The following is a 576,716-nucleotide window of genomic DNA, read 5'->3' as shown; positions in this document are numbered from 1 at the left end:
AGTGATACTGCCTTATATGCACAGTGGTACTGCCGTATAAATCCAGTGGTACTGTCGTATAAATCCATTGGTACTGGCATATAAATCCAGTCCAGTGGTACTGCCGTATAAGTCCAGTGATACTGCCGTATATGTCCAGTGGTACTGTCATATAATTCCAATGATAATGCTGTATATGTCCAGTGGTACAGCCGTATACAGAGCCGGCCATAGGCATAGGCAAACTAGGCAATTGCCTAAGGCATTTGATATGCCTAGGGGCATCAGCAGCTTCTGCTGATTAAAATGATATGCATCATGCCTATATTCTGTGTATAGCATTTCTTATGCAGATACAGCCACAGTCTCACACAGTATATAGACATGCTGCATATAATTTTAATCAGCAGAAGTTGCCCGTGTATCCTAGCCACATAGCAATGCAAATACGATGCATTTTCATAAAAAAAGGTGCCCGACGTTAGCATTGAGGCAAGATTTATGAGGACACATCTGTTTCCAAGCAGAGGCAGAAGTCACAGTGTTAGTGGCAGTGTGAGTGCTGTGTGCATGTGAGTGGGTTCGTTGTGCAGTAGTTTTCGGAATATGTGTAAGGAGCATTATGTGTGTCATGTAAAAATGCATTAATAATGTGCAACATATCTGTAAGGGGCACTGTGTATCATTATGTGTATAAGGGCATTAATAATGTGCGGCATATGTGTAATAGGGTACTACTGTATGTGTGTCATTATGTGTATAGGGGCACTAATGTGCAGCAAATGTGTAGGCGGCACTATGCATGTCATTATGTGTATAAGGGCATTAATAATGTGCGGCATATGTATAAGGGACATTATGTGTAAAAGGGCATTAATAAAGGTTGTCATAATGTGTATGTGCATTATGTTTATAAGGACATTAATAATGTGTGTCATATGTGTAAGGGGCATTACTGTGTGGAATTATGTGTATAAATGCATTACTAATGTATGGCATTATGTGTATAAGGTGCTCTACTATGTGGCGTTGCGTATAGAAAGGGCACTACTGTGTCGTCTAATGTGAATAAATAGTGATAGGGTGTGGTTTAATGTGAATAAGGAGTACTACTGTGAGGAGTATCGTTTATAAGGTAAAGTGATACTACTGTGGGATGTAATATGAATTATGCACACTATCGCATGATAAAATGTGAATAAAGTTGCAGTACTGTGTGGTGTAATTGGAATTGGGGTTACTATTGTGTGGCCATGCCCCTTGCCAGCAAAAACACACTCCTCTTTGGGCTGTGCGCAAAATGTGCGAACTGTTCCTATTTAAAAATGTAGGGGGTACAAACCCCAAAATAAGGACTGCTATGGGTGAGGGGTGATGGTGCTGGGAAGAGGTGTAAGGTCAGAGGTGGAAGCAGCGGTGGTGCTAGGGGCCACCAGCCAAAATCTTCTCATATTGGTTACGGCCGGCTCTGGCCGTATAAATATAGTGGTCCTGCCATATATGTAAAGTGGTACTGCCATATAATTCCAGTGATACTGCCGTATATGTCCAGTGGTACTGCCATTTAAATCCAGTGATACTGCCTTATATGTACAGTGGTACTGTCGTATAAATCCAGTGGTACTGTCATATAAATTCATTGGTACTGGCATATAAATCCAGTCCAGTGGTACTGCCGTATAAGTCCAGTGATACTGCCGTATATGTCCAGTGGTACTGTCATATAATTCCAATGATAATGCTGAATATGTCCAGTGGTACTGCCATATAAATCCAGTACTGCCGTATAAATATAGTGGTACTGGCATATAAATTCAGTCCAGTGGTACTGCCGTATATGTCCAGTGGTACTGCCGTATATGTCCAGTGGTACTGCCGTATATGTCCAGTGGTACTGCCGTATAAATCTAGTGGTACTGTCATATAATTCCAGTGATAATGCTGTATATGTCCAGTGGTACTGTCGTATAAATCAAGTGATACTGCCGTATATGTCCAGTGGTACTGCCATATAAAGCCAGTGGTACTGCCGTATATGTCCAGTGGTACTGCCATATAATTCCAGTGATACTGCTGTATATGTCCAGTGGTACTGCCATTTAAATCCAGTGATACTGCCTTATATGTACAGTGGTACTGTCATATAAATCCAGTGGTACTATCATATAAATCCATTGGTACTGGCATATAAATCCAGTCCAGTGATACTGCCGTATATGTCCAGTGGTACTGTCATATAATTCCAATGATAATGCTGAATATGTCCAGTGGTACTGCCATATAAATCCAGTACTGCCGTATAAATATAGTGGTACTGGCATATAAATTCAGTCTAGTGGTACTGCCGTATATGTCCAGTGGTACTGCCGTATAAATCCAGTTATACTGCCGTATATGTCCAGTGGTACTGTCGTATAAATCTAGTGGTACTGTCATATAATTCCAGTGATAATGCTGTATATGTCCAGTGGTACTGTCGTATAAATCAAGTGATACTGCCGTATATGTCCAGTGGTACTGCCGTATAAATCCAGTGGTACTGTCGTATATATCCAGTGGTACTGCCATATAATTCCAGTGATACTGCCGTATATGTCCAGTGATACTGCCTTATATGTACAGTGATACTGTCTTATAAGTACAGTGGTACTGCCATATAAATCCAGTGGCACTGTCGTATAAATCCATTGGTACTGGCATATAAATCCAGTCCAGTGGTACTGCCGTATAAATCCCGTGATACTGCCGTACATGTCCAGTGGTACTGCCTTATAATTCCAGTTATACTGCTGTATATGTTCAGTGGTACTGCAGTATAAATCCAGTGATATTGCCGTATATGTCCAGTGATACTGACGTATTAATCCAGTGGAACTGCTGTAAAAATCCAGTGGTACTGCTGTATAAATCCAGTCCAGTGATACTGCCATATATGTCCAGTAGTACTGCAGTATAAATCCAGTGGTACTGCCATATATGTCCAGTGGTACTGCCATATAAATACAGTGATGGCACACCTGGCACACACGTAGTTACGGCATTGGTGTACAGTACTTACAAAATTTGGTAGCTTTGCCCCTATTAGTTAGAGTTGCAGTCAACTCTACAGGTAAGTAAACTTAAATTATGACCACACTGTAATATTCAAGACTATATGAATCATTTGATTAAAAATTGAGCACATATTATTTGCCTTGTTAACCACTATTTTCCTAATGCTTTTTTCATTTGTGATGTTCTTTATGGAAGCATTCATTTTGCCGGCTGTCGGGTTCCCGGCTGTCAGGATACCTATGGTGGAATCCCAACTTGCGGTAAAATACCGCCGGCCAAAATCCCCACTCGGGTGGTGGTCCAGCCACCACCCGAGGGAGAATATAACCCTGTGGCGACTGAAGGTCATTACTGTGCCCATAGCGTGGCTAGCACAGCAAGCCCGCAAGAGGACACGCTGTGCTCGTCGCTGGAATTCCAGCTGTCGGTATCCCGGTGTAGGTCTCCTGACCGCTGGGATGCCGGCAGCTGGCATACCATACTAAGGGCTAGATGCATCATCGCTTGGAGAGTGATAAAATGGATAAAGAAAAAATAACAGCCAGTCAGCTCCTAACTGCCATGTTTCAGGCTGTGTTTGAAAAAATAAGATTTTACTCACCGGTAAATCTATTTCTCGTAGTCCGTAGTGGATGCTGGGAACTCCGTAAGGACCATGGGGAATAGACGGGCTCCGCAGGAGACTGGGCACTCTAAAAGAAAGATTAGGTACTATCTGGTGTGCACTGGCTCCTCCCACCATGACCCTCCTCCAGACCTCAGTTAGGATACTGTGCCCAGAAGAGCTGACACAATAAGGAAGGATTTTGAATCCCGGGAAAGACTCATACCAGCCACACCAATCACACCGTATAACTCGTGATACTACACCCAGTTAACAGTATGAAATATAACTGAGCCTCTCAACAGATGGCTCAACAATAACCCTTAGTTAGGGAATAACTACATACAAGTATTGCAGACAATCCGCACTTGGGATGGGCGCCCAGCATCCACTACGGACTACGAGAAATAGATTTACCGGTGAGTAAAATCTTATTTTCTCTGACGTCCTAGTGGATGCTGGGAACTCCGTAAGGACCATGGGGATTATACCAAAGCTCCCAAACGGGCGGGAGAGTGCGGATGACTCTGCAGCACCGAATGAGAGAACTCAAGGTCCTCCTCAGCCAGGGTATCAATTTTGTAGAATTTAGCAAACGTGTTTGCCCCTGACCAAGTTGCAGCTCGGCAAAATTGTAAAGCCGAGACCCCTCAGGCAGCCGCCCAAGATGAGCCCACTTTCCTCGTGGAATGGGCTTTTACTGATTTAGGATGCGGCAATCCAGCCGCAGAATGCTCCAGCTGAATTGTGCTACAAATTCAGCGAGCAATAGTCTGCTTAGAAGCAGGAGCACCTATTTTGTTGGGTGCCTACAGGATAAAAAGCGAGTCAGTTTTCCTGACTCCAGCCGTCCTGGAAATATAAATTTTTAAGGCCCTGACTACGTCCAGTAACTTGGAATCTTCCAAGTCCCTAGTAGCCGCAGGCACTACAATAGGTTGGTTCAAGTAAAAAGCTGATACCACCTTAGGGAGAAACTGGGGACGAGTCCTCAATTCTGCCCTATCCATATGGAAAATCAGATAAGGGCTTTTACATGACAAAGCCGCCAATTCTGACACACGCCTGGCCGAAGCCAAGGCCAATAACATGACCACTTTCCACGTGAGATATTTCAAATCCACAGTTTTAAGTGGCTCAAACCAATGTGATTTTAAGAAACTCAACACCACGTTGAGATCCCAAGGTGCCACAGGAGGCACAAAAGGGGGCTGAATATGTAACACTCCCTTTACAAATGTCTGAACTCCAGGCAGTGAAGCCAGTTCTTTCTGGAAGAAAATCGACAGAGCCGAAATCTGGACCTTAATGGAACCCAATTTTAGGCCCATAGTCACCCCTGACTGTAGGAAGTGCAGAAAACGACCCAGCTGAAATTCCTCTGTCTTCCTAGCCTCACACCACGCAACATATTTTCGCCAAATACGGTGATAATGGTTTGCGGTTACTTCTTTCCTGGCTTTTATCAGCGTAGGAATGACTTCTTCCGGAATGCCCTTTTCCTTTAGGATCCGGAATTCAACCGCCATGCCGTCAAACGCAGCCACGGTAAGTCTTGGAACAGACAGGGCCCCTGCTGTAGCAGATCCTGTCTGAGCGGTAGAGGCCATGGGTCCTCTGATATCATTTCTTGAAGTTCTGGGTACCAAGCTCTTCTTGGCCCACCCGGAACCACGAGTATCGTTCTTACTCCTCGTTCTCTTATTATTCTCAGTACCTTTGGTATGAGAGACAGAGGAGGGAATACATAAACCGACTGGTACACCCACGGTGTCACTAGAGCGTCCACAGCTATTGCCTGAGGGTCCCTTGACCTTGCGCAATATCTAGTTTTTTGTTTAGGCGGGACGCCATCATGTCCACCTGTGGCCTTTCCCAACGGTTTACCAACAGTTGGAAGACTTCTGGATGAAGTCCCCACTCTCCCGGGTGTAGTTCGTGTCTGCTGAGGAAGTCTGCTTCCCAGTTGTCCACTCCCGGAATGAACACTGCTGACAGTGCTTAGACGTGATTTTCCGCCCATCAGAGAATCCTTGTGGCTTCTGCCATCGCCATCCTGCTTCTTGTGCCGCCCTGTCGGTTTACATGGGCGACTGCCGTGATGTTGTCTGATTGGATCAGTACCGGCTGGTTTTGAAGCAGAGGCCTTGCCAGACTTAGGGCATTGTAAATGGCCCTCAGTTCCAGAATATTTATGTGTAGGGACGACTCCTGACTTGACCAAAGTCCTTGGAAATTTCTTGCCTGTGTGAATGCCCCCCAGCCTCGAAGGCTGGCATCCGTGGTTACCAGGACCCAGTCCTGTATGCCGAATCTGCGGCCCTCTTGAAGATGAACACTCTGCAGCCACCACAGTAGAGATACCCTGGTCCTTGGAGACAGGGTTATCAGCCGATGCATCTGAAGATGCGATCCCGACCACTTGTCCAAGAGGTCCCACTGAAAGGTTCTTGCATGGAACCTGCCGAATGGAATTTTGCTTCGTAAGAAGCTACCATTTTTCCCAGGACTCGTGTGCAGTGATGCACCGATACCTGTTTTGGTTTCAGGAGGTCTCTGACTAGAGATGACAGCTCCTTGGCTTTCTCCTGCGGGAGAAACACTTTTTTCTGTTCTGTGTCCAGAAACATCCCCAGGAACAGTAGGCGTGTGGTAGGAACCAGCTGTGACTTTGGAATGTATAGAATCCATCCATTCTGTTGTAGCACTTCCCGAGATAGTGCTACTCCGACCAACAACTGCTCCTTGGACCTCGCGTTTATAAGGAGATCGTCCAAGTACGGGATAATTAAAACTCCCTTTTTTCGAAGGAGTATCATCATTTCTGCCATTACCTTGGTAAAGACCCTCGGTGCCGTGGACAGTCCAAACGGCAGTGTTTGGAATTGGTAATGGCAATCCTGTACCACAAATCTGAGGTACTCCTGGTGAGGATGGTAAATGGGGACATGTAGGTAAGCATCCTTGATGTCCAGGGATACCATGTAATCCCCCTCCTCCAGGCTTGCAATAACCGCCCTGAGCGATTCCATCTTGAACTTGAATTTTTTTATGTATGTGTTCAAGGATTTCAAATTTAAAATGGGTCTCACCGAACCGTCCGGTTTCGGTACCACAAACCGTGTGGAATAGTAACCCCGTCCTTGTTGAAGTAGGGGCACCTTGACTATTACCTGCTGGGAATACAGCTTGTGAATTGCCTCTAGCACAGCCTCCCTGCCTGAGGGAGTTGTCGGCAAGGCAGATTTGAGGAAACGGCGGGGGGGAGACGCCTCGAATTCCAGCTTGTACCCCTGAGATACTACTTGAAGGATCCAGGGATCCACCTGTGAGCGAGCCCACTGATCGCTGAAATTTTTGAGGCGGCCCCCCACCGTACCTGGCTACGCCTGTGGAGGCTCTATGTGCCTTTTAAAGTCAGCATCACCTGTCCAGTGTCGGGTCTCTAATACCCTCCTGACAGAATGGACATTGCATTAATTCTGGATGCCAGCCGGCAAAATATCCCTCTGTGCATCCCTCATATATAAGACAACGTCTTATGTTCGCAAAATAGTATCCCTGTTTGAAAGGGTTACAGACCACGCTGCAGCAGCACTATCTGCAGGTCTCAGTCTAGTACATGAGTGTGTAAATACAGACTTCAGGATAGCCTCCTGCTTTTTATCAGCAGGTACCTTCAAAGTGGCCGTATCCTAAGACGGCAGTGCCACCTTTTTTGACAAACGTGTGAGCGCCTTATCCACCCTAGGGGATATCTCCCAGCGTAACTTATCCTCTGGCGGGAAAGAGTACGCCATCAGTAACTTTTTAGAAATTACCAGTTTCTTATCGGGGGAACCCACGCTTTTTCACACTTCATTCACTCATTTGATGGGGAAACAAAACACTGCCTGCTTTTTCTCCCCAAACATAAAACCCTTTTTTAGTGGTACTTGGGTTAATGTCAGAAATGTGTAACACATTTTTTATTGCTGGGATCATGTAACGGATGTTCCTAGTGGATTGTGTATATGTCTCAACCTCGTCGACACTGGAGTCAGACTCCGTGTCGACATCTGTGTCTGCCATCTGAGGGAGCGGGCGTTTTTGAGCCCCTGATGGCCTTTGAGACGCCTGGGCAGGCGCGGGCTGAGAAGCCGGCTGTCCCATAGCTGTTACGTCATCCAGCCTTTTATGTAACGAGTTGACACTGTCGGTTTATACCTTCCACCTATCCATCCACTCTGGTGTCGACCCCACAGGGGGCGACATCACATTTATCGGCATCTGCTCTGCCATCACATAAGCCTCCTCATCAAACGTGTCGACACAGCCGTACCGACACACCGCACACACACACAGGGAATGCTATGACTGAGGACAGGACCCCACACAGCCCTTTGGGGAGACAGAGAGAGAGTATGCCAGCACACACCAGAGCGCTATATAATTTTGTGATTAACACTATATTGAGTGAATTTTTCCCAATAGCTTCTTGTATATACAATATTGCGTCTAAATTTTGTGCCCCCCCCCCCTCTCTTTTTAACCCTTTGAGCCTGAAAACTACAGGGGAGAGCCTGGGGAGCTGTCTTCCAGCTGCACTGTGAAGAGAAAATGGCGCCAGTGTGCTGAGGGAGAAGCCCCGCCCCTTTTTCAACTGACTTTCTCCCGCTTTTTCTGGAATACTGGCAGGGGTAATTTTACATCTATATAGCCTCTAGGACTATATATGATGTAGATTTGCCAGCCAAGGTGTCATATATTGCCCTCAGGGCGCCCCCCCCCCCCAGCGCCCTGCACCCTCAGTGACCGGAGTGTGAAGTGTGCATGAGGAGCAATGGCGCACAGCTGCAGTGCTGTGCGCTACCTTGGTGAAGACCGAAGTCTTCTGCCGCCGATTTTCCGGACCTCTTCTTGCTTCTGGTTCTGTAAGGGGGATGGCGGCACGGCTCCGGGAACGAACACCAAGGCCAGTTCCATGCGGTCGATCCCTCTGGAGCTAATGGTGTCCAGTAGCCTAAGAAGCCCAAGCAAGCTGCAAGCAGGTAGGTTCGCTTCTTCTCCCATTAGTCCCTCGATGCAGTGATCCTGTTGCCAGCAGGTCTCACTGTAAAATAAAAAACCTAAAATAAACTTTCTTTCTAGGAGCTCAGGAGAGCCCCTAGTGTGCATCCAGCTCGGCCGGGCACAGAAATCTAACTGAGGTCTGGAGGAGGGTCATGGTGGGAGGAGCCAGTGCACACCAGATAGTACCTAATCTTTCTTTTAGAGTGCCCAGTCTCCTGCGGAGCCCATCTATTCCCCATGGTCCTTACGGAGTTCCCAGCATCCACTAGGACGTCAGAGAAATAGCAGTTAGGAGCTGGTTGGCTAGCAGTCTATCACTTTCCATTTTTTCACTCTCCAAGCGATGATGCATCTAGCCCTGAATCCCTTCATTACAATATTTTCAATTTGCTTTCTATCATGGCAGTATGATTGATTGGCTTTGGCAAGGATTTAGTTACACTCTACTTGTTTTGTAGTATGTATCTTTACTTTACTGTTGTATTATGCATTACCATTTAGGACAGACATGTCTGTGCTTATTCGCAGGTACCTAGTTGTAGAATTGTGTGTGTGTGTGTGTGTGTGTGTGTGTGTGTGTGTGTGTGTGTGTGTGTTGTTGTGTGTGTTAAACTTAGAACACATGCTTCTGCCAGCTTACCTTGTCAACCAGAAATTCTAAATTTCCTTTGAGAATTTAAATTTTTTTGTTTTCTGGGTTGGGCGGCCCCTTTTTGCTAGGCACTGTGATTTGTTTCCGGTGTTGAACTGAGTGTGTTGATTAGGAGTTACGGGCATACAATAGAGTTCCCTTTTTGCTTTGTTATTCCAGTCTGTTTTGGTTTCCAGCTGGTCCTCATCATTAATTTGGGCGGAAACGATGTGACGTCTCATACGCCAGTGGATTTATGGTGCTCCATTTCAGATGATCTGGAAAGGATTTTTTGCAATGTGGTCTTTTTTTTCAACTTTGTGGTCCAAGACAATTAAATGGCGGGTTTGGAGAGGTTGTGTGTTTCCAGGGGCCCTGGAGTCAGCCCGGAGATGAGTCAATTTGGTGGCTGGTGCCAGGTACGTGGTTTTGATGGGGTTGTCCTTACCCACCCCTTTAATTATGTTTTGAGATGTGCATCTGTTTAGGCTAGATGGGGTACATTTGACTGATGAGAGATGTTTACTGTTTGTCAATGATTTGGTTAGAGGGATTTTGAAGGTGGTTGCTTAGTGTATGGTGGTGAAAGGTCCTCGGCTAAAGTCCATTGTTGACAAGAAAAAATGATTGCAGTCACCATCTGAGCTTTAGGTGCTCAACCGTCCATGTCTTACACTAATTCTACCCTTTCGGGGTCAGCAGCACCAACGGTCTAGGTGGTCTTTATGTTGTTGCATCATTGGAGTGGGAGGTGTATACCTTGTGTTAAGTTCGTTTAACTTTCAGGAAAAAGCAGTACCTTATTACACAAGGGTTCGGGCCGTTGCGGCCGCTAAGTGTATGTGTACACATTGCATAGGCACGCCAACACGCAGTGAGCACAATGCAGCTACACGTGTGGGTGAATACACTTTAACCCCTAACAGGAATGGAATGCGACACCAATTGTATATAATTATGTTGTGATCCAACGCAGCAACAAATATTTACTTAAAAGTGGATACACACTGAAATACAATAATACAAGAGAATAGCTACAACCAGGAGTATATACGTTTGTTCGCCTGCGCCACCCGGATCCGGTCCTCAGTCAGTCTAGCAAGATGACCTTCAGAGAATTAGACTAGGATCGGCCAGGAGGCCTGGCTTTTATACAATTGTCCAAAACATACTACAAAGGAAACTGTAAGCTCTTCTTTCATAGGTCAAAGGGTTGGTCATTTACAGTATGTGAGGGGTCATAGGTCAGTTTGAATAGGTGGGCGATGCCTGGTCCAGGTGTACTTGCAGATGTCCTCCACTGGGTTCCCGCCGAAAATCAGGAGTACAGTAATTACAGTGAGATATTAATATTGTATTCCTGCGCATAGTTATGCGCAGGAGCATGCTATATTCTGCAAACTGCGATCGGAATGTAGCCCTTGAAATGCTGTACATCTGGATACAAACACTATGTCCTAACCTAATTCTGTCCCCTCACATCCTGTAAAGTTGAATATCTCTATTGTTCCATTTCTAAAGTAAATGTAACTCGCTGGTGTGGTGTGTGTAGGCTATGTGTAAATTATGCACTATGTGGATATAACATCAGATATGTCTTTGTGGCTTTTCCATGCAAATGCGTATGCTACCGTATTTACTTATGCCACGCGCTAATACGCAGGGCTTCAAGAGCCAATGTATGCAGCGTGCAGGCATGCGCACGCACGGCAGAACAAACACATGCACGGAGGCCACTCTGTGTGGTGTTTGCATGTGATGCATGTCGTATAATATTTTCGACTTCGACAGTCCACCCATTGGCAGAAAACAATAACTGCCACACATGACTAATAATACTGAAAATATTACATTTACAATATGTACAACGTTCGGGTAACAGGGGAAGAGTTGTAGGTGGGAAATATATGGCCTAGTGGGATAGGAAAAAGCATGTATGTATGAGTAAGCGTCTGAGGTGGATGTATCATCGTGCCGTATAAATTTTAAGAAAGCTTTGAGGTACTGCAAAGTATACATTTAATCCTTCTCATCCCGTATTAAGGGTCTGTACATGGGCAAACAAACATTACCGAGCTCTTTCTAGGCAAGGGCCATTAGCCCTCACCTTGTCTGGCTTCTTGTAATAACAAATGGGGAGCACATTTATCTAATGATACATGTGGGGAGATGTCTTTATGTGTGGATAAAGTTTATCGACTATGTGTGTTATTAACTGATGTTTACAGAGATGAGGGTAAGACATATTAAAGATACATTCACATAAATTTGGGCACACTGATGTCTCTTCCGGTTGTAGGTCTCTGGGTAGAGGGGAAAACAGAAAGATGGTGAAAGAAACAGGCCATGAAATTCATTTGCATTCCTTATCACAACACTGTTTCTACGGTTGGGTCATATATCAAATCTGCCGCTGTTACAATGCCCTCGCTCCTTAGACTCATCAAATTTGTCTTATGTTTTTGCTGTGTCAAAATTCGAACACATTGGAATATCAGACCGATAATTATGATGATACCCAGGATACAGAGGAGAAACTGTCCCACACTTGCAATTGCACTTTGTGCCCACACTCCTAACCCAGAGAACCATTTGAGTGGGTTCAACCACGAGGCCTAGCCTGTCAATTCATCACCCACAGCCGCTAAAGTAAGGTTGTGTTTCATTCTGAATACCCACTTTAACTGCAAGTTCTCGTCCATCTTTTGATGATCTCCGTTGGGTCTTCAGTACTGTTTGTAATATAAGTACAGCACTTCACACCATATTGAGTTGCCAGAGTAACACAGTACCCACCTGTCATGGCCGTGACATAATTTAAGACCATCCTGTGCTGGTCCAGCTCCTTCTTGTAGGCCTGTATTTCCTTACCCGTATACCTGAAGGTGTCATCATACATCTCAATGATATTATCTATCAAGTTCACTAGCGCATGGATGAACCTATAATTTATAATTCCTCTGGCAGTATGGGTGATATCTAATGCGAGAAGAATTTGAATCCCGGTGGATTCATGAATCAAATCAGAGGATGCAGGCTCTGTCCTATCTATGAGGTGTCTCTTGACAATGTGTTCATAGTGTGTATGAGTATAAGGAGTCTGAGTGTTGCAGTGAATATCTTTAATTTTGTCGTGTGTAATGGTCATCACCTCTGGTAGTACTCTGCCTATGTAACACAACCCTTCAGGGCTCGGAGTAAGCCACTTGTATGCTTTCCTTCCACATATGAAATAAGCGTCATCTGGAAGAACATAGGGGACAAAATGCAACAAGACCATATCACAGATTTTTCTCACGAAGAAACTGGTCCCCAGTTCTCCCATTTGTTCAGTACAAGTATCGGGCTGGATGATGTGGGCACAATATCCCTGTGTCACTTTTCCAACCCACATGGTTTTGATCCCACATGTATACCTGTACCGGTAGTACTTACCACTTGTGGCTATCCTACGTACAAGTTCGGAGTTGATGGGTACTTTATCAGCCCTATGTGAGAAGGTCATTGTCTGATTGTTCCATGTCACTTCCCAATTTCCTGGTTTCCGGAAATTGGACACTTTAAAACACAGCAGGGACCTATCTACGTGGTACTGGTGGAGCTTCAAGCTAGGGGGCCTAGATATATTGAATTTCTTGTCCACCGGTCTCCCCCCATGTAATTTGAGTACCTCATTGGCACTAATCCCGACTTACTCTGTCCTTGAGGTACTTGCGAGCACACCCAGCATTCTGTTTGGTTTAAGACCGTACCTACAAATGAGTGGTAATCACTCAAAGGATGTCCGCCAATGTCGATATTATTGTTTGACTGACATCTCTGGATGCACCCATCTTCAACTATGTTATCGCAGTACCTATATATGCAGTATTCATCAGACAATAACCCTTCACATTGCCTCCGAGCTCCGTGACTACCAGATCTCTTACTGATACCAGCTTTGACCAAAGTGATGGACTGATCCTGGGGTCCTACGAATCCATCTTCTCCATCAGAACCCATTCCAGATACTTGCTCGACCTCTCGGGGGCCCTCACAAAAACAAATTGTCCTGATCAAAAACAGAGTCACCAGAAAAAGCCAGAACACAGTCTCTTGGTGTGGATTCATTTCGTTAAGGAAAAAAAAAAATTAGGAATGGAGAAAAAGAAAAATGCAGGTGGGGGGGGGGGGTGATTTGGAGAGGGAAAAAATATTACGACAACCGTCCTTGATTTTGCTGTTCACTACGCTCAGGTGCCGTCCAACAGTCCTGCCTCTCAGTTTTCCCGGAACAGATTGTCAAGTGATACAAGGTTCTCTTCACCTTTCTCTTTCTCATGAGTTTTCTCCGGGTCAGCGACCTTCTTCCAGTGGGACGAGTGGACCCAAGTCTCTCTCTCGGCAACCTTCAGTGCTGTTGTGCTGGTCAACAAAACTTGATACGGTCCTTCCCACCTGTCAATGAGGCAACCTGCGCGTAGAAAATTTTGAATCATCACATAGTCCCCAGGTTCAATGTCATGACAATTACTGTTTGGTAGGTCAGGGATCACCAGTTTCAGATTCCTTTGCTGGTTTCTCAGTTGCTGGCTCATCCTAACCAAATATTGCACAGTCATTTAATTATTGCACTTCAAATCATCCTGGGGGTCTATCATTATATGGGGCTGTCGTCCAAAAAGAATTTCAAAGGGTGATAGGTTAAGTGGTGACCTGGGAGTGGTTCTGATGCTGTACAACACTAGTGGCAGTGCTTCTGGCCACAACAGTCCAGTTTCAGCCATCACTTTGCTCAGCTTGTTCTTAATAGTGCTATTCATTCTCTCCACCTTCGCACTGGCCTGTGGCCGGTATGGAGTATGTAGCTTACAATTAATACCCATCAGTTTGCACATGACCTGAAAGACTTCACCTGTAAAATGGGTACCCCTATCACTTTCAATCATTTTAGGGATACCATATCTACACACTAATTCTTGCACAATTTTCTGTGCAGTGAATACGGCAGTATTTGTGGCAGCGGGGAATTCTTCTACCCAGTTCGAAAAGGCATCTGTACATACAAAAACATACTTTAAATTCCTACAGGGTGGTAGCTGTATGAAGTCGATTTGTATTAACCTGGAAAAGTGCGTCTATAGGAGGGATATGGGATAGCTCCGTTGGTATTGTCTTATCAATATTCTTCCTCAAGCAAGTAAGACATGTCATTGCTTTCTTGCTCGCCTGAGAAGAGAACCCTGGTGCACTCCAGTAGGCTCTTACCAATTTGCACATACCTTCCTTGCCCAGATGAGTCAGACCATGTGCCGCTTCATCTAGGCTCAGGAGATATACCCTGGGGGCCACTGGCATACCTTGTCCATCTCTCCAGAGTCCCGAGGACTCCTGACCATATCACTTCGCCTTCCAGACAGCCTTCTCCTGTAGGGAACACAAATTTTGCATTTCGATTAATTGTTGCATGTTTACCGTGTTGAATGTCATCAGTTGTGTGGTGTTAGTTTGTATGATATTGCTTGCTGCTGATTTTGCAGCTTCGTCCGCTCTGCTGTTACCAAGTGAAATTGAGTCTTGGTTGTGTGTACTTTACACTTGATAACAGCCATTCTGTCAGGTTCCTGTATGGCTGTCAGAAGCCTCTTAATGTATGATGCATGTGCTACAGGTGTGCCAACTGCTGTCATGAAATTTCTGAGGTGCCACAGGGCCCCAAAATCATACACCACTTCGAAAGCGTACCTAGAGTCCGTGTATATATTAGCTGACTTACCCTTTGCCAATTCACATGCTCTGGTCAGTGCTACCAGCTCAGTGACTTGTGCTGAGTGAGGTGGACCAAGGGGTTCAGCTTCTATGATACCTTCATCATCTACAACTGCGTATCCGGTGCACAGGTCTCCCGAGTTTGTCTGTCTGTGGCAACTACCATCAGTGTAGAAGGTAAAGTCTACGCCTTCCAGTGGATTGTCACTGATGTCAGGTCTCGCAGTGAAAGTCTGGTTCAGGTTTACCATACAATCATGCATATCAGTGTCTGCACTAAATCCTCCTTCACCATCATTCTCATCCTCCACCCTTTGTGCATGACAAGGCACACTCGGCAAATAAGTTGCAGGATTTAGTGTGCTGCACCTCTTTATGGTGATGTTTACAGAGGCCATCAGTGATAGTTCCCACTTTGTAAACCGAGCGGATCAGAGATGTCTGGTTTGGGCGGAGTTTAGCGAGGCTGGAACTGCATGTGGTGTATGGATGGTCAGGTCGTGTCCTAACACTGGCCCTCATTCTGAGTTGTTCGCTCGTTAGTGGTTTTCGCAAAGGAGCGATTTGTCGCAAACTGCGCATGCGCAATGTTCGCAGTGCATCTGCGCCAAGTAAATTTGCCAAAAAGTTAGGTATTTTACTCATGGCTTAACAAAGAAATTTCTTCGTTCTGGTGATCGGAGTGTGATTGACAGGAAGTGAGTGTTTCTGGGCGGAAACTGGATGTTTTATGGGTGTGTGCGGAAAAACGCTGCCGTTTCTGGGAAAAACGCGGGAGTGGCTGGAGAAACAGGGGAGTGTCTGGGCGAACGCTGGGTGTGTTTGTGACGTCAAACCAGGAACGAAACTGACTGAACTGATCGCAGTGGCAGAGTAAGTCCCGAGCTACTCAGAAACTGCAAAGAAATTTCTTTTCGCAATTATGTGAATCTTTCGTTCGCAATTTTGCAAAGCTAAGATACACTCCCAGTAGGCGGCGGCTTAGTGTGTGCAAAGCTGCTAAAAGCAGCTAGCGAGCGAACAACTCGAAATGAGGGCCACTATGTCTTCGCTTTTATTTACCAACAAAGCTATGGTTGCAACACTTCATAGGCAAGTAGGGAGAGACCTTGCTACAGTGTCCAACTGTGCACTGTAGTAGGCTACCGGTCTGCTGGCAACACCATGTTTCTGGGTTAAGACTCCTGCTGCACACCCAGCACTTTCGGTACCATACAACTTGAAGGGTTTCTCATAATCTGGCATCCCCAATGCTGGTGCTTATGACAAACACTATTTTAGTTTCTCAAACGCCAGTTCGGACTCTTCTGTATGAGAGACCTGTTCTGGTTTGTTCGAAGAGACCATTTTTTGCAGTGGTAGTGCCAGAATAGAGAACCCTGGAATCCAATTCCGACAGTACCCACACATTCCTAGGAAAGTGCGGGTTTGTTGCTGAGTTTACGGCAGAGTCATATCACGGATGGCCTGTATTCTGTCTGTGGTCAGGTGTCTGAGTACTTGCGTCAAGCAGTGTCCCAAGTATTTAACCTTAGTCCAGCACAACTGCAACTTATCCTTTGAAACCTTGTGTCCTGTCTGGGAGAGATGAAACAGAAGTTGTTTAGTGTCTGCCAGGGACGACTCGAATGAGTCAGAGTATAACAACAAGTCATCAACATATTTTATCAGCACCGACCCATTCTCAGGTTGAAAGGATTGCAAACAGTCATGCAGGGCCTGGGAGAAAATATTTGGGCTGTCAATGAAACCTTGGGGGAGACAGGTCCAGGTATACTGTGCTCCCCTGTAGGTGAACGCGAAGAGGTACTGGCTGAAGAGGGACAGAAAAGAAAGCAGAACAGAGGTCAATGACAGTGAAGTACTTAAAGGTGGAGGGATGAGGATGACCGCTGGATTGGGCACTATGGGGAATTGACTCTCAACTATCTTGTTTATCCCCCTTAGATCCTGCAATAGCCTGTAACCCCTCCCCCCACTCTTTTTCACAGGGAAGATGGGACTGTTGGCTGTGCTGGACGTCCTGACTAGGATGCCCTGCTGTAGCAGCCGTTCTATGACGGGGTATACTCCTAATTCCACCTCTGGTTTCAGAGGGGATTTTTGGAGCTATCCTGCCATCTTTTATTTACACTACTACTGGGGCTCCATTCGCCATCAATCCAGTGTCCTGTCCATCTTTGGTCCAAAGGGAACCCGGTATTTGTGAGATCATTTCCTCTACCTGTGATGGACTGTAACATTAGCCTTTGAGGGATGTCTAATATATCTTTTACTTCCTGTGCATGGTTCTCAGGGATATTTAAGAACACACCCTCAGGGGTACAATATATGACACACCACATTTTACACAACAAATCTCTGCCAAGTAGATTAGTCAGAGCCGATGCAGCCAACAGGAAAGAATGTTTGGTATGCAAGGGCCCTATCGTAATCTTTGCAGGTCTACTCAAATGGTACTGCTGTACTTTTCCCGTTACTCCCATTGCCGAAATCGTTTTACCCATGGTCATTACACCTGTAGTGTAGTTTAGCACTGATCTGGCCACCCCTGTATCTACAAGAAAAGGTTGTGGTATGCCAGCTACATTGACTATGACCTCAGGTTCACTTCCAAGGCCAGCAATCAATTTCACCGGCTGCAGACTACAGGTATGACCTGACCTCTATTGTGGTTTTGGACCCTCCCACAGAGCATTGGCAGCTACTAAATGTGCGGGGGATAGCTGTGGACTTTCGGGGATCTGCCAGGCCCTCCTTGGTGGGTACCTCCTTGTTTCCCCTCTATGCAGCTCATCTATATTTATTATGTGTCCTATTACTCCTACAATCCCTGGCAAAGTGCCTTTCTTTCCTGAAAATAAAACATATTATTGACCTTTTCCAATCGTCAGGAGTCTGGGGTTTAGGTTGGTTGGACATCCCTTCAAGAGCCTGTATACTTACCAGCATCAACCTATCCCCTTGCGACTCCCTATGCTTAATGATGTTTCAGTCATGCTCGATTGCAGACTCTCTCAGTGCAGCTACCGTGATACCTCTCCAATTTGGCAGAGAGGTTTGCACTCTGGTCCTCAATACCTCCTTTAGTCCTTCCATTAGTACAGAAACAGCTACCTCCCTGTGGTTGGCATTTTCCTTTATATCCTCTATCCCAGTGTATCTAGCCATTTCCTGTAAAGCTCTATGGAAATACTCGGATGCCGTTTCACTTTCTTTCTGTCTTATGGAGTAAATTTTATTCCACTTGACAACAGTGGGGAAATACAATCCTAGTTGTATGATAATTTGCCTTACATTCTCCTGGCTGTATTCACCAGTCAGTGGCACTTCTGCATCTAGTTTGCAGTCTGTTATGAATTTCGTGTTGTCAATATTAGAGGGTAGACTCCCTCTTAACACTATCCGCCAATCTTTGTTTGTGGGCTCATGGGCATTACCCAATTCTTTAATAAATGTATGGCATCCGACTAGATCTTTTCTGGGATCAGGGAATTCTGACATTTTTGACCTCAGTTCTGTTCGGGACCATGGACAATGCATTGCAATGTTCCTAATGGGGGTTACTCCCTGATTATCAGTTTTCCCATTGGGGACTGCAATCACCCTGACTGGGTTTAACTCAACCACTTAATTTCTGTTTGTCTTTAAAATACAGGGGGCTACTGTCTCTGCATAATGGACGGTTCCATACTTATCGGTGGATGTGACCTCACTCGCCCCTGTACTGGGGGGCATCGTCACTGCTCTTACTGGTTGAGCCATGCCCACCTGAGTGTCCTGTATGGTAGCTGCTAGGGAGAGGGCTGATATCATGCTAGGCTCATTGTCTTCCTCACAACCTTTGGGAGAATTTAATACAGGATACAACTTGCAGGGATTAGGGTTAGTACAATTGTTATGCATGTTCACATTATTTACCGATGTACCATTGGTTGTAGCTGTTTTCTCTCCATCGACATATGGCGGTGGTGGTGCGCTCGCAATCACATTCCTGTCAGGTTTGGAACATGCTGTGTGAGCAAGCTCCCTTTGCATGTCTCCCTCTTGTTGCCATATGTTCAAACAGTCGTTATGTCTGATCCTTTGTTTCTTAGATTGATCAGACATTTTCTATTCCTTATATTCTGCAGTACCTCTGGTTCAAAACTACCAACTCTAGGAAATGATGCCCTATCATCAGCAGTCATACATACCCACTCATCACAAAAATCCTCTCCTTGTGGACCATACTTCCCACACATTATCAACCGAGCAGAACCTCTTGGCCTCAGCTCTCCAGCCTGAACCCTGGCTGCCGAACATCTCTCGCTTGTGCACTTGGCTCCCATTGTGGGCCTTTTATACATAATCCCCAAATGGACAATACGAGCAGACGGTGAAAGTCCTCAGAGTTCTCCCACCAACTCATTCTCCGCTGGCCGTACCACGACTCACTCCAATAGTGACCACCGCGTACCCACTGAGAAGCCTACCAGCTACAGGTTTCTATCCACTGGAAGTTTTGTAGGATGAGAAACACCTTATCGATCACCCTTTCCAGTGAATGTCTACCTAGGAAGATTTCCTGGGAGAGAGTCAGCGAAAAATTCCTTTTCCTATACACAAATCACGTTTGCATATGCTTTACACAGCGCGTATGATGACGTAATAGAACACAAATGGTATCACGTTGCGCCACGTATCGGACACACAAACGCGTGGTCCAATCGCACAGCATATAGATACTTGTTATCTATATGCCCTACGATCACTGGAGTCGAATTCACAAGCTGTGCTCCACAGCCGGAACGTAACACTAAAACCTTAAATTCAATACTTCACAATCTATCACGCTCCTTTGCACATTTTAAAACATAGACACTACATGCCTCAATACCAATTAATACGCAAGGTTGCGACCCTTACACGCCGCCGAGCCTCTGCAAACTCGGCATCTCCACAGGATTCCCGGTTTCTGTGGTTCAATACGTCCACTCCTACCTTCCACTCACTCTAATACACAGTGTTTTTCTGTACAGAAAAATATCACTCCCTATGACTGATAGCTTGTTCCAGAGGTAGTACACTTTAAACAAACTATTATTGTAATCTGCTTTTTAAAATCGGATAGTTATTTGCTATGGTATAACTACAAATCCTTTACCCCACCTTAAATTGAACTGCTATCGTGTGGTTATAACTTGCGCTTGCTGCTTCACATAACCGTGCGTATGCACGCAACCGTGCATTCCTGCACTACGTGCGCATTCCCGCATGCTTACCACACAATGTCACATGTTTACCGTGCGTTCGCTCCTAAATATACCACACTTATCACGATAAATGTGATCAACAAAATGCTACTGCCCACTTACACAATACACAATTGTTCCTCATACTCGCTGGAAGTTACCCCCAAAGGTAATCCTCTTTTGAATGTTTACCTAAACATTTAGGCCAGACCTTTGTTTCGTGTTATTTAAAATTACTCCCTTAACAAACTATATCAAATATATAACAAATAAACGTATCCGACTTTATACAGATCTAAAATTACTATTATAACCTATAGCAACAATATGTGAGAATGTATGCAAACTATCGGTATGCTTTGTGTGCGCTTTCATGCCAAAAGTTACACACACAATAATAAATGGCTTTTTTCCTGTTTGTCCCTCGGTTCGCACCAGCACCTCTAAGTCTATACAGGACAGACGTGGTCTAACAACACAATATGATTTTAAACACAATACAAAATTACTTAAGATGCGTCTCCACCCTTTGTTGGTAGACCAAAGTCTGTTATGCCCTGCAAGTCTGTAAGTAAGTGGTGAACGGACGAGCCGCCAACTGTTAAGTTCGTTTAACTTTCAGGAAAAAGCAGTACCTTATTACACAAGGGTTCGGGCCACTGTGGCCACTAAGTGTATGCGATAAACCTCTAGGAAATGTGTACACGTTGCATAGGCAAGCCGACATGCAGCTACACGTGTGGGTGAATACATTTTAACTCCTAACAGGAATGGAATGCGACACCAAATGTATATGTTATGTTGTGGTCCAACACAGCAACAAATATTTACTTAAAAGGGGATACACACAGAAATACAATAATACAAGAGAAAAGCTACAACCAAAAGTACATGCGTTTTTTCGCCAGCGCCACCCGGATCCGGTCCTCAGTCAGTCTAGCAAGATGACCTTCAGAGAATTAGACTAGGACCAGCCAGGAGGCCTGGCTTTTATACAATTGTCCAAAACATAGTACAAAGGAAACTGTAAGCTCTTCTTTCATAGGTCAAAGGGTTGGTCATTTACAGTATGTGAGGGGTCATAGGTCAGTTTGAATAGGTGGGCGATGCCTGGTCCAGGTGTACTTGCAGATGTCCTCCACTGGGTTCCCGCCAAAAATCAGGAGTACAGTAATTACAGTGAGATATTTAATATTGTATTCCTGCACATAGTTATGTGCAGGAGCATGCTATATTCTGCAAACTGCGATCGGAATGTAGCCCTTAAAATGCTGTACATCTGGATACCAAACATTATGTCCTAACCTAATTCTGTCCCCTCACATCCTGTAAAGTTGAATATATCTATTGTTCCATTTCTAAAGTAAATGTAACTCGCTGGTGTGGTGTGTGTAGGCTATGTGTAAATTATGCACTATGTGGATATAACATCAGATATGTCTTTGTGGCTTTTCCATGCAAATGCGTATACTACCGTATTTACTCATACCACGCGCTAATACACAGGGCTTCGTGAGCCAATGTACGCAGCGTGCGGGCATGCGCACGCACGGCAGAACAAACACACACGGAGGCCACTCTGTGTGGTGTTTGCACGTGATGAATGTGGGTATAATATTTTCAACTTCGACATTTGAGTGTGGTTATGTGCTGGCTGTTTGCCTCCCATTACATGATCAGTGAAGGAATGCAGTTGGTGATCTTGCATTGTGGTGGCATTCTTTCTGTGCCACTATACTTTTATCTGTCTTTCTTGCTTCATCTTTTAGTTATTCTAGTTAAATATTCTTGTTAGATATCGTAGTTAGACATTTTAAATAGTTTAAGTAGTATAAATAAATCAATAAATCAATAAATAAAGCTGACCAACCTTTGCCTTTTTTCAAGTCTCAGCATTGTTATTTCTTTTGGTTATGGTGTTATGTTTTACCAAGCACAGGGTGAGTAGGTATTCATCAGGCAATGGGGAGTTTATAGTCTTGGTGGCTGCCACCAACCCTTTGATCCTACCCCTGTTCTAATGACTACTTCAAGCAGAAAAATATGCCATGGGGCATATTCATCAACACTTGGTTAAAGTACTAACCAACCAGCTCCTGTTATTTTTCAAACACAGCTGGTAAAGTGACAGTTAGGATCTGATTGCTTGGTATCTCTCTCTAATTTATCACTCTCCAAGCACTGATGCATATGCATGTACACAGAACACTTTGAGGCTGATTCAGAATCACATTCAAAGGGCGGTATTCAACAGGCTTCCCTTCCCCGTATGTACAGATCTTTAGATATATGCAAAAATGTGTAAGTTTGCATCTTTTATGTGCTGTATGCTAAAACTCACAGTTTGCTCCCATGAATAGACCTTCATCAGATTCAGGCTCATTATCTCAAGCTGTCCAACAAACACGAGTTCACTATATTCCAGTGGCTTCCACAATCACCAGATCACAATCCTATAGATACTTTGGGATGTTGTGAAACGGGAGATCTGCAGCATAAATGTGCAGATGACAAATCCGGAGGCACTACTGTCATGTCACCATGGGCCAAGGTCTTTAAGGAATGTTTCAAGCAACTTGTTAAATCCATGCTATGAAGAAAAAGTTGATGGGAGCAAAGGGGAACCTACAATACAAAGTATTCCACTGTATACTTTCTTTTTCTCTTTTTGAGATACAAGCTTCATTGGGAGCATTATAATTACCTGCTTCGTTTGGATCTGATATTCTGGAATTTAATTTCACCAAATTAAGGACTTTTTAAGGTTGTTTGTTATTGTTCATATAGGAGAATGCGACATTGTGGTTTTAATTCGTATTTGTACCTATGAAATATCAGGAGGACTAGTGAAACCTCCATTTTTAACCACAGGCTGATCTCTATAAGATTTATTGCGCAATTTGGGTCATTACCTTTTAATTAGAGATGTGCAGCGGGCACTTTTCATGTTTTTGTGTTTGGATTTTGGTTCTAATTGCCAATACCACCCTTTCGTGTTTTGGTTTTGGATCTGGATAATTTTTGAAAAAAAACATAAAAACCCACATCACAGAATTTTGTGGTAATTTTTATCCTATGGTATTATTAACTTCAATAACATTCTTTTCCACTCATTTCCAGTCTATTCTGCATACCTCACAATATTGTTTTTAGGCCAAAAGGTTGCACCGAGGTGGCTGTATGACTAAGCTAAGCGACACAAGTGTGCAAAACAAACACCTGGCCCATCTAGGAGTGGCACTGCAGTGTCAGACAGGATGGCAGATTTAAAAAATAGGCCCCAAAGAGCACATGATGCAAAGAAGTAAAAGAGGTGCACCGAGGATGCTGCATGACTAATCTAAGTGACACAAGTGTGCTGCACAATCACCTGGCCCATCTAGGAGTGGCACTGAAGTGTCAGACAGGATGGCAGATTTAAAAAATCGACCCAAACAGCACATGACACAAAGAAGTAAAAGAATTGCACCGAGGTTGCTGAATGACTAAGCTAAGCAACACAACCACCTGGCCCATCTAGTTGTTAGGGTCTCCTGCCCTGTGCTGCCACGTCGTCATGGCAACCGGGAGACAAGTGCTAGTGGAGTAACCTGAGCGCAGCTGATACTCCGGTTCGGGTCTTTTGCTGTGCAGTGGTTATAGGCTCTGTGCACGGCAGGGGATCCGGTGCTGGTTTTTGTGCTCACAGTCTGTGAGGTCTGAGTGGGGCGTGGACAGCACCTGCTTTATAAGGCCTCTTTTCAGGGTAAGCAGATGCTGCTGAATCTTTGTTGGTTAGTCAGTTCATGAAAGTTAGCCAGTACTGTGTAGCTTTGTATTTGTTTGTTGCTTACTGCAAATAGGCCTGGGAATTTGGTATTACACTCTGCCAATCCAGACCTAGCAGTAAGACTGGAGTCAGTCGTTTAGCTTGCTGGGGTTCTGTTACTACTCTGTGAACTTAGCAAGTTTGCGGCTGTATTCTAAGACTTGCCTGTCTAATCCTGTCTCACTGTGCTAGGTGTCAGGGGTCAGTTTAGTGGCAGTAAGCTAAAACCTGTGCACTGCAAGTGAGAATTAGGATTGTGGAGATTCTCCTTGTGTCTATCATTCCATCTCTGACCAAGGAGTTTACTGCCACACCCGTTGGTAACCCTTTAGGGTTTTGCTGTTGCCCTTAGCAACAGCATTTCGGGTTCTCTACGTATTAAAACACAACATCTTGCTTTTTCCATCTTAGCAGTTCTAATACAAGGGAGATACCCAGTTCCTTAGCCTCTGGGCTTCTCTGTTCACTTTGTGTGTATTTTGTTACCCTATCACCTTCTGTGTACGTTATGTCATATCCCGCAGTTTGTCTGTGAGTCCATCTGTTTTGCATAACAGTTCAAACACCAGTACATTCCTGCAGACACTGGAGTGCATAACAGTTCTGACACCAGTACTTTCCTGCTGGCACTGGTGTGCATAACATATTCAGCAGCCTAATACTCCTGTTGAAATTTTGTGGGAATATGGAGCATACCCCTCAAAATACGTTGCAACAGGTGGTCGATCAGGTGCAGGTCCTGACTCGACAATTTAATGATTTGTCCATTAAAATGCACACCTCCCAGGCTGCTGGCGGAGCTCCCGCAGCAGCAGCACCTGCAGGGGTTAAGGAGCCGAAAGTAAATCTCCCGGATCGTTTTTCTGGAGATCGCTCGCAGTTCTTTTGTTTCAAGGAGAGCTGCAAGCTATACTTCTGGCTTAGGCCTCAGTCTTCTGGGTCGGAGATTCAGCGGGTGGGCATAGTGATTTCCTTGCTACAAGGAGACCCACAGGTCTGGGCATATGGGTTGCAGCCTGACTGTCCATCGCTTAAAAGTGTTGATGCTTTTTTTACGGCACTGGGCATGTTGTATGATGACCCTGACAAGACGGCCTCAGCCGAGGCTCAGATTTCGATCCTTAAGCAAGGGCGAAGGTCAGTTGAGGTTTACTGTACGGAGTTTCGGAGGTTGGCCCATGATACCCAGTGGAATGACCCAGCCCTGAGACACCAGTACCGAAGAGGTCTTTCTAACCAGATAAAGGACCAACTGGTACAATATCCCTTGCCTGATAGCTTGGATCAGCTCATGCAGTTATCCATCCGGGTGGATAGACGGCTGAGAGAGCGTAGGCTTGAAAGGGAGACTGAGATTTCCTTCCTTCCCAAGGGAACCTCAGACTCTGAGGAATTTTCTGAAGAGCCTATGCAGATTGGGGCTACCCGCCTCTCCTCGCGTGAGAAGACGCGGAGGAGACAGCAGGGGTTGTGTTTGTACTGTGGGAATAAAGGTCATGTGGTAGTATCATGCCCAGAAAAGCTGGAAAACTTCAGGGCCTGAGGGTGATGGGAAATATCCTGTCAGGCCAGAAGTCAGAATTTCCCAAGAAGACTTTTATCATTCCGGTGACCTTGAAGATCCTCGGTCAAACTGTCAAGACTGAGGCCTTTGTGGACAGTGGGGCCGACGGGGTTTTTATGGACCGCCAATTCGCCCTGAAACACTCTGTTCCCTTAGTACCCTTGGCATCGGAAATTGAGATTTGTGGGTTAAACGGGGAACCATTATCCCAAGGTAAAATTACCTCTTGCACTAGCCAGATTTCTTTGTTTATTGGAGCCACACACTCTGAAAAATTGTCCTTTTATGTGACTGTCTGTACTTTTGCCCCATTGGTGTTGGGGTTACCCTGGTTAAGGGCCCACAATCCTCAATTTGACTGGGTCTCTGGGGAGATTCTTAGTTGGGGTACTGATTGTTTCAGGAGTTGCTTGAGCCTTCCAGTCAGGCTCTCGCAGCTAAGTTTGCCAGGATTGCCAGGGTGTTATGCAGATTTTGCGGACGTGTTCTCCAAAAAAGTTGCAGAGGTACTACCTCCCCATCGCCCCTATGACTGTGTCATTGATTTGTTGCCAAATGCTAAGCTTCCCAAGAGCAGGTTGTACTCCCTGTCACGTCCTGAGACTCAGGCTATGGCAGAGTACATTCAGGAGAACTTGGCTAAGGGATTTATCAGACCTTCACAGTCTCCAGTTGGGTCGGGGTTCTTCTTCGTGGGTAAAAAGGATGGTTCGTTGCGACCCTGCATCGACTTCAGGGAATTGAACCGTATCACGATTAAAAACTCATACCCACTGCCTCTCATTTCGGTCTTGTTTGACCAGCTTCGTACTGCCACCATTTTTTCTAAGATTGACCTACGCGGTGCGTACAATCTAATCCGAATAAGAGAGGGGGATGAATGGAAGACTGCCTTTAATACCCACTCAGGGCATTATGAATATTTGGTGATGCCTTTTGGGCTCTGTAATGCCCCGGCAGTCTTCCAGGATTTCATGAATGATGTGCTCAGGGAATATTTGGATAGATTCTTAGTTGTATACTTAGATGACATCCTAATCTTCTCCCATTCCCTGGAGGAACATCGGAAGCATGTACGCTTAGTCCTCCAGAAACTCAGAGACCACCGGCTTGGGGCGAAGCTGGAGAAGTGCGAATTTGAAGTTCAGCAAATCGCATTTCTAGGATATATTATCTCCCCAGAAGGTTTCCAAATGGAGGGTTCCAAGGTACAGGCAGTCCTGGATTGGGTGCAGCCCACTAGTTTGAAGGCGCTTCAGCGTTTCCTGGGCTTTGCGAATTTTTATAGACGATTTATCGCTGGATTTTCGTCTATAGTGGCACCCTTGGTGGCACTCACTAAGAAAGGGGCGGATGTTGCTCACTGGTCTTGTGAGGCTAAAGCGGCTTTTGCCCGTCTCAAAAGGGCATTTGTTTCGGCCAAGGTGCTGCGACACCCAGATCCAGAGCGTCCTTTTGTGGTGGAGGTGGATGCCTCTGAGATGGGTATTGGGGCAGTGCTTTCTCAGATGGGAGTGTCTGATAATCGCCTTCATCCCTGTGCTTACTTTTCCCGTAAATTTTCGCCTGCCGAGATGAATTATGACGTGGGTAACCGGGAATTGTTGGCTATTAATGATGCACTCGAGGAGTGGAGACACTGGCTTGAGGGGGCTAAGTTTGTGGTCTCAATTCTCACTGACCATAAGAATCTGGCATATTTAGAGTCAGCGAAGCGTCTCAATGCCAGGCAGGCACGATGGGCTTTGTTTTTTGCTCGCTTTAATTTTTTGATAACATATCGCCCTGGGTCAAAAAACATCAAGGCTGATGCGCTCTCGCGGAGTTTTGCTCCAATCCAGGAGACCACCGAGGAGCCGTTGCCCATTGTTTCCCCATCATGTATTAAAGTGGGCATTACCCAGGACCTCTTATCATTAGTCCTTAGAGCACAGGAGCAGGCTCCTCCAGACCTTCCGGTAGGTCTTTTGTTTGTGCCTCCTAGGTTAAGACAGCGAGTGTTCCTGGAATTCCATGCCAAGAAGTCGGCAGGTCACCCGGGTATTGCCAGAACTCGGGAGTTGCTATCTAGGGCGGTGTGGTGGCCCTCGGTGGCTAAGGATGTGGATCAGTGGGTTCGGGCATGTGACATCTGTGCCCAAAATAAGACTCCTAGAGGGGTTCCTGTTGGCCCATTACATCCACTCTCTATCCCATCTAAGCCATGGACCCACATTTCAATGGATTTTGTGGTGGACTTGCCCAAATCCTCGGGGATGACAGCCATCTGGGTTGTCGTTGACAGGTTTTCGAAGATGGCGCACTTCGTTCCACTGGTTGGGCTGCCATCAGCCAGACGCCTGTCTGAATTATTTATGCTGCATGTTGTGCGTCTCCACGGGTTGCCACTTGATGTGGTCTCTGACCGCGGATCCCAGTTTGTGGCCAAATTCTGGAGGGCATTTTGTTCCGATCTCCAGATTTCTGTCAGCTTGTCGTCAGGCTACCATCCGCAGTCTAATGGGCAGACTGAAAGGGTGAACCAGTCCTTGGAGCAGTTCCTCAGGTGTTATGTCTCCAAGTGTCAGACTGACTGGGTTGCTCATCTGTCCATGGCGGAGTTTGCCTATAACAACGCGGCTCACTCTGCTACAGGGATCTCTCCCTTCCTTTGTGTGTATGGGCATCATCCTAAGGCCAATTCTTTTGACCCCCTGGACTCCACGCCTGGTGGTTCCTCTGTGGTTTCGGTCCTTAGAGGTATTTGGCGGAAAGTGAAGAAAGCCCTTGTGTCTGTGTCATTAGTGACCAAAAGGGTTTTTGATAAGCGGAAAAGACCCTGCAGCTTCAAATTAGGAGACTTCGTCTGGTTGTCTACCAAGAATTTGAAGTTGAGACAGCCATCTCATAAGTTAGGGCCCCGATTCATCGGCCCTTATAAGATCACCAGGGTTATCAATCCGGTGGCATTTCAGTTAGATCTGCCCCGTTCTTTGGGTATCAATAAAACATTTCATTGTTCCCTTTTAAAACGGGCGATTAGTAATCCTTCTTCCAGTGGAAGACCTTCCCCTCTTCTGATACGTGGCCAGAGGGAGTTTGTTGTTGAAAGGATTCTTGACTCCAAGGTGGTTCGGGGTCGGCTGTCATTTTTGGTGCACTGGAAGGGGTATGGCCCGGAGGAGCGGTCGTGGGTGCGCAGTTGTGATCTTCATGCCCCCAGACTGATACGCTCTTTCTTCTCGCAGTTCCCCGATAAACCCGGTGGTAGGGGTTCTTTGACCCCTCGTCAGAGGGGGGGTACTGTTAGGGTCTCCTGCCCTGTGCTGCCACGTCGTCATGGCAACCGGGAGACAAGTGCTAGTGGAGTAACCTGAGCGCAGCTGATACTCCGGTTCGGGTCTTTTGCTGTGCAGTGGTTATAGGCTCTGTGCACGGCAGGGGATCCGGTGCTGGTTTTTGTGCTCACAGTCTGTGAGGTCTGAGTGGGGCGTGGACAGCACCTGCTTTATAAGGCCTCTTTTCAGGGTAAGCAGATGCTGCTGAATCTTTGTTGGTTAGTCAGTTCATGAAAGTTAGCCAGTACTGTGTAGCTTTGTATTTGTTTGTTGCTTACTGCAAATAGGCCTGGGAATTTGGTATTACACTCTGCCAATCCAGACCTAGCAGTAAGACTGGAGTCAGTCGTTTAGCTTGCTGGGGTTCTGTTACTACTCTGTGAACTTAGCAAGTTTGCGGCTGTATTCTAAGACTTGCCTGTCTAATCCTGTCTCACTGTGCTAGGTGTCAGGGGTCAGTTTAGTGGCAGTAAGCTAAAACCTGTGCACTGCAAGTGAGAATTAGGATTGTGGAGATTCTCCTTGTGTCTATCATTCCATCTCTGACCAAGGAGTTTACTGCCACACCCGTTGGTAACCCTTTAGGGTTTTGCTGTTGCCCTTAGTAACAGCATTTCGGGTTCTCTACGTATTAAAACACAACATCTTGCTTTTTCCATCTTAGCAGTTCTAATACAAGGGAGATACCCAGTTCCTTAGCCTCTGGGCTTCTCTGTTCACTTTGTGTGTATTTTGTTACCCTATCACCTTCTGTGTACGTTATGTCATATCCCCCAGTTTGTCTGTGAGTCCATCTGTTTTGCATAACAGTTCAAACACCAGTACATTCCTGCAGACACTGGAGTGCATAACAGTTCTGACACCAGTACTTTCCTGCTGGCACTGGTGTGCATAACACTAGTAGTGGCATGCAGTGGCTGAATGTTGAAAGTGGCCCACAATTTTTCAGTCCACTGAGAGCATCTCCTGCATGCCCAGTCATTTTTAAAAAAATCTGCAATTGGTGGACTTATACGGCAGTACCCCAGGACTAATACAGTCCTGGGGTACTGCCGTATAAGTCCACCAATTGCAGACTTATATGGAAGTGTCAGACAGGATGGCACTTTAAAAAACCATACCCCAACAGCGCATGATGCAAAGATGAAAAAGATGAAAAAAGAAGTGCACCAAGGTTGCTGTATGACTAAGCTAAGCGACACAAGTGTGCGACACAAACACCTGGCCCATCTAGGAGTGGCATTGCAGTGTCAGACAGGAGTGCAGATATAAAAAAGGACCCAAACAGCACATCATGCAAAAATGTAAAAGAGGTGCAATGAGGTAGCTGTATGACTAAGCTAAGTTACACAAACAATTGGCCCATCTAGGAGTGGCACTGCAGTGTCAGACAGGAGGGTAGATATAAAAAAGGCCCAAAACAGCACATCATTGAAAGATGTAAAAGAGGTGCAATGAGGTAGCTATATGACTAAGCTGAGCGAAACAAACAATTGGCCCATCTAGCAGTGACATTTCAGTGTCAGAGAGGACAGAACTTAAAAAAAATAGTACCCAAACAGCACATCATTCCAAGAAGTAAAAGAGGGCAATGAGGTAGCTGTATGACTAAGCTAAGCGACACAAGTGTGCGGCACAAACACCTGGCCCATATACGGTTGGCACTGCAGTCCCACTGCACTAATGGCGGATACCGGACGCACGTCTGGCACCAACATAGTTGTTGTGGCCTCAGTAATCCGCTTTGTAACCGGGTATATATATACATATATATATATCTGTCAATAAAACATATAGAGGGGGCGCTCCATAGTGCATAAACTTTTTTTATTTTAAAAACAAACACGAAGGTGCTTTAAAACAAATGTAGCTATTACACTCGTACCGGAAGGCAACCAGGGTGGGCTGGTTACCACATGATTCCACAAAAAACCCAGACGGAACTGGAACAAGGATTGAACCAAATCGTGATAGAATCCACCACCCGCCGGCGGTAATTTCACTGGACTGGAATTATACGGCAGTACCGCTGGTCATATACGGCAATATCACTGGACATATACGGCAGTATCACTGGACTGGATTTATATGCCAGTGCCACTGGAATTATACGGCAGGATCACTGGAATTTTACGGCAGGATCACTGGAATTATACGGCAGCACCACTGGACATATACGGCAGTAAGAAAAAAATCACAGTTTGTTTCCCCCAGCACCCTGTTTGATAGCAGTAGCCAGATATAAATCCCATACAATATCTTAAAATTTAGAGATCTCGGTTACATATATCTGCGCAAATGCATGTATAAGCCCCCAAGCTGCGTCAAGGCCTCTCTGTATATATATTGTGGGTCCCTAGCGCTATATCTAGGTGCAGGGCGTGGCACCCATATACGGCAGTATCACTGGACTGGACTTATACGCTAGTACCACTGGTGTATATGTATATGGCAGGATCACTGGAATTATACGGCAGGATCACTGGAATTATACGGCAGGATCACTGGAATTATACGGCAGGATCACTGGACATATACGGCAGGATCACTGGACATATACGGCAGTATTAATGGACATATACGGCAGTATCACTGAACATATATGGCGGAATCAATGGACATATACTGCAGAATCAATGGACATATACAGCACAGGGACACCACCACTGGACTGATGCAGGGCAACACAGCACCACTGCAATGGGCTGGACTTATACAGCAGCACTGGACATATGGCAGCAGAGGACATCACCACTGTAACTGGACTGATGCAGCACAGGGACACCACCACTGGACTGATGCAGGACAACACAGCACCACTGCAATGGGCTGGACTTATACTGCAGCACTGGACATATGGCAGCAGAGGACACCACCACTGTGACTGGACTGATGCAGCACAAGACACTAACACTGTACTGATGCAGGACACAGAGGATGGAGACACGTCCTCTATCTACACTCTCCAATGCTGGAGTGAAAAATCCGGGGATGTGTGGCTCCTTATATGGAATATAAACCCCGCAAGAATCTGACAGCGGGATGATGACGTTTTCCTTGTTCTGGTTTCCGAGTCAGGCGGGAAAAACCAAGCCTGACTCGGATCTGGGCTCAGGTAGTGAAGTTCGGGGGGGTTCGGTTCTCTGAGAACTGAACCCGCTCATCTGTATGTTTAATACAAAGTATTTAAAAGTTGTATGGTCACTGAGTGTAAAGCCATGTATGCTTATACTGAATATGAGTAGAGAATTCAAGGCTAATCTTCTTTTGTATTATTGTTACTTTAAAAGGAAACGTGCTTTCCCAATATATATATTGCTAGATGCATTCTTTTACTTTATAATGCAATAACACACATTATCCGGCAATTTCTTTTTCATATTCTTGGCTTTTTACTGTTAATGCATCATGTCTCTATTAAATGCATAATCATATTCCTGACCTTTATCTTGAACACTATTTTATTATATTTTTATGCTTATTATCCTGCAGTTTGACCAGGGCCGGCAAGAGAAATCTTGGGGCCCGGTACACCAATTTCTCCGGGGCCCCCCACCCTGCCATGACTCCCCCCCCCCCTTATAAAGCACAAAGTCGCTGTAAAAAAAATTATATATATATATATATATATATACACACACACACACACACACACACACACACACACACACACACACACACACACACACACACACACACACACATATATATGGTCCTTGTATGGGCGGCATACAAGGACCATATACACAGATGCAGATCTGAGGGGAGGGCACCGGAGCAAGGTAAACGGAAGTCCGGAGTGCCAGGGACATTATATATATATATATATATATATATATATATATACATACATCTCACCATACACACATTTATATAGAATAATATGGCAGTACCTTGACATAGTATACAGTATGACGGGCTGTGAGGGTGCCATCCAGGCACGTAGGGAGCAGGGTTGGACAGAGGTAGTGCTGCGGGCAGCTGCTATAAGGAGCCCTGACTCACACAGTCAGTGTAGCCTGTGTTTGCTGCTCTGCTGCCCGGCTCTTCAGCGGCAGCAGATCGTCAGACAGGGACGGGGCGGCAGAGAGGCATGCCGCAAGCATAATGAAGGCAACAAAGCGAAGACCAACCAGACCAAGCAAGTGATGAGGCCAGGGCCGGTGCTAGGGTGTTCGGCGCCCCCCTGCAAACTATAAATTTGCACCCTCCCATATTCATTTGGCGCGCACCGGGAAAAGGGGTGTGGTCTCACAAGTAAGGGGCATAGCCACACAATAGTACCCCATTCAAAATTACGCCACAATGTAGCACAATCTTATTCATCTTATACGTAATGCCCCACAAGTAGTAGTAGCGTCCTTATATGTAATGCACCCCAGTAGTAGTAGCATCCCTATGCATAATGCCCCCCCCCCAGTAGTAGTAGCATCCTTATACGTAAGGCCCCCCAAGTAGTAGTAGTAGTAGTATTGTTATATGTAATGCCCCCCAAATAATAGTAGCATCCTATACATAATGCCGCCCCCCAAGTAGTAGTATCGTCCTCATACGTAATGACCCCCCTAGTAGTAGCTTTGTTACACGTAATGGCCCCCCCATTAGTAGCGTTGTTACACGTAATGGCCCTCCCCATTAGTAGCGACGTTACACGTAATGCCCCCCCTGTAGTAGTAGCGTCCTTAAAGCATACATAAACGCACACAGACATACCACACACACACACACACACACACACACACACACACACACACACAATACACACACACTTCCCTCTCACCCTTCACTTACCTAAGCCAGTCTCCCTCTGAGTCTGTATACTATAGCAGCCTGGTCTGTGTAGCTCCGCCCCCTTCGGTCCCGTTTAGCCCCACCCCTTCCATCCCGTGTAGCTCCGCCCCCTTTTGTCCCATACACAGCGCTGTCCTGTCACACAGGTGAGGGGAGGGGAGCGGAGAGGGAGGAGGATTTTAATGCTACAAGCGCCGCTGCCAGTGCACAGGCACAGCAGCAGCAGTGGGGACAGGACGGCGCAGCAGGGAAGGAATGCAGAGCAGGGGGAGCGCCTCTCCGTCCCAGCGCCTCCCTGCACTGCATCCCTTCGCTGAGCAGGTAGCGCCGGGCCTGGATGGGGCCCCCCTGAAGCTCGGTGCCCGGGAGGGTTGTCCCCTTTGACCCCCCCCTGTCGCCGGGCCTGAGTTTGACTCACACAGTCATTGTGTGTCCTGTTGAAATATTGTGCAGTCATCATCAAACAATAACTCATGAAGTTCTCTAAAGTTATTGCTCTCAAAACATTATTTTTATTCCATTCCATAGAAGGGAATGAGACAATATTATCAGTTTACATGTAGATCCCAAAAACATTGAAGACGATTATTTCATAACTATTACCTGAAAATTATTGTTAAATTGCTTACAAATGTATAAAGAGAGAAATAACTCAGGTCTCTTCTATGTGATATTTCCATATTTCCAATAACATCACTCATTTTCTCAGTAAATTGACCTATGCTGTGCTTCCTCTGTTGTGCGGAAGATCACAGACAGAAATTGCTTTTTAACATGTATAGGGAGAAATTTAATAAGTTGCTAGTTTCCATTGAGATTAATCTCACTGGAACCTGCAGCGAGTTTCCGGCGATTATGTATATGTTTAGCAACTCATCGGATGTAATAGGCTTTCAGTTAAACTTCTATTGAGTTGGTGCCTGAGAACCCCACCAAAATCTGGTTAATCCTACAGTGATACAAAATACGGCATGTTCGGATTGAAACCATTATAGTTATTGAGTTTGCGAAGTCGAAAGAGTTTGATTACTTTAGATACAAGGCAGCAAGGATGGTGTAATGGTTAGCATTACTGCCTCAAAGCACTAAGGTCACGGGTTCGATTCCCACCAACTGTGTGGCGTTTGTACATTCTCACTGCGCTTGCGTGGGTTTCCTCTGGGTACTCCAGTTTCCTCTGACAATCCAAAAATATACTGGTAGGTTATTTAGCTTCCAACAAAATTAACGCTGGTGTGAATGTATCTGTGTGTACATGTGGTAGGGAATATAGATTGTAAGCTCCACTGGGGCAGGGACTGGTGTGAATGGCCAAATATTCTCAGTAAGGCGCTGTGGAATATGTGTGTGCTATATAAATAACTGGTAATAAATAAATACAAAATAAATAAGACCTAAATACTCATAGGTTTTGCATACTTTTCTAAGAAAGGGTTTGGAATGAGCTACAGTAAGTATAGGAGAAAGCATTATGGTGTGGTGGAATATTGTGGTTGGAGTTTTATTGAGTGCTTAAAACAATTCCTGATTGCTTTGTCTTTTGTGCCTTTGTGGAGACAATTCAATTAGTTATGTGCGCCCAATCTCCTGTCCAGTGGCACAAGGTCAGATTAACAATGGGACAGATGGAGCTACAGCACCAGGCCTCCACATAAAAATAGGCCCATCACCATGACAACATGATGATGACCAACCACCAGCTGACCACATGGTAACTGGCCATATATCATAAGGGTTAAAATTAGGGATGAGCGGGTTTGGTTCTCTGAGAACTGAACCCTACCAGACTTCACGTCCCGAGCCTGGATCCGAGCCCGACACGCGACTTCCCGCCAGACTCGGAAACCAGATTGAGACAAAACGTCATCATACCACTGTCAGAATCTCACGGGCTTTGGATCCCGTATAAACAGCTGCGCGTCGCCGCCTTTTTCACTCCGGACTTGGAGAGTGAGGGTGACAAACCTCTGTCTCTCTGTGTTGTGGCATGGGGTTAGTGTGTGCTCTGTCGGGGTGCTGCTGCAGTCACTGTGGTGTATTTGTGCTGTGTTACGGGCAGGGCCGGGTTATGAGCCACATGGGCCTGAAGCTGATAATATTCAAGGGCCTATTGTGAGAAATGGGGGAGGTGTGATCAGTGTTATGTGGGTGTGGCCAGAGCCATGCGGGTGTGTACACCCCTACACTGTCTACTTAAATATATAAAACAATTACAAAATACATAATTTTGTGAGAAAAAAAGAAATGCAATCTAAATTGTTATGATTTCTGGGTGACCATGTGACCAGCTGGTGGCTAGTGATCATCATGCTGCCATGGTTATGGGCCTATTTTATGTGGAGGCCTGGAGCTGGAGCTCCATCCGCCCCATTGTTAATCTGGCCCTGGTTACGGGTGCTGTTCTGGCTGTACCTGCTGTCCTGGCTGTCACTGGTGTTACTGCCGGGTGCTGCAGCTGTACATGTGTGTTGCTGTCCTGGCTGTCACTGTGTTGTACAGCTGGCAGGAGCACTGTGAAATATAGGGGTGCTGATGTCTTAATAACATTACACTGGCCCTGTCTGCTATAAAAGTTTGGGTACAGTTTAAAATTAAAAGCATACTGTTCTTGTATGCTGTAAAATATAGGGGTGCTGACGTCATAAGAATATTACACTGGCACTGTCTGCTATAAAAGTTTGGGTACAGTTAAAAATTAAAAGCACACTGCTGATGTATGCTGTGAAATATAGGGGTGCTGATGTCTTAATAACATTACACTGGCTCTGTCTGCTATAAAAGTTTGGGGGCAGTTAAAAATTAAAAGCACACTGTTACTGCATGCTTTGAAACATAGGGGTGCTGATGTCTTAATAACATTATACTTGCCCTGTCTGCTATAAATATTTGGGTGCAGTTCTCTTACAAATTAAAAACACACTGTTTCTGTATTATGTGGAATATAGGGGTGCTGATGTCTTAATAACATTACACTGGCCATGTCTGCTATAAAAGTTTGGGTGCAGTTAAAAATTAAAAGCACACTGCCAGAGCCGTCTTAACAGCAGTGTAGGCCCCTGGGCACAGCAATGCATTGGGCCCCCTACCCATGCTCCAGCGGTAGGGGTGGGAAGAGCTATCAGCAGCAGCTTTGATGTCCCGCGGGCAGTAGGGGGTGTTCTATCTTCTGCTCAGCATGTAGGACCAGAAGCAGTGATTTCTGCTAATTACTCCTTCACTGCACAGATGGGTTAAACTGTAGAAGGGGTCATTGTGCTGAATGAAGAAGCCCTGGTACGTGACTTCTAGGGTGGTAGGTGGTGTTTAATACGTAGGGGAGGGGTGGCTAGTGGAGTGGGCTTAATATAATTTTACGGTGGGAGGGCAGCTTGCTTGACTGCAGATATCTCAAGTTCCTGAAAATATATTTCTTAGCTTTGAATGGAATAAAATACTAGAGAGTTCCACTTTTCAGAAGGTTCTGGGGACGTGGGGATCAGAGTTCAGGAGCCAGAGCAATTCACCAACGAAAATCTAAAACTGCATATTAGGCATGTGGAGCTGGAGCAGGGACCAGCTGCTTGAAGGCTGATATCTCTGGTTCTGGGCATAGTAGAAACAAGCTGCCAGTGTGCACTAAAAGTGGAGAGTCCCGGCTTTTGGCTTATACCCTTAGAAATACTCAAAGTCAGACAGAACCCGAAATATCTGGCTGGGAAGAGCAATTAACAGGCTTGGATGGGGACCAATGCTTTCAAGTCAGATATCTCTGGTTCCCCAGGGCCGATTTTCAAAAATCTGGTACCCCTGGAAAGAGGGGACCCTCAGCTATCAGCCTAGGGCCCTTATTCTCTTGGGGCCCTTGGGCAAGAGCCCATTGAGCCCATACGAAAAGACAGCCCTGCACACTGCTCTTGTATGCTGTAAGAATAGAGGTGCACTGTGAAAATAAAGGGGCACTGTTCTGTGTGCTGTAATAATAAAGGGGTGCTGTCCTGTGAAATGGAGAACAACAATTTGGAGGAAAACATAGTAGAAGATCAGGAATGACTTCCAGTTCCTAGTACTAGTGCTGAAGCTGCTGCTGCTGCTCCCAGTCATGACATTGATGATGCAATTCCATCAACGTCTGCTAAGGCCGATGCCCAATGTCATAGAGGGCGTGTAAAATCCAAGAAGCAAAAATTAATAATCAAGAAAAAAAAGGAAATTATTGGATGAGAAATTTTAAATTGGCAATATGCCATTCACTGCACGAAGTGGCAAGTAAAGGCTAAGGACTTGGCCTATGTTCATGGCTGGTGGCTTAGCGTCTCATGCTTAGCTTAGCCATCCAGCAAACTCGGTGCACCTCTTTTATTCTTTGCATCATGTGCTGTTTTGGGTCTATTTTTTAAATCTGCCATCATGTCTGACGCTACAGTGCTACTCCTAGATGGGCCAGGTGTTTGTGCCGCACACTTGTGTTGCTTAGCTTAGTCATACAGCTACCTCATTGCACCTCTTTTACCTTTTTGCATCATGTGCTGTTTGGGGCCTAGTTTTTTTAGGTGCCATCCTGTCTGACACTGCAGTGCCACTCCTAGATGGGCCAGGTGTTTGTGCCACACACTTGTGTCACTTAGCTTAGTAATACAGCTACCTCATTGCACCTCTTTTACTTCTTTGCATGATGTGCTGTTTGGGGCCTAGTTTTTTTTCTAGGTGCCATCCTGTCTGACACTGCAGTCCACTCCTAGATGGGCCATGTGTTTGTGCCGCACACTTGTGTCACTTAGATTAGTCATCCAGCGACCTCAGTGCAACTTTTTGGCCTAAAAAGAATATTGTGAGGTGTTCAGAATAGACTGGAAATGAGTGGAAATTAATGTTATTGAGGTTAATAATACCGTAGGATCAAAATGACCCCCAAATTCTGTGATTTTGGTTTTTTTTATGTTTTTTTTTTCAAAAAGCACCCAGATCCAAAACCAAAACCCGAAAGGATGGTTTTGACAAAACATATCCAGGTCCAAAACACGAGCGGGGATCCAGATCCAAAACCAAAACACAAACACGAAAAGTGCCCGCTGAACATCTCTAGTTAAGATTGCATTTCTATTTTCCACACACAATTATGCCATTTTTGTACTTTTATATATTTAGGGAGTCATTGGGGCTTATGGTATATGGTGTCTACTTGCCCACATGGATTTGGCCACACCTCCTCTGCTTCTCATAATAGGTCCCTGAACATTTTCAGCCCCAGGTCCATGAGGCCCTTAATCCGGCTCTGCAGTGGTAGCTCCACTGGAAGAGCTGCAGGTCAGTTCAAATTTCAAATACGGGAGCCACATCAACTGTTACCAGCTTCCATTTCAAACTGACTAACTGGCAGTTGGTGTGACTCCCCTATTTGAATTTTGAACTGAGATGTGGCCCCACCTCTGCAGCTACCCCTGCTCCCGTCTAATGTGATGGAAGATTGGGGTTGCTATTCAATTTTTTGTTTACTGTGCTGATCACGCCCTGCAGTACCAGGTTAAACCGCATAAAACGCCTAATTTTACTAAAGTGCTGGGCACAATGCGGAAAAGTACCGAAGCGCCAACACAGGTCACTGTTTGCACATTTCTGTCTTGTTTTATTTGTAAGTGGTGTTTTGTAGTGTGTGTTTATTTTGTCTTGAATCTTTCAGTATTATGGGGCATATTCAATTAGCCACAGTGTTTACTCCACAGCAAATTACAATGCCTGGCCATTTCATTTAGTTGGGATTAACCCATCTATTAATCCTTAAGGGTGAACTTTTCCTTGCTGCAAGGTAAAGTCTGTGAGAAAAAGGCACCATCAGTGAGTTTCTGCGCGTTAAACCCTGACATTTGGTGCTAGGAAAATGACATTTAATTGAATAATCTTTCTCCAAGCAATGCGGTAATTACTCAATAAATAGCCACAGAGTAAACCCTGCGACTAATTGAATATGCCCTTGAGTGTTGTCTGTCTGTTTTGTTGTGGGGGATGGTGAGCAGAAGGAAGAGGTTGAAGCAAAGGAAGAGCCAACAGAGAGTGCCCCTGGATAAACAAAAACAGGCCATAATGTGCAGTTCAGTTTCTTTCCAGGAGGATTGTGCCCTGTATGCCACTGTGTGATATAATCCTCTGTATTCAGGCATAGCACACTCCTTTGCCACATGTGCTAAATCCTGGGTTTTTGCATGTGAACGCACATCCACCCAGGATTCCTGCATGTGGAAACAACCTAGAACTAAGGGGGTAATTCCAAGTTGATCGCAGCAGGAATTTAGTTAGCAATTGGGCAAAACCATGTGCACTGCAGGGGAGGCAGATTTAACATGTGCAGAGAGAGTTAGATTTGGGTGGGTTATTTTATTTCTGTGCAGGGTAAATACTGGCTGCTTTATTTTTACACTGCAAATTAGATTGCAGATTGAACACACCACACCCAAATCTAACTCTCTCTGCACATGTTAAATCTGCCTCCCCTGCAGTGCACATGGTTTTGCCCAATTGCTAACTAAATTCCTGCTGCGATCAACTTGGAATTACCCCCCAAGTCCCGGGTTCCCGACCCTGTTCATAACCAGGGTCAGGCTTAGGGTATTAGAAGCAACTCTGGCTATTGGTCAGTAATGCAGTCAATGCTGTGGGCCAAGTTAAAACTGATGAAAGCATTTCTCAGATAATCAAAGGCAGCTCAAAGAGAAGTTTGTGGAGCAGCATACAGCAAGAGGGACTGACGGGAACATCACTGTATATGGACTACACCTCATACACGATATGTGTTGTACTGCCATAAATCCTGCTTGGCCTGCATGTGGTGAACACAAATTGTACTCTCTCTCATCCCCAGCCTTGTGAGGAACACCAATTTTTTTCTTTTTAAGAAATCTTTATTTTTTCTAAAGCCGTACAGACAGGGAGAGAGGGAGACTGTTGTCTTCATGGCAACATGTTTTAAATTGGAAAGGTAATATGTAATGTTTAGATGACTAAACATGTGCAAGTGAGACAGAAGTAAGGGCAGCATCTGACATAGGTAGACTGGTACAGATGTGTCCTCGCACATACTGTATTAGCATATTAGCAATAAATTGCTGCTTGGAGTGGCACAGCATACCAGCAGCAATCTATTGTTCTGCTTCTATTTGTGGTAGCATGCACACGCATGATCTTGCGAATACCGCCTACAAAAATTAATTATAGGAACAGGTTACAGGAGCGCAGCTCCCCACAGCCCAGGGCCGGACTGGGACTAAAAATAGGCCCTGGCATTTAAAGCACACAGGCCCACCTTGGCCTCAGTATCTGGCTCCTGGCACAGACTTCTCCTATGTCTTAGTCTAAGCGTTTACAAATATAATGAACATTAGAACAACATAAAAGTGTATATCACTCTCTGTATTAAAATATAAAGCTCATCCAGCAGGGGGATTACCTCCCACATTGTCAGTGGCCTGATTGGGGCTCCTGCGCGCACAAAAAAGGGGTGTGGCTGCAGTAAGAAGAGGGTGTGGCTTCCCATAAATGCCACAATTGTGAGCCACACCTCCCATTTTTATCCTTTTGGGGCCATATCAAACCCTCTGTGAGCTGCTGGCATGCCCACAGCCCCTCTGTATCCTGTGAATAGACGCTGTGCACAGAGCAAGTGACAGGGAGCCTCCCAACTTACCACCCACACCACAGTACACTTCAGGACGCTGGTGGGACAGTCCCAAACAAAGGGCACTGTCCCACAAAAATTGGGACAGTTGTGAGGTATGCATGTGCCATATTCAGACATTTTGTATTTGTTTGGTTCTATTAAGCAAAGCCAACACTTCTAGTGTAGGTCACACACAGAGAAAAGGGAAAGCACTGAGCCCGGATTCACATAGTGATGCCGAAACATGCAGTGATATCACTGCCCACATCCCATGCCTCCGGGCCAATACTACACAGCAGGGCCCAAATGCATAGTAAGACGCACTGTAGGGCCACCAGTTCATACATGCTATACAACAGGGTCCCAAACTAATAGTAAAACATAGCAGGATCCCCAGTTCATAGTATGCTACACATTAGGGCCCCTAAAATCATAATATGCCACACACATTATGCCACACAGTAGTAATGCCCATTATAACACATAAGCACTTCACTCGGACAGCTTCCACTATGTTCGTCATGCACATTAGGTGTGATATGCACTCTTCCACTAGAGCGACAGGAAAGGAGAGTCTCGGGAATGAGAGGGGTACAGTATAAAGGGACTGGGATCGGACAAGGGGACAGTAACAGGAGGGGGGAAGCAATAAAGGTGACCTGGCAGATGATACATATACCTGTACATGTAATTTAGCTTGATATCTATCTATAGATATATAGCTGGACATCACAGACAGGGGCGGATTTAGGGGTGAGGGCGCCTCTAGGCACAACAGTAACAGCCATCCCAAGCCTGCCTAATTTTTAATAGAATAATAAAAAGGCCACTAACTATGACATTTTTTTATTATGTATACATATTTATTAAATAGGACAGTTTACAGGGGCAGTGCGTGCCTGTCCTACCCATTTACACTCCATTCTAGATGGCATATGGTACAGTACAGTGGAAATATTTAGCAGTTACTGGTACTTTTTATGCTGATGTTACCAACACAAGCATCCAAGTGCCACCCCTAGGTACTGTACGTGCCTAACTGGAAATTTGCCACTGTTCACATATGGTCTAAAGGTTAGCATTACTGCCTCACAGCACTGAGGTCATGGTTTCTGTTCTCACCATGGCTCTGTGTGGAGTGTGTATATTCTCCCCATGCTTGTGTTTTTCCTTTCTGGTACTCTGGTTTCCTCCCACACTCCAAAGATATATTGGTAGGTTAACTGGTTCACAACAAAATTAACGTGTGTGTGTGTGTGTGTGTGTGTGTGTGTGTGTGTGTGTGTACTTGTGATAGAGAATATAGAGTGTAAGCTCCACTGGAGCAGAGACTGATGTGAATGGCCAAATATTCTCTCTATAACGCTACAGAATGTGTGTGCACTATATAAATGGGATGTATTTATGTGACCGAATGCAGACGGCTACATCCCGCCCTCCTCTAAAACCTGACAGTTGGCATGCCGACTAGCAGGGACTATTCCCACTCATGGGTGTCCACGACACCCATAGAGTGGGAATTGTACCTGTGATGAGTGCAGCTCGCCAACATGCCTGCAGCGTGGCGAGCACAGCGAGCCTCCTTCCTGGCATTCTGCTGCCGGGATCCTGCGGCCGGTATGCTGGATGCTGGGATCCTCAGTGCTGGCAAGGCATATCCAACCCCTATAAATAGCTGGTAATAAGTATATATATATATATATATTTCTCTAATGTCCTAGAGGATGCTGGGGACTCCGTAAGGACCATGGGATAGACGGGCTTCGCAGGAGACCTGGGCACTTTAAGAAAGAATTTAGATCTGGTGTGCACTGGCTCCTCCCTCTATGCCCCTCCTCCAGACCTCAGTTTGATACTGTGCCCAGAGGAGATGGGTGCACTCCAGGGAGCTCTCCTGAGCTTCCTGACAGAAAGTATATTTGTTAGGTTTTTTATTTTCAGGGAGCCTGCTGGCAACAGACTCCCTGCATCGAGGAACTGAGGAGAGAGAAGCAGACCTACTTCTGTGAGTTTCAAGGCTCTGTTTCTTAGGCTACTGGACACCCTTAGTTCCAGAGGGATTGGTACGCAGGTCTCACCCTCGCCGTCCGTCCCAGAGCCGCGCCGCCGTCCTCCTCGCAGAGCCGGAAGATAGAAGCCGGGTGAGTATGAGAAGAAAAGAAGACTTCAGAGGCGGCAGAAGACTTCATGATCTTCAATGAGATAACGCACAGCAGTAAAGCTGTGCACCATTGCTCCCATACACCTCACACACCGCAGTCACTGTAAAGGTGCAGGGCGCAGGGGGGGTGTCCTGGGCAGCAATAAAACCTCTCCATTGGCAAAATAAGTATATACATGTACAGATTGGCACTGTACATGTATATAACAGAGTCCCTGCCAGTTTTCAGGAATTTTGAGCGGGACAGAAGCCCGCCGCCGAGGGGGCGGGTCTTCTCCCTCAGCACTCACCAGCGGCATTTTTTGTCCACAGCACAGCACTGAAAGGAAGCTCCCCGGACTCTCCCCTGCTAATACACGGCGATAGAGGGGTTTTAAGAGGGGGGGGGCACAAATTTGGCGGATATAAAGTATAAACAGCGCTACTGGATAAACATTTTTTTTTTTTTTTTCCAGGGTCATATAGCGCTGGGGTGTGTGCTGACATACTCTCTCTCTGTCTCTCCAAAGGGCCTGGTGGGGAAACTATCTTCAGACAAGAGGTTCCCTGTGTGTGTGGTGTGTCGGTACGCGTGTGTCGACATGTCTGAGGTAGAAGGCTCACCTAGGGAGGATGGGGAGCGTATGAATGTGAGGTCTCCGTCGGTGGTGCCGACACCTGACTGGATGGATATGTGGAATGTTTTAAGTGCTAGTGTGAGTTATTGCACAAAAGATTAGACAAAGCTGAAGCTAAGGAACAGTCAGGGAGTGAACCCATGTCTGTCCCTATGTCGCCGGGACCTTCAGGGTCTCAGAAGCGCCCACTATCCCAGATAGGAGACACAGATACCGACACGGATTCGGACTCCAGTGTCGACTACGATGATGCAAAGTTACAGCCAAAAGTGGCTAAATGTATTCGATATATGATTATTGTAATAAAAGAAGTGTTGCATATCACAGAGGAACCCCCTGTCCCTGACACGAGGGTACACATGTATAAGGGAAAGAAGCCTGAGGTAACTTTTCCCTCCTCACATGAGTTGAACGAATTATGTGAAAAAGCGTGGGAATCTCCAGATAAAAAACTGCAGATTCCCAAAAGGATTCTTATGGCGTATCCTTTCCCGCCAACGGACAGGATACGGTGGGAATCCTCCCCTAAGGTGGACAAAGCGTTGACATGCTTGTTAAAAAAGATACCGCTGCCATCCCAAGATACGGCTACCCTCAAGGATCCTGCTGACCGCAAGCAGGAGGTTACCTTGAAATCCATTTACACACATTCTGGTACATTACTCACACCGGCAATTGCGTCGGCCTGGGTTTGTAGCGCTGTAGCAGCATCGACAGATTCCTTATCAGCGGAAATTGAGACCCTAGATAAGGATACCATTTTATTGACCCTAGGCCATATAAAGGATGCTGTCTTATATATGAGAGATGCTCAAAGAGACATTAGTTTACTGGGTTCCAGAATAAATGCTATGTCAATTTCTGCTAGACGAGTCCTCTGGTCCCGGCAGTGGACAGGTGATGCCGACTCAAAAAGACATATGGAGGTCTTACCTTACAAGGGTGAGGAATTGTTTGGGGAAGGGCTCTCAGACCTGGGCCAGTATTTACTAAAAATCCGAGTTTGGCCGATTTGTGTTTTTTTTTCTAAGTCCCAATCCGGGAATTCACTAAGCACCAATCTCGGCAGTGTCTTGTCTATTCGTAATGGTTTGAATGACAACGTTCCGAAATACGAATGAATAGACCATCGGTCAAACACGGCTGTTATTTCATAGAATACGGGAATTCACTATTCATTCGTATTTGGGTGTTAGTCTCTAAGTGCTCAAATGCGGTCGTATTTTTTTGCGATTAGTTAAAAAAAGCGGCAAAAAAATAGACCTGCTTTTTTCAGTCGTGTTTACATGTGTTGCAAATAAAAAATCACTCACACCTGAATTAGGATGCCTATAAAAGGATGTTAGGCCCATTTCAATACACCTACACTCAGAAATGGCAGCAGGACTGTGGGCCAGTGATCTTTTGTGTGCTGTGGGATTCCTCAGACTCAGACATCAGCCTGTAAGTACCCAGGGCCAAGAAACTGAACATGGTCAGCAGGTTGTACAGGTTCTGCAGAGGTTGCGCAGGCCTCGGTTTCTTAGGGGGCGTTTAAACTTGAACACATTGTCCAATGATAAGGTCATACAGATGTTCCGTCTTAATCGTAACAACATTTTCCGTCTGTATGACCTTGTCAAACTGGGCCTAAACCCTGAGACAGCACGCTCTGGCCCTGTCTCAGGCCTGCACAAACTCCTGGCTGTGTTACACTTTCTGGCTACTGGCAGCTTTCAGGCTGTGTCTGGGGATGTCATAGGAATCTCACAGCCCTCATTTTCCAGAATCTTAACACAGGTGATGTATACCCAACGACCTCTTCTGTTTTGTGTTTGTTTTAATTTCTCGGTGGCCAGTTCTGTCCTAAAATCTCATGTTTATTGTTCTTTAATATGTTCACACAGGTGTTGGCTGTTTTGCAGCCCCACATCGAGGCCTCAATCTGCTTCCCTACCCAGGAGTCTCAGTGGCATGCCGTCAGGGTAGATTTCTATGAGCTGGCTGGCATGCCCAATGTGCTTGGAGCCATAGATTGCACACACATTCAGCTGAGACCACCTAGGGGCAGGCAGCACATATATACAAACCGCCATTTCGAACACTCCACAAATGTGCAGGTGGTTTGTGATGCAAATCTCAAAATAATGAGTGTTGTTGCTGGTTACCCTGGGGGCTGCCATGACTCCTTCATCCTCAGTCAGTCATCCCTCTTTGATAAGTTTGAGGACGGACAAATGCCAGATGGATGGCTGCTGGGTATGTAATTTGATATGTGTAGGCCTGCGTATACTTTGTCCAAATACAGGTGCAGATGTATTAACATGCAGAAGGCATAAGGAAGTGAGAAACCAGTGATCTGTGCAAGGTGATAAAGGCACCAGCCAATCTGCTCCAATATGTAAATTAACATTTAGGAACAGATTGTCTGCTGCCTTTATTACCTTGCACATATCACTGGTTTTTCACTTCCTTATGCCTTCTACAGGTTAATACATCTGCCCCACAGTGTGTTACTTATGTGTTGCTGTATCTTAACATGAATCACGTTACTATATCTGTCTTTTAGGTGATGGAGGATATGGCTGTTTCTCTTGGCTTCTAACTCCATTGTCCCGACCTGATACCCCTGCTGAACACAATTACAATATTGCACATAAGTCCACGCGGAATGTGATAGAAAGATGTTTTGGTGTGCTGAAATCTAGGTTTCGGTGTCTGGATAAGTCTGGTGGCCTTTTGTTGTATAGTCCCTCCAAGGTGACTCAAATTGTGTTCTGCTGCTGCTTTCTTCATAACATGTGTTTGCAACAACATCTGCCACATGTTGAGGAGGAGGAGGAGGAGGAGGAAGAAAGCAGCCAGCAAGTAGAGGAATTAGAGACATCTGGTGATACTTGGAGTACTGATGTAGGGAGGCAGGTTAGGCAACAGATCATCAATCGCTATTTCTAAGGTAAGCTTGGTTTGCTTATTTCATTTGTTGTGTATTCATAAATAGATGTTTTGTTTTTTTCCCCAAAATCCATTACTCAGAATGTGACAGTCTCCTTGACACATACAAACATACCCTCGCTATATGAAAAACAAATGTCGCATGTGTATTGTGTGTATTTTTAATCTCAAAACAACAGATTATGAGTGGCATGCATTAAGTCTGGATAAGTGATCGAAAACTTGCAGTGCTAATTTCTTACAAGCCCACATCATCCATTTAGTATTTCACTTTATCATTGTGTGTAACGTCCTAATGCACAGGTTCACAAACTCGGCTCTCAGGACCACACACAGTGCATGTTTTTCTCTTAACCCAGTAGAAGCACAGGTGTATGAATTACTCACAGACATATGTTAAAAGGTTCACAGGTGGAGCTAATTATGTCACTTGTGATTCTGTGAGTAGACCTGCAAAACATGCACTGTGTGGGTTCCTGAGGGCCGAGTTTGAGAACCTGTGTTCCCAAAAAACACTCCTCAACATATAATATGTTAGCCTTGAGGAATACATGTGTCCCTATGTGTGATGCACCATCATATTTAAGACTCACAAACTTACTGTAATCAGGACAAATTTATTTCCTAATGTTTGATGCTGTAAACTTGATGATGTGTAAGTAAATACACAGTTTGCCACACATATACATTATTATACACAGTTTTGTTTTTTTGTTGTAAAAGTACATATTTGTTTGTTTCAGCATCATGTGTAAAAACATGCTTAATAATTTTTAACACACACAAACATGTCCCAACAATACTGACATTCATTTGGACAATGTTTTACAAACAAAACAAAGGCAACATATTACAAGCTTTTTACGCAACTCAATTGTGTTCTTCTTGTAATGTTGTATAGATAAGATAGCTAAGATATGTATCACTAACATTGTAATTTGGATTGTCTGCAGGCAAAGAGAATGATTGGAATCTAGAAAGAGTAATGATTAGAAAAAAATCAAGTGGTCAGTTTACTTCCTGCTAACATGTATGTGTGGCTCCATCAACATTTCCCTCCTCCAATACCAAAAAAAAATGTTAATGAATAAATGTGCGTACTAAATTTATGTTTTTTTTTTGGCCCACTTATAATTAATGATGTTGAAAAAAGCATCAAGGAGCTAAGTGTTATATTTTTTAAGCAACAAAAACACTTGCTAACTATTTTGAGTTACTTATCACAAATGTCTAACTTGTTTTTTTTTTACATTTTTTGGGGTGGCTGCTTGTCCTGCCCTTTGTCTTTAGCACTGTCATGTTGTCGTGCTCTGGTGGACCATCTTGGTGGTGATGAGACTGGCGTGATATTTGGAGTAGTCGTACCAGAACTGCTGCTTGTTTGCTGTTGGTGCATGCATCTGAGTGTTTCATTCAGGTTAGTGAGGGTGGCATTGAGTTCACGTGTAGCAGCATTTTGATTGTCTACTATTCGGAATAAACTTTCATTAATCTTTTGATTGTTTCGAAAAATGCTCATATAACTTTGCTGTTTGTGCTGTTCTTCCTTTATGTGCTGTAAGTTGCCCATGACCTGTGTAATATCTGTACGCATGAGTTCCATGGTATTGCCTATTCTGGTTGTTTGCTCATTTTGTCTACTCAGATTTCTTGATATTCTTCTGAGGTGAGATGGTAGGCTTGCAAACATTTGTGTCTGCTTACGCAGGCAATCTTCATTAGTGGCCTGCTGTCTAGCCCAAATAGTCCAAAACACCTGATCAGGGCCTTGTGTTCCTGGTGTTGTTGGGCTGTGTTGTGGTGGTGGTGTGCTTTGCTGTGGTGGTGTACTCACAGGTGCTGGGGGGCTCATTCCTTGCATTAATGGCTGCATTTCTAAGATGTTTGTCTCCTCCATGTCACTGTGTTGGTGTTGTTGCAGAGGGATGTTGTTCCCAGGACTCTAAGCTGAAATGTTAAACAAATCTCCGTTAGCTATCCATATGTTTGTGAAATGTTAAAAAATCACTACACATGGAACACATGTCATTCACTGTTGCTTTCAACTATTCTGGCTAGCAACATCATCACTCATTGCTTAAATACATACATATGCCTGTTTGAGGCAAATGTGTCTGGTTACTTAATTGTGAAAGCAAACACTTTAGTTTTATTGTAGCTCACACATACTCCACCATAAAAACACATTGGAATACATAATGTGTTACCTTATAGCTTTGTTCAAACAAACATAGTAATGCTTTTATATGTATTTTGCAATGTTACCTCAAGCACACATGTGATTTTTGGAAAAACAACCTTACTTTTTGCAGCAAACCAACATGCTTTTTTGTTGCAGCATCTTATACCCAATGTCATACTGTATGGCTCAAGTGGACATACATATCTTTACTGGATGTGGACAAGGCCATTTAGTTTGGGGCTAAAGGGAGGATTTCATTATCAGCTCGATATAACCGCATGGAGAATGCCGTTGTGCTGATATATGGACACTCTGACACCTGAACTTCCTCATATTATATACAGAGACTGCTGAATTATTCCGTTGCTTAAAGGAAGGACAAAAGTATACAACATCTGTCCAATAATTATTGTGCTGACATCTGTGATCTTTGGGACAGCCCGGAATGATTAAACAATTGAGGTAACAATTTACCATTCCTTCTTCCATAAACTGAACGGACAGTTCACGAGATAGTATACATTGCACGGACGCCTGCGAAGTCAAAACTGTTACAAAGGCAGTTTCTCTTAATTAGTGGAGTTCCCCCATTGTGCATAAATTTATATATTTTAAGGAGAGAAATTTCTCTGTGTGCAATTGATTTGTATTTTAGATATACTAAATATTTTATGTGTTGATTGTATATTAGAAGAAATCCGGCCGGTAATTGTATAATTATATACATTTTTTATATATATTTTTTATGGTGATAAAGAATAAAAAGCTATAATTAAATGCTAAGCGCAGTTCCAAGCTGTTTTGTTTTTTCTAGTTTGGATTCCATTTCAGCTTTTACTTACTGCAGTAAGTATTTTACTTTTGGATGTGTTTTGACTTAATGCGGTTAGGACTGATTTTGATTATGTTCTGACATTTTTCACATATTTTTCAGTTTGATACTCACAATCAAGATGAGGGGAGTGTGGATGATGTCTTGGAGGTGTGTCCAAAATTTGGAGTGGGGGTACAGAACATACGGACGATAATCTTCGTGGCGGGGTAGCCTGCTGTGTTTGTGCCGGGACATACGACCTTGCTTTCTTTTCGGGCACTGGTTTTTTGTGGTGATGTCTTACAGAAGTGCCACTTCTGCTGCTCCATACTTCTTTTGATGGACCTTTTAATGAAAGTGCAATTTTGTTATGCCCATTCCTTTACAAGCATATCCTATACTACAATGGACACTTTACCTGCTTCCGCAGCATCATCATCATCAGATGTGATAGGAGTTACTGGCCGACGAGGAGTACTGCTTTTTTCAGACACTGTATAAAATGAATTATAGTAAAAAATCATGCTATTGTGTATACATCCACCCATTATGCTTATAGACATTTATTCTTTTAGAAATGCTTGGTTTTTAATTAAAACAAACATAAGGACCAGAAATATAAAAAAAAAAAAATGACCAAAACACATATGCACTATGGCAACATCAACACAGGAAAACATGTACAGGACACTGACATAGGCCACAAGTTCAAGGAAAGGTTTTTAAAAAAAAAAAAAAAAACACAACTTCATTTTGTATTGGAAGGAAAAATATTACAGATGCAATATCTAATTTGCTCTGTGATGTGGCACTCCAAAGACACATTACCACTATATGAGCAAAAACAAAATGCAGCAATTTAAAAAAAAATTACACTGCAGTGTGGTGTCACGGTACAAATACAAGCAAAAAAAAAATTATTGTTTTTTAAATTAAATAATTAACATTATCTAAAGATGACATTACACATGTAAGTGGTTTCCAAACCACTTTCCAGTACTCCAGCCTCTAACATCACAACCACTTTTTAAAAAAACAACACATGGATCACTTAAATATAAAACATAGTCACAATTTTTTTTTTTTTAAAAGCCCAAAAGGAAAACATTATTGCAGGACAAGTCAGAGACACACCAAGTCCAAACTACACATGCAAAAAATCTGTCTGAAAAACACATGACATACAATAAAGTAAGATATTACATTGACTTTTATATAAAACATTAACCAAAACAATGTATTTGCTGACACACACTTGAAAATGGGAGTAATTTGCAACGTCACATGACACATTACAAAAAATAAAAATAAAAAATAAAAATGCAAATACACATGCTCATCATTCTTCCTGGGCCTATCTGAATCCCGGACATGGGTTGCAGATACAACTTCTGGAGGTATTACACTCTGCATGGGCTCCTCTTACTCCAGATAACTTGCAATATAGGGCTGCCCACCACCGGTTTTCCGAGCCGACTTGGTCTACTTGGCCATTTTGGACTTGACACGTCGCTTTATGTCATAGGGCCGTTTGCGGCACGTGTCCTCCGTCCGCTTGACCACCCCCTCACTATTTACAGCAGCAACTACTTTTGCCCACAACACCGTCTTCCTCCGTGTTGGCACCTTGGCGGACTTAGGGCCAAATAGCTGCCTCTGATACTTCATCAGCTCACGCACCAATGCCACATTTTCAGCAAAACTAAACTTAACATTCTGCCCAGTCTTAGTAGTGGTGCGTGGCTGCGGAGCACTCTGACTGTCACTATCACGTGAGGCTGCTGCAGCAACCTCACTCACCTCCTCCACCTCACTAACCTCACTAACACTCACCTCCTCCACCTGACCAACCTCCTCCCCCTCACTCACACCCTCCACCTCTGAGTCACACATAATTGTGTGTCTCAACAGGTAACACAGGGGAAAAAAAAGACAAACAACACACTCCTCCACTACTACTAAACAACACACACACACACACACACACACACACACACACACACACACACTGACAAAAGACTATAAAGAAAAATAACTTGGACTAAAAATGAGACAAAACCACAAAATACAAGACAACAAGAATGACAAGACGACTTTCAAACACAATACCACACTCAGAAATCGCTACCACCACTCCTCTTCAAACCACAAATTCACCTACCTCCACAGCACAACCTCCCTCCTCCTCACCACTAACTAAACCACGAGGTGCGGACGGTTTGGGGCGTATTTATATGGTTGCGCACAGACACTCCTACCATCTGAAACACAACCAATCACGAACGGGGATGAAAATCGAAACTGAAAGTGAAAATGCGGCCGCTGGAAAAAATAAACCCTGCCACGTTTAACTTAGGAAAAAAACCAGCAAATACAACAAAAACACATACACAAACGGCAATGACGGCCGTAAATGTGCCAAAAAAACCCGACTGGCATCGACATCGGAAAACACGAAAACAATAAAATCGACTGCTTCGTAACTATGCGTATATGGATTCAAAAAGTTGCATGAAAATGCACCCGATACAAAACGAGTTTAAACACTACACAAACCGACTCAAACACGAATATTAGTAAATATTGCCCCTTGTCTCCACAGCTACGGCAGGTAAATCAATTTTTTTGCCTTATGTTCCCTCACAACCTAAGAAAGCGCCACATTATCAAATGCAGTCCTTTCGTTCAAATAAAAGCAAAAGAGTACGTGGATCGTCCTTTCTTGCCAGGGGTAAGGGCAGAGGTAAAAAGCTGCAGAGCACAGCTAGTTCCCAGGAACAGAAGTCGTCCCCGGCCTCTGCAAAATCCACTGCATGATGCTAAGGCTCCGCTGAGGGAGTCCGCCCCAGTCGGGGCACATCTTCGTCTTTTCAGCCACATCTGGGTTCACTCACAGGTGGATCCCTGGGCAATAGAAATTGTTTCTCAGGGATACAAGCTGGAATTCGAAGAGGTGCCTCCTCACCGGTTTTTAAAATCGGCTCTACCGACTTCTCCCCCAGAAAGGGAGATAGTGTTAAATGCTATTCACAAATTGTGTCTTCAACAAGTGGTGGTCGAAGTTCCCCTGCTTCAGAGAGGGAAGGGATACTACTCAACCCTGTTTGTAGTTCCGAAACCGGACGGTTCGATCAGACCCATATTGAATTTAAAATCCCTGAACCTATACTTAAAACGGTTCAAGTTCAAGATAGAATCGCTCAGAGCGGTCATCGCCAGCCTGGAAGGGGGGGATTTTATGGTATCTCTGGACATAAAGGATGCATACCTTCATGTCCCCATTTATCCACCTCACCAGGCGTACCTGAGATTTGTGATACAGGATTGTCATTACCAATTTCAGACGTTGCCGGTTGGGCTTTCCACGGCCCCGAGGATTTTCACCAAGGTAATGGCGGAAATGATGGTGGTCCTGCGCAAGCAGGGTGTCACAATTATCCCATACTTGGACGATCTCCTCATAAAAGCGAGATCACGAGAGAAGTTACTGAACAGCGTGTCACTTTCATTGAAGGTGTTACAGCAACACGGCTGGATTCTCAATATCCTGAAGTCACAGCTGGTTCCTACGACTCGTCTGACCTTCTTGGGCATGATTCTGGACACAGACCAGAAAAGGGTTTTTCTTCCGATACAAAAAGCTCAGGAACTCATGACTCTAGTCAAGAACCTATTGAAGCCAAAACAAGTGTCAGTGCATCATTGCACTCAAGTCCTGGGAAAAATGGTGGCAACATATGAAGCCATTCCCTTCGGCAGGTTCCATGCAAGGACTTTCCAATGGGACCTATTGGACAAGTGGTCCGGGTCACATCTACAAATTCATCAGCTGATCACCCTGTCCCCCAGGGCCAGGGTATCTCTCCTGTGATGGCTGCAGAGTGCTCACCTTTTGGAAGGCCGCAGGTTCGGCATTCAGGATTGGATCCTGGTGACCACGGACGCAAGCCTCAGAGGGTGGGGAGCAGTCACACAGGGAAGAAACTTCCAAGGACTTTGGACAAGTCAAGAGACTTGTCTTCACATCAACATCCTGGAACTGAGGGCCATATACAACGCCCTACGTCAAGCGGAGACCTTACTTCGCGACCAACCAGTTCTGATCCAGTCAGACAATATCACCGCAGTGGCTCATGTAAACCGCCAATGCGGCATAAGGAGCAGAGTGGCAATGGCGGAAGCCACCAGGATTCTTCGCTGAGTGGAAAATCATGTAAGCGCACTGTCAGTGTTCATTCCGGGAGTGGACAACTGGGAAGCAGGCTTCCTCAGCAGACACGACCTGCATCCAGGGGAGTGGGGACTTCATCGGGAAGTCTTCGCACAGATTGCAAGTCAGTGGGGACTGCCCCAGATAGACATGATGGCGTCCCGCCTCAACAAAAAGCTACAGAGGTATTGCGCCAAATCAAAAGACCCTCAGGCGGTAGCAGTAGACGCCCTAGTGACACCGTGGGTTTTCCAGTCGGTCTATGTGTTTCCTCCTCTTCATCTCATACCCAAGGTGTTGAGAATAATAAGAAAAAGAGGAGTGAGAACAATTCTCATTGTTCCAGATTGGCCACGAAGGACCTGGTATCCGGATCTGCTGGAAATGCTCACAGAAGATCCGTGGCCTCTTCCTCTAAGACAGGACCTGTTACAACAGGGGCCATGTCTGTTCCAAGACTTACCGCGGCTGCGTTTGATGGCATGGCGGTTGAACGCCAGATCCTAGCGGAAAAGGGAATTCCGGATGAGGTCATTCCTACTCTGATAAAGGCTAGGAAAGACGTGACAGCGAAACATTATCACCGGATATGGCGAAAATATGTTTCTTGGTGTGAGGCCAGGAATGCTCCTACGGAAGAATTCCATCTGGGCCGTTTCCTTCACTTTCTACAGACTGGAGTGAATTTGGGACTAAAATTAGGCTCCATTAAGGTTCAGATTTTGGCCTTATCCATTTTCTTTCAAAAAGAATTGGCTTCTCTCCCAGAAGTACAGACTTTTGTGAAGGGAGTGCTGCATATTCAGCCTCCTTTTATACCTACGGTGGCGCCTTGGGACCTTAACGTGGTGTTGAGTTTCCTTAAGTCGCACTGGTTTGAACCACATCAAACGGTGGAGTTAAAATATCTCACTTGGAAGGTGGTCATGTTATTAGCCTTGGCTTCGGTTAGGCGAGTGTCTGAATTGGCGGCTTTGTCTCATAAAAGCCCCTATCTGGTTTTCCATATGGATAGGGCGGAATTGCGGACCCGTCCTCAATTCTTGCCTAAGGTGGTGTCATCTTTTCATATGAACCAACCTATTGTGGTGCCTGTGGCTAAACGAGATTTGGAGGATTCCGAGTCCCTTGATGTAGTCAGGGCTTTGAAAATGTATGTGGCCAGAATGGCTAGCGTCAGGAAAACAGAAGCACTGTTTGTCCTATATGCAGCCAACAAGGTTGGCGCCCCTGCTTCGAAGCAGACTATTGCTCGCTGGACCTGTAACATGATTCAGCAGACGCATTCTACGGCTGGATAGCCGTTACAAAAACGGTCAAGGCCCATGCCACTAGGAAGGTGGGCTCGTCTTGGCCGGCTGCCCGAGGGGTCTCGGCACTACAACTGTGCCAAGCTGCTACTTGGTCGGGTTCAAACACCTTTGCAAAGTTCTATAAGTTTGATACTCTGGCTGAGGAGGACCTAAGGTTTGCTCATTCGGTGCTGCAGAGTCATTCGCACTCTCCCGCCCGTTTGGGAGCTTTGGTATAATCCCCATGGTCCTTACGGAGTCCCCAGCATCCTCTAGGACATTAGAGAAAATAAGATTTTAAACCTACCGGTAAATCTTTTTCTCGTAGTCCGTAGAGGATGCTGGGCGCCCGTCCCAAGTGCGGACTACTTCTGCGAGACTTGTATATAGTTTTGCTTACATAATGGTTATGTTATAGTTTCATTAAGTTGGACTGATGCTACGTTGTTTTTTCATACTGTTAACTGTTTAATAGATACACAAGTTATACGGTGTGACTGGTGTGGCTGGTATGAATCTTGCCCTTGGATTAACAAAAATCCTTTCCTCGTACTGTCCGTCTCCTCTGGGCACAGTTTCTCTAACTGAGGTCTAGAATAGGGGCATAGAGGGAGGAGCCAGTGCACACCCAGACCTAAAGTCTTTCTTAAAGTGCCCATGTCTCCTGCGGAGCCCGTCTATCCCATGGTCCTTACGGAGTCCCCAGCATCCTCTACGGACTACGAGAAAAAGATTTACAAGTAGGTTTAAAATCTTATTATAATCGCTAATTAGACAGGCACTCCACTCAAAGAAATAGAAGGTAAACTGGGTGATTTCCTGGGAAGTCAAAGCCGCCTTCAAAAACAGAAGTGTAATAGGCGGCATTCCAAAAGTGTGGCACATATTGAGTTCCAACATTTAAAACATTTTATACAATTTTTTGTCAAGGAAAAATGAAGGAGACATGCCTACCTTCTTACATGTGATCATTACCCAAGTGAAGACCACCTAGAGGTCCCTGCAGGGTTCCGGGTAGGATGGGGGGTCGCAGGTGGGGGATGGGGGTTGCTGTGGGTGGGGAAGAGGGGTTGCCGCAGATGGGAGGCCGCGAGAGGGGGAGGGTGCTGGCCACAAATGTGGGGGGCTGCGGGTGGGAAAGGGGGGTAGCGGCGGATGTTTTGGGGGAGAGTGACGCAGATTGAACTCATTGGTGCCATGAGGGGAGACACAAACATAAAATGAAAGAGTAGCTGAGGCAGAGGGGAGGAACATGGTAAGCAGGAAGGCGGCTGGTGCTGGCTTAGGATTCGGATTAAGGGAGGAGGAGGAGGGAGGAGAAGGGAGAAGTGCGGACTGCAGCCTCTAGAAACTAACTAGCCTTTCATGTTGGGGGCGGAGCAGGGCGCAGGGAGAGAGTCACAGCAATCACAATGTGGGGGCATGAATGACATACCACTAGCCTATGCCCTGTGGATAGAACCGCGGGTGGGCGGGGCTTCGGTTAGATGGCCGCTGACAAGCTGCACTACAAGTGTTTCCTAACTAGCAACTCCTGGCTACTGCTCGCCTGGACTGGCCCATCTGGCCATCAGCCCTTCTGGCATTAGCCAGAACTGCCAGATGGCCAGTCCGGCCCTGTCACTGCCTGTTCCTATTGAGTGCCGCTGCCTCCCCCTGTTGCAGCAGGCAGACGGAGCATTGTTCCCCCACTGTATAATATTATATTATAAACATTAATGTTTCATATACAGTAGGTTTTGAATCCATTTATGGCCACATGTGTCTTACTAAACTTCAGTTTTAAAATCACATAAGTCTTGCTGAGTTATTCTTGCAATATTCTGGCGTTTACAACCGATTATTTATTACATCTAGTTGTATGTCTACCAGGGCCAGGGGCACCGAGAGGTTTTTCTGGGCCCAGGTAATGCGAGGGGCAGGACCAATGAGGGGGGAGTGGTCAGACAGCTCCGCTTAAAATAGGACAAGGTATTATTTTCGTGTGGGGCGCACACGTAAATATTACATCAGATCAGATCTGATCACCTGAGATCACCGGAGTAATAGTCTCTTGGAATTCACCTTTACCAGTTTGACCAAATTATCTGATGTTCTCATACCTGTTAGAAAGCCAGGTTTTAATGATTTGAAAAAAAGAGTCTCATGTCTCATTGATCGTACTAGAGTGTTTGTACAATATATACACCCACAACTGTATTATAGAACTATTTTTCATTTAAAGATATACCCCTGATGAAGTTTTGGCAAGAGACAAAGCGCGTTGAGTTTTCTCACAATTGTGATCCTTGGTCTTCCTAACAAGAACTTGGGAGAAGGATTTTCTGTCAAAATGCGGACACTGTTTTATTATGTATATTTTATGTGAGAATTACTTTTAATATATGGGAAAAAGATGGAACACTCTGTTAGGGTGTAAGGTGAACAATAATGTAAAACCTAATTACACCTTTAACATTCAGGCGCTAACTCGCTATAGTTATATATTCCGTTTGTTTCAGTTCTTGCTAGCAGGGAACTTAGTGAGAAGAGCAGCCTACTTTGAACCATCCATTGGGTTAAATTTAGTAGCGCATAAGAAGAGTATTTTTTTACTGTTTAAATACGTATCTTTTATCCACAATGGGTCCCGCTCTCCCAATATGATTATGTAATGTACCGGGTTCCCGCTCATAACTCATCAATAGAATACAACGCGGTGCAGCACTCCTGGTGTCTCTGGAATAATGCTCTTACTCAAACATCTGTGTGTGTGTGTGTGTGTGTGTGTGTGTGTGTGTGTATGTATGTATGTATGTATATATATATATATATATATATACTGTATATATATATATATATATATATATATACCGTGCTCCAGCACTCCCAGTAAGCCTTCCTAAATATCTGTCGCTGGTGCCTTCACAGAATAAAGTCAATATTGTCCAATAGTTGCGGCACTCATGCTTGTTACATGAAAAAGACAGACTGCAGTCCTGTATACTTCAACAGTATGGGAAATCATAGGAAGGCCATTCGAGCGGCTATTGCTTCAGGGACTAGTGACCAACCTGTAGCCCGACATTTCTCTGAGCATCACCATGCATTAACAAGTTTTCGGTACTGGATGATTGATACGGTTTTACCTAATATAGGTGGGGGTAATAGATCATTACAGTTGTTACGTTTAGAGGCAAGCTGGATACATCGTCTAAATTGCACCCAAGGGGTTAAATAAAAGCATATCATACTCCAGTTTGCGTTAAGCTCACTATTACAATACTGTAAAATTATACTCTGTTGTAAGCATTTTTGAGAATCATTTGTGTTCAGTACTGGTTTTTTGAGTAGATATATGGATAGTTACTTTGTTTGTATCTTAGTAATGTAGCAGCGTTTTGTTGATACAAATGTTTCTGTTTGCTCCTATTGCAGTCTCTATTTGACTGAGAGATTCCGTATGTATCAGCTATTAATTTTCAGCCGTAATAACTGCTGTTTGTGCCTTCTCTCGTGTCATTTTTACTGTTTATTTTTTATCAAGTACACACAGTGTGTCTTTAATGTAATTTTTGTATCTTTTAATATATGTTTTGTGTCACTATGATTATCATGGTTGCTATGGTAATTATACCCACGCTGTGATTATCTCAGTTCCTGATGGTCAATTGTTAATGACGTCAGCGTGGGTCACGCACTGGTGGCGTTGGAGGTTTTCCCGCCTTGTGTTATTTCCTGATGACAATTTGAACGATAAATTGAAACATTGAAGTATACAGGACTGCAGTCTGTTTTTTGTTCATGTGACAAGCATGAGTGCCGCACCTATGGGAATATATATATATATATATATATATATATGTATGCAATGGATCGGCACTCCCTAAACTCAGATAAAGTACCTGCATGCCCTTCTAGGAAATTGCAAACCAAAAGAAGCTATCTCCCAGCTAGGGAGAAAGACACACGGCACTGCAGGTTTTAAATATCAAGCAGTTTTACTTCAACGTTTCGGGACCCGTAGTCCCGTCGTCAGGAATTACATACATAAAGTAACACAGTGCTGGGCTTACCTTATATCCCCAAGTGTTCATCCCCTCTCTCCATTACGACAGGCAGCGCCGGGACCGGGAGCGCGGGTGTCCAGATCATGTGGGCGTCAATGCCGGATGATGTCACCTGCACACAGAGTTGTGCGTTGCCAGGCAACCACAAACGCTGCTCACCGCTGCCATCGCTGTCTGAAAACCAGGAAGGGGAGAGAGTGCATGAAATAAAAAAAAAGTGAAACAATGAGCAAAACGTACCACAAAACAATAGTATCCACTAATTAAAATAGATCACTAAAATACTGAGGGTACTTCATTTATGAGTAAACATATGAAATCAGATCGCACAGGTGAAAAATCAATACTAAAGACAAACTATTGAGGCAAAAACTTGAATTCAACGTTAAGCATATCTTTAAATTAACGAGTTCCACGCAATACGGTCATTAAGACCATGTGGAGTAACAGTATTAAGGGGCCTTTTTACTAAGTCTTGGATGGAGATAAAGTCGCTGGATATAAAGTACCAGCCAATCTGCTCCTAACTGCTATGCCACAGGCTGTGTTTTAAAAATGATATTTAGGAGCCAACCGTAATAGAGTTTTCATACAATCACCGCTTCTGTTTGAATGGGGAATGTGATCGATAATAATATAGGTGAGTGAAGAAAGAGAATGTTTCTGATCTTTAAAGTGCACCGCAACTGGTTGATCCATTGGTTTGCCACACAATGCTGCCTTAATGGCTGAACGGTGGAGCGCCATTCACTCTTTACATTTTCTTGTTGTCATTCCTACATAATATAACTTGCACGGGCATATAATTATGTATATGACAAACCGGGAATCACATGAAAGAGCATGTGTGATCTTGTAAGAACAGTCATTATGGGATGATGAATAGCAGAGCCAGTTAATAAAAATTTGCAGGTCTCGCACTTAGGCATTTATACCAGTTCGTTTATTGGTCAATTTTTTATCAGATATGTCCGTGTGAACTAGATGATCCAGCAAGTTTCGGCCCCTCCTATAGCAAGCCATAGGACATACATCTCTGAAACAAGGTAATGTTGTGTCAGAAGACACAATGGGCCAAAGGGCTTTACTAGCTTTTGGTATACGTGCACTGGCAACATCAAATGTAGTGGTCCATGGAAAAACTCCAGTTTTAGTTTTCTTGGTTGATGAATGAAGGAGCTCATTTCTATCAAGTGCGATTACTCACGCTTTAGTGTGCAAAAGTCTCTGCATATTGTAGCCCCTGTCTCAAAATTTGTTAATTAACATCCAAACAAGAGATGATGTCATGACTCCACTTACAGGTAAATTTAATGGGATTGCTATGTAAATTGATCATCAATATGATAAAAGTATCATGCCCACCTGTCCACAACATGAACAGGTCATCTATGTACCTGCAAAACAACTTGATGTGATGTTGATGATGACCAGAAAAGAACATGAGCTCTTCTTGTTTAAACATGAAAACATTGGCATAAGAAGGTGCCACAGCCGATCCCATGGCACACCCGGACTGTTGTAAATACATATTGCCATCAAAAGAGAAATAGCTCCTAGTAAGAATTAAATTTAACAATTGTAGGAACAATCCAACATCGAGGTTCAGATCATCAATATGGTCTCTAGTCAACGCCTCCATGGCCCACCAGAATGCGGAATGGATGTATATAGGCTTTTGACGTCCATCACACACATAATCATATAATTGGGAACAATGGAAATGCCTTGCAATAAATTCAAGAAATTGGTTGTATCTTTTAAATAAAAAGGGCTCTTGACGATATGTCAAGAGCCCTTTTTATTTAAAAGATACAACCATCTGCAGTACGGATGGTGTAATGGTTAGCATTACTGCCTCACAGCACTGAGGTCATGGGTTCGATTCCCACCATGGCTCTAACTGTGTGGAGTTTGTATATTCTCCCCGTACTTGCGTGGGTTTCCTCCGGGTACTCCGGTTTCCTCCCACAATCCAAAAATATACTGGTAGGTTAATTGACTCCCTACAAAATTAACCCTAGCGTGAATGTGTGTGTGTGTACATGTGGTAGGAAATATAGATTGTAAGCTCCACTGGGGCAGGGACTGATGTGAATGGCCAAAATATTCTCTGTAAAGCGCTGCGGAATATGTGTGCGCTATATAAATAACTGGTAATAAATAAATAAATAAATATGTAGCTGCAGCAGCATGTCAAGAAACCTGGATATAGGTTGGTATAAGCTTTCACGAGATGAAACAATGGGGCGACCAGAAGGATCCACTAATTGTTTGTGGATCTTAGGGAGGGTATACAGTATCGGTGTAATAGGTTCTGATTGCATGAGCGCAGACAGCAAATTTTGATTAATGAGATGAGACTTGAATGATTCTTGCAAGATGTGATCTAATTCCTTCTGAAATTTTGCTGTGGGATCATTTGTCAGTATTTATATACTGATTGATCAGATAATTGACGTAATGCCTCTCTGCGATAATCCTCCACATTTTGTATGACAATGCCGCCGTCTTTGTCACCCGGTCTAATGGTGATGCTCCTATCATCTTTTAAAGTTTTCAAAGCATTCCATTGAGCATTAGATAGATTAGAATGACTTTTTGGTGGAGCAGCTATGTATCGAGACATGGACTCGTCGGGCGGTCTACTATACATTTTTATGCTAGAGTTCGTAGATGGAGGGTCAAAATGAGATTTTGAACATATTTGAACAAACTTAGAAATGGGATCTGTGGCTAGGATGGATGGTTTCTCATGAAAAAATTATTTGAGCCAAAGTTTTCCATTAAAACGATGTAGATCAATTTGCCAGTTAAAGCTGTTGTGAGCAACTGTTGGTACAAAAGATAAGCCATGATTTAACAAGAATTCCTCATTATCAGTAAGTGGATGCCTGGATAAATTAATGATCAGATTTACTTTCGGGCCATCTGCTTTCCAGTTTCTTTGGTTTTGGCCGACGCAGCGGGTCCTGGAGTTTTTGATCCTGCAGCGCAGCAGGTGGTTACCCCTAAAGGGGGTTTGCGACTAGTGGTGGATTCATCAGACTCCATGCCAACGAGATCGCTGTCACTCGTTCCTGGAACATTGCTGGTAATAGTTGGCAGGTTCAGTGGCGGTCAAACCATATGTAGACATTATTAGTATCATAATCTTGTTGGACAGTCTGTAGTTTTGTTTTCTTAAACTTTTGTACATCTCTTTTATAAGAATCCATACAAGTGGTTTCCAATATCATCTCTATAATGATGACACTCAAATCTATCTTTCCTCTCCAGCCCTCTCCCCTGCTCTCCTCACTCGTATCTCCAACTGTCTTTCTGCTATCTTTGTTTGGATGTCCCAGCGCTTTCTTAAACTTAACATGTCTAAGACCGAGCTGATCATCTTCCCTCCCTCCCACATTACCTCACCTCCTACAATCTAATTATCTATTGATGGCACTACTATCTCCTCTAGCCCCCAAGTGTGCTGTCTTGGAGTAATCCTTGACTCTCACAAACCTGCCGCTTTCATCTAAAAAATATTTCCAGGATCAGACCCTTTCTTACCCAGGATGCTACTAAGACTCTTATCCACTCACTGGTCATCTCAATACTGGACTACTGTAATCTCCTCCTGACTGGTATTCCTGACAAATACCACTCTCCACTCCAATCTATCCTCAATGCTGCTGCCCGGCTCATTTTCCTCACCAAACGCACTATGCCCACCTCTCCTCTCCTACAAGACTTTCACTGGCTTCCCTTCCCTTTCAGAATCCATTTCAAGCTTCTCACACTTGCTTACAAAGCCCTCACCCACTCCTCTCCCAACTACATCTCTGACCTTATATCCCTTTACCTTCCCACCCGTCCTCTTCGCTCGGCTAATGCATGCCGACTCTCCTGCCTACGGATTACTTCCTCCCACTCCTACCTCCAAGATTTTTCAGGTGCTGCACCACTTCTCTGGAATTCCCTACCTCTCCCCCTCAGACTCTCGACCTCTCTACAAAACTTCAAACGGGCTCTCAAAAGCCAATTCTTCACCAAACACAGCCAAATCTCATCCTAACCCTCTGTTCCACGCTCTCTATGTACCCCATCTGTGTCACCACTGTCTGTCTACCCCTCCACTTTAGAATATAAGCTCTCACGAGCAGGGTCCTCTTCCCTCATGTGCTTATCCTTTTTCTTACTTTAATAATCTTCAACTGCACCAAATCCAGCAGTTTTCTGCCACCTAATACTTATTTCAGTGTCATCTGCTGATGTAGCTATATTTATTTATCCTGTACTTGTCCTATATTGTCGTCAACTGTAAGTTGCTGTTTTCCTGTTTTGATTATGTACTCTGTAATTGAGCGCTGCGGAACCTTTGTGGTGCCATATAAATAAAGGATAATAATTATAATGTTGGATTGTTCCTACAATTGTTCAATTTAATTCTTACTAGGAACTATTTATCTTTTGATGGCAATATGTATTTACAACAGTCCGGTGTGCCATGGGATCAGCCGTTGCACCTTCTTATGCCAATGTTTTCGTGCTTAAACAAGAAGAGCTCATGTTCTTTTCTGGTCATCATCAACATCACATCAAGTTGTTTTGCAGGTATATAGATGACCTGTTCATGTTGTGGACAGGTGGGCATTATACTTTTATCACATTGATGATCAATTTGCTTAGCAATCCCATTAAATTTACCTGTAAGTGGAGTTGTGACATCATCTCTTTCTTGGATGTTGAAATAGGATTTATTAATGGACAGTTCTCCACATCTGTGTACAATAAAGAAATGGATCGGAACACTTTGCTTTTGTAAAGTAGTCATCATCCACCTCCTCTTAAAAATGGGCTTACCTACTCACAAATGCTGCAGGTTGCCCATATTAGCAGTAATAGGAGTGAATTACCGGGCCAATTGGACAAAGTAATTAATAAATTTCGAGACAGGGGCTACAATCTGCAGAGACTTTTGCACACTAAAGCGTGAGTAATCGTACTTGATAGAAATGAGCTCCTTCATTCATCAACTAAGAAAACTAAAACTGGAGTTCTTCCATGGACAACTACATTTGATGTTGCCAGTGCACGTATACCAAAAGCTAGTAAAGCCCTTTGGCCCATTGTGTCTTCTGACACAACATTACCTTGTTTCAGAGATGTACGTCCTATGGCTTGCTATCGGAGGGGTCGAAACTTGCAGGGATCATCTTGTTCACACGGACATATCTTGTAAAAAAAATTGACCATTAAACTAACTGGTATAAAGTGCGAGACCTGCACATTTTTATTGGCCCTCATTCCGAGTTGTTCGCTCGGTATTTTTCATCGCATCGCAATGAAAATCCGCTTAGTACGCATGCACAATGTTCGCACTGCGCCTGCGCCAAGTAACTTTGCTATGTAGAAAGTAATTTTACTCACGGCTTTTTCATCGCTACGGCGATCGTAATGTGATTGACAGGAAATGGGTGTTACTGGGCGGAAACACGGCGTTTCAGGGGCGTGTGGCTGAAAACGCTACCGTTTCCGGAAAAAACGCAGGAGTGGCCGGAGAAACGGTGGGAGTGCCTGGGCGAACGCTGGGTGTGTTTGTGACGTCAACCAGGAACGACAAGCACTGAACTGATCGCACAGGCAGAGTAAGTCTGAAGCTACTCTGAAACTGCTAAGTAGTTAGTAATCGCAATATTGCGAATACATCGGTCGCAATTTTAAGAAGCTAAGATTCACTCCCAGTAGGCGGCGGCTTAGCGTGTGTAACTCTGCTAAATTCGCCTTGCGACCGATCAACTCGGAATGAGGGCCATTAACTGGCTCTGCTTTTCGTCAGCCCATAATGACTGTTCTTACAAGATCACACATGCTCTTTCATGTGATTCCCGGTTTGTCATATACATAATTATATGCCCGTGCAAGTTATATCATGTAGGAATGACAACAAGAAAATTTAAAGAGCGTATGGCGCTCCACCGTTCAGCCATTAAGGCAGCATTGTGTGGCAAACCAATGGACCAACCAGTTACGGTGCACTTTAAAGATCAGAAACATTCCCTTTCTTCACTCACCTACTGTATATGATTTTCGATCACATTTCTCATTCAAACAAAAGCGGTGATTGTATGAAAGCTCTAAGACGGTTGGAAGCATCCTGGATTTTCAGACTTAATACTGTTACTTCACATGGTGTTAATGACCGTATTGCGTGGAACTCATTAATTTAAATATATGTTTAGCGTTGAATTCCAATTTCTGCCTCAATATTCTGTCTTTAGTATTAATTTTTCACCTGTGCGATCTGATTTCATATGTTTACTCATATATTAAGTACCCTCAGTATTTTAGTGATCTATTTTAATTAGTGGATACTATTGTTTTGTGGTACGTTTTTCTCATTGTTTCAATTTTTATTCATTTCATGCACTCTCTCCCCTTCCTGGTTTTCAGACAGCGCTGGCAGCGGTGAGCAGCGTATGCAGTTGCCTGGCAACGCACAACTCTGTGTGCAGGTGACATCATCCGGCAGCGACGCCCAAGTGATCTGGCCACCCGCGCTCCCGGTCCCGGCGCTGCCTGTCGGAATGGAGAGAGGGGAGGAACACTTGAGGATATAAGGTAAGCCCAGCACTGTGTTACTTTTGTATGTAATTCCTGACGACGGGACTACGGGTCCCGAAACTTTGAAGAAAACCTGTTTGATATTTAAAACCTGCAGTGCCGTGTGTCTTTCTCCCTAGCTGGGAGTTAGCTTCTTTTGGTGGATATGTGTGTGTGTGTGTATATATATATATATATATATATATTGCTCAAAAAATTAAAAGGGAACACTTAAACAACACAATGTAACTCCAAGTCAATCACACTTCTGTGAAATCAAACTGTCCACTTAGGAAGCAACACTGATTGACAATCAATTTCACATGCTGTTGTGCAAGTGGAATAGACAACAGGTGGAAATTATAGGCAATTAGAAAGACACCCCCAATAAAGGAGTTGTTCTGCAGGTGGTGACCACAGACCACTTCTCAGCTCCTATGCTTTCTGGCTGATGTTTTGGTTACTTTTGGAAGCTGGCGGTGCTTTCACTCTAGTGGTAGCATGAAACGGAGTCTACAACCCAAACAAGTGGCTCAGGTAGTGCAGCTCATCCAGGATGGCACATCAATGCGAGCTGTGGCAAGAAGGTTTGCTGTGTCTGTCAGTGTAGTGTCCAGAGCATGGAGGCACTACCAGGAGACAGGCCAGTGATCAGGAGATGTGAAAGAGGCCGTAGGAGGGCAACAGCCCAGCAGCAGGACTTCTACCTCCGCCTTTGTGCAAGGAGGAACAGGAGGAGCTCTGCCAGAGCCCTGCAAAATGACCTCCAGCAAGCCACAAATGTGCATGTGTCTACTCAAACGATCAGAAACAGACTCCAAGAGGGTGGTATGAGGGCCCAACGTCCACAGGCGGGGGTTGTGCTTACAGCCCAACACCGTGCAGGACGTTTGGCATTTGCCAGAGAACACCAAGATTGGCAAATTCACCACTGGCGCCCTGTGCTCTTCACAGATGAAAGCAGGTTCTCACTGAGCACATGTGACAGACGTGACAGAGTCTGGAGACTCCAAGGAGAACGTTCTGCTGCCTGCAACATCCTCCAGCCTGACCGGTTTGGCAGTGGGTCAGTAATGGTGTGGGGTGGCATTTCTTTGGGGGGCCGCAAAGCCCTCCATGTGCTCGCCAGAGGTAGTCTGACTGCCATTAGGTACCGGGATGAGATCCTCAGACCCCATGTGAGACCATATGCTGGTGCGGTTGGCCCTGGGTTCCTCCTAATGCACGACAATGCTAGACCTCATGTGGCTGGAGTGTGTCAGCTGTTCCTGCAAGACGAAGGCATTGCTGCTATGGACTGGCCCGCCGTTCCCCAGACCTGAATCCAATTGAGCACATCTGGGACATCATGTCTCGCTCCATCCACCAACAGACTGTCCAGGAGTTGGCGGATGCTTTAGTCCAGGTCTGGGAGGAGATCCCTCAGGAGACAATCCGCCACCTCAGCAGGAGCATGCCCAGGCGTTGTAGGGAGGTCATACAGGCGCGTAGAGGCCACACACACTACTGAGCCTCATTTTGACTTGTTTTAAGGACATTACATCAAAGTTGGATCAGCCTGTAGTGTGTTTTTCCACTTTAATTTTGAGTATGACTCCAAATCCAGACCTCCATGGGTTAATAAATTTGATTTCCATTGATAATTTTTGTGTGATTTTGCTGTCAGCACATTCAATTATGTAAAGAACAAAATATTTAATAGGAATATTTAATTCATTCAGATCTAGGATGTGTTATTTTAGTGTTCCCTTTATTTTTTTGAGCAGTGTATGTATGTGTATATATATATATATATATATATATATATAAACAAGTTTCAATGTCCGGCTCTTTTCTTATGCAAATATGCTGCGTCGGGTGCCCGCATGTAAAATCCAATTCACAGCTATACATGTATGCGGCACTCCTGGCGTCTGAACAAATCACTCTTTACAGCACATGAAGGTACAACGTTTCAGTGCCCTTTATTGTGGCACTTTCGTCAGGTATCAATAAGTCATAACAATAACACTTACCTATATACCCATATCATACACCCGTGACAATCATCAGCTCCGTTGGAAGGACGAGTTCCCAGCCGGGCGGCGCGTGCGGCATGACATCATCAATTGATGCGTAATCATCGTGCTCCCCATCACCATAGCTACAGGGAACAACAAATAACACAGAGAGCGTAACATGACATGTAGAGATAATAATCAAATCTACAGTAGATAACAACATCACTGGCTATAATACCTACATGCATATATACATACAGTGCTATAGAAACAAGTTTTAACCTACAATTCCTACAGGCAGAGAATCACAGACAGAGATAAACACTAACCCATACAGCCAACGGCTGAGCATATTTAAAGGCAAAGACCTACAGGAAACAATTTAAACCCAGGTGCTCATTAAGCCCCTTGGGCTGAAGAGTGCCCAGCATATGTATCCAGCGTGTTTCCAATTGCAGTAAGCGTAGACCACGATTGCCCCCGCGTATAGAGTGGGGTACATGGTCTATCATGCGATATCGCACCGACACCAATGGGTGCCTAGCTGTCACAAAGTGTCGGGTGACTGGTTGGTCGCTTTGCCCTGTATTAATCGCTGCCTTGATGGCCGACCTGTGGGCTGCCATCCGCTCCTTGAACATACGTTCAGTCTTACCTACGTATGACAGCCCACAGGGGCACATCAACTGGTAGATCACATATTTAGATGAACATGTTAATCGGTGTTTAATAAATATAGGCCTACCCGTGAGTGGATGCGGGAATTGATCCCCAGCTACTAGATACTGGCACGTGGTACAAGTGCATCTAATGCACCCTTTCTTTGTGCTCAAAAAAGTTGTGGTATCTCTAGGGCTGGTGATATCAGATTTGACAAGTATATCTCGTAGATTCCTGTTTCTAGCATAGCAGCACATAATTCTCGTATCTCCTAGATTTAAACCTGCATCTGACTGCACTATAGGCCACAGCTTCTTTACTGTCTGCTGGATGCTATGGCTCTGTGGGTGATCTTGATTGACCCATGGCAAGATTGTGCCAGCATCTTTCTTCCTACTATTGACCAATAGCTCCTGTCGGTCCATTGACAGGGCTTTGGCTTTGGCAGCTTGTAAGTCACACATATGGTATCCTCTTGCAGCAAATTTTCTAACCATAGCATCCATTTGGGCCTCTGCAAGCCCTGGATCAGATGTAATCCGTCTGATACGCAGTAGCTGCGAGTAGGGAAGCCCCCGTTTTAATGGTACTGGGTGACAGCTTTGATAATGTAGGAGATTATTCCTATCTGTGGGTTTTGTATATAGAGAGGTAGTGATCTTACCCATGTCAAGTTTGATCTCGACATCTAAAAAATTAATAGATTTATCACTAAGGGTGTACGTGAATTTTACTGGATGCTGTAGGCTATTGTGATTCTCAATCAAAGCTATAAATGCCTCTTCAGTGCCTTTCCAAAAAATAAGCAAATCATCAATGTAGCGGAGGTATAGTAAAATATTACCTCTGATCGCAGGGTCATTGAAGAAGACATCTTCTTCGACATCAAACATGTACATGTTGCTGTACGATGGGGCCACACTGGACCACAACGCACAGCCCCTCAGTTGTAGGAAGAATTTCCCGTCATATAAAAATAAATTTTTGGTCAGTGTCATCTCTAATAGACCTATACAAAAGTCCAATTGGGGGCCCTTGTATAATGTACTATTGCTCAGGAAGCGTTTTGCTGCTGCCAAACCCATACTGTGCGGGATGATGGTGTACAAACTTTGTACATCCACACTGCAAAGTAGAATGGATTCAGTAAATACCGGTAAATCATTAAGTTTCCTGAGTAAAGTGCTAGTGTCTAGTAGGTATCTTGGATGATTCTGTATACTTGGCTGAAACAGTGAATCTAGATATAGTGATACTGGCTGAAACAAAGACTGCCTGGCGGAGATTATTGGGCGCCCGGGTGGCCTAACAAGGGATTTATGAATTGTTGGCGTTGTGTAAAGAAGCGGCACCACAGGATGCCCGGGTATCAATGCCTTACACAATTTATCATCAATTATGCCACATTCCACTGCATGACTAAGATAATCTATTAACTCTTGTGTATACACCTCAGTCGGGTCCCTAGAGAGATGACAATAAGTCTCTAAGTCACTCAATTGGTTGTAGATCTCCGCTTTATAGTCCTTCCGATTTTGTAGGACCAGCGCCCCACCTTTGTCGGCTGGGCGAAATACCAAATCACGATTTTCTGCTAGGTGATCTAATGCTTGAGACTCCGCTTTGGTTAGGTTAAAGTGACGTTTGGCAGGTTTATTAACCAAATTGTCAGTGTCTTGCTCAAGTAGGCGCATAAACGTTCTAATCGATGCGTTTGTTGATTGAGGCTCAAACGTCGATCTGGGCTGTATCTTCTGTAGCTGTTCAGGAATGGATATGTTGCCTGGTGTAGCAGTTGGTTGATTTTTGGCAAAGTATTCTTTGAGCTTTATTTGTCGGCATAGTTTGAATTTTTCAATTTTCCATCGTAATGGATTAAACCTACCCGTAGGTACAAACGATAGTCCTTTGGCAAGGACTGATTTCTCAACCTCATTTAGGTCGTAGTCCGACAAATTTATTATTTGGTTTTCGGGTTCTTGGGTGGTCTGCCTACCCGCTTTTTGCCTTTGCCACTGGTGTCCACATCTGGTGTAGGTTGTCCATCGTCGCGTAGATGAGCTCGTGTGGCCACCCCTAAAGGGCCACGGTTACTTTGGGAATTGTGTGCCGTTCCGGAGTCACTAGTAGTAGGAGTATGGTCATTAGAGGACTCCATATCTCTAACGCGTTGTGGTCTCCTCCTAAAGAAAGGTTTTCTACCATCACGTCTCGTGGTGTTCTCATTCCACCGGTAAACGTTGTTGTGCTCGTAATCCATATCCACCTTCTGTTTCTTTTCATTTTTAAATTTTATCAGGTCACACTTATAGGTCTGTATCTGGCCATTGAGTTTTTCATACCAGTTGGTTGTGTCATCGGCCTCTAAACTGGATTTATGTACTGTTTCCACCGCTGCTATTTTGTCTTTCAGCAGGTTCATCTCTTTAGTGGATTGTTCTATGATAAGCAGCATTAAATCCAGTGAGCATCGGTTCATAATGCCAACCCATTTACGGCAGAATAATGGGTCATTACGCCCTATTGTAGGTGAATTTCTCATACGCAGGCCTCTCTGAATTTTTTTAGAGCGATAGTATTCACTTAAAGATAGACAATGATAATAATAGTCCGTTTCTTTGCGTTTCAATTTCAACAAATTGCGGTATATCTGCTCACATGATGAGGCTTCCTCTTTTTCATTAATGATTTCCTTATATAGGATGCTTTCTGCCTCTACTTCAGAATATCCATGGGTGTCACCCACTGGATAAACCATGTGCGTATAGCCAGTGATTGCCTCATGTGTCATGTGCTCCATCCCTCTGTATAGGTAAACAATATACCTGCAGCTTACGTGATAACAAAGTGGAACTTAACCTCAAATATCAAAAAGCTGTGTATACCGTATATACTATGTATACCGTTGGCTGTATGGGTTAGTGTTTATCTCTGTCTGTGATTCTCTGCCAGTAGGAATTATAGGTTAAAACTTGTTTCTATAGCACTGTAGGTATATATGCATGTAGTTATTATAGCCAGTGATGTTGTTATCTACTGTAGATTTGATTATTGTCTCTACATGTCATGTTACGCTCTCTGTGTTATTTGTTGTTCCCTGTAGCTATGGTGATGGGGAGCACGATGATGACGCATCAATTGATGACGTCATGCCGCACGCGCCGCCCGGCTGGGAACTCATCCCGCCAACGGAGCTGATGATTGTCACGGGTGTATGATATGGGTATATAGGTAAGTGTTATTGTTATGACTTATTGATACCTGATGAAAGTGCCACAATAAAGGGCACTGAAACGTTGTACCTTCATGTGCTGTAAAGAGTGATTTGTTCAGACGCCAGGAGTGCCGCATACGTGTATAGCTGTATATATATATATATATATAATTGATAGATGCACTCTCCAGATTTTTCTTAATATGCAAAAGAGAATCACATTTATTTTGATATACGCTACATAGTCCGCTTGGTACATGCAATAATATCCTCAAGTGCTTTCGTCCCACAGCGGGCCTTCCTTAGGAGGCTAATCACAGTAGGTTGATTCCTTTAGAGATGAATTGGTGACCTTTAAAAGAAAAAAGTTGCAGGCTGTAAATCATGACTATGCTACCCACCAGGTGTATAGATGGTTAACAGGTGGGGTGGGCAACACCAGATGGTTTAAACAAAATAGAACATTCCGGAACAGGTTACAACTAAGCACTGATTCATCTACATCGCATTCAGCCTCAGACTCTGAACCCCTAGGAAGAAGACCACCAAGTGGTTTTTTAGGGAGAGGTTCACGTGTGGGTACCAAAAAAACAGCGGAGAAGTGGAAGACCTCAGCCTAGAAGGGGTGGCCATAAAGAGAAGGGGTCGGAGGAAAAAGGAGTAAGTAGTATATTTAATCTATCTGACCACTGTCTCACGGAGGGTGAGAGTTCCCTCTTGTCTCTGGGTTTATCATTTGTACCAACTTCCAAACATGATGATTTTAACCTAGCGGTGGATCACTATAAATTTAGTCAGAAGTTGAGATTGAGGGAGTTTTTTAATGATCGACCCGGTGACAAAGGGGAAGAAATAACTCAGTCTGCAGCCTTCAAAAAGCCTAGTGTGTTTGATCCACCATCTAGTAATGCGAGCATACGCACTTTCTTGAGGATGACTGAAAGCGACTTTGGGAATACTACTGGAAGGAGTTTTAGTAATTTGACGCCTGAACAATGCAGGTCTCTGAATTCATTATGTAATAATGATAAAATTGTCATCAGGCCCGCCGATAAAGACGGGGCCATAGTGATTCAGAACTTTACAGCAACCGCTAGCAATGTTGTGGACACATTTCTACAGGAATTGATCCCCTTTATCCCAAGTTATTTAAAGGATGCGGGGGACTTCTTGACTAAAATTTTGGAAATTGGTGACATAGACGAGAAAGTGTTGCTTGTGACACTGGATGTGTCATCGTTGTATACTATCATTCCCCATGCTTTGGGATTGGAAGCGGTTAGGAATTTATTCATTTCAGCAGGTACATTGGCTATTCCTATTGAGGGGCTTCTAGAATTATTGGAGTTGATCTTGACCAATAATCATTTCATGTATCAAGGTGCCTACTACTTACAGCACTCAGGGACGGCCATTCGACCCGAATGTGGCCCCTGTCTATGCAGGTATTTTCATGCATCAATATGAGACAATTAACATTCTGCCTGTATATGGTAATAAAATTATTTACTACAAACGCTTCATAGACGATATATTTATGCTGTGGGACAGCACTGAGTCTGAGTTTAATGGTATGTTGGAACGGCTAAATTAGAGTCCACGATATGATTCACTGGACATGTGAGCAGTAGCTCCATTAATTTTTTGGACTTAATTTTTCGTAAGGGCAATAGACTGGGCACCACTTTGTTTAGAAAGGAGACAGATCGAAATACAATCTTACACGCTACAAGTAATCACCCACCCACGCTCAGGTCAAGCCTACCTATTTCACAGTTTATGCGAGTTCTGAGGAATAACACAGAGCAAGAAACTGCAGAAGTACAAAATTTGGAAATGAAGGCTAGTTTCGTAGAGATGGGCTACAAAATGAGCATGATTAATTCATGTCTGGAGAAGGCTTGATTGAGGTGTGTTGAGCCAAAAATGGCAAAAAAGGCACGAATGATATACGTTACACAATTTGATGAAAAATCAATAAATATTGGGTCATCACTGAGGCGGCATTGGCCGATAATAAGCTCTGACCCTAAATTAAAGGGTATGTTTGAACATCCACCGATGATGGCATTCAGACGCGGCCGTAATTTGAAGCAGCTTTTGGTTTAAAGATTTTATTCATTTTTAACACAAAAGTGAAATATAGTTTAACAGAAGTTGTCTTTTGAACTGAATATTCCTTGAGGAGTAATGTAAATTAGCGTTGCATACAAACAGACTTGGGAAAAGCCAAAATGATAGGGAGTATTACAATGTATAAGGTAGCAAAAGAATTTACATTGTCATATATATCATTACTGTTTAGAAAACATAGAGCCGGTGATATTTCAGAAATTGAATACACCATAGAATCAAAGTCAGATAATAAAGATATAGAAGAGGTTAATTAAGACATACAATAAGACGAAGACTGTGGGTGGGGAGAGGGTAGGGAAGGGATGGGGGGGGGAGTATCCTAGGTCAAGATAGATCGATAGGTATGAGTGTGCTTGATCTTCGATATAAGGTGTGGATCATGAGTATCAAAGATCAGATATAGGAGCTAAATTGTACCATATATCTCTTTTTGTCTCATCATCTAGAGAGGTGATGTATCGTCCCCATTTCTGAGTAAATTTGTTTATTTGAGCATCGGGATTGAGAAAGAGTGCTCTCTTGACGAAGTAAATCAATTGTAGTAATTTGTGTTTCAATTCTTGAATTGAAGGTGATGATTTAACAGTCCAGTGTATTAGGATGAGTTTCTTTGCCATGGTTAGAGTGACGATAAGGAAGGGGGTGAGGATACGATCTGTTGTGGGAATGTTCCAAGTCTCCAAACTTAGACATAGACAGGCTAATGGGTTCAGTGCTAACCTCACTTGAACTGAGGATTCAAGAAAAGCTAGGACTTTTCGCCAGAATTTCAATATCTTAGTACAGGCCCAGATAGAGTGAAAGTACTTCGCATTGGACATTGAGCATTTGGGGCATATGCCCGATTCCATATTTGACATGTACCTTCTTTGGGCAGGGGCGATATATATTCTGTGTAGTGATTTGAAGTGAACTTCTTGCAGGTATACCGATTGCAATATGCTCATTATCTTAGGGGTCTGGGCGTTAAATAGATTATGAGCTGAGATTGTGGGTATATCTGTGCTCCATGAACGGGCTAGCGTGTTAATATGATTATCAGTTTTGCAATTCGTAAGGAAGAGGTAAAGTGCCTTGGATTTTAAAGTTTTCTTGGAGAGAGAGTTGAAGAAGGGATCCAGAGGGTGAGTTATCTTGGGCTTAGTGTTGTTTGGCATTGAGGAAAGGGCAAAGTGTCTGGCTTGGAGGTAGAGATAAAACTGGGAGTTAGGGAGTGTATATGCCTCTTTTAGGGAAGAGAAAGGGAGTATGGTTCCTCCTGGGTCGAATAATTTTGTTGCCAAATTGAGTCCTTTCTCAGACCATTGATGAAAGGTGTTGTCTAAGATGGATGGAATGAAGTTAGGGTTACCCCAGAGTGGAATGAATGGGGTTCTAGTGTGAGATGATTTGAGAATTTTATTAATTTTAATCCAGCTAGAGTAGGTATCCCGGAATAATGTATGGTTCAATATTTTCTTAGGTATGAGGCTGGCTGGCGTTTGAAGAAGCGCCCCAGGGGAGAAAGGGCGAAAAACCTGTTGTTCTAGTGTTTTGTCCGTGTAGTTGGAGGTTTCCATGAGCCAATCCGCTATATAACGAACGTGAGTGGTAAGGGCATATAGATTAAAGTTTGGAAGATTAAGTCCACCTGAGGTTTTTGTTTTATAGAGTTTTTGTAAGGATATTCTCGGCCTTTTGCCATTCCATAGGAAGGAAGAGAAGGCTTTTTCTAAATTTTGTATATCATGTTTTGTAATGAGGCATGGTAGCATTTGTAGAATATAGTATATTTTTGGAAATATAACACTCTTTAAAACTGCTGTTCTACCAAACAGAGACAATGGTAAGTTGGTCCATGATTTAAGTTGCGAGTGGATTTTTAATAGTAGAGGGGTAAAGCTGGCCAAATAAAGTGACGAGGGACTATTAGTAATTTGAATTCCTAAGTAAGTGATTTGTGAGGATTGGATCTGAAATTGGGTTAAGGCTGGATGGGTTTGGAGAGCGGAATTCAAAGGATGAATGGGTAGGATAACTGATTTTGAAATGTTAATTTTATAACCGGAGATGGGGATGAAGGAAGTAATAATACCTAGAATTATTGGTAAGGATACTGTCAGGTTGGATATGAAGAGAATCATATCATCTGCAAATAATGAAATTTTTAATTCTAAGGATGAAATATATATACCTGTGAATCTTGGGTCTGAGCGAAGTGCGATTGCTAGGGGTTCTATTGCCAGGGTGAATAAGAGGGGCGAAAGAGGGCATCCCTGTCGTGTTCCTTTCTGTATAGAGAAGGGGGGGGGGGAAGCCATTACAGGCTATTTGGGATGTTGGTAATGTGTATAATGTCTTGAGGAAATTTATGAAAGTGGGGGGAAAGCCAAAGCGTTCTAATGTAAGGAACAGATGGGACCACTGTACTAGATCGAAAGCCTTCTCGGCATCTATGGAAAGTATGATTTCTCCATTGGACCCATCTGTTCCCACCTCGTCAGCTTGAAGTGTAGCCAGCACTTTGCGAATGTTTGTGACGGAATGTCTTCCTTTAATAAATCCTGACTGGTCCGGATGGATCACCGCAGGAAGGATTGGGTTTAGTCTAGTGGCGAGGATTTTTGTGAGGAGTTTATAGTCGCAATTTAATAATGAAATGGGTCTATACGAGCCTGGGAGAGCAGGGTTTTTCCCTGGCTTTAGAATTAATTTAATTATTGCTGAATTGAAATATAAGGGAGGTGAACATTTATATAAAATAGAATTGTAGAATGTCAATTGGGGAAACCTGATCTATGAACAGTTTATAAAATTATCCGCAGTATCCATCCGGGCCAGGTGCCTTGGCAGGTTTCAAGGACTTAATATTCTGTCTGACCTCTTCGACTGTGATTGGGCGAGTTAGGGAGGGGATTAGATCTTGTGGGACTTGAGGGTATAGTAAGTCTTTCCAGATAGATTGGGGAATATCCGGGGTTGATGCATTAGTAGTGTTAGGTGTATCAGGAGGCAAGTCTGGGGGAGTGGTGGTGGAGGGGGGGGGGAAGAGAGGACTGACTATTGGAATATATGTTAGCGAAATATTCACTCATTGTTTGGGTTATTTGTTTATTTGAGGAAGTGTGCCTCCCGTCAGGTAGTATTAATGGTTGTACCCTCATTGGAGGTCTGGTTCCATTTAAAATATTGGTTAGAAATTTGCTGGTTTTATTTCCATACCTATGATAACGAAAATTGGAGGAAAATTGATATTTATCTGCCATTGATTGTAGTAGTTCATCAAATTTAATCTTGGCCGTCAGGTATATGGACTTATTGGTACTAGAAGGGTTTTGAGTATAGGTAGAATAGGTGCTTGTAAGTGTTTGTTGAAGGGAGATATATGATTCAGAATTTCGCTTTTTTGTCTGGGATTCATAGGATAGGACAGATCCTCTAATGACTGCTTTCGCCGTCATCCAGTATAGGGATGGGTCCGAGGCAAGAAGGTGTTTGTTGTGTTCATGGTAGTCTTCCCAAGCTTTATTTAGAGAAACAATAAATGTCAGGGAATTAATCAGATTTGCTGGAAACCTCCATGTTCTATGTGTGGAGACCTCATTTTGAGTTTTTAATTTTAGCCATACCAATGCATGATCAGACACTATTATTGGCTCAATACCTGAGTCCGTGACTTGGGTAAAGAGAGTATTAGATAGAGTAATATAGTCAATACGGGATAGGGTATTGTGAGCAGAGGATAAGCAGGTGTATTCACGCTCGGTAAGGTTGAGAGCTCTCCACACGTCAACCAGCTGAAGCATAGATAAAAAGGAAGGAATACCTTGTTTAGGTGGGGGGTGGGATGAAGCCACAGGTAGGGATTTATCTAAATGGGGATGGGAAATTAAATTAAAGTCACCTCCCAGGATCATATTAGAGGAGGCAAAGGGTAGCAGTTTCTGGATTAGTGTATGTAGGAAAGATTGGGGTTTGGTGTTAGGAGCGTATAGGGAACATAAAGTGTATACGGTGGAGTAAATCTTAACCGAAACTATAATATATATCGGCCTTCTGGATCCACCTCAGTGGACAATGTATCATATGGAATATTTTTCGAGATCAGTATGACAACTCCCCTAGATTTGGATTTAAAGGGGGAGGAGGCTAGGAGTCTCCAATTGAGCATCTGCAGTTTGGCTGTTTCCTCGGATATGAGGTGAGATTCTTGGATGAATGCTATGTCCAAATGTTGTCTATTTAAGTAAACCAGTACCTTACGGCGCTTTGCTGGAGAGTTGAAACCTCCCACATTGATCGATCCGATCTTTAAAGATGACATGGGAGATAGGGAGTTAGGAGTATCAGCAGCACAGTACATACTTTGATTTTGATGACGGTAGACCTGGATGCAGATGGGAAACATAAGGGGAAGAAACAAGAAGGGAGGGGGAGACAAGACAATGCAACAACATAATGCAACACATTTCCCATCGGTTTGTACCTCATGGTAAACAGAAAATTCGTTTGCCTGGTGGCATAGATCTTCCGCAGCTTATTAAAACTTATATATAACGCAACAACACTAATCAAAGTGTGTAGGAAACTAGAGTGGTACATAACGGAACATTACAGGTGTTCTAGAACCCTTAGAGGTTGTTAAAATAGACCTCTTTATGAATGGCATAGATGTAGGTTGTGAATTATACCATAAAGGTACAGACAGTGTGATAGGCAGGGAGTATGAGTTCTCGAGGTATGCAGAGGGGAGGGCCTCTAATAGAGTTTAGTCTGTGTAGTCAGAAGTAGAAAGCAGTATTTAGAATTGTATTGAGGGGTGTATTGAAGTGGGAAGGAGGGAGGGGGGGGGGGATGAAGGGAATAGGTAGAAAGAGTGGGGGGGGGGGGATATGTGTGTGTAATAGACTTTCCGTAGACTTAGTATTCATACATCAGAGGTGATAACTAACTTAGAGTAGGCATAACTAGTGAAATAGGGAAATTCAGTCTTTTAAACTGCTAAACTTGCTTATAATAATACCAGAAAGCGACACATAGCTATAAGTGGGTATTAGAAGAACGTCCTATTTTTGTGAAGGTTGTGGGTCTGAGATATCTTCTGGTATCTGGTGGTGCTCTTCTCTCAGAAAGGCTTGTGCATCATCTGGGGAATTAAAATCATAATGTTTGTCATCGTAGAAGATGCGCAGGCGCGCCGGGTACATGAGTGCAAATCTTCGTTTTTCGGAGACAAGAGAGGAGCAAATTGGAGAAAAGGCTTTTCTCGCCCTGGTTAGTTCAACCGAGAAGTCTTGAAAGAGACGTATGCGTTTACCTTCCTATACCAGATCCGGAATCTTTCTGGAAGCTTTCCAGATAGCAAGCTTGTGCACGTAGTTTAGGCATTTAAAAATAATAACCCTAGGCCTTTTGTCATGAGGCTTAGGAGGGGGGCCTACTCTGTGGGCTCTTTCAATTACTAGGTCTTTGCATTCCATTTCTATCTTCAGGAGTTTCGGGAGGGTGATGGTTATAAAGGATGTGATATCCGGCCCTTTTAGGGATTCTGGGACTCCAACAATTCTAATATTGCATCTTCGTGATCTGTTCTCTATATCATCAACTTTATTCCAAAGCTGATGATTTTCTTTCTGGAGTCTGAGGATCTGACACTGTGCTTCTGAGACATCATGGGAGATTGCTCCTATATGATTCTCTGCGTCTGAGAGCCTGCCCTGTATATTCTGTATCTGCTGGGTTATTTCTGACACTGCCTGTGTCAGTAATGGAGACATAGTGGTTTGGATTGCTTCCACTATGTCTTTATATGTCACAGGGGAGTCAGGGGAGCGCCGTACCTGAGGAGAGTCAGGGTCTTCTGAAGCTGCTGCAGCAGCTTTCTTGTGTGTAGGGACGCTGGGCGCTGTGTCAGCGTCCGGCGCCATGATGGGTTCAGCGCGGCGTTTCTCCTGTCTGGGCTGCAGTGGCTTTGCGGCGGGCGGGGAAGCGAGATACTTCTCCATCAGAGTTCAGTATTCTCTTATGCTGCAGGGTGGAGAGGTGATGAAGGCGTTCGGCAGACTTTTAGAGTTTAGTTTGACGGGTCCTGAACGGAGCAGCGGAGCTATGCTGCGACCTGCATGAGACCGGAAGCGGAAGTCTGAAGCAGCTTTTGATGCACCCGGCAAGGCAAACTACCAATGCAGATGGTGGTTGGCTAAATCCACAAAAGAAGGGCTGCGTCAGATGCCTAGGATGTACTACATGTCGTTCGATGTTAGTTGGAGTGGGAAACCCATTAACATTAGATTTAGGCTACATTGCCGCCTTGACCATGTAATATACATGCTGTTATGCCCATGTGGCCTCCCTTATGTGGGGATGACCACCTGCACGTTCAGGGAAAAGATGGCGAATCACCGCAGCCTAATCCATCAAGCACTCCTAACGGGACTTACAGATAAGCCTGTGGCTCAACATTTTCTATTAGAGGGACACCAAGTAGCCTCTCTCAAGTGTCGTGTCATCGATTGGGTTCCAATACCCAAGAGGGGTGGAGATTGATCACTCCTTCTAAAGAAATTAGAAGCAAGGTGGATCCATAGATTGGGTTCGGTGGCACCCAAAGGACTTAATGAATCTAACCCTTTGAATTTTTTCTTGCGTTGAGGAAGGACTTTTTGTTTGTTTTTCCTCTTTCTGTAGACATACTATTTTAAACTGCTGTTCATAGAGTCTGACCGACACATTTTGGTTCACACACAGATCTTTGTATGTGCACAATTGTGTACATGTGGAGTTTTGTTGTTAATGGATAATGATGTGTACACAAGAATTGGTTATATCTACAAATGGATAAGATATGTGGTGTGTTTGTCTATTTTAATATATACTCAGTGGCTGCTTTAGTGTGGGGTATTATGGATTTCTCTAGATCTTTAATAGAATTTAGTTGCTTAGTAATACAAATGATTTTTCCTGTGATAACTGTGTCTAGTGATATGATGATACCATCTGACCCCCACTTGTAAGTGCACTAAAAGTTTACTTTATTTTAATTATAGTACATATATATCCATGTGCCTACATATATACACATGTATATACATACATACATATAAACACACACACACACACACACACACACACACACACACACACACACACACATATGATATATATATACATGTGTATATATATGTGTACTGTATGTGTATATGTATATATATATATATATATATATATGTATGCATGTTTAATATGGTATGTATATGTGTATATGGGTTCACTACGATCTCCCGGCGGCCGGCCTACCGGCGACCAGCATACCGGCGCCGGGAGGCCGGCCGCCGGCTTTCCAACAGTGTGGTGAGCGCAAATGAGCCCCTTGAGGGCTCGCTGCGCTCGCCATGCTACGCGCGCCACACTATTCTATTCTCCCTCCAGGGGGGTCGTGGACCCCACGAGGGAGAATAAGTGTCAGTATGCCGGCGGTCAGGCTCCCGGCGCCGGTATGCTGGTCGCCGGGAGCCCGACCGCCGGCATACTGAAGACCACCCGTGTATATGTATGTGTGTGTGTATGTATATATATATATATATATATATATATGTGTGTGTAGATATATGTATATATATATATATGTGTAGATATATATATATATATACACACACACACACACACAGACACACTAGTTTTACGGACCCAGCATATACTGGGTCACCTCAGTCCCCACCCCCGTGATTGGCTCCGCCCAGTTCTGGAAACCCCCCCATGCAAATCCTGCGTTTGCCACTGATTGCATATAAATACCGTGATGGCTAGATTACTATTATACATGTGGATTTATGATACGGTTGCTGGGATACCCGTTGTTAATTGTTTAAGGTGGCATTACTTCACTTCCGCCCAGGCGCCGCATGTGGTCCACGGGCCAGAAGTGTCGCGCGTTACCTATGAACGGGCCAGAAGTGTCCCGCGTTGCTAGGTAACGCATGTGTGGAGGCGGCACTGGCCCTCTGTGCTCCGGAGGATGGGCGCGTCTGATGGGACGGAGTGGCCACGCTCACGAGCACGGTTTGGAACATACAATGGGTATTTGGCTGCAATATACTGTGGACGTGTACACATGGATGCACACTGAGCTCTATGTTTATATATGTGGGCGTTGCTTTACTTGGAAATTTTGATATATGCTAATTTGTTCATTGATCATGTCATTTATGGGCGTCTTTGGCGCCAATTTTGATTGAATGGGGGTGTATATAGAGCCAGTCATGCGTGACCAACTTTACTGCTGGATGCCTGGGATTAAGTGCTACTTTTGATCGCTTGTTATACAGTTACTGTGATTAGCCTCCTGAGGAAGGCCCGTTGTGGGCCGAAAGCGCTTGAGGATACTATCGCATGTACCAAGCGGACTATGTAACGTATATCAAAATAAATGTGATTCTCTTTTGAATATTAAGAAAAATCTGGAGAGTGCCTCTATCAATTCTCTATATCTACAATGCTTTGACATTAGAGTGGACACCCCAGTCGTTAGCTTGGCACTCCAAGTGTCTAAGTTATATAGCAAATTGTTCCGGTGCCCCTCCCAGTGTGTAGTATATCAAAATAAAGGAGCAACGCTCCGAAACGTCGATTGCAGCTCGTTGTCAGTGCCTTTATTTCTATTTGGAAGTTAGTCTCCTAGAGTGCCATCCCTTACATGTCCCATATATATATATATATATATATATATATATATATTAGAGATGTGCACCGGAAATTTTTCGGGTTTTGTGTTTTCGTTTTGGATTCGGTTACGCGGCCGTGTTTTGGATTCGGACGCATTTTGGCAAAACCTCCCTGAAAATTTTTTGCCGGATTCTGGTGTGTTTTGGATTCGGGTGTTTTTTTTTCAAAAAGCCCTCAAAAACAGCTTAAATCATAGAATTTGTGGTCATTTTGATCCTATAGTATTATTAACCTCAATAACCACAATTTCCACTCATTTCCAGTCTATTCTGAACACCTCGCACCTCACAATACTATTTTTAGTCCTAAAATTTGCAACGAGGTCACATGATGACTAAGAAAAGCGACCCAAGTGGGCGGCACAAACACCTGGCCCATCTAGGAGTGGCACTGCAGTGTCAGACAGGATGGCACTTAAAAAAATTGGCCCCAAACAGCATATGATGCAAAGAAAAGAGAAAAAGAGGTGCACTGTGGTCGCTGGACGGCTAAGCTAAGTGATACAAACACCTCAATATCACAGGAATTATTTGTTCTAATCAATGGTATTATTGGTCCAAATCACTAGAAGAAAATTACAATATCACTGGAATTATTTGTTCTAATCAATGGTATTATTGGTCCAAATCACTGGAAGAAAATGACAAAATCACTGGAATTATTCATTCTAATCAATGGTATTATTAGTCCAAATCACTGGAAGAAAATGACAAAATCACTGGAATTATTCGTTCTAATCAATGGTATTATTGGTCCAAATCACTGGAAGAAAAAGACAAAATCACTGGAATTATTCATAAACATTTGTAGAAAGTCGCTGCTTTCTGATTACAGAAATGCTCAGATATTCCTGCGAATCCACAATCCCTTCCCAGAGGAAAAAGAAATTGAGAAACCGTTGTTTGAGAACGTTTGTTCTCTTTCCCTTACAAAGGAACAAACCACTTTCCAAGAAGACTGACGTTTTTGGGATTATGGAGACATAATGTTTTTGAATATAAATCCTAAAGCAGGTGGTGTATTAGAGCAAAAGAGTGCAAGAGACCAGCCATGCAGTTTCTGAAATATTATGACAAAATGTTACTGTATTTCATAAGCACTCATTCCTAACTCTGCTAAGTACTGCTTGGTATACTGTATCTGGCATCCATGAGGTAGTTGTCCATTATTTCATCTTCCATTGACCATTTTGAAAGCGGTAGAAGTTATCGATTCTTTTTTTTTTTTTTACCCTATTTTTAATTTTTTCCAGTAAAATGTTGCAATGTTAAGTATTGACTTGAGCCTTCTGGGGGTCCACTTCTTCACCAAACCCAGCCAAATCTCATCCTAACCCTCTGTTCCACATTCTCTATGTACCCCATCTGTGTCACCCATGTCTGTCTACCCCTCCCCTTTAGATTGTAAATTCTCACGAGCAGGGCCCTCTTCCCTCATGTGCTTTTCCTTTGTCTTACTTTAATAATCTTCAACTGTACCACATCCAGCAGTCTTCTGCCACCTGATATTTATTCCAGTGTCATCTGCTGATGTGACTATGTTTATTTACCCTGTACTTGTCCTATACTGTCATCAACTGTAAGTTGCTGTTTTCCTGTTTGATTATTTATGTACTCTGTAATTGGGCGCTGCAGAACCCTTGTGGTGCCATATAAATAAAGGATAATAATAATAATAATAATAATAATAATAATATAGGGTGCATAATCCCCAGGTGTATCTCACACATCACACAGTACAGTATATAGGGTGTATAATCCCCAGGTTTATCTCACACATCGCTCAGTTCAGATTACAGGATGTATAATCACCAGGTGTATAACACACATCGCACAGTACAGTATATAGGGTGTATAATCCCCAGGTGTATCTCACACATCGCTTAGTACAGTATGTAGGGTGTACAATCCGCAGGTGTATCTCACACATCACACAGTACGGTATATAGGGTGTACAATCCCCAGGTGTATCTCACACATCACACAGTACAGTATATAGGGTGTATAATCCCCAGGTGTATCTCACACATCGCTCAGTACAGTATACAGAGTGTATAATCACCTGGTGTATCACAAATGTTGCACAGTACAGTGTACAGGGTGTATAATCCCCAGGTGTATCTCACATATTGCTCAGTACAGATTACAGGATGTATAAAATCACCAGGTGTATAACACACGTCGCACAGTACAGTATACATACTGGTCACAACAATGCAGCAGATATTGAGCACTGATCAGGATACTAGAACTGACACAGAGCTGCAATATACAGCAATGGCCTTCTGTACTGTACTATATGTATACTGCTGGTCATCAAAATGCTGCACTGTCCTACTATATACTGCTCACAATAATGCAGCACAGAGATAGTATACTTGACACAGAGCTGCAAGATACAGCAATGGCCTTCTGTACTGTACTAATATAATTATATACTGGTGGTCCCCAGTCCCCACAATGCAGCACACTGAGCACAGATATTTGCAGCACACTGAGCACAGATATGGAGCGTTTTCAGGCAGAGAACGTAGATATTTTCAGCACACTGAGCACAGATATTTGCAGCACACTGAGCACAGATATTTGCAGCACACTGAGCACAGATTACAGAGCTTTTCAGGGAGAGAACGCAGCCACGTCCTCTCCATTCAATCTCCAATGCACGAGTGAAAATGGCGGCGACGCGCGGCTCTTTATATAGAATACGAATCTCGCGAGAATCCGTCAGCGGGACAGTTCGGGGGGGTTCGGATCTCGGAGAACCGAACCATCTCATCTCTAATAAATATATATATATATATATATATATATATACATACCTCTCAACATGACCCTCTCCAGGAGGGACACAATGCTCTGTTCCTGGACTTTTTTCTTAATTTATGATTGTCTGCACCTGTGTCGAACAGATTAATGGATAAGAAAGGTGTTTCAGTACAGGTGATGTCAATCATAAATTAAGAGCGAAGTCCAGGAGCAGAGCATTCTGTCCCTCCTGGAGAGGGTCATGTTGGGAGGTATGTACATATATATATATATATATATATATATATATATATAATGGTCACAGAATATAGTCCCGGGAAGTTGCACTGACACTCCCAGATAAATTGCAGGTGTCCGGTTAATAAACATTGATATGCAAATTCATATCCATCCCTCTGCATACACTTTCAAATAAGGCACTTTGGCACTTTAGTTAGCTGTTCCCCTGAAGACGGATTAGCAAAGAAAACATTTCTTTGGGAAGTCACCATTGTTTTGTCGTGCATCTTTATGATGAGTATAAACTGAGCCTTGTATTTGTTCACAATTAGACATATGGAGTAAAAAGCTCTTTGAATATTTGGCAGTGTGATGGTTCTACCTATACTGCTAACTGCGATGTTGTGGGATGGATATGAGTTTGTGTGTATATGTGTATATATATATATATATATATATATATATATATATATATACACACACACACACACACACATATATATATATATATATATATATATATTTATTTATTCCCCCCCCCTTTTTTGATGTTTATTCTAAATCAGTTATTTTGCAAGCTGTAAAACGAATGTGACAACATTATGTAATTCTATGTTATGCATTAACTGATTCATGTCTTTGTTGCTAAATAAAAATCCCTCCTCCTGCTGTAAATTATATTTTATATTTTATGTAGTGTAAATGCATCTGGTATAACTATAACTTAGTAAACTATACAATTATTTTTAAAGATATATTTCCTGGACCTTTCCCATTACTCTCTTTAGATTTATAAAATCTTTAATTTTCTTTATAACCTGTACTCTTTTTGATCTGGCCTTTTCCCCTTTGCTTAATCTCTCTACCCTGCAGGCATTTTAATCTTCACTATTTCTTCTAACTTTTTATGATGAAATCATTCTTATACAGATTCCTGTTCAGCCTTCTTCTTATTTCTAGTCACTTTCCATTCTTTGGGGTCTATGTATTAAGGGATCTATTTGCTAAGCCTTGGAAGGAGATAAAGTGGACGGAGATAAAGTACCAGCCAATCAGCTCATAACTGTCATTTTTCAAACACAGCCTGTAACATGACAGTTGGGAGCTGATTGGCTGGTACTTTGGGCCTGACTCAGAAATGGATGAAAATGCAAAGCCGCATGCAAGCAAGGAAGGGCATGCAGGAGATGTCTCAGTAGAAGAGATGCCTCCTGCATGCAGCTGGGATCCAACATTGCAACCATAGATGGGGAGAGACATTGTACCCTAATCATGGCTGTATTAACCCATGGCTGGACTCCTAGGCTTTCAGGTATTTTGAGCCCCCTCTGGCACTTCAGTCTTTCACCCAACTATGGGGGTCATTCTGAGTTGATCGCTAGCTGCCGTTGTTTGCTGCATAGCGATCAGTGAAAAAAATGGCTAATCTGCGCATGTGTATGCACTGCAATGCGCACGCGCGGTGAACGGGTACGACGTCCTTTGTGGTTTTGCACTGGTTCTAGCGACGATTCCAATCGCACAGCCAAACGCAAGGAGATTGACAGGAAGAGGGCGTTTCTGGGTGTCAACTGACCGTTTTCTGGGAGTGTTTGGAAAAACACAGGTGTGGCCAGGCGTTTGTTGGGCAGTTATCTGACGTCATTAAATGTCACTCGTTGCAGCAATCATCGCACAGTAACTACAGGGCTGGTCTTGTTTTGCACAAAATGTGTTTGCAGGCGCTCTGCTGCAAAGGCGTTCGCACTCCTGCAAAGTGAAAATACACTCCCCCGTGGGCGGCGACTATGCGTTTGCACGGCTGCTAAAAACTGCTAGCAAGCGAACAACTCGGAATGGCCCCCTATAGCTGAGGTTTGGGAATCAGAGCTTATTGTATAATTTATACTTTCAAAATTCACACAGAGACCGATACCCAGTTGAAATAAAGTCTGCTGACCTCTTTTCTCACAGCTTAACTGTTCCTCCTTTTCTTTTCTTTTTTGAAATATTGCTAGTACACTATTGGGCTATTATCTCCACCTCCCCAACCCCCACCTCATTCTCTCAAAACAAACCTCAGCTGACTATGAGTGTGCCTTGCTGTGATGCAGAGTGCAGTGTGCCTTTAACCATTGGAGCCCTAGGGTGCAGGTAACAGTGCCTCCGCCCGCCAAAAAATATGGGCCGCTAGTCCCTTAGATTTTAGCCTAACCAGCCTTATGGATTATATGGCCTTCCTGGATGCTGCCAATATGTGTAAGGTTACGCACGTGCACAATGGCCGGTGCACATGTGCAGACCACCTGGATGCAGCCGCTGCGTGTGAACGCGCGGTTGCATTCAGGTCTGAATAACCCCCTTAATGCGGTGAGTTTTGTACTTGATAAAATGGCAGGCCTTGTTGGACTTCCATATTATTCTTAAACATAGTAAGCATTTAAACTGAGATGTCATAAGTAAACAAACAAAATACATTGTCATTTTCAAGTGTGTATGCTTTGCAGAAAACATACCTGCAGAATCCTGCTTTTCACTCTTTTTGGAAATGTGGATTAATATTACTATTGTGTTGTTTATTTTAAAAAAATAATGCTTGTTTTATGTTCACTTTTTAAAATAAAATAAAAACTTTTTGGGTAATTTTAGATACATTTTAATGAATGTGTTTTAATTGGCAAAAAGACTAATGGTATATGCTGAAAATACAAAGTCTACTGCAAAAAATAAGGGTATAATTTGTCTGATTATTGCATAAAAAATATCACTGATATTGATGTTGGGGTGTGATGAGCTCAAAGTTAAAAAAATGGCCTCAGCACAGGGGTGAGAAAATGGTCAAAGTGAAGGGGTAATATCAACTATAGGACCCTGTTAAAACCCCCATAAAAGAACAGCATGGGAATCTAAAATCATTTTTATGAAGCTACTGTATTTTGAAACAAATGGTAGTGTTTACCACAGCAAAACATTTTTATAGGAAATTAATTATAAATATATTTATTTATTTATTTATAATTAATTCATTAATTATTTTTTTCCCTCCATTGCCAATGCCTGGAGTGTTGTGGCAAATTGTAGTTTCTAGGGCAGCTAGTAAATAATTCCGCTTAGTTTATTTTATGGTAGAATAAACTTTAAAAAAAAATGTCTAGTTACAAAAGAATTCTATTTAATGACTTCAGAATATTTTGAAACATAAATGGCTTTATGCTTTAACTTTGGAGTGTAATTTGAAACACACTATTTTCAGTTATAAAAATACAGCGGGTGCATGTTCCTTCTGAGTAGCTGATCTGCTTTTAACAGTGTAGAACACAGCTTAAAATAATAAGCTTAGGAGCTTATTAGAGTGTATTAGCCCCGTTTCAGCAAGACCACACAGGAGTTTTCTATGAGAGTTCACCTATGAAATGAATTTTGTGTGGTCTGTTCATCCGTATAGTGAAATGTCAGATAAAATGGAATGCAGACAGTTTATCTTACTCTCCCAACTTTCTTGATAGCAACCAGAGAAACCAACCAAAAAAAATGTCCCCTTCTTCCACACTTTACGCACAGCTAATATTGGTTTGTAATTGTAACCCAGTTCTTGAACTCTCACTGTGACCAATGTAAATTCTAAATCTTTTCAACTTGGTAGGTTTGCTTTAATTTTAAGCCCTACTGCACTGGGACAAACAACCAACAGGAGGTCAGTAATTCAATGGGAACAATTTTCTCCTTTGAAACATTACTGCAATCTGGAAATTATTAGTGGAATCATGTTAGTTATTTTAAAGCACAGATTTTTTTAAAAGCATTTGGTGTTAATACCATAGATACATACCAGACAACTATACTATTTTAGAATTGTTTCAGCAATAACCCACCATCATTGTTTTTATCCCCCAAAGATATAAGAAATCTATAAAAAAATATAGCTTTTATCTAATACGATTTAAAAAAAAATCTTGACAATATAATGTGCACTAAAATTTTCAGAATAAATAGAAAAAGCAAACACCACATGAATTTTAATATGGACTTACATTACATATTACAGGTAAAATGTAAAAACAATCGCTTAATACAATCCTATATAATGGGCCTGACTCAGGACTGTACGCAATGCTCATGTATCAAAGTACCTTAACGATGTCGCTGGCAGTGACCATTTATTCACAAAGTGATTGACAGTCAGGAAGCATTTGGGGGAGGAAACGGGGAATGGATTCAAACATGCAGGAGTGTTCCAGCATGTCTCAGGGGGATGTAGTCATGTCACTGTTGGTCACATAACCTCTCCATACATCCCACCCCCTCACAATCTCAATGGTCAGAACCTATAGAGTGGGAATAGAACCTGTGGCGACTGCAGGTCACCACTGAGCCCACAGCATGGCAAGTGAAGCAAGCCCGCAAGGGGCGTGCTTTACTCACTCCCACCCCCCTGGCGGGATTCTACTGCCGGGACCCCAGCGTCATTATGCTGACTGGTGATCTCCTGATCGCTGATCACGCATACCACACCCGTCTCTGGCTACAACTGTAATCCTGTGCGCACAACACATGGCATATGCTTCTCAATTAATGCAACCATTCTGCGCAACTATAGGGCTATTCAGATGGTCAATTATACATCTCTTCCAAAGTAGTTCCTATTTGGAATAGCGAAGCACTTGTGATGGTGGGTGTGGTATATGCTAAGCGAAATAGAATAAATTGAGAGGAAGACAATGGGGGGGAGTTGGGAGAATAAGAAGGTCTAGAGTTGGTCTAAACTAGGACTATGAAGTCTGTCTGATGACAAAGTGATTCAGTGGTAAGAATTAGAGGCACAGGAGGGTTGGGTACAAAGTTCATGGGCCTGGGCCAGTTAAGAAGGCATACCCACGTCTCCAATATTATGTCACTACTTCCCTTCCATCTTTGCAATGACACTTTGCAGCAGTATAACATCTCTACAGTTTGCTAGCACTATGGAGCATAGGGCCAAATGTACTAAGCCTTGAAAATTGATAAATTGCATGGTGATAAAGTACCAAACAACCAAACAGCTCTAGTCATTTTTCAAACCCAGTCTGTAAGTAACATGGCAGTTAGGAGCTGGTTGGTTGGTACTTTATCACCATGAAATGTATAACTTTCAAGGCTTAGTACATCTCCCCCTTAGTTACACCCAGTGATGGCTCCAGAGGTGGTTTTGCAGTTCAAAATTCAGGTAGGGGAGCCACACCAAGTGGCACCCCAAACGCTGCCAAACATCGCCATCTGAGACTCACTGGCAGTTGGTGTGGCTCCCCTATTTGAAATTTGGACTGCTCTGGAGCCGCCACTGGCCACACCCAGCAATTGCCCATTAAAGCGCCAGCTGAACTTTTCATAGCAGCCCTAGTAATTGTTAAGCTGCAAGGCAATTTCCCAGCTACTGTATGTTCTCAGTTGCAACATGACAGAGAATAGCTTGTGTTAAAATGTAAAACTATTGTGTGTCCTGCTGTACCTTTTTGTGGATGCTACTGATTAGCTGCAGATTAACTAATGCACTCAACTGTGGCATGCAAACATGGGGTCTTACTCAAAGATAACCAAAGCTCCTTGGAAAAACCATGTTACAGATGGGTCCACATTTATCTTGACCATTAATAGGATTAACTGAGACTGGCCAATTGGATTTAATCCCCTGCTGTAATGACTTAATCCCCTGCTGTATTGTTCTCTGTATTGTATTGCAGCTGAGAACAATAGATGAAGAGTTTATGTTAATAAGCCATGTTGTGCCTAGGTGCAGCAAACTAGTCAGGATAACCGTGGACCCATCTGTACATTGCAGATGAAGCAGATTTAAAATGTCATAGAGGTTAATAGTTAGGAGGAGTCTGTCTTAGCTGACCTCTAAATTGCAGTTTAAAAATAATGCTGACCAGGATTTCTGGGCTACATGCAAAAGCAGCCGATATTAACCCTGCAAGCAAGAAAAAGAATATTTTGTAGATGACTGCAGAAAAAACGTATAACTTGCTTTGAGAGACAATGGGCCCAGTTCAGAGTTGATCGCAGCAGCAAATTTGTTAGCAGTTGGGCAAAACCATGTGCACTGCAGGGAGGGGCAGATATAACATGTACAGAGAGAGTTAGATTATGGTGGGGTGTGTTCAAAGTGAAATCTAAATTGCAGTGTAAAAATAAAGCAGCCAGTATTTACCCTGCACAGAAACAAAATAACCCACCAAAATGTAACTCTCTGCAAATGTTATATCTGCCACACCTCCAGTGCATATGGGGCCTAATTCAGATCTGTTCGCTCTCTAGCATTTTTCGCTGCGCAGCGATCAGGTAACTACTGCGCATGCGTATGCACCGCAATGCGCAGGCGCCGTACGGTTACAAAGCGGATCGTTGTTGTGCACTGGTTCTAGCGAAGAAACCATTCACAAGGAGATTGACAGGAAGAAAGCGTTTGTGGGTGGCAACTGACCGTTTTCTGGGAGTGGTTTGAAAAACACAGGCGTGTCAAAGCGTTTGCAGGGCGGGTGTCTGACATCAGTTCCGGGCTCGAATAGGCTGAAGTGATCACAGCGGCTGAGTAAGGTCAGAGTTACTCAGAAACTGCACAAGCTGTTTTTGTACAGGACGGCTGCAAAAAATAGCTAGCTAGCGAGCGAACAGATCTGAATTAGGCCCATGGTTTTGCCCAACTGCTAACAAATTTGCTGCTGCGATCAACTCTGAATTACCCCCAAAATCTCTCATTCATTATACACCTGTACAGTGTCGGACTGGAGCATGTAGGGCCCACTGGGGAAATGCAATGTTAGGGGTGTGGTAAGTCTGCAGAGGGGCTGTGGCCTGCCACCTCATTGGTTTGACTAACCATTAGAGAGTGCAACGTCTGGGCTCCTTCATAAATATATACAGCAAATTCAGCTGCTGCGTGCATGATAATGTACCAGATTAAAAACAGCAATGCACTGTAGAAAATACACCATAGTCCACTATAAGGTAACATGTGTATAATGTATAATTCAAGTGCACAGTCTGGAACCTGATCCTTAGAGCAAGAGGTGGGGCCCCATGCAGTGGGGCCCACCAGTGGTTTCCCCTGTACCCCTGTGGGCCATTCCAAGCCTGCACATGTAGAACACCAACACATTTAGTGACAGCTGGGAAAGGGTGTTAGATTGAAAGTTCTCATATTGACATACATTAATTTGACTGGTTTGATAGAAATACTAAAGAATAAGAACATAAATATAGGACTAGAATTGGTAAGCATATTCTGTAAATCAGTTAAATGAACTGAGCAAACCTATAATAATAATAATAATAATAATAAGGAAAAAAAGGTGAATTGGATTATCCAGGACCAGTATTCTGATGCCAGCGTGAACTGTTCCAGGCACTAGGACCTGTAGCGGCTTCTTTGGTGGAGGTGCAACCTCTGACTTTCTCCTTCTGCCCATGCACATCTTCCGAGCCAGATTAAGGCTATGGGAGGCTCAGGGCACTTCAAATAGTGGGGCCCCTAATAAAGAGGCAGGCAGAAGAATTATATGAATTTATATATATATATATAAAACAAAAAATCAACCCTAATATCTTGCGCTATACCTCTAGTCTCAAACCAACAAGAAATACCCTCTGTCAGATAAGGTATTAAAAGTAGATTACAAATAGAAATGGATTCTCGTGGGAGCCAATATGCCTTTTGTATGACAATAATTAAAAGTTTTTATTGTACAGAAACAAACGATATTTATCCTAAGCGTTCGTTATTGACACAACCTTCTAAAAATTCATATAAAACAATATTACAATCTTATACATAAATTACAGTTGGATGTGAGGATTTTACAGCCAGGTGATCACAGTCAGAACTCGAAATGGATGTATCTCCAACCAGATGTTTGTGATAAGGACTTTGTTAACCAGACGTTGCAAAACCCAACGCGTTTCGTCCGTTAGGACTTCATCATGGGTTTGGAATCTGGATAGTTACAAATGGAAATATATAAATCATATAGTCTTCATTAATAAGACATATTATTATCCAGGTAAGTATTCCATTGAAATCTATTGTGGATTAACATACATACCAGTTCTTATAGTAGGAGTGATTACCATTGATTAGAATGGTTTAGAATATCCAATGATTACATCCAATCACATATTCAATTCGATAAATATAATATCTGAAACATTATCGTTATAATAATCAATAAACATTATCCTTATACAAATGATAAAAGGAAGAGGGAGGGAGAGTCAAAAGAAGAGAAAAGGGAGGGAAAGTCGAAAGAATATTATGAATGTCAATATAAATCAAATAGCTCCGTATTTATCCACATAATCAACATCAATTCAGCTGATGGAAATAATACAAAGGGCAGGGTCTACAAGTATCAGAAACTACCAATAGTTATAGAACACTCCAATTAAAGTCCACATAAAACTTCAAATTCACAATATACACACAATTATATCCACATTACAACTCATTGTACAATACATACCTAGATAGACTTCAAAAAAAATATATAAATTTGGTTGAAATTAGATGATGTTACGTTCCCTAAAAGGGATAAAGATAAAATAGTTTTTGTCACTCAAATGATTGTTAATAGGAAATGTTCCTGTAACATCCTGTTTACCATTAAAATAACATAGATGCTACCAACAAATCAGAGAAGATATAACAACAACTTCCTCAATTGATTATAAGAAACCATGCTGATGTCAGTATTTAATGTAAGGTATTTAAGGTGATTCAAATAGAAGAACTTTTTTATCCCAAACTAATTAATAAATGATGTCTTTAATCTAACATGCAATGGGGAGTGGTATATTCAATCAATCATTAGAGAGCCAATTAAGTTCACAGCTGTAATTTATAACCAGCAAGAAGAACTTTTTAACATCTGAAATACTAATCTTAACATCATATGGTATTTAATATTTGCACTAAATTAGTCTGGTTCTTACCTATTTTCAATCAAGAATGGTGGAACCTTATAGTCTACCTCTGTTTATACATGTCACCAAACAGAGAACTTAGGAAAATTTCAAATCCTGAACGAAACTATTCCCTGTGGACAAGTAAATCTAAATCAGTATATTACAATCATACTAAAATTAAGTAGTTACTCTTAAATTAAGGAATCCATTCATCTAATAAATTTTCAAAAAGACCATCCAATAGCTAAGTTCCAAATATACAATTATAGTACTCAAACTTACTTTTTACAGGAACAAGTGCAACCTCACTGAATCCCAACTACAGAATGAGAGGCAATATAAGGACATCCCTTTATAGCTCCCTTGATATTACATCACTTCCTGCTGGCTGATTAATTAATTTATTATTAGTTAGTGATGTGTTAAGACCTCATAGTACTATGTGGAATGCCATTCTTACTGGTTACCTAACAGATCCCCTAAATGATGTCTTTAATCTAACATGCAATGGGGAGTGGTATATTCAATCAATCATTAGAGAGCCAATTAAGTTCACAGCTGTAATTTATAACCAGCAAGAAGAACTTTTTAACATCTGAAATACTTAACCTCATATGGTATTCAATATTTGCACTAAATTAGTCTGGTTCTTACCTATTTTCAATCAAGAATGGTGGAACCTTATAGTCTACCTCTGTTTATACATGTCACCAAAAAGAGGACTTAGGAAAAATTTCAAATCCTGAATGATACTATTCCCTGTGGACAAGTAAAACTAAATCAGTATATTACAATCATATTAAAATTAAGTATTTACTCTTCAATTAAGGAATCCATTCATCTAATAAATTTTCAAAAAGACCATCCAATAACTAAGTTCCAAAAATACCAATATAGTACTCAAACTTACTTTTTACAGGAACAAGTGCAACCTCACTGAATACCAACTACAGAATGAGAGGCAATATAGGGGCATCCCTTTATAGCTCCCTTGATATTACATCACTTCCTGCTGGCTGATTAATTAATTTATTATTAGTTAGTAATGTGTTAAGACCTCATAGTACTATGTGGAATGCCATTCTTACTGGTTAACTAACATCAATTCTGCTACCTGACATTATAAAAATAAGAGGGGACAAAATCTGAATGCTACATGCGTTCCACTCTCGCGTGCGTGTCAACGCACCGCACTTCCGGTTCCGGCGGAAGTACGCACCGCGTGCGTGTCACAGTCACGCACTTCCGGCGGAAGTACATCACATGCGAGTCACGATCGCTGTTTGCGTGCCATGGTCCCATAGTTCGATGGAGATGTGTCAGCGGATGTTAAATTTTGTGGTTAGCTTTAGGGATTCTTTCTGTGATGAATAAAGATTAAACAAAAATTCTTTATAAGGTCTACTATTAAAGAGTTCTTTGGTCATTAAAGTCAAACTCTTTTTTCACAGTTAGAATTGTAACATTAATATTGAATTCTAAATAGTAATAAAGTGCTGTTATCTCATCAATTAAATAAAGGTATTAATAGTGCTATTTATTAAATAAGTGTTAATCAATATAAGTGACCAATTTGTGATAAATAATATTAATTATAAACTATTTGATAAAAAAATATACTTAAAGTGACTTATTGCAATAATAACTAATAGTATTGATACGACATGTTTCAAATTTAAAGTTTAGTGTTTAATTGTCTGGTTCAAATTACACCGACAATATTAATATAACCAACATCAACATGATTTCCCATTTACAGAAAAATTCACCACATATTACATTTCATAAGAGTTATATATTGATAGACCATGAACATACTATATATACTTAAATCATCCCTAAGTTGTATATTCCTTTTATCAAACTTAAACTAAAAAAACTAAAAACATAGGGGGAGGGGGGGGGGGACTGTAAGATGGCCGGACTAATAATAGGAATGGTTAAATACTATTCACTTCTCTTTTATTATGAAGACTATTATAGGAAAGACACAATATCAATATCTTCGTTTAAGCCACCAGGAGTGAGAGTGTTCAAAGAGTAGATCCAAAATGTCTCCTGTTTGGATAAAGTTAGATCTCTACTTTTTCCTCTAGGATCTGATGGAATGTATTCGAGAATGGTAAAGGAGAAATTCTCCTTAGTCACAACTGAATTGTGTTTATCCATAAAGTGTCTGGGGAGACTATGGGACGTCAGTTTGTTTTTCACGTTCCTCATATGTTCTTGTACTCTGATTTTAATCATTCTCTTAGTTTTGCCTATATACGATAGGCCACAGCTGCAAGTGATCCGATAGATAACATATTCAGTGTTACAGTTCACAAGGTGTCCTAATTTGTACCATTTCCCTGTTTCCATTTTAATATTAATGGATTTACGTTCCATACATTTACAACAGATACACTTTGAACATGGATAACAACCCTTTGTAGGTATAATGGAGTCTGGACAGCTTCTGTGTTGTACTAAGTCAGATAGTCTACTTGGTGCTATTATACTTTTCAGATTGGTGGATTTCTGGAAGACCAGGTTAGGTTTATTTGGAAGCGTAGGGCCCAAAATTGGGTCCTTCAAAAGTAAACCCCAATGGCGTTCCAGAATTTTTCTAATTGAATGATTTTCACGGTTAAATTGTGTAATAAAAGGTCTTAACTGTTGTCTTGCTGGTTCAATCTTATCCTTAGGAAGTAACATCTTATCTCTTTCTTGTAGAGATGCTTTTATTTTGGCCTTAGAGACCATATCAACAGTATAGCCCCTTTCTTCAAATCTCTTTTGTATGACTGCTGCCTGATCCCAGTAGTCTTCAATGCTGGTACAATTACGTCTTAAACGGAGAAATTGAGCGTATGGCACATTGTTTTTCCATGCTGGAAAATGACAACTAGTTTGCGGGATGTAACTATTGGTGTCCACTTCCTTAAAAAACGTTTTTGTACTAATCTTTTCACCTACTGTTCCCATTAAGGTGAGATCAAGATAGTCTATCTTCTGCGAATCAGTTTGATAGGTGAACTTTAAATTCAGATCGTTGATCTGAATGGAAGCCATAAAGTCATCAATAGTAGCTCTATCTCCTTTCCATATGAAAAGAAGATCGTCTATGTATCTGCGATAGAAAACAATGTTTTCACAATATTCAGAACCATAAACAAATGTATCTTCCCATTCCTTCATAAAAAGGTTAGCGTACGATGGGGCAAACTTAGTCCCCATCGCTGTACCTTGTTTTTGTAAATAGAATTTGTTGTTAAATTCAAAAAAGTGGTGGTTTAGAATAAATGTTATGCCTTCCAGCAGAAATGACACATCCTTTTTGGATAATTTGGGATCATTAGATAGAACTGCTCTAATTGACTCTATACCCTTAGAATGCGGGATAGAAGAATATAGCGCTTGGATGTCCAGAGTGAGCCAATAATAATCCTTTATCCAAATAAAGAAATTTAGTTCCTGGAGGACACTTGTAGAATCTTTAAGGTATGAGTCCATCTTAGTTACATAAGGTTGAAGTCGAATATCAATATAGTGCGACAAATTAGAAGTTAGAGAATTCACTTCTGCCACTATAGGTCTTCCTGGCGGATTTGTATTACTTTTATGTATCTTTGGTATGTGATAAAAGTTCGGCACTATTGGATGTTTCACGTCCAAATAATCGAACTCATCCTTGCAGATCAAATTGTCCCTCAACGCTCTCATTAACAGACAGGTCAATTCCTCTTGGTAAGTTTTAGTAGGATTGCCAGGTAATTCAATATATGTATGCCCATCTAGTAGTATACTAGAAGCCTCATTCAAATAGGCTTCTCTTGTCTGAAGGACCAAAGCTCCTCCTTTATCGGCCCCTTTAATCACTATGCTCTTATCTTTTTTAAGGGACTTCAAGGCTCCTTTCTCTTGAGGGTTCAGATTATTTCCATATTTAGAACTTTTTGATTTCATTTTTCTAAAGTCCTCCTTAACAGACTCATAAAATATGTCCAAATTACTACTTTTAGATTCTACAGGGTAAAACTTAGAAGGTAATTTTACCAATGGAGGTTTCTCTTTATTGGAACTTTCAATTGGGGGATTTTTAAGAAAATGTCTATGGATGGTCAATTTCCGAATATACTTATTAAGGTCTATAAATAAATTAAATTTATTTACATGTGAATCTGGCGCAAATTTTAAACCCTTCTCTAATAAGGAGCTTTCCGCTGTTGATAACTGTCTCTTTGCGATATTGACAACCCCAGATGGGACTTCTCTTGATGGAACAGTGCTCTTCGTTTTTTCGGGCTTCTCTCTGCCCCCTCTACATCCTCGTTTCCTCCATTGTGTCCTCTCTTCACACCCTGTGGAGAATCTAATCTTGTGTGAAGTTCCTCTTTTTGTTGTTGTATGCGAGGAAATCTGTGTCCTCGTCGTTCTTCTAAAAAATGGCCTCTCTGTTGCCTAACTGGAGTAGGGGATCTGTCAGTATTATATCTACCCCTATACGAATAGTTCCCTTGATCAGATCTATCACGAAAAGAAACCAATCGATTCCTTTGTCCACCCTGTTGTGAGGGGTATCTATTCCTATAGCCCCTCCATTCTTCTCTCCGATTGTAATGGGGGGATTGATAGTTCCTTCTGGATCTATTATGAGATTGTTGGCCTCCATAGTTCCCACGATACTGTCTATAGTCACCCTGGTATCTCTTATCATACCGTGAGTGATTCATCAATGGTGCCTGAGTTCTCTCTTCCATCCTCACTTCATTAATGGGTAAATGATGTATCTGGCCAGATATGTAATCATTTCTATCTCGCAAAAATTTCTTCTGTTTACGTGATATCATTTCTTCTTCAGTACTATCTAGTTTGTGGTGCAGATCCACCACATCCCGTTTGAACTCCTCACTATCATCAAATTTATTGGCTTGTAATTCAATTTTCTTGATTTCTTCCTCAATACGACTTAATTCCCTCTTCCTTTCAGAAATAATCAAGCCAATGAGTTTATTGGAACAATCATCTAAGATCGAATTCCAATTGGTGATAAAGCTTTCATTTCCTCCTCCTATCGTAGGGGTCTTATGTAGCCTTAGGCCTCTTGGGATCCTTCCTACTTCAAGATATTTCTCCAATGTAACTATATCATACCAATTATTAAGTTCTTTTACTGCTAACTTTTCTACCAGATTAAGGTAGCCATAATAATCATCCTCATCTGCTTGAAACACCTGTTCTTCCTCATCAAAAATATTTTTAGCTTTTAACTGTCTTTTTGATCTATCGCTAAAAATTGGCATTTTTGGTAAAAGCTGCAATCTTAGGGTTAACTGACAGAGACAATACTACAAAACAAAAAATCAACCCTAATATCTTGCGCTATACCTCTAGTCTCAAACCAACAAGAAATACCCTCTGTCAGATAAGGTATTAAAAGTAGATTACAAATAGAAATGGATTCTCGTGGGAGCCAATATGCCTTTTGTATGACAATAATTAAAAGTTTTTATTGTACAGAAACAAACGATATTTATCCTAAGCGTTCGTTATTGACACAACCTTCTAAAAATTCATATAAAACAATATTACAATCTTATACATAAATTACAGTTGGATGTGAGGATTTTACAGCCAGGTGATCACAGTCAGAACTCGAAATGGATGTATCTCCAACCAGATGTTTGTGATAAGGACTTTGTTAACCAGACGTTGCAAAACCCAACGCGTTTCGTCCGTTAGGACTTCATCAGGGGTTTGGAATCTGGATAGTTACAAATGGAAATATATAAATCATATAGTCTTCATTAATAAGACATATTATTATCCAGGTAAGTATTCCATTGAAATCTATTGTGGATTAACATACATACCAGTTCTTATAGTAGGAGTGATTACCATTGATTAGAAAGGTTTAGAATATCCAATGATTACATCCAATCACATATTCAATTCGATAAATATAATATCTGAAACATTATCGTTATAATAATCAATAAACATTATCCTTATACAAATGATAAAAGGAAGAGGGAGGGAGAGTCAAAAGAAGAGAAAAGGGAGGGAAAGTCGAAAGAATATTATGAATGTCAATATAAATCAAATAGCTCTGTATTTATCCACATAATCAACATCAATTCAGCTGATGGAAATGATACAAAGGGCAGGGTCTACAAGTATCAGAAACTACCAATAGTTATAGAACACTCCAATTAAAGTCCACATAAAACTTCAAATTCACAATATACACACAATTATATCCACATTACAACTCATTGTACAATACATACCTAGATAGACTTCAAAAAAAATATATAAATTTGGTTGAAATTAGATGATGTTACGTTCCCTAAAAGGGATAAAGATAAAATAGTTTTTTGTCACTCAAATGATTGTTAATAGGAAATGTTCCTGTAACATCCTGTTTACCATTAAAATAACATAGATGCTACCAACAAATCAGAGAAGATATAACAACAACTTCCTCAATTGATTATAAGAAACCATGCTGATGTCAGTATTTAATGTAAGGTATTTAAGGTGATTCAAATAGAAGAACTTTTTTATCCCAAACTAATTAATAAATGATGTCTTTAATCTAACATGCAATGGGGAGTGGTATATTCAATCAATCATTAGAGAGCCAATTAAGTTCACAGCTGTAATTTATAACCAGCAAGAAGAACTTTTTAACATCTGAAATACTAATCTTAACATCATATGGTATTTAATATTTGCACTAAATTAGTCTGGTTCTTACCTATTTTCAATCAAGAATGGTGGAACCTTATAGTCTACCTCTGTTTATACATGTCACCAAACAGAGAACTTAGGAAAATTTCAAATCCTGAACGAAACTATTCCCCGTGGACAAGTAAATCTAAATCAGTATATTACAATCATACTAAAATTAAGTAGTTACTCTTAAATTAAGGAATCCATTCATCTAATAAATTTTCAAAAAGACCATCCAATAACTAAGTTCCAAATATACAATTATAGTACTCAAACTTACTTTTTACAGGAACAAGTGCAACCTCACTGAATCCCAACTACAGAATGAGAGGCAATATAAGGACATCCCTTTATAGCTCCCTTGATATTACATCTCTTCCTGCTGGCTGATTAATTAATTTATTATTAGTTAGTGATGTGTTAAGACCTCATAGTACTATGTGGAATGCCATTCTTACTGGTTACCTAACAGATCCCCTAAATGATGTCTTTAATCTAACATGCAATGGGGAGTGGTATATTCAATCAATCATTAGAGAGCCAATTAAGTTCACAGCTGTAATTTATAACCAGCAAGAAGAACTTTTTAACATCTGAAATACTTAACCTCATATGGTATTCAATATTTGCACTAAATTAGTCTGGTTCTTACCTATTTTCAATCAAGAATGGTGGAACCTTATAGTCTACCTCTGTTTATACATGTCACCAAAAAGAGGACTTAGGAAAAATTTCAAATCCTGAATGATACTATTCCCTGTGGACAAGTAAAACTAAATCAGTATATTACAATCATATTAAAATTAAGTATTTACTCTTCAATTAAGGAATCCATTCATCTAATAAATTTTCAAAAAGACCATCCAATAACTAAGTTCCAAAAATACCAATATAGTACTCAAACTTACTTTTTACAGGAACAAGTGCAACCTCACTGAATACCAACTACAGAATGAGAGGCAATATAGGGGCATCCCTTTATAGCTCCCTTGATATTACATCACTTCCTGCTGGCTGATTAATTAATTTATTATTAGTTAGTAATGTGTTAAGACCTCATAGTACTATGTGGAATGCCATTCTTACTGGTTAACTAACATCAATTCTGCTTCCTGACATTATAAAAATAAGAGGGGACAAAATCTGAACGCTACATGCGTTCCACTCTCGCGTGCGTGTCAACGCACCGCACTTCCGGTTCCGGCGGAAGTACGCACCGCGTGTGTGTCACAGTCACGCACTTCCGGCGGAAGTACATCACATGCGAGTCACGATCGCTGTTTGCGTGCCATGGTCCCGTAGTTCGATGGAGATGTGTCAGCGGATGTTAAATTTTGTGGTTAGCTTTAGGGATTCTTTCTGTGATGAATAAAGATTAAACAAAAATTCTTTATAAGGTCTACTATTAAAGAGTTCTTTGGTCATTAAAGTCAAACTCTTTTTTCACAGTTAGAATTGTAACATTAATATTGAATTCTAAATAGTAATAAAGTGCTGTTATCTCATCAATTAAATAAAGGTATTAATATATACATATACACATTTATTCATGTAAATCATATATATATATATATATATATATATATCACTATGCAGGCATCCTGTATAATATATATATATATATATATATATAAATATAAATATGTATATATATATATATATATATATATATATACAGGTATACACATAGAAAAGAGGGGGTACCCAATTGCGCTAAGTGGGAATCCAAAGCAACACCTCTAGAAGAACCTTCTGTTAGCCAAGGTTCCAAAGTAATACCTATCAAACAGATCTGAGGGCATTAGTTATTTAGTCTGTTCCACTCTTAAACCATCCATAATACAATGATTATTTAGAAATGAATATTTCAAAACACATATAATAATAAAATCTTACGTTTGTTTATGTAAAATGTATTCGTAGTAGTATAAAAAATACACAATAAAACAGAGAAATGTTTTAGGATTTATCTGGTTTACTTTCAGGTTTTAGTGTGTTTCTTTATCGACATGGATTCAGAACATACTGTAGAAGAGAAACAACTGATAGAACCAACGCGTTTGGTCCCTTAGGGACTTCTTCAGGGGTACAGAATCTAGATGGTAGAATGGAACAGCTGAGTATTTGAACAGTAACAATTTCAGAATAGTATATATAGTTCCTTACAACAGTACAAACCAGATGCCCAATAAAAGCGAGGTAGGGGTAACTTGATGAAATGTATACAACACTAATTGGGCCAATTTTGATGAATATAAAACCAAATGAATAAAATAATATATTAATTTGGGCTTAGAGGTGGAGGTGGCTTGATAGATAGCAAGAGGAATTAAAGATACATACTAGACTATGTCTAGTGTGTTAAATCACAACATGACAAGACTCCATTATGTAGGGAAGTCCATTCACAAAAAGTAGCATCAAGACCAATAGTCTATATTTGACCTGTGTATAAATAAGTATGAATGGGAGGAATTAAAATGAATCCCTCTTGATATGACTCTAGTGTTTGATAAGATGGAGGGAGGTCATTCATACCGGTAAAATGTAAAAAAATATCTAGCACTTAACTTTTAGTAGATGGTACACAACCTTCTGCATGCAAATTAGTAGAGATGATGTGCCTAAAATAATGTGCCTAAAATAATAAAATGAACATACTTTCAGAATGGGGTCATCTGTAATTGATGCTAAGGTGAACAGCTTCCTTAATCATATGTAAAAATATACATTGTATGTGAACAAATTATGTAAACAGATCAAAATATTTATACATAGTAAATACATTGTACAGAAGTATCGCAATTTATAGTGGGTATAATCCACATCAATGCATAGTCAGTGGTATATGGACATTGGTATGGCACATATGACACACTGGGGCAGATGCATAAATAAATGATAAAGTGGTGATAAGTGCAAGGTGATAACTCACCAGCCAGTCAGCTCATTACTATCAATGTACATATTGGAGCTGATTGGCTGGTGCATTATCACCTTGCACTTATCACCGCTTTATCACTTTTTTATGCCTTCTCAAGGCATCTGCCCCATTATGCAAACAGAATAATCAAATATATGCAATGCAGTATATAAGCATTACAGGGTGACAGGTATATCAAACATCAATAGATGGTGCCATTGCAATAATTTATGTACAACATTAAAGAGGAAACATCCATACTAAATAAATACAAATCCGTACAGCAAATCCATACAGCTACAGCAACACTAGCATCCATATATGGGAACAGTGAAATAGGGCTTTAGTGATTCTTACAAAGGGTGGATGTGTTCCTCTCAGAGTTCAGTTAATCACTGTGATTGAACTCTGAAGACACAACAAACTTCCAGATGAGATAGCTAAAATCGAGTCTATAGTTACTAAATTTGAGGAAAGTTTATGGGCAGAAAATCCTTTACTTTAAACGTTTTATTGACTATATTTTTTTACTTTGGGATGGTACTGAATCAGAATTTATCGATATGGTGAACCAACTTAATTCCCTTGACAGTCCCATCAAGTTCACATATTCGGTTTCTGCAATGTCCATTAATTTTCTGGACGTCAATGTCACTAAGACTGGGAAACAGTTAAACACTACGATGTTCCGTAAAGCAACTGATCGTAATCTAACTCTACATGCAACGAGCCATCATCCTCCTGCCTTGAAAGAAGGCCTCCCTATCTTACAATTCCTTAGAGCAATCAGGATCAATTCGACCCCTGCCCTAAAGGATCAACAATGTGTCGAAATAACCTTTTAGAACGAGGTTATTCTAAAAAAGTATTGGCACAATGTTTAGAGAAAGCTAATAGTATTTTTCTTGGACAACTCCCTAAAAAAGTAAGTGAGAAGCGTATGATTTTTCCCACCCAGTATGATGGCACTTCAGATAGTATGAGGAAGGCATTACGAAAGCATTGGCCTATTGTGGCTTCTGATGGAAACCTCCCTTTTGCAGGAACTTTTGCACCGATGATGGCCTACCGGCGTGGGGCCAATTTAAAACAGCTGCTATTGAGGCCCACGAAGTTCCCTGACCAAAAAAAATCCAACTTCCAACTAATTCAAGCCAGACCAGGTAGCTTCTCCTGTGGAGGATGCACCACATGTCGATCCATGCTCACTGGCCCCTATTTTCACCAGCCACACACCGGGAAGAAAATATTTCTAAAACATCACCTCCATTGTAGACTAGATTATGTAATTTACATCTTGAAATGCCCGTGTGGGCTCTGTTATGTTGGATTGACCACCCATCAGTTTCGGGATCGAATGGCCAACCATCGGTCTTCAATCCTCACGGCCTTGCTCTCTGGCCATATGGACAAGCCTGTAGCGCATCATTTCGTGCCTGCTAGACATCAAGTGACGACACTGAAATGCAAGCTTATCGATTGGGTTCCACCACCTCTATTAGGTGGAGATAGAACCCAGATGCTTAAGCAGAAAGAAAGCTTCTGGATACATAAACTTGACACGGTAGCCCCAAGGGGCCTCAATGAGGCTAATCCCTTAAATGTATTCTTATAACTGTTAATGTCCAAATGTATCCTTATAATGAGTCTACAGTGTCCTTTTCAATAGGGCCCCTGGACTGTAGTTATATGGTGGTTATTTTTAGGGTACCTGTGCAACTCAATATATTACAGTTGTCATATTAAATGAATATCTGTACATACAGTTTTCTGTATAATGTCTAATATTATTCATGTGTTGTTTATCTGTTTTATTTTTATTTTTTTTGTTTTATTTTTTACGGTGCCACCCAGGTCCTTGGCAGAATTTCAGTGGGATCCACTGCTTTTTATCCCCCATCGTGATAGTTCATAGACAGATGTACTTTATTAATAGGTGTTACGCTTTTATGCCTTATTGAAAATAAATTATGAATATAATTAAATACAGCCTATGTACACTATGAGGGAATTTTTCGCTACTGGGTTTCACTGATATTTAACAATTGTCTCTAGTTGGATTTTTCGCTACTGGGTTTCACTGATATTTAACAATTGTCTCTAGTTGCCTTATTGGTATGCCTTTGTCCAATATAACTCACTCTAATATACTCTGTTGGTTTATTAGCATATTCCCCTCCCATCTATGCTTAGTAGATGGTGCTGTCACTTCCGGTCAGGTCGACTTGACTATTGACCGAATGTGGCTAGCTACAATGTTGCTGTTTTGGCTTTCACCCATGTGCTGGGATGTTTCTTGGCACCCGTTTTTTGAGTTTAGTTTTGTCTTTCTCACTTTATGAGAGCCCCTGCGGCTTGGCCGAGTGGCGTCCGCGGGACTTCAGGCCCGTGGAACGCATCCATTTCCGGTCGCTGGAACACGGAAGTGGCGTTGCCTGCGGCCGCAAATGCAGCCAATATTGTACTTTTGAGCTACATGTGATGATCTTGGCCCCTGAAATCAGTAGCGCTGGGTATATCTAATGGTTTGATATCTAAGTAACACTCTTTTTTCTTATGGGGTTAACGTTTAGCACACATATAGTTACATCTCAGGGTTAAGTGGCATTTCCTGTCCCATTGTGTTAAATAGCATGCAGCTGCTGATGTGCAGCATGCAGCTATCATCAGATACTGTACTAAACAGCAGAGTGGTGAGTGGACTGGCCGGTGTGGACACCAATGGTAGGAATATCTTATCTAGTTTGGATTATTTTATATATCTTGTTTGTGTTTTAAATTGCAGACCTTGCTGCTGAAAACTATATGGCCTTTGCTGATTGATCTGTAGCTGCCTAGTGTTACTTTTTAATTATCCAGGTATGACTTCTATATGGTATATTGTGTCCTATTATACACTGGTGAGGGTCAGTGTTTTAATAAGCTTTCCAATTTTCTTTTATAGTAGTCCTGTGTTCCAGGAGCTATCATTTGACTCATTGTGTCTAATATTGACCCAGGTAAATTTGTGAAGTTTACTCTAGAGTGAGGTGCTATGCTTGTCCTGTGGGAGTAGATTTGGAGTATGCTGATCTTTATCCTTGTTTCCATATAGAGTATGATTCTATTAATTAATTAACTTGATGTCACCATTTTCTGCTATAAGGGCCTGGGAGGCACTGGTGGTGGTGGTGTGGGTATGATCTGATACCTTTAGTCTGATTTTATACATATTGTATTTATCTTTTTGATCATGTAGATGCTCTGAATTGCCAGTCTTGATAAAGGTCCTATAATAGGACCGAAACGTCGAATGTTAAAGGCAACGTTATTGAACCTGATTAACCTGAATAAACTGATTGACACATCAAGATCTTCAAAGTGATTGATTTCTGCGAGAGTGCACCCACCACACGGGTGGTAGATGCGGTATGTATATATATATATATATATATATATATATATATATATATATATGCATAGAAGAAAGGAGGGCACCAATTTAAAAAAAACAGCTTAACAGGTAATTTATTTGTAGTAGAAATTCACAAGTTGGGTCGACATTTCGATCATCATCATGATCTTTCTCAAGACAGATTAATCACATCAAAGTGGAGAAAGGACCCCAGAGCAGCCTGAGTGACCTGGACACACACACAAACATTTATTCCCAGCTTCATTATCTAAGGCACTCCCCCTAGCAACATCACTTCCTGTCACGCCAAAGACAAGGAAGTGATGGAAATAAAGCTTTATACAGACACTTTTATTTTAGCCATTCAAGTCAATGTATAGTATACAACACGAATCATACTGTAGTTATAGATAAAAAGTGCCAGGCTTCACACTAGCCTCAAATGTTCATATACACATTGCCGCCGTTTCGGACGAAAGTACATGGCGCTCAATGGAGCGCATAGCAGAACCGGAAGTCACGGCTGTGGAACGCAATCAGGAAGTGATCGTATGTTACTTCCTGTTGCGGAGTCCCGTGTCTCATTTTGGCTAGTCCGTCCCATCGGCTGTCCCCATTAGTGCCTCTACATTGGTTCCTAGTCAGAACCCGGGACATCAAATGGAGTGCATATCATTTTATATAGAATTCATTATGACATACCAGGTATCATACTAATTTATGCAGGTCCAGGTCACTCGGCATAACAAACAAATATTAAAACATAACTTTTAATAAACCAAAAATAAAGTATATAGTAAACATGATAAAAAATATATCATGTTGGGGGTATAGGGGAACCAGGAAGAGACACAACACATCATTGGTCTAGCTCAACATGTTTACCCCACATACCCCAACACATATTTAAAAACAAAATATGTAGAAAAGAAAACAATACACTAGTAAATAGATAAACATTCTGATGTGCTTCCAAAAAAACTTTTTTTTGCTCACACATCTTTACGTGAGTTAAACCAAAAATATTCCATAAGGATTTCCTTCATTGAGTCCATAGGGTACTATAGTCCCCAAATCATAAATCCATGTTGCCTCACGTTGTTTAAGTAGTAACTCTCTATCTTCACCCTGATCAAAAACAGGAATATGATCTATCAGCATACATTTCAAGCTTGATACCGAGTGTCCATTTTGTAGAAAGTTTTTCGCAACTGGTTTATCTGTCTTCTCGGTTTCAAGTGCAGTGCGTATGGCATAGCGGTGGTTAGCCATCCAATCCATGAATCTCCATGTCATCATATCGACATAGTAGAGCCCACACGGGCATATGACAATATAGATCACATACTCAGAGGTACATGTTAGCTTGTGCTTGATCAAAATCTTCCTTCCATTCTGTGGATGCGGGAAGGATGGACCAGTCATCATTGAATGACACATTGTACAATCAACACAGCGAATACAGCCCAAATTCTTTGTTGTAAGCCAGGTGGTATTCTTATTCTGCAGTTGTAGCATCATTCACATAAGCAGCTTCTTGAGGTTAGGGCCTCTTCGGTATGAGTACATAGGTAAATCAGGATTAATGCTTTTGAGCTTTGGATCGGATATAATAATAGGCCAGTTTTTCTTCACCAATCTTTCAGCCACATGAGATGCCGTATAAAAGGTAGATGTGAAAATCAACCTAGTAGGATCAAATACACGAGATGTTGCAGTATCAGACCTGTTAAACCTGTTTCTAGCTTTTTTGAGGCATCTCTTAATACATTTAGGTGAGTATCCTCTAGTAATGAACCTCGCCTTCATTTCAATTATCTGCTTATCGGCCATTTCAGCAGATGAGTTATTACGCATAACTCTGAGAAATTGAGAGATAGGTAGGCTTTCTTTTAATGTAGTCGGGTGATAGCTCGTGGCATATAATAACGTGTTCCTATCAGTAATTTTCCGATAAAGGACAGAGTTCCAATGTTGCTGGTCCCGATAGATAGTGACATCAAGGAAAAGTCATAGTGTCATGGTCAATATTGTGTGTAAATCGAATAGGGCTATCTAAAGAGTTTAGATGTTGCACCATTGCACAGAACTTACTCTCGGTACCACTCCAAATCACATAAATATCATCAATAAAACGCCTATAATAGGCTATCTTATCACCGAACTCAGGTATAATATAACAATTTTCATAACGGTGCATGTATAAATTTGCATAGGAGGGTGCTAAATTAGAACCCATAGCGGTCCCCGTCTTTTGGACAAAGAAATCCTTACCATAGCAAAAATGGTTTTTACTTAACACCAAATTTGCTAGTTCTAATAAAAATTCAATTGGGGAACCGATATGGTGACCTTCCAAAAGAGCCAGTCTAACCGCCTCCAAACCCCTCAGATGGGGGATCACAGTATACAGCGAATTGACATCCAAAGATGCCAAAAGAACATTGTCCTCATTGGGGCCCAATTCATTAAGCTTCAAAAGGAAATCAGTAGTGTCCTTGCTATAACTCCACATTTGCTGTACCAGTGGCTGCAAAAAGCTATCAACGAATTTGGCTATAGGCTGTAAGACAGAGCCTCAAGCAGAAATTGTGGGGCGACCTGGTGGAGCCTCAAGAGTTTATGTATCTTGGGTAAACAATAGATTATTGGGCACACGGGGTGATCTACAGTCAAATAGGTAGCAATTTTTTCATCAATCCAGCCATATTGTATTGCCATCTGGACAGTGGCAGCAACAACTTTTTTTTTCTCAAATATTGCCTTTTTTGCCTACTTGGTATAGGTCGCCACATCAGATAACTGGCGACAGACTTCAGCATTATATGCCTGCCAGTCCTGAACTACAATAGCTCCCCCCTTATCAGCCTGGCGAATGACCAGTTGACCATTACCCATCAAAACTATTAAGGCCTTCCTATGAATACTGGTGAGGTTATCATACACAAAATTATTTTCATGCCTCAGCATCTCATGTTCTGTAATTCTTAAAAATGTCCTAATACTGGCATTAGTGGATTGGGGTTCAAACATACTTGGTTTAGCCAGATGCCTAGTAATTTGGATATTAGGGGGATTATCTGAAGAATATGAAAATAACTCTCTGAGTCTGAGTTTGCATCCAAACTAATATTGGTCAAAAGACCAATCAAAGTCATTATGTCTGACCATGGGTACAAATGAAAGGCCCAAGGCCAGCACCTCATGTTCAGCTACAGTCAATGGAGTTTTAGACAGATTAAATACTACCTCTAAGTTTTCCTTCCCTTGTTTCTTTTTGTGCTGCCCCCCCCCCCTTCCTCGTGGCGTGCCGGTAGAGCGACGCCATTGGGGGTTTGCTGTATTGCGTGTAACCTGACCTAAAAAAGGGTCCCTGGGGGGTCTAGCATCAGTAAAATCACTATCAGAATTAGAGGGAGAGGAACTATCAAGGTTTTACATTGGTCTAGATTGGAGACCTTGTACATTTCTACGATGAAAATTAGATTTAGTTCCACCCTTAAGCCATCTATACACTTGGTGATTAATCAAGATTCACTACCTCAAGTTTCTTACATTTGAATGCAATAAGATCTCGCTGGTACTGAGTCACCTGATCTTTCAATTTATCGATCCAGTTCTCTGTTTTCTCACGTGTCAATGTGGGGAGAAAAGCAAATTAAATTCTGAGATCTCATGCCGGACTTTACCAAGCTCCACCCCCACCTCCTCTATCACCAGTAAAATAAGATCAAGTGAACATTTGTTTAATACTCCACACCACCGGGTACAAAAAGTTAAATTATTTCTCCCGATGGTGGGAGTATTATTCACGCGAAAACCGTGTGGAATTTTTTTATTATGAAAGTAGTCAGATAAAAACTAATCTAAGAATTTTATGATAGAGGTCAACAGGTGTTTCATCAGGGAGTTTATTAAACTCCAATACATCAAACAAAACTTTATCTGCATCATCTTCAGTAACTGAAACTAAAGTGCTTTGTGCTATATTCAAAGTAGCTTCAGCCAATACATTGACCTTAGTCTGAGACATATTGCAAGACCCAGTAGTATATTAACGAATAATCACATATATCAACACCTCAAAACATCAAGATATTAGACCGAGAGTGAGCTCTACACAAAAACAACCATAAAGGAAACACGGCAGAGAAAATCGAAAAAAAATAAATTGTCCAATAAGGACTGAAAAATATTTGTTTGGAGATCCAGGGAAATTAGCCACAATATATTTAAAACCATCCAGAAAAACTTAATAGAAAAAATATATGATTTTTGGTGCTGGATAAAGGAGTCATCCCACTCTACTGTTGATATATCCAAAAATACATGTAGTGTATCCGCACTCAATAATTACAGAGTCACATCCAGGTGGTGCTCCATTCCAAGGAGGTAAATCCATCAATATGCATAGAAGAAAGGAGGGCACTCACCAATTTTTAAAAAACAGCTTAGCAGGTCATTTATTTATAGTAGAAATTCACAAGTGATTTCGACGTTTCGATCATCATCACGATCTTTTTCAAGACAGAGTCATCACATCAAAGTGGAGAAAGGACCCCAGAGCAGCCTGAGTGACCTGGACACACACACAAACATTTATACCCAGCTTCATTATCTAAGGCACTCCCCCTAGCAACATAACTTCCTGTCACGCCAAAGACGGCAGCTGTGTAGTGGGAGCGCAACCACAGATCGGATCGGTATGAGAGATCTGATATGTGGCAGGTGGCTGGAGGCCCTTTTAGAATGAGGGGCCCGGGGTACTTACCCCTGGGCCCCAACCCCTTAATCCAGCTCTGCACATCTCCCTGACGCATCTTTCTCGTCCATCTGGTAAGTTTATGAATGTGCCCCTGAGTGTCCCACAAGTGTGGGAGCCCTACAGTGACTTCATTCCACTATATCACCAATTCATTACACATATTACATAAATCCCACTGCCACCACTTTTGCAGCCACGAAAAGTGTGTGGACTACTGTACCTGATTCCCCACAAAACCCAGCAAACCCTACAGACAGTCCTGGTTGCAACTGGAGATTTCTTACAACCTGTACCTGATGTTAACCCTGTGTTGACTTGTTCCTGTTTCTGACTGGTTAATATTATAAGCCTTCATTTGGCTAAGTCATCTGCTGTGTGGACTAACCTCAATTGCACACCGATGCCACCTACCACCATAGTAAAAAGCCAATACTGTAGTTTAAATGTGTAATTATTTTGATAGAAAGATCATGACCCAAGGAAACGTTATACCAAAAGGGCAAATGAGATATCACTCTATCATCATTTACATGGCCAATCACAAACATTTGTATTAGAATAATGTATATTATCAAATACAAATATTGTCAATGATAACAGCAAATTCACTAATTTGAATATGGTTGAAGAAATGAAAATATCTCTTTTAATTAGTAGCTCCACATATTTAGCCTCTCCAAATACAGTACTCAGTCTTCATTACAAGGATGTCAGTTGTATCTTTAAAATACCATAACCAGTTAATTAATGTTTAGCATACTAGGCATTTCTAGATATCCTAGTCACAGGGATGTTTATCTTCATTTGTATCCTAATACAGTGCTTTACAGATGCAGTATTACATTTACTTCAACTACTGTAATTCCTGTGTGATAGAACTAGAGATGAGCGGGTTCGGTTCCCTGAGAGTCAAACCCTCCTGCACTTCACTACCCGAGCCCAGATCCGAGCCCGGCTCGGGTTTTCCCGCCTGACACAGAAACCAGAACGAGGCAAAACGTCAACATCCCGTTGTCGGATTCTTGCGGGTTTTGTATTCCATATAAGGAGCCGAGCGTCGTTGATATATTCACTCCGGAATTGAAGAGTGTAGCGAGAGGACATGTCTCCGTACTCAGTGTCTGTGTGGGAGGGAAAGTGGGGTGGTGATTCCAGTGCTGTCTTGTGCTGCTCTGTCCAGTGTAGTGTCTCATGCTGCATCAGTCCAGTTACAGTGGTGGTGTCCTCTGCTGCCATATGTCCAGTGCTGCTGTTTCAGTCCAGTCCAGTGGTGTTGTGTTGTGCTGCATCAGTCCAGTGGTAGTGTCTTGTGCTGCATCGGTCCAGTCACAGTGGTGGTGTCCTCTGCTGCCATATGTTCAGTGTAGCTGTATAAGTCCAGTGCAGTGGTTCTGTGTTGTCCTGCGTCAGTACAGTGGTAGTGTCTTGTGCTGCATCATTCCAGTCACTGTGGTGGTGTCCTCTGCTGCTATATGTCCATTGCTGCTGTATAAGTCCAGTGCAACAGTCCAGTAGTAGTGTCTTGTGCTGTATCAGTCCAGTCACAGTGGTGGTGTCCTCTGCTGCCATATGTCCAGTGCTGCTGTATAAGTCCAGTCCAGTGGTTATGTGTTGTGCTGCATCAGTCCAGTGGAGGTGTCTTGTGCTGCATCAATCCAGTCACAGTGGTGGTGTCCTCTGCTGTCATATGTCCAGTGCTGCTGTATAAGTCCAGTGATACTGCTGTATAAGTCCAGTGATACTGCTGTATAAATCCAGTCCAGTGGTACTGTCGTATATGTCCACTGATACTGTCGTATAAATCCAGTGATACTGCCGTATATGTCCAGTGGTACTGCTATATAATTCCAATGATACTTCTATATATGTCCAGTGGTACTGCCGTATAAATCCAGTGGTACTGGTTTATAAATCCAGTCCAGTGATACTGCCGTATAAGTCCAGTGATACTGCCGTATATATATTCAGTGGTACTGGCGTATAAATCCAGTCCAGTGATACTGCTGTATATTTCCAGTGGTACTGCGATATAATTCCAGTGATACGGACGTGTATGTCCAGTGGTACTGCCGTATAAATCCAGTGATACTGCCTTATATGTCCAGCAGTACTGCCATATAATTCCAGTGATACTGCCATATATGTCCAGTGGTACTGCCGTATAAATCCAGTGGCAGAGGCGGAACTACCGCCAGTGCAACCAGTGCATTGCACTGGGGCCCGCCACTGTCCAGGGGCCCAAAGCATGTAATGAGTCAAACTGACTCATTACATGCCGCTGTGTGCTGCGGGCAACCACTGCCCGCAGCACACAGCCACCCGCAGGACACAGGAGAGGAGCGCAGCGGTCATGGGGGGAAGGAGAAGGAGGGAGGTGGAGGAGGGAGCCGCAGCAGCGCTTTGTTACTGGTTGAGGCACTGCTGCTGTCCCTCTGCTTCACTATAGGCTGTCTTCCGCCGCTGTGAAGCGCATCCCAGCCATTCACAGTGGCGGATAACAGCCTATAGTGAAGCAGAGGGACAGCAGCAGCAGTGCCTCCACCAATAACACAGCGCTGCTGCGGCTCCCTCCTCCACCTCCTCCTTCTCTCCTGTCCGGGAATCGTGATCCATCTCTGCCAGAAGCTGCACCGAGGAGCCTGAGCCAGCGGAGAGGGTAAGTATAATTCATTCTTTCTTTTCTTTTCCTTATTTCTGTAATGTGTAACAAGGGGGAATCTGCCTGCCGTAATGTGTGACAAGGGCACGCTGTCTGCTGCGATGTGTAAAAAGGGGGAATCTGCCTGACACGATGTGTAAAAAGGGGGAATCTGCCTGCCATGATGTGTAAAAAGGGGACGCTGTCTGCCGCAATGTGTAAAGAGGGGGAATCTGCCTGCCGTCATGTGTAAAAAGGGGGACGCTGTATGCCTCTATGTGTAACAAGGGCACGCTGTCTGCCGCTATGTGTAAAAAGGGTACGCTATCTGCCGTTATGTGTAAAAAGGGGGACGTTGTCTGCCGTAATATGTAAAAATGGGATGCTGTCTGCCGTAATGTGTAAAAAGAGGAATCTGTCCGCCGTAAGGTGTAAAAGGGTCTCTACCTGGTGTAGTGGTGCTACTGTGCGGCGTAATTTGAATAATGGAGACTACTGTGCACCGTTTTATGAATTGGTATTATTGTGTGGCAACACCCCTTCCCCACGAAGCCATGCCCCTATGTATTTTTGCGCGCGCCCACGGCGCGCACTGCCCCTGTTTTGCATGCAGGGCTGGGGCTCCGATGCCATTTCTTACACACAGTGCTAAAATGTCTAGTTACGGCACTGTTGCTAGGTATCCATTTCTCTGGCCCTGAGCAGGTCCCCCTCACCAGATCCTCTCCAGGGGTGAGGGGGTGGACTTGGATGGGATGGGGGGGCCCAAAGCATATTGTCGCACCTGGGCCCACCGCTCGCTAGTTCCGCCACTGTCCAGTGGTACTGGCGTATAAATACAGTCCAGTGATACTGCCATATATGTCCATTGGTATTGCCATATAATTCCAGTGATACTGCCGTATATGTCCAGTGGTACTGCCGTATAATTCCAGTTCAGTGATACTGCCGTATATGTCCAGTGGTACTGCCATACACTGTAATTCCAGTGATACTGCCGTATATGTCCAGTGGTACTGCCATATAATTCAGGGGATACTGCCGTATATTTCCAGTGGTACTTGCGTATAAATCCAGTGGTACTGGCGTATATAAATCCAGTCCAGAGATACTGCCGTTTAAGTCCAGTCCAGTACAGTGGTGCTTGTCTGTGCTGTATATTATTAGTTAGTTATTAATATTTAATCCAAATAATTTTTACAGAGTTTGCCCTGTGTAGTGTAGAGGTACGCTCTCCTTTGCTGCATTTTGTTATATAACTCCAGAAAAATAATGGAGAAGAAAAATTTGGAGGATAAAATAGGGAAAGATTAAGAACCACTTCCTCCTACTGCTGCTGCCGCTGCTGTTGCTGCTGCTGGGAGTCGATCTTCATCCCAGAGGGGAAATCGGAAGACCACTTGTACTACTTCAACTAAGCAAATGACTGTCCAACAGTCCTTTGCGAGGAAGATGAAATATGACAGCAGTCATCCTGTGGCAAAGCGGATAACTGAGGCCTTGACAACTATATTGGTGTTAGACGTGCATCCGGTATCTGCCATTAGTGCAGTTGGATTGCAGTGCCTCTCCTAGATGGGCCATGTGTTTGTGCCGCAAACTTGTGTCGCTTAGCTTAGTCATACACAGGCCCGGCGCTACCCGCTCAGCGAAGGGATGCAGTGCAGGGAGGCGCTGGGACGGATAGGCGCTTCCCCTGCTCTGCATCCCTTCCCTGCTGCGCCGTCCTGTTCCCCCTCCTGCTGCTGCCAGTGCTGTGTCTGTCACTGTATGACAGGCACTGGCAGCGGGCACCTGCAGCATGAAAAGACTCCTCCCTCCCCTCCCCTCACCTGTGTGACAGCGCCGCCGCAGAGTACGGGACAGAAGGGGGTGGAGCTACATGGGACGGAAGAGGCGTGGCTAAACGGGCCATAAGGGGGCGGAGCTACACGGACCAAGCTGCTGTACAGAGGGAGACTGGCTTAGGTAAGTGGATGGTGAGAGAGAAGTGTGTGTGTGTGTGTGTGTGTGTGTATATATATATGTGTGTGAATTGTGTGTATATATGTGTGAAATGTGTGTGTGTGTGTGTGGTATTTCTGAGCGCGCGCTTTATGGACGCTACTACTAAGGGGGCATTACGTATAACGACGCTACTACTGGGGGGGCATTACATGTAAGGACGCTACTACTACTGTGGGGGGCATTACGTATAAGGACGCTACTACTACTGGGGGGGCATTACGTGTAACAATGCTACAGTACTAGGGTGACCATTACGTGTAAGGACGCTACTACTACTGGGGCTGGGGGCATTACGTAGAAGGACGATACTACTACTGGGTGCACTACGTATAAGGACGCTACTACTACTGGGGGGGCATTACGTGTAACAACGCTACAGTACTAGGGTGACCATTACGTGTAAGGACGCTACTACTACTGGGGCTGGGGGCATTACGTATAAGGACGATACTACTACTGGGGTGCACTACGTATAAGGACGCTACTACTACTGGGGGGGCATTACGTATAAGGACGCTACTACTTCTAGGGGGGAATTACGTATAAGGACGCTTCTACTACTGGGGGTGCACTACGTATAAGGACGCTACTACTACTGGGGGGTATTACGTATAAGGACGCGTCTACTACTGGGGGTGCACTACGTATAAGGATGATACTACTACTATGGGTGCATTATGTATAAGGATGCTACTACTACTGGGGGTGCACTACGTATAAGGACGCTACTACTACTATGGGGGCATTATGTATAAGGATGCTACTACTACTGGGGGGGCATTATGTATAAGGACACTACTACTACGGGGGGGCATTATATATAAGGATGCTACTACTACTGGGGGGATTTTGTATAAGGATGCTGCTACTACTACTGGGGGGTATTATGTATAAGGATGCTACTACTACTGGGGTGCATTACATATAAGGACGCTACTACTACTGGGGGGGCATTACGTATAAGGACGCTACTACTTCTAGGGGGGAATTACGTATAAGGACGCTTCTACTACTGGGGGTGCACTACGTATAAGGACGCTACTACTACTGGGGGGTATTACGTATAAGGACGCGTCTACTACTGGGGGTGCACTACGTATAAGGATGATACTACTACTATGGGTGCATTATGTATAAGGATGCTACTACTACTGGGGGTGCACTACGTATAAGGACGCTACTACTACTATGGGGGCATTATGTATAAGGATGCTACTACTACTGGGGGGGCATTATGTATAAGGACACTACTACTACGGGGGGGCATTATATATAAGGATGCTACTACTACTGGGGGGATTTTGTATAAGGATGCTGCTACTACTACTGGGGGGTATTATGTATAAGGATGCTACTACTACTGGGGTGCATTACATATAAGGACGCTACTACTACAGGTGGGGCATTACGTATAAGATTAATAAGATTGTGCTACATTGTGGTGTAATTTTAAATGGGGGTACTACTGTGTGGCCACGCCCCTTACTTGTGAGACCACACCCCTTTTCCCGGCGCGCGCCAAAGGAATATGTTAGGGCGCAAATTTATAGTTTGCAGGGGGGCGCCGAACACCCTAGCACCGGCCCTGGTCATACAGCTACCTTATTGCATCTCTTTTTCCTCTTAGCATGATGTGCTGTTTGGGAACTAGTGTTTTTTAAGTGCCATCCTGTCTGCCACTGCAGTGCCACTTCAAGATGGGCCAGGTGTTTGTGCTGCACACTTGTGTCGCTTAGCTTAGTCATACAGCTACCTTATTGCATCTCTTTTTCTTCTTTGCATGATGTGCTGTTTGGAAATTAGTGTTTTTTAAGTGCCATCCTGTCTGCCACTGCAGTGCCACTTCTAGATGGGCCAGGTGTTAGTGCTGCACACTTGTGTCGCTTAGCTTAGTCATACAGCTACCTTGTTGCACCTCTTTTTCTTCTTTGCGTGATGTGCTGTTTCGGGCCTAGTTTTTGAATAGTGCCATCTTGCCTGCCACTGCAGTGCCACTCCTAGATGGGCCAGGTGTTTGTGCCGCACACTTGTATCGCTTAGCTTAGCCATACAGTTACCTCATTGTACCTCTTTTTCTTCTATGCATCATGTGCTGTTTGGGGCCTATTTTTTTAAATCTGCCATCCTGTCTGACACTGCAGTGCCACTCCTAGATTGGCCAGGTGTTTGTGCCGCACACTTGTGTCGCTTAGCTTAGTCATACTGACACATCGGTGCAACCTTTTGTCCTAAAAACAATATTGTGAAGTGTGAGGTATTCGGAATAGACTGGAAATGAGTGGAAATGAATGTTATTGAGGTTAATAATACCGTAGGATCAAAATTACCCCAAAATTCTGTGATTTTTGCTGTTTTTATGGGGGTATTTTCAAAAATTATCCAGATCCAAAACCAAAAACCAGAAAGGGTGGTTTTGGCAAAACCAATCCAAATCCAAAACACGAGCATGGAACCAGAACCAAAACCAAAACACGAAAAGTGCCCGCCGCACATCTCTAGGTAGAACCGTCACCTTTCCTCAGCATGCGTAATGAGAGAAAGTCCATGTAAGTCTGTTAGGGATCTCATTTAATAAATAGATACAGCTTACATGAGAATGCTCAGGAGGGCACTTGAAAAATGCTAACAGTAGACAATTTTAGCTAATTAGGTGGGAGTATTTTTTATCTTCCTAATGTTTCTCTTCTTAATGTTTTCTCTTCTTAATGCTATTGAAAGGTTCATCAAAAACCCCTGAGGAAATTGAGACCTTTTATCAAATATTTAATATTAGAGCAAATTCATTAGAGTATATTGGGGGTCATTCCGAGTTGTTCGCTCGGTAAAAATCTTCGCATCGCAGCGATTTTCCGCCTAATGCGCATGCGCAATGTCTGCACTGCAACTGCGCCAAGTAAATTTGCTATGCACTTAGGAATTTTACTCACGGCATTTTCATCGTTCTGGCGATCGTAATGTGATTGACAGGAAATGGGTGTTACTGGGCGGAAACAGGCCGTTTTATGGGCGTGTGGGAAAAAACGCTACCGTTTCCGGAAAAAACACAGGAGTGGCTGGAGAAACGGGGGAGTGTCTGGGCGAACGCTGGGTGTGTTTGTGATGTCAAACCAGGAACGACAAGCAGTGAACTGATCGCAGATGCCGAGTAAGTCTGAAGCTACTCAGAAACTGCTACGAGGTGTGTAATCGCAATATTGCGAATACATCGTTCGCAATTTTAAGATGCTAAGATTCACTCCCAGTAGGCGGCGGCTTAGCATGAGCAAATCTGCTAAAATTCACTTGCGAACGAACAACTCGGAATGACCCCCATTATCAATAACGGTGTGTCTAGTTGTGGCAGAAATCTTCTAGTGTACAATACAGTAAGTAAAACATGTTATAGTATCTCCTTGGTGTGGCATTTATAAATAATGTATACTGTAGTACTGTTTTACAGTGAGGTGCAAGTATACATATAGAAGCAGTGGCGTAAGTTCATCTTTGTCGCCCGGAGGCAAATTAGAGTTTGGTGCCCCCGCCCCTCGAAAAAAATAGGAAAATTATATAAATTTTGGGGCTAGGGCAAAGGTGACAGGACCAGGAGGGACAGTGCAAGGACAGAACAGAGGGGACAGGAGACATGGGTGTCAGGGACAGGACAGAGGTGACAGACCCAATACAGAGATGACAGGGAATGTACAGTGGGGAAGAACAAAAATGACAGGGCCAAGATAGAGATCCAAGATAGAGGAGATAGGGACAAGAGAGAGGTGATAGGACCAGGACAAAGGTGAAAGGGACAGGACGGGTTACATGGGCAGAACAGGACAGAGGTATCAGGGCAGAACTGAAGGGATAGGAGAGAGGGTTAACAGGCCCAGGACAGGGGCAGGACAGGACAGAACAGGGGTGGCAGGAACTGGACAGAGGAGACAGGGACAGAATGTAAGGGTAGACAGAGAGAGATGACAGAGCCAGCAGCACAGAGGAGACAGGGGCAGGACAGGACAGGGGTGACGGGCCAGCAGAGAGGTAACAGGGACAGGAGAGAGGGGGAACAGGGCTAGCACATAGGTGACAGAAATGGGGTGACAGTAAAAGGGGACACAGGGCCAGCACAGAGGTGACAGGGATGGGACAGGGGTGACGGGACAGCACAGAGGGGAGACAGGGCTAGCACAGCGGTGACAGGAAAGGGTCAGGACAGGAGCGAGGGGAGACAAGGCCAGCACGGAGGTGGCAAAGATGGGACAGGACAGTGGTGACAGGGATAGAATGTAAGGGTCGGCAGAGAGAGATGACAAATCCAGCAGGACAAGGGTGACAGGGACAGGACAGGCGTGACGGGGACAGGAGAGAGGGGAGACAAGGCTAGCACAGAGGTGACAGGAATGGGACTGAGCAGGGGTAACAGTGACAGGGGAGGGGACACAGGGCCAGCACAGAGGTGACAGGGATGGGACAGGACAGGGGTGACGGTACAGCACAGAGGTGACAGGAACAGGACAGGGGTGACAGGTACACAGGAGAGAGGGGAGACCGGACCATCACAGAGGTGGCAAGGATGGGACAGGACAGTGGTGACAGGGACAGGAGAGAGGGGAGACAGAGCCAGCAGCACAGAGGAGACAGGGGCAGGACAGGGGAAACAGAGGCAGGACAGGACAGGGGAGACAGTGCTAGCACAGACTTGACAGGAATGGGACAGGACAGGGGTGAAAGTAACAGGGGAGAGGTGACAAGGATGGGACAGGACAGGGGTGACGGGCCAGCACAGAGGTGACAGGGACAGGAGAGAGGGGAGACAGTGCTAGCACAGAGGTGACGGGAATGGGACATGACAGGGGTGACAGTCACAAGGGAGAGGTGACAGGGATGGGACAGGACAGGGGTGACAGGGACAGGACAGGGGTGACGGGCCTGCACTGAGGTGAAAGGGACAGGAGAGAGGGGAGACAGCGCTAGAACAGAGGTGACAGGAATGGGACATGACAGGGGTGACAGTAACAGGGGAGAGGTGACAGGGATGGGACAGGACAGGGGTGACAGGGACAGGAGAGATAGGGCCAGCACAAAGGTGACAGTGAAGGGACAGGACATGGTGCAGGGACAAGAGGAAGGGGAGACAGGGCCAGGCTTAGCAAATAGACCCTGTGATCTCTTAGCGGGTGTTCTGGGCAGTTACCTGACAGTACCAGTACTTTACAGTAACAAGACACTCTGCCACTTCCCAGCCCTGTGCCATCCCCCATCCCATACCTCTGCCTCTCTGCTCCCCACGCTAATCTCTTGTTTCCGGGATCACTTGGCTCCGGGATCACTTGGTCACAGCAGCCGTAGAGGCCGGGAGGGGGCAGAGCATGCAGGCGTGCAGTAACAGCACTGGCTGGCTCGCTGTGTGTGGCGGTGAGAGAAGGAGCCAGTGTACCCCTCCGCTGGCAGTGCTGTGGTAGTCACGGCAGGGAAGCCGAGCAGGGTCATGAAAATAGTGCCGCGCAGCCCATAACGGGTCTCTGGGATGTACACACTGCCTCTGCCTCTCCACTTGGCGGGTCCCGTGTTTATTATTGTAGGAAGGGTACTGAACGGCTGTGGAACAATGGATGAAGTGCCCCTTCAGCGCTGGAGCCCGGCGGCAACGGACTCCGTTGTCTCCGACAGTTCCGCCCCTGTATAGAAGAGGGACACGAGAAACGTGAAGTGGGAACTAGCTGTGGGCACAATATAATGCCACGCAGTGCTGGTGCAACACATTAAGTATTTCATACTGTGGGGATTGTTTAAAAAAACTCAGCAAACATTACTCTATCTATCAAACAGGAACACCAAGCACACCAAGATATGTCACACAAGTGTGAATCTTGCAGTGGTTAAGCAAAAATATAGAGGACATGTACTAAGCAGTGATAAAAGTGGAGAAGTGAGCCAGTGGAGAAGTTGCCCATGGCAACCAATCAGCTGCTCTGTATTCTTTTATAGTGTGCAAATTATAAATGTTACATCAATGCTGATTGGTTGCCATGGGCAACTTCTCAACTGGCTCACTTCTCCACTTTTATCACTGCCTAGTACATATCCCCCTGAATCTAACCATGGGGTCCTGGTCTTGCATATAAAAGTAAAAAGCCCTGGTTGCTATTACTATGGGGCCTAATTCAGGTCTGATCACAGCAGCAAAATTTGTTAGCTAATCGGCAAAACCATGTGCACTGCAGGGGGGGGCAGATATAACATGTGCCGAGAGAGTTAGATTTGGGTGGGGTGTGTTCAGAGCCGGCCCTAGCCAATATGATGCCCTAGGCAAGGTTTTGGCTGTTACCCCCTAGCACCACCACTAGTTCCACCTCTGACCCTGCGCCCCTTTCCCAGCACCATCACCCCTCACTCATAGCAGACCTCATTTTGGTGTTCCTACCCCCTATATTTTAAATAGGAACAGTGTGCACAGTCAGCGCACAGCCCAAAAAGGGTTGGGATTTTGCTGGGAAGGGGCATGGCCACACAATAGTAACTCCAATTTAAATTATGCCACACAGTAGTGCAACTTTATTCACATTTTATCATGCGATAGTTTCCCTAATTCACGTTGCATCACACAGTAGTACCACTTTTACCCTATATATGCTACTCTTTACAGCAGTGTCCACTCTTAACATTACATAACACTATATTACCAACTGAATTGCTCATTTTTCACATTACATCTCACAATATTGCTCTTTATTCACATTAGACCACACTGTAGTGCCCTTTCTATACATTACGCCACACAGTAGAGCACCTTATACACATAATGCCACACATTAGTAATGCATTTATACACATACTACTACACATTAATGCCCCTTACACATATGACACACATTATTAATGTCCTTATAAACATAATGCACCTTACATATTATGGCAACCTTTATTAATGCCCTTATACACATAATGTCCCTTACACATATGCTGCACATTATTAATGCCCTTATACACATAATGACACACATAATGTCCCTTTCACATAGGCCACACATTATTAGTGTACTTATACACATAATGACATAATGTCCCTTTCACATATGCCACACATTATTAGTGCACTTATACACATAATGACACACATAGTGCCCCTTACACATTTCCCGCACATTAGTAATGCATTTGTACATATGACACACTTATTGCCTCTTACACATATGCAGAATACTACTGCACAACCAACCCATCTGCACACATCACTCATATGGCTGCTAACACTGTGACCTCTGCCTCTGCTTGGATACAGGTGTGTCCTCATACATCTTGCTTCAACACACCATGCAGCAGGAGATGACTGACGTGAGTCAGTTGGCAGCTCTGCTAACATTGGGCGCCTTTTTTTGATGAAAATGAAACTTATTTGCATTACTGTGTGGATAGGATGCACAAGCAGATTCTGCTGATTAAAATTATATGTGGCATGCCTATAATCTGTGTGCGACTGAGGCTGAATCTGCATATGAAATGCTACGTTACAGTGATCTCTAGGAATACATTGTAAAGTAGCATTTTGTATGCAGATACAGCTGCAGTCACGTAAAAAATATAGGCATGCCACATATCATTTTAATCAGCCAAAGCTGCTTGTGCCCCAAGGCATATCAAATAACCTAGCATTTGCCTAGTTTGCCTATGCCTAGGGCTGGCTCTTGGTATGTTCAAACTGAAATCTAAATTGCAGTGTAAAAATAAAGCAGACAGTATTTACCCTGCACAGAAACAATATAACCCACCCTATCTAACTCTCTCTGCACATGTTATATCTGGCCCCCCCTGCAGTGCACATGGTTTTGCCTTTTAGCTAACAAATTTGCTGCTGCGATCAGGTCTGAATTAGGCCCATAGTTTCATAAGCAAAGGTGCAGTGGGCTTGGAGATTTGGGGCCAGACACCAAAAGGCATTAGTGGTAGGAAGCACAGACTCCAGGATTATGAAATACTGTACGTACATTTATTTGCAGTAGCCGGCAAAACAGGCAAGCAACTGCAGACCAATTTACTGTAAATAATACATCAACTTGTGCAATGAACAGCCAGTTTCATCAAAGCTACCGAAGAGGACTCCACAGAGAAGGATATATTAGTCGACTGCAGTGTATATACAGTACTACTAATAACGCCGGACACCACATATATATGATTTTGATGATACAAAGAGGGAACACAGACATATTGGCCCTCATTCCGAGTTGATCGCTGGCTAGCTGCTTTTAGCAGCAGTGCACACGCTAGGCCGCCGCCCTCTGGGAGTGTATCTTAGCTTAGCAGAAGTGTGAACGAAAGATTAGCAGAACTGCTCGAAAATCTTTTCCTGCAGTTTCAGAGTAGCTCCAGAACTACTCCTAGATTGCGTTCACCTCAGTCCGTTTAGTTCCTGCTTTGATGTCACAAACACGCCCTGCGTTCGTCCAGCCACTCCCCCGTTTAACCAGCTACTCCTGCGCTTTAGCCTGACACGTCTGTGTTTTTTTTAGCACACTCCCGGAAAACGGTCAGTTTCCACCCAGAAACACCCACTTCCTGTCAATCACACACCGATCAGCAGAGCGACTGAAAAGCGTCGCTCGCCCCTGTGTAAATTTGCTTAGTTTTGTGTGAAATTACTTGGCACGTGCGCCCTGCAGCCCATACGCATGCGCAGAACAGCCGGTTTTTAGCCTGATTGCTATACTGCGAAAAACGGCAGCGAGCGATCAACTCGGAATGACCCCCATTGTCCTTTGAGTAGTGAATGAAGGTGACCTGGTCAAATGAATCATCCTCCATTATGTTATTCACAACATGTGTAGCACACACCTAAAGAAATTTAGAGCTCAGAGCACATGATTCCAACATTGAAAGTTTCTGGTTCTTCCATAATTATGGGGTACATTTTCTTTGCATATGTAACCGGGGTTCACTACTAGAGTACCTCTTCCCACAGTGTCAATATCCTTCATCATACATGATGCACAGTAATTCTTTATATTCCTATCAACAGAGTGGGCTTGGGAACATTCTAGATATAGAAGCATATAATTTGATGGCAGATAAGAACCACTTGGCCCATCTATTCTGCCCATGTACATGCACACCTACACACTAGGGTTAATTTTTTGTCAGGAGACAACTAACCTACCAGTATATTTTTGGATTGTGGGAGAAAACCGAATCCGTTCTTGATAAAGGTCCTATTGGACTGGTACGCGTCTGTCACGATCCGGGTATCTGGACGCCATTTCTTACCCATCAGATGCCTCCTAAGGCTGGCTCAGCGCTCCAGGACCGGATCCCATCTCTTATCCTGATGTGTACATTCCTGTATCCTCTCCTGTCACTCTGGGACGCTGTCACAGTAAACGCCATATTACACCTGGCATGGCGTCTCCCGCGGCCTCCGCCGCCGTCCCTGAACTTCTGCATGCAGAGTGTCTGAGTGGCGATTACGTCAGCCGCGGCCTCCGCTGTGTCCGCGTGGTTGGATGTGCATCTGTCAGCCTGGCGCCTCCTGTCTCCGGTGGCCGGCGCCGCCATTACGGTTTTCATTACCACATGGATTACAAACCAAACTTCCCTCCAAGTGTCTGCATGGGCGCAGCCATCTTGGATTCTGTCAGCTGATCATTTCCACCTATCTGTTCTCGGTATTGATAATCTGCATAATTGCCTAGCCAATCCCTTCCTTGCTGCAGGTATAAATACACTGTGCCTGAGCAAGGAAGGCGTCAGTGCTTTGGTTGTCAAACCTAGTTCCTGTTTGTCTCTCTCCTGTGATTGTCTTCCAGGTTCCAGCTCCTGTCTCAAGACTTCCACCATAGAGACCCGCACCAGCATTCCACCTGCGGTGTAGCCTGACTCTCCAATCCATTGTGGATTCATCTGTTTCCAGCTACAACATTACCTGCTTCCAGCCCAGCTTCCAGCAGAGTACAGCTTCTCTTAAAGGGCCGGTGTCCTTTCCACACTTTTTCCACTCTCCACCGGTATTATAATTTCACCGCTCTCAAACTCCTAACTTCAGCTCATATTTCATCGCTCCCAAGTTCATTTATTATTTAACTGGTTCCAGCCAGTATCCACTCCGTGCCAACAACAGTCTGGTTCCAGCCAGTATCCACAGCAGACGTTTTATCTTCAGCAGCCCAGCTTTTCCTGGAACACCAGCTGGTACAATCCTGGGTTATCTCCATTGCTACAGTCGGGCCTGGTAAGGACTTTCCATCTAGAAGATTATAAGAACTATCTCACACTACCAGTGCCCTGTGGCTCCTGCCACCCTGTAGTTCCCAGGAACTGTATTTATTCTTTGCTGACTTTTATGTTTCTTTTACTGCTACTGTGATGCATGGAGTTTGTCATAAATAAACATCATTGACTTTTATTCAAGTTGTCGTGGTCACGCCTTCGGGCGGTTCTTCTTCATGTTACTTACATGTCCAGGGGTCTGATACAACCTCCCAGGTTCCGGTACATCTCAGCCCCTACAACTGAGGCTGCCTCCCGTCAGCTCAGGCCCTCAGTTGTGACAGTAAGCACTGACCTAATGAATCCAGCCGGAGACCAGGATCAAGCGGCCAGGCCGATGCAAGAACTGGCAGCCCGACTAGAACATCAGGAGGCTGCACAGGGCCACATCATCCGCTGTCTCCAGGATTTCTCTACTCGGCTGGATGGGATTCAGACAACTCTCCGTGGATCAGGCGCGTCTGGTGGGTCAACCACAGTGACTCCAGCTATAACCCCACCCACCTTACCCATTTCTGCTCCACGTCTTCATCTTCCAACGCCAGCAAAATTTGACGGATCTCCAAGATTCTGCAGGGGATTTCTCAACCAGTGTGAGATTCAGTTTGAGCTGCAACCTGGCAATTTTCCCAGTGACCGTACAAAAATTGCCTACATTATTTCTCTTCTCAGTGGCTCAGCCCTTGATTGGGCATCACCGTTATGGGAGAGGTCCGACACCCTGCTATCTTCCTACACTGCCTTCGTGTCAACATTCAGGCGCATCTTCGACGAGCCAGGCCGGGTAACCTCAGCTTCATCCGAGATTCTCCGTTTACGCCAGGGGTCACGTACTGTAGGACAATATCTGATACAGTTCCAGATCCTGGCATCCGAACTGGCATGGAACGACGAGGCCCTGTATGCTGCATTCTGGCATGGCTTATCTGAGCGTATTAAAGATGAGTTAGCTATCAGAGACTTACCATCTAAGTTAGATGAGCTAATCTCACTCTGCACGAAAGTTGATTTACGTTTCAGAGAGAGAGCAACTGAGCGTGGAAGATCATCTGCACCAAAATCTTCTGCTCCTCCTCCTCGCCAACTGTCACCAACTAAAGATGAGCCCATGCAAATTGGCCGTTCCCGTTTAACTCCTGCTGAGCGCCGAAGACGTCTCTCCGAGTCTCTCTGTCTTTATTGTGCAGCTCCGTCTCACACCATTAATGCCTGTCCCAAACGTCCGGGAAACTCCAAATCCTAGCTCGCCAAGGAGAGGGCCGGCTAGGAGTAATGATCTCCTCTCCATCTCCTCAAGATTGTAATCTCCCAGTCTCGCTTCAAGTTGCTCAACGTTATCGGAACGTCATTGCCCTCCTTGATTCCGGAGCAGCTGGGAACTTTATTACCGAAGCCTATGTTAAACGGTGGTCCCTACCCACCGAGAGACTTCCTTCGTCCATTTCTTTAACTGCCGTGGATGGCAGCAAAATTTTTGATGCAGTTATTTCTTTAAGGACTCTACCAGTTCGTCTGAGAGTGGGAGTTCTTCATTCCGAACTTATTTCTTTTTTAGTGATTCCAAGAGCCACACATCCTGTGGTCCTGGGCCTTCCATGGCTCCGTCTTCACAATCCTACAATTGATTGGACGACTACGCAAATCCTGGCATGGGGTTCCTCCTGTGCTGAGACATGTTTGTTTAAAGTATTGCCTGTCTGTTCTTCCTCCCCCAGGTCGTCTGATGTTCCACCTCCTCCATATCAAGATTTCACGGATGTGTTCAGTAAAGCTTCTGCTGATATCCTTCCTCCTCATAGAGAATGGGACTGCCCGATTGATCTCGTTCCAGGGAAGGTTCCACCTCGAGGCCGAACTTATCCGTTGTCTCTGCCTGAGACGCATTCTATGGAGGAATACATTAAAGAGAACCTAGCAAAGGGGTTCATTCGACCTTCTTCTTCCCCAGCCGGCGCAGGCTTCTTTTTTGTAAAAAAGAAAGATGGTGGTCTGCGGCCGTGCATCGACTACAGAGGTTTGAACGACATTACCATCAAGAACCGTTATCCTTTACCCCTGATTACTGAGCTCTTTGACAGAGTTAGCGGAGCTACCATCTTTACAAAGCTGGACTTGAGAGGTGCATACAATCTCATCCGGATCCGTGAGGGTGACGAGTGGAAGACCGCCTTTAACACCCGTGACGGACATTATGAGTACCTCGTCATGCCCTTCGGATTGAGCAATGCTCCAGCTGTCTTCCAGCATTTTGTCAATGAGATCTTCAGAGACATTCTATACCGTCATGTCGTGGTCTATCTAGACAATATCCTCATTTTTGCAAACGATTTAGAGGAACATCGTTTTTGGGTTAAAGAGGTTCTGTCCCGTCTCCGTGTCAATCATCTCTATTGCAAATTAGAGAAATGCGTCTTTGAAGTCAAGTCCATTCCGTTTCTAGGGTACATTGTGTCCGGATCCGGACTAGAGATGGATCCTGAGAAACTACAAGCAATCCAAAATTGGCCGATACCCTTAACCCTCAAAGGGGTCCAGAGGTTCTTGGGGTTCGCCAACTATTACCGAAAGTTTATACGAGACTTTTCCACCATTGTGGCGCCTATTACTGCTTTCACTAAGAAGGGTGCTAACCCGTCCAAGTGGTCTGAAGAAGCCATGCAAGCATTTCATCTTTTAAAACAAAGGTTCATCTCTGCGCCTGTTCTGAAACAGCCTGACATCGACTCTCCTTTCATCTTAGAGGTGGATGCCTCCTCCGTTGGAGTAGGAGCGGTGTTATCTCAGAGGGCTAAAGATGGCCATTTACACCCTTGCAGTTTCTTCTCCCGGAAGTTCTCCCCAGCTGAGCGCAACTATGCCATTGGCGACCAGGAGTTGCTAGCCATCAAGCTCGCTCTAGAAGAGTGGAGGTATCTGTTGGAGGGAGCTTCTCATTCAATCACCATACTTACAGACCACAAGAACCTTTTATATCTGAAAGGCGCACAATGTCTCAACCCTCGTCAGGCCAGATGGGCACTTTTCTTTTCCAGGTTCGACTTTAAACTCCAGTTCTGTCCGGGCTCTCAGAATCGCAAGGCCGATGCCCTTTCCCGCTCATGGGAGCAAGAAAATGAGTCAGAGTCTTCAGACAAGCATCCTATTATAAATCCGTTGGCATTCTCCATGGTAGGGATGGACTCTACGCCCCCATCAGGGAAAAGTATTGTGAAACCGATGCTAAGGAAGAAGCTCATGCATTGGGCCCATGCTTCCCGTTTTGCCGGACATACAGGTATCCAAAAAACCCTGGAGTTTATCTCTAGGTCCTATTGGTGGCCAACTCTGAAAAAGGACGTCTTGGAGTTTATTGCATCTTGCCCAAAGTGTGCTCAACATAAGGTATCCCGCCAGTCGCCTGCGGGGCAACTGGTTCCACTATCTGTTCCCCGTCGACCTTGGACCCATTTGTCGATGGATTTTATTACAGATTTACCCATGTGCAACAAGTTCAATACCATCTGGGTGGTAGTTGACCGGTTCACCAAGATGGCACACTTCATTCCTCTTACCGGTCTTCCGTCAGCTTCCAAGTTGGCTCAAGTATTCATACAAGAGATCTTCCGACTCCACGGTCTTCCTGAAGAAATTATCTCAGATCGAGGAGTTCAATTCACAGCCAAATTCTGGCGAAGTTTATGTCAAGTCCTCCAAGTCAAGCTAAAGTTTTCTACGGCTTACCATCCTCAGACCAATGGTCAAACCGAGAGGGTGAATCAGGACTTGGAGGCCTTCCTCCGCATCTATGTGTCCTCCTCTCAAGATGACTGGGTTCAATTACTTCCCTGGGCCGAGTTCTGTCATAACAACCAGTATCATTCTTCATCTGCTTCAACACCATTCTTCACTAACTTTGGATTCCACCCTAAAGTCCCTGAGTTCCAACCGCTTCCAGCAACTTCTGTTCCCGCAGTGGATATCACCTTGCATCAGTTTGCCAATATCTGGAAGAGCGTACGATCAGCTCTGCTCAAGGCATCGTTCAGGTACAAGAAGTTTGCGGATAAGAAGCGTCGAGCAGTTCCTGCTCTCAAGGTGGGTGATCGGGTATGGTTATCCACGAAGAATTTGAGGTTAAGAGTTCCCAGTATGAAGTTTGCACCTCGCTATATCGGTCCTTTCAAGATTGAACAAGTCATCAATCCTGTTGCTTACAGATTTCAGTTGCCTCCCTTCTTAAAAATACCCAGGACATTCCATGTTTCCCTGTTGAAACCGCTGATCTTGAATCGGTTTCATTCCTCACTTCCTCCAACTCCAAAAGTCCAAACTCAACGAGGCGTTGGGTATGAAGTGGCCAAGATCCTGGACTCACGTCACCGTTACGGTCAACTACAATATCTTATTGACTGGAAGGGTTATGGTCCTGAGGAACGTTCATGGACCAATGCTTCTGATGTCCATGCTCCTGCCTTGGTCCGGAGATTCCATTCCAAGTTTCCTCAAAAGCCAAAGAAGTGTCCTGGGGCCACTCCTAAAGGGGGGGGTGCTGTCTCGATCCGGGTATCTGGACGCCATTTCTTACCCATCAGATGCCTCCTAAGGCTGGCTCAGCGCTCCAGGACCGGATCCCATCTCTTATCCTGATGTGTACATTCCTGTATCCTCTCCTGTCACTCTGGGACGCTGTCACAGTAAACGCCATATTACACCTGGCATGGCGTCTCCCGCGGCCTCCGCCGCCGTCCCTGAACTTCTGCATGCAGAGTGTCTGAGTGGCGATTACGTCAGCCGCGGCCTCCGCTGTGTCCGCGTGGTTGGATGTGCATCTGTCAGCCTGGCGCCTCCTGTCTCCGGTGGCCGGCGCCGCCATTACTGTTTTCATTACCACATGGATTACAAACCAAACTTCCCTCCAAGTGTCTGCATGGGCGCAGCCATCTTGGATTCTGTCAGCTGATCATTTCCACCAATCTGTTCTCGGTATTGATAATCTGCATAATTGCCTAGCCAATCCCTTCCTTGCTGCAGGTATAAATACACTGTGCCTGAGCAAGGAAGGCCTCAGTGCTTTGGTTGTCAAACCTAGTTCCTGTTTGTCTCTCTCCTGTGATTGTCTTCCAGGTTCCAGCTCCTGTCTCAAGACTTCCACCATAGAGACCCGCACCAGCATTCCACCTGCGGTGTAGCCTGACTCTCCAATCCATTGTGGATTCATCTGTTTCCAGCTACAACATTACCTGCTTCCAGCCCAGCTTCCAGCAGAGTACAGCTTCTCTTAAAGGGACGGTGTCCTTTCCACACTTTACCACTCTCCACCGGTATTATAATTTCACCGCTCTCAAACTCCTAACTTCAGCTCATATTTCATCGCTCCCAAGTTCATTTATTATTTAACTGGTTCCAGCCAGTATCCACTCCGTGCCAACAACAGTCTGGTTCCAGCCAGTATCCACAGCAGCCGTTTTATCTTCAGCAGCCCAGCTTTTCCTGGAACACCAGCTGGTACAATCCTGGGTTATCTCCATTGCTACAGTCGGGCCTGGTAAGGACTTTCCATCTAGAAGATTATAAGAACTATCTCACACTACCAGTGCCCTGTGGCTCCTGCCACCCTGTAGTTCCCAGGAACTGTATTTATTCTTTGCTGACTTTTATGTTTCTTTTACTGCTACTGTGATGCATGGAGTTTGTCATAAATAAACATCATTGCCTTTTATTCAAGTTGTCGTGGTCACGCCTTCGGGCGGTTCTTCTTCATGTTACTTACATGTCCAGGGGTCTGATACAACCTCCCAGGTTCCGGTACATCTCAGCCCCTACAACTGAGGCTGCCTCCCGTCAGCTCAGGCCCTCAGTTGTGACAGCGTCACACTGACTCTGTGCTTTTTATCAAGGAGTGGACCTTGCAGGAGAGACTCGCCCAATTGGGCTTCTTTTATGCCATCTGCGGTGGTTCCGTGCTCTTTAGCCCGGGACCCTTGCTTTGCCAACAAGCTAAGCGCACCACAGCTTTGTCAAATGGTGAGAGATATTGTAAAATAATTGCATATCCAAACCTGCGCTTGCACTTTATGGTCCACAAGCCACCTGTATGTATATGTGTTTTTAAATATTTTAAGTGTTGCATATGCACTAAATAAATTATTCTGATAAATTGTTCATGTTTATGTTTTTTCTGAAAAGAAAAAAGGTTCTGTAAACTTTTTATGGGCAGAAGCGCCAAATACATATGCATATTTTTATCCAATATCAGACCAAAATTACTAGGAGTATTAAGTGTATGCTGTAGTGTAATTGTAACACCCTTGGAGAATAGTACAGTTGTGGCTGATTTTTTTTACAGTCTTGCGGGTCCTAATGTAGAGTGAACAGGCTAACTTTAAATAAGGATGGGTTTATTTCATGCTGTTATTATTGTTAATGGGATAGTTGGTAGAATTGGAGAGAGTTCCCTATATTAACTGTGGGCAATTTTGTTGGAAGTACAGTATGATGCTGTGATCGGTATAGAAGTATCTCTGCTGCTGTATGTTTTGGGGCAACTTGACTGCAACTGCTTCTACAAATAAACGGTCAAGTCACATTATTATGACCACCAGCTAGGTGCAGTGATCATCTGTTTGCTTTGGAGCCCCATGCGCAGCAGGGTTCACTGAACTGTCATTTTAGACACACTTATGGTAGCCCCAGGTGATTTTGATGGTGAGCAGCTCCACTGTAGCGCATCGGTCAGCTCTAACGCACCTTTGTAGCCGACGTTCACCTCTCACATCAATGGCACGTGATCAGTGCCCGCGCTACCTGCTCAGCAAAGGGATGCAAAGCAGGGAGGCGCCAGGCTGGAGAGGAGCTCTCCCTGCTCTGCATCCCTGCTGAGTGAAGCGCCTTGAAGACGGTCCCCGGTCCATCAACCAGCACATAAGTGTGTGCATCTGCTCTCCCAGTTAGGCAGAGAGCCTCAGACTGCAGAGCTGGGAAGTGCTGCTGCAAGTTACATAGAACAAGTCTCCCCCTCCACCTCCAGAGTTTACAGCTGAGGCAGCTATCAAGTAGGGAGGGGTTGGGCCCAGAGCCAGTTAATTCCCAGATAGGTACTGCTGCTTTAAAGTCACGCCCCTTTCGCATGGGGAAGTGGGGATGCACCACAGCCAAAGGTGAAAGACTCACCACCGTTACTCCCCTGTTCCCTGGCCTGGGTCCCCTCCTCCTACGGTTGTCACTGACATTGGGCTATGAGAATCTCATATCCAGAAAGAACAGCAGCCTGAGCCAGCAAGTAAGACACCCGCGGCCAGCCTGTGAGGAGCAGCTCAGAGTGAAGAAAGGAGAAATAGAGAATAGTAAGTAACAAGAGAAAGGTGGGGGAGGGAGGGGGTGTTGAATCTGTGCTATTTGTTGGAGGATGAGGACTGTACTATATATTTGAGCATTGAGGCTGTAATATAATTTGTATTCGGTCACATATTAGATCATTTATTGTAGTATGGGGGCTTCAGGGTTGGATTATAGTCAGGGTGAAAGGGGTGGTTGTTGTCCAGGGGCGCAGACACATTGAGTGCCCCCACAGTGCTTCAAACATTGCCCCTACTGGCGCGCTTTACACATGCTGCTGCGCCGACCGATTGCAGGCAGCGCAGGGGCAGCCAAGGTATAATGGCTCAGTATCGTCTGGCACAGGTGTCGACAGGGAGAGACTTATACGTGCTCGGGAGCAGCAGCAGAGCACAGTCTTTGTGCTGCCCAGTGTCCACTCCTCACTCTGTATGCGGCAAGTGGAGGCATGTCATTTAGTAACTCCAGTGGCATCGCTTCTCCCACCTGTGGCTGCTGTGTGTGTGTGGCCACGGCGGCGGATTCTGTCACAGTACCGGTCTCATGGTGAGTTTTCCAGTACCTGGCTGCTGGCATCTTCTAATAGCGATAGCTCAGCTCCCTCCCTGCCTGCCTCTGACACCGTGCTCTTACCATTTTTGTGGTGCGCGCTATAGTCCCGCATTATCCCTTTATTTAGAAATGGTAGAGAAGGTGCAAATTTATAGTTTGCAGGGAGGCACCAAACACCCCAACACTGGCCCTTCATGTGGTGCTCTGCAGTTTCCACGTTGGCTATTCATAATGGTGCCATTTGTCCAGTCACGATACACCTTCACCACAGCAGCACGCAGGGCCGAAACTAGGGGGGGGGGCTAGGGGGGGCAGGCGACCTGGGCGCCAGATTGGAGGGGGCGCCGAGACCCCCTAACACCTTCTCCCTATGCGCCAGTGCAGCGCCGCGGCACTTCTTTATACTTTGAAACCCCCTTCTCCGTCCTCCCGAGTGCCCAGCTCGGGGGGGCGGGGTTTCGCGGAATGACGCGATTGCGTCGTGACGTCACGACGCAAACGCGTCATTCCACGAAACCTCGCCCCTCGAGCTGGGCACTCAGGAGGACGGAGAAGGGGGAGCCGCTCAGACGAGGATGGAGAGGCGGCTGAAGAGCGTCGAGAACCGCTTCAAATGTAAGTCAGCCCCTCTCCCTCCCTCTCTCTCTCTCTCTCTCCCTCCCTCTCCCCACCACCTGCCGGAATGTGTAAAATGGGGACCTGTCTGCCGCAATGTGTAAAATGGGGACCTGTCTGCCGCAATGTGTAAAATGGGGACACTTTTTCCTGCCACAATGTGTAAAATGGGGACACTTTTTCCTGCCGCAATGTGTAAAATGGGGACACTTTTTCCTTCCGCAATGTGTAAAATGGGGACACTTTTTCCTGCCGCAATGTGTAAAATGGGGACACTTTTTCCTGCCGCAATGTGTAAAATGGGGACACTTGCCTGTCGTACTGTGTAAAATGGGGACATGTGTCTGCCGCAATGTGTAAAATGGGGACACTTGCCAGTGTACTGTGTAAAATGGGGTCACCTGTCTGCCGCAATGTGTAAAATGGGGACACTTGCCTGTCGTACTGTGTAAAATGGGGACACGTGTCTGCCGCAATGTGTAAAATGGGGACACTTGCCAGCGTACTGTGTAAAATGGGGTCACCTGTCTGCCGCAATGTGTAAAATGGGGACACTTGCCTGTCGTACTGTGTAAAATGGGGACACGTGTCTGCCGCAATGTGTAAAATGGGGACACTTGCCAGCGTACTGTGTAAAATGGGGTCACCTGTCTGCCGCAATGTGTAAAATGGGGACACTTGCCCGTCGTACTGTGTAAAATGGGGACACGTGTCTGCCACAATGTGTAAAATGGGGACACTTGCCAGCGTACTGTGTAAAATGGGGACACGTGTCTGCCGCAATGTGTAAAATGGGGACACTTGCCAGCGTACTGTGTAAAATTGGGACACGTGCCTGCCGCAATGTGTAAAATGGGGACACTTTTTCCTGCCGCAATGTGTAAAATGGGGACACCTGTCTGCCGCAATGTGTAAAATGGGGCCACCTGTCTGCCGCAATGTGTAAAATGGGGACACTTGCCTGTCGTACTGTGTAAAATGGGGACACTTTTTCCTGGATATGAAATTTATGTTAGAAAAGGCAATTTTTCAGGTAAAAAAGTTCTGAAAGAGATATATATATATATATATAAACTTCCAGAAAGAAACAGCGGCACTCGGGGATTTCGTAAATAGTAAAAAGTATATTCAAAATCTATAACATGAAGCCGACGTTTCGGGGCTCACATGCCCCTTTGTCAAGGTGTGTAACAGTGACTGAGTGTATGAGCTTACCTTATATCCCAGTGGAGCCCGCCAGTGCACGGTGTGCGGCCGGAGACGCGACGGAGCCAATGTACTTCCGGTCGCGGCATAGTGACGTCAATGTGAGTGCGTCCGTTGCGATAGCAACTGAGACGCCAATGTCCAATGTAAACAGCGGTGCCGTGACATAAATAGCATCAGTGCCAGCCGTGTCCGTGAATGTGCAAGTGAAAGTGCCAGCAACCTCAGCACCAGAGAAACCAGTCCCCTCTGTAGAACACGGTGTGACCTATGTGTAGGGGGGCCAGGGTGATACGTAGTGAATGGATAAACTTGGCAATAAAGGATGCTGGTCACTCCGTTAATGATGAATGTGCGGGGTTTAGGAGCCTGTTAGGGGCTGCTGACATATCAGTCAGACAGCATGCCTGGGCTATACCTGCTGTACGTGCCATGCTGGCGCTTGTAGTTGTAATGCCCACCAGTGATCCAACACTGAGGCAATTGCAACGACAATTGTGTGGAACTCTAGGTGGGAGATCCAAAACCATGAAGACAGCTTTATGACTGGACAATAGAGAAACAAATGTGGCCAGCATCCTTTGTGCCAAAAGGGCCGAAGAGCTCACCACCTCGTGCACATGTGACCGTGCTATGTGACATGCCGACTATGAGTGGCTGTGAGATGGTACTGAGCTGTCAGGGAGGGACCGGGCAAGTGGACAGTACACCGCTGGCTTAAAGGAAAATGTTCCAGGAAAATTTCTCATTCAGTCCCCCTGGACTGATGGTTCCCAATTCGTAGATCCATTTGGATTCGATATGCAACAATCTTCGGTCTCTGTCTCCTCCTCGGATGTTACGGGGCACGTGATCGATGATCTGATGCTTAAAGTCGTTCAACGAATGGCCCATAAGTGCGAAGTGTCTGGCCACAGGTTGTTCAGAAGGTTTACCCATCAGTGCCTGCTTGATTGCGGACCTATGGAGGGCCATCCTCTCTCTAAAAGTCCTGATAGACTTGCCCACGTATACTAGGTGGCACGGGCAGGTGAGTGTGTATACGATATGTGTAGTCGTGCATGTCACCACATGTCTAATCTGATAGATCCTCTCCTTGTGGGGATGTCTGAAAGTTGACCCTATGATCATGTTGTTGCATGTGGTGCATTTGAGGCACCTGTAGCAGCCTGGAGCCTTAGAGAGGAAAGATGAGGGTTGTTGTGCCTCATTTTGGAATCCCGTGATATCCGAGTGCACAATGATGTCCCTGATGCTTTTGCCTCTGGAGAAGCATAACATGGGGAGTTTTTCTTTGAACGCTGGAAGTTTCTTGTCTGAGGCCACTATGGGCCACAGAGCTCTGGCCGCTCTCTGGATCACCGGGCTGGCAGTGCTGAACTGGTTAACGAATGGTATGACCGCTTTGTTCTTACGTGCTGTAGGTGTCAATAGGGTCTCCCTCGGTATGGCCATGATCTCTTTTTTCTGTAATTGTAATTTATGGTAATCATACCCCCTTTGGGTAAATTTGTTGACCATAGTTTCCAGTTCTCGATCTAAGCTGGAACGGTCGCTGATGATCCTGGAAGCCCTTATCATCTGCGATCTGGGGAGTCCATCTTTGAGGGGTCTCGGATGGTGGCTATTAGCCCTCAACAGGACATTCTTGTCCGTTGGTTTAGAAAACAGGCTGGTGGTTAATGTGCCGTCCTTGACAGTTATCTTAACGTCTAAGTAATTCACGGACTCACTGCTGGTGGTGTAGGTGTATTTGATTGTGGAGGGTCTGTTGTTGGCTTCCTCCATTAGTTGTTCAAAAAGTGCCGTGTCCCCAGTCCAGAGCAAGAACAAATCGTCTATGTATCTGACGAACAACAAGATGTGCTGAGCTAAGGTTCGGTTGTCAAAGAACACCGCCTGTTCCTCTTGAAACATGAAGACGTTGGCGAACGATGGGGAGACATTGCTCCCCATCGCGCACCCCGTTCTCTGCCGGAAGAATCTGCCATTGAACATGAAGAAGTTCCTTTTCAGAGTCAACGAGAGGAGTTGCATGAAAAGCTCAATGTCGAGGGTGTCCATCTTCCCCTTCGTGAGGTAATCTTGCATGACTTGCAGACCTTCCTGGTGCGGGATGCTTGTGTATAAACTCTTGACGTCAATCACGCACATTAATGTCCCTGAGGGAACCTGCCCGATGCTGGAGTCCCTTGCAGCAATAATCGGTCTGCCCGGCGGGGACGTGGCACTCTTGTGGATCTTGGGTACCATCTTTCAACCCATCTCTACATTCCTTGATGGGATCCTACAACCGTTGATTGTTAAACATCACAACTACATCAAAGACACCACCAGTTTCCTAGAGCGGATCAACAACATCGGGCAGGTTCCCTCAAGGACATTAATGTGCGTGATTGACGTCAAGAGTTTATACACAAGCATCCCGCACCAGGAAGGTCTGCAAGTCATGCAAGATTACCTCACGAAGGAGAAGATGGACACCCTTGACATTGAGCTTTTCATGCAACTCCTCTCGTTGACTCTGAAAAGGAACTTCTTCAGGTTCAATGGCAGATTCTTCCGGCAGAGAACGGGGTGCGCGATGGGGAGCAATGTCTCCCCATCGTTCGCCAACGTCTTCATGTTTCAAGAGGAACAGGCGGTGTTCTTTGACAACCGAACCTTAGCTCAGCACATCTTGTTGTTCGTCAGATACATAGACGATTTGTTCTTGCTCTGGACTGGGGACACGGCACTTTTTGAACAACTAATGGAGGAAGCCAACAACAGACCCTCCACAATCAAATACACCTACACCACCAGCAGTGAGTCCGTGAATTACTTAGACGTTAAGATAACTGTCAAGGACGGCACATTAACCACCAGCCTGTTTTCTAAACCAACGGACAAGAATGTCCTGTTGAGGGCTAATAGCCACCATCCGAGACCCCTCAAAGATGGACTCCCCAGATCGCAGATGATAAGGGCTTCCAGGATCATCAGCGACCGTTCCAGCTTAGATCGAGAACTGGAAACTATGGTCAACAAATTTACCCAAAGGGGGTATGATTACCATAAATTACAATTACAGAAAAAAGAGATCATGGCCATACCGAGGGAGACCCTATTGACACCTACAGCACGTAAGAACAAAGCGGTCATACCATTCATTAACCAGTTCAGCACTGCCAGCCCGGTGATCCAGAGAGCGGCCAGAGCTCTGTGGCCCATAGTGGCCTCAGACAAGAAACTTCCAGCGTTCAAAGAAAAACGCCCCATGTTATGCTTCTCCAGAGGCAAAAGCATCAGGGACATCATTGTGCACTCGGATATCACGGGATTCCAAAATGAGGCACAACGACCCTCATCTTTCCTCTCTAAGGCTCCAGGCTGCTACAGGTGCCTCAAATGCACCACATGCAACAACATGATCATAGGGTCAACTTTCAGACATCCCCACAAGGAGAGGATCTATCAGATTAGACATGTGGTGACATGCACGACTACACATATCGTATACACACTCACCTGCCCGTGCCACCTAGTATACGTGGGCAAGTCTATCAGGACTTTTAGAGAGAGGATGGCCCTCCATAGGTCCGCAATCAAGCAGGCACTGATGGGTAAACCTTCTGAACAACCCGTGGCCAGACACTTCGCACTTATGGGCCATTCGTTGAACGACTTTAAGCATCAGATCATCGATCACGTGCCCCGTAACATCCGAGGAGGAGACAGAGACCGAAGATTGTTGCATATCGAATCCAAATGGATCTACGAATTGGGAACCATCAGTCCAGGGGGACTGAATGAGAAATTTTCCTGGAACATTTTCCTTTAAGCCAGCGGTGTACTGTCCACTTGCCCGGTCCCTCCCTGACAGCTCAGTACCATCTCACAGCCACTCATAGTCAGCATGTCACATAGCACGGTCACATGTGCACGAGGTGGTGAGCTCTTCGGCCCTTTTGGCACAAAGGATGCTGGCCACATTTGTTTCTCTATTGTCCAGTCATAAAGCTGTCTTCATGGTTTTGGATCTCCCACCTAGAGTTCCACACAATTGTCATTGCAATTGCCTCAGTGTTGGATCACTGGTGGGCATTACAACTACAAGCGCCAGCATGGCACGTACAGCAGGTATAGCCCAGGCACGCTGTCTGACTGATATGTCAGCAGCCCCTAACAGGCTCCTAAACCCCGCACATTCATCATTAACGGAGTGACCAGCATCCTTTATTGCCAAGTTTATCCATTCACTACGTATCACCCTGGCCCCCCTACACATAGGTCACACCGTGTTCTACAGAGGGGACTGGTTTCTCTGGTGCTGAGGTTGCTGGCACTTTCACTTGCACATTCACGGACACGGCTGGCACTGATGCTATTTATGTCACGGCACCGCTGTTTACATTGGACATTGGCGTCTCAGTTGCTATCGCAACGGACGCACTCACATTGACGTCACTATGCCGCGACCGGAAGTACATCGGCTCCGTCGCGTCTCCGGCCGCACACCGTGCACTGGCGGGCTCCACTGGGATATAAGGTAAGCTCATACACTCAGTCACTGTTACACACCTTGACAAAGGGGCATGTGAGCCCCGAAACGTCGGCTTCATGTTATAGATTTTGAATACACTTTTTACTATTTACGAAATCCCCGAGTGCCGCTGTTTCTTTCTGGAAGTTTGCATCATCACCACAGAAGGCACCGAGGTCTGAGACGCCTGACAGGAGAGTGCCAGTCCTATTTGGGAAGTATATATATATATATATATATATATATATATATATATATATATAATATTTTTATTCATTTATTTATTTATTTTAAAATGTTTAGTTTTTTTATTTTTTTTATTTATTTATTTGTTGTAAAAAAAAATATATATATTTTTTTTTTTGGGGGGGGTCAAATGACTACCTTGCCCCGGGTGACAAAAATCCTAGTTTCGGCCCTGCAGCACGTAAACAGTTTAAAAACTGTGCTATTTCAGAAATACTGGCACCCTTTTTATAACTCGAATAAATCCTTTCTACCCATGACAGCAACGAGTGATGTGTGTGTAGACGGCCTATTACACACCTTATTTACCAACTAAGCCAACGCACGACACATGACATTTCATGCGCTACGCCCCCATGTTGCAGTACTTCTTGCAGGATGGGAGGGGTGCACTCTAGAGTGGCAGTGCCTCCATCCACATATTGTATGTGGTTGCCTCAACAATGATTATGCAATGATATTATCCATATATTCATGTAATTTGAGTTACCAGATCGGAATCAATTATGCATTTGTGGGATATTCTATAATGATGCCTGAGACATTTGTCACCAGTATCAATAGGTAATAGAAGAGTAACCATCTGGAAGAATGGTGCTGTATTCCTCCTAAACACTTTCAAACATTGGGGGTAATTCTGAGTTGATCGCTGCAGCAAGTTTCTTAGCAATTGGGCAAAACCATGTGCACTGCAGGGGTGGCAGATATAACATTTGCAGAGAGAGTTAGATTTGGGTGGGTTATTTTGTTTCTGTGCAGGGTAAATACTGGCTGCTTTATTTTTACACTGCAATTTAGATTTCAGTTTGAATACACCCCACCCAAATCTAACTCTCTCTGCACATGTTATATCTGCCTGCCCTGCAGTGCACATGGTTTTGCCCAACTGCTAACAAAATTGCTGCTGCGATCAACTCAGAATTAGGCCCATTGATACACTAAATGCCACAGGAGATGCAATCTCATCATAAAGTGCTGACTACAGATTTTAACACAGACTAACAAACTCGGACCGCTGCAACAAAATTGGGAACTCCCAGTCCTCTCCCCACTGATTCTGTTATATTGAATAATCTTTTGCTGCTGTCCTTCCTAAGAAAGTGCCACCCACTTGCTCAGTTGTGTAACTAGAAATTTTTCTACCCCAAGCCAAAACATTCTCTGGCACCGCCCCCCCCCCCTCATAATTGACACTAGTAAAGTGATGAAAAAGGGGCGTATCCTTGTTTAAATGGGCGTGAATTTTCAAAAGGGTGCGTGGCATTGCAGGAAAAGACTACCTTATATCCCAGTTTTGCAACCAGCACGCCCAGACGTTGGCCACCACAGGGAAAAAAATAATCCTGATTCATGCACCTTGCATTATTTGTCATTTTTCCTCCTTGTAGTAATGTCCAGTATACATTATGCCACATACTGCAAATGGCCCTTAGACATTATGCCACACACAATAATGCCCATGACACAATATGCCACACACCATAATGTCCCCGACACATTATGCCACACACCGTAATGCTTGTGACACATTATGACATGCATCACAATGCCCGTTATACATTATGCTACACACTGCAATGCCCCTGATACATTACAGCACATACAATGCCTGTGACACATTATGACACACACAGCAATGTCCGTGATACATTATGCCACACACTGCAATGCCGTGATACATTATGCCACACACTGCAATGACCCTGAGACATTATACCACATACTACAATTCCCTGTGATATACAGTAGTATGCCACACACCGTAATGCCTGTGACACATTATGACACACACCGCAATTTCCGTGATACATTATGACACACACCGCAATGTCCATGATTCATTATGACACACACCGCAATGCTCATTACACATTAAGTCCTACAGTAAGGCTACTAATTACTTTTAAATTACCTGCTCTTTCCCAGGGGTTTCATGCTCAGGGTGTCATGCTCATTGCCAGGGGTTTCATGTGGTAGGTGTTATGCTTGTTGACAGAGGTATCATGTGCTTGGTTTCAAGCTTGTTGCCAGGGGGTAATATTCGTTGCCAGGGGTTTCATGCACTGGGTGTCATGCTCGTTGTTTGGGGGTAAAGGTTGTTGCCAGGGATTTCATGAGCTGGGTGTTGTGTTTGTAACCAGGGGGTAATGCTTGTTACTAGGGCTGTGCTCCCAGTGCCACATATGCCCCCAGTGCCAGATATTCCCCCACAGTGCCAGGTACACATATGCCCCCAGTGCCCCATATGCCCTGCTAGTGCCAGGTACACACATACCCCCAGTGCCAAATATGACCCCCCCCATTGCCAAATATGCTCCAGTGCCAAATATGCCCCCCCAGTGTCAAATTTGCTCCCCCAGTGCCAAATATGCCCCCCAGTGCCAAATATGCTCCCCCAGTGCCAGGTACACCCCCCCACTGCTGTGCATTTTGGGAAGGAGGACACGGAGGTCACAGCACATGCCTCTCCGGTGTGTCCCTCCTGGGTCTAGTGGCGTGTCTGTCAAATGAAGTTTCCATTCGTGAGCCAAACAGAGCTCACAAACGGGCACTTCATTTAATAGACACGCCGTTGCCGCCAGAGACCCAGGAGGGACACACAGGAGAGGCGCGCACTGTGCCCTCCGTGTCCTCCTTCCCAAAACAGCCTCAATCAGTGGCGGCGGCGGCGCCCCCGCAGCCCTGTGCGCCTCCAAGCGACCACAGTGACTGCGGCCCCTAGTTACGCCACTGCACTTGCTGATAATAGCCTACAAAACTGCACCAAAACTAGTACTAGGGGGGGCCTGACCTCCTCTGCTGATGTCAGTTGATAGGTTGGGAAGAATACCAGGCTCGGGTCCTAATTTTTCCCTACAGTGGAAGGAGGTGGAAAGGAATTGGAGCAAGGTATTGACTCCCAGCCTAGTGCCAGGTACCAAATTCACACCTTTTTGCAAAGTATGGTATGAAAACCAGAGGTAACATACATTATATTATTATGGATTAATAATGACAGCATGCATTTGATGGGACTTATGGCTCTACAACAATAACAAGGTTAAAATCGACACATATAACCCAATTTTATTACCAGAAATGTGGGCTCTTTCTGATGCAAAGTAATGTATGTTGGAATTATACCAGTCCTCAGACTGGTGGCATGGTTTTTTCGGAGGGACTATATATGGGATGATGTAACCCTTACGTTTAGATATACTGTAGGGAGACAATAAGTTGCCAATGAATTCCAAAACAATATAAATAAATGAAACAATATGCTTTTATACAAGTCAGGGATCTCCAAGGAAATTTTTATTATCCTTAATAATTTACAGCGGGTGATACAGTATTCCTTACAATGCAACATTTTCCTAATAAAGACTGAACTTTGTCATCAGAATTCGTTGATGAAAGCTACAACATTGAACTTATCATTTAAATAAGTATATTACATAGATATATTATCATTTTTGTGTAGCATATAATAAAACCAAACAACACACAGGTGGCTGACTATATCATCTTCTGTCAACATGCTAATATTGTCTATTTGTGTAAACATAGGGCAGTACGGTGTATTCACTCATGGGCAAACTGTGATCTTAACTCTTATCAAGTTGACATTGCAAGTTGACAACCAAATAGATTTTCACTGTAATACAGTGGCCAACAACAACAACAACAACAACATTATGAGGGGTTGAGTGCTAGGATGTTTTACAATAAACAAAAACACATGCAAACAGTTAAAGCTAAATGTACAACCTTCAATTAAAAACAGCAGCTTCCTTCCCTTACAATACAATACCACACAGAACAATAGAAAGACCAAAAGCGCTGTTCTTCTCTATCTGAAAAGGTTTTTGTGAGGTTCACCAGCCCTATAAGATGGACAGGTGATCAAGAGGTTGGTGCAGAGATGAGGATCATACTACCCCAACATCCAAAGATACCTTTATGTGAACATCATTTACTGTCATACCTTTGGAGAGTTTAAGTGAGGGTTCCATTTTCTGAAGATACAGATTGTGAAACCTTATCATTCCATTGTGTTCTATTTTTCTTCCATGTATTGCACGTACGACAAGGAAGATACTATTTTTCCTGGACAGAGGATTCCTATTATATAACTCACCATAAATAAGGGGATATCTATAGAGTGAAACAACACTTTTGGCCTTTCCATTGTTTTATGTGACACACAGTTACTGTAGTTAAATAGCTACTTAATTCCATTAGCCAGTAGTTATCTAAAGGTGCATACACACAGTGTGTTTTCTGCCTAAAGGACGATTTTGACATTGCGATTTCCCTTGAACTCCCCGGAGACCAGAACCACTGATATTGACTATACACACGGTCAAAATTTTGGCTATGTGCAATTTTGAGTATATTACATTTTTTTACTGTACTAGAAACTAGATTGTACATAATATAGTCAAAATTCCCATGCCTACACAGTCTTTTTTTTCTTGAGATACCGACCCCGCGCATCGGTATCGCAAGCTGTATACACACAGTGCGATATGTGCTAACTTTCTTACGAGTTTGACTACAGATTTCAAATCATAAGCACACATCGCACAGTGTGTATGCACCTTTAGAAGCCAGTTTATTTCTAATTAAGAAAACAATCCAAGGTAGTCTGGGGGCCATCTTTTTTCCATTACGTATTTTTTTTTTTTTTTTTTAGTTTTAGATCTCTACCATTTCCTCATGTGGCCACAACTGCTTATTGTGAAAGCGACATTAATGAACAAATGTCTGTCACACCTGCAGCACTTATAACTTAGTGTTAAACTTCAATCGTAAAAACTCTTCTAGGGCTATTGATTCACGGCCTGTGTTTGTTTGTACCTAGGGGATAGATGACAGCTAGGTAACCGAGCACTCACTGTTTTACTATACCAATTACACAAAATAAATAAATGTTCCCCACATTAATTCACTGCGTTTTCACTGCCGCAGATCAGTCATTAAGTGATATGTGGAGAACCTCACTACAGTGTCAGCATGAGCTCTAGTATCCCTTGCCTGAAAAGAACCTTTCTGTTTCTACATTTTACACAGTAAACACAGTTTCTATTTGTTTAGCTCTAGCACCTTCTCCAAACATTGCGTTTCACACTGGGAAAGGTAATAACTGCTTATATATAGAATACATAACATTAAAAGCAAACGTTATTGAAATAAAGTAACCTTAGAGTGCATTAGCAATGTTACACACAGACAGGATCAATTCACATATAAACTGAAGCTACCTTAGCTGCTTAATGGGTCTAATTCAGATGTGGGTGGAGGTGCTTTCACTGCTGCTTCCTGGGGAGGAGCAGTGATAGAGCTGTATGGTGATTAAGCAGCAGGCGTCTATTAAAAGCAGATGCCTCCTACTGCAGTAGTGATCCGACCTGCGTCATAGGATGCAGCATTGGATCACTCCGTCAACATAAAGCACACATGGGGGTGTAAAGGGGGGAGGAGCTATGCGCTTGTTGGCCCCAACCACTCCAGCACTCACTGATATCAGCACCTCCGATACTTACTGACCACAACACCTCTGGCATTCACTTAACCCAACTCCTATTCACTGACTCTCAGTCAGCGCCTGTAAGCTCCAGAGAAGGAGGAAAGAAGCTCAAGGGAAGGGCGATTCCTGCTGCTGGCTTCTGCAAGCTTCGGTGTGGGGGAGAGCAGTGAGGCAAGTAGAATTTTTCATCTTAGAGTTACTGATAGTAAAAATGGGCGTGGTCATGTGTCATGAGGGTGTGTGGTCACACAGAACTAGGAGAATGGCACATGACAATAGGGGAATGGATGCATTATGCCACACACCGTAATGCTCCTTACCAGGGGCGGATCCAGAAAAAAATTACAGGGGGGGCACCATAAGGGGCGTGGCTTCATTGGAATGGGCGTGGCTTCGTTGGAATGGGCGTGGTATTGCAGGAAAAGACTACCTTATACCCCAGTTTTGCAACCTGCACGCCCAGACGTTGGCCACCACAGGAAAGAAAAATAATCCTGATTCATGCCCCTTACATTATTTGTCATTTTTCCTCCTTATAGTAATGCCCAGTATACATTATTCCACATACTGCAATGGCCCTTAGACATTATTCCACACACAATAATGCACATGACACAATATGCACACACTGTAATGCCCCAGACACATTATGCCACACACCGTAATGCCTGTGACACATTATGACAGGAATCGCAATGCCCGTTATACATTATGCTACACACTGCACTGCCCCTGATACATTATAGCACATACAATGTCTGTGACACATTATGCCACACACTGCAATGACCTTGAGACATTATACCACAATGCCCGTGATATAGTATACCATACACCGTAATGCCTGTGACACATACCGCAATGCCCGTTATACCCTATGCCACACACCGCAATGCCCGTTATATATTATGCCACACTGCAATGACCCTGAGACATTATACCACATACCACAATGCCCGTGATATAGTATACCACACACCGTAATGCCTGACACATTATGACACACACCGCAATGTCCGTGATACATTATGCCACACACTGCAATGACCCTGAGACATTATACCACATATCACAATGCCAGCGATATAGTATACCATACACCGTAATGCCTGTGACACATTATGACACACACCGCAATGTCCGTGATACATTATGCCACACACCGTAATGCCCATTACACATTAAGTCCTACAGTAAGGCTTCTAATTACTTTTCAAATACCTGCTCGTTGTCAGGGGTTTCATGCACTGGGTGTCATGCTCGTTGCCAGGGGTTTCATGCTCTTGGTTCCATGCACGGTGCCAGGGGTTTTCATGCTCAGGGTGTCATGCTCGTTGCCAGGGGTTTCATGCACTCGGTGTCATGCTCGTTGCCAGGGGTTTCATGCACTGGGTGTCATGCTCGTTGCCAGGAGTTTCATGCACTGGGTGTCATGCTCGTTGCTAGGAGGTAGTCCTTGTTGCTAGGGCTGTGCTCCCAGTGCCACATATGTCCCCAGTGCCAGATATTCCCCCACGGTGCCAGGTACTCACATGCCCCCAGTGCCAAATATAGCCCCCCCATGTGCCAGGTACACCTATACCCCCAGTGCCAGATATTCCCCGACAGTGCCACATATGCCCCCAGTGCCAGATATCGCCCCCCCCAGTGCTATATATGCCCCCAGTGCCACATATGCCCCAGTGCCAGATATTCCCCCCCCAGTGCCACATATGCCCCCAGTGCCACATATGCCCCCAGTGCCAGATATTCCCCCCCCCAGTGCCAGATATTCCCCCCAGTGCCATATATGTCCCCAGTGCCAGATATTCTCCCCCCCCTCCCTGCCAAATATGCCCCCAGTGCCAGATATTCCCTCCCCAGTGCCATATATGTCCCCAGTGCCAGATATTCTCTTCCCCCTCCCTGCCAAATATGCCCCCAGTGCCAGATATTCCCCCCCAGTGCGTCCCCCCCCCCTTCCTCCGCCACCGCTGCTCCCCCCGCTCCCCTGCTGTTAGAAGGGACACGGAGGGCACAGTGCACGCCTCCCTGTGTCCCTCCTGTGTCTCCGGCGGCCGCGGGTCACTGTAATAAAGGAAGTGCTCACGAACGGCACTTCCTTTATGAGACCAGCGGCCAACGGAGACCCAGGAGGGACACAGGAGAGGCGCGCACTGTGCCCTCCGTGTCCCTCCTAACAGCAGGGGAGGAAACGAGACCGCAGACTGACATGCGGACGCTCGTCCGCATGTCAGTCTGCACTAAAAATGACAGGGGGGGCACGTGCCTTGGTGCCCCCCCCCCTAAATCCGCCACTGCTCCTTACACATTATGCCAAACACCATAATGCCCATTACACATTATGCCACACACCATAATGCTTATTACTAGAGATGTGCGGCGGGCACTTTTCGTATTTTGGTCTTGGTTCTGGTTCCAATCTCGTGTTTTGGATCTGGATTGGGTTTGCCAAAACCACGCTTTTGTGTTTTGGTTTTGGATCTGGATGATTTAAAAAAAAAACATAAAAACAGCTAAAATCACATAATTTGGGGATAATTTTGATCCTACGGTATTATTAACCTCAATAACATTCATTTCCACTCATTTCCAGTCTATTTTGAACACCTCACACCTCACAATATTGTTTTTACGCCAAAAGGTTGCACCGAGGTGGCTGTATGACTAAGCTAAGCGACACAAGTGTGCGACACAAACACCTGGCCCATCTAGGAGTGGCACGGCAGTGGCAGACAGGATGGCAGATTTAAAAAAATAGGCCCCAAACAGCACATGATGCAAAGATAAAAAGAGGCACAATTAGGTAGCTGGATGGCTAAGCTAAGCAACACAAGTGTGCAGCACAAACACCTGGCCCATCTAGGAGTAGCACTGCAATGGCAGACAGGATGGCACTTAAAAAAACTAGGCCCCAAACAGCACATCATGCAAAGAAGAAAAAGAGGTGCAATGAGGTAGCTATATGACTAAGCTAAGCAATACAAGTGTGTGGCACAAACAACATGGGACCTGCTGGAATTTGCCTAGCTGTAATTCACGCACAATATTGGTGGCACAGGACAGCATACCCCTAAACCACACACACACACACACACACACACACACACACACACACACACACACACACACAACACGGAAAAGCCTGTAAAATTAATTTGTATAATCATAACCCTTTTATTTGGAGCTATTATAATAATATGCAGCACAGTCGAGCGTACCCCTACACCACACAGGGCAAACCCTGTAAAAATTATTTGGATAATAATATAAGTAATGTATATAAGCCTTTTATTTGAAGTAAATAATATACAGCACAGGACACCACCACTGGACTTATGGCAGCACAAGACACCACCACTGGACTGATGCAGCACAAGACAGTACCACTGGACTAGATTTATACGGCAGTACCCCTGGACTTATAGGGCAGTACCCTTGGACTTGTATGGCAGTGTCAGACAGGATGGCACTTTAAAAAACTAGTCCCCAAACAGCACATGATGCAAAGAAGAAAAAGAGGTGCAAGATGGAATTGTCCTTGGGCCCTCCCACCCACCCTTATGTTGTATAAACAGGACATGCACACTTTAACAAACCAACAATTTCCTCCTCACAGAGTATTAATTAGTCCCACCTGGAATCCACCATCACAGGTCCCTCTGTATTTTCTGGAGGCAATTGCTGGTAAAGGTCTTCCTGGAGAAATTTAGAATTCATTTTCATGAACATCATCTTATCTACATTTTGTGGAAGTAACCTCGTACGCCGATTGCTGACAAGGTTACCGGCTTCACTAAACACTCTTTCAGTGTACACACTAGAGGGGGGGGGGGGGGCAACTTAGGTAAAATAAAGGCAGTTTGTGCAAGGGCATCCAAATTGCCTCTTTTTCTTGCCACTATACATACAGAATGTCTGACATACCTACTTGAATGCTGTCACTCATATAATCCTCCACCATTTCAATGGTGACAGAATCATATGCAGTGACAGTAGACATGTCAGTAATCGTTGGCAGGTCCTTCAGTCCGGACCAGATGTCAGCTTTCGCTCCTGACTGCCCTGCATCACCGACAGCGGGTGGGCTAGGAAATCTTATCCTTTTCCTTGCAGCCCCAGTTGTTGGAGAAAATGAAGGAGGAGCTGTTGATGGGTTAGGTTCCGCTTGAGTTGACAATTTTCTCACCAGCAGGTTTTTGAACCTCTGCAGACTTGTGTCTGCCGGAAAGAGAGATACAAAGTAGGCTTTAAACCTAGGATCGAGCACTGTGGACAAAATGTAGTGCTCTGATTTCAACAGATTGACCACCCTTGAGTCCTGGCAAAGCAAATGAAGGGCACCATCCACAAGTCCCAAATACTTTGTGGAATTGCTTCATCTTAGCTCCTCCTTCAATTTCTCCAGCTGCTTCTGCAAAAGCCTGATGAGAGGAATGACCTGACTCAAGCTGGCAGTGTCTGAACTGACTTCACATGTGGCAAGTTCGAAGGGTTGGAGAACCTTGTACAAGACGGAAATCATTCTCCACTGCACTTGAGTCATGTGCAGTCCCCATACTTTGCCTATATCATATGTGGATGTATATGCTTGAATGGCCTTCAGCTGCAACTCCATCTTCTGAAGCATATATAGTGTTGAATTCTACCTCGTTACCACCTCTTGCTTCGGGTGATGGCAGGGCAGGTTCAGGAGTGTTGGCTGGCACTCCAGTCTTCGGCACGCAGCGGCAGAATGTCAAAAGTGGCCCGCAATTTTCCGGGCCACCGACAGCATCTAATGCATGCCCTGTCATTTTTAAAAAAAAAATCTGCACCACTAAATTAATTGTATGTGCAAAATATGGGACGTGCTGGAATTTGTTCAGATGTAATGCACGCACAATATTGGTGGCATTGTCTGATATCACAAATCCCCAGGAGAGTTTAATTGGGGTAAGCCATTGTGCGATGATGTCCCTCAGTTTCTGTAAGAAGTTGTCAGCGGTGTGCCTCTTACGGAAAGCGGTGATACAAAGCGTAGCCTGCCTAGGAACGAGTTGGTGTTTGTGAGATGCTGCTACTGGTGCTGTTGTTGCTTCGGGAGGCAATACATCTACCCAGTGGGCTGTCACAGTCATATAGTCCTTTGTCTGCCCTGTTCCACTTGTCCACATATCCATGGTTAAGTGGACAGTGGATATAATTGAATTTTTTGGGACACTGAGGACACTTTTTCTGACGTCTCTGTGCATTCTCGGTATCGCCTGCCTAGTGAAGTGGAACCTAGATGGGAATTGGTACCGGCAACACAATAACTCCATCAATTCTCTAAGTCCCACTGAACTAATGGCGCATACTGGATGCACGTCTAACACCAACATAGCTGTCAAGGCCTCAGTTATCTGCTTTGTAACAGGATTACTGCTGTCATATTTCATCTTCCTCACAAAGGACTGTTGGACAATCAATTGCAAAACCATTATTCACATGTGGTTCGAGTTTGCATCACAGGGCACAACTCGAACCACATCTGAATAAGGCCCCATGAATATAGCATATACAAAATACATTTCATATCCTGGTTTCTTGTTTATGTTACTGTCTTTGAAGCTTCTCATTGCGTGTACATTAGATCTGGTAGAATGTGAGACAATTTTATGTTGTCTCCTGTAAAACTGTTTGCAACTCAATTATAAGACGTCATCCACATTAAAATTATAGTGACTGGTTGAATACAGAAGACTATGGGATCTATTTTCGAAGTCTTGGAGAGAGATAAAGTAGATGGAAATAAAAGTACCAGCCTATCAGCTCCTGTCATTTTTCAAACACAGCCTATATTATGGCAGTTAGGAGCTGATTGGCTGGTACTTTATCACCTTCCACTTTATCTATCTCCAAGGCATAGTAAATAGACCACACAGGATCTTGTTTGAAAAATGCACCCCCCCTGGGAGTCAATCCAATTGCTCCCGAGTTTATTGCAGTGTAAGTACAGCTGTATGCCGCACTTACAAAACAGCCAGACTCGTGGATTTTTCTTTGCAGCCCGATCTCAGCTCCGCAACTCCAAGGTGAGATCGGATCATGAGGGTGGCGAATTGCGGTGTCGTTGCTAGTGATTACATGCCACTGCAACACCAACTCGCTACCTTTGTGGGCAATTGGATTGAGCCCTGTGTGTTTACATTTCATAATAAAAAAAATTGAATATTATCTCACTCTCTTAAACTCTCAATGACAAGAAATACAGTAAAAATATTGATGTAGATATGGATACATGCAAGATCAGATTAACAATGGGGTAGATGGGACGAAAGCTCCATGCCTCCACATAAAAATAAGCGCTTCATCATAACAGCATGCTGATAATCTGCCACACGACCTAATAATAATAATAATAATAATAATAATAATAATAATTTTATAGCACTCTTTCTCCAACAGGACTCAAGATGCTTTACAGGCATCAAAAACAATGGACATAGGACCTAATGCAAGGAGGATTGCAAAACAACGTTTTCCTCTAATGAGCAAAACCATGTGCACTGCAGGTGGGGCAGATATAACGTGCAGAGAGAGTTAGATTTGGGTGGAGTGTGTTCAAACTGAAATCTAAATTGCAGTGTAAAAATAATGCAATGTCTTAAACTGTGTTCTCTTCAGAATGCAGTCTAACAACTGGAGGTGGCGGGAGCGGGGTGTCGACGCCATGTTTTGTGGGCATCAATGCTCCATTTAAGGCAGGCATGTCCAGACCGTTGCTGGAGCAGGCCGTGGCGTCACACGCAGCTGCTGCAAGCCAAAAGATGGCAACCCTAAGACTGTCTGCAGGGGCTACCTTAATCATGTGGGTGGATCACTGTATAGCATTAGAAATGTGCTCGCAATTGGCGGGAAGGGGGGGGGGGGGCAGGACCCAGCATGCGGTGCAGCCTTGCCCTGTTCTGGGCGCCCCCCGCATGTTAGTGAAGCGAGTTGTAGGTTTGCAAGATCCCCTTGGATAATCCTAGCTTCGCCATTTTCCTGGTGATTTCTATTTGCAGAGCTGGCCACCATGGGACCCTGGAGGGGTAAGTATAGTGATATGGGTGCAGGGAATGTGGTCTAGACTCCATTGGATCCAGGGGCCCGTGTGGACCACATACCCTGCACCCTTTATAGCTATGCCAATGTGCTGAAGCCAGCGACTGCTTGGTCAAACACAGATTCACTGGCATCGGTAACTGGCCATTTTGAGCAACTGTGCAGTTGTCCGATTATCTGAGTAGTGGACGCTATGATGATCTGATGCTGAATGTTCAGAGGCAAACATTAGATATAAGAAGCTATATACTGTATTGCTAATTTTAATATGTTCAGCACATACCGTACAGCTCTTTTCATAATACATTCCTTTGTAATGTTTATTGGGGGTAATTCAGTTCTGATCGCAGATGTGCTAAATTTAGCACATCTACGATCAGTTTCTCAGACATGCGGGGGTACAAAAGCATCGCACAGTGGTGATGCTATTCCACACAGCAAGTAGCTCCCGCCTTCGCAGCCTCCCCGCATCCCCCCTCCCCCGCATGGGTATAAAGCATCGCACAGTGGTGATGCTTTTCCACACAGCAAGTAGCTCCCGCCTTCGCAGCCTCCCCGCATCCCCCCTCCCCCGCATGGGTATAAAGCATCGCACAGTGGTGATGCTTTTCCACACAGCAAGTAGCTCCCGCCTTCGCAGCCTCCCCGTCTCCCCCCTCCCCCGCATGGGTATAAAGCATCGCACAGTGGTGATGCTTTTCCACACAGCAAGTAGCTCCCGCCTTCGCAGCCTCCCCGCATCCCCCCTCCCCCGCATGGGTACAAAAGCATTGCACAGTGGTGATACTTTTCCACTCAGCAAGTAGCTCCCCGCCTGTGCAGCTCCTGGGTGCTGGCAGTGGGCTACCCGCCGTGTCCAGAGTCGCAGTGGCTACGTGTGATGTCACGCAACGCCGTGGCCTGCCCTCGTTCTAACGCCGTTGGCAAGCCCCCTCCCACCCCACAATCACCTCTGCCTGTCAATCAGGCAGAGGCGATCACAGTCCAGAGATGCTGTTAGCATCTCACTGGGCTGTCGGGGTGCGCACGCGCAGTGCGCCTGCTGCGCACGTGCACTCCACCTGCTGCGCACGTGCACTCCACAAAGGGATTCAGACTGCGATCGCTGCCGCTGCAGCGATCTAGTCTGAATTATCCCCATTGATCCTTCCTAGTTGTGTAAGGAATCCATGTTTTGTTTTTTTAACCAACCCTTTCATTTTCTTACCCTTTCAATATAGTATATAAACCAAGGCTTTTTCAGTGAATGTTATATTAACTACAACTATAAATTATAACTATATTACATATAAAAGTATGAATTTAGTATGAATGGCATTTGTTAATACTTGAATGATGAATCATAGGCTGGCTGGTTAGTTGCATTCACAAAAGCGCATTAAAGCACAATGCTACCATCTCAAGTAAACATATTAAGCTAGTCCCTATAATATAACTCCCATTCTACATTATTGCTAAGTTCACTAAAGATTTGCATGAATGCTATAAGATAAAGGAACTGAAGATAATTTTGTCAAAATAATGAGTTTTGTATTAACACATTGAGTCGTACACTTTTTCAATCTGAAAAATTAATGCAATATATTATACCATCTGGTTGCAATTTGCTTCCCAGCATTTTTAATACTGAATAGCCTGCTAAAATACTTTGATAGCTTTACCAGGCAAAACCTTCTAAAACGATTCTTGCAACCTCATTTTTTAGGCTTTTGTAACATATTAAGATAAAATGCACAATTAAAGATGCTTTTTCCATTCACTGAAACCAACATAGCAATATTTTATTTTCACCTTGTGGTTACATGAATTTCAGCTAAAACTCCCAATATATATTCTCTGCAATGTATTACACTGCAGAACAGTTGATTCATCTTCACAATCATGTCTTGTCCCTCCGTAATATTCTGAATAATTTGTAATATTAAATCTGACAATTGAAACACAAGTTTAATCTTTTTAATTAACATGTTTCATAGGTTAATAGAACAATGTGTTTTAAGGATCACACTCATTTAAAATTTACCATGATACTTAGTAATTTATATCATTAATTCAAAAATGGGTTATTTTGTTTCATTACACAAAATATAAAAATACAAACATTAAAAGTACTGTAGCTAACAATGACTAATAATTAAAAATGAACAACACTATGTAATAAAGATATGCTGTGTAAAGATTTTTAATACTTGTTTGACAGAATCGTATCTATATTATCTTAAATAAAGTGTATCAATTATGTGTCATGTAAAGTTTTGATTACAGCCTGACATACTGAAATAAACGAAAATACTAAATTGAATGCCTTCATCTCTTTTACATGTAATATGTTTATTTTATGCTTTTGCAGCTTTCTTCTAAAAGAATTCAAATATGTTATTTTTTTTTTGTATCATGAGATACTGACTTTAAACATTGCAAAGTTATATTAATCCTGGGATGTTGTCAGGATGCCAGTGGTTGGGATGCCAGCAGTCTAAATCCCGACCGTAAGTATGCCGGGGAATCCTATGGTTAGGCCGTGGGGAGGGGTGGTAAGTTTAGGCACCACCAGGGATGTTAGAATTAGGCTGTGGGGAGGAGATGGTTAGGGTTAGGCGGAAGGGGGGGTTAGTTTAGGCACCACCGAGGAGAGTTAGGGTAAGGCTGTGGGGGGAGGGTTAAAGTAAGGCCGTGGGAAGGGAGGGTTAGGGTTAGGGGGGAGTTTTCTCAGCATCAGGAATCTGTTGTCAGTCTTTTGCCCACCGGCATCCCAAATGCCAGTCTCACGTATCGCACCCATTAATTCTTACCCCAATGTCCATTCTTTAATATTGCATTTTGCGCTGAAATATATTTTTCTATGTCACAAATTTTAACTTGACTTAACTTTTGAGTTTGAATTTAAATGACAATTCCACAATGGCAGAATAAGCAATGATTACATACAGTATCTGTTGGGCTAGCTTTGTGTCCTCCATATTGGAAGGGTTTGTCCTTTATTGAATGAGTGAAATGTTTTTTCCAATTACAGGTTGCTAAAAGTATTAGTCTTTTATGGCAAGCAAACCAGATTCCTCTCCCATTTATATCTCTGACGTTATCTCCCTTTACAATCATGCCCATCCTCTTCGATCCATAAATGTATGTTTCCTCTCCGGCCATCCTGCCAAATGAGTACTTCCTCCATTGCTGCCTCCAAAATTTTTCATGTGCTGCTCCCTATCTCTGGAATTCTGTACCTCTCCTCATCGGATATTCCACTTCTTTGCAAAACTTCAAACGGGCTTGCAAGATCCCGTTCACCAAACCCAGATGACTCTCATCATAAGCCTCTGTCCCTCACTCACTGTCTACCCCATTTGTGTCTGTCTTCCCCTCCCGTTTAGAATGTAAGCTCTCATGAGAAGGGCCCTCTGCCCTCATGCGCTTTTCCTTCTCTTCTCTGTGACTATCTTCTATAACATTCTGCTTATAACGGCACCTAGACTTTAGTTTCAGCCACCCTGATGCTTATTTCAGTGTCATGTGCATTGATTAAGAATTGTTTATTTACCATGTAATTGTCCTACATTGTCTTTTACTGTAAGTCACTATTTTCTTGTTATCTTCATTTGCTTATGCACTTTGTTAGGTGCTGAGGAACACCTGTGGTACCATATAAATAAAGGATAATAATAATACAAAAAATAATTGTGAGGGTTTATCCCAAGAAATGTTATGAAACTTAAATAAGACTATATTTAAAACAATATAATTTACTATCCTCGTCCTAAAACATAACTGCTACAAAAAAACACTTTTTTGCATGAACAGTAATACAAAAAAATAAAAAATCATGATTGCTTTTATAAAAAAAAACATATCCCACCAAATATTACTAATCAGTAGATGAACATAACTGAGATTTGTTTCTCTCTACTATCTCATTAGTCGTATTTGATAATCACATTAGTTGTTCAGTTGATAGAGAAATTAAATGATAGCAAAAGATAGAGAAATTAAGAATATATGTATAGCACTGTTATGGTTGTAAATCCTCTTACACTGTAGTTATACACATGTACATCTCTAAGAGGATTTACAACCATAACAGTGCTATACATATATTGTTGCGAACTAAGCAATATTGATACTGCATAATATTCATCACGAATCAATACGGATACAAACATATTGATATGCTATAATAGATAGTCATACATATTGTCTGGCGGATGTCCTGTGTGCAGGGAGTCATATTTTAAACTCTCTTTCTAAATTCTTTACCTGTATGTGTTCTTTTATATTTTGCAAGTTTTTTTAAATAATATATGAATTAAAACTTATGTTTTATATGTAACAATGTGCACCACTTTAAGTCAACTCTGTTCTCTTTTCTCATGTTCCCATTTCATACTGTTCATTACAGTGTCCAGGCCAGATTATGACATTATTGTTCCCCCTTGCCATTATAAGATCCACTATACATGCCACTCACTGAAAATGGAATGTCAACCCAATCAGGCCAAGCAATGGGCCAGACCCAATTGCTAAGCATGCACTTCCAGGAACTTGGTAGTTAACTAAATGACCTTCAGTTCAGGCCCCTCTAAACTCTGCACCCCATAGCGATGGACCCATTGCACCCAGTGCCGGTTCTGGGGCTTTGCGCGCCCCGGGTGGCAATGGGAGGCGTGGCTTCGTACAGGGGGCGTGGTCATTTACGCCCCCTGTACAGACTACTGTAGCGCTCTGAAATGTGCCCCCCCGCTGCCGCTGGCCGCTATGAAGCCCTTCGTGGAGAGGTCCTTTAATGTGCGTTGCGCGATGACATCATCGCGCACCGCACAGCAAAGGTCCTCTCCACGAAGGGAAACTAGACGCGTAGCGTCTAGTTCCCTTCGTGGAGAGGACCTTTGCTATGCGGTGCGTGATGACGTCATCGTGCACCGCACAGTAAAGGACCTCTCCACGAAGGGAAACTTTAGTTTCCCTTCACAGCGGCCAGCGGCAGCGGGAGGCACAGCAGCAGCGGATCTTGCCCTGGTGCGGCACCCTCCGGAAGGCGGCGCCCCAGGCAAAAGTCCTGCTTTTCCGTGGCAAGATCCGCTACTGATTGCACCCACTATAGCTACTGTATGTCCATGTTCCAAGTACTACATACTAAAAATATCTAGCTATATCATACATTTTTTTATATGTACAGTCTACAGATTATCCAATCAATGTTAAGATCAATGAAGGATAATGAAAAAAGGATTAGTACCGCAACAATATAAACATTTACAGAAAACAATTTTCTAAATATTAAATTTAAAATTAAAAATATAAAAAAATAAATTTTGTTAAATTATCGACAGTCGAATCTCTGTTTATGCTATTTATTTTTTAAAACGTGTTTCATAATAATTAATTCTAAAGTTCTTTATGATGGTTTTGTTTTTTATAGCCTTCTGTCGAAATTATCATTTGCCATTTCCTTGGTTTCATTACTTATATTATTTAATGAAATAGTAATAATAATAATAATAATAATAATAATAATATACAAAATGCTAATAATGAAATCTACGAAATTATTAGTATAAATATGATGTAAATTCTTTAATTATTTCAAGCTTTAGACATATATTTAAAAGACAATTTTGTGCATATGTATTTTGCCTTTAATAATAGTTTTGACCTTTCCTTCTCCCTGCGTATGCACAATTACATTATTACCTTTTTTCATGTCATCCCATTGGGAAAAAATGTTGAATAATTGAAATTGGTTGTTTCTAATCATCAGGAGTTCAAAGAATTTGAGGCATCTGGCAGAAAATGAATCCTAAACCCTGTTGACTGCACATGGAGAAAGAATGTGCTTGACATATCCTGGTCCTTATGATGAACCATGTTCATTAATGGGTCTTTAGCATTATTGAAAACATACTGTATTTTATCAAACAGTGTAAAAACTGCAAAGCTGAAAAACATTTGCTCACATATACAATCCCTAAAACTTGAATCTGAAGTGTTGAGTATGAAAAAAGAAGTCTTAAACATTTCATGTTTTGAAATGAATAGCAATATTATAAATATATTATATTTATTGTTCAGTAGATTGAATAGTCTGTCCCCTTAAACTATGACAAACAATGTATTGAAAATATCTAAAACTAATATTTTAATCATATGAACTATGTTTGCCATCCAATCATTAGATAAAATAATATGCTTAAAGCTATTTGATATGTTGGCCAATTTTGCAATATGCAATGGATTACAACAACCATGATATAGTGTGTACACCCAATTCCACCCAATTCATTATTTGATAAATGGTGTGGTTGCATCTTTCCATTTTATGTGATGCACATCAGATAGAATGTTACAATAGACATTACAATAGACATTGTGGTGCAGTTGTGAAAAACCTGTTCAGAGTTAAGGTGGCCATCCACTACTCAGACTTGTCTGAACTGCAGATATCATCAGATTTCTCTTGAACTCTCCCGGGAGCGTCCCGGGAATCGGATCTGACCCTGGGCTTAATTTTCACTACATTCACTTCAGATATATCTGATGCAATATATCATGTGTCAGATCGCATCAGATATATCTGATGCACAGATGCTACATGCGATTAATCTGCTGCTGCTGCTGCTGCCGCCCCATCTTATGGTGGGTAGGAGTGGCCAGGGAGATGCCAGTCAAGTGACGCTTCAGATGAATCTGATCAGATACATCTGAAGTAAAAAAAAACACTCCGATGTGCACCTGATTTCTTCAGATTCAGATAAATAGTTGGGGCAGCCTCAGAGATCTCTAGTTCAGACAAATCTGACACGGGAGTGCACATCGGATCGGAAGAGCCATCCAATGTGACACTTTTCTTCAGATTTGACGGTCAGATGCGTCGTAATCTGAAGAAAACTGCCCAAATCGGACTAGTGGATGGGGGCCTTTAGACATGCATTTGAAGCTTATCTGGAGGTGGTCTGATCTTTGAATGGGATTATTTTCCTAATTTACTATCCATCCATGCCAGCATGCTATGCTGATAGCGGAGAAGACCTCTGTATCACTGAGGATTCCGGAGACCCCGGGAAAATTACAACTTGCCGTTTGCCCTCTATGATGTATACTGTGTGATCTATTTTTATGATGTGTATTTGAATTATATATTGTAAACATCATATAGCGTGTAGCCCGGATCCATCATTCCCAGCCATCATTCACTGAATCATCCCATTGGATGTGCTGCATGTCCAATGGGATGATTCCATGACTGCTGCTGTTTAGTTACATGCAGCATGTAATGAAACACTGCACCTTCATACAGCAGATCATATAGTACTGTATGTATGGTGGGGTATCCGGTCTTTTGGTCGACAACACTTAGGTTGACACTCATTAGGTCAACCACTATTGGTCGACATGCATTAGGTCAACATGGTCACTGGGTCGACGTGGCAAAGATCGACACATGAAAAGGTCAACAAGAGTTTTTCACTTTTTGGAATTTTTTTTTACTTTTTCGTACTTTACAATCTATGTGGACTACAATTGGGAATAGTAACCAAAGCGAAGTGAGCCATGCGAGTGGACACGTGCACTAATTGGGGCTCCCGGTGACTTTATGAAGAAAATGACACCAACCCCCCCAAAAAAAAATCATGTTGACCTTTTTCCACGTCGACCTTATGCATGCCGACCTAATGGCCATGTCGACTTATTTCATGTGTTGACGTAGTCACTGTCAACTAATAGTGGTTGACCTAATGACTATCGACCTAGTTACTGTCAACCCAACAATCTACACCCGTACGGTGGTGTTATGTATCATTACATTGCTGTTGTGTTTAATGTGTAGAACAACAACTAAAAATAACTCTTCAAAAATTAAAGATTTTGTCATAAATGGGAGAACATACCCCATTAGGGATTTTATCACATTTTGTTCAAAAAACGTGGTCTATGCTATACAATGTACGTGCAATTTGGTTTATGTGGGAAAAACCACAAGAAACTTAAAAACCAGATTAGCGGAACATGTATACAACATAAAAAAGGATTAGAATCGCATACGTTGTCGGCCCATTTTAAAGAAAAACACCATTCAAAGGAATGTTTTATAACATCTTTTTGGGGCATACAAGTTATACCACCTCATTGGAAAACACGTGATATAGATTTGAGGCTTTCTAGGGCAGAAATGAAATGGATCTATCAGTTAAAAACTCTTGTTCCCCGAGGTCTGAATGGGGATTTTGAGTTGAAACATTTCTTATAAAAATTTTTAGAAATCTTTCTAATTTTTCCTCCTCTCCTTTTGATAAAAGAAATTATTGTTAATAACCTTTTTATCTGTTTAAAAATACTTTTACTAATTGTTATTGTTTTGTTATTCTTAAGGTCACCCTCTCCCTAGGAAAATGGACTCTGTTTGCGTCTTAATATTAATCAAGTGGTACTATGGAAAAGTGTTTAAACTGATCTCACTTCCGGGATTTTGAAACGCATATGTGAGCGCATGGAGTACCACTGTGAACTGACGGCATTGGAATCCATCAGGGCCGCGAGTGGAACGCGGTGAAACGCATGCCCGTCACTTCCGGTAATACCGGAAGTGACGTATCGCTACTCTCGTATCGGGAGTTTCCTTTTGTTGGGCTATTATGATTGGCCCATTTCAATTTTGGCGCCCATTTGACACTCGGGAGGGGGTGGATCTAAAGGTGTGTCCCATTAATACTGGGGTATAAATATCTGAACTGTGCTATCAACCACCATGCTTCTGATGAAGGACTTTTAATAGTCCGATACGCGTTAAGCAGGTGGACATTTTCTGGACATTTTCATTCATTGTGAAGGTGAAAGAACTGCTTCTCTTCGGCGATTTGGACCGGCTGGCTCGGACTTCATCTACCGTGAGAATCAACCTTTCCCTGGGGGTTTTGTTATATGCTTTTGTGGATTTTTTATCTTGTAAGTGCAACCTTGAATAAATCAGATTGTTTTTAAAAAACGGTGTTGCACTAAATCCCTTTCTCCCTTTGCCTTTTGAGTCACATATTGGATGAAGGAAGTGTAAAGGAGTACGATTCAATTGTGGAGGATTATGAGCATTTATACTTTTGATTAAATGTGAGTGTAACATCATACGTTTTTAAGGAGTGCCATTCTTGTATAAAAACAGTGTTGCACTAAGGATATTATCTCTCTGTCCGAGGTACAATTCTTACCAGAGTGGATCTTCAGAAAAGAAAACCACAAAGGTTTAAGAAATCCATTGAGGACAATAAACACGGAAGACGTTTGTGTAAACTGTCAATTCACTTTTGCGCCACTGGGTTTCTCTCTTTTTTTGTATCATTACATTGCATCACTGTGTCACACCGTTGGAAATCTGTCAATGCTCTGTTCTGTTTTTTTTTACTGACAAAGGGGAAACAGATATATAGCAATCACTGAGATCTTTGAAAAGATGCTTGTGCAGTGCATATTGATGCTGTACAATAGAGATTACAGCGTCAGTGTAGAGATGAGGTACAGTAGAATTTTATAGGATTCTATTTTTTTCTGACTGCTTGCATACAGCACCAATGTACACTGCACCAGTATCTCCTTCCGAGTTAAATGATCTGTAGATAAATTTGCCTCTCTCATCTGTTTATTTGTCATAAATAAGGAGAGGCAGTACAAAAGATTTTGATGAGATGGTGCACAAAAAGCTGCCTGTACTGCCCCTCAGTGTGACACCCACACTAAAAACAACAAAGAGTGAACCAAAAAAACACAAAAAGGCACCAAAGCGCTGACAGACAAAATAAAGGTACAGTGATGCAGGATCCTCTGCATAATCAGATCTCTTCACACAAACATATTTTTCCAATAGAAGAAGAAACTGTAAAGTAACTTTTACAGTATCGAAATGTGTTGGTGAGGAGGAGACACTTGGATGCTACCTGGCTGTTGGTGATTCTGTTTCTGGGGATGCCCAGTATTGTGATTTACATACAAATCGCCATGTATGTACTGCCACAATTATTGGTCAGAAACCATCTATTCAATTGACATCATCGTACATAAATCTGCAGGACAGCGCCTCATAAATACATATAATTTCAAGAGAGTGGTATGAAGGCAGTTACAGTTAGAATGGATTCTGTGTCTGAAATCTTTAATACTCATTTCACACCTCAGCTCTGAGCCGGGGCAACATGGGTTGGGTATAGGTGTAAAAGAGTCGACCGGGGTTGCGTGCTTTGGGATTTTGACCATGGTCACAACCAGTAGTCATGCCTAAAATAAGCTGATTGGCAGCTCAGGAGCTCTTAGAGAAGACATCATCTCCAAGAATCCACTTTAGATGATGCACTGGCAGACATGGATCTGGTGTGAAAGGCGGTGACCCGGGAATAACCTGGGTCCATCATGTGGTGTGAAAAACCTTGTGGAAACCACTGTAAACATGACATGACACAGCCTACAATCAGTGGCGCAGAGAGGGGGGTACAATTACCTGGGCCCGGGCTGCTGGAGGGCCTGGGTCTGATACCCCTGTGATATCTTCGGGAAGATGGCATTGCACATAGAAAGCAAAGACTCTGGCACTGTACATCACACAGGGAAGATGGAGCTAGCTGGAGAGGAGGGACCTGCTTCCAGATGAAGTAAGGTAAGAAGTGGGTGCCCTCCCCCATGCCCCCCCTTGCACCCTCCATATAATAATTGCACCTCCCCATGGAGCATGCGGGGCCTCTTCGCGCCCCCGCAATTAAATTATTGTTAATATTTTAATAGTTAATATTTCTTAATATACTATTGCATTTATCATTGAACATGCTCAGCTAAAAATACATTTTTAGATTAAAGTTGACAGGCAACTATGTAAAGCTCATCTAGCAATTACACATACTAAAGTCAAACTCATTGGCTTGTTTTAAAGTAGAGTTATACACTGTAATACAGCAGTTAACGACATTTGTATTCGTGAACAAATATTAAAATAAAAGTAAAAAAATATTTATGAAATACAAACGTGATGAAAAAAATAGTGTGTAATTAAAATTGTCAGGCTATGCAATAAGAAACACCAAGTTATCAGATCGTGATAAGAGATGTGTGGTTCGGTTCTCCAGAAATCCAAATCCACCCAAATTTTGTTGATCGCATACGAACTGAAACAAAACCTATCCAGATCTCTGGAGAGGTTCCAATATGAACAGAGGGTGTTATTCAGAGTTGATAGCAAACTAAAAAAGCACACTAATGGACAAAACCACGTTGCACTGCAGACAGGTTGGATGTAACGTGTGCAGAGAGAGTTAAATTTGGGTGGGGTGTGTACAAACTGAAATGTAAATTGCAGTGTAAAAATAAAGCAGCCAGTATTTACCATGCACAGAAACAATATAGCCCACCCAAATCTAAAGGGCCCTACACATTTAAAGATCCACCGCCAAGCTGCCCGACGGCGGATACGGCCGACGGGCGACCCGGCGGCGGGGAGGCAGTGACAGGGGGAGTGAAGTTTCTTCACTCCCCCCATCACGTGGCTCCATAGAAGTGCAAGCAAATATGGACAAGATCGTCCATATTGGCCTGCATGCACAGCCGACGGGGCACCAGCGATGAACGAGCGCGGGGCCGCGCATCGTTCATCGCTGGTGCCTCCACACTGCATGATATGAATGTTATCTCGTTCATTAATGAACGAGATCGTTCATATCTTGCAGTCAAATCGCCCAGTGTGTAGGGCCTATAACTCTCTCTGCTCATGTTACATCTGCACCACCTGCAGTGCAACATAGGGGGTAATTCAGAATTGATCACAACAGCAAATTTGTTAGCAGTTGGGCAAAACCATGTACACTGCAGGGGAGGCAGATATAACATGTGCAGAGAGAGTTAGATTTGGGTGGGTTATTTTGTTTCTTTGCAGGGTAAATACTGGCTGCTTTATTTATTTTGAATGATCTGTTTATTGAACAGCAATAAATGAGGAGTACAATTATCACATAAGGGTGAAAGTGGCGAGCAATGACACAAGAAAGAACAGTAATTCACCCTAACATTTCCAGAAATTACATTGCTTTCTATTTTCTAATTTTCCAAAAATACAGAACAAGACAAAGGTTACAAATAATCACTCTAGAAGTAAAGGATGTAAGTGGAAAATTTGGAAAGGGAAAGAGAGAGGGGAAGAAAAAGGGGAGAGAAGTGAAAGAGGTTAAAAACAAAGAGAGAGAGAGAGAAACCACTAAATGGCAAATAATGATACAATATTGTATTATATATACGCTACTACTACCGATTGTTGTATACATTGGGTGGTCTTCAGTTTGCTGGCAGTTGGGATCCCGGCGCACAGTATACCGATGCCGGAATCCCGACACCCGGCATACTAACACTTTTTCTCGCTCTTGGGGGTCCACGACCCCCCCTGGAGGGAGAATAGATAGCATGGCGCACGTAGCGCGCAACCGTGCCCACAAGGGGCTCATCTGTGCTCGCCCAGCTGTCAGTATGCCAGCAGTCGTGATTCTGACACCGGTATGCTGGCCGCCGGGAGCCCGGCCGCCGGCATACCATACTACACCCATATACATTAATACAAGTAAAGAGAAATATATACCACATGTCGCATCTACATATCTAAACAGTACCCAAGGTTTCTCAATGTCAAGATCTGTTAATACGACCAAAATAAGAACATATCATGAGATCTGACGGAGTAAAAACTAGAGATGAGCGGGTTCGAATTTACTCGGTTCTTGACGCCAGAATTATCGCAATTTCTTTTTTTCTGAATTTTTCTTACTGGCTAACCAAAACACGTGACGTCCGTGAGCCAATAATGAGATTCGGGTAAATCCAAGTAAAACCGAACTTGCTCATCTCTAGTAAAAAACCATTTGGTGTGTTCAAACACTTTCCATATAGCAATCTGCGTTGGGATCATGTAAACAATCAATGTAAGCTTTCCATTTTTTTCGAAAAAGATAGGATTCCTCTATCTATATCGTATGTGGCCATACGGCGTTCATGATAAATAATATCCTGTACTGCAGTTTTCCATTCCGACAGAGTGGGAGTTGACCATGAAATCCAATATTTGAGTATGAGATGTTTGGCAACTGTAACCATAACCGTCAGTGCCGATTTCCAAGGACTAATAGGCATACTCAAGCCCCATGCTGTGAAATCTGCAAAAAGGAAAGCTGCAGCATTTTTTTGATACCTCAAGGTGAAGTGTATACCTCATATAATTTAGAATTTTATTCCAAAATTTACTGACGCTGCCACATTGCCATAGATTATGCGTAAGGAAAGCATTCATCTGGCCGCATTTGACACAATTTCCCATGTCAGAAGGTACAAACTGTTTTCTATGGGCAGGGGACATGTAGGTACGAGCCAATATTCTTAGATGAACCTCTTGTAGATGGGCCAATTTAAGGCAAGGCAAGATCTTATCCAAAGAGTCTATAAATAACTGGAAGTCAGGTAATTCTGGAAGTTCTGAATTCCACGCCCGAGATACAGACGACCAGGTAAGAGAGGTAAGCTCAATTAAATGAGGATATAAATAGCGGATCCTACATTTTAATGGTTGACACATAGAAAAGACACCACTTAGAGTGTCTGGGGTTTGCGTAGGTGTTAGAGGGTTGTCTAATGATTGGATGTAATGACGTACTTGCAGGAACATATAGAAATGTGAATTGGGAAGGATAAATCTTTCTTTTAGGTCCAGGAAGGATAAGAGGTGGCCTCCAGGATCAAAAATGTTTCAGATTGATAGAATACCTTTGTGATACCAAATTTTGTAGTTAGAATTGTCTAGAGACGAAGCAAAGGATGGATTACCCCACAATGGTATATAGCGGGAGGAGGAAGGATTACAGCTAAATCGTGAATGTATATTAAGCCATGCTTTGTAAGTGTCCTAGAAAAGGTTGTTAGAAAGAATATCAGGTGGTAGATGAGGATTCGGGGTATGTAACAAGTAGAGATGAGCGGCTTCGGTTCTTCGAGAACCGAACCCCCACAAACTTGACGTGGTTTACACGGGTCCGAGGCAGACTCGGTTGTTCCCGCCTGACTCGGAAAACCCGAACGAGGGAAAATTTCATCATCCCGCTGTAGGATTTTTGCGAGATTGGGAATCCATATAAAGAGTCGCGCGTCACCACCATTTATCACTCATGCATTGTAGAGAGAGCAGAGAGGACGTGGCTACGTTCTCTGAGTGGAAAATCTCAATATCAGTGCTCAGTTTCAGTGCTTACTTATTGCTGCTCAGTAATACTAGTTGTGTGTCTCTCTTGTGCTGCATCTTGCTGCTCAGTGTCAGTTCTCAGTAGTATCCTCATCAGTGCTCAGTATCACTGCTCACTGTCTTGTGCTGCATTGTGGTGCTCAGTAATACTACAGTACATTACTAATTAGAGATGTGCACCGGAAATTTTTCGGGTTTTGTGTTTTGGTTTTGGATTCAGTTCCGCGGCCGTGTTTTGAATTCGGATGCGTTTTGGAAAAACCTACAATTTTTTTGTTTGATTCGGGTGTTTTTTTCAAAAACCTCTCAAAAACAGCTTAAATCATAGAATATGGGGGTAATTTTGATCCCATAGTATTATTAACCTCAATAACCATAATTTCCACTCATTTCCAGTCTGTTATGAACACCTCACACCTCACAATATTATTTTTAGTCCTAAAATTTGCACCAAGGTCGCTGGATGACTAAGCTAAGCGACCCAAGTGGGCGGCACAAACACCTGGCCCATCTAGGAGTGACACTGCAGTGTCAGACAGGATGGCACTTAAAAAAATTAGCCCCAAACATCACATGATGCAGAGATAAATAAAAAAAAAGAGGTCCAAGATGGAATTGTCCTTGGGCCCTCCCACCCACCCTTATGTTCTATAAACAGGACATGCACACTTTAACAAACCCATCAATTCAGCCACAAGGTCTGCCACACGACTGTGGCTGAAATGACTGGTTGGTTTGGGCCCCCACCAAAAAAGAACCAATCAATCTTGCCTTGCACAAACTGGCCCTACAGAGGCAAGATGTCCACCTCCTCCTCATCGTCCGATTCCTCACCCATTTCACTGTGTACATCCCCCTCCTCACAGAGTAATAATTAGTTCCCTCTGGAAACCACCATCTCAGGTCCCTGTGTACTTTCTGGAGGAAATTGCTAATGAATGTCTCCACGGAGGAATTGATTATAATTCATTTTGATGAATATCATCTTCTCCACATTTTCTGGAAGTAACCTTGTACGCCGATTGCTGACAAAGTGACCGGTGGCACTAAACACTCTTTCGGAGTACACACTGGAGGGGGGGGGGCAACTTAGGTAAAATAAAGCCAGTTTGTGCAAGGGCCTCCAAATTGCCTCTTTTTCCTGCCAGTATACGTACGGACTGTCTGACGTGCCTACTTGGATGCGGTCACTCATATAATCCTCCACCATTCATTCAATGGTGACAGAATCATATGCAGTGACAGTAGACGACATGTCAGTAATCGTTGGCAGGTCCTTCAGTCTGGACCAGATGTCAGTACTCGCTCCAGACTGCCCTGCATCATCGCCAGCGGGTGGGCTCGGAATTCTTAGCCTTTTCCTCGCAGCCCCAGTTGTGGGACAATGTGAAGGAGGAGCTGTTGACGGGTCACGTTCTGCTTAACTTGACAAGTGTCTCACCAGTAGGTCTTTGAACATCTGCAGACTTGTGTCTGCCAGAAAGAGAGATACAACGTAGGCTTTAAACCTAGGATCGAGCACAGTGGCCAAAATGTAGTGCTCTGATTTCAACAGAATGACCACCCGTGAATCCTGGTTAAGCGAATGAAGTGCTCCATCCACAAGTCCCACATGCCTAGCGGAATCGCTCCGTTTTAGCTCCTCCATCAATCTCTCCAGCTTCTTCTGCAAAAGCCTGATGAGGGGAATGACCTGACTCAGGCTGGCAGTGTCTGAACTGACTTCACGTGTGGCAAGTTCAAAGGGTTGCAGAACCTTGCACAATGTTGAAATCATTCTCCACTACACTTGAGTCAGGTGCATTCCCCTTCCTTTGCCTATATTGTAGGTATCTGTATAGGCTTGAATGGCCTTTTGCTGCTCCTCCATCCTCTGAAGCATATAGAGGGTTGAATTCCACCTCGTTACCACCTCTTGCTTCAGATGATGGCAGGGCAGTTTCAGGAGTGTTTGCTGGTGCTTCAGTCTTTGGCACGCGGTGGCTAAATGCCGAAAGTGGCCCGCAATTCTTCGGGCCACCGACAGCATCTCTTGCACACCCCTGTCGGTTTTTTTAAAATTCTGCACCACCAAATTCAATGTATGTGCAAAACATGGGACATGCTGGAATTTGCCCACATGTAATGCACGCACAATATTGGTGGCGTTGTCCGATGTCACAAATCCCCAGGAGAGTCCAATTGGGGTAAGCCATTCTGCGATGATGTTCCTCAGTTTCCGTAAGAGGTTGTCAGCTGTGTGCCTCTTGTGGAAAGCGGTGATACAAAGCGTAGCCTGCCTAGGAATGAGTTGGCGTTTGCGAGATGCTGCTACTGGTGCTGCCGCTGCTGTTCTTGCTGCGGGAGGCAATACATCTACCCAGTGGGCTGTCACAGTCATATAGCCTTGAGTCTGCCCTGCTCCACTTGTTCACATGTCCATGGTTAAGTGGACATTGGGTACAACTGCATTTTTTAGGACACTGGTGACTTTTTTTCTGACGTCTGTGTACATTCTCGGTATCGCCTGCCTAGAGAAGTGGAACCTAGATGTTATTTGGTATCGGGGACACACTACCTCAAGAAATTCTCTTATTCCCTGTGAATTAATGGTGGATACCGGACAAGGCCTGAGTTATCCGCTTTGCAGCAGGATGACTGCTCTGATATTTCATCTTCCTCGCAAAGGACTGTTGGACAGTCAATTGCTTACTGGAAGTAGTACAAGTGGTATTCCGACTTCCCCTCTGGGATGATAATCGTCTCCCAGCAGCAACAACAGCAGATCCAGGAGCCGTAGGCGTTACACTCAAGGATCCATCAGAGAAATCCCAGACAGGAGAGGACTCGTCAGACTTGCCAGTGACATGGCCTGCAGGACTATTGGCTTTCCTGTCTAAGGAGGAAATTGACACTCTGGGAGTTGGTGGTGTTGTTTGCAGGAGCTTGTGTACAAGAGGAAGGGATTTAGTTGTCAGTGGACTGTTTCCGCTGTCACCCAAAGTTTTTGAACTTGTCACTAACTTCTGATGATTGCGCTCCAGGTGACGTATAAGGGAGGATGTTCCAAGGTGGTTAACGTCCTTACCCCTACTTATTACAGCTTGACAAAGGCAACACATGGCTTGACACCTGTTGTCCGTATTTCTTTTAAAATAATTCTACACTGAAGAGGTGATTTTTTTTGTAATTTGACCAGGCATGTCAATGGCCATATTCATCCCACGGACAACAGGTGTCTCCTCGGGTGCCTGACTTAAACAAACCACCTCACCATCAGAATCCTCCTCGTCAATTTCCTCCTCAGCGCCAGCAACACCCATATCCTCATCCTGGTGTACTTCAACAGTGACATCTTCAATTTGACTATCATGAACTGGACTGTGGGTGCTACTTCCAGCACTAGCAGGGGGCGTGCAAATGGTGGAAGGCGCCACCTCTTCCCGTCCAGTGTTGGGAAGGTCAGGCATCGCAACCGACACAATTGGACTCTCCTTGGGGATTTGTGATTTAGAAGAACGCACAGTTCTTTGCTGTGCTTTTGCCAGCTTAAGTCTTTTCAGTTTTCTAGCGGGAGGATGAGTGCTTCAATCCTCATTTGAAGCTGAACCACTAGCCATGAGGAACATAGGCCAGGGCCTCAGCCGTTCCTTGCCACTCCCTCTCGTAAATGGCATATTTGCAAGTTTACGCTTCTCCTCAGATGCTTTTAATTTAGATTTTTGGGTCATTTTACTGAACTTTTGTTTTTTGTATGTTACATGCTCTCTACTATGACATTGGGCATCGGCCTTGGCAGACGACGTTGATGGCATTTCATCGTCTCGGCCATGACTAGTGGCAGCAGCTTCAGCACGAGGTGGAAGTGGATCTTGATCTTTCCCTATTTTACCCTCCACATTTTTGTTCTCCATTTTTTAATATGTGGAATTATATGCCAGTAATATATCAATAGCAATGGCCTACTGTACTGTACTATATATGTATACTGTTGGTAACCAAAATGCTGCACTGTAATACTATATATACTGCTCACAAAAATGCTGCACAGATATGGAATGGATAATTGCAGTGACACAGAGCTGCAAGATACAGCAATGGCCTACTGTACAACTTTATACTGTTGGTCACCAAAATGCTGCACTGTAGTACTATATATACACTGCTCACAAATATGCAGCACAGATATGGAATGGATACTTGCAGTGACACAGAGCTGCAAGATACTTGCAATGGCCTACTGTACAACTGTATACTGTTGGTCACCAAAATGCTGCACTGTAATACTATATATACTGCTCACAAAAATGCAGCACAGATATGGAATGGATACTTGCAGTGACACAGAGCTGCAAGATACAGCAATGGCCTACTGTACAACTATATACTGTTGGTCACCAAAATGCTGCACTGTAATACTATATATACTGCTCACAAAAATGCAGCACAGATATGGAATGGATACTAGCAGTGACACTGAGCTGCAAGATACTACAGCAATGGCCTAATGTACTGTACAACTATATACTGTTGGTCACCAAAATGAAGCACACTGAGCACAGATATTTGCAGCACACTGAGCACAGATATGGAGCATTTCAGGCAGAGAACGTAGATATTTGCAGCACACTGAGCACAGATATTTGCAGCACACTGAGCACAGATATTTACAGCACACTGAGCACAGATATTAAGCTTTTCAGGCAGAGAACGTAGCCACGTCCTCTCTGCTCAATCGACAATGCACAAGTGAAAATGGCGGCGACGCGCAACTCTTTATATAGAATACGAATCTCGCGAGAATCCGACAGCGGGATGATGATGTTCGGCCTCGTTCGGGTTAACCAAGCAAGGCGGGAAGAACCGAGGCTGCCTCGGACCCGTGTAAAATAGGTGAAGTTTGGGGGCGGGTTCGGATCTCGAGGAACCGAACCCGCTCATCTCTGTTACTAATATACTAGTCCAGTGTCTTGTGCTGCATCTTGCTGCTCAGTGTCAGTTCTCAGTAGTATCCTCATCAGTGCTCAGTATCACTGCTCATTGTCTTGTGCTGCATTGTGGTGCTCAGTATACTACAGTACATTACTAATAGTCCAGTGTCTTGTGCTGCATCTTGCTGCTCAGTGTCAGTTCTCAGTAATATCATCATCAGTGCTCAGTATCACTGCTCATTGGGGGTCATTCCAAGTTGTTTGATCGTTGCCGATTTTCACTATGCTGCGATTTGTTGCTAATTACGCATGCGCAAGGCACGCAGTGCGCATGCGCTTAGTTATTTAACTAAAAATTTAGCAGATTTGATGTGGATTCTGTGGCGCTTTTCAGTTGCTCTGCTGATCGGTAAATGATTGACAGGAAAGGGGCTTTTCTGGGTGGTAACTGAGCATTTTCCGGGAGTGTGCTAAAAAATGCAGGCGTGCCAGGGAAAAACGCGGGAGTGTCTGGAGAAATGGGGGAGTGGCTGGCCGAACGCAGGGCGTGTTTGTGACGTCAAACCAGGAACTGAATGGATAGAGCTGATCGCAATCTGTGAGTAGGTCTGGAGCTACTCAGAAACTGCAAAGAATTATTTAGTAGCAGTTCTGCTAATCTTTCGTTTGCAATTCTGCAATGCTAAGATACACTCCCAGAGGGCGGCGGCCTAGCATGTGCAGTGCTGCTAAAAGCAGCTAGCGAGCGAAAAACTCGGAATGAGGGCCATTGTCTTGTGCTGCATTGTGGTGCTCAGTAATACTACAGTACATTACTAATATACTAGTCCAGTGTCTTGTGCTGCATCTTGCTGCTCAGTGTCAGTTCTCAGTAGTATCATCATCAGTGCTCAGTACCACTGCTCATTGTCTTGTGCTGCATTGTGGTGCTCAGTAATACTACAGTACATTACTAATATACTAGTCCAGACTCCAGTGTCTTGTGCTGCATCTTGCTGCTCAGTGTCAATTCTCAGTAGTATCCTCATCAGTGCTCAGTACCACTGCTCATTGTCTTGTGCTGCATTGTGGTGCTGAGTAATACTACAGTACATTATTCATATACTAGTCCAGTGTCTTGTGCTGCATCTTGCTGCTGTAGGGTGCTGTGGTAGTGTCCTGTCACTGTGCATAGGTAATCATCATTCCAGTTACAGTGGCATCTGGTATCTATCTAGTGGTATCTAATTCCAGACATTACCAATGTCTAATTTCAGATATATTACTGGCATATAATTCCACACATTAAAAAATGGAGAACAAAAATGTGGAGGTTAAAATAGGGAAAGATCAAGATCCACTTTCACCTAGTGCTGAAGCTGCTGCCACTAGTCATGGCTGAGAGGATGAAATGCCATCAACGTTGCCTGCCAAGGCCGATGCCTAATATCATAGTAGAGAGCATGTAAAATCCACAAAGCAAAAGTTCAGTAAAATGACCCAAAAATCTAAATTAAAATCGTCTGAGGAGAAGCGTAAACTTGCCAATATGCCATTTACGAGACGGAGTGACAAGGAACGGCTAAGGCCCTCTACTATGTTCCTCATGACTAGTGGTTCAGCTTCACATGAGGATAGAAGCACTCATCCTCCCACTAGAAAAATGAAAAGAGTTAAGCTGGCAAAAGCACAGCAAAGAATTGTGCGTTCTAAATCACAAATCCCCAAGGAGACTCCAAATGTGTGGGCGGGTGCAATGCATGACCTTCCCAACACTGGACGGGAAGAGGTGGCTCCTTCCACCATTTGCACGCCCCTGCAAGTGCTGGAAGGAGCACCCACAGTCCTGTTCCTGATATTCAAATTGAAGATGTCACTGTTGAAGTACACCAGGATGAGGATATGGGTGTTGCTGGCGCTGAGGAGGAAATTGACGAGGAGGATTCTGATGGTGAGGTGGTTTGTTTAAGTCAGGCACCCGAGGAGACACCTGTTGTCCGTGAAATGATTAAGGCCATTGACATGCCTGGTCAAAATACCAAAAAAAAATCACCTCTTTGGTGTGGAATTATTTCAACATAAATGCGGAAAACAGGTGTCAAGCTGTGTGTTGCCTTTGTCAAGCTGTAATAAGTAGGGGTAATGATGTTAACCACCTAGGAACTTCCTCCCTTATACGTCACTGGAGCTCATTCATAAGAAGTCATTGACAAGTATAAAACTTTGGGTGACAGCGGAAGCAGTCCACTGACAACTAAATACCTTCTTCCTCTTTTACCCAAGCTCCTGCAAACCACACCACCAACTCCCTCAATGCCAATTTCATCCTTAGACAGGAAAGCTAATAGTCCTGCAGGCCATGTCACTGGACAGTCTGACAAGTCCTCTCCTAACTGGGATTCCTCAGATGGATCCTTGAGTGTAACGCCTACTGCTGCTGGCTCTGCTGTTGTTGCTGCTGGGAGTCGATCGTCATCCCAGAGGGGAAGTCGGAAGACCACTTGTACTACTTCCAGGAAGCAATTGACTGTCCAACAGTCCTTTGCGAGGAAGATGAAATATCACAGCAGTCATCCTGTTGCAAAGCGGATAACTCAGGCCTTGACAACTATGTTGGTGTTAGACATGCGTCCGGTATCCACCATTAGTTCACAGAGACTTAGAGAATTGCTTGAGGTAGTGTGCCCCCGGTACCAAATCCCATCTAGGTTCCACTTTTCTAGGCAGGCGATACCGAGAATGTACACAGACATCAGAAAAAGAGTCACCAGTCTCCTAAAAAATGCAGTTGTACCCACTGTCCACTTAACCACAGACATGTGGACAAGTGGAGCAGGGCAGACTAAGGACTATATGACTGTGACAGCCCACTGGGTAGTTGTATTGCCTCACGCAGCAACAACAGCAGCACCGGCACCAGTAGCAGCGTCTCGCAAACGACAACTCGTTCCTAGGCAGGCTACGCTTTGTATCACCGCTTTCCATAAGAGGCACACAGCTGACAACCTCTTACGGAAACGGAGGAACATCATCGCAGAATGGCTTACCCCAACTGGACTCTCCTGGGGATTTGTGATATCGGACAACGCCACCAATATTGTGCGTGCATTACAAGTGGGCAAATTCCAGCACGTCCCATGTTTTGCACATACAATTAATTTGATGGTGCATCATTTTTTTAAAAATGAAAGGGGCGTGCAGGAGATGCTGTCGGTGGCCTGAAGAATTGTGGGCCACTTTCGGCATTCAGCCACCACGTGCCGAAGATTGGAGCACCAGCAAACACTCATGAACATGCCCTGCCATCAGCTGAAGCAAGAGGTGGTAACGAGGTGGAATTCAACCCTCTATATGCTTCAGAGGATGGAGGAGCAGCAAAAGGCCATTCAAGCCTATACATCTGTCTATGATATAGGCAAAGGAGGGGGAATGCACCTGACTCAAGCGCAGTGGAAAATTATTTCCATGTTGTGTAAGGTTCCCCAACCCTTTAAACTTGCCACACGTTAAGTCAGTTCAGACACTGCCAGCCTAAGTTAGGATTCCCCTCATCAGGTTTTTGCAGAAGCAGCTGGAGAGATTGAAGGAGGAGCTAAAATGGAGCGATTCCGCTAGGCATGTGGGACTTGTGGATGGAGCCCTTCATTCGCTTAACCAGGATTCACGGGTTGTCAATCTGTTGAAATCAGAGCACTACATTTTGGCCACTGTGCTCGATCCTAGCTTTAAAGCCTACATTGTATCTCTTTTTCCGGCAGATGTTCAAAGACTTGCTGGTGAGACAATTGTAAAGTCAAGCGGAACGTGACCTGCCAACAGCTCCTTCTTCATTTTCTACCGCCACTGGAGCTGCCAGGAAAAGGATAACATTTCCAAAACCACCCACTGGCGGTGATGCAGGGCAGTCAGGAGCAAGTGCTGACATCTGGTCCGGACTGAAGGACCTGCCAACGATTACTGACATGTCGTCTACTGTCACTGCATATGATTCTGTCACCATTGAAAGAATGGTGGAGGCTTTTATGAGTGACAGCATCCAAGTAGGCATGTCAGACAGTCCATACATATACTGGCAGGAAAAAGAGGCAATTTGGAGGCCCTTGCACAAACTGGCTTTATTGTACATAAGTTGCCCCCCCCCCCCTCCAGTGTGTACTCCGAAATAGTGTTTAGTGCAGCCGGTCACCTTGTCAGCGATCGGCGTACGAGGTTACTTCCAGAAAATGTGGAGAAAATGAATTATAATAAATTCCTCCGTGGAGACATTTATCAGCAATTTCCTCCAGAAAGTACACAGGGAAATGTGATGGTGGATTCCAGTGGGGATGAATTAATACTCTGTGAGGAGGAGGATGTACACAGTGAAATGGGTGAGGAATTGGGGGATGAGGATGAGGTGGACATCTTGCCTCTGTAGAGCCAGTTTGTGCAAGGATAGATTGATTGCTTCTTTTTTGGTGAGGGCCCAAACTAACCAGTCATTTCAGCCACAGTCGTGTGGCAGACCCTGTGGCTGAAATGATGGGTTTGTTAAAGTGTGCATGTCCTGTTTATACAACATAAGGGTGGGTGGGAGGGCCCAAGGACAATTCCATCTTGCACCTCTTTTTTTTATTTATCTTTGCATCATGTGCTGTTTGGGGACTATTTTTTAGGTGCCATCCTATCTGACACTGCAGTGCCACTCCTAGATGGAAAAGACAAATGTATCATAAAGTGGTAAATATTCAAAGGCTCTATGCGCAAACGACTGCTGCCAGCTTGCATAAACTCTTAAGAGGTATCCTCAACCCCTCACCAAAGTGATATAGTGCAAACAAGAAAAATAGAGTAAAAGACTTAGCCGGCGCTGTCAGAATGTAGATCTTATCTGGATGCAATCATCAAACTTCCATTTGTATGTCATTAAGTTTCACCATAGGGAAAATGAAACAAAGTGGCAATAGTGAAGTTTGTTTAATACAATAAGACAATATACAGACAAAGGTTAAAAACAAAGGTTAAATTTCTGTCAATATTTCCACCATTAACTTCTGGTAACTCAAATAGTGCAGGCTAATTACCGGATGACAATGGAACCGCGGCCCAACAGTTCCAAAAAGGGCAAGGACAAGATGTTGGAAGTTGGAATAAATCCAATCGATATCCACGCCAGTCACCGTTAAGGTACCTCGCACTCCCTGAAGTCCCAGAAGGTTCCCAACGCGTTTCCACTGTGCTGGAGTCTTTTTCAAGGTATCCTGGTGTGTATTGACTTCCCATCACATGCTGATATTTAAATGATCATTGTCCAATCACAAGCCACAGGTGGACCCTATACATCAAATATCTACCAAGTCCTGTGGTCTCTACTGTGCCCCTCCCTATTGGCTGTGTCCATAAACAAAGGGAACCGATTCCCATGGTAACAGATTTCCATTCCCCCCGTCATGTCACTTCCGGTGACGTCTTTTATTTTGTTTACATGGTGACCAAATGCTGGACGTATCTAAGAATCCGGTGACTTCTCTCATGAAAACATTCACACTGTGGTCTCCATGTGAACGTCTCTTTCCCCCGCATGTCACGGATCTGAGACATGTACGACGGTTTCCATAGTTACCCGGTGTGTGCTCCGTCCTGTCATCATCTCTTCCCCCCGCGCGTCACTTCCTGTGACACGCGCGACGGTTTCTATGGTCACCCAGCACACACTCCATCGCGTCATATCCTTTGTGCTGGTTTCTATGGCAACCCGGCTTTGGGTATTCTGCAGTAATTCAAAACAGTCAATCGTAACCATTATGAGATGTGCAAATATAGTGTTATATTGCACTAAAGTCCCATATTCTCAGAATAGTGCAACGGCCGCTTAAAAAAAATACAATAGATAATATTAAATGAGATTTAAAATTGAACATTAATCATCCACTTGATCATAAATATAACCATTAATAGATACAATGCTATCATATTGAAAGTGCTAAAGATACTAGATATATAGAAAAGAGGAAAAAACTTCCACCAAAAGTTTCTATAATCACAGGAGTGCAGAAGATAAGAAAATGTATATAAAAAAAAAAAAAAATTTTAATTTAAGTCAACACGTACTAGTGAAAGAAAAGATCTCGCTTCTGGAAAAGGGATTGAAGTACGCGCCCTCCCTCCCCCTTAATAAATTCCACACTTTTGTGGATTTACACAAGTTTGTAAGGAAACTTACTCTGAAGAAGTTTTTCATAACGAAAGAAGGAGGCTTAGTCGCATCCGCACCCACTGTAGAAAATACCCCGTTTAAACCGAAGTCAATTTTTAACCCCACCTTCGCCCGAGGGAATTTTTTAGAGACCTTTTTAAAGATTGTCACTGATGAGATTCAAGAAATCGATAGTAAGAAACTGAAGTTCAATCTGACGTTCAAGGAGCGTAAGGCTTTGAAAAGTTTAAAGTCCAACGAAATTTTGGTTATTAAACCAGCTGATAAAGGGGGGGGGGGGGGTGATAATGACCAGAGAGAATTATGAAAAAGAGGTATTATCACAGTTAGAGGATGGTTTCACATATAGCAAACTCAGATCAGACCCTACTAATCGGATACAGAAAGAACTTAGTAAAATGGTAGATGAATTTTGGAATAAAGGGACCTTAGAAGAAAAGGAAAAGAAGTTTATTCAAATTGAAGACCCTACCATTCCAGTCCTATATTTGTTACCAAAGGTCCACAAGGACCCGGTTAATCCCCCAGGACGTCCTATCATCTCCGGAGTAGGCTCTGTAACATCCAATCTTTCGGAATTCATAGACTTCCATTTACAACCTCTAGTAATAGAAAATAAAGCACACCTGAAAGATACAAAGAATTTTTTGGAAATTATTAAATCGATAAAGTGGCAAAAGGATTATTTTCTGGTTACGGCAGATGTCAAATCTCTTTATACTATTATTAGACATCAAGATGGGATAGAGGCTTTATCGACCACTCTGAGGAGTAGTAGATTGAACACGGATCTACAAGACTTTTTATTGAAGAGTGTAAAGTTCATTTTAGAAAATAATTATTTTGTTTTTAACGGGAATTTTTACCTACAGAACGTTGGTACTGCCATGGGCACCAGGTTCGCTCCGAGTTATGCCAACATTTTTATGGGGCAATGGGAAGAAAACTATATTTGGAATAATTGCCCCTTCGGAGCGAACCTGGTGTCCTGGAAGAGATATATAGATGACGTAATTTTTATATGGGCAGGAGGAGAGGATCTCCTTAAGGAATTTTTTATTTATCTGAATGATAATATTTTAAATATTCAATTCACATTTACTCATAGTCCCATCACCGTTGATTTTTGGACATCACGGTGATCATTAAAGATGATGTAATTTATACAAAATTTTTTACGAAACCAACAGATTCGGGCACTTACATAGGATTAACCAGCTGCCACCACCCGGATTGGCTTAATTCAATACCAGAAGGTCAATTTAAACGCCTTAAGCGGAATTGTACCAGCAGTGAGACATTTGCCATTCAAGCAGAGGAAATGCAAGAAAAGTTTGTGAACTCAGGTTATGACTTAGACAAAGTGGACAGTGCAAAAAGAAAGATCATGTCCATAGATAGGGAACAGTTATTCAAACCAGTCAAGAAAGAGAAAAGAGATAATTTAGAATGGGCCTTTGTGACCTCATTCAGTTCACAATACAAAACTGTGGAAACCATCATTAAGAAAAACTGGGGCATACTCAAAAAGGATCCTGTTATAGGTAGTATATTACCCAATAAACCCAAATGTATCTTCAGACGAGCTCCGAATTTAAAATCGAACCTGGTAAAAAGCGCTCTTCCGCCAAAAAGAGCTATGGGAACAATTAAATCAAAAGATTTCTTTAGGTGCGGATTATGTTTAGGATGTAGGGGGGTTAAGTTTGACAAGAATAAGATCACAAGCATTGGAATTAATGGGAAAGATTTTAACATTATTGATTTTATTACGGGCAACAGTTTTAATGTCGTTTATGGAATAGAATGCATATGTGGTTTATGGTATGTGGGCAGGACATCGAGACCGTTGAAGGTACGGTTAGGGGAGCACCTGAGGAATATTAAAAAAGGTATCACAACCCACGCTCTTTCAGAACACTTTAGAACAAAACATGATTGTAATCCCACTGCCATTAGACAGTTCTGTGGTCTGAAACATATTAAAGGCCATTGGAGAAGAAAAGATATACCAAACCAACTAGCTCAAGCTGAAATGCAAATGATTTTTAATTTAGGCATGCTCATACCGGGAGGTCTTAATGCCGGTTTTGAAATCAAATGGTTTTTATGAATATTTATACATTTTCTTATCTTCTGCACTCCTGTGATTATAGAAACTTTTGGTGGAAGTTTTTTCCTCTTTTCTATATATCTAGTATCTTTAGCACTTTCAATATGATAGCATTGTATCTATTAATGGTTATATTTATGATCAAGTGGATGATGAATGTTCAATTTTAAATCTCATTTAATATTATCTATTGTATTTTTTTTAAGCGGCCGTTGCACTATTCTGAGAATATGGGACTTTAGTGCAATATAACACTATATTTGCACATCTACATAATGGTTACGATTGACTGTTTTGAATTACTGCAGAATACCCAAAGCCGGGTTGCCATAGAAACCAGCACAAAGGATATGACGCGATGGAGTGTGTGCTGGGTGACCATAGAAACCGTTGCGCATGTCACAGGAAGTGACGCGAGGGGGGAAGAGATGATGACGGGACGGAGCGCACACCGGGTAACTATGGAAACCGTCGTACATGTATCAGATCCGTGACACGCGGGGGGGAAGAGACGTTCACATGGAGACCACAGTGTGAATGTTTTCATGAGAGAAGTCACCGGATCCTTAGATACGTCCAGCATTTGGTCACCATGGAAACAAAATAAAAGACGTCACCGGAAGTGACATGACGGGGGGAATGGAAATCTGTTACCATGGGAATCGGTTCCCTTTGTTTATGGACACAGCCAATAGGGAGGAGCACAGTAGAGACCACAGGACTTGGTAGGTATTTGATGTATAGGGTCCACCTGTGCACCCTGGCTTGTGATTGGACAATGACCATTTAAATATCAGCATGTGATGGGAAGTCAATACACACCAGGATACCTTGAAAAAGACTCCAGCACAGGAGTGGAAACGCGTTGGGAACCTTCTGGGACTTCAGGGAGTGCGAGGTACCTTAACGGTGACTGGCGTGGATATCGATTGGATTTATTCCAACATCTTGTCCTTGCCCTTTTTGGAACTGTTTGGCCGCGGTTCCATTGTCATCCAGTAATTAGCCTGCACTATTTGAGTTACCAGAAGTTAATGGTGGAAATATTGACAGAAATTTAACCTTTGTTTTTAACCTTTGTCTGTATATTGTCTTATTGTATTAAACAAACTTCACTATTGCCACTTTGTTTCATTTTCCCTATGGTGAAACTTAATGACATACAAATGGAAGTTTGATGATTGCACCCAGATAAGATCTACATTCTGACAGCTCCGGCTAAGTCTTTTACTCTATTTTTCTTGTTTCCACTCCTAGATGGGCCTGGTGTTTGTGCTGCCCACTTGGGTCGCTTAGCTTAGTCATCCTGCGACCTCGGTGCAAAATTTAGGACTAAAAATAATATTGTGAGGTGTTCAGAATAGACTGGAAATGAGTGGAAATTATGGTTATTGAGGTAAATAATACTATAGGATCAAAATTACCACCACATTTTATGATTTAAGCTGGTTTTGAGGGTTTTTTGAAAAAAAACACCCGAATCCAAAACGCATCCGAATCCGACAAAAATTCTTAAAGGAGGTTTTTCCAAAACGCGTCCAAATCCAAAACACGACCGTGGAACCGAATCCAACACCTAAACACAAAACCCAAAAAGTGTCCGGTGCACATCTGTAGTAACAAGGCTACAGAGGAAAATGGGTACAAGAGGGCCTCTTCTACTGCATGGTTAGTATAATATTAAATATGAAATAACCAATCGGCTGCATAGTGGAACAGGGACGATTTTGTGAATGCTGCTATGTGGGGGACCCCCAAGCCTCCTTTAACATTCGGGAGAAAAGTGCGAGCACAAATGATTCTAGGTTTACCATGATGCCAGAGAAACTGTGAGAAAATTTGGGTGCAATAAAGTACATCAGCCCTAGTCAAAGCTATAGGTAAAATTTGTAGTAGATACGCTAGTTTGGGGAACAGTACAGTTTTAATCACTGTGACTCGTCCAAGTAGGGATAGTTTAAGGTCTTTCCAACAGAGAAATTGTATTTTAAGCTTAGTTATTATTGGTGTAAAGTTAGTGACATATAGTTTGCTAAAGTGCAAAGGGATATGTATGCCTAAATATTTATTTTGATTGGGCGCGTTCTTAAATAGAGAAATGATATCGGAGTGGGATGAAAAAAAGATGTTGAACTAAGAAGAAGCAGCTTAGATTTATCTAGATTGATATGATAGCCTGCAAAGGAGCTAAAAGACTGAATAACACAAAGGATTTCGGGTATAGAAGTAAGTGGGTCTGATATAAGTAATAACATATCATCTGCGAAGAGTGATATTTTGCATTCTCGGTCTCTAATGCGTATTCCCGTAAATAAAGAATTTAGTGTTAGGATTATTGCTAGAGGCTCAAGCGCAGCCGCAAAGAGGAGTGGGGGAAGGGGGCACCCCTGTCTCGTACCCCTTTGGATATTAAAGGATGGAGATAGGAATTTATTAGTTAGAATTTGAGTATACGGAGTGGAATATAACAAGGTCAGAAGATTAATAAAATGGGATGGGAGGCCAAAACAGTGCAGCGTCTTGAACAGGTGATCCCAGGTTTCCAAATCAAAAGCTTTCTCAGCATCTAAAGAGAGAAGGAACCTGGGGTCACCTGCCCTAGAACCAGCGGTAGACTGGATAACCGATACAACTTTTCTGATATTAGTAACTGAGCTTCAGCCCAAAATAAATCCCGTTTGGTCCGGGTGTATAATAGTTGGGAGGATAACTTTAAGTCTCTCTACAATTAATTTAATAAATATTTTGTAATCTGTGTTGAGTAAAGATATGGGCCTATAAGATGAGGTTTAATAAAACTTTGACTATGGCTGAGTTGAAGTGTAAAGGAAATGGGTGGACTTCAAGGATGGAGTTAAAGAGGTTTGTGAGAGAATCCTCAATATGTGGACGAAGTAGCTTGTAGAATTCGCCACTATTACGAATCAGGGCCCAGGGCTTTTAGGGGCTAACCTCAGTGACAGTAAATTTCCCAATTAAACTATCTGCTTGTGTAGGTGAAATCTGAGGTAAGGAGAGCCCCTCCCAGAAAGAATGTTTCTGTGATGTCGAGATCGGTTCCTGAGAATATAAATTCTGGTAGTAGTGATAGAAAATATCCGCTATTTCCTCACCCCCATATTTAGTGATTGATTGATCATCCTTAAGAGCTGCTATGTGAGAATGACATCTATCACCTCGTAACATGTTGGAAAGGAGACAACTGGATTTGTTGCCATAACGGAAAAAATGTGCCTGGCCTAACATAAGGTTATACCCATCTGATTGCGTGAGAACTTGATCAAAATGAAGCTTACATTCCATATAAATAGCTTTATTAGCAGGTAAGGGAGTATTTTTTAGAGCCTGGAAAGAATTTGTTAATGAGGTTTGAGCCAATCTGTATAGTACATCTTGTTTTAATCTATATTTTTTCATAAAGGAGATTATATTACCTCTGATTACAGCTTTAGCTGTTTGCTAAAAAAGACAGGGGTCATCCTTATGAGATTGGTTATTATGTTCAAAGTCAACCCAGGCTATTTCCAGCATAGATTTAAATTTGATAGATGAGGCTAATTTAGCTGGGAACCTCCACTGGAAACAAGGGTCAAGTATACATTTTCCTTGGATATCAACTCAGACCGGGGCGTGATCTGAAATTGAGATGGGTTTTATATTCGTGTCCAAGACCATGGGGGATAATGAATTAGAAAGAAAAAAAATAATCCAGCCTGGAAAATGCGTCATGGGTAGCTGAATAATACGAATATTCTATATCAACTAGGTGTCTCACCATCCAAATATCCATCAAATTTAGTTGGGACACCAGGTAAGGTAACCCAAATTTAGGTTGCTTAGGAGAAGTATGGGAGGGGTATTTTCTATCAAGGGTATTAGAGGCGACCATATTAAAATCCCCTCCAAGCACCAATTGGGTATCGACAAAAGGAAATAATTTGCTTATCAAACCTAGAATAAATGCCTTATCATAATTATTAGGACTGTATACATTGCATAGGGTATACCGTCTACCATCTATTGTCACATCTGCAATAATGTAGCGGCCTTGTGGATCAGTAATCAAGGAATGGACAGTATATGGAATACCTTTTATGAATTAAAATGGCTACTCCCCTGGCTTTAGAGGAATAGGAGCATGAAGCTACACTTTCTGATGTAACATATTTAATTTTTCATGTTCAGGGGGGGGGGGGGATAAGTGGGTTTTCTGAAGATAAGTGATATCAGCTTTGATTCTGTTTAAATATGTCAGAATCCACCTTCTTTTGATCAGGGAATGTATACCTCTAACGTTCCAAGTACAAAATCTAAGATGGGAAGCCATTCATGACTGAGGATAATAAATTACCTACACGCACTAATCTGATCATAGCAGTATTAAAAGAGGGATTATAGAGGAGTAATAGAACCGACATGTGGTAACAAATGATTCAAAACACAGAATATACATTGTGGTAGAATAAAATGCTAGAGAAGAGCCAATAGGAGTAGGGAACATAAAATGTAAAAAGAAAAAACAGTGGAACGGCATTTAGTTTCAAATAAGTAGAGATGCCGCACGCCCATCACAGCCAAATATAAAATTAGTGTAAGAATGCAATTAACTGGGTTAAAGGCAATACAAAATTGCTATAGAATAAGCAACAGGTATTGTGGTGGCATGATATAGTAACCATCAATATCAGGGAGAACAAAAACGTTATACGTCCTTGTATGTAAATTGGGAATCAATAAGAGACGTAACTAATTATTAAATATATTAGGCAACAAGGTAACAGTAACAGTCTTAAGAGATATTGTAACTTAATACTTAATACTTAAGGGTATTGTAACTTAGAGAGAATCATTACTACAACCAAGATAATGTTCAGTCCGGATCAGAAGAATTCAACTCTGGTTCGGAATCCCGTAAAAAAGCTTGAGCTTCCGATGCATCCATGAAGTCTTTGATGCCCTGTGGAGTGAAAATGCGGGTCTTACGGGGTAAAGGAGTGCAAATTTGATGCCTTACTTTACCAATTGAGCACAAATAGGCGACACATTTCTGCGAGCTCTTGAGACCCCTGCAGAGTAATCCTGGAAGATATGAATGCGTTGACCATCCCAGTGAAGAGGGCCCTTTTTCTTAACAGTAGACTAGATAAGTTCCTTATGACGGAAGTTCAAGCAACAGCCCTGGGCTTGGATTTGTGTGAATCTCGATATATTCCAAAACTATGGGCTCGTTCAATTTCCATAGTAGATAATTCCAAGGTAATACCCAACAAGTCTGGGAGATTGGACATAAGGAATTTAGTAAGATCCGGGCCCTTGATGGATTCCTTGAGGCTGATGATGCGTATATTATTTCTTATGGATCTGTTCTCAAGGTCATCGACTTTAGTTAATAAGGCGGTCTGAGTAGATGAGAGGTCGGCCACTTGTCTCTTTAAGTCGGAGATTTCATGGAAGTTGGAGCCGATTCTATTTGTGACTTGAGGTCAGCAACAGCCCCCATAAATTTGACTGCTTGCTTCTGGAGGAGAGGTTCAACAGTTTCCCTAATATCCCGAACGATTTCATCATATGACAAAGGGGGATTGAGGACCCACAGTAGATGTAAGTTCCAAGTCGTCCCCAGCATCCATGACCGCATCTCCTTTCTTGTTTCCGCTCCTGGTCCTTTGAATTTTAGGGGTAGTTGAGGCCACAAATTTATCCATTATAGAAAGAAGGAATAATTCACGTATGATCCGAGTTATGAGTCCAGTCAAAATAAAGTTTAGAAGGCTTTGACTACTACGGTATGAGAAGCATAAAAAATACATCATAGAGGAAAGCAACATCTCAGAAAAAAGTGGAAAGCGTCACTAAGTGGTAGAGAAAATTAGGCAAAAATCTTCAGAGAAGCCAAATAATTGATGCCACATGAATAATTTGGAATTGCAGGCAATCACTTTTGATGCAGGTATCAGGGATTATCCATCCATAAACAGGCAGATCCTGACCTGCAGAGATCCACCAGGCAGTCACTGTGGGATAGGTGATCACAGCAAATTGCCTGGTTATGCTGGTGACATATAATCACTAAATTTTATTTATGAGCCAGTGGGCAAAAGATGGTAAGGAATAAGGTGGCACAGTTAATTAACAGGGGCACATCGGAGTACAAACAGCTTAATCTCTTAGTAAATAATATGGAGGAGAGACTGGTGTAGGTGCTTATGCAGTCTCCCCACTTACTTGATAGAGAGGATGGTGATATCAGTAGTGATGTATGCAGGGCCGGTGACATGGGGAGGTCAAAGGGGACACCTGTACCGGGCCCCAAGCATCAGAGGGGCCCCAAGGATATGCCACTTAGTGCCTGGCAGGGATGTAAGCCATCTTGTCCAAATAGGGCAACGAGCTGTAGGCGGTGTGGGCGCAGCCTCAGAGTGACAGAAGCCTATCACACATAGTGACTGTGTGGAGAGAGTGTGCACCCACTCTTCCTGGTCCAGCTCTGTTGCAGGCAGTTACAGGAAATGGCAGCAGCTCTGCTGGCTAGGATTCCCGTGCCCTGTTCCAGCCTTTTCTGATGGGGTGTAAGTGCCGCATGGTACCTGCTGTGCGGTGTTCGAGTCTGGGTACTGGGGAGTGCAGCCCAGGTGAGTCTCTCCCCATGGTAAGAGTAGATTGGTGAGGGGATACAGGGCTATGGGATAGGGTGAATGAGCTGGGAATGCAGCATTGAGTCATTGGGGAGAGACAGACTGTGGGGTGTGTGGGAGGAAGGAGAGAGGGAGACATAGACTGTGGTGTGTGTGGGGAGGAAGGAGAGATATACATATTTATATGTATGTCTACATGAAAAATATCTCTCTCTCTCTCTCTCTATATATATATATATATATATATATATATATATATTTATTAACAATTTCTTATATAGCGTACCAAATACTTTTGCACGTTAATATATATAATCTGAGGGGGGCCCATGGATATCACTTTACCGGGCCTCAAGATTTCTGTTGCTGGCCCTGGATGTTATGGGAAGCAGTGTACTGGTGGTGGAAGGCAGGAGATGGCAAGATGGCCGCTGGAGCTGAAAGGGTGAACTTGAAAATCTCCTTATAAGGTAGTTATTTATACCTTTAATCTCCAGTATAATCTCCATCTGGGGAATGCAGTGCTGCCAGCGGGGGTCTGTAATGAGGGGGGAGCCTTCCCTTGAAGCACTGCCACTGTGGGAGTGAGATTGCGGGTCCCGAGATTTGTGGAGCTTCCATACTGGCCTCAGGCACCAAATTTAGTCTGTGGCTCCAGAGGTATGAGAAGGCTACACAGGTAATCAGCCGGCTGGGAGTTCGAACGCAGCTCTTATCGCATGGGGATGGGTGCGGTAGGCAGCAGGCTGCAAAACCAACCTTGAGGGGTGCAGGAGAGCAGGATATAGTGCGTTTAGGGGAATATGAGCAAGGGAGATCTATGAGGGCACGTCTGCTCTGATGCACATCCAGGCCATGCCCCCTCATTGGCTGCTTTATTTTTACACTGCAATTTACATTTCAATTTGAACACACCCCATCCAAATCTAACTCTCTCTGCACATGTTATAGCTGCCCCTCCTGCAGTGCACATGGTTTTGCCCAACTACTAACAAATTTGCTACTGCGAACAACTCTGAATTACCCCCACAGTTTGCCCAATTGCTAAATTTTTTGGTTTGCTAACAACTCTGAATACCCCCTAGAGTCCTGGGTTGAATCTTTCCACTGTTCGGAATTCGGAATTTAAATCTGAATTTCAGGTTTTGGATTCAGGAGGGATTGCAAAAATAACATGATTTTAGCTGTTTTTATCAATTTAAAAAAAATCTGGATCCAAAACCTAAACCAAAACTTTCAGATGAATTAGAACCAAAACCAGAAAAATTGAGTTGGTGCACAACTCAAATCATAATATCTTATTGTTCAGATCTGCATCTTTATATAGGAGAGGGAAATACTATGGATGTGGTCTAATAATACTGGCCTTCCTGGCTTCTGGAAGCTCTAGCTGTTACCTTCTTTCAGCCTCTCTGTCTGCTGGAGATGTACTCAAAAGGTTCACAGTAACAATGTCAACATTCATAATGTCACAATGTTGACAGTTATAGTGTCAACAACAATGTTGAAATGTTGACAGGTGAAATGTCAATATTGTCAGAACATTAATACTAGGTTTAGGCTGTGGGCACTAGAGTTAAGTTACAGGTTGAGGCTAGGGATAGGCTGTGGAGGGGGGGGGGGGGGTGAGGTTGGGGGTTAGGAACTATAGGGAGGTTTAGGGATCAGGGTTTGGTATATGGGAGAAATACTCACCAGGAGGCCAGAGGATCAGAGGTCTGGCACAGAAGAAACTGCTGGAGCCACAAGGACCAGGTAAGCAGTGGCTGGCTGGCAACTTTCAGCCTGGGAGGCAGACTTAAGCAAGTGGCCTAGCTTTTCATAGGGAATCTGCAGTCCAGTGATCCTGGAACACCTAAATTGCACTGATCTGAGGGGCATATGGCACCCTGCCCCCGTTCCCAGCCAGTCCCTGCAGGTAAGTAACCCCTGGGACACCAGGGACAATATGTTGACATCCTAACATGTCGATATTTCATCACTGTCTACATGATGAATGTCAACATGGTCAAAGTTGATGTTATTAATTAATATGTCACTTTCATGTCAACATGATGACATGAGATTATCAGTTTGGTCCCAGTTTCACTGACAGACAACTCTGTGCCACCAGGCTACACCCTCCATGGGACACATTTCCATTTTGATTGTGATCTTTGCTCATGACAATGATTAGCAGTCCTCTGCCTCACAGTGTGTAGAAAGTATAATATATTCCTTGCTTGTTAGATAGATAGATACAGTAGATAGATAGATAGATAGATAGATAGATAGATAGATAGATAGATAGATAGATAGATATTAGTCTGTATTTTCTCTCTTACAAATCACACAGATATTTTCCAGTTAAGTTCTTAAATAAAAAATATCCTCAAATTTGTCACAAGTGTCACCTAATCATGCAGTGTGTGTGTGTGTGTGTGTGTGTGTGTGTGTGTGTGTGCGTGTGTGTGTGTGCGTGTGTATGTGTACAAAATAAAACCACCTCATCTGACTAAAAATGTCTAACACCCCCTAAAATTACAGTACTGTTAACCTAGTTCTGCAACTACTAAAATTTGGTTCAATAGCAGACACTCTTTAGGAAGTCTTTAGACACTCGTTGACGAATCCCAAAATAAAATCACATCCTAAATTGATTAAATATACTGTATACCGGACAATTCCCTGCCTAAAAGTTGGAAACACACTATAAGAATATCTGTCCAATCTTTCTGGTTGGAGCAAAAATTTGGTAATGTATGGGTGCAAATGACAACTGCCCACTTGCTCCCAAAATCCAGGAAATGGGCAAAAATGGTAGTTTGAAAAAGTTAATTAAATCAAATGGATTTAACCAATTTCACTGAACATCCATTTTTGTCTGTGTGTGAGATAGTTAATTCTCATTTGCTCCCATACAGTACATTACCAGACTTTCGCTCCAACCAGAGCGATTGAACAGATAATCTTATAGTGTGCGTTCAGTAGCATTTAATTTAATAGCTTTTTAGTAGCATTTAATATAAGTAGCATTATAACAGCCCATCCTATTCGATGTGAAGTTTTTTTAAGTTAATACTGTACATAGAAATGTTTTAATTGCAATTTAATACAGTATGGTTTAAAAAGTGCAAAATAGCACCTTTTCTATAAATCTTTGGTGGCTCAGGAGCAGGGGTGAAGTGAGGGGGAACGAGATGGAACGGAGTTCCACCACCTGTAATGGTAGGGGGAACTAGTTCCACCTTCTCCATTGCCCTGCACAGTAATATAAACAGAAAAGCCCACTTATCACCTATGTCACTCAATGAAGCAGAAGTTGCTAGTGTTACTGATTAGCTTCAGCCACCTCCCCCTTCCTCAGGTCCTGGTGGCTCCATGGTCCTCCTTCATTTACAGCCCACCCCTCCTGGTACTCACACACACTGTGTCTGTAGGCCAGCATTCATCCCCTGCTCAGGTTACAGTGGCTTCCTTTTCCGGCACAATGTATGTGATGTCATGCTGTCACTGCTGCTAAAATTAAGAAGAGCCATGAAGAGGAGCAGGCTCTGTTTATCTTGAAGACAAGATGAGAGGGGGCTGGAGGGACAAAAGAGGTGGGGAAACTGCTGGAAAGATACAGGGCATGGAGCTGCTTGAGGAACACAGGCAGTGAGCTGCTGGAGGGACACAGGCAGGGATGTGAATAAGGGGCACTACTGTGGTCATTATGTGTAAGGGGCACTACTATTGTGGGCATTATCTGAAAGGGGATCTACCACTGTAGGAATTCTGTATATAAGCAGCACTAATACAGTGGGCATTTTGTGTAAAAGCTGCACTTCTGTGGGCATTGGGGGTAATTCCAAGTTGATCGCAGCAGGATTTTTGATAGCAATTGGGCAAAACCATGTGAACTGCAGGGGAGGCAGATATAACATGTGCAGAAAGAGTTAGGTATATAGCAGTACGGTACGGAAGGCCACTGCTCTACCTACCTCTGTGTCGTCAAGTATACTATCCATCTAGATTCTATACCTGTGGTGCATTTTAGTTTTGCAGTTTGCTGACAGTGACCACCAGTATATATAGCAAGACGGTACGGAAGGCCACTGCTCTACCTACCTCTGTGTCGTCAAGTATACTATCCATCTAAGATTCTATACCTGTGGTGCATTTTAGTTTTGCAGATTGCTGACAGTGACCACCGGTATATATAGCAGTACGGTACGGAAGGCCACTGCTCTACCTACCTCTGTGTCGTCAAGTATACTATCCATCCATACCTGTGGTGCATTTCAGTTGTGTGCAGTATATATAGTAGTAGGCCATTGCTATTGATACTGGCATATAATTCCACACATTAAAAAATGGAGAACAAAAATGTGGAGGTCAAAATAGGGAAAGCTCAAGATCCACTTCCACCTCATGCTGAAGCTGCTGCCACTAGTCTTGGCCGAGACGATGAAATGCCATCAACGTCGTCTGCCTATGCCGATGCCCAATGTCATAGTAGAGAGCATGTAAAATAAAAAAAACAAAAGTTCAGTAAAATGACCCAAAAATCAAAATTGAAAGCGTCTGATGAGAAGCGTAAACTTGTCAATATGCCATTTACGACAAGGAGTGGCAAGGAATGGCTGAGGCCCTGGCCTATGTTCATGGCTAGTGGTTCAGATTCACATGAGGATGGAAGCACTCATCCTCTCGCTAGAAAAATTAAAAGACTTAAGCTGGCAAAAGCACAGCAAAGAACTGTGCGTTCTTCAAAATCACAAATCCCCATGGAGAGTCCAATTGTGTCGGTTGCGATGCCTGACCTTCCCAACACTGGACGGGAAGAGCTTGCGCCTTCCACCATTTGCACGCCCCCTGCAAGTGCTGGAAGGAGCACCCGCAGTCAAGTTCCTGGTAGTCAAATTGAAGATGTCACTGTTGAAGTACACCAGGATGAGGATATGGGTGTTGCTGGCGCTGGGGAGGAAATTGACAAGGAGGATTCTGATGGTGAGGTGGTTTGTTTAAGTCAGGCACCCGGGGAGACACCTGTTGTCCGTGGGACGAATATGACCATTGACATGCCTAGTCAAAATACAAAAAAAAAATCACCTCTTCGGTGTGGAATTATTTCAACACAAATGCGGACAACAGGTGTCAAGCCATGTGTTGCCTTTGTCAAGCTGTAATAAGTAGGGGTAAGGACGTTAACCACCTAGGAACATCCTCCCTTATACGTCACCTGGACCACATTCATCATAAGTCATTGACAAGTTCAAAAACTTTGGATGATAGCGGAAGCAGTCCACTGACCAGTAAATCCCTTCCTCTTGTAAACAAGCTCCTGCAAACCAAACCACCAACTCCCTCAGTGTCAATTTCCACCTTACACAGGAAAGCCAGTAGTCCTGCAGGCCATGTCACTGGCAAGTCTGACGAGTCCTCTCCTGCCTGGGATTCCTCCGATGCATCCTTGAGTGTAACGCCTACTGCTGCTGGCGCTGCTGTTGTTGCTGCTGGGAGTCGATCGTCATCCCAGAGGGGAAGTCGGAAGACCACTTGTACTACTTCCAGTAAGCAATTGACTGTCCAACAGTCCTTTGCGAGGAAGATGAAATATCACAGCAGTCATCCTGCTGCAAAGCGGATAACTCTGGTCTTGTCAGCCTGGGTGGTGAGAAACATGTGTCCGGTATCCACCGTTAATTCACAGGCAACTAGAGACTTGATTGAGGTACTGTATCCCTGGTACCAAATACCATCTAGGTTCCATTTCTCTAGGCAGGCGATACCAAAAATGTACACAGACGTCAGAAAAAGAGTCACCAGTGTCCTAAAAAATGCAGTTGTACCCAATGTCCACTTAACCACGGACATGTGGACAAGTGGACCAGGGCAGACTAAGGACTATATGACTGTGACAGCCCACTGGGTAGATGTATTGCCTCCCGCAGCAAGAACAACAGCGGCGGCACCAGTAGCAGCATCTCGCAAACGCCAACTCATTCCTAGGCAGGCTACGCTTTGTATCACCGCTTTCCATAAGAGGCACACAGCTGACAACCTCTTACGGAAACTGAGGAACATCATCGCAGAATGGCTTACCCCAATTGGACTCTCTTGGGGATTTGTGACATCGGACAACGCCACCAGTATTGTGCGTGCATTACATCTGGGCAAATTCCAGCATGTCCCATGTTTTGCACATACATTGAATTTGTGGTGCAGAATTACTTAAAAACCGACAGGGGCGTGTAAGAGATGCTGTCGGTGGCCCGAAGAATTGCGGTCCACTTTCGGCATTCAGCCACCGCGTGCCGAAGACTGGAGCACCAGCAAACAGTCCTGAACCTGCCCTGCCATCATCTGAAGCAAGAGGTGGTAACGAGGTGGAATTCAACCTATATGCTTCATAGGATGGAGAAGCAGCAAAAGGCTATTCAAGCCTATACATCTGCCCACGATATAGGCAAAGGAGGGGGAATGCACCTGACTCAAGCGCAGTGGAGAATGATTTCAACGTTGTGCAAGGTTCTGCAACCCTTTGAACTTGCCACACGTGAAGTCAGTTCAGACACTGCCAGCCTGAGTCAGGTCATTCCCCTCATCAGGCTTTTGCAGAAGAAGCTGGAGACATTGAAGGAGGAGCTAAAACAGAGCGATTCCGCTAGGCATGTGGGACTTGTGGATGGAGCCCTTAGTTCGCTTAACCAGGATTCACGGGTGGTCAATCTGTTGAAATCAGAGCACTACATTTTGGCCACCGTTCTCGATCTAGAATTAAAACCTACGTTGTATCTCTCTTTCCAGCAGACACAAGTCTGCAGAGGTTCAAAGACCTGCTGGTGAGAAAATTGTCAAGTCAAGCGGAACGTGACCGTCAACAGCTCCTCCTTCACATTCTCCCGCAACTGGGGGTGAGAGGAAAAGGCTAAGAATTCCGAGAACACCCGCTGGCGGTGATGCAGAGCAGTCTGGAGCGAGTGCTGACATCTGGTCTCGACTGAAGGACCTGCCAACGATTACTGACATGTCGTCTACTGTCACTGCATATGATTCTCTCACCATTGAAAGAATGGTGGAGGATTATATGAGTGACCGCTTCCAAGTAGGCACGTCAGACAGTCCGTACGTATACTGGCAGGAAAAAGAGGCAATTTGGAGGCCCTTGCACAAACTGGCTTTATTCTACCTAAATTGCCATCCCTCCAGTGTGTACTCCGAAAGAGTGTTTAGTGCAGCCGCTCACCTTGTCAGCAATCGGCGTACGAGGTTACTTCCAGAAAATGTGGAGAAGATGATGTTCATCAAAATTAATTATAATCAATTCCTCCGTGACGACATTCACCAGCAATTGCCTCCAGAAAGTACACAGGGATCTGAGATGGTGGATTCCAGTGGGGACGAATTAATAATCTGTGAGGAGTGGGATGTACACAGTGAAAGGGGTGAGGAATCGGAGGATGATGATGAGGTGGACATCTTGCCTCTGTAGAGCCAGTTTGTGCAAGGAGAGATTGATTGCTTCTTTTTTGGTGGGGGCCCAAACCAACCAGTCATTTCAGTCACAGTCATGTGGCAGACCCTGTCGCTGAAATGATGGGTTCGTTAAAGTGTGCATGTCCTGTTTATACAACATAAGGGTGGGTGGGAGGGCCCAAGGACAATTCCATCTTGCACCTCTTTTTTCTTTCATTTTTCTTTGCATCATGTGCTGTTTGGGGACTATTTTTTAAGTGCCATCCTATCTGACACTGCAGTGCCACTCCTAGATGGGCCAGGTTTTGTATCGGCCACTTGTGTCGCTTAGCTTAGTTACACAGCGACCTTGGTGCGCCTCTTTTTTTCTTTGCATCATGTGCTGTTTGGGGACAATTTTTTTGAAGTGCCATCCTGTCTGACACTGCAGTGCCACTCCTAGATGGGCCAGGTGTTTGTGTCGGCCACTTGTGTCGCTTAGCTTAGTCACACAGTGACCTTGGTGCGCCTCTTTTTTTCTTTGCATCATGTGCTGTTTGGGGACTATTTTTTTGAAGTGCCATCCTGTCTGACACTGCAGTGCCACTCCTAGATGGGCCAGGTGTTTGTGTCGGCCACTTGTGTCGCTTAGCTTAGTCACACAGTGACCTTGGTGCGCCTCTTTTTTTCTTTGCATCATGTGCTGTTTGGGGACAATTTTTTTGAAGTGCCATCCTGTCTGACACTGCAGTGCCACTCCTAGATGAGCCAGGTGTTTGTGTCGGCCACTTGTGTCACTTAGCTTAGTCACACAGCGACCTTGGTGCGCCTCTTTTTTTCTTTGCATCATGTGCTGTTTGGGGACTATTTTTTTGAAGTGCCATCCTGTCTGACACTGCAGTGCCACTCCTAGATGGGCCAGGTGTTTGTGTCGGCCACTTGTGTCGCTTAGCTTAGTCACACAGTGACCTTGGTGCGCCTCTTTTTTTCTTTGCATCATGTGCTGTTTGGGGACTATTTTTTTGAAGTGCCATCCTGTCTGACACTGCAGTGCCACTCCTAGATGGGCCAGGTGTTTGTGTTGGCCACTTGTGTCGCTTAGCTTAGTCACACAGTGACCTTGGTGCGCCTCTTTTTTTCTTTGCATCATGAGCTGTTTGGGGACTATTTTTTTGAAGTGCCATCCTGTCTGACACTGCAGTGCCACTCCTAGATGGGCCAGGTGTTTGTGTCGGCCACTTGTGTCGCTTAGCTTAGCCATCCAGCGACCTCGGTGCAAATTTTAGGACTAAAAATAATATTGTGAGGTGTAAGGTGTTCGGAATAGACTGAAAATGAGTGTAAATTATGGTTATTGAGGTTAATAATACTATGGGACCAAAATGACCCCCAAATTCTATGATTTAAGCTGTTTTTGAGTTTTTTTTGTAAAAAAACACCCGAATCCAAAACACACCCTAATCCGACAAAAAAATTTCAGGGAGGTTTTGGCAAAACGTGTCCGAATCCAAAACACGGCCGCGGAACCGAATCCAAAACCAAAACACAAAACCCGAAAAATTTCCGGTGCACATCTCTAATCTCTGCTAGGGAGTATCCGGAAAAACGCAGGCGTGCCCAGCCATTTGGAGGGAGGATTACTGACATCAGCTCCTGGCCGGATCATCGCAGCGGCTGAGTAAGTCCTGAGCTGTGCAGAGACTGCACAAACATTTGTTTGTGCAGCTCTCTGCACAAACGATCGCACCCCTGCACAGCGATTACCCCCTCCCCCTGTAGGCGACAACTACCTGATCGCAGCACTGCAAAAAAAAAACGCCTGCGTGCGATCAGGTCTAAATCCCCCAAAATGAATTGGTGCAATTGTGGCAGTGGCGTACTACCTCTGCGCATGTCCCTGGATTGTGGACCCCTACCTTTTCTGTCATCACATGGACACTGGTTTCAGATTAGTGCTTCATCTTTTTATTGATGTATGGTCATTATTTTTTATTTGTATGTTTTTATGTGGATTAAATCATTGTTGAAAACTTACACAATGTGAGCTCTTTTGTTTTTTTTATGCTGGATATGCTTTGCATGAAAACACCTGATGGACCTATAAGGCAAAATATAAACTCCAAATATTACTACTTCTGGAACATAAATTTATTTTTATGTTGTGGTAGACAATAATTTCTAGGGCTTTTTGCTGAGCACAAAAACATATTTCTATATATTTTTAACCAAATGGTGTTTAGATTTTATAAACACAGTTCTATTTTTATGTGGTGTTACCTAATATAAGTTTTGGTGAATGTGCATATTATTTAATAATTTGATAATATTGCACTGTGAAGTATTTTTTTATTTTTTGGGATATTTGTGAGAGCTCTATGGATCTCAGATTGATCTTAATGGAGTAATATCCATAGTTAATTAACTTAGACTCTATAAGGAAATAGGCATTGATACATGAGGATAGATGCTATCTATTGCATTATTGTCCACCAGATTGCAAAGGTTCTTGGTAAGGAGGAAGGGAAAGTGAAGAAAGATAAAATATGTGAGAATATCTATGGGCTGCACAGTGGGGATGTAATTGGATGGGATAGCTTATGAAGGTCATGTGAGTGGTTCCGGAATTTGATAAGTTTGACTGAAGAGGTGAGTTTTCAGGGAACATTTAAAGGTTTAGATACTAGAGAAGAGTTTTATTGTGTGTGGTAGGGCATTCCAAAGAGTAAGTGCAGCCTGAAGATAGTCCTGCAGTCATGAATGGGAGCGAGTAATCTAGGGTATGAGAGACGTAGATCTTGTGAAGAGGTTGAGTTGGGAAATATTTTGAGATAAACAAAGAGATGTACTGTACATTGGTAGTTGATGGCCCTGTGTGTGAGTAAAAGTATTTTATCAACTATAGCAACAGTCTATAGATAAACGAATGCCACCTGAATTGGGGATGTACAGTATATGTTCTAAATCCTTGAGACTTTATCTAAATTAGTTTGTTATACAGGCTGAGTCTTCCTTATTCATGAATATAAAAACCAGACTATTCCAAAAATCAGAATATTGTGGACATCCGTGATGTCCTGATTAGACCTGACGGCATGACATTATCTGGTATCAATAGCCTATGATTAGAGATGTGGGCATGGTTTGGCAGTTGTTCTGACTTGAAGCCCTCACTGGGAAGTCTGTATCCATCTCCTCCACCCTGCCTAAATCTCTTGCAACATCTGCCAGAACCCCAGCCACACTTCCCAGCCCTCCCCCCATGCATCCGCTGACACCCTCACGACACCCATTGACCCCCACCCTAATTGGACTCCCAGCGACACCCAGTGGACCACCACCAACTGCATCTGCTGAACCCTCCAAAGCACCATCTGACCCCCCCCCCCCCCCCCATCAGACCCCTTTGGTTGAATGCTGGACGATTTTTGGCCTAATTCCCGGTATCCTGCTGATCCCGATCCTCGGATTGGTTGCGCTAATGGGTGTTGATTATCAAAATGTAGGTCAAACTTTTACAGTAGGTCAAACTTTAGGTCAAACTTTATCACCTAATCAAATTTTATCTTTTCTGCTCTCTGACTTTTTGCTCACATGCTAAAGAGCTATGTTTAAAGTTTTATTGCCGGAACAGAAAAAATGCTTGCGTACAGTAGCATTCCAACCATGTCCAGTGACAGCAATCCAGTGTCTACATACTGTAGGGCAGTGGTTTCCAAACGTTTTTGAATCACGGCACCCTAGAATATAAGAATTTTTTTCACGGCACCCCTAGGCCAAAAATTTCTTATTGAGAAATTTAGAAAGAAATATTACATTAAGTAGATTGCGTTTATATGTCATACTTAGGGTCAGTTGTGTGGTGAGGGACAAGATTTGCTTCTGTTTGGCCACATATTGTATGACTGGCAGCCACCAGCACTGGTTTGCCTATTATATTGACCATGAATAATTTGAATTGGTCCTGGAACACCAACCCAGGGCACCCCTGCAAGTGTCCCGAGGCACCCCAGGGAGCCACGGCACACAGTTTGGGAACCTCTGCTGTAGGGACTATAGGCAAAACATGCATCCCATGATCTGGATTACCCTTCATTTGATCCTTATTTCTTTGTAAGGATATCCTTATGTCTATCTCATGCATGTTTAAATTGCTATTCTTTCTTAGCCTCTACCTCCTCTGTTGGGAGGCTGTTTCATTACAGAACTGTTTCTGTTGATTTCCTTTGATGCTGCACCCGGCTTCTATCCAAAGGTACCTTAGAGCAGTTCAATTTAGTGTATATAATAGTGATCATTTATCCATGAGTTTAAATCCTTGGCAGGGGCATTTTATCTGAGGAGGGGGTTCCTGTTCAGACTCCAGATAGTCCACTCCTCTACACGGCGCAATAGTCTCCGGCATTGTGCCGAGTCTATTGCAAATGCGCAAGTCTCTGTGAACATGGCGCAATGTTCTGGAGACCAATTTCAGTACTGCACATATGCGGTGGCCATTTTGGCTGTGATTTTCACTGCAGCTGCAGTGCCCAGCGAGGGACTCTGGAAAGTTAAGAATTAAAATATGGGTACTGTATGCAGTGTGGACCCCACCTGGACACATGGGCCCATGTGCACTGCACACATTGCACCCATTATAGAAATGACAATGATTCTTGGGATAATAAAGTACCAGCAACACAAGCTGTGGATGAAAACCTTATCATTGTTGGTTCTGATCATTTATCCTGAGCATGAGTTTGCTAATACAGTTTTGCTAATATGCATTTGTTACTCAAGGGACCCATTTTCTGCCAACTAAGTATATATTTCCTTAAGTTGCTCTCATATCCTAGCATAAGCCATTTTTCCCAGGTCCCTGCCACTCCTGTATGCATCTTGTTGTTACCAATTTTAAATGGTATTGGAGATGGGAGGACCAATCACAAGGCAAAATAAAAAAATATGGTTGATAAGTGCCAGTTTTTTTTATTTTGCCTTGTGATTGGTCCTCCTGTTCACACTCCTACAAATGCTGAAAAACAGCACTAAGTTTATTTTTTATTATTTTACTAATTTCCCGAGTCAAACAGTCAGACATAATAATGCATATACTGTAGATTTGCATACAAGGAGGCTGATTCTGAGTCACACGTAAAATGGCTGTAATTGCAGCCAGCAGCGGATGCCCGATCTACAACTTTATGCTAATGCGTTTGTCCATTAAACTAATGAGGGTTCATGCTTGTGCAAGTGCAAACCTGTGCCATCCATTGATTTTATGCCGACCACTACCATCTGTACTTGCACCAGCCCATTCTAGGTGCAAGAGATACATCAGAAATAGGCTTCCATCTGGCGTACACACAACACATCTAGATACATACCCACAAGTCACGGTGGTTATCACATTGTCACCGCCCAGTTAATGCTCCAAATCATATATCCCAGACATATGGGTCCGAACAAGTTCACTATTATTCAGAACAGGGCAGACATCTGCAAAAATATGTAAATTCACATTGCAAAAACTCACCATTTGCATCAATAAACAGAGATCTTTGTGACTGAGAAGAGAACCCCAAAAATTGAATAACACAGAGAATCTACACATGCAAAATGACATAGCGCATCAAGATATTGCTGACCATTTTTATTTGTAGAGGATGGGAAGAATGATTGAGGAAAAGGGAGGGAAGAATGGGGGGGGGGGGGGGGTGTCAGGGATATAAAGTGGAGCAATAGGGATGTAACGAACCAGAGAGCTTAAATAACTACTGTATGAAAAGAAAGGTAGTGAAGCATTATGATGAGCATTTCATGGTTCCCAGGTTTTATTTAATTAATTTTCAGAGTATTTAATAATTATTATTATGTATTCCATGCAGTAGGAATACCATGCTCAGTTAACTACAACTGTAATAGAAGGAGTATTTTGAGATTTTAAATAAGTCCAATAGTTTATAGGGGCAGCTAATGCAATGTGGTAAGGGGCAGCAAGTATTCTAGTATTTGAGAGATAATAGAAGATAGCTGAAAAGATGGAAATCTAAGGTCTCTTGGGGCTGATCAATACCTGATCAATACCTAATATTTTTTAAAAGCCCACCAGATACTGTAAAAGATGACAGAAGTCTGGCATTCTTTGCAAATCCAGGCATCAGGAAATATTTTACCAAGTCTAGATGGAACATAATACTAGTAGTACAATGGGGGGTCATTCCGAGTTGTTCGCTCGCAAGCGGATTTTAGCAGATTTGCTCATGCTAAGCCGCCGCCTACTGGGAGTGAATCTTAGCATCTTAAAATTGCGAACGATGTATTCGCAATATTGCGATTACAAACTACTTAGCAGTTTCAGAGTAGCTTCAGACTTACTCTTCCAGTGCGATCAGTTCAGTGCTTGTCGTTCCTGGTTTGACGTCACAAACACACCCAGCGTTCGCCCAGACACTCCTCCGTTTCTCCAGCCACTCCTGCGTTTTTTCCGGAAAAGGTAGCGTTTTTTCCCACACGCCCATAAAACGGCCTGTTTCCGCCCAGTAACACCCATTTCCTGTCAATCACATTACGATCGCCAGAACGATGAAAAAGCCGTGAGTAAAATTCCTAACTGCATAGCAAATTTACTTGGCGCAGTCGCAGTGCGGACATTGCGCATGCGCATTAAGTGGAAAATCGCTGCGATGCGAAGATTTTTACTGAGTGAACAATTCGGAATGACCCCCAATATCTTGTAAGACAGATCTCTGCCTACAGACATGTCCTCATACATCTTTGCTGCAGTCACAGCAAACAGCCTCTCTTTGCACATGAGGTACCATGGGACTATGCTAGTGACAGGTATTTCTTTTGCATCTTCTTTGCCTAAAATGCATCTTAGTAGCGATGCAATGTAACTAGGACACTCTTACATTATATCTCTGAGTCAGCATGCAATGTGCTACAATACAGTGCCCTCAGTTATTTACTATGTCTAGTAACAGTTCCTTTGTGCTTAATATACACTCAGTTATACATAGGTATAAAAGTTTATCATATCAAATTTATCAGTACAGTCTCTTTGTGCAACCTATTCACATAACGTTGCAACTAAGACACTTTTTTTCAAAAAAATATCATAAAAAAAGATGCACAATGCTAGCAGAGTTGCACTGAACTTCACGACAGACATCTCCTGCTGTGTGGAATATAGAAGTTAGATGTATAAGTACACATCTGTATCCTTCTCTTTCAATAAGCTCACCCCTGTATTCTGTAAAAAGTCATGGGTGCAGTTGTTAAAAATTAAAAGCACACTGGTCCTGTATGCTGTAAAAATGTAGGGGTGCTGCTGTTAAAAGAAATTACACTGGCCCTGTATGTTGTAAAAATTCAGGGGTGCAGTTGTTAAAAATTAAAAGCACACTGGTCCCATATGATGTAAAAATATAGGGGTGCTGCTGTTAAAATAACATTTTACTGGCCCTGTATGCTGTAAAAAAAATCAGGGGTGCAGTTGTTAAAAATTAAAAGCAAACTGGTCCTGTATGCTGTAACAATGTAGGGGTGCTGCTGTAAAAATCATTACACTGGCCTTGTATACTGTAAAAATTCAGGGGAGCAGTTGTTAAAAATTAAAAGCACACTGGTCCTGTATGCTGTAAAAAAAATAGGGGTGCTGCTGTTAAAATAACATTACACTGGCCCTGTATGCCTTAAAAATCAGGGGTGCAGTTGTCAAAAATTAAAAGCAAACTGTCCTGTATGCTGTAAAAATATAGGGGTGCCACTGTTAAAAGAAAATTACACTGGCCCTGTATGCATTAAAAAATTCAGGGGTGCAGTTGTTAAAGATTAAAGCACACTGGTCCTGATTTCTGTAAAAAAAATATAGCGTTGGTGCTGTTAAAATAACAATACACTGGCTCTGTATGCTGTAAACCAGGCATTCCCAACCACGGTCCTCAAGGCACACCAACGGTGCAGGTTTTAGTGATATCCAGGCTGCAGCACAGATGGTTAAATCAAAATAACTGAGCTACTAATTAAGTCACCTGTGCTGAAGCCTGGATATCACTAAAACCTGCACTGTTAGTGTGCCTTGAGGACCGTGGTTGGGAATGCCTGCTGTAAACATTCAAAGGGGGCAGTTGCTGAAAATTAAAAGCACACTGGTCCTGTATGCTGTAAAAATATAAGTGTGCTGCTGTTTTTCAAATAACATTACACTGGCCCTGTATGCTGTACAAATTCAGGGGTGCAGTTGTTCAAATAAAAGCACACTGGTCCTGTATGCTTTAAAAATATGGGGGTGCTGCTGTTAAAATAACATTACACTGGCCCAGTATGCTGTAAAAATTTAGGGGTGCTTCTATTGTTCAAATAAAAGCACACTGCTCCTGTATGCTGTAAAAATATAGAAGTGCTGCTGTTAAAAAGGAATATTATACTGGCCCTGTATGCTGTAAAAATTCAGGGGTGCAGTTGTTCAAATAAAAGCACACTGGTCCTGTATGCTGTAAAAAAATTAAGGGTACAGCTAAAAAAATTACACTATGCTGTAAAAAATTCAGGGGTGCAGTTGTTCAAATAAAAGCACACTGCTCCTGTATGCTGTAAAATATAGGAGTGCTGCTGTTAAAAAGGAATATTACACTGGCCCTGTGTGCTGTAAAATTCAGGGGTGCAGTTGTTAAAATAAAAGCACACTGATCCTGTATGCTGTAAAAATAGATGGGTGCTGCTGTTAAAATAACATTACACTGGCACTGTATGCTGTAAAAAATCAGGGGTGCAGTTGTTAAAATTTAAAAGCAAACTGGTCCTGTATGCTGTAAAAATGTAGGGGTGATTCTGTTAAAAAAATTACACTGGCCCTGTATGCTTTAAAAATTCAGGGGTGCAGTTGTTAAAGATTAAAAGCACACTGGTCCTGATTTCTGTAAAAATTATAGCATTGCTGCTGTTTAAATATCATTACACTGGCCCTGTATGCTGTAAACATTCAGAGGGGGCAGTTGTAGAAAATTAAACACACACTGGTCCTGTATGCTGTAAAAATATAAGTGTGCTGCTGTTCAAATAACATTACACTGGCCCTGTATGCTGTATAAATTCAGGGGTGCAGTTGTTCAAATACAAGCACACTGGTCCTGTATGCTTTAAAAATATGGGGGTGCTGCTGTTAAAATAAAATTACACTGACCCAGTATGCTATAAAAATTTAGGAGTGCTACTGTTGTTTAAATAAAAGCACAGTGGTCCTGCATGCTTTAAAAATATAAGGGTGCTGCTGTTAAAATAACATTACACTGGCTTTGTATTCTGTAAAATTTCATGGGTGCAGTTGTTCAAAAAAAAAAGGACACTGGTCCTGTAAAAAAATAAGGGTGCTGCTAAAAAATTTTTTACACTGGCCCTGTATGCTGTAAAAATTCAGGGGTGCAGTTGTTCAAATAAAAGCACACTGCTCCTGTGTGCTGTAAAAATATAGGAGTGCTGCTGTTACAAAGGAATATTACACTGGCCCTGTATGCTGTAAAATTCAGGGGTGCAATTGTTCAAATAAAAGCACACTGGTCCTGTATGCTGTAAAAAAAATAAGGGTGCTGCAAAAAAATTTTTGCACTGCATGCTGTATAAATTCAGGGGTGCAGTTGCTCAAATAAAAGCACTCTTGTCTTGTATGCTATAACACTATATAGGAGTGCTGCTGTTAAAAAGGAATATTACACTGGCCCTGTATGCTGTAAAAATTCAGGGGTGCTTATGTTGTTCAAATAAAAGCACACTGTCCCTGTATGCTGTAAAAATTAAGAGGTGCTTTTGTTTTTAAATAAAAGCACACTGGTCCTGTATGCTATAAAAATGTAGGGGTGCTGCTGTTAAAATAACATTACACTGGCCCTGAATGCTGTAAAAATTCAGGGGTGCAGTTGTTCAGATAAAAGCACACCTTGGTCCCGAATACAGGGGTGTTGTGAAAATAAAGGGGCACTGTTCTGCGTGCTGTAATAATAAATAGGTGCTGTCCTGTGAAATGGAGAACAACAATTTGGAGGAAAAAATAGGGGAAGATCAGGAACTACTTCCAGATCCTAGTACTAGTGCTGAAGCTACTGCTGCCACCAGTCATGACATGGACAATGCAATTCCATCAACGTCGACTGCTAAGGCCGATGCCCAATGTTACATGTAAAATCCAAGAGGCACAAATTTATAATCAGAAAAAAATGAAATCTGACAAGAAACGTAAAATTGGCAATATGCCATTCATGACACAAAGTGGCAAGGAAAAGCTAAGGCTTTGGCTTATGTTCATGACTGGTGGCTCAGCTTATCATGAGGATGGAAGCCCTCCTCCCTTTTGAAAAATTTTACAAATGAAGGGGGTAATTCAGACCTGATCATAGCAGCAAATTTGTTAGCAGTTGGGCAAAACCATGTGCACTGCAGGGAGGGGGGGGGGGGCAGATATAACATGTGCAGAGAGAGTTAGATTTGGATGGGGTGTGTTCAAACTGAAATCTAAATTGCAGTGTAAAAATAAAGCAGCTAGTATTTTCCCTGCACAGAACTGCTAACAAATTTGCTGCTACAATCAGGTCTGAATTACACCCTAAGCTTGTTAAAGCACAGGAAAAAACAACTGTACATTCAGAGATATCAAAAATCCCTAAGGAGAGTCCAAGTGTGTACGCGGTTGCGACGTCTATGACTGACCTTACTAAGACTGTATGGAAAGAGGAGGCTCCTACCACCATCTGCACGCTCCCTGCACGTGCTGGGAAGAGCACCGCCAGTCCAGTTGCTGATATTGAGTTTGAATATGTGACTGTTTATTGGTGTAGCTGGCACTGAGGAGGAAGTTAACGATGAGGAATCTGATTGTGATGTGTTTTGTTTGAATAACGCACCAATGGAGACAGTTGTCCACGGGATGAGAAAGCCTATTGTTATGCCTGGGCAAAATACCAAAAAAGTCACCTCTTCGGTGTGGAATTACTTCTCCACGAATTTGGACAACAGGTATCAAGCCGTGTGTTTCCTTTGTCAATCCGTAATAAGTAGGGGCAAGGATGTTAACCACCTCAGAACATCCTCCCTTGTATTTCAACTGCAGCACATGCATCAGAAGTCATTGTCAAGTTCAGAAACTTTGGGTAAGAGCACGTACGCTGTCCACTGACACTTAAATCCCTTCTTCCTGTTGTACCCAAGCTCCTGCAAGCCACACCACCAACTCCCTCAATGTCAATTTCCTCCTCAGTCTGGAACTGAAGTAGTCTTACAGGCCATGTCACTGGCATGACTGATGAGTACTCTCCTAACCGGGATTCCTCCAGAGGATCCTTGAGTGGTACGCCTGCTGCTGCTGTTGCCACTGCTGTTGCCACTGCTAGGAGTCAATTGTCATTCCAGAGGGGAAGTTGGAAGACCACTTGTACTACTTCAGATAAGCAATAAAGCAATTAACTATCCAACAGTCCTTCACGAGGAAGATGAAATATGACAGCAGTCACCCTGTTGCAAAGCAAATTACTGAGGCCATAACAACTATCCTGGTGTTAGACGTGTGTCTGATATCCGCCATTAGTGCAGTGGGATTTAGACAGTTGATGGACTCACTGTGTACCAAATCCCATCTAGATTCCACTTCACTAGGAAAGCTATTCACGGACTGTACAGGGACATTAAGAAAAGTGTCCTCAGTGTCCTGAAAAATGTGGTTGTACCCACTGTCCAATTAACCATGGACACGTGGACAAGTGGAGCAGGGCAAACTAAGGACTACACAACTGTGACAGTCCACTGGGTAGATGTATTGCCTCCCACAGCAACAACAGCAGTGGCACCAGTAGCAGCATCTCGCAAATCCATACTCGTTTCTAGGCAGCCTACGATGTGTAGCACTGATTTCCGTAAGAGGCACACCGCTGACAACCTCTTATGGAATCTGAGGCACATCATCGCACAATGGCTTACCCCATTTTGACTCTTCTGGGGATTTATGATATTGGACAACGCCACCAATATTGTGCATGTGTTACATCTGGGTAAATTCCAACATGTCCCATGTTTTGCAGATACAATTAATTTGGTTGTGCAGAATTTTTCGAAAAGTGACGGGCGTGCAGGAGATGCTGTCGGTAGCCCAAAAAATTGCGGCCCACTTTTGACATTCAGCGACTGCGTGCCGAAGACTGGAGCGCCAGCAAACACTCATGAACCTGCCCTGTCATCACCCGAAGCAAGAGGTTGTAATGAGGTGGAATTCAACACTCTATATGCTTCAGAGGATGGAGGAGCAGGAAAAGGCCATTCAAGCCTATACATCCACTTTTGATATAGGCAAAAGAGGGGGAATGCACCTGAGTCAAGTTCAGTGGAGAATGATTTCTGCGTTGTGCAAGGTTCTCCAACCCTTCGAACTTGCCACACGTAAAGACAGTTCAGACACTGCCAGCTTGAGTCAGGTCATTTCCCTCATCAGGCTTTTGCAGAAGCAGCTGGAGAAATTGAAGGAGGAGCTAATACAGAGCGATTCCGCTAAGTGTGTGGGAATTGTGGGTGGAGCCCTTCATTCGCTTTGCCAGGATTAAAGAGTGGTCAATCTATTGAAATCAGAGCACTACATTTTGGCCACCATGCTTGATCCTAGGTTTAAAGCCTACGTATCTCTCTTTCCGTCAGAGGAAAACGATAACATTTCAGAGCTTACCCGCTGGCAGTGATGCAGGGCAGTCAGGATCAAGTGTAGACATCTGGTCCGGACTGAAGGAGATGACAATTACTAACATACAAAAAGAGGCAGTTGGTCAATCATTTCTGGAGATAATTATATATCAGGTGCTAGAAAGTGGGAGGGGCCACAAACAAACAGCAGACAGAGAGGGGGGGGTGGTGCTTTTTCTCCCTCTGGTATCCCCCCAGCACACTAATGAATTACCTTTAACCATACCTGAACCTATCTGGTAATATAATTTCAGAGAAATTGGTCCCATTTATTTGCAAAGACATGTTTAGCTGCTGAGCCGTGTCAAGGCTTCTCTGATATGAGCAATCCTAACACTACATAATGGCAGTGCCAACATAGGGCCATGTGATTTGTCTACAGTAAAGCCTCATGACAAAGGCTCATACTAAAACGCATCCAAAAACAGGGCTAACTTACCCGGGAACAACCCCCAGGATCTCCCATTAACACTACAAGGAACAGCATGCCTTCCAAATACTGCTCCCATTCAATGTCTTCTCACACATGCAAACAGTGGCAGTTGCTCAATCATTCATGGAGATAATTATATATCAGGTGCTAGAAAGAGAAGGGGTCACAAACAAACAGCAGACAGAGAGGGGGTGCTTTCCCCCCTGGTATCCCCTCAGCACATTAACAAATAACCTGTAACCATACCTGAACCTATCTGGTAATAGAATTTCAGAGAAATTGGTCGCATGCGTTTGTGAAGACATGTTTAGCTGCTGAGCTACATCAAGGCTTCTCCTATATCAATTACTGACATGTCTACTGTCACTGCATATGATGCTGTCCCCATTGAAAGAATAGTGGAGGATTATATGGGTGACAGCATCCAAGTAGGCATGTCAGACAGTCCGTATGTATACTGGCAGGAAAAAGAGGCAATTTGTAGGCCCTTGCACAAACTGGCTTTATCTTACCTAAGTTACCCCCCCCTCCAGTGTGTACTCCGAAAGTGTTTTGTGCATTCCGGTAACCTTGTCAGCAATCGGCATAGGAGGTTACTTCCACAAAATGTGGAGAAGATGATGTTCATCAAAATGAATTATAAATTCCTCCAGGAAGACATTTAAAGGCAATTGCCTCCAGAAAGTACACAGGTACCTGTGATGGTGGATTCCAGTTAGGACGAATGAATACTCTGTGAGAAGGAGGATGTACACACTGAAAGGGGTGAGGAATTGGAGGATGAGTATGAGGACGACATCTTGCCTCTGTAGAGCCAGTTTGAGCAAGGAGAGATTAATTGGTTCTTTTTGTGCTCGGGGAATTAATTGCTTCTTTTTTTGCGGGGGCCCAAACAAACCAATCATTTCAGCCACACCCTGTCACTGAAATTATTGTTTTTTTTAAGTGTGCATGTCCTGTTTATACAACATAAGGGTGGGTGGGGGTGCCCAAGGACAATTCCATCTTGCACCTCTTTATTTTCTTTGCATTATGTGCTCTTTGGGGCCTAGTTTTTAAAACTGCCACTCTGTCTGCCACTGCAGTGCCACTCCTAGATGGACCAGGTGTTTGTGCTGCCTACTGGTGTCGCTTAGCTTAGTCATCCAGCTACCTCGTGCAACCTTTTGGCCTAAAAACAATATTGTGAGGTGATCAGAATAGACTAGAAATTAGTGGAAATGAATGTTATTGAGGTTATTAATACCGTAAGATCAAAATGACCCCAAAATTCTGTGAATTTAGCTGTTTTTATGTTTTTTTCAAAAATCATCATGGCAAAACCAATCCAGATCCAAAACACAAGCTGGAATCCAGATCCAAAACCAAATTACAAAACCTGAAAAGTGTCCACCACACATCTATGCTTTATACATTTTCTATTATGGCAAACAAAAATATTAAAATCCATCCACTCGCTACTTGTGAAAAACAGCTTTCCTGTGTTTTGCATGTTGTGCCAAACTGAGCAAAATAGCAAAGATGTAAGTGGACACATCTGTATGTCAAATGCCTGCTGAGCATCTAGAACTTGGGTAAGGTGGTTTATTCATGGTTTGCATCAGGTCATCTGAAGGTTTATTTAAGGTTTGTGTCAAGTCATCTGTACAGTAGGTTAGAAGTAAATTTGGTAGAGATGGAGGTGAATCATCTGTGTCCAGAGCACTTGAGGAACACATCCATCATCTTTGGCTTCCGAGCCATGTTTCATCCCTAATTTTTTTTAGCTGGTATCGCAGGTTCAAGTAGAGGGTTATAAATAAACAAAGTACATACTACTGTACTTACTTGCGTGTATAGATCACTGTTAAATAATTCTACCACAACCCTTACCCTTTTCTCCATACTGAACCCCACACCCTTGCAGTGTTCCTGAAAAGCATTGCAAGATAAACAAGAGAGTAACCAGTGTAATCCAGCATGTAGATATTTAGAGAATGCCATACAGTAGGCTTGATTATTCTGAGGGGTTCACATTAGCTAGGAATATTTTTATGAGCAGAGCCTTAGGGGTATATGCAATTAGCGGTGAATCGCGGCAATTTTTCGGCCGTTTTTTAATTCGACACAATTCGACCGTCTAATTTCGGCAAGTGGGTGCCGAAATTGACCATATTCAATAAAAAATGGATTCGACAGTCCCACTGACGAAAAATGGCCGATTTGATGGATTTTGTTCCGATTTTTAAAAAATGGGAAAAAACACGAAAAAAAATGGCGTGGGGTCCCCCCTCCAAAGCATAACATGTGAAAACATGGGACCCCTTTCAGTCCGCTGGTCCGGGTGTTCGTTTATTTGTTTTGCCAAGAACGAGGATTTATATCTGGACACTGGATTGAGGTGAGTATAATTTTATTCACAGGTACCCCGGATCATCGGATCAGGAGACGTGGCAGTCGGCGGGTCAACATAGGTAAGTATGTGTGTGTCGGCAGGTGTGCAATAAAGTTTTACTCTCAAGGTGTGTGTCTCCTGTTTTTATTTGGGTATTTTTTTTCCAGTAGTACTACAGGTACCAGCGGGCCCGTTTTTCTCCCGCATGCTGGTACTTGTGGTTCTCCAAGTACCAGCTTGCGGGGGAGGCTTGCTGGGACTTGTAGTACTACAGGAAAAAACAATATTCTTGTCATTTTCTCAAGGCTATCAGCCCCCCATCCGCAGCCCTTGGATGGGGGGGGCAGCCTCGGGCTTCACCCCTGGCCCTTGGGTGGCTGGGGGGGGGGACCCCTTGATTGAAGGGGTCCCCACTCCCCCAGGGTACCCCGGCCAGGGGTGACAAGTTGGATATTTAATGCCACGGCCGCAGGGCGCTGTATAAAAGTGACCCCCAGTTGTGGCATTATCTGTCCAGCTAGTGGAGCCCGATGCTGGTGTAAAAAATACGGGGGACCCCTACTCTTTTTGTCCCCCGTATTTTTTGCACCAGCACCAGGCGCAGAGCCCGGTGCTGGTTTTAAAAATACGGGGGATCCCCTGTCCATTTTTCCCCCGGATTTTTAGAACCAGGACCGGCTCAAAGAGCCCGAGGCTGGTTATGCTTTGGAGGGGGGACCCCACGCCATTTTTTTCCGGGATTTTACCATTCCATCTTAAAAAATATATATATATTTTTAAAAATATATAAATAATACTTGTGCCTCCCAAAAAGACAAACCAAGTACCTAATCCCTTCTAATATAAATAGATATGCTATTACCAATGAAAAAAACACCAAAAAAAAAAATGTTTGAAATTTTTTTTTATTAGATTCCGCCAGCAAAGTGTGGCGGATTGAAAATGACGAATTTACTGTCTAAAAGCACTGTTGTCGAATTTCCAAACTTCAATTGAATATACTTTTGTCGAATTGCCGCATTTGTACCATTGCAGAAAAGTCGAATTTGACAAATGTCAAATTTCAAAAAGTCGAATTTTGAAAGTCCGTTTTTTTGATGGAAAGTACTGAATTGCATTGTTGAAAAAAAAAATTGGCGAAAAAGTCCAGTTTTTCGACAATTTCGGGAATTCGACCGCAATTGCATATACCCCTTAGACTGTATACACATCAGACAATATGTCATCCAATATATTGTACCTACGCGGATCAAAATAATGTATCATCCCTATCTTCTAATGTGTATGGACAATTTCATGCTCCCGTAGGTCATTCCCATGGTCATCCCATCGAACATGCTGCATGCCCAATGGGATCATCCAGGGAATGATGGCATACAGCTGAATTCAGCACTTAATGATATATCGCACGGTTGCACACTATATCGTTCATTGTGTTCGGACGACCAATATTTTGGCCCATCGATCATCCAGTGCATCTTATGTAAGTCATCTTTGCATTTTTAAATAAATCTCTTACCTTGAACCTTATATTTAGTTCTCCATCAGTCATACGCCAAACTGATAATTTGAATTATTATTATTATTATTATTATTAATAATAATAATAATAATAATAATAATAAAAAAAAATCCATGTATTACCATACAAATAAAAAAATAATTATGAGTGATCAGATACATTAGTCTGTGTGTGTTTTTATTGCAAAACTATTACCAAGTTATACAGCATAGTTTCATTTATTTATTTATTTCAGACTTTTACACATTATTTTTTTTCAGTTTTAACAGTGTTTACTGAACCCCACACCCTTACAGTGTTCCTGAAAAGCATTGCAAGATAAACAAGAGAGTAACCAGTGTAATCCAGCATTTAGATAACAAGAGAGTAACCAGTGTAATCCAGCATTTATATATTTAGAGAATGCCATACAGTAGGCTTGATTATTCTGAGGGGTTCACATTAGCTAGGCATATGTTTATGAGCAGAGCCTTAGACTGTGTACACATCAGACAATATGTCATCCAATATATTGTACCGACGTGGATCGGAATAATGTATCATCCATATCTTCTAATGTGTATGGACAATTTCATGCTCCCGTAGGTCATTCCCATGGTCATCCCATCGAACATGCTGCATGCCCAATGGGACCATCCAGGGAATGATGGCATACAGCTGAATTCAGCACTTAATGATATATCCCACGGGTGCACGCTATATCGTTCATTGTGTTCGGACAACCAGTATTTTGGCCCATCGATCATCCGGTGCATCTTATGTAAGTCATCTTTGCATTTTTAAATAAATCTCTTACCTTGAACCTTATATTTAGTTCTCCATCGGTCATACGCCAAACTGATCATTTTAATTATTAATAATAATAATAATAATAATAATAATAATAATAATAAAAAATCCATGTATTACCATACAAATAAAAAAATAATTAGGAGTGATCAGATACATTAGTCTGTGTGTGATTTTAATTGCAAAACTATTACCAAGTTATACAGTATAGTTTAATTCATTTATTTATTTATTTCAGACTTTTGCACATTTTTTTTTTTTCAGTTTTAACAGTGTTTATTACATTTTATATTCATACATGTCATTTCTATGGCCAGAAACATTTGCAAAGCATGTATTCAGTTATTCATTCAGAAAAATAAAAAAGCAAATATACTTGTGCACAATTCTTGCTTTTTGTTAATTCAGTCGTAATATAGGTAAGAGCTTGTTAAAAAGTCAAAAAAGGGTTTGCCTAATTAGGCCCTAAGAGAATAATTAGCAGTGCCAGAGATATAAAATGTAAACCTCCCAGGTGTTTTCGTTTTACAATCCTATGGAATGCTAATAAACATGCATGACTTCTTCCAACAGCTATTTTAGACTTGTAAAACCACCAAGGGTGAAACTTAAAAATTCTGTTAGGAAGAAATTGGTTTTTCAGAGATGGTCAGGAAAAATGTGTTGATTTTTCACACGTTGGATTTTGTAATCATTTGAATCTTTATACATTGCAATTCTCACTATTTTATGCAAATGTAACTACAGTAAGATTAAGGGTGGGGATGAAACACAATACTGTTTTATAATATGAAACATGTTTATTTAGAAAACCGTTTTTAGAGACTTCAAAATACCTCAGACCACTGGTATGATAATGGTTTAGTTGTAGTCTGAGACATTTCCCTGTTTGCCAACTCTATTTTAAATAAGTGCAAGATGTAAAAACACAGGCAGAAGATCGCAATTTAATCAGTTTTCTGGCATTTAGACTGAGCAATGTAATATATAATATATATTAAATTATAACTGCAGCCAATTTCTGATATTTTGAAGGAAAGTATAAAATGTGTTGCTTAGCCTCTCATTGCTGGTCAGAAACATTATGTTCTCCAGTAATATATTTACTGTTCCGCTTGTTGGTTTATATTATAATATTGTTCCGCTTTTTGGTTTATTTTTCTGCTTTTGGTAAGGTCCACTTATTTATTTATTAACAGTTTTTTTTTTATATAGCGCAGCATATTATTTTGTCCTTTACAATTGGAACAACAGTAATAGAACAAAACTTGGTAATAACAGACAGAACTAGAGGTAGGAAAGCCCTGCTCGCAAGCTTGCAATCTTTAGGGAAATAGGCATTGATACACAAGAATAGGTGATACCTATTGCATAATGGTCCTGCCAGATTGCATAGGTTCTTAATGGGCTGTATGATATGGTCACTCAGCAATGTTGGCCAAGGGTCAGCACAATGTGAAGGTTAAGAAAGACAAAATGTGAGGTTACAGTATATGTGGACTGTGTAGAGAGGATGTAATTAGATAAGGACATTGAAGGTTACATGGGTGGGTCCGGAATTTTACAAGCTTGTCTGAAGAGGTGAGTTTTCAGGGAACACTTGAAGGTTTGGAGACTAGAGATGAGTCTAATTGTGCACTTAAGACCATTAGGGGCTCCCTATGAGCTTTCTGATTGGAGTATCTCATTTAAGTGATATTTTCTTTTTAACTTAACTCGTCTTGTGGGTGTAATTATCATTTGAAGGTCTAGTATAAATTTTTTTCAGTAGGTGATATAATATGAGGGTGGTTCAATAAATAATGTAAGAAGACCTCTCATTTTGTTAAAATTTATTAAAAGCATACATTATGTACATATAATCAATAGTATGGCATTGGTAAAGATTTTTTTCCCCCACATAGTACCCATACTTGTCTAAGCATTAGCTCCAACAGTACACCAAGGCATCTGTACCAGCATATAAGAAATCAGTGCAAAACACCTGAAAGCGTGATGGCTTGCTGAACTTCACCGTCTGTTGTGAATCGCCTTCCACCCAGGTGCTTCTTCAATGGTCCAAAAGGATGGAATTCACTCGGTGCCAGGAAAGAGCTGTAGGGAGGATGGACCAGTACTTCTGAATGGTAGCACCATAACAACTCGCACACCCGGTTGGCTGAGTGTGTCCTGGCATTATCGCACAGCAATATGTCGCCTGTTTGTAGCAACCCAGGTTGTTGGCAATAAACTACCCTCAGCAACTGGCTCAATGTGTTACAATAGCAGTCAGCATTCACAGTATCTCCAGTGGTGAGGAAATCAACTAGAAGCATGCCATTGAGGTCCTAAAACACAGTTGCCATGAACTTATTTGCTGATGGAGTTGCTTTGAATTTCTTTGAAGGTGGGGTCGATGCATGTTTCAATGTCATGGATACTTGCTTTATCTCCAATGTCACATGATGCACCCACGTTTCATCACCTATAACAACATGCTGCAGGGACTGCAGTCCCTCCTTATGGTACCGTGTCAAGTGAATGAGAGACAATCCCAATCTATTGGTTTTGTGAACTTCTGTGAGTTGCTTTGGTACCCAGTGTGGACACTTTTTCCTGTACCCCATCGCTCATGAATGATGTTGTGCACAGTACCCACTGAGATGTTCAGTTCGTCAGCAATATCACTAACGCTAATGCATCTTAATCAGAACCTAAATGTGGCACAAATTGTCAGCTGTTGTGAATGTACTTGGCTGGCTGGATCGCTGCTCATCTTGAACGTCTGTCCTGCTGTTACTGACTATCTGCATGGTTCTTTCCAAAATATATTTTTAGGAACAACAAACACTGTAACTGCTTATTTGTGTAGTCATTCTGGTGCTTATTGATTATCCTTGTTTTTGCTTTCATCTCTGTTGTTTTATTCTAAGGTCTATTTTTCCTTCACATCTTATTTATGCCATCAGGGAGGTTGGTCACTTTTCTTATTCTCAAAGGTGTTGGCTGCCTAAAATAATCACATGTTGCAGATATACTTTGCCAATTATAGCATAGCCATGCTCCTGTCTGGTTTAGCACAGAGAGCGGGTAAAATATGTACAATTTACTCAGGCCAAGGTCAATCAGGGAAGTGGAACAATGTACTGACTTCAGCATATTCAAAACAGTGTATAATATGCCAAGAAGCATGGCCACATCCCCAGAATTTGCTATACTCACTCTCTAGCAGGGGGGGGGGGGGGGTTGTCCATTTTGATTACTTGGCAGCCCACTTTTTGTCTGTGACCCCAACTTATTGCCACCTACAGTAGACTAACCTTTTGCCTATGAGTGTGGGTAGATTTCCTAAGGAGCAGGTTGTCAAAGGCAATGATCATGCAATAGGAATGAATGCTAAACAAGCCAGATTTAATATTTATTTTTATTAGAGCTGGTGAGCACTGTGATGCTGGACTGCATTTGTAGTTTCTTTATTATATTGAGAATCCCTGGAGCCCAGTTAACTGGCCCTGAAACTGATTGTATAATTAATCTCAAACAGGCAGCATTTTAATATATCAAAGTAAAGGTTTTAATTCATAAAGGGATGTTCATAAAGTATAGCAGGCAACATTTTGAAATTAGTTTGTTTTCCCATTGTCCATCATATGCTTTATCCCTCAACCTAGAGCCGGATTAAGACCATATTGGGACCTAGGCAAGATACCAATCTAGCGCACCCTTCCTCCATTAGCATTATGGTGGTGGTCAAGGCTGGCAACAGAAATCTTGGGGCCCAGTACACCCCCTGCCTTCTTACTGTCTAGGTACAGGCTGGTCGGCGTGTGACTTTTCTTACCTATATGGTGGATTCGCTGCAACAGGGATTCTCGGAAGAAATTGGACTGTCCTGGGCAGATGGTAATTTCAGTCAGTATTTGCAATTCCTGTAGGCATTCATATGGTCTGGATGACATCTGTTTGCATAGAAATATAACCAAAATCATCTTTATACAAGAAAGGTAAAATCCGTTTGTAGAATTGGTGTCTAAATGAAGATTATACCCCTTTCACATCGCACAAATAACCCGGTATCGACACGGCATATTGCCATGTCGAAACGGGTCAGTGTGCGATGTGAAAGCGCCTTTTCCGAATTAGCGGGTCGCCTGACCCGGTAATTCAACCCGGTTAAAAAGAAGGGTTATTACCGGGTTGAATACCCGGTCAGGTGCAGTGTGAATGGGAGCCGTTTCGATGCGACACGGCTCCCATTCACAGCATAGGGAGAGGCGGCGCTGGAGATGAGCTCATCTCCCAGCGCCGCCTCCTCCCCTGCCCCTGCTGCTGCTGCGCCCCCCGCTGCTATGGCAACCGACCCGGTATATTGCCGGGTCGGAAAGCCAGCAGAGGAGAGCAAATGCCGGATCCCACCCGGTAAGGACATGTTTCTCTTACCGGGTAGGATCCGGCATTTGCGATCTGAAAGCAGCATTATTGAGTTCTGGCTCTTTCCTGCTAATCATTAATGCTGTGGAAAATCTCCAGATCCTTCCACTCTCCTGTCACCCCAGCTTCCTCTCCTAAATCTACAGGCAGCCTTAGATACCCTCTACCAACCTGTGTCTCTCAAAGCATCTTCAGCAACCACCCACCAACAAGTTTCTCTATGGTCTCACTCATCTCCATCCCCCCCCTGTGTCACTACATTACCTCAGCTTTCCCTGTGTCTCTCTAACAGCTACACTTACCTCACCTGCACTGGTTCCTGTATCTTCTGCCTGCTCTGAGCTCCTCTTGCCATGGTCATTGATCCTCCTCTGTTCCTTAGTCACAGCGCACTGTCATGTGTGCTGCACTGTAAAAAAAACAACAACTTTATTGCACTGGGAGATGTCACGGCAGTCGGCCCCTTCATTCCTGTAACTGCTGATTACTCCAGCAGGCACGGACTGAGAAACAGTAGACTGGTACGGGGAAGAAAAAGTGGGGGGCGGACCAAGTGATCATCACCCCTCGGAAACTTGGGCCTGGTACAAGTGTACCACTTGTGCCCCCCTGTCACCAGACCTAGGTGCCCAACTGTACTGATTATCGGTAATCCGGCTCTGCCTCAAAGTTCTGCACAGAGTGTTGTCAAATTGTACACCAGAGAGTAGGCAAATATCTAGAGTAAGTATGTAGGAGGTGGATGAACAAGTGCATTTAAGCAAATTGAAATGTATTGCACATTGATATATATTGTGGCCAGTACATCTATTATTCACTGATTTTGTATTTCACTATGTACATTACTAAGCACCCTGGCGGCTGAAGAAAAGTTGAGTAAAAATCAGACATAATTGCTCTACCATTGCATGCACAGAGCTACATTAAATGCTTATAGCCACCTGTATGTAGAGTTGTATGCCATTATTGTTGGTCCTTAATAACTGTCATAAGTATCAGTCTGCACTAATAACAGCTCTATCCATGATGCAAAAGGTACAAGGAAAACAGAAGCACTGACACTTCTGTACAGCTCTGCATATTATTATTATTATCCTTTATTTATATGGCGCCACAAGGGTTCTGCAGCGCCCAATTACAGAATACATAAACAAATAATCAAACAGGAAAACAGCAACTTACAGTTGATGACAATATAGGACAAGTACAGGGTAAATAAACATAGTTACATCAGCAGATGACACTGGAATAAGTATCAGGTGGCATAAGACTGATGGATTTGGTGCAGTTGAAGATTATTAAAGTAAGAAAAAGGATAAGCACATGAGGGAAGAGGGCCCTGCTCATAGATCATGTTTCTGCAGCTAGCCCGCTCTGAACTTTGCCTGTTTTAGAATGCCCAGTTGCAGCCAGGTAATGCCACTTTAATTGCAAATGGAGACAGAGTTGGACTGGCCCACAGGCCTTCTCCTCCTCTAAGGATCAGTTTTGAGGCTGTACACTTGAATTACACATAATAGATATGCTACTTGCCTTTACACTGCACAGGTCTATGGTGTATTTTCTACAGTGCATTATTCTGGTAAATTTTCATGTAATGAATATATGTATAAAGGCGCACAGACCATGCACTCTCTCCAAACCTCTGTGGAGTCTGGCCACACCCCTACACATGAGCCCTACCACTGCATTCCCCTGGAGGGCCCTTCATGCCCCAGTCCGACACTGAATGGGGATGCAAGTGAAATGCTTATACAGTACAGTAACTCTGCATCACCCGTACTTACGTATGCTTGGTTCTGGAGTATGATCAGCATGAAAACATACAAGATACAGTATCAATAATAATAATCATTATTGTCATCATCTTCATAATCATCATCATACTAGTAAGCATAATCAGAATAATTATACTACTACTACTACTAATATTATCTACTGTGTGATTTATTTTGTTTCTCATTCTAGAGTCAACCCTTACTTATTATCACTTCTAGATAAAAACCATACGGTACCTTCAGTTCTATTTTCTATACACTATGCAATTTTTTTTTATATTAAGAACACAATTTTAATAACGTGAGATAATTACAGTAATGTTAAACAGAACAAAATACAATGATTTATACCATAATTGAAATAATTATTTAGTTACCAGCGGTTACTGTTATTCTGGTTTGTTCTGAAAATTTTATTTGCCAAATTGCTGCAAACTACAGTCAAAATGTAAAAACAAAAAAAATAAATAAGATAAAACACAATGTCCTTCATTAACAGGCACGCCAACTACAGTACCTTAAGCTGTAATCGCTGCTAGTGTACAAATGGCACATTCTGGGTAGAGAGATGTGGAGAATGAGAACTGTTCCATTAGCATTCATCTTACATAGCATCTCATTCACACTCCCATAGCTTGCTAATTTGGTCCTCAGCCAACTTTCTTATAATATGATGACAAGACAACAAGCTTGACTGCCTTCTTTTCATTGCTAACGATTCAATGAGTGGCAGTTGTGGTCTCTGAGCTCAGCATGGCACCTCGCCCTGCAGAGATTTTCTATGTCTGTGCTGTCTCTGTCCCCAGCTCCCTGCCAGGCTTTCTACAGCAAGGACAAACTCTAGATACAGGAACAAAACAAAAGTTTATCAAATGGGATGCAATTTGAACATGGCATGTTTTTGCAACAATATGTTTCAAGCATAATGCCCTGCGTTGGTAATTGGATGCCCCTGCAAAACCTTTGTCCCTTCTTGGAAGAAAGTAAAAAAGAATGCTGTCAATCAGTCAGTTCCTTAGTGATCTGTTAGCAGCTACTGTATATTCATTTACATACAGATGTTGTGAGACATTTTCAAAGATTACACTGAAAAAGTATTGGGGGTCATTCCGAGTTGTTCGCTCGCAAGGCGATTTTAGCAGAGTTACACACGCTAAGCCTCCGCCTACTGGGAGTGAATCTTAGCTTCTTAAAATTGCGAACGATGTATTCGCAATATTGCGATTACAAACTACTTAGCAGTTTCAGAGTAGCTTCAACCTTACTCGGCATCTGCGATCAGTTCAGTGCTTGTCGTTCCTGGTTTGACGTCACAAACACACCCAGCGTTCGCCCAGACACTCCCCCGTTTCTCCAGCCACTCCCGCGTTTTTCCCGGAAACGGTAGCATTTTTATCCACACGCCCATAAAACGCCGTGTTTCCGCCCAGTAACACCCATTTCCTGTCAATCACATTACGATCGCCGGAGCGAAGAAAAAGCCGTGAGTAAAAAAACTATCTTCATAGCAAAAATACTTGGCGCAGTCGCAGTGCGAACATTGCGCATGCGTACTAAGCAGAAAAACGCTGCGATGCGAAGAAAATTACAGAGCGAACGACTCGGAATGACCCCCATTGTTCCAATATAAACAAATTCAACATGTTTCGTTCACACAGTGTACAGTAAGACCCTAACTGCCATCATGCTGTATAGCATTACTCTGAAATATTTCTTAAGTGTTTAATTATCTGTTAATGTAATTAGCAAACAAGTTACAGAGGAGACTAAGAAAATATTTGTATTTATGTTTACAATTTAAGAACATACTCAATATTAAATTTGTATTTTAACTATCGCTAAATGACAATTCAATCTTCTTGCATTAACACTTGCCAAATTTACTAAGATGGGAGTTCTATTTAAGATGGGATGTTGCCCATAGCAACCAATCAAATTCTACTACTCATTTATCTAGCACCTTCTAGTACAGTGTTTCCCAACCTCGGTCCTCAAGGCACGCGAACAGTCCTGGTTTTAGAGCTATCCAGGCTTGAACACAGGTGACTTAATTAGTAGCTCAGTTATTTTGATTTAACCATCTGTGCTGCAGCCTGGATATCACCAAAACCTGCACTGTTGGTGTGCCTTGAGGACCGCGGTTGGGAATGCCTGTTCTAGAATATAATACCTGGAATCTGATTGGTTGCTATGGGCAACATCCAATCTTAAATAGAACTCCCATCTTAGTAAATTTACCCCTTAGTATTTCTTAGACAGAATACATTAACAATCCCCTTCTCTGTTACCCTCCCCCACACTTCATGCTTTTAACATGCAGTTCCTGCAATAACAGCCATTGATGAGTCATGTGCATACCAGATTTCATTTTCCCTCCATGCTCCTCATTAAGGGGCAGGACTACTAAATAATTCTGCAGATGTTGTGAAGAGTAGCAGTTACATTTTGGTGGCTGGATTTTGTAGTTAATAACAATGCATTACAGAAATTTCTGTATGTGTTTTTTTCTCAAGTTTTGCTCTTAGTGTTTTTTTAATTAATACATATTTATATTACATCTGTTAAATGTTTTAGATATTATACTGCTTTTTATCCATGGAAAGTAAACAAGCATATGGAATCCGGCATGTGCTGGTCACCTCAGTCCACCCCTGCTCCGCCCCATCCCACCCTCCTCTCTCTCCAACCCTGCCAAACTATCTGCTTTCCTGGACGCTGCACTCCCCCTATAAAAACATCAACAAATAAATATTATCTAAAACAATATGGAAACATACAGATGTGTACTCATACATCTTTGGTGTAGGTATGCTACATAGACCACCTTGGTGTGCCAGGATCCTTGCTTCTTTGCCATGGCAACCATTCTTTTATCAAAAGTTACGTCTTTTTTGCACCACTAAAGACTGTAAGAAGCAACAAAACTAAATTACTGGCTTACTCTGACCACTGGGGCTTGCGGTACTAATACATCTGTGTGTAACTACTTTAAGTCCCAAAATCTGTGTAAAAAAGTTTCCGATGTAAAATGCCGCAGCTACTGCTACCTGCACATTTTGTTATGCTGAATCTGTGACATTGAACATTAATTGCACAAATTCCTTTGCGACTCATGTTGCAAATTAGCATCTCTAGTAAACTGTGAGTTAGTGACGGCCTCTACCTTCAGGTAGGAGGGGGGCTGCTGCTACCTGTGCCTTGACCAGAGAGGAGAGAACCAGCCCCAGCTATCTAGGTCCCTGTACTTACACATTGGATCTGGCAGGCATCGGAAAGGGTGCATACACACAAGAGGCTGTAGGATTGGGAATGTGCAAAATACCGGATTCTATGGACTGTATCAGCTAAAGTCAATAGAAGCCAAATAGGACTGTTTTCCAAGCACAGATTATGCAATAGACAGCAGCAGAGCACAATGTAAGATTCTAGATGGAGAATACAGTAAAATACTACCATATTTGTCAAGACAGCAGTACCTAGATTTTATTAGCCCAAAAGTCCATTATATTACTGATCTAGTGGTCTTACGCTCATAATTATACTTTATTTCAGCAGTAGTATCCGGAAGTGACAATGGAGTCAGAAGCCAGGGAGAAACAACTGTAGCCTGAATAACCTGTAAGGAAAAAAACAAAAATTGCAGTTGAAGGTTAGAATTACAATATTTATTGGCTCTGCATTACTTCTATCTGCTGGTGAATCTGTTCTGAGTCTTGCCCCTGGGTCCATTCAGTTAGTTTCAGCCATGTTGGAATTGGCAACAGTGCTGCAGCTGTGTTGGGCTCTTTTTATATGCCTCATGATTAAAAAAAAAAAACATTTTACTTCCAAACACATGACTAATTTGGTCATTTATTGGTTGTATGTATTGATCTCCGATCTTGAGGCATTTTTGGTCAAATTAGCAAATATGATTTGTATTTAAGTCACTGATAATGATACAAGAAATGGGGTATGGAAGTCCTATCACACTGGTGCCAGGAAAAGCTGCCCTGAATTGTGCTCCTTCCCAAAGTGTCACCACACTTTCAGAGAATGGACAAAAATTGTTTGGAAGAAGCGCAACCCTGGTGCTGTAAATTGTGTCAATATATACAAAAACTAGAAATGTGAAAAAAACACAAATGTGCACACATATGTTACAATAAATACAATACGTCCCTCCTAGTGAATTCCAATGGTATTCATTTCTTCATTCTGTTTTCATCCAATATTACTCTCCAAATGTTGTAAAAAATATGAAAAACAAAAAATAGTGCATATGTGTAGAACAGTCTTATATTAACAACATTAAATGTTCACTTTTAACTATTTTATAGTACTTCTTGGTTAAGTGCAAATAGATGTGATAGGGACATACCCTGACTCACACTTTAATACGTAGAGATATGTGCATAAAGGTATCTATTAGTTCACCACCAAAATTATCATCATATGGTGTGTAATATGGTATTAAACATGATTAGATTGGCGTACCCCACTCACTAGATTTGTAGAGTGGGAAAAGCCCATCAAGGTATCTTTATCTTCTATAGTGCAGAAAGGTGCGTACCCCAGCTCACAAGTTTGAAGTCGGTATCAAGTATATCAAGGTTTTTTTGCCACTGGTTTTCCTATAGGAGGTCCTGATTCCCTTCAACTCGATTCCAACATGTAATTGAGTTCCAAATATGTAAAAAAATAAAAGAATCCCAATGCGTAGTATATAGTAAACGTTGTAAGGTGTAATTGATGTGTGTATAAATTCTAGGATTACCCCAAAAGGAAGGACTTTTTGTATAATAACTGTGAATATATGTGCAAGAGAAATTCCAAGCTGGGGGCAGGAGAAACGTTCCCCACTTACACATATGTGAAACAGTGAAAAGCTTGTAAAGGTATGTTTTCGCCTTCTCAGGTTGTGTCTCCTTAAGATATATTTGTATGTTTGCCCTGTATATACCGGGAATGTTAATCTGAAGTAAGCGTACCCCACTCACTGAAGATATATGGGATAACTTGCATATAGCGGTATCTTTATAGGGGATACATAGATAACTTCAACAGGTGTACCCCACTCACAATCAAAAAGGATATATCCATGCCCATCAAGGTTTCTTTATTCCTTGCCATGCACATGTAATTCCTCTGAACAACTTCCAACCAAATCCATATAGCTCCCAAAAACGCCAAATGTCCACGTTTTTATGAAAATGAAAAACGTATTTATTTCAAACAATCCCCCAACACTGGGGTATATATTAAAGCAATAAAACCTTGGAAAATACCATCCAGATATACACAAGAAAGGGAACCGGAGTCCCTCCAAAAGATGGACAGTGGAACAGTGGAATATCCATTCTGAATACATTTACTGTAGTTTAGATAGATTTTTATTAGATAACTTTTTTAGCCTACTGCTGCTTTAGGAGAGTGAATTGTCTTTATTTTAATTCCTTAGTCAGCTACTTAGAAGCTCTTCAAGTTCCTGAGAGTAGACACAACATCATTAGAAGTTAGAAAGTCCAGAGCACTTATTCAAATTAGAAATTGTCCTTTATTTGTTTAATTAGCTTAAGAGCAGCAATATTTTTACACATGCTACAGTCAGTCCCTAATTATTGTGTTGTTGAATTCCACAAACAAGTAGTTACTGTGTATTGAAATATGCAAAATATCATGTCTAAAATTTGCAGCAAGCATGGACATCACACTTTGAGGCAATTATAAACTCACTATCAACATCACTTACAGTAACAACCTTTATTAACTTTTAAGCTGGGTACCACTTGCACAATATCATGCCGATTTGTCCGATCCAGATGAATTGGAATGACAAATAGACCGTATTGTGCAGTATGTACGGCCGGTTATGCACTCTCAAGGGTCGCATGCGAGGTCGTGTGATTGGCCGTGCTCCGCAGCCAGTCACACGACCTCATATATGATGCAGTGAATTTTAATGAGGGACGGAACAGTGACTATTCCGATGCTCATTAATATCACCCGATGTGCAGGGCAAAGGGTTATCGCCCTGCACATCGGCACGATTGCTGGTGGTGCTAGTGTGCCCAGCTTTACACAATCTTTTATTACCAACCAAAGCAAGATAGTTGGGCAACAAATACATTGGGCTGTCTGTTTAAGGATACAGTTATTTCAGCTTTCTCCCATCTCATCACCCAAATGATTAGAATAAATGAAAAGTTATTAAGCATGCAAACAGTTAACAACTTTGAAGGCTGCAGTCGGGGCGGATTGGGATCGAAAACCAGCCCGGGAAATTTATGGAAGCAGCCCTAATAGGCGTGGGGTCTGTTCTGTTGAGGGGGTGGAGTCTGTCAAGTGGGAAGGATTGTCTCTCAGGAGGCCTGGTCACATGCTGGAATGGAAAGTGCAGCAAACTTTTAGGGGCGTGGTTTCGTGGGGGAAGGGCGTGGTCACATAATAGTGTCAATTCACATTACACAACACAGTAGTTCTGCTTATACACATTGCACCAGCTAGAACCTCCTATACACACTGCGCCAGGTAGAGCATGTTATACATATTGAGCCAAATAGAGCACATTCTACACTTTGCACCAGGTACAGCATGGTATACACTTTGCACCAGGCAGAGCACCTTATACACATTGCACCAGGAAAAGCACATTATACACTTTGTGCCAGGCAGAGCACATTATACACATTGCACAAGGTAAAGCACATTATACACTTTGTGCAAGGCAGAGCACATTATACACATTGCACCAGGTAAAGCACTTTATACACTTTGTGCCAGGCAGAGCACATTATACACATTGCACCAGGTAAAGCACACATACACATTGCACCAGGTAAAGCACATTATATACATTACGCCAGGTAAAGCACATTATGCACATTGCACCAGGCAGATCACGTTATACACATTGCAACAGACAGAGTACGTTATACAAATTGCACCAGGCAGAGCACGTTATACACATTGCACCAGGCAGAGCACGTTATACACATTGCACCAGGTAGAGCACATTATACACATTGCACCAGGTAGAGCACATTATACACATTGCACCAGGCAGAGTACGTTATACACATTGCACCAGGTAGAGCACATTATACACATTGCACCAGGCAGAGCACGTTATACACATTGCACCAGGTAGAGCACATTATACACATTGCACCAGGTAGAGCATATTATACACATTGCACCAGGCAGAGTACATTATACACATTGTACCAGGTAAAGCACATTATACACATTGCACCAGGTAGAGCACATTATACACATTGCACCAGGTAGAGCACATTATACACATTGCACCAGGTAGAGCACATTATACACATTGCACCAGGCAGAGTACGTTATACACATTGCACCAGGTAGAGCACATTATACACATTGCACCAGGCAGAGCACGTTATACACATTGCACCAGGTAGAGCACATTATACACATTGCACCAGGTAGACCACATTATACACATTGCACCAGGCAGAGTACGTTATACACATTGCACCAGGTAGAGCACATTATACACATTGTACCAGGTAGAGCACAACACAGACACACAGATGCTGATAGACAGATGCTGACACACTGATGCTAACAGACACTGACTCACTGACGCTGACACACAAACCAATGTTGATGCAGTGACGCTAACACACAGACACTGGCACACAGACAGATGCTGACACAGTGTTGCTTGACACACAGATGCTGACACACAGAAGCCTATACACATAGACTCTGACACACATGCAGATGCTGACACACTGACGATTACACACACACAAACATAACATAGACAGATGCTGACACATGGATACACTGACTGTTTCAATTTCCCATGATGTGTGTCCCTTGCCTCCATGCATGCAGCCGCCAGGTGAGATTACATGGTCAGATTCAATGCACATAAGTAGCCGACATACAACCGGCAAATAACCCTGCAGTATACAGCCACCAGCTTCCCCCCAATCTCTTTCTCCCCCCAGTACAGTAAGTTGCAACCTCCCTCTCTTCCCCCAGCAGTCTCCAGCAAACCTGCCATCTCTGACCCCGCAGCACCTGGCAACCCCCCCTCTCTACCCCAATCAGCGGCTCACTTCCCCCACAGTGGCCAGCAACCCTCCCCCCCATCTCACCACCTCGCAGTGGCTCAACAATTGCATTAAATTTTATTTTTAACAGGTTACCTGGTGGAAGAGGGAACACTGCTGCCGCCTTCGCTCGCTGGTAACGCTGCCGTCTCTGCCACTGGTAACGCTGCCGCCTCCGCCGCTTGTGATGCTGCTGCTCGGAGATAAAACTCTCCTCTCTTGTGCGGCCACTGCGGGGTTGTGGTGGTTTCCTATGCGGTGGCCGCACAGGAGAGGAGAGTTTTTATCTCTGAGCCGCAGCATCACCAGCGGTGAAGGCGGCAGCATCACCAGTATTTTAAAAGCACTCTGTCAGGTAACGCTTCACAAATTCCGATCGCGGCGGCTGGCCCTGTATTGGGGGGGCAGGTGGCCACTGATAGGACAAAGGGAACGGCCAACCAGGAACCGCCATGGTGTCCCTGTGTCCCAATCTGCCCCTGGCTGCAGTGCACACAAATATTAACAATATTTTGGATTGTACTGCACTGCATATTAATTTCAGAGATGGAATCAATATATCTATTTATCTATCTATCTATCTATCTATCTATCTATCTATCTACAGTATTTATCTATAATCATAGGACTAAATCTAACATAGTTACCTTTTAAGCATTAGGACATCGAGACTGCTGTTCTTTATATGTTACTGCTTAATCTCTGGAAGGTGCAATAAATTGAAATGTCTAATTATAAAGATCATCAGTCTGATCACTAGAAGATAAGTCACAGCTCAAATCATCCGTGATTAATCCACACTTCTGCTGAAAGGGAAGTAATTGGGAATAAATATTCCACGTGAGCAATCATGTAATATGCCAACAGGAACAACTACTCTTAAAAATACAGTACAAATCTTGTTGCATAAAAACATACAAAGTGAAAAAGATGTTTTAAAGTGATACACTTAAAACTTCACAATATAGTAAAACCCGATAAAAAAAGTAAAAGCAGAACAGATAAAATACAAAATAAATAAAAATATTGCATTAAAAGGTATTATTTATGTTATTTAGCAATTTCACTAATAGATTTCCAAATATATAATAATATTGACTGAATATATCTATGTATATATTATATTGCGGTAGAATGAAGCTAGGTGGCGATGGTCAGCCACAAGTTCTGTGTGCAGCAGGAGGGATCTGCCTACACAAGGAAGAAAAAGCAAGTGTGACCACACCTAAAGGCTGTCCTGTTGAGGCAGAGCCCTGGTGGAGATGGGGCAGTTACACAGTTCAAGTCCACAGTCCAAACAGCTTGCAGTATGCTCAGAGGCTACTGAGGGTCAGGAGGTCAGTCCAAACCTGCATGTGGCAGAGGGGGTGATTCCGAGTTGTTCGCTCGCTAGCAGATTTTAGCAGCATTGCACATGCTAGGCCGCCGCCCTCTGGGAGTGTATCATAGCATAGCAGAATTGTGAACGAAAGATTAGCAGAATTGCAAATAGAAAATTCTTAGCAGTTTCTGAGTAGCTCCAGACTTACTCCTACACTGCGATCAGTTCAGCCCATTTCATTCCTGGTTGGACGTCACAAACATGTCCTGCGTTCGGCCAGACACTCCCCCGTTTCTCCAGACACTCCCGCGTTTTATACTGGCACGCCTGCGTTTTTCTGCACACTCCCAGAAAACGGTCAGTTTCCGCCCAGAAACACCCACTTCCTGTCAATCACACTCCGATCACATCAACAATGAAAATTCTTCATTCGGACGTGAGTAAATCTACTACAACGAGCGAACAACTCGGAATGACCCCCAGAGTGAGCTATCAAGCTCTGAGGAAATTGCACTTGTAAAGTTGTGGCAACAAGACAAGCCAGGCGGGAACCTGTGTTATCTTGCAGACTTCTACCTGCAGGGTAACTCTGGGACTGAGTTTGTGCTGACAGAATGAAGACAGGCCAGAGTCTTTGTTACTTTGCAGGAAACAGAGTGTGAGACTCTGTGAATCCAGACTAGCTGCCCAAGGATAGAAGTGAAGAAGTAAGTCAGTGCCCTTAATGCTTGTTATTTTTATCTTCTGTTCATTTGTGTTGAATGCTGCCAGTAAAACAGTAAATCATTACACTTATTCACCGGAAAAGCTGTCTGTGAATCCTGATTTAGCACTGGACACTGCACCAATACCATCCTCCACCGAGCAAATTACACCACATCATCACAGTGTAATAAAAAAAAAATATATATATATATATTAGAGATGAGCGGGTTCGGTTCTCAGAGAACCGAACCCTACCGGACTTCACTCTCCGAGCTCGGATCAGAGTCAGGCTCCGGTTTTCCCACCTGACTCGGAAACCCGAACAAGGCAAAACATCATCATCCCACTGTCGGATTCTCGCAGGATTTTGATTCCATGTAAGGAGCCGCGTGTCCCTGCCATTTTCACTACGGTATTGGAGAGTATAGAGAGAGGACGTGTCTCCGTTCTCTCAGTGTCCTCAGTGTCTGTGTCTTGTGCTGCATTTGTCCAGTCACAGTGGTTGTGTCCTCTTGCTGCCATATGTCCAGTGCTGCTGTATAAGTCCAGTCCAGTGGTGCTGTGTTGTGCTGCATCAGTACAGTGGTAGTGTATTGTGCTGCATCAGACCAGTTGTAGTTAGTGATGATTGTAGTGCCCTGTGCTTGCATCAATCATCAGTCATTCCAGTGACCAGTCACAGTGGTATACTCTGCTGCCATATGTCCAGTGTTGCTGTATAATGATAACAAGTCCCTTACAGTGTAGCTGTGTTTTTCTGCATCAGACCAGTGGTAGTGTCCTGTGTATCAGCAATCAGTCATACCAGTGACCAGTCACAGTGGTATACTCTGCTGCCATATGTCCAGTGCTGCTGTATAATAATAACAAGTCCCTTACAGTGTCGCTGTGTTGTCCAGCATCAGACCAGTGGTAGTGTCCTGTGCATCAGCCATCAGTCATTTCAGTGACCAGTCACAGTGGTATCCTCTGCTGCCATATGTCCAGTGCTGCTGTATAATAATAACAACAAGTCTCTTACAGTGTTGCTGTGTTGTCCTGCATCAGACCAGTGGTAGTGTCCTGTGCATCAGCCATCAGTCATTCCAGTGACCAGGCAGTCACAGTGGTATACTCTGTTGCCATATGTCCAGTGCTGCTGTATGGGTTCACTACGATATGCCGGTGGTCGGGCTCCCGGCGACCAGAATACCAGCGCCGGGAGCCCAACCGCCGGCTTACCGACAGTGTGGCGAGCGCAAATGAGCCCCTTACGGGCTCGCTGCACTCCCCACGCTACGGGCATGGTGGCGCGCTATGCGCACCACACTATTTTATTCTCCCTCCAGGGGGGTCGTGGACCCCCACGAGGGAGAATAAGTGTAGGTATGCCGGCTGTCGGGCTCCCGGCGCCGGTATGCTGGTCGCCGGGAGCCCGACCGCCGGCATACTGAAGACCACCCCTGCTGTATAATAATATGTCCCTTACAGTGTTGCTGTGCTGTCCTGCATCAGACCAGTGGTAGTTTCCTGTGCATCAGCAATCAGTCATTTCAGTAAGAAGGCAGTCACAGTGGTATCCTCTGCTGCCATATGTCCAGTGCTGCTGTATAATAATAAGTCCCTTACAGTGTTGCTCTGTTGTCCTGCATCAGACCAGTGGTAGTGTCCTGTGCATCAGCCATCAGTCATTCCAGTGACCAGTCACAGTGGTATCCTCTGCTGCCATATGTCCAGTGCTCTTGTGCTGCATATTGTGTTATATAACTCCAGAAATATAATGGAGAACAAAAATTTGGAGGATAAAATAGGGAAAGATCAAGAACCACTTCCTCCTAGTGCTGAAGCTGCTGCCACTAGCCATGACATAGACGATAAAATGCCATAAACGTCGTCTGCCAAGGCCAATGCCCATTGTGATAGTAGAGGCATGTAAAATCCAAAAAGCCAAAATTCAGTAAAAAGACCCAAAAAAAGAAATTTAAATCGTCTGAGGAGAAACGTAAACTTGCCAATATGCCATTTATGACACGGAGTGGCAAGGAACGGCTGAGGCCCTGGCCTATGTTCATGACTAGGGGATCAGCTTCACATGACGATGGAAACCCTCATAACTGAGGCCTTGACACTAATGTTGGTGTGAGACATGCATCCGGTATCCGCCATTAGTGCAGTGGGATTTAGACAATTTATGGAGGTATTGTGTCCCCGGTACCAAATCCCATCTATATTCCACTTCACTAGGCAGGCGATAGCGAGATTTTGCCATTTAATTCCAGTGATTTAGATGTATAATTATTAATTACAGTGATCTTGCCAATTAATTCCATTGATTTGGACGTATAATTCCAGTGATTTGGATGTATAATTTCCAGTTGGAATTGTTTTTGTCGCTTGGCTTAGTCATACAGCTACCTCATTGCACCTCTTTGACATCTTTGCATGAGGTGCTGTTTGGGGCCTAGTTTTTGAAAAGTGCCATCCTTTGTGACACTGCCTTATGAGTCCAGGGGTACTGCTGTATTAGTCCTGGCGTACTGCCATATAAGTCCACCAATTGCAGATTTTTTTTAAAGTGACTGGAGTGTGCTGGAGATGCTGTCAGTGGACCGAACAATTGCGGCCCACTCGCGACATTCTGCCACTGTGTGACACTACTAGATGGGCCAGGTGGTTGTATCGCTTAGCTTAGGTCATACAGCAACCTCGGTGCACCTTTTTTTTTTTCTTTGCATCATGTGCTGTTGGGGGCCTTTTTTATATCTGCCCTCATGTCTGCCACTGCAGTGCCATGCCTAGATGGGCCAATTGTTTGTGTCGCTTGGCTTAGTCATACAACTACCTCATTGCAATTATTTTTCTTCTTTGCATGATGTGCTGTTTGGGGCCTTTTTTTTTATATCTGCCCTCCTGTCTGCCACTGCAGTGCCATGCCTAGATTGGCCAATTGTTTGTGTCACTTGGCTTAGTCATACAACTACCTCATTACAATTATTTTTTTTCTTTGCATGATGTGCTGTTTGGGGCTTTTTTTATATCTGCCCTCCTGTCTGACACTGCAGTGCCACTCCTAGATGGGCCAGGTGTTTTTGTTGTCCACTTGTGTCGCTTAGCTTAGTCATCCAGCAACCTTGGTGCAACCTTTTGGCCTAAAAACAATATTGCGAGGTGTTCAGAATAGACTGGAAATGAGTGGAAATGATTGTTATTGAGGTTAATAATACCGTACGAGCAGAATTACCCCAAAATTCTGTGATTTTAGCTGTTTTTATGTTTTTTTCAAAAATCATCCAGATCCAAAACCAAACCAAAACACGAAAGGGTGGTTTTGGCAAAACCAAGCCAAAACCAAAACACTGAGGGCTGCAGAGTTTGAGTGTCCGCCCTTGGGAATAAGCAGCAATTATCATTTGAAGTGGACATGTCCTCCCCCAGCCGCCCGCTGCGTTAGGAATATTTAACAACTGACTGTCGCTTAGCAACAAGCCCCGTCAGCAGACTAGGTATTGTGGACTCACCTTTTTTCTCGCCTTGCATACCTACAGAGGGGGAATCGATCCGCTGTTTGGAGCTGACACGTCTGCACTGCCATCGACGGGAAAGTACGGTCACTACCTGCAGTGGGTGAGAACTAAATCTTTGATTAGGGGTGAGCATAACGTCCCCACTCCACTCTATTTAAAGCTGTGGACTTTATGCTTTAGGAAAAAATCCTGCCCACTGATTCTGGATTTACCAGCTTTATACCATCAATATATGGACCTCAACTCTACTAATTTCATTTGAGCTTCATTTATATTACATCTAAATTGCCATGCTTCATTCACTGCCATCTTAGATTGTTCTTATTGTTTTTTTGGTACAAATGTTTATGCAGTAATTACTGTATTGCTATTTTATATGTATTCTTAATAAATTGCATTATATGTTATTTTATAAGTGCTCCTTGTTTGTTGAGTCTATACAAACATCACACAGAACCAAAACACGAAAGTGGAATTAGAACCAAACACAAAACAGCCGCACATCTCATATCTATCTATCTATCTATCTATCTATCTATCTATCTATCTATCTATCTATCTATCTATCTATCTATCTATCTATCTATCTATCTCATCCATAATATAGACGGCACTCAGAGACGGAAAGACTGTGAAAAACCCATATAGAGTAAAATCACTGTATGTGATGTTTCGGGGAACGTATCCCCTTCCTCAAGACATAGCAAACCAGTGAACATACACATGTATAAATAGTTATTAAAATATGTCTTGCCCCAGTAAGTCTCTGTGTGAACCAGTTGCAGTATTCTTGGATACTTATTTACAACCATGCATTCAGGACACATTTACCCATCTTAAAGACACCAGCACTTTACTACACAAATTTGCACAGATGGCCAGTGTTCCAGAGGACACAACATTGGTGACTCTGGACATTGCCAGCATCTACACATGCATTTCTCACAAAGCAGGTTTGGAGGCTGTTAGATGTCTTTTAACATTTAACGGTCAGTTTAACAGACAAACAATGGGGCGTGCAATGGGTTCGACGGTAGCTCCGTCGTTTGCCAATAGCTATGTGTGGGAAGTAGAAAGGGTTTTTTTTTTGGAAGAGGCAGCCATTACATGAGCAATTATTATGTATTATCGCTATATAGATGACCTGCTAATCTTTTGGCAGGGTGATCTAGATATTCTCATTGAGGTGATAAAAAAGAAACGTGTCAAGCAGCCCCAGTAAATTAACCATGTCTTTCCATCAGAGATCTGTTACTTAGCTATCCTGATTAAATTAGAGAATGGCAAAATCAGTACTTCACTCTATACAAAACCCACTGATCGCAAAACTATACTTCACCACAACAGCTTTCATCCAGTTCCTACTATACGGGGATTACTGCACTCCCAATTCCTACGGGTCTGTAGAGCTAACAGTGATCTCTCTACCGATGAGGAGCAATTGGATACCATGGTACTAAAATTTATAGAACAAGGCTACCCTTTGAAGGATCTACAAAAAGCAAGAACTGAAGCTTGCAAAACACATGCACAAAATTCCACCAGGGTTAGCTTTAGAGCAAAAACAAAAAAGATGTTGCCGTGGGTAAATTGATTTTACACAAGCAGCACACAAACTACTAAAAAAGCTAGGGACCTATGGCAAATTGTTACATCAGATCCTGATTTAAAATGTTTTCACAATACCAAACTAATGACCAGCTACTTTAATGGCAAAAATATTAAAGATATTGTGGTGAAAACTGATGTGAGTGTATTCAATGTAAAGCAAAAACCTTAAAATTTCTTGGGTCAGAAGAACGGCTGTTACGGGTGCCTAGGATACACAGCATGTTCATACATGGTTACAGGGAATACTGTTACCCACTTCCATACAGGCAAAAGTTTCCAGATCAGATGGCCATTAACCTGTACGTCACGTTTTGTCATCTATGTCATCATGTGCCCATGTGGGCTTTATTATGTGGGCAAAACAGAGTGCCAGTTTAAGACCCGTATTAACCAACACAGGTCAGCCATTCGGGCTGCTTTAAGTTCAGGGACCAGTGAGCAACTAGTGGCCCGTCACTTTGCAACTTTTAAACATAATATGGCAATGCTCAAATATAAGACCATCGACCATGTTCCAGCCTCCAGACGTGGAGGTCACAGAGGAAAAAGTTTGCTACAATTAGAGTCCAGATGGATTTTCCAATTGGATTGTGTAGCACCGTAGGGCCTGAATGAGTCATTAGGACTGATACATTTTATTTAATTTCTTTTAATGGTTGATATTAGTTCTTCAATCCATACATCTTAATTAAGTGTTATTTATCAATACATGTCCAGTATTAATCTCTTTAACTTCATTGTGGATGTATTTAAATGAGTTGCATGCCTTAATGTATATATTCATGGTGGCCACTAGATTATTTTATATTTTTATAATTTTTTAGCTATTACTTAGCTGCACATTAGCATCTCACTCAGCTTATACCAGTGCTGATATTATTACAGTGCTGTTTAAGACACTCAATTGTATTATTTTTCAGTCACTCAGGATTAATTATGATGCACTTTTTATGCAAAGCACTTTTTATTGACAGGTAAGGTTGAATACCTTATTTGTTTAGCACTTTCATTATTATATTTTGAATATATTTGTATTGTTGAGGATCGTATATGTTCTTTGAAAGTAATGTGCTATTTTATTATGTTTTTATCTGAGACGCAGTGACATTTGGTTTGGAGGCAACTTTATTTGCACTATTTTTGATAGAGTTGTCACTCTGCACTTAGTGCTGTGCTAATGTTGTGTACACAACATTGTTTGTTTACAGTGCGTTTCCCTGGTCCCGGGTCTGGCCGCATGACGTGTCTTCCGGCGCGATGGACCTGCAGCAACCGCAAGTGCTCACTACAGGGCCTTGAGCGGCGGGATCACGGAATCAACTAAGAAAGGGCGGAGTTTTCTCTGGGGTAAGTAATTTTTTAGTAACTATTTATACACCTGTTTATTCACTGGTTTGCTATGTCTTGAGGAAGAGGATACGTTCCCCGAAACGTCACATACATTAAATATACCCTATATGGGTATTTCAATGCCACCTATATTATGGATGATTTATTAGTGGGTATTGACCCTCAAGCGTGAATGTGTCTGTGTACATGTGGTAGGGAATATAGAATGTAAGCTCCACTGGGGCAGGGACTGATGTGAATGGGCAAATATTCTCTGTACAGCGCTGCGGAATATGTGTGCGCTATATAAATAGCTGGTAATAAATAATAAATAATAAAAAAGGAAGGCACCAGAGCCAGCTATTTTGAGCAGAGGGAGTGACCTGCAAAAGTGCTTATATGTATACAGTATATATATTTTATATATATATATATATATATATATATATATATAAAAAAAAAATATATATATATATATATATATATATATACAACATTCATGTATTACTAGATGACTAAACATTCCTGTTATATAGTAGTAAACTTTTTGACTGCTCTGGTACATTATAGAAAACTGAATTGTATAACATCAATAACCTTTACAATTTGAAGTGAGAAAGCGTGATTGCTAGTGAACTCCATTTCTCTCACATTGTTGCATATAATGAAGCCTACCTGACCCTATTATCTAAACCAGGCATGATGTCTGACAACCTATATCCTAGTGCATTTTCCTCAATCTGAAACCTGTGTTCAGAAACATAACATGTATTGATCTATATACCCCCAACCCTCTAGGCAATCTGTGATATTTTACCACTATGTCATTAGCCTTGGAATACTTCTCTTTGAGCAACACCCAGACAAATAGGATTAAAATGATGTCATATGCTGCAACTACACATACTGTATGTGCCTTCATTTTTATACAAGACTGTATGTTGTCTGTCTGAGAGTAGAATATGGTGTTTGATGAGGATCTGAATTACTGAAATGGCAATATTTTTTTTTCACATACAGTATATGATTGGTGGGTTTTTCTAATGATTCTTTGTATTAAGAGAAAGGCTTGCAATGTAATGTCTTAAGGTATGTCATTATCCGCGTGTGCACAGTTATAAGACATGGCCCCTTAATCATCCAGAAACAGAAGACATATAAAAACAAACCATGTAAATCAAAATGTTTTTCAGTAAAGGTTGAGCAACATATATAAGATTATTCTGAATTGCTAACCTAGATCCAAAGCTAGATCATTATGATACATGTTAAATACAGTAAAGTATTAAATGGAAAGAGGTAATGTAACAGCACCAAGGAAGACCACATTTAAAAAAGTTGAAAGGGTCTCTTGAAAACTAGACTCTGGTGAGTCTGGCCATATTTTAAGAGCGGCAATCATTTATACGGCAAAACTAGATTGATTTGGCCTTTTAAATGATTGCAACTTAAAAAATATGGCCAGACTCACTGGAATGTCTGCATGTCCATAATCGGTCTATCATAACTCTATCAAATGACACTACTATATGACAGGAAACCATTAAAAGTGTGTGTACAATAATGTTGCCACAGCATGCACTGTCTAATCTATTGTTTTATGATGCTTATGCCACTTGGTTAACCATTATTTGAAAGCTAAAACATAGACAATTGTTCTCTAAATATGCCACCCTGTGGGGCAACCCTTCTTTTCAGCCAGGCCTGGATAATGTTGGAATTTCCAGATGGCGGTAAAAGGGGATAGTGGCTATTAATGACATTTATGATCCGGGCGCAACATTCTCATGTTTCAAAGGATCAGCGCTCGGTATACCCTATCTGCTAAAGATTTCTATAGATTTATTCAGGTTACACAATGGGGGTCATTCTGAGTTGTTCGCTCGCTAGCAGATTTTAGCAGCATTGCACACGCTAGGCCGCCGCCCTCTGGGAGTGTATCTTAGCTTAGCAGAATTGCGAACGAAAGATTAGCAGAATTGCGAATAGAAAATTCTTAGCAGTTTCTGAGTAGCTCGAGACTTACTCCTACATTGCGATCAGCTCAGCCCGTTTCGTTCCTGGTTTGACGTCACAAACACGCCCTGCGTTCGGCCAGCCACTTCCCCATTTCTCAAGACACTCCCACGTTTTATCCTGGCATGCCTGCGTTTTTCCGCACACTCCCAGAAAACAGTCAGTTTCCGCCCAGAAACACCCACTTCCTGTCAATCACACTCCGATCACTTCAACGATGGAAATTCTTAGTTCGGATGTGAGTAAATCTACTAAGTTTTGTGCTAAAATGCTTAGCGCATGCGCACTATGGCCCTCATTCCGAGTTGTTCGCTCGTTATTTTTCATCGCATCGCAGCGATTTTCCGCAAACTGCGCATGCGCAATGTTCGCACTGCGGCTGCGCCAAGTAAATTTGCTAAGAAGTTTGGTATTTTACTCACAGCATTACAATGTTTTTTCTTTGTTCTGGTGATCGGAGTGTGATTGACAGGAAGTGGGTGTTTCTGGGCGGAAACTTGCCATTTTATGGGTGTGTGTGAAAAAACACTGCCGTTTCAGGGAAAAACGCGGGAGTATGTGTATTCCACAAATTACCTCCACCTGTATTATTGAAACATATGGAGAAAACTATTACAATTCTGATTTGTACCATGTTATAGAAACATAGAAACATAGAAACATAGATTTGTCGGCAGATAAGAACCACTTGGCCCATCTAGTCTGCCCCTTTTTTTTTTTTTTATATTATTTGTATCTCTAACCTTATTTGATCCTTATTTCTTTGTAAGGATATCCTTATGTCTATCCCATGCATGTTTAAATTGCTCTACTGTCTTAGCCTCTACCACCTCTGATGGGAGGCTATTCCACTTGTCCACTACCCTTTCTGTGAAATAATTTTTCCGCAAATTTCCCCTGAACCTCCCCCCCTCCAGTCTCAGTGCATGTCCTCGTGCCCTATTGCTTCTCTTCATTTGGAGAATGTTTCCCTCCTGGACTTTGTTAAAACCCTTGATATATTTGAAAGTTTCTATCATGTCCCCCTTTTCCCTTCTCTGCTCCAAACTATACATATTGAGATTTCTTAGTCTTTCTGGGTATGTTTTGTGATGTAGGCCATGCACCATTTTAGTTGCCCTCCTTTGTACAGTTTCTAATGTATTAATATCCTTTTGAAGATAGGGCCTCCAGAACTGAATACAGTATTCTAGATGAGGCCGTACCAATGACCTATACAGTGGCATTATTACTTCTTTCTTTCTGCTGCTGATTCCTCTCCCAATGCAGCCAAGCATCTGACTAGCCTTTCTCATTGCCTTGTTACATTGCTTACCTGCCTTTAAGTCATCTGAAATAGTGACTCCTAGATCCCTTTCCTCCTCAGTAGTTTCCAGTATAGTGCCATTAATACTGTATTTAGCTTTAGGATTTTTGAGACCCAAGTGCATGATTTTAAATTTTTTGGCATTAAACTGTAATTGCCAGACTCTTGACCATTCCTCTAGTCTACCTAGATCCTCAATCATTTGTTTTACCCCACCTGGTGTGTCTACCCTGTTGCATACCTTTGTGTCATCTGCAAAAAGGCATACTTTCCCTTTAATGCCATTTGCAATGTCACCAATAAAGATATTAAAAAGCACTGGTCCAAGTATAGATCCCTGGGGTACTCCACTGGTAACATTTCCCTCCTGTGAATGCACTCCATTTACCACAACTTTCTGTTTTCTATCCTTCAACCAAGATCTTATCCATTCAATAATCCTAATATCCAATCCCAAACTTTCAAGTTTATTTAGCAGTCTGCGATGTGGAACTGTGTCAAAAGCCTTACTAAAGTCTAGATAAGCTATATCCATGGCTCCACCTTTATCCATCACTTTAGTCACACAATCAAAAAAGTCAATAAGATTTGTTTGACATGATCTCCCCCCAGTGAATCCATGCTGTTTGGGATCCAGTAAATTGCCGTATTTGAGATAATCTACAACTCTTTCTTTTAAGAGTGTTTCCATCAATTTCCCTACTACTGATGTAAGACTCACTGGTCTGTAGTTGTTTGCCTCTTCCTTGCTTCCACTTTTGTGCAGTGGGACTACGTTTGCTCTCTTCCAGTCCCCTGGAATTACTCCTGTAGCTAATGACTGGTTGAATAATTCTGTCAATGGTGCTACCAGCACCTCTTTAAGTTCTTTTAGTATCCTTGCATGTATCCCATCTGGCCCCATAGATTTGTCCACTTTCAGCTTTGAGAGTTCTGTTAGGACCTTCTCCTCTGTAAATGTACTTGTTTCATTTTCCTGAATATCCCTGCAACTTAACTGTGGCCCCTTCCCCTCTCTTTCAGTAGTAAATACTGAGCAAAAATAATCATTAAGATGATCTGCTATTAAATTGTCTCCTTCAACAAGACTCCCAGTGTCCGTCTTTAGTTTTATAATTCCGCCTTTTGTTTTTCTCCTTTCGCTTATATACCTAAAAAACGTTTTGCCTCCTTTACCCACTGACTGGGCCATTTTCTCCTCAGCTTGTGCCTTTGCACATCTGATTACCTTCTTTGTCTCCTTCTGTCTAACAAGATATATCTTTTTGTCTTCATTATTTTGTGTCTGCTTATATTTCCTAAAAGCCATCTTTTTTGCTCTCACAATATTTGCTACTTCTTTTGCAAACCACACTGGCTTCCTTTTCCTTGTGTTTTTCCTAACAGTTTTGATACAAAGGTCTGTTGCCTTCAATATTGCACATTTTAATGTTTCCCATCTCTCCTGCACTGTTTCCAAGTTCCTCCACTCTGCCAAAGAATCCTAACACATTTTCCCATCCCTACAAAATCAGCCTTCCTAAAATCCAACACCTTTGTTTTTGTATGGGACGAGTCAGTCTCTGTCTTAATGCTGAACCATACTGCTTGATGATCACTGGATCCCAGGTTTTCACCCACTTTTGCAGGAAGTCCATATAAAAACACTGCACTTTTATTCTTAACTCAAAAATTGCATATGATCCTTGGTAAATCAGGTGCTTGCCTGAAGTGCCAGCTTTTTAAATGTATCCTTTTTCCATAATACTGTATTTGGGAATTAGAACGTTTTGGGGGAAGGTTATGCTGTTTATTAATGAAGATTGCAAGCTTCATCCCTTGGCAATGCGATGCGCAAACTTTGCCAATTGGGATTTACAGGGTAGACGTACGGAACTCATCCCATTTCTGACACTCACTGTGATGGTAGCTAAGAAAATTAATTTACGCAACTGGATAGTGTCTAGGCATCCTTTCTTAGCAGCAGTCAAAATGGCTTTATTACAGTTACTGTATTTAAACTGGCAGGGTAAGCTACCAGATAATGAAAAATGGAGTGTGTACATCGATTTGCTTGATTCCGATACCCAAGCCCAAATTGTTTGAAACTACAACATGGTTCTTACTTTGTACTTTAGAATGATACTATTAGTTGCACTGAGGCCTAGGGGGTGGGTGGTGTTTGTTATTGAAATTTGTTATTTACAGTATGTAGCATACATCTTTTTGTATACCTTTTGTCTATGTACCTATTGCAGATACCCTTTTATTATACTATAATACATTGATAATACTCTAGCTGAAGAAGTAATCAAAGTTTTCTTTGATCACTTCTTCAGCTACAGTATTATAAATGTCTTATGATGTCCCAAATTCCTACTTTGTTTGTGGTTATTCATTGTTCTATGCTACTTTCTATAACTGTGGGAGGAATGTAAGAGGGTGTGAGAATCAGAAAGTGAGAGATTTTGGGAGATTTCTCCTGATTTTTTTAATGTGGCAATAATTTACATGGCAAAATCAGATCTATTTTGCCACGTAAATGATTGCCACTTTAAAAAAACTGGAGAAATCTCCCAAAATCTCTCACTTTCTGATTCTCACACCCTATTACATTCCCCCCTCCTCCCCCATCTTATTGTGACCACATTCAGTGGCCACTATTGTTTGGGTGGCTTTTGTACTTATTTATTTGTATTAATAAAAATCTAAATTGTTTGCAAAAAAAAAAAAGAATGCGTCTAATAAATTTATCATCGTGTTTGCGGCTATTTATTGTAAAACAAGGAAGAAGGAAATATGTTAGATTTTAAAAAAAATATTAACAGGGATTACATTTAGAATATATTTTTCAGAATCTTTGAACTTTAGATCAATCCCACCACATACGTAGAATAGAAATGAAATACTTTGCATTAGAAGCAATTAATATTAACAGAGATTATTTTTGGTTTAGACTTTTTACTTCTAGAGAATCTTTGCGTTGTGGGGCTAGAGATATCAAGTTGATTACAGTACTTCCAGCCAGCATAAAGTAAAAACTTTCGGTACAGTATATTGGGGGTCGTTCAGATCTGATCGCTGGGCTGCTAATTTTGCTGTCCTGCATTCAAATATTCACCGCCTCCAGGGGGAGTGTATATTCATTGTGCAAGTGTGCGATCTCATGTGTACGCTGAGCTGCTAAAATCCACTTTGTGCAGTCTCTGCGCAGCCCAGGACTTACTCCTAGAGTGCGATCACATCAGGCTGATTGGGGACGGAGCTGACGTCAGACACCCTCCCTGAAAACACTTGCGAACGCCTGCGTTGTTACGGACATTCCCAGTAAATGGTCAGTTACCACCCTCAAATGGCTTCCTCCTGTCAGTCACCTTGCGAATGCCCATGCAATCGGATTTTTTGCACCATCTGGTCGCTGGCCGGTGATGCCCTTTGATGCTGTCCAACGCACATGTGCATTGCGTTACATACGCATGCGGGGTTAGTACCTGATTGCCCGCTGTGCGAAAATGCACAGCAGCAATCAGATCTGAATGACTCCCATTCTTTCGGGTGGTATTTACTTTTCCAGCTGTTGGGATCCTGGCGCACAGTATACCGGAGCTGGAATACCAACACCCAGAATACCAACACCTTTTCTCCCTATTGGGGGTCCATGACCCCCCTGGAGGGAGAATAGATAGCGTCGTGCCACCACGCCAGCAGCATGGCGAGTGCAGCGAGCCCGCAAGGGGCTCATTTGCGCTCATTTGGCTCATTTGCGCTCGCCCAGCTGTCAGTCTGCTGGAGGCCAGGATTCCGGCGCCAGTATGCTGGCCGCCAAGACCCCGGACGCCAGCATACCATACTACAGCCATTCTTTCATCTCACAATATGAACAGAATTATAATTTATATCTATTTTTTCTTAAACAGTTACAGAGGATTTAGCAGCCCCCAACCTAATAGCTAATACTATGACCTAATACCAAAACTTCACTACTTTAGTTTAATCATGAGGACCTTTACAGCAGTAAAAGATATAAGGTATTTAGCTCTGGTCTTTGGAGGAGTGTTTAGTGAGAAAACCATTTGTGAAAAAGAGTCTGCGGGGGAGGAGCTGTCACTGGAAAGAAAAAAAGTTTCTAACTTCTTCACACTGGTGAAGATCAATATTATTATTATTACTATTATTATTATTATTAAGCTACCACAATGGCTCCATGGAGAAAGACTTGTTTATTTTTGTTTTACATGGAAATTACACAGGTAAGCATTGAATGACATTTCATCAACCTAAAAACTCAACTGAAGCTGTTTAGAGATTTGAAGAAAAAAATAGTGAGTTATATTAGGCTAATACTTACATTTTATTTTCCAACACACCATCAATAATCATATTACAATATTTCAAAAGCTACCTTTTTATTTACGTTCCTGTTACACTTTAGTATCTTATATTTCCCTATCTATTTGAAATTCTTTGCTGCAGATGGATTTGACAAGCCTATAACAGAGAACTGTAAAGTGCTAATGGGTAGAATCACTTTGGAGTTATAGATCTATAAACATGTTAAGATGTGGATGGGGTATATTACAGTACCAGAAAAAGTAATTAACCATAGAACATTTAACCAACTTAGAAAATTAAAACATCAATCAAAAATGTAATAAATGTTCAAACGTAATGGATCCTATTAACATGTCTGTGCTGGAACTGTGTTTAAGTATGTGTCCATTTAAGTCATACTGTATGGAGATTATTCTCTATGAGAGTTATTCATGAAAATCATGTATTCTTATAACGTAGTTGGTTTCATGTTCTTTTGTCCTTTGGCCATTTCATCTGTTATCAGGTGAGTACTTAATGCTTAATGCTGACAGTAAAGGGAATACATTTCATGCAAAGAACAAATCTGAATTGTAGATGGTGGTTAAACATTAACTAAGGTATACAGCACTTAACAAAATTATCTAACTATTAAAACATGTTTAAACTATTCTAATTTGGACACTGATGGGTACATTTAATAAGGAGCTTATTAGAACTGGTGATTATTCCTATAGCAACCAATCAGATTTCAAGAAGCAGCTAAATAAATGTTAAGTAGAATCTGATTGGTTGCTATGAGCAACATGTACAAGAGAGAAAGTACTACCACCTATACGCACTATCCAACACAATACATGAAATATGCAGTAAAAGGTGTACAAATAATGTAATGTCAATGGTAAATATCCCAAATGGTGTGAAAATATATTATGTAATCCTGTGGGATGGGTAATCAAAAGGAGAATGTCCTTGAGAGTACACACCGCACTCACGTTGACACTTACTGTTTGTATTTCTGGGAGATTGTATACCAGTTTGAAGAGGCCCCGTTCAACAGACATCTATCAAACGGAATCTCGACTGAAAAAGAAACCCTTATGAGCATTGATCACCTTGTGTCAACGTGAGTACGGTGTGTACCCCGTTGTACTTTTTTTGCTCTCAAAGACATTCTCCTTTGGATTAGCCATCCCACAGGATTACATAATATATTTTCACACCATTTGGGATATTTACCATTGACATTACATTGTTGGTACACCTTTTACTGCATATTTCATGTATTGTGTTGGATAGCGCGTATAGGTGGTAGTACTGTCTCTCTTGTACATGTCCTTTTGGAGATCGTGTGACATCTCCCTCTACACACCCATCGCAGCAATCCAGAGGGTGCGGTAGGATTTCTTCCATTCTTTGTATCCGAGCTATGAGCAACATCACCAGTTCTAAAAAAAACTCCCACCTTAGTAAATTTACCCCTGAGTAGTCAAAAATGTACTCAATATTAGCTATGCGTTTGAGAAGATTAATTACTGTAATACGGTATAAAGGTTACAACATTGTGTAAAAGATAAATGAGACATACAGTACAAAATATTTACAACATACAGATTTACTGTATAAGGCTTTTTTCAAATTCAGTCCATATCACATGTGTAGAATTGTGTTTTGCTTCATTGTGCACAGAAGTATGTTGGATTGGATATAAAGAATATTTCCAATTTTGGAATGTTTGCATATTTATTTATTATTATTACCAGTTATTTATATAGTGCACACATATTCCGCAGCACTTTACAGAGAATAGTTTGGCCATTCACATACTGTAAGTCCCTACCCCAGTGGAGTTTACAGTTTGTACTGCTTACCACATGCACACACATGGGAGACAATTAACCTACCAGTATATTTTTGGATTGTGGGAGGAAACCGGAGTACCCGGAGGAAACCCACGCAAGTACGGGGAGAGTATACAAACTCCACACAATGCCGTGGTGGGAATTGAACCCATGACCTCAATGCTGTGAAGTAGTAATGCTAACCATTACACCATTCATTATGCCCATATAATAATGAGATATCTTGAGACTAGGACCCGAGTCTAAAAACAAAATGTATTTATGTTTCCTATACACCTTATAAACATAGCCTGAAGGGAAGTTTATACATTAATTTTAATAATTTTGTGCATGAAAAAGTTTGTGTGCATTGAACAATCAGAGAGCAAATGTTTCACAAAGTTGTGCTGACAATATTTTTGGTTTTCAGAACACTTGGTTTTCAGAATTTCAGATATGGGGGAATCAACCTATACCATATTTCGATTAGTTATATCTGTTTACAAGTGTATCTACAATATGATTGGTTAATTGCATATAGACTTTCCTGTACATAAGGTTTCATTTAAGTTAATTCATACAGTACGGTATATCGATTCAATAGTTTCCCCTGCACCTACCATTAGGGCCACAAATTGAGTATTTCAATTTTTGCTCCATTTAGATTTTAGATGCCCATTAGCTGCAAGGTTAGCATTTCTTCTTGCAGCCTCCTGAGGGGAGTCGGGAGTTTGGGTGCCCTAACCAAGACTCTGGTCAGAATTAGCCGCTATTTGCGGCTAAACCAAGTGTTCAACTCTGGGCACCAATACAGAAGAGTGCAACCTGCATCCCATATTCAACAAAGCCAAAATGGGTTTCTGATGAACACCACCAATGTGTCCCTGCTTCTGGTATCACGAATACTAGTCTTATATTTTATGTTCTTATATTTTTACAGGTTAACGCAAGGAGCATATGAGAAATATATTGTGTTTATATTTATGGGTATCAGGTCATCCTCTCACAGTCATGCAGAAATTCATTCTGCAAGAGGATATTCCAGATAATTTTAGAAAAACCACAAGCCCATTTGCTAGCTGACTCCAAGGTGGTAAGTACAATAAAGGCAGCTCCCAAGGTCATTGAGAGGCAGCTCCCACTGCCAAACTCTTTACTACTGTATATCTTTGAGAAAGAATACTGATTCTCTTCTAAGTTTGTACAATAAACAAAAAAACCACAAACCTGTATATTGGTTATTCTCCCCTCCCTCTTGTACCTGTCACAAAAACAAGCAAGTCCAGACTCCAATGGGATTATATGTGTAATATCAATGCTGTTGGACAAAAAGAAAATCCCTGACATTTGATTCAGATTCCAACTCGGCGAGTAAGTATTTGGAGGAGTCAAGATGCTTTATTGTGGGTACTATGCTTCATAGTAAACGTTCTTCCAGAAAGAGGATGACTTATTGGGCATCTTGAACCCACCCATAGAGAGATATGTAATGCCACTATCTGGTCATTGTGCTAAAGCCAACTGCAAGAATAAACTTTCATAGATGGTGGCTTCTGAATCAGGTTCCTTGTGCCTGGACTTTTATGTGTTTCTTTCTGCCCCCACAAAGATCAATTTTTTATTGCATTCATTGAGTCCAAGCACTACTTGCCTGATCATTTGGTAATTCTTAGCCTCAGTGATCCAGGATGCTTACATGTTTATAGTTCTGCAGTTCCCATTAAAAAATTTTTTTTCCATGAAAATGCATCTTAGTCGCAAAGTAATGGAAAAGGATGCACAGGCACCATCTGCTGCTTAAAATGATAGGCAGCATGCCTATATTCTGTGTGCAACTGTGACTATATTTGCATACAAAATACTATGCTACAGTGTTTTCCTGGAAAACACTGTAACATGGCATTTCAGATGTAGATACAGCCGCATTTATACACAGAATAGAGTTATGCTGCATATATTTTTTTTTAATGAAGCATGAATAAAAATACATCATTCACAAGACATGTATGTACATAGCTAATTCAATAAAGTATGAATATAACATATATTTCCGTGCAGTGTCAGTCATAACTTATCAACTGATAGTAAAGAGAGTAATGAAACGGAATGTAGTATTCTCAAAGTATAAAATACACAAGTCCATATTAAATTCAATAAAATATAAAATTCAGGGGGGCAAATTAGTCAAGAGCAATGGGAGGATCTCCTTCCAGGATACGTAATCCATACTACAAAGTCAGATTTAGGCTTCTGTGGATTCCTTTGCATACTGAGACAGTTTGTGTTGCAATGTAACTTTTCCAGACAACAAAGAACAGACCAACCCGTTTTTCTTTTTCAAACATGGTTTCCACCCAGTCCATTCTAAAAATGTTAAGTACTTTTTCTTTATATAGGGGAAAAGACGGAGGGTTGTGATGTATCCAATTTTGCAATATTGTTTTTTTAGCTGCTGATCTTATGGCTAAAAGCAGCTTATTTCCTCCCTTAGTAATGCATTGAGATTTTGCGGGGAACCCAAAAATAGCCCACTCAGGGAAAAGAGGGACATAATTAATTAGTGCAGTTTCTGCATCACATTTGACTCTAGTCCAAAAGCCTCTAATTATTGGACAGTCCCAAAAGCAGTGGTATAAATTTGCAAGATCTCGAGTACATTTGGGACAAATATCTGATGGGATTAAGCCCATGAGAAACTGTCTATTAGGATAAAGATAAGTTCTGTGTTTATGTTGTAAAACAGTTCCTGGTACATACTAGAAGATAAAAGTTTGCAAGAAACATTAAGAAATCGTAAAAGGTCCTGAGTCAAGAGAGTTGCAGAGTGGAATAACCACTGACCCATCCTTGATTGTGAGGCGATGTGATCAATAGGGTTTCCCAGGAATAGATAGTGAGAGGAAATCACCTTTTTTTGAGGAGATACTTGATGAATGAGAGTATATAAAGGGTTATCCCAGTCTAGACCTTTAAGCTCCCTCAGCACAGTTGAGATATAGTGTTGTGCTTGTAAAAATGCCACTGGATAAGATTGGAGTATTTTAAACCTAGCCACTGCTTCTATAAATGTGAGAGGCCTTTTATCTTTCAAATGAACTAAGTGATCAATGGAAATGATCGCTCCTAGTCACCATAAAGTGAAGGGGTGAGCTGACATACCGCCTTGAAAGCCTGGGTTCTTGCAGAAGGGGGGGGGGGGGTGTATGGAGAAATATGCATTAAACCCATTTTTGTATCTCAAAATGTGCCAGACTTTTCTTGTACTCCAGAGAAGAGGATTGTCTTGAAGAATAAGCGTGATAGCCTGATCACAAGTGTGAAGAAAACTAGCCGTATTTGAATCACCTGATAATTGAGATTCGAGTAATGTATTTGCATATATATTAGTGCCATGTATCCAGTCAAATAAATATCTTAAATGGGCTGCATGACTATACCGCACCACATCTGGAAAATTCATTCCTCCATTAGCTCTAGTCAGGCACAGTTTGAGTAAACTAATACGAGGCCTCTTTCCTCATATGAAAGATTGAACTAGACTATTAATATAGTTTACATCTCTTCGGGTGAATAGCAGAGGAAGAAACTGTAATAAGTAGAGTAATATAGGAAAAGTGATCATTTTGATCAAGTTTGCTCTCCCCAGATAAGAAAGAGTTCAATTTTATCCAGCCCCTTAACTCATTAGAGATATTTTGAATCGCCTTGGTGATACTGTATTTATATAAATCAGAAGGGTTTCTAGTTAAAGTTATACCCAAATAAGTTAAAGAAGAGGAAGTCTATTTTATGGGACTCAAATTACTTCACTGCGGAATAGACCTACCCGGGCCCAACAACATTCCAACTACAAACCAGTGAGTCTTACATCAGTTGTAGGGAAATTGATGGAAACACTCTTAAAAGAAAGAGTTGTAGATTATCTCAAATCCAGCAATTTACAGGATCCCAAACAGCATGGATTCACTGGGGGGAGATCATGTCAAACAAATCTTATTGACTTTTTTGACTGTGTTATTAAAGTGATGGATAAAGGTGGAGCTGTGGATATAGCTTATCTAGACCTTAGTAAGGCATTTGACACTGTTCCACATCACACTCCTAAATAAACTTGGAAGTTTTGGATTGGATACTAGGATTATTGAATGGATAAGATCTCGGTTTCAGGATAGAAAACAGAAAGTTGTGGTAAATGGAGTGCATTCACAGGAGGGAAATGTTACCAGTGGAGTACCTCAGGGATCTGTACTTGGACCAGTGCTTTTTAATATCTTTATGGTGACATTGCAAATGGCATTAAAGGGAAAGTATGCCTTTTTGCAGATGACACAAAGGTATGAAACAGGGTAGACACACCAGGTGAGGTAAAACAAATGACTGAGGACTCTAGGTAAACTAGAGGAATTATCAAGAGTGTGGCAATAACAGTTTAATGCCAAAAAATGCTAAATCATGCACTTGGGTCTCAAAAATCCAGTAGTTTCCAATATAGTATTAATGGCACTATACTGGAAACTACTGAGGAGGAACGGGGATCTAGGAGTCACTACTTCAGGTGATTTAAAGACAGGTAAGCAATGTAACAAAGCATTGAGGAAGGCTAGTCAGATGCTTGGCTGCATTGGGAGAGGAATCAGCAGCAGAAAGAAGTAATAATGCCATTGTATAGGTCATTGGTACGGCTTCATCTAGAATACTGTGTTCAGTTCTGGAGGCCATATCTTCAAAAGGATATTAATACATTAGAGACTGTAAAAAGAAGGGCAACTAAAATGGTGCATGGCCTACATCTCAAAACATACCCAGAAAGACTAAAAAAATCAGTATGTATAGTTTGGAGCAGAGAAGGGAAAGGGGTGACATGATAGAAACTTTCAAATATATCAAGGGTTTTAACAAAGTCCAGGAGGGAAACATTCTCCAAATGAAGAGAAGCAATAGGACATGAGGACATGCACTGGAGGGGGGAGGTTCAGGGGAAATTTGAGGAAAAATTACTTTACAGAAAGGGTAGTGGACAAGTGGAATATCCTCCCATCAGAGGTGGTCGAGGCTTAGACAGTAGAGCAATTTAAACATTCAGAAGGATATCCTTACAAAGAAATAAGGATCAAATAAGTTTTGAGATAAAAATATGGTTAAGAAAAGGGCAGACTAGATGGGCCAAGTGGTTTTTATCTGCCATCAAATTATATGTTTCTATGATTTGTCTACATTAATAACCAATCCAGATACGCCACCATAAGAGTTAATTTTGTCTAAAATATGAGGGACTGCTTCACGGGGGTTATTAATATATAATAGAAGATCATCCGTGAAGGCCGATATTTTTATTTCACACGATCCAATACGCACGCCCTGGAATTGTGCCCAGTTTTGAAGAATCCGCAATAGAGGATCAAGTGACAGATTTAAGAGAAGGGGAGAAAGAGGGCACCTCTGACGAGTGCCTCTGTGAAGTGTCAATACATTACTTTTCAACCCATTAACCAAGAGCAAAGTAGTAGGAGAATGATAAAAAAAAGGAAATGAATCTTCTGAAATCCGAATCAAAGTCCCTATGTTCCAATATAGAGAACAAATGTGTCCAAAGCACTGTATCAAATGCTTTGTGAGTATCTACACTGAGAAGCATATTGTTTGAGCTGGGCAATTGAAGAGAGGAAATGGTTGCTGCTATCGCATATCTAATGGTGCGAACCGAGTGTCTACCTGCTACAAAACCAAGTTGATGGTCAGTAAGTAGGTTTGGCAAAATTTGTTGCAACTGGTTAGCCATGATTTTAGATAAGATTTTAAAATCAACAGTCAGTAGTGTTGGGGTTCTATAAGACCCTAACAGTTGGGGATCCCTGTCCGGTTTAGGTATTAAGATTGTATGCGATTCGTTAAATGATGGGTAATTAGGGGAGTTCCTATAGATGGCCTGATAGAGCTCATGTAAGGTCGGGAGGATATTATCATGAAGGATTTTGTAGTAATCTCCCAACAGGCCATCTGGGACTGGGGCTTTTGTGAGGTGCTAGCCTCTTGATAACCTGGGAAATTTCTTCTAAGGTAATTCCTCCACTAAGTTGGTCTCTTTGGGCCTGTATTAGTTTTGGGAGGTGAGCCTCTTGAAGAATGCAATTTTGCAAATCTGAATCTATCGCCTGATTCACATACAGGTTTCCGTAATAATCATGGAATAGGTTTAAAATTTGTTTAGAGTTCATGACAAGTGTACGGGTATGGGGATTTTCAATAGCTACAATATGAGTCCTAGTTTTCCAAGGATGTGACATGGTTGCCAAGAGTCTACCGGCCTTATTTCCCCACCTATAGTATTTGTGTTTAGTTATTTCCAGTGAGTTTTTGGCCTGAGTAATAACAAAATTCTCTAATATCTGCCTAGCTTTTTTATATGATTCCAAGTATTATCATCTGGGGTTGAGGAATATGTAGCAAAGCTGGATGAAACTTCTGGCATTATATGTGGCCACTGATTCCTTCCTTTTTATAGCTACATAACTTACAATGTGCCCCTCATCACCGTCTTTGAAGATTCCCAGAAGAGTGGAGAATCCCAATGCTCAATTTTCTCATTGGTGAATTCCGCCCATCGTGCATTTAAAAAAAGTTTGAAATCTTGAAGTTAAATGATACGGAAATATCTAAAGTCTATCTGACGAAGGGGCAAACCCAAGATTTAGTGCAATAGATATGGGAGCATGGTCCGAAATAACAATGTCATGTAGTTTTGTATTAAAAAGATGGGTCATAAGAATGTCAGAGATCATAAAGTAATCTATTCTTGAGAAAGATCTATGAACTTCCGAATGAAATGTATATGACTTATACGAGGGGTTGAGCAGTCGCCACAGGTCTGACAATTGGAGCGATGTAGTAAATGTCAAATAACCCCCCCCATTGAGAAGAGTGTGGATTAGTGGCTGGAGGAGATTTGTCTAACCTGGGATTCACAACTGTGTTAAAATCACCGCCAATTATTAAAGGACAGTTTTCTCTTTGGTTAAGAATTTGTAATAAATTATTAAAAAAGGAATGTGTGTCAACATGTGGTGCGTAGATATTAACCAAAGTATATTTAGAGCTGTGAATGTTTATGTCCAGGATTATATATCTCCCTTCCAAATCGATAAACTGATTCAAAATGGTGAATGGCAGTGATCTGCGTATTAGTAAGGCGACACCTCTGGACTTCATATGGTAGGATGCATCAATACATTGACCTAACCAAGGGGCACGAAGAGAAGAACCCTCCCTAATTTTCCAATGGGTTTCTTGGTTAACCATTATATCAGAATTAAATTTACGGAGGTGAGTAATAATTCATTTGCATTAAATTGGACTATTAGCTCCACCCACGTTCCATGATAAAAGGCGTAAGTGGGTCGGGGCAGTGGCTGTAGAACTTTCACCAAGCGACATGGCTAACCCAAACCCTCTCGGGGTAACTGACTAGATGCAGGAATCAAATACATTGGAGAAAAAGGTGATAAGGCTTCATAGTGTAAAAGAGTGCGAGCTAGTACGGTCCCAGGGTACAAAGCTGGTACCTTGGGAGTGAATGCCACACATCCTGAACAATACATATACATATCCATTTACATCAACACCTTTTTGAACCTTAACAATACATATACATATCCATTCAAATCAACACCTTTTTGAATTTTCCTATAACTTTAACAAAATATTCAAGGGCCACACAGCATTTAAGCTGTCTGAGGCCACTAAAACAAACAAATTAGAAGGAGAAAGGGGGGCCTAGAGGGAGGATAAAGAGGAAAGAAACTAGTATCAATATGTTTCTGACAATCTGTAAACATGAATTCAGTGAAAAGTGGACATCTTGACCCAAGGCCACATGAGACTACTAGGTCTAGAAGTTTCTCTAGGCCAGGCATTAGGGACAACAACCTCCGTGAACATCACATAGCAAGGTAATAGAGAACCTAGGGGTCAATATGATTGTCCTAAATATATCAGACAGAATTAAAAGTTATTATGCTAGTCATGTGACTTATTATAAAAGAGAGTAGAGTATCTAACTAGCAGGGTCATATCCCTCCTAAGTTATGGGGATCTAGGAGACTGAGGTGGTGAGCGAGAAGTCATTAGCTGACGTTTCACCAATTGAGGATCGTCTAAATATAATGGCTGACAATCTATCATTATTCAGAGTTTTGCTGGGTAAAGTAAGGCAAAATGTCTGTCGTGGTCATGGAGGAAACAACAAATCTCCAAAAATGCTTTTCATTTTTTGGAGACAGTTGCTGAGAATTATTGGAAAACTAAAATTCTGTAATCTTTAACTATAAGAAGCTGTGATCTACGATATTGAGCTAGAATCTTTTTCCTTAACCCTGTAATCTAAGAATTTGGCCACAACCAGTCTAGATCTGACCTGAGAATTTCTTTGGGCTGGGCCAACTCTATGGGCTCTTTCAATCTGAGGTGTGGGGAAATCTCCACTAAAGCCCATAGCTGAAGGGAGATCAATGCATAGGAAATCTACTAATTGAGAGTCAGGAATTGACTCCGGGACACCTATATACTCCACATGTTGCGGTTCTCCAAATCAGCTATTTTTTCTTGGAGGGCTTTAACAACATTGAACTGCGAGTGACCTTGTTGTTGAACTGTTGTTGAACTGTATGTAGGGAGTCCACTACATCGCTAGTTCTTTGTTCTAAGTTGTCTAGGCATGTGGAATGGGAATCAAGACTAGCCAATGCAGCATCCAATTTAGTGTTTAAGTCCTCCAGGGGCTTGTTAAGAAGAGGCAAAAAATATTTTGGACATTTCTTTCCCCATATCAGCCAATGGAAGAGATTCTACAGGTATTACCTGCAGGGTGGTAGATGTATGGGAATCTTGTGAGTCCCCTGAAGCAGATGCAGATTGTGAAGGGACGCTCTTATCGCCCTTGTTTCTGTTTCTCACCATGTCAGAGGTGGAAGGAGACTGATGTGATACCGTTAGTTTGTCAACAAATTTATCCATGCCCTACCCAGGGCCTGTCAGTAAGAATAAATTACATAAATTGCTCAGTCTAGAACCAGTAAATAAAAGCAAAGTTAACCCTTAGAGACTATAGTGGGATCACATGTTATCACAGATAAATAACCCTTAGCCCCCCTTTCTATCAGACTAACATCCTAAATCACATAGTGCAACGTATCAGGGTGGAGAACTTAGAACTGTAAGCTAAAGCACCTCAATATTGCCTAGTCAACAATAGGGCTGGTTGAAAGACTTGTGACAGAACCCAATGTAACAACTGTCGATCCTAGGTTTTAAACCTTGGAGGATCCTAAACCAGTGGAGGGTGGCACTTGTCACAAAATATAGTGGGGGTATGTGAGAAAATAAGTAATTCCAAATGAAGTACTGTTGAGAATGCGGAAGTTAAGTATATAAAACAGATAACTCAGTATGTAAAGTAGGAAGTCCTATAACCACAGTATTATAATAGTCACAGAAAATCCCTGTTGTATTACAATGAATTTTACAAATTGTCAGGCTAATCAAGGTTAGTGCATCTGTACGTAAAAGAAATACTAATGACAATGGGCAAATTTTTTTTTTTCCAAGAACCTGACAGTTGAATATTTGACAGAAGTAATGAGAAAAACTTTAAAGTAGTTTAGCCAGTGGTAGATAAGATAAAATAATAAAAAAGAAAAGAAAAAAGAAAAAGGACAAAAGAGGTACATCAGTGTAAAGTAGTCAGGTATGTAGTACTAAGAATTTGCAAAACTCACAATATGAGCGACAAGTGTTTTCCCAGTGCATAAATAAATTACTAGCTGGAGTAATACCCTTTAGAAGTGACAATCTGTAAAATTGTTCAAGTATTAGTGTATGAAGTACATAAAGCACTTTAACCCAAAGAATGAAATGTTACAGCCCAAGAGCTACAATAACCTTATAATGAGGTAGCACATGTAACTTACTAAGTGACCACTAGATGGCATATATGACTGCAAGATGCACAGCTATCTAGTACAAAACAGGGAAGCAGGGCAGTAAGTGGTCTCAAAACAGCAATACAGAATATGTGGTAATTCAACTTTGCAATACAATCCAACAGGTCTATTATGAAAGGCAGTAGTAAACGTGTGTTACTTCAATAATGTTGCATATATAAGTATAGTAACCAAAAGGAGAGCTGCTGTATGGCTGTCACGCAGATGGATATGGGGTGATTATTATAAACCCCTGTTAATTCTGATTTATTTCTAATAAATATTTAAAATGCCAGGATTAATATATGCTGCGTACGCAAGGCGCATCTTATTACCATATATGATAAAAGTGCGCTGTATGTCGCAAACACTACATCCCTCAAGAGAAAACCAGCACTCGCACACATTGTATTACTGAGGTCCAACACTCAGAGATGTATATATTTGATATTAAAAGGGTATGCATACAATATAACATATGTACAGTATATATACAGTATATGGTTACAGAGTTACAATTACACAAGAAGCAGTTGAAGATACATTAGGATCAATTACAGCCAGCATACTTCACCCTGTCTCTCAATGCACAGTCTGCTCCATCTTTGAATCTGCTCCAAAAGCAACAAAAAACAGAACTTCTTAGGTGAGGGGAAATACCTATATCCTGTGTATTGGGGGAAGAACATGTTTGGGACTGAGACTTCTATTAATGGTCCAGGGGAGGGAGATCTCTCATTCATGATGTATCATTGGTCAGTTCATATGCAAGCAATGTCCAGTCTTGAAGATGCCATCATAGGGATTAGCCATGCCGTCTTTCAGGAGATTCTTTTGTTCACTTTAGAATTGTGGTTTCATATCCATACATTTAATCATAACTAATCATTGCAATGTGCTACAAGCTAAGCACCCTATCAAATTAACACAATCATTCCCTTGATCATTTTGACACTAAGCATGATATGTTTAACTTGTTCCATTCCAATAATACATATATATATCTGATGTTATAACTCGCTTATATAAATACATTATGATGTCTAGTGCTTGAAATTTTTTGTCTATGTGTAATTTATGTGTTGTATGAAATATGTGTTGAATATATCTTTATGGCTTGTCCGTGTGAACGTGTATGCTACCATATATCACTGTGCATGCTGCGTGTATGCATACGCACAGAGACCCATCTGTTTGGAGTTTGTATGTGGTGTGTAAGTAATATTTTTGACTTCGACAGTCCACCCTTTGACAGTAGACAATAACTGTCATAACTGTCACACTAAACATAATTACAAAAAAATATTTCAAACACATAATCGGTGACTTAGACACACGTATGTATTCAATTCACAAATCAAACATTGACTATATTTGGGGAAGACAGGGAGGAGGACGAGACATTCTCTATATGCACTCGGCGGTCACGTGACCACTGGTTGGGTGTGGGACGACATTCAACTTATAGAGTATGCTGGGACAGTGCTATGGCCTATGATGTCTGATTTGAACGAACTTTGCACACATACATGCAGCTATGTCTTTGCACACTGATGTTCAGATTCGATAGAGGTTTTGCTGGGTAGAGGGAGAAAACAAACAAATCGTGAGAGACATATAAAATTATCATGGTATATATTCCTATCACTCCCTGAACATTGTTTCCACTTCTGGATCGCATGCTAGGTCTGTTTCATCATTGAACAAGGGTTATTATTTCAGGTAGTGTCTTTCCTAGATAACATAAACCTTCGGAGTTCGGGGAGAGCCATTCATAAACTTTTCTTCCACATATATTAATGAGCTCTTTGCTATGTGTGAATGAGCCATTGTCTGATTGTTCCTGATTACCTCCCAATTTCTTGATTTCTTGAAATTGGTGAAATCTAAACATACCAGGGATTTATCTATGGTACTGGTGGATCTTAAGACTAGGGGGTCTAGTTATATTATATTCTTTGTCCACCAGTCCCCCCCCCCTCCATGTAATTCAAGTACCTCAGCTAACTCTAAAGAATATGGCACTAATCCTGCATTATTTTGTCTTAGAGGTACCTGTGAGAACATCCAACATTCTATTTGGTTTAAAACCTTACCCACTAGTGAGTGGTAATCACTCAAGGGATGTCTGTCAAATGCTGCCTTATTGCTAGACTGACATCTCTGGATGCACTCATCTTCAATTATGGGGTCACAATAACTACAAAATACAGTATTCTTCAGACAATAGCCTATCACGTTACCTCTGAACTCCGTAACTACTAGTCCTTTGATTTTCTCTGGCTTTAGCAAAGTGATAGGCTGATCCTGGGATCCTATAAAAACATCACTCCTTTCTCCAGAACCAGTTCCAGTCCCACACTCGACTCCTCATGAGACCTCACAAAAATAGAATGTGCTGAAAAAAAATGTTTGTCAAAGGAAAAAAAAAGATAGAACAAATGCCTAACTGGCATTCCTGACAAATACCTCTCTCCACTCCAATCTATACTCAATGCTGCTGCCCAGCTCATCTTCCTCACCAAACACACTACGTCCACCTCTCCTCTCTTACTAGACCTTCACTGACTCCCCTTCCCTTTCAGAATCCATTTCAAGCTTCTCACACTTGCTTACAAAGCACTCACCCACTCCTCTCCCATCTACATCTCTGACCTTATCTCCCTTTACACTCCCACACGTCCTCTTCGCTCTGCTAATGCACGTCGACTCTTCCTCCCACTCCTACCTCCAAGATTTTTCACGTGCTGCACCACTTCTCTGGAATTCCCTACCTCTCCCCCTCAGACTCTCCACCTCTCTACAAAACTTCAAACGGGCTCTCAAGAACCACTTCTTCATTAAACCCAGACAAATCTCATCCTAAACCTCTGTTCCACGCTCTCTATGTACGCCATCTGTCTCACCCCTGTCTGTCTACCCTCCCCTTTAGAATGTAAGCTCTCATGAGCAGGGCTCTCTTCCCTCATGTGCTTATTCTTTTCTTACTTTAATAATCTTCAACTGCACCAAATCTAGCAGTCTTCTCCCACCTGATACTTATTCCAGTGTCATCTGCTGATGTAGCTATGTTTATTTACCCTGTACTTGTCCTATATTGTCAACTGTAAGTTGCTGTTTTCCTGCTTGATTATTTGTTTATGTACTCTGTAATTGGGTGCTGCGGAACCCTTGTGGCGCCATATAAATAAAGGATAATAATAATAATAATAATAACAAATCTTGCTTATAGCAAATCCATCACTACGACTGGTCTTTCTGTAATCCTTTAGTATGCTCAGGTAGTGTTCAACAGTGCCACCTCTCAGTCTTCACGTAACAGACTCTCGGGTGATACTTCTGCGATCTCACTCCCTTTACAAGTTCCTTCCGGACTACTGACCTTCCTGCGATGGGAATTGTGGACCCAAGTCTCTCTCTCGGCTACTTTCACTGGGATCGTGCTGTCAACAAAACTTGGTATGGTCCTTCCCACCTGTCTATTAGGAAACCTGAGAGTAAGAACAATCACACAGTCTCTTGGTTCACAATCAAGACAGTTAGTAGTTGGCATACCAGGAATAAACAGTTTCAAGTTCTTTTGTTAAGTTCTCAAATGCTTGCTCATTTCGATAAGGTACTGTACTGTCACCTCATTGGTGTATTTCTGATCATGGTGCGGATTGATCATGACATGAGGTTGTCTTCCAAAAAAACAAAACAATTTTCAAAGAGGGTGATTTGTTAAGTGGGGATCTGGGAGCGGTTTCAATGCTACATAACACTAGTGGCAGTGTCTATGACCACAATAGGACAGTTTCAAGCTATCACTTTGCTCCTACTCCTAAGGATACCATGTCTACACACAACTTTCTGCACAATTTTCTTTGCAGTAAACACAGCAGTATTTGTGGCGACAGGAAATGCCTCTACTCAGTTTGAGAAAACATCAGTGTACACCAATATATATTTCAGATTCCTACAGGGTGTTAACTGTACGAAGTCAATTTGTATTACCTGAAAAGGTCCGTCTGTAGGAGGAGTATGGGATTGCTCTGTTAGTACTACCTTACCAATATTCTTCCTCAAGCAAGTAAGACGTCATTGCTTTCTTACTTGCCTGAGAAGAGAACCCTGGTACATGCCAGTAAGCTCTTACCAATTTGCACATACCTTCCTTACCCTAGGTGAGTCAGACTCAGCTAGGCCTGGGAGATACGTCCTGGGGGCCACTGGCTTACCTTGTCCATCTCTCCAGAGTCCTGAGGACTCCTGACCATACCCCTTTGCCTTCCAGACTGCCTTCTCCTGTAGGGAACACAAATTTGCAGCATCTTAATTTAACTGTTGTGTGTTTGCAAATGTAGAGTACCATAAGCTTCACTCAAAAAAAAGAAAAGAAAAAACATCTCTAGGGAGAAAAGTAAAAAAAATATCAGGTCTACGTTCACCAATGGGCTGTCACTTATGTCTGGTCTCGTAGTAAGGTCTGATTCAGATATTCCATACCATCATGCATATCAGTGTCTATACAAAATTTCCCTTCACCAGTATTCTCATCCTCCACACTTTGTGCATTACAAGGCACACTGCAGTAATATACTGGTGCCATCGTGCTGATGAGATGTACCGGGTTCGAGCAGAACTTTGAAGGACCAATACGGCATGTGGTGTATGAACTGTCAAATCATGTACCTGGTGTCCTGTCTGGAAGAGAAGAAACAGAAACTGCTTCGTATCTGCCAGGGATGACTCACATGAATCAGCGCACAACAACAAGTCATCAATATATTGTATCAGCACTGACCCATTCTCAGACTGAAAGGACTGTAAACAGTCATGTAGGGCTTGGGAGAAAATACTCAGGCTGTCACTTGAAACCTTGGGAGAATCTGGTCCATGTATTGTACACCCTTTGTGAATGCAAAAGATGAAGAGAAAACTGTGAAGGAAAACAAAATAGAGGTTGCTGACAGATAAGTTTGTAGAGGTGGAGAAGATTTTATGAAAATGACAACTGGATTGGGCACTACAGGGAATTGATTAACTACTTGGTCTACCCCCCTTAAAGCTTGTGCTTGCTGTGTCACTACTGGGACTACCTCAGCCATCAATCCAGTGTCCTGTCCATCCTAAGTTCATAGGGAACCCGGTATCTTGAGATAATTTCCTCTAACTGTGATGGACATGAATCTAGAACAGTGGAATGCAACATTAGTCTTTGAGGAGTATCTAACATACCTTGCACTTCCTGAGCAGGAGTATAATATATGTATTTCACATTTCAATTTACATAACAAAATCTCTGTCGATTAAGTTAGTCAGGGCCCACTGCTGCTAGGAAAAAAAAAGAAAAGGGTTTAGCATCATAGAGGCCCAATGGTAACTTTATCAGGTTTTGTCAAAGGGTAATGTTGCACTTCTCTCATTCCTCCCATTTGCCGTATTAGTGTTTACCAGTGATCTTGTCCTGATGGAGAATTTTGTAGTACTGCAAAAAAAACAAGCTTCTAGGTCATGCAAAGTATTCATTCAATCCTTCTCATTCCGTATTAAGGGTCTGTACATGGTCCAACAAACATTTCCGAGCTTATCTAGACAAGTGCATTCCTAGAAATGAATACTTCTTATGTGGTAATTAAAAATAAATACCCGGGGGTTACTCGATCTCTGTCCGCTTTCCTACTGGGAAATACTAATGTGCGGACAGGATATTCTCCATTTATTACATTACTTTCTTGTTTTTTTATTTTATTTTTGGCTATATATGTACTTGAATGGCTCTATACTTACCAGTTCCACTAGTCACAGCCTCTTCCCCTGCAGGCTACAGCTCCTCGTTTACCAGTTGGATACTACTCCTCTTAGTGCATGAGAAATGGCTGAAACCAGTCAATTCACCTTCTCCTCCTAAATAAAACTTTGACATTAATTAGTACATATATAGGTTACATTCATATTTTTATTTTTCAAAATTTCTTTAGTTTGTATGCTGGCTGTAACTGCTTCCACATCCACATATGGCGGTGTACTTGCTTTCTCTTTTTTTTCTTATTTATTGTTGCTACGAGTTCAAACAGTTATTATGTTTTTCGTTCTTGTCTTATATGACTTTGGTTAAACATACTTGTTTTCATATTACCTGCAATACCTCAGGATCAAAACCACCAATCACTGGAAATGATATTCCACCATTCATAAGTACTCAATCATTACAAAAAGCCTCTGTGTGTGGACCATACTTCCCACACATATTATACCGAGCGGACCCGCTTGGCCTCTGCTCCTCAGCCTGAACCATGGCTCCTGAATGCCTCTTGCATGCACATCTGGCTTCCTTCGTGGGCCTTTTAACACGATCACCAAATGGCCAACACGAGACGACGGTGAAAAGTTTATTGGAGCGCTTTTCACCCACTCCTTCTCCGCTGGAATGTACCATGACTTACTCCATTAGTGACCCCTGCGTACCCAGTTGAGGATCCTAACAGACCCCTGCACTGGAAGTAAGAAGCATTAACAGAATTAATACAGCACCTTTTTCAGTGGAGGTTGAAAGTCTGTTGGAATGTTTCCTGAGAGAGAGTCAGCGAAACTTACTTTTCTTTACACAAATCACATCTGTGTATGCTAACACAGCACGTATGATGACGCAATTGTGCGTAATTACGCAAATGGTATCAGGTTGCGCCGCATATTACGCACACAGACATGCAGTCCAATCACACAGCTTATAGATACTTGTTATCCATACGCCCTACGATCACGGGAGTCGAATTCACAAGCTGCGCTCCACAGCCGGAGCGAAACACCAACCCTTTGGTCAATATATACGCTCCTCCGCACGTTTTTCCTTTAAAAACACACACACTATGTGCCCTCAATACCAATAAATACGTAAGGTCACTAACCTTCATGCCACCGAGCCTCTGCTAACTCAGTGCCTCACCGACGAGATCCGGCTTCGTCCTGGTTCAATCCACTCACACTTACTTTCAACACCCACACTTTTAGGTTTTCTGTACAGAAAAAAAAGTAATTTACCACTGATTGATAACATCCCCTTAAAGGTATTGCACTTTAAACAAAGTATTATAGTAATGTTCTGTAAAATAGGATAGTTACTTGTTAAAATGTGTTTTATCCCACCTTAACAATCAATTTCTATTACGCGGCTAACTTCCGCTTGCGTAAATACACACTCACATTTCCTGCCTGTACGTTCACGTGTGTACCTGTGCATCGCTATATATGCGTCCACGTACTATTGTACTATGACACGTGTATACTTGCATACGCAGATGTGTATCGCTGCGTACCTTTGCATGCAGCTTGCCACACTCTGTTACCCAACTCTAGCAATACAATAAAAAAACAACACTATTTGTATTGCATTGTAGTCATTAGATAAATGCTTCCACATTCCCATTGAGCACCGGAAGTCCCCAGCCGGAAAGCTTCTGCTATGTGATCCTAAACCTTTAGACAGGAAAGGAGCTTCACTTATGAAATGCAAATATTTTGTGAATTTTCATTAACAAAAAACACTTTAACAAACAATTTGAAATCACTTCAATATAATATGGCTATTGACTATAATTTAAATGCTATGATTCAGATTGGATAGCTATCTTGCAGAATATATACTGATATAAATATACATATATCCTTTTAGTAAGTATATATATATATATATATATATATATATACACACACATTATTTATTACACTTCTATGTAACCCCTCACACAGCACATGTATTCATACACACATACTGAATGAATGTAGTTTCTACAGAGCCTCTAATTTGCATATCAACAGATGTTCACGTGCTTGTTGTTCAGGAGAGTGATTGAACAGGTTCATTAACATTTCAATTGAGCAAGCATAGGGTTAACAAATCCTGGAAAAAAAACTCTTCATCTGTGTGTAATTCTTACATTAAGCCAAGTATTTATCTCACTATTAACTCTCGCTAGGCCCAATTGAAACACTATTTATAATTGACTATGGCATGGGTTAGTTAAATTCATTGGTAGCTTTTAAATGGTGTTGGATTTGTACATATATATTGTTTATTTGTGACAAAAGAAACAGATTGTTAAACACACTGAAAGTCAGCTGTTAGCTAAGTGGATAGAGAGTGGCCTTACGTAAAATGGCCACTGCTCCTCCCCCTTCCCAAGCCATGTGCATGGACAAAATGGTGGTCACACCATGCGGCCAGAATACCATGCGGCAAGCTCTTTTGTCACAAATAAATCCCAATTTACACAATCACTGGAAGTTGCCCTAATAGATAATTCCCACTGCATGGTAACAACGATTCCACATGCTTTTTCAGTGTGAACAAAGCTTTGCTACTTCAGGCCTACGTTAGCAGTTTGTGAATAGGCCTCAGCATGCTAACACAGCTATATCTTACCTATGCACCAACTTTTAAATGCTCTTTAAATTTACTTAACAGATAAACAATCCAATCTGAATCAATCACAATATGACTTATTTGAACTTTGTTTAGCAACAATAAAATTATGCTGTAGAATTTCAAATATTGTGCGTTTTTTGTCACACTCACACAACAAAGAAATGTATTGTCCCTTGAATTTCATATCAGCGCCTTACTGATAACACACAAAAAAACAAAAGGCTTGTGGTTCAGCAGCATCTAGATGCATCCATCCTTAGCTGGTAGACCACAGCAGTATCTGTACTGTGCATTATTAAGTACGTGATATTGTGGACTAAGCCCCCATGTGTTTGGAGTTTGTATGTAGTTCGTATGTAATATTTTTGACTTCGACATCCCCAATGAAGAGAAAACTGGTATAAATCTTAGAGAGAAGAGCAGGGGGGGGGGTCAGGGTAAGGCAGGTATGGAGAGGGAGGGGATGGTTGCATAGGTAAGATAATACTGACACAATAGGGAGGAATGGTACAAAGTGAGGAGAGAAAAGAGAACAATTAGGGAGTTAGAATAAATAAAATAAGAATCACAGACATCGTTAGTACCATGGGGGGGGAGTTGCAGCTGGGTCATCAGGTCTCTCCGGAGATAGTGGTAGCCCCCCAGTTACTGGGATGTGAAACGCCAATGGATGCCAGGCAAGATGGGGTAATCAACTCCCACGTAGAAGCAGGGTAGACAGCATGGGAAACATCTCAATGGCCCATCAAACAGTGTGTGCACAGGTGTCCTGGATATGGAGGGGACACCACACCAGTCGGAGAGGATAGTTCTGCCAGCAATAGGGGTGATGAGGAGGCTCTGGATACAAGTCTGCCAGCAGGATGAAACCACAGCTCCCACGCAGCAGTGTCCTCCGCAACCCGCCGGACTTCATAGAGATATAGGAGGGAGAGTCTAATAGGCGGCAGGTGGAAAGTCTAAGCGGCGGTGAGGAGCAGCTCCATCAGCTCACCATGGATCCAGGGTAGGCGGGTGGGTACGTGAGGTGGCTCCACACAGCCGGCAGACATAGGATGGAGGTCTCTTCACTTAGCCCACCGGGGATCCAGCCATCAGCGGGGGTCAGGCCTAGGAGGCAATTAAGCTCAACAGGTGAAGAGAGAATGAAGTCTCTGACCCCGCTGGGCTCCTCCCATCACTATAGCCCACCAGCTGTCCAGCCGCCCGGCATAAAGCTATTATTGGCAAGCAGGTGTGAGTCCAGGATGCAGCATATCAGAGCCGGCAGGAAGAGAATGGGGGACCCTTTACTGCAGCCCACCCAGGAGCTCGTTGCCAAGCCCCACACAGGCACAGGTGGGTAAATCCGAGGAGCGACCCAGTGCAGCCGGCAAAGAGGGGATGAAGTTCTCCCCACTCCAGCCACCAGACACTTAGCAAGCTTAGGCAGGGAGAGCGAGAAGCAAGAAGCAGCACAGCACCGCCATACGAGGGAAGATGGAGGTTCAGACACAGCGGCTCCCCGAGGGTCCAGTAAGTGGTGTGAGTGGGTAATTCAGGTAGACTCAGTACCAAGTGACAAAAGTAGAGTCTGTTGCTGGGGAGGCAGGTGGGAATACTGATAGTTAGAGTGCATCAGTACAGGAAGCTTCAGCTCGAGCGTTACGACCACCATGCCAGGTTTTGCGCCAAAGAAATGGTGGACATGCGGGCCACTAAGTTCCGTTGCCAGACTCCGGTGGATATAACAACTCCCGACACGATAGAGGTATGTAGAGAGTCCTCTCCATTTGGGCTATGCGGGGATGCTTTTAGATTATAGATGCCTCCATCGGGAGAGAAGCTCAAAAGCAGCCATTCCAGATGCCCCGCCCACCGGAAATGCTGCATATCATTTTAATCAGCAGAAGCTGCTTGTGTATCTTTTTGCAATAAATATTAAAATTAAAATGCATTTTCATGGGAAAAAATACAAACAAATACATCTGTAGCTCTTATCAGGTTAGATGTTCTGGTAAATCTTGCTTTCTCAATTCTCAAGTGATTATTGTCACTTGCCACAACAGTCAACTTACACAAACACACCCAAGATAAGTGTCTCTCTCCCTCTCTCCTTACTCCCTATCCTCTTTTCTCACTTCATTATCTCCTCTGTTAGTCTATCCTCTTTACTCCTTCTTCTCACTTTGAGGCCTATTCATTATTCAACTCACCTTGAGTTGTGGAGGTGAATAAATAATTACTGGAGCAATTCAGTATTGATTCACTCAGATCCCTCTTTGCAACCCCATAAGAAGGAGAAGAGCACAGAGAATCAGATTCATCGGAAGATGACAATGATTCTTGAAAGCAAACTCAGAAAACTTGCAGTTTTTGGAGTTTGCTGAATATCAGGTGGTCCTAAGAAGCACCTAATCATTACATAAAACATGTATAAATTCCCCCATGTATAATGGGCCAATTAGGCCCCTTTTGATTTATCTCTTTTTCACTTACTTTCCATCTTCATTTTCTCCCCTGTCCTCCGCACTTACCGATGTGCCCTCACTTACTGGTTGTCCATATGCTTTATTATGCGTGATACCTGGCACAAAATAGACATTGCAAGAAGTGTAAAAAAAGGAAAAAATGGAGGGTGGAGGAACTCGTTGGGCACTGTAAAGCCCTGAGGAAGAGATTTTACATCTCGAAACGCATTGGCTACTGGACACTGGCGTATTGGGACCAGGACTATCGTTGGTAAGCTTGGGAGCCAGAGCAGGGTGAAGTCCGGACCACCCTGCCACATTATACCACCTGCGGCTCCTTAGCTACCTATTTGGTACGCTCTTGTTTTATCCTACTGTTTTGATACATTGTTATTGTCTTTTTGCACTTGTTACTATATTAAATCTTCATCTTGATTTTAAACATTTGCTATATTTATCACACTGTCATTCAAAAGGTGATTCATGTGCACCTGTTTTAAATTTGTGTATTTTAAATCCATTGATTTGGTATAAACCACGGAAAGAGGGCGCCCAGGCCACACCATTTTTCTTGTATTGTATATTGCAAGAAGAGTAGTGTACCATATAAATGTATTTCTTTAAAAGTTAGCATCTTAGTTACATCACAAATGGAGCAAAAGGCAGGTTACAGTGTACAAGAGACTGTGGTTTTTATGGCACAATAATTGGTGTTACATATGTATGTACAAAGTCGCAGATGAAGCAGAACAGAATTTAGTAAAAAGGAAATGCCACAGCCACTTGCTTCGGGTGTCCTTTTTACACAGTCTCAGATGGATTCACAGATTTGCACTGATATGTAAAAATGTTGCAGCAGAGATGATAATGGTCACTTAATTATGCTATATTGTGTAAATGGGCAGGGGTGCCAAGAAGGAGGAGTGAGTACAGATTACCTGTTCCCGATCCTCTATCCACCATGCTATGCTTTTGTATGCACCATACAGTAGGTAGGTAGGTACACAATAAAGTGATGTAGCCATACCCCCTTCAATGACTGCCCCCAGCATCCAGGCCAAACCGAACCCTCAGTGTCTCTGGGTTAGGCAGGAGCAAAGAATTCCTTGTGGAGTACAAATCCAAATTGTACTAGAGAATCAAGGAAATTCCCTACTCAGAGGCAGAATAAAGAGAGTTTTCTGTAGAACAGTTTTGTACATTTTGCTCATTTCTAATTTGAATTAATTGAATAACCCAACAGGTGATTAAAAATCCAGGCCTATATCAAATGCATTCAATTTGTCTTGATTTTACACTATAGCCAATCCTTATAATTAAAATACTGCTGTTCAGTATAGTCAAAAGTTCAACAAATCAAGTGGTAAAATGGTTTCATTCCTCATCAGACATCAGCTGGTCATCCAAGTAAGGATAATATGAGTGAAATGAAATTCTCCTTTAATAATTTAGTTCACATGAGCAAAAACTCACCATGTAAATAAAACAGTTCTCTAGAACTCATGGGCAGGATTTATTTCATACAGAAAAAGGGTGAGGGAGTGTGATCAAAGGCGCCCAAAATTAAAAAGAAAGTTCGGAGGCAATGAACATCATAAAATATCAAAAAAACATTGAATAGATAAAATAATAATCAAAGTTGCGGCAATACTTAAGGGTTCTTCAAAATGATCTCAATCAGTCATCCGTCTAAGGTTTAAATCCTCAAAAGTCCTCAATCGATATGTAAAACAAAATATTAGAAGAGAACCAATGTGTAGTAAAATTAGTAGAGAAATGTCTTATTAAATGGTGTCCAGAAAATGAGGCCCTAGTGAATGGGGGGCTTGATAGCAGAAAGGATAGAATCTCGCCACCAATTTTCTCAGAGTCCAAGACGTACCGAAACTCACATGTGGTAAAGTAGGAACAGACATATAACGGTATCTTTATCTGGTCAATACATTTAGGTACAGCGTACCTCACTTACATGTCCGGTAGATATTCTCCACATGTAAAGGTATCTTTAAGAATGGTCCAACGAAGTCGATTTAAAAGAAAAAAGTTTTTATTTGACAAAAGCCAATAAAATAAACAAGTAAATACGGTTTGACCTTGTTTGTGGGGTAACAACTTGTTTAAAAATATGAAATCCACTCTCAGCATGCACCAACGCCGTTTCAACCGTATAGGTCTTTCTCAAGGTGTATGTGCCTTGTAAATAACTTCATAAAAATGGAAGCTATGAACTTCCGGTTCAGCGCATTTACCATTTACACACGATATTCCGGCCGTGTGGAACGCATGGCCCTACTTCCGGTTCATTTGGAACGCAACGCGGACCAGGGTTACTTCCGGTCCAGCGTATTTACTGTTTTTACAGCTAAATCATGTCCCTTTCATTAATAGCTTCCATTTTTATGAATTTATTTATAAGTTAAAATTGATAAGCACTGCCCCATCAATATATTAATCACCACCAATACTCAATCTATACATCGTTTTTTATTTTTTAACCATCATGCATTGCAAAACTTCCATTTCCTGTCACATAGGTTAAATAGCCTTCTTCCACACTCAGCACATACACCTTGAGAAAGACCTATACGGTTGAAACGGCGTTGGTGCATGCTGAGAGTGGATTTCATATTTTTAAACAAGTTTTGACCAGCTTAAGGTACATAGGGGGTTTCTGTTCTACAGAGGGGATTCCGGACTACCCTCGTGTATTGGAGTTTTTTAACATCATCTCCCGATACCCCCATTGTTACCCCACAAACAAGGTCAAACCGTATTTACTTGTTTATTAAAGATACCTTTACATGTGGAGAATATCTACCGGACATGTAAGTGAGGTACTCAGAGGTTTGAACCGACCCGAAAATTTTTGATTGGTGCCTATGAGACACAGCCAGCCGACCTCCGCTGCAGTACATCGGTCACATTATTCCATCTGACCCGGCGGGTCTGCGTGAGGTGATATAACTCCAGCTCGGCTCCCTCTCGCTACAGGACGGGTTTTTCCGGTAAGAGCACTGCGAGGTGATCATCCAAGCCAGCGCAGTCTGGCGGTCACTATCTGCACTATCCGCAGGACGGGTTTGCCGGTAAGAGCATCACGAGGTGATCATCTAAGCCAGCGCGGTCTGGCGGTTACTATCTGCACCTTTCTTCCTGTTATTCAACCAAGGATCAGCGGTCTCAATATTGCCAATCAATCCAGCAGCTACATGAGGTGCGCTTAATCCAAACACCGGTTCCTATTTCACAACTATATCAGGTAACTTTACGGTGGGACGCCACACGTACCTGTCTTAGAGAACAAGCATTTCATATTATAGTTCCTTTTGCACGAACGGTATTTATCACAATAATAGTTATATACCATATGGACTTGAAGAACTGAGATATCTGTTCAAATTAAGTAATCACCATACATTATTGTGGACTCTAAACTGATATCTTAGTTACTGTTTAAATTAATTGCGCAACAGTGTTTTTCAATGACTACGTTTCTTAATTGAGACAGGTCTGAGATACCTATATGCTACATTATTGTGTTCATAATTGGACACACTTTTATGATTTATGTTTTATATGTTCTCTTTTTTTGCTTTTTTAAAGCATTATTAATTTGATACTGTGCACAGTATATTTTAAATATAATTTTATTTTGTTATATATTAAAACATTTATGTGCAATATTGATTGGGCTCAATTGATCTGACACTCGGTGGCCTGTATTTGCATGTGCAATTAATTGATTAACTATGGTTCATTATATTCTCTGTTAATCCCGGGCGCAGCTGTATTATCTCTTTTCCTTATATTTATAAATTAATGGTGGGAACTTTCTGCCCTGCGGTTGACCTAAAGTGACGTCACCGCTGAGCAGAAAGTTCCCACCATTGGTTACAATGGAGCGCATAGGCGCTACATTGTAACACTGCCGTGTGCTGCCTGTCATACAGTACAGGAGCACACAGCCGATCAGGAGAGTGCTACAACGTGGCGCTCCCTGATTGGCTGAAGAAACCCACTTAGACAGAAGTCAGAGTGGGTTTCTGGCATTCGGGGAAAGGAGTCCCATGTGAAAACATGGGGCCCCTTTCAGTTCGTGGCTCGGGTATCCGTTTTGTTATTTTATTCAAGTACGTGGATTACACATGGATGCGACGAGGACCCTGGGACCCTGGATCTGGTGAGTGTAATTTATTCAACAGGTACCCCTTGGATTCTACTGGAGAAGAGGACCGACCTGCGTGTGAACATAAGGTAAGTATGTTTGTATGTTTGTGTGCATGTATGTAATAAATCTTTACTTTCAAGGTGTGTGTGTCTTGTCTTTTTTTGGGTATTTTTTTAGTAGTAGTACTACAGGTACCAGCGGGCCCGTTTTTCCGCCGCATGCTGGTACTTGTGGTTCTCCAAGTACCAGCATGCCGGGGAGGCTTGCTGGGCCTTGTAGTACTGCTACTAAAAACAATATATTTTCATTATCACAAAAGGCTATCAGCCCCCCCATCCGCAGCCCATTGGATGGGGGGGACAGCCTCGGGCTTCACCCCTGGCCCTTGGGTGGCTGGGGGGGGGACCCCTTGATTGAAGGGGTCCCCACTCCCCCAGGGTACCCCGGCCAGGGGTGACTAGTTGGATTTTTGATGCCACGGCCGCAGGGCACTATATAAAAGTGACCCCCGGCTGTGGCATTATCTGTCCAGCTAGTGGAGCCCGGTGCTGGTTTTAAAAATACGGGGGACCCCTACTCTTTTTGTCCCCCGTATTTTTGGAACCAGGACCAGGCGCAGAGCCCGATGCTGGTTGCTTAAATATGGGGGAACCCCTGTCATTTTTTCCCCATATTTTTGCAACCAGGATCGGCTCAAAGAGCCCGAGGCTGGTTATGCTTAGGAGGGGGGACCCCACGCAATTTTTTTTGAGAAAATAATCACTTTCCCACCCCTTCCCACTGATATACATGCACGGATCTCATGGATCCGTGCATGCCTATCCAATCACGGTAAAAAAAAGCAGGTCTGTTTTTTTTAAGCACTTTTTTACGAGTTGTAATTTTTCACGGCAGTGTTTGTTTTTTTTTTGCTTTGCACTTCTTAGTAAATTACCGAGATTCATAGTTAAACAGCCGCATTTTGACCGATGGTGTATTCATTCGTAATTTTTTTGTTGGACTTCCAAAAAATTACGAATGCCCTCATCACTGCCGTGATTATTGCTTAGTAAATTACCGAGATGACACTTTGATGAAAAAACGGCATCTCGGTCAAAATCGGGACCTTAGTAAATTTACCCCCTAGTCTGAAGATGCCATAGAGTCTCATTGTTATATTAAATATAAAGTCCAGTGATTGGCTTATTGAAGGTGAAGATGCCCTTACCTAAAACCTTGACATAAACCATGTGCTGAGAAATAGAAATTGTAGCCTGTAGTATGTATAATAATCTCTTTAGCTCATGTCAATGAAGGAAGTAGAATTATTCTTCATATAATCATTAGTGAAGGAAGTGATTGTAAAAAAAAAAAAAACACAAAAAACATGAAGTCTAAGGGGTATATTCAGTTTGTGTCGAATCCATTCCGACATGCATTTGTTGGAATGGATCCGACAAGGCCTATTCAATGCACAGATGGGAGGGAACGACCAAATCCGACAGTCAGATTTGTCCGTTCCCTCCCGTCTGTGCTGCAGCTGTCAGCAGCTCCCCGCGTGTGAGATCACAGGGAGCTGCTGGAGACAGACACACAGCCGCACTCAGTGCCTGCAGGGGAGAGCTGCCGGGAGAGAGGTGCCTGGCCGGGAGGACATCAGAGAGGAGCCGTGTCTTCCAGCGCCCGCGGCTCCAGATGCCCCTCTCTCTCCCTCCCTCGCCCTGCTCCCCCATCTCCTCACCTCAATCCGACCTTTTTAAAAGTCGGAATTGAGGTTGGCGGAAACAGGGCCAAATCCTGTCGGATTTTGCCCCATTTCTGACAGAAGCACACGGATCGGCGGCTTTTCTGCCGATCCACGTGATTTCCGACTTGTTGGGAAAAAAAAGCTCATATTGAATAGGTCGTAACCCTTTCCGACCGAAATCTGTCGGAAGCTACAATCTTTCCGACAAGACGGTAGCTTCCGACAGCAATTGAATACACCCCTAAAAAGTAAAAATTTACATAAACAAACACTTTAGCCATCCAACAAATCACTCGATTCTCCATAGAATGGCTACTGCAGCAGTCTGCTTGGGAGTAAATAACACAAATAAAATACATTTATGCCCTACAGAGTGTATGTGAGATACTGTATATATACAGTACGTGAATCCTAACTTTATTGTAAAGATTTTCTTGACGGTGAATTACAGGCACTTGCACCAATGAGGTGATGTTGCTGCATGGATCAGGAAGCTTATATAATCTTGGTAATACAGGTAAGAGGCAAGAGACGAAACCCCTTTTGGTTGCATTTTTGTTGTTGTTTGTTTTTATGTTTGATACTTGTTATTTGAACAGTATGGTGCTTTACTTCTTGTTCCACCAGCCATTGTATTTTTCAATGCCACTACATGTCTCCTGCAAGGATTCTGTTATAGTTAAAGATGGCAATTTTATTGTCTTTGTTATCTGCTAGGGACATTGTTACTGTACTATTAATGTCAAGATAGCACTTTTCTTATTTTATGTTCTACTGGTGTCATTGTTCATTGTTACTGCACTATTGTGAAGTATGCTTTGTATTACATGTGATGCTTCAATAAACACATGTCTTAAAAAGAAAAAAGTAACAAATGTTGCAAAACCTTTGGCACATGCTGCTACATAAAAGCTGGCATAAAAACCACTGTATTAGGCACATATTTAAATAAGCTACTGATAGCATTAACACAGTATTCTCGCCTACAGAGCTGGACCTAACCAATTTGATGCCCTAGGCAAGATTTTCGTTGGTGCCATGTAGCAGATATTGCCACCACCTTAATTGTGGTGGGCACCATCTGCACTGCTCTTAATTCTGCCTCTGACCCACAGTGCCGTAACTAGACATTTTGGTGCCCTGTGCCAGAAAAAGAATTGTTGCCCCCTCTCCCACCATATTGAAAATAGGGACAGTGTGTGCCAAAGGTGCACACCCAAAATATAGGGGCATGACTTTATGGGAAAGGTGCATGGCCACAGAATAGTACTGATTCATATTACATGGCACAGTAGTGTCCATTATTCACAATACACCACACAGTAATACCCCTTATACACATTACACCACAGCAGAGGCCATAATACACATTATACCACAGTAGAGCCCCGATACACATTATGCCAGTGTGTATGTGTATGTGTGTTTCTGATGCCTCTCCCCCTGGAGCACACAACTTTACCTTATAATGATACAACTACACAGTGGGAAACCAGGAGGGGCAGAGCATGTGGACACAAGCTACAGCGCTACCCGGCTACTGTTCTATGTAGCAGTGTTACAGGTAGCCTGGTGCTGCAGTTAACTAGCGTGGACACACAAGGTGGCGCAGACTTGCGGGTGTTGCCGGACATCCTGTGCCCACAATGCATATGCGCTGTGTGCCAGACACCACTGGCACACACCTAGTTATTGCCAGGCTGACTCAGTACCTCTTTCCCAGCACAGTACCCATCATGCAGCACCACATGAAGCTGCTTTATTTTTATTAAATAGTGCATGTCACCTTGTTAGCGCTGGATCAGAACAAGTACAGTAAGTGACTATTGTACAGGGTTTCTGCACAATACAATGGAACTACACACACAGATAACAAGTGAATTAACAGATAAATTAACCCAAATACTGGATAAACAAAACACTAAGGTCCACCTTGCAGGCCCCCAATTCCTCAATTTCCACCTTGCAGTCCCTCTGCCCCCCTTATGTCCACCTAACAGTCTCACCCCACATAGCCAGAAAACTTTGTTTACTGTTGTCTCAGATGCTCTTTGACAGCAGTTATAGTGGTGTGCAGCCTGACATCATGGATTCACGTGACACACAATGATGGAGCTGCCCGGCTGCTTCTATAGTGTTAGAGCACAGAGTGACAGTGGTCCAGGGAGCATCCGATGCCACTCTGCTGGCCTCCTGCAGCAGGCAGAACTGGATCGCTAAAATTGTACCATCAAGGGCCCCAGCCCACTGCTGCTGCCCACAACATCTGTTCCCCGCTGGCGGCTGCATATTGAGCTGCATGATTGAAGCTGAGTTCCGACTGCAGTAGCCAGAGCTGCCATGCAGGTGCCCCAAACATCTGATAACCCAGTTATCATGAATGCACTAGCAGTAAATACTATATATATATATATATATATATATGTGACTAGACTATTCGCCCCAACTAGAGACCAGCCATACTCCTAAACTTGGGCTCCTACCACTGCATTCCCCCGGTGGGCCTTCATGCCCCAGCCCGACACTGCCCACAAGTGCACACATGCTTGCATTGGGGAGATATAACACCTAAAAAGCCTTTTCCATCTCTGGGAAAGGTATTATTTTCTGCAATGCAGAGGGTTATTACAGGACCGTAACTAGATGTATGCCAATGGTGCCTTGCCCACAGTGCATATGCACTGTGGGCGCACCATCTGGCAGCACCACTCGCACGGCTGCTCTTTCAAGTGTCCATCATCACTAGTCACCGCTTCTCGTTGCCCAATGCTGCTGCGCCGCTGACCTGTATGTGGTGTGCGCTCAGACCCTCTGCAGATGAGCGGCGAGTGCACACACTATACAAATTACAGGCCGCTCTATAAAGTGTCAATACCCACTGCCTCCCACCCGCCTGTATAGTGTGCACTGGGCGTTACCCCCTCCCCACTCACTGTCCGGCCACTCAGCTCCGGGCGCTGCTGATAAGGGTGAGCGGGGGTATGTGCATGTGTAGAGTCAGTGCGGCCCAGTTGTTGGCAGATGCCTTGGCGTGCAGTGCAAGTGATTGATGTCGGTGTGAGAGTGCCGGGTGTACATGCATGGATGTGGGGGAGGAGTACAAGGCAGGATGCCACTTGAGTGACTGCAGCATGTGTTGTGATGTTCTCCTGCAAGCTGTGCTATGTTCTCTAGTTGCAGTAATGAAAGTATACACCTGTTACACCTCACATACAAGTCACCTTACACCTCACATACATGTCAACTTACACCGCACGTGTCACCCAATACCTCAAATACATGTCACCTTGCACCTCACATACATTTCACCTTACACCTCACATACATTTCACCTTACACCTCACATGTCACCTTACACCTCACATACATGTCACCTTACACCTCACATACATGTGACCTTACACCTCACATGTTAACTAATACCTCACATGTCACCTAATACCTCACATACATGTCATCTTACACCTCACATGTCACCTAATACCTCACATACATGTCACCTTACACCTCACATACATGTCACATTACACCTCATATACATGTCACCTTACACCTCACATACATGTCACCTTACTCCTCACATGTCACCTAATACCTCACATACATGTAGGGTTACCACCTCATCCCTTTAATTCTGGAAACATTAATTACACAGGTTCTGTGGCTGATTAAAACCAGGTGAAATGGAGTCTTGAAGTCAGCCAGCCACAGAACCTGTGTAATTAATATGTGTCCAGAATTAAAGGAATGAGGTGGTAACCCTACATACATGTCACCTAACACCTCACATACATGTCACCTAGAGATAATGTCTCTCCCAGCCTGCCCCCTGCCCACCCACAATGCCCAGCACTGTGAAGAGCACATTGCAGGGTGGGAAGATGAGAGGCATGCCGGATGGCCACAGCAGGTAAGTATAATTATCTTTCTCGTAAAAAGGGGGACTCTGCTGCCTAATATGTAAAAAGGGGACTCTGCCTGCTTAATGTGTAAAAAGGGGACTCTGCCTGCTTAATGTATAAAAAGGGGACTCTGCCTGCTTAATGTGTAAAAGGGGACTCTGACTGCTTAATGTGTAAAAAGGGGGACTCTGCTGCTGTGATGTGTAAAAAGGGGGGACTCTGCCTGCCTAATGTGGATAAAAAACCTGGACTCTGCCTGCTTAATGTATTAAAAAGGGAGGCTCTGCTGCAATAATGTGTAAAAAAAAAGTGACTCTGCCTGTCATAATGTGTAAACAGTGGGACTCTGGCTGCCTAAATGTGTAAAAAGGGAGCTATGCCTGCCATAATCTGTAAAAGGGAGCTTTGCCTGCCGTAATGTGTAAAAGGGAGCCATGTGGCCATGCCCCTTCCAAGTGAAGCCACGCCCCTATATTTTTGCAGCGCGCCTATGCTGCGCACTTGCCTTGTTTTGTGTAAGGGGGGGCGCTGATGCTGATTTTTGCACACAGCGCTAAAATGTCTAGTTACGGCACTGGGTTATTATTACAGGTAATCACCAGACTATTAAGGAGCCACACCCTTTTATAAGAAGGGACTTGTAGAAAAAAAGTAGAAACAAAAATTGTCACTCTCGACAGCTTGAGCCAAAACCCAATATTTCAGTTCATAGCAAACTGTACCAACCGGGAACATCATATTATAAAACTGAATGTGGCCATTGCTAATCTCCAAGACATATACAAATTCATACTTGCCTACTCTCCCAAAAATGGGGTGGCAATCCCAGCCATCCAGAAAATTTGGCAAGTCTAAAGGAGCCTGCCTCCACTTCTCACACCTATCCCCCTCTGCAGCAGTCGACGAATGACAGTGGCCGGTCTGTGTAGGCTGATGATGTGTTTTGCACTGTTTTGCATCATTGTAGCCCCATCCCCTGCATTATAATGTCAGTAATCTGGCCATTGTATAGCTGGGGCGGGGCAGTGATGACATGATCGCACCTCCACGCCCCTGCACCACCCACTTATGCTAATGACACATTTTATGTTGCGCTGACCTGGCTGCCCCTCCCGGCATTGGCAAGTACAGTATGTGCAAATTACAATAAGTATAATCAGGATTAGATCACTCGTATGCAGTCAAAATTGATTAAACCATTACCACAACCATAATTTATATATGCAAAATGCATCCGTATGTAAGCTTTACCTGCTGTTGTATCATTTTCAAAATGTATTTAATTCTTTGTATAATCGCATGTGCTTTAACATACTGTATTTTAATTTTTTGTCTTAATAAAAATGATTAGTCTGGTTGCAAATATTTGCTTTTGAATAAAAATGCACATTTCAAAAAAAGTTGATTAGTATACAGCAAGAATATTACCAGTAGTTTGTTGCTCATTGACCTCATTCTGATTTGCTCATAGGCAGTAGTGATGCACAGTGTTGTTTATAAGGAATAGTAATTTCCTTGGTGAATATTGCAAGCGATTACATCGTTTTCCAGGAACCTCTTATCATCCTTTTCCCTCGGGTATTTTGTGTAGTATTTTTTTCTTAACTATGGCGCCTGGCTGTGAGCTTTTCACTGTATTCCCCAGGGTTACAAAAACATGAATCATTACTTTACCTGCTCTGAATCATCCACAGGGGACTAAACCAACACTTTCTGTCTGATTCCCTCTGTCTCCCTGTATGACTAAGTGTCCAGTCTATGGTTTCATTTGTTCAGGTACTGAGGTCTCAACGTGTCTGCAAAGCTTAACTTGACACTGACATGGTCTGTGATGACTAACATATTTTCCTTATTCATCTTTCTGTGCACAATTAATAATAGAATAATTTAATAAGTCTTTATGTTTAGGCACCACTATTAAATAAAGCAGTTTTGAAATACAATAGTCAAAGGCAGGGGCGGATTGGGAACTAAAAGTGGCCCTGGAAAAATTTCTAGAAGTGGCCCCATGTGGGCGACACCAAATTAATGGTAGGTGGAACCAACACTAAAGTAGGCGGGATCAGTACACAGGGCCATAAATATGGGTTGCGAGCAGTGCCATCACGAAAGGGCCCTGGGGGGCAGCACTTCTACTGTGCCTTAGAATTTAAACATTGTATTTCATGTGCCTCCAGACCTGCACCTGTAAGTGTATGTATTATAAAATCTAAGATCCTATGCAGGAAATTCAAATTGTGTACTCATTTGTCATCTGCTTTAAGTAAACTAAAAGTAAACTAAAAGAATCCCATTAAATTTATAATAAAATACTCTTCTGCTGGCCATATATTAGTACGACTCGCATTAGATGCGTGTTGTCCGACGACCTCCTCCGCTCCCTGACGTACGATAGATCGTAAGTTGCTTATGCACCTTACGATCTATCGTATGATCTGCAATTGACCCCCACCCAGATCGACTGATCATATGTGCAGCACAAATGATCAGTTGATGCGACGTGTGACACACGGGGACACGCATCACATCGTAATCGCACATAAAACATGCAATGGGTCAATCCACGCGTCAATATTGTGTATTCGTACCTAGTGTATGGCCAACATTCTTCTGCACCGATGACCTGTAATTCACTGGGCTGTAATGAATAGGATATCCTATCCAGTAACACATATGTTGCAGCCTCAGGGTAACCACATAACCAAAATATTGACAGGGCGCACCAAAGGTGCGTGGCAAAAAATATGGGGTTGTGGCCACAGAATAGTTCCAATTCACAATACACCACACAGCAGCGTCTGTTATTCACATTACAGCGTACAGCGGCATCACATTACACCGCCCAGCAGCATCCGTTACTCACATTACAGTGCACAGTGGCGTCACATTACAGTGCACAGTGGCGTCACATTATAGCGCACAGCGGTGTCACATTACAGTGCACAGTGGCATCACATTATAACGCCCATCGGCGTCCATTACTCACATTACAGCACACGGTGGCGTCACATTAAAGTGCACAGTGGCGTCACATTATAGCGCACAGCGGTGTCACATTACAGTGCACAGTGGCGTCACATTACAACGCCCATCGACATCCATTACTCACATTACAGCGCACAGTGGCATCACATTAAAGCGCACAGCGGTGTCACATTACAGCACACAGCGGCATCACATTACAACACCCAGCGATGTCCGTTGTTCACATTACAGAACACAGTGTATCACATTAAAGCGCACAGCGACAACCGTTACATTACAGCGCACAGCGGGCGTCACATTAAAGCACACAGCGCATCACATTAAAGCGCACAGCGACAAACGTTACTCACATTAAAGTGCACAGCAGGCTTCACATTACAGCGCACAGCAACAACCATTACTCACATTACAGCGCACAGTGGTGTCACATTACAGCGCACAGCAGCTTCACATTAGAGCACACAGCGGCGTCACATTACAGCGCACATCCACATACGTTACTCACATTACAGTGCACAGCGGCGTCACATTACAGCGCATCACATTACAGCGCACATCCACATACGTTACTCACATTACAGTGCACAGCGGCGTCAAATTACAGAGCATCACATTACAGCGCACATCCACATACGTTACTCACATTACAGTGCACAGCAGCGTCACATTACAGCGCACAGTGACAACCGTTACTCACATTACAGCACACAACGGCGTCACATTACAGCGCACAGTGACAACCGTTACTCACATTACAGCACACAGCGACATTCGTTACTCACATTACTGCGCACATTGGCGTCACATTACAGCGCACAGCGACATTTGTTACTCACATTACTGCGTACATCGGCGTCACATTACAGCACACAGCTGCGTCACATTACAGCGCACAGCGACAACCGTTACTCACATTACTGCGCACATCGGCGTCACATTACAGCGCACAGCTGTGTCCCATTACAGCGCACAGCGACAACCGTTACTCACATTACAGCGCACAGCGGCATCACATTACAGTGCAGAGCGACAACCGTTACTCACATTAAAGCGCACAGCGACAACCGTTACTCACATTACAACGCACATCGACAACCGTTACTCACATTACAGTGCACAGCTGCGTCACATTACAGCACACAGCGGTGTCATATTACAGCGCACAGTGGCGTCACATTACAGCACATAGCGACAACCATTACTCACATTACAGCGCACGGTGGCGTCACATTATAGCGCACAGTGGTGTCACATTACAGTGCACAGTGGCGTCACATTACAGCACACTGCGACATCCATTACTCACATTACAGCACGCAGCGGCATCACATTACAACACCCAGCGACGTCTGTTACTCACATTACAGCGCACAGCTGCGTCACATTACAGCACACAGCTGTGTCATATTACAGCGCACAGTGGCATCACATTACAGTGCACAGCGACAACAGTTACTCACATTACAGTGCACAGTGGCGTCACATTACAGCACACTGCAACGTCCATTACTCACATTACAGCGCACAGCGGCATCACATTACAGCACACAGCGGCATCACATAACAACACCCAGCGACGTCTATTACTCACATTACAGTGCACAGCGGCATCACATTACAGCACACAGCGATGTCCGTTGTTCACATTACTGAACACAGTTCATCACATTATAGCGCACAGCGACAACCATTACTCACATTACAGCGCACAGCGGGCATCACATTAAAGCGCACAGCGTATCACATTAAATCGCACAGCGACAAATGTTACTCACATTAAAGCGCACAGCAGGCTTCGCATTACAGCGCACAGCAACAACCGTTACTCACATTACAGTGCACAGTGGCGTCACATTACAGCGCACAGCAGTGTCACATTAGAGCACACAGCGGCGTCACATTATAGCGCACATACACATACGTTACTCACATTACAGCGCATAGCAGCGTCACATAACAGCACACAGCGACAACCGTTACTCACATTACAGCGCACAGCGGTGTCACTTTACAGCGAACAGCGACAACCGTTACTCACATTACAGCACACAGCGACATTCGTTACTCACATTACTGTGCATATCGGCGTCACATTACAACGCACAGCTGCGTCACATACAGCGCACAGCAACATTCGTTACTCACATTACTGCGCACATCGGCGTCACATTACAGTGCACAGCGACATTTGTTACATTACTGCACACATCGGCGTCACATTACAGCGCACAGCTGCGTCACATTACAGCACACAGCGACATTCGTTACTCACATTACTACACACATCGGCGCCACATTACAGCGCACAGCTGCGTCACATTACAGCGCACAGCGACATTCGTTACTCACATTACTGTGCACATCGGCATCACATTACAGCACACAGATGGGTCACATTACAGCGCACAGCGACAACCGTTACTCACATTACTGCGCACAGCTGCGTCACATAACAGCGCACAGCAACAACCGTTACATTACAGTGCACAGCGGCATCACATTACAGTGCAGAGCGACAACCGTTACTCACATTACAGCGCACAGCTATGTCACATTACAGCGCACAGCGACAACCGTTACTCACAGTACAGCGCACAGTGGCGTCACATTACAGCACACAGCGGTGTCATATTACAGCGCACAGCGACAACCGTTACTCACATTACAGCGCACAGTGGGGTCACATTACAGCGCACAGTGGGGTCACATTACAGCGCACAGCAGCGTCACGTTACAGAGCACGGCGACAACCGTTACTCACATTATAGCGCACATCGACATACATAACTCATATTATACTGCAGGTGGGGGAGGGGGTGCCGCGAGTGGGGGAGGGAGGTGCCACGGGTGGGGGAGGGGATACCGCGAGTGGGGGATGGGGGGTGCCGCCGGTGGGGGAGGGAACAGATGGGGGTGGAATGTGTGTGAGAAGGGGTCAGGAGTGTAGCAGAGAGAGCAGGAGAGGAGACAGGGTTAGAGACTAGACGCTACCGAGGAGACAGACTCACCATGTGTGCACAGCTGTGCGGCTGCCAGGAACTGTTACTGGTGACTGGAGGAGCTCTGTCACGTGAGATGACAGATTATCCAGTGTCAGAGCTCCTCCAAGCTGTGGCCTCTGATAGATTCTGGCGGCTGTCAGATATAGTGCTGAGGGACGCGCTATGCGGGGGGCGGAGCCACGTGCGGCAATCGGCCCTGCAGTACGGTCGGCCTCCCGGGATCCTTCCCGGTAACCCCATAGGCCAATCCGTCCATGGTCAAAGGTGATTGAAATTGTTATACATTTTAGCCAGATCGAGGTTCTATAATTTACATGCCGTAATTAGAAAGAGCTAAGCCTTGCTAAATACTAGTGATGTGCACCGGAAATTTTTCGGGTTTTGGGTTTTGGTTTTGGATTCGGTTCCGCGGCCGTGTTTTGGATTCGGACGCGTTTTGGCAAAACCTCCTTGAAAATTTTTGTCGGATTCGGGTGTGTTTTGGATTCGGGTGTTTTTTTACAAAAAACCCTCAAAAACAGCTTAAATCATAGAATTTGGGGGTCATTTTGATCCCATAGTATTATTAACCGCAATAACCATAATTCCCACTCATTTTCAGTCTATTCTGAACACCTCACAACTCACAATAATATTTTTAGTCCTAAAATTTGCACAGAGGTCGCTGGATGGCTAAGCTAAGCGACAGAAGTGGCCGACACAAACACCTGGCCCATCTAGGAGTGGCACTGCAGTGTCAGACAGGATGACACTTCAAAAAAATTGTCCCCAAACAGCACATGATGCAAAGAAAAAAAGAGGTGCACCAAGGTCGCTGTGTGACTAAGCTAAGCGACACAAGTGGCCGACACAAACACCTGGCCCATCTAGGAGTGGCATTACAGTGTCAGACAGGATGGCACTTCAAAAAAATTGTCCCCAAACAGCACATGATGCAAAGAAAAAAAGAGGCGCACCAAGGTCACTGTGTGACTAAGCTAAGCGACTGTTAGGTGCCGCGGTCCACGGCGCCGCTCGGTCTGCTTCCGAGCGACGCTCACGGCCGCCGCACCTCCTTCCCTGCCCGGCCGGCACCTAGCAACGCTGGAACGCCGTGCGCGCTGAGCCGCCGGGTCCCTAGCAACGCTAGGATGCCGTGCGCGCTGAGCCGCCGGGTCCCTAGCAACGGGGACGCCACTGACTACCGCGTTCCCCGTTGCTTCCTGCCAATCATTACACCTGTTAGATCTGGTCGTGCAGCAGGGCAGCTGCACGACATTACTAATCAGGCTTCGTTGCAGCTATTGAAGGGTTCCCTGTTAAATTCTCCCTCACTACCTGGCAAAGATGCCGGTGATAGCTTCCTGTATGCTGTTCCTGCCTGGTAACGTCTGTTCCTGGTTTAGCTGTATCTGGTCGATCCTGCTCCCTGTGCTCCCGTGTCCTGGAGTTCTGAAGCCGGTCCTGGGAATCCTTCCTGTCCAAAACGAACCTGTTGCAGTCATCCGTGGGTTCTCATTACTTGGGGTTCTCTCCCGGTTTGTGAGTAGCGGCTTCTGCCGCGAGTTGCGGCCTAGGCCGCTTAATCCTTGTATTACCTTTATGTTGGTGGTTTTTTGCGGAGGTTTCCGCTTTTCACTGTCCTCCCCAGAACTCGGCGGTGCCGTGTGGGGAAACGGACAGTGGTATCTTTTGTTGTTCTTTTCCTTTGGCGGCGTGCCGCACATATATTTAGTTTCAGGGTAGTTAGTAGCCCCTAGCTTTTGTTTGTTTTAGTCAGAGGTCCCCTTGTTATTATCCTGTCTCGGTTCACGCTTTGTCTCACGCTAAGACCTGGGGGCATCGGAGTTGGGCAGACCTAATCCGCCCTTCAAACGCGGCTGCCGTGGGCCCAAGAAACCATAGTCACTCAGGCGTGAATTGACCACACGGGTAAGACAACGGAGGTAGGGTGCTAGGGGCTATTCTCGTACCACTCCTTAGTTCAGCGTCGCGTCCTGGTGCTCTGATCTCACCTCGCAACATATCTCCAGTTCTGAGCATCAGGAACGTAACATTATCACCGGCCACAAAAATAAACAACACAAAAAAAAAAAAGTTGTTTTGTATTTGGTGGGCTTAGAAATTCGGCCTCATGAATCCGGCAGTTTTAGGTCCAAATCCCAGCCAGCTTTTGGCCAACCAGATTCAGGAATTAACTCAGATGGTTCAGGATCTTACTCTTCGGGTGAGATCGCAGGAAGATATTTTGCGAGCCTTCCCGAGTATGATTCCAGAACCAAAAATGCATTTACCCGACCGTTTTTCGGGTAACCGAAAGGATTTTTTTAATTTTAAGGAAGCTTGTAAGCTTTATTTTCATTTAAGGCCCCGTTCCTCTGGTACTGAGTCTAAACGGGTCGGGATTGTGATGTCATTATTACAAGGTGATCCACAGACCTGGGCTTTTGGGCTAAAAGCGGATGATGTTGCCTTGCTATCGGTGGATGCCTTTTTTAAATCCTTAGGCCTTTTGTATGATGACCCTGATAGAGAAGCATCAGCTGAGAGCCACCTGCGTGCACTTAAGCAAGGAAAAAACCCAGCTGAGGCGTATTGTACCGAGTTTCGCCGTTGGTCGAACGACTGTGGCTGGAATGACCCGGCCCTGCGCAGTCAGTTTCGCCTCGGTTTGTCTGAAGTTATTAAAGACATTTTCCTTCAGTACCCCACTCCTGAGACTCTAGACAAACTCATGGAGCTCGCTATTAAAATTGATCGTCGTCTCCGTGAGCGGAGGGCTGAAAGAGGAGCTAGTTTCAGGCCTAGTCCATGTGTATATACTTTCCCTGAGGACGTCGAGGAGCCCATGCAAATGGGTCTCTCCCGGCTGTCCCCAGAGGAAAGAACCAGAAGGCTAAATTCTGGTCTTTGCTTGTATTGTGGTGGCAAGGGACATATCGCACGTAATTGCCCGAATAAGCAGGGAAACGCTCTGACCAAGTGAGTAGTGAGGGGGTTCACTTGGGTCTGCAGTTAATCTCCTCTAACGATTCCTTATTAGTTCCTGTAAAAATTTCCTTTGGTAGCCTCAGTTCGTTGGTGTCGGCCTTCGTCGACGGTGGAGCTGCGGGAAATTTCATGGATCTTGGTTGGGCTCAGGCTTTAGGCGTTCCACAGATACCTTTGGATAAATGTATCACCATGCACGGCTTGGATGGTGGTCCGCTTTCTAATGGGGTTATCACTCACCGCACACCTCCAGTACAACTGACAGTAGGGGCCCTACATTCAGAGAAAATCGAATTTTACCTTACTCATTGTCCGGCTGTCCCCGTAGTTTTGGGTCACCCCTGGCTTGCCTTTCATAATCCCACCATAGATTGGCGGTCTGGGGAGATTTCCCGATGGGGTCCCATTTGTGTTAAGGAGTGTATTTCCCGTCCAGTCCAGGTTGCGGCCGTCACCCCAGAACTTATTCCTTTGGAATATCAGGACTTTGCCGACGTTTTCTCCAAGGGTAATGCGGATATTCTGCCTCCTCATCGGTCCTATGACTGTGCTAATGATTTAGTTCCTGGTGCCTCTTTACCTAAGGGGAGACTTTATGCCCTGTCTGGGCCGGAAACCACGGCAATGAATGATTATGTGCAGGAGAGCCTAAAAAAAGGCTTCATTAGACCCTCGAAATCTCTATTGAGTGCAGGGTTCTTTTTTGTTGAGAAAAAAGATGGGTCGCTCAGACCATGTATTGATTTTTGGGCTCTGAATAAAATTTCTGTTAAAAACACCTACCCCTTGCCATTGATTTCAGTACTCTTTGATCAGCTCCGGTCTGCCGTTATCTTCTCCAAGATCGATCTTAGAGGGGCTTACAATCTCATCCGAATAAGATCTGGGGATGAGTGGAAGACGGCTTACAGCACACAGTCAGGACATTATGAATACCTGGTGATGCCGCTTGGGCTGTCAAATGCTCCTGCGGTATTTCAAGATCTCATTAACGACGTCCTTCGTGACTTTCTTGGAAAGTTTGTAGTCGTTTATTTAGATGACATTTTGATTTACTCTGAGTCTTTTGAACAACATATTACCCATGTGCGACTGGTCCTTCAGAAATTACGGGAAAATCATTTATACGCCAAACTGGAGAAATGTGATTTCCATATCACAGAAGTGTCCTTCCTGGGGTATATTATTTCTCCAAAGGGGTTTTTCATGGAACCTAAGAAACTCCACGCCATCCTAAATTGGGCACAACCCACGAACTTAAAAGCAATTCAGCGCTTTTTAGGGTTTGCAAATTACTATAGGCGTTTTATTCATACCTTCTCTGATTTGGTTGCTCCTATAGTAGCATTGACTAAAAAAGGAGCGGACCCTTCCAATTGGTCGCCTGAAGCCAAGTCTGCCTTTCTGTCCTTAAAGCAGGCCTTTGTTTCAGCTCCAGTACTCAGACACCCTAACCCGGAGTTCCCCTTTATTGTCGAGGTAGATGCCTCAGAGGTTGGAGTGGGGGCTATCCTTTCTCAGGAAGAACCGGAGTCTCAGGAATTACACCCATGTGCCTTCATGTCCAGGAAATTCTCCTCCGCAGAATCCAACTATGATGTTGGTAATCGAGAATTGTTGGCAGTTAAATGGGCTTTCGAGGAGTGGAGGCATTGGCTGGAAGGAGCTAGGCATACCATTACGGTGTTTACTGACCACAAGAACCTGCAGTATATTGAGTCTGCTAAACGGCTTAATGCCCGACAGGCACGTTGGGAGCTGTTTTTTACTCGTTTCAGGTTTATTATCACCTTCAGGCCCGGTTCCAAGAATACGAAAGCTGATGCCATGTCACGTTGTTTTCTTCCGGTTCACAATAACCATCCGGCTACTACCCCCATAGTTCCATCGTCTGTCATCCGGGCAGGCCTCACACAGGATTTATATACACAGCTAGTCCAGCTTCAGCAGCAGGCTCCCAAAGTTACTCCTGCAGATCGTCTCTTCATCCCTGAATATCTGAGAGGCACTGTTCTAGCTGAGTTTCATGATAACAAAGTTTCTGGTCATCCGGGTATCACTAAGACCTTCGAGTTAGTCTCTCGCTCAGTGTGGTGGCCTAATCTTTCTAAAGATGTAAGGGAATTTGTCCGTTCCTGTCAGGTTTGTGCTCAGCACAAGGTATCTCGGTCGTTGCCGGTCGGGCAACTCATACCTTTGACCGTTCCTCTCAGGCCATGGTCACATATATCCATGGATTTCGTGGTGGACCTTCCTCTTTCAGCCGGATTTCAAATCATTTGGGTGGTAGTAGACCGTTTTAGTAAGATGGCCCACTTCATTGCTCTTCCCCCGATTACCCTCTGCTCAAGGGTTGGCAGTTTTGTTTCTCCGCCATGTGTTCAGGCTCCATGGTTTACCCAGGGATATTGTCTCTGATCGGGGACCGCAATTCATCGCCCGTTTCTGGAAACGTTTTTGTGCCTCACTAAATATGAATATCTCTTTAACATCTGGGTACCATCCACAGTCTAACGGACAGACTGAACGTGTTAATCAGTCGTTAAAACAGTATTTACGGTTATATTCGGCCAAACTTCAGAATGAGTGGTCTGAATTTCTTCCTTTGGCCGAGTTTGCCTATAATAACTCTTGTCATTCTTCCACCAAGGAGTCCCCATTCTTTTCGGTCTTGGGCTTTCATCCTAGAGCCAATTCTTTTTACCCTCATTTTCCAGTCTCCTCGTTGACCTTAACTTCCCATCTCAGAATGATTTGGAAAAAGGTGCACCTTGCCCTTAAGAAGGCTGCCTTCCGAGAAAAAAAAAATTCTGATAGGTTCCGACGCCCCTGCACTTTTAAGGTGGGAGATAAGGTGTGGTTGTCAACCCGCAACATCAAGCTCCGACAACCCTCGGCTAGATTGGGACCAAAATTTATTGGACCGTTCCTTATCGTTAAGAAGGTCAACCCAGTTGCCTTTCGGCTATGCTTGCCTAAATCACTTAAAATTGGCAATAGTTTTCACTGTTCCCTTCTGAAGCAGTATGTTTCTTCCAGGAGATTCCCTCGGAAGACTTCCCAGGGTAGACCTCCGGTGGATGTTCAGGGGCAACAAGAGTTCTTGGTGGAGAAGGTTTTAGATTCCAAGGTTTCTCGGGGCCGGCTTTATTTTTTGGTTTACTGGAAAGGCTATGGTCCGGAGGAAAGGTCTTGGGTCCTGGATAAGGATCTACATGCCCCTAAACTTAAGAGATTATTCTTTCAGGAATTTCCTCAGAAACCCGGCTTTAGGGGTTCTTTAACCCCTTCTCAAGGGGGGGTACTGTTAGGTGCCGCGGTCCACGGCACCGCTCGGTCTGTTTCCGAGCGACGCTCATGGCCGCCGCACCTCCTTCCCTGCCCGCCCGGCGCCTAGCAACGCTGGGATGCCGTGCGCGCTGAGCCGCCGGGTCCCTAGCAACGCTAGGACGCCATGCGCGCTGAGCCGCTGGGTCCCTAGCAACGCTAGGACGCCGTGCGCGCTTAGCCGCCGGACCCTTAGCAACGGGGACACCACTGACTACCGCGTTCCCCGTTGCTTCCTGCCAATCATTACACCTGTTAGCTCTGGTCGTGCAGCAGGGCAGCTGCACGGCATTACTAATCATGCTTCGTTGCAGCTATTGGAGGGTTCCCTGTTAAATTCTCCCTCACTACCTGGCACAGACGCCGGTGATAGCTTCCTGTATGCTGTTCCTGCCTGGTAACGTCTGTTCCTGGTTTAGCTGTATCTGGTCGATCCTGCTCCCTGTGCTCCCGTGTCCTGGAGTTCTGAAGCCGGTCCTGGGAATCCTTCCTGTCCAAAACGAACCTGTTGCAGTCATCCGTGGGTTCTCGTTACTTGGGGTTCTCTCCCGGTTTGTGAGTAGCGGCTTCTGCCGCGAGTTGCGGCCTAGGCCGCTTAATCCTTGTATTACCTTTATGTTGGTGGTTTTTTGCGGAGGTTTCCGCTTTTCACTGTCCTCCCCAGAACTCGGCGGTGCCGTGTGGGGAAACGGACAGTGGTATCTTTTGTTGTTCTTTTCCTTTGGCGGCGTGCCGCACATATATTTAGTTTCAGGGTAGTTAGTAGCCCCTAGCTTTTGTTTGTTTTAGTCAGAGGTCCCCTTGTTATTATCCTGTCTCGGTTCACGCTTTGTCTCACGCTAAGACCTGGGGGCATCGGAGTTGGGCAGACCTAATCTGCCCTTCAAACGCGGCTGCCGTGGGCCCAAGAAACCATAGTCACTCAGGCGTTAATTGACCACACGGGTAAAACAACGGAGGTAGGGTGCTAGGGGCTATTCTCGTACCACTCCTTAGTTCAGCGTCGCGTCCTGGTGCTCTGAACTCACCTCGCAACATCTCTCCAGTTCTGAGCATCAGGAACGTAACAGCGACACAAGTGGCCAACACAAACACCTGGCCCATCTAGGAGTGGCACTGCCGTGTCAGACAGGATGGCTCTTCAAAAAAATTGTCCCCAAACAGCACATGATGCAAAGAAAAAAGAGGTGCACCAAGGTCGCTGTGTGACTAAGCTAAGCGACCCAAGTAGCCGACACAAACACCTGGCCCATCTAGGAGTGGCACTGCAGTTTTCTAGCGAGAGGATGAGTGCTTCCATCCTCATGTGAAGCTGAACCACTAGCCATGAACTTAGGCCAGGGCCTCAGCCGTTCGTTGCCACTCCGTGCCGTAAATGGCATATTGGCAAGTTTACGCTTCTCATCAGACGCTTTCAATTTTGATTTTTGGGTCATTTTACTGAACTTTTGTTTCTTGGATTTTACATGCTCTCTACTATGACATTGGGCATCGGCCTTGGCAGACGACGTTGTTGGCATTTCATTGTCTCGGCCATGACTAGTGGCAGCAGCTTCAGCACGAGGTGGAAGTGGATCTTGATCTTTCCCTATTTTAACCTCCACATTTTTGTTCTCCATTTTTTAATGTGTGGAATTATATGCCAGTATCAATAGCAATTGCCTACTACTATATACTGCGCACAACTGAAATGCACCACAGGTATGGATGGATAGTATACTTGACGACACAGAGGTAGGTAGAGCAGTGGCCTTCCGTACCGTACTGCTATATATACTGGTGGTCACTGTCAGCAAAACTCTGCACTGTAGTCCTCCTATATAATACAGCTGCTCCCCAGTGTCCACAATTAAGCAGTGTGTACACAGATATATGCAGCACACTGAGCACAGATATGGAGTGTTTTTCAGGCAGACAACGTATACTGGTGGTCACTGGTCAGCAAAACTCTGCACTGTACTCCTCCTATATAACATACTGGTGGTCCCCAGTGCCCACAATAAAGCAGTGTGAGCACAGATATATGCAGCACACTGAGCACAGATATGGAGTGTTTTTCAGGCAGACAACGTATACTGGTGGTCACTGTCAGCAAAACTCTGCACTGTACTCCACCTATATAATACAGCTGCTCCCCAGTCCCCACAATTAAGCAGTGTGAGCACAGATATATGCAGCACACTGAGCACAGATATGGAGTGTTTTTCAGGCAGACAACGTATACTGGTGGTCACTGGTCAGCAAAACTCTGCACTGTACTCCTCCTATATAATATACTGGTGGTCCCCAGTGCCCACAATAAAGCAGTGTGAGCACAGATATATGCAGCACACTGAGCACAGATATGGAGTGTTTTTCAGGCAGACAACGTATACTGGTGGTCACTGTCAGCAAAACTCTGCACTGTACTCCTCCTATATAATACAGCTGCTCCCCAGTCCCCACAATTAAGCAGTGTGAGCACAGATATATGCAGCACACTGAGCACAGATATGGAGTGTTTTTCAGGCAGACAACGTATACTGGTTAGAGATGAGCGGGTTCGGTTCCTCTGAATCCGAACCCGCCCGAACTTCAGGTTTTTTACACGGGTCCGAGCAGGCTCGGATCTTCCCGCCTTGCTCGGCTAACCCGAGCGCGCCCGAACGTCATCATCAAGCTGTCGGATTCTCGCGAGGCTCGGATTCTATCGCGAGACTCGGATTCTATATAAGGAGCCGCGCGTCGCCGCCATTTTCACACGTGCATTGAGAGTCATAGGGAGAGGACGTGGCTGGCGTCCTCTCCGTTTAGAGAAGAGAGAGACACAGTATTTTGGGGAGCATTATTAGGAGGAGTACTACTATACTGTATACTACTATACTACTTGCTGAAGTGATATTTATAGATTAGATAATAGATAGTGTGACTGTAAGTGTATTATCTGACTTGTGGGGGAGACACTGACAGTGGGGAGCAGTTAGAGTCTGAGAGCAGGACTTAGGAGTACATATAACGTACAGTGCACACTTTTGCTGCCAGAGTCAGTGCCACACTGCCATTGTTGTGACCACACTGACCACCAGTATAATAATATATTTTGTGATTGTCTGCTTAGGCCTCGGAGTACTAGTTGCAAGTTGCAACGTGACCTGAAGTGACCACCAGTTTAATAATCAATCACCACCAGTTTAATATATATATATATATATATATATATATAATTGTATATAATATATATATATATAATATTGTATACCACCTACCCGTGGTTTTTTTTTTTTCATTCTTCTTTATACATACTACTATAGTAGCTTACTGTAGCAGTCTGCGGTGCTGTGCTGACCTGACAGTGTCCAGCAGGTCCGTCATCAGTCATTACATAATAAATATACATAGTACCTGTCCGGCTGCAGTACTAGTGATATTATATTGATTTCATCTCATTATCAATAATTTATCATCCAGTCTAGACTCTATATTAGCAGCAGACACAGTACGTTAGTCCACGGCTGTAGCTACCTCTGTGTCGGCACTCGGCAGTCCATCCATAATTGTATACCACCTACCCGTGGTTTTTTTTTTTCTTTCTTCTTTGTACATACTACTATAGAGTATAGTAGCTTACTGTAGCAGTCTGCGGTGCTGCTGAGCTGACAGTGTCCAGCAGGTCCGTCATCAGTCATCATTACCTAATAAATGTATTATCTACCTGTCCGGCTGCAGTACTAGTGATATTATATATATATACATACATATATATATTGATTTCATCTCATTATCAATCATCCAGTCTATATTAGCAGCAGACACAGTACGTTAGTCCACGGCTGTAGCTACCTCTGTGTCGGCACTCGGCAGTCCATCCATAATTGTATACCACCTACCCGTGGTTTTTTTTTTTCTTTCTTCTTTGTACATACTACTATAGTATAGTAGCTTACTGTAGCAGTCTGCGGTGCTGCTGAGCTGACAGTGTCCAGCAGGTCCGTCATCAGTCATCATTACCTAATAAATATATTATCTACCTGTCCGGCTGCAGTACTAGTGATATTATATATACATACATATATATATATATTGATTTCATCTCATTATCAATCATCCAGTCTATATTAGCAGCAGACACAGTACGTTAGTCCACGGCTGTAGCTACCTCTGTGTCGGCACTCGGCAGTCCATCCATAATTGTATACCACCTACCCGTGGTTTTTTTTTTTCTTTCTTCTTTGTACATACTACTATAGTATAGTAGCTTACTGTAGCAGTCTGCGGTGCTGCTGAGCTGACAGTGTCCAGCAGGTCCGTCATCAGTCATCATTACCTAATAAATATATTATCTACCTGTCCGGCTGCAGTACTAGTGATATTATATATACATACATATATATATATATTGATTTCATCTCATTATCAATCATCCAGTCTATATTAGCAGCAGACACAGTACGTTAGTCCACGGCTGTAGCTACCTCTGTGTCGGCACTCGGCAGTCCATCCATAATTGTATACCACCTACCCGTGGTTTTTTTTTTCTTTCTTCTTTGTACATACTACTATAGTATAGTAGCTTACTGTAGCAGTCTGCGGTGCTGCTGAGCTGACAGTGTCCAGCAGGTCCGTCATCAGTCATCATTACCTAATAAATATATTATCTACCTGTCCGGCTGCAGTACTAGTGATATTATATATACATACATATATATATTGATTTCATCTCATTATCAATCATCCAGTCTATATTAGCAGCAGACACAGTACGTTAGTCCACGGCTGTAGCTACCTCTGTGTCGGCACTCGGCAGTCCATCCATAATTGTATACCACCTACCCGTGGTTTTTTTTTTTCTTTCTTCTTTGTACATACTACTATAGAGTATAGTAGCTTACTGTAGCAGTCTGCGGTGCTGCTGAGCTGACAGTGTCCAGCAGGTCCGTCATCAGTCATCATTACCTAATAAATATATTATCTACCTGTCCGGCTGCAGTACTAGTGATATTATATATACATACATATATATATTGATTTCATCTCATTATCAATCATCCAGTCTATATTAGCAGCAGACACAGTACGTTAGTCCACGGCTGTAGCTACCTCTGTGTCGGCACTCGGCAGTCCATCCATAATTGTATACCACCTACCCGTGGTTTTTTTTTTCTTTCTTCTTTGTACATACTACTATAGAGTATAGTAGCTTACTGTAGCAGTCTGCGGTGCTGCTGAGCTGACAGTGTCCAGCAGGTCCGTCATCAGTCATCATTACCTAATAAATATATTATCTACCTGTCCGGCTGCAGTACTAGTGATATTATATATATATACATACATATATATATTGATTTCATCTCATTATCAATCATCCAGTCTATATTAGCAGCAGACACAGTACGGTAGTCCACGGCTGTAGCTACCTCTGTGTCGGCACTCGGCAGTCCATCCATAAGTATACTAGTATCCATCCATCTCCATTGTTTACCTGAGGTGCCTTTTAGTTGTGCCTATTAAAATATGGAGAACAAAAATGTTGAGGTTCCAAAATTAGGGAAAGATCAAGATCCACTTCCACCTCGTGCTGAAGCTGCTGCCACTAGTCATGGCCGAGACGATGAAATGCCAGCAACGTCGTCTGCCAAGGCCGATGCCCAATGTCATAGAACAGAGCATGTCAAATCCAAAACACCAAATATCAGTAAAAAAAGGACTCCAAAACCTAAAATAAAATTGTCGGAGGAGAAGCGTAAACTTGCCAATATGCCATTTACCACACGGAGTGGCAAGGAACGGCTGAGGCCCTGGCCTATGTTCATGGCTAGTGGTTCAGCTTCACATGAGGATGGAAGCACTCAGCCTCTCGCTAGAAAACTGAAAAGACTCAAGCTGGCAAAAGCACCGCAAAGTACTGTGCGTTCTTCGAAATCCCAAATCCACAAGGAGAGTCCAATTGTGTCGGTTGCGATGCCTGACCTTCCCAACACTGGACATGAAGAGCATGCGCCTTCCACCATTTGCACGCCCCCTGCAAGTGCTGGAAGGAGCACCCGCAGTCCAGTTCCTGATAGTCAGATTGAAGATGTCAGTGTTGAAGTACACCAGGATGAGGAGGATATGGGTGTTGCTGGCGCTGGGGAGGAAATTGACCAGGAGGATTCTGATGGTGAGGTGGTTTGTTTAAGTCAGGCACCCGGGGAGACACCTGTTGTCCGTGGGAGGAATATGGCCGTTGACATGCCTGGTGAAAATACCAAAAAAATCAGCTCTTCAGTGTGGAGGTATTTCAACAGAAAAGCGGACAACAGGTGTCAAGCCGTGTGTTGCCTTTGTCAAGCTGTAATAAGTAGGGGTAAGGACGTTAACCACCTCGGAACATCCTCCCTTATACGTCACCTGCAGCGCATTCATAATAAGTCAGTGACAAGTTCAAAAACTTTGGGCGACAGCGGAAGCAGTCCACTGACCAGTAAAACCCTTCCTCTTGTAACCAAGCTCACGCAAACCACCCCACCAACTCCCTCAGTGTCAATTTCCTCCTTCCCCAGGAATGCCAATAGTCCTGCAGGCCATGTCACTGGCAATTCTGACGAGTCCTCTCCTGCCTGGGATTCCTCCGATGCATCCTTGCGTGTAACGCCTACTGCTGCTGGCGCTGCTGTTGTTGCTGCTGGGAGTCGATGGTCATCCCAGAGGGGAAGTCGGAAGACCACTTGTACTACTTCCAGTAAGCAATTGACTGTCCAACAGTCCTTTGCGAGGAAGATTAAATATCACAGCAGTCATCCTGCTGCAAAGCGGATAACTGAGGCCTTGACAACTATGTTGGTGTTAGACGCCGTTAGTTCACAGGGAACTACACAATTTCTTGAGGTAGTGTGCCCCCGTTACCAAATACCATCTAGGTTCCACTTCTCTAGGCAGGCGATACCGAAAATGTACACAGACCTCAGAAAAAGACTCACCAGTGTCCTAAAAAATGCAGCTGTACCCAATGTCCACTTAACCACGGACATGTGGACAAGTGGAGCAGGGCAGGGTCAGGACTATATGACTGTGACAGCCCACTGGGTAGATGTATGGACTCCCGCCGCAAGAACAGCAGCGGCGGCACCAGTAGCAGCATCTCGCAAATGCCAACTCTTTCCTAGGCAGGCTACGCTTTGTATCACCGCTTTCCAGAATACGCACACAGCTGAAAACCTCTTACGGCAACTGAGGAAGATCATCGCGGAATGGCTTACCCCAATTGGACTCTCCTGTGGATTTGTGGCATCGGACAACGCCAGCAATATTGTGTGTGCATTAAATATGGGCAAATTCCAGCACGTCCCATGTTTTGCACATACCTTGAATTTGGTGGTGCAGAATTTTTTAAAAAACGACAGGGGCGTGCAAGAGATGCTGTCGGTGGCCAGAAGAATTGCGGGACACTTTCGGCGTACAGGCACCACGTACAGAAGACTGGAGCACCACCAAAAACTACTGAACCTGCCCTGCCATCATCTGAAGCAAGAAGTGGTAACGAGGTGGAATTCAACCCTCTATATGCTTCAGAGGTTGGAGGAGCAGCAAAAGGCCATTCAAGCCTATACAATTGAGCACGATATAGGAGGTGGAATGCACCTGTCTCAAGCGCAGTGGAGAATGATTTCAACGTTGTGCAAGGTTCTGATGCCCTTTGAACTTGCCACACGTGAAGTCAGTTCAGACACTGCCAGCCTGAGTCAGGTCATTCCCCTCATCAGGCTTTTGCAGAAGAAGGTGGAGACATTGAAGGAGGAGCTAACACGGAGCGATTCCGCTAGGCATGTGGGACTTGTGGATGGAGCCCTTAATTTGCTTAACAAGGATTCACGGGTGGTCAATCTGTTGAAATCAGAGCACTACATTTTGGCCACCGTGCTCGATCCTAGATTTAAAGCCTACCTTGGATCTCTCTTTCCGGCAGACACAAGTCTGCTGGGGTTGAAAGACCTGCTGGTGAGAAAATTGTCAAGTCAAACGGAACGCGACCTGTCAACATCTCCTCCTTCACATTCTCCCGCAACTGGGGGTGCGAGGAAAAGGCTCAGAATTACGAGCCCACCTGCTGGCGGTGATGCAGGGCAGTCTGGAGCGACTGCTGATGCTGACATCTGGTCCGGACTGAAGGACCTGACAACGATTACGGACATGTCGTCTACTGTCACTGCATATGATTCTCTCACCATTGAAAGAATGGTGGAGGATTATATGAGTGACCGCATCCAAGTAGGCACGTCACACAGTCCGTACTTATACTGGCAGGAAAAAGAGGCAATTTGGAGGCCCTTGCACAAACTGGCTTTATTCTACCTAAGTTGCCCTCCCACAAGTGTGTACTCCGAAAGAGTGTTTAGTGCCGCCGCTCACCTTGTCAGCAATCGGCGTACGAGGTTACATCCAGAAAATGTGGAGAAGATGATGTTCATTAAAATGAATTATAATCAATTCCTCCGTGGAGACATTGACCAGCAGCAATTGCCTCCACAAAGTACACAGGGAGCTGAGATGGTGGATTCCAGTGGGGACGAATTGATAATCTGTGAGGAGGGGGATGTACACGGTGATATATCGGAGGATGATGATGAGGTGGACATCTTGCCTCTGTAGAGCCAGTTTGTGCAAGGAGAGATTAATTGCTTCTTTTTTGGTGGGGGTCCAAACCAACCCGTCATTTCAGTCACAGTCGTGTGGCAGACCCTGTCACTGAAATGATGGGTTGGTTAAAGTGTGCATGTCCTGTTTATACAACATAAGGGTGGGTGGGAGGGCCCAAGGACAATTCCATCTTGCACCTCTTTTTTCTTTAATTTTTCTTTGCGTCATGTGCTGTTTGTGGAATGTTTTTTGGAAGGGCCATCCTGCGTGACACTGCAGTGCCACTCCTAGATGGGCCCGGTGTTTGTGTCGGCCACTAGGGTCGCTTATCTTACTCACACAGCTACCTCATTGCGCCTATTTTTTTCTTTGCGTCATGTGCTGTTTGGGGAGGGTTTTTTGGAAGGGCCATCCTGCGTGACACTGCAGTGCCACTCCTAGATGGGCCCGGTGTTTGTGTCGGCCACTAGGGTCGCTTATCTTACTCACACAGCTACCTCATTGCGCCTCTTTTTTTCTTTGCGTCATGTGCTGTTTGGGGAGGGTTTTTTGGAAGGGCCATCCTGCGTGACACTGCAGTGCCACTCCTAGATGGGCCCGGTGTTTGTGTCGGCCACTAGGGTCGCTTATCTTACTCACACAGCTACCTCATTGCGCCTCTTTTTTTCTTTGCATCATGTGCTGTTTGGGGAGGGTTTTTTGGAAGGGCCATCCTGCGTGACACTGCAGTGCCACTCCTAGATGGGCCCGGTGTTTGTGTCGGCCACTAGGGTTGCTTATCTTACTCACACAGCTACCTCATTGCGCCTCTTTTTTTCTTTGCGTCATGTGCTGTTTGGGGAGGGTTTTTTGGAAGGGCCATCCTGCGTGACACTGCAGTGCCACTCCTAGATGGGCCCGGTGTTTGTGTCGGCCACTAGGGTCGCTTATCTTACTCACGCAGCTACCTCATTGCGCCTCTTTTTTTCTTTGCGTCATGTGCTGTTTGGGGAGGGTTTTTTGGAAGGGCCATCCTGCGTGACACTGCAGTGCCACTCCTAGATTGGCCCGGTGTTTGTGTCGGCCACTAGGGTCGCTTATCTTACTCACACAGCTACCTCATTGCGCCTCTTTTTTTCTTTGCGTCATGTGCTGTTTGGGGAGTGTTTTTTGGAAGGGCCATCCTGCGTGACACTGCAGTGCCACTCCTAGATGGGCACGGTGTTTGTGTCGGCCACTAGGGTCGCTTAGCTTAGTCATCCAGCGACCTAGGTGCAAATTTTAGGACTAAAAATAATATTGTGAGGTGTGAGGTATTCAGAATAGACTGAAAATGAGTGGAAATTATGGTTTTTGAGGTTAATAATACTTTGGGATCAAAATGACCCCCAAATTCTATGATTTAAGCTGTTTTTTAGTGTTTTTTAAAAAAAACACCCGAATCCAAAACACACCCGAATCCGACAAAAAAAATTCGATGAGGTTTTGCCAAAACGCGGTCGAACCCAAAACACGGCCGCGGAACCGAACCCAAAACCAAAACACAAAACCCGAAAAATTTCCGGCGCTCATCTCCTGGTGGTCACTGTCAGCAAAACTCTGCACTGTACTCCTCCTATATAATACAGCTGCTCCCCAGTCCCCACAATTAAGCAATAAGCACAAATATTATTAATAAACGGAGAGGACACCAGCCACGTCCTCTCCCTAACATTTCCAATGCACGAGTGAAAATGGCGGCGACGCGCGGCTGCTTATATAGAATCCGAATCTCGCGAGAATCCGACAGCCGGATGATGACGTTCGGGCGCTCTCGGGTTAACCGAGCCATACAGGAGAATCCCGTGTAAAATGGGTGAAGTTCGGGGGGGTTCGGTTTCCGAGGAACCGAACCCGCTCATCACTACTAAATACTGTCTTTTAAAATATTTTCTTAACTTCACATATACATTTAAAACAATAATTTCTAGTTAACTGTGTAAATCAATGTACAGAAAATAGAATTATTATTATATGTATATATTTTTTATTAATATATATAAATGCAAAAGCCCTCACTCACTCACTCACTCACTCACTCACTCACTCACTCACTGACTAACTGACTGACGTCATCACTAATCCTCATACTTCCCGATATGTTAGGAAGCTGAAATGTAACATAGGTATTCTTCAGGTGGGTAATAGGAAAACTATGTAATTATAATTTTAATAAACCTCCCCTAAGAGGATGAAAATGGGGTTGACATAATGACATCATTACCAATGCGTGACTTGCGTTGTGTGATCGATAATTCCCAAATGGACAATCAGATCAAAATTTGGATTGCACCTCCAGTGTATAGAATTTAATAAACTACAAAAATGTTCCTGTCACTTTTTACTGTTTCTGCTACGGGTGCTCCTCGGGTAATGCCAAGAACCATGGATTATTATTTACCTACTTTAAGATGTCTCAAATGTACATTTGTATAGATTTACCAAATTTTTAACACTCATTTATATTTACAACCGTGAAAATCAGAAACTCCTGTGCGAAGAACAGGTAGAACAGCTAGTTGTTATTTCCACTCACAGAAAAATAGGACAGTTGCTTGCTTCTGATCTTGAAAAAACAAAAGATCTATAGTAAAGGGGGGTACTCACGGAGCGATAATCTAAGCAATCTGACTAGATTGCTTAGATTTTAAGCATGAGCTGTCCGTGTGTACCCCCCACAACGATAGCGATGCGCGGCCATGTGCGTCGCTATCGCTGGTGCTGGTGCTAGATTGGCCTGCATGCAGGCTCAATCTAGCAGGTAGCTCATTTCACCCGCTGGGTGAAATGAGCGGCCCCCCGTCCACCCTCGCACGCTCAGCACACATTGCGCTGTGCTGAGCGGGAAGATAGATGTCTGCTGAGCGGTTCGCTCAGAGCACATCTCTGGCCACATCTGCCTGTGAATACGGGCCTTAACTCTGTGAATGGCTGACTTCCTAATAAATGCTTTCTGTACTTTCAAAATTGAAAAACAACGTTTTATGCAGGTTTTCCTGTATGTTTTGTTATGGTATGCTTACATAGGTCAGAGCACCTTATTGGTTTACATTTTCTCATATTATTGTTTTTTTTTTGTCCCTAGGTATTGATAAAGCTAAATATTTATCGTATATAAAACACTTTAAGAGGTCTAAGAACACTGTACGTTATCTACGTAAGAAGTACCGTAAGGGTACGCCAGTTGCGTAACGATCGCTCAACCGTAGTCGATACGCTCAAGCGTCACGTTCGCTTACGGCCCAGAGATCACAGGCAGGCACGCTATTGGCTGCCGACTAACGTAATGATTCGCTATAGCGTAGCGGACGCTTGGGACCACGAGGAGATCTCCAGCGGTGCAGACGCTTACGACGTTAAACCTTTATATCTATACCATTAACAACGAAATATACAGTAAACCTTAGTGTGGTGATAGAGTGTAAATGCAACCTGGTGTAACCTGATTAACTACAAAGCAGCTTGGGCGTCACCGACGCTCAGGGAATACTTAACACTATAAGAAATACACAGATACCTGGGCTTAGGGTCCAAAACCTATTATATGTATTATGACTATTATACTTGCAAAAGAATCACAGTACAAAGCATACACTACAATATAACATAGACTAACTAACCAGATAATTACACAGGAAATACCATACAATACAATACAATACAATCAAGGGAAAATAAGGGAAAAAGAGAGGAGAGAGAGAGAGATTGAGAGAGATTGGCCCACAATAACAAGAAGATCAATATAGTTGCGGAGAAACACTTACGCACAAGGGGAAACGATCGCATGCGCCTCGATATCCAGCTCCCGATTATCAGCAATGAGAACCGTTGAAGAGAGTGAACTGGATATGGTCGGCCTGCCTATTTATGCCCCACACACAATACAATTCAATGGTCCCTACAATCTCATTGTTCATTGGACACAGGAATTCGGCTTCGCATTATAACAAAAGGTCATAGGTTGATTCATACAGGTGGGCTGTGACTATTTCCAACTGCTCAGGTGGGAGGGAAACTGGGTTTCCCGCCGCATGGGTAATAAAGTGCAAATAAAGTAAATGTTCATAAACTTCTTATGTCCATAACTATTCGCACGAGCGATTGATCTGCTTCAAACCAACACCGGAATATTTCTAATTAAATATTCTTCCGATGGATACTAGACACCACTGTATTACTCCTGTCTGACCCTTCGTATCAAACAAAGAGGGATTTCTCTGTTCATGAACATTCTATATTAACCAAACTTTCAGAATCTATCAAAGGGACCATGATCTACAAAATACATTATTAGTGAAAATATGTAATGATTGAGTCGCACGCTACGATCGCATAAACTCTACCGTAAATACGCATACCATGCGCCTGTGGGTGCCCGCGACTGTGAGTATGCGCACGTACGGGAGAGCGTACGCATGCGCAGCACGGACCAGTATGAGGTGCAAATATGGCAGTGTGTGTAGAGATATTTTTCTGACTTTGACAGTCCACCCTTTGGCAGTCAATAATAACTGCCACCTTCTAAAACATTTCAAAAGGAGAAAAATATATGTCAGGGGTTAATTCATTTCCATGGTTGGGTAAGGGAGGAGTGAGGAGTAGGTGGGAAGAGGGTATGACCTAGTGAGATAGCAGAAGCGTGTGTGTATGAGTCCATGTTTGGGGGGTCATGTATCATCGTGCCGTACGTGTTGTAAATCAAGCTTCGAGGTATTGCGAAGTATACATTTGAATTCCTTCTTATCCCGTGGTACGGGTCTGTGGATGGGCTGTCAAACTTTACCGAGCTCTTTTCGGTTTTGGTTGTAACAAAATGGGGAAGCACATTTTAGTTGATGATACATGAATAGGGGAGGTATGTGGTTGCTGATATCTGTGCCTGTATTTCCTATCGACTATGTGTGTTATTACCTGAGGGTTGTAGAGATGAAGATAAAGAACACTTATGGAAAATGCAGTGGTATTCTATGTCAGGTTAATGTACATCTGTCGGTTGAAGTTTTGTTCGGTATCAGTTGAAAGTCGTCTTCTTTGCGCTGTTTTGCCCATTAGGTGCGAGCAAAAAGCTTTGTCAAGGCCAATAGATTTACAAAAATGTTGGGCTAGCGTGAGTTTAAGAATTCTAGGGAAACTGGGGATCCATGGCAAAGTTCATCAAATGTCCGTATCTAAAGTGGTCAAAACTTCTTCTTTGGTCAATCCGTTGTCTGTATAGTGTCTTGTCAACTTCCTCGTCCAAGGGGGTCTTTTTATCTTGGAGAAAAACAGAAAAACAGGTGAAAGAAACGGACCGTAGAAATCGCATTTTCATCACATCATTGTTTCTACATTTGGGTCATAAATCAAGTCCAGGTTAATTACAGTTTCCTCACTCCTTAAACTCATTACCCTAGTACGATGATTGCACTTCATTAAAGCCTGACCACATCTAAATATCAATCCAATCGATATGACAACACCTAAGATACATAGGAGAAACTTCCCAACATCCATTATGACTCCTTGAGCCCAGTCTCCTAAACCAGAAAACCAATTTCGCGGGTTCAACCATGACACCCAACCAGTCAGCTCATTACCTACAGCAGCAAGAGTGAGATTGTGTCTCCTGCGAAATTCCCACTTCAATTGGAGAATATCGTCCATCTTTTGGTCTATGACCTCGACCGGATCCTCGGTGCTATTTGTAATATATGTGCAACATTTCACGCCGTATTGTGTTGCCAGTGTGACACAATATCCGCCTGTCACTGCTGTGAGGTAATTGAGAACCATTCTATGCTGCACCAGTTCTGTTTTATAAGCTTGAAGTTCCCTTCCAGTATACCTAAACGTGTCATCATACATTTCAGTGATATTGTCTAACAAATTTGCGAGCACCGATATGTATTTATAATTCAGCACTCCTCTAGCGGTGCGGGTGAAATCTAACGCGATTAAGAATTGAATCCCGGTGGATTCACTTATCAGATCAGAGGCCGGATGCTCTGTCTTCTCTATCAGGTGCCTTTTAACAACGTGCTCGTAATGGGTGTGAGTATAAGGAGCTTGGGCACCACGGTGTATGTCTTTCATTTTGTCATGTGATACAGTCATTACTTCAGGCAATACTTTTCCAATATAACACAATCCTTCAGAGTTTGGGGCAAGCCACTTGTACGCCTTTCTCCCGCATATGAAATATGCATCATCGGGGAGAACATATGGGACGGAGTAGGACATAACCATATTACACACCTTCCATGTGAAATCTCCTAACCCTAATTCTTCCAGCTGCTTAGTACACGTATCAGGTTGTACGATATGTGCACAGTATCCTGGTGATACCTCTCCAACTTTAGTAATCCTATTTCCTAAGGTAGACCTATACCGGAAAGATTTTCCTCTACTGGCTATGTGGCGTACAAGCTCTGTATCTGTAGGCATTCTATCTGCTCTATGCGAAAAGGTCATGGTTTGGTTACTCCATGACACTTCCCAATTTCCCGGCTTTCGGGGATTGGAGATGTTGAAACATAATAGGGACCTATCCACATGGTATTGGTGGAGCTTCAAACTAGGAGGGCTGGAGATATTAAACCTCCGGTCCACCGGTCTCCCACCATTTAACTCAAGTACCTCCTCTATCGTTAAAGGAAATGGTACTAGCCCTGATTTGCTATGACCCTGAGGTACTTGAGAGCATACCCAACAATCTGTTTTATTAAGCACACTACCCACTAAAGAGTGATAGTCACTCAAGGGATGCCGGTCCATATGGATATTAAAACTGGATTGGCATTTCTTAATACACCCATCCTCAATGACATTATCACAGAGCCTACAGATACAGTTTTCTTCAGCTAATAATCCTTAAAAGAAAAATGTTTACAAATAACATGGCTGCTAGATCGTTTCCGGTACTCGCCTTTGCTTGGTGATTGGGTTGCTATTGGAAATTTACACCTCCATCTTTATCATCAGGACCTTTCTGGATCCTTTCACGACCTCACTGATACTCTCACCGGAACAGACTGCTCTGGTCAACATCATGGTCAACAGGAAAATCCAGATCACAGTCTCTTGGGGCAAGTCCATCTTACAGGAGGAGAAAAGAAGAAATTTGTAATGGGGGTACAGAAAATCAGTTTGAGGGGGAGAGAAACTTGTTACGATAATTAGTTCTCTCGTCTTGTTGTTCTTCTTGTTCTGCTGTCTTCTCAAAGGTGCTGTCTCTCAGTCTTCCAAACGAACATTCTGGTGATGCAATATTCCCTCCAAACCAGCGATCTTTCTGTAAGGAGCAAAAATCTTGCATTACCATTTGTCTAACTGATGGGTGACATACCATCTTTAAAACATGAAAGCATGAGTGAGAAGAGAGAGAAAACAACAACAGCAAAAAAAACAAAGAGAGAGAACAATTTATGTGCATGTGTATATTACTTAAATCAACAATAGCCATCTATAGGAAAAGAGAAAAAAAAAACATTTTTCAAACATTTCAAAACACTGTCAGATCATCAGGCTGTCATATCTACATGTCCAATGGTTTCCTTGCGCAGTCCCTCCCCCCAGCACTTCCATATTCCATTGTCTGTATCTGGCCAGAATACATTGGTGCGGATAGGTCATGCTGGGGTTTGGTAGACTTCTGCAAAGACCAAGTATGTATGCAATGTTTGAATCCTACCAATAATCGTCAGAGATGGGGAGAGAGAAAACGAAACATTTCACAGATACATTTACAACGTTTCACCCGGTCATTCCTGTGTTTTCAGGGAATGACCTCCCAATTTATTAACTATAACCTCAGGCTTACCATCAGTCCTAATGATCACCTTTCCTGACTGCACATTATGGGTGTGGGCCAAAATTTTTCCTATATGATCCCTGATTATAATTTTGTGTGTTATAACTTTGCTCATTTCTTGGTCTAGGGGGTCTGACTTTATGTGGGTTATTACAGTTGCTGGCATAATGCCCTTCTCTTCTACAATTATAACAAATCCTTGGTTTCCTCCAAGTGTCAATGACCTGAGGTCTTGGTTGATTTGATGCCTCCTCAAACGCTCGGATGCTCATCGCCATCAACCGTTCTCCCTGCGCTTCCCTGGTTCTTTGGATATTGCGGTCATGCTCGATAGCGGACTCTCTTAATTCAGCCACCGAGATGCCTCTCCAGTGAGGTATGGAGGTTTGTACCCTGATTTTTAGTGTGTCTTTTAAGCTGTCCATTAATACAGACACAGCTACCTCTCTGTGGTGTACGTTAGTGTCAATGTCATCTATACCCGTGTACCTAGCCATATCCTGCAGAGCCCGGTGAAAATACTCTGATGCGGATTCACCTTCTTTTTGTTTTATTGTAAAGATTTTATTCCATTTTACTACTGTGGGAAAATATTCTTTCAACTGTAGATTGATTCTTTTTACATTATCTTGGTTATACTCGTTTGTTAGTGGCACTTCCTCATCTAGCTTACAATCAGCGATAAATTTCAATGAATCAACATCGGGGGGTAAACATGCCCTCAAAACTGTCCTCCAATCTTTGTTATTTGGCTCTGCAGTATGTCCTAGCACTCTAATGTATCTTTGACAAGCAACTAAGTCTTTCCTGGGATCAGGAAATTCAGACAGAATTGTTCTTAATTCTGTTCGGGAAAAGGGGCAGTACATGGCGATGTTCCTGACGGGGGTGACTCCTGAAGAGTCAGTTTTCCCATTTGGTACTGCAATTACCCTGACAGGATTAAGTCCAGTAACGTCATTCTGAATTGATTCTACAATATGAGGTACATTTGTTTGTGCGTAATGTATAATACCATACGTACCTGTGGACACGACCTCACCTGACCCTCCATTAGGGGGTTTGATTACAGTCTTTACCGATTGGGTCGCGTCCACCTGGATGTCTTGTGTGATGGCTTCTGGAAGAGGTGCCGACATCGTTCTGGGCTCACTTTCTTGTTGGTGTTCCTGAGGAAAGTTTGACATGGGGTGCGACTTGCATGGGTTAATAGTTGTACATTCAACAGTATTACAATTATCTTTGTTACATTTATTACACTTATTCTTATCATCTATACTACAGTTGCTAAGAGCGTTTTTATTGTTCACCCTTGTGCTTTTCTCCGCAACCATAATCCCCTCCATTGCCATGTCTCTCCTCTCAAGATGAAAGTTAGGTATGTAAGTTACATTTCTCTGCATGTCACTTTCCTGTAGCCATATCTGCAAACAATCATCATTTTTAACTCGTTGTTTCCAGGATTTTATGAGACCGATCCTCCGCCTTAAATTATGCAACACCTCTAAGTCAAAACTACCTATCCCGGGAAATGGTGCCTTATCCCCCGCAGTCATTCGTGTCCATTCATCACAAAAGGTCTCAGTGTGGGGACCATACCTCCTCCACATTACTAACCGAGCAGACCCTCGGGGTCTGCAAGCCTCTGGAGTCTGAATCCTGACCTCCGACCGTCTCTGTATTGTGCACTTGGCTGCCATTGTGGACCTTTCTAACACAGAAAAACTTCCTAAAATGCACCAAACACAGAACTTCGTTGGAAATCCTTAAAGCTCTTCCACTGAACTTCTTCTGCTCCGGGTATCTCCGGTCCGCCTTCTAGCAGACACGTGTAGCCGTTGCAGGCCCTATCTTTAGAGATTTTCCTGAGAAAATTCCCTTCCTTTTTCTTTACACAAATCACGCTTGCATGTGCTCCCTACAACACGTATGAGGGCAAGATTTACGCATGGATATACGACCTCATATCACGTTGCGTTATTGGTCACACATACAACCGTGCGGTCCAATCGTACCACTTATAGACACTTGTTGCCCATAAATGGTAGGATCATTGGCCAGAGCGTAATACAACGAAAACTTTATCACACTCTGTTGCACGTTTTCACTTCAGGCCGTGCTCATAGATCACACAGATCACAAAGTCCACAAAGCGGGATTCAATACCGTTTTATCACATAGATCACAAAGTCCACAAAGCGGGATTCAATACACTCATACCGTTTTCAACCCACTATCATTCTTATAGTTTTCTGATCAGAAAAAAATCATTTCCCGTAGTCTGATAGCTCTCCCCAGAGGTGTTGCAGTAAAGTAAGGTATTTAAACTAAGTTTTGGAAAGCTGAAATCAATTTGTGCTATTTATCGCTTTGCGTTATTTACTGCGTTGCGCTACTTATCGCCTGTTGTTTGAGTTACGTGGGCGTACCCAGACGCTCCGTTGCGTAATATATGCTGCGTGCGTCGGCCTTTGGATTGCGTACGCAAGTCTTTGTTAGAGACACGTGTGCGCAAAGCAAAGATCCACCGTAACACAATTTATACTTTTATCAATGTAGATGATCCTTGATCATCTACCACACACCACACTGACTTCGCCTTATCTCCCAGGCAAAAACTGTGTGTTTGTCTACACTTTAACTATATTACCTTTACTCAAACTATTGAAATAGCGGCAAATCTCTCTCAGCACGTTTATCAACTATAAACTGGCAAACAGGAGAGTGACATACGAAAATACACAAATGAAAAGGAAATGCAGATATATATGTGTGCGTGCAAGACAGAAAAATAAACAGTTTTAAAAGACACTAGCGTTTTGCTCTTACCTCCGGTTCCCGGATTCCTTCAGCACCCTTTACCTAAGCGAAGCAGACGCTTATCCCATCAGCACTACGAGGGATACAACCTCCCGCCCTTTGCTGATGGATAATGTCTGCTGATATTACCTAGTGCAGATATGTGAAGGACTGGACGGCCCCCAATTGATAAAGCTAAATATTTATCGTATATAAAACACTTTAAGAGGTCTAAGAACACTGTACGCTATCTACGTAAGAAGTACCGTAAGGGTACGCCAGTTGCGTAACGATCGCTCAACCGTAGTCGAGACGCTCAAGCGTCACGTTCGCTTACGGCCCAGAGATCACAGGCAGGCACGCTATTGGCTGCCGACTAACGTAACGATTCGCTATAGCGTAGCGGACGCTTGGGACCACGAGGAGATCTCCAGCGGTGCAGACGCTTACGACGTTAAACCTTTATATCTATACCATTAACAACGAAATATACAGTAAACCTTAGTGTGGTGATAGAGTGTAAATGCAACCTGGTGTAACCTGATTAACTACAAAGCTGCTTGGGCGTCACCGACGCTCAGGGAATACTTAACACTATAAGAAATACACAGATACCTGGGCTTAGGGTCCAAAACCTATTATATGTATTATGACTATTATACTTGCAAAAGAATCACAGTACAAAGCATACACTACAATATAACATAGACTAACTAACCAGATAATTACACAGGAAATACCATACAATACAATACAATACAATCAAGGGAAAATAAGGGAAAAAGAGAGGAGAGAGAGAGAGATTGAGAGAGATTGGCCCACAATAACAAGAAGATCAATATAGTTGCGGAGAAACACTTACGCACAAGGGGAAACGATCGCATGTGCCTCGATATCCAGCTCCCGATTATCAGCAATGAGAACCGTTGAAGAGAGTGAACTGGATATGGTCGGCCTGCCTATTTATGCCCCACACACAATACAATTCAATGGTCCCTACAATCTCATTGTTCATTGGACACAGGAATTCGGCTTCGCATTATAACAAAAGGTCATAGGTTGATTCATACAGGTGGGCTGTGACTATTTCCAACTGCTCAGGTGGGAGGGAAACTGGGTTTCCCGCCGCATGGGTAATAAAGTGCAAATAAAGTAAATGTTCATAAACTTCTTATGTCCATAACTATTCGCACGAGCGATTGATCTGCTTCAAACCAACACCGGAATATTTCTAATTAAATATTCTTCCGATGGATACTAGACACCACTGTATTACTCCTGTCTGACCCTTCGTATCAAACAAAGAGGGATTTCTCTGTTCATGAACATTCTATATTAACCAAACATTCAGAATCTATCAAAGGGACCATGATCTACAAAATACATTATTAGTGAAAATATGTAATGATTGAGTCGCACGCTACGATCGCATAAACTCTACCGTAAATACGCATACCATGCGCCTGCGGGTGCCCGCGACTGTGAGTATGCGCACGTACGGGAGAGCGTACGCATGCGCAGCACGGACCAGTATGAGGTGCAAATATGGCAGTGTGTGTAGAGATATTTTTCTGACTTTGACAGTATGCAGTCAGTAGGGAGAAGAAAACCTGTAGGGAATGAATGTGTTGATCTTGTGGTAAAGCTGTGCCTTGTCACTCATCTGTGTAAGGAAGACGCTGAACGTGGCAGAGATGGTATAAGGGTGTGAGGACATAAATAAAAGCAAGCAGAACAGACTGAGGCGTAACTACAGAAGACAATGGCCTTTGGGCGCAGGCCCTGAAGGCAGCATACTAAACTCCTCTCTTGCTCAAGGATTGCTTTATGCGCAAGAAAAATCAAGGAGCTCAGGCTGCATGTGCTGCGGTCCTCTCTCTCCCTGTCTGGGTGCTGCTGTGGTGGAGGTGAATGTGGAGGATGAATGTGAATGTGATATGCAGGGAGCAGGTCCCCTCCCACAGCAGCCTGCACCAATGGGGAGAGACTTCCTCTTAAGTTCACCCACCGCCAAACAGACACAATAGTGTACCCTCCTCCTCACATCTATACAGGGGGAACAGGCAGCCACACAGGGGAACCTTGTCCCCCATAGCAGAAGATCAAGTCCTGGCCCAGGTAATTAGTACCCACCCCCTACCATCTCAGGAGAGAGTTTGTGTTTGGGTGCTGATGGGACAGGGTGTTGGTAGTGATTGCAAGCACTTGATAAGTACTACCTCATAGCCAACTGGTTGCTATCAGCAACTTCTCCATTGTTTTCATTGCTTGATACATTCAAACCCTAAGACTTAGACAGTGGGAGAGGAAGTGCACTCCAACAGCAGAGTAGTGATATCAGGCTTACAGAGCATGCTCGTCATTCCCAAATCTTCAACTAATCCCAGTACTAGGCAGATTAGTTTGGTTTTCAGTATAATAGGGTTTACCCTATACATGGTGCAAGAGATTTGTCCAAAATGAGACGGATCTTTGAATATGTTCAATTCAGCGTAGCCTGCAATTCCACCTAAACACCCACGACACACCCTCAGGACATTTAGGGGTCTATGTACTAAGCCTTGAAGAGAGATAAAGTGGACGCAGATAAAGTATCAGCCAATCAGCTCCTAACTGCCATATTACAGGCTGTTTTGGTTGGTACTTTAACTCCATCCACTTTATCTCCAAGGCTTAGTACATAGACCCCTGTGTCTAGTCGCAAACTCTGTGAAACAGTCTTTTCCAATGCAAAACAGAAATTTGCTCTGAATATTGCAGCTTATTATCTGTAATGAATATGTTTACAAGAACCTGGTGAGGACACTGTGTAAATATTACAGCAGGTGTGATGAGATCATTATATGAGATCCTGTGTTTATTCCCCATGCTCTAATACGTTGTCATCAGAATGTCGAGGTCACGTTCTCAGGAGTTGTACACAGAGAGTGAAACAATGGCATGCTGCTTATAAAGCCTTTTCTGCTGCTGTATTCAAAAATATAATGCAAATCAAATCACAAGTAAAATGTATATGAAATGTTAGGCAGTCTTCTGAAAGCATCTAGAGGTGTGGTTCTGCTATGCTGCCTGCCTGTGTGTCCTGGAACCAGGCAATCTGTGATAAACAATATAAGATGGTAGCTGCTCAATCAATCTAGCAATATCCTTCAGGTACATGAAAAGAATGGGTTATTCTATACAAGAAAAACAAATAAGGTTTTACCCGCAGCACACCAAAGGGTATCAGCGATAAGACTTGAACGGGATGCGGTCAATTTACCTACAACCAAAATCTTGACGGTCAAAATACAGACAACCATTGACCGACGGTCAAAATCCCGACATTTAAAAAACCAAGAAGGTCAAAATAATGACAATTGAAATGTCAACAGGTCAAAAAGTTTTTTTTCATGATTTTTTCATTGAAACCAGGTTGTTCATACTTTACCATCCCAGTGGACGTAAAGTGGTATATAATAGTCTGCTTGGATGCACCCGCAGGAGGCCCTCCGCCATTTTTCTGATCGTAGCGGCTTCATATGACATCACGCAGCCACCCTGATAATGCCCCCACCATGCCCCCTGTTCATGCCACCACACACCCCTTTTGAAGCCAAGCCCCCACAATGCTCCATCTCCGCCCAAGAAATGGAGCGTTGCCGCCCCGCGAATGCCTCAGCCTGAATGACAGGCAGAGGTGGTCGCATTTTCAGCAGGGACCCGCAGAAACCGTGGTCGCATGCACAGGATGGGCCCTTCGCATGCGCCCACATCCCTTTATCATTTTTTGCGGTTGGATCGAGTATTGCAATCCAACCTGAATCGGGCCCGATATGTGCAATAAAATAGTAGGTGATGCTCCCCAGCACACTGATGGTAACACAGTTCTGCGCTCAAAAGTGTGTGATAAATCAAAAGTGGTTTGTGCAAAACAAAGTGTGCTGTCTCCTGGAGATTTGTGCATCATTACAGTGGATTTGTGCTACCCTTACAGGGAATCAGGGGGAGTGTATGCTGCATTACAAGGGATCTGTGCAAAGCAACGTGTGCTATATTACAAGAGATGTGTGATGATTAAACTTAACCTGGTGGGAGGAAAAGAGTTACAGGTATCATTTAAGATGCTCCATTTCACATTGCATCTTTTTTTCTGGTATGACAACTGTGCATGGTTTCTAAAACTTGGTTCATGATTTACAAAGTCCCTGGGGGGTCATTCTGAGTTGATCGCTAGCTAGCAACTTTTTGCAGCGCTGCGATCAGGTTAATTCTTGGCAAAACTGCGCACGCTTATGCACCGCTTGCGCAGGCGCATTGTATGGGTACAAAGAGGATCGGTGCTGGGCAATGGATTTAACAAAGAATCCATTCGCACAGCCGATCGCAAGGTGATTGACAGAAAGAGGGCATTTGTGGGTGTCAGCTGACCGTTTTCTGGGAGTCTTTGCAAAAACACAGTCGTGTCCAAGCGTTTGCAGGGCGGGTCTCTGACGTCAATTCCGGGGCCAAAAAGACTGAAGTGATCGCAGCGGCTGAGTAAGTCCAGAGCTACTCAGAAACTGCAAAAAACTTTTTTGCGCCATCGGCTGCAAAAGCGTTCGCACACTTCCAAAGCTAAAATACACTCCCCCATAGGCGGCAACTATCTGATCGCATCGCTGCAAAAAGTTGCTAGCGAGCGATCAACTCGGAATGACCCCCTTGGTTCAAAGCATAGCCTCCTATTAGATTTGAGTAGAGATGTGCGGCGTACACTTTTCTGGTTTCGTGTTTCGGATCTGGATTGATTTTGCCAAAACCACCCTTTCAGGTTTTGATTTTGGATCTGGATGATTTTTGAAAAAACATAAAAATAGCGAAAATCACTGAATTTTGGGGTAATTTTGATCCTGTGGTATTATTAACCTCAATAACATTCATTTCCACTCATTTCCAGTCTATTCTGAACACCTCACACCTCACAATATGTTTTTAGGCCAAAAGGTTGCACCCAGGTCGCTGGATGACTGAGCTAAGTGATACAAGTGGGCGGCACAAACACCTGGCCCACCTAGGAGTAGCACTGCAGTGGCAGACAGGATGGCAGTTTTAAAAACTAGGCCCCAAAGAGCACATAATGCAAAGAAAAAAAAGAGGTGTAAGATGGAATTGTCCTTGGGTCCTCCCATCCACCCTTATATAGGACATGCACACTTTAACAAACCAATCATTTCAATGACATGGTCTGACACACGACTGTGGCTGAAATGTTTGATTTGTTTGGGTCCCCACAAAAATAGAAGCAATTATTACCCCCACCAAAATAGAAGCAATTAATCTCTCCTTGCACAAACTGGCTCTACATGTCATCCTCATCCTCATCCTCATCCTCCGATTCCTCACCCTTTTCAGTGTTTGCATCCTCATCCTCACAGAGTATTAATTTGTCCCCTCTGGAATCCACCATCACAGGTCCCTGTGTAATTTCTGGAGGCAATTGCTGGTAAAGGTCTTCCTGGAGGAATTTATAATTCATTTTGATGAACATTTTGATGAACATCATCTTCTCCACATTTTGTGGAAGTAACCTCCTACACCAATCACTGACAAGGTGACCGGCTGCACTAAACACTCTTTCGGAGTACACATTGGAGGGGGGCAACTTAGGTAAAATAAAGCCAGTTTGTGCAAGGGCCTCCAAATTGCCTCTTTTTCCTGCCAGTATACATACGGACTGTCTGACATGCCTACTTGGATGCTGTCACCTATATAATCCTCCACCATTCATTCAATGGTGACAGCATCATATGCAGTGACAGTAGACATGTCAGTAATCGTTGGCAGCTCCTTCAGTCTGGAACAGATGTCAGCACTTGCTCCTGACTGCCCTGCATCACCGCCAGTGGGTAGGCTTGGAAATGTTATCCTTTTTCTTGCAGCCCCCGTTGCGGAATAAAATGGAGGAGTTGTTGACGGGTCACATTCCGTTTGAGTTGACAAATTTCACACCAGCAGGTCTTTGCACCTGTGCAGACTTGTGCCTGCTGAAAAGAGAGATACAACGTAGGCTTTAAACCTAGGATCGAGCATGGTGGCCAAAATGTAGTGCTCTGAATTCAACAGATTGACCACCCTTGAATCCTGGCAAAGCAAATGAAGGGCTCCATCCACAAGTCCCACATACTTAGCGGAATTGCTTCGTCTTACTGTAGCTCATCCTTCAATTTCTCCAGCTGCTTCTGCAAAAGCCTGATGAGGCGAATGACCTGACTCAAGTTGGCAGTGTCTGAACTGACTTCACGTGTGGCAAGTTCGAAGGGTTTGAGAACCTTGCACTACTCGGAAATCATTCTCCACTGCGCTTGAGTCAGGTGCATTCCCCCTCCTTTGCCTATATCGTAGGTGGATGTATAGGCTTGAATGGCCTTTTGCTGCTCCTCCATCCTCTGAAGCATATAGAGTGTTGAACTTCACCTTGTTACCACCTCTTGCTTCAAGTGATGGCAGGGCAGGTTCAGGAGTGTTTGCTGGTGCTCCAGTCTTCGGCACGCAGTCGCTGAATGTCAAAAGAGGCCCACAATTTTTCGGGCCACAGACAGCATCTCCTGCATGCTCCTGTCATTTTTTAAAAACTTCTACACCACCAAATTAATTGTATGTGCAAAACATGGAATGTGCTAGAAATTGCCCAGATGTAATGCACGCACAATAATGGTGGCGTTGTCAGATATCACAAATCCCCAGGAGAGTCTAAGTGGGGTAAGCCATTGTGCAATGATGTCTCTCAGTTTCCGTAAGAGGTTGTCAGCAGTGTGCCTCTTACAGAAACTGGTGATATACAGTGTAGCCTGCCTAGGAACGAGTTGGCATTTGTGAGATGCTGCTATGGGTGCCGCTGCTGTTGATGCTGCTGCAGGCAGTACATCTACCCAATGGGCTGTCACAGTCCTGTAGTCCTTAGTTTGGCCTGCTCCACTTGTCCACATGTCCGTGGTTAAGTGGACACTGGATACAACTGCATTTTTTAGGACACTGAGGACACTTTTCTTAATGTCCCTGTACAGTCCGGGAATCGCTTGCATAATGAAGTGGAATCTAGATAGGATTTGGTACCGGGGACACAGTACGTCCATCAACTGTCTAAATCCCACTGCACTAATGGCAGATACCGGACGCACATTTAACACCAGCATAGTTGTCAAGGCCTCAGTAATCCACTTTGCAACAGGATGACTGCTGTCATATTTCATCTTCCTCGCAAAGGACTGTTGGACAGTCAATTGCTTAGTTGAAATAGTACAAGGTCTTCCAACTTCCCCTCTGGGGTGACAATCAACTCCCATCAGCAACAACAGCAGTGGCAGCAGAAGTAGGCGTACCACTCAAGGATCCTCTGGAGGAATCCTGGTTAGGAGAGTTAGGACTCGTCAGTCATGCCAGTGACATGGCCTGCAGGACTACGTACATTCCTGACTGAGGATTAAATTGACGTTGAGGGAGTTGGTGGTGTGGCATGCAGGAGCTTGGGTACAACAGGGAGAAGGGATTTAGGTGTTAGTGCACTGCTTACGCTCTTACCCAAAGTTTCTGAACTTGAAATTACTTCCAATGAATGATCTGCAGGTGACGTATAAGGGAGGATGTTCCGAGGTGGTTAATGTCCTTATCCCTACTTATTACTGATTGACAATGGAAACACACGGCTTGACACCTGCTGTCCGGATTTGTGGAGAAATAATTCCACACCGAAGAGGTGGCTTTTTTGGTATTTTGCCCAGTCATGACAATGGGCTCTCTCATCCCATGGACAACAACGGTCTCCACTGGTGCCTTATTCAAACAAACAACATCACCATCAGAATCATCATCGTCAACTTCTTTCTCAGTGCCAGCTACACCAATATCCTCCTCATCCTGGAGTATGTCTACAGTGACATACTCAATCTCAATATCAGCAACTGGACTGGTGGTGTTCCTACCACCATTTGCAGGGAGCGCGCAAATGGTAGTATGAGTCTCCTCTTTCCATACAGTCTTGGGAAGGTCAGCCCTAGACATTGCAACCACGGACACACTTGGACTCTCTTTGAGGATTTGTGATATCTCTGAACGCACAGTTGTTTTTTCCTGTGCTTTATCAAGCTTATTTTTTTTTTCAAGAGGGAGTAGGGCTTCCATCCTCATGAGAAGCTGAGCCACCAGTCATGAACATAGGCCAAGGCCTTAGCCTTTCCTTGCCACTTCATGTCGTGAATGGCATATTGCCAATTTTAAGTTTCTCGTCAGATAATTTCTTTTTTTCCCCGATTATTAATTTTTGTTTCTTGAATACAGCATACATGGCCAGTGTAATATTTTAACAGCAGCACCCCTGAATGTTTACAGCATACAGGACAAGTGTGCTTTTATTTTAACAGCAGCACCCCTGAATTTTTACAGCATACAGGACCAGTGTGCTTTTATTTTAACAACAGCACTTCTGAATTTTTCTGATTATACATTTTTGCTTCTTGGATACAGCATACAGGGCCAGTGTAATATTTTAACAGCAACACCCCTGAATTTTTACAGCATTCAAGACTGGGCCAGCACCCCTGTATTTTCACAGTATACAGGACCAGTGTGCTTTTTTTAACAACTGCACCCCTGTATTTTTACAGCATACAGGACCAGTGTACTATTATTTTAACAACTGCACCCCTGAATTTTTAGAGCATACAGGGCCAGTGTACGTTTATTTTAACTTCAGCACTTCTGCATTTTTACAGCATACAAGGCCAGTGTACTTTTATTTTGACAACAGCACCCCGGAATTTTTACAGCATACAGGGCCAGTGTAATATTATTTTAACAACAGCACCCCTGAATTTTTACAGCATACAGGGCCAGTGTAATATTATTTGAAAAGCAGCACCCCTGTATTTTAACAGCATACAGGACCAGTGTGCTTTTATTTTAACAACTGCACCCCTGAATTTTGACAGCATACAAGGCCAGTGTAATATTATTTTAACAATAGCACCCCTGAATATTTTTTACAACATACAGGGCCAGTATAATATTTTAACAGCAGCATCCCTGTATTTTTACAGCATTTAGGACAAATGTGCTTTTATTTTAACTACTGCACCTCTGAATCTTTACAGCATACAGGACCAGTGTGCTCTTATTTTAATAACAGCAGCACCACTTAATTTTTACAGCATACTAGACTGGGCCAGAACCCCGTATTTTAACAGCATACAGGACCAGTGTACTTTTATTTTTACAGCTGCACCCCTGAAATTTTACAGCATACAGGGCCAGTGTACTTTTATTTTAACAAAAGCACCCCTGAATTTTGACAGCATACAAGACCAGTGTAATATTATTTTAACAACAGCACCCCTGAATTTTTACAGCATACAGGGCCAGTGTAATATTTTACCAGAAGCACCCCTGAATTTATACTGCATACAGGACAAGTGTGCTTTTATTTTAACAACAGCAGCACCTCTGAATTTTACATCATACAAGACTGAGCTAGCACCCCTGTATTTTCACAGCATATGGGACCAGTGTGCTTTTATTTTAACAGCAGCACCCATGAATTTTTACAGCATATATGTCCACTGTAATATTTTAACAGCAGCATCCCTGAATTTTTACTGCATACAGTACCAGTGTGCTTTTATTTTAACAACACCAGTACCTCTGAATTTTTATAGCATACAAGACTTGGCCAGCACCCCTGTATTTTCACAGCATACAGGACCAGTGTGATTTTATTTTAACACCAGCACCCCTGAATTTTTACAGCATACAGGGCCAGTGTAATATTTTAATAGCAGCACCCCTTTATTTATACAGCATACAGGACCAGTGTGCTTTTATTTTAACAACTGCACCCATGAATTTTTACAGCATACAGGTCCAATATAATATTTTAACACCAGCACCCCTGAATTTTTACAGCATACAAGACTGGGCCAGCACCTCTGTATTTTTACAGCATACAGGACCAGTATACTTTTATTTTAACAACTGCACCCCTGAATCTTTACAGCATACAGGAGGACAGTGTCCCTGCCCCCTGTGCAACAGTGACAGCCAGGACAGCATCAATAGCCATGTACAGCTGCAGCACCCCTAACAGCATATGAAACACCAGTGACAGCCAGGACAGCACCGCTAACCACACAGGCACACCACAGTGACAGGAACAGCACCTCTACAGAGCACACACTGACCCTACCCAATGCCACCACCCACAGAGACAGAGGTCTGTCTCCCTCACTCTCCAAGTCCTGAGTGAAAATGGCATCGTCGCATGGCTGCTTATATGGAATCCAAAACCCACGAGAATCTGACAGCGGGATGATGATTTTTTTGCCTCGCTCTGATTTCTGAGTCTGGCGGGAAGTCCCGAGTCAGACTTCGATCCAGGCTCTGAGTGTGACGTTCGGTTCTCTGAGAACTGGACCAGCTCATCTCTAGATTTGAGACATACTTGCCTACTTTTGAAAAAGCATTTCAGGGAATTGTGAAAGTAACACCTATCAGCACGGATGTGTACTGCTACATCTGAGAGGCGTGTCATGAAAATTACTTACATCCAAATGTAAATGAGTCCCAGAGTTAGTAAAATCTACTTGTTGAAGAAAAGACACTGATATTTTTCAGGATTTGTTTGTGTATTGTGTTTTACAAGAAGTTACATATAGTTTAAGTGGCCACGAAAAATCATATTTAAAATGCATGTAGCCATAGGGATCATTGGGCAGGGCCGGCTCCGGGGCTTGTGGCGCCCCGGGCGGCTTTAGGGGGCGTGGCTTTGTACAGGGGGCGTGGTAGCGTCTAGTTCCCTTCGTGGAGAGGACCTTTGCTGTGCGTTGCGCGATGACGTCATCGCGCACCGCACAGTAAAGGACCTCTCCAGGAAGGGAAACTAGACGCGTACGCGTCTAGTTTCCCTTCCCAGCAGTAGCGGCTGGGGGCAGCGGGCAGCGGGCAGCAGGGGGCACACACCAGTAGCGGATCTTGCCCTGGTGCGGCGCCCTCTGTACAGCTGAATTGATGTGCAGTGCGCGATGACGTCATCGCGCACCGCACAGTAAAGGACCTCTCCAGGAAGGGAAACTAGACGCGTACGCGTCTAGTTTCCCTTCCCAGCAGTAGCGGCTGGGGGCAGCGGGCAGCGGGCAGCAGGGGGCACACACCAGTAGCGGATCTTGCCCTGGTGCGGCGCCCTCTGTACAGCTGAATTGATGTGCAGTGCGCGATGACGTCATCGCGCACCGCACAGTAAAGGACCTCTCCAGGAAGGGAAACTAGACGCGTTTCCCTTCCCAGCAGTAGCGGCTGGGGGCAGCGGGCAGCGGGCAGCAGGGGGCACACACCAGTAGCGGATCTTGCCCTGGTGCGGCGCCCTCCGGAAGGCGGCGCCCCGGGCAAAAGTACTGCTTGCCCGTGGCAAGATCCGCTACTGTCATTGGGGCAGACGTATTAAGCCTGGAGAAGTGATAAAGAGATGTTAAGTGTAAGGTGAAAACACACCAGCCAATCATTATGGATTTGAAAAATGACAGAAGCTAACTGGCTGGTGTGTTATCAGCTTTTACTTACTGTATCACCGCCTTATCACTTCTTTATCCCTTCTCCAGGTTAATTAATCTGCCCCATTGTGCCTTATAACCAATGCAAGGAAATCGCACTGATGATCCCATAGGAATATATATATCTCAGATTTATTTTTTCCCCCAAGAATGTAACAGCTGCATAATGGGTATAAGTTGCAATCAGGGAGATTGCTGGTCTATTCAGGGAGTCAGGGAAGATTGCTGCTATTTCAAGGAGTCTCCTGCAAAATGAGTGAGGCAACTATGATTTGAGCTGTGTTATAAAGTGCCGCTGAGACATTTGACAGGCCTGGGCGGGGCTAGGGTCTAAGACCGGCGTGTGGCTAGATCCTATCAATAAAACTACAGTGTTCTCTATAGTGGCAAGCACCTACAGTAGGAGCGGGAATTCCAATACCTACATGGCAGGACCGGGCCCCCACTAGGCCCTCTAGATGAGCTTGGGTCCTGGAAATGAGAACGAATTCCCTTCCTGTGCTCCTGGTCTAATATAAATAGTTTATATGTATCAAACTATGTAACTGCCTTGAGGCTCATTTACAATTGGATGTAAATCAATTTTATGACACCCCTCTCAGGCATAGTATACACTGCATAGGTGTTGCTTCACAATCTCGCAATGATGATTTATTTAAAAAAAAATGTGGCAATAGATTTGTAATGTGCTGACAACAACTATATATTTGTATTGTTTCCATATAGGTTATATTGCCATGTAGTAAGTACGCTATTAAGTAAAGGAACCTTGTTTTATTTATTTTCTATAATTTTATGAATAAACCTTAGGAATTATGCTTTTATTAAACTGTATAATTATAATTGTGTGACTTTATAAGATACCAGACAGGAAAATGTTGTATTCTGTACTGTATGTGTGTCTTATATTCAACAACTGCAATGACTAAACTATGATTAAAGTGACTGCATTCAGTGATAAGACTATTACAGTGTATACAGTGTATACAAACTCAGCTGACTCAAGGTCAGTGCATTAGTATAAATCCAGCATTTCCTTTACATATGCCTTATATCCTCAGGGTATAACTCTTGCACCAGATATACATTTCCAAACAGCACTTCCAGAGTTGCTCAATGGCATAATCTAGTACTATATTGAAAACACGAGTCATAGCAATTTTGTAGTTCTTTAGTAATACCATGACTGGTATTTGTCTTTTATTTATTAATATCTTTGTTGCTATAACACAGTACTACTATACCATAGAATATTAAGTTAATTTCCATTATACTATACTAGACTGTAAATATGATATTAAAAACAATGGTAGTAATTGCCAACATAGCTGAAAACGCATAGGGCCTTATACATAGTTGAATGCATATACCATATGTATTCATTTTTTAAATAATAATTTTCATAATGGTGCATCTTACACTTGAGACTCATTATGGTTGGATAGGAGCAGGGAGGTGGAGGGTAAACATAGGCCGAGAACAATTAGGTTGTCTTACTCTCAAGGAGTAATTTCTGTTTGTTTAGGGGTGGTCCAACTTGCGTTGCACATGGTTTTGCCCATTAGCTAACAAATTTGCTGCCGCGATCAGATCTGAATGAGGCCCTAGATGCATCAGAGGCAGAACTAGTGGAGGGGCAACTGGTGCATTGCACCAGGACCTGCCGCTGTGGAGGGGCCAACAGCATTACAATAAATCAGATGGACTCATAATATGCCACCACCTCCCGTCCCTGCTCCGCACCGTAGGCTGCCAGTTCTCCAGTAATATACAATGAGCAGTTGAGGCTGAGCGGCTGTCTGAGGGCCTGATTCACTACTGTTTACAAATGTGAGATTGAACGCAGTGAGTGATTATTGGCAGACTGCCCATGCACTGCACAAGCAATGCGCTTGCACAAAGGTCATAATGTGATCGCTCTGCATATGCATCTTAATTTTAAAGACAATGCAATTTGATTGACAGGAAGTGACTATTCGTGGGTGGCAACATGGCATTTGTGGGGACTGGTTGGGAAAATGCAGGCATGTCATGGCCATTTTCGGGGCATGTATCTGTCATCATCTGCAAATGCTGCGTTGAAAAACATGGTGTCCGGTGCAACTGCATTCACATTGATTTGAGTAATCATGGGTCAACTGCAACTGTCAATTGAGCTCGTTTTTAATGTGTACATTGAGATTGTGCAAATGCATACACTCATTTGCGAACGCATTGGTGGCCATCTTTTATCCTTTCTGGGTGGCTCTTCACATGCAATTTTTAGAAATAGCAGGTTTGTGAAAAGTACTGTTTCAGCCTCAATAGCGATCCATAGGGAATTGGGCCATGAGTGCGATCTGACTAATGGAGGAGGAAGGGATGTGGCCCCCTCTCCTCCCAGCTCTCCTCTCTCTATTTAGGTTGTACTTGCCGCTGATGATGGGGATCTGATGTCATGATGTTGTGACCGTCGGGCATTAATAGCCAAGGAGGAGCCACCCTTCCCACATTGCCCAGGAAGTAAATTGTAATATATTTGTCAATCTCTTCTCTCCATCACCCTATCCCTGTCACTTTTTGCCTCTCCCTGGCATCGCCCACTGCCTGTCCCTGTCAGCCCTGGGCCACCTCCCACTCCCCCATCCTAATTGTAATGCACCAGTGCAATTCTTGGGCAGGCACCTATCCAGATAAAAATAATTGTCTATCCAAATATCCATGAACCTGAAATAATGAGGATGTAGAGGCAACAACCAAAAGGTGGACTCCATATCAACATCTGAGCCGTGGGGCAGAGGGAGAAACCAGAGCTCCCTACAGTGGCACCCAACAAAATCGCCATCAGATGCTGACCCCTCGGCAGTCACTTTCTGGGACCCCCTGCACTATAAACTAAGTGAAGCAGGCAAAGAGAAGCTCCCAGTAGGATTCTGCCCTCCACCAGCACCCGACACCCGCTGGACAGGTGCTACAGACAGGACACTGGCTCATCGTTGTCACCCACCAGATAACTGGCCTGAATACCAGTGCTTCACTGCAGATGAGACATGAGCAAAAACCAGCAAAAGGGACCTCCACAAATACCGTAATGGTGATAGGGAGATAGAGAGAAATAAAAGCAAGACAGGAAGATGGTGGGTGAGTAGGACAGAGAAAAGGCAGAGGTGCAACGTTGGGCAAAATAACTATCAACCCAGCTAAAGATGGGTCCACAGTATGAAGTACTAGTATCTATTGTAGCCCTCCCGTGCTGGTCTTGACCCCAGGTCAGGTCTTTTATACTCTCTTAGCCTAGATTAGTTGGGCTATACTAATAAAGTTTGCCTCCACCCAAACTAAGTTATTTATTTCATGCCCGTTTGGGTAAGCCTATAATATGGTGAGAAGGTATATGGGAAAGGCAACCTATATACTCCCTTCGTTATTAATATACCTGTTCTCTTTTCCTCTTCTAGGTTCACCGATTCAGTGACTTCGCCTTCACCTCGGTAGTGTTTCCGTCAAACAAATAATGGTAAGTATGGCAATTATATCTTAAATAACAGGTAATTTTTATTCACAGAATCAACAGTCCGACTTACACACCTCTATAGAGTGCCTCAGCTACTCTATTACCTAGGCCTTTATATTAAAACTCTTGCATGCACTACAAAAAACACTTTTAACAAAATTACAGTGTTGGATTGACCCGGGTACTCAATGTGACATTAGTGCACTGTTGAGGCCCTTACTTCTTGTATGCAAGTTCAATGGAAGTACAACCCCAGATTTCAGGGTACTCCTGGTTCCTTAATTTCCCTTAGGATGTATTAGGTGTCACTGGTAGGCAGCGGCGTCACAAGTGGGATGCAGGGGGTGCGGGCCGCACCCAGGTGTCACCCTTCAGTGGGGTGACACCAAAAATAGCTGCGCACCCACATCCCCATCCAATGATTTGACAACGTCCACATCCATTGCTCACTGGCACCAAGTACCACAGTCACGCCCACACCCACGCCGACTTCACATACCAGGCTGCCTGTACACCGCAGTCGCCATCGGGTCCATACTGCCGCATTCTCTCAGGATGCCGGGCGCTGTACAGTGTTTCAGCCTTGACACTGTTCACCAGCTCTCAGCTCTCTCCCCCTAACTGCCGCACCAGTGCCCCCTTTTTATCCTCCGCTCTAACCGCTCCTGACTCCTGCTCCCTGGCTACGGCATGCGGATGATGCTGCCGTGGGGACATTCTAGCAGCTTATTCCCCTTCCACTGTATTATAGCATACACTGGTATAAACCCTAACCTTCCCTGTTTTAATAAACTAGGCAGCACCTATGCCCTTTACCATGCCTACAGGGAGTGGTCCCTCCCCCTTTTACATTATTAGGCATGGTTACACTATTTACAATCTATTCACGATCTACCTACAGATGAAGCCATGCCCAGGCGCACGTTGTGAGTGGACAGAGACGCGCCCCATTCACTTTAATGGAGAGCGTCTCCTTCCGGGTGGGCGCGAAACACTTGCAATGGGAAGCGGCTCTGTGCACTCCCGGCGTGACTAGGTGGACAGATCGCCTAGTCACGCCAGGAGTGCGCACCTGCGACTAGGGGGGATAAGACAATGGAGACTCCATCTGTATCTTATCTTAACTCTAAAGCTGGCAATACACTGGGATGTTATCGTGTACAAATGTACGATTTCGCTGCGTCATTTGATGCATTGTATGCACTTTGTATGTGTTTTGGGTATGATTACCATGCGATACGCATTCCCGTGGGTCGAATGTCGCATCCTCTGATCATACAGTATGTGCAGCCCATATTATCCATCGTCGTAATCGTATGTACATCGTACCATGGCCCTCATTCCGAGTTGTTCGCTCGCAAGCTGCTTTTAGCAGCATTGCACACGCTAAGCGGCCGCCTACTGGGAGTGAATCTTAGCTTAGCAAAATTGCGAACGAAAGATTATCAAAATTGCGAATAGAAATTTCTTAGCAGTTTCTGAGTAGCTCGAGACTTACTCTGCCACTGCGATCAGTTCAGTCAGTTTTGTTCCTGGTTTGACGTCACAAACACACCCAGCGTTCGCCCAGACACTCCCCCGTTTCTCCAGCCACTCCCGCGTTTTTCCCAGAAACGGCAGCGTTTTTTCACACACACCCATAAAACGGCCAGTTTCCGCCCAGAAACACCCACTTCCTGTCAATCACATTACGATCCCCAGAACGAAGAAAAAACATTGTAATGCCGTGAGTAAAATTCCTAACTGCATAGCAAATTTACTTGGCGCAGTCGCAGTGCGAACATTGCGCATGCGCAATTAGCGGAAAATCGCTGCGATGCGAAGAAAATTACAGAGCGAACAACTCGGAATGACCACCCATGTTTTATGTACATATGATGCATTGTATGCTGGAACATTCGATCACCATCATTTGAGTGGCATTTCCCAGACACTCCCACCCTCCATCTTGCTGCAGTACTGCCAAGGAGAGCTAAAGAGCGTGGACACAGCATCAGACCCTATATCTTCTAATTAGTATTTATTTTTATTGCACACTGTCCACCAATGTTTGGTCAGGCCTAGAGAGGATGTATTTTTGGCCCAGCATACTCTGATCACCCACAATGTTTTGTTGCAGTACTGACACACCCTGATATAATTGTTAGCATATACTGCTAGTGTCCACCCTTGTTTTGCAGAACCATATATGCACATATTGTACCACAGCTTTTTTTACTTGTGTTTTCCTAATTGTTTTATTTCTATGCTGTTTTCTTTTCAAATGTGACTTTGCAACTGTACCCCAAATGCATATTATTTCCTACTGTCTTATCATGGGTTTGTCATTTTTCAACTTTAACCCAAATGCATATTTACCGTTACAGATTCTCATGCTGTATTGTTATGGATGATGGTTTTCACATGCCATTTTGCTACTGTGCTCCAAATGCATATTTACCGCTAGTGTCTTCTCATGGGGATTTGATCATGTGACCGGCGCTCGGGATACCAGTGGTCACCATGCTGACGCTGGGATCCCGAACAATCGCAATGCCAGTACACAGAATGCTGACCCACAGGCCCTATTCCCACGCGTGGGTGTCCACAACACCCACAGCCACTGAGCCCACAGCGTGGCGAGCGCATCAACCTTCTTTTGTATACATCTGTCTATATATGGACTTGAGTTTGCTATGCATGGAATCACTGTGTATCTTGTTTATTGAGCACTACAAGCAAAATGAATGCCTGTGGCTTGTAAAGTCAAGAGAATACGCCAACAAGATCAAGCGCACAGGAATTTGAGGAGCTCGCTGCATACAGCAAGCCCTTTCACGATGCGGTATTGGTGCATTGGGTCAGAAGAAAGATACAAAATCTCTGGACTGTTTTCCTGAAGGAACATAAGAAGACAGATCAGTCTAAGAGGTCAGGAGCGGGGACTGAGGACATCTATGAAACAAATTTATGGTACTATGACCAGCCAACAGTACTTCACCGTCCAACAGGAACCAGTCCAGAGATCTTTCTCTTCATTGCCGAGAGCAGTGCGGTGCCGAGGAAGAGGATATTGGTGAATCGCCAGATGCATCTTCAGTAAGAGTACCTGAAAACTCATATGCTAAACAATTGTTCCACAGTCCCCTCAACTTGCCCATATCTTTAATGTATGTACTCCTCTTGCCACAGGACTGCACCATACTCATTGAAGTAGGCTGTTAGTACCGCCACATATGTGCCAGATACACATATGCCCCCAATAGTGCCAGATACACATATGCCCCCAGTAGTGCAGTGCCAGATACACATATGCCCCCACAGTGCCAAATATGCCACCACAGTGCCAAATATGCTCCCACAGTGCCAGATACAAATATGCCCCCACAGTGCCAGATACACATATGCTCCCACAGTGCCAGATATGCCCCCACAGTGCCAGATTCAAATATGCCCCCACAGTGCCAGATATACATATGCCCCCATAGTGTCAGATACACATATGCCTCCACAGTGCCAGATATGCCCCCACAGTGCCAAGTACACACATGTCCCAACAGTGCCAGATACACATATGCCCCCACAGTGCCAAATACACATATGCCCCCACAGTGCCAGATACATACATGTCTCCTCAGTACCAGGTACACACATTCCCCCACAGTGCTGCTCACCACTACCGCTGCTGCTGCTCTGGCTGCTTCTGTGGGTCTGAGGGGAGGAGATCACAGCGCGAGCCTCTCCTGCCCCTCAGTCTGGTCTCCGGCAGTGGCGGCATGTATCTCAAATCAGGTGCCGGTTCGTGAGCTAATCAAAGCTTGCAGTCTAACAATATACTGGTGGACGATCTCCAAGCGCTGCTAAGTAAATCTGGAATCCTTATGTTTTAAGATCCTCAAAAAAACAGAGTAAAATGGTATTTATAAGGGAGTCTCTACAATTGGCCGTTCGCTTATACTGTCACCGGCAACTGACCTTCGGCAAGTGCCCTATGTTCCCATAAAGGTTTCTTTCTCCCTCTCTTCAATTCAAGGCACTATCACATCCTCATCTATAGCATACAGGTCATTAGAACCAAGCTTACCTGAACGATAAGCCCTATGTGCATACAAAGGTATCTTTAATGGATCCTCCTTCTTTGGAATCCTCTATCGATCATGTATATGTGTATACAGCTCTGCAACAACTTCTTTTTTTTTTTTTTTTTAAACTCCATCAGTCCATTTATATAAAAAACAATGGTTTTCTCTTTAATTACCACAGTCCACATAAAAGAGATTTAAAATTCCATACAGAAAATTTATATAGAAGTACCCAATTTATGGACAGGCAGGACCGCTTCCACTTACACCCCTAAGCTGGAATGGGGGGTAGGGTACAACCCACTACTGGAAAAGATGTTAAAACCAATCAAGTAGGTGTCCAAGTAAGTGGTTGGTTCAGGCCTGGGGTCTTCTCATCAAATCACCAACGCGTTTCGGATGTCAATCCTTCCTCAGGGTGTAATGTTGGAAGTGATCCTCTCGGTCCTTTATACCCACTATCCCTATCACATGACAGTGTCAACCAATAGGATTGCTCCAAACAAAAAATCATATATTTCTATACAGATATTAATTGTAAAACCTTTTGTATACATCCTTTATCAGATAATAAGTGCATACATCCAATCTATTACTCATAATCCCAAAAAACAGTAATAAAAATCCTCAATTCATATTTAATTGGTTAAACCTAAAAAGCGGCTGTAATTCCATAATCATTACTCCCTATTGCAAAGATGTCCCCAATCCTGGATTAATATGTCCATATACTACTATAGCTAGATACACCTTTCTTACTCCCCATAATCCCCTTCAATTTGTTTCCTCCTGTTGTCATGGATACTGCATGTCCGCTGGCCGTTACTTCCTTTCAGCGCAGGCAACTGTAATCAATGTTCCTGCATCGTCATGGATACGGACCGCCCCTCCGGCATTCAAGGCGCCCACGTCATGTCCCCCTTCTCCATCGTGAGCCGCAGACATCGAAGGGATTTTCCTAAAGTTGCGATACGTCATATCCGGCTTCTCCATCGTGAGCAGAAAACACTGAAGGGATTTTTCTAAAGTTGCGATACGTCATATCCGGCTTTTGGAACGCAAACCGGAAGTTCAATACATCAATATGGAACGCAAACCGCTGTTCCACTCTCCCCAGTTGGATATACAGGAAGAAATAAATACACATTAGTTATATCCTTCTCATATGCCCACAATTATAACCACAAACAGTTTATCTTATATTACATCCCCTAAACATGCACATATAAATATTTCATTATATTGACCTTCTGTTATCAAACTGCTTCATATATAGTACCATTCCAATGAGATCAAAAGTGCTCCTATTCATCCCCTATGTCAAACTCTAGATGCCCAAGATTTCATATTTCTCTTAGAATATTGAACATCGGGGGTACATTTCTTATTAAATTATTTAAGGAACCATTTCATCTCAAAGTCCATATTGAGGCCCTTCGGATGTAATGTTTTGAGTTCGAAAATTTTCCTCATCTCTGCCTTTGCCAACCTTTCCTCCTCATCTTTCCTACGCCAATTAGGGGTTATGTTCATAATTGCACAAAAACTGACAAGTTGGTTAATGTCACATTTATGTGTATTCTTAAAATGTAAAGAGACATTATGCGTCTCCATTCCTTTTTTAATGTTTCGAACGTGCTCTGCCATACGTATTTTCAGGGCCCTGGTGGTACGTCCAACATACTGGGACCCGCAGGCACATTCGAGTAAATACACAACATTTTTAGTTGAACAGGTCAAAAAGTCTTTAATAGGGAAGATCTGTTTAGTCTGTGTTGATGTATACTCTGTGACTTTACTCCTCTTATCTCTACAGGTACGGCACATCATACATGTGCCGCATCTGTAGAATCCCTTGGATTTAATTCTAGTCTGCATTTTTGGAACGGCTAGCACACTGCTCACAACATTGTCCCTCAGATTTTTTGCCTTCCTATATACGAATCTAGGTTTTTTGGAGATATGACCCTCTAATGCTGGATCTCTAGCGAGAATATCCCAATGTTTTCTCACAATGTTATCTACTTGTTTATATTGGCTATTGTAACCTGTGATAAATGTTATCTCACCACCGAGTTGCTTTTATCTTTCGTTTTATTCAAACAAGCAGCTCGATCTAAACCAGCTCCAGTCTCTCTCGCCTTTTCTATCACCCGAGGATCATACCCCTTTTCTAAGAATTGCTCTTGTAAAGTATTCGCATGTTGCTCATACATCTCTATATCTGTACAATTCCTTCGGATACGATGGAATTGGCTCATTGGTATGCTACGCAACCAATTTGCATGATGGTTGCTGGTAAATTCAATGAACGAATTACAGTCAGTATCCTTCACGTAGTTACTGGTTTTAATCTTACCACCATCTACATGGATCTTCAGATCCAAAAAATTGACTTCTACTTCACTTATATTAAATGAAAGTTTAATATTATAATGATTACTGTTGAGATGTGTGCAGAAGGTATCCAGGGAACTACGATTCCCCCCCCACACAAATACAACATCGTCAATATATCGATACCAGGACACCAGGCTGGCGTCCCACTGATGACCCCCCCCATACCGAATTCTCCTCCCAGAGGGCCATGAATAAATTCTTATAACTGGGCGCCAGCCTGGTGCCCATCGCTGTACCCGTTAACTGTAAATAAAACGAGTCATGGAACCAAAAAAAATTATTCATTAGTATGAGGGAGGTACCATCTAAGACGAAGTCTATCATATCTTCCTTCATGCCATGTTTTTCCAAGAAAAACTTGGTGGCCTCTAATCCATATTGATGTTCTATGATCGTGTATAACGATGTTACGTCCGCTGTAACTAATAGGAAACCAGGCTGCCACTCCACCTTCATAAGTTTATTAATAGTGTCAATAGAATCCTTAAGGTATGACCGTGTGGATTTTACTATAGGTTGTAAGATTTTATCTATAAATAATGATAGATTAGACAAAGAGGAGTTAGTGCCAGCCACTATTGGCCGTCCGGGTGGTTTTTCTTTATTTTTATGTATTTTTGGAAGTACGTAAAGCACAGGTATAGATGGATTTTCAATCATCATAAACTCGCTGTCCTCTTTCTTTATCACCCCTTTCGACATATATAGGGCCAAAAAAACTTCTAATTTTTCCTTAATGCTTACACCCGGATTTCCTTTTAACTTTTTATACGTATCTCCATCTTGTAATTGTCTAAAAATTTCAGCATTATAGTCCTCTAGATTCATTATTACAACACTACCCCCCTTATCGGCAGGTTTAACCACTATATTCTTATTGTCTCTAAGGGTTTTAATTGCATTCCGTTCCCCTTTAGTAAGGTTCATTCTCCTATTAGGTTTCAGACGTATACTCTCCAAATCACTTTTAACTGATTTTTCAAAGGCCTCAACAAAACTGCCCTTTTTATGTCTAGGGTAAAAAGTAGACTTACGTCTCAATCTAACCTCCCCTTCAATTTGTGGCATGGCCTCTTCAGGTTTATCATCAAAATATCTTTTGAGTGCTAGACGTCTAACGAACCTTTCTATATCGACGTACACGTCAAACTTATCACAGCGGTTGGATGGGGCGAATTTGAGACCCTTTTTAAGGACTTCCTCTTCTTGTAATGTCAATTTATGATCACTCAGGTTATATATCTGAGTGTTACTTTTAGAGGTTTCATTCGTAATCGCTAAATCTGGGGTTATTACCTGATCCTTGCTACTCTCAGATACATTATCAGGTCTGCAATTAACCTCCTTCATTTTTCTTCTCCTTTTTGAATTTAGCGATTTAAATTTTCCCCCTCTTTTGCCCCTTTTCTTATATTTTTCTATATTCACCTCCATTTCCTTTGTCCTCTCTCGCTCATTCCTAAAAAACGATTCCTAGACCTTAAGCTGTCCTGATTACGATATTCCCCAGGGATGGAGTGTCCTCTTTCCTGGCTATTTCTTTGATCCTGATCTTCCCAATGTCTTACATCTCTCCAAATCCTCTCTTTCCCTTTTTCCACATTTGAGTTTCTATTCCTTCTATTTCCATATGTGTATCTTTCTTTCTCATATTGGTTCCTGTTTGGACCCCTATAATTCTGATACTGTCTGGTTTGTTCTACCCTTCTCTCATTATTACGATATTTCTCCTGACCTCTTCTTTGATTATTTCTATAATTCTGTTTACCTGGTATATTATCTACATCTTCCCTATTTTCCTTTCTTTCCTCAGGTTTATAAGATCTATCTTTGTGGCCATTTCTTGCTTCCTCCACATCCCTAAAGTATTTTTTACGTTTTTTATCTTTTATTTCCCTTTCATTCCTCTCCATCTTTCTAACAATACTTTCTTCCATTTCTTTGAAATCCGCAAGTTCCGAAAAGGGTTCAGTGAGTGATCTTAAAATGGTGATCTCATCCTCCAGATTCTTCAGGACCTTGCTTTTTTCCCCCATGATTAATTGCATGAGGGAATATGAGCATCCATCAAGAATCTTTTGCCACTCATTTCAGAAATTGGGAGACTCATCATTGAATGAAGGTACCTTGGTAATTTTCAAACCTTTTGGTACTAAACCTTCTGAACAATACTTCTCCAGAAAGGCTATTTCCCACCATACCTTGCTCTCTTTTATGAGCAATTTCTCTAATTTGGACATTACTTCCTCCAAATTATTATCCATTAACTCCACATCCCTTTTTTCTTTATGTGGACTGTGGTAATTAAAGAGAAAACCATTGTTTTTTATATAAATGGACTGATGGAGTTTAAAAAAAAAAAAAAAAAGAAGTTGTTGCGGAGCTGTATACACATATACATGATCGATAGAGGATTCCAAAGAAGGAGGATCCATTAAAGATACCTTTGTATGCACATAGGGCTTATCGTTCAGGTAAGCTTGGTTCTAATGACCTGTATGCTATAGATGAGGATGTGATAGTGCCTTGAATTGAAGAGAGGGAGAAAGAAACCTTTATGGGAACATAGGGCACTTGCCGAAGGTCAGTTGCCGGTGACAGTATAAGCGAACGGCCAATTGTAGAGACTCCCTTATAAATACCATTTTACTCTGTTTTTTTGAGGATCTTAAAACATAAGGATTCCAGATTTACTTAGCAGCGCTTGGAGATCGTCCACCAGTGTATTGTTGTATGTAGAAAGAAGTGGTGTTCTTTTGGACGAATATCAAGCTGCAGCTAGGGCGCAAGTTATTGTTTCATTGTTTGTATAAAGCTTGCAGTCTGGCAGCAAATCAGGAGCCTCCAGTGCCGGTCCACGAGCTCTGATTGGCTATTGAACCGATGCCTCAATTGAGATACACGCTGCCACTGGAAACTGAACTGAGCACTGAATGGCAGGAGAGGTGCACACTGCACTCTCCTCCTCTCACACAGAGCAGCAGCTGCAAGCAAGGTGGTTGGGCCGGTGGCACTGCGTACTGGCTGTCAATTTCTTACTGGTATGTAGTACCATACCATACCGCCAAACTTGCCTATACCTTATGTTGTTATGTTCCCCTTTTTATTTTATATACCCCCTAGATATCTTTGGAATGTCAATAAAAACTAATAATTAAAGAAAATGCTCCTTACAATTGTTGGAGCACCAGCTAGTCTTCTGGGGGGAAATAATAGACTTTAATTAAGAGAGACTATTACACAGTGGTCTCCCAGACAACCATCAAACACTAGCCATACCATTTTATGGTTGTTTTGTTAAAAGCAGACTGCAGAGTTTAGAAAACCACAGTCAGCTTGAACAACAAACAAATGATTCAATAAAAGAGATAAACTCTGAAGACAAATAACATATGTACTGTATGCATACCTGGCACTGCAATCCTCAAGTTGGATTAGGAGAAATATGATGTACCAGGATGCATTCCAGCGACTGTATGTATATCTGGCATAGAAATAAAAAAAATATATAAAGAAACTACCTCAAAAGCAACATGCCAGAATACATTTCAGTGACTGTATGCAGGGCCGGTTCTACACCTTGTGGCGCCCAGTGCGACAATTTCCACTGGCGCCCCCGCCAGTGGCAAAACAGTTAGTGCGCACATGAAAATAGGGGCATGGCTTTGCAGGGGAGGGGTGTGGCCACAGTTATTCCCCCAGTAGTTGTGCCCCCAGTAGATTTGCCCCAAGTAGTTGTGCCCTCAGTTGATTTGCCCTCAGTTGATTTGCCCCCTGTAGCTATGCCCCCTATAGATTTGCCCCCTGTAGCTATACCCCCAGTAGTTGAGCCCCCTATAGCTATGATTTGCCCCATTAGTTGTGCACCCTGTAGTTGTGCCCCCTGTTGCTGTGCCCCTTAGTAGCCGCTTACAAACACACTAAAAAAAAACCCAATACTTACCAGCCCCGCTCCAGCTTCCAGACCGCTGCTGCTGCTGCTCCGTCTGTCCGCCTGTGGCTCCTCTCTATGGCAGAGACGTCATGACGTCTCTCCCATAGCAGCGCCGCACAGACACTAGAGGTCAATAATGACCTCTAGCATCTGACAGGTGCGCCGGCTGCAGTGGACGCCCACACAGCCCACGGCATCTGCTGCAGCCGGGGAGCGGGGTGCAGGTAGGAGGTGGGCATCTGCGGGGTGACTGCAGCCACAGCGCTCCGGGCGCAAGCACTGCTTGCCCGCACCAAGAACCGCTCCTGACTGTATGTATACCTGGCACAGAAACTATGAAACTATGGGAGTAATTCTGAGTTGATCGCAGCAGCAAGAAAGTTAGCAATTGGGCAAAACCATGTGCACTGCAGGTGTGGCAGATATAACATTTGCAGAGAGAGTTAGAATTGGGTGGGTTATTTTATTTCTGTGCAGGGTCAATAATGGCTGCTTTATTTTTACACTGCAATTTAGATTGCAGATTGAACACACCACACCCAAATCTAACTCTCTCTGCAAATGTTATATCTGCCCCCCCTGCAGTGCACATGGGCCCTCATTCCGAGTTGTTCGCTCGTTATTTTTCTTCGCATCGCAGCGATTTTCCGCAAACTGCGCATGCGCAATGTTCGCACCGCGGCTGCGCCAAGTAAATTTGCAAAGAAGTTTGGTATTTTACTCATGACTTAGCGAAGATTTTCCTTCGTTCTGGTGATTGTAGTATGATTGACAGGAAGTGGGTGTTTCTGGGCGGAAACTGACCGTTTTATGGGTGTGTGTGAAAAAACGCTGCCGTTTCTGGGAAAAACGCGGGAGTGGCTGGAGAAACGGGGGAGTGTCTGGGCGAACGCTGGGTGTGTTTGTGACGTCAAACCAGGAACGAAAAGGACTGAACTGATGGCAGTGGCAGAGTAAGTATCGAGCTACTCGGAAACTGCAAATAAATTTTTAATCGCTATTCTATTCGCAATTCTGCAAATCTTTCGTTCGCTATTCTGCAAAGCTAAGATTCACTCCCAGTGGGCGGCGGCTTAGCGTGTGCAAAGCTGCTAAAAGCAGCTAGCGAGCGAACAACTCGGAATGAGGGCCATGGTTTTGCCCAATTGCTAAAAAATGTCCTGCTGCGATCAACTTGGAATTACCCCCTATAATGGATATAGCTTAAGAGCAACATGCCAGAATACATATTAGCAGTGTGTGCTAGCCAAGAAGTCATTTAATTGCAACACCTGTTAGAGAATCTCAGACAATCAGCAGCTCAATTAACAGTTACATATGTGTTCTCATACACTGAATATGCAAGATGCCTGGTGCTAATGAGCCAGACTGGGCAGAGTAGCATAGCTACTTTTTCTTTACCTTTGCACTGCAGACACAGCAAAGCACCTCTCAATCTGTATCACAGACGATGGGGGGGATTCAGAGATGATCATAGATGTGCTAAATTTAGCACATCTACGATCAGTTTCTCTGACATGCGGGGGGACTCCCAGCACAAGGCTAGTCCACCCCGCATGTCAGCCCCCCCCCCCCCCCCCGCATGGGTGCAGAAGCATCACACGGTGGTGATGCTTTTGCACCTGCAAAGTAGCTCCCCACCTGTGAAGCCTGCGTTGTCCAGACCGTGCCCCACCAACGGCGTACTAACACCATTGGCACGCCCCCTTTTCCGCCCCATGACCGCCTCTGCCTGCCAGTCAGGCAGAGGCGATCGCACCAGTGAGATGCTTTCTCACTGGGGTGCGTACGTGCAGTACGCCCGCTGTTTGTGCACACTAGGCAAAGGGCTTCAGACTGCAATCGCTGCCATTGTAGCAATTGCATCTGAATTAGGCCCTTTGCACAGAAATGTAATGTACAAAAGGGGTAATTCCGAGTTGATTGCACTGTAGCAGTTTTTTGCAACCGTGCGATCAGATAGTCGCTAGCTATTGGGGAGTGTATTTTAGCATAGCAAGTGTGCGATCGCTTGTGCAGGAGAGCTGTGCAAAAAGTTTTTGTGCCGTTTCTCAGGAGCTCTGAACTTACTCAGCCACTGCAATCATTTCAGCCTGTCAGGTCCCGGAATTGACGTCAGACACCCGCCCTGCAATCGCCTGGACATGCCTGTGTTTTCCACAGCACTCCTAGAAAACGGTCAATTGCCACCCAGAAACGCCTTCTTGCTGTCAATCACCTTGCGATTGCCTTCTTCGTAATGTCTAACCCTGCCCAACGTTTCCAGTCGCCGGGCAGCGACGCACTTGCACATTGTGGTCGCGGCGCATGCGTAGTTCAGACCTGATCACACCGCTGCGAACAACTGCAGTGTGTGATCAGGTCAGAATGACCCCCAAAGTCACAGATGAAGCACAACAGAACTTGCCATGAAAAAAAAGCTGTGGCTGCTGCATAGTAGCACTTCGTATACAGATTCATACTCATTCACACACAGATGTACATGTGTCGCTCATTAGATTTAACAGTGCAGTCTTGTGAAGTGGTTTTGTTGCATCACATTGTTGCTATGACACATATTTGAGCGAAAAAGATGCAAATAAAAAGATGCTAGTTGTCACCAGTGGTGCCAAGAGGGAGGGGGGTTTGGTACTAATTACCCAGGCTTGTTGCAGGGGCCTAGAAGGGGCGCTGGGTCCACCCTACCCCCCACCTCCCCTTGTTACCTGTCAGCAAGAGGTAGCTGCCTCTCTCCCCATCTGGGCTTCAGAGGATCCAGGGAGGCTGCTGCAACTGAGTGCAGTAGTCCCCTTTGCCTGCATGGGGGGGTTTGAAGTTAGAGACGTGCAGTCAGGGGAGGCACTGCCTCCCCTGTCATCAGTAATGATTACAGTAATACAAAAAAGATACTTATGACACATATTCTGTGTCATAAGCATCTCCTTTATTTAATTATAATAATTTTGTGGCCTGAAATGACTTTGGGAGGTACTGATAGCAGTGCCTCCCATACATAATGGGAACGGAGACAGAACGGGGGGCGGGGATGTAGGTAAGTATGTTTGAGTGTGTAAGTGTGTTTTAATAAATTTTTACTAATTTTTTTGTTGACAGGTACCAGTGGGCCCGTTATTTCCTCTGCATGCTGGTACTTGAAGTTCTCCAAGTACCAGCAAGCGGGGGAGGCAATATTCTTTTTTTTATACACTTATGGCTATCAGTCTGGCACCCACCGCCCAGGGGTGCTGGGGACAGCCTCGGGCTTCACCCCTGGCCCATGGGTGCCTGGAGGGGGCATCCCCTTGATTTAAGGGGTCCCCACTCCTTCATGGAACCCCGGCCAGGGGTGACTAGTTGGGGGGGGTAATTCCACGGCCGCAGGGACTAACATAAATGTGTTCCCCGGCTGTGGCATTATGTCCCTGGCTAGTGGAGCCCAATGCTGGTTTTCAAAATATGGGGGACTCCTGCATCTTTTGTTACCCATATTTTTGGAACCAGGACCAGACTAAGAGCTCGGTGCTGGTTGTCTAAATACGGGGAACCCCTGTCCAATTTTTCCCCAGTATTTAAACAACCAGTACCGGCTGAAAGAGCCCGAGGCTGGTTATACTTAGGAGGGGAGACCACACGCATTTAAAAAAAAAAAACATTTTTTAACCCATTCAGACCCTTCTCCATTAAGTTAATGGAAGCCCTGGACAACAAAATTGCATTCATGTCCTCCTCCCACTCCGTTCCCAGTCCCAAACACTAATGATTATTTTTTTTCTATAAAATTTACAATATATCACAAGTATGATGAGCAGGCAGGCAGCGGGCATTGGCGGCATCGGACTGAGATGCAAATTAATGGCGGAGGGCTGGGTCAGTTGATGGTGGGTGAGTTTGTAAGCCATTGGCGTTTGCAGCGGGCATCGGCTCAGAGGCAGTAGCGGGCATTGGCTCAGCGGCGGTAGGGGTCATCGGCAGGATTCGGCGGACATTATGGCTGTAGTGCCTCACCAGCCAGTGACCTCACCGCATGCCACTGGTTGAAGTTTCAGAACACCACCATTTCCATAGACTAGAGATGTGCGTGGACACCGCCTTTTAGTTCTAATTCATCATCTTGTTTTGCTTTTGGCAAAACCACATTAAACTGTTTTGGTTTGTACTCGGATTTTGGTTCAGTTTAAAAACTATAAAATAAATTGATAATCATTGATAAAATTGATAAATACATCCTGCCTATAGTATGCTAAATAAATAATGTTCAATTGTGAATTTGTATTTACAATGAGTAGCGATGTAATATTTTTTATTCTTTAAAACTTCTTCGGAGCTGCTGAAGTTTATCTAGTAATATGCTATGAGTCATTTACACTTTGTGTAGATGTGTTTATGTTGTAACTAATCGATGTGGGTGAAAACCAGTTCAGGTGCTTCTGAATTGTTAAGCTAGAGGTTTTGAGCACCGTGGTGCTGTAATAGTTCAACGCTTTGTTTGTAATGTGAAATACCTTAGGGATGGTGTCCTATAAGAGGACAGTGTCACAGCTGCCTCTAATCAATGTCTGTCAAGACCTCTGAGACATTACTTGCAGTTTTCAAATATTTTTGAGAATGCAGAAGCACTGAGTCCACAATTCCTGGTTTTTGCCCTTTATATTAACTTTCCATATTACTGTATCACGTAACTCAGTTTTAAAATATATCAGAACTTCCCATGTTATTGTGTCACACACAGTAACTCATTATGAAATGTTTCAGAATGGAATCCATATCTACCAGTACAGGGAAAGGGGATGTACAGTGCATCCAGAAAGTAATCACTTTTTCCACATTTTGTTATGTTACAGCCTTATTCCAAAATGGAATAAATTCATTGTTTTTCAGATTTTTGCAAATTTATTAAAAATAAAAAATCTAAGACATCATATGTACATAAGTATTCACAGCCTTTGCCATAATGCTCAAAATTGAGCTAAGGTGCATCCTGTTTCCACTGATCATCCTTAAGATGTTCCTGCAGCTTAATTGGAGTCCACTTGTGGTAAATTCAGTTGATTTGACATGATTTGGAAAGGCACACACCTGTCTGTATAAGGTCCCACACTTGACAGTGCATGTCTGAGCACAAACCAAGCATGAAGTCAAAGGAATTTTCTGTAGACCTCCGAGACAGGATTGTCTTGAGCCACAAATCTGGGGAAGGGTATAGAAAAATATCTGCTGCTTTGAAAGTCGCAATGAACACAGTGGGCTCCATCATCCATAAATGGAAATAATTTGGATCCACCAGGACTCTTCCTAGAGCTGGTCGGCCATCTAAACTGAGCGATCAGGAGAGAAGGGCCCTAGTCAGGGAGGTGACCAAGAACCCGATGGTCACTCTGTCAGAGCTACAGCATTCCTCTGTGGAGAGAGGAGAACCTTCCAGAAGGACAACTATCTCTGCAGAAATCCACCAATCAGGCCTGTATGGTGGAGTGGCCTGATTGGTGGAAGCCACTCCTTAGTAAAAAGCATATAGCAGCCCACCTGGAGTTTGGCAAAAAGCACCTGAAGGACTCACAGACCATGAGAAATTAAATTCTCTGGTCTGATGAGACAAAAATGTAACTCTTTGGCGTGAATGACAGGCATTATGTTTGGAGGAAAACAGGAGACTAGTCAGGATAGAGGGAAAGATGAATGCAGCAATGTACAGTGACATCCTGGATAAAATCCTGCTCCAGAGAGCTCTTGACCTCAGACTGGGGCCAAGGTTCATCTTTCAGCAGGACAAGGACCCTAAGCACACAGCCAAGATAGCAAAGTAGTGGCTTCAGGACAACTCTATGAATGTCCTTGAGTGGCCCAGCCAGAGTCCAGACTTGAAATCGATTGAACATTTCTGGATATATCTGAAAATGGCTGTACATCGACACTTCCCATTCAACCTGATGGAGCTTGAGTGGTGCTGCAAAGAGGAATGGGCGAAACTGCCCAAAGATAGGTGTGCCAAGCTTGTGGCATCATGTTCAAAAAGACTTGAGGCTGTAATTGCTGCCAAAGGTGCATCAACAAAGTGTTGAGCAAAGGCTGTGAATACTTATGTACATGTGATTTCTTAGTTTTTTATTTTTTATAAATTTGTAAAAATCTCCCAAAAACTTTTTTCATGTTGTCATTATGGGGTATTGTGTGTAGAATTTGGAGGGAATTTTTTTTTTTTTTTCCATTTTGGAATAAGGCTGTAACATAAGAAAATATGGAAAAAGTTAAGTGCTGTAAATACTTTCCGGATGCACTGTAGTTATGTGATCGACAGTCAGGAGACTGACGGTCTCATAACCTTTCACTACATCCCGTACACTGACAATACAGACAGTTGGCATGCCAACTAGAAGGGACTATTCCCACTCGTGGCTGTCCACAACACCCATAGAGTGGGAATAGAACCTGTGGCGAGTGCAGCTCACCACTGAGCCAGCAGCGTGGCAAGTGCAGTGAGCCTATCAGGGCTTTGTTGTGCTCAACCCCCCCTTACCCTTTGGTATTCTGCACCCGGGATCCCAGCATCGAGATGCTGACCGCCATGATCCCACCTGCCGGTAACGTGGCCCCAACCTCAGGGAAAGTACACATTCGTATGAGGAAAACAGACGAGAAGGTTAAATATACAAAAAAATTAAATTTTTGTAAATGTTTAATCAAACATTAGCTTTTCCTGTAAGCAATAGTATTGTTGTGCTAAATGTTCTAGTCAGACGTGGCATGAAATAATCTAAAAAGCATTGTTATATACCTACATTACAGTACAAAGTGTTTTAGATGTTAATTTACCTAGTGAAAAATAATAACGACCCCTGAAATACAGTATATTGGTTCAGCTTGGTAATTTCTATAGAAACAGTTTTTGTAATGCTATTTTTTGTTATTAAATAGTAAAATACAGTATATGGTATAGCTCATATCCTCCTATGATGAAACTTGTAGACTTTTGACCAACAAGCCAACAACCTTTAATCATCACTGTGGCTAGTTGTGCTGAGAATCCATTGTCAGTTACTACCGTTGTTGCCTCCAGAGTTCCTTTGCCTGTGTTAGGGTCTCCTGCCCTGTGCTGCCACGTCGTCATGGCAACCGGGAGACAAGTGCTAGTGGAGTAACCTGAGCGCAGCTGATACTCCGGTTCGGGTCTTTTGCTGTGCAGTGGTTATAGGCTCTGTGCACGGCAGGGGATCCGGTGCTGGTTTTTGTGCTCACAGTCTGTGAGGTCTGAGTGGGGTGTGGACAGCACCTGCTTTATAAGGCCTCTTTTCAGGGTAAGCAGATGCTGCTGAATCTTTGTTGGTTAGTCAGTTCATGAAAGTTAGCCAGTACTGTGTAGCTTTGTATTTGTTTGTTGCTTACTGCAAATAGGCCTGGGGATTTGGTATTACACTCTGCCAATCCAGACCTAGCAGTAAGACTGGAGTCAGTCGTTTAGCTTGCTGGGGTTCTGTTACTACTCTGTGAACCTAGCAAGTTTGCGGCTGTATTCTAAGACTTGCCTGTCTAATCCTGTCTCACTGTGCTAGGTGTCAGGGGTCAGTTTAGTGGCAGTAAGCTAAAACCTGTGCACTGCAAGTGAGAAATAGGATTGTGGAGACTCTCCTTGTGTCTATCATTCCATCTCTGACCAAGGAGTTTACTGCCACACCCGTTGGTAACCCTTTAGGGTTTTGCTGTTGCCCTTAGCAACAGCATTTCAGGTTCTCTACGTATTAAAACACAACATCTTGCTTTTTACATCTGAGCAGTTATAATACAAGGGAAATACCCAGTTCCTTAGCCTCTGGGCTTCTCTGTTCACTTTGTGTGTATTTTGTTACCCTATCACCTTCTGTGTACGTTATGTCATATTCCCCAGTTTGTCTGTGAGTCCATTTGTTTTGCATAACAGTTCAAACACCAGTACATTCCTGCAGACACTGGAGTGCATAACAGTTCTGACACCAGTACTTTCCTGCAGGCACTGGTGTGCATAACAGCCTGGCAGCTATTGTGCAACCCATAGGTCCTCAGCTCTCAACAATTAGCAACCAGAGCATAGTAAAAACTGGCCTCTGATCAGTAAAATGCGTTTAACAGAGCATCAACTGTGTAATGTATTGACATTTCTCACCTGTAAGTTAACAGGTCAGCAACTGTATCTATTACATTAAAATATACCTGATACATAAACATCAAAAGCAGCAACCTTCATCTGATCAACATTTTTACAGATATATTCATATAATTGGGAAACACTGAATGCACAAAGAGCCTCACGCCTGTATTAACCTCCTTGATGATTACTAAAAAAAAACAAGGAGTTAGACATTGAGTAGGACACAATACTTGATTCACTGAGATTTAAAACAGCAGTACCAGTTACGGAACTTACAGCAGCAGTCAGAAGCCTGACAAACATTCTATACTATATTTTGCATAGTCTAGTCTATGGTTTACAATCTAATCCATAAATGAATGTTAACGCCATACCCGATAATCTGGATATTCCTACAGCAGTAACTATGTAGAGTCTAGCATCCTGAATGAATTACAGTATGTAATTCTAGTACATAAACCCACACTTCAACATAGGTGTAATAACATTGTAGACCATTTTGCTGGACCGTCTATTTCAGGACTGCATCGGTTTTGGTTCTAAGCCAAAATTGCTGGTTACTGATGGACAACATTATTTTGATGTCTACAAAATTATTATTTATTGTTATTATTATTAGTATCTTTATTTATATGGTGCTACAAGTTATCTGCAGTGCTCAATTACAGAGTACATAAATGAAATAATCAAAACAGGAAATCAGTGACTAACAGTTGAAGACAATATAGGACAAGTACAGGGTAAATAAACATAGCTACAGTAGCAGACAACACTGGCATAAGTATCAGTGTGGCAGAAAACTGTGGGAATTGGTGCCGTCAAAGATGGATTAAGTAAGAGAAGGATAAGAACATGAAAGTTGAGGGCCCCCCTCATGAGAGCTTACGTTCTAAAAGGGAGAGGCAAACAGACAGGGCTTACACACATGGGGGTATATTTACTAAAAATCATATTTTTCAGAATGAGATTAAAGTTTAAACACGAATGACATCGAATGTGTGAATTTGCAACTTTTTGAATTTATTACGCCTCATTTACTATGCTGTCGTGTTTTGATTATTTCCATTTTTCGATGTCGATGTCATTCGTGTTTTTCCAAGGTAGAATGCGGCCGATTTTGTGTTTTTGCGGCCGTGTTGTCTGTTTTTTTTACGAATGCGCCATTTTTCAGTTAAGGCAGTGTTTTCCCGTTCCCGGCAGTGTTTTTTTTCTAAGTTTCATTTTTGTCACTCGTCCGTGATTGGTTTGATTTGTGGTGGAGGAGTGTCTGTGCTCATTACTATAAAACCGCCCCAAACCGTCCGCACCTCGTGGGTTTAGCTAGTGGAGAGGTGAGAGGAAGGTGTGTTTGGAGTTGGTGAGTTGTTAGGAGTTTTTGGCAGTTTTGAGGAGGTTCTTTGCGATTGTTGAGTGCTGTACTGGGTGTGTAAGTAGTCTTGTCATACTTGTTGTGTAGTTATTTAAAAGTCTGTCTAGTTTTTTGTCTTTGTTTTTTTTAACGTCTATTGTCATTGTTTGTGAGTGAGTGTGTGTGTGTGTGTGTGTTTGGTGTGTGGTGTGTAGTGGTAGTGGAGGAGTGTGTTTCCTGTATTTTTTTCTCAGTGTTGTTTGTTGTTTGTCCTGAATATGTCCCAGTCAGAGGTGAGTGTGGTGGAGGAGGTGAGTGAGAGGGAGGAGGTGAGTGAGGTGGAGGAGGTGAGTGAGAGGGAGGAGGTGAGTGAGGTGGAGGAGGTTAGTGAGGAGGAGGGGGAGGTTGCTGCTGCGGCTTCGACTGATAGTGACAGTGATGGTGCTGTGGCTCCGCAGCCACGCACCACTACAAAGACGGGGTGCAATGTCAAATTCAGCTATGCAGAGAATATGGCATTGGTGCGGGAGCTGATGAGGCATCATCGACAGCTGTTTGGCCATGATGCTGCTAAGGTTTCTTCACGCAGGAAGAGTGTTCTGTGGGGGAAGGTCATTGCGGCAGTTAATAGTGAGGGTGTGGTGAGGAGGACCGAGGACACGTGTCGTAAGCGATTCTACGACATCAAGCGCCGTGTCAAGGCTAAGATGTCTAAGGAGGCTAAATCAGCCCGCCAAACAGGGGGTGGCCACCCCTTCCGAGCGTCATTTGGGAGGAGCCTGTGCGTACTCTTATTCCGCCAGAAGTGGTTGGTGTGACTCATGTCCGGGATTCGGATTGCCCAAGGCAGGATGGTGAGTTTAAAATTTTTGTTTATTTATAGTTACAACATCTGTGCTTTGTCCTTAGTTGTCTAAAATGTCTTTTAGCTAATTGTGATTGTAAGTTGGTTCATTCTTCTAATGTGTTGGTGATGTAGTTTTATACACAAATAGTTATGTTTTTATCCTTTGTATTGTCAATTTAGCAGGTGGCCTTGGGCTTTTTCTATTTTTTTTAATACAAAAGTAAATTGTTGTTGGTGTCTTTAAATGAAGTGTGAGTCATGTGTTTAGCAAAATTTTTGGTTTTACATTTTTTAAATGGACTTATGGTTATTGTGTGTTGTTCTGGGTTGTCCTTTGTGTGGTTGATGTGATTTTTCATGCATATTTGAATTTGATGCTTACAATTTTGCACATATATTTGGGGGTAGTGTTTGGTTGTTATCAGCAAAAAATGTGAAATACAGAGCAATATTCTGGTTGTGTTAAGCTACCACGGTTGGGTTGTAAGTAGTATAATATTGTTATTTCTGCACCTTTGTATATGGATTGGTTGGTGTAATTGTTTTATTATTTAACTATACACACCCCATGAAGTCAGGCAGAAAAGCATAAGCATAGTTTGGTTCACTTCTCATCAGGTTCCTCATATGTTTACATCACAATAAGGATTTTTCATAAACATATAAACATAATAGAATGTTCATAAGGACAATCTTCATATTTCTACAGTACGAAAGAGACGCAGCACAGCCAGGCCACAACCCACACTGCCAAGAGATACAGATGCTGGCGATGCAGGTAAGAATTTAGTGTATACACATATTCTGAAAACACATAGAAAAGCAGAATGTTAATGTTTATCTTATCACATAGGTCCTTCTTCATCAAACACCCCTCCAGGGCTCGGATAGTCCCCATAAGATGCCTACCAAGAGCTTGAGGCTGAATCTCCAGCAGCATCCTCACCACCACAACGGCGCATCTCTACAGTGTCGTCCCTGCCACCACAAGCCATTTTGGCCAGTCCACAAAGCGAGGATCCACAATCCCCTCAGCTGTCTGGTGAGTAAACATAACAATTAATTGTAAATAAGTTAAAAAATGTTGAGGTAGATGTATTAATGCGGAGAAGGCATAAGGAAGTGATAAACCAGTGATATGTGCAAGGTGATAAAGGCAGCAGCCAAACAGATCCTAACTGTTAATTTACATATTGGAGCTGTTTCGCTTGTGCCTTTATCACCTTGCACATATCACTGGTTTTTCACTTCCTTATGCCTTCTCCAGGTTAATACATCTGCCCCACTGTTTGTGCACAGCCAAAAAAAATGTGTTACAAATAAACAGTCATCCTTGTAATAATCACCAACAGCAAGCACATGGGGGTAACATTAGTTATTTGTTTTAATTTTCAGATGTGATGTTGGCCATAGCAACCATTTTTTTGTTGTTGCTCGAAACAGCTACATAAATGTTAAGTCTAATCCAATTGTTTTGCATGCCCAACATCACCAGTTCTAAACATAGGCCACCTTAAGACATTTTCAACCATATTTGTAATTTTCAATTATTTGCACTATATTTGTTAAAGTTTTGGGCAGACCACTGACTGCCTTGAACAATGTATGAGTGTATTGCTCAACACATTTATTGTATTGTGTGTGTTTTACAAAAGGAAGCTTCATACACAATATGTAAATGTAGTAATTTGTATTTGTTAGAGTTCTTCGTGTTAGCACATTAATTATGGCTCAGAGTCCAACAACTCCCAGAATCTTTTTTCAACTGAGTAGGGAACATTAGAAGCCACATATTTCTACAAAAAGGTGAGCTACATTGTTAAGTTTAGGCCACAATCTATTTATCATTTCCAACATGAATATTAAGAAGTAATGCATGTTGACGTAAACCTATAAAAAGACCAATGCAAAACATTTACTAAATAGTGGCTGTCTTCAACCCCATACAGAACCACCCATCATGCCCGAGGATGCCCAGCAGGAAACTGACTTGCAGGATTCGTACACACTACACCTGCAAGCGATAGATCCAAACCAGCCAACCACGCCGCAGGACATAACCCAACCACCCAAAATATCCCACATCCCCCAATTGAGCCCAACACCACCCCAGCCACAAATGGCCCCAGAGTTTTGGAGCAGTTGGGCCACACAACAGGCGCAACACTATGCCTGTCTGAACACCCACACCCAATACCTTGCCAGTCTGCCCCATCATCTGCCTAGACTCAGTCGGAACTCAGGCAGACTGATAGTTCAAGTTGGCAGAATTGCAAATTCAATGGAGCAGATGAGGGCAGATAACAGCCAAATGCAAGCCAATTTCCAACGAATCATGGATGACCAACAGCGGCAGCAACAAACCCTCATACAAATTATCCAACACAACCAACTGATAAACGTAAACCTCTCCCGAATTATTGCCAACAACACTGCCGCTAATACACAACTCACTGCAAGCCTAAACAACCTGAGCCAAAGCCTTAATGTGTTTGCATCCCACCAACTAAGCTCAAGTTCGGGAACAACCACACCAAGCCAGACCCCAGTTACCTCCTCAGTTAGACGCTCCAGCAGAACCAGGACCAACGAACCATCCCAATCCTCTGCACCCAGCACACAAAAAAAAAAAAATTATGAAGGCTACAGCAACAAGTACAATATTACTTTAAAAATAATGTTTTGGTAATTGATTCACTAAAAATGCCAGTGTTTAAGGTAATAAATTAATCACACGCAATATGTGTATTGTTTCATTTGCTAATGAGTGACAGTGTAAGTTATACATTTTATTGCCTAACTGTAAACAACATGAGAAATAACAAATAATAACGCAACACAAACAGAATTAAGACCTATAAAACATTTTAGAATAGTGGTTAGGCAAGGTTATTTATGACTAAATAATACTTACCATTAAAATAACGCACAATCACTTCTTGCCTTACCTACCTCCCTACATCTGTACTCACACTGTCGCCAGATGTTTCTAACTCACCTACTTGCTGACTGTTTTCTTCATCATTAACATGTGGCAGATGTTGGCGCAAACACATTTTATGAAGAAAACAGCAGCAGAACACAATCCTAGTCACCTTTGAGGGACTATACAACAAAAGCCCTGCAGACTTATCCAGACACCGAAACCTAGATTTCCGCACCCCAAAACATCTTTCTATAACATTCCGCGTGGACTTATGTGCATTATTATAATTGTGTTCAGCAGGAGAATCAGGTTGGGACAATGGAGTAAGGAGCCAAGAGTAGCAGCCATAACCACCATTGGAAACACATGTAAACACGCTTATCAAAAGCAGGTCTACTTTTTTTTAGGCTTTTTTTACGATTTGTATTTTTTCACGGCCGCAAATGCATTTTCACAGTAGAGATTTCAAATACGAATGCATAGTAAATGACCGAGTTCTATACCTAAACAGCCGCGTTTGACCAATGGTGTATTCATTCGCATTTTTACTACACAGCCATAAAAAAAATACGAATGCCCTCATCACTGCCGAGATTTGAGTTTAGTAAATTCCCGAGATGACACTTTGAACAAAAAACACCAAATCGGTCAAAATCGGCAGCTTAGTAAATATACCCCATGGGGTAGACAGTGAGCGAGGAATAGAGGGTTAGGATGAGATTAGGCTGGGTTTGGTGAAGAAGTGAGTCTTTAGAGCTGGTTTGAGGTTTTGTACAGAGGTGGAGACTGATGGGAGAGGTAGAGAATTCAAGAGTTATGGAGCAGCAAGTGATAAATCCTGAAGGTAGGAGTGGGAGAAAGTAATCAGAAGGCAGGAGAGGCGGTGTGCATTAGCAGAGCGAAGAGGACGGGTGGGAGTGGTAAGGGAGATAAGGTCAGAGATATAAATGGGAGAGGATGAAGGCTTTGTAAGTGAGTGTGAGAAGTTTGAATTGGATTCTGAAAGGGAATGAAAGTCAGTGAAGGGGTTGTAGAAGAGGGGAGGTGGACAAAGTATGTTTAGTGAGGAATGTGAACCAGGCTGCAGCATTGAGGATAGATTGGAGAGAGGCATTTGTCAGGGATGCCAGTTTGGAGGAGATTACAATAGTCTGGTCCTGAAATGGCCAGTGAGTGGATAATGGTCTTAGTAGCATCTTTGGAGAGAACGGGTCTGATACTGTAAATATTTTTGAGATGATAATGGCATGTTTGTGATAGGTGCTGAATGTTTGGTTTGAAGGAGAGAGAGGAGTCAAGGATTACTAAAAGACAGCACATTTGGGGGCTAGAGGAGATAGTAGTGCCATCAATGGATCATCCATTGGGTTTTAATTTCAATCGAGACCTGACGTCGATGTTAGTGAATTTTTGCTGCTCTAAATGCCATCAGTTTTGATCTTTCAGTTCAAAACCAACAGCAAATAGAAATTAAAAATGATGGCAAACCTGTCCAGAGACTTAGTTAATGTCAAAAGAAAAGAAAGAGATAAAAAAACTTTATTTAAATGCTTGCCCTCCGACCACAATCAGTAACCACCCTCCAGGCATCTCAGCCTAGGCTGGTACTGGAAATTCGGGACAATGGGGCAAGGAGGATAATGCTATAACACGTAGATGCACAATGTGGGTTCCCCTGCCATAACATTATCCAGCCCCAAACTGGTCTTCCCAGGTCTGGAATTCCTTGAAAAGTTGGGGCCCCCCACCCAAAAACAACATGGGGTTCCCCCTCCCAAGGTACTCCAAGACATGGTCTGAAAGCCTAGGACCATTCCCTGCCCCCTAAAGGTCATTATTGTTATTTTTATCTTCAACGTTAGTTAAGAAATTAATTATATTATTTACACTGGTTTTGCCCTTTGTATGTGTACAGAAATAGTTTATTGTTTCTTGTCACTTTTGGGGGGGATGGCACCCCTTTCTCTCTTCACTAATAGACTTGTCATTGTTCTCCTGAAACATTCTGATTTCTATACAACCTACCAAGACATCTTACTGTTTATGACGACCAAATCAGAAGCGCAACCCAACAACTTCTATTCTCCATGACAAAAAATGTAAAATAAATTTTACATCAAGTATGGGAATACTGTACTTATTTCACTTACTGGTTTATTACAAAACAAGCAGAATTTGGTTGAATTGCTCATAGATGAACAGTTCCAAGCTGAAATGAAGTACTGTAGCAACTGAAAAAATATCAACTACTGGCTGGCATAAATGAGAGTTTAAAATGGTAAATGGATTTATGGATTGGTCTACTGTCTTTGTATCCAATAAAGTATTGACTGTCAGGTGATGGGCTAGGTATCCTTCTGCACAGGGGCGTAACTAGTGATAAAGCTAAATATTTATCGTATATAATACCCTTTATGAGGTCTAAGAACACTGTACGCTATCTACGTATGAAGTACCGTAAGGGTACGCTCGTTGCGTAACAATCGCTTAGCCGTGGTCGAGACGCTCAAGCGTCACGTTCGCTCACGGCCAAGAGATCACAGGCAGGCACGTTATTGGCTGCTGACTACCGTAATGATTCGCTATAGCGATGCGAACGCTCGGGACCACGAGGAGATCACCAGCGGCGCAGATGCTCACAATGTTAAACCTTTATATCTAAACCATAAACAGTATATTATGCAGTAAAACCTTAGTGTAGAAATATGGTGTAGATGCAACCTAGTGTAAGCTTATTAACCCAAATGCTGTTCGAGCGTCACCGACGCTCTGAGAATACTAAACACTATAAGTAATACACAGATACCTGGGCTTAGGGTCCAACGCCTAATAAATATATATTATGAATGATATACTTGCAAAAGAATTAACACAATACAAGTCATACACTACAATATAACATAGACTACCTAACCAGATAACTACATAGGAAATACAATACAATTACGTTTTAAGGGAAAATAAGAGAGAAAGAGGAGAAGAGAGAGAGAGAGAGAAATTGGCCCACAATAACAAGAAGATCAATATAGTTGCGGAGAAAACTTACGCACAAAGGAAACGATCGCATGCGCCTCTGGACATCCAGCTCCTGATTTTCAGCAATGATAACCGTTGAAGAGTGAGAGCTGGATGTGATCGGCCTGTCTATTTATGCCCCACACACAATGCAATTCAATGGTCCCTACAATCTCATTGTTCATTGGACACAGGAATTCCTCTTCGCATTATAACAAAAGGTCATAGGTTGATTCATACAGGTGGGCTGTGACTATTTCCAACAGCTCAGGTGGGAGGGAAACTGGGTTTCCCGCCGCATGGATAAGTAAGTGCAAATACAGTAAATGTTCATAAACTTCTTATGTCCATAACTATTCGCACGAGCGATTAATCTGCTTCAAACCAACACCGGAATATTGCTAATTAAATACTCTTCCGATGGGTACTAGACACCACTGTATTACTCCTGTCTGACCCTTCGTATCAAACAAAGAGGGATTTCTCTGTTCACGAACATTCTATATTAACCAAACTTTCAGAATCTATCAAAGGGACCATGATCTACAAAATACATTATATAGTGAAAATATGTAACGATTGAGTCGCACGCTACGATCACATAAACTCTACCGTAAATACGCATACCGTGCGCCTGCGGGTGCCCGCGACTGTGAGTATGCGCACATACGGGAGAGCGTACGCATGCGCAGCACGGACCTGTGTGAGGTGCAAATATGGTAGTGTGCATAGAGATATTTTTCTGACTTTGACAGTCCACCCTTTGGCAGTTAACAATAACTGCCACCTTCTAAAACATTTCAAAAAGAGAAAAATATATGTCAGGGGTTAATACATTTACATGGTTGGGTAGGGGAGGAGAGGAGAAGGTAGGAAAAGGGTATGACCTAGTGAGATAGCAGAAGCATGTGTGTATGAATCCGTGCTTGGGGGTCATGTATCATCGTGCTGCACGTGTTTTAAATCAAGCTTCGAGGTATTGCGAAGTATACATTTGAATTCCTTCTTATCCCGTGGTACGGGTCTGTGGATGGGCTGTCAAACTTTACCGAGCTCTTTTCGGCTTTGGTTGTAACAAAATGGGGGAGCACATTTTAGTTGATGATACATGAATTGGGGGAGATATGTGATTGCTGATATCTGTGCCTGTATTCCCTATCGACTATGTGTGTCATTACCTGAGGGTTGTAGAAATGAAGAAAAGACATAATTACGGTAAATGCGGTGGTATTCTATGTCAGGTAAATGTACATTCGTCGATTGAGGTCTTGTTTGGTGTCTGTTGAATGCAGTCTTCTTTGTGCTTTTGCCCATAAGGTGCGAGCAAAAGCTGTCAATGTCCATAGATTTACAAAAGTGTTGGGCTAGCGTAATTTTAAAATTTCTAGGGAAACTGGGGATCCATGGCATAGTTCATCAAAAATCTGTGTATCAGGTTGTCAAAACTTCTTCTTTAATCCATCTGTTGTCTGTATATCGGCTCATCAAATTCCTCGTCCAAGTGGGTCTTTTTACCTTGGATGAAACGGAAAAACAGGTGAAAGAAACGGACCGTGGAAATCGCATTTTCATCACATCGTTGTTTCTACCGTTGGGTCATAAATCAAATCCATTGGAATTACAGTTTCCTCACTCCTCAAACTCATTACCCTTGTACGATGTTTGCACTTCATTAAAGCCTGACCGCATCTAAATATCAATCCAATCGATATAATGACACCTAAGATACATAGGAGAAACTTCCCAACATCCATTATGACTCCTTGAGCCCAGTCTCCTAAACCAGAGAACCAATTTCGCGGGTTCAACCATGACACCCAACCAGTCAGCTCATTACCTACAGCAGCAAGAGTGAGATTGTGTCTCTTGCGAAATTCCCACTTCAGTTGGAGAATATCATCCATCTTTTGGTCTATGACCTCGACCGGATCCTCGGTGCTATTCGTAATATATGTGCAACATTTCACGCCGTATTGTGTTGCCAGTGTGACACAATATCCGCCTGTCACTGCTGTGAGGTAATTAAGAACCATTCTATGCTGTACCAGTTCTGTTTTATAGGCTTGAAGTTCTCTTCCAGTATACCTAAACGTGTCATCATACATTTCAGTGATATTATCTAACAAATTTGCAAGCGCAGATATGTATCTATAGTTCATCACTCCTCGAGTGGTGCGAGTGAAGTCTAACGCGAGTAGAACCTGAATCCTGGTGGATTCATGGATCAGATCAGAGGCCGGATGCTCTAACCTTTCTGTCAGTTGCCTTTTAACAACGTGCTCGTAATGGGTGTGAGTATAAGGAGCTTGGGCACCACGGTGTATGTCTTTCATTTTGTCATGTGATACAGTCATTACTTCAGGCAGTACTTTTCCAATATAACACAATCCTTCAGAGTTTGGGGCAAGCCACTTATACGCCTTTCTCCCGCATATGAAATATGCATCATCGGGGAGAACATATGGGACGGAGTTAGTGATGAGCGAGGTTCGGTTTTACTCGGTTTTACTCGGTTTTACTCGGTTCTCAAAACGGCATCTTATTGGCTATCCAAAACACGTGACATCCGTGAGCCAATAAGATGCCGTTTTGAGAACCGAGTAAAACCGAGTAAAACCGAGTAAAACCGAATCCGCTCATCACTAGACGGAGTAGGACATAACCATATTACACACCTTCCATGTGAAATCTCCTAACCCTAATTCTTCCATCTGCTTAGTACACGTATCAGGTTGTACGATATGTGCACAGTATCCTGGTGATACCTCTCCAACTCTCGTAATCCTATTTCCTAAGGTATACCTATACCGGAAAGATTTTCCTCTACTGGCTATGTGGCGTATAAGCTCTGTATCTGTAGGCATTCTATCTGCTCTATGCGAAAAGGTCATGGTTTGGTTACTCCATGACACTTCCCAATTTCCCGGCTTTCGGGGATTGGAGATGTTGAAACATAATAGGGACCTATCCACATGGTATTGGTGGAGCTTCAAACTAGGAGGACTGGAGATATTAAACCTCCTGTCCACCGGTCTCCCACCCTTTAGCTCAAGTACCTCCCCTACCGTTAAAGGAAATGGTACTAGCCCTGATTTGCTATGACCTTGAGGTACTTGAGAGCATACCCAACAATCTGTTTTATTTAACACACTACCCACTAAGGAGTGGTAGTCGCTCAATGGATGCCGGTCCATATGGATATTAAAACTGGATTGGCATTTCTTTATGCACCCATCCTCAATGACATTGTTACAGAGCCTACAGATACAGTTTTCTTCAGCTAACAATCCAAAAAAAGAAAATGTTTACAGATAACATGGCTGCTAGATCGTTTCCGGTACTCGCCTTTGCTTGGTGATTGGGTTGTTATTAAATTTACACCTCCATCTTTATCATCAGGACCTTTCTGGATCCTTTCTCGACCTCACTGATACTCTCACCGAAACAGACTGCTCTGGTCAACATCAGGGTCAACAGGAAAAATCCATATCACAGTCTCTTGTGGCAAGTCCATCTTACAGGAGGAGAAAAGAAGAAATTTGTAATGGGGTACAGAAAATCAGTTTGAGGGGGAGAGAGACTTGTTACGATAATTAAGTTCTCTAGTCTTGTTGTTCTTCTTGTTCCGCTGTCATCTCAAAGGTGCTGTCTCTCAGTCTTCCAAACGAACATTCTGATAATGCAATATTCCTTCCAAATCAGCGATCTCTCTGTAAGGAGCAAAAAAAATCTTGCATTACCATTTGTCTAACTGATGTGTGACATACCATCTTTAAACATGAAAACATGAGTGAGAAGAGAGAGAGAAAAACAAAAACAAAAGAGAGAACAATTCATATGCATATATATTACATAACTCAACAGTAACTACACAATAGGAAACGAGAAAAAAACATTTTTAAAACTTTTTAAAACATTGTCAGCATTGTCAGGCTGTCATATCTACGTGTCCTATGGTTTCCTTGAGCAGTCCCTCCCCACCAGCACCTGCATTACTCCACTGTCTGTATCTGGCCAGAATACATTGTGGCGGATAGGTCATGCTGGGGTTTGGTAGACTTCTGCAAGGACCAAGCATATATGCAATGTTTGAATTCTTACCAATAATCGTCAGAGATGGGGATAGAGAGAGAGAAAAAAACATTTTTCACAAATACATTTACAACTTTTCACCTGGTTATTCCTGTGTCTTCAGTGAATGACCTCCCAATTTATTAACCGTCACCTCAGGCTTACCATCAGTCCTAATGATCACCTTTCCTGACCACATATCATGGGTGTGGCCCAAAGTTCTTCCTATATGATCCCTGATTATAATTGTGTGTGTTATAATTTTGCTCATTTCTTGGTCTAGGGGGTCTGACTTTATGTGGGTTATTACAGTTGCTGGCATAATGCCCTTCTCTTCTACAATGATAACAAATCCTTGGCTTTCTCCATGTGCTAGGAGCCTGGGGTTCTGGTCGACTTGAAGCCTCCTCTAGTGCTTGGATGTTCAGTGTCATCAACCGCTCTCCCTGCGCTTCCCTGGTTCTTTGGATATTTCGGTCATGCTCGATAGCGGACTCTCTTAATGCAGCGACCGAGATACCTCTCCAATGAGGTATTGAGGTTTGTACCCTAATTTTTAGTGTGTCTTTTAAGTTGTTCATTAATACGGACACAGCTACCTCTCTGTGGTGTACGTTAGTTTCAATGTCATCTATACCAGTGTACCTAGCCATATCCTGCAGAGCCCGGTGAAAATACTCTGATGCGATTTCACCTTCTTTTTGTTTTATTGTAAAGATTTTATTCCACTTTACTACTGCAGGAAAATATTCTTTCAACTGTAGATTGATTCTTTTTACATTATCTTGGTTATACTCGTCTGTTAGTGGCATTTCCTCATCTAGCTTACAATCAGCGATAAATTTCAATGAATCAACATCGGGGGGTAAACATGTCCTCAAAACTGTCCTCCAATCTTTGTTATTTGGCTCTGCAGTATGTCCTAGCACTCTAATGTATTTTTGACAAGCAACTAAGTATTTCCTGGGATCAGGAAATTCAGACAGAATTGTTCTTAATTCTGTTCGGGAAAAGGGGCAGTACATGGCGATGTTCCTGACGGGAGTGACTCCTGAAGAGTCAGTTTTCCCATTTGGTACTGCAATCACCCTGACAGGATTAAGTCCAGTAACGTCATTCTGAATTGATTCTACGATATAAGGTACATTTGTTTGTGCGTGATGTATAATACCATACGTACCTGTGGACACGACCTCACCTGACCCTCCGTTAGGGGGTTTGATTACAGTCTTTACCGATTTGGTCGCGTCCACCTGGATGTCTTGTGTGATGGCTTCTGGAAGAGGTGCCGACATCGTTCTGGGCTCACTTTCTTGTTGGTGTTCCTGAGGAAAGTTTAACATGGGGTGCGACTTGCATGGGTTAATAGTTGTACATTTAACGCTTTCATTTTCATAAACCTTATTACGTTTGTTACATTCAGTCTTAATATAGTTGCTAAGAGCGTTTTTATTGTTCACCCTTGTGCTTTTCTCCGCAACCACAATCCTCTCCATTGCCATGTCTCTCCTCTCAAGATGAAAGTTAGGTATGTAAGTTACATTTCTTTGCATGTCACTTTCCTGTAGCCATATCTGCAAACAATCATAATGCTTGATTCATCTCTTTGCTGATTTAATGAGACATATCCTTCTCCTTAAATTATGCAACACCTCTGAGTCAAAACTACCTATCCCGGGAAATGGTGCCTTATCCCCCGCAGTCATTCGTGTCCATTCATCACAAAAGGTCTCAGTGTGGGGACCATATTTCCCCCACATTACTAACCGAGCAGACCCTCGGGGTCTGCAAGCCTCTGGAGTCTGAATCCTGACTGCTGAACGTCTCTGTGTTGTGCACTTGGCTGCCATTGTGGACCTCTTTAACACAGAAAAACTTCCTTAAATGGACCAAACACAGAAATCTACGTTGGAAATCCTTAAAGCTCTTCCACTGAACTTCTTCTGCTCCGAGTATCTCCGGTCCGCCTTCTAGCAGACACGTGTAGCCGTTGCAGGCCCTATCTCTAAAGATTTTCCTGAGAAAATTCCCTTCCTTTTTCTTTACACAAATCACGCTTGCATGTGCTCCCTACAACACGTATGAGGGCAAGATTTACGCATGGATATACGACCTCATATCACGTTTCGTTATTGGTCACACATACAATCGTGCGGTCCAATCGTACCACTTATAGACACTTGTTGCCCATAAATGGTAGGATCATTGGAGTCTCCCTACTGTGCTCCAAAACAGCCAGAGCGTAATTTTATCACACTCTGTTGCACGTTTTCACTCAGACCGTGCTCATCATGTTCCACCAAAGATCACACAGATCACAAAGTCCACAAAGCGGGATTCAATACCGTTTTATCACACAGATCACAAAGTCCACAAAGCGGGATTCAATACACTCATACCGTTTTCAACCCACTATCATTCTTATAGTTTTCTGATCAGAAAAATCATTTCCCGTAGTCTGATAGCTCTCCCCAGAGGCGCTACAGTAAAGTAAGGTATTTAAACTAAGTTTTGGAAAACTGAAATCAATTTGTGCCATTTATCGCCTTGCGTTATTTACCGCGTTGCGCTATTTATCGCGTGTTGTTTGAGTTACGTGGGCGTACCCAGACGCTCCGTTGCGTAATTTACGCTGCGTGCGTCGGCCTTTGCGTACGCGAGTCTCACCCTTTGTTCGGGACACGTGTATACCAGTCTTTATCCACCGTAACACAACTAACACGTTTATCAATGTAGATGATCTTTTATCATCTACCGCGCACCACACTGACTTCGCCTTGTCTTTCAGGCAGAGCTGTGTGTTTGTCTATACTTTAACCATATTACCTTTACTCAAACTATTTAAATAGCGGCAAATCTCTCTCAGCACGTTATCAATTATAAAAAGGCAAACAGGAGAGTGATATACAAAAATACACAAATGAAAAAGAAATGCAGATATATATGTGCGTGCATGTGTACGCAAGACAGAAAAATAAACAGTTTTAAAAGAGACTAGCGTGTTGTTCTTACCTCCGGTTCCCGGATTCCTTCAGCACCCTTTACTAAGAGAAGCAGACGCTTATCCCGACAGCACTACGAGGAATATAACCTCCCGCCCTTTGCTGATGGATAATGTCTGCTGTATCTACCTAGTGCAGATATGTGAAGGACTGGACGAGCCCGCAATTGATAAAGCTAAATATTTATCGTATATAATACCCTTTATGAGGTCTAAGAACACTGTACGCTATCTACGTATGAAGTACCGTAAGGGTACGCTCGTTGAGTAACAATCGCTTAGCCGTGGTCGAGACGCTCAAGCGTCACGTTCGCTCACGGCCAAGAGATCACAGGCAGGCACGTTATTGGCTGCTGACTACCGTAATGATTCGCTATAGCGATGCGAACGCTCGGGACCACGAGGAGATCACCAGCGGCGCAGACGCTCACAATGTTAAACCTTTATATCTAAACCATAAACAGTATATTATGCAGTAAAACCTTAGTGTAGAAATAGGGTGTAGATGCAACCTAGTGTAACCTTATTAACCCAAATGCTGTTCGAGCGTCACCGACGCTCTGAGAATACTAAACACTATAAGTAATACACAGATACCTGGGCTTAGGGTCCAACGCCTAATAAATATATATTATGAATGATATACTTGCAAAAGAATTAACACAATACAAGTCATACACTACAATATAACATAGACTACCTAACCAGATAACTACATAGGAAATACAATACAATACAATACAATTACGTTTTAAGGGAAAATAAGAGAGAAAGAGGAGAAGAGAGAGAGAGAGAGAAATTGGCCCACAATAACAAGAAGATCAATATAGTTGCGGAGAAAACTTACGCACAAAGGAAACGATCGCATGCGCCTCTGGACATCCAGCTCCCGATTTTCAGCAATGATAACCGTTGAAGAGTGAGAGCTGGATGTGATCGGCCTGTCTATTTATGCCCCACACACAATGCAATTCAATGGTCCCTACAATCTCATTGTTCATTGGACACAGGAATTCCTCTTCGCATTATAACAAAAGGTCATAGGTTGATTCATACAGGTGGGCTGTGACTATTTCCAACAGCTCAGGTGGGAGGGAAACTGGGTTTCCCGCCGCATGGATAAGTAAGTGCAAATACAGTAAATGTTCATAAACTTCTTATGTCCATAACTATTCGCACGAGCGATTAATCTGCTTCAAACCAACACCGGAATATTGCTAATTAAATACTCTTCCGATGGGTACTAGACACCACTGTATTACTCCTGTCTGACCCTTCGTATCAAACAAAGAGGGATTTCTCTGTTCACGAACATTCTATATTAACCAAACTTTCAGAATCTATCAAAGGGACCATGATCTACAAAATACATTATATAGTGAAAATATGTAACGATTGAGTCGCACGCTACGATCACATAAACTCTACCGTAAATACGCATACCGTGCGCCTGCGGGTGCCCGCGACTGTGAGTATGCGCACGTACGGGAGAGCGTACGCATGCGCAGCACGGACCTGTGTGAGGTGCAAATATGGTAGTGTGCATAGAGATATTTTTCTGACTTTGACACTAGGACTTTGTGTGCCCCATTGCAAAATCTTGAAAGCCCCCCCCCCCCCCAACCTCCCAGCCTTTGTAATTGTAACGCCCTTTAGGGGCAGGAGAGAAAGGGGTGTGAGAGAGAGAAAAAGAGGGTTTTCATGTAAAAAGAGGGAATGAGAAAAAGAGAGACAGTGTCAGGGAGAGAGAGAAAGAGGGTAGCGAAAGAGGGTGATAGGGAGAAAATCAAGCAGGAGAGATGCTACTTGACTACAGCAGAGGATGGGGTGGATGCATAGATGGGCGGGGCTTGGACAGACAGTTGTATGGACAGAGCACCATAGAGGGGCATAGAATAATGATGGCGGCATTGACGGACAAATGGAGAGACAGTTTGCTATATGGGGGCATGGACAGACAGAAGGGGGCACAGACAGACAGACGAACAGACAGAGCACCATATGGGGTTATAGACAGATGTATGGGAAAGGGCATAGATTTGCAGATGGATGGGTGGTATATGGGGGGTATAGATCGGTGGACTGGAGGGGGCATACACAGACAAACAGATGAATAGACACCATATGGGGGTAGAGATGGATGGGGGGCTTAGATGGATGGACAGGGGCATGAGTGGACAGAGGGATAGACAGAGCTCCATTTGGGTGCATAGACGGACAGGCGGATGAACCGTAGGGGGCATAGAAGGATAGACAGGAGGGGGCAAAGATGTATGGATTCTGCCCCGGGTTCGGGACCCTGCAGTGTACTTACTGTTAAAGAGGCAAAGAAGCTTGTTCTAGAGAATCCAGAACTGTGGCTACGCCTGTAGAAGTGCCGCCGGCGATGCGCGGCTGAGAGATGAGGCATTATTTAAGCACAACCAGTGTGTGTTCAACAGCTATGCTACCCCAGTGCTACTACTGCAGGCGGAGCAATGCTTCCAGATTCTGTAGAACCAGTGGCTCCGCCTCCCTACCAGTAAGTATACTGCCAGGCCCCAAACCTGGCGCGGCAACAGTAATAATTTTTTTTAAAAATGAAGAGAAAAATGTTTTTTAGAGGGTGCAGTGGGATTGCCTTTGGGGCCCCCCAAGCCAACGGGTGTCATAGCAGCTGCATCCCCTGCACCCTATATAGTTATGCCACCGCTTCAGCATATTTAAGATGTCATGAGAACCACTTAGAAGGAGGTATATTTTCCACCACAGCTACAGTACTTCAGGCTCAATGTGACCCTTTTCAACCAAGATTTAACACTAAAATAAGTCTACACCATAGTGCATCTATTAAATGGTCAAACCATAAGCCATTTCTTTAGGATCCAGCCTCCTGACCCCATACCTATACAAGACCTTCTAAATGAATCCACTTCCTATCAAGCCTTCACTCTACCCCAGTTGGCCAATGTCACTTCTCTTGGACACTGGATGTTTTTGATAGTAGTAGTAGTAGTAGTAGTAGTAGTTGTAGTAGTTGTAGTAGTTGTTGTTTAATATGTATTTTATTATACAATTGGAGAGAGTTATATCCTCTTGATTGCCTATTGTATATGTTATGTGTACATTAAAATGTAAAATAAAGTGTAAAATCTCATAGAAACAAAAATGACTAGATCAGATCCGGTTAAGTTTGTTTTTTTATTTCCTTGAAACAATTTAGCAACTGCATTCTGTATATAGTATGTACACAATAGACATAGTAAAGTGAAAGTTATTAATTTACCCTGGGGAAGTATAATCAATCTGGGGAAGAAGACCATTTATCATTCAAGGTTAGATAAGATGTTGTAGGTAAGATACAGTAAAACCAGTAAATTATATGAAAGAGAAAATACAGAAATGTCACCAGATGACTATGGGATGCAGAAGTAAAGATGCAAAAGTGCAATGCACCAATATACAGCTGACAGGTGAACAATACAAATTAAGAATTGCAGATGACAAAATCATCAAGAGAACACAGAATTAATCTTATCTGTTTCACTAAACAACTAAACAAAAAAATAGGAAGCAAATGTAATTTTTTTTGTCTTTAATTAAAGGTCATATATAAAAAGATGAGAGGCATGTTAATTGTTTGCAAAAATATCTGTTTGTCAAGCTAATACATTGGTGAATGCCAACAATCCATTACTGCTACCAGGTCAATAAGTACAAGACTGATTAAAAGTGCTCATAATGGGAAGAGTGAAAAAATCCCTTTTAGAGTGCATACTACAGTACAACTTTATTAACTGAAACTTTGCAATTATTCCTAAAATACTAGTTGATCTGACTTAATTTCTGCTTTAAATTAGCCATCCCAATTAGTGGAAATTGGCACTGTCTTGGTTATCATTACAAATGCCACTTTATGTTTTTTTATTTTTCTACACTTCAAAAAGGTTTTTGTGACATTAAAAAGGCTTTCATATAACATAAAGAATAAAAAGTCCTCCATTTGTTAGCATAAATGAATTACTTTTATGGAACAAGGGGGGGGGGGGATTGGGTTGAAAACTGATAAACCTTATTAAGCAACATTATGAGAAATGTCCTCCATTAATAATACTGTATTTCTACTACTCCCAAATGAGGCATGTGGTTTTGGTAAATACAAAAAGTCATTAAGGACAAAAGGTGAGCTAATTGCTATTACAGTATATGTCCTTTGATCAAGGGAACCTATTGGAATGGAGTCCTATACTAGAAAGGTGTGTAATTGAAGTGTGGGTTAGTCAATAAGTGGATCTGGATCCTCGCTCGTGTTTTGAATCTGAATTGGTTTTGACAAAACCATCCTTTCGGGTTTTGGTTTTGGATCTGGATGGTTTTTAAAAAAACACACAAAAACATCTAAAATCACAGAATTTGGGGGTAATTTTGTTCATATGGTATTATTAACCTCAACATTCATTTCCACTAATTTCCAGTCTATTCTTAACACCTCACAATATTGTTTTTAGGTCAAAAGGTTGCACTGAGGTTGCTGGGTGACTAAACTAAGCGAAACAAGTGTGTGGCACAAACACCTGGCCCATCTAGGAGTGGCACTGCAGTGTCAGACAGGATGGCACTTTTAAAAACTAGGCCCCAAACAGCACATCATGCAAAGAAGAAAAAGAGGTGCAATGAGGTAGCTGGATGACTAAGCTAAGCGACACAAGTGTGTAGCACAAACACCTGGCCCATCTAGAAGTGGCACTGCAGTGTCAGACAGGATGGCACTTTTAAAGACTAGTCCCCAAACAGCACATCATGCAAAGAAGAAAAAGAGGTGCAATGAGGTAGCTGGATGACTTTTCTAAGCGACACAAGTGTGTGGCACAAACACCTGGCCCATCTAGGAGTGGCACTGCAGTGGCTGAATGTCGAAAGTGGTCCGCAGTTTTTCGGGCCACCGACTGCATCTCCTGCATGCCCCTGTCATTTTTCAAAAAATTCTGCACCACCCAATTAATTGTATGTGTAAAACATGGGACATGCTGGAATTTGCACAGATGTAATGCATGCACAATATTGGTGGACTTATATGGCAGTGCCCCTGGACTTATACGTCAGTACCACTGGACTTATATGGCAGTACCCCTAAACTTATACGGCTGCCCCACTGGACTGAACTTATACGTCAGCACCCCTGGACTTATACGGCAGTACCCCTGGACTTATACGGCAGTACCACTGGACTTATACCGCAGTACCCCTGGACTTATACCGCAGTACCCCTGGACTTATATGGCTGCACCACTGGCCTGGATGTATACAGCAGTACCCCTGGATTTATACAGCAGCACCACTCGACTTATGGCAGCACAGGACACCACCACTGGACTGGACATATACAGCAGCACCACTGGACTTTTGGCAGCAAAGGACACCACCACTGGACTATGGCAGCACAGGACACCACCACTGGACTGATGCAGCACAAGATAGCACCACTGCACTGATCTGGACTTATACAGCAGCACTGGACTTATGGCAGCACAGGACAGGACCACTGTGACTGGACAGATGCAGCACAAGACACCACCACAGGACTGATGCAGCACAAGACAGCACTGGAAGGACACAAAAGAGCAGGTCACCACCCCACGCACCACACCACTTTTTCCCACACAGACACTGAGGAGACATGTCCTCTCGCTACACTCTCCAGGACTGGAGTGAAAATGGTGGCGACGTGCGGCTCCCTATATGGAATCCAAAACCCTAGAGAATCAGACAGCAGGATGATGAAGTTTTGCCTCGTTCTGGTTTCCTAGTCTGGCAGAAAGTCCCGAGACGGATTTGGATCTGGGTTCGGGACATGATGTTTGGTAGGGTTTGCTTCTCAGGGAACCAAACCCACTCATCCCTACTTCTAACCCTTCATCATGCAAACATGAATCCACCTTCCTCCTACTTATGTCCACTTTGCTTCTCTTCTGCCCATCTCTTCATAACTTGCATTTCTCACCTACCTACCTTTAGCCATAAATGCTATACTCCCTCTCACTCCATGGTTTAAATAAACACCCACATATCTCACTTATGATACTCTTTCTCTGACCCCTTCTCCTCCAACTATTCCTCTGGACTTCTAGCATATGAGATGTCTCTCTTTCTCCCTTTCTCTCCTCAACTATAAGAGTTATAAATTAGTGGAGTAGGCTTCCTACTGTCCCCTGGCTACAATATCCAAGTGCTCCCGCACAACCCTCCCTCTCATTCTATTCCTTTGAATTCCATCTTATCCGTTTCTTCTCTGTACACCATCACTACATTAATGTAATCAATTTCCACCTGACTTACTCTTACTCTAAGGGTGTTCAATATCCCAGTGTACAGCCTACTATTGCATCTAAACTTCTTGCCCCGCTTCCTGCTGTGGTCTCTCCCAGTGTGCATTATTTCTCACCCATCTTGATGGACATTTATTGGTCCTTGTGTTCTCTAATTTTGTATCTTTCCAACCTGGCCTGCATGTCTTCTGACTTTAATTTCATATACTGTAGTTCTACCACACTTTGCCTTCTGCACCCCACCTCCTTACAAATCCTTTCACATACATGCTACACATAAATAGTCTTTACCCAATATTTTCCTGAGCCTCACGTGAACCAGTCATCTATTCTACTTACCTTGGCTTGCTCTAATGCTAATTCTTAAAATAAAAAGAGTGCTGCCATGCTGAGACTTGTAGTGCCACCCAAAAAATTTTTTAACTGCAGGTGTACACTCTCAACACTAAGAATACTGGCAAATCATAATAATAAACTCTGCAATATAACATTGAGTAAAATAAAGGTTCTAAGCATAATAATTGACAAGAAAATATGGGCCCACCTACCACAGCTAGGTGACCTCATCAGATGGGTCCCTAATATTCCTAAGGTGCAAGTCCAGAGCACAGGAACCCCCACCATCCTCCCTTTCCGGGGCCAGCACAATCCAAATGTCCCAAAGTATCACACTAATGAGAAATAGCAGTTTAAGGGGGTATTCAATCACCCTTGCAGGTATTTGAATAGCCCCTAATTGTTAAAAAGTGTTACATTAATAAGAAGTAGCAGCTCAGTACTAAAAGTGTTACAAAGGTGCAAATTATATTAGTAATTAAGGCACTAATAAGTGTTGCCTTAGTGAAAAACAAAACATTTTAGGTTATAAAAAGTGTTAGATTAAGTGTTACAGTAGTGATGCCCAGAGCGGGCCCTATGCATAGGCAAACTAGGCAAATGCCTATGCCATTTTTTATGCCTAGGGGCATAAGCAGCTTCTGCTGATTAAAATGATATGTGGCATGCCTATAGTCTGTGTATGACTGTATCTGCATATGAAATTATACAATACAGTGTATTCCTGGAAATGTAGCATTTCGTATGCAGATACAGCCACAGTCGCACACAGAATATAGGCATGCCACATATTATTTAAATCAGCAGAAGCTGCTTGTGCATCCAAGCCACATAGTAATGCAAATATAAGACACATATTCGTCAAAAAAGGCACCCAACATTAGCAGAGCTGCCAGCTGACTCACGCCAGGCATCTCCTGCTGCATAGCATATTGAGGAAAGAGTACCGCAAGGCTCAGTCCTAGGTCCTCTGCTTTTCTCTATCTATACCACATCTCTTGGCAAACTAATCAACTCTTTCAGATTTCAGTACCATCTATATGCGGATGATACTCAAATCTACCTATCCTCCCCTGATTTGTCACCATCTGTATTGGGCCGTGTCACTGAATGCCTTTCTGCCATTTCATCTTGGATGACATCTCGCCACCTCAAACTTAATATTTCCAAAACAGAATTAATTATATTTCCACCAGCCAATAGTAGCTTCCAACCTGATATCTCTATCACTGTTGAGAACTCGGCAATCATCCCTACCCCACAAGCTCGCTGCCTAGGTGTCATTCTTGACTCTGAACTGTCCTTTGCTACCCACATTCAATCTGTCTCAAGATCATGTTACATACATCTAAGAAACATATCCAAAATACGACCATATCTTACACAATGTCACACGTCAGAGGTGGCGTTCGCCGCACTTACCCCTGCGTGCCTGCTGGTCTGTGTTGCGGCCTCTGCCTTCGGTGGTCCACGGGCTCCGGCGTCTGGCTGGCGCGGCTCCCGGCGGTTCCCCGGGGCAGGGGTGCCACCATGACACCCGGCATCACCTGGGCGGGGAGCAGGTGACGTCATCAGACTGTTCTGCCAATCCAGCGGAGGCGGGAGATTCAAAGTCAGACGCCGGGCAGAGCCTCGGCGCCTGAGGGGTGTAGTACGGCTGACCGGCGGTCTCCTGACCGCCGGTCAGCTTACCGACGCCGGGATCCCGGCAGCATACCGACGCCGGGATCCCGGCGGGGAGGGGCAAGTGCAGCAAGCCCCTTGCGGGCTCGCTACGTTCACCACGCTGCAGGCTCGGTGGCGATCTGCGGTCACCATGGGTTCTATTCCCACTCTATGGGTGTCGTGGACACCCACGAGTGGAAATAGTCCCTGTTGGTCGGCATGCCGACCATCGGGACAGTGACCCGTCGGGCTGGTGGAGGAGGTCATGTGACTGTCAGTCAGCTGACCGGCGGTCACATGAATACCACCCGCGCCTGAGTATTGTCTTTTCCCCTGAAGTGGATGCCAGTGCTCTTGTTCCCGGCGAGTCTCTCTACAGTTGTACTCCAGTGTCTCCGGCATTTCCAGGTGCCAGTTGCTGCACAGTTTCCAGCGTTCCCAGCGGCTGGCGTGTTCCTCTGCGGTCCAGTCACCAGTGCTTCTTGGAGTCAGCGTGGGCTGCGGGCTAAACACCGCTCTCAAGTTCTACAAGTCATCAGTGTCTTTAAACACCGCTCTCAAGTTATACAAATCATCAGTGTCTTTAACCACCGCTCTCAAGTTATACAAATCATCAGTGTCTTTAACCACCGCTCTCAAGTTCTACAAGTCATCAGTGTCTTTAAACACCGCTCTCAAGTCCTACAAATCATCAGTGTCTTTAAACACCGCTCTCAAGTTCTACAAGTCATCAGTGTCTTTAAACACCGCTCTCAAATTCTACAAATCATCAGTGTCTTTAAACACCGTTCACAAGTTCTTCAAATCATCAGTGTCTTTAAAAACATCGCTCACAAGTTCTTCAGTCACCAGTATCTTTTAACATCGCTCACAAGCTCTTCAATCATCAGCATCTTTAAAACATAATTCTCAGTGTCTTTCACCATCACTCACAGGTACTTCATTTATTAGCGTCTTTAACATTGCTTACAAGTTCTTCTATAGGCCTGGACATTCCCCCATAAGTTCCCTCTCTGTTATGTGACGTTGTGTTGCTCCCTTCCTGCAATATTTCTTCAATATTTTCACCAAGCCTTACAGGTCAGAGTCCTGTATGAGGAAGACCTATATCAGGCCATCCCTGTTCTGACCCAACTGTGGTTCCTCTTCCCTACCATCGGAAGAACCCCCGAGTTCACAACACCCCCAACCTAGGTCAGTGACAGTATACTCAGGCCTCATGGACCCGGGGTATCGGAACCCAGAGGCAAGTATCATCCAGGACCTGGTTTCCCGAGTTCAAAGTCAGGAAGCAGCACAGAGCCAGGTGATGCATTATCTCCAGGAATTATCTGGCCGGCTGGATCAAATTCAGGCTTCTCTGGCTTCAGTAGTTCCGGCCCCAGTTCCAGTACCCGCTCCAGTGGTTGTCTCTAGTAATGTTCCATCCTTGTCTGGAATCAGGTCACGCCTTCAGCTCCCTACTCCTTCTCGCTATAACGAGAATCCAAAGAATTGCCGTGGTTTTCTCAATCAGTGCGAGGTACATTTTGAACTCCTCTCACATAACTTCCCTACTGATCGGTCCAAGGTGGCATACATTATTTATTTGCTTGAGGGTTCAGCGTTGGATTGGGTGTCTCCGTTATGGGAGCAATCTGATCCGTTGGTTTCTAGTTACACCAGCTTCATTACGTCATTTCCGGAGGATCTTTGATGAGCCCGGCAGGACGACCGCTGCCTCTGCAGACCTGCTCCGTGTCCGACAAGGCTCTCGTTTAGTGGGACAGTATGTGATTCATTTTCAGACCATAGCCTCAGAACTGCGCTGGAATTATGATGCCCTCCGGGCTGCCTTTTGGAACGGGCTCTCCGATCGTCTAAAGGACGAGTTGATCACTAGAGATTTGCCAGATTCCTTAGAACAGTTGATCTCGCTCTGTGTAAAGGTGGATCTTCGCATGCAGGAACGAGGTGGCGAACATAGTCAGTCAGATCGATCAAGTGTCCAATCTCTTCAGTCTAAGCAAACGGTTATTCCGAGTCCTGACGAACCCATGCAGATTAATCGATCTCGGCTGTCCCCAGAAGAACGTCAGCGTCATCGTGAGGGTAGACTCTGGGGTAAATTTACTAAGAATCGTATTTTCCCGTTTGAGGTCAAAGTGCAATCACGAATGACATCGAAAGTGTAAATATGCAACTTTTTGAATTGATTACTACTAATTTACTAAGCTGCCGTATTCTGCATTTTCGGTTTTTCCGATGTCGATGTCATTCGTTTTTTTAGGCAGTGTTTTACGTGAGTGACTTGCAAAACACTGCCGACTTTAATACAATGAATCTCGGCCGGATCTGAGAGATCCGTGCTGGGCTTCATTGTGCACCTTGTAAAAAAAAAAAAAAATTTTAAACTTTAAAAAAAATTGCGTGGGGTCCCCCCTCCTAAGCCAAACCAGCCTCGGGCTCTTTGAGCCGGCCCTGGTTTCAAAAATATGGGGAAAAAATTGACAGGGGTTCCCCCATATTTAAGCAACCAGCACCGGGCTCTGCGCCTGGTCCTGGTTTCAAAAATACGGGGGACAAAAAGCGTAGGGGTCCCCCGTATTTTTGAAACCAGCACCGGGCTCTACTAGCTGGACAGATAATGCCACAGCCGGGGGTCACTTTTATACAGCGCCCTGCAGCCGTGGCATTAAATACCCAACTAGTCACCCCTGGCCGGGGTACCCTGGAGGAGTGGGAACCCCTTCAATCAAGGGGTCCCCCCCCTCCAGCCACCCAAGGGCCAGGGGTGAAGCCCGAGGCTGTCCCCCCCATCCAATGGGCTGCGGATGGGGGGCTGATAGCCTTTGTTGTAAGTTATGAATATTGTTTTTAGTAGCAGTACTACAAGTCCCAGCAAGCCTCCCCAGCAAGCTGGTACTTGGAGAACCACAAGTACCAGCATGCGGCGGAAAACCGAAAGTAACCTCACCGCTGACCACAAAGTTCCCACCATTGGTTACAATGGAGCGCATAGGCGCTACATTGTAACACTGCCGTGTGCCGCCTGTCAGACAGTACAGGAGCACACAGCTGATCAGGAGGGTGCCACAACGTGGCGCTCCCTGATTGGCTGAAGAAACCCTCTTAGACATAAGTCAGAGGGGGTTTCTGGCATTCGGGGAAAGGGGTCCCATGTGAAAACATGGGGTCCCTTTCAGTTCGTGGTCGGGTGTCCGTTTTTTTATTTTTACAAGTACGTGGATTACAAATGGATTACCCGAGGAGCCCTCTACACTGGATTTGGTGAGTAGAATTTTTTCAACAGGTACACCATGGATTCTACATGGAGAAGAGGACCGACCCTCGTGTGAACATAAGGTAAGTATGTGTATATGGTGGTGTGTATGTATGCATTAAAGTTATACTTTCAAGGTGTGTGTGTTATGTCTTTATTGGGGTATTTTTTTAGTCATAGTACTACAGGTACCAGCAGGCCCGGTTTTCTGCCGCATGCTGGTACTTGTGGTTCTCCAAGCACCAGCTTGCGGGGGAGGCTTGCTGGGACTTGTAGTACTGCTACTAAAAACAATATTCATAACTTACAACAAAGGCTATCAGCCCCCCATCCGCAGCCCATTGGATGGGGGGGACAGCCTCGGGCTTCACCCCTGGCCCTTGGGTGGCTGGAGGGGGGGGACCCCTTGATTGAAAGGGGTTCCCACTCCTCCAGGGTACCCCGGCCAGGGGTGACTAGTTGGGTATTTAATGCCACGGCCGCAGGGCGCTGTATAAAAGTGACCCCCGGCTGTGGCATTATCTGTCCAGCTAGTGGAGCCCGGTGCTGGTTTCAAAAATACGGGGGACCCCTACGCTTTTTGTCCCCTGTATTTTTGGAACCAGGACCAGGCGCAGAGCCCGGTGCTGGTTGCTTAAATATGGGGGAACCCCTGTCAATTTTTTTCCCATATTTTTGCAACCAGGACCGGCTCAAAGAGCCCGAGGCTGGTTTGGCTTAGGAGGGGGGACCCCACGCAATTTTTTTTTAAAAATTAACACTTTCCCATCCCCTTCCCACTGATAAACATGCACGGATCTCAGGGATCCCTGCATGCCTATCCAAACACGGGATAAAAAAACAGGTCTGTTTTTTTTTTTAGCACTTTTTTACGATTTGTATTTCTGCACGGCAGTGTTTGGCTATTGTCGGCAGTGTTTGTGATTTGCACTTTTTAGTAAATTTCCGATTTCTACCAAATTGCAGGCGTATTTGACCGATGGTGTATTGATTCGTGATTTTTTCCTAGGACTGCCAAAATATTACGAATGCCCTCATCACTGCCGTGATTTTTGCTTAGTAAATTACCGAGATGACACTTTGAAGAAAAAATGGCATCTCGGTCAAAATCGGGACCTTAGTAAATATACCCCTCTGTCTCTACTGTGGAGCCGTGGATCATTTTCTCAAGTTTTGCAAGTCTCGCCCAGGAAACGGGCAGTCCTAGCTTGTTCCGGAGGAGTCGAGCTAGGGGTTTCTTCTAAACCTTCTCCGACAGTGGACTGTTTACTCTCCGTGTCTCTGTTTTCTGAGTCAATAGCCAAACCCGTTAAGGCTCTGCTGGACTCAGGGGCTGCGGGGAATTTTATTTCCCTTTCCTGTGCCCAGAATCTGGGTTTTCAGTTACGGTCGGTCGAACGACCTATTACGTTGACTGCTATCAATGGTACCCAAATTTCTAACGGTCTGATTTCAAGTTGTACAGTGCCAATCAAGCTGCAAGTGGGAGCTCTGCATCAAGAAAACCTGGAGTTCCTAGTGATTCGGGAGATGCCCCACGATCTGGTTCTTGGCCTTCCTTGGCTTAAACTTCACAACCCTCACGTCGACTGGAGTTCGACACAAATAATATCTTGGAGTCCATTTTGTCATTCAAATTGTCTCACTCCTCTCTACCCGCTCCGTGTATCTTCCAAGTCGGATGAAGGGCTCATTCCAGAGGCCTATCGGGAGTTTTCAGACGTGTTCTCGGAACAGGCGGCCGATCAGTTCCCACCGCATAGACCCTGGGACTGCCTCATTGAGCTCATTCTGGGGAAAATGCCACCTCGGGGTCGCACTTATACCTTATCATTATCCGAGACCCAAGCTATGTCGGACTATATCAAGTCTAATCTGCAGAAAGGATTCATCCGCCCCTCTACCTCCCCGGTGGGGGCAGGTTTCTTTTTTGTGAAGAAGAAGAAGGACGGAGGGCTGAGACCATGTATTGACTATCGTGGTCTAAATAATGTCACCATTAAGAATAAGTATCCTTTGCCGCTCATCACGGAGCTTTTTGATAGAGTTCGCGGAGCCCGAGTCTTCACCAAGCTCGATTTAAGGGGAGCTTATAATTTGATACGTATCCGACAGGGGGACGAATGGAAGACGGCCTTCAATACCAGGGATGGGAATTACGAGTATCTGGTAATGCCGTTTGGCCTCAGCAACGCCCCTGCCGTCTTCCAGGGATTCATTATTGAAATCTTTCGGGATATGCTATACCTAAGTGTAGTGGTATATTTGGATGACATTCTGATATTTTCTAAGAATCTCACAGAGCACAGAATACAGGTCAAAGAGGTACTTCTTCGATTGCGAGAGAATCATCTTTATGGCAAGATTTCCAAATGTACCTTTGAGGTCCCTTCTATTCCATTTCTTGGTTACATCATTGCGGGCACAGAGCTTCATATGGATCCGGAGAAACTCACTGTCATTCGGGACTGGACTCAGCCTCTTTCCTTGAAAGCGGTACAACGATTTCTGGGTTTTGCAAATTACTACCGGAAATTCATAAAGGGATTCTCTACTATTGTGGCACCTATCACTGCCCTAACCAAGAAGGGTTCTGACCCAAGTCATTGGTCCTCTGAAGCTGTAGCAGCGTTCGCTCAGTTGAAGGCAGCCTTTTGTTCCGCTCCGGTACTTCAACAACCAAATTTTTCAAAACCATTCTTTTTGGAGGTTGATGCTTCCACGGTAGGCATAGGTGCTGTGCTTTCGCAGTACGCTCCAGACGGGAAGTTACATCCATGTGGCTTCCATTCTCACAAGTTCTCTCCTGCTGAACGGAATTACACCATTGGAGACAAAGAGTTTTTGGCAATAAAATCTGCCTTGGAGGAATGGAGATATCTTTTGGAAGGTGCTAAACACCTAATTACAATTTTCACTGATCACAAGAATTTGCTGTACCTCAAGACGGCCCAGTGCTTGAATCCCCGTCAAGCTAGATGGGCGCTCTTCTTTACTCAATTCTCGTTTGTTATTAAGTACCGGGCTGGGACTTTTAACACCAAGGCTGATGCTTTATCCCGTTCCTTAACGGCTTCGGATGAGGAGAATTCCATTGAGAAGGCTTTGATTCTCAGTCTAGTTTCTATGTCAGCGGCTCCCACCGCTCTGGGTCCTCCTCCTGGGAGAATGTCTGTGCCAGCTAAATTCCGACCAAGGTTGTTGCAGTGGGCTCATATTTCCAAGTTTTCCAGTCATCCTGGAGTTCAAAAGATGTGGGAGTTTCTACGAAGATCTTACTGGTGGGACACTATGAAGAAGGATATTCAAGGTTATGTCAACTTATGTCCTCAGTGTGCTCAGCACAAAATTCTTCATCTGCCTCCTGCAGGGTTGTTGCATCCACTGTCCATTCCTAAGAGGCCTAGGACCCATATCTCTATGGACTTTGTCCCCGAATTGCCCCTCTCCAAGGGTCTCAATACCGTCTGGGTAATTATTGACCGTTTCTCTAAGATGGCACATTTTGTACCTTTGACCGGGTTACCATCAGCTCCCAAGTTGGCTTTGTTATTTATCTGGGAACATTTCCGCCTGCACGGGTTACCTCAGGAAATCGTCTCTGATCCTCTGATCGGGGGGTACAGTTCACTGCAAGATTCTGGAGAGCCCTCTGTACGGCCTTATAAATAAAACTCAAGTTTTCATCCGCTTACCATCCACAAACCAATGGGCAAACTGAACGCGTCAATCAAGATTTAGAGACTTTTCTCCGTGTTTATCTCTCTCCCTCGCAAGATGATTGGGTGGAACTGTTGCCATGGGCAGTGTTTGCCCATAATCATCTGTACCACTCTTCGACTGGTGAGTCCCCATTTTTCATTAATTATGGATTTCATCCCCAAGTTCCAGAATTACCCATTTGTCCTCCGGAGGATGTTACTGCTGCATCCTCTACTCTCCGGCACTTCAGTCAAATTTGTAGTCGAGTTCATGCTAACCTCAAGAGAGTCTCCGGCCGCTATAAGTTCTTTGCGGATAGGAAGCGATGAGCAGCTCCCCAATACAAGGTTGGTGACAGGGTATGGCTCTCTACCCGCAATCTTCGGTTAAGGGTGCCCACTATGAAGTTTGCTCCGAGGTTTATTGGTCCTTACCCCGTGTTACAAGTCCTGAACCTGGTCGTCTGCAAATTGGGATTGCCTTCCCACCTCCGGATACCAAATTCCTTCCATGTCTCTCTCCTTCGCCCCCTTTCCATTCAAAGTCCCTGAGGCCAACCTCTGCAGAGACTGAAGCTGGAACGGACTTTGAAATCAAAGCTATTCTTGACTCTTGTTATCTTCACAAGAATCTACAGTATTTGGTGGAGTGGAAAGGTTTTGGCCCTGAGGAGAGGAGCTGGGTCAAGGCTACTGAAGTTATGGCTCCCCGACTGGTGCGGATCTTCCATTCCAGACATCCAACAAAACCTGGAAAGTGTCCGGGGGCCATTCCTGGAGGAGGGGGTACTGTCACACACCAGAGGCAGCGTTCGCCGCGCTTACCCCTGCGTGCCTGCTGGTCTGTGTTGTGGCCTCCGCCTTCGGTGGTCCACGGGCTCCGGTGTCTGGCTGGCGCAACTCCCGGCTGTTCCCGGTACAGGGGCGCCGCCATTACACCCGGCATCACGTGGGCGGGCAGCAGGTGACGTCATCAGACTGTTCCGCCAATCCAGTGGAGGCGGGAGATTCAAATTCAGATGCCGGACAGAGCCTCGGCGCCTGAGTATCGTCTTTTCCCCTGAAGTGGATGCCAGTGCTCTTGTTCCGGGCGAGTCTCTCTGCAGTTGTACTCCAGTGTCTCCGGCATTTCCAGGTGCCAGTTGCTGCACAGTTTCCAGCGTTCCCAGCGGCTGGCGTGTTCCTCTGCGGTCCAGTCACCAGTGCTTCTTGAAGTCAGCGTGGGCTGCGGGCTAAACACCGCTCTCAAGTCTGTGTGATGTAAGGTGAATAAGGGACACTATACCATGATAAAATGTGAAAAAAAGTTGCACTACTGTGTGGCGTAATTTAAAGTGGGGGTACTCTTGTGCGGCCATGCCCCTTCCCAGCAAGAACATGCCCCTTTTTGCCCCTTCCCAGCAAGAACATGCACTGAATGAGCACACTGTTCCTATTTAAACTATTGGGTTTGGGAGCACCAAAATGAGGACTGCTATAGGTGAGGGGTGATGGTGCTGGGAAAGGGGTGCAAGGTCAGAGGTGGAATTAGCACTGGTGCTAGGGTGCACCAGCCAAAATCTTGCCCAGGGCATCAAATTGGTTAGGGCCGGCTCTGGTGAGGCCACAAAGCACCTCGGCCACTTCAACCCAGAGGGATCCACACCTCAAACCCATTCCTAGTACTAGCATATTATATACATTTAGCTTGGACTTACCATTCATAGTGCATATTCTAATATGTAGTCTGCAAACACAAGGACTTTATACTAATTAAAAACACCCACGGCAGGTAGGAGGGTTGCTAGTCCAAGCTGAATGAGTCTACATATTGGAATAGGCAATATAATTTGAGTCAGCACAAAGTGCAGGCAGTGGTTGGACCCTAAAGCACATGGCACTTATGATTGGCCTATTTACCCTATTACGACCTTGCTCTTGGCATAGTAAAATGATACAAATTTGCACCTGAGTGACTATATTAGATGTCAAATCTTGGGGAATTTGATTTAATGATGTATTTACACCAGCAAGATCCCCCGTTTTATCATAAATGTATTTGGGTTGTCATTCTTACTGAAATCGCAAGAATGGGGGAATGTGGTACTAATCGATCCTCACTGTGATGGTTTAACCTCTTCGGTGGTATACACGGAAATCTTCCGGGCTAGCCAGTGCTGATAGCGCTGGCAACCCCGGTAGATTTCATTGCATACTACCTCCTGACTCCCTGGGGACAGCCGTGCAGCGTTCATGGTGCCTGGGAATCAGCATACTCCATTATGGAGTTTAGCCCATCCCCCGGACACCTATTGGCCGGGGTGTGGGCTTAGCTGTAAAATGTCTTATGCTGATTCCCGGGAATCAGCGCTTGTGCAGGCGATCACCAGGCGATAACCTCGCCCTGCCCCTTCCCTCGCACCACTGCACCTTCACTCCCCCCCACAATTTAAAAACAAACCATCCAGGGTGTGTTTTTAAACCGACAACCCACCACTGAAGGGGTTAAGGTTAATCAATAGCCAGTTGGAGCAGGGGTGATTAGGCTTGTAGTATATATTTAAATTTACAATTTTAATTTTTCAAAATATGTCATAAGTAGCTGAGTAGTGTGTAAATAGGAGAGTGGTGATTATAAAATAATAATATCGTGTAAATGTCCAGTATTTTATTAATATTATTATTATTATTATTATCTTGTCAATAAACCGCAAAAAAGAGTGATCAATGTAATCAGATGAATCTCCTCTCTTTGTAATCTTAGTACATCTTGAGGGTTATTCAGGTTTGATAGCAAACTATAAAAGCACACTAGTGGGCAAATCCATGCTGCACTGCAGGTGGAGCAGATGATTTAGATTTGGGTGGATTATATTGTTTCTGTGTATGGTAAATACTGGCTGCTTTACTTTGACACTGCAATTTAGATACAGTTTAAACACACCACACCCAAATCTAAATCTCTCTGCACATGTTACATCTGCCCCACCTGCAGTGCAACATGGTTTTGCCCATTAGTGTACTTTTTTGTTTGCTAACAAACCTGAATAAGGCCCCTTGTCCTCAAAATCACCAATGTTACCTGAACCAAAAAATAATCCTTCCAATAAATATAACAAAAATAATACATAATTTTTCACTTATCTATAACTGATACACTAATTATTTTGGATTTACATTTTTTTTTACATTACTTTTTGCATTAAGCTTTTTTATTAAAACTTGATGAGTCTTTAAATGTATGTATATTGTAGATAATGCCTCATGTTCTGAAAGACATTCCTTTCACAGAATGCTTTTATTCTCCCACAACATAACTTTGATTAGGATTGAATCTCGCAGTGTTCAATTTAAATCCAGAAAAGCTTATTTTACAAATGACTGTACTTTAGATATTGATCTCTTTCCATCTGAACTGAAGTATTTTGGTAATATGTTGGCCCAGGATGATTTAGAGTAACTAGAAAATGTCCCCAAGAACTCATTGTAATGATGCATTTAGACTAAACCAATTTATAAGTATTTGAATAGTTCAACGAAAACCAGGTGCCTGATAATTATTGTCATGTCGTTACTTTCTTTTAATGTATCTTTTTTTTTCTCAGCACATCAATAATGATATACATCTCTGTTAGAGGCTTAATAAATCACAGTTTGTGCTTGTGTCACTGTGTCATGTTTAACAAGTTGGCCTACAAGTAAAAATACAGTAAGCAAGCATCATTAAAATATTTTACTAATAGCCCAGTGGGAGTCTGAGCAAATATTTACAATTTGGGATTTCAAAAATGTGTTTTAAACCACAGTAACCAATAAGGAATAAGTGTTGCTCACTACAGTGACATAAAAAAAAATCTGAATGATTTAATTGGTTGCTGCACATTTATTCTTTGCGTTGTGTTATACCTATTATATGTGTATGTCTGACAATTTTTAAACCACCTAATAAGAGGGAATCATCACAACAAAATACAAAATAAATCAATGCTGCAGGTAAAAAACCTAATTTGTACCAGAGTAACAAAAATGCCCTTTTTCCTCATCAGAGAATAGAAGAAAAAATAGGATAAGCAAACAAAAGAGATGAGATGGAAAGGTGTGGGAGAGAAAGAGAGAGAGAGAGAGAGAGAGAGAGAGAGAGAGAGAGAATAGTAAATAAGTGGAATGATGATGGGCATTTTCATATAGCAGTCCAAATGTAACAGTCTACGATTTACAGGCAATGGCGTATTTTCAGCGATATTTAATTTTAAATGGCAATAAATTTGAAGGCAAATCCAGTTCTAGGTTAGAAAATGAGAAACAATAGGAGAGCAGAGTAAAGAAAGCAGAATTGAGTAAGGGAAATTAAAGATGAGAGGAGAAGAGATCAGAGGAAAGAAATTAGGTGAGAACTGAGTAAGGTAATGAAGGCAATGGTAGGGAGAATGCATGAGAGAAGAGCATAGCGGTAAAGAGATAAGAAAGGAAATTTGAGGGAAGAGTAAAGAGAGGGAAAGAGGAAACATAAGATGGCAAATATTGGGGGAGGTAAATGAGAAAAAAGATGAAAGGGGAAGAGGACAGGAAAGAGGAGATAACTCACTGTCTATTCTTATTATATGGTTTCCTGTCTGCATACAAGTCTTTGCTCTGCATGTCTCCAGCCAACAGTCTATTAACTTGTCATTGAGTATTGCTATCTTTCTGTAGATGAGGCAAGAAGTATATTATTGGTTGCTTGGTTCTATCTGTTTGTGCTTAGTACAAATTGGAACATACAATAACACACAATTGCCTGCACAAGTAAAGCGATACAAATAACTTAGTTGGAAAATATGCTAGAGAGAAGTAATATAATACAACTGATATTCTGATATGTTGTGGAATCATGTAATGCATAAGTAGAAGACTACACCCCTGCTGCTGTAATGGTTAAATTACATAAAAGAAAGTAGAACTAATAAACTCCCCCCTTTCACCAAACCACCTTCTCCGCTGGCTTTCCTGGCATACATATAGGTCTCATAACCCAGTGTGATAGACTTTCCATTCTGTTTGCGCTTGGTGGCACTTTTGTTGGGCTCGTATTTTACCTTAAATTTAAATAATGGATTTATATGAAGGTCCAGTATATGTACATAAATGTATATTTGTCTGATTTCTGTACGAATTTGTGTTGAAAGACTGCCAGGTAACCTTGTCTATACCAGAAATGTATTCACCTCTCCCCCCCCCCCCCCACCCCATTTCCCTTATTATTTTTTCTGTGTCCCCCTTCCCATTCCCATATATGTTATAGACTCTTCAATAAAAATCTAATATAAAAAAAAGAAAGAACTAATTTAGAACTAGCGTATGGTAAAACAATAACCAGCACAATATAGTCGCCTAATGTACAGAGTACACATAAATCCCACACCACGTACAAGATTTCTATTATAGAATGGTTCTGGTACATACATTAAGAGGCCTGAGACCACCAAGTTCCAACTTAACGTACTTTAGTTGTTATTTAATAAAATGTAGTTGTAATGTAATTCGATACAGTTGAAAGTGTTTGGAAGACTGGTTTGTCACACTAACCTTTTGCAGCATTCGCTTGTTCCTGTTAAGTTAGGCTATTTCTTAAGCTATACGGTATATAGAAAAAAAATTGTGTGTATATATATATATATATATATATATGCGCATGTTGTCACATTACTTATTTTAATTATTCTGGAAATCCGATTGCTGATATAGCTGATTGATATCTAGAGTTTTTGCACAAAACCATATATCGGGTTGGAGCATGTCTTGTATATTTACTAGTCGTAAATTATTTTCACATTAGCTGATATCAAGTTGAAACCATTTTTTTTACGAGTCATGTAACGTGTATTTAGAGTAAGACATCATAAACAAGTACTAATATGTAAACACTCTATAATTATAGCACATTGATAATCAAAAACTCTATTAGTATATACAAAGGCATAAAACATATACCTTTGCAAAAAGTATAACAAATGTTGGGACAAATGTAATAAAGTGAGAGTTTCAGAAAAAGAGAGATTTGGTAAGGTTTTGCAGTTTTTTTTTTTAAAGTGGCAATAATTTACACAGCAAGATCAACCTGTTTTTTCAGTGGAAATGATTGCCACTTTTAAAAAAAATTAAAAACCTTACCAAATCTCTCACTTTCTGAAACTCTCACTCTATTACATTTGGCCCCATATATGTAAAACACAATACATCAATCAATAAAACAATCCAATTATAAAAATATTTAAGAATAAATACATATTTTTTCTTTTAAAAACACACAATTAGAAATAGATTTTTACAAGAACTGACCCATTTAATAATGATGCTTAAGTCCAGATGGTTTGGGAATATTTAGCTGAAGTATCCAAAACAGTTTCCTTACATTATCTCCCCTTTCAATCGTACATTTTAGACTCTCCAATTTACTGTATTTAAGTCCACATACGTATTAAAGCAGGTAGACAACTTGTAAGGTTCTATAATTCATAATACTGGAAATATTAAATAGTCTTAATCCATCACAATTTGAAAACTGTCTGTTCTGTTTCCTAATATGTTTGTAAACTTCTGTACGCAGTTACCACATTTATTCCACCTTTTATGCTGGTGTCAGTCAATGTACAGTATTTCCTAATAATTTCTTATCTCTCAACATAATATGTGCCAGGGGCAAACACAGGATTTCCTGGAGGGGGTTTCCTAGTGACCTCTGGTATAAATTACTCTATGCCCAGGTGGATGCATTCTACATAAATAGTCACACACACACACATTATTTTATATCTATCTATATATATACTGTACATACGGGATGCATTTATGTGACCGTCAGGGTCATATTACTTCCCCCTACATCCCGCAACCTCACAATCCCCACACTTGGCTTGCCAACCAACAGGGACTATTCCCAGGTCACCACCGAGCCCGCAAGAGGCTTGTTGTGTACCCCCCCCATCCCCGCCATTCTTCTGCCGGGTTGCCGACGTCGGTATGCTGAGACCGCCGGTCATCCAATACACACCCGGACATACATGTACTGTGTGTGTATATATAATGGATTTGGTATGATATACCGATGGTCAGGATGCCAGTGGTCATCATAGTACCCTAACCCTGCCTTGTGGGTGCCTAACCGTAACCCTCCCTGGTGGTCCCTAACCCTCACACCTCCGCTGCCTAAACATAAACCCCCCTCCTTAGTGCCTAACTCTAACCTCCCCTTGTAAGTGCCTAACTCTAACATCCCCCCCAGTACCTAACCATCCCCTTCCTGTCCCTGTAGCATAACTCTGACGCCCCTTCTCATGCCTAAACCTAACCTCTCACCCCCAGTGGCAGGACGCAAACACGATCCGCTAAAAGAGCATTCGGGATTCCAGGCATCAGTATTTTGACACCGGGATCCCGAGCTCTGTCTGAATTTTGATGCCAGCATTATGTCGTCTTTCGGGATTCTGGCGTCAGTATGTCGACCGCCGGGATACTGTCCGGCAGCATTGTAACTACATCCTATATATATCTATATACACAGTATATAAATATGTATGTATTGTGCTTCTTTATAATCGAGTCTTATCAACAGTAATTAGCTGTTAAGAAGACTCAGAGTGTGGGGGGGCTCTAACACATAGGACCCCCAGAATTGTTATTTGGTGGGAACTTTAGTTTGTTTCATTTTAGTATTGTGTGCAATTTCCTTTTCTATGTGAAGTACAGTACGATTAGAATTAAACAATTTAAAAAAACCTTCAGTAGCCACTCTGCTGTACAGATTGTGTGACACAGAAGGAGCAAGTGCTGCTCTGTCTGGCTCAGCTGCATGTTCCTCTCTTCTGCCGAACAACCTCCGTTGTCTAAGCTCAATGCTAAAGCTGTGACCTCCATTTCTCCCGCATCCTCCTTCCCCGCAGCCTGTGTGCCAGCCAATCATTGAGCCACATGGTGCACACAGCTTCTCATACCATTGGAGGGCTAAGCTGTCACTCGGCAGTGCAGCACTGCTCTGTGGCGCCAGCAGGCGTGCTATAGTGTGCGGTGAGCAGCGCTGCAGATGCAATATATAGTGGGTCGCGCGGGAGCACCCCTCCCTACTTCCACCTTCAATACACCACTGGGAGCGGCTGCACTTGTGCATCCACTCTGTCTTCTATAATGTGGAGGTTTTTTCCTTTTCCTCAGTTTTTATAGTTTATTTCAAGGATGTGAGGAGGGTTTTTTTTTGTGCAACTGGAAACCCCCCCCCCCCTGCATGCGCCACTGTGTGCCATAACCTATAACATCTTTCATATAGTCAGCTCTCTTCAGTATGAAGTTTGGTCTGCATGTTTAGATGTCTGCACAGATAGGATCCAATTTTAAACTTTAACAATGTTTAGCAATGACCCCTTGATATAAAAAATTATATACTGTATATATATATATATATATATATATATATTTCATTGTCTTTTTTTTAAATCACACATTTCTTAGCAGTCATACCCAGGATTAGAACCCATGACCTGTTACACTGACAGCAGACACTTTACTGATGGAGATATTTGCTCCTGTACCGGAAACATGAGAATTCTAACTATATGAAGTTATGTGTAATTGTCAGAGAAGTAACTTCATATACTTAGAATTCTTATATTTCCTATACAGGAGCAAATAGCTTCATCAGCAAGGTGTCTGCTTCCAGTGTGGTTTCTAATCCTGGATATGACACTTGTAAAATGTGTATCTACAGTATAATAAAAAGGGTGTGATTTGTAAGGTGCAGGGACCAGTGAGGAAATCGGCCACTGAAGAGATAGCAGCAGCTATCAATTAACTTAAATCAATGGTGTCACAGAATGGGAGGCGAGGTGCCCCCCTTCAAAACAGGGATCCAGTGGTAAATTACTCCGTTGCATCCCAGAGTTGCACCTCTGCTTGATATTAGAGATGAGCGCCTGAAATTTTTCGGGTTTTGTGTTTTGGTTTTGGGTTCGGTTCCGCGGCCGTGTTTTGGGTTCGAACGCGTTTTGGCAAAACCTCACCGAATTATTTTTGTCGGATTCGGGTGTGTTTTGGATTCGGGTGTTTTTTTCCAAAAACACTAAAAAACAGCTTAAATCATAGAATTTGGGGGTCATTTTGATCCCAAAGTATTATTAACCTCAAAAACCATAATTTACACTCATTTTCAGTCTATTCTGAATACCTCACACCTCACAATATTATTTTTAGTCCTAAAATTTGCACCGAGGTCGCTGTGTGAGTAAGATAAGCGACCCTAGTGGCCGACACAAACACCGGGCCCATCTAGGAGTGGCACTGCAGTGTCACGCAGGATGTCCCTTCCAAAAAACCCTACCCAAACAGCACATGACGCAAAGAAAAAAAGAGGCGCAATGAGGTAGCTGTGTGAGTAAGATTAGCGACCCTAGTGGCCGACACAAACACCGGGCCCATCTAGGAGTGGCACTGCAGTGTCACGCAGGATGGCCCTTCCAAAAAACCCTCCCCAAACAGCACATGACGCAAAGAAAAAAAGAGGCGCAATGAGGTAGCTGACTGTGTGAGTAAGATTAGCGACCCTAGTGGCCGACACAAACACCGGGCACATCTAGGAGTGGCACTGCAGTGTCACGCAGGATGTCCCTTCCAAAAAACCCTCCCCAAACAGCACATGACGCAAAGAAAAAAAGAGGCGCAATGAGGTAGCTGTGTGAGTAAGATTAGCGACCCTAGTGGCCGACACAAACACCGGGCCCATCTAGGAGTGGCACTGCAGTGTCACGCAGGATGTCCCTTCCAAAAAACCCTCCCCAATCAGCACATGATGCAAAGAAAAAGAAAAGAAAAAAGAGGTGCAAGATGGAATTATCCTTGGGCCCTCCCACCCACCCTTATGTTGTATAAACGAAACAGGACATGCACACTTTAACCAACCCATCATTTCAGTGACAGGGTCTGCCACACGACTGTGACTGATATGACGGGTTGGTTTGGACCCCCCCCCAAAAAGAAGCAATTAATCTCTCCTTGCACAAACTGGCTCTACAGAGGCAAGATGTCCACCTCATCTTCACCCTCCGATATATCACCGTGTACATCCCCCTCCTCACAGATTATCAATTCGTCCCCACTGGAATCCACCATCTCAGCTCCCTGTGTACTTTGTGGAGGCAATTGCTGCTGGTCAATGTCTCCGCGGAGGAATTGATTATAATTCATTTTAATGAACATCATCTTCTCCACATTTTCTGGATGTAACCTCGTACGCCGATTGCTGACAAGGTGAGCGGCGGCACTAAACACTCTTTCGGAGTACACACTTGTGGGAGGGCAACTTAGGTAGAATAAAGCCAGTTTGTGCAAGGGCCTCCAAATTGCCTCTTTTTCCTGCCAGTATAAGTACGGACTGTGTGACGTGCCTACTTGGATGCGGTCACTCATATAATCCTCCACCATTCTATCAATGTTGAGAGAATCATATGCAGTGACAGTAGACGACATGTCCGTAATCGTTGTCAGGTCCTTCAGTCCGGACCAGATGTCAGCATCAGCAGTCGCTCCAGACTGCCCTGCATCACCGCCAGCGGGTGGGCTCGGAATTCTGAGCCTTTTCCTCGCACCCCCAGTTGCGGGAGAATGTGAAGGAGGAGATGTTGACAGGTCGCGTTCCGCTTGACTTGACAATTTTGTCACCAGCAGGTCTTTCAACCCCAGCAGACCTGTGTCTGCCGGAAAGAGAGATCCAAGGTAGGCTTTAAATCTAGGATCGAGCACGGTGGCCAAAATGTAGTGCTCTGATTTCAACAGATTGACCACCCGTGAATCCTTGTTAAGCGAATTAAGGGCTGCATCCACAAGTCCCACATGCCTAGCGGAATCGCTCCGTGTTAGCTCCTTCTTCAATGCCTCCAGCTTCTTCTGCAAAAGCCTGATGAGGGGAATGACCTGACTCAGGCTGGCAGTGTCTGAACTGACTTCACGTGTGGCAAGTTCAAAGGGCATCAGAACCTTGCACAACGTTGAAATCATTCTCCACTGCACTTGAGACAGGTGCATTCCATCTCCTATATCGTGCTCAATTGTATAGGCTTGAATGGCCTTTTGCTGCTCCTCCAACCTCTGAAGCATATAGAGGGTTGAATTCCACCTCGTTACCACTTCTTGCTTCAGATGATGGCAGGGCAGGTTCAGTAGTTTTTGGTGGTGCTCCAGTCTTCTGTACGTGGTGCCTGTACGCCGAAAGTGTCCCGCAATTTTTCTGGCCACCGACAGCATCTCTTGCACGCCCCTGTCGTTTTTTAAAAAATTCTGCACCACCAAATTCAAGGTATGTGCAAAACATGGGACGTGCTGGAATTTGCCCATATTTAATGCACACACAATATTGCTGGCGTTGTCCGATGCCACAAATCCACAGGAGAGTCCAATTGGGGTAAGCCATTCCGCGATGATCTTCCTCTGTTGCCGTAAGAGGTTTTCAGCTGTGTGCGTATTCTGGAAAGCGGTGATACAAAGCGTAGCCTGCCTAGGAAAGAGTTGGCGTTTGCGAGATGCTGCTACTGGTGCCGCCGCTGCTGTTCTTGCGGCGGGAGTCCATACATCTACCCAGTGGGCTGTCACAGTCATATAGTCCTGACCCTGCCCTGCTCCACTTGTCCACATGTCCGTGGTTAAGTGGACATTGGGTACAACTGCATTTTTTAGGACACTGGTGAGTCTTTTTCTGACGTCCGTGTACATTCTCGGTATCGCCTGCCTAGAGAAGTGGAACCTAGATGGTATTTGGTAACGGGGGCACACTGCCTCAATAAATTGTCTAGTTCCCTGTGAACTAACGGCGGATACCGGACGCACGTCTAACACCAACATAGTTGTCAAGGACTCAGTTATCCGCTTTGCAGTAGGATGACTGCTGTGATATTTCATCTTCCTCGCAAAGGACTGTTGAACAGTCAATTGCTTACTGGAAGTAGTACAAGTGGGCTTACGACTTCCCCTCTGGGATGACCATCGACTCCCAGCGGCAACAACAGCAGCGCCAGCAGCAGTAGGCGTTACACGCAAGGATGCATCGGAGGAATCCCAGGCAGGAGAGGACTCGTCAGACTTGCCAGTGACATGGCCTGCAGGACTATTGGCATTCCTGGGGAAGGAGGAAATTGACACTGAGGGAGTTGGTGGGGTGGTTTGCGTGAGCTTGGTTACAAGAGGAAGGGATTTACTGGTCAGTGGACTGCTTCCGCTGTCACCCAAAGTTTTTGAACTTGTCACTGACTTATTATGAATGCGCTGCAGGTGACGTATAAGGGAGGATGTTCCGAGGTGGTTAACGTCCTTACCCCTACTTATTACAGCTTGACAAAGGGAACACACGGCTTGACACCTGTTGTCCGCATTTCTGGTGAAATACCTCCACACCGAAGAGCTGATTTTTTTGGTATTTTCACCTGGCATGTCAACGGCCATATTCCTCCCACGGACAACAGGTGTCTCCCCGGGTGCCTGACTTAAACAAACCACCTCACCATCAGAATCCTTCTGGTCAATTTCCTCCCCAGCGCCAGCAACACCCATATCCTCCTCATCCTGGTGTACTTCAACACTGACATCTTCAATCTGACTATCAGGAACTGGACTGCGGGTGCTCCTTCCAGCACTTGCAGGGGGCATGCAAATAGTGGAAGGCGCATGCTCTTCACGTCCAGTGTTGGGAAGGTCAGGCATCGCAACCGACACAATTGGACTCTCCTTGTGGATTTGGGATTTCAAAGAACGCACAGTTCTTTGCGGTGCTTTTGCCAGCTTGAGTCTTTTCAGTTTTCTAGCGAGAGGCTGAGTGCTTCCATCCTCATGTGAAGCTGAACCACTAGCCATGAACATAGGCCAGGGCCTCAGCCGTTCCTTGCCACTCCGTGTGGTAAATGGCATATTGGCAAGTTTACGCTTCTCCTCCGACAATTTTATTTTAGGTTTTGGAGTCCTTTTTTTTCTGATATTTGGTGTTTTGGATTTGACATGCTCTGTACTATGACATTGGGCATCGGCCTTGGCAGACGACGTTGCTGGCATTTCATCGTCTCGGCCATGACTAGTGGCAGCAGCTTCAGCACGAGGTGGAAGTGGATCTTGATCTTTCCCTAATTTTGGAACCTCAACTTTTTTGTTCTCCATATTTTATAGGCAGAACTAAAAGGCACCTCAGGTAAACAATGGAGATGGATGGATTGGATACTAGTATACAATTATGGACGGACTGCCACGGTTAGGTGGTATAAAAAAACCACGGTTAGGTGGTATATATTGTAATACAATTATGGATGGACGGACTGCCTGCCGAGTGCCGACACAGAGGTAGCCACAGCCGTGAACTACCGCACTGTACACTGGTTGATAAAGAGATAGTAGTATACTCGTAACAACTAGTATGACTGACTATGACGGTATAAAGAATGAAAAAAAAACCACGGTTAGGTGGTATATATTGTAATACAATTATGGATGGACGGACTGCCTGCCGAGTTCCGACACAGAGGTAGCCACAGCCGTGAACTACCGCACTGTACACTGGTTGATAAAGAGATAGTAGTATACTCGTAACAACTAGTATGACTGACTATGACGGTATAAAGAATGAAAAAAAAAACCACGGTTAGGTGGTATATATTATAATACAATTATGGATGGACGGACTGCCTGCCGAGTGCCGACACAGAGGTAGCCACAGCCGTGAACTACCGCACTGTACACTGGTTGATAAAGAGATAGTAGTATACTCGTAACAACTAGTATGACTGACTATGACGGTATAAAGAATGAAAAAAAAACCACGGTTAGGTGGTATATATTATAATACAATTATGGATGGACGGACTGCCTGCCGACTGCCGACACAGAGGTAGCCACAGCCGTGAACTACCGCACTGTACACTGGTTGATAAAGAGATAGTAGTATACTCGTAACAACTAGTATGACACTATGACGGTATAAAGAATGAAAAAAAAACCACGGTTAGGTGGTATATATTATAATACAATTATGGATGGACGGACTGCCTGCCGACACAGAGGTAGCCACAGCCGTGAACTACCGCACTGTACACTGGTTGATAAAGAGATAGTAGTATACTCGTAACAACTAGTATGACACTATGACGGTATAAAGAATGAAAAAAAAACCACGGTTAGGTGGTATATATTATAATAATACAATTATGGATGGACGGACTGCCTGCCGACTGCCGACACAGAGGTAGCCACAGCCGTGAACTACCGCACTGTACACTGGTTGATAAAGAGATAGTAGTATACTCGTAACAACTAGTATGACTATGACGACGGTATAAAGAAAGAAAAAAAAATACCACGGTTAGGTGGTATATAATTATACAATTATGGATGGACGGACTGCCTGCCGAGTGCCGACTGCCGACACAGAGGTAGCCACAGCCGTGAACTACCGCACTGTACTGTGTCTGCTGCTAATATAGACTGGTTGATAAAGAGATAGTATACAACAATATACTACTATACTGGTGGTCAGGCACTGGTCACCACTAGTCACACTGGCAGTGGCACTCCTGCAGCAAAAGTGTGCACTGTTTAATTTTAAATTAATATAATATTATGTACTCCTGGCTCCTGCTATAACAACCTGCAGTGCTCCCCAGTCTCCCCCACAATTATTATAAGCTTTTATACATTGATGTGCAGCACACTGGGCTGAGCTGAGTGCACACAGACTGAGTCACACTGTGTGACTGCTGTGTATCGTTTTTTTCAGGCAGAGAACGGATATAGCAGAGAACGGATATATTAAATAAAAGTTAACTTAACAACAACTGCACTGGTCACTGTGGTAAACTCTGTCTGCACAATCTCTCTCTCTCTCTCTTCTAATCTATTCTAATGGAGAGGACGCCAGCCACGTCCTCTCCCTATCAATCTCAATGCACGTGTGAAAATGGCGGCGACGCGCGGCTCCTTATATAGAATCCGAGTCTCGCGAGAATCCGACAGCGTCATGATGACGTTCGGGCGCGCTCGGGTTAACCGAGCAAGGCGGGAAGATCCGAGTCGCTCGGACCCGTGAAAAAAAAAGTGAAGTTTGTGCGGGTTCGGATTCAAAGAAACCGAACCCGCTCATCTCTACTTGATATACTTATCTTAATTATTGTACTTAGTATTGAAATGGATCTCTTTTTTCACCACCTCTTGTTTAAAAAACAAGAGAATACTTTTATTTATTTCTATAACCTCTTCCAAAGCACCTTTTACAATACATTATGTATACACTCTCTCTAAAAATCTATGTTCATTAAAAAATGTTACTCATTACAATGATGTTTGATCCTTCGAAACTGGGACTAAGGGATATTTGTTTATATCTAATGCAAAAACTAATATTCTTCTTCTTATTATTATTATTATTATTATTATTATTATTATCCTCTATTTATATGGCGCCACAGGGGATCAGCAGCGCCCTTTACAGAGTACATAAACAAATGAGAAAAACAGGGGCTTAAGTGCCATCAAAGGGAATATGGAGTATAAGATAGTGTAAGTAAGAGAAGAATAGGCACATGAGGGGAGAATGTATAATATAAATATTTATGTCTGAAGGCTTAATATACTGTAGGTGCATGTATTGACTTGAAAATCATTACTACTCAAGAGGAGGTCCAAAAATTTAATTTTCTGATCACCAATATTAGCCATAAAATCCAAGTTAAAATCATGGACTTTAATAATATCCATAAAATCATGGAAAGACATATATAGTATGTTCCTCTCCATACCATAGTTTTGCAGTAAGTATACATTTTAAATAATTTTATTTGATGACTAAAAGATTTAAAATCATCATTTGATCCCATTCACCCACAAATACTGTAAGTTGGCAAGGCTAGGTGTAAAGATCATCAATGTTAATGTACCACAGACCTGTAAATACAAACTCTTAGGAATTTAAACTAATTTTGATTCAAATTAAATAACATAATAGCATAACTTCACCCAGATAATCAACCATTTAAAATTGTCACTCATTTAAAATAGATGTTCAGGCATTACATATCTGTATAGAACTCCTAAAAAGTATTAAAGCCTGTAGAAATTTGTAAAGTAGTAGCACTTGTCAAGCTGGTTAAAAGGGGAAGAAATATTGAGAAACTTATTTCCCTAATGGAAATATCCTGGATATTCCACTTCAATACTTTCAAATCATCTGGACTAATGACTATTAGGAAATTGTTCTGTTCTTGTAAACAAGAATATATATTTATTTTAATTTTTAAAGTTTATTTTTAATTATATATATATTTTATTATTGGGTTTATTAATAGTTAATATACAGTATTGTGTTGTACATAATATATTATGTTCCTTGTATACTTACCGTTTTATATTTTGGCATGTATTAATAGAGTTTTAGATTATGGATGTGCTATACTTAAAATTGCTTTCACATGGTCTTTTATGATGTCTCACTCTTGTTGTTATATCAAAATGCAGAAAAAATTTGTGTGGGCACATATGAATGATGTACAGTACAGTAGTAGATTTACACTCTCGCCTATATATTTAGATAGGGCTATTTCAGATTATATGATATCTGGTGTCTAACATTTTTTTTACTCAAACATACTGTTACAATTTATTTTATTAGTGCCATTTTGAGTATTTTAGTGAGTTTTGTGAGTGTATTTGCTCACTGCCGTCACTACTGTACTTTATTAAACATATCATTTTCATTTGCACAAAATTCGCACAAATATTTGCATAAAAGTAACATAATATTAGCCAAAAGGCAACATAATATTAGGGGAAAATTACCATTGAAGGCTAAATAACATTGTTGTTTATACAGAAGTTTGGCAATGTGGCTAATGTGACTTGCACTGTGCAGTACCATAGCAGGGAGGGAGGGGGGTGGCAGGATGACAAGTGAGTGTGGTGCTGACAATATGTAGAGGGTCAGAAGAGTGGGGGTTGCACACCATGTTTTAAGTTCCCCCCCCCCCCCAAAAAAAAAAAAAAGCTTACTTCGACCCTGGAACAACATCCGATCATTAAAGAGGCTATTGATGATGAAGGTGTTGGCAGTGGAGGTTGCATGTGCTGGGATATAGCTGAGCAATTAGAGCTAGCTGATTCTGGACTGTATGGTATTATTTTAGCAGATTTTTCAGGTTTTGACAAAAATTTAGCATGAACTCACTGCAAATGATGTAACAGAGAGGAGGTTCCTAGATGGTTAGCATCACTACCTCTACTTACTGTGGCTTTACTACAGATGGCTTGACAATTGTCAGAATTTGGGTGAAAATAATTCCAAACATATGAGGTGGATTTTTTATTCTTATGCCCAGGCATGACAATGGCATTCTCCTTGTCACGGACAAGAATGCTGCCACTGGTGCATGACTAACACAAATAACATCATAATCATCAACATCGTCACTAATGGTGTTAGCTAAACAAATATCCCCCTCATCCTGTTAAAATTCCACAGTGGCATCCTCAATTTATATGTCACTAGTTATACTTGTACTGCTCATCCCCACATATGCAGAGGGTGCAGAAATGGTGGAAGGAGGCTTCTCTTCGAGTAAATTTCCAGTATCAGAAAATGTCAGACTCACATAAAGCTAACATGGCTGCCCTTAGACTCTCCTCAGGGATTTGTGATGTTTCTGAACACAAAGTTTGTACTTCTTTGTAAGGAGGGGGGGAGGGGGGTTTGCACTGATTTGCCGGTTTTACATTTGACACCTCTTCTAGACTCTGAGTGACAAGGTGTGGCATAATCATATGAGGTTACAGACTGACAGCAGTTCAATATCCACCAATCGCAAATAAAGGCCAAGGCCTGAGCATTTCCTTGCCACTGTGTGTGGTACTGTATATAGCATGTAGGGATGTGCACCTGAAATTTTTCGGGTTTTGTGTTTTGGTTTTGGGTTCGGTTCCGTGGCCGTGTTTTGGGTTCGAACGCGTTTTGGCAAAACCTCACCGAATTTTTTTTGTCGGATTCGGGTGTGTTTTGGATTCGGGTGTTTTTTACAAGAAACCCTAAAAAACAGCTTAAATCATAGAATTTTGATCCCATAGTATTATTAACCTCAATAACCATAATTTCCACTCATTTTCAGTCTATTCTGAACACCTCACAATATTATTTTTAGTCCTAAAATTTGCACCGAGGTCGCTGGATGGCTAAGCTAAGCGACACAAGTGGCCGACACAAACACCTGGCCCATCTAGGAGTGGCACTGCAGTGTCAGGCAGGATGGCCCTTCCAAAAAATACTCCCCAAACAGCACATGACGCAAAGAAGAAAAAAAAGAGACGCAATGAGGTAGCTGTGTGAGTAAGATAAGCGACCCAAGTGGCCGACACAAACACCTGGCCCATCTAGGAGTGGCACTGCAGTGTCAGGCAGGATGGCCCTTCTAAAAAATACTCCCCAAACAGCACATGACGCAAAGAAAAATGAAAGAAAAAAGAGGTGCAAGATGGAATTGTCCTTGGGCCCTCCCACCCACCCTTATGTTGTATAAACAGGACATGCACACTTTAACCAACCCATCATTTCAGCGACAGGGTCTGCCACACGACTGTGACTGAAATGACTGGTTGGTTTGGGCCCCCACCAAAAAAGAAGCAATCAATCTCTCCTTGCACAAACTGGCTCTACAGAGGCAAGATGTCATCCTCATCATCATCGTCCGATTCATCACCCCTTTCACTGTGTACATCCCCCTCCTCACAGATTATTAATTCGTCCCCACTGGAATCCACCATCTCAGATCCCCGTGTACTTTCTGGAGGCAATTGCTGCTGGTGAATGTCTCCATGGAGTAATTGATTATAATTAATTTTAATGAACATCATCTTCTCCACATTTTCTGGAAGTAACCTCGTACGCCGATTGCTGACAAGGTCAGCGGCGGCACTAAACACTCTTTCAGAGTACACACTGGAGGGAGGGCAACTTAGGTAGAATAAAGCCAGTTTGTGCAAGGGCCTCCAAATTGCCTCTTTTCCCTGCCAGTATACGTACGGACTGTCTGACGTGCCTACTTGGATGCGGTCACTCATGTAATCCTCCACCATTCTTTCAATGGTGAGAGAATCATATGCAGTGACAGTAGACGACATGTCAGTAATCGTTGGCAGGTCCTTCAGTCCGGACCAGATGTCAGCATCAGCAGTCGCTCCAGACTGCCCTGCATCACCGCCAGCGGGTGGGCTCGGAATTCGTAGCCTTTTCCTCGCACCCCCAGTTGCGGGAGAATGTGAAGGAGGAGATGTTGACAGGTCGCGTTCCGCTTGACTTGACAATTTTCTCACCAGCAGTTCTTTGAAGAGAGATCCAACGTCGGTTTTAAATCTAGGATCGAGCACGGTGGCCAAAATGTAGTGCTCTGATTTCAACAGATTGACCACACGTGAATCCTGGTTAAGCGAATGAAGGGCTCCATCCACAAGTCCCACATGCCTAGCGGAATCGCTCTGTTTTAGCTCCTCCTTCAATGCCTCCAGCTTCTTCTGCAAAAGCCTGATGAGGGGAATGACCTGACTCAGGCTGGCAGTGTCTGAACTGACTTCACGTGTGGCAAGTTCAAAGGGCAGCAGAACCTTGCACAACGTTGAAATCATTCTCCACTGCGCTTGAGACAGGTGCATTCCACCTCCTTTGCCTATATCGTGGCCAGATGTATAGGCTTGAATGGCCTTTTGCTGCTCCTCCATCCTCTGAAGCATATAGAGGGTTGAATTCCACCTCGTTACCACCTCTTGCTTCAGATGATGGCAGGGCAGGTTCAGGTTTTTTTGGTGGTGCTCCAGTCTTCTGTACGCGGTGCCTGCACGCCGAAAGTGGCCCGCAATTCTTCTGGCCACCGACAGCATCTCTTGCACGCCCCTGTCGTTTTTTAAATAATTCTGCACCACCAAATTCAAGGTATGTGCAAAACATGGGACGTGCTGGAATTTGCCCAGATGTAATGCGCGCACAATATTGCTGGCGTTGTCCGATGTCACAAATCCCCAGGAGAGTCCAATTGGGGTAAGCCATTCTGCGATGATCTTCCTCAGTTGCCGTAAGAGGTTTTCAGCTGTGTGCGTATTCTGGAAAGCGGTGATACAAAGCGTAGCCTGCCTAGGAACGAGTTGGCGTTTGCGAGATCCTGCTACTGGTGCCGCCGCTGCTGTTCTTGCAGCGGGAGGCAATACATCTACCCAGTGGGCTGTCACAGTCATGTAGTCCTGAGTCTGCCCTGCTCCACTTGTCCACATGTCCGTGGTTAAGTGGACATTGGGTACAACTGCATTTTTTAGGACACTGGTGAGTCTTTTTCTGACGTCCGTGTACATTCTCGGTATCGCCTGCCTAGAGAAGTGGAACCTAGATGGTATTTGGTAACGGGGGCACACTGCCTCAATAAATTGTCTAGTTCCCTATGAACTAACGGCGGATACCGGACGCACGTCTAACACCAACATAGTTGTCAAGGCCTCAGTTATCCGCTTTGCAGCAGGATGACTGCTGTGATATTTCATCTTCCTCGCAAAGGACTGTTGGACAGTCAATTGCTTACTGGAAGTAGTACAAGTGGTCTTCCGACTTCCCCTCTGGGATGACGATCGACTCCCAGCAGCAACAACAGCAGCGCCAGCAGCAGTAGGCATTACACTCAAGGATGCATCGGAGGAATCCCAGGCAGGAGAGGACTCGTCAGACTTGCCAGTGACATGGCCTGCAGGACTATTGGCTGTCCTGGGTAAAGAGGAAATTGACACTGAGGGAGTTGGTGGTGTGGTTTGCGCGAGCTTGGTTACAAGAGGAAGGGATTTACTGATCAGTGGACTGCTTCTGCTGTCGCCCAAAGTTTTTGAACTTGTCACTAACTTATTATGAATGCGCTGCAGGTGACGTATAAGGGAGGATGTTCCGAGGTGGTTAACGTCCTTACCCCTACTTATTACAGCTTGACAAATGCAACACACGGCTTGACACCTGTTGTCCGCATTTCTGTTGAAATACTTCCACACTGAAGAGCTGATTTTTTTGGTATTTTCACCAGGCATGTCAATGGCCATATTCCTCCCACAGACAACAGGTGTCTCCCCGGGTGCCTGACTTAAACAAACCACCTCACCATCAGAATCCTCCTTGTCAATTTCCTCCCCAGCCCAAGCAACACCCATATCCTCATCCTGGTGTACTTCAACACTGACATCTTCAATTTCACTATCAGGAACTGGACTGCGGGTGCTCCTTTCAACACTTGCAGGGGGCGTGCAAATGGTGGAAGGCGCAAGCTCTTCCCGTCCAGTGTTGGGAAGGTCAGGCCTCGCAACCGACACAATTGGACTCTCCTTTGGGATTTGGGATTTCGAAGAACGCACAGTTCTTTGCTGTGCTTTTGCCGCAAGTCTTTTCTTTTTTTCTAGCGAGAGGATGAGTGCTTCCATCCTCATGTGAAGCTGAACCACTAGCCATGAACATAGGCCAGGGCCTCAGCCGTTCCTTGCCACTCCGTGTCGTAAATGGCATATTGGCAAGTTTACGCTTCTCCTCAGACGCTTTTAATTTTTATTTTTGGGTAATTTTTTTACTGATCTTTTGTGTTTTGGATTTTACATGCTCTGTACTATGACATTGGGCATCGGCCTTGGCAGACGACGTTGATGGCATTTCATCGTCTCGGCCATGACTAGTGGCAGCAGCTTCAGCACGAGGTGGAAGTGGATCTTGATCTTTCCCTATTTTTTTAACCTCCACATTTTTGTACTCCATATTTTGCGCACAACTAAAAGCCACCACTGGTATACAATGTAGATGGATGGATAGTATAGTATTACTTATACTTATGGACGATGAGTGACGACACAGAGGTAGGTACAGCCGTGGCCTACCGTACTGCTGCTTAGTGCTTATATATATGATATTATACTGTATAACGGACCTGGTGGACAGTGTCAGCAGACTGCTAAACTAGTATGAAGAAAGAAAAAAAAACACCACAGGTATACAATGTAGATGGATGGATAGTATAGTATTACTTATACTTATGGACGACGAGTGACGACACAGAGGTAGGTACAGCCGTGGCCTACCGTACTGCTGCTTAGTGCTTATATATATGATATTTATACCGTATAACGGACCTGGTGGACACTGTCAGCAGACTGCTAAACTAGTATGAAGAAAGAAAAAAAAAAAAACCACAGGTATACAATGTAGATGGATGGATAGTATAGTATTACTTATACTTATGGACGACGAGTGACGACACAGAGGTAGGTACAGCCGTGGCCTACTGTACTGCTGCATAGTGCTTATATATATGATATTATACTGTATAACGGACCTGGTGGACAGTGTCAGCAGACTGCTAAACTAGTATGAAGAAAGAAAAAAAAAACACCACAGGTATACAATGTAGATGGATGGATAGTATAGTATTACTTATACTTATGGACAACGAGTGACGACACAGAGGTAGGTACAGCCGTGGCCTACCGTACTGCTGCTTAGTGCTTATATATATGATATTATACTGTATAACGGACCTGGTGGACAGTGCCAGCAGACTGCTAAACTAGTATGAAGAAAGAAAAAAAAAAAACACCACAGGTATACAATGTAGATGGATGGATAGTATAGTATTACTTATACTTATGGACGACGAGTGACGACACAGAGGTAGGTACAGCCGTGGCCTACCGTACTGCTGCTTAGTGCTTATATATATGATATTTATACTGTATAACGGACCTGGTGGACACTGTCAGCAGACTGCTAAACAAACTAGTATGACTATGAAGAAAGAAAAAAAAAACACCACAGGTATACAATGTAGATGGATGTATAGTATAGTATTACTTATACTTATGGACGACGAGTGACGACACAGAGGTAGGTACAGCCGTGGCCTACCGTACTGCTGCTTAGTGCTTATATATATGATATACTGTATAACGGACATGGTGGACAGTGTCAGCAGACTGCTAAACTAGTATGAAGAAAGAAAAAAAAACACCACAGGTATACAATGTAGATGGATGGATAGTATAGTATTACTTATACTTATGGACGACGAGTGATGACACAGAGGTAGGTACAGCCGTGGCCTACCGTACTGCTGCTTAGTGCTTATATATATGATATTTGTACTGTATAATGGACCTGGTGGACACTGTCAGCAGACTGCTAAACTAGTATGAAGAAAGAAAAAAAAAAACACCACAGGTATACAATGTAGATGGATGGATAGTATAGTATTACTTATACTTATGGACGACGAGTGACGACACAGAGGTAGGTACAGCCGTGGCCTACCGTACTGCTGCTTAGTGCTTATATATATGATATTATACTGTATAACGGACCTGGTGGACAGTGTCAGCAGACTGCTAAACTAGTATGAAGAAAGAAAAAAAAAAACACCACAGGTATACAATGTAGATGGATGGATAGTATAGTATTACTTATACTTATGGACGACGAGTGCACTGACGACACAGAGGTAGGTACAGCCGTGGCCTACCGTACTGCTGCTTAGTGCTTATATATAGGATATATATAATATACTGTATAACGGACCTGGTGGACACTGTCAGCAGACTGCTAAACAAACTAGCATGAAGAAAGAAAAAAAAAAACACCACAGTGTTTTTCAGGCAGACAAACGTATACTGGACTGGTGGTCACTGTCAGCAAAACTGTGCACTGTACTCCTGCTATAACTGCTCCCCAGTCCCCACAATTAGGCAGTGTGAGCAGTGCACTCAGCAGCACAGATATATCATGCAGCAGTGCAGCACACTGAGTGAGCACAGATATGGTGGAGCGTTTTTTTTCAGGCAGAGAAACAACCGATTAAACTCAAAACCCTGCACTGTACTCCCTAACAGCTGCTCCCCGTCCCCAATCCTCCCCACAATTAAAACTAAGTCACTCAGTTTTTTTTTTTCTAATACAACGGAGAGGACGCCAGCCACGTCCTCTACCTATCAATCTCAATGCACGTGTGAAAAATGGCGTCGACGCGCGGCTCCTTATATAGAATCCGAGTCTCGCGAGAATCCGACAGCAGGATGATGACGTTCGGGCGCGCTCGGGTTAACCGAGCAAGGCGGGAGGATCCGAGTCGCTCAAACCCGTGTAAAAAAAAGGTGAAGTTCGGGCGGGTTCGGATTCCGAGGAACCGAACCCGCTCATCACTAATAGCATGTTGTCAATTTTGTGGGGTTTTTTTGCATTAAACTTTCCCTGTATTAGAGGTGACTTATTTGCATATACTTCAGGCCTCCCCCCAGCCTGAAATACAAGTTTATTGCTAAGAACCATGATGCACAGATTAGAAACACCTGCTGCAGCATCAGAGTTAAGAGGGCATGGTTACACCTTTCCTGCACTCCCTTACCCCTACAATATTTTACTCTCTATCCCCTCCTTTCTCTACTCCCCTGGCACTGCTACAACACTGTATTCCATTTTGGATTCGCTAGTACTAGAAAATGTTTAAAAAAGCATGTAGTTTGCATTTAAAATCTGCCTGTATTATATGTATTTGTTGTACATAAAGTAGTCATTCATTCACATAAGTTAGTTCACAATATTCTCTCAAGTCCAGGTTCTCTTACTGCTTCCCCGAGCATATACAATGATGGCGAAGGTCAAAAGTCTGAAAACACTATGATAACAAAGAAAACATTTTCATTATGTTTCAACTGACTTAACATGGCAATCCTTAGATAAGAATTGAATCTAATACTACACTGCAATAGTGCAATGTACAATATCAAGTGTCACTGAGGTTGACAGATTGTGAGCAAAAATCCTGGGGAACTCTTTCAAACAGCAGACATCAGGTCAGGTCAGTGTGTTATGAGAGTACATGGAATACATTTTAAAGTATATGTCAATGAGTTTCTTCAGGTTTGCCGGGATACAATTCAATGTTTTCAAGAGCCAGTTTTTAAACAAAAGTCATAATGCTAAAGTATACACATATACGGGAAGCATATGCTACAAAATGTTTGTGTACACACTTAGGGGTCGACTTATTAAGCCTCATAGGGTTGTATCTCCATCAAAAGTATCTGTTTTCATTGGCGATAGTGTTTTTTGTTGTTGTTGTTGCTATTTCACAAAGGCTACTGTCGGATATGGCTTTCAAAAAATAATACCGGTGGCTGCATAGGGAAGTAAGCTATGTTACTTGTATCACTAGTGCCCTCTGATCCTTATTGCAATCAAGTAATCAAATCACATTAACACACTTCTGTGCAAATCCAGAAGAGCCCACTGTGAGCCCACTGGTTTGCAGACTATCAGCTGTGTGCGCAGAGCCTGTCATCAACAAGAGGCTTGACAGACCGCCCCTTCCCTTAGATACCTGGATAGCAACCTGACAACCACCTGCAGCATGTGCTTCTAGCACGGGATCTTGTCGGCTGTCGGGGTCCCGGCAGTCAGAATACCGACGCCGGAATACCAACATTATTCAGAATGCCGACACTGACATCCTGAATAGGGTGGGCATCCCAGCGCTGGAATACCAACAGCCGGGATCCAGAATGACTACCCATCTGGATGCAGGAGCGGCAAGCCGCGGGAGGGTATTAGGTTCAGGCTGCAGGAGCAGGGTAAGGCTGCGCCCTGGGGGTTTAGGTTTAGGCTGCTGGGAGGGGGGTGGTATTAGTTTTAGGCACCACCCAGGAGAGGTTAGGGATAGGTGGCGGGAGGGGAGGCTTAGGTTTAGGCTGCGGGTAAGGGGGGTTAGGTTTAGGCATCACCAGGGAGGTTAGGTTTAGGCTGCAACGGAGGGTTCAGGTTAGGCTGTGCTGTGTGGGGGGAGTTAGGGTTAGGCTGCGGGGGGAGGCTTAGGTTTAGGCTGCGGGGAGAGGGGTTTAGGTTTAGACACAACTGGGGAGGGTTGGGATTAGGCTGCGGGGAGGGTTAGGATAAGGCTGTGGGGAGGGGGGTTAGGTTTAGGAACCACTGGGGAGGTTTAGGATTAGCCTGCGGCGAGGGGAAGGTTAGGTGTAGGCTGTGGGGAGTGCAGGTTAGTGGTCCAGGAGGGGCAGTAAGTATACTTAGGGTTTGGGTAAATATACTTACCTTCCCCTGTCGGGATTCAGATCATCAGGATTCGTGGTCGGTATTCTGACCGCTGGCATCCTGACTGCCAGCTAATCTATCCCAACCCTCTAGCACCGCTGAGCACAATGAAACCCGACCCTCTAGCACAATGAAAAGGAATCACTCTGTGAAAAATAACCAACTAAAAAGTAGGTCACACAGCGCTAATCATAAACATGACAACAGACTACCAACCACAGCCCACTAACATCTGCTAATACAAAAAATTATGACTAATGAGTGAAACACTGAAAACAAACAAGAATATTGTGTATACTCTGTAAAAACAACATCAAGTGACCATGTTATCAAGGAAAATGAACAAAAAAGCAGTTAAAGAAATCACAGATACCGTACTGTACATCACTGAATGTATAACAATCTATTGGACAGGGTTCCCATACAGTAGGGGGAGATCACCATTTCCATCTAAAAAATATTAATATCTATCTATCTATCTATCTATCTATCTATCTATCTATCTATCTATCTATCTATCTCCCCATAAAGTAATGTGCTTAATGTTACAGTATGTATAGGGACCACAGCCTATATCCCCTGTAGTTGAAGTGCTGTCCAATTATAACCTTTCGACAGTGTATTGGCTGAACTTAAATTGACCTCGTCAGCCTGACTCCTGCTGTAATGTATAGAGACAAGCTCCTGGCCAGCCAGCAATAGAAATCACCACAAAATTAACCTCCTCCAGGGACTGGTGGCCATGGTCACAGGACAGACATCCCAAGGGGGCTGTCTCTTACAAGAGGACCGGGAGCAGTGATAAACCAGGGTCCTGGACAGCGGATGCAGGGCACCAGAGGAAGAGGGATAAAAGAAACAGCTGAGGAATGAGAGAGAAAGAGAGAGAGGTCATGTATGGGACAGTGTACCTGCAGCCATGTAGTGGCCAGGTTGCAGTAGTGGCCATGGTGCAGAGCAGTCCAGTGGGGAAGCAGATACCCAGCAGACCGGGAAGGTGGAGACAGCGGGAGAAGGTCTCGAGGTTGACGGCTGTGCCACTGATCCAGGAAACTAACCTGTTTCATGATTCAAAGTTTAATACCTGGGGCTGGGTGATCAAGAGTTGCCAGTGTAGAGGTGGGAGTTGTATCCTGGCTTAGAGGGTCACTTGCCCCTTTCCACTCTTGTTGTGTAAATTAATGTCTGGTAGTAGACAGATTATATACTTGAGTAAGAACTAGGTGTTAGAGACAAGGGTCTGTTGTGGAACTTGGCTAGAGTCCTCATTACTAATCCTGCTTACAGTTTATTTGAAGTTTGAAAACTGCATTCTTAATGTCATACACAGCCAAAGCTGCCAGCCCTCGATGTCCTGTGGCATCCAACTTTGCTGTAGTCTGGATGTATGTCAACGGATTGTTGTCAGTATGGACTTCAAATGTAGCACCATACAAATAATCATGCAGACGGTCGACAATGGCCCATTTTAATGCCAAGAATTCCAGCTTGTGCACAGGGTAATTCTTTTCGCTGGGTGATAGGCCTCGGCTAACATAGTGCACAGGCCTCATCTGGCCTTCTTGTTCTTGGTAAAGTACTCCTCCGAGTCCATCAAATGATGCATCTACATGAAGAATGTATGGAAGGTCAGGGTTTGCATAGGCGAGCACTGGAGACTGGGTAAGACCTTCCTTCAATCTCTTGAATGCAGTTTCACACTCTTCTGTCCATCTTTCCCCAAATAGGTCATTTACACGGAGAAAGTGTTTATTTCCTTGCTGGGTCATCCACCCCTTCACTGGTGGGTACCCTTTGGTTAATTCTGTCAAAGGCTTGGCTAGTTTCGAATATCCTGGAACAAATCTTCTGTAGTACCCACAGAACCCCAGAAAAGACCTCAGTTCCTTTAGTTTTGTGGGCCGTGGCCACTCTTCCACAGCTTCTACTTTGGCTGGGTCAGTGGAGATCCCTTCTCTGCTGACAATGTGCCCAACATACTTGACTTGCTTCTGGCATAGTCGTCACTTTTCTAAAAATAGCTTTAGCCCTTTACTCTTCAATCGGTCAAGTACTTTGAGCAATCTCTCGTTATATTCTTGTAGAGTCCTCCCAAAAACAATCAAGTCATCCAGATACACGATTACCTCACGGAAATTCATGTCCCCCACGGTCTCATCCATGCACCTCTGAAAGGTGGCTGGGGCACCTTTTACCCCCTGTGGCATTCTCTTGAACTGAAAGAACCCTTCAGGGCATATGAAGGCTGTCTTCTCAGCATCTCCCGGACTCATTAGAATCTGGTAGTACCCACTCCTGAGGTCTAGCACAGAGAACCATTTGCTTCCTTGCAGACAGTCAAGTGCCTCATCAACTTTAGGCACTGTGTACTGGTCTGGCACTATTCGCTTGTTAAGAGTTCGGTAGTCCACACACATCGGGATATCACCATTCTTCTTACGAGCCACCACTATTGGAGAGGCATAGGGACTCTCTGATTTTTCAATGAAATCATTCTCCAGTAGACCTTTCAGATGACTTCTTACATCATACAAATCCGCAGGGGCCAATCTTCGTGACCTTTCTCGAAAGGGTTTTTCATCAGTAAGACGAATCTTATGTTGGACCCCTCTAGCCAGCCCGAGGTCCCAATCTCCTAAGGAGAAAACATCTCTCCTCTCTAACATTTCTTTGATCAGTCTGTCTAGATCGGCTTTCATGGCATCTGTACCTTCAAAGCATGGTTGGAAACTGTCTGCAACCAACACACTCTTTTTCTGAGCTTCAAACTAGCCATGGCGCCCGCCTGGTAAGCAAATTCTGAGTTAGCTGTACGAATCTCAGCAGTGCACTCCACTGTAACACCCCTTTACCTGGGCTTTCTGGGTAATGGTGTGTATTTAAACTCTTCCCGCTTTGCAATGCTTCTCACCTTGTACTTCTCTTGGTATTAGTGCCTCCATCCGAATCTTGACGTGACGTGCTCTTCTGGGAAGTGTTCAATTTTGGAAACACCAGAGGGAGACTCGGGAAACCCTCTGCCCACCACGTGCTTAGACCGACCCCACTACAGGAATATATCACACGGATATGTTGCAAAAGCCACCCTGGCACATTTATTAAAGGGTCTGGAATAGCAATTGCTTTTATGCATTTATATACAAGGGACTATAGTAGATCAATAAAAGAGGACATATACTAAAGGCATAGGAACATGTTGGTCAGTAATGCACACACATATTTAAAGGGTGTATAATGCAGTAATAAGAAAAATGAACATAACACATGAATCTGCTTTCTCCTGTCTGTCTGTCCCTTCCTGAACTTCCCTTTTGTATGCAGATAACACCCTGGCCTTTGCAATCACTGACTGGGTAATGACAACTTAAAACAGCAGTATCACAAGGAATTTCACACATACCACATACAGCATTAGACAATACATCCCCCACTATAGTGCACTGTTATTTCAGAGTTCCTTATCTTCTGCATGCTATAGCTTGACTGAAAAGGTACTTTAACAGGTTCCAATTGGCACTTTCAGCAATGCTGGTACTTGTAGTTCCACAAACTGATTCTTGGTGAAATCACACACTTTGTTAGCTACTATTTATCAGTCTTTACCAAAAAACATAACACTGTAAACCGTTACTTATCTAACATTCCTCCAAAGTGTGTCCCTCTGCAAACTGTCCTCTCCAGGGGTCAAAAAGGAAGGTTTGAAATGCATTATCCTCTGTAGGCCACTTAACTTCATCAGACTGGAGTTCTCCCTCTCCGTAGGGCTCTTTCTGTACAGTCACGTGGACTTCTTCCCCAGTATTCTCCAGTCATTGTCAGCTGCATCTTAGCTATATCTTAGACATGGTTCCTTCTCCCTCCTTGGCCATCTCCTCCTCCACTCCTCTGGACAAAAGCATTCCATTCTCCACTCCCCCCTCCCCATGCCCTGTTTCTCCACCCCCCGACAGCCTCTGCGTGTCTCTCTGTATATCTTCTGAAACCCAAGGCTGTCTGGGAGATGTAGTCTCTAAACACAAAATGGCCGGTGTCCAATTTCACATTTGCTGCCTGTCATAAGCGCTGGGCGCTACATTAATGTACAGTAGTAATATCCGCACATGCTAATACTTGACTAATGGTTTAGTTAAAGGCTGAAAATTGTTCATGTCATCTCGTTAAAACGTGCCTATGCTTAAGGACTGCTAATAGTCCATTGAAGTCTACATTTTTGCAATGTTCACCTGTTACTACCTGTTTATGCATAAATCTAATAGCCATTATTTAAAATCTGATAATTGCCTGCATATTCAAACCCTGTTGATGTCTGGGTGTTAGATTGTTAGATTGCAAAGTCACATGCTAGTTTAGAAGTGAATGCTAACAAAGTATATTTTCAGGCCAAGATGACCTTGGAGAGATCTGAGGAGGGGCAATTCCAGTTGGAAAGTGCAATGGTCATGGCCATGAAGATGCAATACACAGCTAATCATTGCTTCCTGGACAAGTGGTCATAAACTGGGAGGATTTCTTGCAGATATTCTGGAAGAGTAAGCAAGTGTGGGTTGGGCTCCACAAAGCGTGGACTCACATTCAGTGTCAGACTGGGGCATGAAGGGCCCACCAGAGAAATGCAGTCACAGTGGCCCACAAAGGGGTGTTTCCATATGCTGGAAGGGGTGTGGCAACATGACCAGAAAAGAGTGGCCAGCTATTATAGGCGCCACCTACAGTAGCATAGTATATAAAGAAAAAGAGCTCTACCTTGCTGCCTACTTCAAGCTGTTGTGTATGTGCCGTGGTTATACCAGGAGAGAACAGTAGTATATGCACCTGGCTTACACCAGGAGAGAACAGTAGTATATGTGCGTGGGTTACACTGGGAGAGAACAGTAGTATATGTGCCTGGGTTATACCGAGAGAGAACAGTAGTATATGCGCCTGGGTTACCCCAGGAGAGAACAGTAGTATATGTACCTGGGTTACACCGGGAGAGAGCAGTAGTATATGGTCCTGGGTTACACCGGGAGAGAGCAGTGGTATATGCACCTGGGTTATACCAGGAGAGAACAGTAGATACACATAAAGACCCCATTATAGTGCCATATACACATAATGACCCCAGTAGATTGGCAGATACACCTAATGACCCCAGTATAGTGACAGATACACATAATAACCGCAGTATAGGGAAAGATACATATAATGTCCCCAGTATAGTGGCAATTACACATAATGACCCCAGTATAGTGTCAGATACACATAATGACCCCAGTATGGTGCGGAATACACATAATAACAGTAGATACATATAAAGACCCCAGTATAGTGCCATACACACGTAATGACCCCAGCAGAATGCCAGATACACATAATCACCCTAGAAGAGTGCCAGATACACATATGCCCCCCAGTAGTGCAATGCAAGATACACATATGCCCCCTGTAGTGCAGTGCCAGATACACATATGCCCCAGTAGTGCAATGCCAGATACACATATGTCCCCAGTAGTGCAGTGGCAGATAAACATATGCCCCCAGTAGTGCAGTGCTAGATACACATACACCCCCAGTAGTGCAGTGCCAGATACACATATGGCCCCAGTACTGCAGTGCCAGAAACACAAATGCGCTCAATAGTGCCAGATACACATATGCCCCAATAGGGCCAGATACACATATGCCCCCAGCAGTGCAGTGCCAGAGACACATACTGCCCCCACAGTGCCAGTTAAACATACTGCCCCCACTGTGCCAGTTAAACATACTGCCCTCACCGTGCTAGTTACACATACTGCCTCCACAGTGCCAGTTACACATACTGCCCTCACAGTGCTGCGCACCGCCGATGCCTGGGCTTTGCTGCTGCTCCCAGCTGCTGCTCCTGTGTCTGAGGGCCAGAGTGTAGAGCGCAGCACACGCCTTTCTTGCCCTTCAGTAGGACTAGCTGAAATGGATTATCCACCTTTATTGCTCAATTTTTATGAGCTCAGCAAAAAATAATAAGGAATTAATACTACATTAATGTGTCAAAATGTCACGATTAGAATAGTGACATATATGGATAGCAATTGAGGTATAGGTAATCTTACAATTTTGTAGGTAATATAGGCCCTCATTCCGAGTCGTTCGCTCGGTATTTTTCATCGCATCGCAATGAAAATCCGCTTAGTACGCATGTGCAATATTCGCACTGCGACTGCGCCAAGTAATTTAACAATGAAGATAGTATTTTTACTCACGGCTTTTTCATCGCTCCGGCGATCGTAATGTGATTGACAGGAAATGGGTGTTACTGGGCGGAAACACGGCGTTTTATGGGCGTGTGGATGAAAACGCTACCGTTTCCGGAAAAAACGCAGGAGTGGCTGGAGAAACGGGGGAGTGTCTGGGCGAACGCTGGGTGTGTTTGTGACGTCAAACCAGGAACGACAAGCACTGAACTGATCGCACAGGCAGAGTAAGGTTGAAGTTACTCAGAAACTGCAAAGTAGTGTGTAATCGCAATATTGCGAATACATCGGTCGCAATTTTAAGAAGCTAAGATACACTCCCAGTAGGCGTAGGCTTAGCGTGTGTAACTCTGCTAAATTCGCCTTGCGACCGATCAACTCGGAATGAGGGCCATATATCACACATATACACATCCTAATGAAGTAGAATATCTAAGAAAAATTTATTTCACATGCACTAGCATCCAGGATTTCTGCTATCCTCAATCATACCTTGCGGCATCGAATTGAAGATGAGAGAACGCTCAGGGGCTTATGCAAAATGAAAAAGTGTGCTTCTGCTGTTGGTATCTTAAATATTAGTTGTCCGATGAGAGAGCACAAAAAATTAAAAGAAAAAGGAAGATTGTTTGTTATAGTGTCTGCAAACTTCTTTAGATTTAAAGGGTGTTTGCTCACATATCTTGTGTAAATCACAATATTTATTTTACTAATTTATAATTTTAATTAAATTGTGCCACAAAGCAGCAGCACAAATACACAGAAGTTTTTATCTGTTTTAAAATGTGTTGCAAAATAGTCATGTATTAGAGCAATAAACAATAAAAATGTTTGTCTATGCAAAAAAGACCATCCCCAATGCCACCTAAAAATACAACCCATTATGAAAAGAAAAATGGAATTGTCCTTGGGCCCTCCCACCTACCCTGATGTTGTGTATTAAAAAGGACATGCACAGTTTAACAAATCAAGCACTTTAGCAACAGTAACTGACACTTTTTTGGCTGAAGTGCTTGGTTTGCTTGAAACCCGACAAAACTATTTTGTGGAATGCCTATCCCCGATCATTAATGAGGAGGTTGAATATGAGGGTATTGGCGTGGAGATTGCATGTGCTGTTACAAATTGATGGCAGTTGATACCAGAATGCTTGTTACTATTTTAGGAATTATTATACTTTTGTAAAAAAAAATCATGAACTTGCTGCAAATTATGTAACATGAGAAGGTGCCCAGATGTTTAATGCGTATACATCTACTAAATTTTGCCTCACAAATGGTATAGATGTCTTCACAAATGTTGCAAGGATTTGGGTAAAATTAATTCCACACCCAAAGGTGGCTTTTTTGGTCTTAAGCCCAGGCATGACAATGGTCTTCTTCTAATCATGGGCAAGAACTGCTGCCATTGGTGCCTGACTTACACAAATGACATCCTCATTATCAATGTCTACATTAACGGTGTAAGCTACACAGATATCCTCCTCATCCACTTCCACAGTAGCATCCTCAATTTATATGTTGCCATCTTTATTTGTACTGCTCTTCCCCACATATGCAGAAGGTGTAGAAATGGTGTAAGGAAGCTTCTCTAAGAGTACAGTATCAGAAATGTTAGACTCACACATAGCACTCGTGGATGCCCTTAGACCAGTGGTTCCCAAACTTTTCTCAAACACTGCACCCTAGAGTATCAGAATTTTTTTCACGGCACCCCTAAGCCAATAGTTTCTTATTGAAAACTTTAGAAAGAAATATTAAATTAAATAAATTGTCTTTATATGTCATCCTTAGGGTAACTTATGTGGTGAGGGACAAGATTTGCTTCGGATTGTCAATATATTTTATGATTGGCAGCCATTAACACTGGTTTTGCTTTTTACATTGACCATGCATAATTTGAATTGGTTCTGGACCACCAACCCGAGGCACCCCAGGGTGCCACGGCACACAGTTTGGGAACCACTGCCTTAGACTCTCTGCGTGGATTTCTGATGTTTCTGAACAGTTTGTTCTTTATCCTTAGTGTTTTTCTATGTACTGATTTGCCTGGTTTATATTTGACACCTCTTCTATACTTTGAGATGGTGTTGCATCATCATGTGAGGTTAAAAAAAGAAAATGCCTCTCTGACAGCAGAACTGCCACTCACAAATAAAGGGCAAGTCCTGCGCCTTTCTGTGCCACTGCCTGTGGTATACTGCATGTTGGCAATTTTAGTTTTTTTCAGTAGTACATTTTTCCTTTATTAGAGGTGTTTTTATTAACATTGTGAAATATTGTTTTGATTTTGGGTGCCATGACTTAAACCCACTATGCTCTTGAGCACCAGCTTCAGTAGATGTTTTGAAGTACTTGTATCATTATGACTGGTAGCAGCCATAACACTTGGACTTGGTTGCTACTCCTGCTCTTCCATCAACTGATGGTGATCCATATTGACTCAGAGCACTTATATTATTAATGCAATGGCACTGCTACTACTGAGCTTAATTGTTTAACACAGTGCCACTGTCTGGTCCTGAACAGACACACGGTTTGGAAAAAATAAAAAACAAATTTAACAAATGACAACTTCACTCGGTGACTCACAGAGCTTATATTATTCATGTGGTGGTACGGCATCTACTGAGCATTATTGTTTAACACGGCCTGGCCCTGAACACAAAAAAAGTTTTTTTTAAGTATCAAATTACACATCACACTGCTCCTAAAGGGCTATTTTTTAAAATGAAACACACAGTCCCTGTTTAAATAGAAGACACAATGCTTCTAATGTAATTTTTTGAATTACACAAGGCCCCTTGAACACAATGCTCTCTAATTGCATTTTTTTAAATTACACAGTGCACCTGTCTTTACTGACTTTAGGTACACTGTGCAGTCCAAAATGAGTCAGTGCTGTTAAGTTTAATTTTGTAACTGCTAGCACTGCTAACCAATAAAATTTGTAGTTGCTTGTGCAGCTAACCAAAAAAATCCCACACCCTCTCTGTTGGATCTCCCAAGTGAAATTGCACCCAAATCACTGTGGGAGGGACTGTTATAGAATCCAAAACATGTAAAATCCTCCACTAGGAAGGTGACATATTGCACTGTTTATGAATCTAAGCTGGCGGGAAGAGCCGAGTTATAACTCAGATCCCCTCAGTAAGCTGAAATTCAGGTGGGGTCAGGCAAACTGCCTCCTACAGCTGCTACAACCAAGGCCTAGTACACATACCAGAGCCACAAAATAAATGAATTACCACCGCCCAGTGACTCCCATTCGGCCCCCTCAAAGGCACTTCTGACAGCTTTGTACACTGCCCGGTAGGGAGTTTATATACTGCAGCACCCTAGGAGATCACAAGACTGGTAGCAAGACCACATCACTGACCCACTGGCTCCCACTACACATAGCAGTAATGGCCGGGGTATAGACTTATTCCCCACCTCACGATCTTTAAACACACATTGAGGGGAATTCAAATGTTTGAAAAGTCAGTAGGGTGTCTGTTTTTTCCTATCTAAAAATAGACATCCAACTGACTTTTCAAACATTTGAATACCCCCCATCGACTACTTTTTTGTAGATCAGACCCTATCTCTTGATCTGACCACTCAGCTATAGAACTGGAACTAGCTAACCCTCAAACTCCCTCTTGGCAACTCTCGCAGATCCTATCTAAAAAAGGCTGCTAAGACCCTTTTGTGGGTCCATCAGCACTTTTGTGAGAAGTATAATAGAGCATACACTCTGCTTGTGTTAGGGTCTCCTGCTCTGTGCTGCCACGTCGTCATGGCAACCGGGAGACAAGTGCTAGCGGAGTAACCTGAGCGTAGCTGATACTCCGGTTCGGGTCTTTTGTTGTGCAGTGGTTACAGGTTCTGTGCACGGCAGGGGATCCGGTGCTGGTTTTTGTGCTCACAGTCTGTGAGGTCTGAGTGGGGCGTGGACAGCACCTGCTATATAAACCCTCTTCTCAGGTTAGGCAGATGCTGCTGAATCTTTGTTGGTTAGTCAGTTCCTGAAAGCTAGCTAGTACTGTGTAAACTTTGTATTTGTTTGTTGCTTACTGCAAATAGGCCTTGGGATTTGGTATTACACTCTGCCAATCCAGACCTAGCAGTAAGACTGGAGTCAGTCGTTTAACCTGCTGGGGTTCTTTTGCTACTTTGTGAACCTAGCAGGTTTGCGGCTGTATTCTCAGACTTTCCTGCCAAAATCCTTTCTCACTGTGCAAGGTGTTCAGGTGTCAGTTTAGTGGCAGTAAACTGAACCAGTGCACTGCAAGTGAAGACTAGGATTGTGGAGACTCTCCTTGTGTCTATTATTCCATCTCTGACCAAGGAGTTTACTGCCACACCTGTTGGTAACCCTTTAGGGTTTTGCTGTTGCCCTTAGCAACAGCATTTCGGGTTCTCTACGTATTAAATCACAACATCTCGCTTCTTTCCATCTGAGCATTCCTAATACTAGGGAGACACCCAATTTCTTAGCCTTTGGGCTTCTCTGTTCACGTTGTGTTTATTTTGTTACCCTATCACCTTCTGTGTATGTAATGTCATATTCCCCAGTCTGTCTGTGAGTTCATTTGTTTTGCATCCCTCTCCGTTCAGACACCAGTACATTTCTGCTGGCACTGGTGTGCATAACATATTCAGCAGCCTAATACTCCTGTTGAAATTTTGTAGGAATATGGAGCATACCCCTCAAAATACTTTGCAACAGGTGGTCGATCAGGTGCAGGTCCTGACACGACAATTTAATGATTTGTCCATTAAAATGCACACCTCGCAGGCCGCTGGCGGAGCTCCCGCAGCAGCAGTACCTTCAGGGGTTAAGGAGCCGAAAGTAAATCTCCCGGATCGTTTTTCTGGAGATCGCTCGCAGTTCTTTTGTTTCAAGGAGAGCTGCAAGCTATATTTCCTGCTTAGGCCTCAGTCTTCTGGGTCGGAGATTCAGCGGGTGAACCAGTCCTTGGAGCAGTTCCTCAGGTGTTATGTCTCCAAGTGTCAGACTGACTGGGTTGCTCATCTGTCCATGGCGGAGTTTGCCTATAACAACGCGGCTCACTCTGCTACAGGGATCTCTCCCTTCCTTTGTGTGTATGGGCATCATCCTAAGGCCAATTCTTTTGACCCCCTGGACTCCACGCTTGGGGGTTCCTCTGTGGTTTCGGTCCTTAGAGGTATTTGGAGTAAAGTGAAGAAAGCCCTTGTGTCTGTGTCATTAGTGACCAAAATTGTTTTTGATAAGTGGAAGAGACCCTGCAGCTTTAAATTAGGAGACTTCGTCTGGTTGTCTACCAAGAATTTGAAGTTGAGACAGCCATCTCATAAGTTAGGCCCCCGGTTCATCGGTCCTTATAAGATCACTAGGGTTATCAATCCAGTGGCATTTCAGTTAGATCTACCCCGTTCTTTGGGTATCAATAAAACATTTAATTGTTCCCTTTTAAAACGGGCGATTAGTAATCCTTCTTCCAGTGGAAGACCTTCCCCTCTTCTGATACGTGGCCAGAGGGAGTTTGTTGTTGAAAGGATTCTTGACTCCAAGATGGTTCGGGGTCGGCTGTCATTTTTGGTGCACTGGAAGGGGTATGGCCCGGAGGAGCAGTCGTGGGGGCGCAGTTGTGATCTTCATGCCCCCAGACTGTTACGCTCTTTCTTCTCGCAGTTCCCCGATAAACCCGGTGGTAGGGGTTCTTTGACCCCTCGTCAGAGGGGGGGTACTGTTAGGGTCTCCTGCTCTGTGCTGCCACGTCGTCATGGCAACCGGGAGACAAGTGCTAGCGGAGTAACCTGAGCGTAGCTGATACTCCGGTTCGGGTCTTTTGTTGTGCAGTGGTTACAGGCTCTGTGCACGGCAGGGGATCCGGTGCTGGTTTTTGTGCTCACAGTCTGTGAGGTCTGAGTGGGGCGTGGACAGCACCTGCTATATAAACCCTCTTCTCAGGTTAGGCAGATGCTGCTGAATCTTTGTTGGTTAGTCAGTTCCTGAAAGCTAGCTAGTACTGTGTAAACTTTGTATTTGTTTGTTGCTTACTGCAAATAGGCCTTGGGATTTGGTATTACACTTTGCCAATCCAGACCTAGCAGTAAGACTGGAGTCAGTCGTTTAACCTGCTGGGGTTCTTTTGCTACTTTGTGAACCTAGCAGGTTTGCGGCTGTATTTTTAGACTTGCCTGCCAAAATCCTTTCTCACTGTGCAAGGTGTTCAGGGGTCAGTTTAGTGGCAGTAAACTGAACCAGTGCACTGCAAGTGAAGACTAGGATTGTGGAGACTCTCCTTGTGTCTATTATTCCATCTCTGACCAAGGAGTTTAGTGCCACACCCGTTGGTAACACTTTAGGGTTTTGCTGTTGCCCTTAGCAACAGCATTTCGGGTTCTCTACATATTAAATCACAACATCTCGCTTCTTTCCATCTGAGCATTCCTAATACTAGGGAGACACCCAATTTCTTAGCCTTTGGGCTTCTCTGTTCACGTTGTGTTTATTTTGTTACCCTATCACCTTCTGTGTATGTAATGTCATATTCCCCAGTCTGTCTGTGAGTTCATTTGTTTTGCATCCCTCTCCGTTCAGACACCAGTACATTTCTGCTGGCACTGGTGTGCATAACAGCTTGCCCATAAGCTTCAGGTTAAATGCACACACAATCAAATTCATGTATTAAAATACCTGGATGGCTCCACTACTCATGATCCTCAAGAGATGGCCTGGCAGTTTAGGAGCTTCTATACATCCCAATTCAATCTTCAATATGCCACAATGACAACTGTACTTCACACACTGTAGATGATATTCGCAGGACCGGTTCATCCATTAGGCAGCTTTAGGCACCTGAGGGGGCAGTCCGTTGAAGATACCTTTGTGAAAACAGGATGTCTCTGATATCGGTATTATGCTTAATGTTGGTGACAGCCGTATATGCCGTTGCACCAGTTATGCACATTCCCTGATTTTGCTGCCCTTCAGACACGCTACTCTCAAAATTCAACACTTTTGTCATACTCTGCTTCAGGCTCCCTCCACTGTTCCTACATTATCTTACCCTTGGTATCACTATGCCGACACTCCCAACAACTATGGGACTCAATTTACTAATACCAACTATAACTATCATGCAATCTGCCTTGGAAGGAAGTGCAAAAATTGGTATGGGAATGCGATGTGGGCGAGAATCTTACCGACAATGAATGGTCTTATATCAGATTGGAAATTACTAAGAGTTCCATCTCAGTGCATGTTAAAAAGAACTCCTACAAACTCTATTTTTGCTGGTACTTAGTACCCACCCATCTGCATTCAATCTGCCATGCTACTACAGATTTATGATGGTGAATGTGTGGCCAACGGGGAACCCTTTTGCCAATAACCGGGATATAACAGCCGGATTCTCCTTTATATTCTTTGTTGTCTCATGCCATTCTGCACCTCCCATGTCCAACAAAAAAAATATGCTAAATTCTGCTAATTGCCATATTGTTATGCAATGGAAATCTACTACACTTCCCTCTTTTTTTGCTACAATTAATGCCATATAGTCCACCTATAAAATGGAAAGGGTCACCACGGTATTAAATGACACTCTTGCTAACTTTGGGGCTAATTCAGAGCTGATCGCTGCTGTGGGTTTTTGCCCAGCAGCGACCAGGTCTGAACTGCGCATGCACCGGTGCCACAGTGCGCCGGCACATGCCAGTCAGCTGACAGCTGACTCAGCCCTGCGATCGCCTCTGCCTGAGTGACAGGCAGAGGCAGTCTCTGGGCGAGAGGGGGCGGGCTGGCGGTGTTTGGCCGCCATTTAGGGGGAGCGGTCCGGGCAATGCAGGCATGCCTGGACCATTGGGGGGGGTGGGCCACGTTGGATGAGTACAAACACAGCGACGAGTAGCTCCCTGCCAGCGTGCAGGAGCTGCGGTGGTGGGGAGCTACTCTTCAAGTACAAAAGCATCACCGCTGTGCAAGGCTTTTGTACTTGTGCGACGGGGTAGGGCCTGACATGCGGGGCGGACTAGCCCCGTGATGGGCATCCCCCCGCATGTCAGGGAAGCTGATCGTAGATGTGCTAAATTTAGCACATCTACGATCAGGTCTGAATCACCCCCTTTATTAAACTCTGAACACTGTAGATGAATATTTTTGAGGCTTAATCTTCTCTATCCACAATACAACTATACCTTCTTTTTGCCTTTATACAGGGGCAATACACACCGCCTGGTCTACAGACCTCCTCCCACACCAACTTTTTCCCCTTTTTCTAAATATCTGCAATCTCTTTTTACTTTTTAGTCTGTTCTCTCTACTTCTGTAAATATGGTCATCACTTTATTTGCATTAAGTTCAACAACCTGTGTGCTCAGTCTGCAGTTTGCCTTGCTGATAACCCGTACTGATCGGACTGTCATATTTTAGTTGACCATATATTTTTATTTGTTTATCACTATTGACAATATCTTATCCTTTTCTTTGTCTTTTTCCTAATTGTTTACTGTTCTTATATCTGTGTATTGTGAAATGACAAAAATTCTTTATACATTTATTTAAAAAAAGAAAGAAAGATATATTTATACCGCATCTTAACCAACCTCTATCCCTTTAATGTCCTGGAATGATACAATTTGTGAAATCTAACATCCTTGAACGTCATTACCTTTGTATAGCCTACCTACTCTGCAAGCCCCTATAAACTCTAAATTTGCTTTATACATGAACCTATTACCTTGTTTCCGCACAATCACTTACATTTACTCATTCACACACTAATAATGACATATTTAATTTGTGTGCACCATGTTTATAATTCATTGGACCCTGGCTTTTATGAACCTATATAGTATAATCTGTCTGGTAGGTGATACAATAAGTATCTTAAACAGAAGTCTCATTATTTCTCTTTTTTCAGGTTATTTACCACTTCATTGGAACTAAACTACTGCAACTAGAGGGGGTCATTCAGACCCTGTCACTGATGCGGCTCACAGAGCAGTTTGCCAATGGAGGAAAACTGCGCACGAGCAGCGGCCTCATGGGCACACACACTGTGGTCGCAAAACTACAATTCCCTTCTCTAGCATGCGGGGGGCCGCCCAGCACAGGGCAAGGCAGGCCCGCATGCCGGGTCCCCCCCCACACTGAAATGTGAACGCATCGCTAAACAGTGATGCGCTCGCATCTTAAGGGTAGCTCTTTGCCTCCTCAGCTTAGCCGCCATGTTTGGATGTAATGCAGCCACCGCAGCCCGCCCCACAAATGGTTTGGACATGCCTTCATTGTCTGGACCGTGCCTTCCCAATGACGCATCAACGCCCACAGAAACCGTCACGTCGATACCCCTGCCTATCCCGCCAAATGCCTTTGCCTGTCAGTCAGGCAGAGGAGTTTGCATAAGTGAGATGCTGTTGCATATCACTGTGTGTGCAGGGACTTCAGTATGTGAACGCATCACTGATGCATCTCATACTAAATTAGGCCCTTAGTTCCGATATAATTGCGGATGCATTGGGAGGCGGACTCACACATGCCGGGAGGCCTTGCCCTGTGCTGTGCAGCCCCCAGCATGTGAGCTGCGTATGCAGCGATCTGCTACCATCTCTGAATAAGCTCCCGTATCTCTGAGCTTCCAAAGTATAGTTCTCCCTTGTATTGGAATAGTGATTGCAATATCTCACTGCACTATTTGTGTTTTTAACCGCACAGGGTTTACTGGTGATAATGTCACTAAGTTGTCACAATATAGCTCACTACTGTAATGCATTATTGTCTGCGATATCTCTCAGCTATCATTGCCTCAGTCCAGCTATAGTACATGTTATTTACTAGTTACAAGGCCTCTGTGCTGTCACAGCTCAGTTTACCACTGTGCCATTGGTGTAATACTGTAGTTAGCAATACTACCTCACAATACTGAGGTCTTGGGTTTAATTTCTACCACAGTTCTAACAATGTGGAGTTTGCATATTCTCTCTGTGCTTGCGTGGGTTTTCTCTGGGTTCTCAACATTCAGAAAAGCTGACGCCACACGTTATTTTTCCCAACCACATACATTAAATTCAAACTACTCCAAATTTGGTCCACAATTATTTTTCAGGAGACTAGTGTGATTTTCTCCTTTAAAATACTTAGACAATTATTCCTGTGCGGCTTAGATTTCTAGGAAGGTTATTCTTTCTCCATTTTTTTTACTATATTTTACTTGTATTTTATAGGTGTATATGTGTATTAAGTACTGGAAGGCAGTTTATGCATTCAGTACTGGCTAGTGGAGTGGTAAGACTTCTAACTGTGGACAGAGATTTTAGTAGTAGGGGGTGCAAAATGGAGCAATTCAATTGTTGCTCCATTTAGACACCTGGCAGCCGCAGAGATGACATTTCTTCTCGCAGCCTCCTGAGGTGAGAGAGAAATGTGTGCTAGTTCGGCACTTTGAGCACCCGAACAGGAGTACAGATGCCCAAAGCAGGACTTTAGATGGGTTTAGCTGTTTTGCGCGGCTAAACCCTGTCTGTTACAGCGCGATATGCACAAAGTGCATGGGCACCTAAACGCAATTGAATCGTGACAATTGTTTGGGTGTCTAAAAAGCACCGTTTTGACAGGATTATTAGTTGCCCAAAACAATTGAATTTCCACAATAATTAATAACAGAAAATCTTTGCTATCACATAATTTTCATAAATTGGCCCGTTAGTATCATTTCAGCTTGTAATATGCATAAGCATATTACAAGCTACACTAATAGAAGCAAAAGTTAAATTAGGACGTTAAAGGGCCAATTACTATTAAAATATTATTTGACCCTTTTCCATTTGCTTAAACTCTTTTACCCTCCCTCCAACCTGTACAGATTTTCTCTGCAAAGCTTCACTGGGGAAAAACAATTCTCCCATACTGAAGCTAGGTACACACTTTTGGTTGGCCCGACAATCAGACAATTTTTCTGGAAATTGTAGGTACCAATATCTGAGCTACATGCTAAAAGATTTATTTTTTAAAATTACCAATTTTCTGCCACATTACACTGCATTTGCATATATCCGCCCACAAGGAGGATAACATAGTGACCAGTAAACCAAGGAAATATGGGCAGATTATTGAGAATGCACACACACTGGTCGATATCGGGAGATTGTGGCCAAGATTTTCGGTTTGGGGCAACAGATCGGAAAATCGATTTTACAAAAATATCGCCAAAACGATCATTCGTACACACTATACAATAAATTTGGTTGTTTTTCCGATTATTGGCAAATTAGCCCAATAATTGTATCGTGTGTACCTTTCTTAAGCCTTTCTCCTTTTTACCTGTGTAGCATCCAAATACACACAACTGAAATTGCTTACTCATTGTCTCATACCTTGCCAGAAGGGGGTGCTAACAAGCAATGCTTAATTGCTGCATACCTTCACAAGTGGGATAGATTTATAACACATTTTTCCTGTTGCTATCCAATAGATTGTACTGATTAATTTAACTTAAAAATTTTAATTTGTTTTGGCATAAACAACTCAGTAAGAATTTTCTTCCTCGCCTAGCCATGCTTTGTGTATTTATTGTACAGACAACCAGCTTACTGTACTTTAAAAGCAATAGGACCTGTAATGAGCACACAAGCATTTCACGCACATATAAGCGTATTCCAATAATAACATTTGGGAGGACAATGATGGATATTGAAAAACAAAACTCACAGGGATCAAATCATATTAAAACCCAACCGTTTGTGAATTTGTGATGAAGAGGATGAAACTAGAGACCTGCTTGCAACAACTATAGCCAAGGGGAGTAGTAAGAAATAAGCCTAAACTTGTCCCACTCCTGGGATCAAATCAAACCCCGTGCATTTTCATCAGCTGTCAGAAGCAGACAGATATTTCTAGAGGCCAGGCAGGAAATTAGGCTATTAAATTACTATTCTTCCCCCCTCCAAGCTCTTTTCGCTCTTTCTCTTATACTACAGATGTTCTATCAAAGCAAGTCATTGCAATCATTTATCTTTCCAAACTTAAAATACCTTCTCCAAAACCTAATTCTTTTCTCTCAGTACTCATACACTTTGTACTCTGTGTTTTGCTTCCCTGATCTTGCATGCATCTAGGATTAATTTGCACAAGTACTAAGTTCAACAACAAAATCAATTTCAAATGGGTCACAAGGGGTCACTGAGAACACAGAAGTGTAAAGCAATAGGAACAGATTATTATCACTCTGAAAATACAGTATTGAGTCACTGACGAAACAGGATCATTGTTGTAAAAAGAAGTTATATACTATATACTGTATATATATATATATATATATATATACACATATATATATACACATATATATATATATATATATATATATATATTCTGATATAGAGATTAAGTCCGCAGAAGCACCAAATTGTTCCTGATGATACAGTATGACATGCAATGCAAGCTCATCCACTCCAGCCAGGAGAATATAGATTCTAGAAATTGCTAAATAAGTAGAGCACACTTGTGAATAGCATATAAAATATCTTTACTTGGTGTAAATATCCACATACATGTAAGTTTAAAAAGGCACACTCAGCCGACTCCCCAGTAGCAGTCACTCAGGTACAGCATATTTGCCCAATAGTGATGTCCTCTGGTGAAGCTCCCCGCCAGCTCTGGTACTCAGCGGTTGACATCCAGCCGTCTACGTCAGTAAGCCACGCCCAACGCATTTCGTCATTAATGGACAAAGACATAGACGGCTAGACAGCAACCGCTGAGTACCAGAGCTGGCAGTGAGCTTCACCAGAGGACATCACTATTGGGCAAATACGCTGTACCCGAGTGACTGCTACTGGGGAGCCGGCTGAGTGTGCCTTTTTAAACTTACATGTATGTGGATATTTACACTAAGTAAAGTTATTTTATATGCTATTCACAAGTGTGCTCTACTTATTTTGAAGCTTCTAGAATAAATATATTCAAGAGAGTTGTTTTTTTACATTTATTTATGTATTTGTATTTTTGTGCTCTGTATTTTTGTTTGTATGACAATATATTTCTCGAGAAAGATTCAGCAGAGGAACTGAAATGGCCGTTGGGTGTTTTTGATCACATCACTTTACAGGCAAATATCTTATCTGTATGCTGCTTCACTTAGTCATGCAATAAAGTATTTTGGATTATGCACATGAGTGTGCATGCAATGTAACAAAGCTTACTATTTTATACATTGCTGTGAGAGAATCAGGTTACAGACATTGAACAGGATGCTGTTTGGGTAGATTACAAACAGCACAGGTATTACAAGGATTAAGTGATGCAGGTAAAAATGAAAAATAGAAATTAGCTGGGTACACAATTTAAGATTATCTGTCCAATCCAGTTGGTTGGAATGAAAATCTGGTAATACAGTATATGAAGGCAAATGACAATCGACCATTTGCTCCCAAACACTGGAAAATATGCACAAATGGTCATTCAGTCAAATTGGTTAAGTGTGTTTGTTTTTACCAATTTATCCAAATGATCATTTTTGTCAGTTTTCAAGTGTATGGGAGCAAATGGTTTAATATCAAAATGTCATTTGCTCCCATATTCCAACCAGCAAACCCAGACCCCCAGCACCCTGACTAATACCTGTAACAATACTTGAACCCATCTGGTAATAGAATTTCAGATATATTTGTTACATGAATTTGCAAATACATGGAAAGCTGCTGAGCCACTTCACGGCCTCTTTGATATCAGAAGTCCTACACAACTTACTAGCAGTGCCCACATAGGGCCATATGATTTGTCTACAGAAAGGCCTCATGATAAAGGCTATTCCAACTAGCCAGATTGGACAGATAATCTTAAAGTGTGTACCGAGCTTTAGGCTCAGATGTAGGATCAGCCAAGGGACAAGTGGGTGGAGTCATAGGGGTATATATACTAAGGTGCAGGTTTTTAGAAGTGGATGTTGCCTATAGCAACCAGTCAGACTCTACTTTTTATCTAGCTCCTTCTAGAAAATAATAGCTGGAATCTGATTGGTTGATATGGGCAACATCTCTACTTCTAAAAACTTGCACCCTAGTAAATATACCCGTTATAGTTTTAAAAGAGGCTTTTTTAGTGTGGGTAGGGTGATCAAATTTAGACTACAGTAGCTGGCCGACGTGTGGTGTTTGGGTAGATGTATAGATTGTCTGTGCTGCTATTGCTATTTTAATTGTGATTTGTTATTATTTGTTATTTTACAGTATATTTGGAATAGAAGATATGGAGTAACAAGTTAACGCTAAACTCACGCTTTTTTCGAACTCGCACAATGTAATAGATTGAGGGAACATGCAAACTTGTATGTTTTCTGCAATCCTGCAACTTGTAATGACAAAACTCGCATGCAGAACACACATAAAACTTGGGCAATGTAATAGGGTGCAAGTTGTAAAGTCGCACATAAAACATTACCAAAACCTCTCATAAAAATAGAACAGGTTCTGGCTTGTGAGTTTGGTGGTCATTCCGAGTTGTTCGCTAGCTGCATTCGTTCGCTGTGCAGCGATGAGGCTAAAAAACTGCACTTCTGCGCATGCTTAAGCGGCGCAATGCGCACGCGCGCCGTACTTTTACAATGAACGATGTAGTTTCACACAGGGTATAGCGATGCTTTTCAGTTGCACTGGCTGCCGCAGAGTGATTGACATGAAGTGGGCGTTTCTGGGTGTCAACTGACTGTTTTCAGGGAGTGTTCGAAAAAACGCAGGCATGCCTGGAAAAACGCAGGCGTGGCTGGGCGAATGCAAGGCATGTTTGTGATGTCAAATCTGGAACTGAATGGTCTGAAGTGATCGCAAGTGCTGAGTAGGTTTGAAGCTACTCTGAAACTGCACAAAATTATTTTGTAGCCGCTCTGCGATCCTTTCGTCCGCACTTCTGCTAAGCTAAAATACACTCCCAGTGGGCGACGGCATAGCGTTTGCATGGCTGCTAAAAACTGCTACCGAGCGATCAACTCAGAATGACCACCTTTGACAGAAGCATGCACAGATCAGTGAGAACGAAGAGGACTGATCTACACTGAAATTGTTTTTTATATTTTTACAGGTTACCGTGGATTCTACTGGAAAAAAGGACCAAAGGGCTACAGGGGATGTAGGTAAAAGTATGTGTGAGTGTGAGTATGTGTGTGAGTGTGAATTACATCCCACCAGTTTGGAGAACAGACTATTTAGTATGGTGGTAGTGGACATCTTATTAGAGATGAGCGGGTTCGGTTTCTTTGAATCCGAACCCGCACGAACTTCACTTTTTTTTCCACGGGTCCGAGCGACTCGGATCTTCCCGCCTTGCTCGGTTAACCCGAGCGCGCCCGAACGTCATCATGACGCTGTCGGATTCTCGCGAGGCTCGGATTCTATCGCGAGACTCGGATTCTATATAAGGAGCCGCGCGTCGCCGCCATTTTCACTCGTGCATTGAGATTGATAGGGAGAGGACGTGTCTGGCGTCCTCTCCATTAGAATAGAGATAGATAGATTAGATAGAGAGAGATTGTGCAGAGTCGCAGACAGAGTTAGTTTACCACAGTCAGTGACCAGTGCAGTTGCTAGTTAACTTTTATTTAATATAATATATCCGTTCAGTTCTCTCTGCTATATCCGTTCTCTGCCTGAAAAAAAAAACGATACACAGCACAGTCAGTCACACAGTGTGACTCAGTCTGTGTGCACTCAGCTCAGCCCAGTGTGCTGCACAGTCATCAATGTATAAATTAAAAGCTTATAATTAATTGTGGGGGAGACTGGGGAGCACTGCAGGTTGTTAGCAGGAGCCAGGAGTACAATTATATTAATTAACAGTGCACACTTTTGCTGCAGGAGTGGTGACCAGTGCCTGACCACCAGTATAGTATTGTTGTATACTACTAATATCTCTTTAAATATCAACCAGTCTATATTAGCAGCAGACACAGTACAGTGCGGTAGTTCACGGCTGTGGCTACCTCTGTGTCGGCACACGGCAGGCAGTCCGTCCGACCAGAATTGTATTATTTATTATTATATACCTACCACCTAACCGTGGTTTTTTTTTCATTCTTTATACCGTCATAGTGTCATCCTAATTGTTACGAGTATACTACTATCTCTTTATCAACCAGTGTACAGTGCGGTAGTTCACGGCTGTGGCTACCTCTGTGTCGGCACATGGCAGGCAGTCCGTCCGACCAGAATTGTATTATTTATTATTATATACCTACCACCTAACCGTGGTTTTTTTTTCATTCTTTATACCGTCATAGTGTCATCCTAATTGTTACGAGTATACTACTATCTCTTTATCAACCAGTGTACAGTGCGGTAGTTCACGGCTGTGGCTACCTCTGTGTCGGCACACGGCAGGCAGTCCGTCCGACCAGAATTGTATTATTTATTATTATATACCTACCACCTAACCGTGGTTTTTTTTTCATTCTTTATACCGTCATAGTGTCATCCTAATTGTTACGAGTATACTACTATCTCTTTATCAACCAGTGTACAGTGCGGTAGTTCACGGCTGTGGCTACCTCTGTGTCGGCACACGGCAGGCAGTCCGTCCGACCAGAATTGTATTATTTATTATTATATACCTACCACCTAACCGTGGTTTTTTTTTCATTCTTTATACCGTCATAGTGTCATCCTAATTGTTACGAGTATACTACTATCTCTTTATCAACCAGTGTACAGTGCGGTAGTTCACGGCTGTGGCTACCTCTGTGTCGGCACACGGCAGGCAGTCCGTCCGACCAGAATTGTATTATTTATTATTATATACCTACCACCTAACCGTGGTTTTTTTTTCATTCTTTATACCGTCATAGTGTCATCCTAATTGTTACGAGTATACTACTATCTCTTTATCAACCAGTGTACAGTGCGGTAGTTCACGGCTGTGGCTACCTCTGTGTCGGCACACGGCAGGCAGTCCGTCCGACCAGAATTGTATTATTTATTATTATATACCTACCACCTAACCGTGGTTTTTTTTTCATTCTTTATACCGTCATAGTGTCATCCTAATTGTTACGAGTATACTACTATCTCTTTATCAACCAGTGTACAGTGCGGTAGTTCACGGCTGTGGCTACCTCTGTGTCGGCACACGGCAGGCAGTCCGTCCGACCAGAATTGTATTATTTATTATTATATACCTACCACCTAACCGTGGTTTTTTTTTCATTCTTTATACCGTCATAGTGTCATCCTAATTGTTACGAGTATACTACTATCTCTTTATCAACCAGTGTACAGTGCGGTAGTTCACGGCTGTGGCTACCTCTGTGTCGGCACACGGCAGGCAGTCCGTCCGACCAGAATTGTATTATTTATTATTATATACCTACCACCTAACCGTGGTTTTTTTTTCATTCTTTATACCGTCATAGTGTCATCCTAATTGTTACGAGTATACTACTATCTCTTTATCAACCAGTGTACAGTGCGGTAGTTCACGGCTGTGGCTACCTCTGTGTCGGCACACGGCAGGCAGTCCGTCCGACCAGAATTGTATTATTTATTATTATATACCTACCACCTAACCGTGGTTTTTTTTTCATTCTTTATACCGTCATAGTGTCATCCTAATTGTTACGAGTATACTACTATCTCTTTATCAACCAGTGTACAGTGCGGTAGTTCACGGCTGTGGCTACCTCTGTGTCGGCACACGGCAGGCAGTCCGTCCGACCAGAATTGTATTATTTATTATTATATACCTACCACCTAACCGTGGTTTTTTTTTCATTCTTTATACCGTCATAGTGTCATCCTAATTGTTACGAGTATACTACTATCTCTTTATCAACCAGTGTACAGTGCGGTAGTTCACGGCTGTGGCTACCTCTGTGTCGGCAGTCGGCAGGCAGTCCGTCCATCCATAATTGTATTATTATTATAATATATACCACCTAACCGTGGTTTTTTTTTCATTCTTTATACCGTCGTCATAGTGTCATACTAGTTGTTACGAGTATACTACTATCTCTTTATCAACCAGTGTACAGTGCGGTAGTTCACGGCTGTGGCTACCTCTGTGTCGGCAGTCGGCAGGCAGTCCGTCCATCCATAATTGTATTATTATTATAATATATACCACCTAACCGTGGTTTTTTTATACCACCTAACCGTGGCAGTCCGTCCATAATTGTATACTAGTAAACTATCCAATCCATCCATCTCCATTGTTTACCTGAGGTGCCTTTTAGTTCTGCCTATAAAATATGGAGAACAAAAAAGTTGAGGTTCCAAAATTAGGGAAAGATCAAGATCCACTTCCACCTCGTGCTGAAGCTGCTGCCACTAGTCATGGCCGAGACGATGAAATGCCAGCAACGTCGTCTGCCAAGGCCGATGCCCAATGTCATAGTACAGAGCATGTCAAATCCAAAACACCAAATATCAGAAAAAAAAAGGACTCCAAAACCTAAAATAAAATTGTCGGAGGAGAAGCGTAAACTTGCCAATATGCCATTTACCACACGGAGTGGCAAGGAACGGCTGAGGCCCTGGCCTATGTTCATGGCTAGTGGTTCAGCTTCACATGAGGATGGAAGCACTCAGCCTCTCGCTAGAAAACTGAAAAGACTCAAGCTGGCAAAAGCACCGCAAAGAACTGTGCGTTCTTTGAAATCCCAAATCCACAAGGAGAGTCCAATTGTGTCGTTTGCGATGCCTGACCTTCCCAACACTGGACGTGAAGAGCATGCGCCTTCCACTATTTGCATGCCCCCTGCAAGTGCTGGAAGGAGCACCCGCAGTCCAGTTCCTGATAGTCAGATTGAAGATGTCAGTGTTGAAGTACACCAGGATGAGGAGGATATGGGTGTTGCTGGCGCTGGGGAGGAAATTGACCAGGAGGATTCTGATGGTGAGGTGGTTTGTTTAAGTCAGGCACCCGGGGAGACACCTGTTGTCCGTGGGAGGAATATGGCCGTTGACATGCCAGGTGAAAATACCAAAAAATTCAGCTCTTCGGTGTGGAGGTATTTCACCAGAAATGCGGACAACAGGTGTCAAGCCGTGTGTTCCCTTTGTCAAGCTGTAATAAGTAGGGGTAAGGACGTTAACCACCTCGGAACATCCTCCCTTATACGTCACCTGCAGCGCATTCATAATAAGTCAGTGAAAAGTTCAAAAACTTTGGGTGACAGCGGAAGCAGTCCACTGACCAGTAAATCCCTTCCTCTTGTAACCAAGCTCACGCAAACCACCCCACCAACTCCCTCAGTGTCAATTTCCTCCTTCCCCAGGAATGCCAATAGTCCTGCAGGCCATGTCACTGGCAAGTCTGACGAGTCCTTTCCTGCCTGGGATTCCTCCGATGCATCCTTGCGTGTAACGCCTACTGCTGCTGGCGCTGCTGTTGTTGCCGCTGGGAGTCGATGGTCATCCCAGAGGGGAAGTCGTAAGCCCACTTGTACTACTTCCAGTAAGCAATTGACTGTTCAACAGTCCTTTGCGAGGAAGATGAAATATCACAGCAGTCATCCTACTGCAAAGCGGATAACTGAGTCCTTGACAACTATGTTGGTGTTAGACGTGCGTCCGGTATCCGCCGTTAGTTCACAGGGAACTAGACAATTTATTGAGGCAGTGTGCCCCCGTTACCAAATACCATCTAGGTTCCACTTCTCTAGGCAGGCGATACCGAGAATGTACACGGACGTCAGAAAAAGACTCACCAGTGTCCTAAAAAATGCAGTTGTACCCAATGTCCACTTAACCACGGACATGTGGACAAGTGGAGCAGGGCAGGGTCAGGACTATATGACTGTGACAGCCCACTGGGTAGATGTATGGACTCCCGCCGCAAGAACAGCAGCGGCGGCACCAGTAGCAGCATCTCGCAAACGCCAACTCTTTCCTAGGCAGGCTACGCTTTGTATCACCGCTTTCCAGAATACGCACACAGCTGAAAACCTCTTACGGCAACTGAGGAAGATCATCGCGGAATGGCTTACCCCAATTGGACTCTCCTGTGGATTTGTGGCATCGGACAACGCCAGCAATATTGTGTGTGCATTAAATATGGGCAAATTCCAGCACGTCCCATGTTTTGCACATACCTTGAATTTGGTGGTGCAGAATTTTTTAAAAAACGACAGGGGCGTGCAAGAGATGCTGTCGGTGGCCAGAAAAATTGCGGGACACTTTCGGCGTACAGGCACCACGTACAGAAGACTGGAGCACCACCAAAAACTACTGAACCTGCCCTGCCATCATCTGAAGCAAGAAGTGGTAACGAGGTGGAATTCAACCCTCTATATGCTTCAGAGGTTGGAGGAGCAGCAAAAGGCCATTCAAGCCTATACAATTGAGCACGATATAGGAGATGGAATGCACCTGTCTCAAGTGCAGTGGAGAATGATTTCAACGTTGTGCAAGGTTCTGATGCCCTTTGAACTTGCCACACGTGAAGTCAGTTCAGACACTGCCAGCCTGAGTCAGGTCATTCCCCTCATCAGGCTTTTGCAGAAGAAGCTGGAGGCATTGAAGAAGGAGCTAACACGGAGCGATTCCGCTAGGCATGTGGGACTTGTGGATGCAGCCCTTAATTCGCTTAACAAGAATTCACGGGTGGTCAATCTGTTGAAATCAGAGCACTACATTTTGGCCACCGTGCTCGATCCTAGATTTAAAGCCTACCTTGGATCTCTCTTTCCGGCAGACACAGGTCTGCTGGGGTTGAAAGACCTGCTGGTGACAAAATTGTCAAGTCAAGCGGAACGCGACCTGTCAACATCTCCTCCTTCACATTCTCCCGCAACTGGGGGTGCGAGGAAAAGGCTCAGAATTCCGAGCCCACCCGCTGGCGGTGATGCAGGGCAGTCTGGAGCGACTGCTGATGCTGACATCTGGTCCGGACTGAAGGACCTGACAACGATTACGGACATGTCGTCTACTGTCACTGCATATGATTCTCTCAACATTGATAGAATGGTGGAGGATTATATGAGTGACCGCATCCAAGTAGGCACGTCACACAGTCCGTACTTATACTGGCAGGAAAAAGAGGCAATTTGGAGGCCCTTGCACAAACTGGCTTTATTCTACCTAAGTTGCCCTCCCACAAGTGTGTACTCCGAAAGAGTGTTTAGTGCCGCCGCTCACCTTGTCAGCAATCGGCGTACGAGGTTACATCCAGAAAATGTGGAGAAGATGATGTTCATTAAAATGAATTATAATCAATTCCTCCGCGGAGACATTGACCAGCAGCAATTGCCTCCACAAAGTACACAGGGAGCTGAGATGGTGGATTCCAGTGGGGACGAATTGATAATCTGTGAGGAGGGGGATGTACACGGTGATATATCGGAGGGTGAAGATGAGGTGGACATCTTGCCTCTGTAGAGCCAGTTTGTGCAAGGAGAGATTAATTGCTTCTTTTTTGGGGGGGGTCCAAACCAACCCGTCATATCAGTCACAGTCGTGTGGCAGACCCTGTCACTGAAATGATGGGTTGGTTAAAGTGTGCATGTCCTGTTTTGTTTATACAACATAAGGGTGGGTGGGAGGGCCCAAGGATAATTCCATCTTGCACCTCTTTTTTCTTTTCTTTTTCTTTGCATCATGTGCTGATTGGGGAGGGTTTTTTGGAAGGGACATCCTGCGTGACACTGCAGTGCCACTCCTAGATGGGCCCGGTGTTTGTGTCGGCCACTAGGGTCGCTAATCTTACTCACACAGCTACCTCATTGCGCCTCTTTTTTTCTTTGCGTCATGTGCTGTTTGGGGAGGGTTTTTTGGAAGGGACATCCTGCGTGACACTGCAGTGCCACTCCTAGATGTGCCCGGTGTTTGTGTCGGCCACTAGGGTCGCTAATCTTACTCACACAGTCAGCTACCTCATTGCGCCTCTTTTTTTCTTTGCGTCATGTGCTGTTTGGGGAGGGTTTTTTGGAAGGGCCATCCTGCGTGACACTGCAGTGCCACTCCTAGATGGGCCCGGTGTTTGTGTCGGCCACTAGGGTCGCTAATCTTACTCACACAGCTACCTCATTGCGCCTCTTTTTTTCTTTGCGTCATGTGCTGTTTGGGGAGGGTTTTTTGGAAGGGCCATCCTGCGTGACACTGCAGTGCCACTCCTAGATGGGCCCGGTGTTTGTGTCGGCCACTAGGGTCGCTAATCTTACTCACACAGCTACCTCATTGCGCCTCTTTTTTTCTTTGCGTCATGTGCTGTTTGGGGAGGGTTTTTTGGAAGGGACATCCTGCGTGACACTGCAGTGCCACTCCTAGATGGGCCCGGTGTTTGTGTCGGCCACTAGGGTCGCTTATCTTACTCACACAGCGACCTCGGTGCAAATTTTAGGACTAAAAATAATATTGTGAGGTGTGATGTGTTCAGAATAGGCTGAAAATGAGTGTAAATTATGTTTTTTGAGGTTAATAATACTTTGGGATCAAAATTACCCCCAAATTCTATGATTTAAGCTGTTTTTTAGGGTTTTTTGAAAAAAACACCCGAATCCAAAACACACCCGAATCCGACAAAAATAATTCGGTGAGGTTTTGCCAAAACGCGTTCGAACCCAAAACACGGCCGCGGAACCGAACCCAAAACCAAAACACAAAACCCGAAAAATTTCAGGCGCTCATCTCTACATCTTATCTGAGATGGCAAGCACATCAACTAGGATTCTTTTTGTTTATCCTAGTTTTTAAAGAAACTGACATTTGATCAGTAGTTTTCTTCAAACTGATACATCTAGAGAGGATGTGGTTGCTGTACTAACTAGAAATGTGTATAACCCTGTGTTTTCTTTTTGGTTTTGTTTTTAAATTGTCATCATCATCATCATCATCATGTTTTGGTTTTGGATTTCACAATACCACACTCAAGTGTTTTTGTTTTGATTTTGGATCTGGTTTTCTTAACACTGATAACAACTAAAATCATGTAACTTGGACCTGTTTTTGTTTCACCAGTCCAGGTTCATACATCAATAACATTTATTTCCACTCATTTCAAGCCTAAAATGGCACCTGAAATCACAAGGGAAGGACTTACATGCAATACAAAACATGCATGATTGGTTTTTAAAACCTAGATATGAAATTGACAATATGACTCAATCCAGGGCTTGGTTCGAATAGGAATCCCAAAGTGACCTGAGCTAGGACTCCTAAAGTCTAAAGTTCAGGTGTTAGGTTTTCAGTATAACCACACTACTAATCTTTAGCATAACCACACTACTAATCTCTACACAAGCACAGGATGGTTTTAAACATTGGGTGCTCTGTATGAGTTGTATTCTTCTACTTAGGGAACATAGAAATATAATCTTAAAAAGTAATATTTAGCCATCAAATAGGTAGAGGCTTAAAGTTAATAACTGACCAGCATAAGGGTAGGAAAGACTTTCACTAACCCCACAGGATCACTTTCGCTTGTCAAAAAGCTTGTCACTTTCGCTTGTCAAAAACTAGACCTTGAAGGACAGGATCCAATGCAGCAGAAGAAGCACAAGGCAAATGTTATACAAAGAAGATTAAGATAGGGATGACTGAAGATGAATATCTGTAAACAAATACACCCTATGACCTTTACTAGCCATACATTACCAACAATTCTATCTTAACTAATTACAGTATACTATCTTGCCTGCTGGGTATCTATCTACCACATCGAAAACCTAACAAATTGCATACCAGCAAATAATGCAACACAGCAACAGTGGTACAACTATGATTACCAAATGCAGGAAGAACAATCACTATTAGAACATATAACAACAACCACAATATATGAACAATCAATAAAAGGAATAGGACAGGGGTGTTAACATGGGATGCAGGCAATATACAGTCTGTCGCCAGAATCCAGACAGCTGGCATTTTACAGACAAACGCAATCCCGACACTCACCAAGTATTCCCACTCGGTTGGAGGGTACATGCCACCAACCGATTGGGAATAGAACCTCTGGAAAGTGCAGCAAGTCACTGGACCCGATGCTGCCAGGATTTTGACAGATGGGATGCCGCTGTTGGTATAGTGATATCGTATGTATCCCGTTAACACTATGGACCTTGGTGGTCATTCCTAGTTGATCGCTCGCTGCCAATTTTCGCAGTGCATCGATTAAGTAAAAAACAGCAAAAATGCGCTTGCGCATGGTACGCAGTGCACATGCGTTAAGTACTTTCACACAAAACTTTGTAGATTTACACAAGCTCAAGTGACGTTTTTTCATCGCCCGAGTGATCGTAGTGTGATTGACAGGAAGTGGGTGTTTCTGGGCGAAAACTGGCCGTTTTCAGGGAGTGTGCTAAAAAACGCAGGCGTGCCAGGTAAAAACGCAGGACTGGCTGGAGAAATGGGGGAGTGGCTGGCCAAACGCAGGGTGTGTTTGTGACGTCAAACCAGGAACTAAACGGACTGAGGTGATCGCAGTCTAGGAGTAGGTCTGGAGCTACTCAGAAACTGCAGTGAATTATTTAGCAGCAGTTCTGCTAATCTTTCGTTCGCTATTCTGCTAAGCTAAGATACACTCCCAGAGGGCGGCGGCCTAGCGTTTGCAATGCTGCTAAAAGCAGCTAGCGAGCGAACAACTCGGAATGAGGGCCCTTATTCGCCATCAGTTTCAGTTTTGCGATTTTAGCAAAATTGCAACTGGCTGCGATCGCATGCTGGGGGCCGCCTAGCACAGCGCAAGGCCACCCAGCAAGCAAATACCCAGCAGCGATGCGATCACAATGTAATTGTGATCGCATCATTGATTTGTGGAAGCCCCCCTGCCTACGCAAACAAGCTACAAAGGCAGATGCAGGACAGCCATTTTTCAGGTCGCAGCAGCTTCATGTGATGTCATGCGACTGCCCCAAACCAGACCCCATTTCTATCAACCCGCCAACCCAACACTGAGTCAACACCCTTGCAACACCGCATCGCCACGAAAGCCTCTGCCTGTAAATCAGGCAGAGGTGTTCACAAAGTAAGATGCGATCACAGTTTCCTGGTCCACGCACATGCAGTGCAGGTCCCACGCGTGCGCACTATGGCAGGAAATGGAAATATGCGATCGCATTACAATACAGTTTCATGCTGAATACCCCCCTATATCTTTAATGGAGACCTGAGTGTAAATTGCCTGCTCTAATGCCATGGCCACTATCTGAGAGAGGCTTACTGACATTTGGGATAGAACTAAGTTGAATGCCTGTGTTAATGCAGAGCAGAATGAATATTTCATTTTAAGAAGATAAATGTAATGAAAAAAGGGGGTACATTTTCATTCAGAGCAGAGCAGACAAAGGTCAACCAGAGGCAGGTAGCAGGGTCACCGGAGATAGAGAATTGGAGATACTAATGGAGCACTGATCAGCTGCCATGCAGGTAACACAGAAGCAAAGACACAAGAGTAATCAGGAATCCAAGCTTCCAGATGATAAAGCTTGTCCCTCATGGAGATACTCTAGTATGGCTTTACTCTTGGATGAAAGAAGGAGAGCAAGTCTCCTCCAGCATAATCCATGGATAGCCAAGCAACATCCCAAATGTTTTCCAAATGTAACAAGTTTCCACTGTGTAGTAATTTACCCATAATTAAACATTTATAAATGTATTGCTATTATTTCATTTGGAGAAGAATAATTGATTGTCCCTCTCCCTACATGTGCCAAAGGACATTCAGAGAAAAGCTCCACATGTTGTGCCATGAAAGATTTTGGCGCATATTTATCAAGCAATTATGATACAGTAATGGCTGTTACCACATGGTTATGGTACTTTTTTAATCTCTTGTCAAGTTAGTAGAAACTGATTGAAGGAGACACCCGAGATCTCTCTTGCATTCATCTCCATAATGCAGAAGACAACATTCTCCATCATTTGCAATGGAGACTGCAGTCTTGGTCAGTTTACCAAGATTCAAAAAACTTTCAATAGCTTTTCTAAGCTTGTCTCCGAAAGCTAATGCCATCTGAAGATAGTGTCAACCTTTCTGTCCCTATGAGGAGAGCATCACCAGAGAGAAAACTTCTATTTGCTCCTTTCTTCTGCCCTCCTCATGTATCATAATTTCTTTTTTTCTATGCTCCTGAGTACTAATTACCATGCAAGTGCACTGTCAGAAGCTGGCAGTAGTTATACCGATTGCTATCTCTTTACTGCAGACTTGCTTTTGCTGTAACATGCTCTTATCGGAGTAACCACCTCGAGGCAAAAACAATTTATTAATTTGTCCAGGAAAATAATTTCTAACCACTGTTATATGCAATGATAAGAAATACAGTGAAATTAAATAGATCCTTATGATTTAAATTTTCAAATTAGACAGCTCAAGGAAGGTCCATTCTGTGTCACTGACCTAGGTTGGGGGTGTCGTGAACTCGGGGGTTCTCCCGATGGTAGGGGAGAGGAACCGCAGTTGGGTCAGAACAGTGATGGCTTGATATAGGTCTTCCTCATACAGGACTCTGACAGAAAAGCTTGGTGAAAATATTAAAGGACTTTATTGCAGGAAGAGAGCAACACAATGTCACATAACAGAGAAGGAGCGTATGGAGGAATGTCCAGGAAGTACTTGTGAGTGATGGTAAAAGATACTGGTGACTGAAGAACTTGAGAGCGGTGGTTAAAAGACACTGGTGATTTGAAGAACTTGAGAGCGGTGGTTAAGACTCTGATAATTTGAAGAACTTGTGAGCAGTGGTTAAAGACACTGATGATTTGAAGAACTTGAGAGCGGTGGTTAAAGACACTGATGATTTGAAGAACTTGAGAGCGGTGGTTAAAGACACTGATGATTTGAAGAACTTGAGAGTGGAGATTAAATACACTGATGATTTGAAGAACTTGAGAGCGGTGGTTAAGACTCTGATAATTTGAAGAACTTGTGAGCGGTGTTTAAAGACACTGATGATTTGAAGAACTTGAGAGCGGTGGTTAAAGACACTGATGATTTGAAGAACTTGAGAGCGGTGATTAAAGACACTGATGATTTGAAGAACTTGAGAGCGGTGGTTAGAGACACTGAAGATTTGTATAACTGGAGAGCGAGGGTTAAAGACACTGAGGACTTGTGTAACTTGAGAGCGAGGGTAAAAGACACTGAGGCAGTGGCGGAACTTGCGAGCGGGGGTCCCAGGTGCGACAAAATACTTTGCCCCCCCACATCCCATCCAAGTCCACCCCCTCACCCGTGGAGAGTATCTGGTGAGGGGGACCCGCTCAGGGCCAGAGAAATGGATACCTAGCAACAGTGCCGTAACTAGACATTTTAGCACTGTGTGCAAGAAACGGCATCGGAGCCCCCCCCCCCCCTGCATGCAAAACAGGGGCAGTGGTGTGGCTTCGTGGGGAAGGGGTGTAGCCACAAAATAATACCAATTCATAAAACGGTGCACAGTAGTCTTCATTATTCAAATTACGCCGCACAGTAGCACCACTACACCAGGTAGAGACCCCTTTACACCTTACAGCGGACAGATTCCTCTTTTTACACATTACGGCAGACAGCGTCCCCTTTTTACACATATCGGCAGACAGCGTCTCCCTTTTTACACATTACGGCAGACAGCGTGCACTTTTTAGACATAACGGCAGACAGCGTCCCCTTTTTACACATAACGGCAGTCAACGTGCCCTTGTTACACATAGCGGCAGACAGCGTACACTTTTTACACATAACAGCAGACAGCGCGCCCTTGTTAAACATAGCGGCAGACAGCGTACACTTTTTACACATAACGGCAGACAGCGTCCCCCTTTTTACACATAGCGGCAGGCAGATTCCCCATTTTTACACATAGCGGCAGGCAGTCCCCCATTTTTACACATTGCGGCAGGCAGATTCCCCCTTTTTACACATTGCGGCAGGCAGTCCCCCATTTTTACACATTGCGGCAGGCAGATTCCCCCTTTTTACACATTGCGGCAGGCAGTCCCCCATTTTTACACATAGCGGCAAGCAGATTCCCCCTTTTTACACATTGCGGCAGGCAGATTCCCCCTTTTTACACATAGCGGCAGGCAGTCCCCCATTTTTACACATAGCGGCAAGCAGATTCCCCCTTTTTACACAATGCGGCAGGCAGTCCCCCATTTTTACACATTGCGGCAGGTAGTCCCAAGAAAGAAAGAAAGAAAGAAAGAAAGAAAGAAAGAAAGAAAGAAAGAAAGAAAGAAAGAAAGAAAGAAAGAAAGAAAGAAGAATTATACTTACCCTCTCCACTGGCTCAGGCTCCTCGGTGCAGCTTGACGATTCCCGAGCAGGAAAGAAGGAGGAGGAGGGAGGTGGAGGAGGGAGCCGCAGCAGCGCTGTGTTATTGGTGGAGGCGCTGCTGCTGCTGCCCCTCTGCTTCACTATAGGCTGTTCTCGGAAGACAGCCTATAGTGAAGCAGAGGGGCAGCAGCAACAGGGCCTCCACCAGTAATAAAGCGCTGCTGCGGCTCCCTCCTCCGGCTCCCTCCTCCTCCTTCCCCGGCCCGTACCGCTGCTCCTCTCCTCTCTCCGGGCGGCTGTGCGCTGCGGGCAGCGGTTGCCCGCAGCGCACAGCGGCATGTAATGAGTCAGTTTGACTCATTACATGCTTTGGGCCCCTGGACAGAGGCTGGCCCCAGTGCAACGCACTGGTTGCACTGGCGGTAGTTCCGCCTCTGCACTGAGGACTTGTATAACTTGAGAGCGAGGTTTAACCTGCAATCCACGCTGACTCCAAGAAGCACTGGTGACTAGAGCGCAGTGGAACCCAGCAGCGGCTGGGAACGCTGGAAGCTGTGCAACAACTGACACCTGGAAATGCCAGAGACACTGGGGTTTGCTGCAGAGAGATCTGCCGAGGACAGAAGCACTGGCATCCACTTCAGGGGAAAAGACGATACTCAGGCGCCGAGGCACTGCCCAGCGTCTGCCTTTGAATCTCCCGCCTCTGCTGGATTGGCGGAACAGTCTGATGATGTCACCTGCTCTTCGCCCACGTGATGCCGGGTGTCATGGCGGTACCCCTGCCCCGGGGAACCGCCGGGAGCCGCGCCAGCCAGGCACCGGAGCCCGTGGACCACCGAAGGCCGCAACACAGACCAGCAGGCACGCAGGCGTAAGCACAGTGAACGCCGCCTATGGCGTGTGACAGTACCGCCTCCTCCAGGAGTGGCCCCAGGACACTTTCCAGGTTTTGTTGGATGTCTGGAATGGGAAATCCGCACCAGTCGGGGAGCCATAACTTCTGTAGCCTTGACCCAGCTCCTCTCCTCGGGGCCAAAACCTTTCCACTCCACTAAATACTGTAGATTCTTGTGAAGATAACTAGAGTCAAGAATAGCTTTGATTTCAAAGTCCATTCCAGCTTCAGACTCTGCAGAGATTGGCCTCAGGGACTTTAAATGGAAGTGGTTTAAACTAAGGGGGCGAAGGAGAGAGACATGAAAGGAGTTTGGTATCCGGAGGTGGGAAGGCAATCCCAATTTGCAGACAACCGGATTCAGGACTTGTAACACAGGGTATGGACCAATAAACTTTGGGGCTAACTTCATAGTGGGCACCCTTAACCGGAGGTTGCGGGTGGAGAGCCATACCCTGTCACCAACCTTGTATTGGGGAGCTGCTCGTCGCTTCCTATCCGCAAAGAACTTATAGCGGCCGGAGACTCTCTTGAGATTAGCATGAACTCGACTACAAATTTGGCTGAAGTGCCGAAGAGTAGAGGCTGCAGCAGGAACCTCCTCCGGAGGACAAATGGGTAATTCAGGAACTTGAGGATGGAACCTATAATTAATAAAAAATGGGGACTCACCAGTCGAAGAGTGGTACAGATGATTATGGGCAAACTCGGCTCATGGCAACAGTTCCAAAGTCTCTAAATCTTGATTGACGCGTTCAGTTTGCCCATTGGTTTGTGGATGGTAAGCGGATGAAAACTTGAGTTTTATTTGTAAGGCCGCACAGAGAGCTCTCCAGAATCTTGCAGTGAATTGTACCCCCCGGTCAGAGACGATTTCCTGAGGTAAGCCGTGCAGGCGGAAATGTTCTTGGATAAATAACAACGCAAACTTGGGAGCTGATGGTAACCCGGTCAAAGGTACGAAATGTGCCATCTTAGAGAAACGGTCGATAATTACCCAGACAGTATTGTGACCCTTGGAGAGGGGCAATTCGGTGACAAAGTCCATAGAGATATGGGTCCAAGGCCTCTGAGGAATGGACAGTGGATGCAACAACCCCGCAGGAGGCAAACGAAGAATTTTGTGCTGAGCACACTGAGGACATGAGTTGACATAATCTTGAATATCCTTCTTCATAGTGTCCCACCAGTAAGACCTTCGTAGAAACTCCCACATCTTTTGAACTCCAGGGTGACCAGAAAACTAGGAAATATGAGCCCACTGCAACAACCTTGGTCGAAATTTAGCTGGCACAGACATTCTCCCAGGAGGAGGGCCCAGAGCGGTGGGAGCCGCTGACATAGAAACTGGACTGAGAATCAAAGCCTTCTCAACGGAATTCTCCTCATCCGAAACTGTTAAGGAACGGGATAAAGCATCAGCCTTGGTGTTAAAAGTCCCGGCCCGGTACTTAATAACAAACGAAAACCGGTTAAGGAGAGGGGTGGTCTTCTGTATGCCGGCGGTCGGGCTCCCGGCGCTCAGTATACCGGCGCCGGGAGCCCGACAGCCGGCATACCGACACTTATTTTCCCTCGTGGGGGTCCACGACCCCCATAGAGGGAGAATAAAATAGTGTGGCGCGCGTAGCGCGCCACCGTGCCCGTAGCGTGGTGAGCGCAGCGAGCCCGCAAGGGGCTCATTTGCGCTCGCCACACTGTCGGTAAGCCGGCGGTCGGGCTCCCGGCGTCGGTATGCTGGTCGCCGGGAGCCCGACCGCCGGCCAGCCGTAGTGAACCCAAGGAGAGCGCCCATCTAGCTTGATGGGGATTCAAACACTGGGCCGTCTTGAGGTACAGCAAATTCTTATGATCAGTGAAAATTGTAATTAGGTGTTTAGCACCTTCCAAAAGATATCTCCATTCCTCCAAGGCAGATTTTATTGCCAAAAGCTCTTTGTCTCCAATTGTGTAATTCTGTTCCGCAGGAGAGAATTTGCGAGAATGGAAACCACATGGATGTAACTTCCCATCTGGAGCGTACTGCGAATGTACAGCACCTATGCCTACCGAGGAAGCATCAACCTCCAAGAAGAATGGTTTTGAAAAATTTGGTTGTTGAAGGACTGGAGCGGACATAAAGGCTGCCTTTAACTGAGCGAACGCTGCTACAGCTTCGGAGGTCCAATGACTTGGTTCAGAACCCTTCTTGGTTAGGGCAGTAATGGGTGCCACGATGGTAGAGAATCCCTTTATGAATTTCCGGTAGTAATTTGCAAAGCCCAGAAATCGGTGTACCGCTTTCAAGGAAAGAGGCTGAGTCCAGTGCCGGATGACAGTGAGTTTCTCTGGATCCATACGGAGCTCCGTGCCCGAAATGATGTAACCAAGAAATGGAATAGAAGGATCCTCAAAAGTACATTTGGAAATCTTGCCATAAAGATGATTCTCTCGCAATCGAAGAAGTACCTCTTTGACCTGTATTCTGTGCTCTGTGAGATTTTTAGAAAATATCAGAATGTCATCCAAATATACCACTACACTTAGGTATAGCATATCCCGAAAGACTTCGTTAATGAATCCCTGGAAGACAGCAGGGGCATTGCTGAGGCCACACGGCATTACCAGATACTCGTAATGCCCGTCCCTGGTATTGAAGGCCGTCTTCCATTCGTCCCCCTGTCGGATACGTATCAAATTACTAGCTCCCCTTAAATCAAGCTTGGTGTAAACTCGGGCTCCGCGAACTCTATCAAAAAGCTCCGTAATGAGCGGCAAAGGATACTTAATCTTAATAGTGACATCATTTAGACCATGATAGTCAATACATGGTCTCAGCCCTCCGTCCTTCTTCTTCTTCACAAAAAAGAAACCCGCCCCCGCCGGAGAAGTAGAGGGGCGGATGAATCCTTTCTGTAGATTAGACTTGATATAGTCCGACATAGCTTGGGTCTCGGGCAATGATAAGGGATAAGTGCGACCCCGAGGTGGCATTTTCCCCGGAATGAGCTCAATGGGGCAGTCCCAGGGTTTATGCGGTGGTAGCTGATCGGCCGCTTGCTCTGAGAACACGTCAGAAAACTCCCGATAAGCCTCCGGAATGAGCCCTTCATCTTACTTGGAAGATACACGGAGCGGATAGACTGGGGTGAGACAATTTGAATGACAAAAAGAACTTCAGGATGTTATTTGTGTCGAACTCCAGTCGACGTGAGGGTTGTGAAGTTTAAGCCAAGGAAGGCCAAGAACCAGATCGTGGGGCATCTCCCGAATCACTAGGAACTCTAGGTGTTCTTGATGCAGAGCTCCCACTTGCAGTTTGAATGGTGCTGTACAACTTGAAATCAGACCGTTAGAAATTTGGGTACCATTGATAGCAGTCAACGTAATAGGTCGTTCGACCGACCGTAGCTGACAACCCAGATCCTGGGCACAGGAAAGGGAAATAAAATTCCCTGCAGCCCCTGAGTCCAGCAGAGCCTTAACGGGTTTGGCTATTGACTCGGAGAACAGAGACACGGAGAGTAAACAGTCCACTGTCGGAGAAGGTTTAGAAGAAACTCCTAGCTCGACTCCTCTGGAACAAGCTAGGACTGCCCGTTTCCCGGGCGAGACTTGCAAAACTTGAGAAAGTGATCCGCGGCTCCACAGTAGAGGCAGAGTCTACCCAAACGACGACGCTGACGTTCTTCTGGGGACAGCCGGGATCGATTAATCTGCATGGGTTCATCAGGACTTGGAATAATCGTTTGCTTAGATGGAAGAGATTGGACCCTTGATCGATCTGACCGACTACGTTCTACCGACTTTATTGCAGGAAGAGAGCAACACAATGTCACATAACAGAGAAGGAGCGTATGGAGAAATGTCCAGGAAGTACTTGTGAGTGATGGTAAAAGATACTGGTGACTGAAGAACTTGAGAGCGGTGGTTAAAAGACACTGATGATTTGAAGAACTTGAGAGCGGTGGTTAAGACTCTGATAATTTGAAGAACTTGTGAGCGGTGGTTAAAGACACTGATGATTTGAAGAACTTGAGAGCGGTGGTTAAAGACACTGATGATTTGAAGAACTTGAGAGCGGTGATTAAAGACACTGATGATTTGAAGAACTTGAGAGCGGTGGTTAAGACTCTGATAATTTGAAGAACTTGTGAGCGGTGGTTAAAGACACTGATGATTTGAAGAACTTGAGAGCGGTGGTTAAAGACACTGATGATTTGAAGAACTTGAGAGCGGTGATTAAAGACACTGATGATTTGAAGAACTTGAGAGCGTTGGTTAAAGACACTGATGATTTGAAGAACTTGAGAGCGGTGGTTAGAGACACTGAAGATTTGTATAACTGGAGAGCGAGGGTTAAAGACACTGAGAACTTGTATAACTTGAGAGCGAGGGTAAAAGACACTGAGAACATGTATAACTTGAAAGCGAGGTTTAACCTGCAGCCCACGCTGACTCCAAGAAGCACTGGTGACTAGAGCGCAGTGGAACCCAGCAGCGGCTGGGAACGCTGGAAGCTGTGCAACAACTGACACTTGGAAATGCCGGAGACACTGGGGTATGCTGCAGAGAGATCCGCCGAGGACAGAAGCACTGGCATCCACTTCAGGGGAAAAGACGATACTCAGGCGCCGAGGCACTGCCCGGCGTCTGCCTTTGAATCTCCCGCCTCCGCTGGATTGGCGGAACAGTCTGATGACGTCACCTGCTCCCCGCCCACGTGATGCCGGGTGTCATGGCGGCGCCCCTGCCCCGGGGAACCACCGGGAGCCGTGCCAGCCATGCACCGGAGCCCGTGGACCACCGAAGGCGGAGTCCGCAACACAGACCAGCAGGTACGCAGGGGTAAGCGCGGTGAACGCCGCCTATGGCGTGTGACATTCTGTCATTCTGCCAAAAGGGAACTCCAACAATATTACTGTTAAAATCAAAAATTTATAAGCAGGATGTTCATTGTTGAAGTTGGAGAGAACTACTATGCATACTCTATAAACAGTAACTACCTACAGGGAGGCATCAATCCCTAACCAAGATGGCCAATGAACCTACTAATGCAAATGCATGGTGCGGTCTTGTCACTGTGTTACAGCACCACAGTGGGAGATGGAGGTCTTCCACTTAGCTACAGGCAAGGCCCTGCAATTGCAGCACCCACACTGCCATACAGCTGCTGTATTGAACCTGGTACCACTTGCATCCGCGCTGCTACCCAGATACAGTCACCGGCTGGTGACCTGTATGCTCCACACAAGCTCCGCTGCATGCTACAAGTCTGTGTATACACAACTGTGAATACTGTATGGCTATACCTTCCCACTGCTACTTCAAGAAACCACCCCACTAGTTAAGTAAGCAACTGATGTGTTAGTACGTTGAGGGTTCTGAGAGAAACTGTACTATTCAAGTACTTCTGAGAGGTCTAAAATGTGAGTTGACTGGAGGTACTGTTCTGTATGGATGACTTTTGATGTATGTCAGATACAGGGGCATTTTAAGAGAGGAAGGAACCCGCTTGCATCCTCCGTCACGGCCCCCTCCCCTCCATCAGCACTATACTCTGGCATAATGCTAGAGTCTACTGCGCATGCGCAGGTCTCAGGGAATCTCATGATCTCCAGCGCGCATGCGCAAATCACTCGTCGCGGGACTCCGGAGGGGTAAGTATAATATATGGGTGCAGTGTGTGCCATGTGGCCCCTCCTGGACCCAGGGGCCCATGTGCATCGCACACGCTGCACCCATTAGAGAAATGCCTATGGTCAGATATCAGTGTATAAGTTTATCCTAACAAAATTCTTGACAGTTGCTTGGAAGGAGAGAGAGTAAAATAAAGGATAGCATAATTGAATCATTACAGTTGGAAACCAGCACTTACATAATAAGTCAATATAGAATTAGAGATGAGCGCCGGAAATTTTTCGGGTTTTGTGTTTTGGTTTTGGGTTCGGTTCCGCGGCCGTGTTTTGGGTTCGACCGCGTTTTGGCAAAACCTCACCGAATTTTTTTTGTCGGATTCGGGTGTGTTTTGGATTCGGGTGTTTTTTTCAAAAAACCCTAAAAAACAGCTTAAATCATAGAATTTGGGGGTCATTTTGATCCCAAAGTATTATTAACCTCAAAAACCATAATTTCCACTCATTTTCAGTCTATTCTGAATACCTCACACCTCACAATATTATTTTTAGTCCTAAAATTTGCACCGAGGTCGCTGTGTGAGTAAGATAAGCGACCCTAGTGGCCGACACAAACACCGGGCCCATCTAGGAGTGGCACTGCAGTGTCACGCAGGATGGCCCTTCCAAAAAACACTCACCAAACAGCACATGATGCAAAGAAAAAAAGAGGCGCAATGAGGTAGCTGTGTGAGTAAGATAAGCGACCCTAGTGGCCGACACAAACACCGGGCCCATCTAGGAGTGGCACTGCAGTGTCACGCAGGATGTCCCTTCCAAAAAACCCTCCCCAAACAGCACATGACGCAAAGAAAAAAAGAGGCGCAATGAGGTAGCTGACTGTGTGAGTAAGATAAGCGACCCTAGTGGCCGACACAAACACCGGGCCCATCTAGGAGTGGCACTGCAGTGTCACGCAGGATGTCCCTTCCAAAAAACCCTCCCCAAACAGCACATGACGCAAAGAAAAAAAGAGGCGCAATGAGGTAGCTGACTGTGTGAGTAAGATAAGCGACCCTAGTGGCCGACACAAACACCGGGCCCATCTAGGAGTGGCACTGCAGTGTCACGCAGGATGGCCCTTCCAAAAAACCCTCCCCAAACAGCACATGACGCAAAGAAAAATAAAAGAAAAAAGAGGTGCAAGATGGAATTGTCCTTGGGCCCTCCCACCCACCCTTATGTTGTATAAACAAAACAGGACATGCACACTTTAACCAACCCATCATTTCAGTGACAGGGTCTGCCACACGACTGTGACTGATATGACGGGTTGGTTTGGACCCCCCCCAAAAAAGAAGCAATTAATCTCTCCTTGCACAAACTGGCTCTACAGAGGCAAGATGTCCACCTCATCATCATCCTCCGATATATCACCGTGTACATCCCCCTCCTCACAGATTATCAATTCGTCCCCACTGGAATCCACCATCTCAGCTCCCTGTGTACTTTGTGGAGGCAATTGCTGCTGGTCAATGTCTCCGCGGAGGAATTGATTATAATTCATTTTAATGAACATCATCTTCTCCACATTTTCTGGATGTAACCTCGTACGCCGATTGCTGACAAGGTGAGCGGCGGCACTAAACACTCTTTCGGAGTACACACTTGTGGGAGGGCAACTTAGGTAGAATAAAGCCAGTTTGTGCAAGGGCCTCCAAATTGCCTCTTTTTCCTGCCAGTATAAGTATGGACTGTGTGACGTGCCTACTTGGATGCGGTCACTCATATAATCCTCCACCATTCTTTCAATGTTGAGAGAATCATATGCAGTGACAGTAGACGACATGTCCGTAATCGTTGTCAGGTCCTTCAGTCCGGACCAGATGTCAGCATCAGCAGTCGCTCCAGACTGCCCTGCATCACCGCCAGCGGGTGGGCTCGGAATTCTGAGCCTTTTCCTCGCACCCCCAGTTGCGGGAGAATGTGAAGGAGGAGATGTTGACAGGTCGCGTTCCGCTTGACTTGACAATTTTCTCAACAGCAGGTCTTTCAACCCCAGCAGACTTGTGTCTGCCGGAAAGAGAGATCCAAGGTAGGCTTTAAATCTAGGATCGAGCACGGTGGCCAAAATGTAGTGCTCTGATTTCAACAGATTGACCACCCGTGAATCCTTGTTAAGCGAATTAAGGGCTCCATCCACAAGTCCCACATGCCTAGCGGAATCGCTCCGTGTTAGCTCCTCCTTCAATGTCTCCAGCTTCTTCTGCAAAAGCCTGATGAGGGGAATGACCTGACTCAGGCTGGCAGTGTCTGAACTGACTTCACGTGTGGCAAGTTCAAAGGGCATCAGAACCTTGCACAACGTTGAAATCATTCTCCACTGCGCTTGAGACAGGTGCATTCCACCTCCTATATCGTGCTCAATTGTATAGGCTTGAATGGCCTTTTGCTGCTCCTCCAACCTCTGAAGCATATAGAGGGTTGAATTCCACCTCGTTACCACTTCTTGCTTCAGATGATGGCAGGGCAGGTTCAGTAGTTTTTGGTGGTGCTCCAGTCTTCTGTATGTGGTGCCTGTACGCCGAAAGTGTCCCGCAATTCTTCTGGCCACCGACAGCATCTCTTGCACGCCCCTGTCGTTTTTTAAAAAATTCTGCACCACCAAATTCAAGGTATGTGCAAAACATGGGACGTGCTGGAATTTGCCCATATTTAATGCACACACAATATTGCTGGCGTTGTCCGATGCCACAAATCCACAGGAGAGTCCAATTGGGGTAAGCCATTCCGCGATGATCTTCCTCAGTTGCCGTAAGAGGTTTTCAGCTGTGTGCGTATTCTGGAAAGCGGTGATACAAAGCGTAGCCTGCCTAGGAAAGAGTTGGCGTTTGCGAGATGCTGCTACTGGTGCCGCCGCTGCTGTTCTTGCGGCGGGAGTCCATACATCTACCCAGTGGGCTGTCACAGTCATATAGTCCTGACCCTGCCCTGCTCCACTTGTCCACATGTCCGTGGTTAAGTGGACATTGGGTACAACTGCATTTTTTAGGACACTGGTGAGTCTTTTTCTGACGTCCGTGTACATTCTCGGTATCGCCTGCCTAGAGAAGTGGAACCTAGATGGTATTTGGTAACGGGGGCACACTGCCTCAATAAATTGTCTAGTTCCCTGTGAACTAACGGCGGATACCGGACGCACGTCTAACACCAACATAGTTGTCAAGGCCTCAGTTATCCGCTTTGCAGCAGGATGACTGCTGTGATATTTCATCTTCCTCGCAAAGGACTGTTGAACAGTCAATTGCTTACTGGAAGTAGTACAAGTGGGCTTACGACTTCCCCTCTGGGATGACCATCGACTCCCAGCAGCAACAACAGCAGCGCCAGCAGCAGTAGGCGTTACACGCAAGGATGCATCGGAGGAATCCCAGGCAGGAGAGGAATCATCAGAATTGCCAGTGACATGGCCTGCAGGACTATTGGCATTCCTGGGGAAGGAGGAAATTGACACTGAGGGAGTTGGTGGGGTGGTTTGCGTGAGCTTGGTTACAAGAGGAAGGGATTTACTGGTCAGTGGACTGCTTCCGCTGTCGGCCAAAGTTTTTGAACTTGTCACTGACTTATGATGAATGCGCTGCAGGTGACGTATAAGGGAGGATGTTCCGAGGTGGTTAACGTCCTTACCCCTACTTATTACAGCTTGACAAAGGGAACACACGGCTTGACAAATGTTGTCCGCATTTCTGGTGAAATACTTCCACACCGAAGAGCTGATTTTTTTGGTATTTTCACCAGGCATGTCAACGGCCATATTCCTCCCACGGACAACAGGTGTCTCCCCGGGTGCCTGACTTAAACAAACCACCTCACCATCAGAATCCTCCTGGTCAATTTCCTCCCCAGCGCCAGCAACACCCATATCCTCCTCATCCTGGTGTACTTCAACACTGACATCTTCAATCTGACTATCAGGAACTGGACTGCGGGTGCTCCTTCCAGCACTTGCAGGGGGCGTGCAAATGGTGGAAGGCGCATGCTCTTCACGTCCAGTGTTGGGAAGGTCAGGCATCGCAACCGACACAATTGGACTCTCCTTGTGGATTTGGGATTTCGAAGAACGCACAGTTCTTTGCTGTGCTTTTTCCAGCTTGAGTCTATTCATTTTTCTAGCTAGAGGCTGAGTGCTTCCATCCTCATGTGAAGCTGAACCACTAGCCATGAACATAGGCCAGGGCCTCAGCCGTTCCTTGCCACTCCGTGTGGTAAATGGCATATTGGCAAGTTTACGCTTCTCCTCCGACAATTTTATTTTAGGTTTTGGAGTCCTTTTTTTACTGATATTTGGTGTTTTGGATTTGACATGCTCTGTACTATGACATTGGGCATCGGCCTTGGCAGACGACGTTGCTGGCATTTCATCGTCTCGGCCATGACTAGTGGCAGCAGCTTCAGCACGAGGTGGAAGTGGATCTTGATCTTTCCCTAATTTTGGAACCTCAACATTTTTGTTCTCCATATTTTAATAGGCACAACTAAAAGGCACCTCAGGTAAACAATGGAGATGGATGGATACTAGTATACAATTATGGATGGACTGCCGAGTGCCGACACAGAGGTAGCTACAGCCGTGGACTACCGTACTGTACTGTGTCTGCTGCTAATATAGACTGGTTGATAAAGAGATGTAGTATGTATGTATAAAGAAGAAAGAAAAAAAAACCACGGGTAGGTAGTATACAATTATGGACGGACTGCCGAGTGCCGACACAGAGGTAGCTACAGCCGTGGACTACCATACTGTGTCTGCTGCTAATATAGACTGGTTGATAAAGAGATGTAGTATGTATGTATAAAGAAGAAAGAAAAAAAAAACACGGGTAGGTGGTATACAATTATGGACGGACAGCCGAGTGCCGACACAGAGGTAGCTACAGCCGTGGACTACCGTACTGTACTGTGTCTGCTGCTAATATAGACTGGTTGATAATGAGATGTAGTATGTATGTATAAAGAAGAAAGAAAAAAAAAACACGGGTAGGTGGTATACAATTATGGACGGACTGCCGAGTGCCGACACAGAGGTAGCTACAGCCGTGGACTACCGTACTGTGTCTGCTGCTAATATAGACTGGTTGATAAAGAGATGTAGTATGTATGTATAAAGAAGAAAGAAAAAAAAACCACGGGTAGGTGGTATACAATTATGGACGGACTGCCGAGTGCCGACACAGAGGTAGCTACAGCCGTGGACTACCGTACTGTACTGTGTCTGCTGCTAATATAGACTGGTTGATAATGAGATGTAGTATGTATGTATAAAGAAGAAAGAAAAAAAAACCACGGGTAGGTGGTATACAATTATGGATGGACTGCCGAGTGCCGACACAGAGGTAGCTACAGCCGTGGACTACCGTACTGTACTGTGTCTGCTGCTAATATAGACTGGTTGATAATGAGATGTAGTATGTATGTATAAAGAAGAAAGAAAAAAAAAACACGGGTAGGTGGTATACAATTATGGATGGACTGCCGAGTGCCGACACAGAGGTAGCTACAGCCGTGGACTACCGTACTGTACTGTGTCTGCTGCTAATATAGACTGGTTGATAATGAGATGTAGTATGTATGTATAAAGAAGAAAGAAAAAAAAAACACGGGTAGGTGGTATACAATTATGGACGGACTGCCGAGTGCCGACACAGAGGTAGCTACAGCCGTGGACTACCGTACTGTGTCTGCTGCTAATATAGACTGGTTGATAAAGAGATGTAGTATGTATGTATAAAGAAGAAAGAAAAAAAAAACACGGGTAGGTGGTATACAATTATGGACGGACTGCCGAGTGCCGACACAGAGGTAGCTACAGCCGTGGACTACCGTACTGTACTGTGTCTGCTGCTAATATAGACTGGTTGATAATGAGATGTAGTATGTATGTATAAAGAAGAAAGAAAAAAAAACCACGGGTAGGTGGTATACAATTATGGATGGACTGCCGAGTGCTGACACAGAGGTAGCTACAGCCATGGACTACCGTACTGTACTGTGTCTGCTGCTAATATAGACTGGTTGATAATGAGATGTAGTATGTATGTATAAAGAAGAAAGACAAAAAAAACCAGGGGTAGGTGGTATACAATTATGGATGGACTGCCGAGTGCCGACACAGAGGTAGCTACAGCCATGGACTACCATACTGTACTGTGTCTGCTGCTAATATAGACTGGTTGATAATGAGATGTAGTATGTATGTATAAAGAAGAAAGAAAAAAAAACCACGGGTAGGTGGTATACAATTATGGACGGACTGCCGAGTGCCGACACAGAGGTAGCTACAGCCGTGGACTACCGTACTGTACTGTGTCTGCTGCTAATATAGACTGGATGATAATGAGATGTAGTATGTATAAAGAAGAAAGAAAAAAAAACCACGGGTAGGTGGTATACAATTATGGACGGACTGCCGAGTGCCGACACAGAGGTAGCTACAGCCGTGGACTACCGTACTGTACTGTGTCTGCTGCTAATATAGACTGGTTGATAATGAGATGTAGTATGTATGTATAAAGAAGAAAGAAAAAAAAACCACGGGTAGGTGGTATACAATTATGGACGGACTGCCGAGTGCCGACACAGAGGTAGCTACAGCCGTGGACTACCGTACTGTGTCTGCTGCTATTATAGACTGGTTGATAAAGAGATGTAGTATGTATGTATAAAGAAGAAAGAAAAAAAACCACGGGTAGGTGGTATACAATTATGGACGGACTGCTGAGTGCCGACACAGAGGTAGCTACAGCCGTGGACTACCGTACTGTACTGTGTCTGCTGCTAATATAGACTGGTTGATAATGAGATGTAGTATGTATGTATAAAGAAGAAAGAAAAAAAAACCACGGGTAGGTGGTATACAATTATGGATGGACTGCCGAGTGCCGACACAGAGGTAGCTACAGCCGTGGACTACCGTACTGTACTGTGTCTGCTGCTAATATAGACTGGTTGATAATGAGATGTAGTATGTATGTATAAAGAAGAAAGAAAAAAAAACCACGGGTAGGTGGTATACAATTATGGACGGACTGCTGAGTGCCGACACAGAGGTAGCTACAGCTGTGGACTACCGTACTGTACTGTGTCTGCTGCTAATATAGACTGGATGATAATGAGATGTAGTATGTATAAAGAAGAAAAAAAAACCACGGGTAGGTGGTATACAATTATGGATGGACTGCCGAGTGCCGACACAGAGGTAGCTACAGCCGTGGACTACCGTACTGTACTGTGTCTGCTGCTAATATAGACTGGATGATAATGAGATGTAGTATGTATAAAGAAGAAAGAAAAAAAAAACCACGGGTAGGTGGTATACAATTATGGATGGACTGCCGAGTGCCGACACAGAGGTAGCTACAGCCGTGGACTACCGTACTGTACTGTGTCTGCTGCTAATATAGACTGGATGATAATGAGATGTAGTATGTATAAAGAAGAAAGAAAAAAAAACCACGGGTAGGTGGTATACAATTATGGATGGACTGCCGAGTGCTGACACAGAGGTAGCTACAGCCGTGGACTACCGTACTGTACTGTGTCTGCTGCTAATATAGACTGGATGATAATGAGATGTAGTATGTATAAAGAAGAAAGAAAAAAAAACCACGGGTAGGTGGTATACAATTATGGATGGACTGCCGAGTGCCGACACAGAGGTAGCTACAGCCGTGGACTACCGTACTGTACTGTGTCTGCTGCTAATATAGACTGGATGATAATGAGATGTAGTATGTATAAAGAAGAAAGAAAAAAAAACCACGGGTAGGTGGTATACAATTATGGACGGACTGCCGAGTGCCGACACAGAGGTAGCTACAGCCGTGGACTACCGTACTGTACTGTGTCTGCTGCTAATATAGACTGGTTGATAATGAGATGTAGTATGTATAAAGAAGAAAGAAAAAAAAACCACGGGTAGGTGGTATACAATTATGGATGGACTGCCGAGTGCCGACACAGAGGTAGCTACAGCCGTGGACTACCGTACTGTACTGTGTCTACTAGACTGGATGATAATGAGATGTAGTATGTATAAAGAAGAAAAAAAAAACCACGGGTAGGTGGTATACAATTATGGATGGACTGCTGAGTGCCGACACAGAGGTAGCTACAGCCGTGGACTACCGTACTGTACTGTGTCTGCTGCTAATATAGACTGGATGATAATGAGATGTAGTATGTATAAAGAAGAAAGAAAAAAAAAACCACGGGTAGGTGGTATACAATTATGGATGGACTGCCGAGTGCCGACACAGAGGTAGCTACAGCCGTGAACTACCGTACTGTGTCTGCTGCGACTGGATGATAAATAATGATATAAAAAATATATATATATATCACTACTGCAGCCGGACAGGTATATATTATATAATGACGGACCTGCTGGACACTGTCTGTCAGCAGAATGAGTTTTTTATAGAATAAAAAAACACCACACAAGTCACACGACGAGTGTTTAACTTTTTCAGGCAATCACAATATAGTATACTATACTGGTGGTCAGTGTGGTCAGGTCACTGGTCAGTCACACTGGCAGTGGCACTCCTGCAGCAAAAGTGTGCACTGTTTAATTTTAATAATATGTACTCCTGGCTCCTGCTATAACCTATAACTGCTCCCCAGTCTCCCCCACAATTAAGCTGTGTGAGCACAGTCAGATATTATACATAGATGATGCAGCACACTGGGCTGAGCACAGATATGGTATGTGACTGAGTCACTGTGTATCGTTTTTTTCAGGCAGAGAACGGATTATATTAAATAAAACTGCACTGGTGGTCACTGGTCAGTGGTCAGTCACTAGTAAACTCTGCACTCTCTAGTACTCCTAAGCTCCAGTAAATCAAGTGTCTCTGTCTCAATCTCACTCTCTCTCTTCTAATCTAAATGGAGAGGACGCCAGCCACGTCCTCTCCCTATCAATCTCAATGCACGTGTGAAAATGGCGGCGACGCGCGGCTCCTTATATAGAATCCGAGTCTCGCGATAGAATCCGAGCCTCGCGAGAATCCGACAGCGTCATGATGACGTTCGGGCGCGCTCGGGTTAACCGAGCAAGGCGGGAAGATCCGAGTCGCTCGGATCCGTGTAAAAAAAGCTGAAGTTCGGGCGGGTTCGGATTCCGAGGAACCGAACCCGCTCATCTCTATATAGAATGTCAGTCAGCCTGAACTACTGTCTGCTGGCCAACCCATCTGAAAATCATCCCCGTTAAATAGCTGTATACAGTATAAATGTGTTGTTGCTGTGGAATAAACTTGAAATGGAGAAAACTGCTCACAGTACAGAGCACTGTGTGTAAACAAGCTAATATAACAATATACTGTAGATAAAAAAAAGTGTATAAAAATTGTTCTGTACAAGCATCAATCTGTATATTTCCATTACTTTTTTTTAATCAACTGTATTTTAAGGCAATGTTTTCATGTAATAGGATCTTGGCTGAAAACAAACATTAGTTTTGTTTAGAAGCCCTATTATAGGTATCCATCTTCGGGTCACTGCTCAAATGACTTACCGTTTGAACCCACATGTTCCCAAAAACACAGAGACAGTTTAATCAATCAATAGAACCCAACCACATTTATATTTCTGTAGTGACTCTTATTGCTTGTGCAGTTTATACATAAAACTAATGAGGTCACTGTGCACTGTAACCCATGATCGGATTAATTTACTTTAATACGTGCTCGCATTTCTTTCCTACCTTTCCTGGTTTCTTCACAGACGCAGCACTCAGATAACAGATGTAACCAGCTGAGCTGCAAAAATTAATTCAATAGTGTAATTGCAATCGGCACTTATTGTGCCCATAACAAATCATGGCAAGACCAGGGAAGATGAAATGATCTATTACCTGTATTTTTGTTTTTCATTCTCTTACATGGATATGTTTTGTATATCCCCTGTACAGTCATAGGCCAAGACAAATACCTCTTATATTATTGCACAGTATTTGTAATGTAAGCTGACCTGGAGACCTCAACCACCAAAAATTTATATGGTACTTTATCTCACGAGCTTCTAAGTAAATGCTTGACAAAAGCCAGCACATACAGGAGCATGAATAATAAGTGATGTCATAATTGTTAATTAAAAGTCAGTTTTATATGCCTCTTTTGTGCACGGATAATATATTTGGTTATGGCAGCAGTAGTTTGGATTAAATTTGACAAAATCTTACTTTTTGTAGTGTGGACCAAACAAATTGCAGATTCACTGATCTGTACTAAGAACAAAGTGTGTTGTACCCCAACAAATGGCTCTGTAGGTGCCTGGAAACATGCATACAAAAATATTTGGAAGGGCTCAAACCCTAGGCACTAAGAAACATATAGCAGAAATTATAGGATATATACAATACCTAACTCTTAGCGGCAATTTTAGATGTTGTCCTTTTTCATTCCTTCAGACGTCATCAGACCTAGTCCTTAGGCTGCTCTTCCATCCCCCTGCCCCATGCCTTGAACATCTCTGCTTTGCTTGCATACTACCAGCAGGCTTCCTCCCACTTGCTTGCACCTCATGTCATCTGTCTGTCGCCCCTCCCGACTAGATTGTTAGCTCTTCAGAGCAGGGCCCTCTTTCCTCTTGTTGTCAAAGCCCTCTTCTCGACACATTTCACTCGCAGCTCTCGCCTACTCAGACCATCTTTACCTGCTTTCTCACCTACTGGTAAAGGCTCATCTCTATCTATGGCCGCCAGCCCCAAGTAGTACAATGATTACTCCCTCGCTACTTACATCTAAGCTGTATTATGTTTTGAGAATTGTGGTGCTCTCTGTTACCTATACTCTATTTTTGTCATTTATTTACTGTAATGCTAAGTTTTGTCTCCCTGTACTGTCCTTTGTACGGTGCTGCGAAACACTTGTGGCGCCCTATAAATAAAATGTAATAATAATAATAATAATAATATTCCAGGTAATCAGTGTAAAAAACATGCAATATAGATGTGTAGAACAGTCTATAGACTCAAAGGGCGGTATTCAATTATTTTCACCCCCTTCCACACCCGCTCTGTTTCTGCTGACGGGCGTTGTATAATAACAGGGCTGTTTCTAGCCAATTTGGCTCCCAGTGCGAGATTTAAAAATGCGCCCCCCCCCTTCCCCCCATTGGCATAACAAAAAAATGTGTCCCTCCACCATAGATATAAAAAGTAAAAGGTATGCGCGCTCTTGGCAAAGGGGTGTGGCCTCAATAAAATGGGTGTGGTTTCTGTAAAATGGGCGTGGCCTTGTCTGAATCGACTACCTTACAACCCAGTTTTTGACCTTGCACCGACAGATCACGGCGAGCACAGAAAAAAAATATATATATATTATGCCATACACCGCAATGCCCTTGATACATTAAATCCCCATTTTACATGTTACAGCAGGCAAGAGTCCCCATTTTCCACATTACGGCAGGCAAGAGCCCCCATTTTCCACAATACGGTAGGCACGTGTCCCCATTTTACACAATACGGCAGGCACGTGTCCCCATTTTACACAGTACGGCAGTCAAGAGTCCCCATTTTACACAGTACGGCAGGCACGTGTCCCCATTTTACACAGCACGGCAGGCACGTGTCCCCATTTTACACAATACGGCAGACACGTGTCCCCGTTTTACACAGTACGGCAGGCAAGAGTCCCCATTTTACACAATACGGCAGGCAATTGTCCCCATTTTACACAGTACGGCAGGCAAGCGTCCCCATTTTACACAGTGCGGCAGACAAGAGTCCCCATTTTACACAGTGTGGCAGGCAAGTGTCCCCATTTTACACATTATGGGAGGCGAGTGTCTCCATTTTACACATTATGGCAGGCAGGTGTCCCCATTTTACACAGTATGGCAGGTAGGTGTCCCCATTTTACACAGTATGGCAGGCAAGAGTCCCCATTTTACACAGTATGGCAGGTAGGTGTCCCCATTTTACACAGTACGGCAGGCAGGTGTCCCCATTTTACACATTATGGCAGGCAGGTGTCCCCATTTTACACATTATGGCAGGCAAGTGTCCCCTTTTTATACATGATGGCAGGTGGCAGAGCTGGGGGAGAGAGAGAGAGGGAGAGGCTGACTTACAGTTGAAGCGGTTCTTCCCGCTCTTCGCCGCTTCTTCGTACGGCCGGCAGGTGTCCCCATTTTACACAGCACGGCAGGTAGGTGTCCCCATTTTTCAAAGTACGGCAGGCAGGTGTCCCCATTTTACACAGTACGGCAGGCAAGAGTCCCCATTTTACACAGTGCGGCAGGCAAGTGTCCCCATTTTACACATTATGGCAGGCGAGTATCTCCATTTTGCACATTATGGCAGGCAGGTGTCCCCATTGTACAAAGTACGGCAGGCAGGTGTCCCCATTTTACACAGTACGGCAGGTAGGTGTCCCCATTTTACAAAGTACAGCAGGCAGGTGTCCCCATTTTACACAGTATGGCAGGCAAGAATCCCCATTTTACACAGTACGGCAGGCAGGTGTCCCCATTTTACACATTATGGCAGGCAAGTGTCCCCTTTTTATACATGATGGCAGGTGGCAGAGGGGGGGTGAGAGAGAGGGAGAGGCTGACTTACAGTTGAAGCGGTTCTTCCCTCTCTTCGCTGCCTCTCCCTCCTCTTCGCGACGACGCCGGCTTGGCTCCCCCTCCTCCCGAGTACCCAGCTCGGGGGGGGCGGAGTTTTGAGGAATGACGCGATTGCGTTGTGACGTCACGACGCACCGCGTCATTCCATGAAACTCCGCCCCCTGAGCTGGGTACTCGGGAAGAGGGAGGAGGGGGGATTTTAAAGTGTTCAAGAAGTGCCGCGGTAGGCGCCCCGTGCGGTTGCACGGCTTGCCCGCCACAAGAAACGGCACTGTATAATAATTTCAGCTCGCTACCCCTGGGATAGTGAGGATGCCCAACCCTTTATGCAGCTAAACCTGATTACTACGAGTGCAATATGCGCGATAACGGGGATCACTTTAGAAAGGAGATTGGGCGTGATATATCATTTTAATACCAGCCAAGGAATAATATCAAAACTTCATCTCAAATTAAGATGACCGGAGGATGATGTTTACATAATTGAAGCTTACCTAGACTCACACTTTAAAAGGTGATAACATGCATATCAAGGTTTCCTTTATAGAAACCTTGGGGAAAAAAATCTCATTTGCTTTTGGTTTACTGTCATTCTAATTTCTAAAAAATAACTTTTTGGGTCATTTTGGTAAAATGTTATTTCACCTATGCAAAAATAATGATGGTATATTCTGAAAATACAAGTTTTCGGAATTTTTTTTATAATTTGTGTGGATATCGAATAAAATATTCAGTGTTCTTGGAATGTGTCAATCACAAACATTGAAATCTGGCTTCAGCACAGGGGTCAATAAATCTTCAGCAGAGAAGAGGTTAACTTTAGAAAGAAGTTATGAAATTAAAACTACTTGCATTACAAGGCATTACTGACAACCTACTGTACATTTGCCAGATTATAGACACGGCCCCCCATGTGATCAGAATGAGTTTCTTGCTGCTCCTCTACAATACTTCCTTTTTTTTGTGATGTTAGTATGTTCATCCTGTACAATACTTCTTTGTTTTTGTGATGTCAGTATATTTGTTGCCTTGAGTATAGTGTATGTGTTGAAAAGCTTTGCAGGTTCATTTAATGGAGACAGTGCATTGTTATGGCACCCCAAAATGTTGGTTGTACATTTAGGGGGAACTGTATTGATAAAGCAACATCTTTAGACTTGAAGTTGGCCATTGTTAAGGATTTGGATGTCATCATGAGAGCCTGGCCATTTTGTAAGTTAATTTTGTTGGAGATTGTGCAGTAGCATCTTTGGCAGTGTGCAATCAGTGGAGTGGCCTTTGTCCTGCTAGGCATCAGGTGAATGTGGTGGTGGCTCATTTGCTGAATTCTAGGTCTAGCATCATGGTGAAACATGACCTGATATGATTTAAGGATAATAACCTTACGGGTCAGATGGGATTCATCTCAGTTCGGAGGGTGTTTTTCTCTTCTTAGAGGATGTTTTCATGGGTATAGGTAATGCTTGTTAGTTTCTCTTGGGTTTTTCAGTGGCAGTGCTGTCACTGTAGGTTGATTGATGGCAAAGTGCAGTATTTGGTGTTATACATTTTTTTTGTGTGTGGGTGTGTTCTGCTCATCAGGTTCTCTATTTCCTGCCCTACTGGTTATGCTGACACCATCTTACTGGATTGGCTCAATGCTTTACAGTTAAGGGAGAGTTGTATAACAGTGAATGGTATGGAAGGGATGTGGAGTTCTTTCAGTCATTTTAACACTGCTGTACAGTATCTCCTTATCCCTTATTTCTTCTATTATTGATCAATAAATATTTGACATCTTTTAATACCAACACTGCTGTCTGTCAGTATTTCATTATTATGTATTGTATAGTGGTATTAAGTGGTATTAAGATATGTTTTCTAAGGGGTATAAGACATACTGTAAGCCATTAGGACATTCCCAAGGGAAGAAAACAACCACTTGCAAGCATCATGGAAGAGGAAGAGGAAGAACAGAAATAAGCTGCAAAATAGAGGGACAAAAGTAAAACATACAGTATACCAAAGGAATAGAAAGCAGTGGGAGAGTGGAAGGGGTGAGAGAGTACTAGACATAATGATGAAGGAACACAATGATAAAGAAATGGGACACAATGGCACTCATGCCGAGTTGTTCGCTCGCTAGCTGCTTTTAGAAGCATTGCACACGCTAGGCCGCCGCCCGCTGGGAGTGTATCTTAGCATAGCAGAATTGCGAACGAAAGATTAGCAGAACTGCTAATAAATAATTCTTAGCAGTTTCTGAGTAGCTCCAGACCTACTCACAGATAGCGATCAGCTCAGTCCTTTTAGTTCCTGGTTTGACGTCACAAACACGCCCTGCGTTCGGCCAGCCACTCCCCCGTTTCTCCAGACACTCCCGCGTTTTTCCCTGACACGCCTGCGTTTTTTAGCCAACGCCGTGAAAACGCTGAGTTGCCGCTCAGAAACGCCCCTTTCCTGTCAATCATTTACCGAACAGCAGTGCGACTGAAAAGCTTCGTACGAACACCAGCAAATATACTAAGTTTTGTGTTAAATAACTTAGCGCATGCTACCATGTGCATGCGCATATAGCAACAAATCGCAGCATAGCGAAAAATCGGCAATGAGCGAACAACTCGGAATGACCACCAATGAGAGAACAACAAGAGTCTATGTAAGGGAAGCACATATGAAAGAAACAGGACAGAATACAAATATAAGTTAAAAAAAAAGAGGTACGTAAAAAAATAATAAAGGGAGTGAGAGAGAGAGAGAGAGAGAGAGAGAATCAGAAGCAAATGAGGTTGAGAATGGAGCCTTAGAGGCAAGGGGTTTTATCCTGAGTCACATGTACGTCCACAATTGGTGATTTTTAGTGCACAACGCATGCCCACATGAAAAAATTTTCATATTCTGAGTTGAATGAATCTCAGATGTTTCTCTCCATCCGGAGAATGGGCTTATGGCTGAAAAGATACCTATTTCAGTCAGATCTTTTGCACCCATAATAGGGTAGATGTAAGCATGATAATAGTGATGGCTGTTGCTCATGGTGACGGAAGGCTGTGGGCAGTGCGATTGCAGAGCTCAGAATAAGGGGCAGGTGTGCCAAGCCTTGGAGAGAGATAAGTGGACGGAGATAAAGTACCAAACAACCAGCTCCTAACTGTCATTTTTCAAACACAGCCTGTAACATTAGGAGATGATTGGCTGGTACTTTATGTCCATTCACTTTTTCTCTCTCCAACGCTTAGTACACAGACCGATAAGGGTTGTTACTCACATTAGAACTCCAATTGAAGATGGTGTACAGACATTTACCAGCGTTTTATATGGCTTAGACTAAGACCTATGTGGTCCAATAAAAAGTGGAGATAACTAAGAGGAACATTGAGTATATATACCTCAAAGATGAGGCAAAGGCTAAAAAGACAAATGGTGATATTAGAGCAAAAGAAACACAGAGATAATGAATGGTAGAAATGGAAATAATGATTGCGTGAAGAGAAAAAATTAAAGACCGCATTAAAAGACGTTAATAGAAAAGTAAATAGTGCAAAGTCATCAGATTTATTATGATTATTGGTACATTTGGGTAATACTGTAGGTGAATTTTAATCACTGCAATAATCAGTGTACTGTAAAACAAATCTGCCTTATTGCTGCAATTTATCAATCAATTGATTTATTGGTAAGAATAGTCTAGAATGATTATAAAAGAACTATATCAATATTTAGAAATTTAAAAGTGATCTCTAGAGCCATAAAAATGTATTTTATATGATAATGTATTAATGTTGCACCAATCTTTTTAAAATTATTTGTATGCTAATTTATTAATGTTGTACTGATCTTTTTTACAGTCATTTATATGATAATGTGTTTTTGTTGTGCCCAGTCCAAGCTCCCTGTGAATACCTTTACATTTGCCCTTCTCCATTCCTTTTCCTGAGTCTTGGTAATTACTGTAAGCTCATTCTATTAAAAGTCACCAGTTAGTTGGAGTCTTGATTCTTGTCCCAGTTTTCAGTCTCACCACACTTTGCAATGGTGTTGCTGACAATGGCCCTCATTCCGAGTTGATCGCTCGCAAGCTACTTTTTGCAGCCGTGCAAATGTATAGTCGCCAACCACGGGGGAGTGTATTTTCGATTTGCAAGTTTGTGATCGCATGTGCAGCCGAGCGGGACGAACATTATAAGGAAATGAAAAAAATTAAATATTGTAATGAACTGACAGAGCTTTATGGTTAGGTTTAGTTCTGTGTACTTATATTTTATTATACAACCTCAAAAAAACAGAGCTTGTTAATTTGCATGTATTTTTTTAGCGACCCATTATTAAAATTTTATAGTGGTTAGATTTTCATTTAAATTTATATTTGACATTTGAGAATAAACTTTGGAGAGATCAATACTCTCCTTTGGGTTAAGCTGTACTTCTTGACCTGACAAAATGCTAAGCCCTCATAAGGCTTGACATATGAAATGATAGTCCAAATAAAAGTGATGTATCATCATCAGAGAGAGGATTTTTTTGCTTTACTATATGTCACGGCAAACTTGAAATTTGTATTCTATGTTTTTCCACCACATATTGCTAAGTTTGTATTAGGATATAACTAAATGAAAAGAAGCATATTCTATGTAAAATCTCAGCATCACTACCAGTGCACTCACACATTTTGGGGCTGTATTGCTTTCTCTGAAATAGGGTATCTTTTTTTTAGCTCAGTATATCCAGGTGTGCAGTGAGGCCAGAGCAACAGGAGCTCATGCTCCAGGTGCCAGCCCCTCTCTTGGGTGCTCAACAGGCTCCTGCTCAGCTGTGAGTCTGAATTACAGCTGAGCAGATATGGCATCAGCACTTAGTGTTCTTCTTTCTGCACTAAGCGCACCCCCTTCCTCCATGCTGCTTTGTATCTGCATCATGCATGCATGCATGCTGCGCAACCTGACAAAACTAGCGATGGGCTTCTCTTCTTTGCCTCCTCTGACTTGTGTCCCACCCTGGGCTGATATAAGCTGCCTCAGGTCATATGGCTTGAGTATCGGACACACAGGATGATAGAACATGGCGGCTGTATCCCTGCTGCTGAGGGGAGGCCTGAGATAGGTACTGCTGCTGAGAGCTGGGTTGTGGCACTCATTCAGGAGCCTGAGCGGTGTGTTTGGTAAGGTCAGGTCTGACTGCTATGATGCCACATGCCAATAAGGGACACTACTGTGGCATAATGTGTATAAGGGTCACTACTGTGGCATAAAGTGAAAAAGGGGCATTATTGTGTGGCATAACGTAAAGGTGTGCCCTTATGTGTGGCGTAATGTGAATAAGGGGCATTGTTAAGGGGGGCACTATAGCATACATTTGATGGTTCAATGTATCATTACATGTTGCATCTAGCAACACTGGGTCGGCTGTGGAATCATACAATGGGTTGATTCAATGAACGACGGTAGTTAACAATGGATTGGACATCCACACTATACAATGATTGTGCATGCAAAAGCACCATTATTGCCCAATATATTGTATAGCGTGTACCCAGATTGAGCATTATGGGCCTGATTCATCGGTGCATGCAGTAGTGCAGTATTACACAAACGATTGCCTGCACACAGGGCCTAATTTAGACCTGATTGCTGCTGTGCGTTTTCGCACAGCAGCCGATTAGGGGGTAAATTTACTAAGATGGGAGTTCTATTTAAGATGGGATGTTGCCCATAGCAACCAATCAGTTTCTACTTCTCATTTATCTAGCACCTTCTACAAGATAATACCTGAAATCTGATTGGTTGCTATGGGCAACATCCCATCTTAAATAGAACTCCCATCTTAGTAAATTTACCCCCAGGTCTGAACTGCGCATGCACCGGCTCCGCAGTGCGCCGGTGCATGCCAGACAGCCAACGGCCGTCTCAGCCCTGTGATCGCCTCTGCCTGATTGAAAGGCAGAGGTGGTCGCTGGGTGGGCCATCGGCATTTGGCCATCGTTTTAGGAGTTGCGCTGGTAGGGAGCTGCTCTTCAAGTACAAAAGCATCGCCGCTGTGTGATGCTTTTGTACTTGTGCAGCGGGGTAGGGCGTGACATGCGGGGCGGACTATCCCTGTGCTGGGAGTCCCCCAGCATGTCAAGGAAGCTGATCATAGATGTGCTAAATTTTATCTCCGATCAGGTCTGAATTAGGCCCACAGAGAAGCAGCACACAATAGGGTGCTTGATACGGGTGTGTCGTGGGCATTTTTTTGAAAGTGACTGCATTCAAATACACACAGCCCCTCACAAAGTAGCCCATACAGTACTCAGATGGAGACATTGCACCTGTTATAGGGCTGGTACAAGTACTGATGGGGCAGCCGATGGTGCGACCAATGGTGCGCCAATGGCGCATCTAGATACATGCAGTAATGGAAATCCACTGTCCTAAGATGCAGCAAGTGGGCGTCTTATTTCTTTGAGAATTAGATTCAATATTAGAATAACGATGCAGACGTGACTGCGGTGACCATGTTATCGTCTATCTCAGATTGATGATGATGGAATTCTAAATGTGGGACATAAATTCTACATTGAAGCAATGATTGAGGTTGTGTATTCACATTTAACTTTTTTTGTTATGAATGGAAATATAGTTAAAAACAATTATTAATATTCATTTTCTTTTCTTTTTCTGCATTTGTGTTGCCATTTCTTCTCTATCCTCTTCTCAATGGGGTACTGATCTACAGACCAGTTACATTAATATAGTAATAATATTGACCTATATATAAGGGTCAGTGCCGTAACTAAGTATTTTAGCGCTGTGTGCAATAAATGGCTTTGTGCCCCCCCTAGTGCAAGATAGGGGCAGTGCGCGCGGCAGGCGCGCAAAAAATATATAGGGGCCTGGCTTCATGGGAAGGGGCGTGGCCACAAAATAATACCAATTCATACTACGGTGCACAGTAGTCTCCATTATTCAAATTACGCTGCACAGTAGCGCCACTACATCAGGTAGAGCCCCTTTTACACATTACGGCAGACAGTCCCCCTTTTTACACATTACAGCAGACAGCGTCCCCTTTTTTACACATTACAGCAGACAGGGGGGGGTCATTCTGACCCGTTCGCTTGCTGCAGTTTTTCGCAGCCGAGCGAACGGGTCCCTACTGCGCATGCGCCGTTGTGCGCCGGCGCATGCCAGATGGCTGAAGGCCGTAGCAGGGATGAGATCGCCTCTGCCTGATTGACAGGCAGAGTTGGTCGCTGGGTGGGAGGGGGTGAAACGGCGGCGTTTGGCCGGACCAAACGGGGGGCGGGCCGCAGCGGCTGCGTGACGTTACACGCAGACGCTGCAGGCGGTGGAGTGATGAGTAGCTCCCGGCCAGCACGCTAAAGCTGCGCTGGTTAGGAGCTACTCTTGAAGTGCAAAGGCATCGCCGCTGTGCGATGCATTTGCACTTCTGCGGGGGGGGGCACTGACATGCGGGGCGGGATAGCCCTGTGCTGGGCGTCCCCCCGCATGTCAGTGTGAATGATCGTATCTGTGCTAAATTTAGCACAGCTACGATCAACTCAGAATGACCCCCAGTATCTCCCTTTTTACACATTACGTGGAATGACCCCCGGTGTCCCCCCTTTTTTTTAATGTAAACTGTTTTTATTAATTAAAGCAGCAGACAAAACATTACAGCAATACTTTTCAAAAAAAAAGGGGGGGACAAAAACATCACATATCATATATGTCAGTACACTACACTTAGAGTGCCCAAAGTATGAAAATAATTTGTCTGCTTAACTTACAACATCAGAACATATAAAGGGGGAACATTTTAACAAAACAGCATAGGAAAATATGAAAGAGGAGAAAGAGAAAGAAGAAAAGAAAGAAAAAGGAAAAGAAGGGGAAAATTAAGACAGGTAAAGTCAGGTGTGAGTGTCTGCGCCGTAAGGACGGGTTGTTTTGGGGGACAAAAGGGGGGGATCTCCACCAATCAAGGGACTGAGACATATTAGAAAGACATCATAATCGGAATATGAATATGAGGGGGGTTATGTCGCCATGTAGGACCGATACGAAGGTGTGTCCTTAAAGTCGTACCAGGGAAACCAGATGGCTGTAAAGTTAGTGGTCTTCCCAGCTGAGAAGGAGACAAAGTCTTCCATATCTAAAAAGTAATCGATCTTTGTGAACCATAATTTAATCGAGGGTGGTGAGGTGGATCTCCAAAGAATTGGAACAACCGCTTTTGCTGTGTTGCTAAGATGTCTCATCAGGGAATGTTTGTAGGAGTGTGTTTCTGCGGAGGTGTGATTGAGGAGCCAAAAACCAGGGTCTTTCAGGATCTCATCTCCCAATATCTGTTCGGAACACTTAAATACCTCTGCCCAAAATGGAGTTATAAGAGGGCAATCCCACCAAATATGTATAAAACTCCCTGGGGCATTTTTGCATCTCCAGCACAGATTCGGGAGAGAGGGAAACATTTTATTGAGAACAAGAGGAGTCCTATACCACCTATATATAAGTTTATAGAGGGTCTCTAATGTCGATAAGCATAGAGAGCTGGGCATTATTAAATACGGAATCCCATTTGATCTGCGTAGGTAGCCATGACAGTTCCCTTTCCCAGGAAGCCATGAAGGTAGGAGGTCGCGGGAAAAAGTTTTCCATGATAAGCGCATAGATTTGTGAGATAGTGTGTGTGGAAGAACTAGGAGAAGCGCATAGTCTTTCAAACCCGGTGAGATCCCTAGTTATGTCAGAGAGGTTCTTAGAAGATGATATGAAATGATGAACCTGCAGGAACCTCCAAAACTCGGCACTATGTAGGTTCCAAGAAGACTGGACATCTGAAAAGGAGCGTACCCTACCCGAGCTCACCAGCTGACCGACTCTAAAAATCCCGGCTTCCGCCCATGGGGCAAAAGCTGTCCCGTGAAGACCGGGAGCAAATTCGGAGTTATGGAGAAGGGAGGTTAGGGGGGACCATTTGGAGGATATATGGCTCTGAGATCTCATCGTGGCCCATAATTTAAGCGTGGGGGAGACTGTGGGGTGTGTAACCCTCGGAAGGGTAGGAAGCCAAGGTGCAATTTTGATATAATGTGGAAGACAGCTCTCCTCTAGTAGGACCCATTGTTTGTGGTCTTTAGCACGCGTCCATTCCAGAATCCTATTCAACTGTACAGCATGGTAGTAGTTGGAAATATGTGGGAGCTGTTGCCCCCCTTGATGTTTTCTCCTAAATAAAATGTTGTGTTTAAACCTGGGTGTCTTACATCCCCAAACAAACGCGCAAATAAGATTCTGGACGTCTCGGAGCCAAAGTAGGGGGATGTGTATTGGAAGGGTCTGGAGAAAGAATAGTATCCTAGGGAGGGCATTTATTTTAACAACGTTAATCCTGCCGAACCATGACAGTCTTAGTTTCTTCCATTTCTGGAAGTCTAGGCGAAGCATAGCCAATAAAGGGTTAAAATTTAGGGAGAATAATTTGGATAAATCGTTGGTCAGTAACACCCCCAAATATTTTAATTTGTGATCGTGCCAGGCAAAGGGGAAGGCATGTTTCAAAACCTCTACTATATCAGGAGGAGTAGTTAAATTCATGGCAATAGATTTGGAATAATTTATTTTGAAGTTAGAGAGGGCTCCAAACTTCTCAAATTCTACCATCAAGTTCGGCAAAGAAGTGACCGGTTTTGAAATTATAGCGAGTAAATCGTCGGCATATAAAGCCAGTTTGTATTCAGTCCCTTTCACCAACAAACCCGAGATATTCGAGTTAGCCCTAATGCTTCGAGCTAATGTTTCCATGCAAAGGACAAAGAGCAATGGAGATAGTGGGCAGCCCTGTCGCGTACCATTGGAAATAGGAAAGGAATCAGAAAGGGAGCCATTAATCCTAATTTTGGCGGACGGGGAAGTATAAAGAGATAGGATTCTGTGAAGACAGGTGTTACCGAGCCCTAGATGCTTCAGTATGCCAGACAGAAAGTCCCAGTCTACTCTGTCAAATGCTTTTTCAGCATCAGTCGAAAGTATGATTGATGGGGACGAAAGCTGGCCGGCATAGTGAATCATGTTTAGCACTTTAGAGGTATTATCTCTAGCTTCTCGGCCTAAAACAAATCCAGCTTGATCTCCATGTATCAGACCAGGTAATAATAGTTTAAGGCGGTTTGCAATCAGTTTGGCAAAGAGTTTTATGTCTATATTTAATAGTGAAATTGGCCGATAACTGGAGCAAAGACAGGGGTCTTTACCCTCCTTAGGTAGAACTACAATATGGGCTTCGAGAGATTGCGGGGAGAAAGGCGATTGTTCTGATATAGTATAAAAGGCTCTCGTGAGTAGAGGGACTAATTTCTCTTTGAAAGCTTTATAATAAGCAACGGTATATCCATCAGGGCCGGGACTCTTGCCGTTGGGAGAGGATTCAATAACTTTCCTAACCTCCTCAGTAGAAAAAGGGGCATCTAGATCTTCCACTTCTTTTGTGGATAGCGTGGGGAAGTCTAAGGCCCGTAAATAGTCAGCTATGGCTGTTTGATGGGACAACTTGTCAGTCCTTCCGGCCAGACCAGAAAGGTTATACAGAGTGGAATAATATGCCCTAAAGGCCTTAGCGATGTGAGGTGTCTCATGTTGGGACTGACCGTGGCTATTTTTAATTGTGTGAATAAAAGTAAGAGCACGTTGCTCTCTAAGGGCTTTGGCTAGTAATTTCCCAGGTTTGTTGCCCCATTGATAGTATCTGCTACGGCACTTCCGATAAGGAAACTTGACTCTATCAGAGAGTAACTTATTCAGATCTGCCCCAGCAGCTTCGAGATCAGCATAATGTTGTGGGGTTTGGAATCTTTTGTGTAAAAGCTCGAGAGATTGTATTTTAGACAATAAATCACCCCGAAGTTTCTCCCTCTGCTTTTTACGGAGGGATCCTATCTGGACACAAACCCCCCTAATGACACATTTGTGTGCTTCCCAGACTGAGACTTTAGAAATGTCATCTAAGTCGTTGGTACAGATATAAGAATCTAAAGCATTGTCGATTCGAGACCGACAGTCTGCGTCCTGCAAAAAAGTGTCGTTAAAACGCCAGGACCATTGGCGATGTGCACTGGGAGGCAAGCTTAAAGTGAGGTTAACTGGGGCATGATCTGACCACACAATCTGGCCTATAGAGGCATCAGAAAGGAGGTGTAGGTGCCGGTGGCTCAGAAACAGGTAATCAATTCTGGAATATGTCTGATGTGGGTGTGAGAAAAAGGAATAATCTATCTCAGTAGGATGTGTCAGTCTCCGTGCGTCAATCAGCTGGTGGTCGAGCAGGGCGCGCCTCACCCCGGTGTCCCCCTTTTTACACATTACGGCAGACAGTGTCCCCCTTTTTACACATTACGGCAGACAGTGTCCCCCTTTTTACACATTACGGCAGACAGCGTCCTCCTTTTTACACATTGCGGCAGACAGTGTCCCCCTTTTTACACATTACGGTAGACAGCGTCCCCTTTTTACACATTACGGCAGACAGCGTCCCCCTTTTTACACATTACGGCAGACAGCGTCCTCCTTTTTACACATCGCGGCAGACAGTCCCCCTTTTTACAGATTACGGTAGACAGCGTCCCCTTTTTACACATTACGGCAGACAGCGTCCCCCTTTTTACACATTACGGCAGACAGCGTCCCCCTTTTTACACATTGTGGCAGACCCGAGTCCTCTTGGTAGTGTCCTGCTCCTCCATGTACACACAGCCGCCCGATTTTCCTGCAGACTGACCCACCGCCGGCTAAAGCAGCAGCTTCACAGTCCCCTGCACCCAGACCCTTATGTGAACAATCAGCAGCAGTGGCGGTGGTGGGTGAGGGGACACAGGCGGCGCCGCCAGTGGGACATAGGCGGCACTGCCAGCGGGAGTAGGAACACAGGCGGCGCCGTCCGCCAGCGGAACACAGGCGGCGCTGCCAGCGGGAGTAGGGACACAGGCAGCGCCGCACGCTGTAGTGGATACAGGTGGCGCCACACGTGCGACACAGGCGGCGCCGCCAGCAGCAGTGAGTGTGTGTGGCTGTGTGCTGTGTAGCACAGAGTCTGGAGAATGGAGATAGCGGCCGTGCGGGTATGTTGCAAGATGGTGCGCCTGCAGTACATTTGCGCTGTGGGCAAAGCACCATCGGCACACACCTAGTTGCTGCCCTGATATGGGTAACAACAAATGTAACAGTCAATTTTGAAAAGAAAGGTTTTGCTGAAGAAACCAATAATTGTTTAGCTGAAGTTCGCCTGATCTGACAAATCCCGATATCTGCTATGTCATGCAAAGGTCCAGTAGGGTCAGAATTTGGTGTATTTATGGATTCATACTGTCTTGTGTCAATGGTTTTGGCTAGTTTTGATTTTAATCATGTAATGTAGGCAATGTTTTCTTAACACACATTAGGGGGCCTATTTATCAATACTTCTTTTTTCTAAAATAAAGATGTTTCACAAATTTTTTCACATTAAAATAATTTAGTATTACTTAAAGTTACCACATGGTTTTTGGAAAATATTTAGTAAAAATCTCCTCCAAGCCCAAACATTTGCATATAATCAGCATCCTGATCACATTTCCCATGCCTCTATTGGGAAATGTGATCAGATCAGAGATACTATTCCTAAATCTGGAGGAACCTTACTAAATAAATGCCATCTCCAAATATTTTTTTCTATTCTACAGCAAGGAGTGGGTCGTTGTCTTTGCAGATCCCTCCCACATTACCCTGCTGTGCTGTGCCCAGCAGAGAAGTGAGGGATCTTTAAAGATCCATCCCCCATTCTCCCCTGCTATCACCATGACACTGGCACAGCTAATGTCAGTGCTGAGCCTGTAGGGGTAATTCAGACCTGATCGTAGCAGCAAATTTGTTAGCAGTTGGGCAAAACCATGCACTGCAGGGGTGGGGGGAAGATATAACATTTGCAGAGAGAGTTAGATTTGGGTGGGGTGTGTTAAAACTGAAATCTAAATTGCAGCGTAAAAATAAAGCAGCCAGTATTTACTCCGCACAGAAACAAAATAACCCACCCAAATCTAACTCTCTCTGCACATGTTATATCTGCCCCAACTGCAGTGCACATGAGGGGTAATTCAGAGTTGATCACAGCAGCAAATATTGCTAGCAGTTGGGCAAAACCATGTGCACTGCAGGGGGGGGGGGCAGATATAACATTTGCAGAGAGAGTTAGATTTCGGCGGGTTATTTTTAGAAATGTGCGACGGCACTTTTCGTGTTTTGTGTTTTGGTTCTGGTTCCATCCTCATGTTTTGGATCTGGATTGGATTTGCCAAAACCACCCTTTCGTGTTTTGGATCTGGATGATTTTTGAAAAAAACATAAAAACAGCTAAAAAAACACAGAATTTGGGGGTAATTTTGATTCTACGGTATTATTAACCTCAATAACATTAATTTCCACTAATTTCTAGTCTATTCTGAACACCTCAAAGCTCACAATATTGTTTTTAGGCCAAAAGGTTGCACCGAGGTGGCAGTAAGACTAAACAAAGCGACAAAAGTGTGCTGCACAAACACCTGGCCCATCTAGGAGTGGCACTGCAGTTGCAGACAGGATGGCAGATTTAAAAACTAGGCCCCAAACAACATATCATGCAAAGAAGTAAAAGAGGTGCAATGTGGTAACTGTATGACTAAGCTAAGCGACACAAGTGTGCGGCACAAACAACATGGGACGTGCTGGAATTTGCCCAGATGTAATACACACACAATATTGGTGCCACAGGAGAGCGTACCCCTAAACCACACACACACACACACACACACACACACACACACACACACACACACACACACACACACACAGCAAAGCCTGTAAAATTAATTTGTATAATAATAACCCTTTTATGTGGAGCTATTATAATAATATGCAGCACAGGAAAGCGTACCCCTACACCACACAGGGCAAACCCTATAAAAATTATTTGGATAATAATATAAGTAATGTATATAACCCTTTTATTTGGAGTAAATATTATACAGCACAGGACTCCACCACTGGACTTATGGCAGCACAAGACAGCACCACTGGATTGGACTTATATGGCAGTACCCCAGGACTTATATGGCAGTTCCCCTGGAGTTTTTCGGCAGTGTCAGACAGGATGGCACTTTAATAATCTAGTCCCCAAACAGCACATGATGCAAATAAGAAAAAGAGGTGCAAGATGGAATTGTCCTTGGGCCCTCCCAACTACCTTTATGTTGTATAAACAGGACATGCCCACTTTAACAAACCAATCATATCAGCAACAGGGTCTGCCACACGACTGTGGCTGAAATGACTGGTTTGTTTGGGCCCCCACCAAAAAAGAAGCAATCAATCTCTCCTTGCACAAACTGGCTCTACAGAAGCATGATGTCGACCTCATGATCATCCTCTAATTCCTCACCCCTTTCAGTGTGTACATACTCCTCCTTGCAGAGTATTAATTCGTCCCCACTGGAATCCACCATCACAGGGCCCTGTGTACTTTCTGGAGGCAATTACTGGTAAAGGTCTGACCGGAGGAATTTATAATTAATTTTGATGAACATCATCTTCTCCACATTTTGTGGAAGTAACCTCCAACACCGATCGCTGACAAGGTTACCAGCTGCACTAAACACTCTTTTGGAGTACACACTGGAGGGGGGGCAACTTAGGTAAAATAAAGCCAGTTTGTGCAAGGGCATCCAAATTGCCTCTTTTTCCTGCCAGTATACATGCGGACTGTCTGACATGTCTACTTGGATGCTGTCACTCATATAATCCTCCACCATTATTTCAATGGTGACAGAATCATATGCAGTGACAGTAGACATGTCAGTAATCGTTGTCAGGTCCTTCAGTCCAGAACAGATGTCAGCACTCGCTCCTGACTGCCCTGCATCACCGCCAGTGGGTGGTATAGGAAATCTTATCCTTTTCCTCGCCGCCCCAGTTGTGGGAGAAAATGTAGGAGGAGCTGTTGATGGGTCACGTTCCGCTTGAGTTGACAATTTTCTAACCAGCAGGTCTTTGAACCTCTGCAGACTTGTGTCTGCCAGAAAGAGTGATGAAATCTGATTTCAGCAGATTGACCCCCCTTTATTCCTGGCAAAGCAAATGAAGGGCTCCATCCACAAGTCCCACATACTTTGCAAAATCGCTCCATTTTAGCTCCTCCTTCAATTTCTCCAGCTGCTTCTGCAAAAGCCTGATATGCGGAATTACCTGACTCAAGCTGGCAGTGTCTGAACTGCCTTCACATGTGGCAAGTTGGAGAACCTTGCACAAGATGGAAATCATTCTCCACTGCACTTGAGTCAGGTGCATTCCCCCTCCTTTGCCTATATTGTAGGTGGATGTATAGGCTTGAATGGCCTTTTGCTGCTCCTCCATCCTCTGAAGCATATAGAGTGTTGAATTCCGCCTCGTTAGCACCTCTTGCTTCAGGTGATGACAGGGCAGATTCAGGAGTGTTTGATGGTGCTCCAGTCTTCGGCATGCAGGGGCTGAATGCCGAAAGTGGCCCACAATCTTTCGGGACACCGACAGCATCTCCTGTATGCCCCTGTCATTTTTCAAAAAATTCTGCACTACCAAATTAATTGTATGTGTAAAACATGGGACGTGCTGAGACTTCCAGCTGCGCTCGTATGCTGTGAGGATGTCTCCCTGCACAGCTCCGGTGGACGCACTCCCTCCCCGCTTCTAACAGTTGATCCGTGGCTTCCATTAAGGCACCACAGTGCTCCAGACCTGCCCCGCTGTCGGATGGACAAATACCTGGCTTCTCCACAAAGACCTCCTTACTCCCTCAGCCGCCGCGGAAAGAGAAGAGACGCGCCGAATCCATCATGGCGCCGGGCATCACTATGCCACCAGCATCTCCTGCAGCAAAGAAAGCAGCTGCTAACCTGTGCACTCAGGCAGTTTCTCAGGCTATTTGCCAGGTCAGTCCCCCTCCTGATGCCCCAATTACATACACTGACAAAGTAGCTGCAATAAACAGCACGATGGACCCCCTCTTCACCAAAACTGTGGCAGATATCACTCAGCAGATACAGCACCTTTCTCACAAAGTGTCAGTCCATGATAACCAAATTGGGTCTTTGGGTCTCTTAGCCATGATATGGCTATAGCACAGGGGTCTATCATATGCTTGCAGAAAGAAAACCATAATTTATTATAACCGTCTAGAGGATGCAGAAAATCGCTCACGCAGAAACAACATACGTCTGGTGGGCCTTCCTGAAATTATCAAAGGACCTGATCTAGCTAAATTTGTACAAACCACACTTCCATACCTTTTGGGCATTGCTGATGATTGCAAAGATTTAGTGATCGAGAGAGTACACAGAGCGGGCCCTCCACCACGCACCCCTGATGATCGCCCCCGTGTCGTCTTCTTTCGCTGCCTAAACTATTTACATAAACTGGCTTTCTGAACTGCTTTGCGCAAACAACGTTTTGTGCTGTGGGAAAAATCACGTTTATTTATATTCCAGGATTTTTCTGTGGAGCTCATGAAAGCCAGGAAGGCTTTTAACTCGATTTGTGCTAAGTGTGTCCAAGCCAAACGTAAATTCACTCTTATGTACCCTGCGAAACTTCGCATTTATAGTAGCGGTAATCCAGTGGATTTCACATCTCCTGATGACGCTATGGGGGTGATTCCGAGTTGTTCACTTGCTAGCAGATTTTAGCAGCATTGCACACGTTAGGCCGCCGCCCTCTTGGAGTGTATCTTAGCTTAGCAGAATAGCGAACAAAAGATTTGCAGAATTGCGAATGGAAAATACTTAGCAGTTTCTGAGTAGCTCCAGACCTACTCACAGATTGCGATCAGCTCAGGCCATTTCGTTCCTGGTTTGACGTCACACACACGCCCAGCGTTCGGCCAGCCACTCCCCCGTTTCTCCAGACACTCCCGTGTTTTTCCCTGACACGCCTGCGTTTTTCCACACACTCCCAGAAAACGGTCAGTTTCCGCCCAGAAACACCCGCTTCCTGTCAATCACACTCCGATCACTTCAACGATGAAAATTCTTCGTTCGGACGTGAGTAAATCTACTAAGTTTTGTGCTAAAATACTTAGCGCATGCGCACTGCGTACCATGCGCATGCACATTTTTGCCTTAATTGCTCCGTTGCGAAAATCGGCAACGAGCGAACAACTCGGAATGACCCCCTATGTCCTATATTCAGGAACTTGATGCTGAGGCTGCTGATGATATAACTGATGATCATGTGGACTCAGGTCCGTCCGCCTCCTCTGCTACGATTTAAGATCATGCATATTTCTTAGTTTCCTACCTACTATACGTCCTGGACTAAGGACTATTTCTTTACATGACATAATGTTTTTTGCATTTCAATTTTTGACTACACAGTGCTTTCCGTCTCCCAATTTTCCTGTTCTACCATTACATGTGAATCCATGAACCCTAACACTTCACTACTATGCTTGTATTGCATGTCTCTCTAGATAGCCTTTGTTTCTCCATTTCAGGTACTCCTGACTGGCAGCTGTGTCTACCGGAGAGCTGCATCATTGTTTTGATTTGTTTATATATGTTATTACTAGTGATGAGCGGGTTCGGTTTCTCGGAAACCGAACCCCCCCCCCCCCGAACTTCACCCTTTTTACACGGGTCCGAGGCATACTCGGATTCTCCCGTATGGCTCGGTTAACCCGAGCGCGCCCGAATGTCATCATCCCGCTGTCGGATTCTCGCGAGATTCGGATTCTATATAAGCAGCTGCGCGTCGCCGCCATTTTCACTCGTGCATTGGAAATGTTAGGGAGAGGACGTGGCTGGCATCCTCTCCGTGTATTGTTGATGCAAATATTTGTGCTTGCTTTACTTATTGCTTAATTGTGGGGACTGGGAGCAGCTGTATATTAATATAGGAGGAGTACAGTGCAGAGTTTTGCTGACCACCAGTATATAAAATATAGCATTACGGTACAGTAGGCCACTGCTGTACCTACCTCTGTGTCGTCAAGTATACTATTCATCCATACCTGTGGTGAATTTCAGTTTTGCACAGTTTGCTGACCACCAGTATATAATATATAGCATTACGGTACAGTAGGCCACTGCTGTACCTACCTCTGTGTCGTCAAGTATACTATCCATCTACATTCTATACCTGTGGTGCATTTTAGTTTTGCAGTTTGCTGACACAGTGACCACCAGTATATATAGCAGTACGGTATGGAAGGCCACTGCTGTACCTACCTCTGTGTCATCAAGTATACTATCCATCTAGATTCTATACCTGTGGTGCATTTCAGTTGTGCAGTTTGCTGACACAGTGACCACCAGTATATATAGCAGTACGGTACGGAAGGCCACTGCTGTACCTACCTCTGTGTGGTCAAGTATACTATCCATCTAGATTGTATACCTGTGGTGCATTTTAGTTGTGCAGTTTGTTGAGACAGTGACCACCAGTATATATAGCAGTACGGTACGGAAGGCCACTGCTGTACCTACCTCTGTGTCGTCAAGTATACTATCCATCTACATTCTATACCTGTGGTGCATTTTAGTTTTGCAGTTTGCTGACACAGTGACCACCAGTATATATAGCAGTAGGGTACGGAAGGCCACTGCTGTACCTACCTCTGTGTCGTCAAGTATACTATCAATCTACATTCTATACCTGTGGTGCATTTTAGTTTTGCAGTTTGCTGACACAGTGACCACCAGCATATATAGCAGTACGGTACGGAAGGCCACTGCTGTACCTACCTCTGTGTCGTCAAGTATACTATCCATCTACATTCTATACCTGTGGTGTATTTTAATTTTGCAGTTTGCTGACACAGTGAACACCAGTATATATAGCAGTACGGTACGGAAGGCCACTGCTGTACCTACCTCTGTGTCATCAAGTATACTATCCATCTAGATTATGTACCTGTGGTGCATTTCAGTTGTGCAGTTTGCTGACACAGTGACCACCAGCATATATAGCAGTACGGTATGGAAGGCCACTGCTGTAACTACCTCTGTGTCGTCAAGTATACTATCCATCTACATTCTATACCTGTGGTGCATTTTAGTTTTGCAGTTTGCAGACACAGTGACCACCATTATATATAGCAGTACGGTACGGAAGGCCACTGCTGTACCTACCTCTGTGTCATCAAGTATACTATCCATCTACATTCTATACCTGTGGTGCATTTTAGTTTTGCAGTTTGCTGACACAGTGACCACCAGCATATATAGCAGTACGGTACGGAAGGACACTGCTGTACCTACCTCTGTGTCGTAAAGTATACTATCCATCTTCATTCTATACCTGTGGTAGATTTCAGTTGTGCGCAGTATATATAGTAGTAGGCCATTACTATTGATACTGGCATATAATTCCACACATTAAAAAATGGAAAACAAAAATGTGGAAGGTAAAATAGGGAAAGATCAAGATCCACTTTCACCTCGTGCTGAAGCTGCTGCCATTAGTCTTGGCCGAGACGATGAAATGCCATCAACGTCGTCTGCCAAGGCCGATGCCCAATGTCATAGTAGAGAGCATGTAAAATCTCCCCCCAAAAAAAATTCAGTAAAATGACCCAAAAATCAAAATTAAAAGCATATGAGGAGAAGCGTAAACTTGCATATATGCCATTTACGACACGGAGTGGCAAGGAACGGCTGAGGCCCTGGCCTATGTTCATGGCTAGTGGTTCAGATTCACATGAGGATGGAAGTACTCATCCTCTCGCTAGAAAAATGAAAAGACTTAAGCAGGCAAAAGCACAGCAAAGAACTGTGCGTTCTTCTAAACCACAAATCCCCAAGGAGAGTCCAATTGTGTCGGTTGCGATGCCTGACCTTCCCAACACTGGACGGGAAGAGCTTGCGCCTTCCACCATTAGCACGCCCCCTGCAAGTGCTGGAAGGAGCACCCGCAGTCCAGTTCCTGATAGTCAAATTGAAGATGTCACTGTTGAAGTACACCAGGATGAGGATATGGGTGTTGCTGGTGCTGGGGAGGAAATTGACAAGGAGGATTCTGATGGTGAGGTGGTTTGTTTAAGTCAGGCACCCGGGGAGACACCTGTTGTCCGTGGGACGAATATGGCCATTGACATGCCTGGTCAAAATACAAAAAAAAACAGCTCTTCGGTGTGGAATTATTTCAACACAAATGTGGACAACAGGTGTCAAGCCATGTGTTGCCTTTGTCAAGCTGTAATAAGTAGGGGTAAGGACATTAACCACCTAGGAACATCCTCCCTTATACGTCACCTGGACCGCATTCATCAGAAGTCAGTGACAAGTTCAAAAACTTTGGGTGACAGCGGAAGGAGTCCACTGACAACTAAATCCCTTCCTCTTGTAACCAAGCTCCTGCAAACCACACCACCAACTCCCTCAGTGTCAATTTTCTCCTTACACAGGAAAGCCAATAGTCCTGCAAGCCATATCACTGGCAAGTCTGACGAGTCCTCTCCTGCCTGGGATTCCTCCGATGCATCCTTGAGTGTAACGCCTGCTGCTGCTGGCGCTGCTGTTGTTGCTGCTGGGAGTCGATCGTCATCCCAGAGGGGAAGTCGGAAGACCACTTGTACTACTTCCAGTAAGCAATTGACTGTCCAACAGTCCTTTGCGAGGAAGATAAAATATCACAGCAGTCATCCTGCTGCAAAGCGGATTTCACAGGCCTTGGCAGCCTGGGCGGTGAGAAACGTGGTTCCGGTATCCACCGTTAATTCAGAGCCAACTAGAGACTTGATTGAGGTACTGTGTCCCCGGTACCAAATACCATCTAGGTTCCATTTCTCTAGGCAGGTGATACCGAAAATGTACACAGACCTCAGAAAAAGAGTCACCAGTGTCCTAAAAAATGCAGTTGTACCCAATGTCCTCTTAACCACGGACATGTGGACAAGTGGAGCAGGGCAGACTCAGGACTATATGACTGTGACAGCCCACTGGGTAGATGTATTGCCTCCCGCAGCAAGAACAGCAGCGGCGGCACCAGTAGCAGCATCTCGCAAACGCCAAATCGTTCCTAGGCAGGCTACGCTTTGTATCACCGCTTTCCAGAAGAGGCACACAGCTGACAACCTCTTAGGGAAACTGAGGAACATCATCGCAGAATGGCTTACCCCAATTGGACTCTCCTGGGGATTTGTGACATCGGACAATGCCAGCAATATTGTGCATGCATTACATCTGGGCAAATTCCAGCATGTCCCATGTTTTGCACATACATTTAATTTGGTGATGCAGAATTATTTAAAAAACGACAGGGGCGTACAAGAGATGCTGTCGGTGGCCCGAAGAATTGCGGGCCACTTTTGGCATTCAGCCACCGCGTACAGAAGACTGGAGCACCACCAAACATTCCTGAACCTGCCCTGCCATCATCTGAAGCAAGAGGTGGTAACGAGGTGGAATTCAATCCTCTATATGCTTCAGAGGATGGAGGAGCAGCAAAAGGCCATTCAAGCCTATACATCTGCCCACGATATAGGCAAAGGAGGAGGAATGCACCTGACTCAAGCGCAGTGGAGAATGATTTCAACGTTGTGCAAGGTTCTGCAACCCTTTGAACTTGCCACACGTGTAGTCAGTTCAGACACTGCCAGCCTGAGTCAGGTCATTCCCTTCAATGTCTCCAGCTTTTGCAGTAGAATCTGGAGACATTGAAGGAGGAGCTAAAACAGAGCGATTCCGCTAGGCATGTGGGACTTGTGGATGGAGCCCTTAATTCGCTTAACCAGGATTCACGGGTGGTCAATCTGTTGAAATCAGAGCACTACATTTTGGCCACCGTGCTCGATCCTAGATTTAAAACCTACATTGTATCTCTCTTTCCGGCAGACACAAGTCTGCAGAGGTTCAAAGACCTGCTGGTGAGAAAATTGTCAAGTCAAGCAGAACGTGACCCGTCAACATCTCCTCCTTCACATTCTCCCGCAACTGGGGGTGCGAGGAAAAGGCTAAGAATTCCGAGCCCACCCGCTGGCGGTGATGCAGGGCAGTCTGGAGCGAGTGCTGACTTCTGGTCCGGACTGAAGGACCTGCCAACGATTACTGACATGTCGACTACTGTCACTGCATATGATTCTCTCACCATTGAAAGAATGGTGGAGGATTATATGAGTGACCACATCCAAGTAGGCACGTCAGACAGTCCGTACGTATACTGGCAGAAAAAAGAGGTAATTTGGAGGCCCTTGCACAAACTGGCTTTATTCTACCTAAGTTGCCCTCCCTCCAGTGTGTACTCCGAAAGAGTGTTTAGTGCAGCCGCTCACCTTGTCAGCAATCGGCGTACAAGGTTACTTCCAGAAAATGTGGAGAAGATGATGTTCATCAAAATTAATTATAATCAATTCCTCCGTTAAGACATTCACCAGCAGCAATTGCCTCCAGAAAGTACACAGGGACCTGAGATGGTGGATTCCAGTGGGGACGAATTAATAATCTGTGAGGAGGGGGATGTACACAGTGAAAGGGGTGAGGAATCGGAGGATGATGATGAGGTGGACATCTTGCCTCTGTAGAGCCAGTTTGTGCAAGGAGAGATTGATTGCTTCTTTTTTTGGTGGGGGCCCAAACCAACCAGTCATTTCAGTCACAGTCGTGTGGCAGACCCTGTCGCTGAAATGATGGGTTCGTTAAAGTGTGCATGTCCTGTTTATACAACATAAGGGTGGGTGGGGGGGCCCAAGGACAATTCCATCTTGCATCTCTTTTTTCTTTCATTTTTCTTTGCATCATGTGCTGTTTGGGGACTATTTTTTTGAAGTGCCATCCTGTCTGACACTGCAATGCCACTCCTAGATGGGCCAGGTGTTTGTGTCGGCCACTTGGGTCGCTTAGCTTAGTCACACAGCTACCTCAATGCGCCTCTTTTTTTCTTTGCATCATGTGCTGTTTGGGGACAATTTTTTTAATCTGCCATCCTGTCTGACACTGCAGTGCCACTCCTAGATGGGCCAGGTGTTTGTGTCGGCCACTTGGGTCGCTTAGCTTAGTCACACAGCGACCTTGATGCGCCTCTTTTTTTCTTTGCATCATGTGCTGTTTGGGGACAATTTTTTTGAAGTGCCATCCTGCCTGACACTGTAGTGCCACTCCTAGATGGGCCAGGTGTTTGTGTCGGCCACTTGTGTCGCTTAGCTTAGCCATCCAGCGACCTCGGTGCAAATTTGAGGACTAAAAATAATATTGTGAGGTGTTCAGAATAGACTGAAAATGAGTGTACATTATGGTTATTGGGGTTAATAATACTATGGGATCAAAATGACCCCCAAATTCTATGATTTAAGCTGTTTTTGAGGGTTTTTTGTAAAAAAAAACCGAATCCAAAACACACCCGAATCCGACAAAAAAATTTCAGGGAGGTTTTGCCAAAACGCGTCTGAATCCAAAACACGGCCGCGGAACCGAATCCAAAACCAAAACACAAAACCCGAAAAATGTCCGGTGCACATCACTAGTTATTACGCTTTTTTTTCTTGCCGGATTTCTGGCTGTTTGATATGGCCATGTTGAATATTTTCTCTTATGTTGTTGTTGTTTACTATTTTTTCTATGTCCCTCCACTCCCTCTCCCCATGTCACTTACTTCTGCTTGTTGTACCTTGATTGCTAGCTTTCTGCTGGGTAGTGCTGTTTTATATCATGAAAGTCTCTTTCAATGACCAAACTTAAATTAGGCTCTCTGAATGTTTGGGGCATAAACTCCCCTGCCAAGAGACGTTTATTCAATACTTATCCAAACATGATATTGATATTGTTTTTATTCAGGAATCCCATTTAACCCAATCAGAATCCCTCAAGCTTCAGATGCTTCAGTGGACTTTATTGGCTGCTGCTCCCTACAATTCCAAGGCGAGGCGGCGTCATTTTGGCCAAAAGACATATTCCTATTACTGTTGTTCGAATTGACGCTGACCCCTCTGGTAGGTTTCTGTTGGTTGAGATTACTCTGTATAATATTCCATTTATACTTTGTAATATTTATGCCCCCAATGTATATAACAAAGCTTTTTTCCAGTTGTTGATTTCTAAATTATCCCCACATCTTCATGAAAATTTAATCATATGTGGTGTTTCAACCTTATTACCTCACCTTGCCTGGACCGGTCTAATGTCCACAATGCCACTGTTCACCTGCCTAAATTAGGTATTCCTCTTTTCTCTACGTCTCTATAGGTCATTGACGTTTGGAGGGCATTACACCCCACTGACAGAAATTACACTTGCCTTTCTGCTGCCCATAGTACACTTTCACGCATTGATTACACCTTCTTGTCACACCATTTATTTCCTAAAGTAATAGAAGCAGATATTGAGTCGATAGATATTTCAGATCACGCCCCCCCCCCCTCCCCTCAATGGCATTTCCCTTCTCATCTGGTCCAATCCTCAAAATTCTGTGATATGTTACATACAACCTGGGACCAATATGTTTTTTCTAATAACTCACATGCTCTTACTGATCCTTCCCTATTTTGGCAGGCATCCGAAGCAGTACTGCGAGGCGAGATCCTCTCCTATACGTCCGCACTAAGACGACAATATGCTCTCTCTTATCTTTCCATACAGCAGGCCCTCACCGATTCCTTTCAACTTTATAAATCTGCCCCTACCCCGGCTAACAAACACTCTTACCTAACTCAAAAATTACACTTCGATTAATTCTTAAGTGCCATGGGTGATAAATACAAATTCAGAGTCGATTTTCATTTCCACAAATTCGGCAATAAAACAGGCAAGATGCTGACAAATCTCCTAAAAGGGTCTCGTTCCCCTATGTTGGTACATCCACTGAAGTCTACAGAAGGATCTCTAATTGTTGATCCTCAGCAGATTTCAAACACTATGAGATCCTTTTATGACAATTTGTATTCTGAGCTCCCCCTCTCACTCTCCCCTATAACTGATGACCATCCCACTTCTTCTTCCTGGGAATATCCGGCGCTTCCACAATTTCTCTTTGATACTCTCCCCACTCTAACGTCCCCGATCACTTGCGAGGAAGTCCGGACTGCAATTTCTCGTTTGGAACCTTCTAAGGCCCCAGGCCCAGATGGTCTTACAGGGGAATTTTATAAATGTTTACTTCCAAAAATAGATACTCACCTAACGGCCTTATATAATCATACCTTAGATTCTAATTCACTTCCACTTCATTTCAATTCTGCTATTATTAGTTTTACCGAAACAAGGACATGATCTCTCTGACCCTACTTCTTACCACCCCATATCCCTTTTACATATCGGCTACAAAATTTTGACGAAAATTATTGCTGATCGCCTCAAATCTTCCCTACCACATGTGATCCACCCCATCCAAACGGGATTTATTTGTGGCCGCCATTCAGTTTTAAATGTTAGACGAGTGCCCTCCGTTCAAAGATGAGAAATTAGTATTAATTGCTTAATACAAGTTCTTGCGCTGGGACTTGTGCTGGTTCTCTAAGCTGCTACCACAGTGAGAGACAGTCAATCTCTCATGAAACTGATACTACCACAAGAAGAAAAGATAAGATAGCGTTAACAAGTTAACTAAACACAGGTGTTTTTCCATAAAATGAATCACATTTATTTAATGATACTAGACATGTAATCATGGATAGTTGTACACATTTAAAACCATATATTAAAAAGCCTCTTATAGCCAGTCTCTAGCCCACGACACTTGATGTAAATCGAGCACACCTAATTATGTTAATAGAGTCCCTGTGACCGGTCACAATATCAACAGGATCCTTGATACTGATTTGCAGACGTGTCCAATCTTATGGTATAGTTACCAATGCTTTTGTGGATTAGCCGGGTATCCCACCTAGCGAAGGTCCAGAGGCTTGTCTCCGTTCCGACACAGATGTTTGGTGGTTCTCCCTGTATTAATTTTCCACGTCCATAGATGAAATATGTCCGCAAGGACAACGGCTGTCAAGGTGTCCCGAAGGTGGCTTTAGGTTGTCAGGGTGAAGACTGGTCTCCTGTGTCTTCTCACAATGTGGTACTGTCATTGGACACCGAAAAGGCCTTTGATCTCATTACCTGGCCCTATCTCTTCCAAACCTTAGAAAACTTTGGTTACCCCCTCCATTTATTGCCTTCTTAAAAACCCTTTATACCTCCCCTAGATCACAACTTTTATGTAATGGACATCTATCAGCCCCGTTCACTATTCAAAAGGGGACTCGTCAAGGTTGTCCGCTTTCCCCCCTTTTATTTGCTCTAGCGATCGAGCCTTTAGCTGTCATGATTCGTAACTCCCCACCAATTGCAGGAATTCAGATAGGCAATGTTGTCTTAAAGACAGCCCTCTTTGCAGATGACATGCTGCTATTCCTTTCGAACCCGGGGTCTTCACTTTCTCAAGTGATGACTTTAATACATTCCTTTGGAACTGTGGCAGGCTTTCCGATAAATGTTGCCAAATCTGAATTGCTTACCATTACTGCCCCATCTTCGGCACCATTATTTTCCCATTTCTCTACCACTGACAATATAAAATATTTAGGTTTCTTCTTATTCCTACTGACTTCTCTTCTTTATATAAAATAAATTTTTCCCCAATCCTTTCCAGAATTGCTACTTTATATGACTCTTGGATGTCTCTACCTCTGTCCCTCTTAGGCCGTTTAGCTGTTGTGAAAAGTATCATCTTTCCAAATATTTTTTACGCTCTCCAGATGTTGCCTATCGGTCTTTCTAAATCAGATTATGCCAGATTTGATCGCCTTACTTCCAAACTCTTATGGCAACTTAAATGCCCCAAAATGGCTCTTAACAAACTCCAATCTCCACGCATTAAAGGTGATATGAATACTCCTAATCTTCATAGATACTTCCTCGCTATACAATTTAGATTCATATCTGATTGGTTGCTGAATACCTCCACATACAGTATACTGACTTTACTCTTGGTTGTGCCATCTTTTCCCCTTTCGCTCCCAGTGCACTTCTTCATTCTAAGAAAGCTGACATCCCTCTTTTCATTAGACAACACCTCTTTTTCCAAGACTTTTATTTGGCCTAGCAAACTATCAATAGGAAGCTGTCCAGAAATTTTCTATCTTCTCCCTTTGTTCCTCTATGGGGCAACCCTTCCTTTCCTCCTTCTTTGACGAATTCAGAATTCAACAACTGGAAATCTAAAGGGCTGATGCTCATCTCTCAGGTTATTGATCCAGGGGGTTCCTTATTACCTTTCTCAGATCTAACACACATCTACCAGATCTCTAACCGCTCATTTTACATGTACATGCAATCTAGACATTTTGCGCAATCGCTTGACCCCTCCATTAGATTCACTTTATCCAAAGACCCGCTTAACGCTTTACTTAATTCTTTAAAATCTTCCCAATACCATACAAGACTATTATACTCCCTCCTAACTCCTGATTGCACTTCACTGGCCTGGTCCGCCCTCCTGAAAGCCTGGCAGGGAGATATTCCATCTTTTCCTCTAATTACTGATCTAACCAAACATTTTGATAAGTCGCTGAAGCATCTGAGGTCTTCCTATCTTCAAGAAGTCCAGCTGAAAACAATCCACAGGGCATACGTCTCTCTGGTTCAGAGGAAACATATGTTCCCTGACTGTGATGGTTCCTGTTTGAAGTGTCACGCTTCCAAGGCCAATTTCTTCCACTGCATGTGGAACTGTGGTAAGATCAAAAGATTCTGGTATAAGTTATTAAATTACATTAATACCATTTTTGGGTTACGCCTTTCTCCTGATCCCATTGCCTGTCTACTAGCCGATTTCAACAACTGGTCCCTTGGCAACGAGAAATCTACTATCATACCATTACTAACAATTATACTCACAGTAGCCAAAAAAGTGATTTTAATTTATTGGATTTCACCATCCTCTCCGTCTATGCAAGAGGTTATACACAAGCTTCTCCAATTAATGTATTTTGACAGACGTGATACTTTTTCAGATCTCAATAAACATGTAGATAAATTCCACGCTAAGTGGAAACCTTTCATTTCCTCTCTAGATTCTTGCACACAATAAACTATCATGAAGATTTATAAAAACACGGATTGGAATCTTCGCCGCAACATTTCATGACCCTTATATTATTCATAATTTTTCTTATGGTATAACTAGTCCTCCGGCTGTAGACTTTTGCCTTTTCTTTTTATTTGTAGTATTTTCGTACACTATCCAGCGTATTCTCTACATATTGAAATTGTTTCCAGGTATATATAGGCCCTCCTTCCTCCCTCCCTCTCCCCTCCCTCCTTTGAATGATTTTTTGTGTAACGTGTTTTGTTAGTTTTGAATGTTGTCGGATTATTGCCTCAGTATTTCTATGGTTACTAACTCCAACCTGCTGATATTCCTATTCTTTCTCACCTACTCTTTAGCATTATGCGATGCTGATCGTTTTTCTTTTTCTTTTTGTGATGAGGTCTATGCTCATTTATATGTGCCTGAATATGGTCTTCAGTAAGTTTTTATGTCTCTGTGACTTCTGTTGACATTCATGTTATATGTACCCCTCATTCCTTTGTTCTGCCGCACAAAACAATAAAATTTGTTGATAACCCCCCCCAAAAAACAAACAAACCATGAGATTTGCTGGAATTTGCCAAGATGTAATGCACGCACAATATTGGTGGCGTTGTCTGATATCACAAATCCCCAGGAGAGTCTAATTGGGGTAAGCCATTGTGTGATGATGTCCATCAGTTTCCGTAAGAGGTTGTCAGTGGTGTGCCTCTTATTGAAAGAGGTGATACATAGCGTAGCCTGCCTAGGAACGAGTTGGTGTTTGAGAAATGCTGCAACTGGTGCCGCTGCTGTTGTTGCTGCGGGAGGCAATACATCTACCCAGTGGGCTGTCACAGTCATATATTCCTTAGTCTGCCCTGTTCCACTTGTCCACTTGTCCACATGTCCGTGGTTAAGTGGACAGTGGGTACAACTGCATTTTTTAGGACACTGAGGACACTTTTTCTGACGTCTCTGTACATTATCGGTATCGCCTGCCTAGTGAAGTGGAACCTAGATGGGATTTGGAACCGGGAACACACTACCTCAAACAATTCTCTAAGTCCCACTGACCTAATGGCGGATACCGGACGCACGTCTAACATCAACATAGCTGTCAAGGCCTCAGTTATACGCTTTGCAACAGGATGACTGCTGTCATATTTCATCTTCCTCACAAAGGACTATTGGACAGTCAATTGCTTAGTTGAAGTAGTACAATTGGTCTTCCAACTTCCCCTCTGGGATGATGATCGACTCCCAGCAGCAACAACAGCAGCGGCAGCAACAGCAGTAGTAGGCTTACCACTCAAGGATCCTCTGGAGGAATCCTGGTTAGGAGAGGACTCCTCAGTCTTGCCAGGGACATGGCCTGCAGGACTACTGATGTTCCTGACTGAGGAGGAAGTTGACTTTGAAGGAGTTGGTGGTGTGGCTTGCAGGAGCTTTGGTACAAGAGGAAGAACGGATTTAGGTGTCAGTGGACTGGTTATGCTCTTACCCAAGGTTTTGCAACTTGACACTGACTTCTAATGAATGCGCAGCAGGTGACATATAATGGAGGATGTTCCTAGGTGGTTAATATACTTCCCCCTACTTATTATAGATTGACAGAGGCAACACACGGCTTGACACCTGTTGTCCGGATTTGTGGAGAAATAATTCCACACTGAAGAGGTGTTTTGTTTTGGTATTTTGCCCAGGCATCACAGTGGGCTTATTCATCCCATGGACAACAGGTTTCTCCCCCGATGCCTGATTTAAACAAACCACATCACCATCAGAATCCTCATCGTCAACTTCCTCCTCAGCGCCAGCAACACCCATGTCCTCATCCTGGTGTACTTCAGCAGTGACATCTTCAATTTGAATATCAGAAACTGGACTTTGGTGCTCCTTTCAGTACTTGCAGAGGTCGTGCAAATGGTGGAAGGAGCCACCTCTTTCCGTCCAGTGTTGGGAAGGTCAGGCATCGCAACTGCCGAAACACTTGGACTCTCCTTGGGGATTTGTGATACCATCTTAGCACGCACAGCTCTTTGTTGTGCTTTTGCCAACTTAACTCTTACAATTTTTCTAGCGGGAGGATGAGGGCTTCCATCGTCATGTGAAGCAGAACCACTAGTCATGCACATAGGCCAGGGCCTTAGCCATTCCTTTCCACTCCGTGTCGTAAATGGCATATTGGCAAGTTTACGTTTCTCCACAGACCATTTAAATTTATTTTTTGGTTCATTTTACTGAACTTTTGTTTTTTGGATTGACATGCCCTCTACTATGACATTGGGCATCGGCCTTGGCAGAAGACGTTGATGGCATTTAATCGTCTATGTCATGGCTAGTGGCAGCAGCTTCAGCACTAGGAGGAAGTGGTTCTTGATCTTTCCCTATTTTATCCTTCACATTTTTGATCTCCATTATTTTTCTTGAGCTATATAGCACAAGATGCGGCACAGGAGAGCGTACCCTACACCACACAGAGCAAACCCTGTAAAAATTATATTTGGATTTAATGTTAATAATATTTGTAGTAAATAATATACAGCAAAGGACACTACTACTGGTTTGATGCAGGACAACACAGCAACACTGTAAGGGATTTATTATACAGCAGCACTGGACATATGGCAGCAGAGGAAACCACCACTGTGACTGGTCACTGGACTGACTGATGCACAGGACACTACCAGTGGTCTGATGCAGGACAAATACAGTGACACTGTAAGGCACTTATTATACAGCAGCACTGGACATCTGGCAGCAGAGGACACCACCACTGTGACTGGTTACTGGACAGACTGATGCACAGGACCAGTGGTGTCACAAGGCAGGTGGGGGGGGTGCGGCCCGCACCCGGGTGTGACGCCTGGAGGAGGGTGACACCAAATGTCAGCTCCTCTGCACTGACAGGAACCAGGTGCTACAGTGAGAAAGTCTCCTACAGCACCCGGCTCCTGTCACAGAAGAGGAGCCGACAGCGGACGGAGACTGGCTCTGGGGGAAGCCCAGCATCTCCGGAGATGCTGGGCACGCCCCCAGAGTGACGATTCTGGGATCCCCGCGAAGCCATGCCCCCTAAATACAAGGCCACGCCCCCTTTTGCCGCGATCGCGGCAGGAGATCAGGGGCGCGCACCGGGTGTCACCACACCCGGTGATGCCTCTGCACAGGACACTACAACTGTTCTGATGCAGGACAACACAGCAACACTGTAAGGGACTTATCATATACAGCAGCACTGGACATATGGCAGCAGAGGACACCACCACTGTGACCGGTCACTGGACTGACTGATGCACAGGACACTACCACTGGTCTGATGCAGTACAACACAGCAACACTGTAAGGGACTTATTATACAGCAGCACTGGACATATGGCAGCAGAGGACACCACTGGACTGACTGATGCACAGGACACTAGCACTGGTCTGATGCTGGACAACACAGCAACACTGACACTACACTGGACTAAGCAGCACAAGATAGCACTATAATCGCCCCCCTCACACTTTCCCGCCCACACAGACACTGAGAATGGAGACACGTCCTCTCACTACTCTCTCCAGGACTGGAGCGAAAATGGCGGTGACGCGCGTCTCCTTATATGGTATCCAAACCTCGCGAGAATCCGACAGCGAGATGATGACATTTTGCCTCGTTCTGGTTTCCGAGTCAGGCGGAAAAACCCGACCCGGACTCGGAACCGGGCTCGGGTAGTGGAGTTCAGAATGGTGGCCCATACTCTCCTGCTATGCTAAACAAACAATAGATCACAATCAGTGCGCCTAAGCAGCCGAAAAAAAGAGTGGTTTGAAGTATCACCAATACTCCCAGTGGACAGACTATAGAAAGAATAGTTACCACCCTTTATTTCAGGCGCTTCTCAGCTGAGTCAAATAAATGTTCAGTCTCTCAAATTACAGGAACGTGTACCCTTTGAGATGGAACATAACAAAAAACATAGTGTGATACTGTAACAACAGGGGAACAAAAGAAAATCACTAATAGCCTAGACTCGTACTGCATTGAGTAGTCTGCTTTTAGCAGACAATTTCGCTTTTTATGGAGCGGATCACCGATTTGGAGATGTTCTGACCTCTTTCAATCCCTTAGAAGTATCCCCTTCTTATTCCAACCGGGGGTGCATGTGAATGAAATGGTTCTCAGATAGTGCAATACCATAACAAATTTATTTCCACATACAACATTAAAACTCTAAAAGGTGGATTCTCACCAGACTGGATGGTCTACACAAAAGAGTAGACAATAGCGTTTGTTACAGATAAACAACCAGGCGTCCCCAGGAGTAATCGTACACAGCCAGGCGAGAGCTCCACACACGTCCTGCTACCTTCACCAATGCGTTTCAATAACAGTGGTTATCTTTTTCAAGGTGTAAATGGTAGCAGACACTCTGTGGTATTTATCCTCCCACAAATCTAAAAAAACCAAAACCTAACACCAGACATGGATTACCTAGCCACTAAAATCCTAAACATCTAACAATTGATAATACATCAATGAAATCCATTCCACACATTTCTGTATGCCACAAGAAAAGTCCGTTTCCCACCAGAATTGATTATCCAGTAATGTCTCATGACGCCAGATTGACTTCCACCGGAAGTCGTCATGCCCACAGTCCGTGTATTACAGATTTTTGCCCTTTCCTATACCCGGATGTCCTGTGTCTGACTTTATCTCATCACTGCGCCCCCTCCATCTCCAGAATGACGCGACCTCCTGCTTCAAGCCATATAAGGCCGTCTCCCCCTCCTCGCGGCACGGCATCCCATCACCGGAAGTGACGTAGGTCAACAACCGCCGCATGGCCGGAAGACGGAGATCCCATGATGTAAACAATGTATTATCGGACTCCATGTCTGTGGCTGCTTTAACCAGAAGTGATGTACTTTAGGGGTCCACATAGTGACTTCTAATATATGTCCCGTAAAAACTGTGCCATTTTGTTGTAGTCATCCTCCAATGTACAATGGAGGTCATTCCGAGTTGTTCGCTCGCAAGGCGATTTTAGCAGAGTTGCTCACGCTAAGCCGCCGCCTACTGGGAGTGAATCTTAGCATCTTAAAATTGCGAACGAAGTATTCGCAATATTGCGATTACACACCTCGTAGCAGTTTCTGAGTAGCTTCAGACTTACTCGGCATCTGCGATCAGTTCAGTGCTTGTCGTTCCTGGTTTGACGTCACAAACACTCCCAGCGTTCGCCCAGACACTCCTCCGTTTCTCCGGCCACTCCTGCGTTTTTTCCGGAAACGGTAGCGTTTTTTCCCACACGCCCATAAAACGGCCTGTTTCCGCCCAGTAACACCCATTTCCTGTCAATCACATTACGATCGCCAGACCGATGAAAAAGCCGTGAGTAAAATTACTAAGTGCATAGCAAATTTACTTGGCGCAGTCGCAGTGCGGACATTGCGCATGCGCATTAAGCGGAAAATCGCTGCGATGCGAAGATTTTTACCGAGCGAACAACTCGGAATGAGGGCCTATGATACATAAAATGCAAAAAATAACCACAGATTAATAAAATGCCAATGAAATTGGTCCATAAATACACAATAAGAATAGAAGTAAAATGAGGATTAACGTATTTACAAAAACCACTTGGTCTCAAAATCTTTATTAAGACCTCCTGGTTCAAGAGTCTTATATTTGAAAATAGTCTGCATTTCTATCCTTGCTAATTTCTGATGAGGTATAAATTGAGAACAGCAGAGGACCCAAGACTGAGCCTTGCAGTACTCCAACTGATAGAGGTAGAGAAGAAGAGATAGAATCAGAGAAGTGAACACTGAAAGAGCGATTAGATAGGTAGGATGAGAACCAAGTAAGGGCTGTGTCCTGAAGACCTAGGGATTGTAGTGTTTGTATGAGAAGAGAGTGGTCAACAGTGTCAAAAGCAGCAGAGAGATCTAGAAGAATAAGAAGTGTGTAATGGCCTTTCGATCTAGCAGTGACTAGATCATTCACTAGGACACATTCACTGGAGTGTTGGGCACGAAAGCCTTACTGAAGTGGGTCAAATAAGTTGTGGGAGTTCAGAAAGTGTGTAAGGCGAGTGTAGGCAAGTCTCTCAAGTAGATTGGAGGGACATGGTAGCTGAGAAATGGGACGGTAGTTAGACAGTTTTTTAGGGTCAGAGTTGTGTTTTTTTAGAATGGGAGTAATCACTGCATGTTTAAACAGAGAAGGAAAGATACCAGTAGAGAGAGAGAGATTACAGATTAAGTTAAGGTTGGGATAAGCACAGGAGACAAAGTTTTACTGACTTGTGAGGGTATAGGATCAAGAAGAGAGGTAGTGGAGTAGGAGGATGAAAAGAGTATTGATACTTTATCTTCACTTGTGGGATCAAATGAAGAGAAAGCACCAGAGGGTTCAGGCAGGGAATTGAGCAGGTCACTGGCTGAGTTAGAACATACCATTTCATCTCAGATTTTATCAATCTTATCCTCGAAATAGGAAGCAAGTTCTTGTGCATGGGTAGTAGCTAGTGGGGAAGGTGAGGGAGGGTAAAGAAGTGATTTAAATGTATTAAAAAGTTGCTTGGGGTTGGTGGCATGATAAGATGAGAGATTGGAAACATGTTGGTTTGGCAGTGTCCAGGGCCTGACGATAGGAGTGGTAGGTGGTCTTATATGTGAGGAAGTCACTTGGATTCTTAGATTTACGCTACTGACGTTCTACTTTACGTGACATTTTCTGTAGGTGTCTTGATGATTTAGAGTGCCACGGTTGGCATCTAAGCCTACGTGGAGTGTGATGGGTAGCTATATATATATATATATATATATATATATATTTATATAAAAGGGTGCAGGTGCACCATTAAAATTCTAACAACCATAATATTCAAGGTACTTGGCATATACTGGCCAGTGTATGAGCCTGCACACCTACTTCACAGTGACCTCATCGGACAGGTACCTAACGCTATAGGGGTTTGCCTCTGGGGCGCAGAGTACCCCCCCTTTTCCTATATTGTAGTACTAAGTCCCAGCACAGTAGCACATCCCATTATAAGAAGCCAGGGTGTGCAGTTCAGGCCCCCTCTCCAAAATGCAGTCTATCTTAAATATAAATATAGTCTCCAAAATATAGTCTGTCTATCTATCTATCTATCTATCTATCTATCTATCTATCTATCTATCTATCTATCTATCTATCTGTCTGTCTGTCTGTCTGTCTGTCTGTCTGTCTGTCTGTCTGTCTCTCTCTCTCTCTCTCTATATATATATATATATATATATATATATTTACAGTATATATACACTGCTCAAAAAAATAAAGGGAACACTAAAATAACACATCCTAGATCTGAATGAATGAAATATTCTTATTAAATACTTTGTTCTTTACATAGTTGAATGTGCTGACAACAAAATCACACAAAAATTATCAATGGAAATCAAATTTATTAACCCATGGAGGCCTGGATTTGGAGTCACACTCAAAATTAAAGTGGAAAAACACACTACAGGCTGATCCAACTTTGATGTAATGTCCTTAAAACAAGTCAAAATGAGGCTCAGTAGTGTGTGTGGCCTCCACGTGCTCAGGTAGTGAAGCTCATCCAGGATGGCTCATCAATGCGAGCTGTTGCAAGAAGGTTTGCTGTGTCTGTCAGCGTAGTGTCCACAGCATGGAGGCGCTACCAGGAGACAGGCCAGTACATCAGGAGATGTGGAGGAGGCCGTAGGAGGGCAACAAACCAGCAGCAGGACCGCTACCTCCGCCTTTGTTCAAGGAGGAACAGGAGGAGCACTGCCAGAGCCCTGCAAAATGACTTCCAGCAAGCCACAAATGTGCATGTGTCTACTCAAACGATCAGAAACAGACTCCATGAGGGTGGTATGAGGGCCCGACGTCCACAGGTGGGGGTTGTGCTTACAGCCCAACACCGTGCAGGACGTTTGGCATTTGCCAGAGAACACCAAGATTGGCAAATTCGCCACTGGCGCCCTGTGCTCTTCACAGATGAAAGCAGTTACTCACTCAGCACATGTGACAGACGTGACAGAGTCTGAAGACACCAAGGAGAACGTTCTGCTGCCTGCAACATCCTCCAGCATGACAGGTTTGGCAGTGGGTCAATAATGGTGTGGGGTGGCATTTCTTTGGGTGCCGCACAGCCCTCCATGTGCTCGCCAGAGGTAGCCTGACTGCCATTAGGTACCGAGATGAGATCCTCAGACCCCTTGTGAGACCATATGCTGGTGCGGTTGGCCCTGGGTTCCTCCTAATGCAAGACAATGCTAGACCTCATGAGGCTGGAGTGTGTCAGCAGTTCCTGCAAGACGAAGGCATTGATGCTATGGACTGGCCGGCCCGTTCCCCAGACCTGAATCCAATTGAGCACATCTGGGACATCATGTCTTGCTCCATCCACCAACGCCACATTGCACCACAGACTGTCCAGGAGTTGGCGGATGCTTTAGTCCAGGTCTGGGAGGAGATCCCTCAGGAGACCATCCGCCACCTCATCAGGAGCATGCCCAGGCGTTGTAGGGAGGTCATACAGGCACGTGGAGGCCACACACACTACTGAGCCTAATTTTGACTTGTTTTAAGGACATTACATCAAAGTTGGATCAGCCGGTAGTGTGTTTGTCCACTTTCATTTTAGTGTGACTCCAAATCCAGACCTCCATGGGTTAATAAATTTGATTTCCATAGATAATTTTTGTGTGATTTTGTTGTCAGCACATTCAACTATGTAAAGAACAAAGTATTTAATAAGAATATTTCATTCATTCAGATCTAGGATGTGTTATTTTAGTGTTCCCTTTATTTTTTTGAGCAATATATATATATATATATATATATATATATATATCCATGGAAGTCCTGCACTCACGTCCATAAATAATCAACTGTGGGGTGCACCCAGTAGAATCCACAGAATCCCTGTAGATCAACATATGTAGCAGTAGTTCCAGTTTCCTGGGGGGCACTCTCCTTTAAACATCATGTGTGGCTGCCACACTGACTGGACGTGGATTCGTGACCTCCAGGGAGGTTTTATTGACTGAGATGCCACCATGTGGATAGTTATCCAGGATTTTTCGATTTTTTTCGATCTGTGTGAAGCCAATATGCTGGAGTGACTGAGAATCTACCCACAGTGTGGTGTTGTCGAGTGACTTATTTTTAGTTATGACCTTTTGACTATAAAATTATTCATAAGGCTTGTCTTGATAAAGGCTCTATCGATAGAGCCGAAACGTCGACCTAATAAAGCCAATTGTGAGACCGAATAAAGCCTATTATGGATTAAGAAAATTCGTGTGATGATGTTATATATATATATAAAATACTCATTTTAAATATTTCTTTGGTTGCAAAGTCTGTCACCACATCATGAAGATGATTCACAGCTGAGATTGTGCATGGAGATTTAAAAGACAGATACTTCTTTCACATTTGTTTCATTAAAAAATGTGTTGATTGATGATTTAAAGTGTGAAAACTCAAACCATTAGTGAATATTTATTTGTTACTAAGAAAGTAACGAGATGCAAAATTAGAGAGTACTGTACAGTATGTAATATTTGTGTGTATTGTTTTAAAAAATATTTTTCATGCACAGAAATCACTCTAGTTTATAATAAATTATAGCATAAAGTGTAATAGAATGCCAAAAATAAAAATTTGAACAATCCTTACAGTAAGTGCCTCTATAAGAAGTATTTATGAATAGTGCATTTTGGTGCAGCATTAGTAACAAATCATTAATTAGCTTTTATATGTGTAGTAAAAGTTAGGCACCTTAATTTACTGTAAATGATCAGGAAAACATTCAGAGAGGGTAGGAAAATGATGAGACAGTCCAGTTCTAATCCAGTCTATGGTCTGGTTATATATGTATAGATAAGAACTGTTGGCAGAGTGTTGCGGTGTCGGATAGTTATGTTACGCCACACAACAGCACTTAACCAGGATCATTGGTTTATTCAAATAACAGAGATAACAGCTTGTAGTATATAGAAGATGTTCTGCAGCTGCAGGAACTCACATGTGAAACAGTACAGCGGTAACACAGCATCTTAGTACACACAGGATCCGGCTGTATACTCACAGGGTGCAGCTGCGGGGTAGACAAGGTCACACACTCAGGAGAGCAGAAGCTGCACGTCAGTACAGTTGTCTCTCCCAGGAAGAACTCTCTCAGACTGTGCACTAAGAACCTCCTCTTGCACTGAGCTGACACTAGGAGGGAAAACACTAGAACAGTGAAGCTGCCTCTAGTGCTGGGAACGGAGACAGACAGCAGAGTGATCCACTTTCTAACAATAACTAGGTACAGTTCCTATAAGAAATATCAATGACAACAGTCCAGCCAATGAGAGAACAGTATGAAAGAAGCAGAGGTGATGGATACAAATAAGGACAGAGGAAAGCCAGCAATAGCATACAGTAGGTAAACAATTTTATTTCCATTACTGGAATGAGAGTGTTTTATTTTCTGTGATAAAAATGTTTCCTTTGTTATAGTGCATTCCTTCACTGCATTTGTTAGAGTGCTCTTATATTCATTTTAACAAAACTATAAAAACTTTTAAAAAAATTATTAAGGAATAAAAAACATTTAAAAACATTGGCTGTCTTACTTAGTTATGACTCTGTAATTGTGTAACTACCAAAGGCATAGCTACCATAGGTGCCAGGGGTGTAGCTGCTATTGGGCCCAGAACTACGAAGGGCCCACCTACACATGTCAAAGTTACATGTGTTATATAAATGTTTTATTATTAGATGGTAAATAGGGACCATTACAACTATGCAAATATCTAGTTTTGCCTCTGGACCTGCTCATTGTAATTTGATATCAAATGAACTAGACAGCATTATAATATTATATACAGTAATATGAACTGGGGCTCTGTAATGTGGCACAATATGAAGTGGAGGCACTATAGTGTGGCATAATATGAACTGGGGGCACTGTAATGTGGCACAATATGAAGTGGAGGCACTATAGTGTGGCATAATATGAACTGGGGGCACTGTAATGTGGCACAATATGAAGTGGAGGCACTATAGTGTGGCATAATATGAACTGGGGGCACTGTAATGTGGCACAATATGAAGTATAGGCACTATAGTGTGGCATAATATGAACTGGGGGCACTGTAATGTGGCACAATATGAAGTGGAGGCACTATAGTGTGGCATAATATGAACTGGGGGCGCTGTAATGTGGCACAATATGAAGTGGAGGCACTATAGTGTGGCATAATATGAACTGGGGGCACTGTAATGTGGAATAATATGAAGTGGAGGTGCTTTAGTGTAGATAATAGCTCTCACTGTGAATCTCTGGAGTCTTAGAGCCCTAGAAATGGCGTTCAAACCATTTTAAGACTGATATAATTTTAATACATTTCTTTCTCATCTATTTTAGACTTTCTTTGGATCACAGCATACTGTGCTGCTTGTTGGGGCCTTGTAGCCAACTTCACTTCGCTGGAAAGGTTCTATTTAAATGTAGTGTAGATTCAATAATAATAATAATAATAATAATTATAATAATAATAATTTTATTTATATAGCGCTCTTTCTCCAATAGGACTCAAGGCGCTTAACAAATACATAGCATGATATAGTACAGAAAATAATGAAGTACAGAAAAGCTTTTCATAAAATACAGAAGCATGTAGATACGAAAGGTACATAATAGAAATGCTTGAGTAAACAGGAAAGCCTTGAGTCTACTTTTGAAGGATTCTATAGTTGGGGGCCTCTCGTACTGTGCGGGGAAGTGAGTTCCATAGAGTTGGAGCCGCATGACTAAAAGCTCGACCCCCAGATGAATTACGGGAGAGTCTTGGTACTGCTAAAAATCCTTCATCTACAGATCGCAGTAATTGAGTGGGGCAGTATGGGGTCAGAAGCTGCTTCAGGTACCGTGGGCCCTGGTCATGTAGTGCTTTGAAACTCAGTAAGCCAATCTCGAAGGTGATTCGCCATCTTACAGGCAGCCAGTGAAGGGAGTAGAGTGTGGGTGTTATGTGGCTAGAACAGGGCTGGTCTGTTAACAGCCTGGCAGCTGTGTTTTGCACCAGCTGTAAGCGGTGCAATTATTTTGCTGGGAGACCAAGGTAGAGGGCATTACAGTAGTCTAATCGAGATAATACAAATGCATGGATGACTTTTGGCAGATCATCTGAGTGAATTAAGTGCTTGATTCTGGCTATGTTCCTTAGGTGAAAGAATGAGGATTTGATTGTGGCTGATATCTGATGTTCAAGTGTCAAGCCACCATCCAGGATAATGCCAAGATTCCGCACACGATCAGGGGTTTGTAATTCTGAATCCCGGAGTGTAAGTCCAGTTGGTTGGCTATGCTGCAGTCTTGTCCTTTGATGTTGTGGCCCTATCATAAGGACCTCTGTTTTATCTGGATTCAGTCGCAGCCAACTGACACTCATCCACTCCTGGAGTTCAGCTAGACAGCCATTTAGGGTTGCTATTGGGTTATCAGTGCCCGGAGCAAAGAACAAGTACAGTGGTGTATCATCTGCATAGCAGTGGTAGTCCAGCCCATGGCGCCTGATTATTTCACCCAGTGGGAGCATGTATACTGCAAAAAGCATGGGGGATAGTATAGAACCTTGTGGAACACCACATGGCTATGGCACTGATGGTGATGAGTATACTCCAGATGATACTCTCTATGACCTGCCTGTAAGAAATTATTTGAACCAGCTTAGGACTGTGCCATCCAGTCCACAAAAATGTACCAGTCGCTCAATCAGAAGCCCATGGTTTACTGTATCAAATGCTGCAGAGAGATCCAGAAGGATTAATATTGAACAATCACCTCTGTCTCTTGCCAGCAGAAAATCATTTAATACACCCACCAGGGCTGTTTCAGTGCTATGTCTTCTCCTGAATCCTGATTGGAATGGATCATAGATATCATGGGTTGTCAGATGGGTTTCCAGTTGATTTGCAACCACTTTCTCAATAACCTTTCCTAGAAAAGGAAGGTCTGATACCGGTCTGTAGTTGATCATGCAGTCGAGAGCTAATTAGTTTTTTTAAGAAGAGGTCTAACAATTGCTTCCTTTAGAGGTCCAGGAAAAATACCTGTTTGCAAAGTGCATTGGACAATTTTTGCAAAGACAGGACCAATTATATACAAACAACCTATTAGAAGCTTGGTTGAGGCAGGGTCCAGATCACAGGTGGTGGGTCGCAAAATCCAAGCAATTTCAGCAATGTCCTTTACATCCACTGGGTTAAAGCTTGTTTATGAAGGCAGGTGGCTTATATTGGCAGGCTTTGTAGTTTGGCACTCCTTTGATGGCACTGTGGAGATTCCAGCCCAAATGGTGGATATCATATCCTCAAAGAAGTTTGCAAACTCGTTGCATCTTGCCTGAGAGAGGGTTTCATCAGTCTGCAGGCATGCTGGCTTGCAAAGCATCTCCACTGTGCAGAATAGTTGAGCTGGCCTATTGTTTGCTGCCGTGATCTCATTTGACAGGAACTGTGATTTCTTACGGGTGAATGTCGATTGATATTCTTCGTTATGCTTTATTAGTTTTATTGTGTCATCCACTAGGTTAGTCTTCCTCCATCGTCTTTCCAGGGCTGGTAATAATCAAACCTGATTGTGTCTAGTTTAATTGATCGCAATAATCAACTTTGTCAGGATTTTGGACTATTTCATGCATGTGCTAAGCATTCCTTGTACCTTACCTTCTGTTCTGCACGGATGTCAGGATTTCTCTCAGTCTTGCAAGCTCCATGCAGACTTCCATTTCCAGGTGGCAGCATGTGTCTGTGTTAATCTCTCTCCTGATTAAGCCACCTGTGTAGGTTTCCCTTGTGTGAGTAATCAGCAGGATCTTGTGTACAGCTTCTAGTTCATTGTGTTCACAAGAAGTTCCAGCAGTCATGTTTCCTGTTCAACTGATCAGACTATTTACCAGCAGGAGTGCTGGTTACTCTCAGCTGACGCCTTCAACCAATAGCAGTCTACAAAAGGGTATAAAGCAGGTCTCCAGGAACAGGAAGGGGCCTGTGCAACTAGTTAAATTGTGTGTGACAAGTGAACCTGCATTTTGTCTCCTGTGCAGCAGTACCAGGTCCAGTTTATACTTCATGCCGGTATCCAGTCTGGTCCAGCTTAATACTTCAGCTGGTAACCAGTCTGATACAGCTTATGCTTCAGCCGGTAACTAGTACTGTCCAGCTTAATACTTCAGCCGGTAACCAGTTCAGTACAGCTGATGCTTCAGCCGGTAAACAGTCCGGTCCAGCTTAATATTTCAGCTTGTAACCAGTCCAGTCCAGCTTTATACTTCAGCAGGTAACTAGTCCGGTCCAGCTTATACTTCAGCCGGTAACCAGTCCGGCCCAGCTTATGCTTCAGCCGGTAACCAGTCCGGTCCAGCTTATGCTTCAGTCGGTAACTAGTCCGGTACAGCTTATGCTTCAGCCAGTAGCCAGTCTGGTCCTGCTTTATACTTCAGCCAGTAACCAGTCTGGTCCAACTTCAATCTTTCAGCTGGTAACCAGACTGGTCCAGCTTTAACCCTTCAGCCGGTAACAAGTCCAGTTCAGTTTTAACCCCTCGGCAGGAATCCAGTCTGGTCCAGCTTTTACCTTTAAGCCAGTAACCAGTCTAGTCTGGCTTAATTCTTCAGCAGGTAACTAGTCTGGTACAGAACCACACAGTGGTCTACTACCAATAATTCATACCAAAGACAGATTTCACTGCTAACCAAGGGGGTAATTCCAAGTTGATTGCAGCAGGAATTTTGTTAGCAGTTGGGCAAAACCATGTGCACTGCAGGGGAGGTAGATTTAACATGTGCAGAGAGAGTTAGATTTGGATGTGGTGTGTTTAAACTGAAATCTAATTTGCAGTGTAAAAATAAAGCAGCCAGGGGGGGGCGTGGCTTGTGGCTTGACTGAGAGGACGTGTCCCTGGGGAGCTCCTGCTGGATCGAGCCCCTATAACACATTAAAATAGCCCTCATGTTGCCTACACCACCTCTATATAGTCCCATATTAATCCCTACGACTGGGGACACTTGGGGAGCGAGTTGCGGAGCCGGAGCACAGGCCTGCCCTGTGCTTGCAGGTTGCGGCCCTCCCTAGGAGATGAACCCGGGACCTCAATTTATCTCCTCCCCCGCCCGAGAGTGATCGATTCCGGCCGCTTTAAAAAACGTACAGGAGCTTACCCCGCTGCCCTGCTGTGTGCCCCTTGCCTGGGGAGACCTGGACGGGAGGCCGAGGTGAGCACGGGAGCCCCGGGAGCGGCAGGGCCGGAGACGAGCAGCGCTGCGGAGGTCCGGTGGCGGCGGCCATATTGGATGTGGCGTCTGTCGGAAGTCAGGCGCTGCATCGCTGCAAACAGCCGGCAGGCCGCGAAAGTATCAGAGGCGGTCTGGATGAGGGCGCTGAGGAGACCAGGAGCACCGGGCTGGCTTGGACCCACGGAGGCAAGGCTGTGAGAACCCGTGGGGAAACACACTGCACATTGCCGACGGCGGCCATCTTGGAGGTGGCAGGACAGGCCCCTCTTCTCTGACCTGTGCTGCCCCTGCTGGAGATATATGGAAATAAGCTCCTTGCTTTAACAGCTCTATCTCAATTGTTTTAGCAGGCCAGATCATTAACCCTGCAGAAGCTGATATACCTTTCTATATACTCAAGGAAAGGGGTGTAATAAACCGGGACGCTCACCTGGGGATCCCTCTCACTGATTTCACAGATAAATAGGACCTAGGTCCTGTAAATGATGTAATATTACGGATGCCTGACTTCCCCCTCACCCGGACCAACTGTTGAACACGTAACATCCAAGTGGACCATTCTTGATACCAATCCTTAAACGGACGTTTTAATCCTACCAGATATTATGAGCAGAGCGAACACCAGAGCAAAAAAACCGGGAGCTTCACAAGATATCACGCAACACTTCTCACGCCGGGAAAAACTGTCTGAATCTTCATCTCCATCCTCACCGATGCCTACCCCCAATATGGATCAGACGGATGCACCCTCAACCAAGGCGGACATTCAATCCCTTCAGAACATGATCTTAGACCTTAAGAACTCTTTCACGACAGCTCTCCAGTCAGCGATCGGGGAAATAAAATCGGATATGGCGGCTCTAGACTCCCGCACAACCGCGCTGGAATCACGGGAAGACCACCAACAAAATTTCCGCAAACAAGTGGGAGAGGACATGAGCTACCTATCCAGCGAGCTGGTACTCCTTAAGGATAAAGTTGAGGATAGCGAAAATTGCGAGAGACGGAATAATTTACGCGTCCGAAATATCCCCGAATCTGTCTCAGCATCCGAACTGGAACCATACCTTCGACGCTTGTTCCTTCACTTGGTCCCGTCGCTTACGGATTCTGCCATCTCGATAGAGAGAGCGCACCGCGCCCTGAGACCTAAACCGAAGGATTCGGATCCTCCCCGCGATGTTATCCTCCGGTTTCTGTCCTTCAAGATTAAAAATAGTATCACACTGGCGTGCAGGAATTCAACCACAATTTTATTCGAAGACTCCCGGATTCAGATCTACCAAGACTTGTTACCGGTGACCATTGCTAAACGGCGTGACCTACGCCCCGTTACCTCCACACTGCGCGACAATGGTTACAAGTACCGCTGGGGTTTTCCTTTTCGCCTCATTGTGGAGAAGTTCACACCATCCGCTCTCCTGATGAAGGGGACAAGCTGCTTCGAAAGCTGCAGCTGTCCCCAGCTGCAACTTCATAGATGTGATGCTCCTTACGTTTACGTTTAAATTCTGTGTTTATGTAACGTTTAGTATACTTGATTTTGTCCTCAACTTTGCTCAACTGCCATGTACTCCATGTTTTAGATACCGTTTTTGTACACTAACGACCCTTTTACCTTTTTCACACAATGTTCCTGTTGGCGGATCTTTATACTTCACGTATTGCTACGTTGTTGTTTCGCTGGTCTGGTCGGCGGGACGGAGACACGGCCTTGTGGATGGGGTTCTGGATTGACTCCTCTTCCGACGCCATGGAGCCTGTCTCTGGCCGTCGACCTGCTCTGCGACTTTACTGTATGCTCTAATGTTATTATTCTATTGATACTAGCTGAAATATGATCATTTTTTCTTTAGCGCTTTGTATCTAGGATGTTCCGCCCCAGTGTTAAGTTTCAGTTAGCTACATGACGGTCCAGTCTTTTTGTTTATTAATGGTTTCGGGTGGGGGGCGTCAGTGCCCTGTCTTGATACATCCTTCCCCGACACATAGGGATCAAAGGTACATTTACATTTACCCTCTTTTGCTACACTGCATTTGTATCCCGCAAGTGAGGTCTTTCTTTTTTCTAGAGCTCAACCTTGGCAGCCGAGTATCCTGCCTACTGGATACTACGTCTGCTCTTTTCTTATTTGTTTCTCTTTCTCCTATTTTCTTCCTCTCTTAGGACCCGTTACAGTACCATTGCAAGTTGACATCTCTGTATTCACAGACGGATAGACCTAATTATTAAATATTGTTCGTATACAGTAATATACATTTCCATTTTTCCCTTTCTATTTTTCCTCTCTGTTCTTCTCGCCCACCCTAGCAGAGTCCGAGTTCCTAAAGACTTCCAGCGAACCACTCCCTCTCTTGTTGCAACCATGCCGTTAACATGCCTGTCCATTAACGTCAAGGGACTGAATACTCCCCAGAAGCGCTCTCATCTCCACAGATCTCTTAAAACATTAAAAGGTGACGTGATTTTCTTACAGGAGACACACTTGAAATCGGACTCCCACCCCTCCCTGACATCTAAACAATTTCCCATGGCCTGGTACTCCAATCACACAGCAAAAAGACATGGGGTGGCCATCTTAGTAAGAGGGTCAGTCCCTTTTCAATTCCTAGATTGTAAAGGCGACAATGAAGGACGCTATATAATGGTGAGAGGAAAAATTGGACACGAGGAGGTTACCTTGGCTAATCTGTACTCTCCAAACACTGCCCAATCTAAATTCTTCCGTAAGTTTTTTCATGACCTTTACTCATATAGACGAGGCAAAACACTTGTCGGAGGTGACTTTTAATATGGCTCTCACAAACATGGACAGATCCGGCCCTTTGCGTAGTAGTCAAACCATAAACTCCTCAGTATTACACAGGAGCATGGCCGAGGCTGGTTTGTTCGATGTATGGCGTTTCCTTAATCCGACCACCAGGGACTACACTTTTTATTCCAATCCACATGATGTGTACTCTCGCATTGATATGTTTTTAAGTTGTGCACCTCTTTCCCGGACCGCTTGCTCTTCCTCGATAACCCCACTTACCTGGACTGATCACACAGCATTAGTTGCGACATTTGACATTTTTGATATCCCTGACGGTAGACCGACATGGAGACTTAACGAGACGTTATTAAAGATCCCTAAATTCCAAGACTTAATTAAAACTGAGCTTCGGGAATACTTCACGGTTAATGTAGAAAGTGATTGCAGTATAGCCACTATATGGGAAGCCCATAAGGCGGTTATCAGGGGATCCATTATCCAATTTGCATCCCGCCGTAAGAGGAACCGGGAAAACCAAATTGCTTTGTTAACAGATAACATTGCAACATTGGATCAGGAACACAAACGTACATGCTCTAAAAAACTCTAGCCGAACTTTCTAAAGCACGTGATGGCCTACAATCACTTTTGGCGGAAAATGTCGAGCGCTCACTTCGATGGGCTAACCAATCATTTTACGACAAAAGTAACAAAGCACACACTTTGTTGGCTAATCGCTTACGTGCCAAAAAGGCTAACCAATGCATCCACTCTATTAGACAACCCTCAGGTAACATTACTTATGACCCCCAAAAAATTAATAGTGTCTTTTTTGATTATTATAAGACACTTTATAACCTTGATCCCCCGTCCGACCCTTTAGCACAAGCAGACCAGACACAACAATATCTAGACACGTGCGCTCTCCCTCGGTTAGACGAGGACGCTAACTCTGCTATCAATGTTGATATCTCAGCTGAGGAAATTGAAGCTGCACTAAAAACCCAGAAGCCTTCTAAAGCACCCAACCCGGATGGTTATCCGATGGTGTACTATAAAACCTTTGCCCCTCAACTCATTCCTCACATGGTTTCCCTGTTTAATAAAATACTGCAGGGTACACCTTTTCACACTGACTCCACGACGTCCCTCATTATAGTAATCCCAAAACCCGGAAAGGATCCCTCGCATTGCTCAAATTATAGACCCATATCTTTGATAAATACCGATCTCAAACTTTTTGCCAAAATACTGGCATCACGCCTAAACGCTGTGCTGCCATCATTAATAGATTCTGATCAAGTGGGATTTGTTCCTGGCCGCCAGGCCTCAGACAACACCAGACGTATTGTTAATTTGATTCATCAAATAAACTCGACGAAAACACCAGCGATTGCTTTGGCATTTGATCGCATCTCTTGGCCCTTTCTGTTTTCTACCTTATCCGCATTTGGCTTCCGGGGTCATTTCATCTCAGCAATAGCGGCTCTCTATTCTAACCCCTCATCAGCGGTCCTGACCAACGGCTTGAGCTCACCTCGAATTAGCCTGAAGAATGGTACTCGGCAGGGCTGCCCCCTCTCACCCCTACTGTTTGCTCTATGCATTGAACCTCTTGCGGCCCGAATTAGACTTAATACTGACATTGGGGGTGTTACAGTGGGACAGAACTCGTATAAAATATCTTTGTTTGCAGATGACGTGTTCTTGACTCTTTCTAACCCTCTGATTTCTCTCCCTAACCTACAGAAAGAATTACTCTTATATGGTTCTCTCTCTGGTTACAAAATAAACCACACCAAATCCGACGCCCTTACATTTAATGTTCCATCCCATACCCACTTGATTTTAACTTCCTCTTTCCCCTTTCTTTGGAGACCTTCGGCTATCAAATACCTTGGCATATTTATTACTAAATCCTACACCAGCCTATATCAGGCTAACTATGTTCCCATGATTAAGACTCTCACTCAAGATCTAGATAAATGGGACCGTTTATTTGTTTCATGGATCGGACGGATCAATGCCCTAAAAATTAATCTCCTCCCTCGTATTCTTTACCTGTTTCAGACCATTCCAATAAGGGTGCCCCGAGTGACTTTGGCTTCCCTGCAATCACTGTGTAACAAATTTATTTGGGCTCATCGTAAATCTCGATTGCGACGAACACTGTTGACTAAGAGTACCACCACAGGCGGTTTGGGTTACCCTGATCTTCAGGCCTACTTTAACGCCTGTCACCTTAACCATATAGTGTCCTGGCATTCCCCCCCAAGGGAACAGAAAATGGGTCGATATTGAGAATGCAATATATCAAGGTACCCCCCTCGACTCTCTTCCATGGATTCCCAGGTCATGCAGACCAGCCTCGGCCTATTCAGTCCCCACGATTAAATTCACCCTTGGACTGTGGGACAAACTCGGCAGCACCCACAATCTATCTTCATACCCCTCACCCTTATCACCCATTTGGGATCACCCTGCCTTCCCCCCAGGCTGCGAACGAAGAATAGCGGCTCCATGGCAATCCCAGGGTGTCACGAGATTTATCCATGTTAAAGGTCACTCAGCACCGACCTCGTTTGGAGATTTTCAAGAACGCTTTGGTATCCCATCCTCGTGTCACTACCATTATGTCCAAATTCTTAGCTTCCTCAAATCTCAGCTTAAAACTACCCCTTTGAAACCACCCACTTCCTTTGAACATATGTTTTTACTTTCAACTGGCAAAAAGGGGAATATCTCAACAATATACAACTCAATTTTGGCTCCAGACCCCCCTATCCGTGAATCCCATGAATTAGCTTGGGAATCAGATCTCTCCCATCCGTTGGAAGATGATCAATTGGAGGAAATCAGAATGCGCATCGCTAAAGCCTCTATTAGTGTGGCACTTAGGGAAACATGTTATAAGGTTTACACCAGGTGGTATCTGGTTCCCTCCAGACTTCACTCCATCTTCCCCACGACATCAAACCTGTGTTGGAGACTTTGTGGAGAGGAGGGCACCTTTTTTCACATATGGTGGACTTGCCCCTCTATCCGCCCCTTTTGGAACACGGTTGGAGCACTTATTGCTCAAACCTGCGGGCATAACCTAGATCTCTCCCCTGAAATTGCTTTGCTTCACGCCCCCATACCGTCACTACCCAAAACCCAGGACAAGCTTACCATGCAACTTTGCATGGCGGCTAAATCACTGATCGCTAAATGCTGGAAAGATCATAAACCACCCTCCATGGCTGTACTGTTGACCAAGATTAACTACATAGCCAATATGGAATACATTACAAGCCTAAGGAATAACACTGTGGCTCAGTTCCACAACACCTGGTCTCCTTGGTACCTCGCACGCTCTTTAATGATGCCCGGACTCTGCTAATACTGCTTACATTACTATTACCTCTAGCACTTCATTTATCCCTCCCTCAGTTATCAATAAAGAGGACTGTTCCCAACCTCTTGCTTCCCTTTAAGTAACTTTCTCAACGTTCATCCTCTATTAACTTTCGTTTTCTTGTTTCTTCTCTCCTTTCCTCCTCTTTCCCTCTCTTGCTCCCACTCTCCATAGGATTATACTCTGTTTTGATATAGAATTGATCCGATAAATGAAAAATAAGATGAGACTGATCAAGTACACACTCGGACTTACACAGGGCACATATTGCTAATACCGGATAGCCTATATCACCATAGAACTGTCTTTATTAGGCTGGTATAATGTGTACACCTGTTATCTTCATGTTCATTACCTCACCATGTACAAATATGTTATTGATACTGTTTTGATTATCGATCATTCTCAATAAAAATTCTAACTTAAAAAAAAAAATAAAGCAGCCAGTATTTACCCTGCACAGAAACAAAATAACCCACCCAAATCTTACTCCTTCTGCACATGTTATATCTGCCTCCCCTGCAGTGCACATGGTTTTGCCCAACTGCTAACATAATTCCTGCTGTGATCAACTTGGAATTACCCCCTAAATCTCATGCGAAAGAGTTACATTCAGCCCTCTCGATTCCAGCCACGAGTTGCAGCTGTAGGACTCCAGTCATCACCTGAAGCAGTAACACTGTGACCGAACCCGTCACAAATTTTATTTGGTTCACATGTTGAATGAGTAACTAAGCGGGCAATTACTATTTAAAACAGGCCCAGTTGGTGTTGCATAACTTTTTACTACAATAAATGAAATGATCATTTAAAAACTGTATTTTGTGTTTACTCAGGTTGTATTTGTTTTGTATTCAATTTTCTTTGATGATCTGATGTGACAAATATGCCAAAATAGAAGAAATCAGGAAAGGAGCCAAAACTTTTTTACACCACTGTATTGGTAGTTCTGGTATAGTTGTCTTTACGGGTTGGGTATGAATAGCCAGTGGTCGAGATGTCAGCTATCAGAATACTGACGCAGCATCCCAAAGTTTAGTGGAAGGTAAGTATACATACTTTCCCCCCCTGGCCCCATAACTATAAACCCTCTATTCCCACAGCCTAAACCTAACCTTCCTCCCCTGCAGCGTTACCCTAACCCTCCCCGGTAGTGCCTAATCCTAACCCCCTTTCTGCAGCCTAAACCTAACCCTCCAACCCCCTACCCCTGAGCCTAACCCTAACCCCCTGGGGTGAAGGCTAACCCTAATCCTCCCCCTGAAGGCTAAACCTATCCACCCCCTCCTCCAGTGCGGCTTACCTCTCCAGCGCAATCATGTGTGGACGTTCCCGATCCCGACTGTTGGGATTCCGGCATTGGCATTCCAAATAGTGTCGGTATTCCGTCGTCGCTATTCTGACTGCCTGGATCCTGACCATCATTACAAGCTTTTTGCATTCATTCTAAACCATATTTAATCAATATTTTTAGAGCTTATTATCTTCCACAGATTATTCAAAAGTACAATTCCTTTTTCATTCTCCTCCGAATCCAATAGAATTGTTTACATTTTAGTGTTAGAAGTTAGAAACAGGATTTAAGTGTTTATGTTATCAAGGAATTTTGTAAGATTAAATTAACATTTTGTATTTGGATAGTTATTTATGCCAATTGCTGTTTATGTCTAGATTATTACGCTCCAGAGTAAAATGTTCACTGATAACATATTGGAGAACCATTTGTTGCTTAGTTCAGCTGCTGCTGTGGAGTTGGCACACTGTATCCTGTCATTATTCATTAAAGACAACACAACATTACATCGCCCAGTCCCAGCCCTCAGCTATGACTAAGCAACAACACTTCATTCCTGACTATTGAAGCACCACAACAAGACAATGACACCATGAATTTATACCATTTTATTTTTAAATAAATAAATAAATACAATATCAAAGCCTTGTCTTTCTTATTTATTTGCACAGAAAATACCAAAAGTAGAAATCATTAGTTTACTGCATGCATATTTTATGTTGTAATCCTATATTCTATTTTCTTGATTATTGGATTTTTTCCAAAGAAAAAGACAACAAAAAAGTGCAATTTAGACACTACAAAGGCATAAAAAGGTAATATATACTCATCCCTTTTTGCAATTTGGCTAAATCCCCTTTTACTCATGACAGCAATAAGTGATATGTGTGCAAATGGCCTATCACACACCTCACTGACTGCAGCACATCCCTGCCTCACTGACAGCCAGGGGTTAAAGTGAGCTGAAACGGGGAGGAACTGTGTTCCGCCAGTTTCATTTGGAGACGGAACGCAGTTCCGCCTCCTTCGGCTCACCTAACCCAATGTTAGCCTGGCACCGCAGGGAAATACCGGGCGCCCGCTGAGACTGTGTTACCAGCGGGTGCCCGGCTCCCTCACCAAAGCAGCAGCCAGAGGTCGGAGCTCACTCCTGAGCCACTGCTTCCGGCTCTGGCAGTGTACGGTTGTGCGCTATGAGAGAGACATCATGACGTCTCTCCCATAGTTCCGAGGAGCAGGCGCCAGATGGAGGAGAGCAGTCTGGAAGCAGGAGCGGGTTTGGTGAGTATTGTGGGGGTTTTTTGTTTTTGGTGTGTATGTGTGTAAGAAGCTTCTACAGGGGGCATTACCAGTGGGGGCTAAACTACTGGGGGCATAACTAAGGTGGCTAAACTACAGGGGGCATAACTACTGGGGGCTAAACTACAGGGGATATAACTACTGGGGGCTAAACTACAGGGGGCATAACTGCTGGTGACAAACTATGGGGGGCTAAACTATGGAGGCTAAACTACAGGGGGGATAAACTATAGGGGCTATATTACAGGGGACTTAACTGCTGGAGGCTAAACTACAGGGGACATAACTACTGGTGGCTAAACTACAGGGCGCTAAATTACAAGGGCTAAACTACAGGGGACATAACTGCTGGGGGTTAAACTACAGACGGCTAAACTACAGGGGCTAAACTACAGGGAGCATAACTACTGGTGGCTAAACTACGAGGGGGCTAAACTACAGGGGGGCTAAACCACAGGGGCTAAACTACAGTGACATAACTACTGGGGTATAAACTACAGGAAACATTACTACTGGGGGCTAAACTACAAGGGTCTAAATTACAGGGGGGTAAACTACTAGTGGCATAACTACAGGGGCTATAACTACAGTGGCTAAACTACAGGGGGCATAACTACTGGGGGCATAACCACTAGGACCTAAACTACAGGGGGGCTAAACTACTGGGGGCATAACTACAAGGGGCATTACCACTGGGGGCATAACTACTGGGGGCATTTCCACTGGGGGCTAAATGACTGGGCATAACTACAGGCGGCACTACTACAGGGGCATTACTACTAAGGGCACTACTAATGAGGGCATTGTATACTGGGCACTTCATAAGGGGCATCACTCCTGGGGACATAAGGGGCACTACTACTTAGGGCATTGCATATGGGGCACCACTACTATGGGATCTATGGGGCACTACTGCTGTGGCATTATGGTGGTCATTCCGAGTTGTTCGCTCGTTGCCGTATTTCGCAATGGAGCGATTAGGTGGAAAATGCGCATGCGCATGGTACGCAGCGCGCATGCGTTCACTAATTTAACACAAAACTTTGGAGATTTGCTCAAGCTCGAGCAATGTTTTCTCATCGCTGGAGTGATCGTAGTGTGATTGACAGGAAGTGGGTGTTTCTGGGCCGAAACTGTCCGTTTTTAGGGAGTGTGCTAAAAAACGCAGGCGTGACAGGTTAAAACGCAGGAGTGGCTGTACAAACGGGTGAGTGGCTGGCCGAACGCAGGGCGTGTTTGTGACGTCAAACCAGGAACTAAATGGACTGAGGTGATCGCAATCTAGGAGTAGGTCTGGAGATACTCAGAAACTGCAAGGAATTATTTAGTAGCAGATCTGCTAATCTTTCGTTTGCTATTCTGCTTAGCTAAGATATACTCCCAGAGGGTGGTGGCCTAGCGTTTGCAATGCTGCTATAAGCAGCTAGCGAGCGAACAACTCGGAATGACCACCTATGTGTATTAGTGGTGCTACTACTGTGGGCATTGTGTATACTTTGCAGCATGGGATAATTTCCCAATTTTTAATACTGTAGCTTCTAACTATTTTAAATGTTTGTATATGCGATTACCAAAACCTGATTGCCGGGTAGTCCACACTGACATCAGCAAGTGCCCCAACCGCCATCTTAACAACATAACCATGGGGGTAATTCCAAGTTGATTACAGCAGGAAATTTTTTAGCAGTTGGGCAAAACCATGTGCACTGCAGGGGGGGCAGATATAACATTTGCAGAGAGAGTTAGATTTGGGGTGGGTTATTTTATTTCTGTGCAGGGTAACTACTGGCTGCTGTATTTTTACACTGCAATTTAGATTGCAGATTGAACACACCACACCCAACTCTAACTCTCTCTGCGCATGTTATATCTGCCCCCCCCCCCCCCTGCAGTGCACATGGTTTTTCCCAACTGCTAAAAAATTTCCTGCTGCGATCAACTTGGAATTACCCCCCATGAGCAGCTAAGAATATAGCCACTGTCAGCAGGAAATTTTAGAGTTGCCCCAATAAGAACAGTAACTGGTGCCCAGTGCAGCAAAAGTTCCAGAATACAGTTGTATAGTGTTCCCCTGTATGAGAGCCTTGACTGTAGAGATGAGCAACAGCCAGTGCATGACCAGCAGAGGAGAACAGTCAAACTAGAAACCCCAGTGGAGAGTGTTACAGCACTGATGACAGAAGCTACAGCCAGGAGTAGACCATGATGAGGCCAGGTAGGTATTCTGTGTGAGTCTCCCTTCACTCGCTTGACCAGGTCCCATAAGCAGTCCATAGGTCATCTGTTTGTATAGTGGACATTCTTCAAAACATAACTGTGGGTAAGCGCTGGTGCCTGGAGGGGAAGGATGGGTACTATGTTGTGCTGTCTATTAGACAAGGACCACAAGGACCATTGACAGCCCTGCACTACCCACACTGTGTGTGTGTGTGTGTGTGTGTGTGTGTGTGTGTGTGTGTGTGTGTGTGTGTGTGTGTGTGTGTGTGTCACTGTACTGTGTGGCTATATCTTCCCTTCACCAGATGCTGTTATACTCTGTGCTGCTGTCGCTGTCAACTGGAGGCCCAAATTTACTGTCTTGCCTCAGGTGCAAAAAAACCTTGATTCAGCCCTGGCTTTTACAGTTAAAACACTTCAACCTGCTGTCTTTGTACTGACTATTAAAAATGTGGTTGTTTTTACTTGCTGGAGCAGAACTTGTAAGTTGTAGCCTTTTAGTGCTGCTTTGTGCCTATTCTGGTAATTGTAAGTCTAATATTAGTACAGAAAATATTTTAGTGTAATAATTAAAGGGGTTTTTCCACTGTGGAGTTTGTTAAGCAAAGTCACCATACCCCCAACACAGATAAACACACACACACACACACACACACACACACACACACACACACACACACACACACACACCTACTGTACCCCTCAAACAGAAAAACGGCTAGTATAAAAAATGCCCTGCACATTATACAACTGTGAAAAAAACTATAAGGATACATTAATAAATGGATAATTAATCTAGTGAGAACAAGCTCAATGAGAAAAGGAAATGTGATAAACTTAATTATCAATATTAAGGAAGTAACCAGATAATTACCTAATGATGTCTTACAAGTAATGTTGTAAAGGGTTTAATAAATGGTGTGATGTATTGTGGTCTCTAATAAATTATTAATGTTTAATTATAAGTAATCCCCATAAATAAATCAAAGCAGTTTGTTTTTTATTTGTTTTTGTTTTTTTTTTACTTAGTGGCACATGCATGTTTTCTAGTTTCTTTATAATAATTATACATTAAATGCCGGTGATAAATATTGTCACTAAATTGTACACAAAAAAATAATATAACAAAATATAATATTAACTCTCAATATGTTAAAACAATAATCAGGGCTGTTTCTAGCCAATTTGGCTCCCAGTGCGAGATTTAAAAATGCGCCCCCCCATGACATAAAAAAATGTGCCCCCCCCCACACACACACCTAGATAAAAAAAAGTGCACGCGCACACGGCAAGGGGGCGTGGCCTAATCTAAATGGGTGTGGCCTCATTTAAATGGGCATGGCCTCGTCTGAAAATACTACCTCACAATCCAGTTTTTGACCCTGCTCCAACAGATCACGACCACCACAGGAAAAAAAATTCTACCATATTAAGCCCCACACAGTAATGCCCCCTACACCATATTATGCCACACACCGCAATGCCCTTGATACATTAAATCCCCACACTACGGCAGGCAAGATTCCCCATTTCACACATTACGGCAGGTGTCCCCATTTTACACATTGAGAGAGAGAGAGAATACTTACAGAGGCAATTACCGCTCTTCGGCCCGCCTCATCAGTCGCTCCTCGCGCCGGCCTTTCCCTCTTCCTAACTTGGATCCCCCTCTGTACTCCGCTCGGTGGGGGGGAGAGTTTCGCGGAGTGACGGGGTTGCGTCGTGACGTAACGACGCAACCGCGTCATTCCGTGAAACTCTGCCCCCCGAGCGGGTTACTCGGGGTGAAATAAGAGGGGAAGTAGGGAGCCACAGTTAGTGCCGTGGTGGGCGCCCAGTGCGGTTGCACTGCTCGCCTGCCCCAAGAAACGGCCCTGACAATAATGCAAAGAAAGTGGGATATATAAAGATTTGGATGTTGAATTTTTTTCTTAACCACTTCACTTACAATTTTTTCACCAAAACAGTTCAGAAAATGTACATTTTTTAATTTAATATAGTTTACAAACTATTTTGAAGATATACTGTAGGTAAATAAGGAGATTTATGGTACACTTACCATTGTTAAATCTGTTTCTGCGAGGTACACTGAATTCCACAGGGAATAACGGCCCTCATTCCGAGTTGATACCACCACGCAACTTTTTGCTGCTGGTGCGATCAACTAATCACCTATGGGGGAGTGTATTTTAGCATAGCAGGGCTGCGATCGCGTGTACAGCCCTGCTATGTTAAAAAAAGTTTCACACAAATCAAGACCAGCCCTGGACATCCTTACCCTGTGCGACAAATCCTGCGATGATGGGGTCGGCTTTGATGTCAGACATCCGCTCTCCGTTCACCTGGACATGCCTGTGTTTTTCTTAACACTCTCCGAAAACGGCCTCCAACGGTCAGTTGACCCCCCGGAACGCCTTCCTGCAGTCAATCTTCTTGCGGTCACCACTGCGACTGCTTTCTCCGCTGTCAGCAACATTGCCCGGCGATGGCTATCGCCAGCCAACGACGCACATGCGCAATTAGTGCACAATGCAAACGACGTGCTTGCACATTCCAGACCCGATCGCGCAGCTGCGAGGAAGTGCAGCGTGCGATCGGGTCGGAATGAGGGCCAACATTAGGTGTAGAGTTGGATCTTGATCCGAGGCACCAACAGGCTAATGCTTTGACTGTTCCCAGGATGCACTGCACCGCCTCCTCTATAGCCCCACCTCCTGGCACTGGAGCACTGTTTTGATAACCAGTCCAATGCACTAGCAGGTAAGAGAGACAGTCGATGTTAGTCACATAGACCCACATTCTCACGACAGGAGAAGGGACTAACCGCTAATGCCATACAAACCCAAAGAAGCTATATGCGTCAGGGTGGGTGCCCTGTGGAATCCAGTGTACCTCGCAGCGGGGTACACTGGTATTCCACAGGGAATAACATCAAGGATGTGCTAAAGAAATTCCTCATAGGAGGGGACACACTGTAGCGGGCACAAGAACCCGGTGTCCAAAGGAAGCATCCTGAGAGGCGGAAGTATGAAAGGAATAGAACCTGATGAATGTAGCCACCTTGTACCAAAATATTTATATTCCCCTTAGGCGCTCCTTGGATCTAACATGTCATAAAACGTGTATCTTCAATAGCACAACCTATACAATGTAACTTGATGTTCCTCAATTGATGAGGGACAACAAGAATACAAAGGGAGAGGAAAAAGACCACAATAGTGTAGAAGTCCTTTTTAGAAATGTGCAGGAGTACTGTTCTTAATAGATCTCACTCACAATATTTCCGAAATAAACAGGCACATAAGGCTTTTCTTTATGGTGTAGATTTTCTCAAGATGGATTCGCAAGTAGTCAGGGAACCTCTTTCCACCTTTGTCCTAAAGGTATATGTCAGGATACCTCCAAAATATGGACAATACAGAGAAGAAAGCAATAGTGCAATAATCCTTTGGACAAATAGATATTTATTTTTCTACGTATGCACTCACATAAAAAAGAAGATTAAAAACATATCACACAGTGTTGTCTCAAAATTCCCCCACAGAAAGCCACACTGGTTAGCTGAGAGTGGTATAACAGCAGGTACAGTCAGAGTTCCGGTTACTCACGGCTCCCCTCCAGGTGAAGTGGTGGAGGAATGGAAGGACAACGCCAGCATGCAAGAGACCAGTCCGCTTAACGCGTTTCGGTTATTACCTTTTTCAAAAGCGGATAGTCCAACCCAAAAAGTCCTCCCCTTTTAAACCCCTTAAACAGCCCAAATAGAAAACAGGTGGTTGCCAATTCTTTCAAATTACACCATCATTCCGTACTTCCGCGGACATCACTTCCGGTAACTTCCGGTCACGTGATGTCACATCTCAATGGAACTTTCATATGACCGATGTGTGCTGGTTTCTTCTTATTTCCTTGCGTGTCAGAATGCGTTCCACCAGACATCACATCCGGAGACTTCCGGTCATGTGATATCGCGACTTTACATATCAAACAAGTGGTGTACGCTAAGTTTTTCCTTTTGCCTTGCGGGTCAGGATGCGTTCCACCAAGCGGGATATCACTTCTGGTCACATGATATGCAATGTAGGACTTCTTTGGGCTAGAAGTGGGATTCCGGAGATCAACATATAATAGCACCATTTTGGAAGATAACATAAAATAAAATAAAAAGCAAAAATTAGTTTAGATAAATAACACTTATATTTAAAAGAAATGTACATAAATTCCAGAGGTAACAATTGATTTTATAACAAGATAAGACATTCGCTATAAAAGGTCAATCAATGACCATGTCAAGCTCATTATAAAAATAATTAATTTAAAAACCACTTTAATTCAAATTCTCCATTAAGTCCATACGGAACCAGTGTCTTCAAATTAAAAATCCACCTCATCTCAGATTTAACCAACCTAGTTTCAATATTCTTATTTTTCCATGTACCTTTTATTTGCTCAATTCCCCAAAAGTTCTTAATCTCACATTCTTTTGAATTATGTACTTGTTTAAAGTGCATGGAGAGGGTATGATTTTCTAGGCCCTTTCTAATGTTATATATATGCTCACATAGGCGGGTTTTTAGCATTCTTGTTGTTTTTCCCACCATGCCAATTGGCTGGAGGGGATTCCCTTCAGCCAATTTGTCAGGGTAAAACGCAATTGCTCTGACCCAGAGATCTGTAGTTCTGAGATTAAAGAGATGTCTAAGTGTTTTGAAGAAAAAGGATATCAGAAAGACAAATTAGCTGCTGCAAATGAAAGAATTAGACATATTCCAAGAAGTGATCTCCTGGCTGAAAAGCCTAAAAGAGAATCTAAGGAGAACATAGAGTGGGCATTTGTTTCCAGCTATAGTTCTTTACATAAAAAAATAGAAATAATAATAAAGAATAATTGGAAACTATTAGAACAAGATCCCATCTTGAAAGGAAAGATCCCGTCTAGACCATCTTTCATATACAGAAAATCTAAATCTTTGAAAGATAAGTTGGTTAGCAGCACCCTTGTTGAAAACACACGTAGTAGTGAACGTGTACGTGGGTTCCATCGATGTGGATCTTGTCTGGTCTGTAGAACTGTTAAGACAAACACCTCCAAATATAAAGAAATTAACATCAATGGGAATTGTTTCAAAATTAATCAATTCATTACGTGCACGACGAAGAGCGTAATATATGCTATCGAGTGTAAATGCGGTCTTATATATGTGGGAAAAACAACAAGAATGCTAAAAAACACCCTATGTGAGCATATATATAACATTAGAAAGGGCCTAGAAAATCATACCCTCTCCATGCACTTTAAACAAGTACATAATTCAAAAGAATGTGAGATTAAGAACTTTTGGGGAATTGAGCAAATAAAAGGTACATGGAAAAATAAGAATATTGAAACTAGGTTGGCTAAATCTGAGATGAGGTGGATTTTTAATTTGAAGACACTGGTTCCGTATGGACTTAATGGAGAATTTGAATTAAAGTGGTTTTTAAATTAATTATTTTTATAATAAGCTTGACATGGTCATTGATTGACCTTTTATAGCGAAAGTCTTATCTTGTTATAAAATCAATTGTTACCTCTGGAATTTATGTACATTTCTTTTAAATATAAGTGTTATTTATCTAAACTAATTTTTGCTTTTTATTTTATTTTATGTTATCTTCCAAAATGGTGCTATTATATGTTGATCTCCGGAATCCCACTTCTAGCCCAATGAAGTCCTACATTGCATATCATGTGACCAGAAGTGATATCCCGCTTGGTGGAACGCATCCTGACCCGCAAGGCAAAAGGAAAAACTTAGCGTACACCACTTGTTTGATATGTAAAGTCGCGATATCACATGACCGGAAGTCTCCGGATGTGATGTCTGGTGGAACGCATTCTGACACGCAAGGAAATAAGAAGAAACCAGCACACATCGGTCATATGAAAGTTCCGTTGAGATGTGACATCACGTGACCGGAAGTTACCGGAAGTGATGTCCGCGGAAGTACGGAATGATGGTGTAATTTGAAAGAATTGGCAACCACCTGTTTTCTATTTGGGCTGTTTAAGGGGTTTAAAAGGGGAGGACTTTTTGGGTTGGACTATCCGCTTTTGAAAAAGGTAATAACCGAAACGCGTTAAGCGGACTGGTCTCTTGCATGCTGGCGTTGTCCTTCCATTCCTCCACCACTTCACCTGGAGGGGAGCCGTGAGTAACCGGAACTCTGACTGTACCTGCTGTTATACCACTCTCAGCTAACCAGTGTGGCTTTCTGTGGGGGAATTTTGAGACAACACTGTGTGATATGTTTTTAATCTTCTTTTTTATGTGAGTGCATACGTAGAAAAATAAATATCTATTTGTCCAAAGGATTATTGCACTATTGCTTTCTTCTCTGTATTGTCCATATTTTGGAGGTATCCTGACATATACCTTTCGGACAAAGGTGGAAAGAGGTTCCCTGACTACTTGCGAATCCATCTTGAGAAAATCTACACCATAAAGAAAAGCCTTATGTGCCTGTTTATTTCGGAAATATTGTGAGTGAGATCTATTAAGAACAGTACTCCTGCACATTTCTAAAAAGGACTTCTACACTATTGTGGTCTTTTTTCTCTCCCTTTGTATTCTTGTTGTCCCTCATCAATTGAGGAACATCAAGTTACATTGTATAGGTTGTGCTATTGAAGATACACGTTTTATGACATGTTAGATCCAAGGAGCGCCTAAGGGGAATATAAATATTTTGGTACATTGTGAAATTTGTGAAGTAGGTGAAACTTCTTTTTATTATCTCTGGGCTGATCTTTGGACCTTTTATTGCGCACTTTACAACCACTTCTTTCATTTTTGTATTGCACGTTTTTTCACCAAAAAGTGGCTATGAGTGTTGCAAGCATGTTTTCCCATCAAGAGAGAAGAAAGGATCTTCTCAAAGATATGTTTGAATGTAATGCAATCGATAATGTAGAAGATGAGGATTTAATTAATTTATTATCAAAACTTGAGGTTGTGATTTTAAAAGAAAATCGCATATTGTGGGAATTAGTCTCTATGGAAAGATATTTGGCAGATAAGATGGTCCCGAAGGGTCTAATGATCTCCAAACTACCCAGCTTTGATAGCTCAAATGAAGAGTTCATCAAAGATTGGGAGCAGATCCTTAAACATTGTTCCACTTCATTGATGGAATTAATCGTGAAGGAGAGAAAATAAAATCTTTCACGATTAAATGAGGAAATTAAGGCTTTGGAAGGCTTGATTGCCCCATTTAGAGATCAACAAGATGTTAAAGAAGCTGAGAGGCAGATTCAATTAAAAATTGATAAGAATACTAAAGAATTGAAAACAAAAAAGCAAAAAAAATACCTAAGGGATAAAAATACCATTATACCATCAAAACTGCCAGTAAAAGAAATAAATTCAGTAGGTGAAAATTCTAGTTTATATCAAGAGAAACGGAGTATAATTCAAAGAGATAATAGGACCTATAGATCCAATTATCAGGAGAGGAGGGATAATGATACTACAACGCAAATTAGAAACCCTAGAAGGGAAAATCGAGAATGGAATAATGCCCAACATAATGGGGGATTTAAAAGATATTGGAGGAGTAATTGGAGGGAAGATCCTCATAGTAAATCAATTATGAGTAATCAGAGAAACAGTTATGCCTGGGTAAATAATGGGAAAGATTTTGAGAGGAATAATCAAAGAAGAGAATATAACATAGAAACAAGAAATAGATATGATACTCTATAAAGGAGACAGGAACAAAGGCCCACTTTTTCAGATCAGGACTTCAGAACTCCGAGAAGGGAATAGCTGAAAAGAAAATAAAAAAACCAAAAGAGGTAAAAGGGGGTGCATGAAAAAACAGAAAAAGAAAGTGATCAAAGAGAAAGGTATACCAAATATATCTAACGATGAGTCCAATTCAGTAAAAATCTTCAATTTAAGTGCTAGAAAATTAACTGCTATAGAAGAAAAAGTATTGAAGAAAAGCCTAAAATTTGCTCCTACTAGTGAACCTAGTCCTTTCGAATTATACATCGATATCAATAAGTTTGTAAGGAAACTTACTATTAAAAAGTTCTTTTTGGGAAAAGATACCTCCTCAGATAATCCCAATCTAGATGTGACCCCAAAATCTAGATTTAAAAATAAATCAAATTTCTATCCAACGAATGTGAAGGGAAGCTGCATAGATTGCTTCAGTAAAGTAGTAATAGATGAGATAGATAAGTGTATATTGACCAATAAGAAGAATAAATATAGAAGATGTAATCTATCAAAGAAAGAATTCCTAGCTGTAAAATCTCTACAACAGGATCAAGAATTGATTATAAAGCCCGCTGACAAGGGGGGTGGAGTGGTACTTATGAACCGATCTGACTATATCATTGAAATTGATAAACAGCTTAAAGATGGCGACACTTATAAACGCCTTAAAAGTGATCCAACAAGTAAGATTACTGATGCTCTTAAGGATATTACTTCTAGAGCATTAGAAAAAGGACTCATTACTAAGGATGAATATGAGTTCATTAATATCAAAGAACCCAACGTACCGACGATATATACATTGCCAAAAGTTCATAAGGATCCACTCCACCCCCCGGGCAGACCAATTATTTCTGGATGTAATGGAATAACATCTAATCTTTCAGCTTTAGTTGATTCTTTTTTACAGCCCATGGTTACCCAAAGTAGATCTTATTTAAAAGACACAGGAGATACTATTAGAAAATTGCAAAATATAAAGTGGGATCCTGAGTGTTTTTTGTGTACAGCTGACGTGAGTACTTTGTATACCATCATTCAACCTGCTTTGGGGATACAAGCAGTATCTTATTTCTTGGAAAAAAACAATATTGATGGGCCGATGAAAGAATTTATCCTTGACAGTATTCTGTTTATTCTACAAAACAATTATTTTTACTTTAATGGGGATTACCACCTCCAACAGGTGGGCACCGCCATGGGCACCAGGTTTGCCCCTAGCTATGCCAACTTGTTCATGTCCTACTGGGAGGAGGTGGCAGTGTGGAATGACGAGTTGGTGGGGGCAGGCCTGGTGTCCTAGTTTCGGTTTATCGATGACATTTTATTTGTATAGAGGGGAAGTGAGGAGAGTCTGAAGACCTTCTGTGACAATTTAAACCTTAATGATAGAAATATCAAATTAACATTCGATGTAAGTAAATATGAGGTGCACTTTTTGGACCTCAGCATTTATGCTAATGAGTCACGTTTGTAAACTAATATGTACAAAAAACCAACAGACTCCAACTCTTTTATAGAGAGAAATAGCCAACACCATGCCAATTGGCTGGAGGGGATTCCATTCAGCCAATTTGTCAGGGTAAAACGCAATTGCTCTGACCCAGAGATCTGTAGTTCTGAGATGAAAGAGATGTCTAAGTGTTTTGAAGAAAAAGGATATCAGAAAGACAAATTAGCTGCTGCAAATGAAAGAATTAGACATATTCCAAGAAGTGATCTCCTGGCTGAAAAGCCTAAAAGAGAATCTAAGGAGAACATAGAGTGGGCATTTGTTTCCAGCTATAGTTCTTTACATAAAAAAATAGAAATAATAATAAAGAATAATTGGAAACTATTAGAACAAGATCCCATCTTGAAAGGAAAGATCCCGTCTAGACCATCTTTCATATACAGAAAATCTAAATCTTTGAAAGATAAGTTGGTTAGCAGCACCCTTGTTGAAAACACACGTAGTAGTGAACGTGTACGTGAGTTCCGTCGATGTGGATCTTGTCTGGTCTGTAGAACTGTTAAGACAAACACCTCCAAATATAAAGAAATTAACATCAATGGGACTTGTTTCAAAATTAATCAATTCATTACGTGCACGACGAAGAACGTAATATATGCTATCGAGTGTAAATGCGGTCTTATATATGTGGGAAAAACAACAAGAATGCTAAAAACCCGCCTATGTGAGCATATATATAACATTAGAAAGGGCCTAGAAAATCATACCCTCTCCATGCACTTTAAACAAGTACATAATTCAAAAGAATGTGAGATTAAGAACTTTTGGGGAATTGAGCAAATAAAAGGTACATGGAAAAATAAGAATATTGAAACTAGGTTGGCTAAATCTGAGATGAGGTGGATTTTTAATTTGAAGACACTGGTTCCGTATGGACTTAATGGAGAATTTGAATTAAAGTGGTTTTTAAATTAATTATTTTTATAATGAGCTTGACATGGTCATTGATTGACCTTTTATAGCGAATGTCTTATCTTGTTATAAAATCAATTGTTACCTCTGGAATTTATGTACATTTCTTTTAAATATAAGTGTTATTTATCTAAACTAATTTTTGCTTTTTATTTTATTTTATGTTATCTTCCAAAATGGTGCTATTATATGTTGATCTCCGGAATCCCACTTCTAGCCCAAAGAAGTCCTACATTGCATATCATGTGACCAGAAGTGATATCCCGCTTGGTGGAACGCATCCTGACCCGCAAGGCAAAAGGAAAAACTTAGCGTACACCACTTGTTTGATATGTAAAGTCGCGATATCACATGACCGGAAGTCTCCAGATGTGATGTCTGGTGGAACGCATTCTGACACGCAAGGAAATAAGAAGAAACCAGCACACATCGGTCATATGAAAGTTCCGTTGAGATGTGACATCACGTGACCGGAAGTTACCGGAAGTGATGTCCGCGGAAGTACGGAATGATGGTGTAATTTGAAAGAATTGGCAACCACCTATTTTCTATTTGGGCTGTTTAAGGGGTTTAAAAGGGGAGGACTTTTTGGGTTGGACTATCCGCTTTTGAAAAAGGTAATAACCGAAACGCGTTAAGCGGACTGGTCTCTTGCATGCTGGCGTTGTCATTCCATTCCTCCACCACTTCACCTGGAGGGGAGCCATGAGTAACCGGAACTCTGACTGTACCTGCTGTTATACCACTCTCAGCTAACCAGTGTGGCTTTCTGTGGGGGAATTTTGAGACAACACTGTGTGATATGTTTTTAATCTTCTTTTTTATGTGAGTGCATACGTAGAAAAATAAATATCTATTTGTCCAAAGGATTATTGCACTATTGCTTTCTTCTCTGTATTGTCCATATTTTGGAGGTATCCTGACATATACCTTTAGGACAAAGGTGGAAAGAGGTTCCCTGACTACTTGCGAATCCATCTTGAGAAAATCTACACCATAAAGAAAAGCCTTATGTGCCTGTTTATTTCGGAAATATTGTGAGTGAGATCTATTAAGAACAGTACTCCTGCACATTTCTAAAAAGGACTTCTACACTATTGTGGTCTTTTTTCTCTCCCTTTGTATTCTTGTTGTCCCTCATCAATTGAGGAACATCAAGTTACATTGTATAGGTTGTGCTATTGAAGATACACGTTTTATGACATGTTAGATCCAAGGAGCGCCTAAGGGGAATATAAATATTTTGGTACATTGTGAAATTTGTGAAGTAGGTGAAACTTCTTTTTATTATCTCTGGGCTGATCTTTGGACCTTTTATTGCGCACTTTACAACCACTTCTTTCATTTTTGTATTGAATGTAGCCACCTTGCATGGGCAAGAATGGGCCTTGATAGCAGCAGGAACTGGGAGCCCAGCCTGCACTTAAGCTTGTGCAATCATCAGTCTAATCCATCTGGCCAAGGTTTGCGAAAACCAAAAAATACAAAAAGGAAATCTGACCTACTGATAGAGGCAGTCCTTTCCACATAAATACGGAGAGCCCGTACCACGTCCAAAGATCTTTCTTTGGAGGACAAATCAGAAGAGATGAAGGCCAGAACCACAATCTCCTGGTTAAGGTGAAAAGATGATTCCACCTTAGGTAAATAACCAGGGCGAGTTCGAAGAACTGCCCGATAATGGTGAAAAATCAGAAAGGGTGGGCCACAGGACAAAGCGCCTAAGTCCGACACCCTCCTAGCAGAGGCAGTAGCCAACAGAAACACGACCTTAAGCGTAAAGCATTTAAGGTCCACAGACTCAAGAGGTTCAAAAGAAGGCTCTTGCAGGGCATTTAAGACTACAGACAGTTCCCATGGAGCCACAACAAAGACACAGGTAGGCTGAATCTGTAGAACACCCTGAGTGAAAGTCTAGGCCTTGTTGTAAAAAAGCCAAAAGTCTGGAAGTTTTGAAAGAATATGCATCATAATTCTTAGCAGCACACATGTGAAGTAAGAATTACAGACACTGTAATAAATACAAGCCAAAGCTGGTTTACGGGCTTTTAACATAGTTTGAATGACTGCCTCAGAGAATCCTTTGGCTCTCAGGAGTGATGCTTCAGGAGCCACGCTGTCAAAGCCAGTCTTGCCCGGTCCGGGTAGACACAAGGGCCCTGAACGAGGAGGTCTGGGCATTGAGTAAGTAAAAGAGGATGCTCTATCGAGAGACCCTGTGGGTCTGAGAACCAATGCCGTCTGGTCCATGCTGGAGCAACTAGAAGTAATATTCCTCCTTCTTGCTTGAACTTCCATATTACCCGGGGCAGGAGTGACACTGGAGGGAACACATATGGCAGACAAAAATTCTATGGACTTGCCAGTGCATCCACGAATGCTGCTTTAGGATCCCTTGTCCTTTCTTCGAAGACCGGAACCTTGTGATTGTGTCGAGATGCCATCAGGGCTACATCTGGTAGGCCCCACTTGTCCACTAGGAGTTGAAAGACTTTGGGATGAAGACTCCACTCTCCGACGTGCATGTCCTGATTACTGAGGAAGTCCTCTTCCCAGTTGAGGACTCCCAGAATGAACACTGCCGATATGGCTGGCCGATGGCGTTCTGCCCATTGGAGGATTTTTGACACTTCCATCAGTGCCACGCAGATTCTAGTGCCGCCTTGATGATTTATGTATGCCACTGTGGTGGCATTGTCTGATTGTACTTGAACAGGCCTGTTCTGTACCAGAGGCAATGCCAGGGACAACGCATTGAACACTGCCCGCAATTCCAAAATGTTTATCGGGAGGAGAGATTCCTCCCTGGTCCAGCAACCCTGGAGAGAGTGTTGCTCCAACACCGTGCCCCAACCCCGAAAACTGGCGTACGTTGTCAGGAGCCAGTTGGAGCTCCAGAAGGGACGACCCCTGCTCAACTGTTGGTCCTGTAGCCACCAGCTCAGTGACCAACGAACCTCTGGAGTCAAGGAGATCATTTGCAACCTGATCCGATGAGTTTAACCTCTGCAGAGGGCGGGAGTGAACTTGAACATACTTTACCATGTCGAAAGCCGACACCATGAGGCCTAGTACTTGCATCGCTGAGTGTATTGACACTCTCTGGTGAGAGAGGAAGCATCTGATCTTTTCCTGAAGTTTCAAGACCTTCTCTGGAGACGGAAACAGTCTTTGGCTGTGTGTGTCCAGCAGCACCCCCAGGTGCAGCATGCTCTGAGCAGTGACCAGTGAGGACTTCTTCTAATTGATGAGCCACCAGTGGGCTTGTAGGAATTGGACCGACATCTCCAGTTGACTGAGGAGTACATCTTGGGAGTTCACCAGAATCAGCAAGTCGTCCAGATATGACAGGATCCTGATTCATGACGATGGAGGAAAGCCGTCATCACGGCCATGACCTTGGTGAAAATCTGAGGTGTCATGGCCAGTCCAAATGGCAGAGCCAGGAATTGAAAATGAAGGTTGCCAATAGCAAACCGCAGATATTGCTGATGCGAAATGACAAAAGGTATGTGCAGGTAAGCATCCTGTATGTCCAGGGATACCATATAGTCCTCGGGTTCAATGGCCAGCACAATAGAGTGCAGGGTTTCCATATGGAATTTGGACACTCTCACAAACTTGTTCAATGATTTGAGGTTGAGGATAGGCCGGAAAAACCCATTTGGTTTCGGAACTAGAAACAGGGTCAAATAGTATCCCTTGCCTCCCTGGGACAGAGGTACCGGCACTACTACTCCTGTTTCCAGGAAGGATTGTACAACCAAGTGTAGAGCTTGCACTTTCAACGGATCCGAGGGGATAACCGTTGAACAGAACTGGCGAGGTGGACGTCTCTTGAAAGAGATTGCGTACCCGTGACAGACAAATTCCCGTACCCAGGTGTCTGAAGTGGTCTTTAACCAGGCATGGGTGAACTGCAGAAGTCGGCCTCCCACCCTGGGGGAGGCCCGCTCCATCATGCAGCAGGCTTGTCTTGTTTGGAAGCAGGTTGACAGGCAGCCCAGGATTGTTTAGATTTGGACTTAGTGGTTTTGGAAGTACGAGCTTCGGGTATGCCTGACCTTTTGCTTTAGGTTAAAGGAATGAAAAGTTGTAGTCTTAGTCTTCTGGGTAGAAGGATTAGTACTTGGGAGAAACGCAGTCTTGGCCATCACCAAGTCAGTCACAATCTTGTTCAGATCCTCCCCAAATAGTATGTCTTCCTTGAAAGGAAGCACCTCCAACGTCTTTTAAGAGTCCAGGTCCACTTTCCAGGACCTCAACCACAGAATCCGGTGAGCCAGGATAGACGTAGTAGATGCCTTGGCCGCCAAGACCCCCACACCAGAGGCTGCCTCCTGAATATATTGAGAGGCTGTGGTAATATACGACAGATATTGTCTGGCCGTGTCAGAAAAATTTAGAGGTAGCTCATCCTCAATTGCCTGTACTTCAATAGCTTTTTCAGCCCAAGAGGCTGCCATAGTGGGTCTATGCACAGCACCGGTAAGTGTGTAAATAGACTTCAGGCATCCCTCCACATGCATATCCATCGGTTCCTTCAGTGAGGAGACAGTGGTGACAGGCAGAGTAGAAGATACCACTAGACGGGCGACATGAGAGTCCACTGGCGGTGGAGTATCCCACTTGTTACTCAACTCCGCAGGGATAGGGTAATGAGCTAGCATCTTTTTTAGCAACCTTTTGACATTTGAACTTATCAGGTTCTTAGACATAACAGGAGGATCAATCTCATCATCAATCTGGAAAATCAGTTTGATAGCCTCCACTAGATCAGGAACATCAACTTGAGTTGTAGATTCCTCATCAGAAGCAACTGTATCAGTGTCTGACGGATCAGTATAATCCCCATCCTCATCGGAAGAATCATCTGAAATATTAGTGGATTGTGAGGAAGAAATGGCCTGCTTAGATGACCCCTTGGTAGCTTTTTGTCTAACCAAAGACTTATTTAATTGCTGTAACTGGGTAGAGAGAATATCCGCCCAAGGCAGATTAACTACAGTGACAATATATGTCTGCAATGGTACAGGAGGTCCCACAGGGAGCATAAGCCGTGTTACAAGCATAGTCTGCATATTTGAAAATGCAGCCCAAGGTGGGTACTGATTTGCACACAGGTGCTGCAGACTGACTGGAAGGTGTAGGGCAACCAGTACCTGAACCCTCAGCTGAAACCTTTTCCTCAGTAAAAACCATGGCGCCAGCACTGCATGATGCAGGAGCATCTGCGGATTTCCTGCCCTGTGCAGCAGACATTTTTGAGACTGTAGCCTTAGGGCGCAACAGTACAATATAGCCAGTCAAACACAATACCTGCAAAAAAAGCCTTGTGTTATGTGACAGTAAATGCAGAGCACAAACAGAGGATTTAAGCGGTGTGAGGTGACTGAAACACACAGTGAAAAATACAAAACAGTATATCCTGTGGAACACTATATTTTATATGAGACCCTGACGCACCTAGCCCCCCAGGGTACAGAATATAGTAATAGCAATACGTGTGATACACAAGAATGGAATCCAGACAGCAGCTACAGGCACACTCTGTCATAGGTATAATGCAGGAATTATTACAGATAAACAATAAAACTGCACTGGACTAGTAAATCTACATATAGATATGTATGTATACAGATATAACAATGCACAGTAAACACTGGACATATATCACAGAATACTTGTACTAAATATTCATATAGCAGTACACTTGTTCTTAACTAACACTGTCTAAAATGACATGTAGAATATTTAAGTGTCTGTAAATACACAGCGCTGGCAAGACAGGTGGCTTTACAGAGGAGACAGTGCCCAGCAGCCCCGCTTATCAGCCCAGCTAGTAGAGAGAAATGCAGCTCCAGGGTGGGAACACCAGCAGTAGATGGTGCCCGGACCTGGGGGAGGGGCTACAGGTTAGCGTCTTTTCCCCTCTGCTGGAGTTCACCACCGGGTGCTATGAAGCATATTGCAAACAGATTTTTGGTAAATCCGACCTGTGCTCTCTGCCTGGTGGATATAGTGGGGTCCCTGTACGGCCACAGTGTCCACGTCAGTGGCTCGGTCCATCTCCTTGGACTGCAATCGGATCGCGATTTAACAGCAGGTCCATCCTGGGGGACTCTCTTACCTCCTCCCTGTCATGCAGCCACACGATCCAGGAGCAGCAGCAGCAGCGGTGGTGTACCTAGAAACCGATGCATCCCCGCTGCAAGTACCCGGGAATCAGGCTGCAGGAGTATGCAGAGCCACTGAGGAAGGTGATGGAGCTGAAGCACAGCATGTCAGAATGACATAAAAAGTGCTGCAGCCCTTGGAGTCTTCTTGCAAAGCTCTTTTCAGGGCTGCCTAGCGCAGAACCCCCTGTTAGTGACCAGTACTGCAGGCACCAACTTACAAACTGAGCTCCAGTGCCTGGCGGTGGGGCTATAGAGGAGGCGGTGCAGTGCATCCTGGGAACAGTCAAAGCTTTAGCCTGTTGGTGCCTCGGATCAAGATCCAGCTCTACACCCCGATGTTATTCCCTGTGGAATACCAGTGTACCCCGCTGCAGAAATTTTATTTAAAAAAATATACCTAGGGGGTGTTTTTCATTTGCACCTAACCTCCAATCCTGTGTCCTTAGGCTTTCATTGTAATTTTACTTTCCACCCCCCTATTACAAATATTCCCGCTATGGGCATAAAATCCCATAAAATGCCAACCCCCATAGCCCCTGGTGGTCACAGAGCCCCGGCAGAACCCCAACCATCACCATTAGTGTCAATGGGCCCCACTTATGTACCCCCACCATGTGTCACTATATGTATTTTTTTTTATATTTTTATTAATAATATATATCCCCCTGCTCAAAAATATTTTTTATGGGGCAGCATAAACCCACTAGTGTTGATGACACACCCCATTAACAAACCCCTCACACACACACACACACACACACACACACACACATATGTTATAGTATTGCCCTTCACCTTATTGCAGAGAGCAATGGAGCGTAGTGCAGGGGAAGATGATCATCAGCGCCCCCTGCTGCAGCTGATCTCTGCACACATAGAGATCAGCATAGATGTGCTGGGAGGGGGATAGATGATGTTTCCCTCCCAGCACATTTAGTTTTGGCACATGCTCTCTGGAATGCTGCTCGCAAGGCACCCCAGATAGACACCATTTGTTAGACAGACATTAGTTCGACAGGGTCAAAATGTTGACAGGGTTAAAAGGTTGAAATTAAAAAGGTAGACTGTACAAAAGGTAGACAAGGTAAAAAGGTCAACATGAAAATGGTCAACATTAAAAAGGTAGACAGTTTTTTTTTTTATTTACATGTTTTGGAATTTTTCATACCTTCTCTATCCATGTCAGCATAGAGTTGGTTATAAACCTTGTGGTGAGCATAGAGAGCCACAGGGCCCGAAGCAAGCCCGGCAAGGCGATGCCTTTCTATAATTAGGGGTCCCAAATGACAAAACTATCCACACAAACCCCAAAAATGCAAAAAATGGTGTCTACCTATTTTATGTCGACCATATTCATGTCGACCTTTTAACAATGTCTACCTTTTGACACTGTCCACCTTGTGTACTGTCTACTTTTTCGTGTCTACCCTTTCACCCTGTCAACCTTTTGACCCTGTCGACCTTTTGACTGTCTAACATATGGTGTCTATCTATTGACTATCTAAGTAGACACTGTCTATCTGTTATACCACACCCATATATTTATATGTATATATTCATTTATGCTATTTTGAATGCAAAGGGTGGTCACACCAAATATTGATTTGCTTCAGATTTCTCTTCCGTTCATTCACTGTGCATTTTGTTTAATTGATAAAAAGAAACTATTAACACGTCTATTTTTGAAAGTATTCTTACTTTACAACATTTTTTCCACACCTGCCTTAAACTAATATAGTTTATGATTATTATTATTATTATTAGTTTATATATATATATTTAGTGTATCCACACTCACAGCTTCAAGGATTATACTGGGTGGTGCTCAGAGCCGGCCCTAGCCGATTTGATGCCCTAGGCCAAATTTTGGCTGGTGCCCCCTAGCACTAGGGCCGTTTCTTATTGCGGCTCCCTGGCTTCCCCCTCCTCCCTCTCCCCGAGTACCCGGCTCGGGGGGTGGAGTTTTGCGGAATGACGCGGATGCATCGTGACGTCACAACGTAACAGCGTCAATCCACGAAACTCCGCCCCCTCGAGCAGAGTACTGAGGAGGAGGGGGAGCCAAGCTATTAAGAGGGAGAGGCGGCCGGCACGAGGAGCGACTGGTGAGGCGTGCTGAAGAGCGGGAATTGCCTCTGTAAGTATTCTCTTTCTCTCTCTCTCTTTCTCTCTGTAAAATGAGGACACCTGCCGTAATGTGTAAAAAGGGGACACTTGCCTGCCGTAATGTGTAAAAAGGGGACTCTTGCCTGCCGTAATGTATAAAATGGGGACTCTTGCCTGCCGTGATGTATAAAATGGGGACTCGTCTGCCGTAATGTGTAAAATGGGGACTCTTGCCTGCCGTAATGTATAAAATGGGGACTCTTGCCTGCTGTAATGTGTAAAAAGGGGACTCTTGCCTGCCGTAATGTGTAAAAAGGGGACTCTTGCATGCTGTGATATATAAAATGGGGACTCTTGCCTGCTGTGATGTGGAAAATGGGGACTCTTGCCTGCCGTGATGTGGGGATTTAATGTATCAAGGGCATTGCGGTGTGTGCCATAATATGGTACAGTGGACATTACTGTGTGGGGCTTAATATGGTAGATTTTTTTTTACCTATGGTGGGCGGGATCTGTTGGTGCAGGGCCAAAAACTGGGGTGTGAGGTAGTCTTTTCAGACGAGGCCACGTCCATTAAAATGAGACCACTCCCATTAAAATGAGGTCATGCCCCCCTGACGGGAGCGCGCGCAAGGTTTGTTTTTTATAATCTAAGGAGGGGGGCATTTTTTTAATGTCATGGGGGGGTGCATTTTTAAATCTCGCACTGGCAGCCAAATTGGCTTGAAACAGCCCTGCCTAGCACCTCCGCTAGTTCTGCATCTGACCCAGCAACACTCAGGCAGTGGGGCCCACCAGGGGGCTACCCTCTGCTCCTGTGGGGCAGTTCAACCCTGCATAATGCCACACATTAGTAATGCCCATAATACACATAATGTCACCCAGTAATGCACCTTACACATATTCCTACATTAGTAATGCCCATAATACACATAATTCCACGCAATAATTCACCTTACACATTTGCCCCACATTAGTAATGCCCATAATACACATAATGTCACCCAGTAATGCACCTTACACATATTCCTACATTAGTTATGCCCATAATACACATAATTCCACACAGTAATGCACCTTACACATTTGCCCCACATTAGTAATGCCCATAATACACATAATGTCACCCAGTAATGCACCTTACACATATTCCTACATTAGTAATGCCCATAATACACATAATTCCACGCAATAATTCACCTTACACATTTGCCCCACATTAGTAATGCCCATAATACACAGAATTCCACACAGTAATTCACCTTACACATTTGCCCCACATTAGTAATGCCCATAATACACAGAATTCCACACAGCAATTCACCTTACACATATGCCCCACATTAGTAATGCCCATAATACACAGAATTCCACACAGCAATTCACCTTACACATATGCCCCACATTAGTAATGCTAGTAGCTTTTTTTTTTAAATAAAACTTACTTTTGCTTGCTGGTGTGCTTGCAGTCAGCGTGTGTGCCCATGCAGCTCCCTAGATCTGTGACTGTGTTTTGTGAGAGGGGGGTGGCAGGATGGGTGGGTGCATGCTTGTGCTTGCACCTGTTAAAGGGGCACCCGTACAAGAGATGTGACATCTCAGGGTATGCCATCCTTTGCAAGCCTCATCCTTTATTTTAGCTTGCTGGTTGGACACAGATGGCATCAAAGTCCAGATACTGCCATACTTGCTGGTTATACAAAAAGACCAGTATCCAACATGTAGCAACTGTCCATTCTCTTCACTGTTCAGTGTGTTTGCTGGTGACTATTACTCCTGGCAACTGCATGTCCTTTATTTTATACTGCAGGAGTGATATGCTCTGCTCTCCAGTCTGACGTGTCTGAAAGTAATGCTGCACTGACGTTTCATATTGAAATAGCGCAAAGCAACTTACTGACCACGTTACAGTGCTGGATGGCAGGGGTATTTTACGGCATAGACTGACTGAGAAATAAAGTGTGGGGAGAACACTGCCCATGTTATATCCCTGCAGACACCAAGGGTTTCCACAGGGAAAAGGGACACACCCAGGATACCAGGGTCCCCATCTCCCATGTGCACAAGCAGTGTAGGTGATGTCAGATTTATGTGGAGCAGTCTTCCAAAATACACATGTGGTATCATAAGGAGTCATCCAGTAATAACCTTATATAGTCAGTGAAAATGTCACAGGTCCAGGAATTGCAGTTACCAGGCTTCTGCTGTCTGAGGTCTCACAAGTCAGGAGCATTCAAGCATGTCGAGGGAGTATAAGGTAATGGCTGCATTCTATTTGACAAATGTAAACAGCAGTGTATACAAGTACTGATTGAATACATTTAGAAAGTAACAGTTTGCAGACTGTCCCTCCAAGCATGAGATACTGCAGGGACATGCTTGGATGACCTAGGCAAATGCCTAGCCTGCCTACTGCTAAGGCCGGCTCTGGCGGTGCTCCATAATGGGCCACGGAAGTCCATAAATATCAAATCCAAAATCAATAGTACAGGCACTCACCCCTTTGCTCCACGATACAATTTATTATTATACCTTACAGGTGCATCTCAGAAGTGAAAATTTAGCAGCAATCCAAATAGCAGCATAACAGCAGCATGTCAACATTTCGGTTCTCTTGGGAACCTTTGTCAAGAGAGCAACTTAACAACAGGTCATCACTGAGTGATGACCTGTTGTGAAGTTGTCTCTTTTGGGAATCCAGCAGCTTTGTCTCTTTTGGGGATCCAGCAGCTGCAGCTCTTCCAGCAGATTGTACCTCTCCCTGGTGTTCAGTTACTCCAGGAACCACAGCAGATGCCTTCCTGCACCCCGCTGCCGCATCTCCTGGCAGGTTGCTATGATGGGAAAGTAACTGATACATGACCAGCACTAGTACCATTAGGGGACCGGGGCATTACCATGGAGATGGGGGTGGTGTGAAGTGAAACCACCTGTCAGCCTGCTACTGCTTGTGATTAGATGGGGGAAGGACTGCTCAACAGGGATAATGCTCTGCCAGGTGATACTGAGCACTGTCCATGCCGGACCAGGGCCAACGTGCCCTGCACTTGTTACATCCCTGTGTACAGAATACTGTATGTGAGTTTTTGTGTACAGTATGTCAGCTTGTGTATATGTGAGTCTGTGTACATGTCAGCATCTGTTTATGTTATACTTGCCTACTTTTGGACTTCTCACCAGGAGAAGCCCAGAGAGGAGACTCTGCAGGCATCTTTGGGGGACAGCAGGAGTGTGAGTAGCTTGTCACTATCTGGATTTTTTTATTCCTATTTTTATTCCTACACTTTTTACCAATTTTTGAGCAAGTGGTTTTCTATCATTCCTCTTTGCCATTTTTTATCCCATTGTTTTATACGCTGCTGCATATGTTTTTTCCTACCTTATGTCCCCTTTTTTCATGTACTGTGAATAAATATCTGTAACCCCCTTCCTTTATTTTGTTGTGGGAGTTACAAATTTTTTTGGGGACACTGGAAAACTAGCAGGAAATACCATTCCCCCTTTGGAAAAGATACCTTTATGGGAGTCATCTAGTATCTCAAATTGTGAGTTGGGGTACGCCATATTGGATAATTATTTGTTCATTTCAAGGAGAGAAAGATACCTTGATGGGTTCTGCACCTGCCTTTTGAGTGTGAGTGTTGGGGTATGCATCAGTTTCTGCTCATCACATCTATGTCTGGTTGAATCTCTTGAGCCCCACACCGGGTGTAATACAAGTGGTAGAAGCCATTATCTTAAAAAGAAACCCTGATGTGTTTTATGGTCCCCGTTCAAAGTGTGAGTGGGGTACGCTTTGGAATCACCTTTGCTAGTTAGGGGTATTTAAGTTATACCTCACTAACTATTAATAGTGTTAGAAGAACGTACCACACATTGTTTGTTTCTTGCTATTGTTTCTTTCATGTCATCTTGTTTGGAGTTTTCGTGGTTCGATTTGTGAGTTGGAATATACTACACCAGGACCGCTACTTCCACCCTAAGGAGAAAAAGATACCTTGATAGGTTTTACATCCGCCCTCCTAGTGTGAGAGTTGGGGTACGCATCAATCTCCCTCATCTAAGAACTATAAAAGTCACAGCCATGTTTGGTTGAACCCTTTGAGATCCACACTGGGTGTATAAAACGGTAGAAGTCACGACTCCTATAAAAGAAACCTTGATGTGCTTAAATATCCCCGCTTAAAGTGTGAGTGGGGTACGCTTTGGATTCTGCTTAGTCTTTAAAAAAGTCTTTGAAAAGGCACTCATACTTACTTTATTATTACGACTTACTACACATTGTTTTTTTTATTACATCTGTTTTATTCCATATTATCTTTGCTGGAGACATCACATCCAAATGGTCTGAACTAAAGGAGAAAATCAGATAAAGAAAACGTCTCATTCAACCTATAAGGAACGTTCTGGTGATATTATATTAACGATTTTGAGCACTTGTGATGTATTACAGTTTTCAAAATTCTGGTTTTTATCTGTATATCTAAATGTGGTGACATTTATCTGAAATCTGTTACATCTAAGCTGCTTAGCGCCAGTAAGGATTGCTCCCTAAATACATTTGTTTAGTTATTTCTTTATGGCAAATCGTTAGGCTCTGCCCCTGTAGAGGCAAAATACCATGATTTGTGTGTCTGAGAGGAAGAGGCAGGGCTAAATGACATGCATTTGCATAATTTAGCACCCGCCTTCCCTCAAAATGGAGCTGCAGGAAGTGAGTTGGAGGCAGGAGATTCGGTGTGGGGGACTAGTGGCGTCACAAGAAGGGTAAGTGGGGGGATCCATCCCGCACCCAGGTGTCACCCGCCGAGGGGTGACTCCAAAATGCCGGCTCCTGCTCAGTGACAGGAGCCATATGCTGCACTGTAATATTATGTGCCACACTTGGCTCCTGTCACTGTGTAGGAGCCGGCACTGCAGCCACAGCTTTCCCCAGGGGCAGCACGCATCTCCTGAACTCCCTGAGTGATGAAAACGGGTGTTGGGACACGAAACCCCACCCCACCCATGAAGCCCTACCCCTTTCCCACAAAGCCCCACCTTTCCCGCAAAGCCACACCTGGTGTCACCTAGGTAATTGATGCCTCTGTGGTGGACTACCTGAGAAATCAGGAGTCTCTTGCAACTTCCAGGAGAGCAAGTAAGTATGGTATATGTGAGTCTGTGTGTATGTCAGCTTGTGTATATGTGATTCTGTCTGCATGTCAATCTGTGTATATGTACAGTAAGTCTGTGTGCATGTCAGCCCTGTGTAACATAGAAACATAGAATGTGATGATAGATAAGAACTATCTGGCCTGCCCCTTTTTTACATTTTGGTAACCTCAACTCTATTGGATCCTATAGAGACATAGAGTTGACGAGTCTATGTGCATGTCATCCTGTAAATATGTGAGTCTGTGCACATGTGTACATGTCAGCATGTGTATATGAGACTTTCTGCAGGAGGGCTAAGGGGGCATGTGACCTGGGCACCGATTGGATGGGGCGCAGTGACAGTCCCTTTACCACCCCCCTCCCCTCCTCTGCGGCAGAGCTTGTTTATTGCTCGGTGAAGATCAAGCCTTGCTGCTGGGAAAAAAGCTTTCCAGTTTGGACTGTTGCTGCTGCTGTATGCGAGTGATGTCCTTCATCCATGCCCCCTTCACTGCTACTCCCAGCCTCTGTTGCAGCCTCCGATGTTATTTGAATGGTCAGATCAGGGTGTCCAAGTGCAGAGCTGGCCACATCTCTTGCTCCACCTTCCCCCACTAGCCACACCCCCTTCAATACTACTCTAGTCCCGGCCTCTGCTGCCACCTCCAATGTTATTTGTATGGTCAGTTCAAGGGATCCCAGTGCAGCGCCAGCCACACCTCTCTCTCCACCTTTCCCTCAGTCTTGGTCACATAGTGGCGCCGAGAGAGGGGGGGAGAGGGTACAAATGACCTGGGCCCAGGTCTGATGGAGGGGCCCAGTAGAGGCCCAGGTCCACACCTTCTGTGATTAGGCCATGCTCCCTGAAAAGTACCTGGGCCCAGTGAGGCTCTCTACTGTCCTGGCTGGGAGACATATGCTCCTGTGAGTGGGTGCTTCTCATGTGCTAGACACGCCCTCAAAGAGGTGTGGCTATGCCCCCAGCATGCTGTGGCCACACCCCCTCCAGGGGGGCCCAGGAAGTTGTTGTACTGGGGCCCAGGATTTCTCTTGGCAGCCCTGTGTCACGTATCCGGCCCAGAGTGGATGGCCTACTGGAGATCACCTGCAAACCACAGGGGACTTCTGTCTCTCCAATTTCAGTAACTGCCGCTGCAGCAGCAAGCTGACCCCTTGGCTTCTGTCCAAGGCTTTCATACATTCGCTTAGTGAAAGCACAGAATGTATGTCTCTTCTGTTGACATTATAGAGATGCCTCCAGTGCTGTATTTCAAGGAGATCAAGGTGCAAGAGGTGAGGGTTTAGAGTGGTCGGTGAGTGCAGCAGGTAGCAGGTCCGGGTAGTAGTGCATGCACACTCACATTGATAGCAACTGACAGTCTGTCATTAATGCTGTATACAGTACATGTACAGTCCATGTGCTGACAGCCAGCTATGTTCCTAATTGTGTTCTTCTGTGTATGTCTTATTCTGTCACATGTTCATTTTATGTGTCTTAAAGTCATAGCTCTAATTACGGGTTGGGTACGAGATCCCGGCAGTCTCGATCCCGGCAGGCAGAATACTGATGCATGGATCCCGACCCCCAGAATGCCGTCAGGGAGCCAGTGCGATGAAGCCCCTTGCGGGCTCGGTGGCTTGCTACGCTTGTCAAAGGTTCTGTTCTTACTCCATGGGTGTTGTGGATACCCAGGAGTGGGAATAGCTGTGGCGGCACTGCTGGCATGCCGGCGGTCGGGATCCCGGCGTTGGTATTCTGACCGCTGGGATTCTGACTACATCCACTGATTACGTATATTAAGTGATATGTTGGTATCCTATATATAACAGCTAAAAATAGGAAAGTTTAACTGGTAAATTAGCTCCTGGTGCTATCCTCTTTATACTTGTAATCTAGGGCGCCTTCACAATGCATGTAAAAGTAAAGCTTTAAACAATGTGCTTTATTGCTAGAGTAAAACAGATTTATTTTAGCTCAGATATATATATATATATATATATATATATAAAAGTTGCAGTAAGTCTGAGGCATTAATATTGCATGTTAATGGCTAGTCACTGGCTTACCATGGGGGATACTGAATAGGGTACTACTGTGGCATAATGTGTATAATGGGTACTAATGTGGCATAACATGTATACTATTACAATATATTGGCAATTACCCAGTTAGGACTTATGATCTAAATTAAGACCCTGATGAATATATCCACTGACCCACAGGATCCCAGGGGTGCACACATCTGCAATCTGTGACGATACTAGTGAACTTTTAGAAGTAGGGGTGACCACTTCAGCAGAGGTTGCGGCACTACTGTCTTGGAGCGCTGGTTTGAAAATCTTTTGCACTTTCATTTCAACTTTCTTCACTCATTTCTTACTAGCTGCACCATGCTGGGATACAGGGATCAAAGAAGACTATTGTTGGATTCAGTCTTTGAGATGAATAGTGATGAAATCAAGGACAAAACTGAGGTAGTAGTTGACACTAAAGAAATGGATATAACTATGAAAAAATTGGAGTATGTTTTATTGAGAGAAAGCAAATTATGGTGGGAGACCATAACATTGGAGAAATACATTGCGGATAAACTTATACCCAGCGGTTTGCAAATAGATAAGAAACCCTCTTCTGAAAACGAAAGTGAAGATTTCTACAAGAAATGGAATAACATCCTAGAAAATTGTTCCATATCTTTGATGAAACTGATAATACAGGAGAGAAGAAGGGATCTCAATCTTATAGAAAAACAAATAGATAGTCTTACCACAGGCCGAGGAAACAAAGGTTTTAGAAAAGGGGCTCAAGTTCGCCCAGGACAATAAACAAATTCGAGACATATCTAGATCTTCAAAAATTTGTTAGAAAAGTTTCCCTTAAAAAGTACTTTCTTAGCCAACCAGGGGAAACAACTACAGAAAGAAACCCTTTTAAACCTAAATCAACGTTCAACCCCACATTCACAAGAGGTTGCTTTGTGGAAAGCTTCAACAAAGCAGTAACAACAGACTTGGATGAATTACAACCCCATTGGAAGAAAGAAGCTAATACCACAAGGAAAGAGAGAGAAGCTATTAAAACACTGAGAGACAATAAGGAAATCATCATCAAACCCTCAGATAAGGGAGGGTGAGTAGTAATTTTGGATGCCAAGCAATACGAGGAAGAAATCATGAGACAACTGGAGGACAAGTCGACCTATGCAGTCCTGAGGGGAAATCCGAATGATCGAATAGAAAGAGAATTGAAAACCATGGTGAATAAGTACAAAAATGAAGGAATCATTAAATATAAAGAAACGCAATACATCAATGTAAAGAATCCATCTCTCCCAGTCTTTTATGTACTGCCGAAAATTCACAAGAATCTAACTCATCCCTCGGGAAGACCAATAGTAGCAGGGACAAATTTGGTAACATCCAATCTCTCCCATTTTATCGACCACCACCTCCAACCTGAAGTCTTGAAAATGAAATCATATATTAAAGATACCATGGATATCCTACAGAAAATGGAAAACTTCAAATGGGAACAGAACTTCATTATGGGAACTGAAGATGTCAGTAGTTTATACAGTATAATCGACCATAAAAAGGGAATTAATGCCGTCAATTATCATCTACAAAACAGCAATTTTGATGCAGCCAAAATCCCATTCATTCTGGAGAGCATTAGGTTCATTTTAAATAATAACTTTTTTTGGCACAATAGCAAATTTTATCTATAAAAAATAGGGACCGCCATGGGCACATGGTTTTCCCTGACATATGCCAATCTTTTTATGAGCCTATGGGAAGACAACTACATTTGGACGGAAAATAACCCCTTTTTAGCCAATATTAAACTCTGGTATTGTTTTATAGATGATATTATTTTTATTTGGGAAGGTGATGAGGAACCTCTTAAATTGTTCTGTGAATCTCTTAATCAAAATTATTTTAATATATCTTTGATTTTTAATACCAGCAAAACAGAAGTCAATTTTCTAGACCTCACTTTGTATATAGAGAATAATGTTTTAAAAACCAAGTGCTTTTTCAAACCACCGACAGTAACTCATACATCGCGACCTCCAGTAATCATCACCCTATTTGGTTAAAAAACGTACCTAAAGGGCAGATCAGAAGAATGATGATGAACTGTACGGATATTGCTGTTTTTAAAAAACAGAAGACATGAAGAGGAAATTTGTTTCCAAAGGTTACGATGAGAACAAAGTGGAGGAATATATCACTGAGGCACAAGATGTAAATAGACAGGATCTTCTGAAACCTAAAGCCAAAAATGAGGATGACATGTGTACCTTACCCCTTGTAACATCCTATAATGGCCAATACAAGGAGGTGGAACACATTGTTAAAAAAACACTGGCATTTACTAACCAGAGATCCGATTCTAGAGAAAATCATACCACAGAACCCCAAATTTGTGTACAGAAAAGCACCGAACCTCAAACAGAAGCTGGTAAAAAGAACAATTGCACCAAAAAAATCCGGTCGGATAAAAACCAAAGGATTTGGTGTGGCCTATGCTTGATGTGTAGAAGCCACACTTCACAGCCCAGCAAAGCAGAGGTATTCCAATCAAATACAACAGGAGTTACTTATAACATCACTGACTTCATTAACTGTAACACCAAAAACTGCATTTATCTAATAGAATGCAGTTGTAAATAACAATATATTGGTCAGACTTCCAGATCACTCAAAGAACGGTGGGCAGAACATGTCCGCAATATAAGGAAGGGTTATGAAAATCACTCAGTCTCAAAGTACAGTTTGTGTATATGTGAGTCTGTGTGCTTGTCAGCCTGTAGAAATGTGAGTCTGTGTGCATGCCAGCCTGTAGAAATGTGAGTCTGTGTGCATTTCAGTTTGTGTATATGTGAGCCTGTGTGCATGTCAGCCTGTAGAAATGTGATTCTGTGTGCATGCCAGCCTGTAGAAGTGTGAGTCTGTGTGCATGTCAGCCTGTGTATATGTGAGTCTGTGTGCATGTCAGCCTGTGTATATGTGAGTCTGTGTGCATGTTAGCCTGTGTATATGTGAATCTGTGTGTATGTCAGGATAGGGAGGCATTTGGGTGCATGTCAGCCTGTAGAAATGTGAGTCTGTGTGCATGCCAGCATGTAGAAATGTGAGTCTGTGAGTGTGTGCATGCCAGCCTGTAGAAATGTGAGTCTGTGTGCTTGACAGTTTGTGTATATGTGAGTATGTGTGCATGTCAGCCTGTAGAAATGTGAGTCTGTGTGCATGCCAGCCTGTAGAAATGTGAGTCTGTGTGCATGCCAGCCTGTAGAAATGTGAGTCTGTGTGCATGTCAGTCTGTGGAAATGTGATTCTATGTGCATGTTAGCCTTTCTATATGTGAGTCTGTGTGCATGTCAGCCTGTGTATATGTGAGTCTGTGTGCATGTCAGCATGGGGAGGCATTTGATATGCCTGGCTGTTGGGATCCCGGCACTCAGCATACCAATGCCAGGATCCCAACAGCCAGCATACTGAAAACTATTCTCCCTCTTGGGGTGTCCATGACACCCCTGGAGGAAGAATAAATAGCGTGGTGTGCGCGTACCATGCAACCATTCCCACAGTGTGGCGAGCGCTGCGAGCCTGCAAGGGGCTCTTTTGCACTTGCCCCACTGCCGGCATACCGACGCCGGGATCCCGACAGCCGGCATAATGTAGTAGACCCACAACATGTGTATATGTGAGCAGGGCAGTAGAGAGCCTGGCCGGGCCCAGGTACTTTTCATGGGACGTGGCCTACTCATAGCAGGCTTGGTCATGCACTGTTAGTATAAAATACTGAAAAAAATTGTATTTTAAGTACCTCCATGGCCACACTGCAGCCCAGCACACAGCAGCTTGTGCTGGGATGAGGAAAAGAGCTGCAGCTGCTGCTGCCATGTAAGGGGGAAGGGGCCCGGGGCACTAACTGGGATCCACCATCAGACCTGGGCCCGGGTAATTTTTACCCTCTCCACCCCTCTCTCGACACCACTGTATGTATGTGTGCATGTCAGCCTGTGTATATTAGTGATGAGCGGGTTCGGATTCTCGGAATCCGACCCGCCCGAACTTCACCTTTTTTTTACACGGGTCCGAGCGACTCGGATCCTCCCGCCTTGCTCGGTTAACCCGAGCACGCCCGAACGTCATCATCCCGCTGTCGGATTCTCGCGAGACTCGGATTCTATATAAGGAGCCGCGCGTCGCCGCCATTTTCACACGTGCATTGAGATTGATAGGGAGAGGACGTGGCTGGCGTCCTCTCCGTTATAGTAGAACACAGAGTGACATAGTTAGTTATAATTGTGGGGAGGATTGGGGACGGGGAGCAGCTGTTAGGGAGTACAGTGCAGGGTTTTGATTATACCACCAGTGAGTTTAATCCTTTGTTTCTCTGCCTGAAAAAAACGCTCCGACCACCATATCTGTGCTCACTCAGTGTGCTGCACTGCTGCATGATATATCTATGCTGAGTGCACTGCTCTGCTCACACTGCCTAATTGTGGGGACTGGGGAGCAGTTATAGCAGGAGTACAGTGCACAGTTTTGCTGACAGTGACCACCAGTCCAGTATACGTTTGTCTGCCTGAAAAACACTCCTGTGTTTTTTTTCTTCTTCATACTAGTTTAGCAGTCTGCTGACAGTGTCCACCAGGTCCGTTATACAGTATATTATATATATAAGCAGCAGTACGGTAGGCCACGGCTGTACATACCTCTGTGTCGTCAGTGCACTCGTCGTCCATAAGTAATATAATACTATACTATCCATCCATCTACATTGTATACCTGTGGTGTTTTTTTTTTTCTTCATACTAGTTTAGCAGTCTGCTGACAGTGTCCACCAGGTCCGTTATACAGTATATTATATATATAAGCAGCAGTACGGTAGGCCACGGCTGTACCTACCTCTGTGTCGTCAGTGCACTCGTCGTCCATAAGTAATATAATACTATACTATCCATCCATCTACATTGTATACCTGTGTTGTTGTTTTTTTCTTCATCCTAGTTTAGCAGTCTGCTGACAGTGTCCACCAGGTCCGTTATACAGTATATTATATATATATAAGCAGCAGTACGGTAGGCCACGGCTGTACCTACCTCTGTGTCATCACTCGTCGTCCATAAGTAATATAATACTATACTATCCATCCATCCACATTGTATACCTGTGTTGTTGTTTTTTTCTTCATACTAGTTTAGCAGTCTGCTGACAGTGTCCACCAGGTCCGTTATACAGTATATTATATATATAAGCAGCAGTACGGTTGGCCACGGCTGTACCTACCTCTTTGTCGTCACTCGTCGTCCATAAGTAATATAATACTATACTATCCATCCATCTACATTGTATACCTGTGGTGTTTTTTTTTCTTCATCCTAGTTTAGCAGTCTGCTGACAGTGTCCACCAGGTCCGTTATACAGTATATTATATATATAAGCAGCAGTACGGTAGGCCACGGCTGTACCTACCTCTGTGTCGTCACTCGTCGTCCATAAGTAATATAATACTATACTATCCATCCATCTACATTGTATACCTGTGGTGTTTTTTTTTTTCTTCATACTAGTTTAGCAGTCTGCTGACAGTGTCCACCAGGTCCGTTATACAGTATATTATATATATAAGCAGCAGTACGGTAGGCCACGGCTGTACCTACCTCTGTGTCGTCAGTGCACTCGTCGTCCATAAGTAATATAATACTATACTATCCATCCATCTACATTGTATACCTGTGTTGTTGTTTTTTTCTTCATCCTAGTTTAGCAGTCTGCTGACAGTGTCCACCAGGTCCGTTATACAGTATATTATATATATATAAGCAGCAGTACGGTAGGCCACGGCTGTACCTACCTCTGTGTCGTCACTCGTCGTCCATAAGTAATATAATACTATACTATCCATCCATCCACATTGTATACCTGTGTTGTTGTTTTTTTCTTCATACTAGTTTAGCAGTCTGCTGACAGTGTCCACCAGGTCCGTTATACAGTATATTATATATATAAGCAGCAGTACGGTAGGCCACGGCTGTACCTACCTCTGTGTCGTCACTCGTCGTCCATAAGTAATATAATACTATACTATCCATCCATCTACATTGTATACCTGTGGTGTTTTTTTTTTCTTCATACTAGTTTAGCAGTCTGCTGACAGTGTCCACCAGGTCCGTTATACAGTATATAATATATATAAGCAGCAGTACGGTAGGCCACGGCTGTACCTACCTCTGTGTCGTCAGTGCACTCGTCGTCCATAAGTAATATAATACTATACTATCCATCCATCTACATTGTATACCTGTGGTGTTTTTTTTTTCTTCATCCTAGTTTAGCAGTCTGCTGACAGTGTCCACCAGGTCCGTTATACAGTATATTATATATATAAGCAGCAGTACGGTAGGCCACGGCTGTACCTACCTCTGTGTCATCACTCGTCGTCCATAAGTAATATAATACTATACTATCCATCCATCTACATTGTATACCTGTGGTGGCTTTTAGTTGTGCGCAAAATATGGAGAACAAAAATGTGGAGGTTAAAAAAATAGGGAAAGATCAAGATCCACTTCCACCTCGTGCTGAAGCTGCTGCCACTAGTCATGGCCGAGACGATGAAATGCCATCAACGTCGTCTGCCAAGGCCGATGCCCAATGTCATAGAACAGAGCATGTAAAATCCAAAACACAAAAGATCAGTAAAAAAATGACCCAAAAATCAAAATTAAAAGCGTCTGAGGAGAAGCGTAAACTTGCCAATATGCCATTTACGACACGGAGTGGCAAGGAACGGCTGAGGCCCTGGCCTATGTTCATGGCTAGTGGTTCAGCTTCATATGAGGATGGAAGCACTCATCCTCTCGCTAGAAAAAAGAAAAGACTTGCGGCAAAAGCACAGCAAAGAACTGTGCGTTCTTCGAAATCCCAAATCCCAAAGGAGAGTCCAATTGTGTCGGTTGCGATGCCTGACCTTCCCAACACTGGACGGGAAGAGATTGTGCCTTCCACCATTTGCACGCCCCCTGCAAGTGTTGAAAGGAGCACCCGCAGTCCAGTTCCTGATAGTGAAATTGAAGATGTCAGTGTTGAAGTACACCAGGATGAGGATATGGGTGTTGCTGGTGCTGGGGAGGAAATTGACAAGGAGGATTCTGATGGTGAGGTGGTTTGTTTAAGTCAGGCACCCGGGGAGACACCTGTTGTCCGTGGGAGGAATATGGCCATTGACATGCCTGGTGAAAATACCAAAAAAATCAGCTCTTCAGTGTGGAAGTATTTCAACAGAAATGCGGACAACAGGTGTCAAGCCGTGTGTTGCCTTTGTCAAGCTGTAATAAGTATGGGTAAGGACGTTAACCACTTCGGAACATCCTCCCTTATACGTCACCTGCAGCGCATTCATAATAAGTCAGTGACAAGTTCAAAAACTTTGGGTGACAGCGGAAGCAGTTCACTGACCAGTAAATCCCTTCCTCTTGTAACCAAGCTCGCGCAAACCACACCACCAACTCCCTCAGTGTCAATTTCCTCCTTACCCAGGAAAGCCAATAGTCCTGCAGGCCATGTCACTGGCAAGTCTGACGAGTCCTCTCCTGCCTGGGATTCCTCTGATGCATCCTTGAGTGTGATGCCTACTGCTGCTGGCGCTGTTGTTGTTGCTGCTGGGAGTCGATCGTCATCCCAGAGGGGAAGTCGGAAGACCACTTGTACTACTTCCAGTAAGCAATTGACTGTCCAACAGTCCTTTGCGAGGAAGATGAAATATCAGAGCAATCATCCTGTTGCAAAGCGGATAACTGAGGCCTTGACAACTATGTTGGTGTTAGACGTGCATCCGGTATTCGCCGTTAGTTCACAGGGAACTAGACAATTTCTTGAGGTAGTGTGCCCCCGTTACCAAATACCATCTAGGTTCCACTTCTCTAGGCAGGCGATACCGAGAATGTACACGGACGTCAGAAAAAGACTCACCAGTGTCCTAAAAAATGCAGTTGTACCCAATGTCCACTTAACCACGGACATGTGGACAAGTGGAGCAGGGCAGACTCAGGACTACATGACTGTGACAGCCCACTGGGTAGATGTATTGCCTCCTGCTGCAAGAACAGCAGCGGCGGCACCAGTAGCAGCATCTCGCAAATGCCAACTCGTTCCTAGGCAGGCTACGCTTTGTATCACCGCTTTCCAGAATAGGCACACAGCTGAAAACCTCTTACGGCAACTGAGGAAGATCATCGCAGAATGGCTTACCCCAATTGGACTCTCCTGGGGATTTGTGACATCGGACAACGCCAGCAATATTGTGAGTGCATTACATCTGGGCAAATTCCAGCACGTCCCATGTTTTTCACATACCTTGAATTTGGTAGTGCAGAATTATTTAAAAAACGACAGGGGCGTGCAAGAGATGCTGTCGGTGGCCAGAAGAATTGCGGGCCACTTTCGGCGTACAGGCACCGCGTACAGAAGACTGGAGCACCACCAAAAACACCTGAACCTGCCCTGCCATCATCTGAAGCAAGAGGTGGTAACGAGGTGGAATTCAACCCTCTATATACTTCAGAGGATGGAGGAGCAGCAAAAGGCCATTCAAGCCTATACATCTGGCCACGATATAGGCAAAGGAGGTGGAATGCACCTTTCTCAAGCGCAGTGGAGAATGATTTCAACGTTGTGCAAGGTTCTGCAACCTTTTGAACTTGCCACACGTGAAGTCAGTTCAGACACTGCCAGCCTGAGTCAGGTCATTCCCCTCATCAGGCTTTTGCAGAAGAAGCTGGAGGCATTGAGCGAGGAGCTAAAACAGAGCGATTCCGCTAGGCATGTGGGACTTGTGGATGGAGCCCTTCATTCGCTTAACCAGGATTCACATGTGGTCAATCTGTTGAAATCAGAGCACTACATTTTGGCCACCATGCTCGATCTTAGATTTAAAACCTACCTTGGATCTCTCTTTACGGCAGACACAAGTCTGCAGAGGTTCAAAGACCTGCTGGTGACAAAATTGTCAAGTCAAGCGGAACGCGACCCGTCAACATCTCCTCCTTCACATTCTCCCGCAATTGGGGGTGCGAGGAAAAGGCTACGAATTCCGAGCCCACCCACTGGCGGTGATGCAGGGCAGTCTGGAGCGACTGCTGATGCTGACATCTGGTCCGGACTGAAGGACCTGCCAACGATTACTGACAAGTCGTCTACTGTCACTGCATATGATTCTCTCACCTTTGAAAGAATGGTGGAGGATTATATGAGTGACCGCATCCAAGTAGGCACGTCAGACAGTCCGTACGTATACTGGCAGGAAAAAGAGGCAATTTGGAGGCCCTTGCACAAACTGGCTTTATTCTACCTAAGTTGCCCTCCCTCCAGTGTGTACTCCGAAAGAGTGTTTAGTGCCGCCGCTCACCTTGTCAGCAATCGGCGTACGAGGTTACTTCCAGAAAATGTGGAGAAGATGATGTTCACTAAAATTAATTATAATCAATTCCTCCATGGAGACATTCACCAGCAGCAATTGCCTCCACAAAGTACACGGGGACCTGAGATGGTGGATTCCAGTGGGGACGAATTAATAATCTGTGAGTAGGGGGATGTACACAGTGAAAGGGGTGATGAATCGGACGATGATGATGAGGTGGACATCTTGCCTCCGTAGAGCCAGTTTGTGCAAGGAGAGATTGATTGCTTCTTTTTTGGTGGGGGGCCCAAACCAACCAGTCATTTCAGTCACAGTCGTGTGGCAGACCCTGTCGCTGAAATGATGGGTTCGTTAAAGTGTGCATGTCCTGTTTTTACAACATAGGGGTGGGTGGGAGGGCCCAAGGACAATTCCATCTTGCACCTCTTTTTTCTTTCATTTTTCTTTGCGTCATGTGCTGTTTGGGGAGTATTTTTTTTAAGGGCCATCCTGCGTGACACTGCAGTGACACTCCTAGATGGGCCAGGTGTTTGTGTCGGCCACTAGGGTCACTTAGCTTAGTCACACAGCTACCTCATTGCGCCTCTTTTTTTCTTTGCGTCATGTGCTGTTTGGGGAGGGTTTTTTTGAAGGGCCATCCTGCGTGACACTGCAGTGCCACTCCTAGATGGGCCAGGTGTTTGTGTCGGCCACTAGGGTCGCTCAGCTTAGTCACACAGCTACCTCATTGCGCCTCTTTTTTTCTTTGCGTCATGTGCTGTTTGGGGAGTATTTTTTTGAAGGGCCATCCTGCGTGACACTGCAGTGCCACTCCTAGATGGGCCAGGTGTTTGTGTCGGCCACTAGGGTCGCTTAGCTTAGCCATCCAGCGACTTCAGTGCAAATTTTAGGACTAAAAATAATATTGTGAGGTGTGAGGTGTTCAGAATAGACTGAAAATTAGTGGAAATTATGGTTATTGAGGTTAATAATACTATGGGATCAAAATGACCCCCAAATTCTATGATTTAAGCTGTTTTTTAGGGGTTTTTGAAAAAAACATCCGAATCCAAAACACACCCGAATCCGACAAAAAAAATTCGGTGAAGTTTTGCCAAAACACGTCCGAACCCAAAACACGGCCACGGAACCGAACCCAAAACCAAAACACAAAACCCGAAAAATTTCAGGTGCACATCACTAGTGTATATGTGAGTCTGTGTGCATGTCAGCCTGTGTATATGTGAGTCTGTGTGCATGTCAGCCTGTGTATATGTGAGTTTGTGTGCATGTTAGCCTGTGTATATGTGAATCTGTGTGTATGTCAGGATAGGGAGGCATTTGGGTGCATGTCAGCCTGTAGAAATGTGAGTCTGTGTGCATGCCAGCCTGTAGAAATGTGAGTCTGTGAGTGTGTGCATGCCAGCCTGTAGAAATGTGAGTCTGTGTGCTTGACAGTTTGTGTATATGTGAGTCTGTGTGCATGTCAGCCTGTAGAAATGTGAGTCTGTGTGCATGCCAGACTGTCTATATGTGAGTCTGTGTGCATGTCAGCCTGTGTATATGTGAGTCTGTGTGCATGTCAGCATGGGGAGGCATTTGATATGCCTGGCTGTTGGGATCCCGGCACTCAGCATACCAATGCCAGGATCCCAACAGCCAGCATACTGACAACTATTCTCCCTCTTGGGGTGTCCATGACACCCCTGGAGGAAGAATAAATAGCGTGGTGTGCGCGTACCATGCAACCATTCCCACAGTGTGGCGAGCGCTGCGAGCCTGCAAGGGGCTCTTTTGCACTTGCCCCACTGCCGGCATACCGACGCCGGGATCCCGACAGCCGGCATAATGTAGTAGACCCACAACATGTGTATATGTGAGCAGGGCAGTAGAGAGCCTGGCCGGGCCCAGGTACTTTTCATGGGACGTGGCCTACTCATAGCAGGCTTGGTCATGCACTGTTAGTAAAAAATACTGAAAAAATTGTATTTTAAGTACCTCCGTGGCCACACTGCAGCCCAGCACACAGCAGCTTGTGCTGGGATGAGGAAAAGAGCTGCAGCTGCTGCTGCCATCAGAGCTGGCCCTAACCAATATGATGCCCTAGGCAAGATTTTGGCTGGTGCCCCCTAGCACCACCGCTGGTTCTGCCTCTGACCTTGCACATCTTTCCCAGCACCATTACCCCTCACCCATAGCAGTCCTTGTACCCCCTATATTTTAAATAGGAACAGTTCGCACATTTGACGCACAGCCCAAAAAGGGGCATCTTCTTGCTGGGAAGGGACATGGCCACACAATAGTAACCCCAATTCCAATTACGCCACACAGTACTGCAACTTTATTCACATTGTATCTTGCGATAGTGTCCATAATTCATATTACATCCCACAGTAGTATCACTTTACCTTATAAACGTTACTCCTCACAGTAGAGCCCCTTATTCACATTACATCACACTGAATTGCTCCTTATTCACATTACACCACACCTTATTGCTCTTTATTCACATTAGACGTCACAGTAGTGCCCTTTCTATTTGCAACGCCACATAGTAGAGCACCTTATACACATAAATGCCACACATTAGTAATGCATTTATACACAATTCCACACAGTAATGCCCCTTACACATATGAGACACATTAATGTCCTTATAAACATAATGCACCTTACACATTATGACAACCTTTATTAATGCCCTTTTACACATAATGTCCCTTACACATATGCCGCACATTATTAATGCCCTTATACACATAATGACACACATAGTGCCCCCTACACATTTGCTGCACATTATTAGTGCCCCTATACACATAATGACACACATACATTAGTACCCTGTTATACACATATGCCGCACATTATTAATGCCCTTATACACTTAATGACACACATAGTGGCCCTTTACACATATGTTGCACATTATTAATGCATTTTTACATGACACACATAATGCTCCTTACACATATTCTGAACACTACTGCACAACCAACCCTCTCACAAGCACACAGCACTCACACTTCCACTAACACTGTGACCTCTGCCTCTGCTTGGATACAGATGTGTCCTCACAAATCTTGCATCAATGCTAACGTCCGACACTTTTTTTTATGAAAATGCATCTTATTTGCATTGCTATGTGGCTAGGATGCAGCTTCTGCTGATTAAACTGATATGCAGCATGCCAATATACTGTGTGAGACTGTGGCTGTATCTGCATATGAAATGCTACATACAGAATATAGGCATGTCGCATATCATTTTAATCAGCAGAAGCTGATGATGCCCCTAGGCATATTAAATGCCATAGGCAATTGCCTAGTTTGCCTATGCCTATGGCCGGCTCTGGCTGCCATGTAAGGGGGAGGGGGCCCGGGGCACTAACTGGGCCCATCATCAGACCTGGGCCCGGGTAATTTGTAACTTCTCCACCCCTCTCTCGACACGACTGTATGTTAGTCTGTGTGCATGTTAGCCTGTGTATATGTGAGTGTGTGTGCATGTCAGCCTGTGTATACAGTATATGAGTCTGTGTGCATGTTAGCCTGTGTATATGTGAGTCTGTGTGCATGTCAGCATGGGGAGGCATTTGATATGCCTGGCTGTCGGTATCCCGGCACTCAGCATACCAACGCCAGGCTCCCGACAGCCGGTATACCGACAACTATTCTCCCTCTTGGGGTGTCTACGACACCCCTGGAGGGAGAATTAATAGTGTGGCGTGCGCGCACCATGCAACCATTCCCGCAGTGTGGCGAGCGCTGCGAGCCTGCAAGGGGCTCTTTTGCACTTGCCCCACTGCCGGCATACCGACGCCGGGATCCCAACAGCCGGCATAATGTAGTAGACCCACAACATGTGTATATGTGAGCAGGGCAGTAGAGAGCCTGGCCGGGCCCAGGTACTTTTCATGGGACGTGGCCTACTCATAGCAGGCTTGGTCATGCACTGTTAGTATAAAATACTGAAAAAATTGTATTTTAAGTAGTGATGTGCACCGGAAATTTTTCGGGTTTTGTGTTTTGGTTTTGGGTTCGGTTCCGCGGCCGTGTTTTGGGTTCGGACGCGTTTTGGCAAAACCTCACCGAAATTTTTTTGTCGGATTCGGGTGTGTTTTGGATTCGGGTGTTTTTTTTCAAAAAACCATAAAAAACAGCTTAAATCATAGAATTTGGGGGTATATTCTGAACACCTCACATCCTTTTTTTGAAGGATGGCCCTTCAAAAAAATTGTCCCCAAACAGCACATGATGCAAAGAAAAAAAGAGGCGCAATGAGGTAGCTGTGTGACTAAGCTAAGCGACCCAAGTGGCCGACACAAACACCTGGCCCATCTAGGAGTGGCACTGCAGTGTCAGACAGGATGGCCCTTCAAAAAAATTGTCCCCAAACAGCACATGATGCAAAGAAAAAAAGAGGCGCAATGAGGTAGCTGTGTGACTAAGCTAAGCGACCCTAGTGGCCGACACAAACACATGGCCCATCTAGGAGTGGCACTGCAGTGTCAGACAGGATGGCACTTCAAAAAAATACTCCCCAAACAGCACATGATGCAAAGAAAAATGAAAGAAAAAAGAGGTGCAAGATGGAATTGTCCTTGGGCCCTCCCACCCACCCTTATGTTGTATAAACAGGACATGCACACTTTAACAAACCCATCATTTCAGTGACAGGGTCTGCCACATGACTGTGACTGAAATGACTGGTTGGTTTGGGCCCCCACCAAAAAAGAAGCAATCAATCACTCCTTGCACAAACTGGCTCTACAGAGGCAAGATGTCCACCTTCTCCTCATCGTCCGATTCATCACCCCTTTCACTGTGTACATCCCCCTCCTCACAGATTATTAATTCGTCCCCACTGGAATCCACCATCTCAGGTCCCCGTGTACTTTCTGGAGGCAATTGCTGCTGGTCAATGTCTCCACGGAGGAATTGATTATAATTCATTTTAATGAACATCATCTTCTCCACATTTTCTGGAAGTAACCTTGTACGCCGATTGCTGACAAGGTGAGCGGCTGCACTAAACACTCTTTCGGAGTACACACTGGAGGGAGGGCAACTTAGGTAGAATAAAGCCAGTTTGTGCAAGGGCCTCCAAATTGCCTCTTTTTCCTGCCAGTATACGTACGGACTGTCTGACGTGCCTACTTGGATGCGGTCACTCATATAATCCTCCACCATTTTTTCAATGGTGAGAGAATCATATGCAGTGACAGTAGACGACATGTCAGTAATCGTTGGCAGGTCCTTCAGTCCGGACCAGATGTCAGCACTCGCTCCAGACTGCCCTGCATCACCACCAGCGGGTGGGCTCGGAATTCTTAGCCTTTTCCTCGCACCCCCAGTTGCGGGAGAATGTGAAGGAGGAGCTGTTGACGGGTCACGTTCCGCTTGATTTGACAATTTTCTCACCAGCAGATCTTTGAACCCCTGCAGACTTGTGTCTGCCGGAAAAAGAGATACAACGTAGGTTTTAAATCTAGGATCGAGCACAGTGGCCAAAATGTAGTGCTCTGATTTCAACAGATTGACCACCCGTGAATTCTGGTTAAGCGAATGAAGGGCTCCATCCACAAGCCCCACATGCCTAGCGGAATCGCTCTGTTTTAGTTCCTCCTTCAATGTCTCCAGCTTCTTCTGCAAAAGCCTGATGAGGGGAATGACCTGACTCAGGCTGGCAGTGTCTGAACTGACTTCACGTGTGGCAAGTTCAAAGGGTTGCAGAACCTTGCACAACGTTGAAATCATTCTCCACTGCGCTTGAGACAGGTGCATTCCACCTCCTTTGCCTATATCGTGGCCAGATGTATAGGCTTGAATGGCCTTTTGCTGCTCCTCCATCCTCTGAAGCATATAGAGGGTTGAATTCTACCTCGTTACCACCTCCTGCTTCAGATGATGGCAGGGCAGGTTCAGGTGTTTTTGGTGGTGCTCCAGTCTTCTGTACGCGGTGCCTGAATGCCGAAAATGGCCCGCAATTCTTCTGGCCACCGACAGCATCTCTTGCACGCCCCTGTCATTTTTTAAATAATTCTGCACCACCAAATTCAAGGTATGTGCAAAACATGGGACGTGCAGGAATTTGCCCAGATGTAATGCACGCACAATATTGCTGGCGTTGTCCGATGTCACAAATCCCCAGGAGAGTCCAATTGGGGTAAGCCATTCTGCGATGATCTTCCTCAGTTGCGGTAAGAGGTTTTCAGCTGTGTGCGTATTCTGGAAAGCGGTGATACAAAGCGTAGCATGCCTAGGAACGATTTGGCGTTTGCGAGATGCTGCTACTGGTGCCACCGCTGCTATTCTTGCAGCGGGAGGCAATACATCTACCCAGTGGGCTGTCACAGTCATATAGTCCTGAGTCTGCCCTGCTCCACTTGTCCACATGTCCGTGGTTAAGTGGACATTGGGTACAACTGCATTTTTTAGGACACTGGTGAGTCTTTTTCTGAGGTATGTGTACATTTTCGGTATCGCCTGCCTAGAGAAATGGAACCTAGATGGTATTTGGTACCGGGGACACAGTACCTCAATCAAGTCTATAGTTGGCTCTGAATTAACGATGGATACCGGAACCACGTTTCTCACCGCCCAGGCTGCCAAGGCCTCAGTTATCCGCTTTGCAGCAGGATGACTGCTGTGATATTTCATCTTCCTCGCAAAGGACTGTTGGACAGTCAATTGCTTACTGGAAGTAGTACAAGTGGTCTTCCGACTTCCCCTCTGGGATGACGATCGACTCCCAGCAGCAACAACAGCAGCGCCAGCAGCAGTAGGCGTTACACTCAAGGATGCATCGGAGGAATCCCAGGCAGGAGAGGACTCGTTAGACTTGCCAGTGACATGGCCTGCAGGACTATTGGCTTTCCTGGGTAAGGAGGAAATTGACACTGAGGGAGTTGGTGGTGTGGTTTGCAGGAGCTTGGTTACAAGAATAAGGGATTTACTGGTCAGTGGACTGCTTCCGCTGTCGCCCAAAGTTTTTGAACTTGTCACTGACTTATGATGAATGCGCTGCAGGTGACGTATAAGGGAGGATGTTCTGAGGTGGTTAACGTCCTTACCCCTTACTTATTACAGCTTGACAAAGGCAACACACGGCTTGACACCTGTTGTCCGCATTTGTGTTGAAATAATTCCACACCGAAGAGCTGATTTTTTTTGTATTTTGACCAGGCATGTCAATGGCCATATTCCTCCCACGGACAACAGGCGTCTCCCCGGGTGCCTGACTTAAACAAACCACCTCACCATCAGAATCCTCCTTGTCAATTTCCTCCCCAGCGCCAGCAACACCCATATTCTCATCCTGGTGTACTTCAACACTGACATCTTCAATTTGACTATCAGGAACTGGACTGTGGGTGCTCCTTCCAGCACTTGCAGGGGGCGTGCAAATGGTGGAAGGCGCAAGCTCTTCCCGTCCAGTGTTGGGAAGGTCAGGCATCGCAACTGACACAATTGGACTCTCCTTGGGGATTTGTGATTTCGAAGAACGCACAGTTCTTTGCTGTGCTTTTGCCAGCTTAAGTCTTTTCTTTTTTCTAGCGAGAGGATGAGTGCTTCCATCCTCATGTGAAGCTGAACCACTAGCCATAAACATAGGCCAGGGCCTCAGCCGTTCCTTGCCACTCCGTGTCGTAAATGGCATATTGGCAAGTTTACGCTTCTCCTCAGACGCTTTTAATTTTGATTTTTGGGTCATTTTACTGATCTTTTGTGTTTTGGATTTTACATGCTTTGTACTATGACATTAGGCATCGGCCTTGGCAGACGACGTTGATGGCATTTTATTGTCTCGGCCATGACTAGTGGCAGCACCTTCAGCACGAGGTGGAAGTGGATCTTGATCTTTCCCTATTTTTTTAACCTCCACATTTTTGTTCTCCATATTTTAATGCGCACAACTAAAAGGCACCACAGGTATACAATGTAGATGGATGGATAGTATACTTATGGATGACGAGTGACGACACAGAGGTAGGTACAGCAGTGGCCTACCGTACTGCTATATACAGTATAAAAAATGGACCTGGTGGACACTGTCAGCAAACTGCTAAACTAGTATAAAGAAAAAAAGCCACCACAGGTATACAATGTAGATGGATGCATAGTATACTTATGGACGACTAGTGACGACACAGAGGTAGGTACAGCAGTGGCCTAGCGTACTGCTATATACAGTATAATGGACCTGGTGGACACTGTCAGCAGACTGCTAAACTAGTACTACAAGTATAAAGAAAAAAAGCCACCACAGGTATACAATGTAGATGGATGGATAGTATACTTATGGACGACGAGTGACGACACAGAGGTAGGTACAGCAGTGGCCTACCGTACTGCTATATACAGTATAATGGACCTGGTGGACACTGTCAGCAGACTGCTAAACTAGTACTACTAGTATAAAGAAAAAAAGCCACCACAGGTATACAATGTAGATGGATGGATAGTATACTTATGGACGACGAGTGACGACACAGAGGTAGGTACAGCAGTGGCCTACCGTACTGCTATATACAGTATAATAAATGGACCTGGTGGACACTGTCAGCAAACTGCTAAACTAGTATAAAGAAAAAAAGCCACCACAGGTATACAATGTAGATGGATGGATAGTATACTAATGGATGATGAGTGACGACACAGAGGTAGGTACAGCAGTGGCCTACCATACTGCTATATACAGTATAATGGACCTGGTGGACACTGTCAGCAGACTGCCAAACTATTACTACTAGTATAAAGAAAAAAAGCCACCACAGGTATACAATGTAGATGGATGGATAGTATACTTATGGACGACGAGTGACGACACAGAGGTAGGTACAGCAGTGGCCTACCGTACTGCTATATACAGTATAATGGACCTGGTGGACACTGTCAGCAGACTGCTAAACTAGTACTACTAGTATAAAGAAAAAAAGCAACCACAGGTATACAATGTAGATGGATGGATAGTATACTTATGGACGACGAGTGACGACACAGAGGTAGGTACAGCAGTGGCCTACTGTACTGCTATATACAGTATAATGGACCTGGTGGACACTGTCAGCAGACTGCTAAACTAGTACTACTAGTATAAAAAAAAAGCCACCACAGGTATACAATGTAGATGGATGGTAGTATACTTATGGACGACGAGTGACGACACAGAGGTAGGTACAGCAGTGGCCTACCGTACTGCTATATACAGTATAATGGACCTGGTGGACACTGTCAGCAGACTGCTAAACTAGTACTACTAGTATAAAGAAAAAAATCCACCACAGGTATACAATGTAGATGGATGGATAGTATACTTATGGACGACGAGTGATGACACAGAGGTAGGTACAGCAGTGGCCTACCGTACTGCTATATACAGTATAATGGACCTGGTGGACACTGTCAGCAGACTGCTAAACTAGTACTACTAGTATAAAGAAAAAAAGCCACCACAGGTATACAATGTAGATGGATGGATAGTATACTTATGGACGATGAGTGACGACACAGAGGTAGGTACAGCAGTGGCCTACTGTACTGCTATATACAGTATAATAAATGGACCTGGTGGACACTGTCAGCAAACTGCTAAACTAGTATAAAGAAAAAAAGCCACCACAGGTATACAATGTAGATGGATGGATAGTATACTTATTATTATTAATGGATGACGAGTGACTGACGACACAGAGGTAGGTACAGCAGTGGCCTACCGTACTGCTATATACAGTATAATGGACCTGGTGGACACTGTCAGCAGACTGCTAAACTAGTATAAAAAAAAGCCACCACAGGAGTGTTTTTCAGGCAGACAAACGTATACTGGTGGTCACTGTCAGCAAAAACTGTGCACTGTACTCCTGCTATAGCTGCTCCCCAGTCCCCACAATTGAGCAGTGTGAGCACTCAGCACAGATATATCATGCAGCACACTGAGCACAGATATGGTATGGAGCGTTTTTTTCAGGCAGAGAACGGATAAAAAAAAACTGGTGGTCACTATCAGCAAAACTCTGCACTCTACTCCGAGTCCTAACAGCTGCTCCCCAATCCTCCCCACAATTAGTAATAAAACAAGCAATCAACTGTCTCTTCTACAATTATAAACGGGGAGGACGCCAGCCACGTCCTCTCCCTATCAATCTCAATGCACGTGTGAAAATGGCGGCGACGTGCGGCTGCTTATATAGAATCCGAATCTTGCGAGAATCCGACAGCGGGATGATGACGTTCGGGCGCGCTCGGGTTAACCGAGCCATACGGGAGAATCCGAGTATGGCTCGGACCCGTGTAAAAAGGGTGAAGTTCGGTGGGGTTCGGTTTCTCGGAAACCGAACCCGCTCATCACTAATTTTAAGTACCTCCATGGCCACACTGCAGCCCAGCACACAGCAGCTTGTGCTGGGATGAGGAAAAGAGCTGCAGCTGCTGCTGCCATGTAAGGGGGAGGGGGCCCGGGGCACTAACTGGGATCCACCATCAGACCTGGGCCCGGGTAATTTGTACCCTCTCCACCCCTCTCTCGACACCACTGTATGTATGTGTGCATGTCAGCCTGTGTATATGTGAGTCTGTGTGCATGTCAGCCTGTGTATATGTGAGTCTGTGTGCATGTCAGCCTGTGTATATGTGAGTCTGTGTGCATGTCAGCCTGTTTATATGTGAGTATGTGTGCATGTCAGCCTGTGTATATGTGAGTCTGTGTGCATGTCAGCCTGTGTATATGTGAGTCTGTGTGCATGTCAGCCTGTGTATATGTGAGTCTGTGTGCATGTCAGCCTGTGTATATGTGAGTATGTGTGCATGTCAGCCTGTGTATATGTGAGTCTGTGTGCATGTCAGCCTGTGTATATGTGAGTCTGTGTGCATGTCAGCCTGTGGAAATGTGATCCTGTATGGTAAGAAACATATTTTATTTATTTACTTAAAACTAGAATAGGAAATATTGTTCCTTTGTTTTAGCGTAATCATTAATATGAATAGTAGAAGTTTCATTGGAGGTCTATAATCTATATTAAAGCTCTTGGTCTGGGGCAAGGTAACTTCCATTATCTTAATGGTTTACAGTAGGGGGGTAAATTATTTCATATATAGTATAAATGACAACTGTTTCTGTTGGAATTGCTTGTGTTTCATGGAAAACTGTTCCCAGTACTTGCATCTGGTGAACAAGTCTACAACTTAGTGCAAATTGCTGTATGTGAAATCACAGCTTTGTAGTGTTGCATATATGATTTATAGGGGTATGTTTAAGGGAACAATAGGTAAAATTGTTATCATGCAAAGTACCGTTATATTTCATGCATTTGAATGCCAGGATTTGTTGCTAATTAGAATATGTTAATACTAGAGATGTGCACTTGAAATTTTTCGGGTTTTGTGTTTTGGTTTTGGGTTCGGTTCCGCGGCCGTGTTTTGGGTTCGACCGCGTTTTGGCAAAACCTCACCGAATTTTTTTTGTCGGATTCGGGTGTGTTTTGGATTCGGGTGTTTTTTTTTAAAAACACTAAAAAACAGCTTAAATCATAGAATTTGGGGGTCATTTTGATCCCAAAGTATTATTAACCTCAAAAACCACAATTTCCACTCATTTTCAGTCTATTCTGAATACCTCACACCTCACAATATTATTTTTAGTCCTAAAATTTGCACCTAGGTCGCTGGATGACTAAGCTAAGCGACCCTAGTGGCCGACACAAACACCGTGCCCATCTAGGAGTGGCACTGCAGTGTCACGCAGGATGGCCCTTCCAAAAAACACTCCCCAAACAGCACATGACGCAAAGAAAAAAAGAGGCGCAATGAGGTAGCTGTGTGAGTAAGCTAAGCGACCCTAGTGGCCGACACAAACACCGGGCCCATCTAGGAGTGGCACTGCAGTGTCACGCAGGATGGCCCTTCCAAAAAACCCTCCCCAAACAGCACATGACGCAAAGAAAAAAAGAGGCGCAATGAGGTAGCTGTGTGAGTAAGATAAGCGACCCTAGTGGCCGACACAAACACCGGGCCCATCTAGGAGTGGCACTGCAGTGTCACGCAGGATGGCCCTTCCAAAAAACATTCCACAAACAGCACATGACGCAAAGAAAAATTAAAGAAAAAAGAGGTGCAAGATGGAATTGTCCTTGGGCCCTCCCACCCACCCTTATGTTGTATAAACAGGACATGCACACTTTAACCAACCCATCATTTCAGTGACAGGGTCTGCCACACGACTGTGACTGAAATGACGGGTTGGTTTGGACCCCCACCAAAAAGAAGCAATTAATCTCTCCGTGCACAAACTGGCTCTACAGAGGCAAGATGTCCACCTCATCATCATCCTCCGATATATCACCGTGTACATCCCCCTCCTCACAGATTATCAATTCGTCCCCACTGGAATCCACCATCTCAGCTCCCTGTGTACTTTGTGGAGGCAATTGCTGCTGATCAATGTCTCCACGGAGGAATTGATTATAATTCATTTTAATGAACATCATCTTTTCCACATTTTCTGGATGTAACCTCGTACGCCGATTGCTGACAAGGTGAGCGGCGGCACTAAACACTCTTTCGGAGTACACACTTGTGGGAGGGCAACTTAGGTAGAATAAAGCCAGTTTGTGCAAGGGCCTCCAAATTGCCTCTTTTTCCTGCCAGTATAAGTACGGACTGTGTGACGTGCCTACTTGGATGCGGTCACTCATATAATCCTCCACCATTCTTTCAATGGTGAGAGAATCATATGCAGTGACAGTAGAAGACATGTCCGTAATCGTTGTCAGGTCCTTCAGTCCGGACCAGATGTCAGCATCAGCAGTCGCTCCAGACTGCCCTGCATCACCGCCAGCGGGTGGGCTCGGAATTATGAGCCTTTTCCTCGCACCCCCAGTTGCGGGAGAATGTGAAGGAGGAGATGTTGACAGGTCGCGTTCCGCTTGACTTGACAATTTTCTCACCAGCAGGTCTTTCAACCCCAGCAGACTTGTGTCTGCCGGAAAGAGAGATCCAAGGTAGGCTTTAAATCTAGGATCGAGCACGGTGGCCAAAATGTAGTGCTCTGATTTCAACAGATTGACCACCCGTGAATCCTTGTTAAGCGAATTAAGGGCTCCATCCACAAGTCCCACATGCCTAGCGGAATCGCTCCGTGTTAGCTCCTCCTTCAATGTCTCCAGCTTCTTCTGCAAAAGCCTGATGAGGGGACTGACCTGACTCAGGCTGGCAGTGTCTGAACTGACTTCACGTGTGGCAAGTTCAAAGGGCATCAGAACCTTGCACAACATTGAAATCATTCTTCACTGCGCTTGAGACAGGTGCATTCCACCTCCTATATCGTGCTCAATTGTATAGGCTTGAATGGCCTTTTGCTGCTCCTCCAACCTCTGAAGCATATAGAGGGTTGAATTCCACCTCGTTACCACTTCTTGCTTCAGATGATGGCAGGGCAGGTTCAGTAGTTTTTGGTGGTGCTCCAGTCTTCTGTACGTGGTGCCTGTACGCCGAAAGTGTCCCGCAATTCTTCTGGCCACCGACAGCATCTCTTGCACGCCCCTGTCGTTTTTTAAAAAATTCTGCACCACCAAATTCAAGGTATGTGCAAAACATGGGACGTGCTGGAATTTGCCCATATTTAATGCACACACAATATTGCTGGCGTTGTCCGATGCCACAAATCCACAGGAGAGTCCAATTGGGGTAAGCCATTCCGCGATGATCTTCCTCAGTTGCCATAAGAGGTTTTCAGCTGTGTGCGTATTCTGGAAAGCGGTGATACAAAGCGTAGCCTGCCTAGGAAAGAGTTGGCGTTTGCGAGATGCTGCTACTGGTGCCGCCGCTGCTGTTCTTGCGGCGGGAGTCCATACATCTACCCAGTGGGCTGTCACAGTCATATAGTCCTGACCCTGCCCTGCTCCACTTGTCCACATGTCCGTGGTTAAGTGGACATTGGGTACAGCTGCATTTTTTAGGACACTGGTGAGTCTTTTTCTGAGGTCTGTGTACATTTTCGGTATCGCCTGCCTAGAGAAGTGGAACCTAGATGGTATTTGGTAACGGGGGCACACTACCTCAAGAAATTGTGTAGTTCCCTGTGAACTAACGGCGGATACCGGACGCACGTCTAACACCAACATAGTTGTCAAGGCCTCAGTTATCCGCTTTGCAGCAGGATGACTGCTGTGATATTTCATCTTCCTCGCAAAGGACTGTTGGACAGTCAATTGCTTACTGGAAGTAGTACAAGTGGTCTTCCGACTTCCCCTCTGGTATGACCATCGACTCCCAGCAGCAACAACAGCAGCGCCAGCAGCAGTAGGCGTTACACGCAAGGATGCATCGGAGGAATCCCAGGCAGGAGAGGAATCGTCAGAATTGCCAGTGACATGGCCTGCAGGACTATTGGCATTCCTGGGGAAGGAGGAAATTGACACTGAGGGAGTTGGTGGGGTGGTTTGCGTGAGCTTGGTTACAAGAGGAAGGGATTTACTGGTCAGTGGACTGCTTCCGCTGTCACCCAAAGTTTTTGAACTTGTCACTGACTTATTATGAATGCGCTGCAGGTGACGTATAAGGGAGGATGTTCCGAGGTGGTTAATGTCCTTACCCCTACTTATTACAGCTTGACAAAGGCAACACACGGCTTGACACCTGTTGTCCGCTTTTCTGTTGAAATACCTCCACACTGAAGAGCTGATTTTTTGGGTATTTTCACCAGGCATGTCAACGGCCATATTCCTCCCACGGACAACAGGTGTCTCCCCGGGTGCCTGACTTAAACAAACCACCTCACCATCAGAATCCTCCTGGTCAATTTCCTCCCCAGCGCCAGCAACACCCATATCCTCCTCATCCTGGTGTACTTCAACACTGACATCTTCAATCTGACTATCAGGAACTGGACTGCGGGTGCTCCTTCCAGCACTTGCAGGGGGCGTGCAAATGGTGGAAGGCGCATGCTCTTCACGTCCAGTGTTGGGAAGGTCAGGCATCGCAACCGACACAATTGGACTCTCCTTGTGGATTTGGGATTTCGAAGAACGCACAGTTCTTTGCGGTGCTTTTGCCAGCTTGAGTCTTTTCTTTTTTCTAGCGAGAGGCTGAGTGCTTCCATCCTCATGTGAAGCTGAACCACTAGCCATGAACATAGGCCAGGGCCTCAGCCGTTCCTTGCCACTCCGTGTGGTAAATGGCATATTGGCAAGTTTACGCTTCTCCTCCGACAATTTTATTTTAGGTTTTGGAGTCCTTTTTTTACTGATATTTGGTGTTTTGGATTTGACATGCTCTGTACTATGACATTGGGCATCGGCCTTGGCAGACGACGTTGCTGGCATTTCATCGTCTCGGCCATGACTAGTGGCAGCAGCTTCAGCACGAGGTGGAAGTGGATCTTGATCTTTCCCTAATTTTGGAACCTCAACATTTTTGTTCTCCATATTTTAATAGGCACAACTAAAAGGCACCTCAGGTAAACAATGGAGATGGATGGATACTAGTATACTTATGGATGGACTGCCGAGTGCCGACACAGAGGTAGCTACAGCCGTGGACTACCGTACTGTGTCTGCTGCTAATATAGACTGGATGATAATGAGATGAAATCAATATATATATATGTATGTATATATAATATCACTAGTACTGCAGCCGGACAGGTAGATAATATATTTATTAGGTAATGATGACTGATGACGGACCTGCTGGACACTGTCAGCTCAGCAGCACCGCAGACTGCTACAGTAAGCTACTATACTATAGTAGTATGTACAAAGAAGAAAGAAAAAAAAAACCACGGGTAGGTGGTATACAATTATGGATGGACTGCCGAGTGCCGACACAGAGGTAGCTACAGCCGTGGACTAACGTACTGTGTCTGCTGCTAATATAGACTGGATGATTGATAATGAGATGAAATCAATATATATATGTATGTATATATAATATCACTAGTACTGCAGCCGGACAGGTAGATAATATATTTATTAGGTAATGATGACTGATGACGGACCTGCTGGACACTGTCAGCTCAGCAGCACCGCAGACTGCTACAGTAAGCTACTATACTATAGTAGTATGTACAAAGAAGAAAGAAAAAAAAAAACCACGGGTAGGTGGTATACAATTATGGATGGACTGCCGAGTGCCGACACAGAGGTAGCTACAGCCGTGGACTACCATACTGTGTCTGCTGCTAATATAGACTAGATGATAATGAGATGAAATCAATATATATATATGTATGTATATATAATATCACTAGTACTGCAGCCGGACAGGTAGATAATATATTTATTAGGTAATGATGACTGATGACGGACCTGCTGGACACTGTCAGCTCAGCAGCACCGCAGACTGCTACAGTAAGCTACTATACTATAGTAGTATGTACAAAGAAGAAAGAAAAAAAAAAAAACCACGGGTAGGTGGTATACAATTATGGATGGACTGCCGAGTGCCGACACAGAGGTAGCTACAGCCGTGGACTAACGTACTGTGTCTGCTGCTAATATAGAGTCTAGACTGGATGATAAATTATTGATAATGAGATGAAATCAATATAATATCACTAGTACTGCAGCCGGACAGGTACTATATATATTTATTATGTAATGACTGATGACGGACCTGCTGGACACTGTCAGGTCAGCACAGCACCGCAGACTGCTACAGTAAGCTACTATAGTAGTATGTATAAAGAAGAATGAAAAAAAAAAAACCACGGGTAGGTGGTATACAATATTATATATATATATATATTATATACAATTATATATATATATATATATATATTAAACTGGTGGTGATTGATTATTAAACTGGTGGTCACTTCAGGTCACGTTGCAACTTGCAACTAGTACTCCGAGGCCTAAGCAGACAATCACAAAATATATTATTATACTGGTGGTCAGTGTGGTCACAACAATGGCAGTGTGGCACTGACTCTGGCAGCAAAAGTGTGCACTGTACGTTATATGTACTCCTGAGTCCTGCTCTCAGACTCTAACTGCTCCCCACTGTCAGTGTCTCCCCCACAAGTCAGATAATACACTTACAGTCACACTATCTAATCTATAAATATCACTTCAGCAAGTAGTATAGTAGTATACAGTATAGTAGTACTCCTCCTAATAATGCTCCCCAAAATACTGTGTCTCTCTCTTCTCTAAACGGAGAGGACGCCAGCCACGTCCTCTCCCTATGACTTTCAATGCACGTGTGAAAATGGCGGCGACGCGCGGCTCCTTATATAGAATCCGAGTCTCGCGATAGAATCCGAGCCTCGCGAGAATCCGACAGCGTGATGATGACGTTCGGGCACGCTCGGGTTAGCCGAGCAAGGCGGGAAGATCCGAGCCTGCTCGGGCCCGTGTAAAAAAACCTGAAGTTCGGGCGGGTTCGGATTCAGAGGAACCGAACCCGCTCATCTCTAGTTAATACCTAATATGGCTAAAATGTATTACAGTAAAAATATACAGTACTAGAATGAAGTAGTATTGACTATAATGGGGGCAATCAAATGTTATCACCCCCGGTCTTCCATCTAAATTAACGGGAGATCGCAGGGGGCAATATACAATTGATGTCCTCTGTTGCGCTGATCGTACCCATTAGTTTCGGGACTAAACTAATGGGTGCAATCGTGAAAACTGCAGTTTGGGTGCTCATACGGATGTCTTTTCATACATTTCAGCTCGCCACCCCCGGTGGGTGCAGGCTGAAATGTAGACACCGGCAGCCGATCGTGCCCAAATGGAGTTACATTAGAATAGCTCTGTTCGACGCCATCTAGTGGCTGCCGGCCTTCCAAACATTTAAATTTTGCCTTTAGGCTGCATTTTACAGGACATGATTATATTATTTTATCAGTTGTACGTAGCAGATTTAAAAACAGTATACTCTCTTTCCACTTTGACTGCAGGAGGTTCCATTGTACATGGTGGGTTGAGGAGTGGCTGTATTTTTGCTGGGGATGCAGGATCGGAATTGTGTAATTTAGTGCTGTACACAATAGGCCTGATTCAGCATGGGTTGTAGTTTTGCAAATATCGCACAACTACAACCCTTTTATCAAACATCCGGGAGCACACCCAGCACAGGACAAGTCTGCCCCGAATGCTGGGTTCCTATACAGCAATGTGCTCATATGACTAGGGTTGCCCCCTGACTATGCAGCCTAGCTACGAAGGCAGTCGGATGGCACCCATCTTTTAGGCAGCAATGGCTGCGTGTGACGTCAACCAGCTGCCGCAGCCCGTCCCACAAATGGTCTGGTAACGCCTGCGTTGTCCAGACTGCCCCCACCCTGAACAGTGCTTTGACGCCTACAAAACCTGACACCGATGTCCCATCACCGCCCCCCATCGGCTCTTAAACTGTGATCGAGTGTGATCGCAGTTTAAGACCTCGCGCATGCACAGAAGTGTGGAAATCGGCAAATAGCGATTTCCACACTAAATGCATTAGCCCCATTGTGCATTGTTAGAGTGGGGTATACTATTAACTGGGGCTCTACTTTTGGGACATTACTAACTCAGGCATTACTTTGAAGACATATTATTAACTGGACCACTACTGCGGGGGCACATCATTGTTAACTGGGGCACTACTGTGAGGCATTTTAATATTTTGCTTATATAGATGAGGAAGGGGGGGGCACACTCCAAAAATTGTTGCACAGGGTGCTGGCAGACTTGGGGCTGTCCCTGTCTCATTAGGCACACTAGCAACTCTCTTACATCTGAGAAAGAAAGTTTAATGTTTCATCACTGCCCTAAGAAGAGAAATTCTTGAACTGCATTGGACCATTGGAAGGTCCAAAGAGAAATCCACCAGGGAGAAACTATACATACTAGAGTGCCCTGTTTTGTTACTAACATGTCAGTTTATGCTTTTATCTGGTAAGTCCATATTTTAACCTTTCTTTGACCTTATGTTTTCTGCTGCTTTTATAATAAATTGGTGGTTATAAAGATAAAACACTGGTGGAAATTTACTAAGCTCCTGATTTGATTTGACCTTGCATTTTCATACGAAATTCGTTTTGAGATACACTGCCATCCACACAAATGCGAATCAATAGACCATTGGTCAAACACGGTTGTTTTTTCACATACACCTCACGGGAATTTACTAAGGATTTGTATTCTCAATCACTGCCGACAATAACCAAACACTGCCGGAAAAGCATGGAATTCATACAGAAATGGAACTTTCAAATAGATCTGCTTTTGGCTAGCGTGTTTGGAGAATCATGTACGGATCAGTGAGATCCGTGCATGCTTCTCTGTATAAAAAGTTTGTGTAATAGTTAGAAATTAAAAGAAAAATTGTGTGAGGTCCCCTCTCCCAAACATAACCAGCTCCAGGCTCTTTAAGCTGGTACTGGTTGTTAAAATACTGGAAAAAATTGTGTAGGAGTTCCCAGTATTTTTAAAACCAGCACCGGGCTCTTGGACCAGTGCTGGTTCCAAAAATATTGGGGAAAAAGGACGTAGGGGTCCCCCATGTTTTTGAAACCAGCACCGGGGTCCACTAGTCAAGGAGATAATGCCACAGCATTTATGCTGGTCCCTGCGGCCGTGGCATTAAATCCTCAACTAGTCACCACTGGCTGGGGTTCCCTGGGGGAGTGGGGACCCCGCCCAATAAAGGGATCCCACTTCTCTAGGCACCCAAGGGTCAGGGATGTAGCCCAGGGCTATGGCCGCCACCCCTGGGCAGTGGATGGCAACTTCATACAGTTTCTTTAGTGTAAAAAATAGAAATGAATATTGTCTTTTGCTGTGGAACTACAAGTCCTAGCAAGCATCCCCTGCATGCTGGTAATTGGAGAACCACAAGTACCAGCATGTGGGGCATTAAAAGGTTCTTGTAAACATATCAGAAATTGAGACAGCTAATCCCAAATTATTATTTTGTATGGGTGATCTCTCACTCTATGTACCTTCCTATTTATTTATTTAGATCTGTTGCACTATGATCAAATTTTGTAAGGGAAGTTTTATTCTGTATTTCTTCTTTTAAGCCATATGGTCACCTTATGAAGAGGTACAATCTCTTCACACCACCTCCCTTTCTTTGATGTTTCTATATTGGTTCATTTTGGTAGAACATAGACTGTGAAAAGGGCAGTCTGCTTTACTTGAAGCACCTAGTTTTATAACAAGGTATCTATTTAAATTTTTTTTAAATATATTCACTGTATTCACTGTAAATTTTAATCTATAATTACAGTATAGATATACAGTCAGTTTGAACTCAACTATGAATATAACCATTTTAAGGTATGTATTGCAAATAAATGCTATTCCAAAATTTTGCAACTCCATTTTACAAATAGTTGTACTGATAGCCACATCAATGGTTTTAAAAGATTTCACATTATTCAGATATTACCATTTCAAGCATTGGGTTTAGGTTAGACAAGCATTATGATTGAACTTGCTCCTTAACCATAAACTACTAATAGGCTTATGTCAGCTTACACTTCCCAGACAGTTGACAAAACATAAAAATGAAGACACAGCTGCAAATATTGGCAGGGAAAAGGTCAGCTTAATTTATTTAATTGTTATTAAATAAGTGTTTGTAAGATGGGTATGGTACGGTGGTGAAGAAAGAACAGCCCTACTCACAGAATAACCGTCTGCACAACTCAAAACACCAGGGGCAAAATTTACTAAAGTTTGATTTTGGTGATTCAAGGGATTTAGCAATCTGTTTCAATTCGATTTCCATTTAATATGGGTTGAACAGATTTACTAAAGACCAAATCAAATGTCAACTCAATTCTAAAGGCAGATTCAACTCATTTCCCATGAGATATCGAATTTCTGAAAAACATCAATGTTTTCCTATAGCCCAACATGACTTCCCCTCATTTACTAAAGTTCAATTTGAAATCGAACTCTAAATCAAACTCCAAATTGAACCTCAAATCCCCAAATGTTTTGAATGATGATAAATATTTGATTTTGGCTTTTAAACCTATTCTAATGGTAGGAAATTGATAGTGATGACTTTTTAAGTACCCAAAAGCATGTAGGGCACTGAGGAAGTAGCAATAATTGATGCCCAAGGTTATGGGATGTTGTGTACCTACCTGCACAATGCAAATCACCAACTGACTGAGATAACCCTGGATGATCAATCAAAGCACCATCAGCAGCTTAATGAGTTGAATAGTGTACATATTTATACTTATAGACATCATTCTCATTCCAATAATATGCAATAGATAGCACCAGAGCACAATATTGGGCAATTTGGCTGGAAAATATATAGAAATTTATAAATCATGAGTGAAGTAACCAGCTATCCTGATTCAACCCATGATGCCTACATCCTCAGCAATTCATCCCTGTCTGCAAAAAAAACTTGTGGTATAAATGCCATACAGATGGTTGTTGTGTAAGATACCAGTATCTGCTAATAAAGCAGCTAATAGTAAATGTTACTATATGTTCTAATTTGTTCCCATTTCACCCTATAGAGGGAGAATAGAACCTGTGGTGAGCTTAGCTCACCACTGAGCCCACGGCGAGTGCAGCTGTGCCCGCAGTGGGCGTTTTGTGCTCGCACCCCTGCGGGCATTTTACCGCTCGGGATGCCAAAGTTGGTATACTTACAATTGGCATCCCGTGCGACGGGATATTATACTGGACCCCTCCCAGCAGCTCCACACGCTGACTCACAATCACAGGAAGCCTCCTACAAACCATATCCAAAGGGACCAAATCAATGTATAAAATAGTAACCTTAGAGACAAGTTAGATCCTGAATACTGAAAATAAAAAGGTTTGTGTCTAACCCCAATGTATGGAAGAGTTCTCCCTAGTTTGCAGCCCAGGAGAAAAATAAGGGCTTCCCAACACCCCCACCAAATTTTAATTAAATTAATCATCCAGTGCTAACAAGAGTATTTTGAATCCACAATATTGTATTTATAATATTTTTTAAAGGCAATACACCTTACTCAATAATGAGCTAAGTGTTGGAAAGGAGAGATAAGTACCCCCACTCGTGTTTTGGATCTGAATTGGTTTTGTCAAAACCACCCTTTCGGGTTTTGGTTTTGGATCTGGATGATGTTTGGGAAAAAAACATAAAAACTGCTGAAATCACAGAATTTGGGGGTAATTTTGATCCTACGGTATTATTAGCCTCAATAAAATTAATTTCCACTTATTTCCAGTCTATTCTGAACACCTCATACCTCACAATATTGTTTTTAGGCCAAAAGGTTGCACCAAGGTCCATGGATGACTAAGATAAGCGACACAAGTGGGTGGCACAAACATCTGGCCCATCTAGGAGTGGCACTGCAGTGGCAGACAGGATGTCAGATTTAAAAACTACAGTAGGACCCAAAGAGCACATAATGCAAAGAAAAAAAAAGAGGTGCAAGATGGAATTGTCTTGGGCATTCCCACTCACCCGGGCCCTCCCATCCACCTCCACCCTTATGTTGTTTAAAAAGGACATGCACAGTTTAATAAACCCATCATTTCAGCGACAGGTGATCCCCTGGAAAAATCTCGCCAAGATCTCCGAATCATAGCTAGCTACAAACATACCACCTGCATATTTGATGACATGCAATCAGGAACAACACACAGGCTTCACCTCCACTCCTATATTAGTGTGGAATAGAAAGGACTTCAACCAAGCAAATATATAATTATTAATTACCACATTACTGGACAAACTGAAAAACTAGGAGCCAAAGCCTCCAAAATTGTACCCCCTTCTCCATTTTTCAGGGATAGAAATAATCTGAGATTTAAATCTTGCGATGCAAATAAACTGGTGTATACCACAGTATCAAGATTGGATATTTTACCCTACATGGAGTCTGGAGACTTATTTTGTGAAAATCTCGTGGGTTTCTTTTTTTTTAGATGTTTTAATTGCATTTTTATGTACATATTTTGTGGCAGATGCCTTATCTTTGTTTTTCTCAGCTCCAAGTTTCACGCATGTGAGCATATCTGTGTGTCCCAGTTACAAGCATGTGAGCATACCTGTGTGTCTTGTTTATTTTATTCATATTTTATTTTTAAATAAAGCAACCCCTTAGATGTTTTAGCAGCCCCTCCTGAGCCCCCACAGCAGCCCTGGATGCCCCAAGTTGAGTTCGAGTGGGTTCGGTAAAGTATTAAGCACAACTGTGCAGTCAATTGATTTTTTATTGAGCCCCTATCTTAGTGTAGCTTACCACTCTACAGTCCAAACTCATTTCATACAATAAGTAAGACTGTGGGATGAAGCAATTCTAACCTCTGTGCCCACAGCATGCCTCAGCCTGGCAAACCAGACATCTTCCTGGCTGTAAACCACCATGAGACACTGGTGCCTAGGCCTTATTCAATAAGTGTTTGTGCCTCACAGGAGCTCCTGGCCCATCTAGTGTTGCAGTGCAATGGAAAGCTGATGCAATGCAAGATCACTGAAACTCTGTTCTTCTAGCACTGCGAGTTCTTGCGATAACCCTACGCATCTTCTAAATAAATAATCCCAAAATGTGGAACATCAATAATAAATCAAAATTAAGGTTGACTAATTGGAGCCATTAATTTGAGTGAGTCCCTAACATGAAATAATTGAGAATAACCTCTCCCTAATGCTCCGGCAGAAAATGTCACTTTTACCTCTACAGCAGTTGCGCTGGATTATGATTTAGTCTCTTCTGAGTCACACTGACTTTGGCCACAAATGTGGTCTCTCCCCACTTTACTTAAAAACAATTTCCATTTCTATCTTTGCGGCTCGTTTTCACAAATCTGTTTGTGATGTTGAAGCTTGTTTCATATTCCGCTCTAAGCTTTAATTTAAACCTATGATCAAGTACAGCAGCACTCCTGGATTTATACAGCATTGGCAGCACCCCAGGAGAATTACACAGCATAGCAGACTGGCAACAGCACCCCTGGACTTAAACGGCAGCACCCCTGGAATAATGTGGCAAAAAAAGACGTGCAAGATGGAATTGTCCTTGGGCCCTCCCACCCACCCTTAATTTGTATAAACAGGACATGCACACTTTAACAAACCAATCATTTCAGTGTCAGGGTCTGCCACATGACTGTGGCTGAAATGATTGGTTTGTTTGGGCCCCCACAAAAAAATCTCTCCTTGCACAGACTGGCTTTACAGTGGCAAGATGTTGTCCTCATCCTCAGATTCCCCCATTCATTGTTTACATCCTCATCCTCACAGAGAAATAATATTCAAACAAAACCATGTCATTTAGGTGTCAGTGGACTGCTTACGCTATTACCCAAAGTTTCTGAACTTGACAATGACATGATGAATGCGCTGCAGGTGACTTATAAGGGAGGCTGTTCCTAGGTGGTTAACGTCCTTACTCCTACTTATTATGGATTGACAAAGGCAACAGATGGCTTGACACCTGTTGTCCGGATTTGCAGAGAAATAATTCCACACCAGAGAGGTGGCTTTTTTGGTATTTTGCCCAGGCATGACAATGGGCTTTTTCATTCCATGGCCAACAACTGTCTCCACTGGTGCCTTATTCAAACAAACCACATCATCAGAATCCTCATCATCAACTTCCTCCACAGCACCAGCTTCACTCATAATCTCCTCATCCTGGTGTACTTCTGTACTTCTACAGTGACATACTCAATATCAATATCAGCAACTGGACTGGTGGTGCTCCTTCCAGCACTTGCAGGGGTTGTGCAAATGGTGGTAGGAGCCTCCTCTTCTCATACAGTGTTGTGAAGGTCAGGCCTAGACATGACAACCGCAGACAGTACCAGCACCCCTGTATTTTAACAACACTCCTGTAATTTTACAGCATACAAGACAAGGCCAGTGTACATTTATTTTCACTGCACCCCTGTACTTGTACAGCATACAGAGCAGGTGTACATTTATTTTCACTGCACCCCTGAATTTTTACAGCATACAGGGCAGGTGTACACTGATTTTTATTGCACCCTCAAATTATTACAGCATACAAGACAGGGCCAATGTACATTGATTTTCACTGCACCCTAGAATTATTAAGCATACAAGACAGGGCCAGTGTAATGTACATTTATTTTCACTGCACCCCTGAATTTTACAACAAGACAGGACCAGTGTACATTGCTTTTCACTGTGCCCTAGAATTATTACAGCATACAAGACAGGGCCAATGTACATTTATTTTACTGTACCCTAGAATTATTACAAGACAGGGCCAGGTTACATTTATTTTACTGCACCCCTGAATTTTTACAGCATACAGGGCAATTGTAATGTTATTTTAACAGCAGCACCCCTATATTTTACAGCATACAGGAGCAGTGTGCTTTTAATTTTGAATAACTGCACCCCTGATTTTTTTTTATAGCATACAAGGCTAGTGTAATGTTATTTTAACAGCAGCACCCCTATATTTTACAGCATACAGGATCAGTGTGCTTTTAAATTTTTAACAACTGCACCCCTGAATTTTTATAGCATATAGGGCGAGTGAAATGTTATTTTAACAGAAGCACCCTATATTTGAAAGCATAAAGGAGCATTGTGCTTTTAATTTTCAACAACTGCACCCCTGAATTTGTATAGCATATAGGGCCAGTGTAATGTTATTTTAACAGCATTACCCCTGTATTTTACAGTATACAGAAGCAGTGTGTTTGTAACTTTTAACAACTGCACCCCTGAATTTTTATAACATACAGGGCCAGAAGCACCCCTATATTTTACAGCATACAGGAGGAGGACAGTGCCCCTGCACCCTGTTCAACCCAGTGACAGCCAGGACAGCAACACCCATGTACAGCTGCAGCACCCGGCTGTAACAGCGCATGAAACACCAGTGATAGCCAGGATAGCCAAGACAGCACCCCTAACACAGCACAGGTACACCACAGTGAGTGCAGCAGCACCCCTACAAAGCATACACTAACGCGACCCAACACCACCACCCACAGAGAGAGACAGAGGTCTGTCTCCCTCACTCTCCAATTCTGGAGTGAAAATGGCGGCGACGCACAGCTGTTAATATGGAATCCGACAGCTGGATGATGACATTTTGCCTCGTTCTGGTTTCTGAGTCTGGCGGGAAGTCCCGAGCCGGGGTAAGAATGGGATGTTCGGGAGGGGGGGGGGGGGTGTTCGGTTCTCTGGTTAACTGAACCCACTCATCTCTATATAAAACCATTAGGAACAAGCAATAAAAATAAAGCAGAAAATAAATTACATTTTTTTGCTATTTTGTAGTTTTGACAATGTGTATCACAAGTTTTCTTCCTGTGGAATATCCTTATTCAGCGTCAATTGCAAAATTGCAAATTGGGCGATTATGGGCAGACTGCGCATGTGCTGCGAATGCATTGTGCATGCGTGAAGGCTAAATTGTGATTGCAGTTAAATGAAATGTGACAGGAAGTGACCATTTGTAGGTGTTAACATGGCATTCGTGGGGAGTGGTTGGAAAAATGCTGGCAGATCATGGCCATTTTTGGGGCCTGTATCTGACATCAGTTGCAATGTGATTGCATTGGTGGGCGTCTTTTACCTTTCTTGACGGCTCTTCAGGTGATTCTTAGCAGAAGCAGGATTGAGAAAATCACAATTTCTGTCGCAATAGCGATCCAAACTAAATTAGGCCCTAAGTGCAGATATTGTATAATTTGGAATGAACTATTTACCAGTTGGTATATATTTTATATGCATTTTCTCATATAGGAATGTTCACTGAAGCTGAATATGTTGCAAATAAGCGACCATTATGATTTATAGAAATGCCCAAGTCCTCTTCCCACATGCCATAATTATTTTGTCATACAGATTGTAGAGCAGGATCATAAGTAAGACACTGCATCTCTGGTCATGACAGCTATCCCATTCTTTATGTAGGTTTAAAGTGCATAATGCACAGCCTGGGACCATAAAGGAGGATTTCATATAGTGAGTTTCATATAAAAATACAATACTAAGATTATTGAAAGTGTCTTAGTCCTTTGACCTTTAGTGAGATTAGAAGCACATAGGGAGATTCTTATTTGCATACAACACCGGTGTTCATGTAAATGGTCGATGTTCTGCAACTGCACATACTTCATGGGGTATTTGAGTTCTTAAAAGATGCACAAAGTGAGCGTCCCAGTCCTTGCACAATTAGACACACTTGGAAACCAACAGAAGGGCTGCTACTAGAATTGCCATAAAGTCTCAGAAACAAATCTGGCAAAAAAAACGCTAAAGCCGTCACAGCAGCATGTGACTCTAAATCAGCCACATGGGTTCAGCGTTATTATTTAGTAAGCAAGACATTTTGTATCTGGGAAACTTACAGTAATGTTGGCCATGCACTAGGTCGATATCGTGTATGAATACACAATATCAATGCCTTGTACGATGCATCGTGTGCACTTCGTACATGTTTTGTGTACGATTACAATGCAATGCGCGGTCCCGCGGGTCAAATGTTGCATCCTCTGATCATACGTGCAGCCCATATTATCCGTTGTAATCGTATGCACATCACACCATTTTTTAGGCAAATATGATGCATTGTACGATATTGAGTGGAATTTCCCTGGATTTTTATTTTAATGAGGCACAAGATGGTTTGTTTAATGATGGGTCATTAGCACATCGTATGTCACTCGTGAGGCCAGGGCTGCCAGTGAGCTTCCCAGGAAGGTAGAGGGGAAATCGTGAGATGACTCAGATCGGATGCTGGTTGTCCTGATGTACAGTATGGCCAGCATAAGGGTGGCACTCAATATACCGGCTGTTGGGATCCCGGCGCTTAGCATACCAGTGCCTGGGATCCCGACCGCCGGTATACCGGCAGTTATTCTCCCTCTTGGGGTGTCCACGACACCCCTGGAGAGAGGATAAATAGCGTAGTGCGTGTGGCATTTGCAGCGGGCCCGCAAGGGGCTCTTAAGTGCCCACCTCGCTGCCAGCATTCCGGCACCAGTATGCTGGGCACTGGGATCCCAACTGCCGGCCGTACACCCCCAGCATAAGACAACAGTTAGGTATTAGATATAGGGGAATTGTATAAAAAAATTTGACAGATAACTGCACCGCAAGACTGCAGAGTTGGTATTATGATTGAACAAGAAAAGAGGATAATAGGAGGAGATGATGGGAGCAGCAGTCAATGGTAATTAAGCAGACGAACATTGACTGTTAAAGCTGAGGCTGCAACAAAAGTATCAGTAAGCCTATAGACTCAGAGGCAGATATATTAACCTGAAGGGGTGTGGATCATAGGGTCAACCACACTTAGGCCAGCAGTAAGTAGGTCGACGTGGTTTCTAGGTCGACGGGGGCAAGAGAATCAGGCTGATCGAGGCTGGGGCTGACGTCACACACCCGCCCCAAAAATGCTTGGCCATGCCTGCATTTTACCTGACACTTCCAGAAAACGTCCTGTAACCACACCCCAAATGCCGGCTACCTGTTAATCAACTTGCGTACGCCTAATGATTATAAAAGTCGCTGGATTGTTTTGAGGTTTGCCCTTGTGCATGTGTACTACGATCCGTACGCATGCACAGTCAATCGATAATCGCCCTGCTTGTGAAATCGCACAACAGAGATGAGGTCTGAATTAGGGAGGCCAATCCCGGGATCAGGATCAGTGGGATCCCAGGATTTAGGGCCAAAAATGGCTGGGATTCAATCCCGGGATTGGAAGCTCCAATCCCGGGGATTGAGGGATCAGCATTGAGCATCCTCGGGACACTCAGACGCTGCCTTGCTTCTGCCTACTGGCTCCCCAGCATAGCGTGAGAGGTCATGCTGCGCCGCCACACGCCACTGGGAGCCGCTGGGAGAGAGCAGATGAAGAATCCCACCCTCCTGCTCCCGGTGTATGGTCAGTCATGTGTGTGGGGCGGGCAGGCGGGGCGAGGGGAGCGGCCACACAGGGAAACGCGAATCCCAATGATCCCAGGAATTCCAGGTTTGACTATTTTTCAATCCCGATACCTGGGATTGAAAAAATGACCGGGATTGGCCTCCCTAGTCTGAATAACCCCCTTAGTGCATGAATGCACTGTCTATAGGTGACAAGAACATTCCACCTTTTCTGTACAAATAGCATAAAGTAGGTATCATGCATGTTTATACTGTACTCATTAGCATATAACTGACATTCAAAGCTTGGAGAGAAATAAAGTACTAACCAATCTGCTCCTGCCATGTTACAGGCTGTGTTTAAAAAATTATAGTTAGGAGCTCATTGGTTGGTACTTTGGGGACTATGGGGGTCATTCCGAGTTGTTCGCTCGTTGCCGATTTTCGCAACGGAGCGATTAAGGCAAAAATGCGCATGCGCATGGTACGCAGTGCGCATGCGCTAAGTATTTTAGCTAGAGATGAGCGGGTTCGGTTCCTCGGAATCCGAACCCGCCCGAACTTCAGTTTTTTTTACACGGGTCCGAGCGACTCGGATCTTCCCGCCTTGCTCGGTTAACCCGAGCGCGCCCGAACGTCATCATCACGCTGTCGGATTCTCGCGAGGCTCGGATTCTATCGCGAGACTCGGATTCTATATAAGGAGCCGCGCGTCGCCGCCATTTTTCACACGTGCATTGAGATTCATAGGGAGAGGACGTGTCTGGCGTCCTCTCCGTTTATAGAGATTCGAGAAGAGAGTGAGACAGAGAGAGACACAGTAGTAATTTGGGGAGCATTAGGAGGAGTACTACTACTACTAGTACTTTCTGAAGTGATAGAGAGAGATAGTGTGACTGTATTATCTGACTTGTGGGGGAGACACTGACAGTGGGGAGCAGTTAGAGTCTGAGAGCAGGACTCAGGAGTACATATATAATGTACAGTGCACACTTTTGCTGCCAGAGTGCCAGCCACACTGCCATTGTTTGTGACCACACTGACCACCAGTATAATATATATTGTGATTGTCTGCTTAGGACTCAGGAGTACTACTTGCAAGTTGCTGATAGTGTGACCAGTGACCTGACCACCAGTTTAATAATCACCACCAGTTTATGAGTTTAATATATATTATATATATATATATATAATTGTATATAATATATATATAATATTGTATACCACCTAGCACCTACCCGTGTTTTTTTTTTTTCTTTCTTCTTTATACATACTACTATAGTAGCTTACTGTAGCAGTCTGCGGTGCTGCTGAGCTGACAGTGTCCAGCAGGTCCGTCATCAGTCATTACATAATAAATATATAATATATACCTGTCCGGCTGCAGTACTAGTGATATTATATATACATATATATTGATTTCATCTCATTATCATCCAGTCTATATTATCAGCAGACACAGTACGTTAGTCCACGGCTGTAGCTACCTCTGTGTCGGCACTCGGCAGTCCATCCATAATTGTATACCACCTACCCGTGGTTGTTTTTTTTTCTTTCTTCTTTATACATACTACTATAGTAGCTTACTGTAGCAGTCTGCGGTGCTGCTGAGCTGACAGTGTCCAGCAGGTCCGTCATCAGTCATTACATAATAAATATATAATATATACCTGTCCGGCTGCAGTACTAGTGATATTATATATACATATATATTGATTTCATCTCATTATCATCCAGTCTATATTATCAGCAGACACAGTACGTTAGTCCACTGATGTAGCTACCTCTGTGTCGGCACTCGGCAGTCCATCCATAATTGTATACCACCTACCCGTGGTTGTTGTTTTTTTTCTTTCTTCTTTATACATACTACTATAGTAGCTTACTGTAGCAGTCTGCGGTGCTGCTGAGCTGACAGTGTCCAGCGGGTCCGTCATCAGTCATTACATAATAAATATATAATATATACCTGTCCGGCTGCAGTACTAGTGATATTATATATACATATATATTGATTTCATCTCATTATCATCAAGTCTATATTAGCAGCAGACACAGTACGGTAGTCCACGGCTGTAGCTACCTCTGTGTCGGCACTCGGCAGTCCATTCATAATTGTATACCACCTACCCGTGGTTGTTTTTTTTTTCTTTCTTCTTTATACATACTACTATAGTAGCTTACTGTAGCAGTCTGCGGTGCTGCTGAGCTGACAGTGTCCAGCAGGTCCGTCATCAGTCATTACATAATAAATATATAATATATACCTGTCCGGCTGCAGTACTAGTGATATTGGCCCTCATTCCGAGTTGTTCGCTCGCAAGGCGAATGTAGCAGAGTTACACACGCTAAGCCGCCGCCTACTGGGAGTGAATCTTAGCTTCTTAAAATTGCGACCGACGTAGGCGCAATATTGCGATTACAAACGAGATAGCAGTTTCTGAGTAGCTTCAGACTTACTCTGCCTGTGCGATCAGTTCAGTGCTTGTCGTTCCTGGCTGACGTCATAAACACACCCAGCGTTCGCCCAGGCACTCCCACCGTTTCTCCGGCCACTCCTGCGTTTTTTCCGGAAACGGTAGCGTTTCCTGCCACACGCCCCTAAAACGCCGTGCATCCGCCCAGTAACACCCATTTCCTGTCAATCACAATGCGAACGTCGGAGCGATGAAAATGCCGTGATTAAACTTACTTTCTTCATAGTAAAGTTACTTGGCGCAGTCGCAGTGCGAACATTGCGCATGCGCACTAAGAGAATTCTCACTGCGATGCGATGAAAAACTCCGAGCGAACAACTCGGAATGAGGGCCCTTATATATACATATATATTGATTTCATCTCATTATCATCCAGTCTATATTATCAGCAGACACAGTACGGTAGTCCACGGCTGTAGCTACCTCTGTGTCGGCACTCGGCAGTCCATCCATAATTGTATACCACCTACCCGTGGTTGTTTTTTTTTTCTTTCTTCTTTATACATACTACTATAGTAGCTTACTGTAGCAGTCTGCGGTGCTGCTGAGCTGACAGTGTCCAGCAGGTCCGTCATCAGTCATTACATAATAAATATATAATATATACCTGTCCGGCTGCAGTACTAGTGATATTATATATACATATATATTGATTTCATCTCATTATCATCCAGTCTATATTAGCAGCAGACACAGTACGGTAGTCCACGGCTGTAGCTACCTCTGTGTCGGCACTCGGCAGTCCATCCATAAGTATACTAGTATCCATCCATCTCCATTGTTTACCTGAGGTGCCTTTTAGTTGTGCCTATTAAAATATGGAGAACAAAAATGTTGAGGTTCCAAAATTAGGGAAAGATCAAGATCCACTTCCACCTCGTGCTGAAGCTGCTGCCACTAGTCATGGCCGAGACGATGAAATGCCAGCAACGTCGTCTGCCAAGGCCGATGCCCAATGTCATAGTACAGAGCATGTAAAATCCAAAACACCAAATATCAGTAAAAAAAGGACTCCAAAACCTAAAATAAAATTGTCGGAGGAGAAGCGTAAACTTGCCAATATGCCATTTACCACACGGAGTGGCAAGGAACGGCTGAGGCCCTGGCCTATGTTCATGGCTAGTGGTTCAGCTTCACATGAGGATGGAAGCACTCAGCCTCTCGCTAGAAAAATGAAAAGACTCAAGCTGGCAAAAGCACCGCAAAGAACTGTGCGTTCTTCGAAATCCCAAATCCACAAGGAGAGTCCAATTGTGTCGGTTGCGATGCCTGACCTTCCCAACACTGGACGTGAAGAGCATGCACCTTCCACCATTTGCACGCCCCCTGCAAGTGCTAGAAGGAGCACCCGCAGTCCAGTTCCTGATAGTCAGATTGAAGATGTCAGTGTTGAAGTACACCAGGATGAGGAGGATATGGGTGTTGCTGGAGCTGGGGAGGAAATTGACCAGGAGGATTCTGATGGTGAGGTGGTTTGTTTAAGTCAGGCACCCGGGGAGACACCTGTTGTCCGTGGGAGGAATATGGCCATTGACATGCCTGGTGAAAATACCAAAAAAATCAGCTCTTCGGTGTGGAAGTATTTCAACAGAAATGCGGACAACAGGTGTCAAGCCGTGTGTTGCCTTTGTCAAGCTGTAATAAGTAGGGGTAAGGACGTTAACCACCTCGGAACATCCTCCCTTATACGTCACCTGCAGCGCATTCATAATAAGTCAGTGACAAGTTCAAAAACTTTGGGTGACAGCGGAAGCAGTCCACTGACCAGTAAATCCCTTCCTCTTGTAACCAAGCTCACGCAAACCACCCCAACAACTCCCTCAGTGTCAATTTCCTCCTTACCCAGGAATGCCAATAGTCCTGCAGGCCATGTCACTGGCAATTCTGACGAGTCCTCTCCTGCCTGGGATTCCTCCGATGCATCCTTGAGTGTAATGCCTACTGCTGCTGGCGCTGCTGTTGTTGCTGCTGGGAGTCGATCGTCATCCCAGAGGGGAAGTCGTAAGCCCACTTGTACTACTTCCAGTAAGCAATTGACTGTCCAACAGTCCTTTGCGAGGAAGATGAAATATCACAGCAGTCATCCTGCTGCAAAGCGGATAACTGAGGCCTTGACAACTATGTTGGTGTTAGACGTGCGTCCGGTATCCGCCGTTAGTTCACAGGGAACTAGACAATTTATTGACGCAGTGTGCCCCCGTTACCAAATACCATCTAGGTTCCACTTCTCTAGGCAGGCGATACCGAGAATGTACACGGACGTCAGAAAAAGACTCACCAGTGTCCTAAAAAATGCAGTTGTACTCAATGTCCACTCAACCACGGACATGTGGACAAGTGGAGCAGGGCAGGGTCAGGACTATATGACTGTGACAGCCCACTGGGTAGATGTATGGACTCCCGCCGCAAGAACAGCAGCGGCGGCACCAGTAGCAGCATCTCGCAAACGCCAACTCTTTCCTAGGCAAGCTACGCTTTGTATCACCGCTTTCCAGAATACGCACACAGCTGAAAACCTCTTACGGCAACTGAGGAAGATCATCGCGGAATGGCTTACCCCAATTGGACTCTCCTGTGGATTTGTGGCATCGGACAACGCCAGCAATATTGTGTGTGCATTAAATATGGGCAAATTCCAGCACGTCCCATGTTTTGCACATACCTTGAATTTGGTGGTGCAGAATTTTTGAAAAAACGACAGGGGTGTGCAAGAGATGCTGTCGGTGGCCAGAAGAATTGCGGGACACTTTCGGCGTACAGGCACCACGTACAGAAGACTGGAGCACCACCAAAAACAACTGAACCTGCCCTGCCATCATCTGAAGCAAGAAGTGGTAACGAGGTAGAATTCAACCCTCTATATGCTTCAGAGGTTGGAGGAGCAGCAAAAGGCCATTCAAGCCTATACAATTCAGCACGATATAGGAGGTGGAATGCACCTGTCTCAAGCGCAGTGGAGAATGATTTCAACATTGTGCAAGGTTCTGATGCCCTTTGAACTTGCCACACGTGAAGTCAGTTCAGACACTGCCAGTCTGAGTCAGGTCATTCCCCTCATCAGGCTTTTGCAGAAGAAGCTGGAGACATTGAAGGAGGAGCTAACACAGAGCGATTCCGCTAGGCATGTGGGACTTGTGGATGGAGCCCTTAATTCGCTTAACAAGGATTCACGGGTGGTCAATCTGTTGAAATCAGAGCACTACATTTTGGCCACCATGCTCGATCCTAGATTTAAAGCCTACCTTGGATCTCTCTTTCCGGCAGACACAAGTCTGCTGGGGTTCAAAGACCTGCTGGTGAGAAAATTGTCAAGTCAAGCGGAACGCGACCTGTCAACATCTCCTCCTTCACATTCTCCCGCAACTGGGGGTGCGAGGAAAAGGCTCAGAATTCCGAGCCCACCCGCTGGCGGTGATGCAGGGCAGTCTGGAGCGACTGCTGATGCTGACATCTGGTCCGGACTGAAGGACCTGACAACGATTACGGACATGTCGTCTACTGTCACTGCATATGATTCTCTCACCATTGAAAGAATGGTGGAGGATTATATGAGTGAACGCATCCAAGTAGGCACGTCACACAGTCCGTACTTATACTTGCAGGAAAAAGAGGCAATTTGGAGGCCCTTGCACAAACTGGCTTTATTCTACCTAAGTTGCCCTCCCACAAGTGTGTACTCCGAAAGAGTGTTTAGTGCCGCCGCTCACCTTGTCAGCAATCGGCGTACGAGGTTACATCCAGAAAATGTGGAGAAGATGATGTTCATTAAAATGAATTATAATCAATTCCTCCGTGGAGACATTGACCAGCAGCAATTGCCTCCACAAAGTACACAGGGAGCTGAGATGGTGGATTCCAGTGGGGACGAATTGATAATCTGTGAGGAGGGGGATGTACACGGTGATATATCGGAGGATGATGATGAGGTGGACATCTTGCCTCTGTAGAGCCAGTTTGTGCAAGGAGAGATTAATTGCTTCTTTTTAGGTGGGGGTCCAACCAACCCGTCATTTCAGTCACAGTCGTGTGGCAGACCCTGTCACTGAAATGATGGGTTGGTTAAAGTGTGCATGTCCTGTTTATACAACATAAGGGTGGGTGGGAGGGCCCAAGGACAATTCCATCTTGCACCTCTTTTTTCTTTAATTTTTCTTTGCGTCATGTGCTGTTTGGGGAGTATTTTTTGGAAGGGCCATCCTGCGTGACACTGCAGTGCCACTCCTAGATGGGCCCGGTGTTTGTGTTGGCCACTAGGGTCGCTTATCTTACTCACACAGCTACCTCATTGCGCCTCTTTTTTTCTTTGCGTCATGTGCTGTTTGGGGAGTGTTTTTTGGAAGGGCCATCCTGCGTGACACTGCAGTGA

General features: G+C 43.7%; 2 long non-coding RNA genes across 2 annotated transcripts; one reads left to right on the top strand and one right to left on the bottom strand.

Moving 5' to 3' along the window:
- Window positions 1-94,424: 94,424 nt before the first annotated feature.
- On the bottom strand, window positions 94,425-95,810 carry LOC134911181 (uncharacterized). Its single transcript, XR_010176388.1, has 3 exons — window positions 95,777-95,810; window positions 94,894-94,997; window positions 94,425-94,483 (listed from the first exon to the last, which is right to left on the bottom strand). It is a non-coding gene; the product is annotated as an uncharacterized LOC134911181 (long non-coding RNA).
- An 11,371-nt stretch (window positions 95,811-107,181) lies between these two features.
- LOC134911180 (uncharacterized) lies at window positions 107,182-107,856 on the top strand. Its single transcript, XR_010176387.1, has 4 exons — window positions 107,182-107,199; window positions 107,292-107,365; window positions 107,451-107,505; window positions 107,745-107,856. It is a non-coding gene; the product is annotated as an uncharacterized LOC134911180 (long non-coding RNA).
- Window positions 107,857-576,716: the final 468,860 nt, after the last annotated feature.

The sequence above is a fragment of the Pseudophryne corroboree genome, chromosome 4 (assembly GCF_028390025.1).
Source record: "Pseudophryne corroboree isolate aPseCor3 chromosome 4, aPseCor3.hap2, whole genome shotgun sequence".
NCBI classification, from domain to species: Eukaryota; Metazoa; Chordata; class Amphibia; order Anura; family Myobatrachidae; genus Pseudophryne; species Pseudophryne corroboree.
The sequence above is the reverse complement of the archived record's forward strand: the minus strand, read 5'-3'. Positions and strand labels throughout refer to the sequence as shown.